The 552,500-nt window shown below is 42.9% G+C and overlaps 4 protein-coding genes across 25 annotated transcripts in view; 2 read left to right on the top strand and 2 right to left on the bottom strand.

Moving 5' to 3' along the window:
- LOC138755790 (protein APCDD1-like) overlaps positions 1-30,490 on the top strand; it is a 46,329-nt gene extending 15,839 nt beyond the window's left edge. The window contains exons 2-5 of the mRNA XM_069922418.1: positions 298-478; positions 8,220-8,751; positions 22,973-23,294; positions 29,317-30,490. Coding sequence (XP_069778519.1) covers positions 298-478; positions 8,220-8,751; positions 22,973-23,294; positions 29,317-29,759 — 1,478 coding nt within the window. The 3' untranslated portion in view covers positions 29,760-30,490. The remainder of the gene's footprint in view (positions 1-297; positions 479-8,219; positions 8,752-22,972; positions 23,295-29,316) is intronic.
- A 39,437-nt stretch (positions 30,491-69,927) lies between these two features.
- Positions 69,928-347,688, bottom strand: LOC138755789 (ras-related protein Rab-31-like). Of its 11 annotated transcripts, XM_069922406.1 has the most exons (12): positions 347,512-347,688; positions 308,409-308,488; positions 308,228-308,309; positions 260,971-261,042; positions 252,927-253,033; positions 250,233-250,342; positions 122,070-122,222; positions 89,322-89,425; positions 83,872-83,952; positions 76,448-76,711; positions 75,287-75,466; positions 69,928-70,688 (listed from the first exon to the last, which is right to left on the bottom strand). In XM_069922406.1, exons 1-12 carry the CDS (start codon positions 347,548-347,550, stop codon positions 70,527-70,529), a joined length of 1,434 nt encoding a protein of 477 aa, XP_069778507.1. In that variant the 5' UTR covers positions 347,551-347,688; the 3' UTR covers positions 69,928-70,526. The 11 variants fall into 11 exon arrangements, with proteins under 11 accessions (XP_069778507.1, XP_069778510.1, XP_069778509.1 ...); XM_069922409.1 differs by lacking the exon at positions 76,448-76,711; XM_069922408.1 differs by lacking the exons at positions 308,409-308,488; positions 347,512-347,688 and adding an exon at positions 263,747-263,844 and having other exon boundaries at positions 308,228-308,310.
- Positions 347,689-425,741: 78,053 nt separating this feature from the next.
- On the top strand, positions 425,742-507,952 carry LOC138755787 (serine/threonine-protein phosphatase 4 regulatory subunit 1-like). 12 transcript variants are annotated; one of them, XM_069922393.1, is made up of 23 exons: positions 425,742-425,755; positions 426,061-426,105; positions 434,667-434,802; positions 444,472-444,578; positions 449,180-449,322; positions 451,871-452,017; positions 457,750-457,857; positions 457,941-458,006; positions 463,390-463,548; positions 466,283-466,425; positions 469,914-470,467; positions 482,030-482,208; positions 483,211-483,312; positions 484,932-485,018; positions 489,137-489,322; positions 489,413-489,466; positions 491,826-491,987; positions 494,773-494,873; positions 498,215-498,335; positions 501,973-502,092; positions 502,206-502,340; positions 504,136-504,274; positions 505,072-507,952. In XM_069922393.1, exons 1-23 carry the CDS (start codon positions 425,749-425,751, stop codon positions 505,233-505,235), a joined length of 3,165 nt encoding a protein of 1,054 aa, XP_069778494.1. In that variant the 5' UTR covers positions 425,742-425,748; the 3' UTR covers positions 505,236-507,952. The 12 variants fall into 12 exon arrangements, with proteins under 12 accessions (XP_069778494.1, XP_069778496.1, XP_069778498.1 ...); XM_069922394.1 differs by having other exon boundaries at positions 425,744-425,755; positions 434,718-434,802; XM_069922395.1 differs by lacking the exon at positions 489,413-489,466.
- Positions 507,953-520,387: 12,435 nt separating this feature from the next.
- Positions 520,388-545,857, bottom strand: ralbp1 (ralA binding protein 1). The gene is made up of 9 exons (XM_069922392.1): positions 545,582-545,857; positions 540,937-541,398; positions 537,514-537,863; positions 535,572-535,733; positions 531,390-531,521; positions 527,888-527,998; positions 526,079-526,200; positions 522,781-522,907; positions 520,388-520,990 (listed from the first exon to the last, which is right to left on the bottom strand). The coding sequence occupies exons 1-9, from the start codon at positions 545,823-545,825 to the stop codon at positions 520,721-520,723; spliced, it is 1,980 nt and encodes a 659-aa protein (XP_069778493.1). The 5' UTR covers positions 545,826-545,857; the 3' UTR covers positions 520,388-520,720.
- Between the last annotated feature and the right edge of the window lie 6,643 nt (positions 545,858-552,500).

Raw genomic sequence — 552,500 nt, 5'->3', positions numbered from 1 at the left:
TTTGCTCTCACTTCTTATTTTCATCAGGACTAAATAAATGGTTTAAAAATTCAGTAGTCAGAGATTTTAAAAAATGCACAACTTGAAATTTTAGAGCTTGAAATCTAAAATTGATTCCAGGTAGGAGAAGTTTGCATTTTTCTTTAATTGATGTATAAATTTTAATTGATTCCCAGGACATCCTTCCATAAATTCCCATGGAGAATGGATTAAATAATTTAATCAAAGTGTCAGTATTTGCTGTGTGTAGCCTGGATTCGCACGCTGATCTACTCTATAATTGTGTTTTCATTCCAGGACTGGACGGTGCTTTACATCTGCATTACTCAGACGAAACATTCAACAGACCCATTGACAAGACCTCAGGGAAGTACAGCAAAGACTTACAGTGTCATCATATGTTAAAGCACTTGTACAATGGAGCTCGGATCACTGTGCAAATGCCTCCCCAAGTGGAGAGCCACTGGGTCTCCACAGGGTAAGAACACACCCATTAAAGCCCATGTTGATAATGTTTATATTGTAAATTCATAGGAAATATTTCTGTTAAGTGAATGCAAATTAAAAATTTAAACTCCTTTTCCTTGCACAATCTATTCTGCTTCCAGATAAACAAAAACAATTGTCGCCAAACAACCATTTATCAATAATACCCCCCTCGTTCCTGCATTTCTTGATTCATTGTCCCCTCAGAATAATGCTCTTTGTTCTGTTGTTTATGACCCCCCCCTAAGCCATTTGCCCTATCCAATCTAAAAACTCTTAAAATTTCTTGCTATTTCTTAAGTTTTCAGACTAACTATTTTAAAACTTATTTGCCTTTCATTTAATTAAGAATAGTTTTGACCCCAGTAAGCATCAAATGGAATCGCTCACTATTTATCATTGCAGATGATACAGAGATTCATGGAATTATGGACAGTGTAGAGGGATATCAATAATGAGGTGACCAGAACTGAACTGTGGTCTCACCAGAGATTATTATAAAGTTACAACATAATCTCTTGATTCTTGAACTCGATCCCCCAACTAATGAAGCCCAGCATCCCATAGGCATCCTTAACTATCCTATCAACCTACACGGCAACCTTAAGAGAAGTATGGATTTGGACCCCAAGGTCCCTCTGTTCCTCTGCACTCTTAAGTATCCGACCATTAACCCTGTACACTGTGAGGGGGAAGTATACAGTGAATGGCAGGGCTCTTAAAAACTGATGTGCAGTGGTATCTGGGGATCATAGGCATATCTAAGGTATGGCAGCCAGGGCACATGCTCTGGGTGCCACTTGAAGGGGGGGGTGGAGGCCACTGTTTTCATCTCGCCTGCCCAATATCGAACTCCTGAGCCCAACAAAGAATCGCCATCTGACAAAAGAACTTTGAGATATGGGAGACACTCTGAAGTTTGTTAATGACACGGTCACATTTTGCATTCTGATGGAAATCAAGCCAGTGTCTGTGTACACAGACAATTCAAAGAGACCCAGGAAGCTTACCCACTCGTTTCATTGTAAAGCTAATTTTACCCATGGATAGATCAACAAGCACTAGATAAAACAAAGAGCTGCGTGGCAGGGAACCTCTGTGATTTTGCAGCTCTTTGTGTGTTTTGTGAAGAACATCTATTTGTAAATATAATTGTCGTCAATTTCATCTATATTATGAAATAAAATGTTTCTTTGGTTTGGCAAGAGCACGGCTGAATATGTATTTAAAAAGGCTATTAGATTAATGGCTGACCACAGACTGTCTCCAAGAGGCAGTGCCCGGGTTTAAACTGCAAAGCAACTCCAACTGCCCCATTCCCATCATCTAACTCAGTGGTACTCAACCTTTTTCTTTCCACTCAGTAATCCCTATGCCACCAGTGGTCTGTGATTGGTAAGGGATTGCTTAAGGTGGGATGTGAGTGGGAAGGGAAGGTTGAGAATCACTGCTCGAGACCCAATTGTTACTGAAATAATTTGCTTGAGAAAAATTGTCATTGGCCTATTCCCTTTGGAGTTATGAAACTGTCCACATAATGAGTCAATTAGGTACGATTAAACCCACAGAATTTCCCACGGCTAATCTTCAAAACTAGCCCAAATGTGCTTGGAAATTGCTCAACTGGCAACTTTATCAGCAATTATTTTTAACGGGGTGTGCAATTTCAGGGCTTGCCATAGGTGCTATTTTACCTCGATATGCCACTGCTGGGGATTGAGGTCCATAGATCCTTGAAAGTGGGCACAAGGGGTGGTAATGAAAGCATCTAGCAGACCTGCCTTCAATTGGAAAGGCATTGAGCGCAAAAGTAAGGAGGTCGTTTTGCAGTTATATAAAACTTTGATTCGACTGCACTTCAAATATTGTATGAAATTCTAGTTGCCCCATTACAGGAAAAATGTGGAGGCTTTGGAAAGGGTACTGAAGAGATATTCCAGGACGTTGGCTGGTTTAGATGGTATGAGTTATGGAGAAACATTGGACAAACTTGGGTTGTTTACTCTAGAGCACAGGAGGCTGAGGGGTGAATGATAGAAGTTTATAAAATCATATGAGGCATTGATAGGGTGGTCAGTGAGAATCTTCTCCCCAGGGTGAAATGTAATATCTGAGAGGACGTGCTTTAAGGCGAGGGGGAGATGTTCAGGACAAATATATTACACATGGAGTGGCGGGTGCCTGGAACAGACTGCGTGGAGGAGTGAAAGAAGCAGATCCAATTGTAGTGTTCGGGTGATTCTGGATAGGAACATGAAGGGGATAGAAAGATATCTATCATGCAATCAACAGTTTTAGCTCGATTTGGAGATCATGTTCAGCACAGATACATGGGCAAAGGGTACTCAACTAAACCCTATGACATTTGTGTCACACACATATGGCTTTGGTGGTAGCCTTTTTGAATAAGAGAGTATTGGCTTCAAATCCCACTCCAGAGATGAGTCAAAGTCTAGACTGACAGTTTCTCAATTCAATTTATTGTCATGTAATAAAAACAATGTCATATTACACAAAATTGCTTTTTGACTACTGTAAGGCAGACAGATTCACCATCGGCAGAAATTGCCTGAAGCGCCTCACAGTCAGAGAAAGAGAAGCAAAAGAGAGTTCCCCGCTAGGGTCATTGAGTGACTATGGATTAACCTCCAGTAGACCAGCCAAACCACCGACAATCCGAACTCCAGATCTGAACTTCCAATATCATTAGGAACCTTTCAATGCCCTCAGCACTCTCTCGCGTCCCAGTTCCGATACCTGGTACCCCTTCAGCCAGTTTCCAGCCAGTCTCCAGCCTGGTGTGAGTTGATACACCATCAATGACTTCAAAAGACTAGATGTTATATAGAAACTGCTAGGCTTTTATTAACAACAGAATGGAGGCAGGTCCATGCCATAGGTGCTGCACTGTCCTGCACTGAGGAGGGAGCTGTTACACAGTCGCCTTTATTCAGGGGTTTGTGGGAGGAACCGCAGGTGCAGTCAGACGAACTGTAACAAGGACTAACACAGCCAAAACATATATACAGTTGTTTACCATGAGTCCCTTGACTTCAGTCTCCAGCAGGCCACAGCCTCCGTGGGTTCCTCGCCTCGAGTCACCAGCAGCCCATCGCCTGTATGGGTCCTTCAGCTGCACAATCCCTCACTGGCCCTCTCCATGGTCATCATCCCGTGGGTCATCTCCTCTGCTTCTCCTCCTCAGATGGAGGGTGGAGGTGGAGGTGTTCTCCCCATTTTTTTTGGAGCCCTGCACCAGTCCTCCACTTCCCTGGAGTCTGCAACCCCTCGTGGCTGCTGTTGATCAGAGGCGCCGCCATCTTTGGTCCAGACCCCACGGTTGAGGGATTTTAAATAAAACTACCGTCAGCTCCTTTAACAGGCCATTTAAAGCCTGTACACAGCTGACAGCAGTCGGACTGGGCGGTTTGACCCCAAGAAAGCACTGTGTCTCTGCTCCCCACTCTCCATGGGTCTGCACCAGCGGCATTACTGAGGTTATGGCAGCTCCGGGAGTGCCGCCATTTTGCAGCATTTGACCAACAGTTCCTTCTACCATTTGAATTGTTTACCTCTCTCAGGTAAACCTAAAATATCCAATGAGCCTTTTGAAGGAGATCTTACAGAAACATATAAAATTATGAAAGGATGGATAAGACAGAGGCAGGAATATTGTTTTCACTGGTAGGTGAGGCCAGAGTTCAGGGACACAGTCTCAAGATTCAGGGGAGTAGATTTAAGACGGAGATGAGGAAAAACTGATTTCCTCAGAGAGTCATGAATCTGTGGAATTCTCTGCCCGGGGAAGTGCTCTTCATTAAACATATTTAAGATTCAGTTAGATAGAATTTTACATAAAAAAGGAATTGAGGGATATGGGGAAAAGGCAGGTGGGTGGAGTTGAGTCAAAGATCAGATCAGCCATGATCATATTGAATGGTGGAGCGGGCTCGACGGGCCGGATGACCAACTCCTGCTCCTATTTCTTACGTTCTTAAGATGTTTAATGAGTTATACTGGTTGCAATTTATTTTTTAGCCAACGCCATTATTATCAGCTTGCTGTTTGTGAGAATTAGTGTGTGCAAACTAGCTGTTATATTTATTAAATACTAATCCTCACTACATTAAGTGTTCACTGGCTTTAAGATGCTTTGGGTTGGCCTGAACTCATGAAAAGTACCAGATAAATATTTTGTGCCATTTTTATACCAACTATAAGTCCAAAGAAGTCCAAGCCATCAATTATTCATTGCATGATTATTTTACTGTCTAACACCAAATTTATCTCTGAACAATTTCTCATGGAGTGAAAATGTTTGGAAAGGTCAAATAAAAAATATTCATACAATAGCATTGCAGTCAATTATTTCAATTTTGTTTTGTCTTCCATGGCATCAAAATGCAAAGAACTGCACCACAGACAAGGTTACTAAACAAATCAAAAAGAATTCCATGAGTAATCAAGTGCAGGACACAGTCCCTTTATTATATGACATCTAGAAACCGAAAAGATTGCTCAGGTTTATACAATTTATTCGGTGAAATATGGAAGCGGACAGCAAAATCAAAGATCATGTTTAATACAGACAAACATAAAGTATTGATGCTCATAAACATCATTTTGCCTCGGACATACTCAAGGATGAATGAGCACATGACACCATGGTGAACAGCTGGAGAGATATCACTGGTGTTCTGTCCAATCCTCAATCAGCCTTGTTGGAGATAAAGCAGATCATCTGGTGTTTGTGGGAACTCGGTGTCTGTCCAATATTACAACAATGATATAGGCCCACAATGTTGTGCCAAACTATATAATCATACTTCACCACACACCCATAGCCCTCTAGTTTTCTTGCATCATGAGCCTCTCAAAGAGCTTTTTGAATGTTCCTACTGCACCAGCGTCCACCACCAATCCCGGCAATGCATTCCAGGCACCCCACCACTCTCTGAGTAAAAAAAAGAAATCTTCTAATATCTCCCCTAAACTTTCTTCCTAAACTCTCATGTCCTCTGACTTTTGCCATCGGTGCCTTGGGGAAAAGGTGCAGGCTGTCCACCCTATCTAAGCCCCTCATGATCTTATTAAGTCACCTCTCATGCTTCGTCACTCCAAAGGGAAAAACCCCTAGCTTTGTCAACCATGAGATGTTTTCCAAGAGCTGACTGGCTGAAAAATGGCTTAGGTCTTCCTGAAAGAGTTATGAGATGCAGGATATAAATGCAATTCCTTCCTTCATGAACAATACTGAAAAAAATAAAGTGGTGTTGAAAGAGTACTTTGAGCCTTAATCAAATCTATCCAAGCAAAACCATTCAGAAAATGTGACAAGTAAACTTAGAATGTGATGTTGAAGGAAAATAAAGGAGCACGTGAATTGGTTCAAACTAGGGATCATCATTAGGGATTTTTAAGCAAGACTGAAACAGGCAATAGATTTTCAGATGAAGGAGAAAAATAATCTGTTGAAATAACAAATGACTTAAAAAAGGAGGTAAATGGAGGTTCCATTTCTCTAATTAAGCTTGATGAGAACCACTTGTCTATAACTGGTGCGACCTTGTGAACGTCATAGAGTAAACTGGCTCAACACATTTTCCTGATAAGTTCATAGGTATGCCTTCCTGTCTGGGTGGCACAGTTTGCATAATACAGCACCAGCGACTAGGGTCCAAACCCTCTGCTGTCCCCAGGTTTCCTCCGGGTGCTCCAGTTTCCTCCCACATTCCAATGACATCCAGGGTTAGTAGGTTCTTTGGTCACATGGGTGTATTTGGGGAGCACGGGCTCATAGGTCGGAAGGGCCTTTTTTGGTGCTGTAGCTCTAAAATTAAATAAAAATGTAAAAAGTGAATTATATTCTGTGGGATGCAAGGTTATCTTACATGTTATACAGTAAAAAAGAGTTGGTGCCGTTAGGTCAAATAGTTCCTAAAAACAAGACAGTTTATTGTTATTTTTTTCCACGATATTTTTGTTCTGTGTGATTCTCCCCAAGGATTGCGGTGTAAGACTGGGCTTTCAAAAGTCTCCTAATGATTTTATGATGGCTAGATAATGACAACCTGTCACAAGGACCACAAAAGCATAAATTTGTCTGAATAAAGCACCTATTAATAAAATAATCCAAAGCACTTCACAAAAGTAAAATCTGAGAGAAGCTGGTTTGAAACCCTGTAAACATATTAAATGCCTAAAAGCCTGGTCAAAAAAGACATTTTAACAAAGGAATTGAGAAGCAGAGAAGTGACCGCTGGGGCCAGGGCCTTGGAATAGATTACAAGAGTAGGGATGTGATGTTGAAGCTATATAAGGCACTGGTGAGTCCTCACTTGGAGTTCGGGGTACAGTTTTGGTCTCCCTATTTAAGAAAGGATGTGCTGGCATTGGAGAGGGTTCAGAGAAAATTCACAAGAATGAGTCCTGGAATGAAGAGATTAGCACATGAGGAGTGTTTGACAGCTCTTGGACTGTATTCCTTGGAGTTCAGTAGACGATTCAAGGACAAGAGGGCCCAACTTCAGGATTGAAAGGCACCCATTAAAACAGAGATGTAGAGGAATTACTTTAGCTAGAGAGTGGTGACCCTCTGGAATTTGCTTTCCCGAGCGGCTGTGGAGGCCATGTCACTGGGTGTATTTAAGGCAGAGACTGATAGATCTAGATAGTCAGAGTATTAAAGTGTAGAGCTCGTCGAAAGAACCAAAGACTTGTTGATCCAAACCAAGGCTTTTATTAGCAAAAGACCGGAGCTCTTCACAGGTGGCCGACCAGTCCGGAATGATCCGACCTGGCTAGGGACACAACCCTTTAAGGCCCAAACAATAGGTGTGGCTTAGCTCTCAGCCAATCGCTGTAAGCACAGTCTAGATACAGTAACTATATACACTATGTACATTGGTGATAGATCTGTACTATCACATAAAGGTTATGGGGAGAAGGCAGGGGAGAGGGGCTAAGTGGGAGAATGAATCAATTCATAGAGCAATGGCAAAGCGGACTCGACAGGTTGAATGGCCGACCTCTGCTCCTATACATTATAGTGAATGAAGGCCAGGTAGATAGATAGAATGCACGAGTCAACGTTGGAGAAATGCTGAGGACCACAGAAGACAAAAGGGTGGAGGTTTTTATATAACACTCTCAAAATCAGAGCATGATCAGTCACTGCAAGTATTTGGAATGGTAGGTTAAATGGGCTTTTTGCAAAGTAGCTGAGTTTTGGATGAGCTTAAGTTTACATACAAAATGAAAATGAGAAGGAACATCAAGTCAAGAGGAAATAAAGGTATGGATGAGTGATAGAGTCGTGGATTTCTATAGCACAGAGAGCTGAGAGAGGGATGAGTTATGCCATCGAAATGGAAACAGAAATGGAAACAGAATAGAACAATATCCTCAACTTCAGACACTATTCTTGCAATTTTATTTGTTATTAATTGAAAAGAGTTTATTGAATCATTAGCTCTGCAATGTAGTCCATTCTTCTTGATGAGCAGAGGTTTGGTTCACTGATTAAGGAAAGGCAAGACACACTTTGACCTTGAACACAGAGGAACTGAAGTGACTTTACAGAACAATTCTGCATGATGAATGGCATCTTAAATAATTTCTTTGACTTCTTACTAAATAGTCCCTTAATTTTTTAAAAACCCATGCTGAAAACCGGCTTGTAGTTTTATAAATCCAAGCATAATTGTGGCACTAATTGTTATCTCTCTCCGCAGCTGTGAGGTAAGACCAGGTCCTGAATTCATCACCAGATCCTACAGATTTTATTCCAATAATACGTTCAAAGCTTATCAGTTTAATTATGGAGACAATCACTGCACACAGCCGACCTACACGCTGGTGATCACTGGAAGACTCCGCCTACGCCAGGCTTCCTGGATAATTCGAGGAGCCACAGAAGCGGATTACCATCTGCACAGGGTTCAGATCGTCTGCCACACTCGACTGAAGGCTGAGGAAATGAGCCTGAGATTGAACAGGTCGTGCCCAGGATTCTTGCTAGGACACAAGACATGGGAGCCCAATGAGAGCCATGAGCTGTCGAGTGATGAGGCGGGCTGTGATTGTTTCCGGGCTCTGAATTTTGCTATGCATGAACTGCAGCTTCTTCGGGTGGAGAAACAGCATCTGCACCATAATCCCGAGCAAGTGGTGCAAGAACTCTTCCTGGGTGACATCCACACTAATTGGTCCCAGAGGATGTACAGTCGACCATCCAGCTATCAACCTCCACTGCAGGATGCTAAGGTAATGCTCACTCCTTATAACGTTCAATCCAGATGAAGCTGGAACTATTTGAATGTCAATAACTTGAAGAAGATCTATATCTAAGACATGTAGATCTTCCTTAAAACCATTGGCTTTCACGGGTTTTCAAGTAGGTTGTTAAAATTTTGTTTCCTTTACCATTTTTCTAAAGTGACTTTTAAATATTTATTGTTAGTCAAAGAGATGGGTTGGAGTCCAGTAACGTGATGCTAACCATTAAGTAGTGTGATTGATGCATCAAGGCAGGTGAGGAGGTGGTAGGAGAGAAGTTAGTCAGAGGTGGTGAGTCTGGGGGAGGACAGGAGATGATAAGGGTTGGAGAGGGTGGGTCACGGGTTGGAGAGAACAGGTCTGGGGTTGGAGAGCGTCAGACATGGATTGAAGAGGGCAGGAGGTCAGGGGTTGGAGAGGGTGACACAGAGGATGAAGAGGGCAGGGGGTCAGGGGTTGGAGAGGGTGACACAGAGGATGAAGAGGGCAGGGGTTCAGGGGTTGGAGAGGGCGGGACAGGGATTGGAGAGGGCAGGACTGGAGTTGGAGAGGGCAGAGGGACAGGGGTTGGAGAGGGTGGGGCAGGGGTTGGAGAGGGTGGGGCGAGGGTTGGAGAGGGCAGGGGACAGAGGATGGAGGGAAAGGAGTGGGAGAGGGAGGGACAGGGGTTGGAGAGAGCGGGACAAGAATTGAAGAGGGCGGGACAGGGGTTGGATAGGGCAGGGAGGACAGGGTTGGAGAGGGTGGGGCAGTTGGAGAGAGTGGGGCAAGGGTTGGAGAGGGCAGGGACACGGGATGGAGAAGGGGGGACAGGAGTGGGAGAAGATGGGGTGGGTTGGAGAGGGCAGGACAGGGGTTGGAGAGGGTGGGAAATGGGGTTGGGGATAGGGAGGGCAGGGGGAGGGGATTGAGAGGGCAAGGGATGGGGGTTGGGGAGGAAGGGGGGACCAGGGTAGGAAGGTCAGGGGTTGTGAGGGAAGTTGGAGAGGATGTGGAGTGGGGAGGTCTGTGGTTGAGAGGACAGGGAGACGGGGTGGATAACACCAGGAGCGAGAGAGAACGGGGGCGGCAGAGGTTGGATAGAGTGTTAACGATCTTATGTCTCTATTGATTCATTAAGAACTAGTTCCCTTATCAGACACAATATTTTACTTGCAATGTGAAGCAAATGAAAATAAATCTGGACATTATTCATCTCTCGAATTCCATGTTTGCCTGTGGCATCCCAGAGTGGAGCATTCAATGCAAAGGCATCCACCTCTTATTTTTCCCAAGTTACAACAGTTAGGCACCAATGTGTTACTTTTAACACATTGGAGTTTAAGGATGAGATCAGGTGAATATTACTCTTGCAAATCAAATTAGTCATTGGATTTCTGCGGTTGACCTGAATAACCATTTCGCAATGAGCCAATCACAGTCTCAAAGCCAAATGATCCTTCAAGATGAGAGGTGCTGAAGGACATTATCCAAACTGCAGCATAAAGTGTTCACATCCATCGGAAGCAATTTGGAGAGCACCTCTCCAACCCAAAACTTGCACCAGTTGTAACAAGGGTGATAGGAGCACAGGAAGAGCACCACCTCATAGTCACTCTGTCCTGCTTCAGGAACATATTGCCGATCCTTAATCATCCCTGGGCCAGATTCTGGAACTCCCTACTTGCTAATTTTCCAGGGCAGTTCTGCATGATTACTGACCTCTCTGGAGGTATCATAGATTTGGATCAGAATTGGATAAATCCATCACCTGAGTCAATAGGGAACAAGAAAGTTGGAGCAAAAAATCTGCAAATGTTGGAAATAACAAAAAGAACAGAAAGTACAAGAACACTCAAATGTATAAAATAATGAGAGGTATAGATAATGTTTTTTCCCCAGGATAAAAGTTTTAGGCATACAGCATGGTAGCAGGCCCTTCCGGCCCACAGACCCACGCCACCCAATTAATTTGCAACCCCATACATTTTGAAGGGCGGGAGGAGCACCCGGGGGAAACCCATGCAGACACGGAGAAAATGTACAAACTCCTTACAAGCAGTGCGGGATTCGAACCTGGGTTGCTGGCGCTGTGACAGCATTGCACTAACTGTTCTTGACGAAGGCCTCAGGCCTGCAACTTTGGTTACATATTGTTGCCTCCCATGGATGCTGCGGGGCCTGCTGTTTCTCCAGCACTTTTGTGTATTTACATCCTTGAGATTATGTTGGATATCACTGAACCAATCCAGAAGGCGAAACAGGGAGTTTCAGTGAAAATGTAAAGTGAAGCCCAGGACCAGTCCCCAGACTAAACAGTAGTTCCCCATAAAGTAACGATCCTATTCGCAGCCCTTCAATTCAAGGAGCCGACAGCAAGTGTACCGAGGGTGTCACAACTCACTGTTGGTTGGGTAAGTGCCATAAGATGGAAAGTTCTCGCTGTGCACTTTCAGTAAGTTCCGTTTTGTTTCAGAACAGGAAGATCCCAAATTCCTGCATGGCACATGGTGACTGCGCTCAACATGGGAATATGGGAAAAGCATTGCCTCCCAGATTCTGAAAAACAAAACTGGGATAAAAATACAGAATTCCTCATTAACATTTTTATTCTTTGAAAAATAAGATAATTAAATAAATTCAAACAACTTATAAGGAGAATTTCTGTGCAAACTATCTGTTCAGGTCAGTAACAGGGGCATCAAATGAGCAAGAGAAATCAGCCTTAAATCTCTACACAGGATGTTTGATTTGTTTTATGGACTTCCTACAACTCAGACATTACGTTCCTCCCAAACTTTTTCCCATGAGGTTATCTCAGTTCCCATCCATCCTACAATTGCAAACTGACACAAACCCCCTTATCTCAATATGAAATCCAGCATCTTCAGCAAATTATGCTGTTCATAGGGAAGGCCCTGAGAAATGTCTTGAGCAAACTTCAATGCCCCAAATGCAGTTTTCTATCCTGAAGAGTGTGGATCTCCCAGTGGCCACACATTTCAGTTCCCTGCCCCACTCCCTTACATGTCTGTCCATGGTCTCATGCACTGCCAGTCTGAGACCACTGGAAATTGGATTGGAGCAACAGCACCTCATCTTTTATATGGGCACCCTCCAACTGGATGACAGTCACATTGACTTCTCCAGTTTCCATTAAAGCCCTCTCCCCATCTTCCTTCCACCCCCCCCCCTCCCACCCCACCATCTCCTTTCCTCTAGCACTTTTTCTCTCTCTTCCCTTTTTCCTCTGTCTCCTTTCACGGAGCCAAAATCAATCCTCACTTTCCTTTTATCATATTCAATTAACACTTTTTGTTTGTTGGTCTGGACTCCTCCCCCTCCCATTCTGCCTGCTTTTTGCTCATATCTTATTGAAGGGCTCAGTCCTGAAACATCAGTAATATATCAGTTATAGATCTTTACCTCAGACCAGCTGATCTCCTCCAGCACCACAATCACAGCATTTGCAGACTTTCATGTTGCACTTTGTCCTGACTGAACTAAGTCCCTTCATTTTATTCATTTGTGGGAATGTGAACAGACTTTAATTGCCCAGTAGCTTACTGGGCCATTTCAGAGAGAGTACACGAGATCTTTTTTTTTCCTTTTTCAGTACTTTTATTGAGTTTTATAAGTAAATTGTACATAGGTAATAATAAGAAGAATAAGTATCCAACATATAGCTACAAGTAGTTAAACATGTATGTTCCACTACTGTAAAAGGGAAAACAACCAAACCACAAAATAGGATCCAAATAATCTTATAAATTATGAAAATAATTAAGAAAAGGACCTCATTAATTTTACAAAGTTAAAGTTAATTTCAATAGTAGAACATCTAATTTTTTTTCCAAAGTCAGGCACGCCATCACATCAGACTGTGAGTAAGAAGGACAGCATCTTTCCGTCTCACTAATGCAGCTCTTCTAGTGATAAGGAGAGGAAAGGCAACTACATGGGATTGGAGCCCAGACAAATTCAAGTCAGTTAGCTTCCTCATTCCAAACAGGGCAAGAAAAGGATTAGGAGTCAAATTAATATTAAGAGATAAAGACGAGGTGCAAAAAATACTTTCCCAATGCACAGGAAGAGGCGGACATAACCAAAACATGTACCTTCTTCAGTCTTACATCTGTCACATTTTGAAGAAATATTCGAATAGAATTTAGCCAATTGAACTTTGGAGAAGTAAGCTTGATGTACTACTTTAAATTGTATTAATGAGTGTCGGGCACATAGAGAAGATGAATTTACCAATTTCAAAATGGAATCCCATGTAGCATCAGAAAATAATTGATGAAAATATTGCTCCCATAATTTCTTAGTCTTGTCCATGATTTTACTACTACAATAATGAGTCATAAAGAAACGATATCAACTTTTTATGATTCGGTTTAAAATTATAAATCTTCTCTATCATATTTAATTCCAGATCTTGAGGGAGTCTCAATACCAAAGAATTCAAGAAGCTCCTAATTTGTGTATATCTAAAATAATATATATAGATAGTTTAAACTTAGAAGATAATTGTTCAAAAGGAGCCAAATTTTGGTCAATGAAAAGATCTTGAAAAGATTGGATGCCTAACTTTGACCATTCATGAAAACCAAAATCTTGTGCCGAAGGTTAAAAAAAAAGAAGTAGCTAAAAGGGGACTGACTATCAGAAATCTATGGGATCCAAAATGTTTTCTAAATTGAAACCAAAAGAGAGCACACATTGACACATTGACACATTAATCACATTGACGTGGGTCGGCCGTCATGTACGGGGAGCTGGATAAGTTCAGGGTTCACTTACAATCATGATACAATTAACTTCTTCAAGTTAGCTGCTGTATAGTTCACTGACAATCATCTTGACCACTAATAATACAGTAAAATATTCTGAAGATGAAACACCGAAAAATAATGAACAATCGTTCAATCTTCCAGAAGGACAGCATCATGAATAAGTTACTCATGTAAATTTAGAACTCTCCACTACAACTGGGAATTTAAATTTGCATAATTAGAGTTTTTAAATTAAATTTAAATTTAGACATATAGCACAGTAACAGGCCCTATCAGCCCACGCCGCCTAATTGAACCTACATTTTGATTTGTGGGACGAAACCAGAGCACCCGGAGGAAACCCACGCAGACACAGGGAGATCTTACAAATTCCTTAGTCAGCACGGGATTTGAACCCTGATCGCTGGTACAGTAACAGCATTGTGCTAACCGCTACACTAACAATGTCACCCCCAGTTCAAAATAGTATCAAAGTTGTTGTTTCCCAAACTGAGATAGATGCAAAGCCAACTTTCTTCAATAAAGCCCTTTATGGGGATCAGCTTTCCTTTTGAGGTCAATCATATATGTGACCTCAACACACAATACTGTGTTTTGCCTTTCAATTACAATTATAATAAGTAATGTTAATTATTATGTCCCACATTCTCAGAAAGAGTAACATCAAGTCCGGTTTTGATCAAGACAGTTTTGTGCCACCACTTTCACTACAGTCTTAGTTTTCCTGGATCAACCTCATGCACCTTTTTGATTGCATGACAATAAATAGTAGCTGAATCTGAATCTTTCCCCCCCCCCCCCCCCATCATCCGTGGCAGAGCTTTCAAACCTTGCCCTTCCTCCCTGGAACTCCCACTCAGAAATCCTGTGCTTAAACATTTCTCTGTGAAACACAAAAAGTCTGCAGACACAGAGATTATAATAAAAACACATTGAAATGCTGAAGGAACTCAGCCGATCCAGAAGTGTCCAGAGGAGGTAAAGATAGATTACCAATGTCTCGGCCCTGAGCCCTTCTTCAAGGTACAGTATAAGCAAAAATCTAGGAGGCTCTCTCTCTCTCTCTCTCTCTCTCTCTCTCTCTCTCTCTCTCTGCCTCTCTCGCTCTCTCTCTCTTCCCTTTTCCCTCTGTTTCCTTTCACGGAGTCAAAATCAATTCTCGCCTTTCCTCTTGTATCCAAATAACACCCTTTGGCTGTTAGGTCTGGTCTCCTCCCCCTCCCATTCTTCCCCTTAATCTCTAGTCTCTAATTAAGATCCCTGCCTGATTTGTGCTTATAGAAGGGCTCAAGCCCGAAACGTCGGGAATATAGCTTTACCTCCTATTCAGCTGCGAGACCGGCTGAGTTCCTCCAGCATTTCTCTGTGTGTTTTTCGGTCCTCAGAATCCAACTTCTCAGAGTTTATCTTTCATGTTGTTATTGGCTCTATGATGATAGATAGACACAATGCTCTGCATGGATATGATGGGCCGAAGGGCCTGTTTTCCTTGTATATTGCTCCATGACAATGATTCTGCAATACTAATAATTTTTAGAGACCCAAAAGAGTGGAGATTTGATCTGAAAATAACGCCAATGTGAATGGCACTAATTAGGTCATAGTTCCCTGAAGTTGTCCGGAAATTTGAAATGAAACATTGCGAGCACTCTGCAAGCAGGTGTAGTCATTCTGTATCAAATTCAAATAAAGACTATCCCCATAGCAACTAACATTTACAGATTCAGCAGAATAAGTACATGTGGCACAGCTCCGCGCACATTGGAAAATCCACGGCTTGATGCTTCTGCGTGCTTTCTGTGAGTCATACCCAGAAAAACACTGAATGAAAATCTTAGATCCTTTCAGAGACTATCACTTAGCTGGTTAATTCCTCTAACAATTGATAGCCAATGAATCTAGTTACTGCATGTATCATCTGTTTGGTAAGTCCTTGGCAGTGAAAAAAAATATACAGGCCATTTGATTTGCAATTTTCTTCTAAGTTTGGATGCATTTCAAAGATGTGGAACTTGTATTAGAAAACCACTGTGCAATGGCTTCATAGAAAATGTCAAGATGTAGACTTCAGGAGAGAATTAGACACGGATCCTTCCTCCACACCCAACCATCTCCCTCTACTGCAAAACAGAACGCTGAACTTCTGAAGTTTACATTTGGAGAAAGTTTATTAAGCAGAGGGTATTGCCTGTGGAATCCAGCCCAAAAGTGAATCACACTCCCCATTAACGTGTTTACTTTAGATTAACGCATTATATAGAACAGTCACTCTAAAAGCTACTGGCCAAAAACTTGGATCACTAAGCACTCATTTCTTTTCTTCAGAGTTTTGACTTCACCCAGAGTAGGTTCGTGGTCATTACCGCGTGAAATTGCAGCAATTACAAATTTGGATCAGGAACAATCCACTTTGGTGTGCTTGATTTTTCCCAAATTGGAACGAACAGCCACTGACATCTCAATTTGCACACTACTGATCATACGAATATAGATCCATAGAGCATTACAGGACAGAAACAGGTCCTTTGGCCCGTCTAGTCTGCACCCAGTCCATAGCCCTCACATCCCTGTACTTATCTGCATTCTTATTAAATGTTAAATGTTCACAACTTCAGCTGACAGCTCATTCTATACCCCACCACTCTCTGTGTGAAGTAGTTCCCCTTCAACTTTTCCCTTTTCACCCTTAACCTATGTATTTCACCTACCCTCAGTGGGAAAAAGCTTACCAATATTTACTCTGTCTATCCCCATAATTTTAAATACCTCTATCAAATCTTCCCTCATTCTTCTATGTTCCAGAGAATAAAGTCCTAACCTCTTTAACCTTTCCCTGTAACTCAGTTCCTGAAGTCCGGGCAAGATCCTAGTAAATTTTCTCTGTACTCTTTCAATCTTATTGATATCTTTTCTGTAGTTAGGTGGCCAAAACTGCACACAATACTCCAAATTTGGCCTCACCAATGTCTTATACAACTTTACCATACTTCGATTTATGAAGGCCAATATGCTAAAAGGTCTCTTTTAATTTTTTTAAAATTTAATTATACAGTATGGCAACAACCCATTTAGGCCCACGAGTCCATGCTGTCTAATTTACACCCCAACACCCCTGGTATGTTTTTCAACTGTGGGAGGAATCCGGAGCCCCCAGAGAAAACCCACGCAGACAGGATGTACGTACAAACTCCTTACAGACAGCACGGGATTTGAACCCTAGTCCAGTCCCTATCGCTGGCTCTGTAAAGGCGGTGTGCTAACCGTTATGCCAACCATGCCGCCCATAATAGTTCAAATCTGCACACAGTGCAACCATGGAAGAATCTCGGTAGCTTGTGGTTGCTTTTTCTACTATGTAAAGAGGTAAAATAGTATACAGCTAGGTTCAAGATCACAAGGAAAAGGAACAGAAGTAGGTCTTTCGGCCCATCAAATCTGCTCCACAAATCCACCCTGAGCTAAACTATTCTCACATCTAGTTCCAAGTTCCTGCCTTTTCCCCATATCCCTTGATACCTTGACTAATTAGATATCTATTAATCTCCTTAAACTCCCCCAACAATCCAGCCTCCACAGCTGTATGTGAACTCCACAAATCCACGACTCACTGGCTAAAGAAATTTCTCCTCATCTGTTTAAAATGGCTACCTTCTAATTCTTGTCCTGGATTCTTCCACCAAGGGAAACATCTTATTCACATCTACTCTGTTCAATCCTTTCAGCATTGGAAATGTTTCTATGAGATCCCTTTTCATGCTTCTATTCCAGTCGAAGAATACAGTCCAAGAGCTGCTGAACATTCCTCATCTGTTAGCCCTTGCATTCCACAAAGCATCCTGGTAAATCTTCTCTGTACTCTCTCCAATATTAATACATCCCTTCTAAGATAAGGGGCCTAAACTGCAGAGTACTCCAAATGAGGTCTCACCAGTGCCCCACAGAGTCTCATCAACACCTCTAGACAATCAGCCAGACATACAATGTAACCATAACCCCAACCATTTTTGCCCACAGAGTCAATGCCAGCTCACTGGTAAATCTATTCCCTGTAACCTTTCCGCCCCATACTTCCATCAATTCCCCAGATTCTACCATTCCCCCACAGTGGCCAATTAACCTACACATCTGCAGGAACATAGATGACTGAGAGGAGACTTGATAGAGGTATTTAAAATTATGAAAGGAATAGATAGACTAGACTTAAACAGACTTTTTCCCCTGAGGGCAGGAGAAGTTGGAACAAGAGGGCATGAGTTAAGGGTAAGGGGGAAAAACTTTAAGGAGAAATATTAGAGGATGCTTTTTCATTCAGCAAGTGGTGGCAGAATGGAATGATCTTCCAAAAGAGATAGTTGCGCAGGGTCCCTTCGGTCATTTAAAAGAAGGTTGGATATGTACATGGAGGTGAGGGGGTTGGAGGGTTATGGGCGGAGAGTGGGAGGATTGAGCTAGTGGAGTTGTTCTAGTGAACCGGTGCGGACTTGAAAGGCTGACATGGCCTGTTTCTGCGCCGTAAATGGATATATGGTTTTATGGTTATATGATGTAAGAGGAGGAACCCCACCTTCTCATTATCCTTCCAAGGATCAATTCCTCAACCTGCCCCCCACCCCCCACCTCTCCCATACTCTGTTCCACAGCTGGTGCCAAATTCACCCCTCTTACTGCCTGTGGTACCCCTCACTGTAATCTGCCCAGCCATTTAATAGGAAGTTGAGGGCCCAACCTCTGATTGTCAGTGGTGAGATAAGGATGGTGTGCTCCAGTTGTAATTGGTGTAATGCTTTATTTGATGCTGTGAGCAACTGGATGTAGTCTATTCAGTGGTGTGCATCTCACCACAACGTATTGGATAAGATCATGAAATTTCTTCATTGCTGCGTGGTGCAATGATTCACAATGCAGGAGAAAACAATCCAGGCATCTCCTGCCTGGCTCTTCTTACAGGGACCCTGGCAGGTAGGAAGACATCCAAGGTCAAATAGCTAAAGCCACATGCTGACCTTCTAAAGAGACAAACTACTGCATGGTTTTTAGACCGTTGCTACCCCTCCACCGTCAGACTCCTGAACAACAAACTCAATCAGAGATTCACTTAAGGACTCTTATTTTGCACATTATTTATAATTGAATACTTATTCTCTGTATTGCATGGTTTACTTACATTTATTTCTTTGCTTACATTTCCCTTTTAGTATCCATATCTTTACTTGAGTGCAGCTTTTTGCACTAATGAACGATAAGTAGAAATTCTTCTTGGCCCACAGGAAAATGAAACTCAATCTCGTGTATATACTTCGACAATAAATCTGAACTTTGAGGTTAGATGGGAAAGGTGGCGAGAATTTAGCACTATCCAGTAGGCAGGCAGTGTCCAAACAATTTGTCCAAATAAAACAAGGTATTTATGAAGAGTTAAGGGAGAGCATAGACATCAAAGAGCGAACACTGGCTTGGGAAGTAGATATGAAGCAATACCAAGATCCACATGAAGCCTCAGTAAATAAGACCAAGATATTGTGAAGTCTTCAAAGAAAGAATGGTTGTTAATTATGAGATATGAACAGGTGGTGCCTTCGAAATGATGTTGTGTGAAGTACTGGGAGACAAAAAGTAATCTCTTCATCTCGGATTCCTCTCTGTTATCTGAGTGGAGCTCCTTAACCACATATTTTCAACAGCTTAAGAACCATTGCTATCTAATGTAGTGCAAAAATTTCAGATGAGCCAAGGAAAGGAATTTTAAGAATAAAATAGCATGTTACCTGAATAGCAATAGGGTTCAGAGCACAACAGTGCATTGGGATCGGGCTGTTCCAGTCCAAGATACAGAAAGCAATCGGGAAGGATTACAGAATGTTGTTATTTATTATTGAAGGAAATTAATACAGAAGTAAGGACATTAAGCTTCAATTTTATTACATCATCTCTGGGACCAAGTCATTGGGTATTTAAGGCAGAGATTGATAGGTTTTAAATTTTAAATTTAGACATACAGTAATAGGCCCTTTCAGCTTATGAGCACATGCCGCCCAATTACACCCAATTGACCGATATGTTTTTGGATGGTACACCCGGAGGAAACCCACGCAGACGTGGGGAGAATGTACAAACTCCTTACAGACAGCGTGGAATTCGAACTCCGGCCCTGATCACTGGCGCTAGTAACAGCATTGCACCAACTGCTTCGCTAACCGTGCTGCCCCTCAGGATCTGGATTAGTTATGACATTAAAGGTTCTGGGGAGAGGGCAGGGGAGTGGGGCTGAGTGGGAGGAAGGATCAGCTCATGAATGAATGTTAGAGCAGGCTTCATGCACTAAAAAGCTCATTTCTGCTCCTATGTCTTAATGAGTTATGGTCTTATGAGTGCAGTGTTTCACACTGTTCCCCAGATTTAGAGAGGGATGTTCATACATTGGAAGCAGGTCAGAAGCGGTTTGGTGGACAAACACCTGGTGCAGGAGAGTTGCCTTGTCAGGAAAGATTGGATACACTCGGCTTGTCGATACCAGGATTTTGTGGTGGTACACCAAAGGCCTACTGCAGGGGGCAACCTCTGTACCTGAAGAAGAGCATGGGGACAAGACAACATCTGGCTGGCTGTCAATCAGCCTGAAGAGACCAAGCCTCACCCGGTCGGGTGTCAATCACCCTCCGGGATATAAGCCTGAGCTGGCCCTTTGAAGATATTCTCAGAGTTTACAGCAGTACACTCTCACAGCTGGCTCTGTGGAAGTTTTCGACGAATAAAGCCTGATATACAGTCTTTTGGCTTCTGACCGACAGCGCACCACAGAGTTAAAAGTGTGAGGAGAAGTTATTGACTGAAACGAGATCCCAAGAGATCTTGACAGAGTCAATGCAGAGAGGGCGTCTTCCTTTGTGGGAAAATCTGCAAAAAAGGAGTCACTGTTTAAAAATTAGATAGAGATCAGGTCAATTTTTTTTGTCTTTGAAAAGTTTTAAGGTGGAGGTAGATAAATTATTATGAAGGTAGGGCTGAAAGGTGTACTGGAATTTGGATTTGAGTTTGCAATCAGATGAATCGTAATTTCATGAAAGGGCAGAACAAGGTTGAGGATCCAAGGAGTCACCTCCTGCTCCTAATTCAGATACTCATGTGTTATCATTCATCACCATTGACCATTGAGTTAAGGATTTGTTAACATTCATATCTAGAGGAATCCGATGCAAGAGCAGGGACTAGAGAAGTTCACTTAAATCGGTGCGGACTAGAGGGTCGAGATGGCCTTTTACCGTACTGTAGTTGTTATATGGTTATACGGCCCTGAAGTTGAGGCTTTATACAGTACTGGTGAGTCCTTAATTAAGAAAGGATGTGCTGGCATTGGAGAGGGTCCAGAGAAAATTTCCAAGAATGATTCTTGGAATGAAGGGATTGGCATACGGGGAGTGTTTGGCAACTCTTGGACTGTACTCCTTGGAGTGCAGAAGAATGAGTGGGAATGTCATAGAAGCAATTCAAAGGCCTGGACATCATAGATGTGGCAAAGTTATTTCCCATAGTGGGGGAGGGGGGGTGTAGGTCAAGGACAAGAAAATTAAAGGGCACCCTTTTAAAACAGAGATGTGGAGTAATTTCTTTTGCCAGAGAGTGGTGAACCTCTGGAATTTGCTGCCACCGGCAGCTGTGGAGGCCAGATCGTTGGGTGTATTTAAGGCAGAGATTGGTATAGCTATCTGAATAGTCCAAGTATTAAAGATTATGGGGAGAAGGCAGAAGGGAGCTGGGTGGGAGACTGGATCAGCTCAGGTGGAGCGGACTCGATGGGATGAATGGTCTTACATTAATCCCATTTTATTTTCACCACATTATAGCTGTCTCCCTAGATTCTACCACTCACCCACACACTAGAAACAGTGATCAATTAGCCAACTCGCTCATCTTTAGGATGTGGAGCAAACCAGAGCACCTGGGGAAACGAAAACAAGCAAACTCCAACAAATGGTATCATTGCCAGGTCACTGGAACTTCGAGGTAGCACCCTCTACTGACTGTCCAGCCTTGCCTCCCCATTCATTCATTAACCTGGTCATTTTCACTCCCTCCGTCTCATTTGAAAGATATTTCAGCAGGTACAGGGATAGGAAATGTGCCGAGCACAGGCAAATAGGACCAGCTCCGATGGGAAACGGGTGGCATTCTGTGCCATAGGAGCTCTGTGATTAATAAGGGATTACTTAAGGTGGTATGTGAGGTGGGGGGGGGGGGGGAAGTTGAGAACCACTGATCTGGTGAAAGAAATCAAATTTAATGGTATTTTTCACTGCATTTTTTCTTGTTCTATTCATGGACAGTGGCAGCGAACTGTAAGAGGATTGGACATTGTGCAATATTTAAGAAGCCGATGAATGTTTTGGAAATAGGCTTGGGTTATGAACTCTGTTCACTGATAGAAAGAAAATGAGCAGGATTTTTAAAAAAAAGAGCAAATCCGTTGGGAAACCCTGAAGTAATCAAAGGATGAAGAGCGAGTACAGCTGATATCATAAATTCTCATGTGAATCTATTGACATTGTCTGGCACATATCTTTGAAGTTCCGCCATTAGCGAGTCTGGTCTTTAGCAGAGTGACTTATGTACATGGAATGCTAACTCATTCCAGGATCTAGCAGACATTGTGATAAACATAAATGCAAAAGAAAAAGGTTTTAATTCTGATAAGAAAAGGGAATCTTTAAAGCCAGTGATTCTCGCTGTTTCCCACAGTCCACTAACATTAAGAGATGTGGGTGGAGACGAAGGGGAAAGAGGTCGGGTTTTGTTAAACTTGCCTCAGAATTAACTCATCAAAAATTAACCCACTTAATACTCAGGCTATGATTCCCCACCCACCCCCCACCCCACCCCCCCCTCCCCACCCCACCCCCCCCCTCCCCCACCCCCAGAGTAGGTGAATCTAAAACTAGTCAACAGATTTAATATGAGAAATTAAAGATTTAAAAGGGACCTGAAGGGCTTTTTCGTCATACAGAGGGTATGGACCAGATGAAGTGGCAGAAGGTTCATGTCCAAAAGTCATTTTGACAGGTATATGGATAGTAGCTGTTTCGAGAGATATGGGCAAACAGATGAGTTTGGTCAACATACGTGAGATAGGATAAAGGACTGCTTCCATGCTGTAGAACTCTATTTTAATTCTAGAATGTCAGAGGAATGTGGTCAGAACCTGGTTTATGTAAATATACTGAGTTTGAAAGCATGGAAGTAAACTTTAATGAAATTAAATGATGTGCATTTGTTTAACAGTAAATTGGTAGATTGCTATTTTGCAGACATATTTCAAAATTACCCAACACATTTTGCTGTGTTGAATTTTGTTGGTTCATAAAACATTAACAGAGTATGCTCGGTTCAGTCACAAGCATAATTCAGTTCTGTAACATGCAGCTTGATATTTATAATTTCAGAATCATGACCGTGCCTGCGTATCCTGTCGGATAATTTACCGGTCAGATGAGTACCACCCTCCAACCTTACCCCACAAGCCAGACCTGACCGTGAGGCTGCACGGACACTGGGCAAGTCAACGGTGCGAGGTGCGGCCGGAAGTGCTTTTTCTCACCCGGCACTTCGTATTCCATGACTACGACAACTCCTGGGAAGGACAGTACTTTCATTTCTCTGACCCTGTGTGCAAGCATCCGACTTTCACCATCTATGCTAAGGGCCGGTACACCCATGGAATCCCCTCTACAAAAGTGATGGGAGGAACAGAATTTGTGTTCAAAGGTAATTTGAGGAAGTTAAGTATCTAGATCAACCATTCTCAACCGATGCCTTATGCAGATTTAAGTAAATGCCTTGTTTTCTTTTCTACTTCCCACAGGCAGTGAGACCTGCTGAACTGCTAAAATAATTCCCCATGACTGCTATTTATTAATAATATTTTTAATATTAATAAGACGTATTATAGGTTCTATGTATCTATATATATATGGTGTTACGTCACAGACCAGCAACAATAGAAATTCACCAAGAGACTGTTATTGTTTTTCTTTTAAAACAATATATTTATTAATAACTATTAATAATATTACAACTTAGCTTAACTTAACCCCACTATGTGCTAATATACTTGTGTGTGTGTGTGTGTGTGTGTGTGTGTGTGTGTGTGTGTGTGTGTGTGTGTGAGAGAGAGAGAGAGAGAGAGAGAGAGAGAGAGAGACGCACACCATTACAGCTTAGGCACAATTCAGGAATGTCATTCCAAATTTCAGTCTTATAAGTCTATAGTTGAAACTCAGACTTTTAAATTGATGCCAGAAGTAATCACAAAGGAGGTGAGAGACTGAGTGATCAGTCTGCCAAAAACTCACAAATTCTTGTTGAGTTGTTTCCAGAGGAATGACCTTTCATCTGAATGGTGGTCACAGCTCCCCTTTTCCTTGCATAGGGGAAAACAAAATGTGCGACTTCTGTGAGTCTTCCAAAACCCAAGCACGGGTCAGACAAAATGACCATCACAATGGTCACAATCCAATGAAGCCATTCTCCTGCTTCCTTTACCCAGATATGGATTAATCAAAACGACCATTACAATGGCCATTCTGGAGCAATAATTCCCCTGACAAGGAGAATCAGCAGAAGTGACCATTTCACAGAGTCGTTCCACCTCTGTGTTTATCAGATGGCTGGCTGATCAAACTGAATCCTGTTTCTTTAACTGCCCCAATGACATGACTCACAATCACATGACTCTCTCTCTCTCTCTCTCTCTCTCTCATCATCTATTTAGACTGAATGAACAACTATTTTATCTTTTTTCTATTCCAGAGTATCAACTTTTGTTTAATAGTCAATACTTGCCGGCACCACTCCGTCTCACCACAAGCTGTGAATGGTTGCAGCTTACACTATTCCAATTATAAAATTGTGGTAAAGAAGAAAATTTAGAGTTCGATCGAGCTAGCTGTCATTTATCTGAATATAGACCAAGAGTTTTCCCAGCATTGGGTGAGATCCTCAGTGTCTTGGCCAGTAGTTCTCAACCTTTTTCTTTCCACTCAATACCATCTTAAGCAATCCCTTACTAACCACAGAGTCACACTGAATGAAATGTGTGGTTGTTATAATAGTTTGACTGTATGTGTGTTTGCACGGTGGTGGACTAAAGAATGCTGCTCTGTCAAGTTGTACTATACAATTGGATGATAAACTTGAACTTTTAACCTCAAGTAATAAAAATATTTTTTATATAGTCAGTTGGAGAGGAGTGTGGGAAAAACCAAAACTTGCCGGCTTCACAAGGAAGCAGCCCATAAACTTTGAACAGAGGGGAGGGGGTGCATAGTCAAAAAAAAGATTGAGAATGGCAGATCTACACAAGCTCTTGATTTGTGAATGTCTTATATGTATACATATTAAAAATATTATTAATAAATAGTAGAGTCATGGGGAGTTATTTTAGCAGTTCGGCAGTCATTATAGAAGGCTGACCTAGACCTGTGGTCCGAAAGGTCTTTTCTGGCCTGTAAAACTAATTATTTGTTTTTGTGTCTGACCCTCACAGAGATTGATGCGCCCCATTATAAAAATCTGTTGTCTCCCTATCAGGAAACAACTGCCCCCACCCCACCCCACCCCAATATAGTATCTTATACAGCTATTATTTTCTCTCTTTATCTTTCTTTCTTTGGCTTGGCTTCGCGGATGAAGATTTATAGAGGGGGTAAATGACCACGTCAGCTGCAGGCTCGTTTGTGGCTGACAAGTCCGATGCAGGACAGGCAGACACGGTTGCAGCGGTTGCAGGGGAAAATTGGTGGGTTGGGGTTGGGTGTTGGGTTTTTCCGCCTTTGTCTATTGTCAGTGAGGTGGGCTCTGCGGTCTTCTTCAAAGGAGGTGGCTGCCCGCCAAACTGTGAGGTGCCAAGATGCACGGTTTGAGGCGAGATCAGCCCACTGGCGGTGGTCAATGGGGCAGGCACCAAGAGATTTCTTTAGGCAGTCCTTGTACCTCTTCTTTGGTGCACCTCTGTCTCGGTGGCCAGTGGAGAGCTCGCCATATAACACGATCTTGGGAAGGCAATGGTCCTCCATTCTGGATTTTCTCTACCTTTCATTAAAACAGTAATGATCTGGTTAAATTGATTCTGTTAGACAAAATTCAGAGCAGAATTGATTAACTGCCTACAAATTGCTTGGTTAAGGAAAGAAAACTACATCGAATAAATTAGATTGCATCAGAAATCCAAGGCTACGAAAGTCCTGAAAAGATTATACAGATCGGCAACGCCAGGGTTATCTAGTTCAGACTTGTTTTGGTCTGCTGCCTCTCTCTTTGGGTAATTGCAGAGAAAAAAACAAGCAAAATGGCAACCTTTTTGATGGAACTAAATCTCAGAGGGGACTATGTTTCTATTTTCATTATTTTACCCATAGATCATGAAATCAGTTGACTGGAAATTAGTTGGCTAGTACACAGTCTCGTAGTGGATACTAGACAATCTCCCCTTCTGGGCTGAGTGGTTTGGTTCTTATTGGTCTTGTGTCATGAATTCAAATCCCACCATTTCATCAAGCATGTTTTAGAATTCTAAGGGATTAAATAATGGTGATCGTGAAAATATTGGAGAGTTGTTAATGCCACCCCAGCTCTTAAAAAACTGTCAGGAAGAAATATCTGTTGTCCTTACCCAAATGGGCTACATGCAGAACAGATCCTCACAATGATGTATCTGACTTCTTCATGATTGTTTGAGATGGTGTGGTAGAAAAATCAAGGTCAATATAAAAAATTGTGGTAAAGAAGAAAATTTAGAGTTCGATCAAGCTAGCTGTCGTTTATCTGAATATAGACCAAGCATTGGGTGAGATCCTCAACCTTTTTCTTTCCACTCAATACCATCTTAAGCAATCCCTTACTAACCACAGAGCACCACTGGTCTAGGCCTAACCCAGAGGCTTGGTTGCAGCCAAGTTACAACAGTGAGAATAATATTTGGACTCTCCTGGAGAGGTTGCCAGGCTGATTCTTCCTTTTAAAGGAACCTTCAGTGTGAATCTCTGATCTGTGCTTTTGATGGGATTGCTGGCTTTGGATGCAATCTCAGACTCCTGCTTTCATGTGGCCAATCTCTGTACTCCCAGAGTTCACTACAGGATGTAGTTTTTTACTCATGCTCATTTGAAAATGAATCAGATCCTGTTTCTTTAAAACATTTTTTGAGCAATAAATAAGCTAAAGCATTTAAAACAAATACAGGGAAGAACCATTCTGTCGAACAGCTACAACATCTCCCCTGAACAGCTGTCAGGAGTGCCCTGGAGATTATTAATTTTCATTTTCTGGAAACTCCAGGTCAGTCTTGAAGGGTTTGCAATTCTAACTGCTGGCAAATGAGGCTCCCCAATGGGCAGGACAGACTCATAAATTACACTATGTGCGTTTTCCTGTCACCTCAGGCAAAGAACCGGCTGTTAAACCATTCCTTTCATGGAGAAAATGGTGCACCTGTCTGAATCATGCAGTGTGATGATCTAGCCAGTGTTCAAGTTCATATCAAAGCTGCCACATCAGTATCCAAGAGGGAAGGGATGACGATTACACGCTTCTACAATAATTGATTTATTTTTTTGTGATCAGCAGATACAGAACAACTGAAAGGGATTCAACTTGCTAGCTTTCAAACCAACTTTTAGCAAGGGAATTTCTGAACGTTACTTAAACATACTCAAACCTTGGGAAGCAAAACCATTGACATATTCATGTAATGTCAATTGGACACATTGCACTTTCCAAACTGACACCATAATGCCAAATTCAAATTATTTTATCTATCACAAAAGCAAATATTATTATTTCAGGTCAATGTCTATTCAGGAGAAATGTCCTGGTACTGATAAAACATTAACTGTGGTGTTTCCAGCATTGATTTCATTTCCAATTTCAAGTATTTACAGTTTTTAGACCCTTGACTACTCTCACCCATTTTTCTAACGTAAAATGAAAAATACATTTTTTTCCAAATAGATTTTATTTATAATAAATTATTTTTTCCTGTTCTCATCCCTGCTTTCACATCTGTACACTCCCATCACTGTACCTTGTTACATTTGATTACATTTTCCTCATTACCACCACTGTGAGATGTTGTCCCTCTTCCCCTCCTCCCCCCATTGTTTGAGGGACATCCCCTCGATCTCAGCCCCCTCAATGCCCAGTAATGCCCTCGTGCTGGCTGCACTGAGCCTCAGCGCGTCCCTTGGCACATACCCCTGCAGCCTGGAATGTGCCAGCTGGCAGCATTCCCTCACCAACATCTCGATATGCTGAAAGTCCAACAGGTTTTGGGCGGACCAAAGTGCGTCTTTCACCGAGCATGAACAACAAATAGTTTTGTATGGTATTATAAAATGTAACGTCCTTGGTGCTCACATGCTCCTTTTTGATATGTTCAATTATTTCCTCTCCCAACTTTTCAAAATTCTAGTCTTGTCTGATTTGGAGTTTATTGCTTATGGGAACTTGCATGCAGGAATACACAATTTAAAAAAAACAAATTTACTTGAGGTGCAATCTCTTTCTGCCAGCAAAACAGAAGAGAGCCATTCCTCCTGTTATTCATTATTCCTTATCCTCTTCTGTACATCATGTACTTAAAATCCCTCACCTCAATGAGTCCAAAACCACATCTAATAAATATTTATAAAACTACTTCTTAACTAAGAAGAGTTGGTGACTAATGCATTGTGTGCAGTACATAATGGAGAGGGATTATAATTAATTATTAAATTGTGACAGAGTATATAGAAATGTTTTGGGGAGATAAATTGGGAAAGGTTTATTAGAGTAGGTCATGTACAAACATTTTAAAACAGATCTTATTTGAAATACTGGAGCTCTGCTAATGCTAGACATATCGGCTCCACAGCTTTTGCAAGACCTTTGAAGAGTGCTCAAGAGACTTCACTATGGATTGTTGTTTATAAAAGGAATCAGATGAAAGATCTTATTGGAGTCGCAGATTGTCTGGAAGAGAACTTGTTGTTCTAAAAGAGTCAAGCAGAGAGAGTCAAACAGGCTTTCTCTCAGAGAGAGAAACAGAGATAGAGATCACTTTCATAGAGTTACAGCCAGCAGAAGTAGCTGGGACTGGAACAAGACAAACTGGCAAGCTCATGCAAAGCATTTTTGGAAGACGGCCTGGTCAAAGCCCTTGTGGTTCATGCAAGAGGAGAGGACTGGCTGTCTAATGTTTCACTTGGAATAAGTGAATCAGAAAGGAACTCTGTGGTGACCTGAAAGAAAGAGGTTATCATCTAGAGAACCCTGAAGGTGCAAGTTTCGTCCACAAAACACTGAAGTGACTGATGGAAGTACCTCAGTTGTGGATATCCTGGAACAGTACATCTCTCTCTGAAAAACAGCAAGAATCTTCCTGAGTGGTAACCATTTACCTTTCAAGCACCAAAGCCTGGTGAACTTTATAAATGTTTAATTCTATGCACAGTATAAGAATTTCCCGCAACCAGCAAACTTGGAGGAATGAGAAGTGAGATTGGACTGTGAACCAAAGAACTTTTTTGAACTTACACACACATTACATACACGTGCATTTAGAATTAGAAGGGGGTTGTTAGGTTAGTTAAGTTCAGTTAAAATGTGATTCTGTTTTCATGTTTTAAGATCATTAAAAGCAACTTTTGTTTAAGTAACCATTTGTCTTGGTGAATTTCTATTGCTGCTGGGTTTTGGGGTCCTCTGGGCTTGTAACAAAATGTTTATATAACCTTTTTAAATCTTGTTTCAGTGAACCACATGAAGCTGACACCGATGGATGCTGCAACTGTATCGCTCTTGAACGTTTTTAGTGGCAATGCTTGTGGAGCCGAGGGATCTTGGCACATGGGAGTGGAGCAGGATGTGACACACACCAACGGCTGTGTGGCTCTGGGGATAGGTCTTCCCCATACTGAGTATGAACTCTTTAAGATGGAGAGAGATGCAAAAGGCCGATATCTACTCTTCAATGGTCAGAGACCGAGTGATGGATCCAGTCCAGATAGACCAGAGAAGAGGGCAACATCTTATCAGGCTCCTCTTGTTCAGTGTGCTGCATCTGCAGCCAGATTAGATGAGTCAATGGAAGGTAGTAGAGAAAGCAAGATCAACAATGGGTCAGGGAGAATTCGCCGCTCTGCAGGTTGTGCTGTGTTACTGTTTATTTGCATTGTCAGGCACGCTTTCAGCTAAGCGCAACCTTGGCTTCAACGATGGAAAACTCATTAAATAGTTTCTTTCTTCATTCAGAGAGTTTATTTACATGACACATTTCACTGGTTAAATACCTCCCCCCACCCCCCCCCTCATTTGAAGGTGTCAGTATGAATCTTCCACTTTGAACTCCCTCCAGTAAACTTCAGGCATGGAACTAGTAGCATCGACTGCACACAGTATCAGCACTTTTTATTACGATGGAAGATTTTATCCAGCAAGCACTCTACGTGGTTGCCAAATAACATCATCTGTGGCATTCTCCTCCTGATGACTTTGTTTCGAGCAACTTGGAGAGCAATTTTTATTTGCAAATTGAAATAGTATTTGTATATTTAAAAATCAGAAGTTTCACCATGTAAAATCTGGATTGCAAAAGGAAACAACAGCTAATGATAAAGGAACTTCTGCCTTCTAGAGACGTTAGTTAAAAAGTACAGTATTTTTAAAAACATTTTATGTTTCCTTAAAAGGAGCCAAGTAAATAATTGTACAATTTCTATAAAAATTAGCAACATTTCTGTTGTGGATTTTGTGTGGCACTTGATATCAATTGCTGTATTAAAAATCCAGTTGTAGGTTTGACTTTATTTATAATCCAAGCAACCAGACATTTCTATTGGCTTGTTCTTAACTTTTTGCATAATTAATATTTGTACAAGCTTAATGCAATTTACAAAATCATATTTTTCAAAAGTGCATTAGGCCAATTAAATTACTAAATCATTGCAATGTTCAAATATATTTTCTGATTTACAGAAGTTTGTTTATTATTCCCTTCATTTCTATAAACAAAAACACAAAAATGCTTCAAATCAAGGATGTGATTTTTTTTTTGTTATAAATGCATTTACTCATGTGTTAATGACTGACACTATTCTAGCAAAGTATGACATAAATGTAATTGTCATATGGGCAACATGGTTGATGTAACGGTTAGCCCAATGCCCTTATAGCACCAACGTTCAGGTCTGGGGTTCAAATGCCACACTGTCAGGAAGGAATTTGTACGTTCTCCCCTTGTCTGCTCGGGCTCCGGTTTCTTCCCACTGTTCATAACATACCAGAGGTGTAGATTTATTGGACTCGTGGGCCGAAATGGCCTGTTTCCATGCTATATGTTTAATTTCTTAAAATTAATTACTGTATTTCAGTTTTTAGAAGCAGCTGGTGAGTTTGTTGTTGAAGTCCTTTTAATTTGCATTGTGAAAGGAGAGCTCACTTCAGATGGAGACAATAGTTGAGAGGTCCAGCATCCAAGAAAATCTAACTCAGGGAGTTGGAAATTAAAGAGCTTGCATTTTTGTAGCATCTTATGCAAACTAAAGCCATCACCTGCATTTGCTGGACAATGGTTGGAGGTTACTGTTGTATTAGAATCCATGCTGCTGAAGATCCAACTGCGCTGGGTAGGTCACGTCTCCAGAATGGAGGACCATCGCCTTCCCAAGATCGTGTTATATGGCGAGCTCTCCACTGGCCACCGTGACAGAGGTGCACCAAAGAAGAGGTACAAGGACTGCCTAAAGAAATCTCTTGGTGCCTGCCCCATTGACCACCGCTAGTGGACTGATCTCGCCTCAAACCGTGCATCTTGGCGCCTCACATTTCGGCGGGCAGCAACCTCCTTTGAAGAAGACCGCAGAGCCCACCTCACTGACAAAAGACAAAGGAGGAAGAACCCAACACCCAACCCCAACCATCCAATTTTCCCCTGCCTGTCCCGCATCAGACTTGTCAGCCACAAACGAGCCTGCACCTGACGTGGACATTACCCCTCCATAAATCTTCGTCCGCGAAGCCAAGCCAAAGAGAAGAGAAGAAGACCAAATCCTGAAAAGCAAGCTCAAACCAAAAGCAATGCATTAAATGACAATTTCGCTTGCAGTCACATTGGTCGAAGAATAAACATTGAAAAGGATAATGGTGAAAACATTTGCTACTTTGAAGTCGTGTCTTGGGATCTGCAGTTACTTGTCAACGGTCAGGGTTTTGAGTTAAAACCTCATCCAAAGGCAGTGTAGCACTCCCTCAATATCACATTTAAGACCTCAGATCCATTGGCAAGCTAGCCTAAGAAGTGAGAGTCAGAGCTATACAGCATGGAACAGTTCCTTCAGCCTAACAAGTCCATTCCATTCAAGTTAGAATCCTGGGCTAGACCCATTTGGCAGAATTCAGTCTATATTCTCCTAAACCATTGCTATTCATTTATCTGTCCAAATGTATTTTGAATGTTTCTATAACAGCTGTTTCTATAACATTCTCTGGCAGATTGTTCCATATGAGAACTATCCCCAGAGTGGAAAAAGTTGCCCATAAGATTCCTCTCATATCTCCCACCTTGAACCCATGTCTTTCAGCTATAAAATCACCTACAATGGGAATAAGACTGAGCATTCACTTTATCCAAACCCCTCATGAGTTTAAATACCTCTATTAGATCACCCCTCAGGTTCCAAGACTTCTGGGAATACTATTCACTCACTCCCTCAAGTCCCAGCAACATCTTGGTGAATCTCCCTCTTCTACATCCTTTCCAACAATGACATCCTTCTGATGACTGGGCAACCAGAACTTCGTACAGTATTCTAAGTGTGGTCATACGAATGCCTTGAGGAGTTGTAGGATGAGGACCCGACATTTGCACTTAAAACATGAGAACACAAGAAACAGGAGCAGAAGTCGGCCATCCAACCCGTCTATAGCCTGCTCTGCCATTCACTGTGATCATGGCTGATTTGATGAAAGGCTCATATCTACCTACCTGCCTGCTCTCCATATCCATTAATTCCCCTGCAATGTAAAATCTATCCAACCTTGCCGTAAATATATTTGCTGAAGTCACCTCCACTGCTTTCCTCTGGGAAAAGCAGTTCCTCCTCATCTCCATCCTAAATCTACTACCCTTAATCTTTTATTTTTGATTTTCAAAGACTCCTATAAATCCAATTAAACAACACCTTTTTCATACATGTCATACAGAGTCTATTTTATCCCCACCCTTCTCCCCTCCCTCCCGTACCCTAATATAATACAAAAAACAAAGAACAAAATATCATAAAAGCCAAAAATCTTTAAGGGAACTTAAGAAGAACCCAAAGAAACCTAAAATAAAAGGATAAGGAACAAAATACAAGAGCTCATTGCCTGCGCCACAACCCACTTCACTGATCTCTAGCATTCCACTACTGGTACGTTTGTAATATCCCTTTATCTAAAGGGGGTATAATTCCATCTGCACACCAATGTGCTACTGATAGGGTTGCCCCACCCTAACAAATGTGCCATATTTCTTTCTCAAATTGTACGTATTTTTCTCTAGGGGAATGTAACTCTGCTTTTCATATTCCATCGTGTAATATTTAGTTGGATGTTGAACTTCCGTGTGTCCACTCTAACTTTCCTGGTTACTGCAAAGGCAACCTTCACAATCTGAATTTGGAATCTGGACAGTTTAAAACACACGTCCATAATGTTTCCCAGAAGGTACAATTCCAGATCCTGTGGAAAATCTGCCTTTGTAATTTTATTCAGGTCCTCCCAGAAGGATCTCACCTTTGTGCACAGCCAAGTTGAATGAATAAAAGTTCCAATCTCCACACCACACCTAAATCACATTTCTGAAATTTCTGATTTAGATCTATGTAATTTTTGAGGTACAGTTGATGCAGGAAATTGTGTTATACCAACCTGGACCTGACATTAATAACTGCAGTCATGCTGTCCAGACACAAGCCTGACCAGCACTGCTCGTGAATGTAAGCTTGGTTTTGGGCCCTCACTTTGGAATAGGAGATACGTCAAGGAGATAAATGTAAGCATATTCCCCTTTCAAATTAGAACCTCCATGTTGTAATGAGAGTGATCATGTTTGCATGGCCACGAGCAAGGCCTTGATTATAATTCCTGCTTGATTAGACGGCTGCCAGCAGGGCAGTATGCAAGATCTGTAATGGAGGCTAGCAGCCTCATAACATGCCTCATGTGCTGTTTATATCAACTTTAAAGTAGAACCTTTTCCTTCATCCATGTGTTATCTAAGAACTCATACATACAAATACAAGATAAAACCTATGTCACTATACACAGACTGAGTCATAGATGGTCCCAATTTGTCCCTTAGAAATTATCTTAGTTGCAGATAGCAGGAGAATGTTCTATTAGACAAATCATATTTATTCCTTAGTTGCTCGAATGACATGACCTGCCCTCACTTGCAGCAAACCCTGATCCCTTTCTGACACCAGGTGTCCAGGATCTTATTATCCAGAGTCATGGGTATTAATTTGTTCTAGGTCAAGGGAATTTTAGGAGATATCCTCACCTTTAGTCCAATACATTAATTTCTTTTTTTGCCATGTCTGAATTACATGTTTTAATATGGGGTTGTCTGATTCCCTTGATATCAGTTTGGTGTCCCATATAGATATACATATATTTATATAAACTCTCTTGCTAACATTTTTTCCTAACTCTGTGTAGTCCAATTTGTGCCCAGGAGGGGGTACCACCTCCCTCAAAGAGGGGAGCGACAAACTTCAAATGGGCCACCCAATAGCATTTTTTTTAATCTGGTAATCTCAGACCTCCCAATTTATAATCCCTTTTCCATGGAGGTTCTAACCACGTTACAGGAACTTTCTGATACATCCACTAAGCACCTGGGGCAATGGGATTGGCAAGAACTGAAACAGCTATTGTAGTTTTAGCATCACTTTCATTTTAATACAATTAGCCCTGCCCACCAAAGTTATGGGCAGGGTCCTCTGTCTATCAAGGTCCTCCTCAATCTTCTGAAGCAAACGGAGATATTTAAGTTTGTATAAATTGCATCGACCCTGAACCACTTTTATCTCCAAATATTTAATGCCTCTTGCAGCCATTTAAATGGACTCCCTTGCTGGTACTGTCTGTAATTCCCCTTTGTCAAGGGCATAATTTCACTCTTGTCCGGATTTATCTTATACCCTCCATAATCCTCCAGAGTGATCCGCAGCTTGGCCAATGACCTCCCCCCCCCCCACCCCCCCCCCCATACCGTGTCAGTCAAATATACTAACATATCATCAGCGAATAAGTTGATTTGATGCTTCTCCTACCCCACTTTGAATCCCTTTATATCTGGATCCCATTGAATGGCTTCTGCCTGCAGTTCAATAGCTAGCATAAACAAAGCTGGAGACAGTCTTCAGCTCTGTCTACTGGACCTGGCCAGCAGGAACACTGGAGATGTTTGTCCACTCATAATAATTTTAGCCTGGGGTTTATGATAGAATGTTCTTACCCAATTGATAAATGGTTATCCAGTCCAAATCTCTCCAGTACTTTGAACAAAACTCCCATTCCAGTCTGTAAAAGACATTCTCTGTGTCCAGAGCTACGGCCACGCCTGGACCCACCCTTGACTGTGTGAGATGCACTGTATTGTGTAATCTACATATATTTTCTGCTGTTTGTCTCTTTTGTATAAAACCAACTTGATCTGGATTTGTTAACTGATAAATTTTGAGCCAACATATTAGCTAGTGCTTTTGTTATAATTTTATAACCTAATTCAATAATGAAATGGGCTTATAGGAGGAGGGTTTAAATGGGTCCTTGTCTTTTTAGGGTTTTCTGTTGAGAAAGACTCCAGGAGGGTATGTGTCTCCACTGCCTGGTCCATCACCCCCATATTATGGGGCATTAAAATATCTTTAACTCTTTATAAAATTCAGCAGGGAACCCATCCTCCCCTAGTGACTTGTTAGCCTGCAATGTCTTCAGGGCTTTCTCAGTCTCTTCTCTAGAGAAGGGAGCACTCAGACCTTCTCGTTCATCTTGATCCAAACTTGGTAGTTCCAATGTAGACAAGAAATCATCTATTTTTACTACCCTGAATCTTGAGGGTATGTCCCCTAGTTCTGGACTCCCCTACCAATGTAAATATTTTTCCTACCTCTATCTTATCTATGCCTTTCATAAGTTTCTATAAGATCCCCTCTGTCTTTTAAATTCCAGTGAGTACAGTCCCAGACAACTCAATCTCCCCTCATCGGCCAACCCCTTCATTGCTGGAATCAACCTGATGAACCTCCTCTGCACCACTTCCAAAGCATCCTTCTTTACGTAAGGAGAACGGAATTGTATGCAATACTTCAGATGTGGACTCATTAGTACCCTGAAGAGTTGTTGCATATTCTCCCTGCCCTTAAATTCAATCCATCAATACCTTCTCCCAATGAGAGCAAGTAGGCTTTCTTCACAAATCCAACCACTCAAGTTGCCACTTTTAAAGAACTATGCACCTCTACCTATCGGTCTCTCTGTTTTGCAAATTTTTTTCAGGGCTCCACCTTTTAATGTACAAGTCCTGCCATGGTTGGTCTTAAAGTGTAACACCTCACATGTATCAGAATTAAATTCCACATACCTCTCCTTGCCCCACATTCCCAGCTGCTCTGCATCCTGTGGAAAACCAAGGTGTCCTTCTTCACTGCCCATTTTGTTTTCATCAGACAGTACAATCAACTGAGCTGAGACACTCCAGACTGCAATCTGAAGAGATTCAGTTCAGCAGTTTCCACCGCAAGGGAGTGAAGAATATAACACAAAATGCAAATGGACATTTCATTGGTAATGTACTAACCAGAGTGCCTGCTGCAGGATAGTCTTGAAATCAATATCGACTGTCAACTTTGGAAGTGGATATTTGGACCAGCAATAATTGACTCCATTTTGAAATAATATATATTTTTATTTGCATTTATATTCCCTTGATGTGACATAAAAAATACCTCTGTAAACATCAATTTAGCATATAGAACCATAGAACATAACAGTGCAGAAAACAGGCCCTTTGGCCCTTCTAGTCTGTGCCAAACTTTTATTCTGCCAAGTCCCACTGATCTCCACCCATTCCATATCCTTCCCATCCATGCTTCTGTCAAATGTTTCTTAAATATTAAAAATGAGCACACATTCACTATTCGTACCATACTTTCAACACTCTGTGTGAAGAAATTCCCCTAATCTTCTCCCCTTTCACCCTTAATCCATGTTGTCTGGTTTATACCTCACCAAACTCAATGGAAAAAGCCAACTTGTATTGACTCTGTCTATACCCATCATCTGACCAGCCTGTCCCTCTGGGCACATTTCCCTGCTCTACATTTTGCTTATTCAATATCCTTTTGTCAATGTTGGTTCATCTCTGTTTTCGCTCTCTAACTGCTCCCATTCATTCATTAACCAGATATCCTTACTTACAGCTTATCCCCATGGTTTCCGCTATTTTATCCCATCAAGGACAGCCCTCCTCCCACAATGCCACAAGCTTCTTTTGTCATCTTCCCAGTCCTAACGTGTCTCCGACCTAAAACTTTAACTGTTTCTCTTCCGCAGATGCATGCTAATCTGCCACTCTTCTATCCACCATTTAGTTTTCATTTTTGATTTCCAGTTTGCATTTTCTCCCTCAACTTTCCTGTCTCTGAGAATAGCAACACTTCCACGCAAATTTAAGACAACTGCAACTTTTGTACAAATCTCCTCCTAACTATACATACATGCGGTTTAAATTCCTTAGCCCGTGCAGATAGGTTTTGCATCATATTTAAGTTTGGTTATAAAATTTACATCGTTAGAAATAGGGTGGCAACTTGCTCAGCATGTATCTACCACACACCAGGCAATGTGTAAGGACAGCCAACAGATTTCTCCTTAGTTACTACCTCTTGCTTTTTATTAGGAGATATCTATCATCAGGGAGGAAAGAAAGTCAAGGGCAAAAGGAGACAGAAGGCCCTCTACCAGGGATATTATGGACATTATCCACCAAATGAATAATACATTTTTAAAAATTGGTGGCAGGCTAGAATGCCATCAAGGAAAGGCTAGATAATTTAACCAAAAGGGTGGAAGTAGCAGACAAAATAGAGAGAGTGGAAGAAAGGCTGGGTCATGTAGGGGAAATAATATGGGAGAAAATGGATGTTTTTGAAAACTTCAGTAGAAGGAAATATATTAAGATTGCAAGGGTTAAGGAGGGTAGGAAGGGAAGAGGTTCTTTAAAAAGTGGAACCCTGATGTGTTGGGGATAGAAAAAAAACTTGGGGATGATTTGGAGATAGAACGGGCCTACCAGTCCATTACACTACCCCCCCCCCCTGCCCCCTAACCTGGGTTCAAATCAACGACCCCACTCAATCCTGGTTAGGTTCCTTCGCTACCAGAACAGAAAGAATTTTACAGGCAGTGGCAAAGGGAACAAGGGAGAGAGCATCCGGCAGAGTATAGAGGAGAGAGAGTCCATTTTCTTTTTCCCTGAAGGAAGAAACTCACGTGAATAGGGTGGTGAAGAAGGCTTTTAGTATGCTGGCCTTTATCAATCATTGCATGGAATATAGGAGTTGGGAGGTGATGTTGAGATTGTATAAGACGTTGGTGCGGCCTAATTTGGAGTTCTGTGTGCAGTTCTGGTTGCCTAATTATAGGAAGGATATAAACAGAGTGGAGAGAGTGCAGAGAAGGTTTACCAGAATGTTGCCTGGGTTTAAGCATCTGGAGTATGGGGAGAGATTGGACAGATTGGGTCTTTATTCTTTGGAGCGTAGAAGGTTGAGAGGGGATTTGATAGAAGTATTTAAGATTATGAAAGGGATAGACAGAATGGATGTGGATAGACTATTTCCGTTAAGAGGAGGAAAGATTAAAACAAGAGGACATGAGTTAAGAATTAAGGGGCAGAGGTTTAGAGGTAACATGAGGGGGAACTTCTTTACTCAGAGAGTGGTAGCTGTGTGGAATGATCTTCCGGGAGAAATAGTGGCGGCGGAGTCAATTGTATTATTTAAGAAAAGGTTGGACAGGTATATGGATGAGAAGAAGATGGAGGGTTATGGGCATTGTGCAGGGAGGTGGGACTAGAAAGGGGTGTTTGGTTCGGTGCGGGCTAGAAGGGCCTAATGGCCTGTTTCCGTGCTGTAATTGTTATGTTATATGTTATGTTATGTTATTAGTGCAGAGCTATTAAGGTGCAGGAGGGAATTCAACTAGGTGAAAAGAATTTTATGCAAAAAGGAATTGAATTTACCCTCCTTCATCTTGTAACACTGAAGATAATCAGAGATGGTGGGGAAAAAGATTTTTTTAACAGACCCTGGGGAGGCAATGGACAATGTGGAAACCATGCCACCCTCCCAAGTGTAAATACAAATAAAGATAAAAAGGGACTTGATGGAATTATCAATTGTATATACTGTAAATGTTATGATTATGATGGGAAAATTTTATTGTGCTTCATTGTGGTACTGTCTAAAGAAGATTGGTTAAGTTAAAAGAAGAATTAATATGGGAAGCTCAAAGAAAAGGCTGGAGGGGCTAGTGTAAGTGTTAGATGGGTGCCTTAGGTTCACCTCAAAATGGCGGGGGAGTTTGTGCCAATATTTTGGGTACTGGCGGTGGGAAGGTTAGAGGAAGATCAGGGAGAAGAAGAGAAGGACAAAGGATTAGTTGGGGGTATTTTTTGAATTTCTCTGAATTGTTGGTCCTAGTTTTCTTTACGTTGCTTAAGTTTTGTTTGGAGCATGGTTGTCTGATCCAGATGTCTATGGAAGACAAGCAGGATGGAAGATAAGTATCAGCGGAATTGAAGGAAGGGGAGAAGACAATGAAGGAGCTGTGGGGTAATGGATAATACAATCAAGTTTGTAAGTTTTAATGTGAATGGGATAAACTAAATGATAAAGAGAACAAAAGTATCAGCACACCTAAACAAAATGCAGACAGACATAGTGTTTTTGCAGGAGACCCACTTTACAAACCAAGAGCATACAAAGTTAAATATGTGGGGTGGGTGGGCCAGATGGTGATGTCCTCCTTCAATTCCAGAGCCAGAGGAGTGGCTATCCTGATAGGGAAGAATGTTCTGATGGTTTTCCAAGGTGTGACCGGCTGGCAGATTTGTGAAATTGTCAAATATACTCCAAACCATGGACACTTGTGAAAAAATACACCCTGAACTTTGATGATGAACAATTAAGACAAGATAAATTCTTGAAGGTAACTGGGGTGGGGGGGTGAGAATACCTTGATTGTAGGGGCTTCCATTTTTGTCTTGATTCAGTCATGGACAAGTCAGCAAAGAAAGTAATAAGAGCCAGTGTGACTAAGTCCATCCTGGCCTTTATGAAAGAGCTAAATTTAATAGATATCTGGAGAAGGATTAGAGAAAGGGATTATTCCTTTTACTCAAGACAACATGATTCCTACATCAGAATTTATCTTTTTTGGCCTCAGCTCAGTTAGAGAGTAGGATAGTGGAGACCAAGTACATGACATAATTGCTGTTGGGCCACTCACCCTTGGCTCTGTCCAACATAATGCCAGATAAGCAGGCCATGGCATATAGATGGCACCTGAACTCATTGTTGTTGGGAAAACCGGAATTTTGTAGCTTTGTTAGAGTGCAGATATAATTTTCTGTGAGATGAACTGCCCCTCTACTGATGATAATTTCCTATTATGGGATACTTTGAAGGCTTATTTAGGTGGCTAGATCATTGAATATACCAAAGGTATGAAAAAGGGGCACATGAAGGAGATCGATAATTTTGAACAGTAAATAACCCAACTGGAAAATGACTATCAAAGAGCAGGTTCAGAAGAAAATTATAGGAACTTAATTCATAAAAAGCTCAAATAATAATACGTTGCAAGTGTATAAGACTAAGAAATTGATATTAAGATCTAGACAGCAGTATTACGAGCTGGGGGAAAGGACCCATAAAGTCTGGTCCTGGCAAGTGAGGGCAGAAGAGGTCTCAAGAACAATCAATGCAATTCAAATGGGGAAAGGCATGATTTCACATAAAGCAAAGGAAATAAATGAAATATTTAGAAAGTTCTTTCAAGAGCTGTATAAATCAGACACTAAAATAGATGATTTCTTGCTTATATTGAAACTACTGAATTTGGATCAGGAAGATCAAGAAGGGCTGAATGCTCTCTTCTCTAGAGTGGAGATTGAAAAACCTTGGGCTCATTTCAGGCTAATAAATCACCAGAGGAGGATGGTTTCCCCGTGGAATTTTATAAAAGATTTCAAAGATCTCTTAATGCCCCTTCTTATGAAGGTGATGCATTATGCAGCAGAGATGCTTACCCTCCTGGAGACCTTCTCAACACCAATCATCACGGTGATCCTGAAAAAGGACAGTGACCCACTGAATCCCTCTGCTTATAGGCCCATCTTGTTATTGAATGCAGAATATAAAATCATAACAAAAGCATTGGCCAATAGGTTGGTGGTATATTTGCCAAAATGAACTAATCCAGATCAACCTGGATATGTAGAAAAGAGGCAATCAGAAAACAACATACCTCAATTGCTAATATAATGCATCTAGTTCAGTTAGGGGTGGATCCAGGAGTGGCCATAGTTCTGGATGTGGAGAAAGCCTTTGACAGATTGGAGTGGGACTTTTTGTTCAAGGTTCTGGAGAAATTTGGACTGGGACAAACATTTATTAATTGTATTAGGACATTGCTTTAAACCCAAAGCTAAAGTTATTACAAATAGGCAGATGTCTCCAGTATTTCCACTGAGTAGGTCCAGTAGGCAGAGCTGTCCATTGTCCCTAGCACTGTTCATACAGACCATTGAACTGCTGGCAGAAACCAATTTTCTGGGATCTAGGCATAAAGGGGTTCAGAGTGAGCCAGATGGAACACAAAATCAACTTTTTCACTCATGAAGTATTAGTACATCTGGTGGACTCGGGGGGGGGGGGGGGTGGGGAGCATTGGCCAGTCGTAGGACCACACTGGAGGATGTGGGAGGATCTCAAGGTATAAAGTAAATCTGGACAAGAGTGAGATCATGCCTTTGACAAAAGGGGAATTTATAGATAAAATTATCAGTGAAGTCCATTCAAATGCCTCAAGAAGACACTAAATATCTGGGGATGAAAGAAAATAAGGATTTATGCAACTTATATAAATACAGTTATCTCTCTTTCCTCCGGAAGATTGAGGAGGACCTCGGAAGATGGAGAACTCTGCCCATAACTTTGTTGCGCAGACTTAACTGTGTTAGAATGAAGGTGATGTATTTCATATAACTATTTTATTTGTTACCCATTCCATTGCCCCAGGCTTTCTTTAAGATGTTCAACAGATATGTCAGAAAGTTTCTATGACAATGGTAAAGTGGCTAAGATCTTTGTGGAAAAGTTGATTTGGGATTATAAACTGGGGGATTTAAATTTGCCAGATTTCAAAAAATATTACTGAGCAGCCCAGGCAATGTTTAATCACTTCGCTCTTTGAGGACCCCCCCCCCTTCTTTCCTGGGCACAAATTGGACTACAGGCAATAGGTGAAAAGGTAGCCAGAGAGTTTATATATAAATGGGACACTAAATTAATTCCAAAGAAAACTGATTACCCCACAGTAAAGCATATACTTCAAACATGGCAAAGAATAAACCAATGTATTGGATAGAAGGTGGGGGTATCTCCCAAAACACCCTTGACCCAGAACAACTTAATACCTATGACTTAGGACAATAAGATCTTGGACACCTGGTGCCAGAAGGGGATCAAGTGTATTGAGGATTGTTGCAAGCAAGGGCAGCTCATGTCATTCGAGCAGTTGAGGAACAAATATGATTTATCTAATAGAACATTATTCTGCTATCTGCATCTAAGATCTTTTTTGAGGGACAAATATGTGCAGTGACGTGGAGATTCTAATTTAAAGGGGGAATGTGCGTAGGTTTATTTCTATGATGTATTTCATATTACCACGTGAGGGCCTGAAACCAGGATTACACAGGTTGAGGGAAAGGTGGGAGTTGGACTTGGGCACAACAGCCCTGGTCAGATCTGTGTCGGGACAGCATGACAGCAGTTATTAATGCCAGGTACAGGTTGGTGCAATCCAACTTCCTGCATCAACTGTACCTGACCCCACAAAAATTACATAAATCCAAACCAGAAATCTCAGAAATGTGCTTTAGATGTGGTGTGGAGATTGGAACCTTTATCCATTCAACCTGGCTGTGTACAAATCCATCTGGGAGACATTCTGAAAAAAATTACAAAGGCGTATTTTTCACAGGATCTGGAATTGTATCTTCTGGGAAACATTATGGACGTAGGTTTTAAACTGTCCCAGTATCAAATTCAGTTTGTGAAGTTCAACTTGGTGGTAGCCAGGAAATGTATAGCAGTCACGTGGAAGCCCGACTACCAACTAAATATTACACAATTGAATATGGAAATGCAGAGTTGTATTGCCCTGGAGAAAATCACAAATGATTTATGGAGGAAATATGACACATTCGTTAGAGTGTGGCAATCTCATCCGACATATGCTGGCATGCGGATGCGACTATCCCCCTACGGAACAAGGGTAATGAAACAATCCGTCCCAACAGGGAAACGATTGGGATCAATGAAGTGGGATGTGGAAAAAAAAGTGTTTTTTTTCTTTTTATTCCTTACCTATGGTTACCCGGTCACCTTGGTTGGTTTTTTTTTCCTATGTTTCTGTAGGGGTCGTTGACCCCACCAGCATTTGGGTTTTTCTTATCTGTATAATTAATATGACTTTATTCTCAGTTGCATTGGGGCAAGGGGGAGGGGTGGGTGGGATAAAAACAGACTCTGTGTCATATTGGCGTTGAAAGAGATTGTATTGTTTGTTTGAATGTATACAAGTGTTTGAAAATCAAAAATAAAATATTCCAAAAAAACTATCATCGTCCATCAGATTGGCAAGGTTGCATGCCAGATATTATGATGTGATCTGCCCATACTTTACTTCTCAGTCTTCCAAAAGCAGAGATGGCATTTGCTTTCCTCAAGTTTCTTCACTGCTGTTCACATTAGTGAAATGATGCTGTCTTCAAACTGTTTTAATTAAACCTTTCTTTGTAACATCACAATCTATACTTTTGCTTTATTTTGCAATACTCAAGGATAGGTTAAATGAAGACATACAAATTTAGACATACAGCACGGTAACAGGCCATTTTGGCCCATGAGCCCTTGCCACTCAATTACACTGGGAGGAAATTGGAGCCCCCATGGAAAACCCATACAAATACAGGGAGAACATACAAACTCCTTACAGACAGCACAGGATTCAAACCCCGGTCCCAATACCTGACGCTGTAACCGTTACACCAACTGAGCTGCCCCAATTAACTTGCCTGGAGACCTCGCCAAATGAAGCTTTTCCACTATCTCTTGGTACTTGCGAGAACAAACAATTCATTGTTGATCAATCTTGAGAGTGCAGCCAAGGTATGTGAACTTATACACCACTGTAAGCCTTTGAATATTCACGAGGATGTTTGGTCTGTGCATGGACTGTTTGATGCAGGATGGTGAACTTGTGATTTCATTGCAACAATTGTGAGGCCAAAGTTGCCAGAGGCACTGGCAAATCTTTCCAAGCTTTCCCGCCCATTAGCTTCTGATCTTGAATGGAGTTCAAAGTCAGCAAAGAGGAAGTCCCTTAAGTTAGTTTCTGATACTTTGGTTTTAGTTAACACTCTTCTTAGTTTAAAAAGATCTCTGTCAGTCCTCCATCCAAGGTTGATTCCATTTTCTTTTTTAGGGAAGGCATAACCCAGTGTTGCATCGAACATACTAAACAGCAGGGGGGCAAGCACACAGCCTTGTTTCATACCACTGGTGGCCAGAAATGGGTCGGAAGTCTCCCTGTCATCCATTACTCTGGCCATTGTACTGTTGAGTTGTGATGAACTTTTCAGGGCGGCAACACTGTGTCACAATCTCCCATAGGCCTTCGTGACGACATCAAGAATTGCAGTGAGATTGTCAAAGGTGAACAGGCTGCAGTTTAGTTCTGGGCACAGCTCTTGGAATTGTCTTGCTGCAAAGATCACGTCTTTCACAGAAACCACACTTCCTGCGGGGAGCAGACACCCAACGCGAGTAATCAGTCAATTTAACAGGATTTCAACATGGGTTCTGTAATGCGCGTCGAAAGAACCAAAGACTTGTTGATCCAACCCAAGGCTTTTATTAACTAAAAGACTGGAGCATATCACAAGTAGGTCGACCAGTCCAGAATGACCTGGTCTGGCTAGGAGCAATCCTTTAAGACCTGCCAGTAGGTGGTGCTACACTCTCAGACAATCACAGTCATCCTACATGACCCTCTGTACATCTGTACATAGACACATTGGTGATAGAATCTGTCCTATCACAGGTTCTACCAGCAGCTGAGAGTAGAAAGATTCATGTGATCATTACAGGCTTTATGATTTCCCCTTTAACCAGCCTAAAGACCAAGCAGAAGGTGTATGGAGCTGCTGTTGTCCTAACCCTACGTTTACAAGACATGGGCAGTGTACACCAGACAACCACATGAACTGTCTGCACAAACTACTTCCAGATACAGCTATTTTGTCCAACACAAACTTCCCCAACATTTATACACAGGTGGCAGGGGTGTGGTGGGGGTTGGGGGAGAGGGATCACAGATGAGATGAGATGTGCAGGACATGTTAAAACAATGTCTGATTATAGAATACCAAAGCAGCTACTTTGTGGAGAATTCTCTAAAGGCAAACAGTCCTGTGGTGAAGAGAAAAAGGAGACCAGAAGATTCTTCAAACATCTCTGAAGATTTCCCACACCAATGGGAAGCCCAAACATTGGACTGTGCTGTTCGGTGTGCCCAAATAAAAATTGGTGTTCATTCATGACTAAGTTGGAGTGGAGGAAGCCAAAAGAAAGAGAGAATCTCAAAGATCAAAGATACAACTTCCCTACTCCTCGCTCAATGGCGTGAAAGGAATTTGAACCCAGATTAGTCTAACCAGCCCCATTTGAACACATCAAAATACTAAAATTTAGATATGGCCATATTTAAGAACATGTAGCCGACGAACACTTTGTGCTACTGAGTAAAAGATAACTTTTATCTTTGAACTCTTGTTTTAACAGCACCCAGTAGGTAGAGGAGGCCAAGCAGAATAAATAAAGCACTCAAAACGGTATGAAATCAGTCATCCTATTGGCAATGTGAGGCGACCAAGTGAGTTGTCGTACCATCTGTAAGGTAACATGATTTTCAATAATGTACATTCACTTGGGGTCACACAGGTCACTCAACTGTAGTTGATGAGGTCTGTGGTGGCAGATGAAGTGAATGCTTTGATGGTGGATATGATATTCGAACTGGCTACTTCTATCCTGGTGGTTCATTAAACTACAGGGTGACATCCATGAGTGGATGAAAGGGGTTGAAAATTACGCTGGGAGTTTGTAAGAGGTGGCAGTTTGAGAGTTCTAACCCGGCTAGGGCATGCACTACCAATAGCAAGGCCTTAGAGAGGACACAGGTAGTGTAGCAGTTAGCACAGCACTGTTACAGCACCAGTGGCCAGCGTTCAAATCCATGCTGTCTATAGGGAGTTTGTAGGTTCTCCCCGTGTCTGCATGGATTTTCTTTGGATGACATGATGGGTCAAAAGACCTTGTTCCATGCTGTATGACTACTTGAGCATAGTTGGAGGTGCAATCCTCCATGAAACTGCACTTCATCACATTCCTTACTTGTACCCATCCTCTCTATCTCCAATAATTAAACAAAGTCTCTATTACGCTTGAGATTCATCGCATTTTTGTCTCCTCAAAAGAAATACCATCTGAAATATCTGCTCTGCCTCAATTCCAGCCTCCAACTAACCCATATGCTTAACCACTCCACATTTGGTGGGCTTGATTTCATCTCCTAAACAACAAGCTCAATAAACTCCCACCCTAAACTATCAGCTTCTCTTTTTGCAGCCGAGATGCTCCCAGTTACAACTTTGTTGTCCTGCTTCAATAAGCCATTAGGTGGTTCAGTTTCAAATCTGTTTGAAAATGCACCTTGAAAAGATGTGACTATGTTAAAAGGGAATTTACAAACGCAAATTACAGTAAAAGTCCTAAATTCCTGACTGTTCAGGGATTGGGTCAGTCTGGACTTCTGGATTCTCGGGCAGTACTTTTAAAATTCAAATTTAAGTAGAACAAACAGGTAAAACTTGATAGCTTTTTAACGGAACATTTGTTCATACAAAATACAAACAAAAACCTAAATAAATGTATTTGCTTACATTTCCCCAACTTAAGCATGGTCGCTGGCACCACTGTGCTTCGATGGTGCTTACACATGTACACAAAAGCCGAGACTGTTCGAGACTTCTAGGTTCTCAGGTAGTGCAGATTTCTGGCAACTGGAATTTTGGACTTCCGTATTGTTCACGTCATACATATTAGCTAGCCCAGGTCCTACTGCATTCACTACAAGTCTCTCTAAGTCACAGAAATATATTATGCAATCAAGCCACCTAGTGTATCATTGCTTTCTAGCCTTTTACACAATTTCATATTTGTACCTGAGAACAACCTTAAATCCAGTCTTTAGCTTAATTGGAGGTTTTTTTTTCCCAGTTACAAAATATATCACATGAAAATTGAGGTTGAACAAATAAGTCCTTTAAATCAATGCTGAACACTGCTTGCCAATGTATTATTATAAAGATGTTCTCAAGACCTATATTTGGCTATTAAATATATTTTAAAATTAGGCATACATAATAACCAGCCCACGAGCCCATGCCGCCCATTTACACCCAATTGACCTACAACCCTTATATGTTTACAAAGGGTGGAGGAAGCCAGAGTTCCCAGAGGAAACCCACGCAGACACAGGGAGAACGTACAAACTCCTTACAGACAGCATTGGATTCGAATCTGGGTCGCTGGTACTGTAATAGCATTGCACTAACCAGGCTGCCCATACTTTCATTGAACAAAGAAGGTCAAATAGGCTGAATAATTGCAATCAACATTTTACCCTTTCAATATGTCAGTTTAATATCTAATATTTAACAACTTCCTTCCATGGAAATATACACAATCTCCTTAGGTTTTTAGAACTTCAATAGATTTGCACTCTATTCATTTTACCTGGGATAATTGTAATTTCCTTCATCACTGGTGGAACTATCTTCAACACAAGAACATCAGCAATTCAAGATACTGGTACATTGCTTCCTTTGAAGGGTCAGATTGGGGAGCATTTGCTGAAAAATGTGGAAAAATTAGTCAGAACATCTACTATTTTATGCAAGGCCAAAGCCAAGTCTAATTCCTACCTCCAAGTGCTTTACTTTTAAAAGTGCATTGGAAGATTCGACTACATCAAAACCCACTCAATACCCCTTATTTTTCTCAAACACATTTTTATGAATTTGATGTATGAAACCAAATTTTACCTTTTCCCCACAGGAGCTCTGGAAGTTATTTCCTCTCATTAGAAACAAGTGGGCCTTACTTTTCCAGCTTGTTTAACACCATGGACTTCAAGTTCATCTGCAGTTTTCTTTGGCTTGGCTTCGCGGACGAAGATTTACGGAGGGGGTAAAAAGTCCACGTCAGCTGCAGGCTCGTTTGTGGCTGACAAGTCCGATGCGGGTCAGGCAGACACGGTTGCAGCGGCTGCAGGGGAAAATTGGTTGGTTGGGGTTGGGTGTTGGGTTTTTCCTCCTTTGCCTTTTGTCAGTGAGGTGGGCTCTGCTGTCGTCTTCAAAGGAGGTTGCTGCCCGCCAAATTGTGAGGCGCCAAGATGCACGGTTTGAGGCGATATCAGCCCACTGGCGGTGGTCAATGTGGCAGGCACCAAGAGATTTCTTTAGGCAGTCCTTGTACCTTTTCTCTGGTGCACCTCTGTCACGGTGGCCAGTGGAGAGCTCGCCATATAACACGATCTTGGGAAGGCGATGGTCCTCCATTCTGAAGATGTGACCCACCCAGCGCAGCTGGATCTTCAGCAGCGTGGACTCGATGCTGTCGACCTCTGCCATCTCGAGTACTTCGACGTTAGGGATGAAAGCGCTCCAATGGATGTTGAGGATGGAGCGGAGACAACGCTGGTGGAAGCGTTCTAGGAGCCGTAGGTGATGCCGGTAGAGGACCCATGATTCGGAGCCGAACAGGAGTGTGGGTATGACAACGGCTCTGTATACGCTTATCTTTGTGAGGTTTTTCAGTTGGTTGTTTTTCCAGACTCTTTTGTGTAGTCTTCCAAAGGTGCTATTTGCCTTGGCGAGTCTGTTGTCTATCTCATTGTCGATCCTTGCATCTGATGAAATGGTGCAGCCGAGATAGGTAAACTGGTTGACCGTTTTGAGTTTTGTGTGCCTGATGGAGATGTGGGGGGGCTGGTAGTCAAGGTGGGGAGCTGGCTGATGGAGGACCTCCGTTTTCTTCAGGCTGACTTCCAGGCCAAACATTTTGGCAGTTTCCTCAAAACAGGATGTCAAGCGCTGAAGAGCTGGCTCTGAATGGGCAACTAAAGCGGCATCGTCTGCAAAGAGTAGTTCACGGACAAGTTTCTCTTGTGTCTTGGTGTGAGCTTGCAGGCGCCTCAGATTGAAGAGACTGCCATCCGTGCGGTACCGGATGTAAACAGTGTCTTCATTTTTGAGGTCTTTCATGGTTTGGTTCAGCATCATGCTGAAGAAGATTGAAAAGAGGGTTGGTGCGAGAACATAGCCTTGCTTCACGCCATTGTTAATGGAGAAGGGTTCAGAGAGCTCATTGCTGTATCTGACCCGACCATAAGCTAAATGGCCACATATGGTTGCAGTTGCACAGTGTAATGCACCCCTGAAAAATTGGCCTCATTCATTTTAATCAAACTGAACTGAGGAAATAAAATAAGAATTAAGGTAAAGACAAATGTCAAATTACTCAACCAGCAGCAAGAGTTCCGTTTCTCTGATCTAAGACATGTTCAAATCTCACTGCTTAAAATCACTGGAAAAATATTTTATTCCACAGTGCAACATCCATCCAAGGTAAATAAAATGTATTAATAGGTGTAGTATCTAACAGTCCACAAAATCTCCCAGTCCGGCATCAACGTCGCTTAAGACGAGTTCATTCAAAGTATCAGCTGAGTGGATCAAGATTTTATAGTCTAAAACATGTAAACCAGGGCCCTTGAAAGCTGCAGACATTGCTCATTTTAGTCTGAGCAGTTAAGAGGTTTTTTGAAGCAATGTTTGAATTCATGCACTCAAATGCGGTTTAAAAACTCACAGAAATGCTGGGGGCGGGGGGGGACTCAGCTGGTCTTGCAGGGTCCATAGGAACTAAAGATACATCACCGACGTTTCAGGCCTGAGCCTTCTTCAAGGAATAAGCAAAGAACAGGAAGGCATCAAAATAAAGTCTGTCGTCTGGCAGGAGGAGGAGTCCAGACCAACAAAAGGTGTTAATTGGATATGATGAGGAGAGAGGGAAGTATGAGTTTGTGAAAGGAGACCGAGGAAAGAGAAAAGGGGGAAAGGCAATGGGGTAGAAGAAAGTAGGGGGGTGGAGTGTTGTAGTTTAATAGAAACCAGAGAAGTCGATGTTAATGCCACCTGGTTTGAGGTTGCCCTGACAGAAGACGAGGTGTTGTTCCTCCAATTTGTGAGTAGCCTCTGGCAGTGCATTAGGACCATGGACGTATCAGCAAGGCAATGAGGTGGGTAATTAAAATGGGTGCCCACTGGGACAGAGCCGAGGTGCTCAACAGTGGGGTGCTCTCCGAAATAAAGGAGACTACAATAGGAGCACAGGATGCAGTTGATGACCCCTGCAGATTCACAAGTGAAATGCTGCTTCACTTGGAAGGACTGCTTGGAGCCCCGAATTGTGGTGAGGGAGGACGTGTGGGTGCAAGTGGAGCATCTCCTGGGATCACAGGGGTAGGTGCCAAGGGGACGATTGGTGGGGAGGGAGGATGCACAAGGGAGCCACGGAGGGAGCGGTCCCTGCAGGAGGTGGAGAGGGGAATATGGGTCTAGTGGTGGGATCACATAGTAGGTGGTGGAAATGGCAGAGGAGGGCATGTTGGACATGGAGGCTGGTGAGATTGTAGGTGAGGGCAAGAGGAATCCTGTCCTTGCTGCGTATGAGGGTGGAAGGGGCCAGGGCAGATATGCGGCTAATGTGGGGGAGGAGCGAGTTGCTCATCTTCAAACCGTGCAGAGAATTGTTCTTAAAGTTTCAAGCTAAAATTTGCAGCATGGACTGCACATTGAAGTCTTGCTTAAACAAATGTTTCAAATTACTTTGCAGCTTTTACTGATCTGAAAATAGATGACATCCACTCAAAGAGAGTGCCCTTGTAGTTAGCCTTGCTCTGAACTTGAGAATCATTAAATTTGAAGCTAAAAACCATATTACGGTCTGTTTGAAATTTAAACTCTAATATTTGATTGAGTTGTGTGCTCAATACAACTGAACAAAAGCTCATAATTTATCTACTGAAGGTTATGCAGCTGGTAATATTTTCCATCTGCTGCTATGCTAGTTCAGTTACAAGATGCCATTGATGTGACATTATAATGTAAAATGCTAGAATAGGAATTTAGCAGGCTCTCTGCAATCAGTTATACAGAAATATTAGAATTAGGTCATAGATATTAAACTTAAACCGCAAACCTTTTAAAATTAAAAAAGCACCTCAAGTATTAATAAAATAATGGATGTCCACTTGGTTGCCATTAGAAGTTATACTGAATTACATAACCACGGTTTTATTGTACGTACAATGCTAAAATTCAATAGAGATCATTTTCTATCCAAAGAGCATCATTTTACAAGTAAAGCAGGCTGATAATTTTCTAGTATACAAGTCAAGCACAAGAAAGAAAAATGCATCAATGAGGCAACAAGTTTCAAACGTCTTACAAATAGAGCGCAATTCCTCAGTTAATTGTTTAGAACATGATTTTAAAATGGGTGTTTACTCTCATGCCAAATATAGATTAACTATTCAAAATGTAAATTTAGAACTCAACAGCAAATTACAATATTCGAGATATCACCTCACTCATACAGCAGTGAAATAAAGTCACCCAGATTTCCCTTAGAATTGCTTTGCTATTCCACCACGTTAGTTTGTGTAATGTGCAAACAACTTAAGATCAAATTTTATTCCAGGAGGTCATTCACCCTAATCCTTTTGCTCAATGTCAGATTGATTGTGAGAATTTAGTTCAACAATTAGCTTGTAATGTCAGAACGTTAGCATGTGAAGAGGGTATGACTTGGGTGGTGGGAATCCTTGAGGATAGAGGATGTTTTCTTATGGATGTCTTCAATGGAGTGGAGACTGATGACTGTGATGGCACTGGCCGAGTTCATAATGCTCTGAAGCTTTCTTCTTGTCCTGTGCATTGGCACCTCCACACCAGGTACCGCCGATGATATGTGGGTTAACCGGGTAGTTTACCAGGTCCATATCCAGTAATTGAGCAGTATGAAACATCCTAACCAGGTAGGGTGAGTTAAATTCAACCACTGGATGGGAGCAAATGTCAGAGCCCAGCTGAGTTAACTCTGTGGCGATGTGAATGGTCTACATGAATTACCTGGTACCATTAGTAACGTTAGGGCATGCGTGCTTGCATAGGTTTGGTAGTATTATAGGCAACCTTGAGATGATTTCAAGCACGTTATCAGCTCCACCAGCCCTGCACTGAAACCCGACCAACTGCACAGTTTATTTCACAGCGCGGCCGGGAGGGGTGTCAGCATATACCTGTCCTTTAATCATCAAAAGATTACTTTTAATACCGAATACAATGTAATGCTCTTTCTCTCTCTCACTCTCTCTCTCTCTCTCTCTGGCTTGGCTTCGCGGACGAAGATTTATGGAGGGGTAATGTCCACGTCAGCTGCAGGCTCGTTTGTGGCTGACAAGTCCGATGCAGGACAGGCAGGCACAGTTGCAGCGGTTGCAGGGGAAAATTGGTTGGTTAGGGTTGGGTGTTGGGTTTTTCCTCCTTTGTCTTTTGTCAGTGAGGTGGGCTCTGCGGTCTTCTTCAAAGGAGGTTGCTGCCCGCCGAACTGTGAGGCGCCAAGATGCACGGTTTGAGGTGAGATCAGCCCACTGGCGGTGGTCAATGTGGCAGGCACCAAGAGATTTCTTTAGGCAGTCCTTGTACCTCTTTGGTGGACCTCTGTCTCGGTGGCCAGTGGAGAGCTCGCCATAGAACACGATCTTGGGAAGGCGATGGTCCTCCATTCTGGAGACGTGACCTACTGTAATACTCAATTGTTTAGGGAATAATGAGAAGCTAGTCTGAAGGTTTCTCCTAAGTTTGAACAGTCTGAAGCCCACTGCAGGAGATTTTCTCACGATCTTTTAATGATTGAGCTTGTGTGCGTTTTCCCCCCACAGTCTTTTAAATATGAGCCCATTCATGCTTTACTCCCGCTGCGAGTCCATAATACGTTACTTATGACATTATCACTGGAGGCAGGACCCCCACCCTTAAATTGCCGGATTGCCAATTTACCAGGTAAATCCTGGTGCAGTGGGAAAGGCTCACAAGGAGCAGAAGGCCCAGTAAGTTTACTAATTTCCTCGTAGGGTTGGTGGTGTGAAAAAGACCCATGATGCAACCAGTCAGAATGCTCTCCACAGTACACCTGTCATCAGTGACACACCAAATCCCCTCAAACTCCTTCACAAATTATAGCCACTGGCAAGCCTTCTTTGTGATTGCATCGACATGGAGGCCTGAGGACAGATCCTCGGAGATGTCGACACCCAGGAACTTGAAGCTTTGAACCCTTTCCACTGCTGAACCCTTGATGAGAGCCAGTTTGTGTTCTGAAATCCACAATCAACTCCTTGGTTTTGTTAACATTGAGTACAAGCTTGTACTACAGTAGTGTGATAAAATGCTTTGAATGGTTGGTCGTGGCCAGAATTAACTTGTACCTTAGTAAACATCTGGATTCACTGCAAATCGGCATCCCTCCATTAGATGATCTATCTCCCTCCTGTACTCTACCTCATTGCAGTCTGTGATTTTGCCGACGACTGTGGTGTCATCAGTAAATTTGTAGACAGGTAGTTGAATTGTGCCTGGCCACACAGTCATGGGCCCATAGTGAGTAGACCAGTAGGCTAAGCATACTTCCTTGGGGTGTACCTGTGTCGATCGTCAGTGCGGAGGATTCCTATTCATACTGACTGTGTTCTTCCTATGAGGAAGACAGCATCCAGTTGCAGAGGCCTAGGTTTTGGAGCTTGTTTACCAGCACTGAGGATATGAAGGTATTGAAAGCTGAGCTGCAGTCGTTGAAGAGGAGACTTGGTGATCCAGAGCTGAGTGGAGAGCAAGTGATATTGCATGTGCTGTGGAGTGACTGTGCCGATTTGCAGTGAATCCAGATGTTTACTAAGGTACAAGTTAATTCTGGCCACGACCAACCACTCAAAGCATTTTATCACACTACTGTAGACATGAGTGCCACTGGATGATCGTCATTGAGGCAGCCCACCCCGCTCTACTTGGGCACCAGGATGATTTTGAAACAGGTGTGAATCTCTGACTACAGGAATGAGAGGTTGACAATGTCCATAAACACCAAGCTCGCTGGTTGGCACAGATTTCCAGTACCCTGCCAGATACACCATCAGGGCCTGAGGCCTTGCCAGAGTTTACCCTCTTGAAAGAAGTTTGCCTCAGCAACTGATATCACAGGGTCGTCAGCTTTTGCAGGGATTCTCATAGGTATCGTTGAGCTCTCTTTCTCAAAGCGGGCATAAAAAGTGTTCAGCTCATCAGGTAGTGAAGCATCACAGTCATTTATGGTGTTTGGCCTTGCCTTGCAGGATGTCATGGTCCGCGATCCCTGTGACACTGCTGCGATAGTTTTCCGCAGGTCGTCCCTGGACTTCCTGTAGAGATCTGGATCACCAGCCTCATTAAGATTCCTTTCTTGTGATGTAATAAAGAATGCAATATCAGATGAATTCCTGAAATTTTAGGTCCTGAAAATTTTCCGAATGGACTGGAACTTGATAGAGCTCATAGAGCTATTAGAAATAAATTATTTCCGGGACAAACATTTATCAATTAAATGTCTGCAGTATCAAGATAAAGAAATTATATTAAGATTGGCAATCAAAAACGCTAGAAAACAATATAAGTATGTCTATTGTTAAAAGAAAAGAATTTAATCTGGCAAAATCTGTTTTATGGAAAGAGGGATTTAAATTTGCCTTCTGTGCTTGAATTATTTTTTGAGAAAATCGATAATAATTTTTTACTGATAAAGATTAATCTTCAGATTTTGCTAATTAATTGCCTGATAATAAATAAGATGCTACTCAAAATTATTCTCTTCAACAACCTAAATTGAGTCAAGATAAATTGAGAGATAGATCTCAGATGATGGAGTGCGGAGAATCGATTAAGATTGATGATGATTAAGTAAATGAGGATCTCGAAGATGCTTACCATACTTCTTTGGCTTGGCTTCGCGGACGAAGATTTATGGAGGGGGTAAAAGTCCACGTCAGCTGCAGGCTCGTTTGTGGCTGACAAGACCGATGCGGGACAGGCAGACACGGTTGCAGCGGTTGCAGGGGAAAATTGGTTGGTTGGGGTTGGGTGTTGGGTTTTTCCTCCTTTGCCTTTTGTCAGTGAGGTGGGCTCTGCGGTCTTCTTCAAAGGAGGTTGCTGCCCGCCAAACTGTGAGGCGCCAAGATGCACGGTTTGAGGCGATATCAGGCGATATCAGCAGTGGTCAATGTGGCAGGCACCAAGAGATTACTTTAGGCAGTCCTTGTACCTTTTCTTTGGTGCACCTCTGTCACGGTGGCCAGTGGAGAGCTCGCCATATAACACGATCTTGGGAAGGCGATGGTCCTCCATTCTGGAGATATGACCCACCCAGCGCAGCTGGATCTTCAGCAGCGTGGACTCGATGCTGTCGACCTCTGCCATCTCGAGTACTTTGACGTTAGGGATGAAAGCGCTCCAATGGATGTTGAGGATGGAGCGGAGACAACGCTGGTGGAAGCGTTCTAGGAGCCGTAGGTGATGCCGGTAGAGGACCCATGATTCGGAGCCGAACAGGAGTGTGGGTATGACAACGGCTCTGTATACGCTTATCTTTGTGAGGTTTTTCAGTTGGTTGTTTTTCCAGACTCTTTTGTGTAGTCTTCCAAAGGCGCTATTTGCCTTGGCGAGTCTGTTGTCTATCTCATTGTCGATCCTTGCATCTGATGAAATGGTGCAGCCGAGATAGGTAAACTGGTTGACCGTTTTGAGTTTTGTGTGCCTGATGGAGATGTGGGGGGGCTGGTAGTCATGGTGGGGAGCTGGCTGATGGAGGACCTCAGTTTTCTTCAGGCTGACTTCCAGTCCAAACATTTTGGCAGTTTCCGCAAAACAGGACGTCAAGCGCTGAAGAGCTGGCTCTGAATGGGCAACTAAAGCAGCATCGTCTGCAAAGAGTAGTTCACGGACAAGTTTCTCTTGTGTCTTGGTGTGAGCTTGCAGGCGCCTCAGATTGAAGAGACTGCCATCCGTGCGGTACCGGATGTAAACAGCGTCTTCATTGTTGGGGTCTTTCATGGCTTGGTTCAGCATCATGCTGAAGAAGATTGAAAAGAGGGTTGGTGCGAGAACACAGCCTTGCTTCACGCCATTGTTAATGGAGAAGGGTTCAGAGAGCTCATTGCTCTCATAATAAATAAGATAAATAAGATGTTACTCAAAATTATTCTTTTCAACAACCTAAATTGAGTCAAGATAAATTGAGAGATAGATCTCAGATGATGGAGTGCGGAGAATCGATTAAGATTGATGATGATTAAGTAAATGAGGATCTCGAAGAAGCTTACCATACTTCTTTGGCTTGGCTTCGCGGACGAAGATTTATGGAGGGGGTAAAAGTCCACGTCAGCTGCAGGCTCGTTTGTGGCTGACAAGACCGATGCGAGACAGGCAGACACGGTTGCAGCGGCTGCAGGGGAAATTTGGCTCCTGCCGCAGCCTCATGCCACTGAGTGGTGAAGGCCGCTTGCCATAGAGGGGAGTAATACTGGTTTATTTTATATCAGTACTTTTTTTTTGAGTGGGGAATTTGCTCTCTCATTTACGAGTTTCTTACTTTCTTTCATTAGGAGATATTATTTTTTGAAACTGCTCTGGAGCCGAGACGAGTGGTGAGAGTTATCCATCTTTAGATTTATAATTTGAATTTTGTAACTTATAATGCAAATGGGATAAATAATTCAATTAAGAGAAAAAAGATATTAAATTATATTAAAAATTTGAAAGTTGATATTGCTTTTTTACAACATAGGAACATAGGAAGTAGGAACAGGAGTAGGCCAAAAATGGCCCATCGAGCCTGCTCCGCCATTCAATACGATCATGGCTGATCTAATTTATGACCTAACTCCACCTACCTGCCTTCTCCCCATATCCCCTAATTCCTCTATCATGTAAAAATTTATCTAACCGAATTTTAAATATGTTTAATGAGGCAGCCTCAACCACTTCCCTGGTTAGAGAATTCCAAACATTCACTACTCTCTGGGAAAAACTATTTTTCCTCATCTCTGTCCTAAATCTACAAGACACTCATTTAACTGAAAGAGAACATCAAAAATTAAAAAGGGATTGGGCTGATCAAGTTATAGCTTCATCTATTAATTCTGAAGCAAAGGTGGTTGCTATTTTAATTAATAAGAAGTTGCCTTTTTAATTACAAGCCTCTTTCTGGGAGAATTCAGAGCCGGCTGCGGGTGTCTGCAAAGAGACGTTCAGGTGGCAGCGCTGAAGGTGGTATTCAGCCACCTGAAATGTCTGCAGCAGGGAGAGGTGCCGTGGAGCAAACGCCGGCTCCTGAATCGAGGCAGGGGCAGCTGCCTAACAGCCTCCCTTCCCACTACCAACAACCCCCCCTCCCATGCCGGCCTCCCCAGCCTCGTAGTCCCACACCGGCCACTCCAGCCCTGACATCCCGCAGTGGGGGGGCTGTCAGGCAGCAGGGAGGGGGCTGTCGGCAGCAGGGAGTTGGGTCACTGGCTGACTGTCATCAGCCCGCCCCCTGCTAGGCACCTGAAAGCTGCTAGCCACCTTGCTGCTTCCAGGTGCCAAGGGGGAGCGCTCAGAAGTGGAGAATATACCACCCTGAGATGGGTTAAGTGCTCCTCGGGGATGGGTTTTCTGCATTCAGGTGGCCTCCCAACTGCCACATTGGGGTATTTTAGGCGGCTTTCCATTTGGGTATTCTGGCCACCTGAAAACGGCTACTATCTACTGTTATTGATTCTGCAAGAAGGTTTGTTTTAGTAAATTTCCAAATTTATTCAGAATTTTGGACACAAATATTTATGCACCTAATGTAGATGATGAAAAATTTATTCAGGATTCATTTTTTCATCTTGCAGAAGCAAACGATAATGTGATAATTGGTGGTGACTTTAATTGCTGTTTAGATCCACTATTAGATAAAATGCAAAAATAATAAACTAGAACCAAAACTGCAAAAAAAATTTGAACTATGAAAGATTTGAACCTGGTTGATATTTGGAGGAAATTAAATCCAAAAGAAAAGGATTATTCTGTCACAAGCTACTAAATCAACACACATACAGAGAATTAGTCAACCAAAGACTGCTTATTTGAGTTTACCATGCTTCTTTTATACCCCTCTCATCTCGGGCTCCACGGGACAGGGGGGTGACATCACTATGTGTTTGCCACCAATCCATGGGGCTGGCAGGTTTAAAGTAAACATGGTGGGAGCCCTGCACCATCCAGAGAGGCATAGCAATCCAGCATGCCATTATTCAGCATGCAGCACCATGTGTACGCAGTCCATTGCCCAGGCGTTCGCTGGTGAGCCACATCAGCAACAGTTCACGATACCGTGCTATGTGTCCGCTCAGCCTGCTACACAACCGCTACACTACTCCCCACCACCCCAAATTGTTGCCCAAAACAAATGAACTGGCCATATGCACCTTTGGCAGATGCCCTTGTCACCTGGGCTGGGGACAAAGACTGAGTGAGATAGGATCCACATGTGCAGGCTTGAGTCTGTCAAGACTAAACAGTTGCGAATGCCCCCCCCATGCCCAAAGTATACACAGCTCCGTCCCACTTAACCACGCAAAAAGGGCCATCATACAGCTGTTGCAATGGTGCTTCTGGAGCCTGTCTGCGCACAAACACAAAGTGAGCGTCAAGGAAAGGTGGAGGCACATATTGTTTAGGGGTTCCATGACAGCTGTTTGGAATAGGTTTACTAACTGCGGCGCCACATTGAAGTTGCTGAAACACGTCCAGGTCAGAGTTGGACAAGAAGTGAACGTCACCTGGAACCGAGAGAACTGAACCATGAACCATCTCCGTGGATGATGCAGGCAAGTCTTCCTTGGGAGCAGTGCGCACTCCCAGTAGAACCCACGGTAACTCTTCAATCCAAATGGGCCCAGTGAGTTGGGCTTTGAGTACGGATTTGAGTTGTCGGTGGAAAAGTTCCACAAGACATTTGGACTGCAGGTAGTACGCTGTAGTGTGATGCAGTTGTGTGCCACAAAAATGTGTAAGGACAGTCCATAACACAGAGGTGAATTGTGCTCTGTGGTCTGAAGTTATGTGTGTCGAGACACCAAATCTAGCGATCCAATTGACAATGAATGCTCTGGCGCATGTTCCAATGTCACTAGATGGCAACGGGATGTCCTCTGGCCAGCGCGTGAATCAGTCTATGACCATCAGGATGTATCTCATGCTCTGAAATACTGGAAATGGTCCAACCAGGTCTATATACACATGTTCAAAATACCAGTGTACCACCCTAACTCTAACTCTAACCCTAAACCAGATACTAAATAAAATCACAAAAAGCAATATACCAAAAAACCCAGAGATCTTCCTCCTAAGTAATATAAAAAACAAAGAATTTGGACTTGATTTGGATGGACCACAAAAAATATTTGTTATGATAGCCCTAGCTGTAGCAAAAAAATGTATTATGTCAACCTGGAAATTAGAAGATAATTTGAGAATACAACAATGGTACATAGAAATGAATAAATGTATTCCATTAGAAAAAGTAACATACGATTGAATGCATTTTGATGCGCATGCTCTTCAGGTAATGCCATAATGAATATACTTAACAATAGTATATATTGTTTTCAAAAAGATTCAGTACCGCATGTTATACATGCAGAATGTAAAGCTCAAATTTTATCAGATCATTCACCTTTTTTGATTTCATGTTTAGGTTCTGAAACAATTTGTTCAATTTATAAATGGAGATTTCATTCTTCATTATTGAGAAATGTTGATTTTTATAATTACATAAGGAATCAAATTCAGATATTAATACTGATTCTGTTGATAATAAATTTGTTTCTGGGAAACTTTGAAAGCCTATTTAAGAGGTCAAATAATAAGTTACTCTACTAAAATTAAAAAAAAGATTATCGTATAGAAGTAGATAAATTGAGAAAGAAATAAAGACTTTAGAGAAAAAAATTGCAGAAAGATCCATCTGAAAGGAAAAAAACAGATTTAATAAATAAGAAAATATATTATAATTCAATACAAACTTATAAGAAAAGACAAATCAGTCAAAAGAACCAGGCAGAAGTATTATGAATTGGGGGTAAGGGCACATAAGGTCCTGGCTTGGCCAACAGACTTCAAGAACTATTAATGGCTCCATGTGGATCAATCTGGATTTGTTAAAAAACAACAATATTCCACAGATAATATTGCAAAATTAATTAGTTTAATTCATATATCTCAGAAGAAGTCAGATTTGGCAGAAGTTTTTTCATTAGATGCTGAAAAGGCTTTCAATAAATTAGAATGGAGTTATTTAATGTACTGGAAAAATTTGGATTTGGATCAGTATTTATTAGTTGGGTTAAAACTTTATAAAAATCTCTCTGCTAAAGAGATGGCTAATAAACAAATTTCTCCTGCTTTTTCATTAACTCGATCAACTAAACAAGGATAGCCTTTGTTCCCACCATTATTTGTTTTGGCAATTGAACCTTTAGCACAAGCAATAAGACAAGATATCAATATTAAAGGAATTAAAGTTAATAATGAGGAATTTAAAATTAATTTGTTTGGTGATGATGTTTTGATTTATATAACAGATCCTGAAAATTATTTGCGTCATTATATATGAGACTAAAAGAATGGTGAAAAATCAGGTTATAGGATTAACTGGGATTAAAGTAAAATTATGCCATTGATTAGGGGAGATTATAATCAGTGTAAACAGATTGCCCAGTTTAGATGGACAGATATTGCAATTAAATATTTAAGTATTAAAATAGATAAATATTTGGATAATTTATGTAAATTGAATTATTTACTATTACTTAATAAAATTAAAGATGATTTAAATGGATGGAATGATTTACCTATTACTTTAATAGGTAGAGTAAATTGTACTAAAATGAATATTTTTCTGAGGATTCAGTATTTTTTCAATCTCTTCCTTGTTGATTACCTCAAAAAAAAATTAAGAATTTAAATTACATTATTAGAATTTTTTTGTGGAAAGAGCAAATGGTTAGAGTATTTTTGGAAAAATTAACTTGGAAATTTGAATTAGGTGGTTTACAACTTCCACATTTCAAAATTATTATAAAGCTGCTCAGTTGACATTTATTAGTGGTATGTTTGATTGAGATGAACTTTCAGTGTGGGCTAAGACAGAATTAACTAAAATACTAAACTTTATACAGGAATTTATTTATATATGGAATTCAAAATTATTAATAGGTACCAAAGATCTACCTACATTGAAACATTTGATTGAATTATGGAATAAAATAGGTGGGAAAGGTTAAGATTTCCCATAAAACGCCTTTATATCAAAATAAGCTTTTTTTCCTTTTACTAAATAATCAGTTTTTGAAGATATGGAACCAAATGGGGACAAAAACAGTTGAGAATTGTTTTGAAGCTGGTAATTTTACTTCATTTCAACGAATAAAGGAAAATTATAATTTCCCAAATAATACTTTTTTGTTATTATCAAGTTGAAGCTTTTCTATTGGATAATTTAGGTCAACATTTAAGATTATCTAGAAAGTTTGAATTAGAAACATTAATTACTAAAGGAGATACAAATAAATTTATTTCAGAAATATATAAACTACTTCAAAGAAAAATGTCTAAACCAAATATTCATAAATCAAAATTGAGATGGGAAACTGATTTAAATGGAAAGATAGATAAAAATTATTGGAGAATGTTATGTAAAGATAATATGACTAAAATTATTAATGAGTTATAGATTAGTACAATATAATTTTTACATCAATTACATTTAACTCCTCAAAAATTAAAAATATATAATTTAATATTATCAGATTTATGTTTTAGATGTGGTGAAGGGATAGGTTCATTTTTCCATTCGACTTGACAACGCACTAAGGTTAAATTTTTTTGGATACAAGTTAAAATATTTTTGGAGAAAATATTAAGGGTTAAATTTCCATTCAATCCAATGTTGTTTTTAATGAGAGTTGTTAAAATGGTTAGTTTAAAATTAACTGTATCAATTTGAATTTTTACGATTAGCCGTAGCCATTTCTAGGAAATGTGAAACTATTATTTAGAAATTTGATATGGATTTAGGAATGCAAAACAGCATACTGAATTGAGATCTTGTATTCCTCTTGAAAAAAATAATTTCTAGTTTACGTGATAAAGATCGTTTTTTTCTGAAAATATGGAGCCCATATTTACAACATGCTGGTCTGAAGATTTAAACTCTCAATAGCCCATCCTGGTGGTGATTTTCAGTTTCACAGCAGTTGATTTGAATTTGTGTATGTATTTTTAGAGGGTAGATGGGATGGACTGGACTCTGAGTGGCTTCGGGGGCTGCAGCAGCACCGGATGCGAATCGACGGACAAGTGGGGACTCTTTTTTTGTTTCTCTTTCTCTGACTTGGAGGAGGTGGGTGATGGAGTAAGGTTTATATCTACCACATGTATTGTTTTTTTTATATATAATTCATTATTAATTGAAATGTAATTGTGTCTTAAAACTTTTAAAATATTTTTTAAAAGTGCAATATCATGTGGAATTCACCGTCAGCAGAAATTGCCTGAAGCACCTCTTACAGTCAGAGAAAGAGAAGCAAAAATAAGAGTCCCCACTTGTCCATCGATTCACCTCCGGTGCTGCTGCAGCCCCCGCAGCCACTCAAGAGTCCAGTCCAAACCATCAGCGGCCTGTGCTCAATCCCAACCTCTGACATGATCAGCCCTTCAGCACACCTCTCGCATCCCAGTTCCAATACCAGGTGCTCCTTCAGCCAGTCTCCAGCTGTCCACCACTTGGAGTGAATCCCTCACCTGCAGTTGCCATCAGCCCGCAGCCTGTGCAGGTTCTTTGCCTCGAGTCACCAGCAGCCCACCTGTGTGTTCTTCAGCCACAGAACCCTTCCCTGATCCGCCACTGTGGTCACAGTACCAGGAGGGTCATCTCCTCTGCTTCTCCTTCTCAAACAGTGGGGTGGGGTGGGGTGGGAAGGGGTTATCTCCCTGTTTTCTGTTGCCCTACACCAGTCCTCTGCTTCCCCACTCTGTAATCCTTCTTGGCTGCTGCCGACCAACTTGGGTGCAGACCCCGCAGTCGCAGAATTTTAAAATAAAACCACTGTCAGCTCCATGAACATACCCTTTAAAGCCTGCACGGAGTAGTCTTGATAAAGGGTTCACACCAGAAACAAGGATTGACCATTTCTACTCATGGATGCTCCCTGTTAGCTCCCTTAGCTTGCTTTGTGCACCACCTGGTGGTGCCGTTAACCACTTACAACTTCTCATGTTTCTTTCAGAGCTGAGTTGCAGTCACAGCAAAGCTCTGTAACTCATGGGAAAAAAAATCAAAATATTGGTCCCAGAAAAAGCAACTCAGGGTCTCCTCTCAAAGACCTGACCTAACCGACTGAATATTACCAGCACTTCATGTTCTTCTTTGTAAAAACACACTTTAAAAAAATTTAAACTTACAGCACGGTTACAGGCCATTTCGGCACAAGTTTGTGCTGCCCAATTTACACCCCATTAACTTATACTCCCAGTATATTTTGAAGGGTGGGAGGAAATTGGATCCCCTAGAGAAAAGCCACGCAGACACGGGGAGAACATACAAACTCCTTACAGACAGTGCCGGATTTGGTCCCAATCGCTGGCGCTGTAAAGGCGTTGCACTACTGTCTTGCCAACCGTGATACTGGAGGAACTCAATCGGTCTTGCAGTGTCCATAAGAGGTAAAGATATAATACCAATACTTCGGGCCTGAGCCCTTCTCTGTGAGACAGAAGGTAAAGGGAGAGGGAGGGAAGAGAGTGAGAGAGAGAGAGAGAGAGAGAGAGAGAGAGAGAGAGAGAGACATCTGTTTTTTCTTTGTGTTCAGGTACAAGGAAGGCAGCAGTCTGGAGTATTCTGCTCCCATTAAGTAGCCAGAGGTCTTTCCAGGAAAGTATTCATTGAACCTTCAGGAATACGACCACATTTAACTGTTTATTCACTTCACTTCACACGCTAATTCTTAACCAAGCTTGTAAAAAATTCAGTCACCAACCTCAATAAAGGCTTGCTGACAGCTTAACATAAATCAACTTCACAGAAGGAAAAAAAATCGATAGATGTTTTTTTTTTAAAAAGCATTTTAAAAAAGATTTGCATGCAAACTTACAATAGGTTCTGGGACCCGAAATAATAACTGTTACTCTTTCCACAAAATTTTCCATGGCTTGGTGTTTTCAGCATTCTTTTATTTTTTTTCCATTTATCTGGTGTCTCCAATCACAACCCCTATTCCTTAGTCAAACTTCATTAAAAACTTAAAGCTTTTCTGTAAATAATTGTCATGGAATGGCATGGCTAAATATTGCCCATGAACCATAAAAGGCCAGACCAAATATAGTGGGCAACAGCGCCAACAATCAGGGCCAGGGTTCAAATCCTGTCCTGCCTGTATGTTCTCCCCATGCCAGAGGCTGCGGTTTCCTCCCACCATTCAAAATGTACCAGAGCACAAGATAATTGGGTATAAATTGGGCAACACGGTCTCATGGGCGAAAAAGGCATGTTACCATGCTGTAAATCTAAATATAATTTGAAAATATTTTTAATTTATATTTAACTTTTAAAAAATCCTTTCCATGTAAACATCAGTGAATAAAATTAATTGTTTTCTGAGAATCTAATATTTCACCATTATCAAAAAGATAGCTTTTTAAATCGAAACAATTTCATTTTCAAATAAAGGGCAGAGCTGTAAGAGATGTACAAACAGAATGGTAGCTGGAATGTGTTGCTGGGAGATGGGGAAAGTACAAGATTTGAGAGAACCAGATGCAATAGCACTGGACAATGAAGATTTTGCTTCCTGAACACTTGGTGTATTTTTAAGGATTTTGGGCTGCTGATCGCAAAAATCACCTTAAAATGATCTTGTACCAATTTTTAGATCTGTCCTATTTTTGTTATTTCCTGTCATATCCTAAGTATTCTGTAAGCTGTTTTGGTCAGTCTTAGTGCGGGTGCTATGCAAATGTGGCCTTGGGCAACATGCTTAGATGCAGACAGGCTATAAAAGCAGCTCACATATACAGATGCTGTGCATTACATTAATTATAGATTGGATGCATGTTCTTCAGGTAATACCATAGTGAATATACTTAACAATAGCATATATTGTTTTCAGAAAGATTCAGTACAGCAGAAATGGTTTATCAATATTGCAACAGCTGTGATACATTCTGTTTCATTTGTGGTGAGTATACACTTGAGGTTCAAAGACGCAGCATGACTGCACTTATTAAGAAAGCCTCTGAGCTCAACTTCCATTTTAAAGTTGATGACCACGACAAACCCTGGGCTCCTCACATTTGTTGTGCAACATGTGCAAGTCAACCTGTGAGCTTGGCTCAGAGGTAAATCATACAGTGACACATGCTAAATTCAATAAAAGTTAATGTTTCTCCAATTTCACCAAATCTGAAATGATCTTTATGTTCATCTTGAAATTGTTTCACAGGAAGTAAATCATTTGAAAAAAAAATGTGGTCCAGGGTAGTGCATTTGGACAGGAACATGAGCACACAGGAAAATGGAGGGATATGGATCATGAAAAGTTATGTAAATTTGATCAATTAATCCAGCCCTCATAATCACAAATGCATTAATTCAACATCATGGATGGAAATTAGCAGGAACAGAGGGAAGCCCAAATTGTCCCTCAAAATGTCATGCTGCTCTTCAGTAAGATTATGTCTATTTTCCTGAAAGCAGGGTCCTTCAATCTGCTACATCTACTTTAGCCATCAAGTACAAGTAGTCCCCAACTTGCAACCAAGCTCCATTCTGACAGATCGGTCGTACCTCAAAATCGACACATGTCAGAAATTCATTATATTTGTTTGATCGTTCACCAAATACAATATGCAAGCCACCAAGGCCAGCTCTCGCAAGAGGTTGGCCATCCCTGCCATTGGCGCTATTCCCATTGATAGGCCTCTACTTTTACCCAAAAAGCGCAATTTTTACATTTTTTTTTAAATACAGTATTGTTTCCAGTCAGGTGGTCGTAAGTTGCATAAGACATAAATCAGCTCCTACTATATTAATCCCATTTCCAGCACTTGAACTGAAACTGTCAACACCATGACATTTCAACTGCTCAACAACATGTTAATAGTGATAATGTCCAGCTCCAAATCTCAACCAGCCTAGGGGTAAAAAAAATCCAAATCATTTACCATTTATACTAATGCCCCCTGTCCCACGATACATCCAAGTGAAAACACAATGCTGGAGCAACTCAGCAGGTCAAATAGTGTACTTTATACACTACTTACGACCTATGCGACCTACAACCATCTCTACGTATGACTGAAAAAGGTACTGTATAAATTTTTTTTATACATGTAAATACAATAATTATGCATTAGGTCCTGGGGATCCAGAGGGCTGTTTATTTTGAAGAACCAATGGGCCGGGAGGGCACCGAGATTCCATTGCTGCTGAGTTCAATTTTCGGGACACGAAGGGAGTAGTGGACTGGGTGTTCGAGCTCAGGGAGGTGAGCGCAGGCGAGGTGCTGGTAGGCAACGGGTCCTTCCAGAGCCAGGCGGGAGGGCTGGGCTGTGAGCGAAGTGCCATGGCTCCAGTTTAAGAACGCGTCGGCCCAGAGTAAAATACTTAGGGCTGACTTAGGTCCATTTCAAGATCCAACCGGTCAGTCTGAACAGAACTCAGACCATCTCAAGCTTCGGGCTTGAGCCTTTCATCAAGGTATGAACAAAATACAGGCAGGCGCCCAATCAAAATGATTGGGGGGAGGGGGAGAGGGAGGGGAACAGGGGCCAAAAAGCTGATTATGTCGCTTTATTTTTGCTATATAAAGTGCACTGTTTAACCTGCTAAGTTTCTTCAGCATTATGTCTTTACTTCAATCACAGTGTCTGCGGACTTTTGCGTTCTACTCCTGGATACATCTGCAATAGAGAAATATTCCCTTATATCTACCCTACATTACTTACCACATTGTATACATCAGGTACATTCTCGACTCCAAAGAAATAAAAATCTTTCTAGACTGTCCTCAGCCTAATCTCTTCATCCCAGTGAATCTCCTCTGCAATCTCCCAGTGCCACCTCATCCTTCCTTTAACACTATGATCTGAATTCTGCACTGTACACCAGTTGTGGCTCATTAGAAAAATCTGCAGAGTTGCCTGTGGTTTCTGATCACCGTGTGTGAATGTAGTTCAAAAATTAATTGAATTCAATCTTTAAAAAAATTAAACAGCCATGAGACTCAGTTATAGACCTCCAAAATATCCACAAATTATTAAAATAGTTTCTTTCTAACAGGATCATGACCAATCAGTCCACTACCCTCAGACAACTCCTCTGGTTTTGAAACCTCTTCTCAGGCATCAAATTAATTGCAGATGTTCTTTCTTTGGCTTGGCTTCGCGGACGAAGATTTATGGAGGGGTAAATGTCCACGTCAGCTGCAGGCTCGTTTGTGGCTGACAAGTCCGTTGCGGGACAGGCAGGCACGGTTGCAGCGGATGCAGGGGAAAATTAGTGGGTTGGGGTTGGGTGTTGGGTTCTTCCTCCTTTGTCTTTTGTCAGTGAGGTGGGCTCTGCGGTCTTCTTCAAAGGAGGTTACTGCCCGCCGAACTGTGAGGCGCCAAGATGCACGGTTTGAGGCGATATCAGCCCACTGGCAGTGGTCAATGTGGCAGGCACCAAGAGATTTCTTTAGGCAGTCCTTGTACCTTTTCTTTGGTGCACCTCTGTCACGGTGGCCAGTGGAGAGCTCGCCATATAACACGATCTTGGGAAGGCGATGGTCCTCCATTCCGGAGACGTGACCTACCCAGCGCAGTTGGATCTTCAGCAGCGTGGATTCGATGTGGTGATTAACTAAAACCCACTAATCTTACTCGAGAATGAGCAATCTATCTAGCACTCATCCCTGGGAGCTGGATAGAGTCAGAGTACGGTAGTAAAGCACAGAAACTGATGTTCAGCCCAACTCCTTCATGCCAAAGATGTCTGTCTGAGCTAAACTCATTTGCTTGTGTTTGCCCCACATCTCTTTAAAACTTTCAAATTTAAGCACCTGTCCCAATGTATTTAAACATCATTGTGATTGTATCTGCTTCTGTCACTTATTCTACCAATTTATATTCCATATAGAGGACACGTTCTGTGTGGAAAAAGTTGTCCCTCAGGTCTCTCAAACATTTCCTCTCTCACCTTAATCTATGCCCCCCCCCCAGCTTTAATTCCCCTACTTTGAGGAAAAGACCAATTTTTTAAACCCCATAACCTCTATAAGGTCACTCCTCCGCCTCCTTTACTCCATGGAAAACATTGGTACTCAAAATAATCCTCAAAGAGCAACAAATACTTTTTTTTAAAATCACACTTAAATAGGCTATCAATTACATAGAACTAACAGAACACATAGTCCTTTCTGTGGGTAAATAGAAAATCATAGTACATCATGCAACTTTGCTAAAGTATAGAACAAATATTGCCACCATCTGTTGCAACTAGGTTGTAAAGTCGGAATAATTACAACATCAGCTTTATCAATAGGCTAATTGGGAAGTAGAGGCTAAAGCAGAGGTCACCAGAAACTACTTTCAAGGATCATTTGATGCACATGGAAAACTTTTCACTTTAATAACACTAACAACTGTTCTGTAAAGATAGGAAGCAATGGCTGCCCAAGTGTGGTTGTAAGCACAAGTTCAGCACGAATGAGAGAGTGTCTTGGACATTGGTAGCCCTGTGGGGAGAATTAAACTGTCAGCAAGATTTAACTTGTGGGAGAGGCTGGATTGGGATATCAAATCCAAAGCAGATCCTTGACCTTCCAGCTTTAGGAAGGGATACTTGGGTTAAAGGAGGATTAGAATAAAAAAGGCCTTGTAGCAGTAAATTTTGCTGATTTGTGACATGTTGTAGAGTGTGGATGAGGGAAGATAATTACTGTATAGAGTCAGTCAGCATAAGGGAGGCGCCCTATTCTACTGAATACAGAGCAGTGAGATAGAGAGTCAAACAAAGAAAAAATCTCCCTCTGATTCCAGGGACAACCTGGCATTGTTACACTCTGGATCTCTACTTCTTGTGTTGTCACCAACAGTCAGTCCCAATACTCTTGTTCTTGCACCCCCCCCCCACCCACCCCCCCCCCCCCCCACTGGAACAGCAGGATCAGATATACAAATTACACACTCTGCTCTTTCTATGTGCCATGCTGAGGAACAGTCAAACCTCTAGAGATTACTCAAATATAACATAAGTTTAAAATGTAAAACATTTCAGTTTAGTAATTCCACTCAATTTATTAATTCCAGCACCGATAGAAATAAAAAAATAATCAAGACTCTTTCAACAAAGAGACCACCTTGCTCATGAAATCATTGCCGTATTTGAACATATGGTGATCAAATCAAACCGATTATAGCAAGTGATCGAACAAAGTATCTTCTCAGGTTACCCAAGATGGTGAGTCAGTCTGTCTGGGAAAGGTTAGGAAAACTAGAGAGTACGGTAAGTTAACTCCTCCTATATCATACCAGTTGATCACAAGGTGGCACAGTCACCTTGATCCAAGAGGGATATTTCAGAAATGCAGAGGTAATCAAGAAAAATAACACTAAAAATTAGGTTCATAAACTTCATCAACAAGTACAATTGTCAAAATGAGGCAAAAAATACACAAAAGCTTAACATGTTAAAGATTTTATTTTTGTTAAATACCATGGGACAGAATTGGTAAGAATGAAGAGCATTCAATCAACATTTGCCTCACAGGGGATGTTTCCGTGGTTGGGAGGGAAAAACTCTGCATTGATAAACTTGCCAGCTTTCAAACAGCAAGGAAATGGAGGATAATTTACAAGGAGGCACCATTTTCTTTCAGTACATTTCTCATTACTGGCAAACAAGTGGCATGAGCAACTTGACTATAAAATGAAAAATTTCAAGAGGTATCCAGCAACAGGTAACAAAATTTAAAAGGATTAAAATAACATTTACAAGACACTTAACATTTCATTCAACTCTTATTAAACCACAGAGAGAACAACTCATTATTTTCCAAGGATTTTTATGTGTAACCTTGAGACACCTGCTATTGATGTTTTGACAATATACAACTCCAATTATCCAAGAACTGAAAGTATTTTTGTGTTCTAACTGTGTGAGATCATTAAAGGGAAGGCCTGTAAGATGCTGTACACGAACATGGTCACTGTGAGCCATACTACCAACGATATGGCAGATCAACAGAACATTTCAGGCCCCAATAACTTGCATGCTTCCTCTACAAGATGAACTTCCCTAGAAAGAATCCAATGAAAATGGCTGCAATTACAACAAGGAGAGAGGGTAGAGCAGTTGAGCCGTTGTCCCTGACTGCAGCATTAGATGTGGATGACACTGGGTTGCCTGACTGAGCTGCCTTCCTCAGCCTCAGTCCATCATCCTAAAGGGATCAAAAGAATAGAGTTACAAAAGGAAAGACACTGTTTTACAAATTCTCAGTCAGTCCAAACGTGGAATTCAGTTTTCCACACTAACATTCAATTGACTTTCAATATCAAACAAGTAGCGCAGGCCACAAAAAGCACAGTCGAAACCTCACGATACCCTTCAACAATTTCATGTACAAAGCTCGTTGAAAACAGACCAGGTATAAGCATTTGGAAAAACAAAATCAATAGCTTGCTCTGTGAATCATCGAGTGGCCAGCTACAAAATATATTTGGTACTTTTAACAAGTTATCTGTACTTTCAGTGTGGAATGACAACTGGTTTTGAAAAACAATACAATATAGTTTAAATGAATAATATATACCAAAGACCACACCAATACATTAACTAACAGAGACATGTCAATTGATTTGAGGTTTAATGTATTTAAAGAGTGGGGAGATGAGGGGGGGGAAAGAGGAGACAAAAAAAAAATGTGGACTTCCTGAATTTAGAAATAAATACTTTAATTCTAGCTTTTGATTTAAGCCCAGGGACAGGTTTATGAAATTATGAGAGGAATATATAGGATAGATAGTCAGAATCATTCTTCTCAGGGGAAGAATATCAAGTACTAAAGGATATGCATTTAGGGCCAGGGTGGAGGGGGAAATGTGCTAAAAAGCAAATGTGCGTAGCCACCTTGAACGAGAGGCTACCAAAGGTAATGGTGGAATCAGATTAAGTGCATTTAAGATGTGCATCTAAATATGCAGGAAATGTGCAGGTAGAAAAGATTTAGTTTACTTAACCTTTGTATTCAGCACAGACTTTGCAGACCAAAAGGCATGTACCTGTGCTGTACTATTCAACGCTCTTTGATTCTTCCTGAGCTTTATACAGATAGAGTTTGTACATTTCTGTGTGATTTTGAAAAGTTACATATGCCTTGGTGGATGAGTTTAAGAGTCGTCTCTTGTACACTGAGATGTGGCTTCACAGTTGCAAATCTACTCGGCTTGAATGCAAGCAGCATTCAAGGTCAGGACCAAGTCCAGGTTACTGGAACTGCAAGGCATCAGCAGAAATAGGTGTGGGGTAGTAATGAGTAGCAGGAAGGGGGAAGTACGAAAACTCATCTTTGCCAAGATGTGTGCACATTTGTATGTTATAACCAAATTAAATAACTGGGTAGTGGAATGTGAAAGAGCATTGATGGGAATGTGGGGAGAAATTTTAAAAAGCGATCTTTGCAGGTTAATGGGCGTTGGATGATTAGCATGGTCTCAGTGTTGCATGACGACTACTGCTCTGGTTTCTATCAATATTTTCTATTCTTCAGTTTGTATTGAAACGCTTGTTTGAGTGACTGGGGGTGGAGAGGGCAGCAGTGGGGAAGAAATGAAGAAATACAAGGAAAACGCCCAGAAACCAGTCATGGTACTGGGTGAAATGCCTCAATTAAAAACTACTTCTACAGATGTTAAAAAAAAAACCACAATTCAATGTTTTTTGATAGAAATAATCCTGGAATTTAGTCTTCAGTTACGGCTATTCCACATGGCCTTTCATACAAAAATTCAAAGTACAGTGGGCAAATGGAAAAATAAATCCCAATTCAAACTTAAAATATTCACAAAAGCTTTTGTAAAATTTCAACAAAATCTAAATTTGAACCAAAAGCAACAACTATGTTTAAATGCACTCAGAGAACCTCCAACCAACATTGATATGATTTTTACCCAATTAAATCACCTGCATTTGAAAATCAATGAGGGAGTAGAACTCATTCTAACAATTGCCATCCAAATAAACTAGGATAGGAAATGTTAACCAAATGAGCAAAAGTACTTCAAAAAAATCTAATTGGGTACAATGACTGGCACAATTTTTCAGGATATCAAATGTATTCAAAGGATACAGATCACATGAATAATTATCAGAGAAGCAAAATAACTCCTTTAATTACTTCTTGGGAGGACAGAGTAATTATATTTAGCGTGTGTTGTTTTTAAATGCTCATGGAAATTAGCAATTCGAGATCATGGCTGATCTGGATTTCCACTTCCCTGTCTGTTCTCCATAACCCCTATTCAAAAATCTATCTAACTGCCTTAAATACACTCAATGAAGCAGCGTCCTGCTGCTTCCTTAAGCAGATAACCCACAGATTCACTACTATCTGGGAGAAGCAGCTCCTCATCTCTGAAATGCACACGTCTGCAGACATTGGGATTATCGTCAAAACAGAAATGCTGGAGGAATCAGATGGTCTCGCGGTGTCCATGTGGTCAAGAAATATTACCAACGTTTCCAGCTTGATCCCTTCCTCCTTATCTCTGCCTTAAATCCACTCCCCTGAATTTTGAGGCTCATCTGCTCTTGCCAGTGGGAAAAACCACCCTAATCCCCTTTTATCTATTCCTTTCATTAATTTACTTATCTAAAATGTTCCTCTCTCAAAATCTTCCAGTCTCCTATGTGTATAGTCTTAATCTACCCAATCTCTCCTCTTCATTTCCGGAATCAACTTTGTGCTGCATTGCCTCCAAAGCCAGTATCCTTCTCAAGTAAGGAAAGGAGAAATGTACACAGGTGCAGCTTCACCAGTACCCTGCAGAATAGCGGCAGAATCTCCCTGCTCTTCAATTCAATCCCCCTATTAATGAAGGCCAACATCCAATTTGCCTTCTTGATTACCTGCTGCACCTGAGAACTTTGCGATTCGTACACAGGGTCTCTCTGCACAATTACATGATGCAATCATGGGACCAGAAAGGTGATCAGAAATTGAAAAGTGCTTCTCCTTTCGAATAAACAAGAAATGAAAGTTAAGAGCTCAAGATTTATCCAGGTGACTATATCATGAATATTGATAATCCTAACATAGGCATTCAACATATTTTAATTATTTCCATTAGACAGAGTAATACAATAATTTAAGGTACTATGGCAAATGTACTCATATATGCAAATCCACTGCAGAAATCATGGCTGACTCATTCTTCCTGTAATGAAATCTGTGATTTAATTGATCACTCAACAACACAAAAATTTCACTGTGAATTGTCAGTGTCAAAATGATAAGATTCACATGCAAATAACTGAACAGCTAATTGAACACAAAATAAATCCAAGATGTTTTATTCTTTCCACATTTTAAAATTCAGTCAGTCAATCACAGCAAGAAAACCAAATATTCAAAAACATCTGGCTAATAATGCACCAGTTCTTAAATAGAATATAGAATAGTACAGTGGAGGAAAAGGCCTTTCAGCCCACATCAGCACAAAACATGATCCCCAATTTAATCTAAAACTCTGTTAACTGCACATGATATACATCCCACTATTTCCTGCGCATCCACACGTCTCCTCGAGGCCTCTTATGCACGCCTTTCATATCTGCTTCCAGACACAAAATAACATGCCCCAACATCATCTTTAAAAACTGCACCGCCGCCCCCCCCCCCCCCCCACACCTGAAAAGCAAATCCTCTCACATGTGCTATTTTTTACTCTGGGAAAAAGATTCTATCTCATAATTTTTTAATAAACTTCAATGAGGTCTCTCCTCAGCTTCTGATACTCCAGAGAAAACAACCCACATTTGTCCAATCTTTCCTGATAGCTCATACCCTCTAATCCAATCAACATCCTGGTTAATCTGTACTCTTTCATTCCTTCCTGTAAGCGGGGGAGGGGGGTACACAGAATTGCACACAATACTTCAAGTGCAGCTGTACTGTTTTACAGAGCTGCCACATTACTTCCTTACTCTTGGACTCAGTGCACTATGAAGGCAAGCATGCTGTATGACTTATTTACTACCCCACTTACTTGCATGGTCACCTTCTGGGAAGTATGGACTTGGAACCCCAGAACCCACACACTATGAAGGCAAGCATGCTGTATGACTTATTTACTACCCCACTTACTTGCATGGTCACCTTCTGGGAAGTATGGACTTGGAACCCCAGAACCCACACACTATGAAGGCAAGCATGCTGTATGACTTATTTACTACCCCACTTACTTGCATGGTCACCTTCTGGGAAGTATGGACTTGGAACCCCAGAACCCACTGCACTCAATCCTGCTGACGGCCCTGGCATTAACTGTATACCTTTTCTTTGCATTTGACCTCCCAAAGAGCCACACCTGATTGATATCCAAGTACATTTAAGCATATTTAATACTATAATATTATCTTTAAGTGCATATGATTCGAATTGTTCAGAAAGATGTCATGTAAATGTTAACATATTGGGAAAATAAAGCATTACAAAGGAAAATACTGAATTCTTAAAAGGAATATTATTCCACACTATGCTTGAACACACCAGTCCATTTTGTACACACCTTCAAATCTATTCGCTGGACAACTTAAAAAGGATTCCTTGCCCTTTTACTATTCATTCACACCTTATCTCAAAGTCTGTTGAAAATCAAAACTTCATACTTCTCACTGCTTGTATCTTTCAGCTATGCATGGCTCCAGAATCTGCCTCTAATTGCTTGGATTAAGAACAATCTCCCCAATTTATTACATTCAGTAATCAATGGTCTTATACCATCCAAAAGCTTTTTGCATAAATTGATAAAGGCTTACTTTCAACTGCCGATTCTCCTCTGTTATTTTGACCAGCTCAGCTTGAAGCCTCTTGCATTCATCCATTAGTTTTCTCACTTCAATGTCATCCATTGAAGTACTGGCTGACTTTGGTATTGCTGGACCTTCTGACTTGGGAGCATTCGTTACTGCAGCAGATTTACTCATTTCTAGATCATTCTGTGAACATTTTAAGAATCAAGTATGACTCATACACAATACTGTATATATACAGAAAGTCACTTAACATAGTTAGTGCTGCAAAATATACAAATAGATCACACCATTTTAAGTCAATTGTAAAGATATCGTCCAGATTAACTTAGAGGAAAATATTTCCTCTAAATTTTAGCCTATATTAACACTTTTGGGAAAAAAATCCCAGATAACCACCATAATTTTTCCTCTCAAATAATATTAAATTCATAATCTTTCAAAGTTATTTCTGTGTAACCATTCAAAGTGCATTATACAGACTGCTACCCCTTCCATACGAGTACATTTTCACATTTGTTTCAACAGTCATAACAATGTTTGAAAAACAGCAAAAAGCTGAAGTAGAAGAGTTTCCTTAATGCAATTTATAATTTTAGGTAACATTTGGCAAACATCACTGCCAATTAAACTTAGAGCCTGACAATCTCTGCCCAGTACTTCCATTACTAACTTGATGCAACTAGAAATGAACTAGTTCATAAGATTTATAACCACATTAAAAATCTATTCTATTACTTATGCTCGTACATGCCTGTGATTCAAAATCCCCAAACCCTATCCACCTTCTGCAAAAATGTCACATTTATATGTAAATAAAAGAACAGTGGACTCCTCTTATTGTCTTTGTCCGTTATTTCAGCAGGTATTTTCTCAATTTCATATGCAGAATTTTTTTTTTTGTCATACCAGCCAGATGAGTGCTCAAAGCTCTCTGCCAAAAAAGAGTTAAAAAAAAAAACCCATTTGCACTGGAACAGCAAACATCTGGGGAAACCATGATCACTGCCCTTTGATTCGGATGGAAAATAATCAGACATAAATACCTTGTAACGAGTGACCACATAATATAAAGTAAAATTATTTTCTTCCAAGAAATGACAATAGGAATCCACTGTCCAATTCTTGCTGCAATATTTGCAGTTATCGCTTCTCACTAGAACAGACCTGGCCCTTTTGCACTCTGACTTCACTGGCGGCAGTAGATACAAATCCCTGTAGGTCACTTCTATGGCTACCAGTGATTGGAGTCTGACGGACGCCACCTCGGACTGGAGCATGCAACCTGAGCCCACTTCCTGGTGTGGATACAGCACGTGGAGGTCGTCGAGCACCGTCACAATAGTGCACAAAGCTATGCAGATTCATCTTTGCTGTATCTAATGGGGTGTCTAAATCACTGCCTAACAGGTCGCACTCTACAATCTCCTTCTGCCACATAGAAAAACAAAACTTCAGGAAGACGCATGCAGTAATAACTAGCTTTTCTTGTGACACTATATAAGCAGAGCTTGCATTTCTTTGAGGCCTAAAAGGAAAGCAAATATAATTTGAAATCGATTTTTGTTTATATAAATGCCACACTCCTCTGCCGGCTTTGATTCAGATAGCAATAAATTGACAAAGTTTTATCCACTGTTACCAATGGCATATTTACAGAAGGGGACATATTTCAACACACGTACAGAAGCTTATTACAAAAAAAATGCATGCCCTTCTTATAAGCCAAGTTCTCTCTCACAACATTTCTTGCAATTAATCATAAATTACCACTTCAATAAGGTCATCGGGTTTTCAACACACCATGCAGGACATAAAGGATGTTTTGTACTGAGTACTGCACTGCATTTCCACAAATAAAAAAGGTACAATTGCCAGCCTGAAAGAAGCTTGCCAATTCCTGCCTCACCTTTCCCCTTTTTATATTGGCTTATGTCCCCCTTTACACTCGATCAGAAACATTAACTTTGCTTCAGCAAAAAACGCTGTCTGACCCACTAAGTTCCCCCAGGATTTTTCCTCCAGTTTCAGCATTAGAATCCTTTGTGTCTGCACTATAAATAAATTTCTATACTCATAAGCTCTTGAACCATTAAGAACACATCTACAAGAGCAATGAGGTGAATTAATCCTGATTAAGCACCTGAAATTTTATTATTGATGAACTATTAAAATCATAATCTAAACATCAGCGTTATTATATTCCCTTGAAATAAAACTATTAAAATATTTCAGAGCAGTCTCCGATCCAAGGAAAAAAATTAAAGCAAAAAAATCTACTCTATTTAAATATTTGATTTTTTTTTAAACAAAGTGTTTTGGCTTATTTAAGATAGTGAGAACTAAGGAAATAAGGCAACTAATACTGCTGACTAACCATCCCAGCAAGAGATTGACAAAGGTTGGGGCAAATCAGGGAGATGTATAAAATGGCTAAATGCTGACCATACAAGATTTCAAAGAAGCACCAGCTAACTAGAAGACGAGAGGGAGAAAAAAATTGAATCAAGTGTCTGAGGGTGACAAAAATTTTCTTTCTTATCAGCATAAACTTTTAGAGCATTAGAAAAATGATGAATAATTGTTAGGGTAAATGAAATGAGCAGCTGAGGAGGTGGTAGAGGCAAGAACTTTTAAAAGACATTTGGACAAGTGCGTGGATAGCATTTCCATTTAGATGGAAATGGGCCCAATGCAAGCAAATGGAATTAGTAAAAACACACAGAAAGGCTGGAGGAACTCCGCATTTCTGCAATAAACTCAGCAATGGGATTAGCGTTGATAGACAACATGGATGAGCTGAACAGTAGGATCCATTTCCTTGCTGTTTAACTATGATTACCTCATCATTTGTTAATCCTTCACCATCTCTGAAGAATGGATACACATTTATCTTAAACACGAATAGAGATTTGTGTGGTATTTCTATTTCTAATATTCAAGTCTTAAATTTTGAATTGTATCAAGAAAATAAAAACGGGGGCATGGACATGCAAAGGACTTGTTTTGATCGAGCTCTCCATGAAGAGTATCAAAAATATGGTTAAAATCTTAAAACAGAATTTTTTCAACAAAAAATTAGTTTGAAGAAACCAAGGCAGCCAAGAACAAAAATTGTGCAAGTTTCTATTCAACGAGGGAAACCCCGAATGGGAGCCGCACAAGAGTGGTCTCGGGACCAGCAGATCCCAGCAGAGCTGGGGAGTTGGGACAAGAACTAAATATTATCCTGGAGAAAATGGAAAACTTGAGCAATGGATTTTGCAGGTGTTGAAACAGTAATGAGAGACGTGACTGAAAGGATGACTGAAATTAAAGAAATTGTTGAAGACTTAATGGAAAGAATAGACAAGCAGAAGTGGACTTGGCAAAAACACAAGATAAGCTGAAAGTTTTGAAAAGAGTTGCAAAGAAATGGAAGTCGGACAGACAAGGCCTGCTCAACAAGATCGACCACATGGAGAATTTTAGCAGACAAAGCAATGTTCGAATTATCAGGCTGAAAAGAGAGCCGCGATCACCAACTACGACCGGCCCTGGTAGGACTTTTGAGTTATTGGGAACAGGTGGGAGCAGCATATGAATACGCTAAGCAAAATAATGGCTCACTTGAGATTGACCATGAAAAAGTGCTATTTTTTCATGATATTAGTCCTATTTTAATTAAGCAAAGGAAAGAGTTTGGCAATGTAAAAAGATAATTGCATTCCAAAAACTTGAAATTATTGATGATATAACCTCAGAATCTGACGGTTGAAGTAACAGAAGGTAATCAGCGATTTTTCAAGACTAAGAAGGCTTCCTGCATGGTTTATGAAAAGACTAAGGTTGCCAAAGAAGAAGACAGTGAAGAACGTTTAAAATGTTGTATTTTTTTTTAAAACCATCTTGTATTTATTGTTGAAAAATAAACTTTATTGAAATATCCATGGAGAACTCAGTAAAGAGTGAAAACTTGGAAAAAGTAGTAGTAGGGTGGAGACTCCGGTCTTGGGGGAAGAATGGCACCCAGAGAGAAGTATCAAAAAAAAGAAGGCATTAAAGGGAGAGGTTCTTCTTCCTTGAGATATTCCACAGTCTTTTTTCATTGCTTTCAGGGTTTCCTGATTACATTATCATCAGGGCAGGGACATTGCATATGTTTTCTCAAGGGGAAAGTGCACAGTATTATTTAAACAATCAAAAAGGCTTTATTATTTAACAATATTTGTTTAAAAATTGATATGAAAAGAACATTAACATTTATTAGTCTTAATATTAATGGGATAAATGGGACTGTGAAAAGGAAACAGTTTTGTCTCATCTACAAAAATTAAAGCAGATATAATCTTTCTACAAGAAGCACATCTTATCAAATCGGGACATGCTAAAATAAAAAAAGGATGAATGGGACAAGTAATATCATCTTCATTTGAATCAAAAGCAAGAGGAGAAGTGATTTTAATTAATAAAGATATAATAGAAGAGACATTGACTGACCAAGCCTGAAGATTTGTAATGGCACATTGTAAAATTTAAGCAGAATCATGGGCTTTTATGAATACCTTATGCACCTATGACAGTGAAGCCTTTTTGAAAGCTATCTTTTTAAAAACAGCAGGAGGAAGACAAAATACACTAGTCAGAGAAGATTTCCATTTCTGTCAAGATCCAAAACTGGATGAATCAGCCAGAACAGTGACAAGGGCAAAAGCTGCAAAAGCAACATTATAATTTATGAAGGATTTAAATTTGATTGATATATGGAGGCAGCTTAATCCCATGGAAAGACACTACTCGCTCTACTCAAGGGTACATGATTCACATACAAGGATTGATTTTTTTTTAATGTCTGCCCAGTTAAAAAGTAGTGTTAAAAATATATATTTGGCGAGACTTTTATCAGATCATTTGCCATTAACTTTAACTGGAAAAACAAGAAAGTGTGTATAGATGGCATCTCAATGCCACACTGTTGAAAAGAAAGGACTTTTGTGGATTTATTAAGAGACAGATAGAACTATTCTATGAAACTAATCTTTCTTCTACTGATAATAGTTTTTTTTTAAATATGGGATATGCTTAAAGCTTATCTAATTATTTCTTATCCAAAAAATCTTGAGAGAATGTGCTATAGAGTTGGATGGTTTAGAGAAAAACGTAACAAAATTGGCAAAAGAATATCAGGGTGCAGGGTTGCAATAAAAACAGAGTATTAGAGAAAATAACTGAAATATAGCAGATTACAAACATATAGAAGGGAAAAAAATTATAAAAAATAAATCAAAAATATTATTAATTAGGAGAGCGGGCGCATAAAAGTTTTATCTTGGCAGGTAAATACAGAGGTCGAATGATAAATGCAATAAAAGAAATAAAAGAAATAAATAATATTTTAGCCATTATTATAGGAAACTATATAAATCAGAATTATTAGGAGATGAAAATGAGATGGACAAATATTTAACAAATGTTGAACTTCCAAAATTAGAAGATATAGAACAAATTGATTTAGATGCCCCTTTCATAAGAGAAGAAATCAAGAAAGCTTTGGGTACTTTACAAGCTAACCAATCTCTGGAGGAGGATGGGTTTCCTCCCAAATTCTATAGACAATTTAAAGATTTATTGATGCCTCTTATGATGCATTGGACCAGGCGGTGGAGACCACGACCCTCCCAGAATCTTTCTCAACTGCTATAATTAGAGTGATACCAAAGTGATATAGGCCTGTTTCACATCTGAATGCTGACTATAAAATATTGCCAAAGGCATTAGCTAATAGACTGGGACAATATCTACCAAAATTAATACATACAGACCAGTTGGAACTTGTCAAAGGAAGATGTACTTCAAAGGTTCTAGGTAGACTATTTAATTTAATACATATGGGAAAATCAAAGTTGAATCCAAATATAATTATTTCCATAGATCCAGAAAAAGGATTTGATTGATTAGAATGGTCTTTTCTATTTAAAACATTGGAAAAACTTGGTATAGACAGAAAATTTACAAATTGGATTAAAACTCTATCATAAACAACAAGCCAAAATTATAACTAATAATCAGGTGTCAGTGTTTTTTCCCTTGAGTAGATCGAGTAGACAGGGGTGTCCTCTGTTCCCAGCACTTTTTATCCTAGCTACCGAGCCACTGGCGGAGATTATAATGAGAGATCCGGATATTAAAGGCTTCAAAGTTGGACGAAAAACATCAAATTAGTTTATTTGCCAATTTTGTGCTATTATATGAGTCTGATCCGGCTGAATTCTTGATAAAATTACAAATAATATTAGAAAAATATGGAAGAATATCAGGTTTTAAAATAAATATGGATAAGAGTGAGATAATGTCATTGAAAATTTTTGATTATGAAAGATATCAAAAAGATAGTAGAATTAAATGAAAGACATCAAAAATTTAGGAATAATGACAGATAATAAATTATAAAACTTATTTAAGTTTAATTACACTCCTCTTACAAAAAATAGAGAAAGATTTATAGAAATGGAAAGACTTGCCAATTACTTTAGTGGGAAGAGTAAATTATATTAAAATGACAGTGATGCCAAGATTACAGTATCTTTTTCAATCATTCCCTATTGCACTACCTAAAAAAAAATATTTAAATAATTACATAAGCCAATTCCGACACAATAACAAAATGCTGAGAATTTCATTAGAAAAACTAACATGGGATTATACACTGGGAGGATTTAGGTTTCTAGAATTTAAGAAATATTATTTATCAGTACAAGCAAGATTTTTATCATTCTTCTTTGAAGAAGACAGTCCCCCCTCTTGGATCCAAATGGAATCGAATTCAATAAAAGAGAAGACAGCGAAGGACTTTATTTACAAGTGGAATTTTAAGTTAATAACAAAAAAGACAGCTAACCCTATATTAATACAAATGATTAGAATATGGCAAGAAATAAATGAGTGTATTGGGAGGGGAAAAAAAAGTATATCACCAAGAACACCATTATGTAAAAAGGTGTTCCTGCCTATTAACAAAATATTGAATTCATGGTATGATAAAGGAATAAGATATATTGATGACTATGTGGAGGGATTTCTTATGTCTTTTGAACAATTAAGAAATAAATACAGAATAGCTATTGGGACTTTCTTTTGTTTTCTCTAGCTAAGATTATTCCTAAGAGAAAGATGGGGGCCAAATTTGTCCCCATTTGAAATTAGTGAAATGGAACAAGCAATTTGGCTGGGGAAATACACCTCTATTTATAACTAAGATGTACTATGCTCTCCAGAATGAGATTGCAAAACTAGGTTTACAGAGATTGATTGAGAGGGAGAGAGAGAGGTGGGAGTCGGATCTAGGTGTTGGTCTGATTGGTGTTTGGATAATGTGACATCAATTTTAAATGCCTGATATGGATTAGTGCAATATAATTTCCTACAATTACATCTCATACCACAAAAGTTGCATAAATCAAAATCTGAAATATCAGAAATGTGTTTTAGGTGTGGGACAGAAATTGGAACATTCTTGCATGCTATGTACTAATGTGTGAAAGTGACTTTTCTGGTAACCGGGTAACAGGGGTGGCCTTCACGGGTAATCCAGAGCTTTATCCTTTGGACAACTTTATTGAAATAAGGTATAAACTAACTAAATTCCAAATTTCATTTGTTAAAATAGCCTTGGCAGTGGTGAAGAATGTATTGCAATTAATTGGAAATCTAACTCCCCTCTACAAATAGCGCAATGGACTGCTGAGATGAATAGTTGCATACTATGGAAAAAATATTACATACAACTTAAAGAACAAACATGATGTATTTATCAAGATATGGAAGCTATATTTGGGTCATATAGGGTCCCAATTATATCTACAATAATAAAAAGAACAATAATAGATGCTGCTATGGTATAAATGCAAATTACTTCCCCATTGAGAATTTTTTTAATGATCGATATAAATGTGAGCCCTGACAGGGTGAGTGTGGATTTATATTATGAAAAGGGAGGGGGAAGGGGTTGTTTTGTTTTGTGTACACACATATTCATACATACTGGAGAGTCTACTGGAGAGTTTACACCTTTTTACATAATGGTGTTCTTGGTGATATACTTCTTTTTCCCCTCCCAATACACTCATTTATTTCTTGCCATATTCTAATCATTTGTATTAATATAGGGTTAGCTGTCTTTTTTGTTATTAACTTAACATTCCACTTGTAAATAAAGTCCTTCACTGTCTTCTCTTTTATTGAATTCGATTCCATTTGGATCCAAGGGGGGGGACTGTCTTCTTCAAAGAAGAATGATAAAAATCTTGCTTGTACTGATAAATAATATTTCTTAAATTCGAGAAACCTAAATCCTCCCAGTGTATAATCCCATGTTAGTTTTTCTAATATTCAGATTAAAAAAGGGGGGAAAAATTAACCAAATTTAAAATGCTCTGTCTTTGCAGTTAATGAATGATATTATTTCATGTTCATTGAGTATAAACAGTAACGATTATATCAGGCAAAATCAAATCCAATCGTACCAGCAGCAATGTCGCAGCTGCTCAATATAGAAAATCCTAACAACTTGTAGAATTCAGACACGTAATTTTTACTTTTCTTCAACTTCTTACCGATTTCTCATTTTCAAAAGGCAGTTCAAAGACACATCTGAGTTTGGAGTCCATTAGATCTTCAGCCTTTGCATCCTTCCACTTGAGAAATTTAAAAAAAAAAGAATAAATAACCCCTTCTAAAACATTGCATAAAATTTAAATTTGCCAACGGAAACTGAAGCACAAAATGGAGTTGCATCAGAAGCATTCCACATGCAGTTTCTATAATGCACAGTGCAGATCAAGTCTAAACTGGAAATTGAACAAGATTTGGGTAAATCTCACACCTCGGAATGCAGCAAACGAAGAATTCTATTAAACACATTATTCTTTGGCTTGGCTTCGCGGACAAAGATTTATGGAGGGGGTAAAAAGTAAACACATTATAACACCAAATTAACAGCATTTTTGAATCCAATCGAAGAAAATAATAGGCAGGGGAACAGTGTCTCTTCAAGAAGATTCAATCACAGAACAAACCTAATTTGTTTGGTTTCTTTGCAGTTTACAGTGAAATAGTTTTCAACACGTTTGTAAAATCTAGATATTAAGAACCTATGTATTCAAATTCATCAAGTGGAGGTTTTTAAATATTGCACAGAATTTCTACAGATCTGGAAAAAAAACTGAGCATTACTCCAGGCAAAGCAAGGCAATGGCTATCTTAATATTTGAATAAAGTAAATAAACTAAGAGATTATAACCTGAAATATTCTATCATCAAATTACTTTAAATTCAGATGGCACCATGCCAATTATGCTCTACTTCAAACCCCAAGTTGAGCTGTACATTTGTCCAGATATTACAAAGCGATTAAACCCTCCAAGATGCAGCACATACTGTGAATGCCACATTCAGTAGAAGTGCTAGTACAATGTCCAAAATAAGTTAACATTAACAGAATTGAATGCTCCCACCAAGCACTTGCATTCTAATGACAGAAAAGCATTATTACAGTTTGGAGTCCATTCATTGCACTTCATATAACTGATGGATAATCATTTATTCTTGACATCAGGACATGACAAACATTTTGATAGTCTGCAGTAAATTCAGGGATTAAAGAGTCCCTATATTTCAATTAAGGGTTACATCAATGATCCGAACATGATTGTTCAGTGCTTTGGCAAAGGTGAACTAAATCAAGTGAAAGCAATGAAGCTGAAAATTCAGAATGCAAATTTCAAATGTTATCAACAGCTCCAGGATAAAACTTGTTACACTCTGGACCAGGGTGCAGTGATTTACTAAAAGAAACGCAGCAGCAAAAAAACTAAATCTAATCACATCATCATTAGGGAAGATTCAATAAATTCCAGTTGATTCTATTACATCTGTCTCTGAGGCCAACATATGAACAGCTTTCCAGAGGCTGAACCCTTGCAAGACATCAGACCCTGACGGAGTACCTGGCGAGGTACTGAAATCTGTGCTCACCAACTAGCTGCAGTGTTCACAGTTATTTTCAGTCACTCATTCCTGCAGTCAGATTCCCACCTGCTTCAAAGGGTATCAATTATACCAGTGACTGATAAAAGCAGAGTGAGCTCAATCAATACCGCAAATATTTGAGTATAATGCAAAAAGAATTGTACCGAAATATGAGCCCAAAGTAAGGGGCGGGGTCGCATTATAGACGAGATTATAACTTAAAAAAAATTTCTGCCAGGTTTAACGTCTACATTGACAGCAGGCTGACTTGGGGGGGTGGGGGGGGGAGGGCAGGGGGAGAAATGGCAGCACGACTCAGGCGGGCGGACGGAGAGACGGCAGCGTGACTCGGGCGGGCAGGGGGGAGAGAGACACCAGCGCGACTCGGGCGAGTGAGGGGGGGAGACACCATTACGAATCGGGCAGACGAGGAGGGAGAGACTGCAGCGCAACTCAGGCGGGCGGGGAGACACCAGTGCAACTTGGGCGGGCAGAGGGAGAGAGAAGCCAGTGCTAATCGGGCGGGCGAAGGGAAGGGGGTCATATTATACACAGGAGTAAAATTTTTCCCCCTTTTTCCCCTCATTATACACGAAACGCATTATACACGAACGTTTGCGGTAATTCTCTAGTAGCACTCACATTCACTGTGAAGAAATGCTTTGAGGGGTTGGTCATGGCCAGAATCAACTTGTACCCAAGACCTGGACCCATTGCAATTCGCCTAACTACCACAATCACACAACAACAGATGCAATCTCATTGGCTCTCCACTAAGCCCTGGGTCACCTACACAACAGCAACAAATTCATACATCAGGTTGTTTTGCATCAATTGCATCTCGGCTTTCAAAACCACCATATTGCTTAGTACTGGTCAGAACTTGGGCCTCTGCACCTCCCACTGCAACTGGATGGTCAACTCCATTGGAAGACCACTTAATCTGTAACAACGTCTCCTCCTCACTGACAATCAACACAGGCAAACCTCAAGGATGCATGCTTAGCCCACTGCTCTACATTCTCTACACCCATGGCTGCATAGCTAAGCACAATTCAAATGCCATTAACAAATTTGCTGATGACATCGGCAGAATCAAAAGCGACATTGAGGAAGCAGAGAAGATTAAGGCAGATCTGCTAGTTGAGTGCTGTCACAACAACAACTTTGCACTCAATGTTAGCAAAACCAAGGAGCTGATTCTGGACTTCAGGAAGGGGAAAACAGGAGAACATGAGCGGTCAGCAGTGGAAAGGGTAAAAACTTCAAATTCCTCAGTGCCTCTACAGATTTATCCTGGAGCATTCATGTCGATGCAATCATGAAGGAGGCTCGCCAGCGGCTATAGAAATTTGGTATGTTAGCAAAGACGCGCAAATTCCTACAGGTGTACTGTAGAGAGCATTCTGATCGGTTGAATCGTACCATCTGGTGCGATGGTATCAAGGCACAGAACAGGAAAGGCTACCGAATGTGGCGAATTCAGCCAGCGCCATCATGGGCATTAGTCTTCATTCTATTAAGGGCATCTATAAGAGGTGGTATTTCAAGAAAACAGCCTCTATCATCAAGGACCCTCACCACCCAGGCCATGCCCTCTTCTCACTGCTACCATCAGGAAGGAGGTACAAAAACAGCTTCTTCCCCTCCGCCATCAAATTTATGAACAGACAATCAACCACAACACGACCTTACTTTTTCTCTTCCCTGGTGCTAATTTTATTTATTAACTTTATTTATAGACATTTTTACACAAGTAACACTGCTGCAAAGCAAATTTCATGGCATATGTTCATGACAATAAATTCTGATTCACAAGCTATAACATTCTGCAAAAGCTGACGACAATCCTATTCATTATGCTCAGCTGAATTAACCACAATTTAATTAATTGAAAAACTGCATTTGAACTTGGTCAATGAAATTTTGTTTTCAATTTTGTGTATTATTAGCAGAAATTAAAACACAGAATTTCCATACATTATGGTCTTCACAGGTTAGGAAAGATCAGACTTGGGGAAATCTAATTTGAAACAAGTTCTCCCATTAATTGTTAATTTTTTTCCAAGATAGGATATAGAGACATCTTCAGGGATTAAAGGAAGAGGAATAACAGCTAGTTAATTCAAAAGACAGACTCCAAAAACAAACTGTATATATGTAACCTTCCCACAGTAAAGAGACATCATAGTCTGTTCCGTTCACTGCAGGAGACTACTTAAAAGGATTTCTTTGGAAATTGCCACGTCATTTTTTTTCTATTGTTACTTGTAGAACATGTGGATGTGGAACATTCGGATTCTGTACCATTGTAATTATACAGGGAGAACAAATACACAATTATGTCAATTGACCTTCATTGAAATTGTTAGCTTCTGATTTTTAAGTGGGGGGGGGGAGAAATGGAAATTTCTCAGGAACGGAATTCTTATGTAATCCCAGGGACTGCCTGTACTTCCATTTGATTTAATAAATGATTTAATTCACTAGAATCAAATGTTTATAACCTTTCTTAGTTCTGGGAACTTCTGCACTATTTTTAATATTGGCAACAAAAGAAATTTTAAAACTGCCCCACTCCACTTTTAAAAATATAATGCAACTGAAGAATGAGAGGAGATCTTATAGAAACATAGGATTCTGAAGGGTATGGATAGGATAGATGTAGGAAGGTTTTTTGAACTGGCCGGGGAAACTAAAACGAGAGGACACAGTCTCAAGATTCAGGGGAGTAGATTTAGGACAGAGATGAGGAAAAATAGTTTTTTCCCAGAGAGTAGTGAATGCTTGGAATTCTCTAACCAGGGAAGAGGTTGAGGCTGCCTCATTAAACATATTTAAAATTCAGTTAGATAAATTTTTACGTGATAGAGGAATTAGGGGATATGGGGAGAAGGCAGGTAGGTGAAGTTAGGTCATAAATTAGATCAGCCATGATCATACTGAATGGCGGAGCAGGCTCGATGGGCCGTTTTTGGCCTACTCCTGTTCCTACTTCCTATGTTCCTATATGTTAACTCTATACAACACAGCATTGATCTGCAGGGTCCTACCATCCGGTCCTGATGCTAACAGATCTGTACAGGCTTTAAACAGCCTGTTAAAGGAGCCAGCATATTTTTTTAAAAATCCAGCAACCATGGGAGTCTGTGCCCAAGATGGTTGTGCCTGTGCTGGGCAATGTACCATGAGGGATTGCAGGCTCCAGAAGAGCAACGGACTGGCACAGGGCATCAGAAATGGGGAGAGCACTTGCCCCCACCCTCTCTTGAGGAGAAGCCTAGGAGATGACCCAATGGGGATAGTGACCACAACAGTGGACCAGTGAGGGGCTCAGAGGCTGAAGGACCCACATTGGCTACAGGTTGCTGGAGAAGTGTTCATGGGAACCAGGTATCAGAACCAAGAGGGTGCTGAGGGCAAGAAGGGCTCCCAAAGGGCCTCAGGCACTGAGAACTTCCTGATCATCTCATAGGTTTGGATCCAGAGCTCAGGCTGCTGATGGTTTGAGCTAGAGTCTGTGCAACTGCAAGCAAATCCATGGACACTCAGGGTCTGAAGGAATTCTCTTTTGCTTCTCTTTCTCCTATTGTTAGGGGTGCCAGGCAATGCTCACGGTAACTGCATTAAGGCAGACAAAAGTTGAAGTACATCATGGAAATTGCATCTCTAAAGCATCATTAAGTGACAATAAAAGGAACCTTTGAACCTTTATTGAACATTATTTGAATGCCTCCAAATATTATCAAAAACATACAGTAATCATTATATAATATATCCATGTTTTTCACTAATAGATTTAGGAAATAGAAGGTCAGCTTTTCTTTAAGATTCTCCCACCTGACAAACTGACATAGTGTTAGGAACAGGACGGGAAGAATTGATTTTAAAAGACACCAACTGTAATCAATAAAACTTTATGCAGTACACAAATACAAAACAAGTTTTTCTTTAAATTGTAGCCTAGCTGTAAATGATCACTTCCAGCTTTTGTAGGAAACACAGCAAATCTTTTCTGGTAAAATGTAATACTTACTACTGCATCCATATCTGCAGCACCCGCTGGAGCATAGACTGTTTGTACCATGAATTTGTGTTTGCTTTTCTCATTGGGATCATAGTCAAAAGGCTGTAACATTACTAGAGAGGGGAAAACAGAAAGATTAGTTTTGAAAACCCAGGATTTTTTAAAAATTTAATTTGAATATGCAATTTTTCCCCATTGCCCAGATCGTGTTGTGACCAAGTCCCAACCAGGGACTTTTTTTGGTGCTTTGTTTATCCATGGATGCAAAAATGCAATGACAGGTTGAACCTTCATTATCCAGTGCTCTCTGGTCCGACAACTCCCATGGTCCAGCATGTTTTGAATCTGCCACCATTAATACAAATCCTTACAGACAGTATGTGATTCAAGCCCTGGTCTTGATCACTAGTATTGTAAAGGCATTGCACTAACCAGGATTTTATCTGTGATATATTTGATCCTTTCAGCTTAGAAAATGGGTTTCATCAAGGCACCTACCACACCTTTGACAGCTATTTTCTGTGCATTTTCTATTTTATAGCATTTTCTGTGGTCCAGCAATAGCCAGGTCCAAAAGTCACTGGATTAAAGAGTTTCAACCTGTATATTATTGCCTCACTTTAATTCTAAGGATCGGAATAAATTTCTAATGAACATATTTCAGTTCTCAGTTTCTGAGAAATGTGGAAAACTTCAATGTTGCCTTGTGGAAAAAAAATTAATTTTAAAATCAATCAACAGATGAACAATTTCTTTTGCGAGTATAATGTAACTGCAGTGGAGCATAGCGTCTCAGAAAAGGTATAGAAGAGACTAATGGTAAAACACACACATCTTTGAACAATAATCAAGACAGAAGCAGCTGAGAAATTAATCAAATTAGCTGGAAATAAAATTAGCCTCAGTAACGGTGAACACAAACCATGAGCAGTTTAAAAAAACGTAGTTCACACATTCTTACAGGGAAGAAATTTGCCATTTTTACTTTGTGTACATACCCAGACCAATAGTCTCATCGTTAACTTTTAAGTGATATTTGAAGTAACCTACCTAACCACCGAATTCCATCAAAATAGATAAACTGGACATATAGCCCACTGTTACAGAGTTGTGTGTTGTGTATTGGCCTATGTGTTGTGTGGTTTTGTGTTGGAAAGTGACAGTTTGCCTTAGAGAGCCAAGGTGAAGGAAGACTGCTGAGAGAGTGGGAGATGGATTGGGCATGTGCAGAAGATGATCTAGAAATTTCTGGACTTGGAAGACAAACCACCACTGGGTGTGGCTGTGAAGTGGAAGGATGCCCAAGCAGAGTCATTGTCTAGGAGGCAGTTTAGAATATTAGACATTTTAAAGGGATGAACATTTAGAAGGCAGCCAGAAGGATCCAGACCAAGCCATTGTTCCTCTCTCTGCAAGCAACACAAGAAGACAACTTCGAATTTTGTGCTCTCTCTCTCTCAAAGATCTTTTGGCTTCAGTTCACCAAATAAACTGAATTTTATTTATGATCTTTGCTTCAGTTGAGATCGAAGTTTTGAAAGTCTTGTGTGTTTTGTGTTAGGTTTGTGTCTAAGTTTTTCTGTGGGCTGGTTGGAAATATAACAGACTTTAATTGCAAATGTTATATTTAGGCTGGGGAATTTATTAGTTTTACACTGTTATAGAAAGTTGCATATTAATTAACCAGTGGGCATTATTATAAAAGGGAGGATTTTAAATTAAAGTTTGAAGGTGAATTTTTGTTAATAAAGTAATTGTTCATCTTTACCCCTGTGTGATCTGCCTTCTTTATGGTTGCTGGTTTGATCTTGTAACATAATTTGGGGGAATTGTCCAGGATCAAACCAATATGGAAGCTTTAGGGACAATTAACTTGTGCTTAGTTATCAGTTGTCTGAGTTTGACTCAACCTCCAGCTTGAAATTAAAAATAAACGATGAGTGTATAAATCACCAGCAGGAAAACCAGCAACTATGAATATTGGCCAGTTCATAGCGAACCCTTCAGTGGTTAATTTAAAAATGGCTAAAACGTCAGAACTGATGGTTATAGTTGGCAAATTAAAACTTCTTACAGTAAGAACTGGGATGAAAAAAAGGAAATTGCCCAAAAGATTGTTAAGCACTATGTAGGAAAGGGGGTATTTGAAGAAGCTGCGTTAGAACAGTTTCCAAAGGAGAAAACTTCAGAGAAAGTTGGCTTTGAGAAAATTAGAGTTAGAAGAAAAAAGAGAGGCAGAAAGGAAAGCCGAACGGGAAGCAGTAAGGCAGGCAGAAATGGAGGAAAGGGCAGCCACAAGGGAGGAGAGAGAGAAAGAACAGAAGCATGAGCTAAAACTAGCTAAATTAAAGCTGACCCTAATGCAAGGAGAGGTAGAAGCCCAAAATCCACGTGCTGGTCAAGAGGTGAGGTTTCTAGTCAGTAGAGAAGTGAGGTTAGTTCTTCCATTTGAGGAAGCTGAAATAGACCAGTATTTTCAACATTTTGAGAAAGTAGCTGTAAATTTAAAATGGCCACCAGACCAGTGGTCACTCCTGCTACGTGTTCTTAAAGGGAAAGCCCAACAGGTGGATTCATGTCTCACGGTACAACAAGCAGCTGATTACGAATTTGTAAAGCAGGCTATACTCCGATCTTATGAACTAGTCCCAGAGGCTTATAGACAAAAGTTCAGGAGTTTTAAAAAAGCAGTAACCCAATCTTACCTGGATTTTGCTTATAGGAAGGTTGTGTTTTGATCGGTGATGTGCCACAATGAAAGTAGAAAATAACTTTGATTTATCGAGGGAAATCATTCTGATTGAGATTAAAAATTATGTTCCTGATGATATTCAAGTGTACTTGGCAGAGAAAAATATAAAAACTTGGCAAGAATTGGCTAAATTCGCAGAGGAATATGCTTTAACCCATGAGTCTAAGTGGACACCAGGGAAAACCTTTCAAAGGAATACTGCTGATAATCCAAGTAGAGTAGAAAGAAAATCTAGAAGTGAGGTTACAGGAAGAGATGAAGAGAAATGGGTGAAGGAAAAATTTTTGAGTGTTATTTGCCGCTATTATAAAAAGGCAGGGCACATTTTAGCAAATTGTCCTGTACTGAAAAGGAAGAAAGAGAAAGGGGTGGTACCAACTGTCTGTGTTCAGAGTGAAAAAGTTACGGATATTTTTAAACCATTCATAACTGAAGGTTTCATTTCAGTTAAAGAAGGATCCAATCAAGTGCCAGTTAAAATCTTGCGGGATACTGGAGCAGCCCAATCGCTTGTATTAAGCAACGTTTTGAATTTTGGTGAGGAGACAGATACTGGAGATGAGAATTTAATTAAAGGCATTGGTGGTGAAGCATATCCTTTGAGAGCTCAATTTTCAGGACCATAAAAGGTGAAATCAAAAATTAACCAGGTCACCTATGTCATTGATACACCCAATCGTCAAAGAGAGACACAGGTCTGTCACATAAACATGCTTAAACCTTACTTTGAGAAAATGACTGAGGAGGAGACTAGTATTTCAACCAAGGTGCTAGTTATAGAGGAAAGTAAGGAGGAGATAAGTTTCGTGGAAGGTCATGGAGCACAGAAAGTGATAAGCCCCAAGTTGGAAAATTCTATAGTTTTGTAAAACTTAGACACCAAGTTAATGCATTTGACTAAATCAGAAAGGGAAGAAATTACTTATGAAATTTAAGGATATATTCCCAGATGTTTCAAGAAGAACTACTGTGGCTTGTCATGATGTGGTCGGTGATGCTAAGCCTATTATGCAGGATCTTTACTGAGTTAATCAGGAAAGGAGCAGATTGTTGGATCAAGAGATGGATTATATGCTCAAAAATGACATCATCCAAAAATCAGTTCCAATTGGAGTTCACCCTGTGTTCTGGTGCCTAAGCCAGATGGCTCAATTAGGTTTTGTACATATTATCAAAAGGTAAACATGGTGACAAAGACTAATGCGTTCCCTATTCCTAGAATAGATGATTGTATAAATAAGGTGGGGAAGGCTGAGTTTCTTACAAAGATTGATCTCTTAAAAGGATATTGGTGTGTTCCTTTGACAGAGAAAGGTAGGGAGATTTCTGCATTTGTTACACCTTCAGGATTGTTTGAGTATAATGTTATGCCTTTCGGGATGAAAAATGCACCTGGCACATTTCAGAGAATGATTAATGCAGTGATTCAGGGTTTAGAGAACACAGGGGCCTATATCAATGATTTAGTAATTAGTATGGATACATGGGAAGAACACATGCTTGAATTAGAGCAGTTATATCAGAGACTGGTGGAAGCACACCTCACAGTGAATTTGCACAAGAGTAAGTTTGGACATGCCACAGTAATTTATCTGGGTTGTGTGGTAGGTCAGGGACAGGTGGCACCGGTTGGAGCGAAAGTATCGGCTATCACTGTGTTCCCTATCCCCGGAAATAAGAAAGCTCTTCAGAGATTTCTAGGTATGATTGGCTACTATCGTAGATTTTGTAAAAATTTTGCAGAAATTGCACTTCCATTAACATAACTACTTGGAAAGAAAGAAAGAAAAATTTATCTGATCAGATGCATGCCAGGAAGTGTTTCTGAAGTTAAATTTTATGCCATCAGCCTGTACTTATGTCCCCTAACTTTGAAAAGCCATTCTCTTTAGCCGTGGATGCCAGTGACAAAGCGGTTGGTGCAGTACTATTACAGAAGAAGGATGGTGATGGAGTAGAATATCCTATTTCATACTCCTCGAAAAAGTTTAATGACCATCAACAAAATTATTCAACCATTGAGGAGTTATTAGTGCCTGTTTTAGCGTTGCAACATTTTGATGTGTATATTTGTACTGCTCAAAATTTGGGCAGTGCAAAGAGCCTCCTCACAGTCACACACAGACTCAAAAGCATAGTACTGTTCCTTCATTGAAACTTGGTGGCCCCACTGCAGCTGCTATAATGGAAGTGCTTCCACTGGTGTAGTTGAAAGATTTTGAATGTCACTGATACATTTTGACAGTTGAAAGGCATGGACAAAGCAGATATTAAAAGTTGTTTCCCATGCTGGGAGAGTCTAGGAAAGAGAGCACAACTTCAAGATTGAAGGGGGTCCACTTAGAATAGAGGATGGGTTTCTTCAACCAGAGGGTGGTTGCAGAGGCCAAATCATTGGGTATATTAAGGAAGAGACTGATAGGTTCTTGATTAGCCAGGGCATCAAAGGATATAGGGAGAAGGCCGGGCAGTGGGAAAATGGATCAGCTCATGAATGAATGACAGGGCAGACTCGATGAGCTTGTGGACCCAGGAGAGTGGGGAGCAGAGACAGTGCTCCTCCACTAAGCCCAACTGCCTAGTCATTATGCCAACAGCCCCTACAGGTTTTAAAAAGGATGAAGAGGCCGGTACAACAAATGTGTGATTTGCACCCAAAACATCAAAAGGAATATCGACAAATGTCAGCAGCATTTTTTTTTAAAGGTTAGGCAACGAAGAATGGTTGATTGGTGACATGTGGTCAGTGAGGGTGATAGAGAAAGCAGAAAAATTATGGGAAAAGAATGTAGGGAAAAAGTGGAAAAAACAAATAAAAGAATGGAAAGAGGAAGGCGTAAAATAATGAGAGAGGACAAAGGCACATAGTTGGAGTGACAAAGCAAATAGAAGAGGGATAGCAGTATGTATAAAGGAGGGTGACCCGAAGGTAGAGAAATATATGGCAACGTTAGGAACAAGGTGACCCGTTGTTGGGCATGGCGACCCTATTCTTGCAGAATGAGGAGGAATTGGAAGATTCCTTGTTGGCAAGACCACCCCCATATGTACCCCAGCCATCACAACCCCCACTACAGCAACCAACCTCCCCCAGCCCCCCCACCAAGACCAGTCTCTCACTAGTTTCGATGAAGGAGGAGGAGAAGCTGAACGTGTAAAAACAAAGCCCAGATCTAACAGAAAGCTATAATGTGTCAGAAACAAAAATGAGATCTGCTTCACTAGAGCTTTGTAGAATTAAATTGGCAGATTAAGTAAGATCACAGGTCGACTATCAATTAAACATAAAAGCCAATTCATGCAGAGGCTTCACAGCTATTGGGCATTAAAGCGACAGTCAAGAAATGGTGTTCCACTTCCTCGGCGTTTACAGTCCCACTTGCAGTCTCCGTGAAATGCAGAGAAAGGAGAATCAGAGGAGAAAAATTGTGCACTAAAAGAGCAGTTGAATCTTGGCAGTGACTGCAGCATGACTTAGAAAGAGCATGGCTCCTCATCAAGTTAATCTGGAAAAGGGAAAAGCTAAAGAGTGAGGAGGTCAAGATATAGCAGTTTGCAATGGAGCTACAGTTGACCCCCTTCCTTATCCTCACGTTGGAACAGCTACAGAAGACAGACACAGGAAACATCTTTGGTGAACCTGCGCCATTAAAAGATTATTTGGATCACATCAAAATGCCAATGGACTACCAAACAATGAAGAAATAGCTTGAAGGCTATCGATATCGGACGTTTGACCAATTTGAAGAAGATTTTAATTTGATTGTGAACAATTGCTTTCAGTACAATGCCAAAGGCACAATATTTTATCACGCAGCAATTAGGCTAAAAGAACAAGGAGGTGTGGTATTGGTAGAGAAATTTAGTTTTGATTATGAAGCAGGGATGCATGTACCTGAACCACTGCCATCAGAAGATACAGGTCAGCTTTTCTAGGAATAAAAAGTGCCCAAAAATAATCACACTTGCCAGTCCCTAATGAGATACTGATACAGTGGTAGAGGCATTCCATCACCTCCACTCTGCACAACAAGCTGAACTCTTTCTACTAACACGCTCCTGCATTAAAGGATATACCCTTTAACGTTTACACAGACTTGCGATACATATTTGGAGTTGCCCATGATTTTGGAATTTTGTGGCAGTATCGTGGATTCTTGACCTCCTCGGGTGCCCTTCTTAAAACTGCAACGTTTGTGTCCAACCTGTTGGCTTCTCTGTCCTAACCTTCCCACCTGGCCATGATTAAGTGTGATGCCTAGGACCTCGTTTCCCTGGAGAATGCCCAAGCGGATGTAACCATAAAGGCTCCTGCTATCCATATTCAGATGACGACAAACAACTGTTGAATAGACAGACCCTGCCTGACATGGGGATGCCCCTGCAAATCAACTTGAACTTGCAACTTTGGAGGTGGTGGTGGACTTCAGCAGAGCCTGGGGTTGGAGTGGGGGGTGGGGGAGATCACTCTCCACTGACCATCAACGGCTCCACCATCGAGGTAGTCAAGAGCACCAAATTCCTTGGTGTGTGGAGAATTACTCCTGGTCCTCCAACACCAGATCCATTGCCAAGCCAGCCCAACAATGCCTTTACTTCTTGTGGAGGTTGAGGAAAGTTCAGCTTCCACCCTCACTATATTCTACAGGGCAGAATTGAGAGCATCCTATGTAACTGCATCACTGCCTGGTTCAGGAACTATACCATCTCAGAACACAAGTCCCTGCAGTGGATAGTAAGGACTGCTGAGGGGATCATTGGTGTCTCTCTCCCTGCCATGATGGGACATTTATAATGGCCATTGTTTGCAGAAAGCTATAAACATTGTGAAGGACTCCACACACCCCTCCCACAATCTTTTCTCCCTCCTGCCATCCGGGAAGAGGTACCGAAGCGTTGGGGCCCTCACGACCAGCTTTCTCCCCCAATCCGTGAGGCTTCTGAACTCCAGGCAAGCATTTGTAATGATATTTATGTGATACATTATTTATAAAAAAGTTTCTGATGTAATTCATCAATATAAATAACTAGCTCCACGGTCTGGAGAAAAGCTATCTCGTTTTTCACTGTACACTGCAATGTTAATGGTGTGAACAACAAATAAACACGACTTGACTTGACTTGGAAACAGCATGGGTGCACCAAAAATCCCGATGCTCAGTTATGGACCACCGCTGCTGGACAACTTTGTGTACCTGATGCATTTTCACCTATATCAATGAATTATATACATTAATTATTTGGGTCAGGAGGGAATAGTAGGAGGGACATTACAAATGTGGTGGCACCCTAATTTAAGAAAAGCGGTACAAAGAAAGAAAGGCATAGGAATGTATTATCTGTCAGAAAAATAATCCTGGCAAAGCAATTAAGTGCCCTCCGGGTAGGACACGAATGCCTACAGGACCTTTTGAGTGTGTACAGATTGATTTTATAGAATTGCCTAGCATACACAGCTATAAGTACTGTTTTGTTGTTATTGATTTTTTCAATAGATGGATAGAGGCATTACTAACAGTAAACATGACAGCAGAAGCAACGGTAGGAATTATATTACAGGAAATAATACCCCAATTTAGATCCCCGACTAGTATTAGCTCAGAAAATGGGCTGCATTTACTGCTGAAGTAAATGAAGAGCTATGCCACCATCTGAGAATAAAACAGCAATTTAACAGGCAGCTGGAATTATGGGAAGAACAAATGGAGCATTAAACAATAAGTTGGCCAAACTAACTGAAGAAACAGAACTAAACTGGTTAAAAGGACTCCCGCTGGCCATTTTTGAAAAGAGAATAACACCACACACTAGCACAGGACTAATCCTGGCAAAAATATTGTTTGGAAAACTGCTGCGTACACCCTGGACAGCAGATAAAAATGTAGAAGTGTGTCTTGATTTGCATGCCCTTAAGTGAAAGAACGAACTGAAATTGTTGAGACTTTGCATGCGCAGGTACGTAACGCTCACAGAAAAAAGGACAACATGGAAGGGCCCTTACCGAAAATCCAGCCCTGAGATTATGTTCTGATAAGGAATTGGGAAGGGCCCCTTGCAAGTATTACACACCAAACCCATTGCAGTAAAGGTTGAGGGGCAATCTTGGTGGATACATCACACCAACTGTAAAAAGATTGGCCCTGGAAAAAAGATAGCATGACATAACAGAAGACAATTATTATACTTATAGGTGCTTTGGGCATCCCAGTAGTGAGTGACTTGATAGAGACTCCAAACCAGACATGGCATATAACCATATACAACACAGAACAGGCCAGTTTGGCCCTACTAGTCCATGCCGGAACAAATCCCCACCCTCCTAGTCCCACTGACCAGCACGTGGTCCATACCCCTCCAATCCTCTCCCCTCCATGTAATTATCCAGTCTTTCTTAAATGTAAATAACGTCCTTGCTTCAACCACCTCTGCTGGAAGCTTATTCCACATCCCAACCATCCATTGTGTGAAGAAATTTCCCCTCATGTTCCCCTTATAATTTTCCCCCTGCAATCTAAAACCATGGCTTCTGGTTTGAATATCCCCCCACTCTTAATTGAAAAAGCCTATCCACGTTGACTCTCTCTGTCCCTTTTAAAATCTTGAACATCTCTATCAAATCCCCCCTCAATCTTCTACGCTCCAGAGAAAAAAGCCCCAGGCTGCTCAACCTTTCTCTGTAACTCAAACCTTGACATCCTGTCAACATTCTCGTGAACCTTCTCTGCACTCTCTCTATTTTGTTTGTATCCTTCCTATAATTCGGTGACAAAACTGCACACAGTATTCCAAACTTAGCCTCACCAATGCTTTGTACAATTTCATCATAACATCCCAACTCTTGAATTCAATACTCCAATTTATGAAGGCCAACATTCCAAATGCCTTCTTTACCCCTCTATCTACCTGAGTATCAACTTTGAGGGTACTATTTACCATCACTCCTAAATCCCTTTGTTGCTCTGCACTCCTCAATTGTCTACTATTCAATGTATATGACCTATTTAGATTTGCCTTTCCAAAATGCAACACTTCACACTTATCTGTATTAAATTCCATCAGCCATTTCTCAGCCCACTCCTCTAGCTTTCCTATATCTCTTTTTAAGCTACGGTAATCTTCCTCACTGTCCACAATACCACCAATCTTTGTATCATCTTACTTATCCAATTCACCACCCCTACTTCCAGATCGTTAATATATATAACAAACAATCGTGGACCCAGGACCGATCCCTGAGGAACTCCACTAGTCACCGGCCTCCAATTGGACAAACAACTTTCTACCAGTACTCTCTGACACCTCCCATCCATCCATTGCTGAATCCATTTCACTACCTCCTTATTTATACCTAATGCTTCCACCTTTTTTCCTAACCTCCTGTGGGGAACTTTTTACTAAAGTCTAAATAGACAACATCCACAGCCTTCCCTTCATCAATCTTTTTTGTAACCCCCTCAAAAAACTCTATAAGGTTTGTTAAGCATGATCTACCCCTGACAAAACCATGCTGACTACTACCTGTTCTTCCAAATATTTGTAAATGCCATCCCTCAGAACACTTTCCATCAACTTACCCACTACAGACGTCAGACTCACAGGTCTATAATTTCCTGGCTTACATTTGGACCCTTTTTTAAACAGCGGAACAACATGAGCCACCCTCCAATCCTCTGGCACTACCCCCGTGACCAGAGACATCCTAAATATCTCTGTTAATGGCCCTACTATCTGTACACTAGCCTCCCTGAGTGTCCTTGGGAATACATTGTCCGGACCCGGAGATTTGTCCACCTTTATCTTTTTTAACACTGCCATCACTACCTCCTCAGTTATCCTTATATGATTCACAACCTCCCCACTATTTTCCTCCACTTCAACTGGTACAATATTTTTTTTCCCTAGTGAATACCGAGGAAAAGAAATCATTTAAAATTTCCCCCTTTCCTCTGACTTCTCACTCAGCCTACCCTCACTATCTACAAGGGGTCCAATTCTACCCCTCACTAATCTTTTACTTTTAATGTACCTATAGAAACCCTTTGGATTTATTCTTACTCTGTCTGCCAAAGCCTCTTCGTGCCTCTTTTTGGCCTTTCTAATTTCTTTCTTAAGATTTTTTCTACACTCCTTGTAGTCCTCTTTTAATTTCTCAGCACCCTGCTGTTTATACCTCTTGTACACCTCCCTCTTTCTCCTAACCAAATTTCTAATATTCCTTGAAAACCAAGGCTCCCTATGACTTCCAGACTTTCCTTTGATCCTCACTGGGACATATCTACTCTGTTCTCTCAAAATTTCTTTTTTGAATATTCTCCATTTTTCATTTACATCCTTTCCTGAAAAAAATCATGTCCCACTCAATACTCCCCAAAGCCATTCTTATTCCTTCGAGATTTGCTTTTCTCCAATCCAGAACCTCAACTTTAGGCCCTTCTTTGCTCTTCCCTAAAACTACCCTTATATTGATAGAGTTGTGATCACTAGACCCAATTTGCTCTCCATCATTAACCTCAGATACCTGACCTATCACTTTCCCTAACAGGAGATCCAGTATTACACCGTCCCGAGTTGGTTCCTCTACATATTGATTAAGAAAACTATCTTGCACACATTTGACAAACTCTAGTCCATCCAGCCCTCTTACTGTATGACAATACTTATTTACTCATGTCCTTAATGTATGTTGAAACTCTAACTGTGTCCCACTGTTGGGCCTGTACCCATATGCCGAACTATAGTGATCAAGTGTTTCCTATGGTAGCAATACCCTTTAACGATACAGAACATCTAGCATGGAGATGTCACTCCAACTGGACTCTGCGTGTTATAACAGCTTGGATTGAGGAAAACAAACAGACCCAAATTCACAAACTCAACCCTGAAGTAGCGGCCATATGAACAGAGGCCTGACAAAACCGATTAGCTTTAGATTTACTTTTGGCAGAAAAAGAAGGAGTAGGACAGGAATGTTGTATTTGTATCCAACACTTCAGAAAATATTACCCATTTTGCAAACCACATCAAAAACAGATATATGAGGTGCAGAAAGTAGGAAAACAATTCCACAATTACAACCCCCCTGAGACCATCTTGGTGACCTTTTAAGGGATGGACAACAGCATTTACTCAGGAATTATGCATCCTAGCCATCACTCTATTGGTTGTGTTGTTTTGTTTTGCGATTCTTTTGTATGATCCATTCATGCCTTACAACTAACGTTATATTATCACGATATTATAGATTACAGATTAGATTTGCTTTATTTGCTTATATCCTTTCTATAAATTAGAGCAGTAAGAGAAGGTTTAAAAAAGAATATTTTTTCTGGGAAAATACTAGTATCGGTTAAAGAAACTGTTTTCTTTTGGTAGCACAGCTGCAAGAAGCAAGAACCGAGACCATCCTTTTCTCAAAACTCAAGCTATATATATTGCTGAAGCCTGCAGATTACAGGTCATGTGAATAGTCGCCAACAGGATGTAGAATAGGAAGGTAAACCAAATAAGTTATCATGGAATAATTATGGGAAGGGGGCTTCTGCTGTGGTAAGTTGGCCAACAAAGAGTTAATGCTTTAGTAGATTAAAGAGTCCACACTGCAGAGCATAGCATGACTGGGATGGGAGTATTAAGCGAGAGATATGGTTTATCAGAAAGTTGCTGGGTTCCAAGTTACAGAAACGGTGAAGGACAGAAGTAGCTGTGAAGAACAGAAGTTGCAAGAACATAAGATTGCCAATAGTAAAAAATATGTAGAACTGCATGTAGGCAACTGTCTAAGGGCCAACAGAAGTTCTGCAAGGATACTGTGTACTCTGAGTGGGGATCAGTGAAAAGCATGGGTTACATTGTTTACTCTTTCTTTGTACTCCTCACTCCCGCTAGCATAATGCAATAAAGACGTGTTTGTATGCTCTTTGGTTCTGCAGTTGTTTGTTTTATTACAACGCGGATCGACTTTAACAATACACCAAAAATCATTAAAATCCAAAATCCTGTAACTGCTTCATTATCATTTAGTCACATTGAAACAACAGATGCTGAGAGAACAAAATTCAGCAGTCTGAGAAGGGGGTAAAAGGAACAGTAATGATTTCAGGTTGAGACTTTCATCAGGAGAGATGGAAGATAGCTAGCGTAAATGAAGAGAAGGAAAGCCAGGACCCAGTACGTGACAGGTGGAGCAAGGAGGAGTAAAAATTGATGCATAGGTACAGCTCAGTGGAGAAATTCCCTCCTCTTTTCCCCTTGGCTCTACACCTGATCCATTCCTTTGGTCCTCCGAGGTTTGTTCCCTTTTCCATTCTGTCTCCACCTCTCTCTCCCTTCTGCTTTTTTTCCACCTATTATTCATATTTTACCCCCTTCCTTCCAACTGGGTTCCATCTATCCTTCACCTCTAACATAATGACTCCCATTCTCCACTTTATGACTTGGATTTCAGTATTGGTAGCTGTGGGATTTCTTAACTACTTCTTTCAAATACTCCATTCTATGAAAGCAGGACAGTTTCATTTTGCATTTGCAAAAGCTGAGTGGATAGTTACAAGACTGAAAAAGATATTATTCTACACTAGTTATCTTTTTGGAAATAGCACATGTAATACTTTGAGATTAAAGAGAAAAACAAAACACGACTTTTATGCAAACCTGTCAAGATAAAGGATTCAAAAGAGCATGCTTTTATCTTGTGGAATGGAGGCTTCCACCAGAACTGGAATATCTCAGATCGAGTTCATGGCATTCTCAGGAGGGAAGGCAGATATCCTAGTCCAATGGCATGGCTAGGAAGGGTGTTGAGGTCCTGCAAAGAGAGTTAAGGGGGTGAGGTGCCAACATTCTCAGGAACGTTCACCATGCAAATGAAGTTAGAAAAAGGAGGATAATGCATCTTATCAGGTGGCTAAAGAGATGGAGGCCTTCAGATTTCTGGATCATTGGGCACTCTTCCAGGCAAGGTGGGGCCTGTATTAGCAGAACAGTTTGCATCTGAACTGGAGGGGGGGGGGGGGGGGGGGGGGGTGGGAATCAATATCATTGTTGGAAGGCTTTCTAGTGCTGCTCTGGAGGTTAAAACAAGTTTGGCAGGGAGATGGGAACCAGTAAGAGAAGGCAGAGGAAAGAGCAGGGGCAGGGAGCATAATAATTGTATTCAGTTGGAGGATATGAAATGTCTTTATTTCAATACAAGTGATATTAGGAACAAGGGGAGACCAACATCAGTACACATTGTGGCCATTACATCTGTCGAAGTTTACATTACATCTGTCGAAGTTTGCATTACATCTGTCAAAGTTTGCATTACATCTGTCGAAGTTTGCATTACATCTGTTGAAGTTTGCATTACATCTGTCAAAGTTTGCTAGGGTTTTTTGCTGTTGTACCAAGCCTCCGCAAACTCTTGAGGAAGTACGAGTGCTGACATTTTTCTTCATTCACGATGACATTAGTGCATTGGATTCAGCAAGAGACTCTCAGGAATTTAAATTTACTCACCTTCTCCACCTCTGATCCTCCAATTACCACTGGAATGTACACTCCAAAGTCTACAATCAGCTTCTTAGTTTTGGTGACATTGAATGCGAGGTTGTTGTTGTTGTAGACCATTCAGCCAAGCTTTCAATCTCTCTCCTGTATGCTGATTTCTCCCCCTTTTTATACAATCTTGTAAAGTCTTCACAGGGATAGCAAGACTTTGTGGGGGGTAGATCATGCCTCACGAGCCTAATCAAGCTTTTTTGAGGAAGTAACAAAAGAATTGGATGAAGGGAGGGTGGTAGATGTGGTATATATAGATTTTAATAAGGCATTTGACTTATTCAGAAAGTCATGAGGCATGGGATCCATGGAATCTGAGCTGTGTGGATTCAAAATTGGCTTGCCTACAAAAGGCAGAGGGTAGTAGTAGATGTAACACATTCTGCCTGGAGGTCAGTGGCCTGTGGACTTCTGTAGAGATTTGTTCTGGCCCCCTGCTCTTTGTGGTTTTTATAAATGACCAGAAAAAAACAGAGGGATGGGTCAGTAAGTTTGCATATGACATGACGATTGGGAACATTGTGAACAGTGTGGAAGATGGTCGTAGATCACAACAGGATATAGAAAAGTGGCAGATGGAGTTTAATCTGGATAATTGTGAAGTGATGCATTTTGGAAGATCAAACCTGAAGCCAAAGTATATGTTTAATAGCAGGATTTATAAGAACATGGAACAGAGGGAACTTGGGGTCCAAATCCATAAATCTATCAAGGTTCTGTGCAGGTTTATAAGGTAGCTAACTAAGAAGGCTTATGGTATTGTCCTTCATGAGTCAAGGGATTGAGTTCAAGAGTCATGAGGAAATGTTGCAGACCTGCTGAATTTCTCCAACATTGTGTTTTTACTAAAACTCTGGTGAGACCACACTTGGAATATTGTGTTCAGTTCTAGGCATCTCAGTACAGGAAGGATGTGGAAGCTCTAGAAAGTGTGCACAGGAGATTTATGAGGATGATGCCTCGAGGAGAGAATGTGTCTTCTGAAGCAAGGTTAACAGAGGTTTTAAAAAAAACATGCTGGAAAAACTCAGCTAGTCAAACAGTGTCCTTTATGTTGCAAAAGTAAAAATACATAACTGACATTTCAGACTTGAGCTCTTTAAGGTATGAACAAATGTCAACAGGCATTTGAACAAAAGGATTGGCGGGGGGGGGGGGGAGGCAAAGACAAAAGATGATAGGTGGGGAGGGAGGGAGAGGATAGCAGCGATCAGGGGAAAGAGAGACGGGGAAAGAGAGACAGCTAGGTTGGTGGAGGGGGAAGGGAGGGGGAGAACTGGATAAACTGGAAAGGGGAGGGGAAAGCAGAGAAGTCGATGTTAATTCCATCTGGCAGGAGAGTGCCCAGACAGAAAATGCAGATGGTCAGGATGGGATAGAAACAGACCTAGGCCTTTTCTCTTTAGAGTGAAGGATGAGACGTGACAATGGAGGTATACAAGATTACGCAAAGCATAGTAGGGTGGACAGCAAGCAGCTTTTTCCTCGGGCGAGAGTATCAAATACTGGAAGACATTTGCAAAAGGTGAGGAGAGGAAAGTTCAGAGGAGATATCAGGGGCAAGTTTTTGTTTGCTTTTATTTCTTCACAGAGTAGGGGCCACTTGGAATAAGTGATGTGGAGGCTTGTACAATAGGCACATTTAAAATTCTTAGATGGGAACATGAATGCAATAAAAATAGAGGGTTATAGGTGTAAGTAAGGTAGGGAATGTTTTGTTTGTTGATTCATTTTCTATCGGTCAGCACAACATCGTGAGCCAAAGGGCTTGTGTTGTGCTGTGCTGTAAAGTTCTATGTTCTGTAAGAAAGAGCAGCTGGGGTAGGCCATCAGGTCCATCAAGCCTGCTCTATCATTCAATAAGGTCACAGCTGATCTGGGTGCAGACTCTGCTCTACTCACCCACCTGTTCCTATGACCTTTTAATTCCCCAATTATTCCCATTACTTTCAGTTGTGTGATTGGACGCACGTAGTTTATTCAAATGGTAAAAACAATCCAAATTCAAGCATCTATAAACTAGGAGCAAAGTCTATTATGTTGGTGATCAATAACTCAGTTGTTTTCCTAAGTGAAAAATATTTTTTTTTTAAAACCAAAAAGGACAGAAGATTGGGACAATGATCTATAAATACATTTATAGTCAGCAGAGATGTTTGCGCAGAACTATTAATTAATGTAACAAAGATGACAAGCTTGGGATCATGATGGATTGTGGTTAACCAAGAGGTAATGCTGCATCGGACTTGTCAGTCACCAATGAGCCTGCAGCAGACGTGGACGTACCCCTCCAAAAATCTTTGTCCGCGAAGTCAAGCCAGAGAAGAAAGAATGCAAAGCCACATTAGTTCAAGCGAAAAAGTAATTTGAAGGTGCAAATTGGGAAATACATTCAGCCACCAGGTTATGCAAGGGTTTCTATTCCTGATGTATCTGTATTTTAGGAATGACCTTTTTCTATAGTAACCTATGATCAACTCTCGACGTGCAATAGCTATATATCTTTCACATTTTATTTAATAATTTCCCTCACAGAATTAATTGTATTCTGAATCCAGTCATTAAAAGATACTATACAGTATTTTATAAAGTTTATTTTATTTTAGTTTATTTTAGTTTATTTTATTAAGTATAGGGTGCAGTAAGACCCTTGGTATCTGACACCTATGGGGATTGGTAGATGTAGGTAAATGAATTTTCCGGTTGTTTGAGATTGCTTGCTGTATAATGATGAGGCATGCCAATTTTAAACTTTGCATTTTTTCCCATTTATTTTCCACTTTTTTTCCAGTTGCTTGAACTCCAAATAACAGGGTTTTTTTTTTACTGTATTACTAACTTAAAAATTATTTTAAAAATGTATGGAGAATTTGTGCAGCCAGATTATTCACACTCAGAGGAACCCCTGTATTATACAAGGTAATAAATATAAGAGATAAGAGAGCTGCACCAAAGTATTAGAGAACACTTAAAAAACATACAAGATATTCAGGATTGCCATATGGTGCATCAAATTCAAGTTCAAGATTTACATATACAGCCAGGTGCAACTGTTTCTCCAGACCACAGTGCCAACTTATTGTACATAATATTATCATATACATAAAGATACAATAGAATTAGGTGGAGACTGAATGTGTGGCTAAAGGGGTGGAGTAGAAGTCAGGGATTCAAGTTCTTGGATAACTGGGACTTTTTTTGAGGGAGGTGGGACCTGTACTGTAAGGACAGGTTACATCTGAATCCCAGAGGGATTACTAGGGTTACTAGAGGGTGCTTTAAACTAGTATGGTTGGGGGAAGGGGTCCATGTCAGGAAGGACAGCAGAGAGAGGTATTGTTGGTGAAGGGAAAAGGCTTATTCACAAAATTTGGAGGTGGAACAGCAGTTGATTGAGGAGGAAAGAGATAGATACTATGATGGGGAAGGAAGGATGGTAACAAATGATTGTGTGGATGGCAGAGAGGGGCTTAGGCAGAAGGTAAGATGTGGGAAGTCTCTGCAATGCACTTACCTCAATGCAAAGAGTGTTGTAAGGAAGATGGATGAGCTAAAGATGTGGATGGACACTTGGCAGTAAAATGTGGTGGTGATTAGTGAGACATGTTTGAAGGAAGGTTGTGACTGGCAGTTTAATATTCTCGGATTTCGTTGCTTTAAGTATGATAGAATTGGAGGGGTAAGGGGAGGGGGTGTGGCATTACTTGTCAAGGAAGATATTACAGCAGTACTGAGATGTGACAGATTGGAGGGCTCATCAAAGGAGGCAGTGTGGGTAAAATTAAAAAATAAAAGAGGTGAGGTTACAATTATAGGGGTGTATTATAGACCACCAAATGGAGAGAGGGAACTAGAAGAGCAAATGTGGAGGGAAATAGCTGAGATGTGCAGTAAGCACAGGGTGGTGGGATTTTAATTTTCCTAACATAGATTGGGAGAGGCAGTCAGTGAGTGGGCTGGATGACTTAGAGCTTATACAGGATTGCTTTTGGCATCAATATATTGAGGCACCCACTAGAGAGGGAGCAGTATTAGACCTACTGTTGGGGAATGAAATAGGGCAGGTGACGGAAGTGTGCACTGGGGAGCACCGAATCCAGTGATCATAGCACCATTAGTTTCAGCTTAATTATGGAAAGGGATAGGTCTGGTCCGAAGATGAAGGTCTTTGAGTGGGGGAAAGCCAGATTTGAGGAGATGAGAAAGGATTTGCAGGGAGTAGTTTGGGATGATCTTTTTTTTTCTGAAAAGGAAGTTAAGAATTGGGGAGCATTTAAAGGTGAGATTTTGAGAGTGCAGAATCTTTATGTTCCTGTCAGGACAAAAGGCAAGACCAAATGTTCAAAGGATCCAAGGTTTTCTAAAGAGATTAGGAAGATGGTTTGGGATAAGAAGGAGGCCTACAATAAATACAAGAAGCAAAGGATTGATGAGATGTATGGACGATACATAGATTGTAGAAAGAACCTTAAGAGCGAAATTAGAAAGGCAAAAACATACGAGGGGGCTATAGCAAATAGAGTGAAGGCAAATCCGAAGGGTTTTTACAAATATAGGAATAATAAAAGGAAATTTAAGGATAGAATAGGTCCACTGGAAAATCAGAGAGGAGGTATGTGTGAGGAACCATATGAGATGGGGGAAATATTGAATACATTCTTCTCGTCGGTGCTCACGAAGGAAAGAGATACTGAATTTTGTAAAATAAGTGAGGCAAAAGGGTTAGTTATGGAAAAGATAGGCATTAGTAAAGAGGGGGTTTGAGAACTTCTAGGGTGTATAAAGGTAGATAAGTCTCCTAGTCCTGATGGGATTTTTCCAAGGACCTTAAGGGAGGTCAGGGAGGAAATAGCAGAGGCTCTGACAGTGATTTTTCAACGGTCACTGGAGGAGGGTGTGGTGCCGTGGCATTGGTGGGTTGCAAACATGGTTCTGCTGTTTAAAATGGGTGCAAGGTGTAGACCAAGCAACTATAGGCCAGTAATTTTGACATCGGTGGTGGGGAAACTAATGGAAGGAATTCTATGGATAATATGTATAAATATCTGGATAAGCAGGGATTGATCTTGGACACCCAACATGGGTTTGTGAGGGGAATGTCGTGCTTGACGAATCATGTTGAATTTTTTTGAAGAGGTGACCAGAAAGGTTGATGAAGGTAAAGCAGTTGATGTGGTCTATTTGGATTTTAGTAAGACTTTTGATAAGGTTCCACATGGAAGGTTAGTGAAGAAGATTCAATTTCTAGGGATTAATATGGAGATAGTCAGATGGGTTCAGAGGTTGCTGGAAGATGGGCACCAGAGAGTCAATGTAGTCAACTGTCTGTCAGGATGGAGGCCGGTGACGAGCAGTGTGCCTCAGGGATAGGTGTTGGGTCCTTTGTTGTTCGTCATCTGTATTAATGATTTGGATGATGGGGAGATAAATTGGGTGAGTAAATATGCGGACGACACAAAAATATGGGGAGTTGTGGATAGTGAAGAGGGTTTTCATGGACTACAGAAGGATTTGGACTGTTTGGAAAAGTGGGCTGAAAGGTGGCAGTTGGAGTTTAATGTAGATGTGTGAGGTGCTTTATATTGGGAGGAATAACCAAAATAGGATAAATGCAGTGAAGGGGAGGGCATTGAAGAATGATGAGGAACAGAAGGATCTTGGAATAAAGGTTCATCGTTCATTGAAAGTAGATTCCCATGTAGAAGAAGGCCTTTGGTATGCTGGCCTTTATAAATCATAGCATAGAATATAAGAGATGGGAGGTGATGTTGAGACTGTTTACAGCTTTGGTGAGGCTAAGTTTGGAGTATTGTGTGCAGTTCTGGTCTCCAAATTATAGGAAGGATAATAAATAAGGTAGACAGGATGCAAAGAAGGTTAACAAAAATGTTGCCTGGATTGCAGTATCTTGAATACAGAGAAAGATTGAACAGACTGGGACTTTATTCGTTGGAGAATAGAGAGTTGAGAGGTGATTTGATAGAGGTATTTAAAATTATGAAGCGAATAGATAGAGTAGATGTGAATAGGATCTTTCCCCTGAGGTTTGGGGAGATTGGTACAAGTGGCCATAAGTTAAGGGTTAGGGGGCAAAACTTTAGGAGTAATATAAGAGGAAGCTTCTTCACTCAGAGAGTGATGGCTGAGTGGAATGATCTACTGGAAGAAGTAGTTGCGGCAGGGTCAGTTAAGAGGCGCCTAGATGAGTACATGGATGATAGGGGGTTGGAGGGTTATAGGCATGGGAGTGGGTAGGTGTTTCACATAAATTAGTGTGGACTAGAAGGGCCAATATGGCCTGTTTCCATGCTGTAAATTGTTATATGGTTAAAATAAGTATACAAATATTTTGGGATGATTTACCCAGACACAGGATACCATTCATCAATTTCACAGCCTGCAGGAAGGAGCCATTTCCCCAGCCTGGTAGTCCCAATTTTGATGCTCCTGTACCACCTCCATGATGGCTGTGGGTCAAAGACACAGTGTGCTGGCTGGAAAGGGTCTTCTAGAATTCTTTGAGTCCAATTTAAGCAACACTTCCGGTAAATGTCATCAACAGAGGAAAGGGAGACCTCAGTAATCTTCTTAGCCATTTTGATGATCCTCTGCATGGACTTCCGGTCCAATGCTTTGCAGCTACCATACCATGCAATGATGCAGCCAGACAGTAGACTCTCAATTGTGCTCCTATAAAATCTTGTTAAGATAGCAGCCTTGCCATCCTCAACCTCCTTAAGAACTGCAGGTGAGGCTGAGCCTTCCTGACTAATGAGGTATTGTGGGTCCAGTATAGGTCGTCCTTTACACGTACACCAAGGAAATACGTCCTCTCTCTCTCTCTCTCTGCACAATGGAACCATTGGGTGTGTAACGGAGACGTTCAAAACATACCAGGGGTGTAGATTAATGGGGTGTAAGTTGGGCAGCACAAGCTCACGAGCCAAATAGCCTGTTACCGTGCTGTATGTCAAAACCTTTTTAAAATAAATAGACCTTCAACCTCCTGAAGTCCATAATCATGTCCTTTGTGTCCACATTGAGACTTTGTTGCTCTCACACTATTTGATGGGCCTTCCAAACTCCTCTCTGTAGTGCAACTCATAATTGTTGCCGATAATGTCAACTACTGTTCGATCATCCACAAACTTGATGTTTTTGTTTGAAATGAATTTGCCAATGCAGTCACAAATCAGCAATGTGAACAGTCGTGGGCTGAGCACACAGCCCTTAGGTGCACCAGTGCTCAGCGTGTTGGGACTGGATGTTTGGCCACCAACCTGGACAGTGGTCTCTCTCAGTCACTAAGTTAAAAATTCAATTGCAGAGATGGGGGTTGAGTCCCAGTGAGGACAGTTTATTCACCAGCCTCTGAGATATGACTGTGTTGGCTGCCGAGCTGAAATTAATGAACAGCCTGGCGCATGAGGCATTATTCTCTAGGTGGGTCAGGATGAAGTGGAGGCTCAAGACTATAGCATCATCTGTGAACCGGTGTGGATAGGAGGCACACTGGAGCATTTCCAATATTGCTGGAAGGTATGATTTGATGTATTCCAATACCAGTCGCTCAAAGCACTTCATGATCGTAGAAGAACTGCATAAAGAAACCAGAATCTTGAATGAACAAAGCTGGAGGGATGATGCAGATCAAGTAGCATCCCTGGAGAGAAATGATCAGTCAATGTCAGTCTCAATAAAAAGTCCAGACCCAAATCATTGACTGATTATTTTTTCCTTGAATTCTGCCTGGCCCCAGAAGTCCCTCCAGCTTCCTTGATAGCCGATTAAACTGGATATTCACTAACGGGTCATAATGGATTACAGAAATAGAAAATGCTGCTCAAGAGGTTCAGTAGGGACAAGGACAAGAGAACACAGGTTAAGGGTGAAAGGTGAGATGTTTAAAGGGTATATTAGGAGAAGCTTCTTCAGTTAGAGCAGTGGTTCTCAACCTTTCCATTCACATACCACTTTAAGTAATCCCTATGCCATCGGTGCTCTGTGATTAGTAAGGCGCTGTTTAAGGTGGGATGGGAATGGGAAGGGAAAGTTGAGAATCACTGCTCTAGACCCAATTGTTACTGAAATAGTTTCCTTGAGAAAAATGGTCATTGGCCCATTTACTTTGACGTTATGAAACCCTGCACATAAAGAGTCAATTAGGCACAATTAAAACAGTGGCTTTCAAACTTATGGCATAGAGAATACTTAAAAGTGGTATGTGAGTGGAAGGAAAATGATTGATAACCACTGAGTTAGAGAGTGGTGAGAGTGTGGAACAAATTGCCAGCTGAAGTGGTGAATGTGGGCTCAATCGTGACACTTTAATAAAAGTTTGGATAGATGCATGGATGGGAGGAGTAGGGAGAGCTTTGCTTCAAGTGCAGGTCAATGAGACTGGATCGAATAATAGTTCAGCACAGATTAGATGGTTCTAAGAACCTGCTTCAGTGCTGTAGTGTTCAACGGTTGAAAATAGCATCCATTAAGAGAAAAAGTCAACCTTCATCAAATCCAAATTTGTAACCAACTTTTCATCCAATAAAATCCACATGCTACTGGTGCAAAAAAAGTATCTGCTATAAATTTAATTTATACTTCTGTAGTTTGTGTATCTTACATAAAAGATGGATCACTACAGTACAGAAAAAGGCCTTTCAGCCCATGTTTCTGTGCTGAATACAATGCCCAAATCAAATTAAATCTCTGCTGCTTGTATTTGGTAGATATCCTCCATTCCCTTCATGTTAAAGTTAAAAATAACACCTTGCATATCTCCTGTAAATGTCTTTCCCCTTACCTTAAACACATCCTCTAGCGTCTAACATTTTTACCCTTGAGGAAAAGATTCTGACCATCTATCCTATCAATACCTTTCATCATCTTGCTGGCCCTCCACTCTGTGTTAGTTCACCTGGATCAGAGGAACACCCATGTCAGGCTGCTGTTCATTGACTACAGCTCGGCATTCAACACCACCACACCAGCAAAACTCTTGACCAAGCTAAAGAATCTGGGACTCTGTCCATTCGTCTACAATTGGATCCTTAACTTCATCGGCAGACCCCAATCAGTGCGGATCATCATTATCAACATGCACTCCAAGCCAGCATGCGTAGTCTCTATTCTTTGCACACTCACAACCATGTAGACAAGTTCAGCTCCAACTCAAATCTCCAAATTCACTAACTCCAGCATTGTAGGTCAAATGACTGAAAATGACGAGTCAGTGTACAGATGTCAACAAGACCTCTTCCAAAACCATTCACTCATCCACCACCATCAACTTAGCCCTTACCCTCATCTCCTTCAATTCCTGCTCATCTGCCCTTTACAACACCTTGTCCTCACCTCTCACTCTTTGCATCCAGCATGTTATCCACCCTCCATAGTTTCCATCACCTCCAACATGATCCCACCACCAGACACATCTTCCACTCTACTTCCCTCTCCACCTTCTGTCAGGACTGCTCCCTCGTCTCCTCATCCCTCCCCATTAATCACCCCTTGGCACCTTCCCCTGCGGCCATAGTAAGTGCCACACTTGGCCCACTCCACCTCCCTCGACTCCATTCTGGGATCAAACAGTCCTTTCAAGTGAAGGGCGGGTACTCTGGTTATGGCCTTCTCTACAAAGGAGAGACTTAATGCAGACTGAGCAAAGCATATTCACTCAGTACGCATCAGTGACAGGGATCTCCCAGTAGCTACCATTTAAATTCTGCACCCCATTCCCATGCTGACATGTCTGTTTATGGCCTTGTACAGGTACACGATCCTTTATCCAGAACCCTTGGGGGATAGTATGTTCCGAATTTTGGATTTTTCCAGATTTTGGAAAGCCCACCCGAATTGTGCTGCAGTATCCACCCCCACCCCCTTCCAGTCGCCCAGTCCACCTCCCCCAACCACGGTCCCTCGGCAGCCTTCCCCAAACGCTGGTCCCTCAGCCGCCCGGCAGTCTCCCCCAACCGCAGTCCCTCGGCCGCCCGGCAGTCTCCCCCAACCGCGGTCCCTCGGCCTCCCGGCAGTCTCCTCCTTCCCCCAACCGCTGGTCCCCATTTGCCAGATTTTGGAGCTTTCCGGATATTAAATGTCTGGATTGGATAAAGGATCGTGTACCTGTACTGCCAAACCAAGATCACCAATAAACTGGAGGAGCAACACTTAATTTTCTGTCTGGGCACTCTCCGATCAGATCACATTAACATTGACGTCTCTGGTTTCTATTAGCCTACTCCCAGTTCTCCCTCTTTTTAATTGTTAAATTTAAATTTAGACATACACCATAGTAACAGGCCATTTTGGCCCACAAGTCCGTGTCGTCCAATTTAAACCCAATTAACCTACCCACTTCGTACGTTTTGAACAGTGTGATGAAACCAGATCTCCCGGGGGGGAAACCCACGCAGACACGGGGAAATGTACAAGCTCCTCGTAGACAGTGCAGGATTCTAAGCCCAATTGCTGGCATTGTAAAGGTGTTTTTCTAACTGCTATGCCAACCATACCTCCCTTCCCATTCCCTCTGTCTTCATTCCTCCAACTCTCCACCCCTTTCCCTCTCCATTCATAGAGCAATCCCTCCCCTTCCCTTGTTTGCCCTCCCTCCCTTATCCACCTATTACCTCCTGCATGAGGGGCAATGCTCCTCCCCCTGCCCCTACATTTTGTCATACCTTGATGAAGGGCTCAAGCCCAAAATGTTGTTATGTATTTTTATCTTTGCTGTTTGACCTGCTAGGTTTTGATCAGGCATTGTGCTTATTTGCTCAATTAGGAAGGAGAGGCACAGAATCCTGGCAATGGTTGGCATTGATGAGATGGAAGTGGAGAGAGTCATATTTCAGAAGATCTTTCCTGGAGCCAGCACATGGAGTAAAAGGCACACCTCAACCTCTACCTTCTAAGAAGTCAAAGGAGAATTGGCATATCATCAGATATTCAATCAAATTTCTGCAGGTGTCCTGTGGAAATTTATCGACTGGTTGCATCACAGCCTGGTTTGGCAACTTAAATGCCCAGGAATGAAGAAGTAATAAACATCACAAGTTCTGATCTCCCATCCATTGAGACAACTTTGTGAGGCATTGCTTCAAGAAGGTTGCTAACATCAAAAAGCACCCCCACTACCCTGGTCACAACTCACTGCTATCTTCAAGAAGGTAGTACACAAGCCTGAAAATAAGCAGTTCTTGGATCAAGAGCATTTCTTTCCAACAGCTATCAAACTCTTGAGTCTCCCCTTGGTACACTAATTATGGTCTTCTCTGACAATACAAAAAGACCATTTTCACCTTTGCAGGTCAATCTTTACATGATAATTATGGTGACATTTATTGTGTATCTTGTGCATTTATTGTCTCTTTTAATTTAATTAGCTTACTATTTTAGCTTTTTGTGGCAGCTTGCCACCACGGTGATCGAGCCAGCGCTCTGGGAGGCAAGCACAACCAAAGACCAGAAGCCCGCGCAGCAGCACTGGCTCCCAAGCAAACCGGCGGGTAAACAGCAAGGGCAGCTTAAAGGCCAGTGACCCCAAAATGGCGTGCAGGGAAGTAAGGCATTGTTATGCAGGAAGGTACCCATGCATTGGAAACCCGCTTTTGTTATGCACGTTGTGACGTCAGCCAAGGCGGGAACAGTGCAAGTATAAAAGTCAGGCCCGAGCCCAAATAAAACTCAGAGCTTAATCTGTCTAAACTACACATTTCTTCTTTCAAGTAGCACACAGCTACAATTGGTGACCCCAGTGGTTGAGACAGTATCTAGACCCAGCAATGAGCGAACAGGCAGCAGTCACCACAGTCACTCTCAAGCTGCTGACCTCTGGACATATCAACCACACATGTGGTTTGACTGAGGCACAATTCCAAAGATCCAGCAGATCACAGCAGAATCCACCCAGTACTATCACGTGCTGAGCACCCTAAAACAGGACACAGCAGGCCGGGTGGCCAACTTCATCAAGGAGACCTTCGGGTTCTCAGTGTGAGAGAGGGGCACATCTGCTCCACTGGTCGGGCTAGGGGACAGGCGCCCCCCCCCCCATCAACGAGATGAACGAGATGCTGGCCCTCCTGGGCAAACACAAGCCCTGAATCATGTTTGAGCAGGCATTCCTGGAGCAACTGCCTGACGACATCCAACTGCTCCTGGCCGATGTGGATTTCAGCGACCCCAGAAAGTCGCAGCATGAGCGGATGTTCTGTAGAAACAGAAGAGAGAGAGAGAGCTTGGCATCCGTGGGGCTCATCACTCAACCCTTCAGTCAGACCCATGTAGAGCTGCTGAGAGAACAGCAGCGTCCCAGATGAGGTGATCCAGATGACCAGTGGTCTTTCTACCACCAGAGATGGGGGACCAGTGCAGGCCGCCATGCACATTTCAGGGCCAGGCATCACTAATGGCCATGACAACTGGCAACCAAGACAGCCTCCTGTACATTTGGGACCCCCAGTCTGGATGACACTTCCTCTTAAACACAGGAGCAGAGGTCAGCATCCTGCTCCCATTGGGACAGGACACCAGGAACAGGGCAGTTGAGCCCCACGCTGAGGGCTGCCAACCACAGCAAGATTTGGACCTACGGTACCCGCAAAGCCCAACTGCAGTTGGGAAGCAGCCTCTTCTCGTGGATGTTCAAGCTGGCCGCAGTGGAACAGCCGCTCCTCAGGGCAGACTTCCTGTGCAACCACATTCTGCTAGTGGATCTCAAGGGAGCCAAGACTTTTAAAACCTTCCCCCTCAAAGATGCCAGGCTTCCAGCACTCCACCTGGACTCTGTACAGAATGCCAGGGTCCTGGCTAAGATCCCCGCAGTGCTCACCCACCAATTCACCACAGTGATGCCCCGACATGAAGTACAGCACCACATCCTATCCCAGGACCCGCTGCTCCACACAAGGGCAAGACACTCCAGCTGGGGAAGGAGGAATTCAGGAAGCTGGAGGAGCTCGGCATCATATAGCAGTTGGACAGCCCATGGGCACATGGTACCCAAAGCAACTGAGGGCTAGAGACCATGCGGCGACTACCGCCAGCTCAACAAGGCCACAACATCGGATCGGTACCCCGTGACGCACATCCAGTTCACGGCTGATCTGCACGGGGCAAGGATCTTCTCCAAGGTGGACCTGTGCAGGGATATCATCAGATCCTGGTACACCCTGATGATATCCCCAAGACCGCCATCATCACCCTGTTCAGCCTTTTCAAATGCTGTTCAGGCTAAAGAACACCACACAAACCTTCCAGCGACTCATGGATGCAGTGGGCCGAGACCTGGACGGCATCTTTGTGTACCTGGATGACATCACGGTGATGAGCAGGAACCAACAGGAGTATACGGGAAACCTCCACAACCACTACACCCAACTTAACAAGTTCGGCCTGACCATCAACCCAGCCAAATGCCAGTTCGGATTGGAGGCCATTGACTTCCTGGGCCACAGGATAACCAGGGAAGGAGCCATACCACTACCCAGTAAAATGGAGGCCATCTGGAAGTTCCCCAGACCCACCACAACCAAGAGACAACAGGAGTTCATGGGGATGATCAATTTCTATCACAGGTTCATCCCCTCAGCTGCCCGGATGGCAGGCAAGGCGAAGGACATCACCTAGAAGGAGGAGTCAGAAGAAGCCATCGTGAAGGCCAAGGAAGCCCTGGCAGATGGTGCTCTCCTGGCACATCCCAGGACAGTCGCTCCAACAGCCCTGATAGTGGAAGCCTCGGGAACAGCGATCGCGGAGTTCTGTAGCAGCAGATCAAAGGAAATTGGCAGCCGTTGGCTTTCTTCACCAAACATTTGTTGCCTCCAGAACTGAAGTATAGCACTTTCAACAGAGCTCTTGCACCGCACTTAACTATCTGCCACTTCAGGTACTTCCTAGAGGGCAGGTCCTTCATGGCTTTCACAGATCAGAAGCCCGTGACTTACACCTTGGCTAAGATTTCAGACCCCGGTCGACCCACCAGTAACGACACCGGTCTTACATCTCAGAGTACACCACAGATGTAAGGCACATCTCCGGCAAGGACAATGTGGTGGCCAACACATAAACCAGATAAAGTATCCACGCGCTATCAAGGGGAGAAGACTCCATGGCCCTGGCGGAGATGCACCAGTACAGGACTGCCATATCAGGACTGCCATATCAGGACTGCAGCTCCAGGACATCCCAGTCGCCACAGGTAACACCACCCTCCTGTGCGACAAGGCCACCGGTCAAGTCAGACCCATCGTCCCAGCAGCTTGGAGACTACAAGTTTTCAACTCCATCCACGGACTAGCTCACCCATCCATCAGGACCACATTCCGGCTGGCAGCCAGCAAATATGTGTGACATGGATTGCGGAAACAGGTCAGCGGGTGGGCGATGGCATGCACACAGTGCCAAACAACTAAGGTACAGAAGCACACCTCAGCACTTGGGAGCCCATGGATATAGTAGGACCCTTGCTAGTATCCCAGGGTATCTACTATCTGCTCACGATGGTTGACTGCTTCACCAGGTGGGCAGAAGCAGTCCCGCTGACAGACATGTCCACAACCTCACACGCCAGGGCACAGTTCGGATTACCAACCCACATCACATGTAACAGAGGGCCCCAGTTCACCTCCAGTCTCTTGTTCAACCTCACCATCCTTTGGGGTGCCCAGCTGCATCACACAACAGCTTTACATCTACAGTCCAATGGGCTGGTGGAGTGCTTCCACAGGCACCTCAAAACTGCGCTCATGACCAGATTCAAAGGACCCAACTGGGTAGACGAGCTACCATGGGCACTGTTGGGCATCTGCGCGGCTCCCAAGGAGGACCTCAACACCTCTTCAGCCGAAGAGGTGGACCTGTGAGGATTTGTACCATCCCCAAGCGGACAGCAGGACAACTCTGCATTGTTCCTCTGCAGGCTAAGGGAAAGAGTCAGCAACTTGCCCCAGATTCCACCTTCCAGGCACAGACAACATACCCAAAGACCTGCAAGACTGTGAGTATGTTTTCATTTACAGGTGTCCAATACTTCAGAGGGTCTGTTCCAAATCAACCACAACAACGGGGCCACATTCAAGCTGGAGGTCCTCACCACCGACAGGCCGAAGCCAGCACACCTGGACCCAGCACGCCCGGATGAGACACCAGCACCACGCTGAAAAGGCAGGACACCAAAGGCTGCAGAGACTTTGCCTCTGGGCATCAAGGACAATACTGCCGGTTCTTTGGTGGGGGAGGTCATGTGGCAGCCCGCCGCCATAGTGATCGAGCTGGCGCTCCAGGCGTCATACGCAACCAAAGAACAGCAATCCACCCAGCCCCAACAATCAAACCGGTGGGTGAACGCCAAGGACAGCTTAAAGACCAGCGACCCCAAAATGGCGCTAGACTTGCTGCGCAGCCAACAGACAGGGACAGCACGCAGGGAAGAAGGAAAATGTTATGCAGTAAAGTCCCGCACGCAGGAAACACGCTTTTGTTATGCAAGTCGTGATGTCAGCCAAGGGAGGGGGGGGGTCACGGTGGGAACATTACAAGTATAAAAGTCGGGCCTGAGCCCTAATAAAACTCAGAGCTTAACTTAACTACACTGTGTGCCTTCTTTCAAGTAGCACGCGGCTACATTTTCTTTAAAAGTACCTATTCAGCTGCCACAAGTAAGGTATGTACATTGTACAATGTGTATGACAAACCTATTTCATGAACAGCATCTCCAAACCTCATATCCAGAACATTAATCAGTCTACTGTTCTCTGATATTTAACTGGCTACTGTTTACATTTCCTGCTCATTAACAGTTCCCTCAATATTTTAATCTTCTCCAAGACAATCAGTATATTCACAATTAGTGAGGAGAAGGAATTGCACCTAATTCCTGAAATGCCTCGAGTCAAAGCACCCGATTCCTGAATCAGTTTGAGTCACACATCCATCTCAAAACCATAGATAGTATTTTTTATTACTTTTTATATTATTTTTCCTTGCTTTATGACATCTTGTCTTTATAATGATTTGTTATTAGAGTGATTTATGTACCTATAAACTGCAGCAAGCAAAACATACATTGCATCTGTACATAAATTCATACACAATAAGCTCTTTATTCATTCAACGACATTACAACCAAGTTCACAAATTCTGCACTAAATTTTCTAATCTTTATTTATTTATGCCACCTCATCCTGTACCTATCAACCCTTGTGATTTAATCCAGTAACAATCTAAATTTAATATCATCCAAATTCTTTTAAACTTATTTTGAACTAGAAGGCATTTAAATCAGAAAATAGATCAAGGACCAAACCATGGTTCTCCTCTTAGCTCCTTTTCCCATTCTCCTCTTCAATGCACCAATTCTCTCACAAGCACTCACGATCATTTACTGCTCAGTCAGTATACGTTTTGTTATTAGAAGTTCATTTCAGCATCCCTGTATAGAACTTTGGAAGAAGCCACATCACTGTTAAAACTTGTGGGAGAGGTCACATTTTCTTAGTCATCAAAAAGATCTAATGAATTATTGTACATGTGGCTCATAATTAGTTAGTGCATACAATTACCGCAAATACAAATTTTTAAACATCTTCCACAGCACAAGGGAAAAATCTTCACTGCAGCTTTCAGAAAACACATTTTTCAAACTCTTCTAAAGCCTAAATCTAGATGATCTTGTGGAAAAATAATAAATTTAAAAGGAAGAGAAAAAATGGCTATGAATGGTGTTGAGATAGATGTGCGGCTCAAACTTATTCAGGAATTAGATGCTTTGACTCAAAGTCATTCAGGAATTAGGTGCAACCCTTTCTCCTCACTAATTGTGAATATACTAGTTGTCTTGGAAAAGATTAAAGTATTGCAGAGACTGTTAATATCCCCACCTACCATCACACCAACCTCAAGCACAGAGATAGGGCAGCAGCATATCAAGTGCTGCTCACCTAAACCTGCTGTTCCAGAACAGCAGGCCAATTGCCGACATGACAGCGTCCTTCCTTGTCAAGCCTCCCTCGATGGAATCTGCTGGAGAAGTTGGTGGGGAGAATAGCACAGGATGAAAGAGGCTGTGATGGGGAGCAGATAGAAAAATGAGAAAATTAGGGAGATAAACAAAAGCCCATTTCTCTGACACACATAAATTCAGATCAGCTAAATCCTTTGCTTAAAGCCAAACAAGATAGACAAGGAAGCCAGAACGATCCCTGCAGCATTTGATCTCATCTTCCCTTTCAATATTTCATCCCCCCAAAAAAATTTGTGCGAGTCTGACAATGAATGTAACCAACTTTATGGGCCATATGCCTGTAAAGAAATTTGCAATACAGAGAAGATTTGAACTAAGGCACACAGGGAATGGAGGACTGCGAAACTAAAACAAGTTAGAAAGACAAGGACAATGGCACAGAGGAATTTGAACTGAGAACTTTAAAGTATATTATTATCAAGAAACAATATTTTCATAACAGTGAAATTGAGATTGTGATCAAGTGATTAATTTTTCTGAAATCTGATGAAAGGTCACCAATATGTTAACACAATCTCTCCACAAATGCTTATTAGTTCCATCCCTCAATCTTATGAAATATCACAAAACATGGAGGATGAAACATTGGCTGTGGAATACAACTCAGCACATCTGAAAACTGAAAATGAAAAAACAAACTATTCTAGTCATATTTGGCAATGGTAAGTTTGACCCTTAAACTTTCAAAAATGATACCCGTAATAGTCTACATTTCACATCACCTACAAAGTATTTATTAAACCTGCATTGTTCCAGACATTCTGGACTTCAGCATACCAACTTGCAATGTTAGAAATTCAAAGTTGGAGAAGGGAGTAGGACTAGCAGTTCAATGTTCCAACAAATCTGTTAAAAGCAAAAGGATAGCAAGAGACAAAATTAGTCCTCTTGAAGATCAGAGTGGTCCTCTATGTATGGGTCCAAAAGAGATGGGGAAGGCCATTACCCTTTGAACGAACGACCAACAAGTGCATATACTCCACGTCCCAGTTTTCAGGGACTACCAACAAATGCATAAACTCCTGTGTCCCGGTTTTCCTGGACTGGTTTTATACCCAACCACCAGCTGGTTCATACTGGTGTTCACATACTGTAGTTTACCCAGGACAGGATATATATAATGAAAGGTTAAAAATAGCCAGAGTCCAAAGGGTTAATTTTTTGGGGGGCATCTGTATTTACTCAGGAAATGGGCATGGAGTCGAAAGAAGTGAGGCAAAACTATACATTTGTTATTTTAGCACAATGTAATTAAGCTTAACTGGAGTTACTGAATCATGATCTTATTAACAGTATGGAGTGACAATGGACATCACTGGATAGAAAAATTAAATTTCCAAGCTAACATATGGATGTATATGATAAATACAAACAATGTTATCTTGTATTCTGAAAAGATTAACAGAATTTCCAACTCATTTGCTATAAACACAGTCACTCTTACCAGAAACTGTCACCATTGTTCCTGGGTCAATAATCCCACTGTTAGGCCGTACGCAGTACCGGCGCGGTGCTGTAGTCTTCACTTTGAAGCAGACCCTCTTATCTGATGGGTTTTTCAATTTAAGGTTCGTCGTTACTACATCTGTAAATGGACCTATAGATGTAAATATAGACAGAAACGTTAATATAAAGGGATAAAGACCATTCATACTTTCACGGTTCGTTTCAGTAGAAGTCTGAAAATCCCAACTGTCCAGGGATTGATTGGGTCAGTCTGGATTTTCACATTTTATGGATTCTCGGCCAGTACTCGTAAAATTCACGTTCAAGGAGGAATAAAGAAAAGATGAATATGTAGATTTTGAAAGTTTATACTTAGCAAATGCAAATACAATTGCCTCATTCTGTAAAACGAGCAGTTTTAAAGAAAAATAAAGTCAACATGACAAATGTAAACAACGTTTTTTCACTTGTTGCCGCTGAGCATCTGAACACATGCACACACAAAAAAGCCAACTAATGTTTGAGTCCAGATACTCAGGTGGCCCGGATTTCTGGCATCCAGATTTTTGGATTTCTACTGTAATTTTGATTACAGAACAAGTGCTCCTGTGGTATCACATCTTTAATCTATGAATAAATACAAGTGAAAGGTTAAGAGACTCAAAACCAAAATGTTGTACTTCCAGAATACCTTTGCGTCACTTCGATAATTTGAAAGCACCATTTTAGTCAGATAGCTCAAAAAAATATGCAAAAGTCAAAGTGCGTTAGAAGTGGTTATTTTTAAATAAAGTAACTGAAAAGGAATGTCAAAAGTTAAATGGAAATTCAAGAATCTGACTGCCAACCTGATAGCTACTAATTAGGAGTTGTGAAGGAAAATTACACCAGAGTTTAGAGGACGATGATAATTCTGGAATAAAATATGGACAGAGCCTAGGGAATTAAAAACAATATGAATTGTAAAGGTGGAGTACAAAGTACATGATCAAGGACAAATAGTAGGCCACTTAAATTAAACAATGTGGAGTATCAGGATCTAGACCAGCCATTCTCATGGGGGGCCCTACAACCCCTGGGGTCACAGCACATTTAAGTTAAAGCCTCATTTTCTTTTCACTTCATGTAACCTAATAATTTTTCATGTTTTTTTTAAATGCTGTCAGTAAGAGAGAAACGTGGAAGAAACGAAAATTTTATTGCTTCACAGGGAAGGTGGCTCATAAACTTTGAGCAGAATCCTCGGGGGGTCTAGCTTAAAAAAAGGTTGCTAATGGCTGATCTAGACAGCTTTGGAACAATCAAAGATGGAAGTGCCAGATGTCATAAGGATTTAAGTGGTAGATGAGCCTTCATTCAGACAACATTTACCAGTAGGAATCTTTTATGATAGAAATTACTTAAATCAACAGCAGTTCAGAACTGGGTTGATCTGCAAAGTAACTGATCTAAAAAACCAGTGGAGTAGGTCAGCAAGTAGAAGGAAAGGTAGAGTTTAGACCAGGTACGTGTAAAAGGAAGGACTGGCAGGGCCAAGGTTAATGCATTACTACTGATCAGGGAGAATGTTACAGCACCAGACAGAGGAGACATCTTGTAGGGTCCATCCAGTGAGGCAAAGTTCAAAAACAGGAACGTTATATTATTAGCCCTCCCAATAGCGAGCAGGAGAGAGGAACAGACATGTAGATTACAGAAAGATGTGAAAGAGAGTAGCGGTGGTGAGCGTTTTTAACTTCCTCAATATTAACACACTTCCTCAATGGCAAAGGCTTAGATAGGGCAGAATTTGTAGACAGGGTGATTACAGCAGTGCGCAGCACGCTTGTCTTCATTAGTCAGGATGTTGAGTTCAAGCTGGGAAGTCATGCTGCAACTGTTTAAATCGGTGAGGCCACATTTGGAGAATTGTGCGCAGTTCTGGATTCTTCTGTTTTAAGTGGCAGTTTTGGAGAGGATGCACAAGAGGTTCGCCAGGATGTTGCCTGGATGAGAGAGTTATCACTAGAAGGAGAGATTGGATAAACTTTTTTCTTTGGGGCAGAGGATTTTTTTGTGGGGGAAGGGAAAGCATATAAAATTGTAGTAGATGCACAGATTGCAGATAGTTTTTTTCCACAGGATGAAAATGTCAAATAGCTTTAAGAGAGAGAAAATTTAAAAGGAGATTTACAAGACCATAAAATACAGGAGCAGAAAAAGGCCATTCATCCCATCAAGTCCACTCTGCCATTCCATCATGAACTGATCCATTCTTCCACTCAGTCCCATTTCATTGACTTCTTCCCGATACCTTTGATACACAAACTATTCAGATACCTTTCAATCTCTGCTTTAAATATACCCAACAATTTAGCCTCTACATGCAGCAATCCAGAGATTAACCAGCATTGAGGACCTGATTTTTTAAGCTTCCTTCCTAATTGCCTATATTCCCTCTTCAGAGCCTTACCCCTTTCCTATCCATGACATTGGTACCAACGTAGGCTACGAGATTTGTCTGCTCTCCCTCCCACTTGAGAAAGCTATGGACTCAAAATCTGAGATGTCACTGCCACTGGCACCTGGGAATCTCTATCTAGTTCACAAAACCTGTCTATTCCCCTAATTATCTGCATCTTTCCTCTTCTCTGCCCTTCCCTGACCGCTATGACTTGTCCCTGGTAGATCACTCCCCCTCCCCAACAGTATTCAAAACAGTTTACCAGGCATACCCTGTATAACACGATTTTGAACACCACGGGTTTTGAGAAAACAGTTGGTCCATGTGCTTTCATTTTATCTTTGATCAGATAAAAACATAATTTCTGCACTTCTTCACCAAGTTGAAAATACAATTAGTGAATAGCCTAAGTTTTATTTCTCTTTGCATCTTGTAAAATTGGTATGATTCGAGGCTGATTAGCCATTCTTTCAGCAAGTAATTTACAGTCAATGCAAAATGACAACGTTTTCAAGGCAATGATGTAAATCCCCATCCTGGGTGACCAGATAGGAACATAGGAACACAGGAAGTAGGAACAGGAGTAGGCCAAAAATGGCCCATCGAGCCTGCTCCACCATTCAATACGATCATGGCTGATCTAATTTATGAAAGCTGTGGATCTCGTCCCAGGTGAGCAGTCACCCTCTTGCATCAAAGGCAGGCATCCGATGATCACCTGGCTCTGTGTCTCCACAGCCCAAGACCACTCTTACCCAACCCCACCCCCCCACCTCATCTGACAGGCATTGCAGGCTGCGTTTGCCAGTGACCTGAAGGGGAAGTTGGAAGTAAAGTGCAAACTACTGTATATTAGGCAAATATTTTTTCAATAAACAATGTTCATTTATTTGATAATTTTCAGTTTATATATTCCTTTTAAATATTTTATCCATGGGGGTGTGGCAAGATGGCGTAGATCCTACCCTTCCTCAGCTAGCTTTTTAAGTACATATTTTTAAAATTTATAAAAATGATTATAAGTTGTATTTTTACTTTTTGGAACATTAGTGGGTTATAATGGCTACTAATGTAAAAAAAAAGCTAAACTGCAGAAGAAACTACCTTATAAAAGTGCAGAAGAATTGAGGCCTACCTGTCCAGTTGAAACCACGGAGTCGACATTAGGAATTCCCAAGGCACAGAGGATTTCTGCCTGGCTAAGTATGACGCTGGCGCCATCTCCGCAAGATGGCGCCGACTTGACGACGAGCTCAGCCGGTGCTGAAACGCGCGCCCTTGAAGCCAGGCGCACGGGTGATCCGGCCAAGAGAGCCGCCCCTGAGTCCGTGATGTCGTCGGGTGGGCCAGGGACGCGCAGAGTGGCATCGGAAGACGCACCCACGCAGTCCCTGGTCTTACCAAGCATGCGCGGTGCCTCAAGGGTTCGAGAGCTATTGGACCAAGTGGGGGGATCCTGAGCGGCGGCACCCCGACGTGGTCAAGGTGCCGTCGTCAGGTGTTCAAATCCGCAGCCACACGGGAACAGGACTGACGAGATTTGAAGAAGACTTAGCTCTACTAGGCAGTGTGCAGGAACAAATGGAGGTGGAGACCAGAGAAGGTAGGCCTCAAAAGGAGGTACTGGAGTCTATGTGTGCTGTTTTGGAAAGGATTGCTTATCAAATGGATAATACGTTTAAACAAATGACTCGAGGAGTTTTGGAAGTGACAACTAAAATGAATACTATGTCTGAAGATATGACAGTAGTCAAGAGTGGTGTCAATAAGTGTATAAAATCAGTGGATACAGTGCAAGATAATTTTAAGAAAATTGAAGCAGCTTTTCTTGAATGTAAAAATCAAGTTGAACGTAATAAGGAAAAAATGGAGAAAGTGGAAGATTCTTTTGTGGATTGGGGAATTCAGAAGAAAGAATTATTGAATAAAATTGATTCACTGGAAAACCAAAGTCGGAGGAATAATGTGAAAATAGTGGGTCTTCCAGAAGATATTGAAGGTTCCGATCCAATAAAAAATTTTAAGAAATGGATTCCCGAGATGTTGGGCAAGGAGTTTTTTTTCGGAGGGCCTAGAGTTGGAGCAGGCACATAGAGCGTTATGGAAGAAACCGCTTCCGGGACAACAGCCACGGGCGGTTTTAATTCGTTGTTTGAAATATCAGGACAGAGAGATGATACTACGACTGGCGGTGCAGAAGGCACGACAAAGTCAAACTCCAATAATGATTCAAAATAACAGCATTTTTCTATGCAGATTTGAGTCAGGAGATTATTAGGCGATTATTATCAGGAATTTTATTCGGCTAAAGAAGTATTGTGGCGGAAGGGTTACAAATTTGCTTTTCATTACCCTGCGGTGTTAAAAGTCTTTTATGGTAATTTTCAATCTCAATTTTTTGAAAATGACCATGATGCATTAATTTTTGCCAATTCATTACCAGATTTGCAAGGAAACGGTCGATTTTCACCACCGTCACCTAAAAGAAGGGCAAATGGGAAGAATGGGAAACATAGAAAGAAAGAAAGAAAAAAGTATTAACTCAAAGTCTTATTGATATTGAAGACCCGGAACAATCATCGGGATTGGAGCCAGTGGATTGAATATATTTACGTTATTTGATTGTGTTGAATTGAATAATGAATGTATTTCTGGCTGGGGGTGGGGGGGGGGGGGGAGGGGTGGTGGATGGGACTGAAATCTTTGATAGTCATCTGCCACTAGTGGGGTTTACCAAGCCCAGTTTTTTTAGGGTGTTACTACCTTTGGGTAGTTTTTTTGGGTAAATAATATTTTTTTTAAATTTTTTTTGATATTATGGGGAGGGATTGTGATTTTAAGACATTATAAGGGGAGCGATATTTTGTAGTGAGTGATTATATTGTTAATTTGTAGGGATGTCTAATTTGAAATTTGCAACTTTCAATAATCAGATAAAAATATAATTTCTGCACTTCTTCACCAAGTTGAAGATACAGTTAGTGAATAGCCTAAGTTTTATTTCTCTTTGCATCTTGTAAAATTAGTGACATAATTGATTGACCTTGTGCATATTTTGGTATGATTCGAGGCTGATTTTAGTTGTCACTTTCAGCTAGTAATTTACAGTCAATGCAAAATTACAACATTTTCAAGGCAATGATGTAAATCCCCATCCTGGGTGGCCAGAATTCGTCCCGGGTGGGCAGTTACCCTCTTGCGTCAAAGGCGGGCATCCGATGATCACTTGGCTCTGCGTCTCCACAGCCCAAGACCACCTTCACCCAACCCCCCCCACCTCACCTGACAGCCATTGCGGGCTGAGTTTGCCAGTGACCTGCAGGGGAAGTTGGAAGTAATAATCCGATTAAGCAAAAACGAGTTTTGGCTTATATTAAGAAAATGAAAATGTGTAGCTAGTACATGGAAAGATAATACAGTGATTAATATGACGTGATGGCAGAATGAATTGAAAGCTTGTATTGTTATGGAAAAAAATTATATACAACCTGCATGATAATTATTCTTTTTTCGTTAAAAAGTGGCTACTGTATTTGGAATGTATGCATTTAGATGTACTTTGATGTATTATTTTTTTTAAACTTTTTTAGCTCTCCTTAAAAGAGCTGGCTGATGTGGTGGGAGGGGTTTTTTTTGTGTGCTTATGTGTTTATTTTTCTTTTTTATATATAATTATATAAAATCACATACTAGATTATATTCTGTTTCTGTTAACGATCTTTAAATAAATAAGGTTTTCAAAAAATATTTATATATTTTATCCATGTTTGCTTAAGGGTTATAGGTAAAAAAAATAAAAAGGGCTGGAATGTATTACATTAAAGTACAATGTAACAATGGTTTGAACAGTGCAGTTTTCCGTCACATTGAACTTGCTTGGAACGTATTAACCATGTTTTACAGGGTATGCCTGTACTTATTGTTGAGGGGAATGGCTGAATGACTATTCCCCTTCCCTCTTCTACCAGTCACCTGCCACTTGGGTGTGACTGTCTCACTATAGTTTCTGTCTATCAAGCGCTCTGATCAGAGTTCATCCAGCTCCCCAACAATCTGGATACACTTCTTGTAGATGTAGTCATCAGGGGACACTTGTGTAGACCCCGATTTCCCAGATTTGACCTTATTTTTATGTAAGAGATAGAGATTGATAAATGGTCGGCGCCAAAGTGTGGGGGGTTGGGGGGGGGGGGAGGTGGAAGATCTGCGGGGATTGCCTCCCTCCCACCGTGAGGTGCCGTGCCCTCTTATAGTCACGGACATCCCTTGCCACGAGACTCACTCCCATCCCCTCCTCTCCTGTCTAGTGACACTTGACCCAATAAAAGCAGCATCCTACATCGGAGGGGTGGATGGGGCTAACGTAGGTCCCAGCATCGAACAGCACACCCCGCCCAATGTCCACCTCTAACATTTGTTCTGGCACCGACCCTGGATTGATAGGTGCCCAGAATGCATTTCCATGGGAACTGATGGACCAAGTTTAATAGACATTTAGACAGAGACTGGGAAGGTGGAATACAAACCACTTGCAGAGAGATCTGCAGTTTAAATTGGTGTTGAGGTTGGCATAGACATGGTGAGCCAAAGGGCCTATTCCAGCTCTGAACTACCTTATATTCAGGTAACATAGTGATCAGGGTAGGCAGCGCATATGGATGTGTTTTAAACTCCACAGTTCTTACATTCCCAATGTGTAGGTGAAGTTACAATATTTTACAGCACACAAAAAACCCACTCCCCCCCAAAAAAAAAAGATTGGCTCAAAATAACCCCCAGATCTTATAAGCGAAGTTGAAATTGAGCAGGTCACTGGCTACTTGCCCAGCTTCAAGAAGCCCACAGAAGTGCTGCAGCAGTCCAGGAAGCAGGCCCGCAGCTTCACGGCCCACCTGAGGGAAGGTGGCCCGTGCTTTCCGGAGCCACCACCACTCAATTCCCCCGATGAGACCAACCACGGCGGCCCCCGCACACATCATAAGACCACTCACTCCGGTGAGAAGGCTGACCACAGTGGCCCCCACCAATAGCACATGAACATCCTGAACCCCCAGTGAGAAGGGCAACCACAGCGGCCCCCTCCAGCATTGCAAGATTGTGCCTTACAGAGCCATTCACTTCCCCCGGTGAAAAGGCCGAACGCAGCTCCAAAAAGCTGCACAAGACTGTGTTTTCTGGAACCACCGCTCACTTTCCCCAGTGAGAAGGCCGACCACAGTTGCCCCCGCCAGCAGCGCACGACCATCCTGACCCGCCTCAGCTCACTTCCCCCGGAGAGAAGGCTACACAGGCGGCCCATGCCAGCAGCACAAGAAGTGCAGGAGAAACCCGTTCGCCAACTTACCCATAATATACTAAACAAAATGTTAATGTTACCTGCTGAAACGAGGGGTGGGGGGGGGGATGGTCTTATATGCCCATATGCCATCAAATGCAGTAACTGCAATTCATGCACCTTTAAGGCTGGGTCTAGTTCTGTTCAGCAACACTCCACTATCTCTTAGTCTATTTCTCATTAAACTGCAAGTTCCTTTTTTGTCCAGTGGGTTCAAACATTTATAAAATTTTTAGATATCTTCTGGATACTTATATTCACTTCATTCCTATGTTAAACGTTTAAAAACTCAACTACTAACTAACAACTTGCCTTTCTTTGCCCAAACAGGATCATTATTACTAAAAGCTTCCTACCACTGTTAAATTATCATCCCAAAATTGAAATTCCTTGTAAAAAGGATCTGATGAGGAAATGGAATTTTCTGTAATCAATTCAAACATAGATTAATGAAATGGGGAACAAGGTGAAAAGTGAGGGGAAGCCTTCCTGGAGGCTGCGAGATTGATGAATGGTATTGGCTATCTTACAAATGAGTAAATTATTCTAAAATATTTGTTTTAGCTTGGTTTTATGCAGATATGTAATTATTATGTGCGCACACTGTGGTCTATAGGAACACTGTTTCAAATGTACAGTCAGATGATAATAAACTTGATTTGTGCAAGCTGAAAACAATTACCATAACCATATAACCATATAACCACTTACAGCACAGAACAGGCCAGTTCGGCCCTACTAGTCCATGCCGTAGCAAATCCCCACCCTCCTAGTCCCACTGACCAGCACCCGGTCCATACCCCTCTAGTCCCCTCCTATCCATGTAACGATCCAGTCTTTCCTTAAATGTAACCAATGATCCCACGTCTGCCGGAAGCTCATTCCACATCCCCACCACCCTCTGCGTGAAGAAATTTCCCCTCATGTTCCCCTTATAATTTTCCCCCTTCAATCTTAAACCATGTCCTCTAGTTTGAATCTCCCCCTTTCTTAATTGAAAAAGCCTATCCACATTTACTCTGTCTGTCCCTTTTAAAATCTTAAACACCTCTATCAAGTCCCCTCTCAATCTTCTACGCTCCAGAGAAAAAAGCCCCAGTCTGCACAACCTTTCCCTGTAACTCAGACCCTGAAATCCTGTCAACATTCTCGTGAATGTCAACATACATTATTCTATGGATTCTGGTCTTCCCAGAGACAATACCAAAGTTACTTTAGTTGGCAGAAGTTAACACCTAGTATACCAAAATCTAGATAAAAATTTGCATTGCATTAGGCAAAATTCAGCAAGTTATCTCTGAATTAAAACTGGAGGTTCTGACATTTAAAAAAAAACAGAAGTACATGATAATGCGGACACCTCTTGAAAAATGCTGAAAAACATTTTTGTTTAAAAAAGTACCTTGATTACTTGGAGTTTCCCAAACCAGAACATACATCCTGTGCAATTTTTCCAAGATATCTAATAACCAACTTTTCCTGATTGTATTTTGAGGGGAAAAGAAGGCACTTAAAATCACTGACCCACTGGTGGATAAAGATGAGACAAGATTAGTACAGTATATTCAACGTAACTTAAGATTAAAAAGTGATCGATGCATGAACCTTGTATCCAACACGTGCATGCAAATCTTACAATATGTAATCAATAGACAATAGACAATAGGAGCTGGAGTAAAGACTCTCAAAAACCTCTGCAGATGTACCATGGAGAGCATGCTCAGGACGAGAAAAAAAACCAGAAGGTTGTTAACTCAGCCAGTGACAAGACAGGTGCCAGTCTTCACTTCATTGAGGATATCTACAAGAGATGGTGACTTAAGAAAGTAGCCTCTAACTTCAAAGACCACCACCAACCAGGCCATGCCCTCTTCACTCTGCTACCGTCAGGAAAAAATGTACAGGAGCCTGAAGTCTAGCACTCAGTGCACAAAGACAGCTTCTTTCCCTCTGCTATCCGAAATGAACAATGAACCACAGACATTGCCTCACTTTGACTTTTCCTTGCATTTTTAAAATTTATTTTTAAGGAGGTTTACATAAACATTTGCACCACTGCAAAACAACAAATTTTGTTTCATGTTCATGACAATAAATTCTGATTCTGATATCTCCCCATCTTTTACAATAAAGTAGGCCACTAGGTGGTATACTATATCTATAATAGCATCATCCAACTTTCAAGTGTAAACTGGCAAACTTATGGGTCACAATGCAAATTTAATGCAGAGGTCATTATTGCAGCACTCAATCATGGACTATATCTTGCTCTGCAATATCAGTGATTTCGGCATATATTATCAGATAGCACTATTACCTTAATTTGTGTGAATACAGATAGTTTCTAAGTATCAGTGGATTACTTATTTCAATGGGCCCTGGGAACAGCCTACACAGAAGATAACCATGATTTCTGCTAATCAGAACAAACTTTAACGAATACCCCTTCATATTTTAAACTACATCTTCCTGAAAAAGGTGCACCCTAGGAAATGGGCAACGTTTCATTTCCAGTGCATTATCTCGAGGGTAGCTTGGTCTGTGACCAATATTCCAAGCACACAAAAGATCTGATGGGTATGGTCTTTCTTGCCATAGTGTCTGGTGTTTGTCTAAAATCACTGACTCCAACCTCCTACCTATTGAATTCATCTATGTGAGGCACTGCCTCAGGAAGCCAGCCAACAGTGTGAGGTAGAGAAGGTTTAGTCTGTTGAGTAGGTTTATATAGGTTGGCCTAACGTAGGCTGTCATGTTCTATGTTAACATCATGAAGGAACCATATCACCCTGCTCACAACTTCCTCTCATTACCTTTGAACAGAAGGTATAGAAGCCTGAAGACCAGAATCAGAAGTTATTGCCATGAAAAAGGCACCAGCACCTCCAGGCTTCTTCCCATCAGCTTATCACAAGCCTCCCCTTGATATACTAATCATGGACTGTCTGTGCTATTGCTAAGCCAATTTTTTTTCACTAAGACAACTGAAAATTTATTCACTTTTTTGTATTTATTGCCTCTTTAATTCCAAGTATACCGTTGTAATTTTATTAGTTGTTTTTGTAGTTTTCTTTAAACAAAGTACAACTGCAGCACAAGAATTCTGGTGCACATGTACATTGTCAAATGTAGATAACAAACTCATTTTTTTCAAAGCTCTGGTGATGAGATAAGCCTGACAGTCTGCCTGAGGAACCAATCCACATGATCCATAGTCTACTTTTCCTGCAGAGCTCTGATGACATTGAATGTGAAAATGCCTACTCACCATCAACCTCTCACTGGTTTTTCAAGATTTTTCTGCTTTTGCACAGAAACCATTAATGTAAAGTTAGGTCTCTCAATTTCTTTCTTGAACAATGATATGTTTAATCCCCCTCCATCAACACTCTACTTAGTAGAACTCATTCTTTCCTACAACAATATATTTTTCAACCCCTGCCAGTTGTTCCAAATCTGGAGTGTAGCCATAGGCACACATACGGGTCTCAACTACACCTGCCTTTTCATTCGTTATGTGCAACAGTCCTGTTCCAATAATCCTATACTCCACAACTCTTTTCCTGCGACATACACAACCACAGAACTCATCCATTTTATCAACTTCACTGCCAACTTCCACTGTGTCCTCAGGTTTACTTGGACTGCTTCTGACACCTCCCTCCCATTTCTGAATCTCTTCAAATCCATGAAGTGTTCAAGGACATTTGTTACAAACCCCCTGACTCTCACAGCTACTTGGACCGTACACTTCCCACTACTTCTTGCAAGATCCTACTGATTTCTCCCAGTTCCTCTGCCTGCACCACATCCACTCCTGGAATGACACTCTCCACCTCAGGACAACCAAAATATCCTTCCTTCTCTAAACATGGCTTCCCCCTGTCTTCACTGATAAAGCTTGGATCTGCATTTCCTCCATTTCTCACCTGCTCACTTTCATCCCACCTCCCTATAGATAGAACAAGGATAGAGTCCCTTTCATCTTCACTTTCCAGCGAATCATTATCTGACACTTCTGCTAACTTCAATCTTCAATGTGATGCAACAATCTTCTCCTCTTCACCCCCCCCCCCCACCCCAGTCCTTTCTGATTTGAGCAGGGACTATTCCTTCTTGGACTCAATGCTCCGCTCTTCTTTTACTTACTTTTCTAATCTCTTTGGTACTTCCTGCTACTGTATAACCACATGGATGTAGAACATGTCCCTAAATCTCTGCCTTCAACTCTATCCAGGGACATAAACTGATCATCCAGGTGAGACAAAGCTTTACGTGCACCTTGTCTAACCTAATCTACTGCATCCGAAGACCTCGGTGAGACCAAATACACATTGGGCAACCACTTCATGAGCGGCTGCATTTTGTCTGTAGACTCAAGCTTGAACTTCCATTTGTCAGCCATGTTAATTTCCCTCATTATTCCCACACATGGATGTGTATCCTCTGCCTTATCCATTTTCAAGATGAGACTAAATGTCAAGTCAAGGAACAACACATCATATTCATCCTGGACAGCCTAAAACCCAACTGCATGAGCACTAAATCTTCCAAGTTTAGGTAACCCCAACCCTTCTTCAGCTCCAAGGGTTTCCATTTCTCCTTTACCTGCTCCCCATTCTCATGCATGTCAGAAATCCTTACCCAAACTACCCACCCACACTGCAGTCTCTTCTCCAGCTTCTGTCCAATGTCCCACCCCCAGTCCATCTTTCCTCATTTTCTTTTGCCTGTTATCTCCTATTATCTCTTTAGGCTCAATAAAGGGTCCGATGAACAGGGCATATCTGAGCAATTTTTATATTGTGCTGGATGAGCTTGGGTATGAGCATAGCTTGTTCTGGAGCACAGGTATTAAAACAGAGCATAATAACAGTACAGTACAGGCACTTCGACCCTTGATGATGTGCTGACCTATATATTCCTACCAAAAAATAGTACTAAACCCTCCTTTCCTCCATGTGCCTGTCGTAGAGTCTCTTAAATGGCCTAATGTTTCAGCCTCCACCACCACTCCTGGCAAGGTATTCCAGGCACCCACAACTCTGTAAAATAAAACTTTCCGCCCCTTCACTTTGAACGGATGTCCCCTTCGGTTTGCTATTCCTGCCCTGGAAAAAGATGCTATCTGTCCACTTTATTTATGCCTCTCAGAATTTTGTATACGTCTCTTATGTCACCTCTCATTCTTCTGTGTTCCAAAGAGAAAAGTCCCAGCTCTGCGAACCTTGCCTCATGACTCATTTTCTAAAAAGGGAACATCCTAGTAAATATCCTCTGCATCCTCTCCATAGCATCCACATCCTTGTGGCCAGTGACCAGAACTGAACACAACACTAAGTGTGGTCTCACCAGAGATTTCTTGCTGCAATGTGACCTCTTGACTCAGGAACTCAATCCCCCTATTAATGAAGCCCAACAACCCATTAACTATCCTATCAACCTGTGCGGCAACCTTGAGAGATACATGGATTTGGACCCCAAGGACCTTCTGTTCCTCCACGCCGTAATCAACCGTTAACCCTGTACCCAGTCTTCTGGTTTGACACAAAATGCATCACGTCATACTTAACTGGACTGAACACTATCTGCCACATTTCCACCCAACTCTATATCCTGTCTATATCGTTTTATAACCTATGACAACCTTCAGCCCTATCTACAACTCTTTCAATATAGTAGTATTCACACTATTGATTGTACATTATCTAGTCCAAAGACCTTTGTTAGATTGTGTGTTTTCACCCATATCTTTATATCAAATGCTGAAAGTAGCTACAGTGGGGAATCTCAGGATTTGAGTTAGAAGGATGACTGTGCACATAAATCTGCATAAATGACAAGATATTCTACCCAGCAAAAGATTTTTAGTTGTGGGTTTTAATGCGAGACATTTTTCCCCTTGAAAATACTACTTTGCAGATAGTTTATGTGAGAAATTAATATGCATTTCATTTAATAATATTTACAAGAAATTTCAAAGCATTCCCCAGAGCTATGATAAGCTTCAAGGCTGTGAAGCTTTTGCTATTTTGTTTTTCTCCACAAATCATGGTTTTTAAATGTTTAATACTATGGATAGCACATCTGTACCAGGAAAAGGTATTCCAAGAATGTTGATTATCCTTGCTTATTCCAAATGGATTTGTACTAGTTCATTGTTAGAAAAGAAAGGAAATAAACATTTTTTTCTGGCTACGTACCAGTACTAGCATGAGTGGATTAAAATTATTTGCAGTACCACATTTCAAAATTTAATTGATCTATTTGAGGGCACATTTGCTGTGTTGATTTTTGCTGATGGGCCCTTCTTGATTTAACTCCGTTACAATGGGAACCTTTATCAATTTGTTCAGTGGATGTGGAAGTTGCTGGCAAAGCTTGAATTCAGTATCCACCTCTAATTGCCAAGTGAAGAGTTGATCACATTTGGAGTCGTATATAGTCTAGACAGGTTAGAAGTGCCAGGTTTCCTCCTGTGAAGGAGAGGAGAGTCTGGTAATTTCATGGTTAATTGTTCTGAAAGGAATTTTTTATTTATAATACTGTTGCAGAATCAGAAACAGGCCCTTGGTCCAACATCCATGCTGACTAAGTAGATCATATGAGCTAGTCCCATTTGCCTGCAAAATCCTCTAAACCTTCCCTATCCATATATCTGTCCAAATGTCTTTTAATTCATGTAATTGTACCCACCTCAACAGCTTTCTTTGGCAACTTGTTTCAGACACACACACATCACACTCTGCCACAGAAAATATGGCCTTTGTTCTCTTTTTAAAATCTTTCCTTGCCTTAGACCTACTATTTTTTTCTTTGCCCCTCAGAATTTTGTGTATCTAAACAAAAAGGTCGTTCTTAGCCTCCTGCAGAGGGGGAAAAAAGTTTCTTCTTTTAACTGAAGTCCTCCAGTCCCAGTAACATCCTCAGGAATCTTTTTTTGCACCCTTTCTAGCTAATGACACAATACTTGAGTACCTAGATCTGCATAGTAGTTAGCATGACTCTATTACAGAGCAAATGAACCGCATTCAATTCGCCATGGGTTTCTCCTCAGTGCACCAATTTCTTCCCACGCTGCTACATTTCCAAATTAAAACTTCAAATACCGGTCCTTCTTAACTGGCATCTTGGATAGTTGTAACATGACAGCACTTCTCCTCTACCCAATGCCCTGACTGATAAAGACAAGCATATCAAACACTATCTTCTCCACTCTCAGAGGACGATGTACCTGTGGACCCCAAGTCTCTATTCTGCAGAACTCATTCAGAAAAATATAGATGCAGGAGTAGCCCACTCATCTCTTCGAGCCTGCACCACCATTCAATCACGTCACTTCAGTATTCTCTTTTGGCTTTCTCTCAATACCCCTTGATTTCTTTTGCCAAGAGGTACATCCCCAACTCCCTTTTGAATACATCTAATAAACTGCCCTCAGTTATATTGTAGCAGGAATTCCACAAGTTCACAACTCTGCGTGAAGTTTCTCCTCAATTCTACCCTGCCACCCTCCAAAACATACAGGTTGTAGGTTAATGGCTTACCCTTTATTCTTCAACTGTGACCTCTTGTTCACACAAACATCAGATATTGCCTGAATATCGACACACAAACATCAGATATTGCCTGAATATCGACACACAAACATCAGATATTGCCTGAATATCGAGCATAGACTGTGCCTAGTCCTGTCAGAATTTTACATGTCAATGAAACCTTCCTCATTATTCTAAATTCCAGAGAGTACAACCCTAGTCTATATATCAGACCTGCCAGCCCAGGGTGAACTTTTACTCAATAGCAAGAATATTCTTGCTTAAATTAGAAGACAAATACTGTACACAAAACTCAGCATGTGGCCTCACCAAGTCCCTATACAACTTCAGCAAAACCTCCCAGAATAAAGGACAACATACCATTTGCTTTCTTCACCATTTGCTATACCTAAATTCCAACCTTGAATGACTGATGCCCCATGACACCCAGGTCATATTGCATTATCCTTTTTCCTAGTTTGTCACCATTAAGGTAATAATCTGCTGTCCTGTTGTTGCCAAAATGGAAAACCTCACATTTGTTTACATTATACTCCATCTGCCATGAATTTGCCCACTCTTCTGATTGGTCCAAGTCACTAGAGCCTCTTGGAATCTGCACAAATAGTTCACAGTGCTACCCATCTTAGTGTCATTTGCAAAATTAGAGATATCACCTTCAATTCCTTTGTCCAAATCATTTATATAGAGACAGCTGGGGTCCCACCACTGAACCCCATTACTAACTGCCTGCCAATATGAAATGGACTTTGCTTCCTGCCTGCACATCAATACATTAACTCATGTATCACGTTGTCTCATTATGCCCACAATTTCTTGTGCATAACGTTATCTAAAGCCTTTAAAGTCTAAATATACCATGCTAGGTTCGAACTGGCACCGTCTTTAAGAAATTTGTACATCTCCCCATGACATACATGAATTTTCCCTGGGTGCTCCATTTTCCTTCCACCTTCCAAAGCGCACGGGATTGTAGGTTAATTGGATGTAACTGGGCGTCACGGGTTTCAATGACTTGAATCATCTTCCAGCAGGTTGTTATTTTTTAAATTTAAACATTAACTGGTTCACCATTGATATGACCAGTTGCATCTTCAAAATATTCTAGAATTGTCAAACATTATCTCCTTTTTGTAAATCCATGACAACTTGGACCGATCCAGTCTCTCCTCTCCAAATGTGCAACAATGGCATCAGTAATAATGGACTACTGTATTTTTCCTACTACTATAATTAGCTTAACGGGTCGAAAATTCAGATTTCTCTGTCACCCCCCCCTTTTTCTTTTCCTGGGAAAAAGACTGTGACAATCCTTTTCCCCTCATGATTGGATGAACCTCTGAAGGACTCCTTTAGTTTCCTGTGCTCCAGGGAAAAAAGTCGCAGCCTTATCCCAAAAATTCAAGTCAACCAGTTCTGCTCCCTTTCCAGCTTAACTTTCCTAAAGCTGGGTAACAAAAACAGTGCACAATGGTCTTGTTAGAATATTCACATGAAATCACATGAAACTGCTGCACTTTTCATTTAACCATATTTGCTTATGCATTTCCATACACTATATAGTAGTCTGCATAAGCAATAATAAAAGGTGATTACCTGTATTAATTAATGTACTGAAATTAATTTCAAACTTTTTCAGAGAACAAAAAGCACACTGCAGATGATCATTTTCGACTTCTGTTTGCAATCTTCTTTGACTGGTTGGTGACTGCTGCAATGCAGTGGTTAGAAAGAGACAAAAAAAATCATTACAGTCTCAAGTATCACTTTTATCTCTTGTCATTTCAATAGAAATGAAAGAATACATTGTTCTGCATATGTACAATATCTATATTATACCTATATTATATTTACTATCATTCAGAAAACATCTGAATTCGAGGGGGGGTGAGGGAGGAGATGAACTCGACTCCATGGTTAGGGGGACAGATTGTCATTTCATCAGACACAAGAGACACCAGGCTAGTGTGTTGCCTCCCTAGTCCCAGCATGTTTCTGATTGGGTATGGAATGTTCTGAGAGGTAAGAAGTGAGTTCATAATCCATATTGGTACCCATGACATCGGTAAGAATGAAATGTGGTCCTACAGAACAAGTTCCAGCAGCTGGATAGCAAGTTGAAAAGCAGAACTTCCAGTGCTGGAATCTCAGGATTACTACCCATGCCATGTGTGGGAGAAGCAATTAATAGGAAGACAGTGGAATTTAATGAGCGCCTAAGGAGATGGTGCAAGAGGGAGGAGCACAGATATTTGGATCAATGGACTCTCTTCCAGCATAGTGGAACCTACACAGAAGGGTCAGGATGTACCCAAGCTGAAGGGGATATTATCTTCACTGGGAGGTTCAGTATTGCTACTGGGAAAGTTTAAACTCAGATGGTAGGGTGTGGGAACACGAACAGCAGAGTAGTAGAGGAGTTGAGGAGATGGCAGATGCAAGAGCAAACAACCAAGCCAGAAAAGGAGGAAAGGGTGGGTGAGTGGTCACAGTGGGACTGAGGACCCGAAGTGTTTATTTTAATGAAAAAAAAACATTGCAGGCAAGGCAGATAAACTTACAGCTTCTTGGCATTATGATGCTGTGGCCATTAAGAGAAAATGGCTACAAGAGTCAGAACTGGCAACTCAATGTTCCTGGGGCTCGTTGTTTTAGATGGGATAGAGAAGGAGGAGAAAGGGTACCATTGCTAATTAAGGAGACTGTCACAGATGCGCTCAGAGGTAAAGGTTGTCACGTAATACATATTTAAAATGCAACATCTATGAAATTCTTTTCTGTAAGGCAGACAGAGAGTCGCCACTTTGTCCAGCGCCCCTCACTGAAACCTACAGCACCTGGTGTTCCTACATCCAAGTACTGACCAGCCCTGTGCCTGCTTAGCTTCTGAGATCAGAAAATCCCAGGCGTATTCAGGCTATTAGGTGCTATGACACAATAGTGGGCTCAACTACTAAGCCAGTGTGGGCAGAGATCAAAAATAAGAAAGGTGCAATCTTTCTGATAGGCTTATAGGGCTACCAAGAGGGAGAGGAACAAACATGAAGATGGGTTATGGCAAATTGCAAAAGCAACAGGGTTGCCATAATGGGAAACTTTAATTTTGTTGATATTGACTGGGATGAGAGGCTTAGATGGGGCAGAATGCATGCGACAAGGAGTTCTTTGAAGCAGCATGTAGATAGCCCAAACAGGAAGAGGGCCATACTAGACCACGCAGTGGCAAAGGAGAACAGAGGGGATCAGAGTTTCGGGGAAGGGGTGTGGAAATAGTGATCACTCTTCCTTAAATTTCAAGATCGTTATACATAAGGATATGCTTGGTTTTTGTAGTAAACTACCAAGTTGGGGGTGGGCAAATTATGGCATCATGAGACACCAGCTAGGAGGGAGTTAACTGGGAGCAGCTGCTATCAGGCAAACCCACAACTGGCATGAGGCAGTCATTTCAGGAGGCCAACTAGAATTGCATTCAGTTCTGTTCACCTTATTTCAGGAACGATGTAGAAGCTTTGGACGAAAGGAGATCAACCATGATGCATTAGAGAACATATTATGGGACTTTTCTCTTTTGAGCAAAAAAAAAGATTAAGAAGGGACATAAGAGGTATAGAATCAGAATTTATTGTCATGAATATGTCACAAAATTTGCTGTTTTTCGGCAGCATCACAGTGAAAATATTGCTATTAAATTGCATTCAAAAAATAAACAAATTAATCCAAAAATAAGAGAGTGTGAGGTTGTGTCTATGGTTCACTGTCCATTCAAAAATCTGATGGCTGATGAGAAGCTATCCTTGTGCCAATGGGTGTTCAACCTCAGGGTCCTGCACCTCCTTTTCAATGGTAGCAGTGTGAAGAGGGCATGGCCTGGGTAGTGAGGGTCCTTGAGATTAGAAGCTGCTTTCTTAAGACACCACACCTCTTATAGATGTCCTCAATAGTGGAAACCGCCACTGACCAAGTTCTCAACTTTTCTTTCTTGTCCTGTGCATTGCCACCTCCACTCCAGATGGTGATGCAACCAGTCAGAATGCTCACCACGGTACACCTGTATAGATTTGGTGTCATACCAAATCTTTTCATGAAAGTATAGCCACTGGCGAGCCTTCTTTGTGATTGCATCAACATGGAGGCCCCAGGGCAGATCTTCAGAGATGTTGACACACAGGAATTTGACATCTCAACCCTTTCCCTCGATGAGGACTAGTTCCTAGTCTCCTGATTCCCCTTCCTGATGTCCACAATCAGCTCCTTGGTTTTACCAACGTTGAGTGCAAGGTTGTTGTTGTGACATCATTCAACGAGCTGATCTATCTCCCTCCTGTACATTTCCGCATTGCCATTTGTGATTCTGTCGACAACTGTGGTGTCATCGGCAAATTTCCAGATGGCATCTGAATTGTGCCTAACCACACAGTCATGGGTGTACAGCGAATAGAGCAGAAGGCTAAGCATGCATCCTTAAGGTGCATCTGTATTGATCAGTAAGAAGACATCGCTTCCGATTCATATTCATTGTGGTTTGCTGAAGAGGAAGTCGAGGATCCAGTTGCAGAGAGGGGATGCAGAGGCCCAGATTTTGGAGCTCGTTTACCAGCACTGAGGATATGATGTTGAAAGCTGACCTGTAGTCAATAAAGAGTAGCTTGATGAATGTGTTGCTGTTGTCTAGGTAATCTAGAGCTGAGTGGAGAGCCAGTGATAATGCCTCTCCTGCAGAGTGATTGTGATGGTATGTGAATTTCAGTAGGTCCAGATCTTTAGTTAGGTACAAGTTAATTCTGGCCATGACCAACCTCTCAAATCATTTCATCTCAGTAGATGTGAGTACTCTTAGGTTAGTCATTGAAGCAGCTCACCCAGTTCTTCTTGGGCACTGGGATGATTGATGCTTTTTTGAAGCAGGTGAGAACCTCTTACTGCATCCATGAGAGATTTAAAAGGTCAGTAATATATACGATGGAGGACCTCAGTTTTCTTCAGGCTGACTTCCAGGCCAAACATTTTGGCAGTTTCCGCAAAACAGGACGTCAAGCGCTGAAGAGCTGGCTCTGAATGGGCAACTAAAGCGGCATCGTCTGCAAAGAGTAGTTCACGGACAAGTTTCTCTTGTGTCTTGGTGTGAGCTTGCAGGCGCCTCAGATTGAAGAGACTGCCATCCGTGCGGTACCGGATGTAAACAGCGTCTTCATTGTTGAGGTCTTTCATGGCTTGGTTCAGCATCATGCTGAAGATTGAAAAGAGGGTTGGTGCGAGAACACAGCCTTGCTTCACACCATTGTTAATGGAGAAGGGTTCAGAGAGCTCATTGCTGTATCTGACCCAACCTTGTTGGTTTTCGTGCAGTTGGATAATCATGTTGAGGAACTTTGGGGGGCATACGATGCGCTCTAGTATTTGCCAAAGCCCTTTCCTGCTCACGGTGTCGAAGGCTTTGGTGAGGTCAACAAAGGTGATGTAGAGTCCTTTGTTTTGTTCTCTGCACTTTTCTTGGAGCTGTCTGAGGGCAAAGACCATGTCAGTAGTTCCTCTGTTTGCGCGAAAGCCGCACTGTGATTCTGGGAGAATATTCTCGGCGACACTAGGTATTATTCTATTTAGGAGAATCCTAGCGAAGATTTTGCCTGCAATGGAGAGCAGCGTGATTCCCCTGTAGTTTGAGCAGTCTGATTTCTCGCCTTTGTTTTTGTACAGGGTGATGATGGTGGCATCACGAAGGTCCTCAGGCAGTTTTCCTTGGTCCCAACAAAGCTTGAAAAACTCATGCAGTTTGACATGCAGAGTTTTGCCGCCAGCCTTCCAGACCTCTGGGGGGATTCCATCCATACCTGCTGCTTTGCCACTTTTCAGTTGTTCGATTGCCTTATATGTCTCATCCTGGGTGAGCTCCCCACCATGACTACCAGCCCCCCCACATCTCCATCGGGCACACAAAACTCAAAACGGTCAACCAGTTTACCTATCTCGGCTGCACCATTTCATCAGATGCAAGGATCGACAACGAGATAGACAACAAACTCGCCAAGGCAAATAGCGCCTTTGGAAGACTACACAAAAGAGTCTGGAAAAACAACCAACTGAAAAACCTCACAAAGATATGCGTATACAGAGCCGTTGTCATACCCACACTCCTGTTCGGCTCCGAATCATGGGTCCCCTACCGGCATCACCTACGGCTCCTAGAACACTTCCACCAGCGTTCTCTCCGCTCCATCCTCAACATTCATTGGAGCGCTTTCATCCCTAACGTCGAAGTACTCGAGATGGCAGAGGTCGACAGCATCGAGTCCACGCTGCTGAAGATCCAGCTGCGCTGGGTGGGTCACGTCTCCAGAATGGAGGACCATCGCCTTCCCAAGATCGTGTTATATGGCGAGCTCTCCACTGGCCACCGTGACAGAGGTGCACCAAAGAAAAGGTAAAAGGACTGCCTAAAGAAATCTCTTGGTGCCTGCCACATTGACCACCGCCAGTGGGCTGATATCGCCTCAAACCGTGCATCTTGGCGCCTCACAATTCGGCGGGCAGCAACCTCCTTTGTAGAAGACCGCAGAGCCCACCTCACTGACAAAAGGCAAAGGAGGAAAAACCCAACACCCAACCCCAACCAACCAATTTTCCCCTGCAACCGCTGCAACCGTGTCTGCCTGTCCCGCGTCGGACTTGTCAGCCACAAACAAGCCTGCAGCTGACGTGGACATTTACCCCCTCCATAAATCTTCGTCCGCGAAGCCAAGCCAAAGAAAGAAGAATATATACGATGATAAGGGCCATAGGGTAGACAGCCAGCACCTTTTTCCTTGGGCAACAATAGCATATACCAGAGGACATCTACTTAAGATGAGTGGAGGAATGTCAGAGGCAAGATTTTTTTTTAAATAACAATGGTGGGTGCCTGGAATGCATTGCCGGGGGTGGTGGTGACAGAAGATGGTGTAATGGGGACATTCACAAGGCTCTTAGAATGGCACATGGATGTAAGAAAGAGAGTTATGGGTGTGAGATGGAGGATTAGATCATTGTGGAGGTTTATATAGGTCAGAACATCCTAAACCAAAGGCCACACTGTGCTGTAAAGTTCTATGTAACGAATTCAATTTCAGAACTGGCATTTTCCAGTGCGAAGGAAGGACAGCAAGACAAGAAAATGTTAGATGAACAGTCAAGAAAAAGGCAGCATATACAAGGTTCAAGAAGCTACAATCCTGGAGGAAAATAACACCTCCAAGAATTCAAGCAGGGCATTAGGAAGGCCAAAATAGGCCACAAGTTGTCCTTGGTTAACAGGATTGAAGAAAACACAAAGGTATTTAATATTTACATTAAAAACAAGAGGGTGACTTGGGAGATAATAGGATGGAAAGCTAAAAAATAATTTATTGGACCACCAAGTCTGATAGCACAAGTACGTGATGCCAAAGTTTTATTGGGATTCTCCTATAAAAATGTTGCATTTTTATGCATCTTCAGTCAAACTTCAAAAATTTCTTTAAAACTTTATTTCAGTTTTAGTAGAGTTTAAATGTATCAATTTTTTTATAAAATATAAAAATTATAACTTTTTACAGCAGGTAGAGTGCCACTCAGGAGGATTGGAGTGGGGGAGAGCCACTAAATTACCCAAATGTCTTGCAGATCATGAGTGCAGGAGCAAAGGGAAGTTGAAGTAGGTGGAAAAGATACTGTGCACTTATCCCTGCAATACCAACTGAGCTCAATGTCGAGTGTGACGACCTTGCTTCACCCGAAGTCTATTCCACTAGCTTCAATGACAATATTAGGAATGTAATTAAGAGTAAATACAAACATGTCGTATTAAATAGACGTCAACAAGTAGAACTTTCCTTCCATAAAAAAAGTAAATCACTTTCCAAATCAGAGCAACAGCTATTTATTGCCCATCCTTAACTACTCTCAAAAAGTTGCTCAAGTTCTCAGGAAAGTATCAAAGTGATAGTGGATAGGAAGTACTGGAATTTCACACTGCTAACCTTCAGAGCAAACAAGAAAACTTACTGGGAGTGCCTTTCACACTATGATTTATCTGGTTAATCGGCAACCCAGCATTTTAAGTGGGGGGGGGGGGGGGCGGCACCTCCAGCAGTGACAATGCGAGAGCAAGTTATGCTTTCACACCGCCAGAAGGCAAGTTAGTGAATTAACTTGACCGGGCTCTGACACTCGCCCTCCCATCAAGTGTCAGACTTTGGTTGAATTTAACGCCATGCCAGGTTGGGACGGTCACCAGGAGCAGACCCACTAAATTAGCCGTTTAACTCACAAGGAATCGGTGGAGTGAAAGGGGCTACTTACAAAGGATTGGCTGATATCCCCCTCTCTCTTCCCCCCACCCCCCCCCAACTCCTCCAACCACCCCAGATCAGGATGGTGTGCAACTTGGAAAATAAGGGATAACAGATGCTTGAATCTAAAAAGAAAGCAATATTCAAAGAATCCGTGGAAGCAAATAGCACAATGGCATTTTGGATTGAGACCCTGCATCGGGATAGTGCAACTTGGAAGGGAATCTGAAGATGATGGTGCTCATGTACTAATAAATGATCGTTTAGGGTAAAGGATGGGTACCAATCAAGCAGTCTGCTTCCTTCTGGATGGAATCAAGCATGATTCTTGGACTTTTTAAATCAAGCATCTGGTACAATTAATCGTAAAGATTTTCCATCTTTGGAAGTATTTTTTTTAAAAAGATCTGCAAAAGAAAAAAATAGGAATTGCCACTGTTGATATTACTATCATAAACTGGTAAATTTGAACATATATTACGGAAGTTAAAAGCTGAACTATGAAGGACTCCAAAATAAGTAATCAATGTTATTGAGGGTCCAAAAAATTTCTCTTCAGACATTTTTATTACAGGTAATTTGATTAGCCAATTACTCAACGTTTTTCTTTAAATTTGCAACGTTGACATTTTCCTTCCTCGAAAGAGATATTACAAGCTACTTTTTTTTTTAAAACTACTGTAATCCAAGTGAAGGTACACACGGATATAAAAAAAAGGATTAGGCCATGGTTGATCTGACAGGAAACAGATCCACATCTGCCTTTTCCCCATAACCCTTTTAACTCCCCAACAAGGCAACAATTTAATCAAACTCTGTCTTAATTAATTTCATGAGGCAGCCTCTACTACTTCTTAAGGCAGAGAATTCCAGTTTCACCACGCTCTAAGAAAAGCAGTTCCTCCTCATTTTGGTCTTAAATCTGCACTCCAAAATCTTAAGGATATGGCCCCTTGTTTTAGTCTTGCCCACCATTGGAAATAACCTTCCTACTTGTATCGTATCTAACCCTTTATCATTTTTACATATTTCTACAAGTTTCTGAATTCCAGAAAGTATAACACCAGGTGACTCACTCTCTCTTCACTGGCTAACCTCTCGTCCCTGGAATCAACCTGATGCACTTCCTCTGCACCACCTCCAAAGCCAATACATCCTCTCAAGTCAGGAGACCACAACTACACGCAGTACTCCAGATGTAGCCTCGCCATACTCTGCACAGCTGCAGCAGAACCTCCCCGATCTTAAATTTAATTCCTCTGGCAAAGAAGGCCAGCAACCTATTTGCCTTCTTGGGCACCTGTTGCACCACAAAGTCCTCTCCATTCACTTTTGTGGAGAATTTCAGGATTTTGACCCATGGGAATAAAGTAATGGCAATACACTATCATGACCGAATGATTCGAATGGTAAGGAGATGTGGATGACATATTAATATGTTAACTGCTTGTCTTTCAAGGTAGGAATGGTGGTTGTGGCTTTTAAAAAATGCTATTGAAGCCATTGCATCTTTGAGAAGGTGTACGTTGTATGATTCAATGCCCACCAAATTGGCTGCTCAGTCTGAATTGCATTCAAGTGGAAATGTTGCTGGAGGGGTTACAGATCCAAAACATTGACAATTTCTCTCCCCACAGATGGTGCTATCACATTGACCACGCCACCAATCCCCCACCCCAACCCACTCCATCTTTGGTTTTACATTTTCAACATCATCCTTACTTAAAATTATCCCACATTCTTTCAAAATCCTACCTAGGTTGTGCTTTGAGAGTGGAGACTATGTGGCATCAGGAGGCAAGTCACCTGACAAAAATCACAGGTTGTTTTTGTAAACAATATACGCTTCCCGTCCCAGTGGATTTTTCAGTGATGGATGACATCCCTACACTTCTTCAAGGATATCCGACTATGAAAATACTAATGAATGTCAAAGGGATGTCAAGAGATTTTCTCTTTCTGAACCTGACTTTCTAGCGATGCAAATAGAACGTTTCCTGAATTTTATTGTTCCATCACTGTTTTTTGTTAGCAACCATATACAGTGCCCTCCAAAATGTTTAGGACCAAGGTACTCAGCACCTGGCGATGTCTATGAATCACAGACTTCAAGCAGTCATTGCATGCAAGGGATATGCAACAAAGTACTGAACATCACTACTTTAACATTGCTATGTCCCACGTATTATGGAGCCTGAAATAAGGGGACTATGTATAAAAAGTGCTGTAATTTCTACATGATCAAACCTAAATGTACACAAATAATCTCGAATAAAATCTGGAATGTCCCTTTTAATCACATGTGAATTGTTTGATTTAAAAACTGTGGACCACAGGAGCAAATAAAGGAAAAAAAAACATCTTTCTCCCAAACATTATGGAGGGCCTGTATACATGGTGGTGTTGTCATAATGAGCCACACAGTCATAGATGTAGAATGAGTAGAGCAGGGAGCCAAGTATGCAACCCAGTGTTGCTCCAGGGCCTGCTGTCCCTGCTGAGGAGAGGCAGCAGCATCCAATAGGTAGCGCTGGCTGAGATCACCCGATCAGAATGATACTTTACCCAGCAGTGCCTGCCATAATGTAGCCCTGAGCAACAGCATTACTCAGCCCCAGACAGTCACTAGTACCCTGGCCTACCAGACCACATGAGCACTCTTTCCATGTCAAGCTATGCATCATTTAATACTGTGAAAGCATCAGATGACAGGGGTTAATTTGAGGTACGCTGAGCTGGCAGCTGATGTGCAGCAACGAGGCTGGAAGGCAAGGCTCCAACCGGTTGAAGTAGGCTGCAGAGAATTGTAGCCACATTGACATCAAGCCTACTCCAGGAGTGCAAGAAAAGATTCACTAACAAGCAGTCAAAGATCTCTCCAGAGTTGCTGAAAAGGTTAATCAGTGGCTCTGAATGAGGAGAAAGGATTCCATCTGGGGCCCCGAGTGAGTGACTGGCATCTCAGGGATGAGTCCAGAACACCAGGAGGTGTCATGGGTCTATCAGTGAAACACTGAGGAAGGAGGGTGTCCACTTGTTAACCCAGAAGATGCCACCACTTACTTGGTTACCTCACTGAGTCTAGGCAAGTCTCAGGAGAGCAATAAGGGATATTAACATCTAGTCCAGTGGTTCTCAACCTTTTTCTTTCCACTCACATACCACTTTAAGTAATCCTTATGTCATCAATGCTCTGTGATTAGTAAGGGATTGCTTAAGGTGATATGTGCGTGGGAAAGGAAGCTTGAGAATCACTGCTCTAGACCCAATTGTTACTGAAATATTTTGCTTGAGAAAAATTGTCAGTGGCTCACTTCCTTTGGAGTTATGAAACCGTATACTAACAAGTCAATTAGGTACAATTAAAACAGTGGTTTTCAAACTTTTTCTGTCCACCCACATACCACCTTAAGCAATTCCTTACTAATCACAGAGCACCTATGCATAGGGAATACTTAAAAGTGGTATGTGAGTGGAAAGAAAAAGGTTGAGAACTATTGATCTAGTCCTATATAACATACCTGAGGCTCCCAACACAGCAACCCTGTCACACGCTTACTCTGTATTTCAATGCTACAATAATCACTTTTTAGTAATTTTCCATAAGTCCCTGGAAACTTATCCCAAGCACGTTTTTTCAAATTTAGAGATACAGCATGGTAATGGGCCTTAAGGCCCACAATGTCCAAATGCAACAGTGTGACCAATTAACCTTCCAACCATGCAGGTCTTTGGAATGTAGGAGGAAACCAGAGCACCAGAAGGTCACAGGGAGAACACAAATTCCTTACAGATAGCAGCAGATTCGAACCCAGGCCGCCGGTGCTGTGATATCATTGCACTAACCGATTCATTGCATCATCCCTGCTTGAATAAAGATGTTGTATTTGATCCCACACACGTGCCAAGCAAAAACAACAAGCCCACAATTATTTAAATCTTATATCAGAAGAGTTAAACTGGAATGGACAAATTCTAATAGATTTAAAACAAGGTCGCAAATGGCTACTTGGTACATCCGACAGAGCTACCAAACAGCCATTATATATTTATAATACCATGAGAAGATTTTCCACCCATCCTCAAGAAGTTGGCAAGTCTGGCATTTACTATCCTTGCCTAAACTTGAGTGCATTGCTCATTAGGCCCGATCATTACCTTCAAATAGCATCATGGCCACTTTATCCTACTCTAGTGGGTTTTTTTTAAACTGTATTCGAATTTTTAAATCACAGTAGACTATGAAACCTTGAGAATTTTCTAGCTCGATCCACTTACAATTCAACCTCCAGGTAAAGAAAAATTGATATTGCAGACCAAGATGACCTCAAAGCCTAGCAATGACATCCTAAGCAGTGCCAGGGTTTCAGTAACATTCAGCTATGCTAGAACAAGTCCTACCCATGATACTTCTCTGAACAGCAAACACATTTCAGGCTTGTGTGGTTTCATGTTTAAATATTCATGTTCAGAGATATTTCATCAACTAAAAAGGAAACGGTTTAAAAACATTAAATGTAGCTTTCATCCTTGTACAGTTAGCATAGCAGTCAATACAACACTATTACAGAGCCAGTGACCCAGGTTTGAATCTGGCTCTGTAAGAATTTGTATGGTACATCGATTTATACGAGGCATGAGTGCATGGCGACATTTTGCCAGATGCTCCTAGCAGATCCTCAACTCTCATGCATTATACTGGTTCTCATTAATGGCTCTTCTGACTTGCTTGGATAGCATCCAAAGCAAAATGTTTCTTTTTATATTGTCTCATGCACTCAAAGACAATCGGTAACTTCCAGACTTGTACAAACTCAGCCCTGAAACCTGCATTTCTAGAATCAGCAATAACTAGTAAATAAAAAAGAATTTGATATGCTGGGGGAAAAGAACCAAAATGCTGGAAAACAAAGACAAACAGATGACAGTGCACTTCAGGAATCATTGGATGAGAAGACAGTGCAGAAAAAACAGCATTGAGACAAACAGATTCTCTATTAATCTTGGAGCAAAGGGCCAATTGGTCTACTCCATTGCTTATTCTTACAGATTCAATAATTAGAATGGCAAACAAAGGATGGATTTCTTTTAAATGCAAAAGGATCAAAAAGTCTTAATGAAAATATATTCATCCCTAGTAAAACTCTACCTAAATCTGATCCCTGATCGACAACACTAAATCCACAAGAAACCTGAATCGTATTTTTGGCTTCATAAACATTTCATCTTTAATTCTTACACTCAAGACATGGTTTCAAAACCACAAGTTCCTTTTCAATTCATTGGATTCCCTAAGTCTCAATTATGGAAAATAAATATCAAGAATGACACCAAGCACAAGTGTCATTACAGGAGAATATTATTATATTTTAAATTTAGTATAAATTTAGTAATTCGTCCAGCTTGAACTTTTGACGACGAATATTACATTTTCATGTAAATTGCTGCTGGTGCCTTTTCTAAAATGATCCAAAAGCCTGACTGTGTCACAGTTAAGACTGTTCTCTGCAGGTTTCTTAATTTATTGGTGAAAAAAAAAACTGTCCTGAACCATTATTCTCAGTAATTAACCAAAAGAAGACAAAGAATGAGTGAATCCTAACTAAACAAGTCTTCATATTGTTACAGAGTTCTGTGTGGTGTATTGGCCTATGTGTTGTGTGCTTTTGTGTTGGAAAGTGACAGTTTGCCTTAGAGAGCCAGGGTGGTGGACTGCTGAGAGAGTGGGAGACGGACCGAGGATGAGTCATGGTCTGGAGGACAGTTTAGAATGTTGGGGTTTCAAAAAGGATGAACATTCCGAAGGCAGCAGAAGGATCCGGGCCAAGCAACCCGAGACAACTTCGAATTTTGTGCGCTCTCTCTCTCTCTCAAAGATCTTTTGGCTTCAGTTTACCAAACAAACTGAATTTCATTTATGATCTTTGCTTCGGTTGAGATCGAAGTTTTGTAAGTCTTGTGTGTTTTGTGTTTGTTTTGTGTCTAAGTTTTTCTGTGGGCTGGTTGGAAATATGATTTAGACTTTAATTACATATGTTATATTTAGGCTGGGGAATTTATTAGTTTTACACTGTTATAGGAATTTGCATAGTAATCAGTGGGCATTGTTATAAAAGGGGGAATTTTTGAATTAAAGTTTGAAGGTGAATTTTTTGTTTAATAAAATAATTGTTCATCTTTTCCCCTGTGTGATATCCCATCTTTGTGGTTGCTGGTTTGATCTTGTAACAATATTTTCATTAGATTTACTGAGGCTTCACACTTAATGAAACATTAATCTTTTTTAGACTGCAATATCAGGAAAATCATTGAAAAAATTAACATAATTTCTGCCTGTTTGGTCATTCACACTGGGTGGCTTTTTCAACTGCAAGTACCTGAGTGCAACAGTCCCAGAGCTTGGACATGCAGTAAATGACCGACCTTGAATTTTTCTGATACAATTTACAATGTAGGCCTCCTTCAAAGAGTTGTAGGGGTCCTGCAGGATAAATCACGGTGCAGGAATTGACTCAAAATTCCTGCACATTCCTTTTTTAGACTGCCTGTGTAGTGGCAAAATTCCTTGACTGAGCTGTTACATGCCTGCAGTCTAAAAACCATAATAGGATATTTTTTACTATATGAAAACACATGATTCCAACGAGCAACATTGGTCCTTAGAAACCTAAAGCCTGGTTAGTAATGCTGCAGTATCTAAGATCTACAATCTTTTGCTTGCAATCATGAATTATGTAAAATTATGTAGGAGGCTGCCATTCACCATACCATACAAACCAAAAATGGAACTCTCCCACCACACAGCTTAGCCCAAAGTCTTACCTTTTGTGAAATACATCTTTAATGCTCATCATTTAAACATGGGAGGTTCTGTATCCATCAACTTAAAGCTTTAAATTCCCTCAAACCTTTCTCAAAATTAAAATATTCAAGTTCTATAGCTATTGACCCTTTGAGGGAAAATAGATCCTTGATGGTCAGCTTGACTAAAAAAAATTCTTACCTCAAACCTTCCAAATAGTCCCCAATCTATCAATTTCTCTTATTAAACTTTCCAGAACATTCTTTCAAATTTACTTTGCATTTTCTCTAGTTATTGCATCCTTCCTATAGCATGATAAGCACCTTTGCTCATGCTTTCACACCCTTCCTGCAGAGAACAGAACTGGATGCAGTATTCTAAAGACAACTTGGCACAGTCTACCATGATTTCAAAAGCTCCCATTTCCTATATTCAAGCCAAAAGGTAAATATCCTGAATTGCTTTATGATCTACCTTTCCTGTTGCCAGGATATATGCACCCAAAAATTTCTCTCGACTACTCAACAGCCAACTTGCCTTGTCTTGCTTGTTCACAAATGTATGAACTCACTCTGCTCCAGTACTTTATTTCCCCCACTTGCCCATCCAGACCAATGGTCAGCTCGTGCAGACAAGAACCTTCTTTACTTCAACCACACTGCCAAATTTGGTATTTTTCCTTCTTGAATACACTCAGCCACCAAGGCTGCATAGCCCTCCTTGGAAAAAATTTCCCTGCTCTATGGATGAAGAAAACTTATTCTCACCAAACCCTGAAAGCCAGAGCCCTTATTAGCCTATTTTGAGAATGGAATGGTGAGGGAAGAAAGAATTACAACCTCCATACCTCAAAGCCAGGGAAGACATCTCTGGATATTCCATACCAAACCTCAAATAATTTTCAATGAGATCATGTCAAACAGCAGTCAAGAACAAGATTGAGGCTTCCAGATGGTATGATGCCTCCCAGGTGCCAGGGTCAGGGATGTCTCTGATACAGTTCATGGTATTCTGGAGGGGAGGGTGAGCAACTAGATGTTGTGGTCCACGTGGGAACCAATGATATAGATAAGAGTAGGGATGAGGTCCTGAAGATGAAATATAGAGTTAGGCAAGATAAAAAGCAGGACCTCAATGGTAGTAATCTCAGGATTGCTGCCCGTTCCACATGCCAGAGAGGGTAGGAACAGGAAGTTGTAGCAGATGAAGCATGGCTGAAGAGATAGTGCAGGGGGCAGGGATTCAGATTTGAGGTTCATTGGGATCTCTTCTGGGAAGGTCTGACCTATACAAACAGGATGGACTGCACCTGAACTGGAGGGGGACCAATATCCTGGAGGACAGGTTTGCTAGAACTGTTGGGAAGGGGTTTAAACTAGTTTGGCAGGGGGGGGGGGGGGGTTGGGGAGCAGAATGTGAGTGCAGAGATTAGGGTAGAAGGACAAAAGCATGATGCCAAGTGCTCTGAGTTGGAGAGAAAGAACAGGCAGGGGACAAAACAGAAAGGTAGCCAGGTAGAGGGTGGATGCAGGTAAGATGTTTCCCTTGGTGGGTGAATCGAGGACAAGGGGTCATAGTCTGAAAATTAGAGGTTATCCATATAAAACAGAAATTAGGAAGAACTTCTTTAGCCAGAGGGTCGTGGATCTGTGGAACTCATTGTCGCATACAGCAGTGGAAGCCAGATCTCAGAGTATTTAAACAAGAAATAGACAAGCATCTCATTAGTGAGGGCATCAAGGGATATGGGGAAAAGCCCAGAAATTGGAACTAGTGTAGATTTACGGAACAGACTCGATGGGCCTAGTGGCCTGTTTCTTTGTTTTGTGATCTTGTGAAATGTGTCTACTTCAATGCTAGGAACATTAGGGATAAGGTAGATGACCTTAGAGCACAGATAAATATGTGGAAATACAATGTTGTGGCTGTTACTGAAACTTGGCTGGAGGAAGGGAAAGATTGGCTGATGCAAGTACGGGGGTTTAGAGGTTTTAAAAAGAATAACATTGAGGTAGAAAAGGAGGAGGAGGAGTAGCATTACTGGTCAGGGATAGTATCCTGGCTATAGAAAGGGAGGACACTGCAGCGGGAGTGTCCACTGAGTCAGTGTAGGTGGAAGTCGGAAACAAGAAGGGAGCCATCACTCTGCTGGATGTAGTCTAAAGGCCACCAAATAGCCTTTGGGACACTGATAAGCAAGCAGATTTTAGAATGGTGCAGGAAATACAGGGTTGTAGTTATGGGTGTTTTCAACTTCTCCAATATAGACTGGCACCTACTGACTGAAAGAGGGAGAGATAAGGCTGAATATGTCAGGTGCGTGCAAGAAAAATTCCTGACACAGTATGTGGAGAAGACACCATATGGATTCTGGGGAATGAACCTGGTCAGATGGCGGACCTCACAGTGGGAGAGTGACCACAACTCCCTTAGCTTCAACATAGCTATGGAAAAGGATAAAAAACATTCAAACTGGCAAAGTGCTTAACTGGGGAAGGGCTAATTATGAAGAGAAGAAGCAGGAACTAGCGATAATAAATTGGAAATAGATGTTTAAGGGTGTAAGCACAGAAATGATGTGGAAGAATGATGTGCAGGGTTCAAGATAGATTTGTCCCAATGGAACAAGGAAAAGATGGTAGGAAAAGGGAACTGTGGCTGAAGAGACAAGTCAGAGAAATAGTCAAAAGGAAGAAGGAAACATACATCAAATATAGGAAGGAGGAAACAGGAAGGGTTCATGAGAATATATGGTCGCCAGGAATGAACTTAAGAAAAGACTTAGGAGAGCTCAAAGAGGTCATGAGAAGGCTATGGCATGTAGAATCAAGGAGAACCCCAAGGAGTTCTATGTGTATGTGAAGAACAGAAGGATGATGCGAATGAAGGTGGGGCTGCTAAAGGATAAACAAGGCAACATGTGCCTTTAAATGAGATTGGGGAGGTCCTAAATGAATGAATACTTTGTGTCAGTATTCACCTTGATCACGGTGAGGTCGAAAGTGAACAGGCCTGTATGCTGGACAAAGTGGAGATTAAGGAAGTGCAAGTGTTGGATCTACTTAAAAAACATCAATATTGATAAGACCCCAGGACTGGACACGACATACCCCAGGCTGCTGTGGGAAGTGATAGATAGCTAAGGCAGTAGCTATAATCTTTGAATCCTCTTTGGATACAGGGGAGGTGCCAGAGGATGGAAGAATAGCGAATGTAGTTCCCTGGTTTAAAAAAAGGTAATAGGGAGAATTCTGGGAAATTATTATCCGGTGAGTCAATAGTGTGCAAACTTACGGAGAGGATCTTTAGGGATAGGGATTTATAAGTATTTGGAGAAGAAGTCTATTTATAGATTGTCAGTATGGCTTTGTGAAGGGAAGTCGTGTCTCACAAGTCTATTTGAGTTTTTTTGAGGAGATAACAAAAGAAATTGATGAGGGTAGGACAATAGATGTGGTCTACATGTATTTTAACAACCCATTTGACAAGGTCCCCCACATGAGATTCATCCAGAAAATCCTGAGGCTCAGGATCAGTGGAACATTAGCTGTGTGGGTAAAAAAAAAAATTGGCTTGGGGGGGAGAAAGTAGAGAGTAGTAGTGGAAGGAAAGTATTCTACCTGAGATTAATGACTAGTGGGGTGCCTCAAGAATCTATTCTGGGACCCTTGCTCTTTATGATTTTTATAAACTACCTGGATGAAGAGGCGGAAGGATGGGTCAGTAAGATTGCGGATGACATGAAGGTTGGAGGAGTTGTAGATGGAGCTGAAGGCTGTCAAAGGGTGCAGGAAGATATTGACAGGTTGCAGAGTTGGGCAGAAAAGTGGCAGATGGATTTCAATCCAGACAAGTATGAGGTGATGCATTTTGGAAGGACAAACCAGAAGGCTGACTACATGGTTGATGATCAGTTACTTAAGTGTGGATGAACAGAGGGACCTTAGGGTTCAAATCCATACATTCCTCAAGGCCGCCACACAGGCTGATAGGATAGTTAAGCCGGCCTAAGGGTGCAGGGATTCATTAATAGAGGGATTGAATACAAGAGCAGAGATGTCATATTGCAACTCTACAAATCTCCAGTGAGTACTGTATTCAGTTCTGGTCCCTTCATTATAGGAAGGATGTGGAAGCTATCGAGAGGGTGCAGAGGAGATTTACCAGGATGTTGCCTGGATTAGGAAACAAGTCTTATGAGGTAAGGTTAGCAGAGCTGTGACTTTTCTCTTTGAAGTATAGAAGGATGAGAGAAGACTTGATAGAGATCTATAACATTATGAGAGGCTTAGATATGGTAGACTGCCAGCACCTGTTTCCCCAGGGCAGGATCAGAAAACACCAGTGGACCAATGTTAAGGGGAGACATCAGGGGTGTTATGAGCCCAAAGGACCCCAAAACCCAGCAGCAACAGACATTCACCAAGACAAATAGTTACTTAAACAAAAGTGGGTTTTAATTAGCTTTAGACATGAAAACAGAATCAAACTTTAACTCTATTTACTAACTAACTCCTAACTAATTATAAGCGCACATGTATGTCTTTCTTTCTTTGGCTTGGCTTCGCGGACGAAGATTTATGGAGGGGGTAAGAAGTCCAAGGCTCGTTTGTGGCTGACAAGTCCGATGCGGGACAGGCAGACACGATTGCAGCGGTTGCAAGGGAAAATTGGTTGGTTGGGGTTGGGTGTTGGGTTTTTCCTCCTTTGCCTTTTGTCAGTGAGGTGGGCTCTGCGGTCTTCTTCAAAGGAGGTTGCTGCCCGCCAAACTGTGAGGCGCCAAGATGCACGGTTTGAGGCGTTATCAGCCCACTGGCGGTGGTCAATGTGGCAGGCACCAAGAGATTTCTTTAGGCAGTCCTTGTACCTTTTCTTTGGTGCACCTCTGTCACGGTGGCCAGTGGAGAGCTCGCCATATAACACGATCTTGGGAAGGCGATGGTCCTCCATTCTGGAGACGTGACCCATCCAGCGCAGCTGGATCTTCAGCAGCGTGGACTCGATGCTGTCGACCTCTGCCATCTCGAGTACTTCGACGTTAGGGGTGTAAGCGCTCCAATGGATTTTGAGGATGGAGCAGAGACAACGCTGGTGGAAGCGTTCTAGGAGCCGTAGGTGGTGCCGGTAGAGGACCCATGAGTCGGAGCCGAACAGGAGTGTGGGTATGACAACGGCTCTGTATACGCTTATCTTTGTGAGGTTTTTCAGTTGGTTGTTTTTCCAGACTCTTTTGTGTAGTCTTCCAAAGGCGCTATTTGCCTTGGCGAGTCTGTTGTCTATCTCATTGTCGATCCTTGCATCTGATGAAATGGTGCAGCCGAGATAGGTAAACTGGTTGACCGTTTTGCGTTTTGTGTGCCCGATGGAGATGTGGGGGGGCTGGTAGTCATGGTGGGGAGCTGGCTGATGGAGGACCTCAGTTTTCTTCAGGCTGACTTCCAGGCCAAACATTTTGGCAGTTTCCGCAAAGCAGGACGTCAAGCGCTGAAGAGCTGGATCTGAATGGGCAACTAAAGCGGCATCATCTGCAAAGAGTAGTTCACGGACAAGTTTCTCTTGTGTCTTGGTGTGAGCTTGCAGGCGCCTCAGATTGAAGAGACTGCCATCTTTGCGGTACCGGATGTAAACAGCATCTTCATTGTTGGGGTTACATTACATGTATGTAATGTGTGTGTAAATATAAGAAAAGTTCTTTGCTTCACAGTTCAATCTCACTTCTTATTCTTCCAAGTTCACTGGTTGCAGGCAATTCTTATACTGTGCACAGAATTTAACATATATAAAGTTCACCAGGCTTTGGTGCTCGAAAGGTAAATGTTTACCGCTCAGGAAGGTTCTTGTCGGTTTTCAGAGAGAGATTTGTTGTTCCAGGATTTCCACAACTGAGGTACCACCATTAGTCACCTCAATGACTTGCTGATTAAACTTACCCCATCAGGGTTCTCCAGATGATAACCTCTTTCTTTCAGGCTACCACAGAGTTCCTTTCGGTTCCTCTTATTCCAAGAGAAACATCAGACAGATAGCTCTTCCAGCCATCTGCAACTCTGAAGCTTCTATTTCAGTTCCAACAAGCTTCTCCTGCTTGTTTCAGCTGTGACTATCCAGTCTCTTTCTCTCTCTCTCTCTTTCTCACACTTGTCAAAAACGCCCCTCATTCTCCAGCAAACAATAGGAGTTAGTCTTCTGCTCCCATCTGTTGTTTTTAGGTAAACAAGAACCCAGGAGGGACCTTTCTGTGCACTCTGTCAAAACCCTTGCAAAGAGCTTTCAACAGCCAGAGTGACTCCAGTCCATTCATTTCATGACATCATATCAATTAGCACCTACTTGTGAGATGTGCATAGCCTTCTCCATAGTTTCTATAAAGTCACTGAATATGAATTCTTCAGTATTTCAAATAACATCTGTTTTAAAGTGTGTGCATGTAACCTACTTTAATTTTACCAATTTATCTCCCAAATACATCTACAAATATTCTATCATAGGAGTAAGTATTTTTTTAAATATAAAAGAGTTGTGGGTTTCTGGAATGCTTTGCCAGGGATGGTGGTGGAAGCTGAAGCATTGAGGGCATTTAAGAGGCTTTTAGACCAACACATGAATGAAAGAAAAATACAAGGTTATTGGGTAGTGAAGTTTTAGTACCTTTCTTTAAAAGAAGGAATATCTGGGTCAGCACAACAGAGGACAGAAGGGTCTGTACTGTGCTGATTTGTTCTATATTTCCTGTTCAATCTCAGGAATCAATCTGGTAAACATTTGCTGATCCTCTACAAGAGCAATCATATCAGAGCTCACCATTATTAACTCAATACAAGTATACACCACTTAACGTCCATGATAAGTCCTGTGATGCAATCCCTCAACAATTAGTTTATCTAAGGTTTCAACAAATTCTTCTGCTGCCTTCACATCAGCCCTCGCAGACTCACCACTCGCCTTCACATCATGCAGTGAAAAATGTTGTTTAAAGCTCCCGAACCACCCAGAGCTGGCACAAAACTCGATAGCGTAGTCTGGTCCCGCTTTTTCTTTAAAATCTGGAACAAGCTTCGTGCCTTAGCAGTGATCGTCAACGTGCTGAGAGGGACTCATCTTTGTGTTTGGTCCTCAATCCACGTCATTAGCAATGCTCCATATCTGATAGAGGTCCCTCTCACATTTTCTTTAGCCTTGTAGCTTTCAGAGGAGCTGATCCTTTAACAGCTTGGAGAATTTTTTCTTGGCTTTTGAGGATCGTCGTGATTGTTGAGAGCAATAGCATTCACTGTTTTTCCACCTTTGTGTTTAATAACCTCGTGTTTCACTTCCAAATCAATATTTCTCCTTTGCCTCTTTCTGCTGCTATCACTGGCACTGGTTCTGCTGCATTTGGGAGCCATAATAGATAGAAAGTCCAGTACAGTATTTACATACATAAGCCTATGTATACACAAGGCACGAGATACACGTTAAGTGCAGAAATGGTTACATCCCATTTTCAATCGGGAATTCTGAACTCTATTATAACCTTATGGGACCATGGACGATATGTGGTTGAACATGGCACGAACAGATGTTAAGCAGCACATACCTGTAAGAGTTTGAATCTTGCACTCAAATCATTTTGCAATTAAGACCAAAATGCCATTTCTCTTTCCAACTGCTTGTTGCATCTGCAAATTTCAGTATACATGAGCAGAGTCTCTGGGTCCTAAAGAACACCAACAGCTGGGAGAACCCTCTGCAAACTCCATACACACGTTACCAGATCTAAGGCAGAAGCTCTATTAGCTGCACCACCAAATCTCTCATCATTTAAAACAAAATATTTTGTCTTTATTTTTGACCACACTATATTCATCTCATTGCCTCCAGAAGCCCTTTGCCCTGTCCACATTACCAATGAGTTTTATATCATGAGGAAACTTGAATATACCACCCTCTGTCATCACATACTACAAGGAGAAACAAGGCAGTATCATTAACCGTGATAGATTTCATCCAGACATGCCCAATGCTTTCTATGTTTGAAAGGGAAAAACATTGAAAAGCCCCCACAGCCCCTGACGACCATGCTAAGGCCTTCAAGAGGGAGAAACCTCAAAAAGAATAGAGTCCACGTCCTTAACCCTTTGGATTCCAACTATTATTAGTCTCTCATAATATATACTCCGGACTGGGTCCATAGGCAAATGACAGTACAAACCAGCTGGTGGCTAGGTATATGCACTTGTTGGTCGTCCCTGAAAACAGAGACGTGGAGTCCAAAGAGCCTGTGTGAACCAAACGGCTGGAATTTTTGAAGACATTTTCAGCTTCTAACTACAATAGCCAGAGGTTGCCATCTGCTTCAAAAAGACATCCATTATTCCAGTTCCCAGGAGCAAGGTAACTGGTCTCAACAACCATCAGTTCCCCATCGTGCTGCAGTGCTTTGAGAAGCTGGTTATTGAGCAAATAAACTCCCATCTAAGGATCATGACCTACTTCAATTCATTTATTGACACAACAAATTAATGGCAGGCACCATCTTGTGGCCCTCCACTCTGCGTGAGATCTGCAAGACCACAAGAACACCCACATCAGGCTATTATTCACTGACTACAACTCAGCTCCTAACACCACCATACCAGCAAAACTTATGACCAAACTAAGATATCAGAATTTATTGTCATAAGACAGAAAATTCGGAGTTTTGCGGTACATCATAGTGCAAACATTCATATTATAAACAATATTACAGCAATAATAAAACAATAATAGTGGACAAAAAGTAAGGCAGTGTCTGATTATTCAGGAATCTGTTGGCAGCAGGGAAAAAGTGGTCCTTGTCTATTGCTTGTCTTCAGGCTACTTTCTTCCACTGAAGACATCCACATGTGAGTCACTGCCTCAAAATAAGGCAGCCAACATCAAATAGATCCTCCAAATCCTGGCCACAACCTCTTCTCATTGCACCCTTCGGGTAGAAGGTACAGTAGCTTGAAGACCAGGGCCTCCTGATTCATGAACAATTTTTATCCCAACTGGTATCAGGCTCTTGAACATCCCATTGTTACACTACTCATGGACTTCTCAGACACCAGAAGACTGACTGTGCTATTGTAACACCACAATTTTATTGCATCATGGTAATTGAATATTATCAATCTATGGATTTATCTTTTCAATTTCATGTAAAAGTACTTACTCGACTGCAGCAAGCAAGAATTTTGTTGCAAATATATATATATGGAAATGACAAACTCATGATCATCCATCATGCCAATTTCACTGAGCTCCTCAAATATTATTGAATGCTAGTTTTTATATTTTCTTCCATTGAGATTTCTCTGCCGTTTCCCAATTCCCAAATATAATCTCTCCACTGTATACCATCTGTATTACTTTTATTCCTCCACCCCAACCCTACCTATCCAAGGAACCTTTACAATTGTTTCTCAAAATCTACTCTCGTATTCCATTTCCTTGACAATTTCTTGAACTTCCTTTGGAAAATTCCTTACCTAAGGACCTTTTAGTAATCATGGTAGAATTCTTAACTACCAGATCAATATACAAAAGTGCTGGAGAAACTCAGCAGATCATGCAACATCCATGGAAAGCAAAAGGCAATTGACATTTTGGCCCCAAGCCCTTCTTCAAGTGTGCCAAACACCTGTCAAAGGGCTCAGGCCGGAAGTCAACAGTCTTTTGCTTTTCATGGATGCTGTGTGACCTGCTGAGTTTCTCTAACATTTGTCTAAGGCACTAGATCCCAGAATCTGCAGATTTCTTGTTTAACAATCAGGTCTTCAATTGAACCCCTTTTCATTGCAAAATACAAGATCGCAATAACCAGTTTTCTCGTTGATTCAACATTTTAATCAACTGTGCAATCTTCACATTATCACTCCTAATTTGCCTTGCCCCATCTACATTTGATCCCCACAAGTATGGTGTCATTCTTGCTGCATGCACGTTTTCTTGATTTATACTATGCCATACATTATCATTATATGGGGGACCCCGCATACAACTGCCCTGGCACAAAATTTAGAGTTCCTGTTTCCAGTCCACATCCCAGCATGTAAAAGCAATCTATTCCTATTTAATTTATACTCATTAGGTAAAATATATCTACACTTACAAATGATGCTACCAAATATGAGTGTTGCCACCAAAATAATGTTCATTCCAGTTATCAAACTTAATTTCTTAAAATTAATTACAATATCTCCTCTCATATTAGATTGGCAATATATCCTCAAAAATTCCAAGAGGTAGTTAGTATTTAAGGCTTGTTAGAACAATTAACATGCCTCCACAAAAACAAAAATGATCCAAGTTCCCAAGTATCATGGAAGCTTCTAATCCAGATAACTTTGGTACCAATAAAAAAGGAATTATCTAATTCACTCATTACCATTCCCGCATTTTATCATTTGACACTTGAAGACTTCTCCTACCTACATGATGTGGTTCTGAAGCCCTCAACACCACCTCACAATGGATATTTTTGACCAAGGAGAGATGCAAGTCAGTTACAACTCCCACCCCCCCCCCACCACACCCCCCACATTCTTCAACACCACGTGTCCAAAAGAAAACCAAATGGTTAAGCATCTGACTCATCAGATGATCGGTCAGTCAAATCTTTTTCCCCCCAAGGCAAAACATCACATACTTGAGGAAGTTTAAGGAAGATGAGTAGAGCAAATATTTTAGAATGATAAATGCCTAGAACAAGCCATCAGCAATACTGGTACAAACAAAAGTGTTTCAGAGGCTTCCAGACAGATATGATTCTGAAGGAGATGCTGGGATATCTGAGGTACAAGCAAATTTTTAGTTTTACTATATTTGGATATGTTCAGCAAAGATGCATGGCCAAAGGACCTCCTCATGAGAAGCTATGCTCCCCATCCAACATTCTCCTTGGTGCCTAGGCTCCTTGGTGCCTAGGCTCCTTGGTGCCTAGGCTCCTTGGTGCCTAGGCTCCTTGGTGCCTAGGCTCCTTGGTGCCTAGGCTCCTTGGTGCCTAGGCTCCTTGGTGCCTAGGCTCCTTGGTGCCTAGGCTCCTTGGTGCCCTAGTTCCTATGCTCAGTTCAAGCTTACCTGATTCTGTTGGCCACGTTCACTTCAACTTGCAAGCACCTGCTTCCCTACATTCCATATTCACTAGAAAATGTATTATTCTGCTTAATCTTCAAAAATCAAATTTAAAAATAATTTGACATATTGTCCAGAAAATCTGCTAGCCCATTATTACCAAAAGTTCCATTTCATTGTCTATGGTTTGTCCTATCAAATTCATTCTAAATTCAATCATAAAAAGTTAAAAATTGCTGAATTAGAAACTCCAATTGTTGGAAATCTTAAGTAAAAACAGAAAATGTTGCAAACACTCAGGTCAGGCCACATCTGCAGAAAGAGAAATAATTAAAGGTTCAGGTCAGAATATCAAAGACTAAACTATCTGAACTGTTTCTCTTTCCACAAAGACTTGGTCGCCTGCTGAATGCTCCAGCATTTTTTTGTTTTTACCTCCAAAGCCTGCCACTTACATACCAGGGCTCACAGGTAGTAAGGAAACAGGGATCAATGGAAATTATGGGGCACACAGAATGCACCAATAGCAGAAATCTATTGTATTCTAGGCTTTGCAGAAACCACATTGGAAGTGAATAAACATTGCAAGGTCTCATCCCAAAACATCAAACATCTTTCTGCCTTAACAAATACAACCTGACCTACCGAATTCTCCCACTGGAGCCTCTGCCATCTTGTGCGCCAAGAGTTCATAAAAAGCAATGTTTTTGGAGAAAAATGGTACATTTCTAGTCACTGTGACTCTAGAACTTGTTACTTTTCAAAACCTTATGCATTATATTTGTCAAAGCTTATACAGGTCATTGCCAGGTAACAAACAGGTTCAGTTTTCACATACTGTACATCACAAAATACACAAGAAACCATTTAATATGGTAATCAGATCTCCACAGTATTGTAATGAACAGCATGAAAAGCACACAAAACTGAAGAACAATTACTAGAAAGAGAGGAAACTAGTTCTGCCATTTGTTGGAATGGCCCCCCAAAAAGGCACACCTGTATCATGAATTTGATGAAGGGCTCAAGCCCAAAATGACAGTTAAGCATCTGTACTTTTGCTATATAAAGGACACTCTTTGACCTGCTTAGTGTTTCCAGCATTTTGTGTTTTTACTTCAACCGTGGTGTCTACAGATTTTCGTGTTTTACACCTGCATCATGAAACAGCCAGAGTATGTTTTTTTAAAAATCTAGATTCTCTTATATTAACTCTTAGTACTCTGGCCATTTTTAACCATTCATAATATAAACTCGGAACTGAGTCCATGGGTAAACTGGAGTTAATTGATCAGTTCAGACATTGATACCACATTATATCTGGCCAGTCACTGTCCTGTTCATTCCCTACAAAGTCCTAGATATTCAAACAACAATTTTGAATGTTCTTATCTTTACTTCCAGTACTTTTTCTTGTTATGAAATTTTTGCAAAGATACACTTTACAGGATGAACACCAGGTAGGAACAAAACCAGTCCCAGAAAACTAGGAAACAGAGTATATGCGCTTATTGGTAGTCCTGGAGAACCAGGACACAGAGTCCAAAGGGTAAGACAGCAAATTTCAAACAACAGGAATTAGTCCTATAAATACAGTACCCTGTACAGTATTTGAATTTTAAATAAGTAGTCAATTCAAATTTAACAAAACTGAGACACAAGATTTACACATTATAACACAACACCTTTTCAATTTAAATGGAAGTATCTTTTGCCCGTGTTTAAAAAATAAACCATTACAAACCTCAAAATCCAATTCAAATACAAATTGCAATGGTATGAATAAACTTCTCAATTCTATAATACCTTTTGCTCTTTTCATACATTAGCCAAGAAATCACAACCAATCTTTCAAGCCCTTTAAAGACCATTTGCCCGATATTTGTCAACATCTCTCCAAGGGAAAAAGATATGGCAAGAGAAATTCTCAGGCAAAGTACAACTTCTGTGGTTTAAACCAATTAATTTTTTTTAAACTGCTACAAATAAAAATTGCTTCAGAAACAGTAGATGGAATTGTCCATCTACACCTCCCTTCCCAATAAATTTGCAGTCATATTAACTACATTTCGTAGAGTACAAGATATAGAAGTAGGCCATCGAGTCCACTGTGCCATTTCATCATTAGCTAATCCATTCTCCACTCAGCCCCACTCCTTGCCTTCTCCCCATAATTTTTGATACCCCATACACCCCAACAACCTGGCATCCACAGCTACCTATGGCATCAAATTTCAGAGGTTCACCACTCTGGCTAAAGCATCTCATTGACTGTAAAATACTCCAAGATTTTTAAGCCAAAAGGCAAAGTAAATATGTATCTGTCTTTGATGGGGATAAGGGGAGGGGGATGTGAAAGAGGCCAGAAATATTTCACAGAAACCAAAAAGATATTTGCATAGTTTCTCAATCACTGATCTAGAGAAAATACCATTATATCTGAATTAAATTGGTGTGAGCGTGATATTGTACTGCATCCATGTGAAGGACATTTAAAAATCACCAGCAGATCTTTCATAGACAAAATGAAGAGGAAAGGAAGAACCCAGAAAAATTTGGGAGAGGGAGGATAGCTTTAATTTTCAAAAATTACCCATATTCAAAGACAAATAACAAAGACATCTCCTTTAAAGAGAAAAGCAAAAACAGGCCAATTCAACTCAAGATTTGTTCTGGAGAAAAGATTAGCAGCTATTAAAATCATGATACTGCGGCACGAAGGCAAGACTGTTACATTGAGCGCTGTTACATTGAGCGCTGTTACATTGAGCGCTGTTACATTGAGCGCTGTTACATTGAGCGCTGTTACATTGAGCGCTGTTACATTGAGCGCTGTTACATTGAGCGCTGTTACATTGAGCGCTGTTACATTGAGCGCTGTTACATTGAGCGCTGTTACATTGAGCGCTGTTACATTGAGCGCTGTTACATTGAGCGCTGTTACATTGAGCGCTGTTACATTGAGCGCTGTTACATTGAGCGCTGTTACATTGAGCGCTGTTACATTGAGCGCTGTTACATTGAGCGCTGTTACATTGAGCGCTGTTACATTGAGCGCTGTTACATTGAGCGCTGTTACATTGAGCGCTGTTACATTGAGCGCTGTTACATTGAGCGCTGTTACATTGAGCACTGTTACATTGAGCACCTCCACTCTTGTGCACAACAATGACAAGGATTTCCCAAAGGCCAACCATTTCAATTCTGCACCAACATGCCTGTGCGTGGCATCATACACTGCCAAACCAAGGCCAGCCACAAATTGGAGCAGTAGCACCTAATATTCTGCCTAGGCACTCTCCAACCAGATGGCATTAACATTTGCATCCAATTTCCATTAGGCCACTCTCCTGTCTCCTCTTCCCCATCCCTCTGTCTCCTTTCCTCCAGCTCTCTATCTCCTCCCTCTATTCTCACCTTTTTTCTCTTGTACCTTCCCACCCATATCCACCTCTATGCCTCTCACTTCTGGGCCTGTGCTCCTCCCCCTGCGCTTTCCCCAACCTTTTATTCGGGCTCCTGCCTTTTGCTCATACCTTGACAAAGGCCTCAGGCTCGAAACATTGGTTACGATTCTTTATCTTTGCTGCATAAAGAATGCTGCGTGACTTCCAGAGTTTCTCCAGAATTTTTGTGTAGCACAAGGATTTGGTTTTTATTTTTAAGATATTTTACAAATGTTACTCATTTGTAAAATTACCTAATTAAATTAATCACTTTGATTACTTAAATGAAGACTCTTAAAGGCATGGTTGCTAAATTTGCTGTTCACACAGAGGCAAGTAGAAAATTCACAAGAGAAATAGGGTAAACAGAAATGGATAGATGGCACCTTACAGCGGCGACTCTTTGCATGCAGCTCTGACGGGAATTATCAAATATTCCAGTTAAGAACTATTAAAATTCAACACCAAAAATCAGAATCATAAAATCAAACTTACCCGTAAATAAGGACATCCTAAAATCGGCAGTCTCCGCTGGTGTTCAGGCAAGTTCAACACCGTGGGAGTTTTAAGCAGTCATCAATTGGGCCATTTAAACTTTTCAGGAGTTGCAAACACCACTCAGTACATTTAAGCATCATGGGAGATTTAAAGAAACATGGCACGGACCATTTAATCACCTCAGAAATCACCAGCAGTAGACCCAGATGCCACATAAAGAAGACCTGATCATGTTGCCGCAGGGGTGGTGGGGGCGTGGGGGGGGGCTACAGGTTAAGCTGAGACACCAGACCCTGAGTCTTCCGCTCCCTACAATCCCCCTGGCCAATGTACAATCCTTGGAGAACAAACCTGATGAGCGCCAAGCCAGTCTTCAACATCAGAGATATCAGGGAGTTCTGTGCTTTACAGAAACATAGTTAAATGAAAACATTCTGGACATGGCGCTTCAGTCCATGGGCTGTACCCTCCACCGTGCTGACCAGACAGCAGTGTCAGGTAAAACCAGGAGAGGTGGATCAATCAATTCATCACAATACATAAACATGGCAATTATATGCCAGTCTGTTCCCCTGACCTGGAAATTCTGGCGATCAAGTGCCACCCATTTCACCTGCCAAGGGAGTTGGCCAACATCTCAGTGTACATTCTGCCTCAGGCTAATGTCAGGCTGGCACTGGAAGGACTGAGCACTGTGATTGCCAGCCACGAGACAGCACTTCCTGATGCCTTCCCGATCATGTAGGGGACTTCAACGAGGTCAACCTGAAGAAGTCTCTGACAAACGACTACCAACATGTCATACGCAAGACCAGGGGAGCCAACGCACTTGACCTATGCTACACCACGACGAGGAACATTTACCAAGCCATACCACGACTGCACTTTGGCAGTACTTCTGGTCCTAACATTCAACCAGAGACTGAGGACCACAGCACTAGCGAGGCCAGCGATGGTATAGTCGAGGGAGGTAGAGGAGCACCTGCAGGACTTTTGAATCGATAGACGGGAACATATTCAAGAACTCATCCATAAACTTAGATGAATGTGCAAAAGGTGTCACTGACTTCATCAAAACCTGCATGGATGAGTGTGTGCCCATGCACACATACCGGGTGTTTCCCAACCAGAAGTCTTGGATGAATCAGAGAATTCGCAACCTGCTGAGGGCAAGATCAAAAGCATTTAAGGTCAAGGATCCAGATCTCGACAAGATCAGGTTGGACCTGCAAGAAGGCCATCTCTGAAGCCAAGTGGCAATTCCGGAGGAAGCTAGAGATAGAGTCAGATACACGCCAGCTATGGCAGGTAGTGCAGGCCATTACAACCTACAAATCGAAGACAAAAACCAAAGATGGCTGTGATGCTTCATTACCCAAGGAGCTGAACATCTATACACAATTGAGGAGAACCAAACTGTGCCTACTAGAATTCCTGCAAAAGATGAGGACCCTGTGATAAGTGTCTGAGGTCAACGTCAGAAAATCATTCAAGAGAGTGAACTCTCACAAGGCATCAGGCCCTGACAGCATATCTGGCAGAGTACTGAAAACCTGCGCCAACCAACTAGCCGGAGTGTTCGTGAACATTTTCAACCTCTCATTGCTGCAGTCAGAGGTTCCCACCTGCTTCAAAAGGGCATCAATCATTCTGGTTGCCAAGAAGAGCAGGGTCAGCTTCCTCAACGACTAATACCTAGTAGCACTAACTTCTACTGTGATGAAATGCTTTGAGGGTAGTCCTGGCCAGAATTAACACACACCAAAGCAAAGATCTGGACTTGCTACAATTCGCCTATCATCACAATTGCTCCACGGCAGCTGGCTCTCCCCTCAGCTCTCATACATACAACTACTCTTCATCAACTACAGCGCAGCCTTCAACACTATTATTCCCTTAGTGCGGGTCAAGAAGCTATTAACTCTGGGCCTCTCCACTCCCCTCTGCAACTGGATCCTTCTTCTGATTCCTTATCGGAAGATCACAGTCAGTACAAATTGTAAACAACGTCTCCTCCTCACTGATTATCAACACAGGCGCACCCCAAGCCAACTGCTCAACTTGTTATGCACCCACGACTGTGTGGCCAGACACAATTCCAATGCTATCTATAAATTTGCCAATGACACCACAGTTGTTGGCAGAATTACAAATGTCAATGAGGGTGGGAGATAGATTAACTCGTTATGTCACCACTCCTTGCACCAACAACCTTGCACTTAACCTCAGCAAAACCAAGGAGATGATTGTGGACTTCAGGAGGAAGTCAGGAGAACACGATTCAGTCCTCATCGAGGGCTTAGTAGTGAAGAGGGGAAAGAAATTCAAATTCCTGGGTGTCAACATCTCTGAGAATCTGTCCTGGAGCCTTCACGTTGAAGAAATCACGAAGAAGGCTCACCAGCTTTATGAGGTGTTTGAGGAGATTCAGTATGTCACCAAAGACTTGCAAATTTCTACAAGGGTACTGTGGAGACCGAGGCCGGGGCCGCCGCCTCCCCCTTGCTCCTGCCCGTATCGGGGCCGCCGCCGTCTACCCTTCGCCCGGACCGGGGCCGGGGCCGCCGCTGCTCTCCCTGTGCCCGGACTGGGGCCGCCGCCTCCCCCTTGCTCCTGCCCGTATCGGGGCCGCCGCCGTCTACCCTTCGCCCGGACCGGGGCCGGGGCCGCCGCTGCTCTCCCTGTGCCCGGACTGGGGCCGCCGCCTCCCCCTTGCTCCTGCCCGTATCGGGGCCGCCGCCGTCTACCCTTCGCCCGGACCGGGGCCGGGGCCGGGGCCGCCGCTGCTCTCCCTGTGCCCGGACTGGGGCCGCCGCCTCCCCCTTGCTCCTGCCCGTATCGGAGGCCCCGGTCCGGGCAGTATGGACCGACCTAGGAGGGGAGGCAGGCCCCTCCAGCCCGGGTAAGAAACCTGCATAGGAGAAGGCCACTCCGATATAAAACCTACGACCCAAGGACCTCGCTGCCACGTCCCAGCTTGCTTGGCCACGGCACACGAACCATGGGTGTAAAGGGTGGGGCCAGTACTGCGCGCACTGCACTCCACCTAAAAGCTCCTTTGCGCAGGCCCGAGGACAGGTCCACGTCCTCCCCCTCCACGTCCTCCCCCTCCACGTCCTCCCCCTCAAAAGATGCTCACAAACTCAAGCTAGCATGCTGGAACATCAGAACCATGCTAGATAAGACTGACAGCCATCGACCTGAACGTCGGTCTGCCCTCATTGCACATGAACTCCTCAGACTTGACATCGACATAGCCGCTCTCAGTGAAGTCCGCCTGGCAGATGTAGGCAGCTTCCAAGAACGCGGCGCGGGCTACACACTCTACTGGTCTGGCAAGCCTTCGGATGAACGACGCCTATCTGGTGTAGGCTTCATGGTCAAGAGCTTCATTGCCTCCAAACTCGAAAACCTTCCGACAGGCCTCTCGGACCGAATCATGTCCATGCGACTCCCACTTCAAAACAAGCGTCACATCACCCTCATCAGTGTCTATGCTCCAACCCTCCAGGCGGAACCAGCAGAAAAGAACAAGTTCTACACCGACCTGCGCAACCTCATCCAACGTACCCCTACAGCCGACAAGGTTGTCATCCTGGGCGACTTCAACGCTCGTGTCGGCAAAGACTCAGAAACCTGGCCAGGAATCCTGGGCAAGCATGGCGTCGGCAAGTGCAACGACAATGGGCGCCTCCTGTTGGAGCTCTGCGCAGAACAGCGGCTTGTCATTACAAACACCCTTTTTCAGCAGAGGGACAGCCTTAAGACCACCTGGATGCATCCCCGATCCAAACACTGGCACCTCCTGGACTACATCCTGGTGCGAGAAAGTGACAAACAAGATGTGCTCCACACCAGGGTCATGCCTAGCGCGGAATGCCACACTGACCACCGGCTGGTTCGCTGCAAGCTCAACCTTCACTTCAAGCCAAAGCCCAGGAACAATAAAGCCCCCAGAAAGAGGTTCAATGTTGGAAAACTGCAGTCAGACGAAGCGAGAGGAAACTTCCAGGCAAACCTCAAAACAAAGCTCGACGTTGCAACCCGCCTCACGGACCCGTCCCCTGAAACCTTCTGGGATCAGTTGAAGACTACCATACTGCAATCCACTGAAGAGGTACTGGGCTTCTCCTCCAGGAAAAACAAGGACTGGTTTGACGAAAACAGCCAGGAAATCCAGGAGCTGCTGGCAAAGAAGCGAGCTGCCCACCAGGCTCACCTTACAAAGCCGTCCTGTCCAGAGAAGAAACAAGCCTTCCGTCGCGCATGCAGCCATCTTCAGCGCAAACTCCGGGAGATCCAAAATGAGTGGTGGACTAGCCTCGCCAAACGAACACAGCTCAGCGCGGACATTGGCGACTTCAGGGGTTTCTACGAGGCTCTAAAGGCTGTGTACGGCCCCTCACCCCAAGTCCAAAGCCCGCTGCGCAGCTCAGACGGCAAAGTCCTCCTCAGCGACAAGATCTCCATCCTCAACCGATGGTCAGAACACTTCCAATCTCTTTTCAGTACCAACCGCTCAGTCCAAGATTCCGCCCTGCTCCAGCTCCCTCAACAGCCCCTAAGGCTAGAGCTGGATGAGGTTCCCACCCTGGATGAGACATATAAGGCAATCGAACAACTGAAAAGTGGCAAAGCAGCAGGTATGGATGGAATCCCCCCAGAAGTCTGGAAGGCTGGCGGCAAAACTCTGCATGCCAAACTGCATGAGTTTTTCAAGCTTTGTTGGGACCAAGGTAAACTGCCTCAGGATCTTCGTGATGCCACCATCATCACCCTGTACAAAAACAAAGGCGAGAAATCAGACTGCTCAAGCTACAGGGGAATCACGTTGCTCTCCATTGCAGGCAAAATCTTCGCTAGGATTCTACTAAATAGAATAATACCTAGTGTCGCTGAGAATATTCTCCCAGAATCACAGTGCGGCTTTCGCGCTAACAGAGGAACCACTGACATGGTCTTTGCCCTCAGACAGCTCCAAGAAAAGTGTAGAGAACAAAACAAAGGACTCTACATCACCTTTGTTGACCTCACCAAAGCCTTCGACACCGTGAGCAGGAAAGGGCTTTGGCAAATACTAGAGCGCATCGGATGTCCCCCAAAGTTCCTCAACATGATTATCCAACTGCACGAAAACCAACAAGGTCGGGTCAGATACAGCAATGAGCTCTCTGAACCCTTCTCCATTAACAATGGCGTGAAGCAAGGCTGTGTTCTCGCACCAACCCTCTTTTCAATCTTCTTCAGCATGATGCTGAACCAAGCCATGAAAGACCCCAACAATGAAGACGCTGTTTACATCCGGTACCGCACGGATGGCAGTCTCTTCAATCTGAGGCGCCTGCAAGCTCACACCAAGACACAAGAGAAACTTGTCCGTGAACTACTCTTTGCAGATGATGCCGCTTTAGTTGCCCATTCAGAGCCAGCTCTTCAGCGCTTGACGTCCTGCTTTGCGGAAACTGCCAAAATGTTTGGCCTGGAAGTCAGCCTGAAGAAAACTGAGGTCCTCCATCAGCCAGCTCCCCACCATGACTACCAGCCCCCCCACATCTCCATCGGGCACACAAAACTCAAAACGGTCAACCAGTTTACCTATCTCGGCTGCACCATTTCATCAGATGCAAGGATCGACAATGAGATAGACAACAGACTCGCCAAGGCAAATAGCGCCTTTGGAAGACTACACAAAAGAGTCTGGAAAAACAACCAACTGAAAAACCTCACAAAGATAAGCGTATACAGAGCCGTTGTCATACCCACACTCCTGTTCGGCTCCGAATCATGGGTCCTCTACCGGCACCACCTACGGCTCCTAGAACGCTTCCACCAGCGTTGTCTCCGCTCCATCCTCAACATCCATTGGAGCGCTCACACCCCTAACGTCGAGGTACTCGAGATGGCAGAGGTCGACAGCATCGAGTCCACGATGCTGAAGATCCAGCTGCGCTGGATGGGTCACGTCTCCAGAATGGAGGACCATCGCCTTCCCAAGATCGTATTATATGGCGAGCTCTCCACTGGCCACCGTGACAGAGGTGCACCAAAGAAAAGGTACAAGGACTGCCTAAAGAAATCTCTTGGTGCCTGCCACATTGACCACCGCCAGTGGGCTGATAACGCCTCAAACCGTGCATCTTGGCGCCTCACAGTTTGGCGGGCAGCAGCCTCCTTTGAAGAAGACCGCAGAGCCCACCTCACTGACAAAAGGCAAAGGAGGAAAAACCCAACACCCAACCCCAACCAACCAATTTTCCCTTGCAACCGCTGCAATCGTGTCTGCCTGTCCCGCATCGGACTGGTCAGCCACAAACGAGCCTGCAGCTGACGTGGACTTTTTACCCCCTCCATAAATCTTCGTCCGCGAAGCCAAGCCAAAGACTGTGGAGAGCATTCTGGCTGGTTGCAATATCATCGGGCATGGAGGTGCTAACTCTCAGGACAAGAAAAAACTCCAGAGAGCTGTTAACTCAGCCTTCAACATCACAGCATTGAGGACATCTACAAGATGCAGTGTTTAAAAAAGCCGCCTCTATCCTCAAAGATCCCCACCCTCAGGCCATGCCCCCTTCACTCTACTACAATGGGGAAAAAGGTACAAGAGCCTAAAAGACAAGCACCGACCGGCACAAGGAGTTTCTTCCCCACTCCCATCAGATTCCTGAATAATCAATGAACCAAAGATACTGCCTTATTTTTCGTGCACTATTGTTTAATTTATTGTATTTCCACTGTGACGCTTCTGCAAAACACCAAATTTTGTGCCTTGTTCATGACAATAAATTCTGATTCTGAAGTGACTGAACAAAGAAAAAATCTGGCAAACGATACAAGAAATATGTGATTGCAATGTTGAGAGTCTGGAGAATTCAGTGACAGACTAGCATATCAGTACATGAATAATGGTAACTGAGAAAGCTCCTTTTGATTTAAATTGCATGGTATTTTGCATTTAAATCTATTTGTTTCTGCTGACAACAGTAATCAACAGATTTGGTAATACATCAAACTGTTAATCAAATGTCTCAACTTTTTGAAAAAATGCAGGAGAAAGATGCAACTCCATTCAGCTGGCATACAAATATTACTTTGTCCTTTTTTTAAAAAGATGCTACGATGTCCATTTGATCCATTTGAGGCACTATGGTCCTTCAAAAAGGCAAAGTAAGATTTACCATTTTTCTAAAAAAAGTTTAATAAATCACAATTTTTGCCATGGGAAAAGTGGCCACTGCTTCAAAAATTAATTTTAAGCAATTTGATTAATGCAGTACCTGGAAATAAGTTAATATCTACGCGACAATATTTAAAAAATTTACCAATTAGACTTCATGCAAAATGGTTCATCCATAAATATTGATCAAAAATTCAGTGGTTTGAATAGGGTAATGAAGTATCAAAAATAGGTTCAGATTATAATAACACATTTATGGTCAAGAAATGTGTTATTAATATGTATATAAGATTTCAAGAAACTGCAAGATGCAATGGGAGAAAGATATCATTTACAAATTCAAGACAAAATCTAGTCAAAACTATGTCAAGAAAGTATTACGAATACAATGAATGCCAAATAACAAATGGTTCCATTTAATTTTCTCCATCAATTTTATTATACTCCACAAAAATTAAATGGACTTAATTCTAATTATTCCGATAAGTGTTTTCGAAGTACAAAAGAAATAAGGTTTTTTTTTAACGTGTGGTATGGTCCTGTGAAAAAGTGGAAAGGGTTTGGAACGATTTGAGTGTTTTACTAGGACAAATTATGAAGGTAAAGATAGATATCAAAGAATCCAAGAATATATATGAAAAGGATGTTAAGTTGAAATTGGATAAATGTCAAGAGGAATTTTTAAGGTTAGCAATAGCAACTGAAAAGAAATGTATAGCAATAACATGGAAAACTGAAAATGTATTAAGTAGATGGCATAATGAAATGCAAAATTGTACACCTTTAGAAAAAATAACAGTTTAAGGAATTGAAATGAAAATGTTTATAATATTTGGAAACCATATATGGATTTTATGAATAAATTTCCATCCACCTTACCCACCCCAGAAATATAGAATTTGTTTTAAAATCATTGCAAAGGAAAATGGCTCCAGGAAGCAAGGCACAAGCCTGAGGCTCTTAAACCCTCAGACAAGAATCCATTCTCACCTCATCTGCCCAAATCCATTTCACAATAGAGCACTAACTGGCTTGTGCTAGAATCAAGAGCTGCCAAACGGGAGCCCATTCATAAATTGGTCTCTCACCCAAAACCAGCTGATAGCTTACGACTTGTCAGACGCAATGCAACAAAGGCTGCAGTAAGCAACCTGTAGCACCAACAGCGCCACTCAACCCCTGAATGCCATTATTCTGGGGCCAAAGTTTCTGTCACCATGGCTAACGTTAAGAGTCTATGATTACTGTGAAACATGTTAAATGGAAGCCAGAAACCAGACAGGCAGGTTCTGATATGAGAACTGCCTTTCCAGACCTCTGCTAATCTTCTGTGTACCTGCAGAATGTTCTTAATCATAACTGGTACTTGAGATTAAATGACCAACAACCAACCATTTCCCTGCTATTATGAAGGAGGACATGAAAGATGGAAAACTTAAACTGTGTCAATACCTTCAAAGAACTGTTAACCATTTTGTATGCAGAAAAATGTCTTAAATATTGTACCCTGTGAGTGTGTTCTTCATAGTGAGGAGACCACTGTCTACTAAACACTAGACTGCTCATTCCCGCTAGCGTTATTTTAATAAAGTCTGTTTGAATTGTACTGTGTACCTTGGTTGTGCTTTTAATACCTTGACAGAAGCGCAGCGATCACACCGTTGTGCTTTCCTAACAAGTGGAAATGTTGTGTGTCCAGTTCTTTACCCTCTCCACTGCTAAACCCCTTGATGAGCACTGGTTTGTGTTAGCCTGGTTGCCCCTTCCTGAAGTTTACAATCAATTCCTTAGTTGAGTGCAAGATTGTTGTGATACCAATCAACTAGCTGATCTATCACTCCTCTACGTTTCTTCATTGCTTATCTTTGATTTTGCTGACAAACATGGTATCATCAGAAAATGTGTGTATGGCATTTGAATTGTGCTTATTCACACAGCCATGGGGATAGACTCAGTACAGCAGTGGGCTCCCATCATGCATCTTTTTTTAAAATTTTTTTTATTTTTCACACTATAAACCATATTGACCAAGATACATACAGACATTTTTTCTCTTGAATATACACAGTGTCATTTTCTCCCCCTTTTTCCCCCTCCCTTCCCTCCCTCCCTCACCCCCTTTCCCATTTATTTGAAGTTCAATCTCTAAGATACATTAAAACTCATCATGCATCTTGAGCTGTTGTCAGTGAGATGATGTTTCCAATCCACACTTCTGACATGCTTTCAACAACTTTATCTCATCCAAGAGTTATCCCTTTTCCAGATTTAATGCAACTATTGACCTCCTTGTGTCCCTTTTCTTGATCATATACTAGCTGATAATATAAATGATTCCCTTCTTGAAGTATTCTATCCTTTTAAACCCCATCAAAATGTTTGACTTCCAAATTCCATCAATAAACATAAGAGAAAATCTTTGCCCACTACCCAACACTAACATTTTCAAGTTTCTCATCCAATCAGCACCAAAAAGGATCCCTGTCAAGTTGAAAACATTATTTTTAACAGTTCTTACTTACATCAATTCCCCACATTATTTGGCATGGCTAACCACACCAATCGCCAACTCAAGATAGGCCATTGAACCCTGCTCTACCATTATTCAATCATAGCTGATCATTTATCTCAATACCATAGCTCTGCTCTTACCCCATGCTTGATGCCTTTTGTATGAGGGATCTCCCTTAAATATTCAGCATCTGGACCTTCACATCTTCTTTGGTGGAAACTTTCACATAATCACACAGATAAAAATCTCAGCTCATATTTCTTGAGACTGTAATTCATTTCTAGATGCTTTCCTCCCTTCTCATTGCTCCCTTCTCCAGGCAGGGAAAACATCCTCCCTGCATCCAGTCTATCAAGAACTTACAAAAACATACAAATTTCATTGGAAATCCCTTTGCAATTTTCTATCAAGAACTTACAAAAACATACAAATTTCATTGGAAATCCCTTTGCAATTTTTCTCAAGCCATGTGATTATTTATTCAGTCCTCATACTGGAATGCACCACACCATGCAATTATATCCTTTCTTAGTTAAGTCTATACCTGTATGGATTACTCCAATTAGGATCTCAACAAGGTCCTGTATAATTGTCACAGGATGTCCTTGTTCATTCAAAAGTGAACGCCTTAGAATAGGGACACAACATTCCCAATATTTGGTTTTTTTTTCCCTTTTAAATATTTTTATTAATTTTCACAAATAAGCATGGTCCTACAAAACATTTATGGAATACATAATATTAATAACAAATGACAAATTAGACAACTCATCAAGCTATAAAGTATATATAACCAAAATTCAAAATTATATCAAGAAAAAAAATTTCACATACAGCAAGATTCTAAATCCTATCCCCTAACCCAAGGTGTATGACTGAAGAAAACATGTACTTTGTTCACAAAACCAACAAATACAACAATTTTAAAATATCATTTTGCCGAGAGGTTATGCTTTCTGATCAATTCAGTGGACAAAATTTTTTTCCAAAAGATTTGCTTCCTGAATGGTGAATATGATAGACAACTTCAAATTGAACAAAATGATAATTTCAGATTTGGTGCATCACATAGGAATATGGAGAAAATTTTATTAAATTTATCATGTTTAATCACATAACGCTGCGGACTCACTGGATTATTTCAAATGACAATTGTACTCAGCATCTGATGTCTCTGGTGTCAGTGTCCAACAATAATCGGCCAGCATTGATGGATTCCAGTTGCCCTGATACCGCTTTTCCATGGTCACAATATCTTGGTGAAACCTTTCACCATGTTTGTCACTGACAAGATCAGCATGGAAGAAGCCCATGCAAATGCAAAAAAGAATTTTCAATGACGTTTTGCATGTTTGAAATAGACTTATTTGTGAGAGGAAATCACAAAAATAGGTTAGATCTAAAAAATAAGGGTAAGTAAGAGGAAAGTTTTATGGTGATTTTTGGGACCAGCAGTCCAAAATCCATTCACCCGAAAGTATTCAGGAAGCAAAATCTTTGATGTCCAACACTTCTACCTCAGAGCCATCTATTTGGTCAGCCGACATGTGGACAATACACAAGATTTTGCAATCGAAATACTGAACTTAATCTCCCTCACGTAGTTTATGCATCCCAAGAGTAAATCCACAGGCTAAATCCAAATATAAAAGAGAGACCTCCACAATTACGAAAACCTCTCTCATGATGAATGCTGTGAAGCTGAAGTGTTTGCATTATAAGATGTACTGCAGAAAGTCTTTGCATTTCACCCAACAGCACTTATTGTAACATTATACTAATTGTCAAACAATCTGGAACAAAAAAAATTAACTATACAAAAATGGATTCTCATTCTTTCTGATATCAATTTGAAGAGTGAAAATTTGAAAACTATTATAACTCCATCACTCTCGATCCAACCATTCCATTCATGGTTTAACATTGAATCAGTCCAGCTACTATTTCCCATCTTTCAATTTATAAACATGAAAATAGCAAAATCATTCACCGGATTGCACAAAATCAATGCAACATTTTGGACTGAAAACAAAATGAGGTTCAGAAGCCAGTATGCAATTACATAGACAAATAATAAGCCTTTATCGCAAGCCTAACTCGGCTGCACCATTTCATCGGATGCAAGGATCGACAACGAGATAGACAACAGACTCGCCAAGGCAAATAGCGCCTTTGGAAGACTACACAAAAGAGTCTGGAAAAACAACCAACTGAAAAACCTCACAAAGATTAGCGTATACAGAGCCTTTGACATACCCACACTCCTGCTCGGCTCCGAATCATGGGTCCTCTACCGGCATCACCTACGGCTCCTAGAACGCTTCCACCAGCGTTGTCTCCGCTCCATCCTCAACATTCATTGGAGCGACTTCATCACCAACATCGAAGTACTCGAGATGGAAGAGGCCGACAGCATCGAATCCACGCTGCTGAAGATCCAACTGCGCTGGGTAGGTCACGTCTCCAGAATGGAGGACCATCGCCTTCCCAAGATCGTGTGATATGGCGAGCTCTCCACTGGCCACCGAGACAGAGGTGCACCAAAAAAGAGGTACAAGGACTGCCTAAAGAAATCTCTTGGTGCCTGCCACATTGACCACCGCCAATGGGCTGATATCACCTCAAACCGTGCATCTTGGCGTCTCACAGTTCGGCGGGCAGCAACCTCCTTTGAAGAAGACCGCAGAGCCCACCTCACTGTCAAAAGACAAAGGAGGAAAAACCCAACACCCAACCCCAACCAACCAATTTTCCCTTGCAACTGTGTCTGCCTGTCCCGCATCGGACTTGTCAGCCACAAACGAGCCTGCAGCTGACGTGGACATTTACCCCCTCCATAAATCTTAGTCTGCGAAGCCAAGCCAAAGAAGAAAGAAGATCACAAGAGGATTAGGATTAGGAGCTTCAAACTCTGGGCCTCTGTATGCCCCTCTACAACTGGATCCTTGACTTCCTCGTCAGAAGACCGCAGTCAGTACGAATTGGAAACGATAGCCATTTTCACACTGCAGGCAAGCAGCGACCCTACTTTGTCCCAGTGAAATTCCCAGGAATTTAGAATCTCCTAGACCATTCACACCACAGTCCAAATTCCAGGAATTGCCCTCCCTGGCAATTTTTTTTTTGGGGGGGGGGAGTGAGGGGTCATCCCAAACCAATGACGCATTACGCGCTCACAGCTGTAAGAGCAAGTTCACAACACCCCACCCATCTGTTGGTCTCTCGCCCGCCCCCTCCTCTACCCTGCCTCGGCACGTCACAACGGCAGCACAAGGGATGAATGGCCGTCTTCGTTTCCCAAAATCTCTCATGCAGCTGGAACTTCTCTGGGAAATACACCTGCGTTGGGGATTATGGTTATTGAGGACGGCCATTCATCCCACATTCTGCTGCCGTCTCAGTAGTCAGGAGACTCGCATCACCTATGTGACTCAGCACGCAAGTGCTGATGTCATGAAGCTTCCCCTGTTTGGCCATTTGCCTTTTCACATCTCAGCAAACCTTTTAAAATTCCTGGGCTAACCTTTTCACACTGCAGGTTCATGGGAGATTTCCAAGGAATCTTAATTTTATACTGCAGTGTGAAAAGGCCTACCGTCTCCTCCTCATTGATTACGTGTTTAGCCTACTGCTCTACTCATTATACACCCATGACTGTGTGGCCAGGCAGAATTCCAATGCTATCTACAAATTTGCCAATGACACCACAGTTGTCGGCAGAATCACAAACGGCAATGAGGAAGCGTACAGGAGGGAGTTAGATCAGCTCGTTGATTGTCAACAATCTTGCGCTTAAAGTTAGCAAAACCAAGGAAATTGTGGACTTCAGGAGGAAGTCAGGGGAACACAACCCAGTACTCATCAAGGGCTCAGTAGTAGAGAGGATCAAGAACTTCAAATTCCTGGCTATTAACATCTGATGAGCTGTCCTGGAGCCTCCATATTGATACAATCACAAAGAAGGCTCACCAGTGGCTACACTTTGTGAGGCGCTTGAGGAGATTCAGTACGTCACCAAAGACTCTCAAAAACTTCTACAGGTGTACCGTGCAGAGCATTCTGGCTGGTTACATCAGTCTGGCATGGAGGCACTAACTCTCAGGACAAGAATAAACTTCAGAGGGCTGTTAACTCGGTCTGCAACATCACAGGCACCTGCCTTCACTCCATTGAGGACATCTACATGAGGTGGTGTCTTAAAACAGCAGTTTCTATCCTCAAAGACCTCCCCCACCCAGGCCATGTCCTTTTCATTCTGCTACCATTGGGTAGAAGATACAGGAGCCTAAAGATGAGCACTGCAGCTATCAGATTCCTGAATAATCTATGAAAACAAGACACTGCCTTACTTTCTGTGCACTATTTGTGTTTTTTATATTTACTGTTGTAAAAGTCATTTATATGAATGTTTGCACTTCGATGATGCCACAAACATTGAATTTTGTGACTTGTTCGTGACAATAAATTACTGGACAGGTCCTACAGGTAGAAGGCTTAGAGATCAAGTAAACTAGACTTTATTCCCTATACTTTAAAAGAATGAAGAAGAAAAAATTCTTACAGGGTAAATGCAGGGAGAATGTTTCTCCTGCAAATGTTACAGTCTCAGACAATAGACCATTTAGAACTGTGGTGAAATTTCTTCACACAAAGGATGATGAATCTTAACTCCACACGAAAATGGAAAAGGCAAGCTCAAATCAAACTAAAATCTTCAAAAAAAGAGAAATTTCAAGAATCAGGAACATAAGAAATAAGAACAGAGAGATGCCCTCTAGACCATCCAACCTGCTACACCATTCAATGAGATCACGGCTGATATGACAAGCTCATCTCCATCAACCTGCCTTTTCCTCATATCCCTTAATTCCCCAACTATACAAAAATCTATCCAATCTCGTCTTAAATATAGTTACTGAGGTCACCACCACTGCTTCAATGGGCAGCAAATTCCAGATTCACCCCCCACCCCCCCCGGGAAAAGCAGTTCCTCATCTCCGTCGTAAATCTACACACTGTAACTTGAGGCTGTGTCCCCAAGTTCTCTTCTCCCACACTAATAGAAACAACTTACCTACCTCTATTTTATCTATGCCTTTCATAATTGTACATGTTTCTACAAAAACTCCTCTTTCTTCTAAATTGCAGCAAGTACAGTACCAAACAACTCATTCACTCTACTAGGCAAACCCTTCATCTCTGAAATCAACCTGATGACTCTCCTCTGCAATGACTCCTTCCTGGCTTCCACAACAAGAGGATAAAATATTTGCAAGCTGATATGGGCTTTAAATCACACAAGCATATTTTGGAGTGTTAATGATTTTTCTCATTTAAAATTTAAGAAAAAAAAAACACATAAGCCTTCCTTAACACATAATCGCACAAAAAGTGTGGATTGTTTTTGTTCTTTGGAATGAATCCAAGATACTCCAACCTGGTGTCAAAGGGCACTGACTGCAGCTCAGTCGCGTTACCAAACAGCCTCGTTGGCACTTTTAGGCGGAGCCAAGCACTTCCTATGACTTCTTAAGGCAGCCGAACAGAATGTGCAGCACTGAGATTCTCCTCATCAAATAGCCACGGCCCAATTTTAGCATCAAGTCCTGAAAATACATTTTTGACTGTCTATTTTTACCCTGACCCCGCGAAACGGCCATGAGCCTGTCACACAAACTGGGGTGGGAGAGCCTGACTCAAGCAGACTGAAGTCATCTCAAGCAATTACGCCCTTTGAACATGAACCGAGGACCTAACTTCTTTCCAGGTAGAAGGGGGAGTGCCCCAAAACTGCAGGGAAACAAAATGCACCAACTCTCCCATTGAATGCTACTTAATAAACCATTCCTGGCAAATTTCAAGCACGCAAGGCACGTTGTCATCTCAAGGAGGAAAGCTTTCTTTTATTTAATCGCACTACCGTGATAAATAGAGAGAGCCGTGGGGAAATTAAAGTGGACTTTGTGCCTGAAGGACGAGGCTTCTTTGGAGGGTAACACAATGTGCAGAATCTGGACACTGATAGTCCCCCTACCCCCCCCCCCCCCCAGCATCCTCCTCCCCCTCCCAGCATCCTCCTCCACCTCCCCTCATCCCCTCCTTCCTCCCTTCCCCCTCCCCTCCTTCCTTCTCCTCCCCCCCTTCCCCCTCCCCTCCTCCCTCTTCCTCGTTCCCTCCTCCTCCATTCCCTCCCTCTACTTCTCCTCCCCTCCTACTTCTCCTCCCCTCCCCCTCTACATCTCCTCCCCTCCCCCTCTACATCTCCTCCCTCCACTCTACATCTCCGCCCCTCCCCCTCTACATCTCCTCCCTCCCCCCTCTGCTCTCCTCCCTCCCCTCTTCCTCTCCCTCCCAACCCCGCCCCTTCCTCCCCTTCCCATTTACTCCCCACCCCCTCCTCCTCCTCTCCCCTTTCCTGCCCTCCCTTCACCCTCCTCCCCTTGCCTTTTCCCCCCTCCACCTCCCCCTCCCCCTCCTCTCCCCCCCTCTTCTCCCCCTCTTCCTCCCCCCCCCCACCAACGAAGCTCCTTAACCCAGGCCGTGAGCCGCCCCCGGCTTCCTCCCAGCCACCCGCGCCCCTTCCACCCGAGCGCTCGCGGCGCCGAGGCCCCATGAGCGGCCGAGGCCAACCCCCCCCCACCCCTTCACCTCTCCCCCCCCACCCCCTTCACCTCTCCCCCCCCTCACCCCCCCCTCATCCCCCCCACCCCCCCCACCCCCTTCACCTCTTCCCCCCACCCCCTTCACCTCTCCCACCCCTCACCCCCCCTCATCCCCCCCCACCCCCCCTCATCCCCCCCCCACCCCCCCCACCCCCTTCACCTCTCCCCCCCCACCCCCCCCACCCCCTTCACCTCTCCCCCCCCACCCCCTTCACCTCTCCCCCCCACCCCCTTCACCTCTCCCCCCCACCCCCTTCACCTCTCCCCCCCCACCCCCTTCACCTCTCCCCCCCCACCCCCTTCACCTCTCCCCCCCCTCATACCCCCCCACCCCCTTCACCTCTCCCCCCCCTCACCCCCCCCTCATCCCCCCCCCACCCCCCCCTCATCCCCCCCCCACCCCCCCACCCCCTTCACCTCTCCCCCCCTCATCCCCCCCCACCCCCTTCACCTCTCCCCCCCACCCCCTTCACCTCTCCCCCCCCACCCCCTTCACCTCTCCCCCCCACCCCCTTCACCTCTCCCCCCCCACCCCCTTCACCTCTCCCCCCCCACCCCCTTCACCTCTCCCCCCCCACCCCCTTCACCTCTCCTCCCCCACCCCCTTCACCTCTCCCCCCCACCCCCTTCACCTCTCCCCCCCCACCCCTTCACCTCTCCCCCCCCACCCCCTTCACCTCTCCCCCCCCACCCCCTTCACCTCCCCCCCCCCCACCCCTTCACCTCTCCCCCCCCACCCCCTTCACCTCTCCCCCCCCACCCCCTTCACCTCTCCCCCCCCTCACCCCCCCCTCATCCCCCCCCACCCCCTTCACCTCTCCCCCCCCCCTCACCCCCCCCTCATCCCCCCCACCCCCTTCACCTCTCCCCCCCACCCCTTCACCTCTCCCCCCCTCACCCCCCCCTCATCCCCCCCCACCCCCTTCACCTCTCCCCCCCCTCACCCCCCCCTCATCCCCCCCCAACCCCCCCACCCCCTTCACCTCTCCCCCCCACCCCCTTCACCTCTCCCCCCCTCACCCCCCCCTCATCCCCCCCCACCCCCTTCACCTCTCCCCCCCTCACCCCCCCTCATCCCCCCCACCCCCCCCAACCCCCTTCACCTCTCCCCCCCCTCACCCCCCCTCATCCCCCCCCACCCCCCCCACCCCCTTCACCTCTCCCCCCACCCCCTTCACCTCTCCCCCCCACCCCCTTCACCTCTCCCCCCCCTCACCCCCCCCTCATCCCCCCCACCCCCTTCACCTCTCCCCCCCTCACCCCCCCTCATCCCCCCCCACCCCCTTCACCTCTCCCCCCCCACCCCCTTCACCTCTCCCCCCCACCACCTCTCCCCCCCCTCACCCCCCCTCATCCCACCTCCACCCCCTTCACCTCTCCCCCCACCCCCTTCACCTCTCCCCCCCCACCCCCTTCACCTCTCCCCCCCTCACCCCCCCCTCATCACCCCCCCTCATCCCCCCCCACCCCCTTCACCTCTCCCACCCCTCACCCCCCCCTCATCACCCCCCCCCAACCCCCCCCCACCCCTTCACCTCTCCCCCCCCACCCCCTTCACCTCTCCCCCCCTCACCCCCCCCTCATCCCCCCCACCCCCTTCACCTCTCCCCCCCCTCACCCCCCCTCATCCCCCCCCCAACCCCCCCACCCCCTTCACCTCTCCCCCCCCACCCCCTTCACCTCTCCCCCCCCTCACCCCCCCCTCATCCCCCCACCCCCTTCACCTCTCCCCCCTCACCCCCCCTTCATCCACCCCACCCCCTTCACCTCTCCCCCCCCACCCCCTTCACCTCTCCCCCCCACCCCCTTCACCTCTCCCCCCCACCCCCTTCACCTCTCCCCCCCCACCCCCTTCACCTCTCCCCCCCCTCACCCCCCCCTCATCCCCCCCCACCCCCTTCACCTCTCCCCCCCCTCACCCCCCCCTCATCCCCCCCCACCCCCCCCACCCCCTTCACCTCTCCCCCCCACCCCCTTCACCTCTCCCCCCCCTCAACCCCCCCCTCATCCCCCCCCACCCCCTTCACCTATCCCCCCCCTCACCCCCCCCTCATCCCCCCCCAACCCCCCCACCCCCTTCACCTCTCCCCCCCACCCCCTTCACCTCTCCCCCCCCTCACCCCCCCCCTCATCCCCCCCCACCCCCTTCACCTCTCCCCCCCTCACCCCCCCTCATCCCCCCCACCCCCCCCACCCCCTTCACCTCTCCCCCCCCACCCCCTTCACCTCTCCCCCCCCACCCCCTTCACCTCTCCCCCCCACCCCCTTCACCTCTCCCCCCCCACCCCCTTCACCTCTCCTCCCCCACCCCCTTCACCTCTCCCCCCCCTCACCCCCCCCTCATCCCCCCCCACCCCCTTCACCTCTCCCCCCACCTCACCCCCCCCTCATCCCCCCCCCACCCCCTTCACCTCTCCCCCCCACCCCCTTCACCTCTCCCCCCCACCCCCCCTCATCCCCCCTCCACCCCCTTCACCTCTCCCCCCCCCACCCCCTTCACCTCTCCCCCCCACCCCCTTCACCTCTCCCCCCCCACCCCCTTCACCTCTCCCCCCCCTCACCCCCCCCTCATCCCCCCCCAACCCCCCACCCCCTTCACCTCTCCCCCCCCTCACCCCCCCCTCATCCCCCCCCAACCCCCCCACCCCCTTCACCTCTCCCCCCCCACCCCCTTCACCTCCCCCCCCTCACCCCCCCTCATCCCCCCCCACCCCCTTCACCTCTCCCCCCCCTCACCCCCCCCTCATCCCACCCCCAACCCCCCCACCCCCTTCACCTCTCCCCCCCCACCCCCTTCACCTCTCCCCCCCCTCACCCCCCCCCTCATCCCCCCCACCCCCTTCACCTCTCCCCCCCCACCCCCATCACCTCTCCCCCCCCTCACCCCCCCCCTCACCCCCCCCTCATCCCCCCCACCCCCTTCACCTCTCCCCCCCCTCATCCCCCCCCCACCCCCCCCACCCCCTTCACCTCTCCCCCCCACCCCCTTCACTTCTCCCCCCCACCCCCTTCACCTCTCCCCCCCACCCCCTTCACTTCTCCCCCCCCACCCCCTTCACCTCTCCCCCCCCTCACCCCTCCCTCATCGCGCCCCCCCCCCACGTCCTTCCCAGCTCCAAAATGGCGGCTCCCGGCGAGCCTGAGTCAGAGCGGGTGGGGGCCCGTCGGCCCGGCCGGGGCCTCGGCCTCGGTGGCGGAGAGCGGGGGCACCCGGGCGAGCGGAGAGCGGGACCCGGCCGGGGGGGGGGGGGGGAGGGGGGGGAAGTAGCACCGTCACCTTTGAATTTGAGCTCGATGGGCGGATCGAGCATCAGCACTTGCTCCAGTTTGGCCATGGTCGCTGCCGGGGACGCCCAGCTGCTGCCTGATGGCGCCCGACGCGGATTTCGTCCCCCTTCCCCGCGCCCCCTCCTCCTCCTCCTCGTACCCGCGCCGCTCCGTCTCCCGCTCCGGCTCTGCAGGACGTCAACGTGCGCGCCCCCGCCGCCCGCCCGGCCGGCCGGAGAGATGGCGCGCGCACCCGCCGTCCCAGGGAGGGTGGCGAGAGGCTGTGGCATTGCCCTCTCCTGCTGGCATTGCCCTCTCCTACTGGCATTGCCCTCTCCTAACTGGCATTGCCCTCTCCTACTGGCATTGCCCTCTCCTACTGGCATTGCCCTCTCCTACTGGCATTGCCCTCTCCTACTGGCATTGCCTCTCCTGCTGGCATTGCCCTCTCCTGCTGGCATTGCCCTCTCCTACTGGCATTGCCTCTCCTACTGACATTGCCTCTCCTGCTGGCATTGCCCTCTCCTGCTGGCATTGCCCTCTACTACTGGCATTGCCCTCTCCTACTGACATTGCCTCTCCTACTGACATTGCCTCTCCTACTGGCATTGCCCTCTCCTACTTGCATTGCCCTCTCCTGCTGGCATTGCCCTCTCCTACTGACATTGCCCTCTCCTACTGGCATTGCCTCTCCTACTGGCATTGCCCTCTCCTACTGGCATTGCCCTCTCCTACTGACATTGCCTCTCCTACTGGCATTGCCCTCTCCTACTGGCATTGCCCTCTCCTGCTGGCATTGCCCTCTCCTACTGACATTGCCCTCTCCTACTGGCATTGCCCTCTCCTACTGGCATTGCCCTCTCCTACTGACATTGCCTCTCCTACTGGCATTGCCCTCTCCTACTGGCATTGCCCTCTCCTGCTGGCATTGCCCTCTCCTACTGACATTGCCCTCTCCTACTGGCATTGCCCTCTCCTACTGACATTGCCTCTCCTACTGGCATTGCCCTCTCCTGCTGGCATTGCCCCCTCCTACTGACATTGCCTCTCCTACTGACATTGCCTCTCCTACTGGCATTGCCCTCTCCTACTGGCATTGCCCTCTCCTGCTGGCATTGCCCTCTCCTGCTTGCATTGCCCTCTCCTGCTGACATTGCCCTCTCCTGCTGACATTGCCCTCTCCAGCTGGCATTGCCCTCTCCTGCTGACATTGCCCTCTCCAGCTGGCATTGCCCTCACCTACTGGCATTGCCCTCTCCTGCTGGCATTGCCTTCTCCTACTGGCATTGCCCACACCTACTGGCATTGCCCACTCCTACTGGCATTGCCCTCTCCTACTGACATTGCCTCTCCTACTGGCATTGCCCTCTCCTACTGGCATTGCCCTCTCCTGCTGGCATTGCCCTCTCCTACTGACATTGCCCTCTCCTCCTGGCATTGCCCTCTCCTACTGACATTGCCCTCTCCTACTGGCATTGCACTCTCCTGCTGGCATTGCCCTCTCCTGCTGACATTGCGCTCTCCTGCTGGCATTGCCCTCACCTACTGGCATTGCCCTCTCCTACTGGCATTGCCCTCTCCTGCTGGCATTGCCCTCTCCTGCTGACATTGCGCTCTCCTACTGACATTGCCTCTCCTACTGGCATTGCCCTCTCCTACTGGCATTGCCCTCTCCTGCTGGCATTGCCCTCTCCTACTGACATTGCCCTCTCCTACTGGCATTGCCCTCACCTGCTGGCATTGCCCTCTCCTACTGGCATTGCCCACACCTACTGGCATTGCCCACTCCTGGCATTGCCCACACCTACTGGCATTGACCTCTCCTACTGACATTGCCCTCTCCTACTGGCATTGCCCTCACCTGCTGGCATTGCCCTCTCCTACTGGCATTGCCCACACCTACTGGCATTGCCCACTCCTGGCATTGCCCACACCAACTGGCATTGACCTCTCCTACTGACATTGCCCTCTCCTACTGGCATTGCCCTCACCTGCTGGCATTGCCCTCTCCTACTGGCATTGCCCACACCTACTGGCATTGCCCACTCCTGGCATTGCCCACACCTACTGGCATTGACCTCTCCTACTGACATTGCCCTCTCCTGCTGGCATTGCCCTCTCCTGCTGGCATTGCCCTCTCCTGCTGGCATTGCCCTCTCCTACTGGCATTTCCCTCTCCTGCTGACATTGCCCTCTGCTGCTGGCATTGCCCTCTGCTGCTGGCATTGCCCTCTCCTGCTGGCATTGCCCTCTCCTGCTGGCATTGCCCTCTCCTACTGACATTGCCCTTTCCTGCTGGCATTGCCCTCTCCTACTGGCATTGCCCACTCCTACTGGCATTGCCCTCTCCTACTGACATTGCCTCTCCTACTGGCATTGCCCACTCCTACTGGCATTGCCCTCTCCTGCTGGCATGGCCCTCTCCTACTGACATTGCCCTCTCCTACTGACATTGCCCTCTCCTACTGGCATTGCCCACTCCTACTGGCATTGCCCTCTCCTACTGACATTGCCTCTCCTACTGGCATTGCCCACTCCTACTGGCATTGCCCTCCTACTGACATTGCCTCTCCTGCTGACATTGCCCTCTGCTGCTGGCATTGCCCTCTCCTACTGGCATTGCCCTCTCCTGCTGACATTGCCCTCTGCTGCTGGCATTGCCCTCTCCTGCTGGCATTGCCCTCTCCTGCTGGCATTGCCCTCTCCTGCTGACATTGCCCTCTCCTGCTGGCATTGCCCTCTCCTACTGGCATTGCCCACTTCTACTGGCATTGCCCACTCCTACTGGCATTGCCCTCTCCTGTTGGCATTGCCCTCTCCTACTGGCATTGCCCTTTCCTACTGGCATTGCCCTTTCCTACTGGCAATGCCCTCTCCTACTGGCATTGCCCTCTCCTACTTGCATTGCCCTCTACTGCTGCCTTTGCCCTCTCCTGCTGGCATTGCCCTCTCCTGCTGGCATTACCCTCTCCTACTGGCATTGCCATCTCCGGCTGGCATAGCCCTCTCCGGCTGGCATTGCCGTCTCCAGCTGGCATTGCCCTCTCCTGCTGACATTGCCCTCTCCTGCTGGCATTGCCCTCTCCTGCTGGCATTTCCCTCTCCTGCTGACATTGCCCTCTCCTGCTGGCATTGCCCTCTCCTGCTGGCATGGCCCTCTCCTGCTGGCATGGCCCTCTCCTGCTGGCATGGCCCTCTCCTGCTGGCATGGCCCTCTCCTACTGGCATTGCCCACACCTACTGGCATTGCCCACTCCTGGCATTGCCCACACCTACTGGCATTGACCTCTCCTACTGACATTGCCCTCTCCTACTGGCATTGCCCTCACCTGCTGGCATTGCCCTCTCCTACTGGCATTGCCCACACCTACTGGCATTGCCCACTCCTGGCATTGCCCACACCAACTGGCATTGACCTCTCCTACTGACATTGCCCTCTCCTACTGGCATTGCCCTCACCTGCTGGCATTGCCCTCTCCTACTGGCATTGCCCAAACCTACTGGCATTGCCCACTCCTGGCATTGCCCACACCTACTGGCATTGACCTCTCCTACTGACATTGCCCTCTCCTGCTGGCATTGCCCTCTCCTGCTGGCATTGCCCTCTCCTGCTGGCATTGCCCTCTCCTACTGGCATTTCCCTCTCCTGCTGACATTGCCCTCTGCTGCTGGCATTGCCCTCTGCTGCTGGCATTGCCCTCTCCTGCTGGCATTGCCCTCTCCTGCTGGCATTGCCCTCTCCTACTGACATTGCCCTTTCCTGCTGGCATTGCCCTCTCCTACTGGCATTGCCCACTCCTACTGGCATTGCCCTCTCCTACTGACATTGCCTCTCCTACTGGCATTGCCCACTCCTACTGGCATTGCCCTCTCCTGCTGGCATGGCCCTCTCCTACTGACATTGCCCTCTCCTACTGACATTGCCCTCTCCTACTGGCATTGCCCACTCCTACTGGCATTGCCCTCTCCTACTGACATTGCCTCTCCTACTGGCATTGCCCACTCCTACTGGCATTGCCCTCCTACTGACATTGCCTCTCCTGCTGACATTGCCCTCTGCTGCTGGCATTGCCCTCTCCTACTGGCATTGCCCTCTCCTGCTGACATTGCCCTCTGCTGCTGGCATTGCCCTCTCCTGCTGGCATTGCCCTCTCCTGCTGGCATTGCCCTCTCCTGCTGACATTGCCCTCTCCTGCTGGCATTGCCCTCTCCTACTGGCATTGCCCACTCCTACTGGCATTGCCCACTCCTACTGGCATTGCCCTCTCCTGTTGGCATTGCCCTCTCCTACTGGCATTGCCCTTTCCTACTGGCATTGCCCTTTCCTACTGGCAATGCCCTCTCCTACTGGCATTGCCCTCTCCTACTTGCATTGCCCTCTACTGCTGCCTTTGCCCTCTCCTGCTGGCATTGCCCTCTCCTGCTGGCATTACCCTCTCCTACTGGCATTGCCATCTCCGGCTGGCATAGCCCTCTCCGGCTGGCATTGCCGTCTCCAGCTGGCATTGCCCTCTCCTGCTGACATTGCCCTCTCCTGCTGGCATTGCCCTCTCCTGCTGGCATTTCCCTCTCCTGCTGACATTGCCCTCTCCTGCTGGCATTGCCCTCTCCTGCTGGCATGGCCCTCTCCTGCTGGCATGGCCCTCTCCTGCTGGCATGGCCCTCTCCTGCTGGCATGGCCCTCTCCTGCTGGCATGGCCCTCTCCTGCTGGCATGGCCCTCTCCTGCTGGCATGGCCCTCTCCTGCTGGCATGTCCCTCTCCTGCTGGCATGGCCCTCTCCGGCTGGCATGGCCCTTCCTGCTGGCATTGCCCTCTCCACTGGCATTGCCTTCTCCTGCTGGCATGGACCTCTCCTGCTGGCATGGCCCTCCTGCTGGCATTGCCCTCTCCTGCTGGCATTGCCCTCTCCTACTGACATTGCCCTCTCCTACTGGCATTGCCCTCTCCTACTGGCATTGCCCACTCCTACTGGCATTGCCCTCTCCTACTGACATTGCCTCTCCTACTGGCATTGACCTCTCCTACTGGCATTGCCCTCTCCTGCTGGAATTGCCCTCTCCTACTGACATTGCCCTCTCCTACTGGCATTGCCCTCACCTGCTGGCATTGCCCTCTCCTACTGGCATTGCCCACACCTACTGGCATTGCCCACTCCTGCTGACATTGCCCTCTGCTGCTGACATTGCCCTCTGCTGCTGGCATTGCCCTCTCCTGCTGGCATTGCCCTCTCCTGCTGGCATTGCCCTCTCCTGCTGGCATTGCCCTCTCCTACTGGCATTTCCCTCTCCTGCTGACATTGCCCTCTGCTGCTGGCATTGCCCTCTGCTGCTGGCATTGCCCTCTCCTGCTGGCATTGCCCTCTCCTACTGACATTGCCCTTTCCTGCTGGCATTGCCCTCTCCTACTGGCATTGCCCACTCCTACTGGCATTGCCCTCTCCTACTGACATTGCCTCTCCTACTGGCATTGCCCACTCCTACTGGCATTGCCCTCTCCTGCTGGCATGGCCCTCTCCTACTGACATTGCCTTCTCCTACTGACATTGCCCTCTCCTACTGGCATTGCCCACTCCTACTGGCATTACCGTCTCCTGCTGGCATTGCCCTCTCCTGCTGGAATTGCCCTCTCCTGCTGGCATTGCCCTCTCCTGCTGACATTGCCCTCTCCTGCTGGCATGGCCCTCTCCTGCTGGCATGGCCCTCTCCTGCTGGCATGGCCCTCTCCTGCTGGCATGGCACTCTCCTGCTGGCATGGCCCTCTCCTACTGACATTGCCTCTCCTACTGGCATTGCCCACTCCTACTGGCATTGCCCTCCTACTGACATTGCCTCTCCTGCTGACATTGCCCTCTGCTGCTGGCATTGCCCTCTCCTACTGGCATTGCCCTCTCCTGCTGACATTGCCCTCTGCTGCTGGCATTGCCCTCTCCTGCTGGCATTGCCCTCTCCTGCTGGCATTGCCCTCTCCTGCTGACATTGCCCTCTCCTGCTGGCATTGCCCTCTCCTACTGGCATTGCCCACTCCTACTGGCATTGCCCACTCCTACTGGCATTGCCCTCTCCTGTTGGCATTGCCCTCTCCTACTGGCATTGCCCTTTCCTACTGGCAATGCCCTCTCCTACTGGCATTGCCCTCTCCCACTTGCATTGCCCTCTACTGCTGCCTTTGCCCTCTCCTGCTGGCATTGCCCTCTCCTGCTGGCATTACCCTCTCCTACTGGCATTGCCATCTCCGGCTGGCATAGCCCTCTCCGGCTGGCATTGCCATCTCCAGCTGGCATTGCCCTCTCCAGCTGACATTGCCCTCTCCTGCTGGCATTGCCCTCTCCTGCTGGCATTTCCCTCTCCTGCTGACATTGCCCTCTCCTGCTGGCATTGCCCTCTCCTGCTGGCATGGCCCTCTCCTGCTGGCATGGCCCTCTCCTGCTGGCATGGCCCTCTCCTGCTGGCATGGCCCTCTCCTGCTGGCATGGCCCTCTCCTGCTGGCATGGCCCTCTCCTGCTGGCATGGCCCTCTCCTGCTGGCATGTCCCTCTCCTGCTGGCATGGCCCTCTCCGGCTGGCATGGCCCTTCCTGCTGGCATTGCCCTCTCCACTGGCATTGCCCTCTCCTGCTGGCATGGACCTCTCCTGTTGGCATGGCCCTCTCCTGCTGGCATTGCCCTCTCAGCTGGCATTGCCCTCTCCTACTGGCATTGCCCTCTCCTGCTGGCACTGCCCTCTCCTGCTGGCATTGCCCTCTCCTGCTGGCATTGCCCTCTCCTGCTGGCATTGCCCTGTCCTGCTGGCATTACCGTCTCCTGCTGGCATTGCCCTCTCCTACTGGCATTGCCCTCTCCTACTGACATTGCCCTCTCCTACTGGCATTGCCCTCTCCTACTGGCATTGCCCTCTCCTGCTGGCATTGCCCCCCCTACTGACATTGCCTCTCCTACTGACATTGCCTCTCCTACTGGCATTGCCCTCTCCTGCTGCCATTGCCCTCTCCTACTGACATTGCCCTCTCCTACTGGCATTGCCCTCTCCTACTGGCATTGCCCTCTCCTACTGGCATTGCCCTCTCCTACTGACATTGCCTCTCCTACTGGCATTGCCCTCTCCTACTGGCATTGCCCTCTCCTGCTGGCATTGCCCTCTCCTACTGACATTGCCCTCTCCTACTGGCATTGCCCTCTCCTACTGGCATTGCCCTCTCCTACTGACATTGCCTCTCCTACTGGCCTGCCCTCTCCTACTGGCATTGCCCTCTCCTGCTGGCATTGCCCTCTCCTACTGACATTGCCCTCTCCTACTGGCATTGCCCTCTCCTACTGACATTGCCTCTCCTACTGGCATTGCCCTCTCCTGCTGGCATTGCCCCCTCCTACTGACATTGCCTCTCCTACTGACATTGCCTCTCCTACTGGCATTGCCCTCTCCTGCTGGCATTGCCCTCTCCTACTGGCATTGCCCTCTCCTGCTGGCACTGCCCTCTCCTGCTGGCATTGCCCTCTCCTGCTGGCATTGCCCTCTCCTGCTGGCATTGCCCTGTCCTGCTGGCATTACCGTCTCCTGCTGGCATTGCCCTCTCCTACTGGCATTGCCCTCTCCTACTGACATTGCCCTCTCCTACTGGCATTGCCCTCTCCTACTGGCATTGCCCTCTCCTGCTGGCATTGCCCCCCCTACTGACATTGCCTCTCCTACTGACATTGCCTCTCCTACTGGCATTGCCCTCTCCTGCTGGCATTGCCCTCTCCTACTGACATTGCCCTCTCCTACTGGCATTGCCCTCTCCTACTGGCATTGCCCTCTCCTACTGGCATTGCCCTCTCCTACTGACATTGCCTCTCCTACTGGCATTGCCCTCTCCTACTGGCATTGCCCTCTCCTGCTGGCATTGCCCTCTCCTACTGACATTGCCCTCTCCTACTGGCATTGCCCTCTCCTACTGGCATTGCCCTCTCCTACTGACATTGCCTCTCCTACTGGCATTGCCCTCTCCTACTGGCATTGCCCTCTCCTGCTGGCATTGCCCTCTCCTACTGACATTGCCCTCTCCTACTGGCATTGCCCTCTCCTACTGACATTGCCTCTCCTACTGGCATTGCCCTCTCCTGCTGGCATTGCCCCCTCCTACTGACATTGCCTCTCCTACTGACATTGCCTCTCCTACTGGCATTGCCCTCTCCTACTGGCATTGCCCTCTCCTACTGGCATTGCCCTCTCCTACTGACATTGCCCTCTCCTACTGGCATTGCACTCACCTGCTGGCATTGCCCTCTCCTGCTGGCATTGCCCTCTCCTACTGGCATTGCCCTCTCCTACTGGCATTGCCCTCTCCTACTGGCATTGCCTTCTCCTACTGGCATTGCCCTCTCCTACTGACATTGCCCTCTCCTACTGGCATTGCCTCTCCTGCTGGCATTGCCCTCTCCTGCTGGCATTGCCCTCTCCTACTGGCATTGCCTCTCCTACTGACATTGCCTCTCCTGCTGGCATTGCCCTCTCCTGCTGGCATTGCCCTCTACTACTGGCATTGCCCTCTCCTACTGACATTGCCTCTCCAATGACATTGCCTCTCCTACTGGCATTGCCCTCTCCTGCTGGCATTGCCCTCTCCTGCTGGCATTGCCCTCTCCTGCTGGCATTGCCCTCTCCTGCTGGCATTGCCCTCTCCTACTGACATTGCCCTCTCCTACTGGCATTGCCCTCTCCTACTGACATTGCCTCTCCTACTGGCATTGCCCTCTCCTGCTGGCATTGCCCCCTCCTACTGACATTGCCTCTCCTACTGACATTGCCTCTCCTACTGGCATTGCCCTCTCCTACTGGCATTGCCCTCTCCTACTGGCATTGCCCTCTCCTACTGACATTGCCCTCTCCTACTGGCATTGCACTCACCTGCTGGCATTGCCCTCTCCTGCTGGCATTGCCCTCTCCTACTGGCATTGCCCTCTCCTACTGGCATTGCCCTCTCCTACTGGCATTGCCCTCTCCTACTGGCATTGCCCTCTCCTACTGACATTGCCCTCTCCTACTGGCATTGCCTCTCCTGCTGGCATTGCCCTCTCCTGCTGGCATTGCCCTCTCCTACTGGCATTGCCTCTCCTACTGACATTGCCTCTCCTGCTGGCATTGCCCTCTCCTGCTGGCATTGCCCTCTACTACTGGCATTGCCCTCTCCTACTGACATTGCCTCTCCTACTGACATTGCCTCTCCTACTGGCATTGCCCTCTCCTACTTGCATTGCCCTCTCCTGCTGGCATTGCCCTCTCCTACTGACATTGCCCTCTCCTACTGGCATTGCCCTCTCCTACTGGCATTGCCCTCTCCTACTGGCATTGCCCTCTCCTACTGACATTGCCTCTCCTACTGGCATTGCCCTCTCCTACTGGCATTGCCCTCTCCTGCTGGCATTGCCCTCTCCTACTGACATTGCCCTCTCCTACTGGCATTGCCCTCTCCTCCTGGCATTGCCCTCTCCTACTGACATTGCCTCTCCTACTGGCATTGCCCTCTCCTACTGGCATTGCCCTCTCCTGCTGGCATTGCCCTCTCCTACTGACATTGCCCTCTCCTACTGGCATTGCCCTCTCCTACTGACATTGCCTCTCCTACTGGCATTGCCCTCTCCTGCTGGCATTGCCCCCTCCTACTGACATTGCCTCTCCTACTGACATTGCCTCTCCTACTGGCATTGCCCTCTCCTACTGGCATTGCCCTCTCCTGCTGGCATTGCCCTCTCCTGCTTGCATTGCCCTCTCCTGCTGACATTGCCCTCTCCTGCTGACATTGCCCTCTCCAGCTGGCATTGCCCTCTCCTGCTGACATTGCCCTCTCCAGCTGGCATTGCCCTCACCTACTGGCATTGCCCTCTCCTGCTGGCATTGCCTTCTCCTACTGGCATTGCCCACACCTACTGGCATTGCCCACTCCTACTGGCATTGCCCTCTCCTACTGACATTGCCTCTCCTACTGGCATTGCCCTCTCCTACTGGCATTGCCCTCTCCTGCTGGCATTGCCCTCTCCTACTGACATTGCCCTCTCCTCCTGGCATTGCCCTCTCCTACTGACATTGCCCTCTCCTACTGGCATTGCACTCTCCTGCTGGCATTGCCCTCTCCTGCTGACATTGCGCTCTCCTGCTGGCATTGCCCTCACCTACTGGCATTGCCCTCTCCTACTGGCATTGCCCTCTCCTGCTGGCATTGCCCTCTCCTGCTGACATTGCGCTCTCCTACTGACATTGCCTCTCCTACTGGCATTGCCCTCTCCTACTGGCATTGCCCTCTCCTGCTGGCATTGCCCTCTCCTACTGACATTGCCCTCTCCTACTGGCATTGCCCTCACCTGCTGGCATTGCCCTCTCCTACTGGCATTGCCCACACCTACTGGCATTGCCCACTCCTGGCATTGCCCACACCTACTGGCATTGACCTCTCCTACTGACATTGCCCTCTCCTACTGGCATTGCCCTCACCTGCTGGCATTGCCCTCTCCTACTGGCATTGCCCACACCTACTGGCATTGCCCACTCCTGGCATTGCCCACACCTACTGGCATTGACCTCTCCTACTGACATTGCCCTCTCCTACTGGCATTGCCCTCACCTGCTGGCATTGCCCTCTCCTACTGGCATTGCCCACACCTACTGGCATTGCCCACTCCTGGCATTGCCCACACCTACTGGCATTGACCTCTCCTACTGACATTGCCCTCTCCTGCTGGCATTGCCCTCTCCTGCTGGCATTGCCCTCTCCTGCTGGCATTGCCCTCTCCTACTGGCATTTCCCTCTCCTGCTGACATTGCCCTCTGCTGCTGGCATTGCCCTCTGCTGCTGGCATTGCCCTCTCCTGCTGGCATTGCCCTCTCCTGCTGGCATTGCCCTCTCCTACTGACATTGCCCTTTCCTGCTGGCATTGCCCTCTCCTACTGGCATTGCCCACTCCTACTGGCATTGCCCTCTCCTACTGACATTGCCTCTCCTACTGGCATTGCCCACTCCTACTGGCATTGCCCTCTCCTGCTGGCATGGCCCTCTCCTACTGACATTGCCCTCTCCTACTGACATTGCCCTCTCCTACTGGCATTGCCCACTCCTACTGGCATTGCCCTCTCCTACTGACATTGCCTCTCCTACTGGCATTGCCCACTCCTACTGGCATTGCCCTCCTACTGACATTGCCTCTCCTGCTGACATTGCCCTCTGCTGCTGGCATTGCCCTCTCCTACTGGCATTGCCCTCTCCTGCTGACATTGCCCTCTGCTGCTGGCATTGCCCTCTCCTGCTGGCATTGCCCTCTCCTGCTGGCATTGCCCTCTCCTGCTGACATTGCCCTCTCCTGCTGGCATTGCCCTCTCCTACTGGCATTGCCCACTCCTACTGGCATTGCCCACTCCTACTGGCATTGCCCTCTCCTGTTGGCATTGCCCTCTCCTGCTGGCATTGCCCTCTCCTGCTGGCATTGCCCTCTCCTACTGGCATTTCCCTCTCCTGCTGACATTGCCCTCTGCTGCTGGCATTGCCCTCTGCTGCTGGCATTGCCCTCTCCTGCTGGCATTGCCCTCTCCTGCTGGCATTGCCCTCTCCTACTGACATTGCCCTTTCCTGCTGGCATTGCCCTCTCCTACTGGCATTGCCCACTCCTACTGGCATTGCCCTCTCCTACTGACATTGCCTCTCCTACTGGCATTGCCCACTCCTACTGGCATTGCCCTCTCCTGCTGGCATGGCCCTCTCCTACTGACATTGCCCTCTCCTACTGACATTGCCCTCTCCTACTGGCATTGCCCACTCCTACTGGCATTGCCCTCTCCTACTGACATTGCCTCTCCTACTGGCATTGCCCACTCCTACTGGCATTGCCCTCCTACTGACATTGCCCTCTGCTGCTGGCATTGCCCTCTCCTACTGGCATTGCCCTCTCCTGCTGACATTGCCCTCTGCTGCTGGCATTGCCCTCTCCTGCTGGCATTGCCCTCTCCTGCTGGCATTGCCCTCTCCTGCTGACATTGCCCTCTCCTACTGACATTGCCTCTCCTACTGGCATTGCCCACTCCTACTGGCATTGCCCTCTCCTACTGACATTGCCCTCTGCTGCTGGCATTGCCCTCTCCTACTGGCATTGCCCTCTCCTGCTGACATTGCCCTCTGCTGCTGGCATTGCCCTCTCCTGCTGGCATTGCCCTCTCCTGCTGGCATTGCCCTCTCCTGCTGACATTGCCCTCTCCTGCTGGCATTGCCCTCTCCTACTGGCATTGCCCACTCCTACTGGCATTGCCCACTCCTACTGGCATTGCCCTCTCCTGTTGGCATTGCCCTCTCCTACTGGCATTGCCCTTTCCTACTGGCATTGCCCTTTCCTACTGGCAATGCCCTCTCCTACTGGCATTGCCCTCTCCTACTTGCATTGCCCTCTACTGCTGCCTTTGCCCTCTCCTGCTGGCATTGCCCTCTCCTGCTGGCATTACCCTCTCCTACTGGCATTGCCATCTCCGGCTGGCATAGCCCTCTCCGGCTGGCATTGCCGTCTCCAGCTGGCATTGCCCTCTCCTGCTGACATTGCCCTCTCCTGCTGGCATTGCCCTCTCCTGCTGGCATTTCCCTCTCCTGCTGACATTGCCCTCTCCTGCTGGCATTGCCCTCTCCTGCTGGCATGGCCCTCTCCTGCTGGCATGGCCCTCTCCTGCTGGCATGGCCCTCTCCTGCTGGCATGGCCCTCTCCTGCTGGCATGGCCCTCTCCTGCTGGCATGGCCCTCTCCTGCTGGCATGGCCCTCTCCTGCTGGCATGTCCCTCTCCTGCTGGCATGGCCCTCTCCGGCTGGCATGGCCCTTCCTGCTGGCATTGCCCTCTCCACTGGCATTGCCTTCTCCTGCTGGCATGGACCTCTCCTGCTGGCATGGCCCTCTCCTGCTGGCATTGCCCTCTCCTGCTGGCATTGCCCTCTCCTACTGACATTGCCCTCTCCTACTGACATTGCCCTCTCCTACTGGCATTGCCCTCTCCTACTGGCATTGCCCACTCCTACTGGCATTGCCCTCTCCTACTGACATTGCCTCTCCTACTGGCATTGACCTCTCCTACTGGCATTGCCCTCTCCTGCTGGCATTGCCCTCTCCTACTGACATTGCCCTCTCCTACTGGCATTGCCCTCACCTGCTGGCATTGCCCTCTCCTACTGGCATTGCCCACACCTACTGGCATTGCCCACTCCTGCTGACATTGCCCTCTGCTGCTGACATTGCCCTCTGCTGCTGGCATTGCCCTCTCCTGCTGGCATTGCCCTCTCCTGCTGGCATTGCCCTCTCCTGCTGGCATTGCCCTCTCCTACTGGCATTTCCCTCTCCTGCTGACATTGCCCTCTGCTGCTGGCATTGCCCTCTGCTGCTGGCATTGCCCTCTCCTGCTGGCATTGCCCTCTCCTACTGACATTGCCCTTTCCTGCTGGCATTGCCCTCTCCTACTGGCATTGCCCACTCCTACTGGCATTGCCCTCTCCTACTGACATTGCCTCTCCTACTGTCATTGCCCACTCCTACTGGCATTGCCCTCTCCTGCTGGCATGGCCCTCTCCTACTGACATTGCCTTCTCCTACTGACATTGCCCTCTCCTACTGGCATTGCCCACTCCTACTGGCATTACCGTCTCCTGCTGGCATTGCCCTCTCCTGCTGGAATTGCTGACATTGCCCTCTGCTGCTGGCATTGCCCTCTCCTACTGGCATTGCCCTCTCCTGCTGACATTGCCCTCTGCTGCTGGCATTGCCCTCTCCTGCTGGCATTGCCCTCTCCTGCTGGCATTGCCCTCTCCTGCTGACATTGCCCTCTCCTGCTGGCATTGCCCTCTCCTACTGGCATTGCCCACTCCTACTGGCATTGCCCACTCCTACTGGCATTGCCCTCTCCTGTTGGCATTGCCCTCTCCTACTGGCATTGCCCTTTCCTACTGGCAATGCCCTCTCCTACTGGCATTGCCCTCTCCCACTTGCATTGCCCTCTACTGCTGCCTTTGCCCTCTCCTGCTGGCATTGCCCTCTCCTGCTGGCATTACCCTCTCCTACTGGCATTGCCATCTCCGGCTGGCATAGCCCTCTCCGGCTGGCATTGCCATCTCCAGCTGGCATTGCCCTCTCCAGCTGACATTGCCCTCTCCTGCTGGCATTGCCCTCTCCTGCTGGCATTTCCCTCTCCTGCTGACATTGCCCTCTCCTGCTGGCATTGCCCTCTCCTGCTGGCATGGCCCTCTCCTGCTGGCATGGCCCTCTCCTGCTGGCATGGCCCTCTCCTGCTGGCATGGCCCTCTCCTGCTGGCATGGCCCTCTCCTGCTGGCATGGCCCTCTCCTGCTGGCATGGCCCTCTCCTGCTGGCATGTCCCTCTCCTGCTGGCATGGCCCTCTCCGGCTGGCATGGCCCTTCCTGCTGGCATTGCCCTCTCCACTGGCATTGCCCTCTCCTGCTGGCATGGACCTCTCCTGTTGGCATGGCCCTCTCCTGCTGGCATTGCCCTCTCCTGCTGGCATTGCCCTCTCCTACTGGCATTGCCCTCTCCTGCTGGCACTGCCCTCTCCTGCTGGCATTGCCCTCTCCTGCTGGCATTGCCCTCTCCTGCTGGCATTGCCCTGTCCTGCTGGCATTACCGTCTCCTGCTGGCATTGCCCTCTCCTACTGGCATTGCCCTCTCCTACTGACATTGCCCTCTCCTACTGGCATTGCCCTCTCCTACTGGCATTGCCCTCTCCTGCTGGCATTGCCCCCCCTACTGACATTGCCTCTCCTACTGACATTGCCTCTCCTACTGGCATTGCCCTCTCCTGCTGGCATTGCCCTCTCCTACTGACATTGCCCTCTCCTACTGGCATTGCCCTCTCCTACTGGCATTGCCCTCTCCTACTGGCATTGCCCTCTCCTACTGACATTGCCTCTCCTACTGGCATTGCCCTCTCCTACTGGCATTGCCCTCTCCTGCTGGCATTGCCCTCTCCTACTGACATTGCCCTCTCCTACTGGCATTGCCCTCTCCTACTGGCATTGCCCTCTCCTACTGACATTGCCTCTCCTACTGGCATTGCCCTCTCCTACTGGCATTGCCCTCTCCTGCTGGCATTGCCCTCTCCTACTGACATTGCCCTCTCCTACTGGCATTGCCCTCTCCTACTGACATTGCCTCTCCTACTGGCATTGCCCTCTCCTGCTGGCATTGCCCCCTCCTACTGACATTGCCTCTCCTACTGACATTGCCTCTCCTACTGGCATTGCCCTCTCCTGCTGGCATTGCCCTCTCCTACTGGCATTGCCCTCTCCTGCTGGCACTGCCCTCTCCTGCTGGCATTGCCCTCTCCTGCTGGCATTGCCCTCTCCTGCTGGCATTGCCCTGTCCTGCTGGCATTACCGTCTCCTGCTGGCATTGCCCTCTCCTACTGGCATTGCCCTCTCCTACTGACATTGCCCTCTCCTACTGGCATTGCCCCCTCCTACTGGCATTGCCCTCTCCTGCTGGCATTGCCCCCCCTACTGACATTGCCTCTCCTACTGACATTGCCTCTCCTACTGGCATTGCCCTCTCCTGCTGGCATTGCCCTCTCCTACTGACATTGCCCTCTCCTACTGGCATTGCCCTCTCCTACTGGCATTGCCCTCTCCTACTGGCATTGCCCTCTCCTACTGACATTGCCTCTCCTACTGGCATTGCCCTCTCCTACTGGCATTGCCCTCTCCTGCTGGCATTGCCCTCTCCTACTGACATTGCCCTCTCCTACTGGCATTGCCCTCTCCTACTGGCATTGCCCTCTCCTACTGACATTGCCTCTCCTACTGGCATTGCCCTCTCCTACTGGCATTGCCCTCTCCTGCTGGCATTGCCCTCTCCTACTGACATTGCCCTCTCCTACTGGCATTGCCCTCTCCTACTGACATTGCCTCTCCTACTGGCATTGCCCTCTCCTGCTGGCATTGCCCCCTCCTACTGACATTGCCTCTCCTACTGACATTGCCTCTCCTACTGGCATTGCCCTCTCCTACTGGCATTGCCCTCTCCTACTGGCATTGCCCTCTCCTACTGACATTGCCCTCTCCTACTGGCATTGCACTCACCTGCTGGCATTGCCCTCTCCTGCTGGCATTGCCCTCTCCTGCTGACATTGCCCTCTCCAGCTGGCATTGCCCTCACCTACTGGCATTGCCCTCTCCTGCTGGCATTGCCCTCTCCTACTGGCATTGCCCACACCTACTGGCATTGCCCACTCCTGGCATTGCCCACACCTACTGGCATTGCCCACTCTCTCTGTGGCATTGCCCTCTCCTGCTGTGACATTGCCCACTCTCACCAGCTGTGGGATTTTACGTTCTTGATGTCTGTTGCAGTGCCCATTCTCAATGACGGTCATATTACCTCCTCCCAATGGCTGTGGCATTACCCGTTCACAGTTAAAAGCACCTATTTCAAACTTCTTGTTGGTAAAGGTATTCATGGATTGAAAATAGTGCAGGTGGAAGGAGCTGGATGGGTATGTGTGGGAAAGCTGACAAAAATGAGGGAAGGGGAAGAAGAGAGAACGTTCATCAAATTTTCAGATATGTTTCTACCTCAGTATATAATCTTCCCTACAATTTAGAACATTACAGTGTGTACAGGCCTTTTGGCTCATGATGTGCCAACCTAGTCCAGAACAAGCTAATCCTTCCCCACCTCACAACCATAACCCACTATTTTTCTTACATTCATGTGCATATCTAAGAGTTTTTAACTCTTGCATTAAAAAAACAAAAAATGCTGGAAGAACTCAGCAAGTCACAAGAAGGTCTCAGGCCCGAAACGTTGGTTACATATCTTTACCTCCTATGGACGCTACACGACCTGAGTTCCTCCAGCATTTTTTGTGTTTTTACTGCAAACACAGAATCTACAGGCCTTTGAGTTTCATGCTGCTCTAAAGCCGCTTTCAGGTGGAATAACTGGGAGAATGCGGCTCCGGAGCCGGCTGCAGGTGTTTGCGAAGCAACATTCAGGTGTCAGCGCTGAAGGCACTGTTCTGGTACCTGAAAGGTCTTCAGCAGGGAGTGGCGTTGTAGAGCAAACGCTGGCTCCCATTGACTAGCCGTTGTCCCGCCCACTTTCAGGTGCCTAGGGGGAGCGCTCGGAGGCGGAGAATACACTTACCTCAAGGAGGGTTGGGTCAGTACTCCTCGGGTCAGGGTTCTCCGCTTTCAGGTGGCCTCCCAACAGCCGCATTCGGGTATTTTAGGCGGCTTTACGTTGGGGTGTTCTGGCCACCTGAAACCAGCTTAAGAGTCTTTTGAAATCCCCCTATTGTCCAAGCCTCTACCACCACCCCGAGCAATGCATTCCAGGTACCCATCACTCTTTAAGTAAAAAAAAACTTACTTCTGACTTCTCCTCTAAACTTTGCCTCCACTCACCTTAAACAGATGTCCTTTGGTATTTTCTATTGTCACCCTGACAAAAACCTGCTGGCTAAGCTCTGTCATTACCAAATGGAAAGGGTCCGAAGAATCACCATGTAGAGATCACCAGACAAGAACGATGGCATACCCAACGTTGCCCTTATCCTGATGACCACCTTCATGTGTGGCTGCATCAGGCTGTGTGTGGTTCCAAAGTATGAGAGTACTAAGTGCCATTATGCACTGTCCAGGTGTTGCAAAGGATGGAGTGAAACACGAAAGTCTGCAGATGCTGTGATTGTAGGCCGGTACAGTTAGCCATTAGTACAACGCTGTTACAGCGCCAGCAACCAGAATTCAAATCCAGCACTGTCTGTGAGCGGTTTGTACGTTCTCCCTGTGTCTGCATGGATTTACTCCAGGTGCTCTGGTTTCCACCCACCTTTCAAAAACATACCAGGGTTGTAGGTCAATTGGGTGTAGTTGGACAGCACGGGCTAATGGGCCGAAAGGGCCTGTTACCGTGCTGTATTTCTAAATATTAGAAATTAATTTAAATTTAAATTGTAGTAAAAAACGCAGGAATGCTGGAGAAACATTGGTTATATATCTTTACCTCCTTTGGATGCTGCAAACCCTGTTGAGTTCCTCCAGCATCTTTGTGTTTTTACCAGTCGTGAAGGATGGGCCTGGGCCCCATTGCTGTCCCATGTCCCAGTCAGCTGGACATTGCCACACAACCTATCCTTTGTATAATTCCATACAAACCCCTTGGACCACATCCATCAGGCAGTGGTCAGCACAGAACACCCTGAAGACACTGAGGGACAAGATCTCCATAAATACTGTGGGGTAGTTCCCTGAGCAGACCATCCAGGTCATCTGGCAGAATCATCACCACTGCTCACTAATAATCACCAGAATTTGGCCTGACTGGCAATGAGAGAAGCCCTTAACAGGAATATCACCCACAACGCATGTTGTCCCCAAGATGACCGCAGTGGAAACCTTAATGGGAACTAAGTGGAACAGTTTAAGAAGGTGAGTATTGTGCTGGTTAGTTTTTTTTCCCCAGTGAATGGGAGTTTAAATGTCAATTTTTAATTTTATTAAATTTTAATTTAGACGCACAGCATGGTAATAGGCCACTTTGGTCTATGAGCCCATGCCACCCAATTTACACCCAATTAAGCTACAATCCTCGGTATGTTTAGAATGGTGTGGGGGGGGGGGGGGGGAACCAGAGCACCAGGGAAAACCCACACAGTCACGGGGAGAAAATACAAACTCCTTACAGACAGGATTCAAACCCTGGTCCCGATTGCTGGCGCTGTAAGGGCGTTGCGCTAATGCCACCCAAACGAGAGGGCGATCGATGAATTAAACAGGATATTGCTCCATTAGTCGGGGGATTGAGTTCAAGGTAGTGTTCCAGCTCTATAAAACTCTGGATAGACCACACTTGTTTGGTTCTGGTCACCTCATTACAGGAAGGATGTGGAAGTTTTGGAGAGTGTGCAGAAGAGATTTACATAGGATGTTGTGTGGATTGTTGAACATGAGTTATGAGGCAAGGTTAGCAGAGCTAGGAATTTTCTCTTTGGAGTGAAGGTAATTTAATAGAGGACTATATTTTTCCAGGGCAACAGCAGCAAATACTTGTTTATGGTGAGGGAAGGCAGTGGTGATGGTGGAAGCTAGTACAATAGTGACATTTAAAAGACAAACATATGGATGCCAAAAAAAAATTGAGGGTATTGGTTGTGAGGCATGGAAGGTTAAATAGGTTTATACAGGTTGGCACAACATCGTGAGCCGAAAAGCCTGTACTGAGCTGTACTATTTTATGTTCTATGTACTCCAGCTTGAAGTTCTTCTGTTATATTTAGAAATATAGCAAGCTAACAGACCCTTCAGGCCCACGAGCACATGCCGCTCATACACCCCGACTGATCTACAACCCCCATACATACATTTTGGAGGGTGTGAGGAAACCTGAGCAAATGGAGGAAACACACATAGACACGGGGAGAACGTACAAACTCCTTACAGACAGCCCCGGATTCAAACCTGGGTCGCTGGCGCTGTAATAGCCTGTTAGTGGCCCACGTCTGAATCGTCAGTGGAAATTACTGGAAATCCTCACACAACATCAACTGCTTGACCAGTTAAATTTCTGTTTGTACCTGGTATTGCAAAACCATGAGAGTTTAAATGACATAAAAATAATTAGCATTTATAAAGTAATTTTAATTCATTAAAATACCACAAGGCATATTACAGGAATGTAATCAAACAAAAGGTGATGTGAAAAATGACCAAAAGCTTATTTTAATTTATTTAATTTTAATTTAGACATACAGCACTGTAACAACAGGCCATTTTGGCCCTTGAGTCCATGCGTCCAACTTCCACCCAATTAACCTACACCCCCAGTACGTTTCAAATGGTGGGAGGAAACCAGAGCCCCTCGGGAAAACCCACACAGACACGGGGAGAAAATACAAAATCCTTACAGACAGCACGGGATTTGAACCCTGATCCAAAGGCATAGCGTTCCGCTACGCTAACCGTGCCTTGTTCAGATATTGGTTTTAAGATTTAAGATGAAGAGAGGAGGAGCTGCTTCTCCCAGAGAGAAGTGCATCTGTAGCACTCTGTTCAATGAAGTGGTCGAGTCTGCCTCATTAAATGCATTTAAACCACATAAAGATAGATTTTTGAATAATAGGGGAATTAAGGGTAATGGTAAACAGGAAGGTAAGTGGAAGTGAGTCCATGACCAGATCATTCAGGATCTTACTGAATGGTGGATGGCCAACTCCTGCCCCTATTTCATATGTTTCATATGTTTTGCATATTAAGAAGATGTAGTAGTTAACTCAAAGCTTTAGTCCAGAAAGAGCAAATAGCAAAGGAGGCAGAAGGATGTGGCCTGGATTGGGAAACAAGTCTTATGAGGCAAGGTTAGCAGAGCTGGGACTTTTCACTTTGGAAGGGATGAGAGGACACTTGATAGAACTACAGGATTAAGAGAGGCATAGAAAGGGTGGACAGCCAGCACCCATTTCCTAGGGCAGGATCAGCAAACACCAGAGGTGTAAACACATGTACAAAGTTAGGAGAGAGAAGTTTAGGGGAGACATCAGGGGTGTTTTTTTACACAGAGAGTTGTGGGTGCCTGGAATGCCTTGCTAGGGATGGTGGTGGAAGCTGATACATTAGGGGCATTTAAGAGACTCTTAGACAGACACAGGAATGAAAGAAAACTAGAGGGTTACGGGGTGGGGAGGGGTTTAGTACATTTTTTAAGGAAAGAATATATGGCCCGACACAACATCAAGGGCCAAAGGGCCTGTTTTGTGCTGTCTATGTTCTATAAAGAACATTCTTTTTTTCCTTGAGATTGACTATGATGTGTCCATTTTGTTAATCTAGGTTTTGAGATGACAATGTGAAAACTGTAGAAACACAATAGCAAATGCTGGAATCTTGAGTGAATAAAAATAATCCGGAGGGATTCAGTAGTTCACGCAGCATCCATGGAGAGAAATGGTTAGTCCACATTTCGGATCAGGATCCTTTATTGAGACAGAAAACTGCAAACTCTTCCATAAGTGGACCAGGTGGAAGTTAACAAGTCCGGTGCACTCCTTCCTCAAGACAGCTGCGTGTTCACGATATGTGGCCTTGAGATTCATGATAACTTTCTGAATATTCATTCTCTATTCTAAGTGGCCATGGTACAGAGATTCTCAGTGACCAGTGGGGATGTTGCATTCAAGAAAGTTTTGGGCACATCCTGGAAATCTTTCTTCTGCCTGCCTTGTAATCCCATCCCATGATAGAGCTCAGAACAAAGATTCTGTTTCAGGAGTCCAATGTCAGGCATGTGAATGCATATCATGTCAAACAAAGCTAAGTAAAATTCAACTATGTCCTTAATTCTAGGGATTTTGGCTTATGAGATTACTGTTGTGACAGAGTATATAGATATGTTTTTGTGAGATAAATTGGAAAAGGTTTGTTAGAGTAGGTCACATACAAACATTTTAAAATAGATCCTGCTTGAAATACTAGAGCTCTGCCCCATGCTAGACATAATGGCTACACAGCTTTTGCAAGAGCTTTGAAAAGTGCTCAAGTACCTTCACTAATGGATTGTTGTTTACAAAAGGCAATAGATGAAAGAGCATGTCGGAGCCGATGCTGCCTCTGTTGTAAGAGGATCATGTGGTTTTGCAAGCAGAGAGAGTACAACAGGCTTTCTCTCTGAGAGAGAGTCAGAGAGAGAGAGACACACACACAGATCACTTGTACAGTGTAACAGCCAGCAGAAGTAGCTGGGACTGGAACAGGACAAGCTGGCAAGTTCATTTGGAAGATGGCCTGGTCAAAGCCCTTCTGGGTCATGCAAGAGGAGAGGACTGGCTGTCTAATATTTCACTTGGAATAAGGGAAACAAAAAGGAACTCTGTGGTGACCTGAAAGAAAGAGGTCATCATTTGGAGAACTCTGATGGGGCAAGGTTCATCAGCAAGACACTGGAGTAGCTGATGGAAGTACATCAGGTGTGGATGTCCTGGAACAACAAATATCTGAAAACTGTCAAGAACCTTCCTGAGCAGTAACTATTTACCTTTCAAGCACCAAAGCCTGGTGAACTTTATAAATGTTAAATTCTGTGCACAGTATAAGAATTGCCTTCAACCAGTGAACATGGAGGGTTGAGAAGTGAGATTGGACTGTGAACCAAAAAACCTTTCTGAACTTACATACACGTGCGCTTCGAATTAGAAGGGGGTTAAGTTAGGTTAGTTAAGGCAATAGTGATGTTAAAATATGATTCTGTTTTCATGTTTAAAGATAATTAAAAGCAGCTTTTGCTTAAGTAACCATTTGTCCTGGTGAATATCTATTGCTGATGGGTTAATGGGTCCTCTGGGCTCGTAAGACCGTCTTTAGTTTGCTTAACCTTCCAGTGAATTTTAATGACTTTGCTGCCAAGAGTTGTTTCGTCAGTTCCGCTCCAGGTCGTACCAGGTCTCAGAAACGCATTGGGGGAAACAGGCAGGCAGGCAGGCCTGCTAGATGATATTTTGTGCCAGATGTGAAGTTTTAACCTTTAAGTACCCAAAGCCATGCTGATTAATTTTATCATCAATGTGAGCCTTTGCCAAAAAGGACACTCTTGAGACATGACAAGGTCCATATTTTCAAGGAGTCACTATTGTTGGGAAAAAATGTGCTGCAGCAGGACCAGCTTGAGAGAAAAACCTTTCGTTTGCCAAATAGAGTAATAAGATTTTGAGACTAAGGCTCAACCTCGTGTATGCTTCAGTGAAAGCCTCAACATCTCACCTCCAGCAAATTTCCTCCAGGAGAGAAACAAATGTTCAGAACTAAAAGGATGCTGTTCAACTATGATAACTAACTCGAAAGACAAAGTTTCCAGTATCTAAAAATGGGATTGACACTAACTGTTGAATTTGCCATCCTGAAAGTTTCAAAAGTACATTAATTCACTGAATGTCCTGTTACAACAGTCTAGCAGTTTCTAAGCCATCATTCCCAATACCAGCATTTCTAAAACAAAAATATAGATAATTGAAATAGCAGAATTTCAATCTCCCCATTTAGCTTACTGGCTAGCACAACGCTATTACAGCGCCAGTGACCCAGGTTTGAAACTGCCACTGTCTGTAAGGATTTTGTACGTTTTCCCCATGTCTGCATGGATTTCCTCCCACCCTTCAAAACTTATTGGGGTTGTAGGTTTTCTTGGAACAGTAAAACCCCTGGTATCCAACACCCATGGGGACTAGTCCATCCGTCCATCCATGGCCCATCCCTTCGCAAGCGAGGATGAACATGGTGACTTGTAGCTTTTCAGTTTTAGGCACTGTGTGCCGGGGCAAGAATTGAGAGGTGAGTGCTTGCCTAGGGCAAACGCCTCCCTCTGGGTCCCATGCCACTGAGCCTGGTGGAGTGCAAGGCATGGCAGCCAGAGTGATGGGGAATTGCTCCACAGTGATCTGTTTCAAGACCATGCTCACTGGGTGTTGTCCTTACGGATCCTTCGCCCACTGAGTTTGCTGCTGCAGACCGCTAGGGAAACTGTTTCTTGCGCTCTGTCACAGCTAACCCCCCCCCCCTCCCACCCACTGCTGTCAGACTGACATGTGCTATTTGCCCAGAGCTGGGGCCATTTCCAGGTACTGATGGCTGGGTGAGCCGAGCCCAGGGATTTGACAGTTATTGTCAGAGTTGCCTTCTTCTAGTCTTCGCCAAGGCAGCAGGTGGTTTGAATTCAGAGTTTGCCGTCTCTTAGCCTTTGCCAAAAGAGGCTTTGCCCACAAGTGGGATCCAAGACAGGTCTTCCAGAATACCCCAGTACAGCTACAGGATGCTGCCGACTCCCCAGTGTTGAACCAGTCCAGGTTGGCGATGGTGAAGATGTCACTGGGCTGGCGGGGCCGGGCAGGGGCAATTTACGGGCAGCCAGTGGTGGTCTGGGCCTTCTGGCCAGCTGGCTGATGCACAGCTTGGGGAGGATGGGGTCTTGACGGGCCTCCAGGCCTCGCCATTGCCCAGCTGCTTGCCATTCCTCTGAGGCAGGTCCCAGAGGAAGCTGGGGTAGGTCTCGCCCTCAGCCAGGTCGGACATGGGCCTCCTCTTTGCGAGTTGGTGACCCGAGAGCCATATGCTGGGCGCGGTCAGATCAGAGTATTTACTGGTTGCTTGGGACTTACTCTTGCAATGCCCAATTTAAACAGCTGCATCAATAATAAAGTTTAAAAGACAAAAATACTAGACTGTACATACACTGATCAAACTTCACTTGCATGAATATATAAACCTTAAATAATTTCACTTTATTTTACAAAGGAGGAAAAACCCAACACCCAACCCCAACCAACCAATTTTCCCTTGCAACCGCTGCAACCGTGCCTGCCCGTCCCGCATCGGACTTGTCAGTCACCAACGAGCCTGCAGCAGACGTGAACATTACCCCTCCATAAATCTTCGTCCGCGAAGCCAAGCCAAAGAAAGAATTTTCAGTCACATTCTTTGAAAACATTTAACTGTTGCTGCATCTGCAGGTTCCTCCCCCTCCACGGAGCCACCCAAAATATAAACATTTAGATTATAGATAATTAACCCCCCCCCCCCCCAAAATAGTTTACAGATAAAGCCTCTGACTCTTACTAAGCAGGTGTAAGGAGATAATTTAAGAGAGTCACCCTAAGTCTCCAAAGAAATTAGTTACTGATATCCAACCAGACTTGCATCCATTTACTATTAAACTGCTTCAGTAAAAACATTGTAAATGAAATTTATCATTTAATACATTGATTTCCTTAAAATATCTCATCTGGTTATTGAAAAACAATGATTACTTTCTTTCTTCAGGGATTCCAGTGGATTTGAGAAGCCAGTGCTTTTCAAGCGGTTATTGCTTTTGAATTAAAGTCCAAGTCCAAAAGTCTGAATGCCAGAAATCTGGACCACCTGAGCAACCAGACTTTTCGAAAACTCTCAAACTTTTTAAACTTAGCGGGCTTTAATTTGCTTGTGTAAGCACCACAGATGCACAGTGGCAACAAGCGACCACTTTCATTCTCTCTAAACCTGCTCGTTCTGATCAATGAAACCTGCATGTATTTGCTAACGAATAAATGATCAAAATTGACCTGTTCATCCTCTTATTTATTCCTCCATAAATTTGAATTTCAGAAGTACTGCCTGAGAATCCAGAAAATCTGGACCGACCCAATCCCTGAGCAGTCCAGATTTTCGGTCTTCTACTGTAATGTGTATGTAATAAGATTGATTTCCATGACTTTATCTGCTGAGTACTAATTGACCAGCCCCAGGTTCTATTGAATCTCTGCTAAATGTAATGTCACAAGGACATTCAAATGGTCCTCTCACTCTGTAAGTCATTCATGTATGCAGTTTTTGGTGATTTTCAATGTGGACAAAAGTGAGTTGAAATTGGCTTGCTCCTATTTTTGATGTACTCCATTTTGCATTTCATGCCGAAGCCTTTAAAAGAATTGCAAAATTTACCAATATCTTAGGTGAAGCCCCTTAAGGTTTCACAAGTGATTCTGAGAATCTGGAGTAAGAAAGATTTGCTGGAGGGAAAAAAAAGGGAATCACTGTATGAGAAGAACGCAACATGTCATTCATGGGTGGAAATGGTCAGTGATGTCTTGAGTCTGGGTCCCTCCCCCAACTTTCCCCCTTCATATACAAAATATGCCTGCTTTTCACTTTAGTCTTGTTAAAAGGACTGGAACCAAAACATTGACGAACGATTTCTCTCCAAGCATGCTCTCTGACCTGTTGAGTTCCTCTGGTGTGGTGGTCCACCACCAGCCTACTGCAGGGGGCAACCTCTGTACCTGCAGGAGTGTAAGGGGACAGGACAACACCTGGCCGGCTGCCAATCAGTCGGCCTGAAGAGATCAAGCCCCACCCGGTCGGGTGCCAATCACAGCCAGCCTGACTCTGTGGAGGTTTTTGTGGATTAAAGCCTGTTGTTCAGTCTTTACCTCGTGTGTGTCTGATTCTGTCCAACAGCACCCCACACCCGGCAATTCTGGTCAAGATCTGCAGCGTTTGTGTTAGTCTGCGTCACTGGGGGAATTCAGCAGGTCAGACAAAGTTGAAAAATCACTGTAAAATAAATCAAATCTTAATGTTTGGAGCATTTGCAGCAAGATCACGGAGTCGAAAGCACCGATAGGAAAATCTGAGTATTATGTAACAACAATAGCATAATTGTTTGCAGAGTGACCAGTATGAGGTACTCAGTATTCCAGGATATACATTGCTCCAATGGAACCTGTTAAAGAGGTGGGTGATGTTGTACCAGAGCAGTGCTGGATCATAATAATGACACGGAGTTGTGGAAGTCAGCCCGCGCCTCGGAAATGAAATCAGACAGCAGAATAGAACACACAGCATCATATCTCTTTAAAGCATACAGATCTTTATTTATTATAAATGATCAATTTGTATACAGGAAGTGAGTAAGACTAATCAGGAGACACCTGTCTAAAGCTTTTACCTCTCACTCCAAAGATACAGAGATTTCATTCTATATTTATACAATTTCAAATGGGTAAGGGGTCAAAGTGACCCCCCCCCACACCTTTGTATTACATCATTAAAAAAAAACATGGTCCCAGCTCTGTTTTCTGGTGTTGATCTTATACAAAAGAATGGTGTGTATTTTTGTCTAGTGAATAATCAACATTACCTTGAAGGATACAATTTTAAATGATGTTCATGGCAGCTTTATTTCGATTTCAATTATGTTTATGCAAGTCATTTCTTATCTCTGTCTTAGCAAGATCTACAACCTGTTTTCTGAAGAGTTTGCAAAATGACTTCAGCCATTTTATAATTTATAAGCTGCCTTCTAATTCTAACAGTAAAAGCTTTAAACATTGAGATATCAACTGTACTTCCGAAGAGTTAAACAGGAAAGTCTGCAGATGCTGCGCAATACACAAACCTGATGGAGACACCCGGTAGATCACGCAGCATCCACAGGAAGTAAAGTGCAACCACATTTTGGGCCTGGGCCCTTTGTCAAGTGTGACCCAAAACAGATAGGCTCCTGAATAAAATCATGGGAGCCTGGTCAGAAGTCACCTCACCTATCAATCAAGGCTTAGCCCATACCCAAGTGAGTACACACCTTGGGATTGGCTCTCTTCATCACCTTACCTCATGAGCATACCTGAGCTGGCTCTTTCAACTGGCTGCCGCATAAAGACCGTCCCATGGAGTAGCTCTCTCTCTTTTCCCTGAGGAACGAACCTTAGCTGCACTCCAGGTGACAAGTCGTGGGTGACACTGGAGGGACCATTGTAAGGCGTGTGCCGGTAAAGTGTGGGAAGCTATAGTGGTGCAGACTTAAAAAGGACTGATGTGACTTGTACATTATGGTAATACATCCGTAACTAATCTGGGCACCGGTTAGTGAGGGGTGGTCAGTATGATTTATACCGTCTTTTCGTATTATCTGTGGGAATTGTGGGTTGTAGCGAATATTAATTGTTTCGCTGTGTCCAATGTGTATGAACTGCATGTGTGAATGCTATCCCTGTGGCAACTTTCCCCCCCCCCCCCCACCACATGCATAAATATCCTTGTTTGTGGTTAAACTGTGTTCTGACGTCACTTCTTGAATCCTCCGAACTTGTTCTCCACATCACCTTGTGACCATAGGTAAAGCTCCACCTCTTCACCACTCACTATTTGAGGCTCCAAACTAACCTTCCAAGTGAGCAACACAGGGGGAATTTACTGTATCCAGTCCATGCCCCTTCATTTTAGACTCCCCTGTCATGGGGTAAAGACAGTGACTATTCACCTTATCTATGCACATTATGATTTATGTACCTCTTTCAGGGTGTTGTCTGAAACTAATGACTGTCCATGCCATACTAGATTGGGGTAGGTGGTTTAGACTTGAGATGAAGATGACAAATTTCTTATAGAAATGGGCTTTCTATTTGTCCGTCCAGTCTTCTGGCTGTCCACATCATGCTGTAGACTGGTACGTATCCTTCATTAAGGGACCCAAATGGACTCGAACACAAGAATTTTAATTTATCAACTCAACGGCTAATTCAACAGAAATAAGTCATTACAAATTCTATCTGAATTATTCCATGTGCCGCCATGAAATACCACGCTGCAACACGTCTTAAAGAAGCTTTTTGACTGTTAGAAAAAAATTATAAATTTGGCCAAATCTTCTGAATGTCGCGTTAATTCAATGTTGAGTGTTTGCCTGCTTTCTCCAAAAGCACAATAACAGCAGATAATATAGATAACATTAGAAGATAGAACATTACAGCATAGTACAGGCCTTCAGTCCATGATGTGGTGCTGACCTATATGAACCTACTCCACAACTAAACCTTCCCTACCTCACACCCATAACCCTCTATTTTTCTTACATCCATGTGCCCGTCTAAGAGACTTTTAAATGTCCCTATTGTACCAGCATCCACCACCACCCCCAGCAATGCATTCCAGGCACCCATTGTGTGAAAAACCTAGCTCTGATGTCTCTCTCCCCTCCACTTGTACAGATGTCCTCTGCTGTTTGCTCGTTTCGCTCCGGGAAAAAGGCATTACTCTCATAATCTTGTAGACCTCCATGAAGTCACCTTTCATCCTTTTTTGCTGCAAAGAGAAAATTTCCAGCTCTGTTAACCTTGTTGACACATTCTCCAATCCAGGCACCATCCTTGTAAATTACCTCTGCACCCTCTCCATAAGCTTCCAGTAATAAGGCTACCAAAACTGAACACAACATTCCAAGTGTGAAGTCTAGCACAATAGCATTACCTTATGGCTCTTGAACTCAATCCCATGACTAATGAAGGCCAGCACACCATAAACCTTTTTAACTAGCCTATCAGTCTATGTGGCAACATTGAGAAATCTATGGATTTGGACCTCAAGGTCCCTCTGTTCTTCTACACTGTTATTTCCTACCATTAACTATGTACTCTGCCTTCAGGTTTGACCCTCCAAAATGCATCAATTCACACTTATCCAGATTGAACTTCACCTGCCATTTTTCCACCCAAGTTTGTATCCTGTCTATATCCTGTTGTGGCCAATCTACATCATCTCTCTGAAATGCCAGTAAAGATGTTACACAAGGTTCAAAAATGGGCATAACATGATGGTACTGAGCTTGTGAAAGTTCCCTTAAACACGCTTATCTCATGGCCTGCCAAAAGTGAGGATATGTATGTATAGAAATTGGACCTATCTGTGGGTAATTTTAATGGACAAACTGCACCTTAGATTCAATTTGTGCACATTAGATCATCCAAGCATTTATTGAAAAATTGATCCAGGCACATCCATTGTATCCCATCTGACATAACTACATTTAATTCACAGTTCGATAGATCTTTGCATGGTTGAGGTATCAAGGATCCTGGGGAATAGGCAGGTCGATGGAGCTGAGTCCACGGACAGAGCAGGCTCAACAGGCCAGATAGCCGACTGGTGCTCCCATTTCTTATTTTCCCAGCATCATGTGCTCACCCAATGATATGATTACGTGCAGCAATCGGACTTAAAAGCTGGAAACTGGAACTTGCATTTATTACTCACACCTTGGCAAAGATGCAAACGCACTGCTCCCTCTATCTGACTCGGCTTTTGTTGCTCAAAATTGCTAAGATACAGCCCCACTATTGCACAGAAGTGAAGACTCTGTGTCCTACAACGTTTGGGGCCATGGGTATCAGATTCAGAAATGCTGGAGGAACTCAACCGGTCTTGCGACATCCATAGGGGGTAAAGATACATTCCCTACATTTCGGGACTGAGCCCTTCTTCAAAGTATAAGCCTCTCATCTTCTGTCGCCCCAAAGACAAAAGCTCTGGCTCACTCAGCCTATGTTCATAGGCATGTGTTCAAATCCCACTATCATCTGGTTAACGTCTCCACCCTCTCTACATCTTCCATCTTCTTCCTATAACCAGAACTGAACACAATAATCTAGGTGTGGTCTAACCAGAGCTTTATAGAACTGCAACAGTATCTCACAGCTCCTAAACTCAATCCTCTGACTAATGAAAGCCAGTGTAAGTGACTTCTTCATCATCCTATCAACTCACTTGGCAACCTTGAAGTTCTCTGGACCCCAAGATCTCTCTGTTCCTCCATGTTACTATGAATCCAGAATTAACCACATACTCCACCTTCAAGTTCTACTTTCCAAATACACATTTATCTAGATTGAATTCCATTTGCCCAACTCTGCGTCCTGGCTAAATCCCACTGTAAATGATGACAACCTTCTGTGTGCACTACCCCAAACACCTCCAAGCTTTGTGTCCCTACAGAACAGATCTCTGGGGAGTACAAGTACAACTATCCTCTTCCTTCTATGGGCCAGCCAATTCTGAATCCTCCCAGCCAGGTTTCCATGGATTTCATGCCTCATGACTTTCTGGATGAGCCTGCCATGAGGAACCTAGTCAAATGCCTTATTAAAATCTATATCCACTGCATCCACCAACCTGTCTACATCAATTTGTTTTGTCACCTTCGCAAAAAAACTCAATGAAGCTATGATAAGATTATGCTTCTCCAAATGCTCATAAATCCAATCTCTAAGAATCCTCTCCAATAGTTTGGCCACTACAGATGTAAGACTCACTGGTCTATGATTCGCATGGATTATCCCTCTTTCTTGAAGAACAGGGTGGGCACGGTGAGCGTAGTAGTTACCACATGTATTGAAATAAACACAATTTAAACCAGTGGTTCTTAACCTTTTTCTTTCCACTCACATACCACTTTAAGTATTCCCTATGCCATAGGTGCTCTGTGATTAGTAAGGGATTGCTGAAGGTGGTATGTGGGTGGAAAGAAAAAGTTTGAAAACCACTGTTTTAATCGTACCTCATTGACTCGTCATGTGCACAGTTCCATAACTCCAAAGGAAATGGGCCAATGACAATTTTTCTCAAGCAAAATATTTCAGTAACAATTGGGTCTACCGGAGTGGCTCTCAACCTTCCCTTCCCTCTCACATACCACCTAAAGCAATCCCTTACCAATCACAGCACTGATGGCATAGGGATTACTTAAAGTGGTATGTGAGTGGAAAGAAAAAAGTTGAGAACCATTGATTTAAACCATTGGTCTTTTCTCTTTCTTTGCATGTTCCTGCCAGTCCTATCTACAAAACTGGCCTCTTTGACTACAAAATTTTCCCCCACCTGCTCCAATTTCAAGTTTTCTTCCAGTCTTCTTCTTCCAGGACAGCAAAGTCCAAGTGTAATTCATCAGTTCTGTTTTTTCTTTGAATAACAAACAGTTTTTGTAATTGGGACGTCAAAAGAGCTGAAATCCATCTGCAGCCCTGTGATAGTACAGGATACTATCACCAATGTACATATTTGTATATATTTACATATAGTAGTAGTGATTGGCTGAGAGCTGTAGCCACACCCACCGGCAGGTCATAAAAGGGTGCTCCTAACCAGACCCAGGTCAGTCTGGACTGGTCGACCACGATGTAGTACGCTCCAGTCTTTTGTTAATAAAAGCCTTGGTTTGAGTCAACAAATCTTTGAGTCATTCGAGGTGCTACAATTTTAAATATATATAAATATACACATTGGTAATAGTATCCTGTACTTTCACAAGCCCAAGTTTATAATGACTGTAAAACCCTTGGTATGCACACCTATAGAAATAGGTAGATGCCAGATAAGTAAATTTGTGTGATTGGTCAACTAAACGCTTCGGGCTACCAATTTTAAACTCTCCTATTTTTGACCTATTTATTTTCTGCAATTTCTTTTGCCAGTTGCTTGAATCCCAGATAATGGGGATTTTCCTCTATCATGAAATTTCATTTAAGTGTAGCGATTCATAACTTTCTTCCCATGCTGTAATAAACCCATCTGTTATATGTGGGTGAAAAAATGGTGGCGCTGCCTGTGGTGCAACCACTATATGTATGTACATATTGTATGAGCTGGCCCACCCCCTGAACCTGTGACTCCTCCCTCCCAGGAATCCCTATGAAGGCTGATACACTCAAACTCCTCCCTCAGTACCTGCCTTGGAACCGGGCTTGCAACATGCGAGATGTGTTGATGTCTTAAGGTGATTAAAGCCTATTAATCACAACTCTCCATCTAATGTAGTTTATCAAAAGCTGCTGTAACACCACTGATGGTGCAGACCCATGGAGAGCGGGGAGCAGAGTCACAGGGATCCCATGGGATCCAACCACCCAGACTGACCGCCGTCAGCTCTGTACAAGCTTTAAACAGCCTGTATATGGAGTCGACAGCGGTTTTATTTAAAAATACTGCAATCAAGCCTGCACCCAAGATGGCAGGGCCTATGATCGGCAGCAGCCACGGACGGTTACTGGGGAACCGGAGGACTGGTGCAGGGCATCAGAAAATGAGACCACCCACTCGTTTGAGGAGAAGCAGAGGAGATGACGGACCAGCGAAGGGCTCTGAGGCTGAAGTACACACAAGGGGCATGCGGGTGGCAACTCGAAGAGAGGAACTCATGCAGGCTGTGGGCTGCAAACTACGGTCGAGGAATTCACACTGGGCTGCGCACTGTGAGAGCCTGGCTGAAGAGTTACCAGGTCTCAGAACTGGGATGCGAGAAGGTACCGAGGACGCTGATCGTGTTGGAGGTTCAAATTTGGAGCTCGGGCTGCAGGAGCACTGGAGGCGAATTCGCGGACACACAGTGGCTCTGAGGGGGGACTTTCCGTGGTTTCTTTTTCTCTGACCGCAAGAGGCACTTCAGGCATTTTCTGCCAATGGCGAATCTGTCAACTTCACGGTAGACGAAAACAAATTTCATTAAATATTGTACTGCCTTTATTACAAAACAATAAATTGAATTTGAATGATAATGAAACAAAATTTACACTTTAACTTGTTATGAAATTATGTTTATTAAAGGTACATTAAAACTGTTTACCTTCGGATAAAGGCAGTGTTTCTAAAGCCACATCACCATGTCAATACTCATTCCATACGGCATTCATGGAGAGTAACACCGACATTGTACTCATCATTCGTTTTGCAAGTTCTACATGGGGCCAGCCCAGTCTAAAACAACATTCAAATATACTTGGCACAAAAAGGAGATACACTTGATTGACCAAATGCCAAACAGTTGCCACTGTGTCTAGTCATCAAAACTACTGCTCCTATTAATGTAGATTTGTGTGAAAATAAATCCATGACTCACAACTTAACGATTCGGAGCAGAGACTTTTGTTTACAATGGTAAGCACATTTTCCAATATTACAGGAACATCTCAATTTATTTGCAGTATCTACACCATTACGATTACATTAAAACTAAAATTCAGCTGAGATGTTTAACACAGCAAGTTACACTAGTCAATAACCATTCAGTAACCATTCTCAAAAGTCCATATGATCAACGACGATGTGGTTATTAAACCAAGACAATTAAAGAATTCATTGGTGCAGAAGGTCAATAATTATACAACAAGACTCTCAGAAAAATCACAAAGCACTTTACTGCCATTAAAGTACCTTTGGAATCAATGTTGAAACTTAGGAAATGAGGCAGCCAATTTACATTGAACAAGCTCCGTCAAACATGCAGTTGATAAAAAACGGAATGATTTGTTTTTTGTTATAGTTGAATGAGTCACATCAAGATGCTTGAACAATTATAAAAGTCATTGTTTCATTTCAGCAATTCTCCCACCACTACTGGCACAGGCACGGTCTGGGTCTGCTCTTTGCTTCTGCAATTGCTGACTGGTTGCGTTAATTAATCTCTTCAAAGAAAGGGGTAGAGATATAGCTGGGGAAGTGCCGAAGATTGTGGACATTTCAAAACTACTTGGCCAGAATTAACTGAAAAAACAACTTTGATGTTAACAGTGCTTTCAGTTATTTATGCACAAATTGAACCACAACTTTACAGATGCGTCAAAACCCAAAATTGTTGCCTGAGGGACACTCTATCTTAATAAATTGCACAAAAAAATGTAATCGCCATTGGATATCTAAACTCAAAAGTGAATAGTATGGAAGTCTGATGGTTGCATTACAGACACATTAAATTGATTGTAGAAAATTAAGATCCAAATATCATACCTAAATGTCAATTGTTACTGTAAATTTATTTTGCATTGAAAATTTTTTTACAAGTGGAGTGCTATTCATTGAATTTGTAGTTGTTGTTAAAGATCAAAATTTATTGATGGTTTCAATTTTTATCATTTTATTCTTTCCCTTTTATTTTAATATTAAAACTCGGGGAATAGGTGCATAGTTCAATTAAAGTTTCAACATTGATTCCAAAGACACTTTAATGGCAGACAGCATGACGAAGAAGGCATTGGGCACACTTGCCCTTGTCCATCAGTAAGGGCACTGAGATCAGGTGCAGGGATGTCTTAGAACCACAGAACATTACAGCACAGAAGCAGGCCCCTTTGGCCATACCATTTTTGTCTAGTCCCACTGACCAGCACCCAGTCCGTAGCCCTCCATGTACCTGTCCAAATTCTTCTTAAATGTTAAAATTGAGCCCACATTCACCACTTCAGCTGGCAGCTCACTCCACATTCCCGCCATTCTCTTGTTACAACTGTAACTGCACCTGGAGTACTGTGTGATCACACAGCTATCAGAAAGATAGCATTAATCTGGAAAGAATTCATGAGACAGGGAGGCTTGAATTATAAGGAGAGGCTGGGACTTCTCTCTCTGGCTCACAGGAGGCTAAAGGCAGATCTAATAGAGATTTATAAAATCATGATTGGCGTTGAAAATATAAATTATCGCAATCTTTTTCTAAGAATAGGAGAAGCTAAAACTAGGAGGCACAGATTTAAGGTGAGAAGGGAAAGATTTAAAAGACCTGAGAAACACCTGGTTCACACAGAGGCTGGTGGGTTATATGGTCCAAGTTGCCAGAGGAACTTGACAGGTATATGGAAAGAAAAGGGCTGGAGGGATGAAGGCCAAATGAGCTCAGCCAGCATGGACATGTTGGACCAAAGAGCCTCTTTCCATGCCACCGAGCTTTGTGACTCTACCAACGGATCCTCCTTTGCACTTTCTGGTTCTCACACACTGTGCAGGTTCCTTAACAAACCTCCAATTTAATCCATGAGGAAAATTCCCAATTGCTCCAAAGGACCAGATAACCCTGCGGAAAACATTGGAGTGTTGCAATCCCTAATTCACACATGCCAGCTGAGCAAAGGCTAACAGAAATTAAACAGTAAAGGGAGGAGAGTTGCTTGGAGTTTATAGAAAAAAAATGCTGGTCATGTCTTGTGCACAAATTGGTAGGATCATGAATCTGTGCTCATAAAAGTAATGATTCAAGTTAGAATAAGGTACAAACCAAACTTGCATAGCTGCTCCAAATTTTCACCCAATCACCTTTGAGGACAAGCTGCTCACAGTCCATGGAAGGAACTTAATGGTTCTTTCATGTTTTGGCAACTTAAAGGCCAAAAATACAATGAATATGGCGTGGTTTCAATCCAGTTCCAAACACATAATTCATCACAAATTGGAATAAAATCAGCAATCATACCCCATTGGTCTACAAGAATGGCCAGTAATGGAAATACAAGTATAAAGGCTGCTTGGATTTGAGGCACAAATTGGATATGTACAGGTACTAAACTCGAAAGTCTGCAGATTTTGGAGTCACAGGCAATACACAAACGTGCTGGAGAAACTCACCAGATCCCGCAGCATCTATAAGAAGCAAAGGGTAACCGATGTTTCAGGCCTGGGTCCTTCATCAAATATGTACAAAGGGCCCAGACCAAAAACGTTGGTTACCCTTTACTAACCATGGATGATGCGTGACCTGCTGAGGTTCCCTGGCAGGTATTGCTTTAACCAGGTTATGAAAGTTGTTAGGGATGGAAGCAAATTTTTAAATCAGAAGTGCCTTTGGAAATAGGAAGATGGAATGCTTGCAGATCCGAACAAGCATATTTACATAAAGCATGATTTATTTCATCTTTTGAACCTAAACCACTCTTATTCTTTAAATTGTATTGTTAATTGTTTTAGTCATGTAGCACAGTAATAGGTCTTTCCGGCCCATGAGCCAGGGCTATCCAATTACACCCAATTAATCTACAACCCCCATACGTTCTGAACGGTGGGAGGAAACTGGAGCATCCAGAGGATACCCATGCAGACACGAGGAGAACATACAAACTCCTTACAGACAGCGCGAGATTCAAACCCCGATCCAAATCACTGGCATCGTGCTAACGACTAAAGCTAACCATGCCACCACTATTCTATCTTCTCACCAACCTTATGGGCTTAAGTGTAATGCCAATAAATTATGAAAGGGCTATGGGCCTTTCTGCTCATGGTAGGGAAGAGTTCAATAGCAAGCCTTCCAATGACAAGGCTATTGTCCTCCTTCACTGCATTCTGTTGGACAGTAGTCACTGAACAGTGAGAACAAAAGTCCTAATAGATTTGTCAAGTTGGTTACAAAATTGATGCTGCCCTCTCACACCCCAGTTGGCATTGGGTGGCAATGGTAAATCCCACTGCTCTGGCTTCTGATCTTTCTGGAGTTCATAGTCCATGCTCATTAATCTCCCAGGATTATTATAGGATAAATCTTAACTTTCATATGACCTTTTGGATACGGACACAAAGGAACGCCGAACACTTTGCATCTTTTTTGTTTTGCCTTTTACAGTATTCCACAGCTATTATTAATCTTTTTCTTTCCAATCAGTGAGAAATTAATGCATTGTAATAGGTACTAACATGACGGAAAAAAGATCCCTCAGAAACCGGCGCCTTTGGGGATTGGTGGATGCTGGATAAGTGAATTTTCCGGTTGCTTGAGATTGCGTGTTGCACAATAGGTGAACTGACCGCTACGGGGGCACCAATTTTAAACTTTCGTATTTTTTACCTATTCCTTTTCCGCTATTTTTTTTCCCCTTGGTTGCTTGAGGCTGCCAGTTGCTTGAATTCCAGGTAATGGAGATTTTTTTTAACTATATTTATAAAGTAGATTTATAAAATACTTCAATCACTGTGGCAATCAAGAAAGCAAGAATAAAATACCGAGAAAATCTAAGGATATAAAGTGAACAAAAAGAATACCTGGTATTTCAATGTTTGCCTTCAGCTACCCTCTGAAACTCCTGATAGTAATTTAATGAAAGCAGGACAAGAGCCTGCAGTCCAACATTCGAGAAATAACCTTGTGGATTGCTAAGTTATTCAAACAATAACACAATAAAAAAATAAAAAGCATTATGCAGGAGCAACTCAGCAGATCAAACAGTGTATTTGAAATAGCAAAGGAAAATATACATTAACTAACGTTTGGGGCTTGAGCCCTTCAAGGTATGAACATCGACGCCTGGCTACATTTGCTCATACCTTGATGAAAGGTTCAAGCCTGAAACGTCGGTTATGTATCTTTATCTTCACTGTCTGATCTGCTGAGTTTCTCCTGCATTATTGTTTTTACTTCAACCACGGTGTCTGTAGACTTTTGTGATTTACTGCATAATTTAAGAAGTTCAGTTTTCCTTTTTCTTCCCCTGCATGGCATGAGGATGACGTTTCAAAGCTGCCTGGCCTTGATTGCCAGCAAAGCTCAGCAGCAGCGTTTACTCGATTGCACCGTGTGCCTTCCAACTTTGAAAACTCCGTTGCTGCTGACCTGAGATGGATCCAGAGGTGGAATTTGTTTACCTAAAAAAAAACCCCAGTGAGATTATTAGTAAGCATTCATGTTAAACACGATACAAACAACATCTCCCCAATTCTGGGTTCAGTGGAACGGCACAGCAATGATTCTTGAACTCCGATAGACAGCATGCGTGCAAAATGTCTTCTTGCTTTTCAGAAAGAAAGTGAAGTGCAAGTTGTAGGCTCTTTTGTGTTGTTAATCCAACAGTAAATATCAACAGTACATCCTTTACTGATGGCTATGAACTCGCAACTGATAACAACTGTTCGTTGGAACCTTGTATCTTAAATTTAAATTGAGACATACAGCAAGGCAACAGGCCCTTTTGGCCCACAAGCCCATGCTATCCAATTACACCCCAGTGACCTACAGCCCCGGTATGTTTTGAATGGTGGGAGGAAACTGGAGCACCTGGAGGAAATCCAGGCAGACAAGGAGAGAACATACAAACTCCTTACAGACAGCGTGGGATTTGAACCCCAGTCCAGGTCGCAGGCACTGCAACAGTGATGCACCAACCGCAAAGCTAACCAGAAGGCCATCAATGTGGTACATAAAATCTTAAAGGTACATTTGCATATAGTACATTAAACCGTGTATGCAAGCTTAAATTTTTGACACAAATGCTGGAGGAACCCATCCAGTCTCTCGACATCCACCAAAAAGAAATCCAGACATTCCGACATTGAGTATAAAAGTGGTGAAGTCTTACCGCAGGCTCGTGAAACTTTGGTTAGGCCACATTTGAAATGTGTGCCATTTTGTCACCACACAAAGATATGGAGGCTTTGGAGAGGGCACAGAAGAGACTTACCAGGATGTTGTCTAATTCATACTGTTTTTGGGTACAAGAAGACAAAGGACAAACTTGGATTGTTTTCTCCCATTGGAAGCTGAGGGGCAGTCTGATTGCCTAAACTGTATTCATTTTAACCCTTTGAACTCTGTATCCCTGTTTTCAGGAACTACCAACAAGAGCAAATACTCCATGTCCTCATTTTCCAGGACCGGTTTTATACCCAACCACCAGCTGGCTTGTACTGTAGTTTACCCATGGACCCAGTCTGGAGTAATATACAGGTATTTCCCCAACTTAAGACCAAATATTTAAAAAAAATTAAAAATATAAAAATTACACGTTTACGGGTGAAAGTCAGGCTTATCCGTGCAAAATAACACCTCTCGCTAGAGTTTGGCAGCGTTGGCCGCCATGTTGTATTTGATGAACAATGACACAGATAGAGTGCAATTCCAACGTGTGTCCATTTCGAGATACGACTGGTTGGTCAGAACAGATCATGGACGCAAGTTAAGGACTACCTGTATTATGAAAGGTTAAAAAGGGTAATGTTGGATAGCTGAAGGGTAAGGTGAGCGAACTTTGGGCACGGATTAGCCATAAAAGAAGCGTGGCCCACACTGAGAAGGGCAGGACTGGCAGCTCAACGCTCCACAGTTCAGGAACCATAGGTATAATTTGGTTGCAGGTAAGAGAGGAGGGGGGAAAAAATTCAGTTTTGATTAGGGAAGACAGAAACAACAATGATTAGAATATTCATGAGGGATCATCCAGTGAGGATATATGGGTGGAAGTGAGAAATTAAGAATGGAATAATCATTTTGATGGGATAGTACAATTGCATAGGAATTGGAGTAAATGTGTAGGGAGATTGCAGATAATTGCAAGATTGAAAGGATTGTCAGAAGCTTCCTTTGAAGTTTGTAATAAATTTAAGACACCACGAGAGCGGGGACTCTCCAAGTGGTGGGAAATTTCTGTAGGTTGATCCAGCAGCCATATAAAGGGGTTCTAGTAGGGCAGCCATGGTGAAGCGCCCATTGTGAGACTGGCCCAGTGCAAGAGTCATATTCAGAGGCTTCGGCGAGCAGAGGGTGAGGAAGTGGTACCGGTGAAGGCAGTGGCAACAGCCCTTTAGGGAAAAAAAAGAGACTTCAGTAAGTCTTCTGTAAGGAGTTTGTACGTTCTCCCAGTGTCTGCGTGGGTTTCCTCCAGGAACTCTGGTTTCCTCCCACCATTCAAACGAAAATGTACCAGGATTGTAGGTCAACTGAATGTAAGTGGGCAGGACGGGCTCATGGGCCTGTTACCATGCCATATGTCAAATTTAAATTTTAAGGAAGGCTTAGGTAAGAGGACATGTGGTCAGGTAAGGTCTTTTCCTTATTGTACAGTCTGAGGTACATTGGCTGCACCATTTCATCAGATGCAAGGATCGACAATGAGATAGACAACAGACTCGCCAAGGCAAATAGCGCCTTTGGAAGACTACACAAAAGAGTCTGGAAAAACAACCAACTGAAAAACCTCACAAAGATAAGCGTATACAGAGCCGTTGTCATACCCACACTCCTGTTCGGCTCCGAATCATGGGTCCTCTACCGGCATCACCTACGGCTCCTAGAACGCTTCCATCAGCGTTGTCACCGCTCCATCCTCAACATCCATTGGAGCGCTTTCATCCCTAACGTCGAAGTACTCGAGATGGCAGAGGTCGACAGCATCGAGTCCACGCTGCTGAAGATCCAGCTGCGCTGGATGGGTCACGTCTCCAGAATGGAGGACCATCGCCTTCCCAAGATCGTGTGATATGGCGAGCTCTCCACTGGCCACCGTGACCGAGGTGCACCAAAGAAAAGATACAAGGACTGCCTAAAGAAATCTCTTGGTGCCTGCCACATTGACCACCGCCAGTGGGCTGATAACGCCTCAAACCGTGCATCTTGGCGCCTCACAGTTTGGCAGGCAGCAACCTCCTTTGAAGAAGACCGCAGAGCCCACCTCAGTGACAAAAGGCAAAGGAGGAAAAACCCAACACCCAACCCCAACCAACCAATTTTCCCCTGCAGCCGCTGCAACCGTGTCTGCCTGTCCCGCATCGGACTTGTCAGCCACAAACGAGCCTGCAGCTGATGTGGACTTTTACCCCCCTCCATAAATCTTCGTCCGCGAAGCCAAGCCAAAGAGAGAGTCTGAGGAATGGGAATGGCAGGCAAGGCAGTGGTACGCTCTTCTTGGAGGCTGCGGAAAATCATGGACACAAGTGGGCGTCCTGATGCCTTCTCCTGTGAGAAGTGCATCCACTTGCAGCTCCTTACAGACCTCACTCGAGAACTTGAGTTGGACAAAGTTCGGATCATTCGAGAGGCAGAGGGGCTGATGGACTGATGTTACAGGGAGGCAGTCACGCCTAGGAGGCAGGTGGCTGGGTGACCATCAGGAGAGGGAACGTGAACAGGAAGTCAGTGCTGGATAACCCTGCAGCCATTCCCCTTAATAACACATACACTCTTTCGGATAATGTTGGGAAGGACAATCTACCAGGGACAATTCACAGCAGTCAGGACTCTGGGACAGAGTCCAGCACTTTACAATCACTCCTCTATCTACTCCGGCTCTCTGGTTCCCATCCCCCTACAAATCTAGTTTAAATCCCACCCCCGCCCCAGAGCAGCACTAGCAAATCTTCCCACAAGGAGATTGGTCCCCCTCCAGTTCACAAGCAAACCATCCCAACTTCCCTGGAAGAGAGCCAGAATCTGAAGCCCCCCCCCCCTCCCCTTCCAGCAGCATCTCTTTATCTACGCATTAGGCTGCATTATCCTCCTATTTCTAACCTCACTAGTACCTGGCACAAGTAGCAATCCTAAGATCACGATCTTGGACATCCCTCCCCTTCAACTTCACACCCAACTCCCTGAACTCACTTTGCAGGACCTCGTCACCCTTCCTACCATCGTCATTAGTCTCTACATGGGCCACAACATCTGGGTGCTCACCCTTCCTCTTGAGAAAGCCGTGGATTCGGTGTTGGGCATATACATTTAATGACATATCCATAAGCGTTACCGAGGGACTCAATGAACTTCATTCAGGCTTCTGATGAAGTAGAGACATTTCTTGGCCATTGTATCGATGGACAGGTAGTTGGAGATAACTATACCCAAGAACTAAAAGCTGTCTACTATCTCCACTTCAGCACCATTGTTGAATTGATTGAGATGAAACCATCACAAAGCAAAGAGACCAGAGACTACTTTTGGCTTCTCTTCAGGAATGGGATGATCAGTTCCCACCATTGACCATTGGAGACCCTAGAGAGAAACTTTGCACATGGACAACCAATGAGAACAATGTTGAGTTCCCTCTATGGACTAAAGGATGGGAATCCAGACCAAATCACGTTCCTGCTAAATTAATATCCAAACAAAGGATCATCTTTAAACAAGACAAAAAAAAATTAGAACTATGCTGGAGTGGTGAGGGGGAACGACAATGGTTACAAATAACTTCATAATCATGAGTCAATTTAGAAACTCCCAGATGAAAATTCTCGTCTTCCTGACCATTGATTTGCGCATTCAAATGGTTTCCAGCTTATTTACAAAAATATCTAACTGCCAGTCTGGCAATGGATGAAGATTCGCATTTACAAGTGGCAGATGGCCGTGAGTCTGAGCAGAGTTTGTCATTCACTACTGATTTGGCCACATCTCGCTTGTGGAAATAAAAACAAAGAGGGACGGGAAGTCTCAGAGCACTCTTGATTCTGATTCCAGACAGATCTCCGGAGTGTCTGCCAGCTTGGCTGGCTGCCCAGCCCTGCACGCAGCTGTAACAGGGCAGAACACTGCTCCATTTCTCAGCTCCATCTTCACTCCTTTGTCTGCCAACTAGCCCGGCTCCCTTGTAAATCATCTACTCTGTTTCAACTCGGAAACTGCTCGCCTTTTCCTCTTTGAACTGTACTTCCAGCTACACCTGTTCTGGTCACAAGAAATAGATGTTTGGTCAAAGTTTTGAATGGAAACCCAGTCTAATCACCTCACATCCCCAAACCATAGAGCATTACGGCAAAGTACAGACCATTTAGCCCACGATGTTGTGCTGACCTATGGAAACGTACTCCCCAACATTCTAATTAATTCTTCCCTCCCTCACAGCCCAAAACCCTCTATTTTTCTTCCATCCATGTGCCTATCTAACAGTCTTTTGTATGTCCCTATTGTACCAGCCTCCACCACCACCACCACCCCCGGCAATGCGTTCCAGGCACCCACCACTCTCTATGGAAAAATATTTACCTCTGACATCTCCCCTAAATTTTCCTCCACTCCCCTTTGATAGATGTCCTCAGGTATAAGCAATAAAACTCTCACATAATACATCCACATCAATGTCTATGTGAAATTTACTTCATGATGGGGACTGACCCGGACTGAACCAGATTGTTTGGAATTTTGATGAAGGAGAGCAAGTTTTGACACCTCCCTTATGTAGTTTGACCATCCAGGTACTGCAGGGATCAGCGTTTGAATGAAAATCTCTCTGCTGCCTTACTGACACAAAGGATCCCACAGTACATTTAGAAGACAAAGAGAGTCATCTGTACTGTCACAGCCCAAAATTTATCCCTTGCTTAATATCACTAAAAATAGATTTCCTGATCCTGAGCATGTTTCACTCTGTGGAAGTCGATGACAGTAAATGAGCTCCATTATAGTGATTACAATTCAAAGGTACTTCTTCAGCGGAAATGCACTTTGGAATATCCTGAAAAGGACATTGAGGGTCAAATGCCTTTCTTTCACAACTTATTTTCCTACCCATTTTGGGGTTATTGGTAAATTAAGAGACGATTTTTTTTGTGCTGTCACCCGAATCATTCAAAACACAGCTTTATCTATTGTCCAGTAAGGTACGACTGGATCTCTTCTGCTAAATGCAAGAGAACGGGATGGGCCCTCTCAGCAACGTGCTGGAGTATCAAACAAGAGAAGGGAGTGGTCAAACACTGCTCGCTTTCCTCAAGGTTCCAAATAGTTTAGTTCACTTCCAGGCAGCCCAGTGAGTCCCATATTAAGCCAGTCTCACATATGCACCAAGTCTTGCAATGAGTTGGCAGAAGCCTCTTACTCACTCCATAGCTGATTTCTCCAATCTTTGGTCAAGTTTGTCATGAGACAAACTCATTCGTGACATGAATCTGCATTTGAAGCCTATTTAACTGAGGGTCAGTGTTTCCAGTGTTTGGGACTGGCAGGCATTGGTGCCACGACCACTGTACAATTTGCCCATCTCAATCTGATGAGCAGGAAACCTAGGCCGACAAATTAGTTTCTGAAAATGTCCATATTTGAGGATGACGTGCGTGCTGCCTTCAGGAGAGTGAATCCAAGGAAAGCATCTGGCCTGGACGGAGGACTTGGCCGAGTATTAAAAATCTGCGCTGACCAACTTCCCAATGTATTCATGAATATCTCACTCTGGCAGGGTGAGGTACCCACCTGTTTCAATCATGCCGGTGTCCAAGAAGAGTGAAGGAACCTGTCTTAATGACTATCGACCACTTGCCCTTACATCAACAATGATGAAATGTTTTGAAAGGCTCTACACAAAGCCCTGGAACACCTGGACCATAAACATGCATTCATTAGGATGCTCTTTATTGACTACAGTTTGGCATTTAACATTTAAAACTGATTGGCAAATTCCAAGACCTGGAACTCACCATTCCACTGTGTCACTGGATCCTGGATTTCCTCACCTCCAGACCACAATCAGTGAGGATTGGTAAGAACATCTCCTCCACAATCTCCATCAGTACTGGAGCATCACAGGGGTGTGTACTTAGCCCCCGACTCTAGCTCCCTTTACACCTACGATTATATGGTTTGGTATGACAATAACACCATTTACAAATTTGCTGACGATTCCACGGTAGTGGGTTGTATAAAGAAAGGTGATGAGTCCGCATACAGGATGGAGATTACACCAACAACAACCTTGTACTCAATGTCACCAAAACTAAGGAGCTACCTGATTGTTGACTTCAGGAAGGGAAAACCAAATGTATGCCATCCAATGATCACTGAGGGATCAGAAGTGGAGAGGGTGAGCAAATTTACATTCTTGAGAGTCTTTCCTCGACACAGCACACTAATGGCATCATGAAGAAAGCACATCAGCACCTCGACTTTCTCAGATATTTGCGGAGGTTTGTTATGACATTGGAAACAATGGCAAATTTCTAGGGAGAATGTGTGATGATCAGCTGTATCATGGTCTGGTATGCGGACACCAATGAGTGTAAAGGCCACCAAAAGGAAGCGGAGATGGCACAGGCAAAACCCTCCTCACCATCGAGAACATCTACAGGGAACGCTACCATCAGAGAACACCAGCAATCATCAAGGATCCACACCACTCAGCACCCACTCTGTTCTCGCTGCTGCCATCAGGAAAGAGGTGTCGGTATCACAAGACTCTCCCCCACCAGGTTCAGGAACAGCTGCTACCCTTCCACCACCAGACTCCTCAACGACAAACTCAATTCATTTAAGGGCTCTTATTTATGCACTTTATTGAATTTTTAAAATTCTCTCTGTATTGCACGATTTGTTTACATTCGTTATCTGTTTACAGTTCTTTATTTATTTATATGTATACGCTGTGTACAGCTTATTTTTGCACAACCAATAAGTGGTTGTATGTGATGTGTATATACTCCGACAATAAATCTGAATCATTGGATTCTAATTCCAAAGCCACACAGGCAGACTGACCTGATGTCTTTATCTGGCACCAATTGACACATAATTGGGGAAGCATATCACAAAGGGAAGTAAAATGAAGTCAATTTTTTAAAAGTTGAGTTAAAAATGAATTTGTGTTCATTTTTGCATTCATTCAAATTGTGGAAAATAATGTTTGAAAAAGGAGTTTGAATTAGTTCTAAGCATAAATAATTGTGCATTTTCTATAGTTTTCAAAACAAATACAACTTAAGTTTCATATGATTTGGCTAAGAATGTTTACAGTGAGTTTTGCTGATGGCCCCTTCAAAATTCTGAACATTTCACTTCAGGCCACAAAGACCTCATGCCAACAGTAGATGGCAGTGCAGCACTACCTTGACCCAGACAAGTCAATAGACCACAAGACCATAAAGTGGAGCAGCAGAATTAGGCCATTCAGCCCATCAAGTCTGCCTTCGAAGCATGGCTAATGTATTTTCTCTCTCAACCCCATTCTCCTGCCTTCTCCCCAAAACCTTTGACACTCTTACTCGTCAAGAGCCAATCAACCTACAATTTAAATATATCCAATAACTTGGCCTACACAGTCGTCCGTGGCAACGAAATTCACAGGTTCACCACCCTCAGGCTGAAGAATTTTCTCCTCATCACCTTTCTAAAGTGACGTCCTTTTATACTGAGGCTGTGTCCTCTGGTCCAAAACTCTCCCATGAACGGAAACATCTCTTCCATGTTCATTCTATCCAGCCCTTTCAATATTCGGAATGTTTTGATGACTTCTCCCCTTCTAAACTCCAGGGAATACAGTTCCACAGCCATCAAACACCCCTCATACATTAACCCTCTCATTCCTGGGATGATTCTTATAAACATCCTTTAGAGGCGCACCAATGTCAACAGATCCTTCCTGAGACATGGGGCTCAAAAGTGCCCACAATATTCCAAATGTGGTCTGACCAGCGCCTTATCAAGCCTCAGCATTACACCCCTGCTCCATTACCATTAGTTAAAAATAAAATAGGTGAACTTCAAATAAAAATCTACTTCTAAAATCCTCTTTATCATTTAATGAACCTCAACCCAATGCTTCTTCATCCTTGAATGCTGGTACCACTGCAATCACATTCACCCAATCACTGAGTACAGGTCCAATAGATCCATCGACAACTAATGGGGATTCCCAGCAACCCATTTACCACCCGCCACCATGTCTCACATATTAAAGAGACAGTTGATCCCATGAGATTTTAGATAGCTGAGTACAGGTCCAATAGATCCATCGACAACTAATGGGGATTCCCAGCAACCCATTTACCACCCGCCACCATGTCTCACATATTAAAGAGACAGTTGATCCCATGAGATTTTAGATAGCTGAGTACAGGTCCAATAGATCCATCGACAACTAATGGGGATTCCCAGCAACCCATTTACCACCCGCCACCATGTCTCACATATTAAAGAGACAGTTGATCCCATGAGATTTGAGATAGCTGAGTACAGGTCCAATAGATCCATCGACAACTAATGGGGATTCCCAGCAACCCATTTACCACCCGCCACCATGTCTCACATATTAAAGAGACAGTTGATCCCATGAGATTTGAGATAGCTGAGTACAGGTCCAATAGATCCATCGACAACTAATGGGGATTCCCAGCAACCCATTTACCACCCGCCACCATGTCTCACATATTAAAGAGACAGTTGATCCCATGAGATTTGAGATAGCTGAGTACAGGTCCAATAGATCCATCGACAACTAATGGGGATTCCCAGCAACCCATTTACCACCCGCCACCATGTCTCACATATTAAAGAGACAGTTGATCCCATGAGATTTGAGATAGGATGAGCAGATTAAAGCCACCCTTCAATAGCATGGTATCTAAGATCGAAGATAAATTTGAAAGAGTGCAAGTTCTGCTGTAACTCTTGCTGAGCCAGACTTAACTAAAAGAGCAAAAGGTGGGATCAGGGAAGGAGGCAGGGACTGATCCCCCACTATTTGCCTCTGAAGGCACTTCCTTTTCTATGAACTACAATTGCAGATGCTGCAATTGCAGTAAATACACAAAAGTGCTGGAGAAACTCAGAAGACCTTGCAGCATCCAAAGGAGGCAAATGTAACCCCTGCTATCTGGAATTCAAGCAACCAGCAAAAAAAAATCAAGGAAAATAAACTTTGAAAAATAACTAAGATTTTAAAAATGGGTTAAAAAAATTTGCAAGTTTAAAATTGTAAAAGTAGATGTTCTCTGAAGTAACGCATAAGCCTTTGGTGAAGATGAGGGCAAATATTCCGCCGGGGAGTGCTTTGCCCATACCAGATTACAGGTACACAGTCCTTTATCCGGAACCCTTGGGGGACAGTGTGTTTCCAATTTTAGATTTTTCCAGATTTCAAAACAAAATCCAGCTGCCTCAGATTTAAGCTCACCCGAGCTTAATTGTGCTGCCATATCCACCCCCTTCCAGTCGCACTGGCGTCTCTCTCCCCCTCGTTCACTCAAGTCGCACAGCAGTCTCTCTTTCCCCTGCCCGCGTCGCGCTCCAGTCTCTCCTCCCCCCGCCCGAATCACGCTGACATCTTTCTCCTCCCCTGCCCGAGTCGCGCTGCCGTCTCTCCCCCCGCCCCCACCCCGATCAACCTAGTCGCACTGCTGTCTTTCTCTCCACTGTACCAGCACCAGGAAAAAAAGTGACGGTTTTGGAGCTTTCCAGGTTTTAGATATCCGGATAAAGGATTGTGTACCTGTATTTGAATATTGTGTGAAACAGCAAAGGCGTCGCCCAGGATGAAAAGCTGGTTGATGCCTCTCGACGTTGAGGTGACTCTCTTAAAGTGTCTCCTTATCCCTGCTTAGTAAGAGTCACCCTGGTCAGAAGCTGTAAACTTGGTGGGGGGGAAGGGGGGGGGGTTAATTAGCTATAATGTTATTGCTCATCTTTTGGGCGGCTCCATGATGGGGAAGAAACCTTCAGATGCAGCAATGGTTAAAGGCTCTAAAAGAATGTGACTGAAAATAAAGTAAAATGCTTTAAGGTTTATATATTCATGCAAGTTAAGTTTGTTCAGTGTCGGTACAGAATAGTATTTTTGTCTTTTAAACTGCTTATTCTTAATGCAGGTGTATTAGTTAGGCATTGTAATAGCAAGTCTCAAGCAACCGGAAAATACACTTATCAGGCATCTACCAATCCCTCTAGGTGCCGGAATCCATAGGTCTTACTGTATAAGCAAAGTATCGGCCTGAGCCCTTTGTCAAGGTTTAACAGCTGAGTTTCTCCAGCACTTTTGTGTATTTACTTTATTTTCTCTCCTCTTTTCTGTTTTTCCCCCCAAATGGAGCTGTAGCCATGGAGACTCTTCACTAGCTTTTCAAAGACACACACAGTAATTTTTCCCCCACTGTATCATGAAACATGTTACAACAATAAAAAAAATCTAAATAATAAATAAATCGAAATAGCTAATCACATGCACACTTTCTTGGTGAAATATTAAAATAAAGCAGGTCCAAATTATCCTTGCAAATTTTCCTGACAATTAAAATGCCATTACATCTCATCCTCACTAACCCTCAGAAAAAAATCCATTCTCTACTTATTTTAACGGTAACCTATTTAACTCACATTCCCATTAAGGGATCCCCACCACCCTGGTCGCTACTTCTTCTCACTGCTACATTCAGGCAGAAGGTACAGAAGCCAGAAGAGCAGCACCTCCAGGTTTAGCTTCTAGAACAGTTTCTTTCCAATAGCCAGAAGGTCCTTGCCATACTATTCAGAGTGTACTCAGACACCATAAAAGGATTGTCTGCACTATTGCAAAATCACTTTATTGCACTCGGGTAACTGAACATCTACAAAGCACATCTACAAAGTGCTGGAGGAGCCCAGGTGTAGGTCATGCAGTGTCCATGGAAAACAATAGATGGTCAAGGTTAGACCCTCAACTCTTGCACCATCTCTTCATTTCCTCACCTGAAACTATTATCAATCTTTTGGATTTATTGTCTCTTTTTAATTCAATTTAATATACTACAGGTGCTCCCCTACTTACAAAAGGTCGACTTACGATTTTTCAAAGTTACAATGGTTCTAACCTGCACTTTCAAGTTTGAATTTCTATCTGTTCCCACCCTTGTGACACATGGGAGCCCTCTTGTGACGCTGGGCGATGGGAGCATCGCGCAAGACTATCGTACAGCACACTCTCCCTCACAATGCTGACTCAACTATGCCCAGTGTGCTTTCATCTGTGTACGTTAATGTTTTTTTTTGCAGTGTGGAATAAAGGTATTCACAATTTAATTTTTTTTAAATGGTCGGCACGGTATTCTTTTATGACATGATTTTTTTTCGACATACGATAGGTTTGCCGGAATGACGCAAAGGCTCTACAAAAATACACCCTCCGTTGTAATGCCTTGGAAGTTTATGGACAATATTCGTGATCTTGAAGTGCCTGGTAATATGCAAATTATATTAGATAAATTACCCTACCGGATATGGGATAGACTGAGAAGAATGGCTTGTGATTTCCAGGAAAATGACGATCAAAGAGCGACCTGGTGGATTTGGTGGATTTCCTAGGAGGTCTGGTATACCTTGAAACAGATCCAATATATGGAAGTACTAGAGGCACTTCTCTGGGGAACAAAGATGTAAGGAGGCCTGCGTACAGTTTTGGTCACCAAATTATAGGAAATATATAAACAAAATAGAGGGAGTACAGAGAAGGTTCACGAGAATGTTGACAGGATTTCAAGGTTTGAGTTACAGGGAAAGGTTGTGCAGACTAGAGCTTTTTTCTCTGGAGTGTAGAAGATTGAGGGGGGACTTGATAGAGGTGTTTAAGATTTTAAAAGGCTTTTTCAATTAAGAGTGGGGGAGATTCAAACTAGAGGGCATGGTTTAAGATTGAAGGGGGAAAATTATAAGGGAACATGAGGGGAAATTTCTTTACGCAAAGGGTGGTGGGGATGTGGAATGAGCTTCCGGCAGACGTGGTTGAGGCGGGATCATTGGTTACATTTAAGGAAAGACTGGATAGTTACATGGAGAGGAGAGGACTGGAGGGGTATGGACCGGGTGCTGGTCAGTGGGACTAGGAGGGTGGGGATTTGCTACGGCATGGACTAGTAGGGCCGAACTGGCCTGTTCTGTGCTGTAAGTGGTTATACGGTTATATTCTTTGGCTTGGCTTCGCGGACGAAGAATTATGGAGGGGTAATGTCCACGTCAACTGCAGGCTCGTAGTGAAAAATTGGAAAGGAGTCCTTTTGCTACTACTGCGTCAGTTAAAAATAAAGAAAAAGATAAAGTAACTAAGGAAAAGGAGAGTTTACCTACTGAGAAGGGTTGTTTGTTCTGTAAAGGTGGACATGCTTTGGAAATGTTTTGAAGATTTTAAGAAAAGAAGGAACGCAAAGGGAAAAAAAAAATCACTTTTTTAAAAAAAAAGAGAATGGAATATGTTTTGGCTACCTGTGTAAGGAGCACATCAGTGAAAACTGCAAGAAGTGACTTAGTTGTATCATATGCAAATTTTAAGCATCCTAAAATACTGCATATCTAATCAAAGGAACAAAGAATTGGAAAAAGTGCAAGCAGAAACAAAGGAAAGGTCAGAAAACAGTGTTATAGCCTCGGTTCAGACAAGTGGTCTTGCTGGGGCCAGTGTGTATAACCGTAAACTCTCAATAGTGCTTGTACAAGTCGAGAGCAAGAGCGGGAACACAACCATACGTACTTATGCATTTCTCGGCCCAGACATCTTTTTTGCATGGTAGGACTGATGAACAAATTTAATCTTCAAGGAAGAGAGTCGATGATTATGTTGAAAACCATAGGACAAGAAAAAGGTCGTTGAAACCAGCATTGTTTCAGGCTTAGAGGTTGCTGGGTTACATGACAGAAAATTTTGTAATCTTCCAAATTTATACACTCAGAAGACTATGCTTGTGCATAAGGGAAATATTTCACATCAAAATTATATCTATCAGTTGTCATATCTGTGGAAGGTTTATCTACCTGAAGTTAATTCTGAGGTAGAAATGCAGATGGGTTCAGATGCACCAAAGACTTTGGAACCATTAGATGTAGTACAAAGTAGGGGAGATGGACCTTATGCTGTTAAAATGAGGCTTGGATGGACAGTTAATGGACCTTTAGAAGGAAATAATTATATTGCTCAGTAACAGTAAGAGACAAGTGTCAACAGGATTTCAGTTGTGAAATTGTTGAGTTGTGTGAACACCAAAAGTCTGCAAATTCTGAAAAGAGATCAATGTGAAAATAAATTAAAGGCATCTGATAGAGATGAAAATGAGGTATTAGAAGATGTTGCTATTCCTGGGTAAATGAATCAGAGGCAAGACTAAAACAGAAAGCTGAGAACAAATTTGAACTAAGTTTTTGTTGCTCGGAGGTTATAGCAGACAAGGTTAATGAAGAAATAACACAACAATGGTGCAAAATTGGTGAACGCAGAAAGTTGCACTGATGGACTGACAATTTGGTACAATTGCATTCAAAGAACAAAATGTTGGAAAAGGGCTTAGAAATACTGGATAATCATGAAAACAGTGTAAGGAAAGATTTTAACTTTGATTGAAAACAAAACTGGATTTCAAAATATGCAAATGAATCCATTGATTCTTTGGTTTGGAAGTGACTAAGAGAGAAATGAAGGAAAGAGATTCAGCCTCTCATCAAAATGTAAAAGGTTGGAGGAAGAAATTCATCTTCTGAAAGAGAACAGGTCATTGGTTAAATAACACAAAACAGTTGACTACAAAAACAAGAATGTCACTTGAAGGCTCAATTACTAACAATGCAGAAAGAAAGAGAAATTTGAGTTCAGCAATATAACAAAGATGAAGGAATAATGTCATTTGAAACTCATCATTTATGACCAACTGTGGAAAAGAAAAAGATGAGCAAATCTGTTGAAGGGAAGCTCATTGAAATCAAGAGAAGCAAGTAAATTTTCAGAATTTAGTGTGAAGAATTCAAATTGCGAAGAGACCCAAAGGACATGCTGGAAAAGTGCCTCATGTTAAACTGTGTCTATTTTGTCAGAGGAAGATTTGAGGTTTATCGATTGACGTTTTAACTCAAAAGGTTCTGGAGACAAAGGAAATTTTATAAGTACCAACTGACTTTATTTTATTGTTTGCATACTACACAGGTTACAGACTTTAATGATCCAGAGTGATGGTAAAGATCATTCTTTATCAAGGCTATGTGCTGGTAACCTCTGGTCTTATGAAGAAAGAAGATCTATATATTGTTTGAATGTATATGTTTGATTTTTTTTAATGTTGTTTGTGCAATTATTATTTAAGATATTAGGTCTAATTATAATGATTAGGGGCCTGTATTGTAGTGGCCAAAGTGTGTAATTCTTTTACTTACATTGTTAAGTCGACATCCCGCTTGCTTCCAGAGAGCATCAATGGAGTTCCCGCTTGGTTGTCGTGAGCATGCGCAGTTCCAGGAGCATGTGCAGAGCATTTGGGTGTTGTAGTGCCGGAACGAGCGTGCGCGGTGGGGCAGACCGTGAACCAGTTTAGTTAGAATATTAAAAGCATGGCAGCAAATAAGGGTGGGTGAAACGCTCATAACTTTAGTTGACCGTTAGCACTAATGTTACTCAGTATTAATGTCAACATGTCATGTCAACGTTAAAGAAGATAATTTCAAGTTTACATGTTAAATAAAAGATTAAAATGTATCTGGGCTTGTATTGAAACTAATTGAAAACACGTCTCAATTAGTCTTCAAGAAACTATTTTATTGGATCAAAGTTGCTCGAATGATCAAGAACTTTTGGTAGCTTCTGTGCAATTTATGTTGTTTGCTGTAATACCAGATTTTTCCTGTTCATAAAATGGTTGCACCAGCCTACAGTAGCCTCAAAATATTTACGGAGGTCTATGTGTGACTTTGCCCACTGCAGTGCAAAGGTTTTGTTTTATTTCGGGTGACTATTGTGACAGAGTATATAGATATGTTTTGGGAGATAAATTCGGAAAGGTTTGTTTGAGTAAGTCACATACAAACACTTTAAAACAGATCTTATTTAAAATACTGTAGCTCTGCTAATGCTAGACATATCAGCTCCACAGCCTTTGCAAGAGCTTTGGAGAGTGCCCAAGAGACTTCACTAATGGATTGTTGTTTACAAAAAGGCAACAGATGAAAGAGCTTGTCAGAGCCGCCTTCTGACTGGAGCTGTTCTAGCAGGGTCATGTGGTTTTTTTAAGCAGAGAGAGTCAAACAGACTTTCAGAGAGAGAGAGAGAGAGAGAGAGAGAGAGAGAGAGAGAGAGAGAGAGAAATCAGTTCTACAGTGTTACAGCAGCTGGGACTGGAACAGGACAAGCTGGTAACTTCTGGAAAACCCCATTTGGGAGACGGGTTGTGAGTTCTTAATTCAGCCTGGTCAAAGCCCTTATGGTTCATGCAATAGGAGAGGACTGGCTGTCTAATGTTTCACTTAGATAAAGGGAAACAAAAAGGCACTCTGTGGTGACCTGAAAGAAAGAGGTTATCATCTGGAGAACCCTGAAGGGGGAAAGTTTCATCAGCAGGACACTGAAGTGGCTGATGGAAGTACATCAGCTGTGGATGTCCTGGAACAACAAATCTCTCTCTGAAAACTGACAAGAACCTTGCTGAGCGGTAACCATTTACCTTTCAAGCACCTAAGCCTGGTGAACTTTATAAATATTAAATTCGGTGCACAGTCTAAGAATTGCCTGCAAACAGTAAATTTGGAGGAATGAGAAGTGAGAACTTTTCTGAACTGACACCCACATTACATACACGTGCGCTTAGAATTAGAAGGGGGTTAGGTTAGGATAGTTAAGTCAATAGTGATAAGTTAAAGTGTGATTCTGTTTCCATGTTTAAAGATAATTAAAAGCAACTTTTGTTTAAGTAGCTATTTGTCTTGGTGACTGTCCGTTGCTGCTGGGTTTTGGGGTCCTCTGGGCTCGAAACACTATGTAGCAATCTTGCTTCTGTTCACATACCCATTCTGCAACGTGATTTTCCAACTCTGGCCAATGAATTATTCCTTTTCTCATCGAACATTGCCTTTTTGGCATCTTTCTTAAAGTCTCTTCTTTCTTCCTCCAATCTCTTAACAACTTCTCATATACATAGAATACTCTTTTCTTCTTCTTTGGCTTGGCTTCGCGGACGAAGATTTATGGAGGGGGTAAAAGTCCACGTCAGCTGCAAGCTCGTTTGTGGCTGACAAGTCCGATGCGGGACAGGCAGACACGGTTGCAGCGGCTGCAGGGGAAAAATGGTTGGTTGGGGTTGGGTGTTGGGTTTTTCCTCCTTTGCCTTTTGTCAGTGAGGTGGGCTCTGCGGTCTTCTTCAAAGGAGGTTGCTGCCCGCCAAACTGTGAGGCGCCAAGATGCACGGTTTGAGGCGATATCAGCCCACTGGCAGTGGTCAATGTGGCAGGCACCAAGAGATTTCTTTAGGCAGTCCTTGTACCTTTTCTTTGGATGTCCCCCAAAGTTCCTCAACATGATTATCCAACTGCACGAAAACCAACAAGGTCGGGTCAGATACAGTAATGAGCTCTCTGAACCCTTCTCCATTAACAATGGCGTGAAGCAAGGCTGTGTTCTCGCACCAACCCTCTTTTCAATCTTCTTCAGCATGATGCTGAACCAAGCCATGAAAGACCCCAACAATGAAGACGCTGTTTACATCCGGTACCACACGGATGGCAGTCTCTTCAATCTGAGGCGCCTGCAAGCTCACACCAAGACACAAGAGAAACTTGTCCGTGAACTACTCTTTGCAGATGATGCCGCTTTAGTTGCCCATTCAGAGCCAGCTCTTCAGCGCTTGACGTCCTGCTTTGCGGAAACTGCCAAAGTGTTTGGCCTGGAAGTCAGCCTGAAGAAAACTGAGGTCCTCCATCAGCCAGCTCCCCACCATGACTACCAGCACCCCCACATCTCCATCGGGCACACAAAACTCAAAACGGTCAACCAGTTTACCTATCTCGGCTGCACCATATCATCAGATGCAAGGATCGACAATGAGATAGACAACAGACTCGCCAAGGCAAATAGCGCCTTTGGAAGACTACACAAAAGAGTCTGGAAAAACAACCAACTGAAAAACCTCACAAAGATAAGCGTATACAGAGCCGTTGTCATACCCACACTCCTGTTCGGCTCCGAATCATGGGTCCTCTACCGGCATCACACATAGAATACTACAGCACAGAAAACAGGCCATTCAGCCCTTCTAGTCCGTGCCAACCATTGTTCAGCTAATCCCAATAATCTGCTCCCATTCCATAACCCTCCAGATCTCTTCCATCCATGTATCTCTCCAATTTATTCTTAAAACTCAAGACCGAGTCCACACCCACATCAAATGGCATATCATTTCATACTCCCACCATTCTCTGAATGAAGAAGTTCCCCATAAACCTTTCCCCTTTCTCCCTAAAGCCACGTCCTCTCGTACTTATTATTTCTCCTAATCTCAGTGGAAAGAGCCTACTCACATTTACTCTGTCTATTCCCCTCATAATTTTGTAAACCTCTATTAAATCTCCCCTTATTCTTCTTCATTCCAAGGCATAAAGTCCTAATCTTTCCATCTAACTCAACATCAAATTTTCTTGCAACAGCACAGTTGTTGGCTTTCTTGGCCATTTCTATCACTTACAATTTAAAACTCGCTTCATACTTTCGACGCAAATTGCATTGTGTGAATGAACCCTCCATGATAGCAATCACCTCAAGCCAACGCCTGGCAGATCAATCAATGCAATCTTTGGGGGGGGGGTCGACTTAAATGCTGGTCAACGGGACAACTTAGGCATCCAGAAAATTGGGGTCCACTTATATGTTGCATATACCATAAAAACCATTAAAATGAGGCTGAAAAATGGTGGGGGGGGGGTCGACTTATATGCCAGTTGACTTGTATGCTGAAATATATGGTATATCTTTAATGCACTGTTCGTTTTATTCACTTCATGAAATGAATGAGGTATTCATTGATTAATTTTCCCAATTTAACAAATTAATGAAACATTCATGCATGACCCCTCTTCTGCCAAATTTCTCCTCTGTTCTTAATAAAACTTGGTCACATATGGGCTATTATTTAACTGGTATCAATGGTATTACCAGACAGAGAAGGCTACACACTATGTTCTGGAAAACAGAATCAATATAAGTATATGCTTGTTGGTTGGCATGGAGATGGTGGGCCAACTAAAGTTTCTATGCCATATGATCCCCTGTAAGAGCGCGGAGGTTACTTAGTGCGCTTGCCCCCAAGCCAGCTGAGAACAGTTAATTCAGCACAAGAATTTTTAAAAGGAAGATGATTGAAACAAGGCATCTCCTTTGAAGCAAACGTCAAGAATGTAAAATAGATTTTTTTTCTCTTGAAAGAAATAGGCCCCCAAGGGTATCTACTACATGATGCGGATAGTATGCATGGTTTTTTTTTAAAGCTTGCTTTTCAATACGCTCAGAAGGATGAGGAATTTCACAGTTAAGGGATAAACCATTTCTTGCCGCCTTCGCTAGGTCATTTGGGTACAGCCATCTGCCTAAAATCCAGCCTCCACGCTCCCTCTCCTGCACACGCTGCAACTTTTCCATTTCCTGCACCATCTGCTTTATTGAGCAGAGCGAAGGTTAATCATTCTCAGACCCACTGGGGTCCTGCTGTGAAAAGGTATTGAATTCTGAGCTGAACTCTACCAAATATTACAGCAAGCTACAGTTGCAATTTCAATTGAAAATATAATGAAAGCAACAATTCATTGAACAATTTGCAAGTGTGAAACAAATTCTCTTATTTCTGTACTGCCTGCTTCATCAAATTTCCACTCCAAGCAACTGCTCACCTGAACGTGGCACATCGCTGACCGAGAAAAGTGCCCCCTCTCTTTCAGACGGGCAACTCACAACACTTTGTTGAAGGGCTCAGGCCCAAAACATTGATACTATATCTTAATCTTTGCCGCATAAATTACACTGATCGACCTGGTGAGATTCTCCAGCATTGTGTCTTTACTCACAGCACATGGCAGGGAACAGGCCCTGCCACCCACCAAATCCACACTGTCAGCCACCCAATTTCACTGATCCTACACGAATCCCTCCTCCCACTTTCTTTCAACTTTCTCCAGATTCCATCGCGCACCTACAGTGCACAAAAGTGCTGGAGAAACTCGGCAGGTCACACAGCATCCACAGGAAATTAAAGGCAGTCAATGTTTGAGGCCCAGGGCCTTCAGAAATGTTGAAAATCAGGCAGACGCCTTAATAAAAAGGTAAGGAGGGGGAAAAGAGGGAAATGGAGGCGGGGGGACAACAGGCAAGAAGTAATATGTGGATACAGGCAGGAGGATGGAACAGAAAGAAACTCAGGTGACAGGGTGTGAGGGCTGAGAATGGCTCTGTGATAAGAGAAGGAAGGGAAGGGTGTGGGGAGGTGGAGGAAGGGAGAGAGGGATAATGGAAAGAGTGAGACCAGAGGGTAGAGGAGAGTTAAAAGAAATTTGAGGTCGATATTGATGCCGTCTGGTTAGAGACTGCCAAGGTGAAGAGCCATCCTTTTATTCAGGTCTATGCCTGATTTTGGACATTCCTGAGAAAGGGCCCGGGCCAGAAACATCGAATGCTTTTTACTTCCTACGTACACCGCGCAGCCTGCTGAGATTCTCTGCCACTTTTGTACATTGCACCGGACCCCAGCATCTGCAGATTTTGAACCATTCATCTGTACATGAGGGATAATTAACCTACTGATGTTCAGTAGGTGGCTACAGCGGAGGAAACTGGAGCACATGAAGGAAACAAGGTGAGCGTGCAACAACACAGAGGCAGCACCCAAGATCAGGATTGAACCCAGGTGTCGGGTGCCTTGTGACAGTGGCCCTTCTAGTTACACCACTGTGCCACCTGTAAGGTAAAACATCATGAGATGGGAATGTGTAGGGAGTTACCCTGTACAGGGCTGTAACAACAAGGGGAGGTGTCCTTGTACTCCTGTTAGGTAAAACATCATGAGATGGGAATGTACAGGGCTGTAACAAGATGTGAATGCATCCTTGTACTTACAAGATAAGAGAGACATTGATGGATTGAGAGGCAGGAAGCTTGCAGGGAAAGGATAGCAACAGTTTTAGTCATTGGACAAGTAATGATATGATGATGTTCTAAGCACATATCCAAGGGTATAAAAAATCACCATTTTGCTGATAACGGCAGAATGCATTCTCCGACTAACATGGTTAGTCGCAAGTGTTACAATCCGGTAATAAAGAACAAAGAACCCTGATTTCGACTCAGCCTGGTGTTTGTCTCACTCATTCATGAACAAAGCAGACCTAACACACCCTATAATCACATTCACAGGTCTCTGATACCACGAGTTCTCCCTGAATGAAAATTTCTGGAAATGAAATGAAGGAACTGCTAATATTGCATCCAGAAATAAAAGGAGTAAATGCTGGAAATATTCGGCAAGTCAACCAGCATCAGAACGTTCAGATTCAAGGTCAGTAACTTGAAATTATTTGGGCCTCAAGCAACTGGCAAAAAAAATGAAGAAACTAATTTTTTTTAATTAAAATAAATAAGAGTAAAATAATGGGTAAAAAATGCGCAAGTTTAAAATTGTTCTTTTAAGTAGCGCATAAATCTTTGGTGAATATGGTAGCGAATATTCAGACAGCGGAGTGCCTTGGTCGTGCTTTGCTTGTAGCAGCTGTTTGAATAAAGTTGTGTGAAACAGCATGGTATCACCCAGGGTGAAGAGCTGGTTGATGCCGCTCGCCATTGGGGTGACTCTCTTAAAGTGTCTCCTTATCCCTGCTTAGTAAGCATCACCTTGGTCAGAGACTTTATCTGTAAACTTGGGGAGGGCGGGGGCATTAATTATCTATAAGGTTATTGTTCATCCTTCGAGCAGCTCCGTGGAGGGGGAGGAACCTGCAGATGCAGCGAAAGGTGAATGTTTTCAAAAAAATGAGACTGAAAATAAAGTAAAATCCTTTAAGGTTTATATATTCATGCAAGTGAAGTTTGCTCAGTGTAAGTTCACTATAGTATTTTTGTCTTTTAAACTATTTATTCTTAATGCAGGTGTATTAATTAGGTGTTGTAAGAGTGAAGCCATTTTTACACAAAGATCCCACAATATTGCCATAAAGAAGACCCGCCATTAAGTCACTTTGCTTTTTTTTTGAAACACTGAACCAAACAACGCCAGCCTAAAGCGATGCAGCGCTGTGACTACCTCTGCTGCCGGTTTAAAGGTGGGGCTACAATGAACCCCCCCCCACCTATTCTGTGTTCGTACCTTTTACACAGAATGGTGTGGTGCAATAAAGGTGAAATATTCCTGTCTCGAAGAGGCCGTGTAAAAGGGGCTTAAGCAACCAGAAATTACACCAGCATCTATCAATCACCAGAAGTGATACCAGGGGTTTTACTATATCTCTTTTGCCAAGCAGTTTCATCATTTTGTCTTTTCATTTCACTTTCCCATTCTCGGTGGGGATCATGGACCCATGCTGAGACCAACACCTTCCCTGACCTTTTCTACTCTGAGGTCCAATAAATCCGGAACCAAGTGCTTCCAATCTGGCTTTCAGTCAGAGAAAATGTCCAAGGGGCCCCTCCCAGAGCACCATTCTCATTGCTTGCATCAACCACTGCCAAGGTTTTCCAGGACGCAATAGCCAATGGAAAAGCAATTTATGCTCTGGGCAGCTAATTTGTTGCAAGAGCTCTCACTGGTATTCAGTTATTTTTTTCCATTATCTCGCTCTTCTGGCATTCTTCCATTTCTTGCTCCCAGTGATGCAGTCAGCCAAATGTTGCTTTCCGACACCAGTGGTTTGAACTCAAACACGTCATGCTCTTGTTTTACTAACACACAACAGAAACTCCAAGGAATAATGCAATCGTATCATCAACCTGAAAACTGACACCCCTTTTCAACACATGTTGTAGTTAAGGACTTGGATTCTCAAAATCACCAGGGCTCGCAACAAATTTAGCAAATTTCAAAGCTACTCCCTTGGCCAGGTTAGTATCTCTGTACCTCAGCTGCTAAAGCCATCATTTAAGGTTCAATTCTAGCCAGAGTGGTCATTTCCAACTATTTTCAACATGTTAAACCACATCATTTGATTATTTTGAAAATTTATGAACAGGATGTGGCTGTCACTAATATCAGCATTTACATTGCCACTGAACTGAGAGGGCAGTCAAGGGCAAATCACATTGGTGGGTCTGAATTTACACTTTAGGCCTTGGTGCTTCCCTAAAGGATCTTTGTGAACTGGTAGATTTAAGTTAAACAAGAAAGCCTGCAGATGCTGGGGTCTAGTGCCGTACACAAAAGCGCTGGAGAAACTCAGCGGGTCATCCGTATGAAGCAAAAGGCAATCAACATTTCGGGCCTGGACCTTTCGCCAGGAATCTTGATTCTGTTACTAACATTAGCTATTTTTCCTAATTCCAGTTTTGATTTTGTGAATTGAATTCAAATTTCCCATTCCCAAGGAGGATTTTGAACTCCTGCCTCTGGTCCATTAGTTGGCTGCTGGGTCAATAACATTACCAAATGTCCAACTCCAAGATGTAACGTTGAACAATGCCTTATAGTCGCTGCGCTGATGGTATGGTGTCGTCACTAATCTTCAGTTACACAGCATTAATTGAAGGGGTTAAATATTCAGTGGCATTCAATATCCTCCCATTGTTAAAAATTCTACTCCATTACATGTTCCTAACCCATGAACCTTAGTCCATTTGTGGCTGGAGCTTTTTGGTTACTTTTAGACTTGTTTAAAGCTCTATACCTAATTCCAGACTGCCCACACGTTGATGGGTCTGAATTAATGTACATGCCAGACCATTCGTTAATCTCCCCTTTGTGACCTGCATTCTGCCCAGCACTCCCAAGCCTTATCCTCCAAATTTTAGAATGCAAAACATTACAGTTACAGTACATTCCTTCTTATACTTGCTCCTTCATTCCTCTGTACCACGAGAACTACATCTACAGATCTCTGTCTCTCTCCAGCTCTCCATTTCTCTCTCCCCATCAGTATGTATTTATCCACCACACCACAATTCTCAATCTCTTCAGCCCCAATTCTCCTTGAAGACACTCGCCATGAAACAGAGAGGGAGGGAGGAATTTTTTTCTCAGAGAATTGTCAGTCTTTGAATTTATATGGCTGACTCATCACCCCTTCTTATACAGCCTGGTGCATAACTTCATCCAGGTGACAATGTATCTGAAACGTTATGCCTCCAACAATACTACACCAAGCGTTGGCCAGGATCAGGTGCTTCTTTCACTGGATCGGGCTTGAAATAAACACTCTTCAACTCAAGTTTCATTAAAAACCAGAGAACCAAAAAACTGCAGAACCTTGAGTGAACAAAGAGAAGCTGAAGGGTTTCAGCGAGTCAGGCAGCGTCCATGGAGAGAAATAGTCAATGTTTTGGGTTGGAACCCTTCAACAAGACTGATCAGACCCTTCATCAGTCTTGATGAAGTCTTGACTGATCATTTCTCTCCATGGATGGTGCCAGACCCAATGAGTCCCTCAACTTCACCATGTAAAAGTAATCGTAGGTGGTAATAAAAACCTCCCCTGTTGCCATGTTGTCAGAGGACAGTCTTGTGAAGAGAAGATATTTGGACAATTCACTATATTAGTAGAAACAAAGCCTGTATCATGGTCAGACCAAAGGAACCTGCCCAGAAAGGTGGCTGGATATAGTGTGAAGGACCGCAGGTTGTAGAGTTGTACATTGATTGCACTATACGCTGGCAATGAAAATTTGCAGCATTTGCACTGGGCTAATGCCTCACTGCAAGAATGTGCTAGAAAAACTCTGTATGCCATGCAGCATCCATAGGAGACTTCAAGAGATGCCTACCCTGAAGAAAGAAGCTTTAGTTTCCCGTCTCGAACTGATTTGGGAGGTGCCATACCATTAGATCAAAGACCTGCTATGACCCGGCTCTGTTGCTGCGATTCCCTCATCGGCGCGTGGTTTTGGATTTCTAAATTGCTGTCCCACATAGCTCGACAATAGGATCACAGGCTATTTGTATAATGTCAGAGGTCCTCAATGAACAGAGGACCTTGAAGCTTTTAAAAATGCAATCATGACTATTTTCTCTTTAATGAATGATCTGAAAAGATGTGATGGCGGAGTATTTCATTATTGGACTAGTGTCCACAGCTTGTATTATTAATTTGGGAATGTGATAGTACAGATCTATCACCAATGTATATAGTGTATATAGTTACAGTATCTAGACAGTGCTTACAGCGATTGGCTGAGAGCTTAGCCACGCCTACTGTCTGGGCCTTAAAGGGTTGTGTCCCTAGCCAGGTCGGATCATTCCGGACTGGTCGGCCACCTGTGAAGAGCTCCTGTCTTTTGCTAATAAAAGCCTTGGTTTGGATCAACAAGTCTTTGGTTCTTTCGACGAGCTCTACAGGGAAGAAATGTTCAAACTCTATAATGAGGGAATTAAATGAAATTAAACAAACAAATAACAATCTTTAACCTGCTATTCCTACTCTGTCACACTCAGGCCCATTGTAGAGTGAATGATTCTCGTCGGAAAATGGCCAATATGGCAGTCAGTAATAAATACTGGCATAATACCCACGATTGGTAGAAACCATATACTTGTCAGTTGCACACTTTCTTCACTCAAGGCTGAGTGACACGATAATGCTGTTAATCAATGATACAATTTCAAATGAAGAAATGTAACTTACTGATTTGTTCAAACAGCTCAGCGACATTAATGGCATTCTTTGCACTTGTTTCAACAAAAATCGCGTTGATAAATTTTACATATTCCAGGGCATCCTTTACTGTGACCTCTCTGGAACAGTGAAGGAAGAAACAACATTGGTAAGCACATTGATCAGTGATGGAGAGATTCTAACTAAACAAACCTTCACCTCTGAGCTTGAAGAATATGTGGTTTACCCAATTAGCAACTGAAAACTGAAACAAGAATTCTCTGCTATTATTCATTCACACATACATGGACACTCAGTGACTCTGAAGGGACTCTGTTTCTTTTTCCATCTTTGTCATTGAAAGTCTTTTCAAGGAAATTGTTTGAAATACAGTAAAACCGCTGGTATCCAGCATGTGCAGTGATTGGTAGATGCCAGATAAATGTATTTTCTGGTTGCTTGAGACTTACTCTCACAATGCCTAACTAATGCCCCTGCAGAATGAGCAGATTAAAAGACAAAAATACTAGACTGACATTGAACAAACTTCACATCCATTAATATATAAACCATTTTATTTTCCCTCTCATTCTTGGAAAACATTTAACTGTCGCTGCAGTTGCAGATTCCTACCCCTTCCACAGAACTGCCCGAAAGACGAACACTAACATTATAGATAATTAAATCCCCTCCCCTAAGTTTACAGATAAAGCCCTTGCCCAGGTCAACTCTTACTAAGCAGGGGTAAGGAGACACTTTAGGGGGGGGGGGGGGGGGTCACCCCAATGTTGAGTGGCATCAACCAGCTGTTCACCCTGGGTGATGCCATTTTATTCAAACGCAACTTTATTCAAACTTCTACAAGCAGGCACAAGCACTGGCTGAATATTTGCTCCCGTCTTTACAATTTTACACTTGCGTGTTTTTACCTATTGTTTTATTCTTATTTATTTCATTGATTTATTTATTTATTTTCTTCTTTTTTTTTTTGCCGGTTGCTCAAGGCTGCCAGTTGCTTGAATCCCAGCTACAATGAGTCTTACTTGTTCTGTACTATTACATGATAATAAAGGAATCCTGAATATAGAGTGATTTTTCTTTTAAATTGTGACCACATGATGATGCATCCATCTTACATTGAATGGTTTCTTATTCTTTCTTTGGCTTGGCTTCGTGGACGAAGATTTATGGAGGGGGTAAAAAGTCCACGTCAGCTGCAGGCTCGTTTGTGGCTGACAAGTCCGATGCGGGACAGGCAGACACGGTTGCAGCGGTTGCAGGGGAAAATTGGTTGGTTGGGGTTGGGTGTTGGGTTTTTCCTCCTTTGCCTTTTGTCAGTGAGGTGGGCTCTGCGGTCTTCTTCAAAGGAGGTTGCTGCCCGCCAAACTGTGAGGCGCCAAGATGCACGGTTTGAGGCGTTATCAGCCCACTGGCGGTGGTCAATGTGGCAGGCACCAAGAGATTTCTTTAGGCAGTCCTTGTACCTTTTCTTTGGTGCACCTCTGTCACGGTGGCCAGTGGAGAGCTCGCCATATAACACGATCTTGGGAAGGCGATGGTCCTCCATTCTGGAGACGTGACCCATCCAGCGCAGCTGGATCTTCAGCAGCGTGGACTCGATGCTGTCGACCTCTGCCATCTCGAGTACTTCGACATTAGGGATGAAAGCGCTCCAATGGATGTTGAGGATGGAGCGGAGACAACGCTGGTGGAAGCGTTCTAGGAGCCGTAGGTGATGCCGGTAGAGGACCCATGATTCGGAGCCGAACAGGAGTGTGGGTATGACAACGGCTCTGTATACGCTTATCTTTGTGAGGTTTTTCAGTTGGTTGTTTTTCCAGACTCTTTTGTGTAGTCTTCCAAAGGCGCTATTTGCCTTGGCGAGTCTGTTGTCTATCTCATTGTCGATCCTTGCATCTGATGAAATGGTGCAGCCGAGATAGGTAAACTGGTTGACCGTTTTGAGTTTTGTGTGCCCGATGGAGATGTGGGGGGGCTGGTAGTCATGGTGGGGAGCTGGCTGATGGAGGACCTCAGTTTTCTTCAGGCTGACTTCCAGGCCAAACATTTTGGCAGTTTCCGCAAAGCAGGACGTCAAGCGCTGAAGAGCTGGCTCTGAATGGGCAACTAAAGCGGCATCGTCTGCAAGGAGTAGTTCACGGACAAGTTTCTCTTGTGTCTTGGTGTGAGCGTGCAGGCGCCTCAGATTGAAGAGACTGCCATCCGTGCGGTACCGGATGTAAACAGCGTCTTCATTGTTGGGGTCTTTCATGGCTTGGTTCAGCATCATGCTGAAGAAGATTGAAAAGAGGGTTGGTGCGAGAACACAGCCTTGCTTCACGCCATTGTTAATGGAGAAGGGTTCAGAGAGCTCATTGCTGTATCTGACCCGACCTTGTTGGTTTTCGTGCAGTTGGATAATCATGTTGAGGAACTTTGGGGGACATCCGATGCGCTCTAGTATTTGCCACAGCCCTTTCCTGCTCACGGTGTCGAAGGCTTTGGTGAGGTCAACAAAGGACTCTACATCACCTTTGGTTTCTTATTACACAGTGGGTATAATGCCAACATTATGATAATTTGTGAAATGAAGAACACGTTGGCATTGCCACAAAGACCAGACAAAGTGACAGCAGTAGCTTCTACAAGCTGCCAAAGGACAGAAAGGGTCCATACTGTGGCTCCTGTTCAAACTGACCTTGATGCTGCAGTGCGCATACCAACCTCATGTCAGCGAGATCACATTTGTTTCCAGCAATCGCCACCACAATGTTCTCAGGTCCGTGTTCTTTCAGTTCCTTTACCCATTTCTTCAACGTGTAGAACGATTCCTGAGAGAAAATAAGCATTTTAATGGAGCTCCAAATAAACGCACCGTGCTCTCACCGTGCTTTAGAAATTTTGACGTTCGGGACAAAATTTATCCTCTGAGGCAGAGATTAAATGTGCAAGACAGTGAGGAGTGTGCAAGGAACTCCTGAAATGTATTTACATACAAGTCAATTTAATTTCCTCTCAAGTTTGGGAAATTTAACCTGTAGTCAGACAGCCCAGAACAGGCCCGTTGGCCCAATTCATCCATGCTGACCAAAAGGGCATTCTGGGTCAATTCCATTTGTCTTTATTTGGTTCTTATCTTTCTGAACCTTTTCTGCCCATAACTCTTGCTAAATGTCTTTTGGAGTTTGTAATCGTACCCATTTCCTCTGGCAACACGTTTCAGAAATTCACCATCTTCGAGTGAAAAGCTTGCCCCTCAGGTCCCTCTTAACTCTATCCCGTCTCACTTATGTCCTCTAGTTCGAGAAGTGTCTACCCTGGTAAGTGCACTGTGAGCATGCATTTTACCATGCCAGTCTCCTCTTCTATTTGGGTATTTATTTCCTTTTTTTATACCAATTGCCATGTTGTGTCATCCATCTGCATCATCCATTTTCTCCCTCCACCTCAATGGTCACTGGTTGCCTTTGTCACGTAATTGTGTTTTACGGCAATCATTGCACACCACCACTCAAAACACTCTATGACCCACCATTAATTCAGGCCTCTGATTGTGACCTTTCCCCCCCCAGAAACAGAGGAGGCTGTCTGATGATTTTATGGAGGTCCACAAAATTGTAGACTCCACTCTTTAGCAGCATGGAATCAAACTCTTCAGCCTATCTTGCCTGTGACAAACAAGGTAGTCCCGTTTGCCTGTATTTGACCCATATATCTCTGAACTTTTATTATCCGTGTACATGTCTAAATGTCCATTAAACACTGTAATCTATCCACCTCCACCACTTCCTCTGGTAGCCCACTCCACACACACACCATCCTCTGTGTGGGAAAGGTTGCACATCAGATCCCTTTTACATTTCTCCCCTCTCACTGTGAATCCACATCTAGCATAAACTGAAGCAACAATACTTCATCTTCTGATGGGTATGTTGTAGTCAATGGAATTTAACAACCCCCCCCCCATTTCTTTTACACCACCCCCCCAACCCTTTCCACATCTGTGATGGTACCTTTCTCCTTCAATTTGTTTCTTTTTGTCCTGTCCAATCTCTTCACTTGACAACTTGGATATGCAGTCTAGATATTCCTGTTAACTCCCTGATTCTTCCTCAGTTTTCCTCGACATTTGAAACACACCATTCTTCCTTAATTTTCTAATTCTACTGAAGGGTCCAACACCTTCATATTTAACTCATTCACTCTCCCCATTGACGCTGCTTGACGTGTTCGTGCTTCCACCATTTCCTGATTTGGATTTGGATTTCCAGCACCTGAAGACTTTTTTTTTGATCCAAACATTATAGTGATAGCCAAAACAGAAACTAAACACACTAGATGATTTCAATGCTGGGGACACAACAGCGCTTCAATGATATTTGTCAGGTTAAAACGCCAAGCTGGAGAAAGTCAGCATGTCAAGAAGTGTCCTTTATTTCTTTGGCTTGGCTTCGCGGACGAAGATTTATGGAGGGGGAATGTCCACGTCAGCTGCAGGCTCGTTTGTGGCTGACAAGTCCGATGCGGGACAGGCAGACACAGTTGCAGGGATGACCTTAATATTGACTTCTCTGCTTTCTCCTAACTTGCTCACCTTTCCTTTCCCTCCCTCCCTCTTTCCAGTTTTACGTTCTCCTCCCTCCCTTCCCCCTCCACTCACCCAGCCATCCCTCCTCTCCCTGATTGCTACTGTCCCCTCCCTTCCTTCTCCACCTATCATCTCCTTGCCTTTTCCACGCCCCCCCCCATCCTTTTCTTCGGATGCCTGCCAACATTCCTTCATACCTTGATGAAGGGCTCAAGTCCAAAACGTCAGTTATATATTTTTATCTTTGCCACATAAAGGACACTGACCTGCTGAGTTTCTCCAGCATTTTGTGTTTTTATTTCAACTACAGTGTCCTCAGATTTTCATGATTACTTTTGTCAACACTATGTGGTGTAAATGTGTCCAGTCAAACCCAACCACAGTTCACCTTTTTCCTGTCCGACCTTACAGAGTTTAGGCTGCAGCTGGAGTCACCATCTTGAAGACCCTCGATTTACTGCATAGTTTTCATCAACATTCCGACTCTAAAATTGCACTCAATTTCACCCTCATATATGCAAAACAAACATTTTCCCCCTCAGACAGATCAGATAGTCCTGATCATATTTTCAAATCCTGTAAATCACGATCTTTTCCCATTCATTCTGAAAGATAGAATGTTTCCTGCAGCTGTGGAAACATTTTTTTGTTCATTACTTTCTTGAATTAATCCTCCCAGTTTGACCCTTCATGGTTAATTTTTTTTTAGACATATATGGTAACTGGCCCTTCCAGTCCATGAGCCTGTGCCGCCCAATTACACCTAATTGACCTACAACCCCAGGTACACTTTAAATGGTGGGAGGAAACCCACACAGTACAAACTCCATACAATCAGTGATGGATATGAATTCTAGTTGCTGCCGCTGTAACAGCACTGTGCTAACTGCTACCTTTGCTGACCATGCCAGTCTTTATTTAAGCTCTCCTATTTAACTTTTATTCTTGGCATTCTTCTGAACCATTTCCAATTTGAGGTTAAAGTGTTTTCCTTTATATAAATACTCTTACAACACAAAGGAGGTCTGCTCAGAATTTCTCTCTTTTAAGCTTTGCAATCAATTCCGGACTCTCACCTCTTTCATACCAATTTCTAATGCTACATCAACAAAGAGGTCTCAATCTATCTGTTCTTCAACCAGTGTGGGGAGGAAAGTCTCATTTTCACAAACATTCTACAAGGTTTATTTCAAAGGGTAATTCCATCACTAGGATCTTTTGATCTCGTGTTAATCTGTTCCTGGATATTTTAACAAATAATTTTATTCACAATGTATCTCGAGGTGGTTCTCAACCAGAGGGCCACAGTGTGTTTCCATGTTTATTCTTTTAAAATGTTAAATAAAATACTTTAAATAAGATAAAAACCTGTTTCTTAAAGAGCTGGGTCTTGAAAATAGTGCTCAGTCATTGCCATGGCATGTTCGGCCAGGAAGCCTAGACCAAAAGTTTGAGAACCACTGCAAAAGATTGGTGGGGGGATATGTTGCTCAATAGAACGCCTGCTAACAGTGGCGCCCTGCATGGGGTTTACATATGTGGGTCTCCTGCAGATATTCCAGCTGCCTCCCATGCACCAGATAAGAGGTCCCTGGAGTACTTGAGCAGCAGGAAAATAAAGTGTCTATGGTGGAAACTGGCCAGGGTTTCGAGAGTGCAAGGAATCAAATGAAGTGCAAGAGAAGCAAAATAGGATCAATGTAAAACAAGCATTTTACAATTGGTGCAGATACAATGTTCTGCTGTCTGATGAAGATTAGGATTAATCATTTATTTCCTTCTCAAGGAGCTGCGCTGTTCCCTTTCCCATCTACCTCACAAAGTGAATGGTTCTGCAACCTCTTGCAGTAGTGAAGGCCAGTTTAACTATGAATCATCTGCTCGCAAACATATTAATTTTTTAATTTAGGCACACAGCGCAGTAACAGGTCCACAAGTCCATGCCACCCAAATGACCTACAGCCCTGGTACATTTTTAAAAGGTGGGAGGAAGCCAGAGCCCTCGGGGAAAACCCACGCAGATACGGGGAGAACATACAAACTCCTTACAGATGGCACAGGATTAGAACCCCAGTCTCGGTCCCTGGGCCCAAAACAGCACTGTGCTTACCGTGCCGTTAACCATGCCACCCCCCAGTAAGCAACAGTAAATAACCTGTGACTGGAAAGAAATGCAATTAGCCAGAAGAAATTCTGCAATTTTAATCATGGAGGGGGAGAATTTCACAAGCAAAGGGAAGTCTGGCTACATTCCATGGCATGCAGCAGGACACCATCCATTGCATCGTCAATAAGGTCCCGCGATAAATAAACAATCCCGCGAACAAGCATTTTTCTTAATTTTCATCTATTTTTCCTTTCTCCTTCAGCCTCCTGCTCCTTTGCAGTGAACTTGGATTTGTCCGAGATGAACTCCGATTAAACAGTACATGGAGTAGTAGGTGGCATCGTTAATGTAGCTTTGTTACAGCGCCAGCAAACATCACTGCCTGTAAGGAGCTTGCACATTCTCCCCTTGTCTGGGTTGATTTCCTCCGGGTGCTCGGGTTTCCTCCCACCGATCAAAACATACTGGGGTGGCAGGTCAATTGGGTGTCATTGGGCAGCACCAGGTCACGGGCCGTGCTGTACGTCTAAATTTAAAATACACACAGGATCATGGAGGTATACAACGTGGACAACAAGCCCTTTGACCCAACCTGTCTCAACATCTCCCCCCTCCATCCACGGCCACAAACAGACCTTCCGGGTGAGGCAGAGCTGCACATGCGCATCGTCCAACCTCATCAACTGCATTCGGTCGGCCCAGTGTGGCCTCCTCTCAGGGGGCATCCATTGCGTGGTATGGGAATTGTTTTGCCCAAGACTGCAAGAATCGACTTAGAACTGGGATCGAGGATCAGGCTATCATTCACAATCCCCTCCCTCCATTGAATCCACCTCTAACCCATGCTTACGTTGGAAAAGCAGCCCAAGTATTAAAAGGCTCCCCCTACCCTGACCACTCTTTTTCTCTCTCTCTCTTCACCCTGCTCACAATTAGGAAGAAGATTCAAGGGTTTGAGATCACACACCACCAGATTCAGGGGCAGTGTCTTTCCTCCCATCATCAGGCCCTTAAATGAACCTCAAGACATTAATTATGTTGCCTTTGCTCCAATTAAACTATAATTGTAACTCAGCAGTTCTATGTCTGAGAGGTCGACTGGACTTCTCACAAAAACCATCCCCATCACTCACTTTTGATACACATGATAACAGATTTGAATTTGACTGACTGCGGATGTGATCTTGACAAATGTGGAAAGAGTGTATTCAAGCTGCTAAGAAAAAAGGAGAACTTTCAAGCAGGCCACTTCTTTCAATTTCCTAACCACAACACAACCATAACATCATGGACACAGCTGTGATGTAAATGGGATGGCATCAGCATCAACTTCTCCTGTTTCCGTTATACCACACACCCCTCCCCCATCACCTTTCTCCATCTCCCTCTGAGCCAAAATCAATTCTCACCTCTCCTCTAACCATATCCAATTAACATCTTTCGTTGGTCTTGACTCCTCCCCACGGCCAGTCTTAGGTCCTTATTCTGACGCCTTCCTGCTCTTTGCTTATCCCTTGAAGAAGGGCTCGGGCCCAAAAGGTCGGGGTAATATGGATGCTGCGAGACTGCAGAGTTCGTCCAGCAGTTCCCTGCGTTTTTATGCAAACAGTGGTTTATGTTTCGGAATTCCTTTTTTCTGCTGTTGCTCAAGAATCAATGGCTGACCTAATAATGAAATTACATCTCGAGACCAAACCTTTTTCAATATCATTCACAAGTCTGGACGATGCTTCTTTCAAGATTCACCACAAATTCCTCCAAAATGAACTGACCATTTTGCTGACCGTCATCTTCACCCTTCAGGTTTCATATAAATCCAAATGAACACAATGTTGCAAGATCACAGGAATAGGTCACCAGGTGCCGCAAGTCTGCCCTTCCACTTGATGGCCAATAGAGTCATACAGCCCTTCAGCTCAACTTGCCCATGCCATCCAAAATGTCCCACCTACTCTTATCCCACCTGCCTGCATTTGGCCCATATCCCTCTAAACTCATCTTATTCATGTATCCATCTACTATTCTTTCCTTAAACAATGGAATAGCACCTGTGTCATACACCTCCTCCAGCAGCCCACTCCATACACTCATAACCCTCGGTATAAACCCTCAGGCTCCTGTTCAATCTCCCTCACCTTAAACACATGTCCTTTGGTTACCGATTATCCTACACTGGACAAAAGACTCTCTGCATTCGCCCAGTCCATTCCTCTTGTGATTTTGCACACCTTTATGCGATCACTCCTAATCTTCCTACGCTCCAAGAAATTATTTCCCTTTTCCTTTAGTTCAGGTCCCCCTAAGTCCTGGCATCATCCTCATAAATCTTCCCTGTACCATCTCCAGCTTGACTACATCAGTCCTACATGCTGGCCGCATCTCCTCTTCTGTGCTGTTTCCCATCAAATACTTATCTCTCTCCACCACCCCCAGGAGCAGAGAATTACAGATATTCACCATCCTCCAAGAGAAGAAATGTTTGCACTCCTCAGTTTCTAATGACTAGGTCCCTTGCTTGCACCATCCCACTGGTGAAAATATCTCTACCCTGTCAACCCCCTTTAAGAGGTGATGGGCTCCAGAGGATCCCCAAAACCCAGCAGCAATAGATATTCACCAAGACAAATGGTTACTTAAACAAAAGTTGCTTTTAATTTCCTTTAAACATAAAAACACAATCAAACTTTAACTTATTACTATGAATTAAACCCCCTTCTAATTCTAAGCGCACGTGTACGTAATGTGTGTGTAAGTTCAGAAAAAATATTTGATTCACAGTCCAATCTCACTTCTCATTCCTCCAATTTCACTGGCTGCAGGCAATTCTTATACTGTGCACAGAATTTAACATTTATGACGTTCAGCAGGCTTTGGTGCTTGAAAATTAAATGGTTACCACTCAGGGAGGTTCTTGTCGATTTTCAGAGAGAGATTTATTGCTCGTTGGATACCCACAAATGATTCCTTCTGAACAGCCACTTCAGTGTCTTGCTGAAGAAACTTGCCCCATCAGGGTTTTCCAGATGAAAACCTCTTTCTTTCAGGTCACCACAGAGTTCCTTTTCTGTTTCCCTTAATTCAAGTGAAATATTATGCAGCCAGTCCTCTCCTCTTGCATGGATCACAAGGCCTTTGACCAGGCCGAACTAAGAACTCACAACCTGTCTTCAAAATGGGGTTTTCCACAAGTTTGCCAGCTTGTCCTGTTCCAGTCCCATCTGCTGCTGCTGAACTGTAGAACTGAATTCTCTCTCACACAGAGAAAACCACATGACCTCTTAGAACAGCAAACTGCACTCAGACTGTGGCACTGGACCCAATCTTCCAAGTCTATTCATCTGTTGCTTTCCAAAACAATAATCCATTACTCCACAGCATGTCCAATTAACACCGATTATAGACATTCTTCCAAGTTTTTGCAGAGGCACTCGGAGCCTGGAATGTCTGGCTTGAGCAGAGCTCGGGCATTTTAAATAAGATGTTTGTTGTGAAGTGTTTGTTCGTGATCTACACTAAAAAAAAACCTGCCATAATTTATCTCCTTTAAAACTTATCTATATACAATAGAAAATATAACATAATCCATCACATGCACTAGACAACATCAGGGGGTCTAATTCCGATTGCTATCTCCACACACAAGCCAGGACTCTGAGCATCAACATCCATTCACCACCAATTTCACATCCCTCATTACTGTGCTGGGTAAAGTGATCAACCCTACCAGTGTATCTCTGAAGCATATGGCAACCAGATTTTGCTGATTTTAGTTCAAGGCTCCGTGGCAAGCCACAGGTATCTTACAATCTGTTATTCAATTGAGCATCAGTTAAATGCATCTCATCCTGGAGAAAACATTCAGCAAAAATGTGTTATAAAACTGCAGAAAATTGAAAACTTAATTGAAGATGCTCTTTAACAGCAGCACGAACGAGTAACATTTCTTTCTTATCAAGACTCAGTTAGAAGCAATCTGTTACTACAAAAAAAATGTCTCCCTGCCACTGATGAAGCACAGAGATCCGCATAAAGCGCTTTCCCTGAACCCGAGCTGGACCTTACTGTGCACTTACCTCATTGGTGATGTCGTAAACTATGACGGCTGCCGCTGACCCACGGTAATACATAGGAGCTAACGAATGGAACTGAAGGGGAAAAGAAAGGACAAAAATTAAACAGGCATTTTCAAAATAACATCGATATTTTAATCAGTAAATTCCTCAGGCTAGCCAATTTGTAACCCAGCTGGAAGCTCATTTTGAGCCTCACTGATTAATTTGTGGGAATAAAGTTATGCTTCACCTTTTCTATGTCAGTTATCTTATAGCATATACTTTATGTTGGGTTGTGGGCAGTGCATGAAAGGCACAAACTTCTTTAAGAAAGAGTGGTGAGCACCTTTGATGGATTAGAGTGGCAGGGTTAGTGTGGCAGTTAGTGTCACACTATTACGGTGGCAACATTCCGGGATCGAATCCGGCGCTGTCTGTAAGGAGTTTGCACGTTCTCTGTGTGGGTTTCCTCTCACCCTCCAAAACATGCAGAAGCTGAAGGTAAACTGGAGTATTTGCGCAGCACGGGCTCCTGGGCCGGAAGCTGTTACCATGTTGTAGGTCTAAATTTAAAACCATCCCCTGAACAGCCATCGAGCTCTTGGCCCTAACCATAACACTAAATGAAAAATTAAATTGCTGGAGGTGGTGGTGGGGACTGGTACAATAGAAACATTTAAGAGACCCTTAGATAGACACATGAATCTAAGAAAATTTGAGGGTCATTGCTGCGAGGTTGAGAAGGGTTAGATTGATGGTGGAGTAAGTTTATGTTGGCAGAACATCGTGGGCCAAAGGGCCTGTAATGTACTGCCGCTGACCCACGGTAATACATAGGAGCTAGCGAATGGAACTGAAGGGGAAAAGAAAGGACAGCTTGTTTTGCAATCTCAAATTTTGCCATGGAAAGAGTCAATTGACAGAAGCCTGTTAAAGTCAGTTAAAATATTTCCTGGGTGTGCCCAATCTACAGAAATCAAGACAAATCCCACTGCATGTTCTGCTCAATCACACTATTCAGAGCTGCCATATTACTGTCAAAATGCAATTAGCACTGATAATCTTCTCTCTTTTCAGCCCTGTACCTCAAAACATGGCCTCGGTTCAAAACATGACAGCTCAGATCCGATGAGTTATTGCCATTACATAAATACAATGTACACTTGCACCAAAATTCTAACACTGCAGTTAAATGGGTATGCATGCCATACCAACTGCAATAGTACATTTTATATTGCTACCACACAAGGCAGAAAAGAGATAATAAATATACAAGGAGAGATAAATAAATTCACAGTTGCAGTCGTTGAAAGAAAACAGTTTCAGTTGTGCTCTTTTGGTGCTCCTGGAGCAGATTATGTTCACAGTTAAGGTAGTATGGTGAGGTTCAACAACCTTATAGCTGTTGGAGAAGTCAAGTTTATTGTCCTCTGATTGCATAAGAACAACCTGACGAAACTGCGTTCTCCAGTCCTCGGTGAAAGACACACAGACACAACACACATACAGACAAACAATACATATATAGAATAAGTATTCATCTATACTAATAAATATTATTCCGTAAATGTGAGAGTCTCGGAGGGGGAGGGTGAGCAGTTCATTTGGTTGTTCAGCATTCTCACTGCTCATGGGAAGAAGCTGTTCCTCAGGCCTGGAGGTGCTGGTGTTCTGATACTCCTGGATCTCTTTTCAGGACCAGCTGTGTGCGGGGCAGAAGGGATCCTCAATGATTTTGCGTGCTCTATTTAGACAATGGTCATGGTAGATCATATTGATGGTGGGGGGGGTAGGGGGAGGGTGGGTGGTGTCGTGGGAGGGAATTTCCACTGATCCTCTCTGTTGCTCTTCTGGTCCTTGGATTGACCTCACATCCATTTCCAGTCAGAAACTGTACCACACTTTGATGCAGCCGGCCAGGACACCCTCGGGCTTCCATCGAAGAGTTTTTTTTATATTTTATTTTTGATTTTCCAAGACTCATACAAATCCAGAACAACAAAACAATCTTTCTCAACAATGATATATTATATTCAGAGTCCATTTTCCCCCCTGCCCAACCCTCTCCTTTTCCTCCCGTGCCCTAATATTACAAAGAAAAGATTATGTAAATTAAACAAACATAAATCCAAAGATCTATAGTCACAGATCCTTAAAGGAACCAAATATAAACCCAAAGTAACAAAGTAAAATGAAAAAGACATGAAAAAACAAGAGCACGACATCTGTGCCACGACCCACTTCATTTATCTCAGTCATTCCACTATTAGTACGGAGTTTTACCTTTCTTCTATTTAGAAGGAGTGTAATTATATCTGCATACATATATGTTGCAGATAAGGCTGCCATACCCCAACGAATGTGTCATATTTTCTCCTTAAATTGTATGCGGTTTTTGTATGTTGGCAATACAACTCTGTATCTCCATATTCCATTGTGTAATGTTTAGTTGGGAGTAGGGCTTCCACATGACCGATATACATTTCCTGGCTACCAACAAGGCGACCTTCACAAACTGAACTTGGTACTTAGACTGTTTAAAACTTATATCCATAATGTTTCCCAGAAGGTACAATTCCAGATCCTGAGAAAAATCCACCTTTGCATTTTTTTTTCCCCCAGAATGTCCCCCAGATCCTCCCAGAAGGATCTTACCTTTGCACACAGCCAGGTTGAATGGATAAAGGTTCCAATCTCCACATCACACCTAAAGCACATTTCCAAGATTTCTGGTTTGGATTTATGTAATTTTTGTGGTGTGAGGTACTGTTAATGCAAGAAATTATACTGCACCAACCTGCACCTGGCATTAATGACTGCTGTCCAGACACAGGTCTGACCGGCACCGCTCGTGGATTGTTGTGGCCAAGTCCAACTCCCTTTCCTTATGTAAGCCTGGCTTTGGAATAGGAGAAATCACAGAAATAAACTTGCTTGTTTTCCCCTTTCAAATTGGAATCTCCATGTCACTGCACATGGGCAAGGCCAAAGACGGTCCCAAATTATCCCTTAAGATCTTAACTGAAGATAGCAGAAGGTTTTATTTGACATATCATACTTATTCCTCAGCTGTTTAAATGACGGGAGATGCCCACATTCATAACAATCCTTGATACACCTGATCCTCTTCCGGTATCAGGTGTCCAGGATCTTATTATCCAGAGCCATAGGGTATTAATTTGTTCTGCGACAAGGACATTTTAGGAGATAACCATCTTTAGCCCGATACATTGATTTATTTTTGCCACGTCTGAATTGCCATACCTGTTTTAATATGGGATTATTTGTTTCCCTTGGTATCAATTTAGTGTCCCACTTATATATTAACTCTCCTGCTATTTTTCTCTTATCACGTGCAGTCCAATTTGTTCCCAGGAGGGGGTACCACCACCTTCATAGAGAAAAGCGATAAACCTCAACTGGGCCACCCAATAGTATATATTTTTTTAAGTCTGGTAATTTCATACCTCCCAGTTTGTAACCCCAAGTCACCTTATCACTCCACAAAAACTTCTTTACATATCTGTTGAGCATCTTAAAGAAGCTCTGGGGTAAAGGGATGGGCAAGGACTGAAAAAGACATTGCAGTCTTGACATCACTTTCATTTTAACACAATTGAAAGTTATGGGCTGGGTTTTCCATCTATCCAAATCCTCCTCAATCTTCTGGAGCAAAGGGAGATCATTGAATTCATATAAATTGCTCAAGTCCTTGTGGCCATTTAAACTGGCTCCCTTATTGGTACTGTCTGTGATTCCACCTTTGTCAAGGGCATGATTTCACTTTTATCCACATTTATCTTGTACCCAGAGGACTTGCCATAATCTTCTAATGTGGCCTTCAGCCTGGCCAACAATCCCCCTACCCTCCGGTCTCTCCCTTAGAAGGTTGATGTAATGGTAGCCGTTAACCTTGCCCACTTCACCCTTTTTAGGAAGTGGAGTTGCTGTTGCGCCTTCCAAGTGAGAAAATGTCTGTCTACAATAAGTCACTAATTAAGTGAACTTCAAGGAACTTGGTGCTCTCCACTCTCTCCACTACAGAGTTATTGATTTGTAGTGGAGGGCCGTTGTTCCTGGATCTCCTGAAGCCCACAATCATCTCCTTTGTCTTGCCCACATTGAGAGTCAGGTTGTTACTCTTGCACCACATCATGAGATTTTCCACCTCTTCTCTGTAGTGCGACTCATCACTTTTCTTGAACCTGGAGATGTTGGACTTTAGGCTTCTGTATCTTCAGCCTGAAAGTAGCAGCGAGAAGAGATCAGGATCAGGATGATAATGGAGGTCATTATGATAATGACTAATGATCTCTCTGGAAGATGGATTGAAGGATATAGTTCTAATGAAAGAAAATAGGATTGATAGAGATGGGCAAAAAGGTCAGCATGGAGATGATGGTCCAAAAGATCCATTTCTGTGCTGTACCACTCCATGGTCCCATGCACACAGAGCAAAATTTCAAGGCTGAGGCAAAATTGAATGCTCTTCATCAAGCAGAATGTGGTATCAAGTAATTAGGAAAAGTGTACATTGATGCTGCTTTGGTGCCTGTGAGCTCCAAAATTGAAGCTTGGCCTTTAACAGACGACACTCACTGCTCTTTTGTAAACCACAAGTAGGTTACCAACTTCTCCCCTCAAACTCTGGTGTAGAATTCCAAGGAAAACAAAATTAGTCAATTATATCTTTGATTTCTGCTAACCAAGTAAATATTCTACTCTGTTGATCATTATTTCTTCCAGGAGTAGATCAGAGGGTCTTGAGTCTATTGTGACAGAATATAGATATGTTTTTGGGAGATAAATTGGGACAGGTTTTTAGTTAGGTCACATAAAAACACTTTAAAACAGATCTTATTGAAAATACTGGAGTTCTGCCCCATGCTAGACATGTCAGGGCCAACAGCCTTTGCAAAAGCTTTGGAGAGTGCCCAAGAGACTCTACTAATGGATTGTTCTTTTCAAAAATGCAACAGATGAAAGAACTTGTCAGAGCCGCAGACTGTCTGGAGGGGAACCTGCTGTTCTAAGAGGGTCATGTTATTTTGCAAGCAGAAAGAGTGAAACAGACTTTCTCTCTGAGAGAGAGACATAGCGAGAGAGAGATCAGTTCTACAGTGTTACGGTCAGCAGAAGCTGGGAAAGTTTCTTCTGCAAGACACTGAAGTGGCTGATTAAAAAAAGGAATTGGTTGTGGGTGTCCGGTGAATAATGAATCTCTCTCTGAAAACTGACAAGAACCTTCCTGAGTGGTAACCATTTACCTTTCAAGCACCAAAGCCTGGTGAACTTTATAGATGTTAAAGTCTGTGCACAGTATAAGAATTGCCTGATAACAGTGAACTTGGAGGAGTGAGGTGAGATTGGAGTGTGAATCAAAGAACTTCTCTGAATTTACACACACATTCCATAAACATGCACTTAGAATTAGAAGGGGGTCAAGTTAGGTTAGTTAAGTTAAAGCGGGATTCTGTTTTCATGTTTAAAGATAATTAAAAGCAACTTTTGTTCAAGTAACCATTTGTCTTGGTGAATATCTATTGCTGCTGGGTCTTGGGGTCCTTTGGGCTTGTAACAATTCATCAAGCAGAATGTAGTATCAAGTAACTAGGAAAAGTGTACATTGATGCTGCTTTGGTGCCTGTGAGCTCCAAAATTGAAGCTTGGCCTTTAACAGACGACACTCACTGCTCTTTTGTAAACCACAAGTAGGTTACCAACTTCTCCCCTCAAACTCTGGTGTAGAATTCCAAGGAAAACAAAATTAGTCAATTTTATCTTTGATTTCTGCTAACCAAGTAAATGATCATCATTTCTTCCAGGAGTAGATCAGAGGGTCTTGAGTCTATGGAACTTGTTGCCACAGGAAGCTGTGGGAGCGAGTTTGTTGGGCAGAGACTGACTGGTACTTGATTAGTCAGGGCATCAAGGGTTACGAGGAGAAAGCCGGGGAGTGGGGCTGAGTGGGAGGATGGATCAGCTCATGATTAGAATGGCAGAGCAGACTCGATGGGACGATGGGCCAACATCCTATATCTAGAGATCTTGTCAGTGGAAGCTGTATTTATTGAACAAACAAACATCGTGAACTAACTGAGGCAGACAGTGATTTGCATTCCAAATTCTAGTCTGAAAATAACACATCATGGAGGAGGCAACCCACCTCATTGGTTGTCAAATTTTAACATCCAACTTTAATCAGCACTGCTTCTGGGAACCAAGCACACCGTCTTGACACATCTCACTCAAAGGGAGTTGGTAATGGTTGTTGTAGGGCTCACCCTGGCCATGTTGTCTTCTTGCTACAATCTCAGGTAAAAGATACAAAAGCCTGAAGTTTGGCACTGCTTAAGTTCATAAGGTGGCATGGTTAGCACAGCAGTTAGCGCAATGCTATTCCAACACCAGTGACCAGGGTTCAAATCCAGCACTGGCTGTAAGCAGTTTGCACATTCTCCCCACATCAGTGTGGGTTTCCTCCCGTTTCCTCCCACTCTTCAATACGTATGGGGTTGTAGTTTAATTGGGTGAATTTGAACTGCAAGGGCTCATGGGCCAGAAAGGCCTGTTTCTATGCTCCACGTCCAGATTTAAAATGTAAAACCAGTTCCCCCCCCCCCCCACCCTCCCCCTCCCCCTACCAAACAGCTATCAAGCTTTTGGCCCTAACCAAAACCAAGACCTCCAACAATGTCTTCAGCATTCAGCATATTTCTTGCATTACCAGCCAACTGTGATTACTGATCTATCACTTCATTTATTTTATTTACAACATGGTAAAAGCTGATTCTGGTCATTTAAACACATGCGGCCCAATTGCACCCAAATTAACCTACAATTCCATACGTTTTGGAGGGTGGGAGGAAACCAGAGCCCCCGGAAGGGAATTCACGCAAACACAGGGAGAACATACAAACTCCTTACAGGACCAGTCAGTTTCGGTGTGTTTTATGCACCTGGGAAAATACACGAATTAAGCCTTTCATTACATTGCACTTATGACTATAGACAAAAATACACTTCATTCATTCATTCGTCATTAATTCATCTAAGCCCTGAACATCAATCACCGCAGGGAGCTTCTCAGGGCAATGCCAAGGATTCACTACATTCAGCTGCTTAATTATCTCCCCTTAAGTTATAGTTAAGACGTTCACAGGAGAATTCACAGTACTCGTTGCTCTTTCATATTCTGAGGAAATGAAAACAATCAATGTCTGAATGCAAGTCAGATCTTGATACCACAGGCAGTGAGAAAGCTGAAGGACCAAAGGAACTGCTCACACTGACCATCCAAAACTATGTCCATGAAACAATGTTTATTTATTTAATTGTATAGATAAAATATTTGTCCTGCATATGTATTGTCTGTCTATATGCGAGTTATATCTGGTTGTGTGTCTGCATGTTTTACACAGAGGACTGGAGAGCATGGTCTCATCGGGTTGTACTTGTACAATCAGATAACAATAAACTTGACTTGATAATATCTAAACACGGGCTAATAAAAGGCAACAAGAGTGCCATGCGGGAAAAGGATAATCGTTTCCATCTGATGTTCAATGAAACATCATTTGCTGAATCTTCCATCACAAACAGATAAACATCACTGAGCGGAAAGTTAGCTGGAACAGTTATATGTGTATGTACAAATCGCTGACAATACCATGGGAGTGAGCTGCACGAAAAGGAGCAATAAGCCATACAGGATTGAAAACCTGGCTGAATGGTGCACCAACAACAACCTTGCACTCAATGGGACCAAAACCAAGGAGGTGATTATTGACTTCAGGAAGGGAACACCAGAGGTGGACTGCCCAGTGATCAGTGGTGGAATCAGAGGTGGAGAGGGTGAGCAAAGTTAAGTTGTTGGCCGTCACTATCTCGGAAGATTTTTCCTGGACACAACAAACCAATGGCATCATGAAGAAAGCATGTCAGCACCACTACTTCCTCAAGTGTTTGCAGAGGTTTGGTCTGACATCAGAAACGCTGGGAAATTTCTTCAGATTTGTGGTGGAAATACACTGACCGACTGCATCATGGTCTGGTACAGGGACAACAATAAACCTGAGCATAAATCCCTGCAAAAGGTAGGAGATACAGCCCAGGAACATCACAAGCAAAACCCTCCCCACCATCGAAAACATCTACAGGGTACACTGCCATCGGAGAGCAGCAGCAATCATCAAGGAGGCGAGGCAGTATCATCCATGGATAGGAATGGTCAGTCAACATTTCGGATCTGAGCCCTTCATCAAGACTAAGATAAATAAGAAAAATTATATATGCAAAAGAGGAAAGAGGCTGTGGGAGGGCCCCAGAAGTGATCCTCTATAGAGCAGAAGGTGCGGCAGTGCAGAGATAGGTCAAGAGAGAAATCATAAGGAGGGGGAAGGAGAAAGAAAAGTGAGTGAGAGTGATGGTGACGGGAAGCAACGTAATGCAAATTGCCTGGAGTTATTTGAAGTGAGGAGAGTAAGAGAGGTATGCGCAGGAGTAGGTAGAGATTTTAAAAATCAGTGGAATTAGGTGGGGGGGTTATAACGAGAAACATTAATGCTCATACCATTGGGGTTGAGTTTTAATTTTCAAATTAGAATCTACCCCTTTAATTGCTCCTTTTGGAACATTCTGAGAAGATGATGCATTTTATTTTTTTAAATCATTGGTTTTGACGTGCAATTTTGATTAAATGGAAAGATGGTACCCCACCTACACATGCACAATGGATAAGGGATATTATATCCTGTTTAAACCTAAAAAATTAGATATGTGGTTAATAACTCAAATATTAAATTCCAAATGATCTTGGACTACTATCATAATCTTAAGATTTAGTGTTAATCTGGAATCTTGGCACAGTCTCTCTAAGATTGCACCCCCTGGATTTATTAAGATTAATCGTCAACCTTGTTTAGGGGATTTTTTAACGTACTATTTCAGTGTCTTGGGTGTGCTTTGAAACTTGTACTTTTTAATCACTATTGTAACTTTTTCTAATCTTGTAGCACACTTCATAATTGTGTGGTTCAATTTTTTTAAATTGTAAAATATCAATACAAATATTTTAAAAAGGAGAAAAGGGTTAAAGCTGTCCAGGAAGAATGCGATGTGTTGTTCTTCAAGTTTACACTTGGCCTCACCCTGACAAAGCCAAGGATTGACATTTCTCTATTGGAAGAGTGGGGGGGGTTATAAAATGGTAGCTACAAGAAAGCTTAAGTTTAGATCCAAAGCTTTTTTTCTTCTTTACCCTGTACAAGTCCAGAGTATGGTCTTCTTACCTGGAACTCTTGGGCTCCAACAACAGTCAAGAAGCTTGACTCAAGCAGTTCTTTTGATGGAACTCTCTCACTATTCAGCTTTAACAGCAGTAACAATATTAGCCACCTCTGCTGTCCACAAGATGGTTTGCAATATTTCCAAAGGCTACTTCAGACACAACTTCCAAGTCAGGAAACCACATCAGCCACAGGGCACGCAAGAGGACTTCCACGTTTAGGCTGCTCTGCAAGTTACATTAATATCCTGACAAAAATAATGTTCCTCTTCGTTTTAAATCATTGCTGGGTCCAAACCAACGAACTTGTGGGTATAACTTCATCAGACAAACTAGAGCAATTTATAGCAATCACACAACTACCTTTCCAAGAGCATTAATGGCTTTCCTTGCCTTTGTCCACAGCCATGTGAAACTGGCCACCTTCCCTTTCCCCCACCCCCACCCCACTCTTATATCATAGGACAGTGAATTTGAGATGTTGCCGAATGATGTGGTGGTGAGAGAAGTGACTCAACTGACACTTCTGGGCCAACTTGCCCACTTGACTGCATGTCTGGAAGGGAAAAGGGAAGTGAGTGAGGGTGCAGTAGATCTGGAAGGTTGACCCTGGCAGCAGGTGGTGTTTGTGTTGAAGGTGACACCAGCTGCCTGTTACATTTATGGTATTGTGGTTAAGATGTATGGCTACTTGTAGATATGAAATCAAAGCGAAGAGGTAGAAGCAGTTACCTTTCCAACACACACCCTGTTGAGAGCAGGCAACGTAATGCAAATCGCCTGGAGCTGCTTGAGACTAAAACGGAGAAAATTGACCAATCAGCATCAGTCAAGATTGGCCAGGCAATGATCTCAGTTATAGCTCTTCATGTGGTGGTCAGTACAATACCCACATTGGATCTAGTTCACCTCACTCTTCTTCGCCCTGTGAGAACAATTGTCTTCAAGTTGTCCGAGTTGGAAAGGGTGAGCATTTGATAAATTCTGCAGCTGTTCCCCTTTCAATGATCGCTCTCTTCCACTGAGATCACAACAAATGGAATCTCAAACCCCGTCTCCAGCACTCTTGTCTCCTCTTTCCTGGAGAAATGCAAGGTTGAAGACTGGCTGGAGCAGTACCAGGGATCAGAACCAAGATGCAAGAAGGTGCCGAAGGCTTCCTGATCACTTTGGAGGGTTGAATCTGGAGCTCAAGTTGCCGATGGTTTGGACTGAAGTCTGTATAGCCGCAAAGGCTATGGAGGCTCAGTGACAACTCTCTTTCGTAGCACAGTTTTGCGCCAGCGATCGGGACTGGGGCTCGAACTCCATACTGTCTGTAAGGAGTTTGTACGTTCTCCCCATGTCTGCATGGGTTTTTCCAGTCCTCCCACCATTTGAAACGTACCGGGAGTTATACGTTAATTGGGTGTAATTTTGGTGGCATGGACTCATAGGCTGAAATGGCCTGTTACTGTGTTGTATGTCGAAATTTAAATTCTCTGATCTTCAGGGCCATCTGGCCAACTGAGTATCTTCAGCATTTCCCATTTTTATTTCAGTGATCCTGACATTCCGATTGATTCTGCCAAAATTTGCGCCTCGTCCACTAAGGTTCTAACTTAGCTACTGGTGCGAAGCACTTGATGCTTATAGGGTTTGGCACATTGGCGGAAACCGCCCGTAGAATTCACCATGCCTTTGTAGACCGATCCAAAATGTGGTCATGAAAAGCTGGGAGCATTGCTTTTTATCTCAGCAACGAAAATATTATGGAACCAAAGTACTGCTCTACTTAGAAACATAAACTAAAAAAAAATGAGTGTTAAACTCAACTGTGAACCACTCACAGCCTCTCAAATCCTGTGAAATGCCAATAATATTGCAACTTGTCCTAACCCTCAGCAGACAATTTAATATTGAACCCTTCAAAGAGTCTAAAAGCAGTATCTGTCTGAATGCGAAGTCTCAGACAGTGAGAACATAAACTAGACCAACATATAACTGAGGCAGATCTCCACAGTTCACCCATGAATACGGAAGTCCACTTTTTAGATCCATAACCCTGAAGTTCACCAATGGAAAAATTTAGTAATTTATGGCTTTTCGTTGGCAGTAAGTCAAATAACATCGAATCTCTGAAAACCAAACAGTTTTTCAAGATTTATCTGATTATTACAGAAGTCATGACCTCCCTTGGATTATGACAGAGAAAGAAAATTTGCAGTGAGACAGAATTCAAGGCTTTACTGTTCCTTCTAGTGTCAGTAAAGATTAGGGCAAATTCATTCAGAGTTAATATTAGTTGATTTAAAGCATTCACAAATTCATTGCTCAGGCTTTGAAAACCTGAATTGCACGTTACAGACTGAAGCATCATAACAGCATTTACATGTTAAATTGTTGACATGGATCGGATAGTCATTTTGCTTTTTAAGCATTGCTCTGACGGCCATCATTTTGGCTTATTTTACAACATAAATGAGGATCAGATGTTGGAATTCTGAAATACAAACATGAAATGCTGGGAATACTCAGCAGGTCATGCAGCATCTGCAGAAAGAGAAACGGTTAATGTTTCAGATCTGGGTCCCGAAACCAGGGCCGGATTAAGGCCAACTGATGCTCGAAGTGGAGCCCAACAATGGTTCTCCCTTAACCCTTCCATTGTCAAGTTTGCTGACAAGACACTCAGTAAGTGCTGAAATAGATTAAAAATTCAGTTTTCTTCCTGGCTGGACCCCACAACTATATTAAATAGAACCTGTAAGTATAAGAATATATTTGTTTTTATTGTGGGGCCCCGGTTGAGCTGCACCCTGGTAAATCTGGCACTGGGAAAAAAAAACTCTATGGTGCCTTCTTCCCTTGCTGCCCTAAGCGTAGACTTATTTTGCTTAATGGTTAATCCAGGCCTGCCAGAAACAATCCCTGTTTCTCTCTCCACATGGTTAGTATTTCAGATCCAGGACCCAAAATGATGCCTGATGTGGTCTGATCTGGTGAGTATTCCCAGCCTTTCCTATTTTGGTGTTTTAAGATAACCCCAAAGTAAATTCAACCAAGATATTTCAGCTTCTGAACTTCTGGTTTGTTTTCTCATTGTCCAGCTGTTCAAAAAATTTATTTTCATCACCCAGTTAGAAATATTGCCAGAATAGGTCAGGATTGTACCTCAAATGTGTGTGCGCTGATAATTAAAACCGGGATGCACAAGTACTGATCCACTACAGACAAGCTGATGGAAGCCACCGTGTACGCTGAGCAGTGAAGATATATTAGTAAAGGATGTACCTCGACATACCTTTCTTCCAGTCCAGTTAGCTTTCTTACTTTGCACCTCCACCCCTCTCCTGTCCACAGAGCCACAGAACACGACAGCACAGAAAAAGGCTATTAGGCCCAGCTAGTCGTCAAACAATTATTCTGTCTCATCGTGTTCAAGTTTATTGTCATCCGGTTGCATTAGTACCATCCGACGAAACAGCGTTCTCCGGTCCTCGGTGTAAAACTTGTAAGCACACATCCTGATATAGCACGCATACAAGCAATATCTCTTCTTCTTCTCTTTGGCTTGGCTTCGCAGACAAAGATTTATGGAGGGGTAAATATATATGATAGACAAATATACTGCATGAATTGCTCAATAAAAAAGAATCAGCAAAGTTGATAAACCTCCGGAGATCTCTTTCTCCTCCAATTCCGGCCACGTCTAATTCCATTTTCTACTGCTCCCCCCACAAGTCAAATCTTCACCTCTTCAGATCCTGGTTCTGCTGTCTATTGACAATCATTTCTCTTCCCCCCCCCCCCCCCTTCAGTCGTGGCATAGCGTCTAAACATCGATTGACAACTTTTCGCCTCCACAGACACTGATCGACCTGCCCATTTCCTTCAGCATTCTGTTCTTTGTTCCAGGTTCTAGATAATTCGCAGCCTCCGAGGTTTTCAAGTCTTGTCTCTCAACCGTAAAGCTCTGGAATTCCAATCCTTTGACCCCTCCCCCCCTCCACATTGCTCACCTGCAGGGCAATCCTTCAATTCTATCTATTGTAAGCATTTGGCTATCTGACTTGCTAACTCCCTTTGTAGCCAATTATCACTTTTCGATGGCATGACTTTTTTTTCATGGAGATAAATTTTACTTGAAGATATTTTGTGAATGCAAGCTGCTGGTCAATTGACAACAGAGCCATGCAGATTTAAAGGACAAAAACAAGGATCAAAAATGTCTGTTCAAGCAATTCTTTCTCCCCTGAAAAACCACAAGCTCCATGACCTCATGAGCTACAAGAGCAGATGTGAACAGCTTAGGCAACTAGATTCACGTTGTTATGTCAGGGATGTGTTTCTTAATTACACTGAGGACAAAGTGTGCAGCCTGTTCTTGGTTTAATCCCAGATGGTAGAAGTGCCTGAATGTTTTTCATTAAATATTTTCATTTCTTTCATTCCAAATCCAGGATCTGTAAATCTGCCCACTCTCACAGGCAGGGAAAGATCAAGATGCCTGTCGGATCACAAGAAAGGATGTTGACTAATTTTGCATTCATTTACCCTTTAGTTTCCATTGCGTGGGTCCCATTTCCCATTCCTTGTGCTCAGGATACAAATATTGTTGTTGGAAATCAAAGTTTTTTTTAAATGGAAAGGGGGAACACATTCCCAACTGCTTGTGGTTCCTAGGGCAGCAGCACTGAGCAGTGACTCAATTTCCTGTTGAGAAATCGACATTTTTTTGTGACTGGTTTATCATTGTGACCAGTGCATTTTATTGAGGCTGACAGCAGGGAAAAAAAGATTGTCCTGCTTTTTCAGATATAATCGCCAAATTTGCAGTATTTCCTGCCTGCTCCAGATTTCTGTTCCCCTTGATCAAGCAGTGTTTGGCGTCTAAATCCTTATGCCTGACACACCTCTTTGTCAGTAGCCTACCCCCTGCTACGTGGTGATGGAGCCCCACGGTGTGGAAACAGGCCCTCAGGCCCAGCTCGTCCCCACAGAATAAGGGATAGGAGTCCAATCAGACACTAGATGTTGCTTTTATACTTTTAGACCAATTTGCTCAGATTTAATCCATACCCCTCCAATCCATATAGCTATCCAAGTGTCTAGTTTAAATTAAATTAACAAAGCTACCTCTACCACTTTGTTTGGCAGCTCATTCCATGTGCCCACCACCCTGAGTGTAAAAACTGTCCCCCTCACATCTCTTTGAAATCCTACCTCCTTATCTCCTCATCTTAGATTCTAGGAAGCAGATTGTCACTATTCACCCTATCAAAGGCCTCGATTTTATGGACATCAATAAGATCCCTTCTCAATGTCCGAGGCGCAGCTTTTCCATTCTCTTAGAAGAGCTCAACTTCCCTAAATTTGTCAACAACCTCAAGTCACTCTGTACCCTTTCCAACTCTATAATATCCGTGCGCTCAGCCTGCTTCTGTTCATGCTACTGACCCAGGACTGCATCGCTTGATCCAGCTCCAACAGTGTCATCAAGTTTGCAGACAACACAACAGTGGTTGGTCTCATCAGCAACAATAATGAGTCGCACTACAAAGAGGTAGAAAATCTCATGACATGGTGCGATAGTAACAACCTGAATCTCAACGTGGACAGGACGAAGGAATTGATCGTGGACTTCAGGAGGATCAGGAATGACCACCCTCCGCTACACAAAGTGTGAAGTGGAGAGACTGGATAACACCAAGTTCCTTGGGGTTCACATAACTAGTGACCTCTCTTATACGCACATCTCCTCACTTGTCAGGAAGGTGCAATAGTGACTGCATTTCCTGAGAAGACTGAAGTGAGCAAGGCTATTAGCCACCATTAGGTCAACCTTCTAAAAGAGCTCCATTGAGAGCGTCCTGGCCAGCTGCATCACAGTGTTGTACAGTTGCTGCAGAGAAATAGATCGGAGGTCAATCTGCAGGACCATAAGTGTAGCAGGGAGGATCACTGGAGTCTCCCTCTCGCCCATTGACATGAACTATTGTCTGACGAGGGCATGCAAAACCCTTCCACCCTGCCCACAGCATATTTCAGCTGCTCCCATTGGGAAAGAAATGGAGGAGTGAGTATCACAGCCAGTAACACCAGGCTGAGGAACAGCTTCTTCCCATGGGCAGTGGGAATTCTGATCGACCAAAGGAACTGCTAACCATCCAAGACTCTCATATTTATGAAACAATATTTATTTATTTATTTGGAGGGAGAGAGAGAGAGAGAGAGAGAGAGAGAGAGAGAGAGATACTTTTCTTGCATAAGTATTGTTTGTCTGGTCATGTGTTATGTCTGGTTGTGTGTCTGGGTGCTTAGCACCGAGGACCAGAGAACACTTTTTCATCAGATTGTACTTATGCAAATAGATCACAATAAACCTGACTTCCTTTAGCAAGGCAACAAAAACAAAGGTGGCCGTGTCAATGTCTTTTATAATTTCAGCATGATGTCCCAACACTTGCCTTTAATGTCCCAGACAATCTCTTCACCACCATTTAGATGTCCGACACTTCATGTAGCTTAAGATCCAAGATCCTCTGCACCACAATGCTCTTTAGAATCCTGCCATGAGCAGGGCTCAGTTTCTCCAGTTGAACTGCATCTGCCATTCCTTAAGCCTAATTCCCCATCTGGTTGAGATCTTGTTACAAACCTTGATAATCTTCTTCACTGTCCATTGCAGCATATATTTTCATGTCATCAGTAATCTTACACACTCTGCCACAAAAATCCTTTTCCAAATATACACACACAGAGTTTTAAAAAAACCTGTTATTTAAGCAACTGGCAGCTTCAAGCAACCAGTAAAAAGGACATGGAAAATATATTTTTAAAATGAAAATAAATAAGAATGAATTAATAGGTAAGAGTTTGCATGTTCTCTGAAGTAACATGATGGAAGCAAATGAAGGGGCGTGGCCATGCCAAGGAGTTAGATAGACATATTTTGATCAATCTCTCCATGAAGAGTATCAAAAAGACAGTCAAAATCTTAAAATTAAGAGTTTTTCGCTAAAAACATGGACAAAACCAATACTAAGAAACCAAGGCAGCAGAGGACAAAAATTGAGGAAGTTTCTACTCAGCCAGGAACATTGAGCAAAAGCCCAAAAGAGTGGCCTCGGGACCGGGGAGTTGGGACAAGAACTAAATGTTATCCTGAAGAAAATGGAAAACTTGAGCAATGAATTTACAGGCGTTGAAACTGTAATGAGAGACATGACTGAAAGGATAAGGGAAATTAAAGAAATTGTTGAAGACTTAATGGAAAGAATGAACCAAGCAGAAGAGGACTTGGTAAATACACAAGAAAAGCTTTGGAAAAAGATGTGAAGAAATGGGAGTCGGAAACACAAGGTCTGCTGGACAAGATCGACCACATGGAGAATTTTAGCAGATGAAATTATGTCCAAGTTATTGGACTGAAAGGAATCACGGGAAGAGATCCAGCGAACTTTTTTGAAACATGGATCCCACGAGTGCTGGGAGAAGACAAATTCAGAGAAAGACTATATAGGTACACGATTCTTTATCTGGAACCCTTGGGGGACAGTGTGTTCCAAATTTCAGATTTTTCTGGATTTCGGAAAGCCCAACCGAATTGTGCTGCCGTATCCACCCCCACCCCCTTCCAGTCTTCCCCCAACCACCAGTCCCTTGGCCACATCCCCCAACCGCCGGTCCCTTGGCCACTTCCCCCAACCGCCGGTCCCTTGGCCACTTCCCCCAACCGCCGGTCCCTCGGCCATCTCCCCCAACCCGTCGGTCCCTCGGCCATCGCCCCCAACCGCAGTCCCTCGGCTGCCTGGCCGCCTCCTCCAACCACCAGTCCCTTGCACAGTTCCCCCAACCGCAGTCCCTCGGCTGCCTGGCCACATCCTCCAACCACCAGTCCCTCGCCCAACTCCCCCAACCACAGTCCCTCAGCCATCTCCCCCAATCACCGGTCCCTCGGCCGCCCGGCTGTCTCCCCAACCGCCGGTCCCTCGGCCGCCTCCCCCAACCGCCGGTCCCTCGGCCGCCTCCCCCAACCGCCGGTCCCTCGGCCGCCACCCCCAACCGCCGGTCCCTCGGCCGCCACCCCCAACCGCCGGTCCCTCGGCCGCCTCCCCCAACCGCCGGTCCCTCGGCCGCCACCCCCAAACTGCCAGTCTCTCGGCCGTCTCCCCCAACTGCCGGTCTCCACTTGCCGGATTTTGGAGCTTTCCAGATTTTAGATGTCTGGATAAAGGATTGTGTACCTATATATTGAAAGGGCTCACTGGACCCTCGGACCCAAGAGAGCCGGCAATCAGCGACCTCGTCTGGTCTTGGTAAGACTTTTGAGTTACCGGGAACAGGAGCCAATTCTGTGAGCATGGTCTGCCCAAGATTGACCACGAAAAAGGGCTATTTTTCCAAGATTTTAATCTTGCTTCAATTAAGCAAAGGAAGGAATTTGATGATGTAAAAAGACTATTGCGTCCCAAAAAATTGAAATATTCGATGTGTGACAGAGTGTATAGATATGTTCTTGGGAGATAAATTGGGAAAGGTTTATTAGTGTAGGTCACATACAAACACTAAAACAAATCTTATTTGAAATACTGGAGCTCTGCTAATGCTACACATATCGGCCCCACAGCCTTTGCAAGAGCTTTGGAGAGTGCCAAAGACTTCACTAATGGATTGTTGTTGACAAAAAGGCAGCAGATGAAAGAGCTTGTTGGAGCTGCAGATTGTCTGCAGCTGTCCTAAGGTCATGTGGTTTTGCAAGCAGAGAGAGTCAAACAGGCTTTCTCTGAGAGAGAGGTTGTGAGTTCTTGGTTCGGCTGGTCAAAACACTTATGGTTCATTCAGCCTTCTCTCAGCCTGGTGGTGCTAGCTCTGATATTCCTGTCTCACTTTCCCGACAGGAGCAGCTGAAAGATGCTGTGTGCAGAGTGGATGAGGTCCTCAATGATTTTGTGTGCCCTCTTCAGACAATGATCCTGGTAGATCACGTCAATACCATCATCTCCTGCTATCTTTCTAAATGCAGCCAGATCAGCTACCAGTACATATTTGGATGCAGAAGGATACAAGAATCTGGGGCATGTCTCAGCTATTATGGGGCGAAAACAGACACTCTATACAGACAGCAGTCAGGAATGAGCCTGGGTCGACAGAGTAACAAGGCAAACAGTTCTGTTTGCCCATTGCTGGTGAAGCCATGATGGGTACTTGCCCACGCCTTCAGGAATATCTCTCTCCCAGTTCATTCTCATTGCACTCTCTCAAACGAACTGTAAACAGGTAACAAATGTATACAAACCGACTGTGCAATACAGAGAGAGCAAATAAACAAATGAATAAAATGCAAAGTCTTTTAATGAGTTTCTGATTGGATGGTGATGGTGGTGGGGTAGCAGCTGTTCCTGAACCTGGCAGTATGAGTCTTGTGGCACCAATACCTCTTTCCTGATGGCAACAGCAGGAAAAAGGCAAAAATGGGTGCCGATTATATTTAATTTCATAAATATGAAGCACTATGGAATGGTAGGAAGAATTAGAGGCGATAAAAATTAGAGGGCACAATTCTTAAAAGGGCACTGGTCTGGAGGTTAAATGCATGAAGTGACAGGTCTGTTTGAGAAAGTGGATAAAGGATTCTTCACAGAGGCATCAAGTACTTTCCAAACCTTTACAAAACACCAGCTCCTCTACAATGGGAGTACTGGGTCCACTTCTGAATACCAATGATTGGCTTTGGAAGAGTTACAAGACAAAAAGTTGCAGATTATTCCAGGGATTGGGGACTTGATTTTTTATATACATATATATAAACTGGCAAAGATGGGATTCTTAACAGAAAGTGATTTGATTTTTTTAAATTGTGTTTTATATGTATACACACAGAACATATCTGAAACAGAGCCCCTCAATGGAAAAGACAGACAGCATGAAAGTATTTGGCAAAAAAAGTGTCCTGAGAAGTTATTGAAGCAGGACACTGCCAGGTGTTTTAATGAAGGCAGATTCATTTGAGCTTTCAAAGGATCTGGATGAGTATCTGAAAGCCAAAAGTGCCGAAAACAAGGGAATACATTCAGTTGGGTTGCTCTGACATGGAGCCCATATGGATTTTATGGGCCAAATGGTCCCCCCACCCATCCTTTAATGAGGAATGGACAACTGGACCAGCACAAAAGGTTTACTCCATTGGGTTGTGAATATCTGCCTGATGAGACACCCAGTTGTTCTTGTCAGACAGGCCAAGGAAGCTCATCCTCCACAAAAGCAATTTTCTTCTTTAGAGAAAGTCAAACATTGGCAATGCCCATAAAGTTACAAGCAACATTGAAAAAAACTTTTCAATAAACTATACCCATGCCTTGGGTAAACCTAAATAAATACAATACTGCCACAGCTTTAAAGTCTTGTTCAAACTGCATCAACGTGGGTCTCTCCTCCAGTCCAACTGCAAGTCTTTAAAGAACAGTGGCCCAACCGTTCATCTGGTCCCAAAACATGTTAGTATCAACTGCAACGGTGTTCACTTGACTACAAAATCCAAAAAACGCATCCTTCAAAGTCTGGCAAGTTCTCTACTAAATTTACCACTAATGCATTGAAACTTATCCCCAATTTTTTTCCAAATAATTCTTTGCACAACTTCTGACATTTTTTTTTTAAAGAGTTACTCAAAGTCTCGGTTGCGAGGCTGCAGTTATGTTGACAAGTGTTTCAACCAGTTCTGTGACTCGCTAATTCTGGTGAGACACAAGAAAGCACAGCAGCATTTATACTTCTGAGGGAGGTTGAAGAGAGCAAAGCTACCTGGCCCCATCCTGACATTTCACAGGAGCACATTTGAGAGTGTCCGGTCTGGCTGCATCATTATGTGGGACAGTAGCTGCAAAGCATTGGACCAGAAGTCAATACAGAGGATTATCAAAACAGCCGAGAAGATCACTGCGGTCTCCCTTTCCTCTATTGATAACATACACCAGGAGCTTTGTTTAAATGGGGCTTGAAGAATTATTGTGGATCCTTTCAATCCAACATATAATATCATCGGGAAAGCTGCAAAATCAGAACTGCCAGGCTTGGAAATAGCTTCTTCTTGCAGGCTGTGAGATTGAATGACAACATCCTGTAACCGTGGGGTTCTTTTAAATAAATGAAACAAGTAGATTATTTGGAATATTTAAATATATTTATTTATTATATTTTTTGTATATATGTGGTTATTGTATGCTGGGCGAGAAATGTATTACGTGTGTATACCGTGGTCCAGAGAAATGCTGTTTAGTCTGGTTGTACATGTACAGTCGGATGATAACAAACGTGAACTTGAAACTCAAAATCTATGAGCATTCAGTTGTCATTTCACACTCATGTCTATGTCACTATAACGGAGAGGTTACCACTCTGAAATTGCCAACCCAACTCTAAGGTGGGGAAGGGGTTGTGTTTCCCGGGTGAAGTGCATGTGTAGGGGTCAGCATGTCGCCATCGAGCATCCATGGCCCACTTAGAACTTCCTACCCAACTTGCTCCCAAACCCATCCCCCTCACAGGAGTTAAAACTTCCTGAGGTTAAATTGTATTTAATCTCTTCTTTGGCTTGGCTTCGCGGACGAAGATTTATGGAGGGGGTAAATGTCCACGTCAGCTGCAGGCTCGTTTGTGGCTGACAAGTCCGATGCGGGACAGGCAGACACGGTTGCAGCGGTTGCAGGGGAAAATTGGTTGGTTGGGGTTGGGTGTTGGGTTTTTCCTCCTTTGCCTTTTGTCAGTGAGGTGGGCTCTGCGGTCTTCTTCAAAGGAGGTTGCTGCCCGCCAAACTGTGAGGCGCCAAGATGCACGGTTTGAGGTGATATCAGCCCACTGGCAGTGGTCAATGTGGCAGGCACCAAGAGATTACTTTAGGCAGTCCTTGTACCTTTTCTTTGGTGCACCTCTGTCACGGTGGCCAGTGGAGAGCTCGCCATATAACACGATCTTGGGAAGGCGATGGTCCTCCATTCTGGAGACGTGACCCACCCACCGCAGCTGGATCTTCAGCAGCGTGGACTCGATGCTGTCGACCTCTGCCATCTCGAGTACTTCGACGTTAGGGATGAAAGCGCTCCAATGAATGTTGAGGATGGAGCGGAGACAACACTGGTGGAAGCGTTCTAGGAGCCGTAGGTGGTGCCGGTAGAGGACCCATGATTCGGAGCCGAACAGGAGTGTGGGTATGACAACGGCTCTGTATACGCTTATCTTTGTGAGGTTTTTCAGTTGGTTGTTTTTCCAGACTCTTTTGTGTAGTCTTCCAAAGGCGCTATTTGCCTTGGCGAGTCTGTTGTCTATCTCATTGTCGATCCTTGCATCTGATGAAATGGTGCAGCCGAGATAGGTAAACTGGTTGACCGTTTTGAGTTTTGTGTGCCCGATGGAGATGTGGGGGGGCTGGTAATCATGGTGGGGAGCTGGCTGATGGAGGACCTCAGTTTTCTTCAGGCTGACTTCCAGGCCAAACATTGTATTTAATAATGCAACTGTAAACGGGAAATTCACAGTTATTTCATTAACTCAAGTTGACAAATACATTTTTCCATTTATAGTCGGGTTCCATGGCTATTTATTGTTTTTGTAGTTCTCTGAAATATATAAATAAATATTTTGAATTAAATATTTTGGTACAGATTGTATTGGACAGTTTCCAATCTGTACCAAATTCCTGCACATCAAGGTGGAGCAATGGCTTGGAGCAGATTTGTTGCTTTTTTGGGTATCCAGAGAATACTGTTGAACCAAATTCTAAAATTCCAAACAATGGGGCACAACATGCATCTGAATGAGCAAATGTGATGTTTCTTCTATTACAATAAAGAAATTTGGATTCTTTTTAAAACAACTAGATTTATTAACTGAGCAAATAGCCTGAAGGGCAGAACATACACATGCCAGACCGCATATGGAGGCATCCATCTTGAATCTACCCAAGATGCAACAGCATTCCCAAGATGGCACACACTCTGTCTCCAATTCCTCCTGGAGGTAGCATTCTATCTCCTTCTTTCTCCTGCAGTTAGCAAGGACGGATGTTTACTGTTGTCCAAATTAATCATCGAGCAGTGCACAACAGTGCTTTTTTTAAAAAATACATATACACACTGACACTGGGCATTGCAATCCCAGACTGAAGCAAGCCAAAATAAACAAGCAGCAGCCTAGTGCCTTTCCCTCAATGTCTCCCCCAGCCCTTCCAGCCTCCACGTCCCACCTTGGTGCAACATCAATAAAGTTGCACATTCTGAGAAATGCCTGTGCAGGAGAAAAGATCGAAAAGAGCGTCACACCCTGCCTAACTTTCTGATTAAAAGGGAAGTTGAGAAATACGTTAAAGCAAATCTCATTTCAAAATTTTCCACACCAAGAAATGCATGAATCTGTTTTGAAATCCCGGCCACATAATAAGATGCACTGAACATTTTTTAAAAAAAACCATAACTGCAAATGCTTTTTCAGATTGTACTGATCGTTGAAAGCAATGATGGGCACTAGGGTGCGACAAGAGACATCACAAGCAACTTCCCCTGAGAATAATTAAGTACATTGAGGACACATGTTTACAAGTCAATTTATAATTTCACTGCCCCACCCACTAAAGTGGCTAAATATAATTGCTTGAACTGCCCCTCCACTTGCAGGTCAAGAAACAGAGAACATTTTCCAAAAACAAAAACTTTTAAATGACTTTGTCTAAAGACGAATGATTTGCATTGCGTGCCCTTCGAAATGATATTCATTTACATCCTATTTGACATCTCTTATGCTTTACCTAATTTTTGCTGATTTGATTTGCTGAGTTTTGTTAGCCTGGAGGTTTTGGAAAGATCACTCACACTGATGCACATTCAAACATCATAATTCAAAACAGTTTGTGATTGTTTTTTGTAAATCCTAAGCTTGCTTTGCTGGGATTCAATTGAAATTGGTAAAACCTATTCAGAATTTTAAGTATGTATAGCATAGGGTTCTTGCAATGTTTTTCTTTCACTGTTTCAAAGCAGGGCTCGCCCCAAAAATAAAACTGGTCACATCTCCAAAATGAATTATTCATCATCTGGATATCAAAACCAAGAGAAATTGAAACACAGAATCAAAACAGAAAATATAGCAAGCACTCAGCAGGCCAGGAGGCATTGATGGAAAGGGAGACAGAGTAAATGATCGAGGCTGAAACCCTTTTTTTTAAAAAAGATGGTAGGACCTGCATCTCACTTTCAACAGTGCAGCACTCCCTCTGTACTGCAGCGAGATGCCCGGAGAGACGACTCAATGTTACCACGCATTCAAATGGGAACGAGAGCCAGCATCTTTCATAAATCTCCATACACAAACAAACTACCAAGCTAGAAGTTTGAACACTCGAATGGATTCATAGTTGAGCCATTTTAGTTGCATAAAATATTTAAATAGGCCAGATTTTACAAAACATGTTCTGCAACTGTTCCCTTACCAAGATCAAAATTAAAGAAGCTTCTTTTTGGTTTTAGGTGCATGAGTAACCTGTGGTGGAACACTGTATTACAGTATTATAGGTATGATACTGATTGGCCCCACCCCTGATACTGTAACTCCTCCCCCTCCAGGATCCCTAACAAAGGTGGTATTACCCAATCCCTTCCTTCAGTACTGCCTTGGTGGTATTGCCCAATCCCTTCCCTCAGTACTGCCTTGGCGGTATTGCCCAATCCCTTCCTTCAGTACTGCCTTGGAATCGGGCCAACAGCACGTAAGATATGCCTGTAAGTTTATAGCGATTAAAGCCTATTAATCTTGACTTCTGCCCTGTCGGGTCTAATTGATAGTGCTACAATTTAATCGCTATACCTATGTGCCATGGACAAGGCTATTCAAGTGGAGAAGCTGGACACTGATCCCAAGGATCCAGAGGTTTCCTTGAAATTTGACCAGTGGCTACACTGCCTGAACACTTTAATGAGATGACACGACATTCGGGAAGAGGTTAATAAGAGACCTGCTGTTTGCACAGGTTGGTCAGATAATTAGAGACTGTGAGACTTACGCAGCCACTATGGAGCTCCTGCAAAAGCAGTACCTGGCCCTGAAGAACATAATCTATGCCAGATACCTCCTGGGCAGCCGTTGACAAGCACATGGCGAGTCCATTGACAAATACATTTGAGCATTGTGGGAGCCGAGATGAGCTTGTGGCTGCACTGATGTTACTGCAGCTGTCGAGGAGGAGGAGCTGATCAGGGACGCCTGTGGGGCCGGTCTCAGGTCTGACCATATCAGACAAATGCTCTTGGAGAAGGGCGATTGGACCCTGCAGGATGTGGATGATCTCGCCAAGGCACGAGAGATGGCCCAACAGAACATGGAGGCTTACTCTACCATCAGCATGGCTGCCATGTGGGGAGTTTGGGAGCCGCCATCTTGGGACCCAGGGTCCAAAACAGCAGCTATCATCGCTGAGCACCAACAGTGCTCTTACTGTGGCCAGACAAAGTCCTCGTGGAAAAACTGCCCTGCCAGAAGTGTGACCTGTTCCAGCTGCGGAAGAAAAGGACTCTATACAAGGGTATGAAAGTCCAGGCCTTCCCCTTTCAGCGCTGTGTGAACAATGACCGTCACCATCTTGGACCGTGTAACTTCCGGCCCCATTTCTAGTTGCGGAAAACAGCATGGCGGGGGCCCGAGCACGACAGCCAGGGTCGACATCACTTCCGGTGATGGCTGCGTGTGAACCATGGGGGCAGCCATCTTCAGGACGGAGAACTTGGAGGCTACTGAAGCACAGATGCAGTAACAGTGAGTCAGACAACAAACTGACACTGGCATCATTGTTCTGGAACAGAGCAGCCCACATCAATTAGCAAGGTCCACAATGGACATTAAGGAAAATGGATGCATTACAAGCTGCTTGCACAACATGGGAAGCACCAAAAGCTTCATACATCCAGGCACTGTACAGCACTGCTCCCTCACAGTGATCCCAGTCCAGTGTAAAATCTCATTGGCCAAATCCCAGTCGACCGAAATCCAAGGTAGCCGCACAGTGGCGCTAACCATGGGTGACAACAAATACAAGAATTTTAAAATGCTTGTGATGCCGCAACTCTGTGCGCTGGTTATACTGAGGGTCGACTTCCAGTTCCAAATTAAAAGTGTTCTGATAGAATGTGATGGCCCCACCCCACCCTCACTGTCCATAATAACCAACTGCTGAAACACCCGCTTGTCTCCCCGAACACTGCCCACTCTGCTTGCGACCTGCCATCTTTCCACCCCCAAGGTCCCACCACCCTCCTTTCCCCCCTCTCCAGGTCCCATCACCCTCCTTTCAACACCCCCAGGTCCCACCACCCTCCTTTCACCCCCACCCAGGTCCCATCGCTCTCCTTTCCCCCTCCCCCAGGTCCCACTGCCCTCCTTTCCCCCACCCCCAGGTCCCATTGCTCTCCTTTCCCCCTACCCCAGGTCCCACTGCCCTCCTTTCCCCCACCCCCAGGTCCCACCACCCTCCTTCCCTTACCCCCCCCCCAGTTTAACAAGTTTACTCCCAACTGTAAGCCTGTCGCGATAGAGTCCCGGGGACAGAGCCTTTATCAAGGCTGAGGTTAAGCAACTCCTGACCAAGGGCATTACAGAGCCCAGCACCAGCCCTTGGAGAGCGCTGAGAGTGGTGGTAAAGAGTGGAGAGAAGCACAGGATGGACGTAGATTCCAGCCAGACCATCAACTGGTTCACCCTCTTAGACGCCTACCCCCTCCCCCGCATAGCCAACATGGCAAATGAGATGGCACAATACCGGATCTTCTCCACCATTGACATCAAGTCAGTCTATCACCAGCTCCCAATCCACCTGGAGGCTATCCCATACACTGTATTCGAGGCAGACAGCCATCTTTACCATTTCCTCAGGGTGCTCTTTGGAGCCACGAGTGGAGTTTTGGTCTTCCAGATGGAGATGGGCCCATGTTCCCTACCTGGACAACGTGACCATCTGTGGCCATGTCCTGCAGGACCACAACGCTAACCTGCAAAAATTCCTCCAGGCAGTTAAAGCCCTAAATTTCACGTTTAACCAAAAGAAATGCCTGTTCTGCACTTTACATATTGCTATACTAGGGTGTGTGGCAGAGAATGGAGTCATTGGACCGGACCCTGAGTGTATGTGGCCCCTTCTGGAGCTCCCACTCCCCCATAACCTCAAGGACCTAATAGATTGTTGACTAATACTCATGATTCCTTTTCACCATCCCCTGCCCACATATGACTATGGCAACTCTCATTAAATCCCTGAGTAACATCTTCATGATCTTCAGATACTCAAGTTACATCCACAGTGAGTGAGGTTCTTCATTTATGTGCAAGGAGTTGCGACAATACCTGCTGGCCAAAGGCATAGCCATGGGCAGCACTACCAGCTATAAGCCCCGAGGGAATGGCCAAGTGGAAAGAGAGAATGGCACCATTTGAAGGCCAGTCCTTCTGGTCCTCAAGTCAAAAGAGCTGCCCGTATCCCAGTGGAAAGAGGTCCTACCAGAGGTGCTCCACGCCACCTCTGTACAATGACAAATGCAACCCCGCATGAAAAATTATTCTCCTTCTCCAGGAGGTCGATGTCGGGAACCATGCTACTGGTCTGGCTGACAACCCCAGGGTGTGCGCTATTCCATAAACACACCGGATCCCATAAAGCAGACTCCCTGGTCGAGAAGGTCCACCTTCTCCATGCAAACCCCCAGTATGCCTACATGCAGTACCAGGATGGACAGAGATATTATCTCTGACCGGGACCTGGCAAATGCAGGAGCCCCCGCAACTGAGGCACTTGCTGGACCAACCGCGGTCAATCAACCAGCATCCACCCCCCCATGACTACCAGAGACATGGTCAAGGATCCAACCCCACCATTGGCAGCAGCTGCACCGCCCCAACCCACCCCCCCCCCCCCAACCAGCAGCAACTGATTCTCATCAGCCATTCAAACCACAGCCCACACACACAGCACCGCCCAGGAGCCTACAGCAACACCACAGCCAGCACCGTGATGGTCAGTTCGACGGACGAAACCACTGGATAGGCTGAACCTGTAAATAGACTCTGACACTTCACCCCACCCGACTTTGTTTCAAAAGAAGGGGGTGAATATGGTGGAACACTGCATTGCAGTCATTGTACTGGTTGGCCCGTCCCCAATACTGTAACTCCTCCCCCTCCAAGATTCCTAATAAAGGCAATATCACCCAATCCCCTCCTTGGAATTGGGCCAACATCATGTAAGAGATGACTGCAAGTTTATAGCGATTAAAGGCTATTAATCTTGACTTCTGGTCTGTCGGATATAATTGATAGTGCGACAGAACCTTTGCAAAAACCTATGGGTTTAAGTTCCTCTGCAGAGATGAGAGAATAGAGCCCATTATCCCATGGATGTAAAATGAGCTAACCTCCTTATTCCAGCCAGTATTTATTCCTCAATCTTCATCCGTAAAACAAGTTTGACCGATTATGATGTGAATGTTTCTGGGATCTTGTTGTAGTCTGCATTACACTTCACTTCATTGGTTGCAGAGTGCCATGGAATGTCCCAAAGGTCATGAAAGTCACTATGTAAATCAACGTGTTTCAATTCATATCATTAAGAGATGGTTAGTTTTTTTTTTACAATTGGTGAAAAATGTTAAGTTTTGTCAAAGATTACTCAGTAATCTTACTGCATTAAGAATTTCACATTCATGACAATTGTTACGAGCCCAGAGGACCCCAAAACCCAGCAGCAATAGATATTCACCAAGACAAATGGTTAATTAAACAAAAGTTGCTTTTAATTATCTTTAAACATGAAAACAGAATCACACTTTAACTTATCACTATCGACTTAACTAACCTAACTTAACCCCCTTCTAATTCTAAGCGCACATATATGTAATGTGTGTATAAGTTCAGAAACATTCTTTGATTCACAGTCCAATCTCACTTCTCATTCCTCCAAGTTCACTGGTTGCAGGCAATTCTTATACTGTGCACAGAATTTAACATTTATAACATTCACCAGGCTTTGGTGCTTGAAAGGTAAATGGTTACCACTCAGGAAGGTTCTTGTCAGTTTTGAGAGAGATTTGTTGTTCCAGGACATCCACAACTGATTCCTTTTTAATCAGCCACTCTAGTGTCTTGCTGACAAAACTTGCCCCCTTCAGGGTTCTCCAGATGATAACATCTTCCTTTCAGGTCACCACAGAGTTGCTTTTTGTTTCTCTTATTCCAAGTGAAACATTAGACATCCAGTCCCCTCCTTTTATATGAACCGCAAGGGCTTTGACCAGGCCGTCTTCCAAATGGAGCTTTCCACAAGCTTGCCAGCTTTTCCTGTTCCAGACCCAACTGTTTCTGCTGGCTGTAACACTGTAGAAGTGATCACTCTGTGTGTGTGTGTGTGTGTGTGTGTGTGTGTGTGTGTGTGTGTGTGTGTGTGTGTGTGTGTGTGTGTGTGTGTGTGTGTGTGTGTGTGTGTGTGTGTCTCGCTCTCTCTCTCAGAGAAAACCTGTTTGACTCTCTCTGTTTGCAAAACCACACGACCCTCTTGGAACAGCAAGAAGGCAGCTCCGACAAGATCTTTCATCTGTTGCCTTTTGTAAACAACAATCCATTAGTGAAGTCACTTGGGCATTCTCCAAAGCTCTTCCAAAAGCTCTGGAGCCGAGGTGTCTTGCATTAGCAGAGCTCCAGTATTTCAAATAAGATCTGTTTTAAAGTGTTTGTATGTGACCTAACAAACCTTTCCCAATTTATCTCCCAAAAACTTATTTACATACTCTGTCACACAATAAACTCGTTACTCATCAATTTTAATTACCCATATGAAAAATTCTTGAGATATTTTTCAGATCTAATTCTGAGGTATTTTGCTGAGTTTTTCCTTTAGTTCTTAAATAGGGCTTATTTGTCTCTGGACAAAATTATATCCATCTTTGCCTTACTGACTCAGATTGCGATATTAACATAACATAACATATAACATAACAATTACAGCACGGAAACAGGCCATTAGGCCCTTCCAGTTCGCACCAAACCAAACACCCCTTTCTAGTCCCACCTCCCTGCACAATGCCCATAACCCTCCATCTTCTTCTCATCCATATACCTGTCCAACCTTTTCTTAAATAATACAATTGACTCCGCCGCCACTATTTCTCCCGGAAGATCATTCCACACGGCTACCACTCTCTGAGTAAAGAAGTTCCCCCTCATGTTACCTCTAAACCTCTGCCCCTTAATTCTTAACTCATGTCCTCTTGTTTTAAACTTTCCTCCTCTTAACGGAAATAGTCTATCCACATCCATTCTGTCTATCCCTTTCATAATCTTAAATACTTCTATCAAATCCCCTCTCAACCTTCTACGCTCCAAAGAATAAAGACCCAATCTGTCCAATCTCTCCCCATACTCCAGATGCTTAAACCCAGGCAACATTCTGGTCAACCTTCTCTGCACTCTCTCCACTCTGTTTCAAAACACAGTTCTGATAACAGACATGGAAAGGGTAAAAGAAAACCAAAATGTTGCAAAACCAACCCAAGAGAAACAGTAATATACTGTCAGCAATTAAGTTTCAATGTTTTGTTTAAGAGCTATCCACAAAGACAACCCGGACAGGAGATGGAGGAGGTCACAAAGCCACAATAAACCAGGCAGTTGTGACTCAGACAACCATAATCTCATAATATATAATAAAATAGAATGTCCGTGCATCCCATGCACAGCTCAGCAATGAAACAATTTAGAAATTTGAAATTTCACATGCAATTTAGGTTTGGTACAGGAATGTGGTCTGTATTCTCAGATTTCCTAAAAACCCAGTAGGAGGTCCACTGCAGCCCAGAAGGGACATATTGTGGCAATTAAATCTATAATATTGTAGTTGACGTGGCTTACGTACCTATTTGGCTGCATTCAGTAAGAATTTCCGTGTGTCTTCATGAATTATGACAACAAACTCATTACTCGTTATTTTTTATTATCCTTATTGAAAACTGATAGTTTTCAGATCCAATTCTGAGGTACAGTGTTGAGTTTTTCTTTTGAATTGCTCATTTATGAAATACATTTTGTTTGTCTCCATACAAAATTAAACCAAATTACATTGCAAAATTACATCTTTGCCTTACCCAAAAACAATGGGATATTGGAGAGTGCACGTGACCTTGTTAACCTGATAACGCTGGGTGTAGTTTATGGATTTTGGGCTGATCTCAAAAAATGCCTTAAAATGTTCCAATCACATCAGCTTTTAGACATAACCTATTTTTATGATTTCCTGTCCTATTTTTAAACATGTTTCAAGTGCACAAAACCATGAAGAGCATCAATGCTGGCTGACTATTGTTGGGCACTGACATGAGAGGCATCAAATACAGAGTACAAACGAAATTCAGCAGAAAGACATTTTTAGGTGAGCATCATTATGTGATTATCAATTAAGATCTTTTGTAAAACAGTTATGTGGTCGACATATGATTTTATTACCTGAATCTAGTTTTGAAGAATATGTACTTTCAATACCAAAAAAGGGATATATATCTGATTTGTATTGTATTTTACAAGAAATTGATAGTAAAAAAGACTGGGATAAATATAAGTTGAAATGGGAAAAAGATTTAGGACATAAAATAGCTGAAGAAGCTTGGATGGAAATTTGTCAGAATAGTATTCGGAAATTAATTAACGCTAGACTAGCGATGATTAATTATAATTTTATTCATCAGCTATATTTAACGCCGGAGAAATTAAAAAAATTTGGTCTTAGTCAGTTGGATTCTTGTTTTCGTTGTGACCAGACGGCCAATACTTTTTTGCATACTGTTTGGCTTTGTGATCGATTGCAACAGTTTTGGAAAGGTATTCAATCTATTTTTGACAGTTTATATAATATCCATCTTGTATTAGATTCCGATATATTTTTATTAGGGAACATGCAATCATTAATTGATTTAGGTTTAGAGGATTATCCGATTTCCTTTATCTATTTAGCTTTAGTCGTGGCTAAGAAATGTATAGCACTTACTTGGAAAGATAAAAATATATTAACTTTAGATAAGTGGTATTTGGAGATGAAATTTTGTTTGACTATGGAAAGGATATCTTTTTTTTTTTTTTTTTTTTTTTTTTTTTTTTTAAATTTTTTTTATTTTTCACACCATAAATCACATTAGCCATGATATACACTATTTCTTTTCACACATATACAGTGACTTTTTCTCCCCCCCCCCCCCTTTCCTCCCAAACCACCCCCCCACCCCCCCCTCTCATCCATTTTAGGTATACAATCTAGGTTGCATTAAGCCAGTCAGACAATGTTGTCATTCAACCAAATTACACCAGAAATTCTACTGAGTCCATTCTTTTCTTTCCTTCTCCTTCCATCAACTTAGGTAATGTTTGTCCCCGGTAGGTTTTCGCTATTGTATTTAATGTAAGGCTCCTATACTTGTTCGAATATTTCAATGTTATTTCTTAACCAATATGTTATTTTTTCTAATGGAATACATTTATTCATTTAAATTTGGTAGTTTCTTCCTTTTAATTTGGTTATGTATTCCATTAATATTTAAAGACATATAGTTCAGCGTAGCCCTTTTATATTTTGTTTATCTTCTCTTTCCGTTTTTCCATCCTTACCTTTCCTCCTTTTCCATTTCTGTTTTCTTATTTTCAACTCTTTATAAGACAACATTCCTACAACATCTAACATTTTCCTTATTCTCCTATTTCTATCTTATTTATCCCCAATCTCCCCTTCACCTCCTGAGTTGTCCTTTATCCCTTGTCGGACAACCACATCTCCCCTCTCCATTTGGATTTGCGAATCCACTCGCAAGCGTCAACTGATTTTGCAGTGACCGCTATTTCCCCCCACCCCGCCTCCCCCAGAAAAGATTTCACTTTTCATATGTCACAAAGGTCCCTCTTTTAATTCCCTCCTTATTCTCTCTATTCCATTACCTTCCCTTATTAATTCTTGTCTATACTATCCATATTTTCCTCTAAGTACAGATACATTCATGTATGCTCATTGTCTCTATTCACTCTTATACCTCTTTACCTGCATACATATCAATCGTGATCATTTTTACTCTCATTACCCGTCTTCATCCCTCAGTCTATTTTTGTCTTTACCCACATACATATCAGTCGTGATCATTTTAACTCTCATTACCCGTCTTCCTCCCTCAGTCTATTTTTGTAATTGTTCTGCAAATTTTCGTGCTTCTTCTGGATCCGCGAATAGTCTGTTTTGTTGTCCTGGAATAAATATTTTCAATACCGCTGGATGCTTTAGTATAAATTTATACCCTTTCTTCCATAAAATCGCCTTTGCTGTATTGAACTCTTTTCTCTTCTTTAGGAGTTCAAAACTTATATCTGGATAAATGAAGATTTTTTGTCCTTTATACTCCAGTGGTTTGTTGCCCTCTCTTACTTTTTCCATTGTCTTCTCCAGTACCTTTTCTCTTGTAGTATATCTTAGGAATTTTACTACAATAGATCTTGGTTTTTGTTGTGGTTGTGGTTTAGAGGCCAATACTCTATGTGCCCTTTCTATTTCCATTTCATGCTGTAGTTCTGGACATCCTAGGGTCTTAGGGATCCACTCTTTTATAAACTCCCTCATATTCTTGCCTTCTTCATCTTCCTTAAGGCCCACTATCTTTATGTTATTTCTTCTGTTATGGTTTTCCATTGTATCTATTTTTTGAGCTAGTAGTTCTTGTGTCTCTTTAGTTTTTTTATTAGATTCCTCCAATTTCTTTTTTAAGTCTTCTACCTCCATTTCTGCTGCTACTGCCCGCTCTTCCATCTTGTCCATTTTCTTTCCCATTTCTGTTAAGGTCATCTCCATTTTATTTATTTTCTCTTCTGTGTTGTTTATTCTTTTTCTTAAATCCTTAAATTCCTGTGTTTGCCATTCTCTAAATGATTCCATGTATCCTCTAATAAGAGCAAGTATATCCTTTACCTTGCCTCTCTTTTCTTCTTCTATTTCACCATACTCTTCCTCTTCTTCTTCCTCTGGGTTGGCCATCTGTTGTTTCTTTGCTGCCCTTTCCTCCTCTTCTATCTTGTTTCTATTGTCTTCTGTGGTCTCTTCTTGCTGCAGGTGTTCTGCAGCTGTCGTTGCCGGCTGTGGAGATCGACTCCCCAGCTGGTCCCCCCTCCCGTCGGTGTGTTTTTTTTCATTCGCATCGCGCATGCGCGAAACTTCGCGCATGCGCGGTTGCGCACTTTTGTTCGGCTCTGCGAGCCATTTTTGTAGTCCATTATTTACCGACCTGAGGGAGCGGGTTTCTCTCTCCGCAGCGGGCCTCTTCGGACAGGTAAGGCCTTCACCTTTTTCCTCCTTTGTCTTCTCTTCCTCTCTTCTTACCGTTGCTTTCGACTTTTCTTTTTTTGTCGCCATCTTCTTTCCACCTTTATACTCACTTTTCTGTAACTTTTATTTCTGTGCCTTTGTGTTTTCTCTTGTTTTTCCCGACTTTTCTGGAGAGGGCTGGAGTTCACCGTCCGGCCACTACTCCATCACGTGACTCCTCGAAAGGATATCTTTTTCAATTCAGGATAGGATGTCTTTTTATAAGTTAAAGTGGACTCCGTTTGCTAATTATATGCATTTGTTTGATTTAAATATATGTTTAAGCGTGATATTTTAGTATTGATAAAATTTTCTTTTTTTTTTTGTTGTTAGAATTTTTTTTCTTTTTTAGGTTAAGTTTTATCTCTTTTTTTGTAAGTGGGTATTTTTTTTTTTTTTTTTTTTCCATATATAATATTGTTAATTTTATTAACTCTTCACTCTTTATTTTGGGGGGGGAGGGCTGGACTAATTTTAAGATAGATTACTAATATTGTGTTACAATAAACGGGGGGGGGGGGGTTTCTTAGTGTAGTTTTCTGATGTAATATTGTAATCATGGACGTCCTGCTTTGCGGAAACTGCCAAAATGTTTGGCCTGGAAGTCAGCCTGAAGAAAACTGAGGTCCTCCATCAGCCAGCTCCCCACCATGACTACCAGCCCCCCCACATCTCCATCGGGCACACAAAACTCAAAACGGTCAACCAGTTTACCTATCTCGGCTGCACCATTTCATCAGATGCAAGGATCGACAATGAGATAGACAACAGACTCGCCAAGGCAAATAGCGCCTTTGGAAGACTGCACAAAAGAGTCTGGAAAAACAACCAACTGAAAAACCTCACAAAGATAAGCGTATACAGAGCCGTTGTCATACCCACACACCTGTTCGGCTCCGAATCATGGGTCCTCTACCGGCACCACCTACGGCTCCTAGAACGCTTCCACCAGCGTTGTCTCCGCTCCATCCTCAACATCCATTGGAGCGCTTTCATCCCTAACGTCGAAGTACTCGAGATGGCAGAGGTCGACAGCATCGAGTCCATGCTGCTGAAGATCCAGCTGCGCTGGATGGGTCACGTCTCCAGAATGGAGGACCATCGCCTTCCCAAGATCGTGTTATATGGCGAGCTCTCCACTGGCCACCGTGACAGAGGTGCACCAAAGAAAAGTTACAAGAACTGCCAAAGAAATCTCTTGGTGCCTGCCACATTGACCACCGCCAGTGGGCTGATAACGCCTCAAACCGTGCATCTTGGCGCCTCACAGTTTGGCGGGCGGCAACCTCCTTTGAAGAAGACCGCAGAGCCCACCTCACTGACAAAAGGCAAAGGAGGAAAAACCCAACACCCAACCCCAACCAACCAATTTTCCCCTGCAACCGTGTCTGCCTGTCCCGCATCGGACTTGTCAGCCACAAACGAGCCTGCAGCTGACATGGACTTTTTACCCCCTCCATAAATCTTCGTCCGCGAAGCCAAGCCAAAGAAGATTGTAATCATACCATTTTAATTTTTTTTAAATTTTTCTTTAAATGTAATTCTCTATTGTATTCATGTTATAAAATTTTAAATAAAGTCTTCAAAAAAACATGCCAAATTTAATAAAAGTTCATTTCAAGTTTCTCCAACTTCCTACAAGATACAGCAAAACTGAAATTATCTTTGTGTTCAGTTTGAAGTTGTCTATAATAATCCCGAATTTTTATTTCGGGAAGCCAACCTTGTGAAAAGTGTGTTTTCCAGTGTAATCTAGAAGTTTGCATGCAAGTTAGGTTTAGCACAAGGATGTGCCTGATGTTCTTGGATTCTCCAAAACAGCTCCATAGGAAGTCTAAAGCAGACCCAGTTTTTAATGTTTCCCATTGAGAACTGAATGAGTATTTTCTCAGATTATTTTTGAGCTACTAAATATTTGGGTGGACCTCTACTTTTAAGTGACCAACTACTTTGGTCTTTATGAACCACAAAAAGAAAGTGATTATTTGGGTCCCAGGTTTCTGTGGGGGATCAGCTATGGTTTAAACCAGAGACTTTCAAACTTTCTTTCCACTCACATTCCACTTTAAGTAATCCCAATCCCAATAGGTGCTCTGCAATTGGTAAGGGATTTTTTAAGGTGGTATGTGAGTGGGATAAAAAGGTTGAAAACCACTGCTCTAGACCCAATTGTTACTGAAATATTTTGCTTGAGAAAAATTGTCCCATTTCCTTGGGAGTTATGAAACCATGCACATAACAAGTCAATTAGGTATGATTAAAACGGTGGTTTTCAAACTTTTTCTTTCTGCCCACATACAACCTTAAGCAATCCTGTAGCAGCTGCTAACGGCAACGCTAATGAAATGAAGTACGTCACACAACACGAGGGTGAACCAGTAACTGACTCTATTTGAATCTCTCGCGCTGCTTTTAGGGGACGATTCACTTCCTGTCTGGGGCGCGCTGGTCTAATGGAGTGACATGTGCACATTGCAGTCACTGCCTGCCCAGCGACGTGCAATCAGGAAGTGGTGACATCTCCCAGGCAACACGTGTGGCCAAGCGCGGGCTTCTCCTGAGAAGGGAACCAGGGCCAACACCATTTTGTACCAACCGAATGGGGCGGTGATTTGGCCCATCTAACGGCACGGTCACTTGGCCTGCTACAATCCCTTATTAATCACAGAGGACCTCTGGCATAAAGATTACTTAAGGTGGTACGGGAGTGGAAAGAAAAAGTTTGAAAACCATCGAGTTAGATGAATGTATCTGGGTGAGAGAATTTGGTTTGGTGAGATAACAAAGAAATGTCTCAGATATTATTATGGAGACAGTTTACAATGAGCAAGGAATTATTTTTTTAATTATTATATTTCTGGTAGATTGTGGGGCTGGAAGGTTTTCTTCTTGATCTAATTTTGGCTAAAGTTCAAACAGAAAATATGATTGGCTTGCCTGTGGCATCACCAGGCATTTCTCTCCATGGATACCACCTGACCTGCTGTTACCTTCCAACATCTCGCCCCATCTGCCAACGAGTTTGCTTTGAATTCAGCAAACTAGGAAATGGGGAAATTAAACAGGAACGATTTTGATGGAAAAAATGGACCAAATTGATATATTGCTTCATGACCTGTTTTCCTAAATGTCATTGAACAATTTTTGACTTTACAATTGTTGCATGAAAGAGCAATTTTAGCACCAAAATGATAATTCAGTGTAAGCTGCAAACAAAGAAGCTTACTGAACAACTTATACAATACAAACCTAATGAGGCTGTGACAGACATTTCCCTGATGTATTTTCAAACTGTCACCACTTCGTGGGCCATCATACAAGGCCTGCGTTCTTAGCCGCCTGCTCTACTCTCTAAACACCTATGACTGTATGGCTCAGTATGACAACACCACTATCTACAATTAGCTGATGATGCCAAGGTAGTGGGTTGTAGAAAAAGGGGCAATGAGTCAGCATACAGGAGGGAGATTGAAAATTTAGCTGAATGGTGCAGCAACAACAACTTGGCACACAATGTCACAAGAAGCTGATTGTTATCTTCAGGAAGGGAAAACCAGATATCTATGATCCAGTGATCACTGAGAGAAATCAGAGGTGGAGAGGGTGAGCAAATTTAAGTTCCTGGGAGTCACTATCTTGTAAGACCTTTCATGGACCCAACATACTAATGGCATCGTGAAGAAAGCACATCCTCAGGAGTTTGCAGAGGTTTGATATGACATCAGAAACCCTGGCAAATTTCTACAGATGGATAGTGGAAAGTGTGCTGACCAGCTGCATCACAGTCTGGTATGGGGACACCAATATTCCTGAGGGTAAAGTCCTACAAAAGATAGTGGCCGCAGCCCTGGACATCACAGGCAAAACCCTTCTCACCATCAAAAGCACCTACAGGGAACGCTGCCGTCAGAGAGCAGAAGCAACCATCCAGCACATGATCTGTTCTCAATGCTGCCATCAGGAAAGAGGTACAGGTGCCACAAGATGCACACCACCAGGAACAGCTGCCACCCCTCCATCACCAGACTCCTCAATAATAAACTCAATCGGGGACTTTTGCACCTTAATGATTTTTTTCTCTCTCTCTCTCTCTCTTTATTTCACAGCTTGCTTATATTCCTTTGTTTACATGTGTACATTTTTGCACTGCCAATAAGTGGTCATTCTGCCTCACCCACAGGAAAAGAATCTCAGGGTTTTATGCGATGCCATCCATGTATTCCAGCCATAAATCTGAAACCTAATCTTGAACTACAGGAGGAAGTACCAGTCATGCTATTCAGAAATTTGTAACCACCAATCCCATGCAACAACACAAGGTGATCTGTGCTAAACTTAGTACCCATGCAACTGAAGCTAATAATAATGTCTGGTAATGCTGTTGGGACAAACATCTTCAAACTCAGATGCCAATTGCCTGTCTGATCTACTGTTTTGATTCAAGCAACTTTAGTTCCCTGCTCAGCGTAGTTTTGCTATCTGCATTAACAAAACAAGAACAACCACACAAGGATGTTGGCTTTAACCTGGACTGCCAATGCTTTCCCCCATGGTCAGATACATGCTGGTTGGTCCAGAGTTGGAGACAAAAATAATCTATGCATTTTTACCACGGTTCAAAACAAAGAACTATAGTTTATTTTGAACCCTTTCAATTATTGAAATTAACTGTCTACATATCTACTTATAGAATTAAAATAAATGTTTATTTTCAGTGTGTTTTTTTTTTAAATGGGATCTTTAGTTAAACTACACAATGTTAATCTTTTCATATTATTCACTGAAAAATTACGTTTAAATTACATTTTACTTCAATTACAGGGAGCGTTATAAAACCAATGGCATGGAAATTAATGTAAACATCACATTTACCAAACCAAAGACTTGTTGAGCAACTCATATTTAAATAAATTGCAAGTGAACTAATTTATGCCTGAACAAGACCATTTCCAGTCAGGGAATATGGTGCATGTGAAAACTGATGAAAAATCAGAAGAAAACAAAGAAATGGAAGCAAGAATAGAATTTACCTTGCCACTCGACATTGTCATAGCTGATCCTGGCTGTCCTCCATCCCCTCTGTCCCAGTTCCCCACATCCTTCAATCTTTCAAATATACCTTGTATCCAACTCCACACACTCTGCTTCTCTTTCTCTCATATTGTAAAGGGCGCCGGGCAATATTATGGCAGGCAACAGTTAAAGTACATCATGGATGTTAAATTTTTAATATATTATTACGAGAATATAAAAGGAGCCTTGAACTACTACAATTCAGCCTCCAGAAATGTCAGGTATGAAAATATTTCCATACATGTTATTTTAAATAAATGCCCCTTGCCTTTTCACATTGATCTCTTATTCAACAACTCTCACTGGTGAACACTTCTCAACCTTTGCTCACTCAGGATCAGTGATATCACCCCCTCCTACTTCTATCCCCTGAAGAATATAGACCCAAAGTGCTTTGCCTCTCCGGATGGGTTCATTCGTGATAGGAATTAGCCCAGTGAATCTCACTGGGGTTGCCCATGTTCTTTTTGAGGTTACAAGACCAAAACTGAGGGCAATCTTGAACAAAACTATTAACCGTGTACCTGAACTCTGGCAGGAGTGCCAAAATGACAATCTATTTAATGCACTCCACCCTGATTGGATATTTTGTCTTGATAAAGGGTTCTAATCTGAAAGTTTGACTGACCATATATTTCCGTGGATGCTGCCCGAACTGCTGTGTCTCTCCTGCTTCCCATTGTTCATGCAGAATCAAGCATCTTGTATTTCTCTAGAGATTTTATCCTTGTAATCTTGATAAGTTCATTATCATCTCTATCCCAAATATATTTTGTATCACTTTTATTCATTTCTTCTGTTCTTCCAATTTAATTAACCTCTCTGATCAAAGTACAAATTCAATGTAGAACCATAGAAACGGACACCTTCTGCCCTTCTAGTCTGTGCCAAACCTTTTTTATGTTGCTTAGTCCCACTGACCTGCACCCAGTCCATAGTCCTCCATACCTCTCCCATCCATGTACCTGTCCAAATTCTTCTTAAATGTTAAAACTGAGCCTGCTTTCACCACTTCTCATGCTCTGTCATTCTGATTTCCACCCCCCAAAAATCTAGTTTAAACCCCACCGGAGCAGCACTAGCAAACCTTCCCGAAAGGATATTAGTCCCCTTCCAGTTCAGCTGCAAACCATTCCCTCAGAACAGCTCCCACCTTCCCTGGAAGAGAGACAATGATCCAGAAACCTGAAGCTTTCCCTCCTACGCCATACCTTTAGCCATGTGTTAAGCTGCATTAACCTCCCATTTCTAACCTCACTAGCACGTGGCACGGGTAGGAATCCTGAGATCGCAACTCTGGAGGTCCTGTTCTTCAACCTAGCACCTAACTCCCTGAACTCTCCTTGCAGGGCCTCCTCACCCTTCCTACCCACATCACTGGTCCTTTTATGAACAACAGCATCTCACTGCTCGCCCTCCCTCCTGAGAATGCCATGAACTTGATTTGCGATATCTTGGACCCTAGCACCAAGGAAGCAACATAGCTTCCGAGATATTCGATCGCTTCAATTTTTAAGGAGTGAATCAATTGTTTCATGTCTGCATTCACATCCCTCTTTGATTCAATACAGAACCGCTGAAAACAGACAGGATAACAGGCGGCACAGAATAACTGGGATGAGGGGTGTGGTGGTGGTGGTGGAAATAGAGAACCCACATTTCTGGTCAAGAAGTCTTCACCAGAACTATAATAATGAAAAGGCATATATGTTTCAGGTTACAGGGAGGAGAACAGGTGGGAGAACAGAAGGAGCATCTGTGATAGATGCAGACTAACATGGTCAAGGAGAAATAAAATTTCTTCAAATATTTGCCAATGGAACAAAATAACAGAAATTTATGATGATTTGCAACCAAAGTACAGCCAAATCTGTGAGAAAAGAAGGGCAAGTTGAAATGATTAAGTCCCAAGGGTTTAAGTAGAATAAAGTCATGGAGAAGTCAACATGAAAACAAGGCATTCAGCCCAACAAGTGTCCACCCAAGCTCGTTCCATTTACACATTTGGCCCATCTCCCTCCCTCCTTCCCAACTTTATCCTACGCCCTGTAGTTTTGGTCTCTCCTACCCCCAAGTACAACTGCGACTGTTTACCTCACCTCCGCCTCTGACATTCCCAGTCTAAAAACTAAGTTCTATTTCGTGAACTTGCACCAGGTGTCATTGGAGGTCAAACACAGAAAGATCGGAGAGGGAGTGGCGGGACAGAAAATTAAAGTGACAAGGAGCAGCAAGCTCAGCAAAAAAAAAACAAGCTGCTGGAGGAATTCAGCAGGTCAGGGGGTCACTTGCATGGGCAGTCAACACCCTGCATTGCAACTGGAAGCTCAGGGTCACCCTTGAAAACTCATGGCGGTCACCACTCTGCATTTGGTTCATCTGATGGAGCAGCTGAATTTGGAACGATTGGGACCATGAATGGTGAGAATGAAAAAGGTCAAAGAGAAGGTGCTGCATTTCCAATGTTGCATGGAAAAGTGCTGTAAGGGAGCGATTGGTGAAGATGGAAGAGCAGACAGGAAGGAAAAGTGCCTTTGGAATGCTGGAAGGGGAGGGGAAGTTATCAAATTATTTTAATTGGTGGATATTGTGGGGATGATTCATTGAATGTGAAAGCTGTGGGAGTGGAAGGACCAGGGGAACCCTGTCACGGAGGAGAAGGGGTCAGTGGAAAAATACCCAGCAGGGGAAGAAAATAGTGGAGAGGCGTTGGGGTAATGGATAAGACATTTAAATGTGTAAGTTTCAACATAAATGGAACAATAAACAGTCTTGGCACACCTAAAATAAAATGCAGGTGAATATAGCATTTCTACAGGAGGCCCACCTCACAATCAAGAACACAAAAAGTTTTTTTTTTTAAAAAGAGGGTGGGTGGGTGAGTGATATCCTCTCAATTCCAGAGCAAGGGGAATGGCTATCCTCATAGGAAAAAATGTTCCGGTGGTGGTCCGGAGTGTGGTCACTGACCCGGCTGGGAGATTTGTGATGATCCATTGTTAAATATACTCCAAATCTTGGACACTTAGGGTAGGGTAGGAGGGGAGAGGTGTGAGCAATGCTCCAAATGCAATATATCATTGTTGAGAAAGATTGTAGCATTGTTTTGGATTTGTGAGAGTCTTGGAAAATCAAAAATATTCAAAAAAAAACAAAAGGGTTGAAAAAGGAGAGACTCAGCAATGCAGTTGATCGGTCAATAGAGTTCAACTATTGAAGGGCAATCAAGTTAGGGTGACCCAAACATCCCAATAGAAGTGAAGGACTGTGCAGCGGAGCAGTCATTCTTCGAAGGAGTGGTGGAGTGGTCATCAGAGTAGGCTGAGTGAGAGTGGAAAGGCTTCGGTGAATAGGGGCTGAGGTGGTAGTGCAGGAGTTGAAGTGAGAAAGAGCCATCCTATTCAAGGAACTAAAAGGATTCAGCAGGAGGCACAGGTAAGGGCAGGTTTTAGATATCATATTTTTTCCTCTAGTCGTAGTGGGAATGGCAGCCAAGACAGGGGAATGGTCCTTACAGAATGTAGGCCATCAGGGAAGTCAGCAGGATCTCTGACAACTTCCTCTGCGAGAAGTGCCTCCAGCTGCAGCTCCTGACAAGGTAAGTTAAGGAATTGGTGCTGGAGATGTATGAACTCCGGATCATTCAGGAGACAGAGGGGGTGATAGACAGGAGTTACAGGGACACCTAGGAGGCAGGAGGAGGGTAGCTGGGTGACAGTCAGGAGAGGGAATGGGAACAGGCAGGCAGTACAGGAGAGGTCTGGGCCTCGGGTTGAGATTCCAAATTGGAAAAATTCTATTTGAGGTAATGAGAAGGAATCTAGACTGTGTGGACTGGGATAAATGGTTTTTGGACAAGGATGTGAAGGAGCTTCAAATATTAAATTTTGAAAGTCCATAGTTTGGATATTCCTGTCAGGATTAAAGGCAAAGTTAGCAGGCATAGGGAACCTTGGTTTTCAAGGGATATTGTGGATCTGGTTTGGAAGGGGTACAGCAGGTATCAGCAACATGAAGCAAATGAGCTACTTGAGTATAAAAATGCAAGAAAAATCTCAAGAAAAAAAATCAGTAAGGCTAAAATCAAATACACAAGATTGCTTTAGCAGACAATGTGAAGGAAACTCCTAAGGGGTTTCTACAGGCATATTAAGAGCAAAAGGATAGTAAGGGACAAAATAGGTTCCCTTGAAGATCAAGGTGGTCAGCTTTGTATGAAGCCAAAAGAGATGGGAGAGGTCTTACATGTCCCCACCTCCCCCAATCAGTATTCACTCAGGAAAAGTTGTGGGAAGTAAGGAAAACAAGCCACGAGGTAATGGAACCTATAAAGATTACAGAGGAGGAAGTGTTTGTTGTCTTAAATCAAAATAAGGGTGGATAAATCCCCAGGGCTTGTCAAGATATTCCCTCAGACCTTGAGGGAGGATAGTGTAGAAATTTCAGAGGCTCTGACAGAAATGTACAAAATGTCCTTAGCCACAGGTGTGGTTCCAGAGGATTGGAGGGGAGCTCACATTTGGAGCCTTTTTGTTTTAAAAAAAAGGTCCCAAAAGTAACCCTGGAAATTGTAGGCCTGTGAGCTTGACATTAATAGCAGGTAAATTATTGGAAGGTGTACTAAGTGATTGGATATATTTGTATAGTCAGAAACTGATTAGAGATAGTCACCTACCCTAGGTGGTAGGTCATGTTTAACCAACTTTGTAGAGTTTTTTTTTCAAGGAAGTTACCAGGAAAGTTGATGAAAGAAAGGCCGTGGATGTTGCATACACAGACATTAGTAAGGCCTTTGACAAGTTCCCGCTTGGGAGGTTAGTCAGGAAGGTTCAGATGCTAGATATTCACGGCAAGGCAGAGAAGTGGATGGAAGAAACCAGAGAATAGTGGTGGATGATGGCTGGAGGTCTGTAACTAGTGGTGTGCCTCAGGGATCAGTGCTGGGACCATTGTTGTTTGTCATCTGTATCTGGATGATAAAGTGGTAAATTGGATCAGTAAGTTTGCACATGACACTAAGACTGGAGGTGTCGTGGACAGCGAAGAAGGTTTTCAAAGTTTGCAGAGGGATCTAGACCAGTTGGAAAAATGGGCTGGAAAAATGGCAGATGGAATTTAATGCAGACAAGTGTGAGGTGTTGCATTTTGGAAGGACAAACCAAGAAAAGACATACACTGTGAATGGTTGGACACTGAGGAGTGCAGTAGAACAGAGGGATCTGGAATACAAATACATAATTCCCTGAAATTGGCATCACAGGTGGATAAGGTTGTAAAGAGAGCTTTTGACCTTCATAAATCAAAATATTGAGAATATGAGCTGGAATGTTATGGTAAATTGTGCAAGACATTAGCCAGGCCAATTTAGAGTAATGTGTGCAGTTTTGGTCACCTAACTGCAGGAAAGATATCAATAAGGTGGAAAGAGTACAGAAAAGATTTATTAGGATGTTGCCCAAACTTCAGGAACTGAGTTAATGGAAAAAGTTGAACAGGTTAGGACTTTGTTCCCTGAAGCATAGAAGAATGAAGGGAAATTTGTTAGAGGTATTTAAAATTATGAAGGGGATAGACAGAGAAAATGTAGATAGGCTTTTTCCCACTGAGGGTAGGTGAGATACCAACCAGAGGACATGGGTTAAGAGTGAAAGGGGAAAAGTTTAGGGGGAACATGAGGGGGAACTTCTTCTCACTGAGAGTGGTGGAAATGTGGAACAAGCTGTCAACTTAGGTGCTGAATGCAGACTCAATTTTAACATTTAGAAGAATTTGGACAGGTACATGAATGGAAGAGTTATGGAGGGCTATGGGTTGGGCCCAGATCAGTGGGACTAGGCAAAAAAATATGGTTCACCACAGACTAGAAGGACCAAAGTGGCCTGTTTCTGTGCAGTAATGTTCTATGGTTCGAAGTAATGTTGGCACTAGATGTGCAAAAACAGGGCGTTCTGTCTTTAGATCTTACAAGTTATCATTGGGAATGACCATTGATGAAGTATGAAACTTAAACGTGACTAAACTGTCCCAGATTCCAAATATCAGTTCCTTATTTTAAAGTAGAAAGAAAAACCAAGGAGCTAATAAATGACTTCAGGAAGGGAAAACCAGAGTTGTATGATCCAGGGATCACAGGTGGAGAAGGTGAGCAAATTTAAGTTCTTGGGAGTCACCATCTCAGCAGATCATTTCTGGACTCAACACACAAAAATAAAAGGTATAGATTCCCATAAGGCTCACACCATCAGGTTCAGGAACAGCTACTGCCCCTCCACCATCAGACTCCTCAACAACAAATTCAATCAGGGAGTCATTTAAGGACTCTTGCACTTTATTAATATTTTTCTCTCGCCCTTTATTGCACGATTTGTTTACATTTCTTTATTTGTTGTACATGTGTACGTTGAATCAGATTTTTTTTGCCATTAAGTGGTAATTCTGCCTCGCTCAGGAAAAAATCTCAGGGATGTATGTGATGTCATGTATGTACTCTGACAAGAAAACTGAAAAAAAAGTTTTCACAGCAACAGGGACTGCAATATTTCTTAGGTGCCACGAGAAGAGTGCTAAATGCTTGATCGAAGAAAATGGTTACAGAATGCTGGTGCCAGAGTGAGAGAAAAAAGGAGATGGACCACTGACTGTGATCAAGGGCAGAGAACTGGATACAAGCAGAAAACTGACCAGTTACCAGGCTCACTTACTGCAGGGCCAGCTGCAAGATGACAGCGCACCATATTAACCAAGTTCTCAAGTGTTGGAATCAAATAAAGTGTTACTGAAATTTGTGGCACTGAAATTTGTTCTAAGGTTTGAAAGGTGCAGAAAGTTTAACACTGAACCTAACAGCGACCTACCAAAAAAAACACTTCAAAATCTCTAGACTTCAGACTTCTCTGCAAATGTGTTCATGAAACCCAACTTCTCTGAGCAACAGGTGTCTATATCCCAAGGTAAACAGGTTTTTAATTGATCCATTATGTGCATACATCAACCTTTAGGCTCTATTCAAAATATAAACAAAACAATGTAACATCCAGGAAGCCTAACTGACAATTACATTTTGAATGCCTGCGTTATCTGGAAAATTTAGCTGTTTAACAGGAGTAACCAACACAGGAAGTTTTCTCCCAGATGGTGAGACCAATTAAAACAAGGCACCATGCCCAGAAAAATGTCAACCTTTTGGCTGTGAAATTTGCTCTAGCATACATCAGTGAACACTGAGCTTGACAATTAAGCTGTATATTCTTACAGAGACTCCAGGCAGAATTCCTGCTTATCATACACAATTAAGACCTTTAGCTTCTTTACCATCAATGTTGTCTGTTGAACAGTAAAACCCCTGCTATCTGGCACCTATGGGGATTGGCACATGCCTGATAAATGAATTATCCGGTTGACTGAGATTCCTTTTGCATGGATTGGCGAACTAACAGCAAAGTACGCTTATGTTAAACTTATGTATTTTTTTTACCTTCTGTATATAGTAGTGTATTGTCGAATTTTGTAGCCCAAACTTTAGGGTAAAATTTCAGAGGTCAACTAATACCTTTAACCACAGCAAGTACCTACGTCGTTCAAGGTGTCAGAAGTTTGGATAGCCAGGTGGCAAGTCCGTGTTCGGGGCGTCAGGAGCTCAGATGGGAGGGCAGCTGGGGTCTAGCTGAGAGTCCATGATCAGGGCATCAGCAGCTTGGATGGGCAGGTGGCCAGGGTGCCAGGAGCTCGGATGAGCGGGTGGCCGGGGTCTAGGCGAGAGTCTGCGAAGGGTTGTTGGGAGCTCCAGTGGAAAGATGGGACATCGGGAGTTCTGGTGGGCAGAAGGCCTATGCGAAGGTCCTCTGTCAGGTGGTCGGGAGCTCGGATGGGTGGGCAGCTGGACCCTGGGCAAGAGTTCGCCATTGGGGTGACAGGACCTCTGGTGCGGGGCATAGGTCCAAACATAGGGAGGTAGAATTTTATGCACGATACATGAATAATAACAGATTTTTGGGCCAAAAATAGGTGGTAGAGTTTTGCATAGTATCAACTTTTACAGGGGTATATACAGTATTTATTTTTTGTGACTTTTTGCCGGTTGAGGCTGCTGGTTACTTGAATTCCAGATAACTGGAGTTTTACTGAGGTTTTTTTTTTGTGAAGAAACCTGTTCAGCTGCAGCAAGAATTTTGGTGGATATGTACATTATACAATGTATAGGACAATAAACTCATCATCAACCCACTCACCCAGAGCAAAGCCCCACAGTATTGACCTTCACTGCTGAAGGAAAAGGTCACAGCGGTTCATAAATAACATCTGCCAGGGAAGGAGACCAAACCCAAAAAAAAATCACCTTGTAGTGAAGTTAAAGCTCAACGCGAATATAACATTTAAGCCTTCATCTATAGTGCACGTAGAGGTTATGCATCAACTTTTAAAAAAAACACATAATCCCAACTTAATCTTCATATATCCTTTGGCCATCGGCGAAATAACGCATTTGGTGTTGTTTTTCAAACCACAAGATGAAAACATCTAGAATTACCTACCCGCTCTTGCCCAGCTGTGTCCCAAATCAGAAATTTATGGAGCTCGTTTCCACAACTCACAGTCTTAGTCATGAAGGATGCACTGGAAAAGAGTCCAGATCAGACAGAAGGTCAGTTCAACTAACACGTAGGATCACAAGCCCAGGAATGTGATAAACTCCAGAAATCTCTCCATACTCACCCAATTGTGGGCAGAGTATTCACATCGAAGGTGTCTTGAACAAATCGGCACACTATACTTGACTTCCCAACCCCAGTATCCTAAAATCAGTTAAACAGACAGGTTGAGAATTTCAAAGTTACAAGAATTTTTTTAATACATTGGTTCATGATCCACATGTGCAACTGATCAGGCCAGACGCCAAAGAGTTAGTCACCACCAGACAATAGTAGCTGAGTGACATCAGACCATGGAAGGTTTTTTTTTTGTTACTTCTAATTCATTCTCTTTTCTGCTCTCCTCCCATCCCACTGAACCCAATTTTGATACATCATCTGAAAGAAATTGTTTCCGCATGAACAAAATTGAAAATCTACATTTCAACATGGTTTTGTCTTGCATTGGTCACATCTATGGGCCATTGGAGGCACTGCAGGGTCATGATCCGTCAGAGGTAATAACTGCCACTAGAATACCCAAAGTCGATGACGAACCACTTTTCCTAGACTTACATGAAACCGTCATCCCCTTTGTCACCTTATTCCCACCAGTCACTGAGAGATCAATGCCTCAAAGGAGCAGGTCCTTGGTGTAATGGAGAGGCAGCGTCCACCACCTGGAGGACACACTGCCTGCCAATCAGGGTCAAAGAGTCACCCCAAGCCATTAGGGTGACCCTTGCAATTGGCCCACCTAAATCACCAGGTGCTGCAGTCCAGGCAGCCTGCCCAGCCCTTCACCTAATTGGCCCAGGTGATTCACCTCAGCTGACCTCTGCTGAGCCCCTGCACTTGGCTTCGGGTGATTGGCTCCCCAGTACTGCCAGCAGAACTATAAAGAACCATGTGCCTCTTTGGACTCCTTGTGGCACGCAAGTAGCACCTTTCACACTGGGTTGAGGTGAGTCTCAAGGCCAGGGAGCAAGAGCAGAGTCCATACTGGTCAAGGAGTGGGGGCACGTAGTATCACCTTGATCCTAACTATTGAATGTGTATGTTCATGTAATTTCCACCAGCCTCTGTCAGTTCCTTCCCCGTTATCCAAATGTATATTTACCCGTTGCCCACCTCACTGACAAAAGGCAAAGGAGGAAAAACCCAACACCCAACCCCAACCAACCAATTTTCCCCTGCAACCGCTGCAACCGTGTCTGCCTGTCCCGCATCGGACTTGTCAGCCACAAACGAGCCTGCAGCTGACGTGGACTTTTTACCCCCTCCATAAATCTTCGTCCGCGAAGCCAAGCCAAAGATTGTGTGTCGAGGTTTGCCCCGCATATTGAGCCTGTTTCCCCATTTGCATTCCCCGAAATAAACGTGTGCTTTGTACCTCAACTTTGATCTGGTTCTTAACCTGTGGGACCCACATGAACCCAAACAACACTTTGGCCCCCCAACGTCTGGACCAAACACGACGACCACTCTGCTGCTTTCACATGATTATATTCCCTGCATATTCATCATATCTGCTTCTGCCATTACCACAACAGCCCATTCCAAGTACTTCCACTCTTCATAAAAACTTACCGCGCACAGCACTCACTTTCAGTATGTGATATTTTTACCCTGGGAATCTTCCCTTATTTCTCCTAACCTCTTACCAGTTCAGATAAGACATTAAATGCGCTTCTTGCTCTCTCTGCAGATGCTGCCTGATATATCAAATTCCTCCAAAAATTTAGAACATAGCACAGAATAGGCCCTTCAGCCCTCAATGTTGTGCCGACCCATATATTCCTTTAAAAAAAGTACTAAAATCTCCCTACCCTGCAACCCTCTATTTATCTTCCATCCATGTGTCTAAGAATCTCTTAAATGCCCCAAATGTTTCAGTCTCCACAACTATCCCTGGAAAGGCATTCCAGTCACCCACAAATCTTACCCTTGATATCTCCCCTAATCTTCCCTCTCTTCACTTTCACACATGTCCTCTGGTTTTTATTATTCCTGCCCTGGGACACGCTGTCCACCCTATCTATACCTCTCATAATCTTTATGACCTCTATTAAGTCTCCCCTCATCCTTCTCCACTCCAAAGAGCAGTCCTAGCTTAGCTAACCTTGCCTCAGGAGAGTTATTTTCCAAACCAGGCAAGTTTCTGTATCTCAAATTTCCAAAACCTGCAATCTTTTACTTTTGTAAACCAACAAGACCTTACTGCACCCATCATAAATAATAGTAATTTGCTTGCTGAAAATAGACAGAATTTTACATCATCCTCTGTGACTCAGTGTAAATGCATGGTTGATGTTCTGCACAGACTTAATGGGCCGAAGGGCCCGTCTCCGTACTGAATCTCTGAAGTTCTAATCCCTCATTGGTCTCCTTCTTTTGAACAGACTTCCTCCAGCAACACTTCATCTCCTGACATATTCCTCACTTCCTTTTCCCCTCGTGTGCATATTCATCTTCCTATTAAAAATGTCAGAGGTAAAAATCTCAACCACATTCTAACAACTAAGAAGCTTCTCCTAAATTCCTTATTCGACTATGATCTTCCATTTTAATGACCTGCTGCTTCTGTGACAGGTATGCTTTTGGGAGATATATTGGGGCTGGGGTTTTTTTTTAAGTGTAGGTCACATGCAGTTTAAAACAGGTTTTATTTAAAATATGGGAGCTCTGCTCATGCTAGAGCCTTTCAAAAGCTTTGGAGAGTGCCCAAGAGACTTCACTAATGGATTGTTGTTTACAAAAAGGCAACAGATGAAAGACCTTGTTGAAGCCACATTCTGTCTGGAGTGGAACTTGCTGCTCTAAGAAGGATATGTTGTTTTGCAAGCAGAGAGAGTAAAACAGGCTTTTTCTCTAAGAGGGAGAGAGATAGAGAATTCAGCAACTGGGACTGGAACAGTACAAGCTGGAAAGCTTGTGGAAAACCCCATTTGGAAGACGGGTTGTGACTGCTTAGTTCAGTCTAGTCAAAGCCCTTGTGGTTCATGCAAGAGGAGAGGACTGGCTGTCCAATGTTTCACTTGAAATGAGAGAAACAAAAAGGAACTCTGTGGTGACCTGAAAGTAAGAGGTTATCATCTGGAGAACCCTGAGGGGGCAAGTTTCTTTGGTAAGACACTGACGTGGCTGATTAAAATGGATCAGTTTGTGTCCTGGAACAACAAATCCCTCTCTGAAAACCAAAAAGAATTGTCCTGAGCAGTAACCATTTACCTTTCAAGCATCAAAATTTTGTGCACAGTATAGGAATTGCCTACAACCAGTGAACATGAAGGAATGAGAAGTGAGATTGGACTGTGAATCAAAGAACTTTTCTAAACTTACACACACATTGCATACATGTGCGCTTAGAATTAGAAGTGGGTAAAGTTAGGTTAATTAAGCTAATAGTGATAAGATAAAGTTTGATCTTGTTTTTCATGTTTTAAGATAATTAAAAGCAACTTTTGTTTAAGTAACTATTGTCTTGTGAATATCTATTGCTGCTGGGTTTTGGGGTCCTCTGGGCTCATAACAAATGTAAGAGAAATGAGCGTGCATATACGCGACTCATTCGCTGATAACCAAAAGTCAAGGGTGAACCAAGGATCATTGCCCCAAATCAAAAAAACTCTTCTGGTGCAACACAGGCACTTCATAAAATACCTGCATAGAATTTACAATTGTCTAGGCTACCGTCCATTATAATTTTTATGGGGCGCTCATATATAAAACTGGTTATAACTTGAAACAAAGCATATCCGCTAAAAATGCCATAGAAGAAGTGCCTTAGAATTGTCTAAACTATCAGAAAAACATATTTTGGGAAATTTGTTGCATAAAACTGCAAATTTACCTCTGTCAGTGCCGATACTCCATCATGGGCCAGCTACACCTTTGTAAAGATATAATATAGCCTAACATTCTAAGGGTTTGGAGAAATGTTGAGCATGGTTGGGAGGAACAGCTCAGAATTTCAAAATTATAATCTCTTCTCTTTGGCTTGGCTTCGCAGACGAAGATTTATGGAGGGGGTAAAAAGTCCACGTCAGCTGCAGGCTCGTTTGTGGCTGACAAGTCCGATGCGGGACAGGCAGACACGATTGCAGCGGTTGCAAGGGAAAATTTGTTGGTTGGGGTTGGGTGTTGGGTTTTTCCTCCTTTGCCTTTTGTCAGTGAGGTGGGCTCTGCGGTCTTCTTCAAAGGAGGTTGCTGCCCGCCAAACTGTGAGGCGCCAAGATGCACGGTTTGAGGCGTTATCAGCCCACTGGCGGTGGTCAATGTGGCAGGCACCAAGAGATTTCTTTAGGCAGTCCTTGTACCTTTTCTTTGGTGCACCTCTGTCACGGTGGCCAGTGGAGAGCTCGCCATATAACACGATCTTGGGAAGGCGATGGTCCTCCATTCTGGAGACGTGACCCATCCAGCGCAGCTGGATATTCAGCAGCGTGGACTCGATGCTGTCGACCTCTGCCATCTCGAGTACTTCGACGTTAGGGGTGTAAGCGCTCCAATGGATGTTGAGGATGGAGCGGAGACAACGCTGGTGGAAGCGTTCTAGGAGCCGTAGGTGGTGCCGGTAGAGGACCCATGATTCGGAGCCGAACAGGAGTGTGGGTATGACAACGGCTCTGTATGCGCTTATCTTTGTGAGGTTTTTCAGTTGGTTGTTTTTCCAGACTCTTTTGTGTAGTCTTCCAAAGGCGCTATTTGCCTTGGCGAGTCTGTTGTCTATCTCATTGTCGATCCTTGCATCTGATGAAATGGTGCAGCCGAGATAGGTAAACTGGTTGACCGTTTTGAGTTTTGTGTGCCCGATGGAGATGTGGGGGTCTGGTAGTCATGGTGGGGAGCTGGCTGATGGAGGACCTCAGTTTTCTTCAGGCTGACTTCCAGGCCAAACATTTTGGCAGTTTCCGCAAAGCAGGACGTCAAGCGCTGAAGAGCTGGCTCTGAATGGGCAACTAAAGCGGCATCATCTGCAAAGAGTAGTTCACGGACAAGTTTCTCTTGTGTCTTGGTGTGAGCAAATTAGCAATAAAAGGTCTAAATGCAATAAAAGTAATATAATGTTGGAAGAGTGGACAGGACATCAAATTCTAATTAGGCTACCCATGATTTTTGTGTTGTTTACCAGCCAAAACACTTCTGCACCAGTAGCAATGCATTTTCCTTGCTCTCCTACCATGGGTGTAATTATGCAATTATCATTCTCCCAACATTTGGTACTGTAGTCACAGCTAAACCAACAGTCTGGGTAATTTATTTTTCTGTACATAAAAAAAGCTATAAATTTGAAGACAGCAAGGTTATAGTTTCCATCTAGTTGCACGGAATATATTGCATTTGAGTATTGTAGATTTGCTATTAACAGTTTGTACTGTGATGGAATATTTGGTGATGTTTTTGGGAGATAAATTGGTAAAATTAGAGTAGGTTACATACACACACTTGAAAACAGATCTCATTTGAAATACTGAAGAATTCATATTCAGTGACTTTACAAAAACTGTGGAGAAATGCAATGCACATTTCACAAGTAGGTGCTCATTGTAATGATGTCATGAAATGAATAGGCTATTGTCTTGGAAGAGTCAGGTTGTCTGTGTTGGAACTTTTTGCAAGGCTTTTGACCTCTCTGCAAAGTGCTCACTCAGAGGCTATTGAGAGGTTTGTTTACCTAAAACAACAGATGGACTAGAAGACTGACTCCTGTTGTTTGCTGGAGAAGGAAGGGGTTTTGCAAGTGAGAGAGAGAACAACATGTGGCTGGCAGTTGGAATCTCAGAAAGAGGGAGAGACTGAACAATGTCGGCCAGAGTGGCGGATGGCTGGAAGTGCTATCTGTCTGATGTTTCTCTTGGAATAAAAGGAACAGAAAGGAACTCTGTAATAGCCTGAAAAGAAAGAGGTTATCATCTGGAGAACCCTGATGGGGTAAGTTTCATCAGCGAGACATTGAGGTGACTAATTGTGGTACCTCAGTTGGGGGTGTCCTGGAACAACACATCTCTCTCTGAAAACCGACAAGAACCTTCCTGAGCAGTAACCATTTACCTTTAGAGTACTAAAGCCTAGTGAACTTTATACATGTTAAATTTTGTGCACAGTATAATAAGAATTGCCTGCAACCAGTGAACTTGGAAGAATGAGAAGTGAGATTGAACTGTGAACCAAAGAACTTTTTTAAAAATTTACACACACACATTAAATACACGTGCGCTTAAAATTAGAAAGGGGTTAAGTTAATAGTGATAAGTTAAAGGTAATTAAAAACAACTTTTGTTTAAGTAACTACTTGTCATGGTGAATATCTATTGCTGCTGGGTTTTGGGGTCCTTTGGGATCGTAACAATACTTCCTTTGAAACTGTATCTTCCTTGTGTTTTGATGTTAAACAAAATAAAAATGTATAATGAATTCTAAATTATTTGGTATGCATCAAGGCACCTCTTTTATGTGCTTGCTCCCCTAACTTTAGAACCTGTCTACGCCCCTGCTTGTGACCCCACTTTCAGAGTATTATGTACCTGTGCCCCCAATTCTGCCAGGCTCTCTGGGGTCTCATCATTCACTGTGCAAGACCTTCCCTGGTTTAACATAATCGAGGTGCAATACCTTGCACTCTCCAGGTTAAGCTCCTGGATGACACGGCTAACATAACACTCAGCATTACAACACTACCAACCCAGGTTTTATTCCGGCACTTCGTACATTTTCCCAGTGTCTGTGTGGGTTTCCTCCGGGTGCTCCAGTTTCTTCCCACCCTCCAAACCATATGGGAGTTGTAGGTTAATTGATGTATTTGGGCAGTACGGGCTCGTGGGCCAGAAAGGCCTGTTACTGTGCTGTATTCCCTTTATTTTTTGTTTTAAATGTAAAATTTAAATTTAATTTATTTCTCTTTGGCTTGGCTTCGCGGACGAAGATTTATGGAGGGGGTAAAAAGTCCACGTCAGCTGCAGGCTCGTTTGTGGCTAACAAGTCCGATGCGGGACAGGCAGACACGATTGCAGCGGTTGCAGGGGAAAATTGGTTGGTTGGGGTTGGGTGTTGGGTTTTTCCTCCTTTGCCTTTTGTCAGTGAGGTGGGCTCTGCGGTCTTCCTCAAAGGAGGTTGCTGCCCGCCAAACTGTGAGGCGCCAAGATGCACGGTTTGAGGCGTTATCAGCCCACTGGCGGTGGTCAATGTGGCAGGCACCAAGAGATTTCTTTAGGCAGTCCTTGTACCTTTTCTTTGGTGCACCTCTGTCACGGTGGCCAGTGGAGAGCTCGCCATATAACACGATCTTGGGAAGGCGATGGTCCTCCATTCTGGAGACGTGACCCATCCAGCGCAGCTGGATATTCAGCAGCGTGGACTCGATGCTGTCGACCTCTGCCATCTCGAGTACTTCGACGTTAGGGGTGTAAGCGCTCCAATGGATGTTGAGGATGGAGCGGAGACAACGCTGGTGGAAGCGTTCTAGGAGCCGTAGGTGGTGCCGGTAGAGGACCCATGATTCGGAGCCGAACAGGAGTGTGGGTATGACAACGGCTCTGTATGCGCTTATCTTTGTGAGGTTTTTCAGTTGGTTGTTTTTCCAGACTCTTTTGTGTAGTCTTCCAAAGGCGCTATTTGCCTTGGCGAGTCTGTTGTCTATCTCATTGTCGATCCTTGCATCTGATGAAATGGTGCAGCCGAGATAGGTAAACTGGTTGACCGTTTTGAGTTTTGTGTGCCCGATGGAGATGTGGGGGGGCTGGTAGTCATGGTGGGGAGCTGGCTGATGGAGGACCTCAGTTTTCTTCAGGCTGACTTCCAGGCCAAACATTTTGGCAGTTTCCGCAAAGCAGGACGTCAAGCGCTGAAGAGCTGGCTCTGAATGGGCAACTAAAGCGGCATCATCTGCAAAGAGTAGTTCACGGACAAGTTTCTCTTGTGTCTTGGTGTGAGCAAATTAGCAATAAAAGGTCTAAATGCAATAAAAGTAATATAATGTTGGAAGAGTGGACAGGACATCAAATTCTAATTAGGCTACCCATGATTTTTGTGTTGTTTACCAGCCAAAACACTTCTGCACCAGTAGCAATGCATTTTCCTTGCTCTCCTACCATGGGTGTAATTATGCAATTATCATTCTCCCAACATTTGGTACTGTAGTCACAGCTAAACCAACAGTCTGGGTAATTTATTTTTCTGTACATAAAAAAAGCTATAAATTTGAAGACAGCAAGGTTATAGTTTCCATCTAGTTGCACGGAATATATTGCATTTGAGTATTGTAGATTTGCTATTAACAGTTTGTACTGTGATGGAATATTTGGTGATGTTTTTGGGAGATAAATTGGTAAAATTAGAGTAGGTTACATACACACACTTGAAAACAGATCTCATTTGAAATACTGAAGAATTCATATTCAGTGACTTTACAAAAACTGTGGAGAAATGCAATGCACATTTCACAAGTAGGTGCTCATTGTAATGATGTCATGAAATGAATAGGCTATTGTCTTGGAAGAGTCAGGTTGTCTGTGTTGGAACTTTTTGCAAGGCTTTTGACCTCTCTGCAAAGTGCTCACTCAGAGGCTATTGAGAGGTTTGTTTACCTAAAACAACAGATGGACTAGAAGACTGACTCCTGTTGTTTGCTGGAGAAGGAAGGGGTTTTGCAAGTGAGAGAGAGAACAACATGTGGCTGGCAGTTGGAATCTCAGAAAGAGGGAGAGACTGAACAATGTCGGCCAGAGTGGCGGATGGCTGGAAGTGCTATCTGTCTGATGTTTCTCTTGGAATAAAAGGAACAGAAAGGAACTCTGTAATAGCCTGAAAAGAAAGAGGTTATCATCTGGAGAACCCTGATGGGGTAAGTTTCATCAGCGAGACATTGAGGTGACTAATTGTGGTACCTCAGTTGGGGGTGTCCTGGAACAACACATCTCTCTCTGAAAACCGACAAGAACCTTCCTGAGCAGTAACCATTTACCTTTAGAGTACTAAAGCCTAGTGAACTTTATACATGTTAAATTTTGTGCACAGTATAATAAGAATTGCCTGCAACCAGTGAACTTGGAAGAATGAGAAGTGAGATTGAACTGTGAACCAAAGAACTTTTTTAAAAATTTACACACACACATTAAATACACGTGCGCTTAAAATTAGAAAGGGGTTAAGTTAATAGTGATAAGTTAAAGGTAATTAAAAACAACTTTTGTTTAAGTAACTACTTGTCATGGTGAATATCTATTGCTGCTGGGTTTTGGGGTCCTTTGGGATCGTAACAATACTTCCTTTGAAACTGTATCTTCCTTGTGTTTTGATGTTAAACAAAATAAAAATGTATAATGAATTCTAAATTATTTGGTATGCATCAAGGCACCTCTTTTATGTGCTTGCTCCCCTAACTTTAGAACCTGTCTACGCCCCTGCTTGTGACCCCACTTTCAGAGTATTATGTACCTGTGCCCCCAATTCTGCCAGGCTCTCTGGGGTCTCATCATTCACTGTGCAAGACCTTCCCTGGTTTAACATAATCGAGGTGCAATACCTTGCACTCTCCAGGTTAAGCTCCTGGATGACACGGCTAACATAACACTCAGCATTACAACACTACCAACCCAGGTTTTATTCCGGCACTTCGTACATTTTCCCAGTGTCTGTGTGGGTTTCCTCCGGGTGCTCCAGTTTCTTCCCACCCTCCAAACCATATGGGAGTTGTAGGTTAATTGATGTATTTGGGCAGTACGGGCTCGTGGGCCAGAAAGGCCTGTTACTGTGCTGTATTCCCTTTATTTTTTGTTTTAAATGTAAAATTTAAATTTAATTTATTTCTCTTTGGCTTGGCTTCGCGGACGAAGATTTATGGAGGGGGTAAAAAGTCCACGTCAGCTGCAGGCTCGTTTGTGGCTAACAAGTCCGATGCGGGACAGGCAGACACGATTGCAGCGGTTGCAGGGGAAAATTGGTTGGTTGGGGTTGGGTGTTGGGTTTTTCCTCCTTTGCCTTTTGTCAGTGAGGTGGGCTCTGCGGTCTTCTTCAAAGGAGGTTGCTGCCCGCCAAACTGTGAGGCGCCAAGATGCACGGTTTGAGACGTTATCAGCCCACTGGCGGTGGTCAATGTGGCAGGCACCAAGAAATTTCTTTAGGCAATCCTTGTACCTTTTCTTTGGTGCACCTCTGTCACGGTGGCCAGTGGAGAGCTCGCCATATAACACGATCTTGGGAAGGCGATGGTCCTCCATTCTGGAGATGTGACCCATCCAGCGCAGCTGGATCTTCAGCAGCGTGGACTCGATGCTGTCGACCTCTGCCATCTCGAGTACTTAGACGTTAGGGATGTAAGCGCTCCAATGGATGTTGAGGATGGAGCGGAGACAACGCTGGTGGAAGCGTTCTAGGAGCCGTAGGTGGTGCCGGTAGAGGACCCATGATTCGGAGCCGAACAGGAGTGTGGGTATGACAACGGCTCTGTATACGCTTATCGTTGTGAGGTTTTTCAGTTGGTTGTTTTTCCAGACTCTTTTGTGTAGTCTTCCAAAGGCGCTATTTGCCTTGGCGAGTCTGTTGTCTATCTCATTGTCGATCCTTGCATCTGATGAAATGGTGCAGCCGAGATAGGTAAACTGGTTGACCGTTTTGAGTTTTGTGTGCCAGATGGAGATGTGGGGGGGCTGGTAGTCATGGTGGGGAGCTGGCTGATGGAGGACCTCAGGTTTCTTCAGGCTGACTTCCAGGCCAAACATTTTGGCAGTTTCCGCAAAGCAGGACGTCAAGCGCTGAAGAGCTGGCTCTGAATGGGCAACTAAAGCGGCATCGTCTGCAAAGAGTAGTTCACGGACAAGTTTCTCTTGTGTCTTGGTGTGAGCTTGCAGGCGCCTCAGATTGAAGAGACTGCCATCCGTGCGGTACCGGATGTAAACAGCGTCTTCATTGTTGGGGTCTTTCATGGCTTGGTTCAGCATCATGCTGAAGAAGATTGAAAAGAGGGTTGGTGCGAGAACACAGCCTTGCTTCACGCCATTGTTAATGGAGAAGGGTTCAGAGAGCTCATTGCTGTATCTGACCCGACCTTGTTGGTTTTCGTGCCGTTGGATAATCATGTTGAGGAACTTTGGGGGACATCCGATGCGCTCTAGTATTTGCCAAATCCCTTTCCTGCTCACGGTGTCGAAGGCTTTGGTGAGGTCAACAAAGGTGATGTAGCGTCCTTTGTTTTGTTCTCTGCACTTTTCTTGGAGCTGTCTGAGGGCAAAGACCATGTCAGTAGTTCCTCTGTTTGCGCGAAAGCCGCACTGTGATTCTGGGAGAATATTCTCAGCGACACTAGGTATTATTCTATTTAGTAGAATCCTATCGAAGATTTTGCCTGCAATGGAGCACTTACCTAACCCTCCTCCTGTAGGTATATTCTTCAGCTGGAGAATACCCCGTTGCACCTCAAAGCAGCACCAGGCAAAAGGCTAGCAGCTTTCAGGTGCCTAGCAGTCCCCTAGCAGGACGTCAGGGCCGGGGGGACTGTCAGATGGCTGTCCCTTCCCGACTTATTACATTGCAGATATTTACATAGCAACAGGGAAACTAAAACTTAGGCAGTACTCATAGTCACAGTTCTTGTTCACCATGTGCTGACATTTGGTAAAATGCATTGATTATGGCTGCATAGACAGGAAACGTCATTTGCAGTTCATAATATTAGTGGTCAGGACTGAGCCCTGCCCCCTAGTTTTTAACTGACTCACTCAAATCCAGTTTACGTCAAATCAATGTCCTCCAAGTGTCCGTCGAAACAAAAGGCAAGGATGAAAACAAAATTTAGCGGAGATTTTACAATTTTACTTCACATTCTCTTCCAACTCAGCATGTAAATAACATGGATGACCTTCAATGGGTTTAGAATGGTCATTGGCAATGATCAGAGTATTCCCCAACTCATTTATTTATCCTAGCTAAGAGAGACAGCAAGATACCAATTCAGTGAAAATGTTTTCCCTCAGCAAAAGCCAGCCATCCAGGGTAAATGGTCCAACTTAAACAATTAAACCATGAGTAAATAAATAATTGATTCAACCGAGCATTAACAAAATGAAAAATAGTTTGGAATATCCTAAAGTCGTGGGCAGGATGATGCAAAAACCGCTTTCAGGTGGAATCGGGGGTCTGCGAAGGGGAGTTCAAGGTGGCAGCGCTGAAGGCGGTGTTCTGCCATCTGAAAGATCCGAAGCAGGGAGCGGTGCTCAGAGCAAACGTCAGCTCCCGAGTCTGGGAAGGGACAGCCATCTGACAGTCCCCCCGGCCCTGACGTCCTGCTAGGGGACTGCTAGGCACCTGAAAGCTGCTAGCCTTTTGCCTGGTGCTGCTTTCAGGTGCAACGGGGTATTCTCCAGCTGAAGAATATACCTACAGGAGGAGGGTTAGGTAAGTGCTCCTCCTGGCCAGGTTCTCCACTTCCAGGTGGCCACCTGACAGCCACATTGGGGTAGAATAGGCTGCTTTACAGTCAGGTATTCTGGCCACCTGAAAGCGGCTAAAGTTTTTCTCTGCTTCATTAGTATTCTTTAATTTGGGGTGACACAGTAAGCATTGCAGTTAGCGCAACGCTTTCAGATTCAAATCCGACACTGTCTGTAAGGTTTTCGTACTTTCTCCCCACACCTGCGTGGGTTTCCTCCCACCCTTCAAAATGTACGGAGCTGTAGGAGCCATGGGCTCATGGGCCAGAAGGGCTTGTTACTGTGCTGTATATTTAAATTTAAAACATTTAAAATTTAAATTTATATTTGATACTTAAGGAATATCAGTGTTCAACTTAGTAAATATTACAATTTAAGAAGCAACATGGAGAAATGTTTATGCATGAATCTGAATTTCTTAATTACTCAAAAAAAATTGAAATTTTAATGGCTAAAAGACATGGCACAAATTTTGTGAATGTAGTGTGAACCCACTGGTCAGGATGGCATTATCACAGCACTGTTTTACAAAGGCTCCATAATGAGCACTTGGTGAATAATATTTGTTACTTCAAAATCCGTCACCCTATTAAAGATGAAGTCACTGAATTGTCAATGTGTTTTTTTTTCCTGGAAGGTTCAGGAATGGTCTACAAGAACCCCTCAATAAACCACAATTTATTTAAACTCATCACATCTCATGTGCACACATTCTACATTGGGCTTTACTTTTCATTTACAAACTACATTGAGGGGCATAACTTAAATCAGATCTCACTGTGAACTAACACACACAAGTTTCTTCAACATGGCTCTCATTTATTTTATACCCTTGTACTGTATTTATAAGAGTTATTTTATGGTTAATATGTAAAGAAGCAAACAAAAATGGGAAGTGGCAGCTTTGTTAAAATTAATTTGCTACTTCAGCAAGCTGTTGCGATTACTGAATATACATACAATCACAGGGTCACTGTCAAAGGAGCTGCTTGCACTCCGTAGGAAGGGAAAACCAGAAGTGTGCAATCCAGTGAACATTGGCAGAGCAGAGGTGGAGAGAGTGAGCAAATTTAACTTCCTGGGAGTCACAATCGCGGAGGTCCAGTGAACATTGGCAGAGCAGAGGTGGAGAGAGTGAGCAAATTTAACTTCCTGGGAGTCACAATCGCGGAGGTCCAGTGAACATTGGCAGAGCAGAGGTGGAGAGAGTGAGCAAATTTAACTTCCTGGGAGTCACAATCGCGGAGGTCCAGTGAACATTGGCAGAGCAGAGGTGGAGAGAGTGAGCAAATTTAACTTCCTGGGAGTCACAATCGCGGAGGTCCAGTGAACATTGGCAGAGCAGAGGTGGAGAGAGTGAGCAAATTTAAATTCCTGGGAGTCACAATCGCGGAGGTCCAGTGAACATTGGCAGAGCAGAGGTGGAGAGAGTGAGCAAATTTAAATTCCTGGGAGTCACAATCGCGGAGGTCCAGTGAACATTGGCAGAGCAGAGGTGGAGAGAGTGAGCAAATTTAACTTCCTGGGAGTCACAATCGCGGAGGTCCAGTGAACATTGGCAGAGCAGAGGTGGAGAGAGTGAGCAAATTTAACTTCCTGGGAGTCACAATCGCAGAGGTCCAGTGAACATTGGCAGAGCAGAGGTGGAGAGAGTGAGCAAATTTAACTTCCTGGGAGTCACAATCGCGGAGGTCCAGTGAACATTGGCAGAGCAGAGGTGGAGAGAGTGAGCAAATTTAACTTCCTGGGAGTCACAATCGTGGAGGTCCAGTGAACATTGGCAGAGCAGAGGTGGAGAGAGTGAGCAAATTTAACTTCCTGGGAGTCACAATCGCGGAGGTCCAGTGAACATTGGCAGAGCAGAGGTGGAGAGAGTGAGCAAATTTAAATTCCTGGGAGTCACAATCGCGGAGGTCCAGTGAACATTGGCAGAGCAGAGGTGGAGAGAGTGAGCAAATTTAACTTCCTGGGAGTCACAATCGCGGAGGTCCTTTCCTGGACCCAACACACTATTGGCATCGTGAAGGAAGTACGTCAGTGCCTCTACTTCCTCAGGAGTTTGTGGAAGTTTGGTTTGACATCAGAACACCAAGTAAACTTCCACACAATTTGGGCATGTACAAAAGTGAATACTTTCTGGGAAGAATTAAGTCAGATATTAAGCAAAATTACAAAGAATAACATACCACAAAAAAAACCCAGAATTTTTTCTTTTAAATAAGAAACGAGGCAAAGAACTAGGTCTCTGTAATGCGCGTTGAAAGAACCAAAGACTTGTTGATCCAAACCAAGGCTTTTATTAACTAAAAGACTGGAGCATATCACAAGTACGTCAACCAGTCCAGAATGACCTGGTCTGGCTAGGAGAAATCTTTTAAGACCTGCCAGTAGGTGGGGCTACGCTCTCAGCCAATCACAGTCATCCTACACGACCATCTATCACATTGGTGATAGAATCTGTACTTTCTCAGTCTCAAATTAGACAGAGCCCAAAAAAGATTTATTATGTCAGCTCGAGCAGTAGCAAAAAAAATGCAAAATGACAATCTGGAAGATGAAAGAAAACCTAAAAATACAACAATGATATATAGAAATGAATAAGTGTATTCCAATGGAAAAAATTATGTATAATTTAAAAGACATATATATTGTTCAAACAAATTTGGGAACCATTTATGAAATATGACAGAAAATGCCGACTTCAGGTCCTCCATCTCCTAAAGTCATAAGAAGGTAAACATGATTAGATTTAAATATGTAAAAGTAGACGACACGACTTTTTGTTTTTTTTCTGTGTGGATGTTGTTTTCTTGTATTTTGTATGTTTAATTTTTATTGGTTTTGGAGGGGGTGGGAAGGGAGGGGGAGGGGGCAGGGGAGAAAAAAATAAAAAAATGTCACTGTGTATATTTAATGAAGAACAATTGTACATATTGTTGTTGATATGGTTCGTAGCGCAATAAATAAAAAGTTACCAAAAAAAACCTAGCAAACTTCCACAGACAAGTAGTGAAAAGTGTGCTGACCAGCAGAATCACAGTCTGGTATGGGGACACCAATACCCTGGAGAAGAAAGCCCAGCAAGAGGTAGTGGAGATAGCCCAGTGTACAGGTAAAACTCTCTCCACCATCGAGAACATCTACAGGGAAAGCTGGCGTCAGGGAGCAGCAGCAATCATAAAGGACCCACATCACCCAGCACATGCTCTGTTCTCACTGCTACCATCAGGAAAGAGGTACAGGTGCCACAAGACTCACACCACCAGGTTCAGGAATAGCTGCTACCCCTCCACCATCAGACTCCTCAATGACAAACTCAGAGACTTATTTAAAGACTCTTACTTGACACATTATTTATTTTTTTCTGTATTGCAATCTGTTTATAGTTACCAATAAATCCAAATTCTGCCTAGCCCGCAGGAAAAAGAATCTCAGGGTTGCACATGATGTCATGTATGTATTCTGGCAATAAATCTGAACTTTGAAAGGCGGAAAGTCCAGGTGTGAGAAACTGGTGTTAATAATTAGCATGTAATTTTACATGAAACATCATGAATTTGTCCTGTGATTGTCATGGGATCTCAATCTCAGGCTGATATTTGCACAACTTTTCCAAGTCTGATTTAAGACAAGATTATAGGAGCAGAATTAGGCCATTCACTCCATCGAGTTTGATCCACCATTCCGACATGAGCCGATCCATTCTCCCACTCAGACCCACTCCCCTGCCTTCTTCCCATAACCTTTGATACCCTAACTATTCAGATGCCCTACCAACCTCCGTCTTAAGTTCACCCAATGATTTGGCACCCACAGCCACCCATGGTAGCAAATTACAGAGGTTTACCACTCTCTGGCTGAAGAAATTCTGTTTTAAAAGGACGCCCTTCAATCCTGAAGTTGTGCCCTCTTGTCCCAGACTCCCCTACCATAGGAAGCAACGTTGTCACAATTACTTTGCCAAGCTTTTCAACATTCAAAGTGCTTCATTGAGGTCCGCCACCCCCTCCCCCCTCTCCTTCTGAACACCAAGGAGCAGAGTCCAAAAGCCTCCCTGTTTTCCTGCATTTTTCCATTGTGTAACTCAGTCATGGCATCACATCCAATTGCCAACAGTTTTCCTTTACTTCTCTTTCCACTTTGTAAGCCTTCAGAATGATTTAGATACAGTAAATATGTATTCAACATGTTGGGATTCTAAAGTACTTCATCCAAATACAAATGTCCATGAAATAGTTTGTTTACATAGAAACATAGAAGATAGGAGAAGATAGAAGATGCTCCGCCATTCAATGAGATCATGGCTGATCTTAAAGTTCAGTACCCCGTCCCCGCCTTCTCTCCGTGACCTTTAATACAATTATACTGAAGAAATATATCTAATTCCCTCTTAAATATATTTAATGAACCTGCCTCTACTGCCCTCTGTGGCAATGAATTCCACAGATTCACCACCCTCTGGTATAGAAATTCCTCCTCATTTCGGTCCTAAATGGTTTGCCTATTATCCTCAAATCATGGCCCCGGGTTCTGGATTTTCCCACCATTGGAAACATCCCATCTGCATCCATTCTGTCCAGTCCTGCCAGAATTTTATATGTCTCTATGAGATCCCCTCTCAATCTTCTAAACTCCAGCGAGTACAATCCCAATTTGCGCAATCTTTCCTCATAAGTCATTCCTGCCATTCCAGGTATCAGCCTGGTGAATCGCCTCTGCACTCCCTCCAACGCAAGAACATCCTTTCTTAGATAAGGTGACCAAAACTGCACACCAAGGCCCTGTACAGCTGTAGTAAGGTATCCTTGTTCCTAGACTCAAACCCTCTTGATATGAAGGCCAACATACCATTTGCCTTTTTAACCGCCTGCTGTACCTGCATGCTCGCCTTCAGAGACTGGTGTACAAGTACCCCTAGGTCTCTCTGCACTTCCCCATCTCCCAATCTATTGCCATTCAAATAGTAATCTGCCCTCCAGTTTGTATTACCAAAGTGGATAACCTCACATTTATCCACATTGTAGTGCATTTGCCATGTATCTGCCGAGTCCCTCAATTTATCCAAATCACACTGGAGCTTCCTGACCCCCTCTTCTGTGCACACAACCCCTCCTAGCTTAATGTCATCTGCAAATTTGGAGATATTACATCCAATCCCCTCATCCAGATCATTAATGTAAATTGTGAACAGCTGGGGTCCCAGTACAGATCCCTGTGGCACCCCACTGGTCACCGCCTGCCACCATGAAAACGAGCCATTTATCCCAACTCTCTGTCTTCTACCTGCCAGCCAGTTCTCAATCCACATCAATACTTTGCCCCCAATCCCATGAGCCTTGATTTTGGAAGCCAGTCGTTTATGCGGGACCTTATCGAAGGCCTTTTGGAAGTCCAGGTACACCACATCCACTGGCTCTCCCCCATCTATTTTACCTGTCACTATCTCAAAGAATTCCAATAGATTTGTCAAACACGATTTGTAAATCTTTTGTAAATCTATGTTGGCTCCGTCCGATCCCTTCTCTGCTAGTCATATGCTCCGCTATTACATCCTTAATAATGGATTCCATTTTGCCCACTACTGATGTAAGGCTCACCGGCCGATAATTCCCCGCTTTTTCTCTACCCCCCCTTTTTAAATAGTGGGGTAACATTAGCTACCCTCCAATCAATGGGTACTGATCCTGAGTCTATCGAGTTCTGGAAAATAATTCTCAAAGCATCTGCTATCTGAATGGCCACTTCCTTAAGTACCCTAAGATGTAGATTATCAGGCCCCTGGGATTTATCTGCCTTCAATCCCATCAATTTCCCCAAATCCATGTCCTTAGAGATACTGATTTCTTTCAGTTCCTCCCTTGCATTAGTCTCTATGTGTCCCAACATCCTTGGGAGGTTATTTGTGTCCTCTCTTGTAAAAACAGAACTAAAGTAAGAATTTAATTGGTCTGCCATTTCCTTATTCCCCATTATATATTCCCCTGATTCCGACTGCAAAGGACCTACTCTGGATTTCACCAATCTTTTCCTCTTGACATATTTATAAAAGCTTTTGCAGTCAGTTTTTATATTTGCCGCAAGCTTACTTTCGTAATTTATTTTTGCTCTCTTGATTAATCCCTTTGTCCTCCTTTGGTGCATCTTGAATTGCCCCCAGTCTTTGGTTGTGGTACTTTTTTTGGCCAATTGATATGCTCTCTCTTTGGACCTAATGCTGTCTCTAATTTCCCTTCATATCCACGGTTGAGTCACCTTTTTTAGTTTATTTTTATGCCAAACCGGTATAAACTATTTTTGCAATTTCTCCATTAGATCTGTGAATGCTTTCCATTGTCTATCCACAGTCAATTCCCCCATAAACACCACCCAATTAATCTTACTCAACTCCCGTCTCATACCATCATAATTCCCTTTATTTAAATTCAGGACCTTAGTCTCGGTTTTAATTTCATCACTCTCCATGTCGAGTGAGAATTCGATCATATTGTGATCGCTCCTACCCAAAGGGCCTCGTACAACAAGATTGTTGATTAGCCCCTTATCATTGCATAATACCCAATCTAAAATGGCCTGCTCCCGAGTTGGTTCCTCGACATATTGGTCTAGATAACCGTCCCGTAAACATTCAAGGAATTCCTCCTCCTCAGTATTTTTACTAATTTGGCTAGTCCAATCTATATGCAAATTAAAGTCTCCCATGATGACAGCTGTTCCCTTATTGCACGCTTTTCTAATTTCTCTTTTAATGCCTTCCCTCACCTCTACACTACTATTTGGAGGCCTATATACCACCTCCACTAACGTTTTCCGCCCCTTGCTATTCCTCAGTTCTACCCATATAGATTCCGCATCTTCCGAGTTGATATCCTTTCTGTCAATCGTGTCGGTCCCTTCTCTCACCATCAATACTACCCCACCCCCTTTTCTTTCTTGCCGATCCCTCCTAAATATCGTATACCCTGGGATGTTAAGTTCCCAGGCTTGCCCACCCTGCAGCCATGTTTCTGTAATCCCAATCTAATCATATTTGTTTATCTCAATTTCCACAGCCAATTCATCTTCCTTGTTCAGAATGCTTCTTGCATTAAGATATAAAGCCTTCAGATTTGCTTTTTTCACCCTCCTTGCTCTTTCTGACATTTTACTTTCGCTGCCTAACCTAACTTTTCCTGTTTTATCTTTTCTGTCCTTTGCCCTATCATACAGGTTCCCACCCCCCTGCCAAATTAGTTTAAACCGCACCCGACGGCTGTACCAAACCTAGCTGCCAATATATTGACCCTTTTTGGGTTTAGGTGTAACCCATCCTTCTTGTAGAGGTCATGCCTTCCCCAAAAGAGATCCCAATGATCCAAGAAGCCAAAACCCTGTCCTTTGGAAAGCTAACACACATGACTTAAAATATAGGGTCTCGTGGAGCTAAAGCAAAACAAATCTGAAATGCTAACTTTGTTTTCCTCTCCACAGATGTTGCCCGACCTGTTGACTACTTGTAATACATTTTCTTTTTACAGTAGAATCCCCGTTATCCAGAATTCAAGCAGCTGGCAGAAAACAAATAGGTAAAAAAAAAGAACATTCAGAATTGGGGCCCCCTATCAGTCAATTCACCAATTCTTGCAAACTGGAATCTCAAGCAACTGGAAAATTCATTTATCCGGCATCTACCAATCCCCATAGTTGCTGGATGCCGGGGGTTTTATTGTATTTCACTTTGGTTTATTCCGTCTCTCCATAATATTTGAAACACAATTAGTAGTTCTCGTGTTGAGAAAGTTAAAGTCCCAACCCAAAGATCCAAAAAAAAGCAGTGTTTTCTTTATTTTTGAGAAAATAAATCAACCATAATCCAAACCTACCCCCCAACTCTGTGATCAAATTTAGGAAATAGCCAGTAATAACCCTTCCCACTTTAAACAGATCATTTCTATATCACAGAATCTTCCAAGGAATTTTACGGTTCAGCAAAGAACATCCTTAATCATGTTCACCTCAACAGTTTTCAGCTCTTGGATGTGGAGAAGGGGGCCACTCATGTTTGATCAAGAATACTCTGTTAGCCGAGCCTGAAGGCCACACCAATGATGTAGAATTATTTCTGTGGCCTAATTTGTTCATGGTCAGGTCCTTAAAGTGGCCTCAACGTTACACATTGTCTGCAATTTGCTTCCTTACCCAAGGACCCCTTGCGTCAGGTGACAGAAACTCATCCTTCGAGAATTCACAAACTGCAACCCAAATTTTTGAGCTACAGGGTGGAAAATGTGTTATGGGATTTTTTTATTTTTTTAAGGATGACAGCAATCTGTCGGTCCTGCACTGGAGCGTCTGTGCAGAGTTTCGTCCTCCTCCCTTTGAAGGGAGACTTGAACTTGCAACCTTCTGACTAGAGCATGGCCACCATCGACAGGCAGTTGACGCAAATCGTGGCATGGCAAATTTTTCTTAAGGCCATTAAATCCGCTCTTGTCTGGGAAGATCTCTTTGCTGAAGAAACCGTATTTATTAATACTGCTGCTTTCTGAGAAAGGGAATTACAGCACAAAAAAATACAAAAAAAACTGATTGCTTTATTTTTTTTCCTTTCACATGAATTGCACAGAAAAAAAAGCTTTTTTAAAAAAGAAAAATAGTGCTCTCAATATATAAATAATTGTCGCAGCATCACTTATTTAAAATTACAATTCAGACCATCTTCTGGAAATAGCACAAAAGTCACCTCTATTTCCTTTGCTAAATATTGTGGCCAGTGTGGATGGCAGGCAGCCTTACGTTCTGAGGGAAGATTACGGACAGAGACAGGTATGGAGATTTTGCTTATTTTTTGTGTTGTAATTCCCTTTCTCAGAAAGGAACAGTATTAATAAATATGGTTTCTGCAGAAAAGAGATCTTCCTCCCAGACAAGAGGGGATTTAATGGACTTAGGAAAATTTGCCATGCCATAATTTGTGTCAACTACCAGTCGATGGTGGCCTCGCTCGAGTCAGATTGCTGTCATCTTTCAAACAGCTCTCTCAGCCTTAAAAAGAAAATCCCATGACACATTTTCCACGAAAATCTATATCTTACTCCAACTCAGTTGCACATGGCATACCATAATATTTACTACTTCCTCACCAAGTTTCACAGTTCTACTGTATTCAGATATAACAGTTTAGTTGCAAGAGCACTTAATAGACCCTGGGAGTATTGATCAAGAGCCATGACTTCAAACAGTCACACGAGCAGCTTTGAGTTTCAATTCAATCAATTCAGTGGTTTTCAAACTTTTACTTTCCACGCACGTACCACTTTAAGTAATCCCTACGCCATAGGTACTCTGTGATTAGTAAGGGATTGCTTAAGGTGGTACGTGCGTGGAAAGTAAAAGTTTAAAAACCACTGTTTTTAAAATCGGACCTAATTGACTCGTTATGTGCATCGTTTCAGAACTCCAAAGGAAATGGGCCAATGACAATTTTTCTCAAGCAAAATATTTCTGTAACAATTGGGTCTAGAGCAGTGATTCTCAACCTTCCCCCCCCCCCCCCACTCACGTACCACCTTAAGTAATCCCTGACTAATCACAGAGCACCGATGGCATAGGGATTATTTAAGGAAAAACAAGGACTGGTTCGACGAAAACAGCCAGGAAATCCAGGAGCTGCTGGCAAAGAAGCGAGCTGCCCACCAGGCTCACCTTACAAAGCCGTCCTGTCCAGAGAAGAAACAAGCCTTCCGTCGTGCATGCAGCCATCTTCAGCGCAAACTCCGGGAGATCCAAAATGAGTGGTGGACTAGCCTCGCCAAGCAAACCCAGCTCAGCGCGGACATTGGCGACTTCAGGGGTTTCTACGAGGCTCTAAAGGCTGTGTATGGCCCCTCACCCCAAGTCCAAAGCCCGCTGCGCAGCTCAGACGGCAAAGTCCTCCTCAGCGACAAGATCTCCATCCTCAACCGATGGTCAGAACACTTCCAATCTCTTTTCAGTGCCAACCACTCAGTCCAAGATTCCGCCCTGCTCCAGCTCCCTCAACAGCCACTAAGGCTAGAGCTGGATGAGGTCCACACCCAGGATGAGACATATAAGACAATCGAACAACTGAAAAGTGGCAAAGCAGCAGGTATGGATGGAATCCCCCCAGAGGTCTGGAAGGCTGGCGGCAAAACTCTGCATGTCAAACTGCATGAGTTTTTCAAGCTTTGTTGGGACCAAGGAAAACTGCCTCAGGACCTTCGTGATGCCACCATCATCACCCTGTACAAAAACAAAGGCAAGAAATCAGACTGCTCAAACTACAGGGGAATCACGCTGCTCTCCAATGCAGGCAAAATCTTCGCTAGGATTCTCCTAAATAGAATAATACCTAATGTCGCCGAGAATATTCTCCCAGAATCACAGTGCGGCTTTCGCGCAAACAGAGGAACTACTGACATGGTCTTTGTCCTCAGACAGCTCCAAGAAAAGTGCAGAGAACAAAACAAAGGACTCTACATCACCTTTGTTGACCTCACCAAAGCCTTCGACACCGTGAGCAGGAAAGGGCTTTGGCAAATACACATGATTATCCAACTGCACGAAAACCAACAAGGTCGGGTCAGATACAGCAATGAGCTCTCTGAACCCTTCTCCATTAACAATGGCGTGAAGCAAGGCTGTGTTCTCGCACCAACCCTCTTTTCAATCTTCCTCAGCATGATGCTGAACCAAGCCATGAAAGACCTCAACAATGAAGACGCTGTTTACATCCGGTACCGCACGGATGGCAGTCTCTTCAATCTGAGGCGCCTGCAAGCTCACACCAAGACACAAGAGAAACTTGTCCGTGAACTACTCTTTGCAGACGATGCTGCTTTAGTTGCCCATTCAGAGCCAGCTCTTCAGTGCTTGATGTCCTGTTTTGCGGAAACTGCCAAAATGTTTGGCCTGGAAGTCAGCCTGAAGAAAACTGAGGTCCTCCATCAGCCAGCTCCCCACCATGACTACCAGCCCCCCCACATCTCCATCTGGCACACAAAACTCAAAACGGTCAACCAGTTTACCTATCTCGGCTGCACCATTTCATCAGATGCAAGGATCGACAACGAGATAGACAACAGACTCGCTAAGGCAAATAGCGCCTTTGGAAGACTACACAAAAGAGTCTGGAAAAACAACCAACTGAAAAACCTCACAAAGATAAGCGTATACAGAGCCGTTGTCATACCCACACTCCTGTTCGGCTCCGAATCATGGGTCCTCTACCGGCATCACCTACGGCTCCTAGAACGCTTCCACCAGCGTTGTCTCCGCTCCATCCTCAACATTCATTGGAGCGCCTTCATCCCTAACGTCGAAGTACTCGAGATGCCAGAGGTCGACAGCATTGAGTCCACGCTGCTGAAGATCCATCGCTTCCCAAGATCGTGTTATATGGCGAGCTCTCCACTGGCCACCGTGACAGAGGTGCACCAAAGAAAAGGTACAAGGACTGCCTAAAGAAAGCTCTTGGTGCCTGCCACATTGACCACCGCCAGTGGGCTGATATTGCCTCAAACTGTGCATCTTGGCGCCTCACAGTTTGGCAGGCAGCAACCTCCTTTGAAGAAGACCGCAGAGCCCACCTCACTGACAAAAGGCAAAGGAGGAAAAACCCAACACCAAACCCCAACCAACCAATTTTCCCCTGCAACCGTGTCTGCCTGTCCCGCATCGGACTTGTCAGCCACAAACGAGTCTGCAGCTGACGTGGACATTTACCCCCTCCATAAATCTTTGTCCGCGAAGCCAAGCCAAAGAAGAAGAAAGACATGAGTAGAAAGAAAAAGTTTGAAAATCACTGAATTAATTAAATCAAATAGTTTTTGTTTCAGTAACATTGATCACAAACGCGTCGTCGTGACTATCTCTCGAGTTCGAGGATGATGGACTTCGTTCCGTTAATCCATTTATGGGCTCTCAAGTGGCTTACCAGTCCGATCTTGGCTTTGAAAGATCTTCCGCATTCAGGTCAGGTCGTTCCAGATGGCAGAGCAGCCTTTGGTTGTTGCTGCCCCTCTTTCCATTTACTTCTCTTTTCTTGGCTTCAAGAGTTGCTCTTTCTTCTCAGATGATGGTTTGCCAGAATTTCCTGTCCTTGTCATTGGTTTCCCAATTATTGACGCCAAAATGTTACATTTCTTCAAGTTGTATTTTAAGACGTCTTTGAATCTCTTCTGTTGTCCACCTCCTTTATGTTTGCCTTCTTTAAAGTGGGAGTAGAAGATTTATTTCGGCAGACGTTCGTCAACATGACTGCTCCATCTTAGTTGGTTCTTAATGATGGAGGCTTCATTGCTTGTTCTTTTTGCTTCATTTAGCACGCTGATGTTAGTTCTTCTATCTTCCCAGCTGATAGTTAAAAAGTTTCGAAGATAGCGTTGATGGAAAGTTTCAAGTGCCTTCAGATGTTGTCCAAGTTTCCGAAGCATACAATTGTCATAAAAACTTAACTGCTTCAATAATGTTTCAGGTATGGAAATTTTCCCTCTTCTCCTAATCTTAGACATATATGACTCCAGATTGCTCCAACACAATCAACTCTTAACTGCCCTCTCACGATAAGTGAGCAATCTCCCCATTTCTCAGTGAATTAGGGCATGGGCAAGACATAATGGTCTCACTGCTAACTTCTGTATTTTGTTGAGTGAAGAAATTATGATTTCTTTTCTGTGCTCCTTTGTATAACTCTGCTTTCATCTTCCACAATACATTGATCAAAGTTGGAACCATGACCTCTCCTCTGCTGCCCTGGCCTCTCACTGTGCATTAGGGCATTTGTGCTCTGCGCACCACTGTGGCCAACTGCAGAGCGATCGCAAGCCTCATAAGATGCCCACCTCTCAATCCCATGACATTAAGCAATAGCTGAGAGGCGAGATGAACAAACCATCTTGTGCTAGAACAGTGGTTTCCAAACATTTTCTTTCCACTCACATCCCACCTTAAGTAATCCCCATGTGATTCCCTCTGTGATTAGTAAGGGATTGATTAAGGTGGGATGTGAGTGGGAAGGGAAGGTTGAGAATCACAGTTGTTACTGAAATATTTTGCTTGAGAAAAATTGCCATCAGCCCCTTTCCTTTTGTGAGAAACACAGCTCACTGACTAAATAATTTCACAGAATCAGTCGGTGAAGTGATACAACCTTTTACTCAACGATCTTGCAAGAGCGGGTGTCCTTCAGAGACGGCACACTCACTGATATTCAACAGCCTTTTTTATACATTTCTTTGTGTTAATAACCACTCCTTTGTTAATTTAATTAGTAAGTTAACTGAGTAATTGATATCTTAGTTTAACCTATCAAAAGCTGTTCCGCTCCTCCTCTTAAAACCCGCCCTTGTTTACTTCTCCCATTCCCATGATTTTGCGACCCCAACTCTTATTTGTTCTTATCATTATTTGGTAAGATGCTTCGTCACATGTTCCTGTTCTTTTGCAGTTTTTTTTAACTATCAAGTTGGCCTTGCCTGCAATCTCTTGCGGGAACTGTCCTTCCTTTGTATTCTAGCAGACACCCCACCCTTTTCTTCTCTCACGTCTCATCTCTGTACAGCCATTGTTAACACTGATTATTACCTTTTTCTGAAACAAAATTTTGGATAATTCTCCCTTTTGAATATATCCAATTCACCGGCCTCATCAACTCTGAGTGAAAACCATTCTCCACATCTCAGTCCTAAATGACTCAACCTTTATCGTACGATGAGAGCCGGTGCGGTTCTGAAACTGTGCACATAACCAGTCAATGAGGTACGATTAAAACAGTGGTTTTCAAACTGTTTTCTTTCCACTCACGTACTGCCTTACTAATTAAAGAGCAGATTATTTAAGGTGGTAAGTGAGTGGAAAGAAAAAGTTTGGAAACCACTGTGCAAGAGGGCAGATGTACCTGGAAAACCTTCATCAGGCACGGTTGGTGTAGCGGTTAGCGCGACACCTTCATTACAGCATCAGTGAGCAGGACTGGGGATTGAATCCCACACTGTAAGGAGTTTGTACATTCTCCCTGTAATTGGGTGGATTTTACCGGGGGGATAGGGGGGGTCTGGTTTCCTCCCACCAGTTGAAACATACCTGGGGTGTAGATTAATTGGATGTAAATTGGGTGGCACGGATTCATGGGCTGAAATATAACCATATACAGCACAGAACAGGCCAGTTTGAGCCTACTAGTCCATGCCGGAACAAATCCCCACCCTCCTAGTCCCACTGACCAGCACCTGGTCCATACCCCTCCAATCTTCTCCCCTCCATGTAATTATCCAGTCTTTCCTTAAATGTAAATAACGTCCTTGCTTCAACCACCTCTGCCGGAAGCTTATTCCACATCCCAAACACCCATTGCATGAAGAAATTTCCCCTCATGTTCCCCTTATAATTTTCTCCCTGCAATCTCAAACCATGGCCTCTGGTTTGAATATCCCCCACTCTTAATTGAAAAAGCCTATCTACATTGACTCTCTGTTCCTTTTAAAATCTTGAACACCTCCATCAAATCCCCCCTCAATCCTCTACGCTCCAGAAAAAAAAAGCCCCAGGCTCATCAACCTTTCTCTGTTACTCAAACCCTGACATCCTGTCAACATTCTTGTGAACCTTCTCTGCACTCTCTATTTTGTTCATATCCTTCCTATAATTCGGTGACCAAAACTGCACACAGTACTCCAAATTTGGCCTCACCAATGCTTTATACAATTTCATTATAACATCCCAACTCTTGAATTCAATACTCCGATTTATGAAGGCCAACATTCCAAATGCCTTCTTCACCACACCATCTACCTGAGTATCAGCCTTGAGGGTACTATTTACCATAACTCCTAAATCCCTTTGTTGCTCTGCACTCCTCAATTGTCTACCATTCAATGTATATGACCTATTTAGATTTGCCTTTCCAAAATGCAACACTTCACACTTATCCGTATTAAATTCCATCAGCCATTTCTCAGCCCACTCCTCTAGCTTTCCTATATCTCTTTTTAAGCTACGGTAATCTTCCTCACTGTCCACAATACCACCAATCTTTGTATCATCTTACTTATCCAATTCACCACCCCTACTTCCAGATCGTTAATATATATAACAAACAATAGTGGACCCAGGACCGATCCCTGAGGAACTCCACTAGTCACCGGCCTCCAATTTGACAAACAACTTTCTACCAGTACTCTCTGACACCTCCCATCCAACCATTGCTGAATCCATTTCACTACCTCCTTATTTATACCTAATGCTTCCACCTTTTTTCCTAACCTCCTGTGGGGAACTTTTTACTAAAGTCTAAATAGACAACATCCACAGCCTTCCCTTCATCAATCTTTTTTGTAACCCCCTCGAAAAACTCTATAAGGTTTGTTAAGCATGATCTACCCCTGACAAAACCATGCTGACTACTACCTGTTCTTCCAAATATTTGTAAATGCCATCCCTCAGAACACTTTCCATCAACTTACCCACTACAGAGGAGTCACGTGATGGAGTAGTGGCCGGACGGTGAACTCCAGCCCTCTCCAGAAAAGTCAGGAAAAACAAAGGAAAACACAAAGGCACAGAAATAAAAGTTACAGAAAAGCGAGTATAAAGGTGGAAAGAAGATGGCGACAAAAAAAGAAAAATCGAAAGCAACGGTAAGAAGAGAGGAAGAGAAGACAAAGGAGGAAAAAGGTGAAGGCCTTACCTGTCCGAAGAGACCCGCTGCGGAGAGAGAAACCCGCTCCCTCAGGTCGGTAAATAATGGACTACAAAAATGGCTCGCTGAGCCGAGTAAAAGTGCGCAACCGCGCATGAAACACACCGACGGGAGGGGGGACCAGCTGGGGAGTCATCTCCACAGCCGGCAACGACAGCTGCAGAACACCTGCAGCAAGAAGAGACCACAAAAGACAATAGAAACAAGAAAGAAGAGAAGGAAAGGGCAACAAAGAAACAACAGATGGCCAACCCAGAGGAAGAAGAAGAGGAAGAGGAAGAGTACAGTGAAATAGAAGAAGAAAAGAAAGGCAAGATAAAGAAGGTACTTTCTCTTATTAAAGGATACATGGAGTCATTTAAAGAATGGCAAACACAGGAATTTAATGATTTAAGAAAAAGAATAAACAACACAGAAGAGAAAATGAATAAAATAGAGATGACCTTAACAGAAATGGGAAAGAAAATGGACAAGATGGAAGAGCGGGCAGTAGCAGCAGAAATGGAGGTAGAAGACTTAAAAAAGAAATTGGAGGAATCTAATAAAAAAACTAAAGAGACACAAGAACTACTAGCTCAAAAAATAGATACAATGGAAAATTATAACAGAAGAAATAACATAAAGATAGTGGGCCTTAAGGAAGATGAAGAAGGCAAGAATATGAGGGAGTTTATAAAAGATTGGATCCCTAAGACCCTAGGATGTCCAGAACTACAGCAAGAAATGGAAATAGAAAGGGCACATAGAGTATTGGCCTCTAAACCACAACCACAACAAAAACCAAGATCTATTGTAGTAAAATTCCTAAGATATACTACAAGAGAAAAGGTACTGGAGAAGACAATGGAAAAAGTAAGAGAGGGCAACAAACCACTGGAGTATAAAGGGCAAAAAATCTTCATTTATCCAGATATAAGTTTTGAACTCCTAAAGAAGAGAAAAGAGTTCAATACAGCAAAGGCGATTTTATGGAAGAAAGGGTATAAATTTATACTAAAGCATCCAGCGGTATTGAAAATATTTATTCCAGGACAACAAAACAGACTATTCTCGGATCCAGAAGAAGCACGAAAATTTGAAGAACAATTACAAAAATAGACTGAGGGAGGAAGACGGGTAATGAGAGTTAAAATGATCACGATTGATATGTATGCGGGTAAAGAGGTATAAGAGTGAATAGAGACAATGTGCATACGTGAATGTATCTGTACTTAGAGGAAAATATAGATAGTATAGACAAGAATTAATAAGGGAAGGTAATGGAATAGAGAGAATAAGGAGGGAATTAAAAGAGTGACCTTCGTGACATATGAAAAGTGAAATCTTTTCTGGGGGGGGCGGGGTGGGGGGAAATAGCGGTCACTGCAAAATCAGTTGACGCTTGCGAGTGGATTCGCAAATCCAAATGGAGAGGGGAGATGTGGTTGTCCGACAAGGGATAAAGGACAACTCAGGAGGGGAAGGGGAGATTGGGGATAAATAAGATAGAAATAGGAGAATAAGGAAAATGTTGGATGTTGTAGGAATGTTGTCTTATAAAGAGTTGAAAATAAGAAAACAGAAATGGAAAAGGAGGAAAGGTAATGATGGAAAAACGGAAAGAGAAGATAAACAAAATATAAAAGGGCTACGTTGAACTATATGACTTTAAATATTAATGGAATGCATAACCAAATTAAAAGGAAGAAACTACTAAATTTAAATGAATAAATGTATTCCATTAGAAAAAATAACATATAGGTTAAGAAATAATATTGAAATATTCGAACAAGTATGGGAGCCTTACATTAAATACAATAGCGAAAACCTACCGGGGACAAACATTACCTAAGTTGATGGAAGGAGAAGGAAAGAAAAGAATGGACTCAGTAGAATTTCTGGTGTATTTTTGTTGAATGACAACATTGTCTGACTGGCTTAATGCAACCTAGATTGTATACCTAAAATGGATGAGAGGAGGGAGGGGGGGAGAAAAAGTCACTGTATATGTGTGAAAAAGAAATAGTGTATATCATGGCTAATGTGATTTATGGTGTGAAAAATAAAAAATTTAAAAAAAAACTTAAAAAAAACTTATCCACTACAGACGTCAGACTCACAGGTCTATAATTTCCTGGCTTACATTTGGACCCTTTTTTAAACAGCGGAACAACATGAGCCACCCTCCAATCCTCTGGCACTACCCCCGTGACCAGAGACATCCTAAATATCTCTGTTAATGTCCCCACTATCTGTACACTAGCCTCCCTGAGTGTCCTTGGGAATACATTGTCCGGACCCGGAGATTTGTCCACCTTTATCTTTTTTAACACTGCCATCACTACCTCCTCAGTTATCCTTATATGATTCACAACCTCCCCACTATTTTCCTCCACTTCAACTGGTACAATATTTTTTTCCCTAGTGAATACCAAGGAAAATAAATCATTTAAAATTTCCCCCATTTCCTCTGACTTCTCACTCAGCCTACCCTCACTATCTACAAGGGGTCCAATTCTATCCCTCACTAATCTTTTACTTTTAATGTACCTATAGAAACCCTTTGGATTTATTCTTACTCTGCCTGCCAAAGCCTCTTCGTGCCTCTTTTTGGCCTTTCTAATTTCTTTCTTAAGATTTTTTCTACACTCCTTGTAGTCCTCTTTTAATTTCTCAGCACCCTGTTGTTTATACCTCTTGTACACCTCCCTCTTTCTCCTAACCAAATTTCTAATATTCCTCGAAAACCAAGGCTCCCTATGACTTCCAGCCTTTCCTTTGATCCTCACTGGGACATATCTACTCTGTTCTCTCAAAATTTCTTCTTTGAATATTCTCCATTTCTCATTTACATCCTTTCCTGAAAAAAATCATGTCCCACTCAATACTCCCCAAAGCCATTCTTATTCCTTCGAGATTTGCTTTTCTCCAATCCAGAACCTCAACTTTAGGCCCTTCTTTGCTCTTCAGTAAAACTACCCTAAAACTAATAGAGTTGTGATCACTAGACCCAATTGGTTCTCCAACATTAACCTCAGACACCTGACCTAACTCGTTCCCTAACAGGAGATCCAGTATTACACCATCCCGAATCGGTTCCTCTACGAATTGATTCAAAAAATTATCTTGCACACACTCGACAAACTCTAGCCCATCCAGCCCTCTTAATGTATGGGTATCCCAATCAATGTGAGGGAAGTTAAAATCTCCCATCATCACTACCTTATGTTCATTACACACATATGCTATCTCCTTACAAATTTGTTCTTCCAATTTTCTTGGCCCATTTGGTGGTCTATAATACACTCCTATTAGTGCCCTCATGCCTCCTCCACCCCTCACTTCCACCCAAACAGCCTCACTAGACGATCCCTCCAAACCATCCTGCCACCTCACGGCAGTAATGTCCTCCTTAACAAGCAGAGCAACTCCTCCCCCTTTTTTTAACCCCCTGTTCTATCACAGTAAATGGCCAGTTACAGTGCCGTAGGTCTAAATTTATTTTATTTTATTTTTTTTAATCAGCACACTCAAACCAATTCTTCCACCACAAATAATTTGTTCTTCATTCTGGTTTCTGCAACAGGAACTTAACTGCCACCAACTAAATCAAGTTCCCTGCAAATTTACTAAAACGATAATTCCTTTGTTTCTTTTAGACTGCTGTTCCCAGGTTCAAAAACCCAATCACTACAAATCGCCCAGACTCATTGATCAGTCATTACTTATCAATATTACAACATTTTCCAATGTAAAGGATGCATTTTGATTTGGCCCAGGATAAATCTGGCCTCTAGAATTCAATAACCATGATCCAAAACAATGAAATGCAATGCACTACCATTAAATATTTGAACTTTATCACCTAATCAACAACATGTATTAGCCTTACAAAAAGCAGTGAAACGTGCAAATTCCCCAAAAAATTGCAGGAGAACATGGGGAAAAAAAAATCACTGCACTGGCTCTCATCGTATGATAAAGGTTGAGTTATTTAGGACTGTGGAGAATGGTTTTCACTCAGAGTTGTTGAGGCCGGTGAATTGGATATATTCAAAAGGGAGTTTGTTGTGTCCTATCAGGCCAGAAGGATCAAGGGGTCTAGAGAAAAAGCAGGATAAGCTAATGAAGTTGTATGATCAGCCATGATCACAGTAAATGGTGAAACAGACTCAAAGGCCTGAATGGCTTTCTCTTGTGTTTCACCACAATGGCAAGAGGGTACCAAAAAAAGTTCTTGAGGAACTCAAGGTGGGTATGCGAGAAACAAGTGACACAATGAAGGAATGGTTGGGCGGCACGGTTGGGGTAGCGGTTAGCGCAGCACCTTTACAGCGCCAGTGTTTTGGACTGGGGTTCGAATCCCACACTGTCTGTAACGAGCTTGTTCTCCCCATGTCTGCATTAGTTTTCCCTGGGGACTCCAGTTTCCTCCCACCATACGAATCATCGAAAGCCAGCTTTTTCGATGAACTCTGGTAAAGCACTGGGTCCAAATGGGTATTTGCTGATATAGCCACTACACTGGCCGCACTCCTATCGGCAATCACTGTACCTGCAGGTAGGCAACCTGGGAGGCTGGCCCCACCAGCTCACTGTCAATCACCGGCCCATATAAAAACTTGTGCCAGCCCCTTTGGTAGTCAGTCGACCACATGGAGCCACAAAGGTACAGAGACCTTGTGTGTACGAGTTTAAATTTATTAAAGCCTGTTTGAACAGTCTACGGACTTGGTGTCTGAATGCTTTGCACAGCAGCGTTCACAGGATATACAGTAGAGTTTTTCCAAATTTTTTTTCAATTAAAAAAAATCTACTTTCTTCTTCATTATGTAAAACCTTTAAGGATGCCCTGTTTGTAGTCAAATTACCACAATTATTTTACGAGGCTACTATCTCTTTAACCCCTAAAAAAAAAAGACCCCACTGAATGTGCTGCATCTGGACCCATTTCTTTTTAGAATGTGGACTAAAATTTTTTCTAAAATATTGGCTACTAGATTGGAAAATGTCCTTCCACAAATCATTTCTAAAGATCAGATAGGATTTATCGAGAATTGTTATTTGCATTTCAATATTAGGAGGTTAATGAATATTGTATATTCTCCAAAATGTGTTATCTCACTTGATGCACAGAAAGCATTCAACAGAGTAGAATGGGAATATTCATTTAATTTTTGTCCAAAATTCATCTCTTGCATAAAACTGAAACTCCCCTTTGGTTTCTGTGTTTAGCAATAATCAGAAATCCCCTTTTTTTAAGGCTCTTTCGAGGAAGAGGTTGTCCTTGGAGCGCTTTATGACTTACCAAATATATTTGGCATTATTTGTGGGGATGGGAAACATAAGGTATCACTATCTGCAGATGACGTTACTATATACTTCTAACCCTGAGAAATCTAGCCCTGCAATATTGCTCAATTTAGTCATTTTTCTGGTTACAAATTGAACCTCAATAAAAGCAAAGGTTTTCCATTAAATATGCATGTCCCAATCTCTGAATAATCACCATTTTGATTGGTTACTAATCATTTTACTTATTTTAGTGTCAAAAATCATCAAGAAGCACAAGGATTTATTTAATGTTAACTTTTTACCCTTATTTGACAATGTTAAACAATCATTTACTAAATGGTCTCCTTTGTCCTCATCATTGATTGGTTGAATTAACACAGTTTTCCTAAATTCTTGTACCTATTTCAGGCATTTACAACCTTCATCACTCGGTCTTTTTTTTTAAATATATTATTGATTCAAGAATTTCTTCACATATATATGGCAGAATAAGAACCCTAGGTTGAGTAAGAAATATCTACAGAAATTAATAAATGATGGTGGTATGACATTGCCTAATTTTAGATTCTACTATTGGGCAATTAATATTTGGTATATAATTTTCTGGACACAAGATTTGGATGAAAATTCAATGTCCATGATGGGCAAGTCTTGAGTGTGGGTTTGTGCAGGGGTTCTCATTGGCTTCTATTTTAGGGGCCTCATTCCCCTTTCCACTCACTAAAATGAATAAATAATTCAACATTCAATATGAATGTGGTTTCAATTTCGTTAATTTTTAGGATGGAACAAATTTTTCTTGTCAAGTCCTATTCTGTCTATTTTTTTTTCTTCCAACCATCTAGAATTGATCAAGCTTTTCTTTTATGGAACACGAAGGGAATAGTATGTTTTTGCGATTAATTTATGGAGAACTGCTTCATGTTTTTTGAGCAGTTGTCTAATTTTCCGAGATCACATTTTTTCAGATATCTACAGATTCGAAACTTTTTAAATGTTACTTTATCTACTTTTCCGATACCACATCAGACTGAAGTTACTGATAAAATTTTATGTTTAAACCCTTTTCAGAAGAGTTTAACAGCAACAATTTATGATCAGAAAATACGTCCAGTGATTTCTGACAAAATTAAGAATGGTTGGGAAAGAGAACTTCAGATACCTTTATCTATAGAGACATGGGAGAAAATTCTTCAATTAGTTAACACTTCTTCAATATGTGCACAACACTCTTTGATCCAGTTTAAGGTGGTTCATAGGGACAACAGGTCTAAGGATAAGCTAGCTCATTTTTACTCCCATATAAACCCTACCTGAGACAGATGTACTTCTGATGTGGTTTCCCTGACACATACCTTTTGGTCCTGCCCTTTACTGATAAAACAAAGGAAAGATATTTTGGATATTATTTCAGCAGTTTTGCTCATTAACCTACAACCTCATCCTTTGACTGCACTGTTTGGATGACCACTTTTGGACTCTGTTTCAGTTTGTCGTGTGTTTGCATTTGTTACTTTAATAGCCAGGAGATCCGTTCTACTCAAATGGAAAGTCCCCAAACCACCAACTATGTTTCAATGGTTTTCTCAAATGATAGCATGTTTAAATTGAGATAAAATTAGAAGTGGCACTGTTGACCCTTTAGTTAAATTTGAAGAAACATGGAGGTCATTTATTCAATATTTTCATATGATGTAAGTTGATCCTTTCTGAATCCTTTTCAACATTTTATTTTTGTGCAAGTGTAGAGGAGTGGAATTAACCACAAAATAATTGTTTAACCACTGAAACATGGTAGCCCAGCTTTTGTTTTCTTTTTTGTTTTGTTTCTTAGTTTGGGGAAATACTTTTGTAATTAAATTTGATTCCTTTTCATGTTTGGCCTTTAAGAGAAGGGGAGGCTCAGTTTACATGTGTTGAACAATGTCGGTGTTTGTAGATGTTGTGACAGATTTGGTTGTGTTTGTTTTGTATATAGAGATTTTGGGGAGATATATTGGGGAAGGTTTTTTTAGTGTAGGTCACATACAAACATTTCAAAACAGATCTTATTTAAAAACTGGAGCTCTGCTCATGCTAGATAGGCTGCCTCCAAGAGCCTTTGCAAAGGCTTTGGAGAGTGCCCAAGAGACATCACTAATGGATTGTTGTTTACAAAAGGCCACAGATGAAAGATCTTGTTGGAGCTGTAGATTGTCTGGAAGAGAACTTGCTGGGTCATGTGGTTTTGCAAGCAGAGCACACACACACAGATCAGTTTTACAGACAGCAGCAGCAGCTGGAACTGGAACTGGAACAGGACAAACTGGCAAGCTTGTGGAATACCCCATTTGGAAGACAGATTGTGACTGCTTAGTTCGGCCTGGTCAAAGCCCTTGTGGTTCATGCAAGAGGAGAGGAAATTAGTTAATGTTTCACTTGAAATAAGAGAAACAAAAAGGAACTGAAAGAAAGAGGTTACCATCTGGAGAACCCTGAGGGGAAAAGTTTCTTTGGCAAGACACTGAAGTGGCTGATTAAAAAGAAATCAGTTGTGGATGTCCTGGAACAACAAATCTCTCTCTGAAAACTGACAAGAACCTTCCTGAGCGGTAACCATTTACCTTTCAAGCATCAAAGTACTGTGATCTTTATAAATGTTAAATTCTGTGCCCATTATAAGAATTGCCTGCAACCAGTGAAATTGGAGGAATGAGAAGTGAGGTTGGACTGTGAATCAAAGAACTTTTCTGAACTTGCACACACATTACGTACACGTGCACTTAGAAATTAGAAGGGGGTTAAGTGAGGTTAATTAAAGGGTGATTCTGTTTTCATGTTTAAAGATAATTAAAAGCAACTTTTGTTTAAATGACCATTTGTCTTGGTGAATATCTATTGCTGCTGGGTTTTGGGGTCCTCTGGGCTCGTAACAATGTTAACCGTTGTTAACACAATCCCCATCTCTTTGTATCATTCTTATGTTTATTTATTTGATAAAAAGATAGAAAAAGAAAGAAACATAACAGGGGTGTAGGTTAATTGGGTATAAATTGGGTGGTATGTACTTGTAGACCTAAATGGCCTGTTACCATGCTGTATGTCTAAATGTTTTTAAAAAAAAAGGAAAGGTGGTGGGGGTGTTGGTGGTGTGAGGGAGGTGAGAAAAAGCATTTATGCAACTGATTTTCCTGCAATATAAAATGCTTGATTTCAACACCATATTGCAGCTGTCTTTGAACAACCAGAGAATCAGGAACATGCCATTCAGTCTCAAATAAACAGAATAAGGAAATGCCTATAAGAAGTAAAAAAGGATGGAAATACAAAAACATTAGTTGACATTTTCTCTCTGTGACCATATGGGTTTCCCCAGGGTTGCTTTGATTTCCACCCATATTTCAAGATGTGCGAGCAAGTTAATTTTTTAATTAATTTCACCCCAGAAATGGCAACAGTATAAACAAGCTGATGGGAGAGAACAAGTTGAAGGATTACTGGGAAATCACAAGGAGTGGGGGACAAATGAACTTGCTCTGCTTGGAACCAGCACAGTCCTAATGGGCTGAATGGCCTCCTTTCGTATTGCAATAAAAAATGCATTCAGGGTTAGAGACAAATCCATTTCATTTTTGTGCATAGAATTAATGAGATGGCAGAGAATTCTTTCCATTTAACTAAATGTCCATGGTCTGAAAACAATGGGCAAAAAGAATGAGTACAAAGTCAGTTTTCCCCACATGAAATTCGTTGACCTTGTGGCTTCATGAAATCCAAGCAAAGTTGAACACAGACGTGCACAAGCAGCACTGCAAAAACACGGCATGGAATTGTCTGGGTAATTAAGAATGAAAATCAATTTCAACAGCAAATTACAAGCTTTTTTTTAAAAAAAACTGTTACAAAACATAAATTTGATAAGAGAATTCAAGATGCAATTAAATTGACCCAGCAGTTTTTTTCTGTTCAACATCACTCCCCACTGCTCCCCAGAATATGAAGACTATTGTTAATGCTGGTGTTTATGGATCATCCCCAATTGCCCCTGAGTTGAAGAGAACATTAGGGTCAACCACATGGGTAGATCCAAAAGGTCACAGGGTGTTGGGTCTGCAGATTTCCTCCCCCTGAAGAAAGCATGTGAAGCTGGTAGGAGATTAAACAATCAAAGTCTACTGTCACTGAGACCTAGCTTTTTGTTTTAAATTACAGATGAATTTCATTACATGAATTTAACCTTCTTCAGCTCCTATGCTGAGGCCAGACCCCTTTTAACACAGCGATCCCGCAACACTGCCGTCAAGAAGACCCGTCATTAAGCAGGCTTTGCTTGTTTACACTGAACCAAACAACACCGGCATAATGCTGGGCCAGCGTGTCATTTTACACAGCAAGCCGGCGTTCCAGAGGCGGAACCTGCGGCATCAGGTGTGCACGTCCTTTCCCATCCTGGTCCCAGATTGTCGTCTCACCCTTTTTACACAGGGCTTGACTACCCCCCACTGCCAGCTTAAAGGCAGGTCTGCAATGACCCCCACACCCCCAGCTTAAAGGCAGGTCTGCAATGACCCCCCACCCCCAGCCCATTCCGTGCTCCTACCTTCTGCAGTAAAGGCGCAATATTCCTGCATCGGAGTGGCTGTGTAAAAGGGGGCTCGGGGTCATCCAAAGCCTAACCAAATCGAACCCTAAATCACTTAGTTCTTCTACACACTGAGGTGCTCAGGTAAACTGTGTTGCCCCCAAGCATTTTGTTCTGACCTTGACGAAGGGCTCAAGCTTTGCTACATCAAGTTTGACCCACTGAGTTTCTCCAGCGTCGTGTTATTAACTTAAATAACCTGGGTGACAGAGTGACAGGGGGCCAGCAGTCTTCTTTGTGTGTATGTGTGGCAGAAGAGGAAGTGTTCTTTTTGTTGGGGCTTTTTAAAAAAAAACAAAAAAAAGTCTTCATGAAGTTGAAGGAAACTTATTTTCGGGAAACTGGGCTGTTTTCAGAGCTGATGCTGCAGAAACTGACTCTGTGGAATGTCTCCTTGGAGACTGAACATTCCTGCAAGCCTGAGCTGGAGCAGACTCTCCTCCTGCAGCCAACGGGACCCGCACAGCCCAGCGCAAACTTCGCCGGCAGGGAAGGGACGGGGCTGGGAGCCGGCAGGGAAGGGACGGGGCTGGGAGCCGGCAGGGAAGGGACGGGGCTGGGAGCCGGCAGGGAAGGGACGGGGCTGGGAGCCGGCAGGGAAGGGACGGGGCTGGGAGCCGGCAGGGAAGGGACGGGGCTGGGAGCCGGCAGGGAAGGGACGGGGCTGGGAGCCGGCAGGGAAGGGACGGGGCTGGGAGCCGGCAGGGAAGGGACGGGGCTGGGAGCCGGCAGGGAAGGGACGGGGCTGGGAGCCGGCAGGGAAGGGACGGGGCTGGGAGCCGGCAGGGAAGGGACGGGGCTGGGAGCCGGCAGGGAAGGGACGGGGCTGGGAGCCGGCAGGGAAGGGACGGGGCTGGGAGCCGGCAGGGAAGGGACGGGGCTGGGAGCCGGCAGGGAAGGGACGGGGCTGGGAACCGGCAGGGAAGGGACGGGGCTGGGAGCCGGCAGGGAAGGGACGGGGCTGGGAGCCGGCAGGGAAGGGACGGGGCTGGGAGCCGGCAGGGAAGGGACGGGGCTGGGAGCCGGCAGGGAAGGGACGGGGCTGGGAGCCGGCAGGGAAGGGACGGGGCTGGGAACCCGGGGGCAGCGCCGCGCCTCCACTCAGCCTCCGCGGGCAAGGCGGCGAAGTCAACGAAACATCTGCGAAGGAATGAGGTCCCTGCATCTTACTCACCCCAAGCAGGCAGATTTTTAATTCTCTCATCGCCATCATTGGATCTACAGGGCTTGTGTCATGCTCCCCGAAGCCCGCTCTGCGCCGTTCATGAAGCGGACCCGCTGTCTGTCTCCAGCAACCAGCGGCTTTCCGAAGGGAACGGAAACTGCTCGGCAAGGACTCGCAGCAGCCCGCGGTCACGTGGTCGCCCTCCCCTCCCTCCCTCCCTGTACCAGCAGTCGCTGCCTCACTCCAGCTCACCTTAGGGCAAAAAGTTTGCAAACTTTTTCTTTCCACTCACCTGAGGGCAAGTCGTTTGCAAACTTTTTCTTTTCACTCACCTGAGGGCAAGTCGTTTGCAAACTTTTTTCTTTTCACTCACCTGAGGGCAAGTCGTTTGCAAACTTTTTCTTTTCACTCACCTGAGGGCAAGTCGTTTGCAAACTTTTTCTTTTCACTCACCTGAGGGCAAGTCGTTTGCAAACTTTTTTCTTTTCACTCACCTGAGGGCAAGTCGTTTGCAAACTTTTTCTTTTCACTCACCTGAGGGCAAGTCGTTTGCAAACTTTTTCTTTCCACTCACCTTAGGGCAAGTCGTTTGCAAACTTTTTCTTTTCACACACCTGAGGGCAAGTCGTTTGCAAACTTTTTTCTTTCCACTCACCTGAGGGCAATTAGTTTGCAAACTTTTTCTTTCCACTCACCTGAGGGCAAGTAGTTTGCAAACTTTTTTCTTTCCACTCACCTTAGGGCAAGTAGTTTGCAAACTTTTTTTCTTTCCACTCACCTGAGGGCAAGTAGTTTGCAAACTTTTTTCTTTTCACTCACCTAATGCCATGGGGACTCTTAAGGGGTTGTTTAAGGTGGTAGGTGTGAGTGAGGGGGGTTAATAAAAAAGGGGTAAGAAGCACTGCCCTGAAGTTAGCTGTGAAAATTTGACATTGGCCCCTTTCCTTTGGAGTTGTGAAACCGAGCACATAACGAGTCAATTAGGTACGAAGTTTTTCAAACTTTTTCTTTCCACTCACCTACCACTTTACTCATCACAGAGCACCGACAGCATAGGGATTACTTAAGGTGGTAAGCGAGTGGAAAGGAAAAGTTTGAAAACCACTGTGTGGTATGCTACCACTGACCACAAAGACTAGGCAGAGGGAGCGATAGGCTTCAATGTACAGAAGAACTTTGCTGGCCTGGATCTGGGTATAGGAATGGCGGGAAGGGAGAGGTGGCTCGACCTTTATGGCCCAGATCCACCAGGGGAGCAGTCATAGGGTATGAGTCATTAGTGGGTGGGCCAGCTCCATATATACAGTAATCAATCATAACTATATACAATGGAGGAAACTTATCACCCCACACTGCTTTAAGAGATCCCAAATTTCCTGTGTTTAGTAAGAGACCTAAAGTGCAGCGAAACTTGTTTGCGAGCAGCGAAACTTGTTTGCGAGCAGCGAAACTTGTTTGCGAGCAGCGAAACTTGTTTGCGTGCAGCGAAACTTGTTTGCGTGCAGCAATATAAATAGGAGTTCTCTGCATCCGCAGTTTGCCTGAGGTATAAACACTGGGAGGATGGTTGGTATCAAAGGAGGAGAAATTAAACTGTAATTTAACCCACGGTGGACAGTAGTAAAACACAGAAGTCGCAGACACTGTGGTTGAAGTAAAAACACAATGCTGGAGAAACCCAGCTGGCCAAACAGTGTGGTTTATATTGCAAAGATAAAGATATGTAAACAACGTTTCAAGCTTGAGCCCTTCATCAAGGTGTGAACAAAATGCAAGCAGGAGCCAAGCAAAATGGTGGGAGAAGCAATGGGGCAAGGGAGGAGCATGGCCCTAAAGGCAGGAGGTAATAGGTGGATAAGGTTCTGTGTCCCACTCCCATGCTCACACGTCTGTCCATGGCCTCGTGTACTATCTCACCAAGACCACCCGTAAATTGGAGAAGCACCACTTGATTTTCTGTCTGGGCACTCTCCCACCTGATGGTATTAACATCGACTTTTCTGGTTTCTGCTAGCCTACTCTCCATTCTCCCTCCCTCCCCTTTCCCTCCATCTCCTTTCCTCCAGCTCTTCACCCCCTTCCCCTTCCATTCACAGAGCCATCTCTCCTCCCCAGGGGCGCAGCCAGATTCTAAAGTTAGGGGGAGTGAGCACATTAAAAAAGGGCCATGACGCATACCAAATAATTTCAAATTCATTCTACATAGATACAGTTTTAAAGGAAGTACATAATTGTTATTTTGTATTTAAAATAAAAACACAAGGAAGATACTATTTTAATGGAAGTACATTAACAATAGAGATATAACACCCTCATAATAAAATTAAAAACCACTTAATTTAAAGCAACTTTGTTTACACGCAGGTGTGTTTAACCTAACTAGTGGTGGGGTGGGAGAGATGAACTGGAAATACAAGGATGGAGTTAAAGGGAAAGAGAGAATGAGTAAAGTTAAGAAAGACTACAGAATTAATGGGGCAAAAGTATCAGGAAGGGATCGGAGAGTATGGGCAAGTGCAGTAGGAATCAATGGATTAAAAGTATATATGTATAGATGAAGCATAAGAAATAAAGTGGATGAACGAGCCTCCGTTGGAAATTGGCAAGTATGATGTTGTAGGAATAACAGAGACATTGCTGCAAGAGGACAAGGCTGCAAAATGAATAGTCAAGGATAGACGTCCTATCAAAAGGAGAGACAGGAGGTGGGGTGGCTCTGTTGGTGAGGAATAAAATTCAGTCCCTTTCAAGGGATGATATAGAAGATGAAAAGTCAATATGGATAGAACTGAGAAATTGTAAGGGCAAAAAGACCCTAATGGGAGTTATCTATAAGAGGAGCTGGGATATAGGGTCCAAGTTGAATCAAGAGGTAAAAATTAGCATGTCACAAAGGTAATGCTACTGTTGATACGAGGGATTTCAACATGCAGGTCGACTGGGAAAATCAAGTTGGGAGCGCCTCCGAGATGGATTCTTAGAGCAACCTATAGTAGAGCCTACCAGGGAGAAGGCAATTCTGGATGAGGTGTGTAATGAACCAGATTTGATAAGGGAACTCGAGGTGAAGGAGGTAGTGACCATAATATGATAAATTTTAATCCACAATTTGAGAGTGAGAATGGAAAATTGGAAGTGTCAGTATTACAGTTGAACAAAGGGGACTATGAAGCCATGAGGGAGGACCTGGCCAAAGTTGATTGAAAAGATACCCTAGCTGGGATGACAGTGGAACAACAATGGCAGGTATTTCTGGGGATCATACAAAAGATGCAGTTCATTCCAAAGAGGAAGAAAGATTCTAAGAGGAGTAAAGGGCAACCATGGCTGACAAGGGAGGTCAAGGACAGTATAAAAATAAAAGAGAAGAAATCTAACATAACAAGGATGAGCAGGAACCCAGGGGACTGGGAAACGTTTAAAGAGCTACAGAAGATAACTAAAAAGGCAACATGGGGAGAAAAGATGAGGTCAAAGTAAGCAAGCCAGGAACATAAAGGAGGAGAGTAAAAGCTTCTTTAGGTATGTGAAGAGGAAAAAAATAGTTAAGATCAAAGTTGGCCCCTTGAAGACAAAAAAGGGTGAAATAATTATGGGGAACAAGGAAATGGCAGACGAGTTGAACAGGTACTTTGGATCTGTCTTCACTAGGAAAGACATAACGAATCTCCCAGAAGTAATAGAATACAGAAGACCTAGAGTAATGAGGAATTAAAGGAAATTCACATTAGGTGTTGGGTAGACTGATGGGACTGAAGGCTGATAGATCCCTCGGCCCTGATGGACTGCATCCCAGGATACTTAAGGAGGTGGCTCTAGAAATTGTGGGTGCATTGGTAATCATTTTCCAATGTTCTATAGATTCAGGATCAGATCCTGTGGATTGAAGGATAGCTAATGTTATCCCACTTTTTAAGAAAGAAGGGAGAGAGAAAACAGGGAATTATAGACCAGTTAGCCTGACATCAGTGGTGGGGAAAATGCTGAAGTCAATTATAAAAGATGAAATAGCAAGATTTTTGGATAGCAGTAACAGGATCGGTTCGAGTCACCATGGATTTACAAAGGGGAAATCATGCTTGACTAACCTTCTGGAATTTTTTTGAGGATGTAACTATGAAAATGGACAATGGAGTGCACCTGGACTTTCAGAAAACCTTTGATAAGGTCCCACATAGGAAATTAGTGGGCAAAATTAGAGAACATGGTATTGGGGGTAGGGTTTTGACATGGATAGAAAATTGGTTAGAAGACAGGAAACAAAATGTAGAGATTAACAGGTCCCTTTCAGAACAGCAGACAGTGTCTAAAAGGGCACCACAAGGCTCGGTGCAGGAACCGCAGCTATTTACAATGTACATTAATGATTTAGATGAAGGGATTAAAAGTAACATTAGCAAATTTGCAGATGACACAAAGCTGGGTGGCAGCGAGAAAGGTGAGGAGGACATTATGAGAATGCAGGATGATGGACAGGATGGGTGAGTGGGCAAGTTGCATGGCATATGCAGTTTAATGTGGATAAATGTAAGGTTATTCACTTTGGTGGCAAGAACAGGAAGCCAGATTACTATCTGAATGGTGTCAAATTAGGAAAAGGGGAAGTACAATGAGATCTAGGTGTCCTTGAAGGAGTCCCTTCAATCCAGCACCGCCATTCACTGTGATCATGAATGATCATCCACAATCAGTACCCTGTTCCTGCCTTCTCCCCATATCCCTCAACTCCACTATCTTTAAGAGGTCTATCTAACTCTTTCTTGAAAGCATCCCGAGAATTGGTCTCACCAGGGCCCTGTACAACTGCAGAAAGACATCTTTTCCCCTATACTCAACTCCCTTTGTTATCTGGGGTCGTGACTTGTGACATGAAAAAGTTCCATGGGATAATCCAGCTTCAGAGAGGAGATGATGGCGTCACGGTTTGTTGTGGCTCCCCAGATGCCAGCGGCCACGAGCGCAGAAGACGGAGCACAGAGTTCAAAACATTGGGAGGTTGGTCGAATAAAGTAATGAATCCAGAAAGTTCTTTCCAAGATCATGTGATAAAGTTAAAAAAAATTTAAATGAGCCATGACTTTTATCGCACAAATGAACAAAAGGGTTAAAAATTGTTGAAAATGCGCCACTTTTCAAGAATGCGTTCAGGAGTACCGATGCTTCCCCCTACTGCCCCGTTCAGGAGGACCGGTGCTTCCCCCTACTGCCCCGCTCAGGAGGACCGGTGTTTCGCCCTACTGCCCCGGTAGCTACACAAGAGTTCTTCCCCCTGCTTACTGCTGTGCCCTCCCTCCCTTATCCACTTATTACCTCCTGCCTGTGCTCCACTCTTTGCCTCTCCACCCCTCCCCCACCATCTTGTTCAGGTGTTTGCCTACATTTTTTTGAACATTGGTGAAGGGCTCAAGCCCGAAACGTCAGTTATGTACCTTTATCTGTGCTATATAAGGTACAAGGACTGCCTAAAGAAATCTCCTGGTGCCTGCCACATTGACCACCGCCAGTGGGGTGATATCGCCTCAAACCGTGCATCTTGGCGCCTCACAGTTCGGCGGGCAGCAACCTCCTTTGAAGAAGACCGCAGAGCCCACCTCACTGACAAAAGACAAAGGAGGAAAAACCCAACACCCAACCCCAACCCACCAATTTTCCCTTGCAACCGTGTCTGCCTGTCCCGCATCGGACTTGTCAGCCACAAACAAGCCTGCAGCTGACGTGGACATTTACCCTTCCATAAATCTTGGTCCGCGAAGCCAAGTCAAAGAAGATAAAGTACACTAAAGTACACTGAGTTTCTCCAGCATTGTGTTTCTACTTCAAACCACAGCTGAAGGTGTGAGGTGGACATACAGTAGATCCAGAGAAATCTTACACTTGTTTCCTTTAAATCAAAGACATAGAAATGAAAATCAAAAGCTCTGCCGTTGCTGGAAATATAAAATCAAAGAAAGAAATGCTGGAAATAGTCAGCAGGTTTGGATCAGTGGGAAGAGATACAGAGTGCACGTTTCAGGTTGAATGCTCATCATCAGAACTTGGCCGCAGACGCTACAAGCTCATGGGATGCAGGGAGGGTGGGGAAAGGAAATGTCTCTGATTGGGTAAAATAGTGGCGAACCTGGGAATAAGGTAATGTGGTCCAAAAAAGAAGCCCAAAATGCTGGAGGATCTCAATAGGTTAGGGAAAGAGGAGACGTTTCGGGTCAAGACCTTACTGTGGTCAATGGGCCAGTTTCAGAGTGAGTTCCAAAAATGTGCAGGGTCAGTAGGTTGATTGTTCACATGGGTGTATTTAGGTGGCGCGGGCTCATGGGGCAGAAGGGCTTGTTACCGAGCTTTATCTCTAATTTTTTTTTAAAGTAAACATAAACAAAAGAATGGAGGAATAGGAAGACATGCTCAGCAGGTCAGGTTGGACCTGTTTCTGTGCTGTGTGCCTCTTAACCTCCACAGTTGTATCACCAATGATGCTAATGCAATCAATTTATACTTGTACCATACGTTCTTAATTTGAAAATACATCACTGATGGTGAATTGCAATAAGTAGACTGCTTTCTTGTACTCCATACATATAGTTCCTTGAATATCTTCTCCTGATCTGCCATCAATGCTACCATTTCCTTGTCTTTTATTTTTATTCCTTTTATATTATTATCTGTTCTTATCAATTCTGCTAGTGGTTCTATAGCTAACGCAAACAATAAAGGTGATAGTGGGCATCCCTGTCGTGTTGACCTGCTTAAGTTAAATTGTTTTGATACATGTCCATTTACTGTCACTTTCGCTAATGGTCCCTTATATAATGCTTTAATCCAATTAATATACTTCTCCGGTAAACTGAATTTTTGCAATACTTTGAACAAATAATTCCATTCTACTCTGTCAAAGGCCTTCTCTGCATCTAAAGCAACTGCTACTGTTGGTGCTTTATTCCCTTCTACTGCATGAATTAAGTTAATAAATTTACAAATATTGTCTGTTGTGCGTCTTTTTTTGATAAATCCAGTTTGGTCTAGATTTACCATTTTCGGTACATACTCTGCTAATCTGTTTGCCAATAATTTAGCTATTATCTTATAATCTGTGTTAAGTAAAGATATTGGTCTATATGACACTGGTGTGAGTGGATCTTTCCCTTGCTTTAGTATTACTGTAATTATTGCTGTTTTACATGAATCTGGTAAGCTTTGTGTTTTATCAATCTGGTTGATTACTTCCAGGAGGGGCAGAATTAATAAGTCTTTAAATGTTTTATAGAATTCTATTGGGAATCCATCCTCTCCTGGTGTCTTATTATTTGGTAATTTTTTTATTATCTCTTGTATTTCTACTATTCCAAATGGCTCTGTTAATTTATTTTGTTCCTCTATTTGTAGTTTTGGTAGTTCAATTTTAGTTAGAAATTCATCTATTTTCCCTTCTTTCCCTTCGTTTTCAGTTCGGTATAATTGTTCATAGAATTCTCTAAAGTTTTCCTTAATTTCTTTTGGATTATATGTAATTTGTTTGTCTTTTTTCCTTGATGCCAATACCATTTTCTTAGCTTGTTCTGTCTTAAGCTGCCATGCTAGGATTTTGTGCGTTTTTTCACCTAGTTCATAATATTTCTGTTTTGTCTTCATTATATTTTTCTTCACCTTATATGTTTGTAGTGTTTTATATTTTATTTTTTTTATCCGCCAATTCTCTTCTTTTAGTAATATCTTCCTTCATTACTAATTCTTTTTCTATATTTACTATTTCCCTTTCCAACTGCTCTGTTTCCTGATTATAGTCCTTCTTCATCTTGGTTACATAACTTATTATTTGCCCTCTAATGAATGCTTTCATTGCATCCCATAGTATAAACTTATCTTCCACTGATTCCGTATTTATTTCAAAATACATTTTAATTTGTTTTTCAATAAATTCTCTAAAATCCTGCCTTTTAAGTAACATGGGGTTTAATCTCCATCTACACATTCTTGGAGGGATGTCCTCTAACTTTACTGTCAATATTAAGGGTGAATGGTCTGATAGTATTCTAGCTTTATATTCTGTTTTTTTTACTCTATCTTGCATACGAGCTGATAACAAAAATAGGTCTATTCTTGAGTATGTTTTATGTCTAGCCGAGTAATATGAATATTCCTTTTCCTTTGGGTGTTGTTTCCTCCATATATCCAAAAGTTGCATTTCTTCCATCGATTTAACTATAAATTTGGTTACTTTGTTCTTTCTGTTAATTTTTTTCCCAGTTTTGTCCATATTTGAATCCAAATTCAGGTTGAAATCCCCTCCTATTAATATGTTCCCTTGCGTATCTGCTATCTTCAAAAAGATATCTTGCATAAACTTTTGATCTTCTTCGTTAGGTGAATATACATTGAGTAGATTCCAAAACTCCGAATATATCTGACATTTTATCATTACATATCTCCCTGCTGGATCTATTATTTCCTCTTCTATTTTAAATGGCACATTTTTACTAATTAATATAGCTACTCCTCTTGCTTTTGAATTATACGATGCTGCTGTTACGTGTCCTACCCAATCTCTCTTTAATTTCTTATGCTCCAATTCAGTTAAATGTGTTTCTTGCACAAATGCTATATCAATTTTTTCTTTTTTCAGTAAATTTAGCAGTTTCTTCCTTTTAATTTGGTTATGTATTCCATTAATATTTAAAGTCATATAGTTCAACGTAGCCATTTTATACTTTGTTTATCTTCCCTTTCCGTTTCTCCATCATTACCTTTCCTTCTTATCCATTTCTGTTTTCTTGTTTTGAATCCTTTATAAGACAACATTCCTAAAACATCAAACATTTTCCTTATTCTCCTATTTAAAACTTCTTTAGCCCCAATCCCCCCTTCCCCTCCTGAGTTGTCCTTTATCCCTTGTCGGACAACCACATCTCCCCTCTCCATTTGGATTTGCGAATTCACTCGCAAGCGTCAGCTGATTTTGAAGTGACCGTAACACCCCCCCACCCAGCCCCCCCAAGAAAAGATTTCACTTTTCATATGTGACAAAGGTCACTCTTTTAATTCCCTCCTTATTCCCTCTATTCCTTTTCCTTCCCTTATTAATTCTTGTCTATACTATCTATATTTTCCTCTAAATACGGATACATTCATGTATGCACATTATACATATACACACATATACCTCTTTACCCACATACATATAAATCGTGGTCATTTTTACTCTTATTACATGTCTTCATCTCTCTGGTTGTTTTGTAGCTGTTCTGCAAATTTCCTTGCTTCCTCTGGATCCGAGAATAGTTTTTTTTTCCATAAGATCGTTTTCGATGTTTTGAACTCCTTCCTCCTCTTCAGGAGTTCAAAACTTATGTCTTTTTAGTTTGCAGTCTTTTGTACTCTCGTTACACGTCTTCATCTCTCAGTCTATTTTGTAATTGTTCTGCAAATTTTCGTGCTTCCTCTGGATCCGAGAATAGTCTGTTTTGTTGTCCTGGAATAAATATTTTCAATACCGCTGGATGCTTTAGTATAAATTTATACCCTTTCTTCCATAAAATCGCCTTTGCTGTATTGAACTCCTTTCTCTTCTTCAGGAGTTCAAAACTTATATCTGGATAAATGAAGATTTTTTGCCCTTTATACTCCAGTGGCTTATTGTCCTCTCTTACTTTTTCCATTGTTTTCTCCAGTACCTTTTCTCTTGTAGTATATCTTAGGAATTTTACTAAAACAGATCTTGGTTTTTGTTGTGATTGTGGTTTAAAGGCCAATGCTCTATGTGCCCTTTCTATTTCCATTTCTTGCTGTAGTTCTGGACATCCTAGGATCCTAGGGATCCAATCTTTTATAAACTCTCTCATATTCTTGCCTTCTTCATCTTCCTTCAGGCCCACTATCTTTATGTTATTTCTTCTGTTATAATTTTCCATTATATCTATTTTCTGAGCTAACAGATCTTGTGTCTCTTTAACTTTTTTATTAGATTCCTCTAATTTCTTTTTTAAGTCCTCTACCTCCATTTCTACTGCTGCTTCTCGTTCTTGCACCTTGTCCATTCTTTTTCCCATTTCTGATAAGGTCATATCTATTTTATTCATTTTCTCTTCTGTATTGTTTATTCTTCTTAAATCATTAAATTCTTGCGCTTGCCATTCTTTAAATGACTCCATGTATCCTTTAATAAGAGAAAGTACCTCCTTTATCTTGCCTTTCTTTTCTTCTTCTATTTCACTGTACTCTTCCTCTTCCTCTTCTTCTTCCTCTGGGTTGGCCATCTGTTGTTTCTTTGTTGCCCTTTTCTTCTCTTCTTTCTTGTTTTCGTTGTCTTCTATGTTCTCCTCTTGCTGCAGGTGTTCTGCAGCTGTCGTTGCCGGCTGTGGAGATCGACTCCCCAGCTGGTCCCCCCTCCCGTCGGTGTGTTTTTTTTCATGCGCGGTTGCGCACTTTTACTCGGCTCAGCGAGCCATGTTTGTAGTCCATATTCTACCGACCTGAGGGAGCGGGTTTCTCTCTCCACCGTGGGCCTCTTCGAACAGGTAAGGCCTTTTCCTTCATCTTCCGTTGTCTTTTCTTCCTCTCTTCTTAACGTTGGTTTCGACTTTTCTTTTCTCGTCGCCATCTTCTTTCCACCTTTATATTCACTTTACTTTGATTTTTATTTCTGTGCCTTTGTGTTTTGCTTTGTTTTTTCTGACTTTTCTGGAGAGGGCTGGAGTTCACCGTCCGGCCACTACTCCATCACGTGACTCCCCCAATGCTACCATTTCCAAGGGCAACTACTCTGCCCCCTACCAGGTGAAGGAGAATGTGATTTTTTTTTAAAAAACCGCTTGTCAAAAGATGAACAAACAAAGAATTGCTGGAGGAACTCAACAGATCAGACAGCATCCATGGGTAGAAGTGGTCAGACAATGTCTTGGGTCTGTTACCTTTTTCAAGACTGATACTAAAACCATCTGCCCATAAATTCAAGCACATTTTTCATCATTTATTATTCTCTAGAATGAAGTTATGAGAACAACCTTTTTATTCTGTGCCACCTGGGAGATTTAGATCTATTCTCTGCTTTCCCAGAGCTGTTTATCAACGTCAATAGTCTATAACAGGGTAAATACCATCTTGCTCTCTGCCAAGCTCTCTAAAATCATTAAAAACTCACAATTTAACTATCCTTGGCATCAATCATAAACTAACTAGAGTACCACAATTTAAATGAGTATGCAACTAAACAGTAATTAGAGTAATTTACTACGAAAGCATTCAGAGCTGCAGGTGAATTGGGTGACACTAGGCAACATCGGTTTCAATAGCCAGAATCAGCTTCTCCCGTGTCCTAAATAAATTAAATAAGTTTAAAGTTCAAAGATTCAGGATTATTGTCAGAGTACATACATGACATCACATGCAACCCTGAGATTCTTTTTCCTGCAGGCCAGGCAGAATCACCACTTATTGGTAGTGCAAAAAAAACTAATTAAGAAAAGGTACCTTGTCAAAGGAGAGAAATGTAAACAAAAAGGAAGTGCAAACTGTGCAATTCAGAAAATAAATATTCAATAATATATAATGTGCAAAGCAAGAGTTCATAAATGAGTCTCTGATCAAGTCTGTTGTTGAGGAGTCTGATGGTGGAGGGGTAGCTGCAGCTCCTGAACCTGGTGGTATGAGTATTGTGGAACCTAAATCTCTTTCCTGATGGCAGCAGCGAGAGCAGAGCATGTCCTGGCTGGGGTGGATCCTTGATGATTGCTGCTGTTCTCCGATGGCAACGTTCCATGCAAATTTTCTCCATGGTGGACAGAGTTTGGTGTGATGTTAGTTTGGTTTAACTTTGAACCATAAGTATTCTATCAAGTACAGATGGGTTCCTTTGACTATTTTAATCTCTCACATTTTTATCTGCTCATAATGAGAAAGAAAGCACAACAACTACCTGAATAATAATTTAGATTTAAAATAATCCCAAGCTTTTTCACAGATGTAGTCAAAAGACACCAACCCAAAGATGAAGAAGAAGAGGTATGGAGCGCTATGGGGTGGGTGCAGGTCAGTGGGACTAGGCAACAAAAAATGGTTTGGCACAGACTAGAAGGGTCCCCTTTCTTTGCCGTAGTGTTCTATGATTCTACAAAGGGATTAAGATCAAAGCATCGTTCAAGTGTTAAAAGAAGGAATAGAGGATGGGAAAGTTACGTCCCTCAGTCTTTTAAAATAAGATACACCTTCACCTTCTAAGGTCTAAATTGGACGTCTTTACACAGACATGAAACTTCATCCAATGGGTTTTACCCTCACACTTAAGCGAGGTTAAAAACAGAAAATGTTGGAAATTCTCAGCAGCCCAGGCCACATTGATCCATCCACTGAAAATATTGCTCAATATTTCAACTTACACTAGCAACTGAATACGTCCTAGAATTAGGAAAGCATTGCAGTTTCAACTCTGCTTCTTTTCCCATAGATGTGACCTATTGAGTATTTCCTTTTTTTTCTGGTTTTATTTTAATTTCCAGCAATTGTTTTTCTTTTGATTTTCACTTAAAGGTATTTTGCCACTTTCGGCTCCTCTCCATGCAGTTCTAATCTACCGTCACTTTAGCAATCGTCAGGTGGAACTGACAATGGCTCCAGATCTTATGAGAACAAAAAATAAAAAATGAATCTGGGTTCTTACTCCATAAGAAAATATAAATTATAATTGATCAAAGGGGAAAGTACAGAAAATAATAAGGAGTAAGGCAACAGAAAAAAATCAGGCACATTAAGATGGAGAAATTGATCATGGACCGATTTATTCCAACAATCTTTTAACTAAGAGTAGATAACTTCAGGATTTTGAAAAGAAACTTCATGACCTGACCAGGACTGAGCATATTCACACAACCATCAAGAAAGTGCACCCATGCCTCTACTTTCTTGGAAGACTGAAGAAATTCAGCATATTCCCCTTGTCCTGTGACAACTTTTGCAGGTGCACCATTGAAAGCATATATAATGTGCAAAGCAAGAGTTCATAAATGAGTATCTGATTAAGACTATTGCTTAGGAGTCTGATGGTGGAGGGGTAGCAATGGTTCCTGAACCTGAGTATTGTTACTCAGGTATGTTCTTTCCTGTTAGCAGCAGCAAGAACAGAGCATGTCCTGGGTGGTGTGGATCACAGCATGGTATGGGAGCTGCTCTTCTCGAGATTGCAGATGTAGCAAATGCAGGTAGAACATGATGCAAACTTCCATCCGCTCCATGGACGTCCATCTACATCTCCATGAACATTTCTCAGCACACACTCCTTCTCCCTCTTCTCAAGGCTCAAGAGTGTGAAATCACACAACAATTCCTTTCCAACAGCCATCAGGCTCCTGAATGAACCCCACAACAGTGCTATTATGCTGGCTTTGCTTGGTGCTAATTAATACTTTTTTCATTACAGTTCTTGTAATTGTGCTTTGGTTCTTTTACTTTACATGACTGCTGGAGTTAACCTGTAAGACAGCTCACAGAGAGGTCTTCTCATTATACCATGACAAATAAACTGACATATTATTGACAAATAACTAAATTTAATATAGAGATGTGGCACAGTTATAGACCCTTCCGGCCCACCAGCCGGCGCCACCCAAATACATCAGGCAACCAATTAACCTACGTGGGAGGAAACCAGAGAATCCAAAGGAAACCCACACAGACAAGGGGATAACATACAGATACCTTACAGACGTCGGTGAATTGAACCTGGATTACTGGCGCTCTCATAGGAGCACTAACCGTACTGTCCCTTCATGACTTTCCTTACAACTTGGATAACAGATCCATTCCCACATTTCGTGGAGTAATATTTTTAAGGTGTTATATCACACAATATTAGCATAATTTGCAATACACCAACATGCTGTCACATGAATAGTTGTCACCTCAGTCCTGACTAACACTGCATCAGATCGGAAGGCAAGTAATGTCTACCCACGCTGTTGTTGAATCCATCATAATAACAAGTTTAATGTAATGTACTATGCTTCCCCAATTTGAATGATCCTAATTAAATATGTATAAAGTAAATATGTATAAACACACTGCAATTATTGCTCAATATTTCAACATACTCCAGCAACTCCACGTTATAGAATTAGGAAGGATTGCAGATTTTAATTGTGAAACATATGAACTGAGGCAGTCAGGCTGTTGAACATAATAAAGATCAACAGCCAAAGAAAAGGTGAAGGTGAATTAAAACCATTATTTTCTCCCACTATCAAAAGGCTTCACTGCAGTTAGAATCTGTGGCAGATCTTCAATGGAATGAGCATCAGTCCAATGGCAGGCTGCTTTTGTTTTATTTAATCATTCATTGGATGAGGATTTTTCTTGTAAACCCAACATTTATAAGACTATAAGACAAAGGAGAAATAGGCTAATCAGCCTATTGAGTCATGAGCTGTTTTTTTTTCCACTCAGCCCCACTGCCTGACTTTCTCCCCATAACCTTTGATGCCCTGGCTAACCAAGAACCTCTGCTTTAAATACACCCAATGACCTGGCCTCCACAACTACCTATGGCAACAAATTCCACAGATTTACCACCCTCTGGCTGGAGAAATTCCTACACATTTCTGAAATAAGCAGATGCCCTTCAATCCTGAAGTTGTGCCTTCTTGTCCTAGACTCTCCCATCATGGGAAACAACTTTTCTACATCTACCTCATTCCTTATTCCCTCTGAACTGAACTGAGGAGGCATTTAGGAACCATCCAACTCTGCAGAGGTGGCTGCAGAGGAAGGTACAATTGTGACTTTAAATGGCATTCAAGCAGGTACTTGGATAGGAAAGGTTTGGAGAGATACAGGTTAATCGTAGGCAAATGGGAGTGGCTCAGATGGACAACCTGGTCAGAATGAATGAGTCGGGCCAAGAGGCCTGTTCGGCTTTATGATTCCATAACTCTTCACATGAGACTGGGGCCACATACATGCCAGACTCTAAAGGGCAATAGATTTCCTTTCCTGAGGGCATTCATGAACAAGATGGGGTGTTACAACAACATTTTCTGAGAATAGATTGCTTTATTTTAATTACTTAATCTTAATTTGCTCAGCTGTTGCCTGTGCATTCTGTAATAATTAACTCAAAGAAAAAGTGTGAGAGTACAGATCTATCACCAATGTACATAGTGTATATAGTTACAGTATCTAGACTGTGCTTACAGCGATTGGCTGAGAGCTAAGCCACGCCTATTGTCTGGGCCTTAAAGGGTTGTGTCCCTAGCCAGGTCAGATCATTCCGGACTGGTCGGCCACCTGTGAAGAGCTCCTGTCTTTTGCTAATAAAAGCCTTGGTTTGGATCAACAAGTCTTTGGTTCTTTCAACGAGCTCTGCAATTTTATTAGCAAAAAGAATTTTTTTTTAAAGGGATGGAGCGTTTAACTCACCCAGAAAAACTACAGATGGTGGTCGACTATAGCCAGACCATTAACCGCTTCACGCTCCTGGATGCGTACCCCCTGCCACGCATCACGGATGTGGTGAACCAGATTGCCCAATACCGCATATTCTCCACCATTGACCTATGTTCGGCCTACCACCAGCTCCCGATCCACTGCGAGGACCGACCATTCACGGCCTTTGAAGCGAATGGGCGGCTATATCAATTTCTTAGGGTACCTTTCGGGGTCACGAATGGTGTCGCAGTCTTCCAGCGGGAAATGGACCGGATGGTGGACCAGAACGGGCTAACCGCTACCTTCCTGTATCTGGACAATATCATCATCTGCGGCCACGACACGCAGGACCACGACGCCAACCTAGACAAATTTCTTCAAACTGCCCGTCGGCTGAACCTGACTTACAATTTGGACAAGTGTGTCTTCCGGACCACACAACTCGCTATTCTAGGTTGCGTGGTGGAGAACGGGATAGTCATGCCAGATCCTGACCGCATGCGTCCCCTAATGGACTTCCCCCCCCCCCCCCCCCCCATACCCAGAAAGCGCTCAAACGCTGCCTGGGCCTTTTCTCGTATTACGCCTAATGGGTTCCACACTACGCCGACAAGGCGCGTCCTCTTATCAAGACCACCTCCTTTCCCCTCTCGACCGAAGCCAGAGTGGCTTTCAATCGAATCAAATCCAACATCGCCGCTGCGACGCTGCACGTGATCGATGAGTCTGTCCCGTTTCAAGTCGAGAGCGATGCATCCGAATTCGCCCTGGCAGCCACCTTGAACCAGGCCGGTCGGCCTGTAGCCTTCTTCTCCAGAACCCTCCAGGGTCCAGAGAGTAGACACTCCTCGATCGAGAAGGAGGCCCAGGCCATAGTTGAAGCGGTGCGTCGTTAGAGACATTACCTCGCTGGGAGGCGCTTTACACTGTTGACTGATCAACGCGCGGACTCCTTCATGTTCAGCAACACCCAGCGTGGTAAGATAAAAAATGACAAAATCGCCAGATGGAGAATTGAACTCTCCACCTTTAACTATGACATCCTGTACCGGCCTGGTAAGCTCAACGACCCGCCTGACGCGTTCTCCAGGGGGACGTGCGCCAGCATACAGATGGACAGACCACAGAAACTCCATGAGGCGCTCTGTCATCCAGGGATCACTAGGTTTGCCCACTTTGTGAAGGCGCGCAACCTACCCTATACAGTCGAGGAGATCCGCTCCATGACCCGAGCCTGTTCGGTGTGCGCTGAATGCAAGCCCCACTTCTTCCGTCCGGATAACTCCCACGTTAGCAAGGCCACCCACCCCTTCGAGCGTCTTAGCGTAGACTTTAAGGGGCCCCTACCGTCGACCAACCGTAATACCTACATCCTTACGGCCATCGACGAGTACTCCCGCTTCCCGTTCGCTGTGCCCTGCTCAGACACCACTGCCACCTCAGTGATACAGGCCCTTCACAGTATTTTCCCCATCTTCGGGTACCCCAATTCCATCCACAGTGATAGGGGGTCCTCATTCATGAGCGCAGAGATGCAACAGTACCTTCTGGAGTGTGGTATCATTTCAAGCAGGACCACGAGCTATAACCCATGCAGTAACGGCCAGGTCGAGAGGGAGAATGCCACCATATGGAGAGCGGTTACACTGGCTCTCCGGTCTAAAGGTCTCCCCACCTCTCACTGGCAGGAGGTTCTCACTAGTGCCTTACACTCCATCTGCTCCTTCCTATGTACTGCAACAAATGCCACCCCCCACGAAAGGATGTTCCTTTTCCCGAGGAAATCCGAATCAGGAACAACTGTACCGGCATGGCTCACCGTCCCTGGCCCCGTCCTTTTGTGACGCCACGTCCGGCACTCAAAGAATGACCCCTTGGTCGACCGAGTGTCTCTACTCCACACGAACCCACATTACGCCTACGTTGAGTTCCCAGACGGGCGGGAGGACACTGTTTCGGTGCGGGACCTAGCTCAGGATGCAGTAGACCCAGAAAATCCCCCAACCCAACCTTCCCCAACTCTTTATTCCCCAGGCCCCGTGCCGCAACAGAAGGACCAACAGCACCCCAACGACCCGGGCCACCCTGCCGACAACACGACTGGGGAATTGAGTGACGGAGCAGTCGCACCCGACGAGCCCGCTGGTGACACCACTCCAGCAACCCCAATCCTGGCACCATGGCAGTCATGCCGGATGGTCAGACCCCCTGACTGCTACACTCCTTGACCTACCCCTTCCTTTCATTCTCTCCCTCGTTTTTGTTTTTTTTCCAGGGTCAGTTCTCCAAGAAGGGGTGAATGTGATAGTACAGATCTATCACCAATGTACATAGTGTATATAGTTACTGTATCTAGACTGTGCTTATAGCGATTGGCTGAGAGCTAAGCCACACCTATTGTCTGGGCCTTAAAGGGTTGTGTCCCTAGCAAGGTCAGATCATTCCAGACTGGTCGGCCACCTGTGAAGAGCTCCTGTCTTTTGCTAATAAAAGCCTTGGTTTGGATCAACAAGTCTTTGGTTCTTTCGACGAGCTCTACAAAAAGTGAGGGCAATTCAACTTCCTTTTGGTTATGCCCTTCTTGTCTTGCTTTGGTCAGGCTGCAGCGGTGAGAAGGTCTGTTTAATTCCTTCAAACCTTCAAATATGTCTCTCTCAGAAACAAATAGATTTACGTTTAAGAGAGACATTTGAATCAAATTAACGGAAGTAAAACTCAAGGAATGTATTTGAATTGAAATGATTTTCAACTTTAATGTCTTTAAATTCATTTAAAAAGTGTTTCTGAAGGCCTTCTCGATGTCATAATTTTCATACAATTTTATTGACCAACAATTCATGTTAATGAGGTTACTGTCATACACGAGTATAAGGTACATATGAAATTCTTACTTGCTGCAATCAAACATGAACTTCTGCAAAGCACTAACAACTACAATAATGTACATTAAATTACCTCAGTACAGAAGAGGTAATAAATATAAAAAATATAAAAATATAATTATTCACAGTTACAGTTAGTCCAAGAAAAAAAAGACCAGTTCCTGAACTAATGTGTAAGGGATACTGGAATGTGAGGAGTCAAGCAAGTGCTCATTAGAAATGAAGTATTATGGGTTAAATCAGGGTGAAGGGATGCTGGAATGGGAGGAAGGGTTAGGAAGGGTTATAAAAGTATAATAAAATAAGGATCTTCAAAACATGATAGCAAGTAAATAGCTTTAGCAAGTCTTGGGGATTGATTAATGAGTAAAGAACAAAGACATGATATTTCCTGGCTAACAAGTTTGCAGGAAGGCACATAAACTGATAAGAAGTTAGAATCCATGTGGGCGGAATTACCTAATGCTAAACCAATCCAGGAGGCAGAAGAATGTTAGGGGGAAGGTATCTCTGTACTGAAATGAAATGTATAAAAGTTGGGTCAGCCTCAGTATCTGTGTGTACTCCCAGGGTAAGGGGAAGCCCCCAACTTTGCATTGTTGTAATAGTAGAATAAAAGTTCTTTGTTCTCAATTTTTGTCTCGAGCAAATTCTGTGAAGGTGCTTCTGTTTCTCACAAATGCAATGGTGTAGACCGGTCATTTGATGGTCCTGGAGGTGAGTGAGGGTTAGGGTAGTAAGTGAATGTTCAAGAGAGATATCATCTTGAATCTGGAGGTGCTGGACTTCAGGCTTCTGAACCTTTTGCTCCAAGAAGAAAATGTTACCAGGATGATAGGGGTCAATTTGATGTTGACTGCCTTCTTGAGGCAGCGTTTCACATCAATATAATCTAGGGATGGGACTTTGGAGCCTGTGATGGGCTTTGCTACATTTGCTACTTTTTGCAGCCATCTGCATTCCTGGGCACCAGACATGATGCAATCAGTCAGTATTCTTCCCACAGGGCGCCAGTGGAAGTTTGACAGCGTATTTAATGACATGCCAAATCTCTTCAGGCTTATTAGAAAGTAGAGGTGGGCATTCTGCATGGTTGCCTCAATGTGCTGGCTCCAGGAAAGGTCCTCCAATATGTCGACTCCCAGGAACTTGAATGTACTGATCCTGTCCACCTGTGGACAGGTGCATGATTCATCCTTCACTAAAGTCTATAGTAACATCATTGGTCTTCCCAGTCATGATCTCTTACTTCACATTGTGCTGATGTGGGAGGAAATTAAGAGAGTTTTATGATTTTTTTGGTCTTTCACTGGGATCAAACTTTGAAACAGTGTGTAAAAAAAAGAAGCTTGTTTAATATCTTCCACAAGTAAAATTTGATTCAGTGGAGTCTAGACATAGTGAAAACACATAAAATTCTGGAGGAATTTGACAGGATTCGCAGCATCCATAGGAGGTAAAGTTATATAACCAACATTTGGGGCAAGGAACAAGTTCAATGGGTCTAAGAAGCAAAGAGTCTGGACAGAGATCAGTTGTAACAAAAGTCTTCATTTGCTCGTGAGGGAAATTCGCCACAGGGAATCACACTCACTCACACACACATGGTATATACAATAGTTGCATCAGACACAACTGTAATGATAGAGTGCTAGTGATAATCCTGACCACTAGAGGGAGTCAGAGATGAGTTGCAGCTTGGGGTAGATTCAAAATGGATGCCCTCCACGAGGTCATAAGTGGTTTAGCTAATAATGTATAGTTGTTATAAAAGAACCCAAGTTTCTTTATTACCATAAAAGAAACATCATATGGAACCAGGTATGGGGTAAACACCAAGAGTTCAGAACAGAGGATGGTCAGTTACTGAGGAGGAATTGAAAGAGCCTGCTGAAAATGCAAGAGATGCTGCAGGAACAGACAAATGCAGAATATCCAGCCTGCACAGCAACAGAGGAAACACCACCAGTGGTAGACATTAGTGGACCAGCAGAGTCGACACAAGCACCTGTGTTAAGAAGATCCACACATGTTATCAAAGCCCCTGACAGACTGAATCTTTAAAAGAAAAGGAACTGCACACTTAAAAAGTTTGTGATGTTTGTGTTTACATTTGTGTTGAACTTTAAATTGAAATGAATACCGTATTATTGTGTCTTGTTGTTAGATTAAATATCTCAAGGAAAGGGGAAGTAATGATAGAGCGCAAGTCATCCTCCTGACAACCAAAGGGAGTTGGAGATGAGTTGTTGCAGCTCAGGGTGGATTCAAAATGGATGTCTCCATGAAGTTGTGAGTGCTTTAGCTAATAAAGTATAGTTGTTATAAAAGAACCCAAGTTTCTTTATGACAATAAAAGAAACATCATAGCAACTAAACAAGCAGTATCTATAAACAGTGCTCACTATAGATATAATGTAGAGAAAGATGCAATACCCTTTGGCCATTGCAGGTACAGCACTAAGATTAGTTAAGAAGAAGAAGCATGGTACAACAATGGTTCATTAGTGTACACCACAAAAGCCTCACACCCATTCCTGGGACACACCTTGATATCAATTGTCCAGTGCCAGCTCTGGCTTCTGACCTGGGGTGGAGCTCAGGCTAATTCCTCAGGGAAAAGACCCAACTGCTCCACATGTTGGGTTTCAGACCCCCCTACTGGTCAGTGGGGCTGGCCCAGGTATGCCCAAAATAGGGCGGGTGATTAACGGTGCCAAAGGCACCATGTGTGGTGCTTTTGAAAAGGCCAATTACAAGGCAAATTCTCAGCATGGGTGATCTTGCCCTTGACTGACAGCTGTGGTGGCTTCAAATCAGGTTCCTGTGGGAGAGGTCTCATGACCCTGCACACTATGTCTAGGCTTGAGTCCTTTGTCTCAGATCTAGACATAGGTCTTGATCTAACACGAAAGTAATAAGATATTGAAAAGCAACTTCTTTACAAAAGAAGTGATACTACCTGGATGCACTTTTTCAAGTGCGGTAATGGTCTTCAGAGCTTCACTCTGCATCACCATCAATAGCCAACATGGCAAGAGTCACAAAATCAGAACCTGCTAATATTAGGTCAAAGACAGTCTCTCCCAGGATTTTTTTTAAAATCCATTCAGGGATATGGGCTTCACAAGCTGATCCAGCCCAGGCACATCATCCCTCATTGCCCTCGAGCAGGCAGTGGTGAGGTGCCTTTTTGACCTGTTGCAGTAACTTGGTGTGGGCGCACAGGTATTTCATCTGGGGCAGCCGTACATTACTCAGCACCTGGAACCTTCTGGAGTAACATATGTATTATTAATATGCATTCTGTGTCCTGATTATCAGAAAGGAAGGAGAAACAAGAAATCCAATTCGAAGTGGAAAAGTATGAGATCATGTTATTTCTGAATGAAATTAAATAAATTGTAACTCTTGAAAATAAACAACGTGGAGTTGCATAGAAATATCACAACCTCAAAACATTCCAATGTGCTCAACAGTAAATTATTTCTGAAGTTTTGTAACGTAGGAAACCTGGCCCTCAACTGGACACACTGTACTCCTCTCAAACAGCAGTAACAGAGTCATTCAGGGTGTAAACAGGCCCTCCAACCCAACTCGCCCAAGGCAATCAAAATGTCCCACCCACACAAGTCCCAAGGAGTGACACAGTTGGTGTAGCGGTTAGCGCAAGGCCTTTATAGCGCCAATGATCGAGACTGGACTGGGGTCCGAATCCCGCGCTGCCTGTAAGGAGTTTGTATGTTCTCCCCGTGTCTGCATGGGTTTTCTCAGGGGGCTCTTGTTTCCACCCGTTGTTCAAAAATGTGCCAGGGGTGTAGGTTAATAGGGTGTAACTTGGGCGGCACGGACTCGTGGGCTGAAATTGCCTGTTACTGTGCTGTATGTCTACGATCCTTCCTAAATCTTAATTCACGAAGCCAAGCCATGATGAAAGCCAATGTGCTGAAAGACATTTTGACCACCCTGTCTCCCTGTGACACCACTTTCAAGGTACTATGTATCTGTACCCCTGGATCCTTCTGGTCTACAACTCTCCCCAGATCCCTGTGTAGGCTCTACCCATGTTAGACCTGCCAAAATGCAACACTTCACATTTCTCTGTATTAAGTTCTATCAACTGTTCCTCTGGTCACCTGCCCAACTGATCAAGATCCTGCTGCAATCTTTGGCAACTGCCTGCGCTCTCGATAATTCCAGACATTTTAGTGTCATCCGCAAACTTGCTATTCACGCCATGTACGATTTGATCTAAGTCATTGATATAGAAGACAAACGACAATGGACCATTCATCAAACCCTGCGGCAAACCACCAGTCAGATAATCTGTTTACGCATCATTACTCATGGAATAAGTGTGGCCCAGATATTTCATATCTTCTTCAATATCCTGCCATTGAATTTTTGGTTTAACAGTACAGCACTCCCTAGTACTCCATTGGACTGCCAGTGTGGATTTTTTGTGCTCTTGCCTTTGAGATTGAACCTGAACCCCTTGGTGCCATGTCAACGTATCAGCAGGTTCATGCAGGGCGGAGAGAGGAAATAAACAAAAGTAAAGAAATGGAACGTGTGATTACGCTACGTCAGGCAACCTCCCTGGAGAGAACGACCGTTAACTTTTCAGCTTGATGCTCTCCAAGAAAGTTATTTAATCAGCTAATCTCTCCACGTTGAAAAAGAATTTGTGACAATGTTTATTTTGCCAATAGTCTAAAATGTTTCATTTTGTATTTTTTTCTGGGCAACAAACCTTTTCTTGAATATATGTCACTTATCTACATTATATTTACAGAACTTTAGTTATTTGCCTCGTATCGATGTGCATCAATTTACTTTTATTGTTACAATGAACATTGTGCACTTTAAATCTATCCATAGGGTTGCACGGTTGGCGTAGCAGTTAGTGCAACACCTTTACAGCGCCAGTGATCAGGATTGGACAGGGGTTCAAATCCTGTGCTGTCTGTAAGGAGTTTGTATGTTTTCCCCGTGTCTGTGCGGGTTTCCCCGGGGGTTCTGATACCGGGGGTGTAGGTTAATGCAGTGTAAAATGGGCACCACGGACTCCTGAGCCGAAATGGCCTGTTACCATGCTGTATGTCTAAATTTAAATTAATGTGGCTTTAAGAATATTTGTATAATTGTTCTTTGCCAATTGCGTTCAACTTGATAAATACCGTTAAGTTTTCCCAATTTTTTTAACTAAACAATTTCATAAACCTAAAAATTGCAGTTAAATGGAGAGTATTTGACCTTCAATGCAACTAAAATTATAGCAGCTGTTCAACACATTACAATTACTGACAGCTATAAATTAAGTAGTCACTCCTGTCATGGTACTCCTGTCTAAACTAAACATGGGGATTTCTTTTAAAAAGATTAAGCCTCAAGATACAATGCAGAAAAAGGAACTATTTAAGTAAAAAAAAGATGGGTAAAAGATTTAAATATACAAATTCATGATGAGGCCTGGTCAAGATTGTGCCAGGAGAGTGTAACTAATACAATTAATGTTAGATATCAAATGGTACAATATAATTTTTTACACCAGTAATACTGCTCTCTGTATAAATTACATGGACTTAATTCAAATTGTTCTGACAAATGTTTCAGATGTAACAAAGAAACAGGAACCTTATTACATGCAGTTTGGTCTTGTGAAAAAGTGGGAACATTTTGGGAAGATTTGAATATATTATTGGGACAAATTATGAAGATACAGATACCAAAAGATCCCAGAATATTTTTGCTTGGTGATTTATACGACATTGATACTAAACTGAAGTTAGACAAATATCAACGAAAATTTTTGAGTGTAGCAATAGCGGTAACACAGAAATGTCGGGCAGTAACAGAGAAGTGAGGTAATTCTGTAAGGTTGGATAGATGGCACACGGAAAATTCAAACTTGTAGACCATTGGAAACAGATTATTTATAATTTAAGGAATCAACCTGAGAATTTTTATATGATTTGGAAACCATAAATGGATTTCAGTAAGGGTCCATCCACATCATCCATAACACTCACTCCTCCCAAATAATAGATACAAGATAGAATAATATGTTAGGAAGATATGATAAATAAATTAATGTGTTTCCTCTTTTTTCTCTCTTTTCATTTTCTTTTTTTTTGGGGGGGAGAGGAGGTAGGGGATAAAAAGAAAAAAATTATATATCATTTTGCATCATTTTTATTATATTGTATTGTTATATGATGAAGAATTTATTTGTACATATTGATACAAATGAAAAATAAAATTTTCAAAAAGCCTTGGTTAACAGTGAACTAGATCCTCATGAAAGACTTTGCATAATAGTTATGTTCTGTGAAGAGAATCAGGATCAGTGACAGGGACCTCCCAGTGGCCAACCACTTCATTTCTGGGTCCCACTCCCATACTCGAGTGTCTGTCCATGGTCTCATGAGCTATCCCACCAAGACTGGGCACTCTCCAACTGGATAGCATTAACATCGACTTCTCCGGTTTCTGCCAACCTACTCTCCATTCTACTTCCCTTTCCCCTTGTCTTCTTTCCTTTAGCTCTCCACCCCCTTTCTCTCTATTCATAGAGCCATCCCACTGCCCCTTGCTTGCTACTGTGTCCTCCCCTCCCTTATCCACATTACCTCCAGCCTCTGGATCTATGACCCTCCCCGACCCCTCCCCACCCTGCCTTTTATTCAGATGCCTGGCAACATTTTTCCATACCTTGATGAAGGGCTCAAGCCCGAAATGTTGGTTATGTGACTTTGCTCTAAAACGTACACTGAGCAGCTGCCAGCATTGTGTTTTTACTTCAACCACAGTGTCTGCAGACTGTCGTGGTTTACTATCTTCTGTACAAAGACAGAACAAGATATACATCATACACCTATCAAACCAAATCATTGGTATGTTTTGATTGCTGCTCAAATGGGGTTCTGAAATATTATTTAAATATATGCATTTTTCAATAAATATACACTAGATTCTTATTTGATTTGGATCCTTCCCTAAATACAGGTGCTCACCTGGACCAAATTATGGTTTTGTGAAGTAATGATGGTTCGAATCTGTACTTTTAATTTAGAATTCCTGCGCTTGCGATACCTGGTACACTACCCTCTCGCGATGCTGGGCGATGGCAGCGTCATGCGGGAGTATCATAGAGCATACTCTCTCGCGATTCTGACTCAACCCCGCTCGCAGTCTCGGCAATGATCATGTGAACGAGTGCACTGCAAACAACCCACCATGTCTATTAAACACCCACGTGTGTCTCCTGCTTCTGGTGAGAATAAAAAGAGGAAATCAATTACCTTGGAGATTAAACTCAACATACTTGGTCTGCATGACGGCAGCTTCAATGCTTCAATTATTCTTCATGCCCAGTGTGCTTTCAATTGTGTACATTAATGGTTTTTCAGTGTGGAATAAAGGTATTCAAAATTTAATTATAAAAAATGCTACATGCAGTTTTCTTTTTTAACTTACAATTTTTTCGACTTACGATGGGTTTGCCAGAACGTGACCCTATCATAAGTTGAGGGGCACCTGTACTTTTGTGCTTTCTTCTCCATCCTACTCGACTTGGGAATCACCTCGTAATGTGGATATTTTGCTCTTTGTTTTTTCATGATTAAAAAAAACTGAAAATTCTGGAAACCTCAGCAGGTCAGGGCACGACCATGGAAATCGAAAGAGTTTCAGTTTGCAGAATTTTTGACAACCTTATTCATTGACAGGCAGTCCTGAAACATAAAGTTTAGATCACTGGACCAGCAGTGAGGAATTGAAACCATTGATTCAGAGACATGAAGTCTAAATCCTGCCAAGTCAGATGAGTAGTTTACTAAATTTGGAGTTTTTGTTTTTGTTACAATAACCAGAAATTGCAGTGTGTAATTTCAAAATAATGTTATGGTAAAGTTGTATAAGACATTGGTGAGGCCAAATTTGGAGTACTGTGTGCAGTTTTGGTCACCTAACCACAGGAAAGATATTAATAAGATTGAAAGAGTACAGAGAAAATTTACTGGGACTTTGCCCGGACTTCAGAAACTGAGTTACAGAGAAAGGTTAAACAGGTTAGGACTTTATTCCCTGGAGCGCAGAAAACTGAGACAAGATTTGTTCGAGGTATTTTAAATTATGAGGAGTATAAACAGAACAAATGTTGGTAGACTTTTTCCACTGAGGGTAGGTGAGATACCAATCAGAGGACATGGGTTAAGAGTGAAAGGGGAAACATTCCCCTAATCACATCTACAAATGTGTAGTGGCAAGGGTGCTGACCAGCTACATCACAATCTGGTATGGGGACACCATAAAGCCCTCCAAAAAGTAGTGGACACAGCCCAGGACATCATAGGCAAAACCCATCCCACTTTCAAGAACATCTACAGGGAACTCTGCCGTCAGAGAGCAGTAGCAATCATCAAGGATCCACATCATCCAACACATGCTCTGTTCTCACTGCTGCCATCAGGAAGGAGGTCTAGGTGCCACAAGACTCGCACCACCAGGTTCAGGAACACCTGCTACCCCTCCACCATCAGACTGCTCAACAACAAACTTAATCAGGGACTCATTTAAGGACTCTTACTTATGCACTTTATTGATTTTTTTAATTCTCTCTGCATTGCACAGTTTGTTTATATCTGTTATCTGTTTAGAGTTCTTTATTTGTTTACATGTATACTCTGTGTACAGATTTTTGTACTACCAGTAAGAGGTAATTCTGCCCCACCCATAGAAAAAATAATCTGAAGGTGGTATGTGATGTCATGTCTGTATACTGACAATAAATTTGAAACCTGAACATTAGCGGAAACTTCTTCACACAGAGTGGTGGGAGTGTGGAATTACCTGGCAGCTGAAGTGATGAATGCATTCTCAATTTTAACATTTAAAAAGAATTTGGACAGGTACATAAATGGGAGAGGTATGGAGGGCTATGGACTGGGTGCAGGTCAGTGGGACTAGGCAGATTAATAGTGCCAAATGGCCTTTCCTGAACTATAATGTTCTATAATTCTATCCTTCAGAGAAGGTTATCAGTCTTCCTTATTCAGTCTGACCTACAGATGACTCCAGACTCACTGTTGTTAGTGGGTTCAGTTCTACATAGGTAGATAGGGTTGGCAACCATGGCTAGTTAAGGAGGTATGTGGCTGGCTTGCTTCTATTGTCCAAGACACTATGAGTTGGGAAGTCATGTTGAAACTGTGCAAAATATTTGGCAGGCTGAATTTGGAGTATTCCTTGAAGAAGGCCCGAAATGTCGGTAATATATGGGTATGTCGGTAATATATCTTTAACTCCTATGGATGCTGCGAGACCGGCTGAGTTCCTCCAGCGTTTCTGTGTGTTTTACCACAATCGCAGCATCTGCAGATTTCTGTGTTTCACTTTGGAAATATCGTGTACAGTTCTGGTAGCCGTACCACAGAGAGGATTATCAAGCATTACAAAGAATGTGGAAGAGATTCACAAGGACTTGTCTCGACTCGATAGCTTTACTTATAAAGAGAGATTGGATAAACTGAGTTATTCTCACTGAAATGTGGGAGGCGAAGTTGTTTATAAAATTATGAAGGACACAGGTAGAATACATGATCAGATTATTTTTTAAGGTAGACGAGGTTAAATCTAGATTCTAGAGGGCATAATTTAAAATGAGAAGGAACAAATTTAAATAAGATCAAGGTGCAAGTTTGTCGCACAACATTTGGCACCAGAGGAAGTGATACCAGACGAAGTGGTACAAGTGCAATGTTTAAAAGAACATGTTCTTGGCCAGGAAGGGAGCAGAGGGATACAAGCCTAATGCAGGCAACTGAGATTAGCAGGGATTGGCAATGTGGTTGGCATTGATGTATCTACATCCTGAACTCCTGGCCACATGACCAGGAGAGTGCCTGATAGTTCATGACGGCATGTGAATTAAGTTTTCAGCTCTTCTGATATGACCTCAGATTCTGGCCATCCATCAAGGGTGAAGTACGAGACTTTGCTTAATGTTGCCTCCTTTCAGGTTTCTTTGCCGACCATCTGGGCTGTAATGGGCAGTTGTTGCAGTTGTTCTTGGTTGATAGCTGCTGCTCTGCTGTCCATTTAATAATTTCTTCTCGTTCAGTTTTGGTTAGTGGTAAGTGTGATAAGGCATCCGCATGGCTGTTGAGTGTTCCCAGTTTATGTTTTATCTCTTAGTTGTATGCGGCTAGTAGCAAGGCCCATCTTTGAATTCTGGCTGCAGCTAACGTCGGTATCCCTTTGTGGGGGCCCAGGATCAAACTTAGAGGCTTGTTATCAGGGATTAGGGTGAAAGTTCTTCCATAGAGATCTTGGTAGAATCTTTTTACACCAAAAATGATTCTTTTTCCAGTTATACATAATTGTGTGGGCTTGCAGTTAATGTCAGCGAACTATATGCCACTGGTTGTTCACTGTGATTTGGGATAATTCTGCTCCCAGTCCTACTGGTGAAGCATCAACGGCTAGAGTCATCTCTTTGTTTGGGTTGTAGTGGTTCAGAACCTCATTTGTTGACGTTAATATTTCTTTTAGTCGATCAACTGTGTTTTTAGTCTACGTATTCCAGTACCATTTTTGATCTTTCTTGAGTAAGCGATTTAGGGGGCTGAGTAGTGTTGACATGTTAGGGATATGTTTTATAAGTCCTAGAAAAGACTATAATTCTGACTTGATGGTTGGATATGGGGTTTTGTGAATGTCACTGAGGGCAGAATGAAGACAGACTTATCCTGTTGTAATTGTATGTTGGCCTTATGTAGTCCGTTTAGGACCCTTTCAAGGTTTTGTAAGTGTTCCATGTCGTTTCGTCCTGTAATGATGATGTCATCAAGGTAACATCCGACTGGTATTCCATGTAGTGATTTGTCCATTGTAGCTTGAAAAATCACAGGTGCTGCCGAGATTCCTTATGGCATGCATTTTTAGGTGAACAGTCCCAGGTGGGTATTGATTGTCACATATTTTCTTTGTCCAACTCTATTTGTTGGTATGTCTGTGACAAATCTAGTTTTGTGAACATTTGCCTTACATTTAGTGCTTGGAATAGTTCTTCTGCTTTGGGCATGGAGTGTTCTGGTATCTTTAGTGGCTGGTTGATGGTGATTTTGTAATCATTGCAAATGCGAACCTCACTGTTTGCTTTCCATACAGGTATGATGGGCGTTGCTTAATCGCTGTATTCTATTGGTTCTAATATGCCTTCATCTTTTAATTTATTTAACTCAGCTTCAATTTTTCCATTCATTGCAAATGGGACTGTTCTACCTTTGGTGAAATTTGGTTCCACATTCTCTTTTAAATGCAGTTTGGCTTGAACCCCTTTGATCTTTCCTGACCCTTGTTGGAAGACCACGGCGTGGTCATTGAGGATCTGTTTGAGTTCTGGCTGGGTGTTGCCTTTGTGGTTTACATTCAGTATTGAAATGATTTCCAGCCAGTCTAGGGGAATGTGTTGTAGCCAGTTTCTTCCGAAAAGTGCTGGTCCCTGGGTATCTACGATGTGGAGAGATAGTATTTTTGGTTGTTGCTTGTATTGTACCTTGACCGTACATTTCCCAAACACTTTGATTTTGTCTCCTGCAACAAATATCAGTGTTGCTTCGGTTGTTTTCACCAGAAGGTGGGGTAGCAAGTGTTGCTTTAAATGTAATGGCATTAGAGATTCTGCAGCTCCTGTGTAGAGCTCCATTTTCAGAGGTTGGTTGTTTATTTTTAGTTGAATATAAATCACAGTGGTTTTTTTCTTTATCTTTCAGATATGTAAGACTGCAGCTGTGGTTTCATCATCTTCAGAGCTTTGGTCATTGTCAGGGCTTATCTCTCTGTCTGCTAGCACTTTGACCTTGGTTGGGTGGTTAATCACAATTTGATCCAGCTGAGTTTTACTGTTTCTTTAATTAGACATTTCGCTTTGATGTGTCCTTTTCTCTTGCAGCGGTGGCATTTGGAAGTTTTGAAGAAACAGTTTTCTGGGTGATGGTTGTATTTCTCAAAACTGAAGCACTGTTGGTGGGAAGACCTCCTGACCAGAAGGTCTTGTTGGCCCACATCCAAATTTTTTCTGCCATTTCAAGCTGCAGGCAGTTCTATGAGCGATCTCAAGAGTTACTTTGTCATCCATTGCCAGTAATTTCTGTTTTGCCTGGCGATCTTCCAACCCCATCACCAATCTGTCTCAAAGTGCTTGGGTTAGAAACTGCTCGAAGTGACATTGCTTGGACAGTTTACGCAACACTGCCAGGTATTCACTTACTGCCTCCCCTGGCATTTGTTTCCTTTCATAGAATTGTTGCTTTTCTATAACCGGTAGTCTGGCGCTTAAGTGGTTCCCTCCCCAGTGCTGTACATAACTCAGTGTATGTCTTTGTCCCTCAGTCCTCCAGGGACAGCAAAGTTTTAAGGAGATCGAATGTTTTGCTGCCCATTACACTGAGGGATAGGGCACGTTTTCGATTTACTGGGGCTTCAATAATATTATGGGCTATGCAGTAGTAGTTAAACCATTCTTCGTAATTAGCCCAACTTTCATCTGCTTCATTGAATTCTCCAAACTTTCCCTCCACCATCTTGGTGCACTTTCACTTTGATCTTTTGGCGGGAACTCATGGAGCTCGTTACCTTTTACCTTTCTCCTTGTGCTTCCTTCTCCTGGCTGGTGCATGGAGCACGCGTAGGTTTTGTTTCATTCCTCGTTCCCACTGTTGTGTAGGCACTTACACAATTAGGACTCAGAGATGAGGTGGTGCTTTTCTCATTCTTCAGTACCATCAGACTAACATAGCTACTGACATACAGAGATATATATGGAGTGGAGACATCATGATGGACAGCAGGGTGGGCTTATATACAACATTAAGCAACGCCCTACTAAACACAGAGCCCTATGGCATAGGGATTACTTAAAGTGGAATGTGAGGTTTTTTTTTAAAAAGGTTTCCCACCCCTGTTTATCATTTGCAAAGATTACTTAACTTATGTCAAGGTTTTTAGTTAACTGACTCACTTCAAATCACCAAATCCAGTGCAAACTATGCATTAATTGACTCCAGAAAATATATTTTATATCCTTTTCCCAAACATATTCTAAGCTCTTCACTACCGAGTTATTCCTCTCTGTATTGAATTGAATTGAATTGTTTATTGGCACATGTTCCGAGACACATGGGAAAAAATTGCTTTTCCTGCTATCCAGACAAGGCAATCTCTTCTTGAGTACAATAATTAGTTCAAAATGAAACAGTGAAAAACTTCAGTTCAAAGAGCCCAAGGGCTAAATTTAACAAATGAGAGATCCATTCAATTGTCTGATAACCACGGGACCTCCATTATAACCTCACTCTTCTTACAACGGATAAGTTTGCAGGGAACACCTGCTGGGGTCAAGTCAAGATTATTGTCATTTGATTTCACAAGTACATCCCGACAAAACAGCGTTCTCCAGTCCTCGGTGCAAAAATATAGACACAACCAGATACAGAACACGTGTAGACATACAATATATATGCAGGACAAGTATTTCATCTGTACAAATAAAGAAATAAATATTGTTTCCTGAATATGAGAGTCTTACATTGTTAGTGTGAGCAGCTCCTTTAGTTGTTCAGCTTTCTCACTGCCGTGAGAAGAAGCTGTTCCTCAGCCTAGTGGTGCTGGCACTGATCCTTCTGTACCTCTTCCCCAACGTGAGCAGCTGAAAAATGCTGTGTGGTGGGCGGAAAGGATTCTCAATGATTTTGACTCTGATCTGGTAGATCACATCGACCTCCAATCCATTTCTCTGCAGCAACCATACCACGCTGTGATGCAGCAAGCCAAAACACTCTTGATAGAACTCCAGTAGAAGGTAGGCATAATGGTAGCCGGTAGCCTTGCCTACTTCAGTCTTCTCAGGAAGTGCAGTCACTGTTCTGCCTTCTTGGCAAGTGAGGAGATGTGTGTTCACGATAGGTCACTATTTTAATTTTTTTTTAATTTAGACATACAGCACGGTAACAGGCCCTTTCAACCCAAGAGCCAATTCCACCTAATTACACCCAATTGACCAACAACCTTTTGAGAGTTGGGAGGAAACCCACACAGACACGAGGAGAACATACCAACTCCTTACAGACAGCATCAGATTCAAACCCCAGTTGCTGGCATTGTAACCACTAAGTAAACCATGAACTCCAAGGAACCTGGTGCTCTCCACTCTCTGCACGACAGAGTTGTTGATATGTAGTGGAGGGTGGTCGTTCCTGTTCCTCCCAAAGTCCACGATCATCTTGAGACTGAGATTGATACTCTTCCACCATATCACAGGATTTTCTACCTCTTCTCTGTTGTACGACTCAGCAAACTTGTATCCTTTTCCCTTGGTATATGCTTGCCAGATTATGTTCACTGAAATCCCTTTGATCCAGGTAAACCATGGCTTTATGTTCTTTTGTCAATCCTGACACTACCCTTCACCTTCTTTTTCCCGGTTTCTTTGGTATTTTGAAAGATCTATATCCTGGGACAGTTACAGGTCAATTCCACCCAATCAGGCCGTAGTGTCTCTGTGATGGCCCTCACATTCCAAGTTTGATGTTTACATTGGTATGTTGGGAATATCACACAAGAGAGCTAGAACACATTCGGAAGCTTCCATCATGACTGGTTTCCTCCTCATGTTCATCTTGACGTCACAGCTCAAGCCTTTGACAGCATTGGGGGATCAGTGATCATTGGGAGATCAGAGGTGGAGAGGGTGAGCAAATTTAAGTTCTTGGGAGTCACTATCTCAGAGGATCTTTCCAAACACATTAATGGCATCGTGAAGAAAGCACGTCAGCACCTCCACTTCCTCAGGAGTTTGCAGAGGTTTGGTATGACATTGGAAACCCTGGAAAATTTTCTGGAGATGTGTGGTCAAAAATGTGCTGACCGGCTGCATCAGAGTCTGGTATGGGGACGCCAATACCCCCAAGTATAAAGCCCTGAAAAAGGTAGTGGGCACAGCCCAGGACATCATAGGCAAAACCCTCCCCACCATTGAGAACATCTCCAGGGAATACTGCCTTCAGAGAGCAGCAGCGATCATCAAGAATCCACACCGCCCAGCACTCACTCTGTTCTCTCTGCTACCATCAGGAAAGAGGTAGAGATGCCACAAGACTCATATCACCAGGTTCAGGAACAGCTGCTACCCCTCCACCATCAGACACCTCAACGAAAAACTCATTTAAGGACTCTTACTTGTGCACTTTATTTTTTTCTGTATTGCACAGTCAGTTTGTTTACATTTATTTATCTGTTTACATGAGTACGTCGTGTATAGTTTTTTTTTTGCACTACCAATAAGTGGTAATTTGCCTCGCCCCCCCCCCCCCCAGGAAAAAGAATCTTCGGGTTGCACATTACATCATGTATGTACTCTGACAATAAATCTGAAATCTGAAAAAAAAAACTACTTCTTCATGCCCGAAATAATTGTATTCATTCTTACCTTGAACCATTGATTCTCTGGTGATCAATTTCCTGAAGGGCACACAACAAATTTATGCTGTAATGTTCCGTGATTCTATCGTTCCGCTCCGCGAATATCTTGCTGATTTATTGGTATCTGTCCATCGACTTGAAGTTATATAGCAATCCGCATTCATCAAGGAATGTAAAAAGATTGGTTTTAGATAAACTACTGTTGGTGGAAGAAACAGAAAAGGTATTTAATTCATAAATATTTTGCTCAGGTTCCCACACTATTCTCCCCCGCCAAGCCACACCAAGGAGCATGGTGTCGTTCAACCAACTGGTCATTTCCATCATCACATAATGTACAAGAAATGGTAATATACAGGAAGCTATAATATACAGGAAACAGTCATTAACAGCAAATTATAATGTATCGGAAACGTTAGAAGGCATGGTTTGGATTTTTTTTTAAAATCTGTTCCTACTGAGCATTACACGCTTCACTATGAATTAACAAACAGATCATGAACTCGACTTACGTTCACACATGGACATTTTTTTAAGATTAAAAATAGAAAATGTTGGAAATAATCAGCTGGTCCCACTGCAACCTGACTTCTTTGACCCTTTTAAATCAAGGAAGAGATCTGACATAAGACATTTACTCTGGTTTCCTTCCCTCAGACGCAACTCGAGTTGTTGTGTATTTCCAGTATTTTTTTTTATTTAGACTTTATTTTTCAATATTTTTTATTAACATGTTAAAATTCAAAAGATACAGTACACTTAAATCATGTCACTTCATCCAAGGTACCCCACATTTAATCAAACAGATTACATTGTATTGATATAATATATTAATTTAGATTTTTATCATCTGCAGAGTATTTTATTGAATTTATTTTTTTTAATTTAAAGATACAGCAAGGTAACAGGGCCTTCTTGCCCATCCATGAGACCATGCCATCTAAATACACCCATGTGATCTATCAACCCATCAATACCTGTCCTTCTTTTGAACAAGGGAGGAAACTAGAGTTCCTGAAGGAAGTCCACATGGTCACGGGAAGAATGTACGAACTTCTTAAAGACAGCGCCAGATTTGAAGCCTGGGCCATTGGTCCTGTAATAGACTTCTATGCTAAACATGCTGCCCTTGGTATTCCCTTAGGAGATTGATAGAGAATGTTTCTCCTTCCTAACCCATGGCATTGATAATACACCCAACTAACTCCTGACATTCCTGCTCAAGTGAGCTCCTTCAGCTCTGAGTAGCAGTGGAACAGAGGAGCACCAGATGCTGGTGATGCCTTTCAACAGTAATCCAGGTTCAATGCCAGTATCGTCTTTGTGGAGTTTACACATTTCCCTGTGACCATGTGGACTTTCCCTGGCTCTTCCAATTTCTTCTCACATCCAAAATAATGAGTCATTGGTTGGAATCAGGCATCGTAAATGACAGTGTTTGATGTGCAACCTAGTATCACTATTTATGTGCATTTACTACTTGAAAAGTTCTACATAATAGAAATATTGTTATTGTCCCATCATCAATCAGTTCCCCTCCACTAGGTCACCCTTTGTGCATTATTCAATCCCCCCCATGAAACCTATAACCCCAATTATGAGAATTCAAGAAGGTTTTAGTGCAGAGAGGAGCTGTAAATGGAGTGTTGAGTTAATCCCACATGGTGTTAGTCTGAAATCCATTATTGATTAGATTGTATATCTTTTCAACCAACCAATTCTTATTTTACAATTTATCATTTTATAAAGTCAGAAGTAATTACATTTTGAAACACTTAAAAGTATTCAAATTATAATTGTGTGTGTGTGTGTGTGTGTGTGTGTGTGTGTGTGTGTGTGTGTGTGTGTGTGTGTGTGTGCACGCGCGCGTGTGTGTGTGTGCGCGCACGCGTGTGTGTGTGCATGTGTGTCTGCGCGTGTGTGTGTGCGCGCACGCATGTGTGTGTGCATGTGTGTGTGTGTGTGTGTGTGTGTATACACAGTAAGATGCCAGATAAGTGAATTTGCCGGTTGCTTGAGATTGCATGTTGCGTGATTGGTGAACTAACCGCTAGGGGGCACCAATGTCAAACTTTTGTATTTTTTACCCATTTATCTTCAACGACTATTTTGCCAGTTGCTTGACGCTGCCGCTTGCCTGAATTCCAGATAATGGGGGATTTTACTGTATATATTTGCCGATGTCACCAAGTTGTCGGCAGAATCACAAACGGCAATGAGGAAGTGTACAGGAGGGAGAGAGATCAGCTCGTTGAATGTTGTAATGGCAACAACCTTGCACTCAACATTAACAAAAGCAAGGAGATGATTGTGAACTTCAAGAGGATGTCAGGGAACATGACCCTCATCAAGGGCTCAGGAGTGGAGAGGGTCAAGAACCTCAAATTCCTGGGTGTCAACATCTCTGAGGATCTGTCCTGGAGCCTCTATGTTGATGCAATCACAAAGAAGGCTCGCCAGTGGCTATATTTTGTGAAGTGTCTGAGGAGATTCAGTATGTCACCGAAAACTTTCGTAAACTTCTGCAGGTATACGGTGGAAAGCATTCCTGCTGTTTAGTAAGGAGGCGCCAACTCTCAGGACAAGAATAAACTCCAGAGGGTTGCCAACTTGACCTGCAACATCACAGGCACTAGACTTCACTCCATCAAGGACATCTACATGAGGCAGTGTCTTAAAAAAGCAGCCTCTATCCCCAAAGACCCCCACCACCCAGGCCAAGCCCTCTTCACTCTGCTACCATCAGGAAAAGGTACAGGAGCCTAAAGGCGAGCATTCAGCGGCACAAGGACAGCTTCTTCCCCGCTGCCATCGGATTCCTGAATAATCAATGAACCAAAGACACGGCCTTACTTTTCATGCACAATTATTTTTTTTATAGTAATGTTGTAAGGTGGATATAATATGGATGTTTGCTCACTTTTGTTGCTGCAAAACCCCAAATTTCTTGACTTGTTTGTGACACAAGGATTCTGATCCTGATTCTGATATGCCTTCATATATAAAAGCCAAAAGTTGATCTCTATGTTGGCAAGCAAACATATACTTCCCCACCTAGAGCCATTCAAAAATGACTGCTAGATCATTTTTCAAATGTGGGCCACAGTAGATGGGATGAGGAAAACCAGTCATTGAAATGAAAAGCAGAAATTATCACCATCTGAGAAAAGGGAAACTGAGTTCGCATGCAAGGATAAAGACTCGACAGATGCTGTTTATCTTTTGCCATCCAGGTGCAGGAATCTCCTTTGAAGTTTGAAATAACATCTATTTTGAGAGTCTTTAGGTCGAAACTTGTAAAGGATTTCATTTCAGATCTCAGATGTGAGGTCAAAACGGATGGGGTGGGAGAGGTGAAGATAAAAAGAATCTTGCTCTATTATCTTGCATGTGTTCCCTGTTTCTATCCAGATTTTCCTGAAGGAAATGAAATATGGTTAATTTAAAAATTCACAGACTATCCCCAGGATTCCCAGTGCTTCTTCGTGTATGAACCTGCGTCACAAAAGTCGGTGGACTGTCTGGCTGTGGGAAGGGGAACCACCAGGTATGGTCATTGGTCCATCCCAGAATGTATTGGAAGGAAGAGTTAGCAGAATGGCCTCAAGCCTGCTCCACAAGTCAGTGAGATCCCAGCTGATCCTGAACCGCATCCTCTCCATATCTCTTATTTATTTCTATTGTATTTATTTTAATCTATTTCTAGATTTTTAAACACAGAGGTTTTCAGGATTATTAAGGATATTGTCCAGTGGAAAAGGGTACAGATGCTACTGGGTGTGGAGGGATCGATTGACAAGGAGAATCTGGGTGAGCAAGGGCTATTTTCTCTGGAGCACTGAGGCTGAGGGGCGACCACAGAGTAGAATATAAAATCATGAAGGTCATTAGATAAGATTAACCGCCAGTTGTTTTTCCAGAGTCCCAAACTAGAGGTGGCACGAGTACAGAAAGAGAAAGGAAAGAATTAAAAGGGACCCCCAGAGAGGAAACCTTATTGGACGGAGGGATGGTGGGTAGATGGAATGAGCTGCCAGAGGAAGCTGTAGAGGTGGGTAGAATGATGATGATTGAAATATATTTAAGCAGAGACTTGGATATGAAAAGGTTGAAGAAATATGGGCCAAACACAAATGGCACTAGCTTGCATTGATAAGCTGGCCAACATGGAGAAGTTGGGCAAAAGAGCTTATTTTGTATTAATGTCTCTGTTCAGAACAAATGAGTATGCAAAACATTGTGAGGGAGACAGCACGGTATTACTATTGGTTACTGTTATGTCTCTATGTGTATGTCTGGCCTGCTTCCGTGCTGACTGTACCAGTGACTTCTCCCCTTGGAATCCCCTAATAAAGGCTGTTACACCCTGACCCCTCCCCCAGTATGAGCTCCGAATTCAACCCAAGCAACATGAGAGTACATACATTTTAAGTAATTAATTATCGTTCTGGCAACTTCTAATCTTCGAAGTTATTGATCGGGCATCGATTTTAATTACTTAATTTTTTTTCTCACTATGGATAAGTTGCCAAGGCCGGACAAATTTGAAATCGATCCGAGAACACCCGAAGCTTCGGCCAAGTTTTTGCTCTATCTACACTGCTTCAAGGACTTCCTACTGGCATCTACCGAGGTCACTCAAGGGGGCTGCACAACATTCACAGCATCCCTGTCTGGGATGAACGAGGTCTATGTGAGGCACCTCCTGGCCATGAGGAAGCAGCAAAACCGGAGAGTCGATCGACGAGTATATTCAGGCACCTGCATGAGCTCGGGCGAGGCTGCGTCTGCAGTGACGTCACGACGGAGACTTATACTATCAAACTCATCCAGGATGCCTGTGTAGCAGGTATCTGATTGGATTATATTCACCAGTGACCACTGGAGGAACAGAGCGATGTCTCTGAATTTGCCAAGGCTGCCATTCTTAACCAAGCGGGTACACTTGTACACTTTTTCTCTCACACCTTCCAGGCCCCGAACTCCGACACTCCTCCGTTGAGAAAGAGGCCCAGGACATTGTTAAGGCTGTGCGACATTGGTGGCACTACCCGGTCAGGAAATGATTTACCCTACTGATTGACCAACATGCAGTCACTTTTATATTTAATATTAAGTAAAATCAAGATTCTGAGGTGGAGAATCGAACTCTCCACCTACAACTATGACATCTCGTACCGGCCTAGAAAGCTCAACGAGTCTTTAGATGCCCTGTCCCAGGGGACTTGCACCAGCGCGCATCCTGACCAACTATAAGCCCTCCATAACAACCTCTGCCACCCTGAGGTCATCAGGCTTTTCCACTTTGTTAAAGCCCAAAACCTCCCCTACTCTATTGAAGATATTAGGGTATGGACCAGAAACTGCCAGGTCCGTGTGGAATGCAAACCACACTTCTCCCAGCCGGTCAAGGCACACCTGATAAAGGCCACCCAACCCTTTGAATGCCTCAGCTTGGATTTCAAGGGACCCCTGCCCTCCACTAACTGCAATGTGTATTTCCTCAACATTGTTGACGAATACTCCCGCTTCCCCCTTGCCATCCCCTACCCAGACATGACCACAACCGCCGTCGTGAAGGCACTGCGCAACATCTTTGCCCTATTCGGGTACCTGAGCTACATTCACAGCGACTGGGGGGGGGGGGGGGGTCCTCCTTCATGAGAGTCGAGTTTCTCCTGGGGAAGGAAAACATGCATTCATATTTGTAGCAGTACATAGGAGAGATCAGATGGTGTGGAGTGCCTCTGGCAGGACTTCCTGCCAGTGAGACAACTCTAGGCCTTTTGACTTAAGGGCCAGGAGGATCCCTTCCAAATGGTGGCATTTTCTCACTCCACCAGGCCATTTCCCCTGGGGTTGCAGCTCATAGTCCTACTAGTTGCTATGCCTCTATCCAACAGGTACTGCCGTAGCTCGTCGTTCATGAAGGAGGACCCCCGATCATTATGGATATAGTCCAGGTACCAAAACAGGGTGAACGCCGCAGAGTGCCCTGATACGCCTGGCAGAGGTCATGTCTGGACAAGGGATGGCAAACGGGAATCTGGACAACTTGTCTATGACGTTGAGGAAATAGATGTTCCTATTGGACAAGGGCAGGAGTCCCTTGAAATCAACACTCAGTCATTTGAAGGGGCACGTGGCCTTGATGAGGTGTGCCTTGTTGGGGTTGAAGAACTGCAATTTAGTTTACATTCCATGCAGACCTGGCAGTGACTGGTTAGGGAGTTAACGTCCTTGATGGAATACGGGAGGTTCCAGCCTTTTATGAAGTGGAACAACCTCGTGACCCCGGGGTGGCAGAGTTTATCGTGGAGGGACTGGAGGCAGTTGAGATGTGCGCTGGCGCACGTCCCGCAGGATAGGGCATCTGGGAGGGTCATTTAGTTTGCCCAGCTGGTACAGGATGTGGTAGTTATAGGTGGAGAGCTCGATTCTCCACCTCAGGATTTTATTGTTCTTGATTTTACCCCGCAGTTTTGTGTTAAACATGAAAGCAACGGCTCTTTGGTCCGTCAGCAGGGTAAATCTTTTCCCGGGCACACAGCCTCACGATCACCTGTGCCTCCTTCTCAACTGAGGAATGCCATGTCTCAAGGCCATGGAGAGTGCGGGAGAAAAATGCCACTGGCCTGCTCACGTGGTTGAGAGCGGCGGCCAGTGCAAAGGCGGAGGCATCACTCTCCACCTGGAATGGGATGGATTTGTCCTTGGCATGCATTGTGGCTTTAGCAATGTCTCCTTTGATTAGGTCGAATGTCCCCCGGGCTTCTGCCGATAAGGGGAAGCTTGTGGACCTTAATAAGGGGTAGGCTTTATTGGCATAATTGGGCACCCACAGGGCATAGTAAGAAAAGAACCCCAGGCACCGTTTCAGTGCCTTGAGGTTGTGTGGTATTGGGAGCTCCATAAGGTGATGCATGCAGTCGGGGTCGGGGGCAATGACACCATGTGCCACGATGCATCCAAGGACGGCGAGGCGAGTGGTACTAAACACACACTTAGATTCAGGGACTTGGCTGTGTGGAGAAATTTCACCAGGTTTGCGTCGTGGTCCTGCTGGTCATGGCCGCAGATGGTGACATTGTCAAGGTAGGGGAATGTCACTGTCAGTTTATGCTTGTCTACCATCCGATCCATCTCCCTTTGGAACACTGAGACCCTGCTGATGACTCCAAAGAGGACCCTGAGGAAGTGATAAAGTTTGCCATCTGCTTCGAAGGTGGTGTATTTACAGTCCCCCGGGCGAAGGGAGAGTTCGTGGTACGCTGACTTCAGGTCATTCGTGGAGTACACTTTATACTGGGCTATTTTATTGACCATATCAGCTATCCGGGGGAGGGGGTAAGCATCTAGCTGTGTGAAGCTGTTGACCGTCTGGATATAATCAATCGCCATATGGGGTTTGCTTCCACCCTGACCACCATGACTTGGGCCCACCATGGGTGTGAAATAGGAGCTATGATCCCCTCCACCTGGAGTCACTGCACCTCAGACTTTATAAATGCCCTGTCCTCGGCGCTATAGCGCCTGCTTTTCGTCACGATGGGCTTGCAGTCAGGGGTCAGTTTCTCAAAAAATGACAGAGGGGATATACGGAGGGTAGAGAGGCTGCAGGCAGGGGCTGGCTGCCCGAGGGAGGGGGTTGTGAGTTGGGGGATGTGTACCATTATGGGTGTTTGTGGTCTTCCGAACGCCATCGTCATGCACCTAAACTGGCTCTGGAAGTCAAGACCCAGGAGTATCAGTGCACAGAGCTGTGGCATTACAAGCAAATGAAAGTTATCATAACATTCACCCCCCCCCCCCCCACTGTTAACAACGCTACACAGTACCCTCGGATCTCCGTGGATTGGTCCTTTGCAGCCATAGAGATGGGGCAGCTCATGAGTCTAACAGAGAGAGCGAGTTTCTGAGCAGTGTCCGGATGGATGAAGCTCTCTGTGTTCCCAGTGTGAAGCAGGCAGTTTGTTCTTTTCCCATTTACCTCGATCTCCATCACTGAGTGGGCAGTCGGATGAGGGCTGCCCTGGCTCAGAGTCAAGAAGGCCAGGATCTGGTCGTCATCGTCATCGCTGTCAGAGTAAGATGACAACCTCCGTGTTGACCATGCTGTTACATTGGTGGAGGAACGAGGACATGACATCATCAAGGCGGCGGAAGCAGAGGGCGAAGGAGACGCTAGTTAAGATGGCAACTCCCAAGTCGTGCATATGGTCAAGCTGCTCTGGGCTGGATGTGACGTCAGCACCACACTGCTCGGGAGGGAGGGTTTTTGCTTAGAGACACGCTGGTAATATCCCTTCTTCCCGTATCCCGAACAGATCACCTCCTTAGCCGGGCAGAGTTGTTGGGGGTCCTTCTGCTGGCCACAGAAGTGGTACTTCAGGTGTCCAATCATGGCAGCGGCAGTGGTGGGGTCGTGGCTCACTATCATGGAGACAGTTTGTGATGCTGGATCCCAACATGGTGGTGCCTGCAGTCCGCATGTGGAGGCGCCGTTCTTACTGGTGATCTCGTTGGCATTGCTTTGGGCCGAGTTGAGGGTCCTGGCAAGCTGAAGGCTCTCTTCAGGGGCAGCTTGTCCTCCTCGAGCAGTCATTGACGAATGTAGTCAGACCTAACTCCAGCCACGCAGGCATCTCGGACCCGCTCCCCCACACACTGGGCTATGGGCATGGGGGCTGTAGCAGTGCTCCAGCAGTCTCTCCCCAGGATGTACAGTGCTCGGAGGAACTCATCCATTGATTCACCGGGTTGCTGTCCTCGAGGCCAGTCGATACTGTGAGCACACTTCGTTCACCTGGGGTCGGTAGATGTTGTAACCTCCAGGGAGGTCGTGTAGTTCTGAATCACCAGGTACACTCGGTGGCCCACTCTAGCTTGAGGGACCTTGAATTTCTTCTCATCAGAGTCTACCAGGGCCCCTGCAATTTCGAGGAAGTTTGTGAAGCAGGAGATCCACTGTTCGTACCGTTTGGCAGCTCCAGGCGTCTGTGGATCGATTTCGAGTCTGTTGGGTCTCAGCAGCTTGTCCATCCCATGTGGAAAATTAATGTGTATTAAATTGATCCGCACGATCAATGACTCCAAAGACTGAGTGAGGAACTACGCTATCAACCTGCAATAGCAACCGTGAGACATTTATGGATTTGGACCCCAAGGTCCCGCTGTTCTTCCACACTGTTAGGAATCCTGCCATTAACCGTGTCTCTGCCTTCAAATTTGACCTTCCAAAATGCATCACTTCATGCTCATGCGGATTGAACTCCATCTGCCACTTTTAGACTACTCCCAATAGAATGATCGCTCCCTTCCTGTTTCTGACTTCCACCCCCATTGACTTAGTCAACAATCTGCATGGGTTTTACCCGGGCACTCCATTTTCCTCCCACCCTTCAAAATGTATGGGGGTTGTAGGTTGATTGGTGTATTTGGACGACATGGACTTGTGGGCTGAAAGGGCCTGTTACCATGCTCTACATCGAAGATTTTATTTTAAATCCGTCCACAATGTCCTCCCTTTCTCCATCTGTGATACTATCCCTGATTAGTAATGCTACTCCCCCCTCCTTTTACCTCCCATCCTATCCATTTAAGAACATCTAAACCCCACAACCTACATCAGCCAAATCTCTGCAGCAGCCACAACATGGTCATTCGATGAATAAAGATGAACTCTGGTAGTGTTGATGTTGGAGCTGCCTTTTGTGGTATTGTAGTCATACAATATCAGCCAGTGGGCTGATCTCGCCTCCAACCGTGCATCTTGGCGCCTCACAGTTTGGCGGGCAGCAACCTCCTTTGAAGAAGACCGCAGAGCCCACCTCACTGACAAAAGACAAAGGAGGAAAAACCCAACACCCAACCCCAACCCACCAATTTTCCCTTGCAACCGCTGCAACCGTGTCTGCCTGTCCCGCATCGGACTTGTCAGTCACCAATGAGCCTGCAACAGACGTGGACATGCCCCTCCATAAATCTTCGTCCGCGAAGCCAAGCCAAAGAAAGTCATACAACATAGATTTATGTGAGGCTGCCACCTAGAAACAGGCCATTCAGTTAGCACTTAAGATCTAATCAAGTTTCCTCCTACTGCTGTCAATCCAGCCTTGCAGAAAGGGGGTTAAAGCGTATCTGTTGGTAAATAGCCAACCTAATGCTTAACATGAAAAGAGGAAATGCTCAAAATTCTCAGCAGGTCAAGTACAAATAGCTCCGAAATGGAAAGGACAAGTTCAGAGCTGGCAAAATGCCCAGGTAATTCAAAGCCATCTGAAATCTCATGTATAACTAATTATATCAGATGCATTATGCACGTTTAACACTTCAATTCTCCAGCCAAAGGGGTTACTTGGCTGTTTGAGAGATTAGAATTCTGAAATATTACATTTAAATGAGTTGAGCACCAGATTTATAACCAGTGAAGTGTTGGAGGGCCATTATGCTAAGTGCTGAATAGAATGTTTACATTTCGTTGCATTCCATGATATGTCAAGGACTACAAGAATGATGCAACAACCATTATAAGGCCAAAAGTGGAAATATACACTTGTAATTGGATGGCATTCAGTCCATTTGTAAACACTAATGAAAACAGTCCATGGGGTTGTTTGGAAGAAGCTGTCTGCGTGTAAAAAGATGTCTGACTAGTGAGAAAGGAAGAGTTCAGGCCCACATGTTCCTGTTAGAGTGAAGACCAAGTCTGGCCAAACGAGGGAACCTTTGGCTGAAGGTGAATATTAAAAGTCTGGTCGGGAAAGAAGGAGACATGCAGGCAGCTGTGATCCCTTGAGGAGTATGAGGGGTGTAAGAGTACACTTAAGAAGGAAATTTGGAGGCAAAAGGGTACCATGAAATAATTCTGGCAGGCAAAATAAAAGAAAATCCTGAAAGATTCCTTAACTCTGTGAAGAGCAAAAGGGGAGTTAGGGAGATAGCAAGTCCCCTTAAGAATCAATGTGCTAATGTGCAAAAGTAGATGACACGACTTTCTTTTTTGCTTTTCCTTTGTGTGAAGGTGTTGTTTTCTTGTATTTTATATGTTTAATATTTATTGGTTTTAGAGGGGTGGTGGGAAGGGGGAGGGAGGGTGGGGGGGGGAGAAAAGAGGGAAAATGTCACTGTGAATATTTAATTTTTAAAAAAATATTTGTACATATCGTTGTTGATATGGTTCATAGTTACAAAAAAGTTACAAAAAAAAGGATCAGTGGGGATAGTCCACATGTGGAGCCACAGGAGATGGGTGAGGTCTTAAATTAAAAGATTGGATGATAGCGAATTACTGTCTCTATTTAAGAAGGGAAGCAGGAATAAACAAGGAAACTACAGGACAGTGAGCCTTACCTTACTGGTGGGAAAGTTATTGAGAGGCTGTAGCCACGGGCTGTTGGCACAAACTCGCCTGGAACCATCAATGGGGCGCTTTATACCAACTCTACCAAAGACGTGGCTAAGTCTTCTTTAGGAACCGTGTGGATGTCAAGAAGCACTCATGGAAGCTCATCCACCCAATCCGGGCCTTGAAGATGTGCCATCAGGGCTGACTTCAGGAGCCGGTGGAAGCCCTCTACCAGGCCGTTGGACCGCGGATGATAGGCTGTGGTGTGTTGCAGCTGGGTCCCATGTAGCTGTGCCAGCGCTAACCATAGGCTGGATGTGAACTGAGACCCCAGTCTGAGATGATGTTGGCAGGCAGGTCGAAACATGCAACCCAGCTTGTAATGAGGACTCTGGCCCAGGACTCCATGGACATGTCGGTGAACGGTACAGCTTCTGGCTGCCTGGTGACCCTGTGAACAGGTACCTTCCCCTCCCTGGAGACAGACAGCTGACTGACGATGTCCATATGGACATGCTCAAGCCCCCTGTCCGTCGACTGGAAGGGTTGAAAAGGGGGCTACCGCATGCCTTTGGGCTTTGGAGATCTGGGAGTGTATGTGTGTCATGACCCAGTGCCTGACCTGCTTGCATAGGCCATGCCAAGAAAATCTATACGCCACCAGTCAGGTGGTTTTCTGAATGGATGGGTGGGCCAAACCATGTAGTGCGTCGAAAATGCAACTCCTCCAAGTTGCAGCAACAATGGGCTGGGGTTGGCTGGTGGACACATCACAGAGGAGCTTGCTGCCTGTTGGGCTGATAGGGATGTCCTTAAGTTACAGGACCAAGACTGTAGTGCAGTAGTGTAGAGCGCGTCGAAAGAATCAAAGGCTTGTTGATCCAAACCAAGGCTTTTATTAACTAGAAGTCTGGAGCGTATCACATGTCGGTCGACCAGTTCAGAATGACCTGGTCTGGCTAGGAGAAATCCTTTAAGTCCTGCCAGTAGGTGGTGCTACACTCTCAGCCAATCACAGTCATCCTACACGACCATCTATACATTGGTGATAGAATCTGTTCTATCACAGGTCAGGCCAACATTTCTTCATCTAAATGCTGTGTCTTCCAAATTTTGGGGCACGAAATGCACCGAGTGGATGGAGGTACGATACAGTGTGTCAGCCACAATATTGTTTTTCCTGGAGATGTGTTTAATTGTGGTGGTATACTCCAAGATGTATGATAGGCGGTGTTGCCACCATGCCGACCATGGATCCGACTCTTTGGACAATGCAAAGGTGAAGGGTTTGTGGGCGGTGAAGACTGTGAACTCCCGCCCCTCCAAGAAATATCGATAGTGTCAGATGGCGAGGTGGAGGGCTAACAGCTCCCTATCGAAGTTCCAGGAGTTGCAGGTGCCAGCTGAAGAATGCAAACAGTTTCCACTGACCCTCAGTTAGTTGTTCCAGCACCCCACCGACTGCTGAGATGGAAGTGTCAATCATGAGGGCTGTGGGCGCATCCACCCATGGGTGTACCAGGAGGGTGGTATCCTTGTCTTGCTTGAAAGCTGCTGGCTGACTTTGTGTCCCAGGTGATTTGCTTGGCCTTTGCAGTGAGCTGGAATTCACTGTTTATGTGTATTGTTCAGATGGCTTGTTCCTCACCTGGCTCCACCGTCACCTGGTTTTCCTGCCTTACCTCAGATTCACCTGAGGACTATTGTGTCTACCGGCCATTGATTATAAACTATTAAAAGCACGTTTGTACTCCTCACTTGTTTCTGAGGGCATTCAGTCATGCTGCAATTTTAATATCTCAATTTTGAAATGGGATGGAAGCCCTGTTGAAGCCAGGCTTGCTCCAGATCAATCCTCTGTCCCCTGAGGCCCCGGAGGAATTTGCCGACTGGCTGGAACGCTTTCAGTCCTACCTGACGGCCACACAAGACATCTTCAACTCGGATGGTCTCCAGAGATCAGCACATCTCTCTCAAGTTGACCCCAAAGGGTACACTGTCATCAGAGACTGTGTTACCTACGAGTCGACCATAGAAGGCTTGAAGGCCTGCTTCATGAGGCCCCAGAATGACGTACTGGTGAGACACCGACTCTCTCAACGTCGGCAGCATCCGGGTGAGTCCACTGGATGACTATGTTCTTTTATTTTGTAAATTTTATTTTTTGTTTGCATCAATACAAGTACAGTATTCATCCATATCATACAGAATAATAAAAAGATGCAAAAAGAATACATATTTTCATATTTTTTTCTCCCCCTCCCTCCCCAAAACGTAGGAAAGATAGAAGAAAAGGAAAGAAAGCCTGCCTGATAATCATAGATCCATCATTAATTCATTAAATTTCAAATGTACATAATAATCTTGAACTTTGAATTAACTAAAATGTGTTGGAGCGGGAGAGGAGGATGCTGTAGATGAAGTCATTGCAATAAAATCCATGCAAAGTTTCCAAATCTTATCAAATTTTACTGGTTGATTCTGTAAATTATACATTATTTTCTCTAATGGTATACAATTTAATAATTCCATTTGTAATTTATTCAACCCCACATTATTTTCTAATTTCCACATTACAGCTATACATTTCTTTGCTATTGATAAGCTTAAAAACTTCTGATAAATATCTAACCAAATCAAAAATATCTCTTAATAAAAATATTTTGGGATCTTTCAAAATTTGCATCTTCATAAGTCGTCCCAATAAAATACTTATATTTTCCCAAAATGTTCCTACTGTTTCACATTGCCAAACTGCATGTAAGAAAGTTCCTACTTCTTTATTACATCTGAAACATTGATCAGAGCAATTAGAATTAATTCCATGTAATTTGTATGGCGTCTAATATAATTGATGTAAAAAATTGAATTGTACCATTTGGTATCTAACATTAATTGCATTAGTCATAAAATAGTTTTGACCATACTTCTTGAATTTGTATATTTAAATCTTTCCCACCTCATTTTAGATTTAAATAAATCATTTTTCTGCATAGTTTCTTGCAAATTTAGTAATAAATCTTTTGATAAATGTATCAGTTATTAAATATTCAAATTGACTTTGATCCAGTCATCTTAAATTCATCCCTAACTTACTTTGTAAATATGATTTAAGCTGATAATAAGAAAAAAAATAGTATTACTTGGTATATTATACTTATCTTTCAATTGGTCAGAAGTAAAAAAAAACAGAACTCATAAAACAATCCTTTATCCTTTCTGTTTAACAATTGTACCTAATGTCAAAATAAATATTATTAAGCATAAAAGGAATCTTGCTTTAATAACATTCTAGCCAACTGATAATTCTTCATTCCTCTTTCTACATGGATTCCATTCCATACTTAAAGTATACATTTCAAAATTTGGTGTGTCTATTTGCCCTCTCAACAATCCTTCATGCCATTTATACAAAATATGCTCAGAATTATTTTCCCCTACTTTACTCATTTCAATTTGTACCCATGCTGTCTTTTCATCAGTCTAATAACAAGAGGATGAAAATCTAGCTTGAGCTGCTTTATGGTAATTTTTTTAATTAGGCATTTGTAGTTCCCCCCCCCTCCCCAGTCATATTTCCATGTTAATTTTTCCAATGCATTTTCTCTCACCAAATAAATCTTGAAAGAAATTGTTGGTAGAACAATTGGTAATGATTGAAATAAGTATTGTATTCTAGGAAAAATATTCATTTCACACTATTTATCCTTCTTATGAAAGAAATTGGCAAATCCTTCCATCTTATTAAATCTTCTTTAACTCTCTTCAATAAAGGTATCTAATTTAATTTAAATTCTTATCAATATTAATTCCTAGATATTTAACAGCTTCCTTCTGCCATTTAAATTTTGTCATTTTCTTAACTTGAGTGTAATCTGTCTCAGTTATTGGCATCACTTCACTTTTATCAGTATTTCTTTTATAACCTGATATTGACATATTTGTGGGATTCCAAAAAAACCACACTATACCAATCGAACGTTTACTTTTTTTTGATGAACTTTCAGGATTTGTAAGAAGACAAAGATGAAGAAACCCCCAGAGGTGCATGATGTTAAAAGGTCTCTACTCCCTTGACCTCCCGGGATGCAAATGAAATCATATTACTGCCCATGACTCCGCAGTGGTCAGCATCCATATTCCCTACTAACACACCATACCATCCCCTACTATAATCTTTCCAATAGATCTAATAATCCATCAATATGATCAAATATAATAGATCACGCACTCTATAGGTTAAACCTTCCTCCCCTTTAATCTGTCTCGAAACACAATATACTTTCAGTTACATCAAATTCTATTCAGTTGTGTAATTAATTCAGGTATCAACAGCCACCTGTTGGTTTTTAGCAGGCAATGAATTGGCAGATACCTTTGCTTCATTAGGCTCAGTAAAAAATCTATTCCTCCCTCCTGGAACGAATACTTTCAATTCAGCTGGATATCGCAAATCAAAGGCATAGCCTTTTTTCCGTAACCCTTTAGCAATTCAAAACTTATGTCTGAATAAAAGAAAATCTTATTTCCATTATAAATCAACGGTGATGGTCTTTCTTTCACGTGCTTTGCTTCCAGCTCCAATATCTTCTCTCTTACTTCATAGTGAAGGAATCTGACAAGTATTGGACAAGACCTTTGGCCAGGCTGAGGTTTAGGTCTCAGTGCCCCTACGGGCTCGTTCTATCTCCAAATCACCTTGGAATGCAGCCTGACCCAAAGATTCCAGTTGTAAAAATTTTTTCATATCTTGATCTTCATCCCCTTCTTTAATTCCAACAATCTTGATATTATTCCATCTGCTAAAATTTTCCAAAATGTCTATTTTTTGCATTAACTGATTGTTCTTCGGAGGAGCCTCTGTGCTTTCTTCATTTGGTCTTTGATATTTTGAATCTCAAATTAATTTCCTTTAATTTTTCCATCCACCATTTCAAATCTAGTGTCCACTTGTTGTAATAATCTTTCCCTCTTATCACCATTCTTCTGACTTCGTCAGTTAACACTTCCATAGATTGTCGAAAAAATCTAACATTTGCTTTAATTCACCAGAAGATTAAGAAGCTTCTGCACCTTTTTCTGCTTTTTTCTTGTTCTTTGTTTTTCCAGGTCTTCTTCTTGATCACTGGAGCTGTGGGTGTCTGGAACATTTTTTAAATTTCCTCAATTTTTTTGTGCTCCGTGCATGCGTGACTCTTCGTGTACACGCAGAGTCATTTCTTCAGTTGATGTCAACGGCCATTGTCGGAGGAGACCTTGTGCAGCTGTGTCCAAGGACTCCCGGCTTCTGGCCTCTCTCCTTTGGATGTAACCCTGCAGACAGCTCCAGAATCTTTTCTCAAGGTAGGCCTCTCTTCCTTTACTTGTTCCTTTTCTTGTTTGGTTTCTTTATCCTTCTTTGGTGGCATTGTTAATGTCTTTTGTATGTCTTCAGACAGTTCTTCCTTATACTTTCTGTAACTTCTGTCATCTTTTTTATCACTTTTTCAAGGAGAGCAGGAATTATCAGTGGCACCCCGCCCCCCACCGCTGGATGACTATATTTTTGAACTGTGGGCCCTGACCAGAAAGGCCACTACAAAACGGCCATGGCCTGGGCGAGAGAGGAGGAACAAATCCGGGATACCCTCGTGGCAGGAGTTGGGGAAAAAAGAATTGGCCAACTCCCTGGAACTGGCAAAGGCACTCGATCAGACCGAACTGGGAGCTGACGACCTCACGGGAAAAAGCGGCATCCTTTCAGAGACCACACATAACCTGGGATGCTACTTCTGTGGACATGCACAGCACCACCACGCCCGATGCCCCACGAAGGACTCCATTTGTGCTGGATGCAGTAAGTGAGAGCACTAAGTGAAGGTCTGCTGGGCTAAAGGGAACCCAAAGAGGGCGACCACGTGTGCAACTCTCGAATCATCACTCGGCCTGTGCCCGAGTCCCAAATGACCGGCCCCTGCCTCTCTGTGCTGTTCGTCACCAGTGTCTTCTTGCTGTGGTTTGTGGAGGGACCTGCCATCTGTCTGCCTTGTGATCAACGCCATCTTGACTGCCCATGGGCCAAGAGGAGGAAGTCGACATCAGCATGGGGAGCGACAGGATTTCCAGAACACTGGCATCAGTCATCCTGGATCAGGCAATTCCTCACCAATTGTCTAATTCGATGATGGAGGCGAGAGTTAACGGTTATTTGTCTGATTGCTTAGTGGACACTGGTTCCACAGAAGCTTTATAACTCTGTGACGGCTCTGCAGTATAATTTAAGTGTGTACCCAATGAACTATCATATTTTCCTAGCTATGCACTCACATTCCGTGACGATCCAGGGGAACGGACAAGTTGAAAAATAGAACACCACTATATGGAAGACGTGAAATTGGCTCTCCAGTCCAAAGGCCTTCCAGACTCATGCTGGCAAGAAGTCCTACCCACGGTGCTCCACTCCATAAGGTCGCTCCTCTGCATGGCAACCAATGCAACTCCTCACAGGGTTATGTTTATGCTCCAGAGGAAATCCACATCTGGGACTACCCTCCTGGCTTGGCTGATGGGTCCAGGGCCAGTCCTGCTGAGAAAGCATGTGAGGAGGAACAAGACAGACTCCCTGATCGAGAGGGTGCACCTGCTGCACACCAACCCAACATATACCTACGTGGCCTACCCTGATGGCAGAAAGGACACCGTCTTGATCAGAGATCTGGCACCTGCTGGAACTGAGAGTCCGGTGCCTCAAGTGTGCCAGGAACTACCAAGTACCCCACTCAGGGTCCCGAAGGACACTCCTCGGGAAGTGGACCAATTCACCCACAACCTGAGCCAGAGCCCTTGAGACCCACTGACCCTGTACCAGGGGGTTTGGGAAGCCCAAATTCCTCCAGTACTGTAGCGCTCGACCAGAGTTACCAAACCCCATGACAGACTTAACGTAAATATTTGTAAATATTCATTTTTTTGAATGAATGGCCTCTGTTTTTCACCCACAGGCTCAATTCTGAAGGAAGGGGTGAATGAAGTGAACTGGAATTCACTGTTTGTGTATTGTTCAAATGGCTGGCTCCTCCCCTAGCACCAGCCTCACCTACCCCAATATCAACCCTGATTTTCCTGCCTTACCTCAGATTCACCTGAGGACTTTTGTGTCTACTGGCCATTGATTGTAAGCTATCAAAAGCGTGTTTGTATTCCTCACTTGTCTCTGAGTGCCTTCAGTCGCGCTACAGCCTTGCCAGATATCAGTTGCATGAATCGGGCCGTTGACAGTAGGAAACAGTGGTAAATGTTGAATATGCCCATGAACTCCTGTAGGCCCTTGATGGCAAACTGGCATATGGCCTCATCTTTCACCAGCAAGGGAACTGCACCATGCCAGTCAATGCAGTGCCCAAGGAAACCAATGGGTGTCAGCCCGAACTGGCACTTCATGTGGTTGATGGCTAGGCTGTATTCACTCAGGTGGCGACAGAGTTGGCACAGGTGCATCAAATGATTTTGGTGCGAGTGGCTGGTGATCAGGATATCATCGAAGTAGATGAAGATGAAATCCAAGCTGCACCCCATGGTCCATGAGCCAAAGGAATGTTTGTGCCATGTTCTTGAGTCCAAAAGGCGTCCGCAGGAACTCGAATAGGCTGAATGGGGTGATGAGGGCTGACTTGGGGACATCACTCTGGTGGATGGAAGTCCGGTGATACCCGTGGACCAGGTCGACGTTGGTGAAGATGCATGCAAATTGGCCGTGTAGTCCTGAATCTGGGGCACTGGGTAGCAATTGGCTGTGGTGGCATCGTTGAGCCTTCCATAGTTGCTGCATGAAACTGCATTCTGCGTGCTTGGCTTGGTCATCGTTGAGTCCATATGGCATTTGGACCATCGGGGTCACCAATGTAGCCATGCTAGCCGCGCAGCAAGCGAAAAAACCAGGGTTAAAAGTGAGTTGAACCAACTGCTTTATTGATTCAAGAATAGCCCCACGCTTAAGAACCCTTTCTCTGCAGCCGCATGACCTGGAGCAGAATGTACTCGACCTGCAAGGGGTGGTTGAATTAATAGAGATGCTGGAGGTGGCCCTCCAAAGCACAGACAACCACTCGGCCGCCTCTTGGCCACCATGGGCACCGCTGTCTTGGGGACCATCTTGCACCGTGAGCAAATGGTCACAGCCATCATCACATTCCTTTAGCGATCTGACCTCAGCCACCATGACGGGTAATTGCACCAAATGCTACTTCTGCAGGCAAGGCGAGCATCCAAGGAAGCGTTGCCAAGCTAAGGATCTGATATGCATGAAATGCAGATAAAGAGGACATTACATGAAAGTCTGCCAGTCTAACCCACCCGCAAAACCTAGCAGCACTGCGTGCAAACAGCCACCACCCAGGGCAGCACAATCAGCGGCATGTCCTCTGTGGACCAGCAACACCACATGCAAGTCATGGGGGCCGCCATTTTGGATCGCGCAGCCAGTACCATCTTCTTAGGTCTGCAGCACTGTAGAGGAAAAGCAAAGGCATCCATCTTGGGAACTCAGGCCTTCACTGGACTCGGAAAATGAGTCCATATTGGCCTCTGACGCCCTGAACCAAGAGGGACCACATGAACTTGCCAGGTCCTTGATGAATGTTCAGGTAAACAGGCATGTAATGAGCTGCTTATTTGATAGCAAGAGTATGGCAAACTTTATTCACCCTGATACCACTAAATGGCTATCCCTCGAAGTGCGGCCAGTCAGTGATACGATACTACTCATGTCCAAATCCAATACAGCAGATGTCCATGGGTCCTGCATGGTGACTTTGACCAGTGGAGGCACAGTTTACAGACACCAGGCTCCTCGTCATGCCGCATCTCTGTGCCCCCTTGCTGCTGGGACCAACTTAAGAGTGTTACATTGGAGATCGATGGGCACCAACCCCCTCACCATTTGCAACAAACAGTTCCTAGACAGCCTTAAGTGCATGACCTTTGGACTCTCGACCCTCAAGGTCACCCCAACACCGCTGTTTGCGAACCTCACCCTAAACCGTATGCCGGTGGCCACCAGGAGTAGGCGATCAGTGCACCACAGACAGAGCATTCATCAAGTCAAAGGTTCACCATTTGTTGAGTGAGAGCCTAATTGAGGCCAGCAATAGCCCCTGGAGGATCCGGGCGGTCGTAGTAAAGAAGAAGGTGAAGAACAGGATAGTCATAGACTGTAGCCAGACCATTAATCGGTACATGCAGCTCGATACATAACCCCTCCCCCGCATATCCGATTATGGTTAACCAGATTGCTCAATATCAGGCATTCTCCACAATCAACCTTAGGTTGGGCTATCACCAGCTCCCGATCTGCTGAGAGAATCGCCAGTATACTGCATTTGAGGCAGATGGCCAACTTCCTCTGGGTCCCCTTCAGCGTTACCAATGGGGTCTCCTTTTTCTAGCAGGAGTGGACCACTATAATCTGCAGGCCATTTTTCCATATCTTGACAATGTGACCATCTGCAGTAATGACCTGCTGGATCATGATGCCAACCTTTAAAAATTCCTCCAGGCCACGAAGCTCCTGAACCTTACTTATAATGGGAAAATGTGTGTTCCTGTGGCAGACTGCACCAAAGGAAAACACAGGCACAATACTGTTTGGGGTAACACAGCTTTATTCCACTCACTTAAAAATCTAGTTGGCTGCTAGCTTTGCTTGCAGCAGTGATCCCGGGGAGAGAGGGAGCACATGGTCGGGACCTGGTGGTCGGATGTCATTAGTCCGGGTGCCGTGTCTCTAGGCCACCTGTTGGCCGAGTGATGTACCGCAGCGTAACATCACATTCCAGACAACCCGACTAGTCATTCTTGGCTGCGCAGTCAAAAATGACGTCAGTGGCCCTGACCACAACCATTTGCACCCCTAATGGAGCTGTCCCTCCCCCACACCCTCAGAGCCCTGAAGGGATGCTTGGGTTTCTTCTCGTATTACGCTCAGTGGGTCCCTAACTTTGCGGACAAGGCTCGCCTATTAGTAAAGGCCACCTCTTTTCCCTTGTCGTCAGAGGCCTGTTGCAGCCTTTGGCTGTATCAAGGATGACATCGCCAAGGTGACGATAAATGTGTCTAGGCCTTTCCAGAAGAAGAACGATGCGTCTGACTTCACCCTGGCTGCTACACTCAACCAAGCGGGCAGTCCCATTGCATTCTTCTCATGCACCCTCCTGTTAGGTCTGCTTTGTTCATGAATGAGTGAGACAAACACCAGGCTGAGTCGAAATCAGGGTTCTTTGTTCTTTATTACCGGATTGTAACACTTGCGACCAACCAGGTTAGTCGGAGAATGCATTCTGCCGTTATCAGCAAAATGGTGATTTTTTATACCCTTGGATATGTGCTTAGAACATCATCATATCATTACTTGTCCAATGACTAAAACTGTTGCTATCCTTTCCCTGCTAGCTTCCTGCCTCTCAATCCATCAATGTCTCTCTTATCTTGTAAGTACAAGGATGCATTCACATCTTGTTACTGCCCCGTACATTCCCATCTCATGATGTTTTACCTAACAGGAGTACAAGGACACCTCCCCTTCTTGTTACAGCCTTGTACAGGGTAACTCCCTACACATTCCCATCTCATGATGTTTTACCTTACACTCCTCAGTCGCAAAAAGAGGCCTGGACCATTGTGGAGGTGGTACCTCGCTAGCAAATGCTTCACCCTCCTCATGGACCAGCTGGCAGTCACCTTCATGTTCAATAATAAACAGAGGGGCAAAATCAAAAATGACAAAATATTCAGGGGGAGAATTGAACTGTCCACCTATAATTACAATATCCTTTACCACCCTGGCAAACTTAACGAGCCCTCAGATGTCTTATCCCGCGGGATGTGTATCAGTATCCAAATGGACAGATTACAGACCCTCCACAACAACCTCTCCCCCCCCCCCTCTCCCCCCCCCCCCCCCCCCAGAGTGACTAGGTTCTTCCATTTCATTAAAGCTTGGAACCTACCATACTACATTGAGGAAGTCAGAACAATGACCAAAAACTACCAGATCTGCACTGAGTGCAAACCGCACTTCTACCACCCTGACAAGGCACACCTGATTAAAGCTACCTGCCCCTTCAAGTGCCTGAGCATCATTACGGAGAAAGATTAAGGAGACTGGGACTTCAGTCGGCTGAGGGGATTTGATAGAGGTATTTAAAATTATGAAGGGAATAGATAGACTAGACATAAATAGACTCTTTCCCCTGAGGACAGGGGAGGTTGGAACAAGAGGAAATGTTAGAGGATGCTTTTTCACTCAAAGTGGTGGCAGAACGGAATGATCTCCCAAAAAAGATAGTTGCAGCAGGGTTCCTTCTGTCATTTAAGAGAAGGTTGGGTGTGAGGGGGTTGAAGGATTTTGGGTGGAGAGTGGGAGAGGGAAGCTAGTGAGGTTGTTCAAGTGAACTGGCACGGACTCGAAGGGCCGACATGGCCTGTTTCCGTGCTGTAAACAGTTATATGGTTATATAAGAGGCCTCTCCCTTCTTCGAATCAGAACATCTACTTTCTCACCATCATCAATGAGTATTCTCACTTCCCTTTCGCCATCCCTTGCCTGGTCATTAAGGCCATCCACAATGTCTTCAAGCTCTTTGGTTACCCCTGCTTCATCCACAGCAACTGGGGGACCTCATTCATGAGTGATGAGCTGCGGCACTATCTGCTGGCCAGGGACATCGCCATGAGCAGGACCACTAGCCACAATCCCAGAGGGAATTGGAAAGGGAGAATTCCATGGTCTGGAAAACCATCCTTCTGGCACTGGAGGTCATGGGGCCTCCCTGTCTCCCACTGGCAAGAGGTCCTCCCAAACGCACTCCACTCCGCTCTTATGTATGGCCACTAACTATACGCCTCACGAATGTACGTTTGCCTTCCCTAGGAAGTCTATGTCAGAGACTACGCTGCCTGTCTGGCTGACCTCCCTGGGACCAGTTCTGCTTCAGAAGCACGCCGGCCAATTTAAGACTGGACCACTGGTTGAGACGGTCCGCCTCCTCCAGACAAATCCACAATAGCCTTCCCCAATGGACATGAGGACATGGTCTCCATCTTCTGACCGTGATCACCCAACAACAGACGCTTCGCCCCCCCCCCCCACCACTGCCATCTTGGGGTCCCTGAATCTGCTGCTGACCACACTCCACTCCCAGCAACTGCTATCACCTATCAGCACCACCCTCCCACCTATCCCTTGCCCCCACCGAATTGTAATTGGTGACAACAGACCAATCCCACAGGCTGCCCAGGGCTCCACAGCAGCTCCCCAACCGTTACCACGTCGTTTGCTGCGGCAGAGGAGACCCCCTGACAGACTTGACCTGTAAAATATGTATATGTGTATATATTTGCTTTGTTTTTTCTCTCAACCTGCAAGATGCTTCTTAAAAGGGAGGGGTGAATGTGGTAAACCACCGTTATACTGTGATTGGCTACTGCTGGATGGACTTGCCTCCTGAGACCGATCCCACCCATGGCCCCTTTGCCTGCTCCCCATTCTTCCTGCCATGATCAGTCGATGAGGTTGGTCACTGCTCCAGTCTATAGTCAATAAAAGCCCATCAGTTTCACAACCTCAGTCTTTTGTGGCAATTAATGGTGCATCAACACCCAAGGTCCCCCAGTTCATCCACATTCTTAAGTAAGTGACCATAAACCTTGTACTCAACCTTCTGATTTGACTTTCCAAATTGCATCACCTCACACTTATCCAAATTGAACTCCAGGGATTAGGGAGAAAAGGTTTTTGGATAGGAAATCGTTTTGCATCAATTTGATTGTGTTTTTTTTAAAAAGAGGAATGATGAAGTCAGAGTGGTGCATGTTGTCCACATAAACCTTAGCAAGGTTTTAGACCAGGTGTATTGACCATGTGTATTTTAGACTAATTGTGGTTGTAGGAATCCAAGGTGAGTCAGCGAATTGGTTGTCAAATTGGTTTGGTGGTAGGTAAAGGATGATAGTGGAGTGTTTTACAGATTGGAAGCTTGTGACCACTGTTGTGCCTCATGGATCAATGTTGGGTCAATTGTTTTCACTCACACATATAAACAATTTAGATGAGAATGGAGGTGGCAAGATGATACAAATATTGGTGCTACAGATGATACAGAAAGATGTTTGTCTCAGGTTATTACAGGATATAGATCAACCGGGAAAATGAGCAAGGGAATGGTAGATGGAATTCAACTTGGACAAGAGCTAAGTGAGGCACTTTAGAAAGTTAAAACAGAGCAGGACGTACATAAAGAGTGGTGGGGCCCTGGGGAATATTGTTGAACAGAGAGACTCTGAGGTATAGGTGCATCGTTTCATGTAAATGGGAACACAGGAAGCCAAGGTGGTACAGAAGGTACACATGTTTGTTTTCAATGGCCAATTCATTGAGTAAAAGAATTGAGACATCAGGTGTGGGTCAGGTTCACTTGAGATGTCTTCTAGACAGAGTAACCCATGAATAATCTGATCAAGTGCATGAAAGATACCAGGGTCTTGACACTGGGGCATGAATCAAACTCTTAACACAATAAGAGTTTGTTTGTTTTGATTTATTTGACTTGGCCTTCTTAAATCAAAGTATTGAATACAGGAGTTGAGAGGCTATGGTGAGGTTGCATAAGACATTGATGAGGCCAAATTTGGAATCTATGTTCAGTTCTGGTCACCAAACTACAGGAAGGATATCAGTAAGATTGAAAGAGTGCAGAGAAGATTTACTAGCATGTTGTCAGGTCTTCAAGAGTTGAGTTATAGGGAAAGATTAAGCAAGTTAGGACTTTATTCCTTGGAGTGTAGAAGAATGAGGGGAGATTTGATGGAGGTTTACAAAATTATGAAGGGATTAGACAAAGTAAGTGCAAGTAAGGATTTTCCATTTAGATTAGGAGAGATAAATACAAGAGGACATGGGTTTAGGGTGAAAGGGAAAAGATCTAGGGGGAACATTTTCACTCAGAGAGTGGTGGGAGTGTGGAACAAGTGGTCATCTGATGTGGTAAATGCGGACTCGATAGATACATGAGAGAGGTCATGTATGGTTATGGAATAGGTGCAGGTTAGTGGGACTAGCAGTATGATGTTTTCGGTATGGACTAGAAGGGCCGAACAGCCTGTTTCTGTGCTTTAGTGTTCTATGGTTCTAATGAGGGAGAAAACATACATTCAAGATTTTCCTTACTTATTAAAACACAAAAGTAGACCATTTAGCCTATTGAGTCTATGCTGGCATATCAATCCTACCATGCCATTTTTCCTCTCCTTGTTTCCATGTAGTTAGTCTCTTATCTGTTTTCTCTCTTGCCACACAGACTGACACCTAAACACACCCCTTTTGATTGCTTTGCCACTCGCCCACAGAAAGTGGTAACTTACAGTAGTCAATTAACCTATTTGCGCATTTTTGGGGTGTGTTCAGAAAAAGGAGCTCCCAGCAAATGACCGTGTAGTCACAGGTAGAATACACAAGCTCCACACAAGATTAGGATCAAACCTGGATCGTCGGAGCTGCAAGACTGCCGCTGTGCCACCATGTGGTGGAAACATGGGGGGATGGTTGCTAACATAAACCGGAGAAGTCAATACCATCCAGTTGGAGGGTGCCCAGACGAAAGAGGTGCAGTTCCTCCAATTTACAGGTGGGCACACATGTCTGCAAGGGAATGGGGTGGGGAATTGAAATGGGTGGCCACTGGGAGATCCCCGCTATTGCAGTGGACAGAGCCGAGGTGCTCAAAAATGTGATCTCCCAGTCTGCGTCCAGTCTCTCCGATGTAGAGGAACCACAGTGGGAGCACTGGATGCAGTAGGTGACCCCTGCAATTCACAGATGAAGTGTTCCTTCCATCTGTTAAGCCTTGAATGCAGCACTCCCTGGGCAAGTATATTATTCTTGAAACAAGGGGACAAAAACAATTTACAATTACAGGTGTGCTCTCACCAATGCCATGCACAGTTGTACCAAGACTTCTTCACTTTCTGTGTGTACTGACAATAACCACACCAGCAGTGCAAGTATAAGACAGTTTTAATAAACTAATATGTACACTAAGAGGTCTAGTCTCTCTGCAAGACGAACCTGGAAGGCTAGACTGTAGCTCTGGACCACTTTATAGACAAGGTCACCGGGGTGACCCCTGGTGACTTAGTGGTGCAATTACATATCACCACATTCACCCCCCCTTAAAAAAATTGTTATTTCCACCCCACCCCCCACCCCCCCGCCCTCCTTCCCTTGTTTGTAAGTTCATAAGTCCAAAATTTTTCGTGGCTTCCATTGCCTTCTTGACCTCCTCGGTAGTGGTATAGGGGTGGGGAGTGCGCTTTCTTGGTGGAGGTGTGGGAGTGCCATGTGGCCGTGTAGGCTTGGGATCCTCTTGTATGGGATTAGGGCCTGCCATCAAGTCTAGGGTGGTGATATTTTGTGGGGCGGGCGTACCCAGGGTCCTGATTTCCAGGGTGGGTGGTATAGTTCTCTGGGGTGACTCGATGGACGACTGTTCTAGTGACTGCTGCTGCGCTCCTTGTTGATCCGTAGACATCTGTGTTTCCTCCGCATTGTTCACACGTCCGGCCGGCGCGAGATCCCTGGTGGCCACCGAGTCTTCTCTTCCATCTGGGAATGTGACAAGGTGTACTGAGGGTTCGCGTGCCTCAACTCCACTTGATCCACTAGCGGGTCCACTTTGTGGGGTCTGCAGTGCTTCCAGAGGAGAACAGGTCCCGGTGTCATCATCCATTTAGGCAGCACTGAGCCCGTCGTGGCTTTCCTTGTGAAAGAAAAGATACGGTCATGTAGGGCTTCTGGCAACACTTCTTGCCATCTAGTAACAGGCAGGTCTTTTGTTTTTAAGTTCAAGAGGAACGTTTTCCAGAGAGTGGCATTTTCCCTTTCGACTTGTCCATTTCCCTTGGGATTGTAACTTGTAGTGCGGCTGGTAGCAATCCCTCTCTCATGCAGGTACTGCTGTACTTCTGCGCTCATGAACGCAGCTCCCCTATCTGTGTGTATGTAGTTCGGGTACCCAAATATGCTGAAGATGGGTTGGATGCATTTTATCATAATGGCTGCTAATACATCAGATCACGGGATTACGAAGGGAAAACGGGAATATTCATCTATTACGTTTAGGAAATAGACATTTCTATTATTGGACAGGAGTGGGCCTTTAAAATCGAGGCTGAGGCACTCATAATGTTTAGTTGCTTTTATCAGGGTGGCTTTGTCTGGCCAGTAAAATTGCAGTTTGCATTCTGCACTGGTGGGGCAGCTCTTGTTCACTGACCTCACTTCCTCTACCGAAAATGGGAGGTTTTGGGTTTTAATGAAGTGAAACAGTTTAGCGACCCCCCCCCCCCAGGTGGCCCAGTTCATTGTGCAAGCTCTGCAACTGGGACGTGCGGTTAAGGATGGCGCAAGTGCCTCTGGACAACGTGTCTGGGGCTCGTTGAGTCTCCCGGGGCGGTATAGAATGTTGTAGTTAAATGTAGACAATTCTATCCTCCAGCGCAGGATTTTGTCATTCTTAATTCTCCCCCTGTTCTGGTTATCGAACATAAAAGCCACAGACCGTTGGTCCGTGAAATGCTTGCACGCCAGATAATATCGCCAGTGCCTTACTGCTTCCACAATGGCTAGGGCCTCCTTCTCGACTGCTGAGTGTCTTACCTCTGACCCCTGTAGAGTTCGCGAGAAAAAGGCCACCGGTCATCCGTCTTGGTTTAGAGTGGCTGCCAGAGCCACATCAGATGCATCCGTTTCTACTTGAAACGGGATGGACTCATCTATGGACCGCATGGTAGCTTTAGCGATATGGTCCCTAATGTCCTTGAATGCTCTGGTGGCTCCTGGGCACAGTGGGAAAACTGAGGCTTTTATAAGTGGATGGGCCCTCTTGGCATAGTTGGGGACCCATTGGGCGTAGCAAGCGAACAGTCCCAAACACCTTTTTAGTGCTTTCAGTGTGTGTGGTACTGGGAGGTCTAGGAGAGGGTGCATATGGGCAGGGTCTGGGATGATTTCCCTGTTCTGCACTATGTAGCCCAGGATTGGCAACTTCCTGGCACTAAAGATGCATTTGTCCCTGTTGTATGTTAGGTTCCTTTCCTCGGCTGCCTGGAAGAAGCGTTTTAAATTCGTGTCATGATCCTCCTGAGTGTGGCCACAGATTGTCATGTTGTCTAAGTAGGGGAACACCACTTTCAGTTGGAACTCATCTACTATTTTTCTCTCTGAAACAGGGACACTCCATTGGTGACACCGAAGGGGAGTCGTCTACCTCAAATGCCGCGTAAAGGCTATCGCTATTTCTAATGGGCAGTTGGTAGTATGCTGCCTTCAGGTCTATGGTGGAGAACACCTTATACTGCGCGATGTTGTTGACCTTGTCTGCTATGCGTGGCAGGGGGTAGGCATCTAGTTGTGTAAATTTGTTGATTGTCTGGCTGTAATCCACTACCATGGGCAGTTTTTCTCCTGACTTTACTACAATCACCTGGGCTCTCCAGGGGCTGGTGCTCTACTCTATGATGCCCTCCTGTAGTAGCCTGTAGACCTCTGTCCTAATTCTGGAGTCAGGTGTGTGAACAGCAGAGGGGGTTCTATGTTCAGGACAGACAGGCTGCAGTGTTGTTTCTTCGTAAGGCGTAGTGGGGAATGGAGGAGTCACGTGATGGAGTAGTGGCCGGACGGTGAACTCCAGCCCTCTCCAGAAAAGTCGGGAAAAACTAAGGAAAACACAAAGGCACAGAAATAAAAGTTACAGAAAAGTGAGTATAAAGGTGGAAAGAAGATGGCGACAAAAAAAGAAAAATCGAAAGCAACGGTAAGAAGAGAGGAAGAGAAGACAAAGGAGGAAAAAGGTGAAGGCCTTACCTGTCCGAAGAGGCCCGCTGCGGAGAGAGAAACCCGCTCCCTCAGGTCGGTAAATAATGGACTACAAAAATGGCTCGCAGAGCCGAGTAAAAGTGCGCAACCGCGCATGCGCGATGCGAATGAAAAAAAACACACCGACGGGAGGGGGGACCAGCTGGGGAGTCGATCTCCACAGCCGGCAACGACAGCTGCAGAACACCTGCAGCAAGAAGAGACCACAGAAGACAATGGAAACAAGAAAGAAGAGAAGGAAAGGGCAACAAAGAAACAACAGATGGCCAACCCAGAGGAAGAAGAAGAGGAAGAGGAAGAGTACGGTGAAATAGAAGAAGAAAAGAAAGGCAAGATAAAGGATATACTTTCTCTTATTAAAGGATACATGGAGTCATTTAAAGAATGGCAAACACAGGAATTTAATGATTTAAGAAAAATAATAAACAACACAGAAGAGAAAATGAATAAAATAGAGATGACCTTAACAGAAATGGGAAAGAAAATGGACAAGATGGAAGAGCGGGCAGTAGCAGCAGAAATGGAGGTAGAAGACTTAAAAAAGAAATTGGAGGAATCTAATAAAAAAACTAAAGAGACACAAGAACTACTAGCTCAAAAAATAGATACAATGGAAAACCATAACAGAAGAAATAACATAAAGATAGTGGGCCTTAAGGAAGATGAAGAAGGCAAGAATATGAGGGAGTTTATAAAAGAGTGGATCCCTAAGACCCTAGGATGTCCAGAACTACAGCAAGAAATGGAAATAGAAAGGGCACATAGAGTATTGGCCTCTAAACCACAACCACAACAAAAACCAAGATCTATTGTAGTAAAATTCCTAAGATATACTACAAGAGAAAAGGTACTGGAGAAGACAATGGAAAAAGTAAGAGAGGGCAACAAACCACTGGAGTATAAAGGGCAAAAAATCTTCATTTATCCAGATATGTTTTGAACTCCTAAAGAAGAGAAAAGAGTTCAATACAGCAAAGGCGATTTTATGGAAGAAAGGGTATAAATTTATACTAAAGCATCCAGCGGTATTGAAAATATTTATTCCAGGACAACAAAACAGACTATTCTCGGATCCAGAAGAAGCACGAAAATTTGCAGAACAATTACAAAAATAGACTGAGGGAGGAAGACGGGTAATGAGAGTTAAAATGATCACGATTGATATGTATGTGGGTAAAGACAAAAATAGACTGAGGGATGAAGACGGGTAATGAGAGTAAAAATGATCACGATTGATATGTATGCGGGTAAAGAGGTATAAGAGTGAATAGAGACAATGTGCATACGTGAATGTATCTGTACTTAGAGGAAAATATAGATAGTATAGACAAGAATTAATAAGGGAAGGTAATGGAATAGAGAGAATAAGGAGGGAATTAAAAGAGTGACCTTTGTGACATATGAAAAGTGAAATCTTTTCTGGGGGGGGCTGGGTGGGGGAAAAGAGCGGTCACTGCAAAATCAGTTGACGCTTGCGAGTGGATTCGCAAATCCAAATGGAGAGGGGAGATGTGGTTGTCCGACAAGGGATAAAGGACAACTCAGGAGGGGAAGGGGAGATTGGGGATAAATAAGATAGAAATAGGAGAATAAGGAAAATGTTGGATGTTGTAGGAATGTTGTCTTATAAAGAGTTGAAAATAAGAAAACAGAAATGGAAAAGGAGGAAAGGTAATGATGGAAAAACGGAAAGAGAAGATAAACAAAATATAAAAGGGCTACGCTGAACTATATGACTTTAAATATTAATGGAATACATAACCAAATTAAAAGGAAGAAACTACTAAATTTAAATGAATAAATGTATTCCATTAGAAAAAATAACATATAGGTTAAGAAATAATATTGAAATATTCGAACAAGTATAGGAGCCTTACATTAAATACAATAGCGAAAACCTACCGGGGACAAACATTACCTAAGTTGATGGAAGGAGAAGGAAAGAAAAGAATGGACTCAGTAGAATTTTTGGTGTATTTTTGTTGAATGACAACATTGTCTGACTGGCTTAATGCAACCTAGATTGTATACCTAAAATGGATGAGAGGGGGGGGTGGGGGGGTGGCTTGGGAGGAGGGAGGGGGGGGAGAAAAAGTCACTGTATATGTGTGAAAAAGAAATAGTGTATATCATGGCTAATGTGATTCATGGTGTGAAAAAAAAAATTAAAAAAAAAAGTAGTGGGGAATGAGGCCTGTTGTGCACTATTATAATGCTTTCTAACTGGCACTGAAAATCTAACCCCAATAGTGGGGGACAGAGGTGAGGGAGTACTAGTAATTTGAACCCTTCGTATTTTGTTCCCTGGATTTCTAGAGTAACCCTGCAAAACTGTTTTACCTCAGCCACAAGGCTGCTGGCTGCTAACAGGATCTGGTGCTCACTCGGGTGTGTGGGGAGGCCAAGGCGGTTGAATAACCCCTGGTCAATAAAACTTTCAGTGCTTCCACTACCTATTAAGCAATTTACCCTCACATCATTAATTTTGATGCACACAGTGGCATCAGATAAATTGTGTGGACACGCCTGATTCTTCTTTCTTTGGCTTGGCTTCGCGGATGAAGATTTATGGAGGGGTAATGTCCACGTCAGCTGCAGGCTTGTTTTTGGCTGACAAGTCCGATGCAGGACAGGCAGACACGGTTGCAAGGGAAAATTGGTTGGTTGGGGTTGGGTGTTGGGTTTTTCCTCCTTTGTCTTTTGACAGTGAGGTGGGCTCTGCAGTCTTCTTCAAAGGAGGTTGCTGCCCGCCGAACTGTGAGGCGCCAAGATGCACGGTTTGAAGCGATATCAGCCCACCGGCGGTGGTCAATGTGGCAGGCACCAAGAGCTTTCTTTAGGCAGTCCTTGTACCTCTTCTTTGGTGCACCTCTGTCACGGTGGCCAGTGGAGAGCTCGCCATATCACACAATCTTGGGAAGGTGATGGTCCTCCATTCTGGAGACGTGACCTACCCAGCGCAGTTGGATCTTCAGCAGCGTGGATTCGATGCTGTCGGCCTCTGCCATCTCGAGTACTTCGATGTTGGAGATGAAGTCGCTCCAATGAATATTGAGGATGGAGCGGAGACAACACTGGTGGAAGCGTTCTAGGAGCCATAGGTGATGCCGGTAAAGGACCCATGATTCGGAGCCGAACAGGAGTGTGGGTATGACATGGCTCTGTATACTAATCTTTGTGAGGTTTTTCAGTTGGTTGTTTTTCCAGACTCTTTTGTGTAGTCTTCCAAAGGCGCTATTTGCCTTGGCGAGTCTGTTGTCTATCTCGTTGTCGATCCTTGCATCCGATGAAATGGTGCAGCCGAGATAGGTAAACTGGTTGACCGTTTTGAGTTTTGTGTGCCCGATGGAGATGTGGGGGGGGCTGGTAGTCATGGTGGGGAGCTGGCTGATGGAGGACCTCAGTTTTCTTCAGGCTGACTTCCAGGCCAAACATTTTGGCAGTTTCCGCAAAACAGGACGTCAAGCGCTGAAGAGCTGGCTCTGAATGGGCAACTAAAGTGGCGTCGTCTGCAAAGACAATCCACGCTGCTGAAGATCCAACTGCGCTGGGTAGGTCACATCTCCAGAATGGAGGACCATCGCCTTCCCAAGATTGTGTTATATGGCGAGCTCTCCACTGCCATCGAGACAGAGATGCACCAAAGAAGAGGTACAAGGACTGCCTAAAGAAAGCTCTTGGTGCCTGCCACATTGACCATCGTCAGTGGGCTGATATCGCCTCAAACCGTGCATCTTGGCACCTCACAGTTCGGCGGGCAGCAACCTCCTTTGAAGAAGACTGCAGAGCCCACCTCACTGTCAAAAGACAAAGGAGGAAAACCCCAACCCCAACCCCAACCAACCAATTTTCCCTTGCAACCGCTGCAACCATGTCTGCCTGTCCCGCATCGGACTTGGAAACAAGTCTGGCATGTCCTTCATGTCCTTCCATCCAATAGTACTCGGCGTCATATTCATCTCCTGAAGACTGTGTCCTCTGCTTTGTAGTATTTGTCCAAGGTGGCCGGCTGAACATGGCATTCTTCTTCTTCTTCTGTTTGTCTGTGGAGAAAGAAGAGCTTTCCCGCCTCTCATTAGCATGAGAATGGGCCTTGGCTGTGGCTTTGGGGCTTCTGCAGACTTTTGCATAATGCCCACGTTTTCCACAGTTCAAAGAGATATTTTCTCTGGCAGGGCAGAGGGCTCTGGGGTCCGCAGAAAAAGCACTTGGGACCCTCATGTGGGGCTGCTGCTACTGTGAATTCCTGTGAGACAACATACTTTTCTTTTCGTGGGGCTAGAGAGTCCAGCAGTGTGACTTTGTCCCAGCCCCAGGGTCCTGTGAGTGCTCCTCCAATTCTTTCCTAGTGTTTTCTAAAGCTTCTGTAATAGTCTCTGCCTCATCTAGCCCCACCATTCCTTTCTCCAGCAATTGATATCTCGTCTCAGTGGACCGTATGCCCGCAACAATTCTGTCCCTAATAAAGTCCTCCGCATACTCCTGAGCTGATACTGCTTTAAAGTTGCAGCCTCTCGCCCAATCTTTCAGAGAGAGTATAAAGTCTCTGACAGACTCCCCTACTTGTTGTGACCTGGTCATGAGTCTGTACCGGGAGTGGAGTTCACTTGCCCCTCACTGTAATGCTTCTGTAAAATGATCATTGCCGCTTGGTAGGACCTGGCATCCTGTATAAGGGAGTAAGGGTGGTCTCCCAGCTGCGCTAACAGCAGCATTAATAGATCTTTATCCGATGCCTCAGCACCCTCCACGTAATTCAGAAAGCATCTCTGCCAGCAGCCGAAGTGCGTGCCAGCTCCGGGATTTCTGGGGTCGAGCTCCAGCCTGTCCGGTCGCAGCACATGGCTAAGCTGCAGTCTTTGGTCCCTTAGGTGCAGCAAGGGTGGACCCTGGGGTACTGTGACCTGCTAGTAGAGCCTCTGTGGGGCTTGATTCTGCTGGAGGAGTAACCTGGGTGCTTGGGGCTGTTGGCTGAGTCTCTGGCTTTGGGACATTTGCAGCGGGCGATCCCAGCGGTAGCGTCAGGTCTCCGTGGTACTTGGGAAACTGCTGCTGGGGGTGTGACAGTAGCGGTGTTTGCTTTCCCTGGCTCTGGAGTGGTCGGGAATTCTGCACATACGTGGCGATCGGGAGCTCGAATTGTGGAGATCCTTCCACTTGTGCTTGTGTCCCTTTTCTGATCGGACCAAGGTTTAGGGTCGGCGGCGCCTATACCGGCGAACCCACGGGCAGGCAGGGCTCTTGGCCATTTCTTACTTGCCCTATCGTACTTCAGTGGACTTTCCCACATTCCACCATGATTCCAGTACAGCAGTCCCTCACCGTCTCTGTCCTCGGATGCACATGCATACTAGTCGTCCCTGTATTCCATTTCTCAGGAAGAATCTCCAGGTGGTCGGGAATGCGCATTGGAGCAAAAGCAGCTTCCATCCCTAGTAGCTATCATATTAGCTTATTAAATTGTACTGACAATAACCGTGTACTAACAATGCGAGTATAAGACAGCTTTAATAAACTAATATGTACACTAAGAGGTCTTGTCTCTCTGCAAGATGAGCCTGGAAGGCTAGTCTGTAGTTCTGGACTGCTTTGTATACAAGGTCACTGGGATGACCCCTGGTGACCTAGTGGTGTAATTACATATCACCACACCATGTTCCTTATGCAAAGACTCCCAGATCTCTCTGAACACTGGCTAAAATTAATTTCATACTAAATGGCGGCAACCAGGAATTTAAAATAATCATGTTAAGATAAAAAGTGTCAAACTATCACTGATAACCATATTGTTAGGAGTATTCTTGAGGAAAGGGAAAATTGTAAAAGAAAGACCAAGAACCTGCTCATTAATGCCATTCTATCCCACCACATTACCTGCTTCCTGTATTTTGGGGCAGCATGGTTGGCATAGCAGTTAGTGCAACACCTTTACAGCCCCAGCAATTGGGACCGGGGTCCAAACCCTGCGCTGTCTGTGAGGATTTTATACGTTCTGCCCATGTCTATGTGGGTTTTCCCTGGGGGCTCTGGTTTCCTCCAACTGTTCAAAACATACCAGGAGTGTAGGTTAATTGGTGTACATTGAGCGGCACGGACTCATAGGCCGAAATGGACTGCTGCTGCGCGGTATGTCTAAATTTAAATTTAAAATTGAAAGTTATGACAAGATCAAGCCATATATAATGTCATAGAATGATACGGAGCAGAATCAGTGCCTTTTTTCCGACCAGCTATGATTATATTGAACATTAAGGCAGATTCAATGAGCAAAATACCTCCTTCTGCACTAATCTTAGCTTCAATAGTTTCAAAATCTTACAAATGAATATGAGGATCAACATATCATATTCGTCCTGGACAGCCCTTCGCCTAAACATTGATTTCTCCAGTTTTAAGTAACCCCCTTTTCCCATTCGACTGGACTCTTCCCATCTCTACCTGCTCCTGTAGATATTTTCTTTCCCCACCTGTTCCTCATGGTTTCTCCTTCTATCTGTCACCCCACCTCTCACGCCTTCTGTCCTATTCCCTCTGGGCCCTTCCCTCAGTTTCTTTCCCCCTTTATATAAGTAATTTAATGTATTCTATTAACATCTGCAGCCTGGAAAATGCATGAAGCTATCAGTAAAGAAGAAATAGAAAGACATCTGGATAGAAATTATTCCATCAGGCGAATGTATCATGGATTCAGGAAGGGAAGGTCGCGTTTGACAGATTTACTGGAATAATTTGAAGACATAATGAACACAATGGATGGTGAGGAACAAGTTCACATTCAAGTTTATTATCTTCTGCCTGTAAATAAGCAAACAGAAGAAACCGTATTTCTCTGGACCACAGAGCACACACATTGCCAGAACAAAATAATCACATATATGCCAAAGATATAATTTAAAATAAATATACATAAATATTTTGGGTTAATTTATTCACTTACATGATACTGTTTATTAATCTCATAGCCTGTGGGAATAAGCTATTCCCCAGCCTGGCAGTCCTGATTTTGATGGTCCAGTACCTCCTTTTTGATGGTAGTGGGTCAGTGTGCTGGATTGAAAGGGTTTTCTATAATTCTTTGAGCCCTATTTTAAGCAAAGGTTCCTGGTGAATGTCATCAATAAAGGAAAGAAAGACCCCAGTGATCTTCTTGGCTGTCTTGATGATCTTTGTGTTCAGTGGTGTCTCTAGGGTTGGTGTCACCCGGTGCAGTTACTCATGGAGTCACCCCTTTCCCCCTGCCCCCACGTGTATAAGTATACCAAGCGAAGAAAAAGCAGGCAGGTGTTCCTTGCATGACCGGGGTGGTGGCAGTGGTGACCGGGGAGTGGGGGGAAGGGGTTGGCAGCGGTGGCGGTGTTGAGCAGGCAGGGCCTCTGACCAGAGCGCATTAGAAGGTTCAAAGAGTAGATTAGCATAGAGTTTTAGCCTTGTTGGTTTATTGATGCATGTAAGCAGGGCTTACGAAAAAATGTTTTTTTTTGTTGTTATAACTAACTACAGGGATATTTTTATTAAAAATAATAAATTTCTGCTGAAACACTCTGATGGTGTCACCTGGTGCAGTCCGCATTGCACCCCCCCCCCCCCCCGAGTGACGCCAGTGTCTGTATTGACTTCCAGCGCAATGCTTTTCAGCTAACATATCACACAATGATGCAGTCAGACAGGCCACTCTCAAATGTACTCCTTGGCCTCCTCAACCAGATGGTGGTTGTGTGCTTGAATTCCCATTGGATGTGGTGCCACATAAATGAAATCTCTAAAGATGCATGGAATTTGGGGTAAAGTATTAGCATTGATAGGTGATTCATTAACCAATAGAAGGCAGAAAGTTTGGATAAATGGGTGTTTCCCTGCTTCGCCATCAGTGGTGAGATGAGTGCCGCAGGGGTTGATGCTGGGGCCCACAAATGTTTACAATATACATTAACGATTTGGAAGAGGGGACCAATTGTAGTGTAACCAAGTTTACTAATGACTCTAAACTGAGTGGAAAAACAAATTGTGGAGAGGAGGAAAATCCGTAGAGATATAGATCGTTAAAGTGAGTGCGCAAGGATTTGGCACATGATGTATAATGTTGGTAAATGTGAGGACATTCACTTTGGAAGGAAAAATTGATGAGATTATTATTTAAATGGTGAAAGTTTGCAACATGCTGTTGTGCAGAGGGACTTGAGAGTACGTGCATGAATCACAAAAGATTAGCTGAAGGTGCATAAGGTAATCAAGGCAAATGGAATCTTAGGCTCCATTTCCAAAGGGATTGAATTTAAGAGCAGGAAAGTTCTGCTGCAACTGACCAGGGTAATGATGAAGCAACACCTGGACTATTGCGTGCAGTTCTGTTCTCCTTACCTGAGAAAGGATATACTGACTTTGGAGGCAGTGCAGAGAATTTCAGAGATGAAAGAGTCAGCTCATGAGGACAGGTTGAATCACCTGGGTCTCTACCACTGGCGTATCTAAGGTATGGCAGGTATGGCATGTGCCCTGGGCATCATGTGAAGGGGGCACCATGGAGCAGTTTCTATTAAACTTAGACAAGCCATCGTCAGATAATGAAAAAAAAATTTCTTCAGCCAGGCTCCTGGTTGTCTCCTTCGCTGCTCCATGCCCACGGTGCTCCCCTTCACCGCTACCACCGGGAAACCATGACCGGAGAACAACCCATCTGGATGCAGGAGGCTGCAAACAGTGGTGAGAACCTGAAACAGCACAGAAACCTCCAGCTCGGCCCAGTTTCTCCTTGCTGACCTTTGCTGTTGGTCTCATTTGCCAGTACTCGGCTCATATCCCCATTACAGCAGACTCTGTGATCTTGCTCTGCTGAGTATGAAAAAGAGAAGAAACTAACTTCGATCACATCGTAGACCAATTTGCATCAGTGAAAGCAAGGAAGGTGCCATTAAGATTTTCATGTAGTGCCATAATTTGTTAATTAAAAGATTAATAGAGCATGACTTGTATTTTTGAGCTGATATTATGGTAAAGTTATTTAAAAGCTGTTTGGACAGGGGTGGAATTACAGTGCTTGCCATAGGCGCTATTTTCCCTCAATACGTCCCTGGACTCGGCTCGCAGGAATTCAGAAGAATGAGAGTTAATCTTATTGAAACATAAATTTATAACTTTATTAAAGGCATAGATCAGATTGAGGCAAGAGAATTGTTTCCACTGGTAGTTGAGACTAGAACAAGGAAACATTAGCCTCAAGCCCAAAACATTGGTTATATATCTCTATCATTGCTGTATAAAGTATACTGTATGATCTGCTGAGTTGCTCCAGCATTGTGTTTTCACTTGAATCACGGTGTCTGCAGCTTTTTCGTGTTTTTCTCAACATAGCCTCAAGCTTCAGGCAAATAGATTTTGGTCAGAGATGAGAAGGGATTGTTTTTCCCAGAGAATCATGAATATGTACAATTCTCTGCCCAAGAAAGCAGTCTTCTTCTTCTGGCTCTCCATCCCATTGGAAGGTAATGGTTCCTTGTAGTCAGTTTGTGGGGTTTGGTATGAGTATACCTGTGGTGAAAGGCATTTGCATAGATATATGGACTTGCCAGTCCAAACCTCCTAGGCCTTCCCTAACCTTCCCTAACCCCTCCCTTGGCTCCTCTCTGGATTTACTAATAAAAGATGGTGCTCCTAGACTTGCTCCTGTACCTGAAACCTGGCTGAGTAGTGTATCAGTAATGCTCAGATTTGTGGTAATTAAAGCTGTTCAATCACCCAAACATGTCAATGTGATTATTGTGTGTTCCACAATACCCCACTCCTCAGAAAGGAACAGTGAGTGCATGAATGGATTTAGGTGAGGTCCAAGACAGCTGAGGGAAGTTCTGTTGTGGTGAATTGCCAGATCAAGCTTTGATGCAAGAAATGCCCTTTCTGCACTTCACAGCACGTGTTTGCGAGATGGCCATTGACCCTACGAGAAGGTTCATCCGCCCTTTAACAGGCCTTGTCTTTCCTCCTGCAGTGTCTCACCACACTCCACACCAGACAAACCTGGTAGGGGAGCCAGTTTAGTCACCAACCACCCGAATATGTGACAGGTAATACGGGGTTACATGATACCAGAGGCTCTCAGACGAGTGATCCACAAAGCAAAGATAGTTGGAATTTAGCAGATGGGGAGGGGGGGGAAGGGTCTCAATTAAACATTTTGAATGTTGAAAGGTATGGACAGTGTAGATGTAGAAAGGTTGTTTCCAACAGTGGGAGAGTCTATGATAAGAGGGCACAACTTCAGAACTAAAGGGTATTTGCTTAGAACAGAAATGCAGTGGAATTTCTTCAGCCAGAGGGTGGTAAATCTGTGGAATTTGTTGCCAAAGGTGGTAGTGGAGGCCAAGTCATTGGGTCTCTTAAGACAGAGATTGATGGGTTCTTGATTAGCCAGGGAATCAAAGGAGAAGGCAGGGCAGTGGGAAAAACGGATCAGCTCATGATTAAATGGTAGGATAGACTCGATGAGCTGAATAGCCTATTTCTGCTCCAATCTTATGGAGCTCCTATCATACAAGAACCAAAAATGGAACTTGAATAGTGTTGACAGTCATTTCAGTGGTGTCGGAGCCATCCATAATTAGTGTAACAAGGGAAGGTTCAAGAGCCTGGAACAAAACTGTTCTTAAACGTAAAGATGCTGGTCTTCAGGCTTCTGTACCTTCTACCTGAAGGTAGCGATGAGAAGAGGTTGTGACCAGGGCAATGTTGGCTGCCTTCTTGAGGCAGCATCTCACATAGACATCTTCAATAGATGGGAGGTCAGAGGCTGTGATGGGCCTTGGTATGTTTGTTTCTGGAGCCTTCTGCATTCCTGGGCACTCGAATTACCAACCCAGGCTGCGATACAGCCAGTCAGCATACTTTCCACAGTGCATCTATAGAAGCTTAATAGCTTATTGCCAAATCACGCCAAATCCCCTCATGCAAGCGCACACACACAAAAGCCGAGAGTTAGCGAAAAGTCGGGATTCTCTAGTGGTCTGGATTTCTGGCATCCGGATTCTTGGACTTCTTTCTCTGGATCTCAATCTTGCACAACAATATCATCATCAGGTGGAAAACAGTGGTTAGACATCATCTTCTCAAGGGCAGCCAATAAAATGTATATTAAAATTAAAAGGAAAATTATTTATATTTATCATATCATTCTCTAACTTCACAATGAATTGCCACATATGCAAATGACTTTGGTTGCTGGAAATTTGGATCCTACTCAGTATCTCCTGTTTATTTTGTTTTTATTCCGTGTAATATTTCTTACATTTATTTTGTTCAGGCACCTGCCTACATTTTGCTCACACCTTGAAGCCTGAAACATACATGGACAAGATTTACATGTTTTTGCTGTATAAAGTACACAGTTTGACCTGCTAAGTTTCTCCAGCATTAGAATTGTTTTTAATTTTAAATGAGCTATTCTGATTGGACTATAAACGCGCCAGAGATGGGCAATACTCTCAAAAACAAATACAACTTTTCATTTCAATCATATCATTCTCTTTTTTTCACGGTTTAACTCCCATTTTTAGACATTGCTATAAATCTGAATACTCTTCAACCATCCTGCCTTCATTTCTTTAAATCCGATCCTCTTGCAGCACAATTAAGATACCTATCAGATTTTTATCAAACAAGGGAAAAACCAGATTAGAGCTAGATAAAATAGGGGAGAAGGTACCTGAACATATACTATATAAATGGGATGAAAAGCTGGTGCAACATGGGAATTCACCAGTACTGCACGATCTGCTCAACATTTGGAAGAAGATTCACGTAGAAAAGAAAAAACAAATTATCAACTACCAAAATTAGTATTGACACAAAATCAATTAATCCACTTCACAATAGATAACCTTTCCTTTAGAGAATGGGAGAGAAAAGGGATCAAAAGAATAGAAAATTGTTTTTTGGGAAATAAATTATTATCTTTTGAACAAATGAAATGCAAATATGGTATAACTCACGGTACAATGTTTGCATACCACCAACTGAAAACCTACTTGAAGGACAAATTGGGAAGCAGGCAGAGGTTACCAGAAGCAAGCAATTTTGAATATGTGATTACAGACACAATGATAATTAAAAGATTTACAACAAACATGTACATCAAACTGCAAGAGAAAGAGAACGAGGAAACAAGCTGTAAACCCAAACAAAAATGGGAACAAGATCTAAACATAAAGATAAAGAATGAAACATGGGAAAAGCTATGCTCCGGAACTATGAGAAATACAATAAACACGAGGTTACGCATGATACAATATAATTGGTTACACAGGCTATACACCACGCCCCAAAAGTTAAATAAATGAGACCCAACAGTATCAGACAGATGTTTTTGCTGTAAGAAGGAAACAGGGACAACAGTACATGCAATTTGGGGATGTGAGAAAGTGGAAAAGTTTTGGGAAGATCTAAACCAGATATTAAATAAAATCACAAAAAGCAACATACCAAAAAATCCAGAGATCTTTCTTCTGTAATATAAGAAGTAAAGAACTTGGACTCTATTTGGATGGAGCACAAAAAAGATTTATTATGATAGCCTTAGCTGTAGCAAAAAAATGTATTATGTCAACCTGGAAATTAGAAGATAACCTGAGAATACAGCAATGGTACATAGAAATGAATAAATGTATTCCTTTGGAAAAAATAACATATAATTTAAGAAATAACATCACAGTATTTGAACAAATTTGAGAACTGTACATGGAACACAACAGAGAAGTCCTACCGCAGACCTCCACCCCCTAAAATGACAGAAGGAGAAGAAGACGAAATGAACTGACCCAGTGTGTAAAAGTAGAAGACACAAATTTCTTGTTTATTTTCATTGTGTGATGACATTGTTTAATGGGTTTAATGTATCATATAGGTTGAATGTTGAGTGGGTGGGGAGAGGGGGTGAAGAAGGGAGGGAAGGGAGGGAAGGGAGGGGAGAAAAGGGGAGAAAAGGACACTGTGTATATTCAAGAGGGAAGTGTTTGTGTGTATTTTGGTCAGTATGGTTCATAGTGTGAAAAAATTTTTAAAAATTTTTTAAAAATTCCGATCCTCTCCAACTGCCCTGCCTTCAATTCTATAAATCCGAATCGTATTCAATTCTTTAAATCCAAATCCTCTCCAACTGCCCTGTCTTCAATTCTATAAATCCGAATCCTCTTCAACTGTCCTGCCTTCAATTCTTTCAATCCGAATCATCTTCAATTGCCCTGCCTTCAATTCTTTCAATCCGAATCCTCTCCAATTACCCTGTCTTCAATTCTTTAAATCCGAATCCTCTCCAATTACCCTGTCTTCAATTCTATAAATCCGAATCCTCTTCAATTGCCCTGTCTTCAATTCTATAAATCTGAATCCTCTCCAACTGTCCTATCTTCAATTCTATAAATCCGAATCCTCTTCAATAGTCCTGTCATTTTATCATTGCTGTTTTTATTTCCATGCAACTATAAAACACGACACAAAGTTGCCCTCAGGAGGTGTTCGTTAGACTGCTCCTTTCAAAAGGGCACGCATGATTACCAGCCATTAAGACAAAGGAAATAGCAAAAGGAGGAAACCCCTCCCCCCTCCCATCGGCTCCCTCTCCCTCTCCCTCTCCCTCTCTCCCCCCTCTCTCCCCCCTCCTCCCTCTCTCCCCCCTCTCTAACCCCCTCCCATCGGCTCCCTCTCCCTCCCTCTCTACCCCCTCCTCCCTCTCTACCCCCTCCTCCCTCGCTCCCCCCCTCCTCCCTCGCTCCCCCCCTCCTCCCTCGCTCCCCCCCTCCTCCCTCGCTCCCCCCCTCCTCCCTCGCTCCCCCCCTCCTCCCTCGCTCCCCCCCTCCTCCCTCGCTCCCCCTCCTCCCTCGCTCCCCCCTCCTCCCTCGCTCCCCCTCCTCCCTCGCTCCCCCTCCTCCCTCGCTCCCCCTCCTCCCTCGCTCCCCCTCCTCCCACTCTCCCCCCTCCTCCCACTCTCCCCCCTCCTCCCACTCTCCCCCCTCCTCCCACTCTCACCCCTCCTCCCACTCTCCCCCCTCCTCCCACTCTCCCCCCTCCTCCCTCGCTCCCCCCTCCTCCCTCGCTCCCCCCTCCTCCCTCGCTCCCCCCTCCTCCCTCGCTCCCCCCTCCTCCCTCGCTCCCCCCTCCTCCCTCGCTCCCCCCTCCTCCCTCGCTCCCCCCTCCTCCCACTCTCCCCCTCCTCCCACTCTCCCCCCTCCTCCCTCGCTCCCCCCTCCTCCCTCGCTCCCCCCTCCTCCCTCGCTCCCCCCTCCTCCCTCGCTCCCCCCTCCTCCCTCGCTCCCCCCTCCTCCCACGCTCCCCCCTCCTCCCACTCTCCCCCCTCCTCCCACTCTCCCCCCTCCTCCCACTCTCCCCCCTCCTCCCACTCTCCCCCCTCCACCCACTCTCCCCCCTCCCTCCCCCCTCCCTCTCTCCCCCCTCCCTCGCTCCCCCCTCCCTCGCTCCCCCCTCCCTCGCTCCCCCCTCCCTCGCTCCCCCCTCCCTCGCTCCCCCCTCCCTCGCTCCCCCCTCCCTCGCTCCCCCCTCCCTCGCTCCCCCCCTCCCTCGATCCCCCCTCCCTCGATCCCCCCTCCCTCGATCCCCCCTCCTCCCACTCTCCCCCCTCCTCCCTCTCTCCCCCCCTCTCTCTCTCCCCCCCCTCTCTCTCTCCCCCCCTCCTCCCTCTCTCCCCCCCTCCTCCCTCTCTCCCCCCCTCTCTAACCCCCTCCTCCCTCTCTCCCCCCTCCCATTGGCTCCCTCTCCCTCCCTCTCTACCCCCTCCTCCCTCGCTCCCCCCTCCTCCCACTCTCCCCCCCTCCCTCCTTCCCCCCTCCCTCTCTCCCCCTCCCTCTCTCCCCCCTCCCTCTCTCCCCCTCCCTCTCTCCCCCCCCTCCCCCTCGCTCCCCCCTCCCCCCCTCCCTCCTCCCCTCCCCCCTCCTCCCCTCCTCCCCCCCCCTCCCTCCCCCCCCCTCCTCCCCCCCCCCTCCTCCCCCCCTCCTCCCTCCTCCCCCCCTCCTCCCTCCTCCCCCCCTCCTCCCTCCTCCCCCTCCTCCTCTCCCCCCCCGTCCTCTCCCTCCTCCCTCTCTCCCCCCCCCCCCGGAAGTCCCCGGAAAGGTGGGAACCTTTGCGGAGGCCCCCGTGCGCTGCCCGGTCAGTCCCCGCGGAGACACGCACGTTCGGCTCGATTGAACCGGGGCAGCGGGGAGCGTTTTAAATGTAGGACCGGGCGCAAGATGGCGGGTAGGGGCAGAGCTGGCTCCCGGTTATTTATTTATTTATGCGGCCCCCCCCCCCCCCCCCCCCCCACCCGCACGATCTCCAGTTTGCATGCAATTACTTCCCTTATCTTGATTCCGGCAACTCTCTGTTTGTAGCCCCCCCCCCCCTCGAAAGTTCAGACTCTTTTGCAGGGAGGGAGAAAACAACTTGGCCGTGGAATTTCCAGGGAGTTTTCTCTCTCTCTCCCGATTTTCGGTCCGGTTTTTTGAAATGTGTCTCTCTTTCCTCCCCCCCCCCCCCCCCTCTCTCCACCCGCTTGGTTGCAGATTTGTCGCTGGTGCAGGAGGAGGTGCAGGAGGATCTGGACGGATGTGAGTGGGGCTCGGGGCTGGGGGATGGAGGGAGGCGAGCTGGAGTCCCCCACCCCGGCCCCGAAGACCCTGCTATCCGAAGCCCCTGAAATCCGGAAGCCCCTGAAATCCGAAGCCCGTTGTGGGGGTGTGGGTGAGCGTCCAAGCCCGCCCCCGGGCTGAGTAAGGGCCGATTCCCCCCCCCCCGGGGCTGAAACCCCCCCCCCCCTCTCCATTGTCCCGGCGACGTTCGCCTCTAGGAGTTGGCAGGCGAACCGGGGGCGGAAAATAAACCCGAAAAACCCACCCGAGCTGCGTTGGATTCAGGTCCCCGGGCACGGATATCGGCGCCTCTTCAAACATCCCCATCGTTTGGTTTTATTGTCTTCGAGGGAATGTAGTTGGCAGAAGAAGGGGGAGTCAGGGCTGCCAAGGCATTAGGAAATAAAACCCGCTTAATACATTTTAAAGCGAAGGTTGGTGCCTATTAATGTAAATCAGTGGAATATTTTAAATACGAATTGCCTTTTGTTCCGTTCTAAGACCATGCGGTCTCTCTAGTCCGAAATGCCTTCGATGAAATTGTCTGCTGTCACTTTGTCTCTCTCTCTCTGTTGAAAATGTTTGGTGGAGTAGAATTGCTTGGCAGTGTTTGCCCGCATTCAGTCTGCGTTGAAATGCACGTTGAAAGTATCGAGGGATAGTTGATATTTTTTTTTCTCCTCCCTTCGCTTATTTTAAGGTGCTGTCTGACTCCATGCTGGGTTTGCCGTTTTGTCCCCTCCAATATTTAGTCCAAGTGCCCATTTTTCATATGTGACTTGGATGGTGAGTGGCAGCACCACAGCCGAGGCTTGATCCTACCCTCATCTGCCGTTGCCAGTTTCCAGTAGGTAACCAGTTGGAATTAATTTTCCTTCTTTTAGCCCAAAAAGAGACCGGTTGCAGCAGTTTTCTCTTGCTGGCCTGAATCTGTTGTGGTCAATGTGATTGAGGTTCCAACGAGTTTTGTGGAAACTAAGAGTACTTTGTAGAAATGAAGAGTACTTTTTTATTGTTTTTAAGTTACTTCTCATAGTCTGTCAAAATGGAATTGGGGAATTATAGCCCTTAAGTAGAAGAAAACTATTTGAGGATATTATTAAATTCATATTGAATATTTTAATGTTTTTAATTGAATTTTAAAAAGTGTAGTTGGCCATGAAATATGAAATCTATGCATTAACCATTTGTGTTCCTTCTTATCGTACATTTTTCGCACCCCCCCCATTTTTTTGTTTGTCCTTCATATTTCATCAGACAGATTGTTTATACAATAAGTCCTTGTTATTTGCAAGGGATTGAACAGAATTCCCATGGTTAACAAAAAATGTGGCTTCACTGAGGCCAAAGTTGCATTGTTTACAACAGCCAACATCTCCACTAAAATAATTTCATAATATTTCAAATTGTAAATTTCAGCTTTGCAGTCCAGCCTCCAACCAACCCAAAACCAAGCTCTAGTTCTGACTGTGCGTTCAGTACATCTTACTGAGTCCAGCCCCAGGTGTAAATCTACCCATGTATCTGACCCCTGGTGTTCCTGAACTAGACCTCGACTCCAGCCACACATTTAGGTTCCGATCACCAGCCAACTCTCATTTTTGACCTTTGTTGTTCCCAATGCGAAAAGGATTCACTCTACAGGATGGGAGAGGATTGTAACATATGGTCAGTCTTGAGACTACAATAATCTGCAGATAAAGAGGACTTAGTGTATAGTTGTCGATCTCGTGTTTCATGTGCATTTATCTTTTTAGAATAGTATTTCTTTGCCTAGAATATTTTGTTGTGAATTGCATTTAGTCTCGTGATCTCAGCATCTGCAGTAGTCAGTTTAACGTGTCCACAAGTTTTGCTTGCAAGTATGTTGAATGTCCAGAGTTGTTGATTGTTAAAAGTCTATGTGAACATGGGATTTGTTGAATCGGAGGAAGGTCAACGTCTGTCTTTTTCTAATAAACTGGTTGTCATGTGAAGGATGATATGAATGTTTTTTATGTGTAATCCACATTGACATTGTTGATGTGATACAAATCCAGACGTCACTTGCATTGTGGTCATATTTTAAGCATCTTTTAAATATTAGAACCTGTAGAGATGCTACATAATGAATTGCCATTGTGAGAATGCGAATCAGTGAACTTCAGATTGCATCTCATTTTTCTTTACTGGGTGTTTTTTGTTATATTTGGGGGAGGTACTGGGTAAAATGAAGTGCTCTTGCAAGAGGGTGGATATTGATGAAGCTAATTTGATCTTGTTTTGCGTGACACACTTTCGAGTAGCATTGGCAGAATCCTAAAGTAGTTCACCTGTCGGCACTTTTCTGAAGAACTACAAGTAAAGATTGATAAAATTTCTTAAGTTGGGTTTTTGATTCTATCTGAAATGGATGGAGGGAAAATATGCGTGAAGTAATTTGGCTATAAATTGGAATTCAGTGGTGTACAGTAATTATTAGCAGTGTCTTACCATTTTAGATAGAGAAGCAGAAGAAGGATGACTCGTGTATGTTCTTTGTAGAATCACTTCAATACACGGTTAGCGCAATGCTATTACAGCACTGGTGACCCGGGCTTGAAGCCAGGACTGAATGTATGTCGTCGCCATGTTCATTTGGGATTCCTTTGGGTGCTCCAGTTTCTTTCCACGTTAAAAAGATGCATAGGGTTAAAGTTTAATAGGTCATGTGGGTGTATTTGGACAGCATGGGCCAGAAGGGCCTGTTGCTGTGCTGTACCTCCAAATTACAAATTGTATTCTGTCAACTAAATTGGCTCTTGGGATTTGAAGTCCTGCAACATCTGTCTCTCCAGATCTACGTGGGAGCAAGCTTTTGGCTTGAAAGTTGTAGCTTTTGACTTGGAAGAGGTGGGGATGAGATAATGTATGGATCAGCACAAGCTAAATTGCTGTGCTGCTTTGATCAATTTCTCTGGCAGTAAATATCTTGTCTTTGAAGATGTACAACTGAGAGAAGGCACAGTGTGCACATTTCCTTCATCGTTTAGTTCAGTGGTTCTCAACCTTTTTCCATTTAAGGCCAACCTGACTTCTGGCCTAACATGCCGTGGCCCACTTGTAATATTTTTGAGTCAAAGGAAGCTCTTGTAAGAAACACATCTTTATCTAATTTAAAGTATTTTATTTAACATTTTTAAAGAACAAAAACTGCAAGCATACAATGAATATAAAAACTCCTGATCAAAACTTAGGCCACTTTCATGACTCCCCTGTTCCTGAAGTTTCTTCACCAGTTACCACATCCTTGATTCTGTCAGACCCACTCTGACCTCAGTGGGTTGCGATGTCTTCGTGGCCCACATGGAAATGTGCTGTGGCTCACCTCTAGTTGGGAATCACTGATTAGCTCCTGTTTATTGCTAACTGCAAAGATACTTTTAAGTCATTTTAAGAATGAGATTGACAATCTGGATTTTAATCTATTGAAGTCTTTCATGATAATTGCTAATTTGAACATTTTATATTGGAAATTAGCTTTCCAAGCCACCCGTGGCCCTAGTTATTTGAAATATCCTGGTTTATATAGCTGCCATAATGCTTAGTATTATAATTTATTTTTTTAAAAATTTAATTTTACGAGAAATTTGAGAGAATCCATTGGTATTAATGCTTTTGATGACATAAACTCCCATTATTCATTTTTAGCTATTTTTTTAATTTGCATAAGAATTTTACAGATGGACGGTGATGTGCAGATTTTGGTCAGGTAAACATGAAAGAAAATTCCCACGTTAAATGTTTTATTAATATCACCTTTGCTCACTGTAGATTTGATTTGCCTTTGTTAATGTTCGAGAGAATTTGTCAAAAAGTTGAGTTTGGAGAGTCTTGCAAATGTAAAGAAGCTGTCTCTGGAATTAAATTTCCCATATAGCTAAGGCTTCAAGGAAGATAATTTGTTGTAAAGTGAAGGTTAATTTGTTTTAAATGTGAAAATCAAGAAAAATGGAGGCATCTGATAAATTACAACTTGGCGCATAGTTTTATAGAGGGCAGTGGGAATTGTACACAAGAAGAGAAACATATGGTGTATATGAAAAGATTGATGATGGCATCGAGGAGATGTGAGTATCTTGTAAGCTTTGAGTAACAGCCTGGTCATTGGATTAGTGGAGCAGATAGGTCCAAAAGTGGTAACCTTCCGAACAATCCTTTTGAAATAGTGTCGCAAAAAGGGAGAAGGGGTATAGAAATTGATGGGGGAAATATTCAAGACAACATTTTTTTTGTTATTGGCAGCATCCAGAAGTGGAAAAATCTTAACCATTTTGATTAGAAAGCTTTAGATTTGTTGGAAATGTTTTTTGATCATGTTTTAAAATTCTAGTGTTTACCCTTTTTATCCTTCCTGAAGGCTCCACACATGCCTTGATGGAGGTCCAATAGGAGATGATGGGAAGTTCACTCACTGCTATTTTGGCTCTGATCAGGGCTACATGTCTGAAATAATAAAGAGCACCAGTTGCTCTATTTGTGTATCCAGATGGTACTGATTATATTCCCTCCAGATCAATATTGAATCTGGTCCTAAGAGATCATTGTTGTTCAGGATTAATCATGGGAGCCTAATGTAAACCATCTCAACTAGGATGTATGATTGTTGAGGAATAATTAGAATTGTACATCCTATAGAATTTTCATTCCGTCAGATTCATGGGGCATTTGTCTTTTCATTGCTTAACTATATCTAAAAATTGAGCTTTGCTGCTGGTAAGATTTTTGGACTGCATTGTAAAAGTTGGTGATGTGGGGTATGCTTAGAAATTTGTAAGGTTTATTATTTGCTTAGTATGTTTTTGATAGAATATCTGTAAGTTTTGTCATTGTAGAAGCCCAGGCAAAATCTTGGTATGTTTCTGATAGATTATCAGGGTTTCATCATCTTGGGTCCCTGGTGTAACGGGTACAATTCCTGCTTTAGTCATTCAGCATCAAACAAGCCTTTTACCTCAACTTGTCCATGCCAGCCAAATTGGTATTCAGGGCTAGTCCCATTTGCCTGCATTTGGTCTAAATCCTCTAACCATTATTAAACCAGGAGCTTCTGAATATCGGAATTGTGCCCACTTCTTCAGTTTTATTTCTGGCAGCTTGTTCCAGAAACTGGCCATCCTCTGAGTGAAACAATTGGCCTTTGGGTCCCTTGTAAAGCTTTCACATTAAACCTGTGCCTTCTACTTCCAGAATCGTCCATTGATCTAGTTGATTCAACCTCTGCCTATAACCTAGTCCCTGTAGTTCCAGCCGCATCCTGATGAATCTTCTCTGCACCCCTTCCAACTTATTGATGTCCTTCCAAAAACTAGCCAACCAAAACAGGGCAGCATGGTTAGCGTAGCGTTCAGCACAGTGCTATCACAGCACCAGCAATCAGGGCTGGAGTTCGAATCCTGTGCCGTCTGTAAGGAATTTGTACATTCTCCCTGTGGATGGGTTTTCTCAGGGGGGCTCCAGTTTCCTTCCACCTTTCAAAACTTATTGGGGACTGTAGGTCAATTGAGTGTAAATTAGGTGGCACGGGCTTGTGGGCCAAAATAACCTATACTTGTACTGTGCTGTAGGTCTAAAAACTTTTTACATGTAAAATAAACTGTATAGGTGGTCTCACCATTGCTTTGTACAGCTGAATAATGAGGTCCCAACTTTTGTATTCAAATGTCCTTCCCTATGAGGGCAAGCATGCCAAATGCCTTCTTCACCACCTTATCCACCTGAATTACCACTTTCAAGATACTTTGCACCTACACTGCTAGGTCTCAGCTCCTCAACACCTTGCTCTGAGTCCTATCTTGGTTTGACTTGGCAATGTGCAACTTCCCACACTTGAAAGTTGAATGCTATTTGCCATTCCTTGGTTCACTTTCCCATCTGATTTAGATCCTGTTGTAAACTTGGATAGGTAGTATAACATCAAGATTCAGGGTAGTAGATTTAGGTTGGAGACAAGGAGGAACTGCTTATCCCATAGGGTGGTGAATCTATGGAACTTGCTGTCCATTGAAGCAGTGGAGGCTAACTCAGTAAATATATTTAAGACAAAGCCGGATAGATTTTTACATCATAGGGAAATTAACGGATATGGGGGAAAAGGTAGTTGGAGATAAGCCTATCATCAGATCAGCCATGATCTCACTGAATGATGGAGCAGGCTCAATAGGCCCGATGGCCTACTATTTCTTATGTTCATATGATACCCTTGCTCACTGTTCTTGATATGCCCAATATTGATGTCATCTGCAATTTGACCAATTATGTCAAATGTATTACTATCCAAATCATTAATATGGGTAAACACGGACTCTGTACCAACCCCTGAGGCACACATCTTGTCACAGGCCTCCAATCAGGAAAAATACCCCTTCTCCACAGACCTCACTAAGCCAGTTTTGAATCCAATGGTCCAGTCTCCCTTGGATCCCCAATGATCTAACCTGGTACATGGGACCTTGTTAAAAATCTTGCTAAAGTCTAGTGAGCAATGACCTCAGTTCTCTATCATCCTCTTGGATTTTTTTTAAAAGAAGCATCCGATTCATGAGACACAATCTACCATGAACAAAACCAGGTTGATTACCTCCAATCAGTGAGACCTAACCTTCAGAATCCCCACCCACAATTTTCTGACGACTGACATCAAGCTGTACCTTGTTGTCCAACCTGCCTCTTAATTTTGATGGTTAGGTTGGAAGGTTTTTGGCAATCCAACTGAAATTTCACATAAGGATTTAAATGAGGCAAAAGTTGGGTCTAAGGATCCATTGCCCGTTTTTCTAAACTCCACCTTCACTTGTTTTGTACTGATGCTTGAATCGGAATTTTGCCCCTTCCTCCCCCCCCCCCCCCCCCCCCCAGAACTAGGTCAATGTTTCGCAACCTTTTTCTTTCCACTTGCATACCATTTTAAGTATTCCCTATGCCATAGGTGCTCTGTGATTAGTATATAGGTGGAAAGATAAAGTTTGAAAACCACTGTTTTAATCATACTTAATTGACTCCTTACGGTTTCATAACTCCAAAGACAATTTTTCTCAGGCAAAATATTTCAGTAACAATTGGGTCTAGAGCAGTGATTCTCAACTTCCATTCCCGCTCACGGACCATTTTAAGAAATCCCTATGACAATAAGTGCTCTGTGATTAGTAAAGGATTGAGAACCACCGCACTAAGTGTTTGCTAGAACTCTTCATGGTCATGTATGATGAATGAACACTGTTTAACCGGAGGAAATTGTGTCTCATCCCAATCTGGCAACCGTCCAATTACTGCTAATATTATTAACTTGTAATAATAGTAATTGAGTAGGAATTTAAAATATTTTTACTTCGATCATTCCAAGTCAGTGCAACATTTCTATAGAAATGTCACCTGAGTGCTTGCTTTTCTAAGCTGACAATTATGTGGAGTATTTTAAAATGTAGCAGATCTCGGAATATTTGGGAGAGCCTGTAATTTTCTCTCCAACCAAGCAGATGTGGAGGAAGAGCACTCCTTTCTAAATCAGCTGTCTGATTCTAATGCTGTTAAAAACTACAATAGAACTATTGTTTGTCAGGAAATCTTGACAAAATTCATGATCTCGGAAAAAGACCTTTTGTTCCCTTCCTCGTTGTTTTGAGACCAGTAACTCCATTTCACACTGGCTTCACTTAATCATACAAGCTGTGTTTCTTGCAGAGGAACGGCCGGAAGAAAGAAGCTGCTTTCGGAACTTGGACAGTTGAGCAGCAACTTTGGGGAGGAAAGGAATTTCGTCGCATGAAATTGATAGCCTGCATCAGGACTGCAAATGGAATGGGAAGATAGCTGGCATAAAGAGGGGTGGAAGGATGAGATGGATGGACTGATAAGGGTTGAGAGATAATCGGCAGAAGGAGGCAGGTGGGGAGGGGTGGAGAAACAGAGGGAGGTGGATAATAAATGGAAGCAGACAAGAAAGAGTGCAAAGGCAATCGAGGAGAAGGTGATGAATGGGGAAACAAAGGCTCCAAGTGGTGAAATCTGTAAAGAAAGGTGGTTATGGGAGCCATTAAAAGTTTCTGGTTTCTTCATCACCCTTGTCTGTTTCCACCTATCAACCTCTGCCTCCCAGTTTTACCCCTCCTACCAGGCCCCTGCCATAATGCTTTTTCACCTTGATGCATCTATCATCTAGCTGCTGTCTCACCCCTCCCCATCTCCTTGTTACCTGCTATCTTCCCTCTATGCTCTCAGTCCTGGTGCAGGCCCTAGACACAAAAAAGCAATAACCCCACCCTCAGATGCTGCTCGACCCATTGAGTTCCGCCAACAGTGTTTTTGCTCCAGATTCCAGCATCTGAATTTCTTGTCTCAATGGAAACAAACACTGCTTTACAGCCAATAACCCCTTGAGCTTGAGTAGGTAGCTCTTGTGGAGGCAGGTCACTAATGACTTTGTGTAGAAGTTCCTGTTTATCAGCACTGTTTGTAAGGAATCATTCAGATTTATAGATTAAACAGGTTACAATTGCAAATAACATTTCTGATGTCTCTGCCAGTTGGTGTGGATGACTACAGCTCAGAGTCTGATGTCCTTATTATACCTTCAGCCTTGGATTTTGTCTCTCAAGACGAGATGCTAACACCGTTGGGTCGACTGGATAAGTACATTGCTAGTGAGAACACATTTAACAGGTATGATGTGGAGAAGTACATTTATACAGAAAATCTGAAATATTCTCTATTTTAGCTTTCTGTAAATTAATATTTGTTTCAGTCATCAAATTTTATTCCCTCAAATTATGGCATATTAGATGGCTGTGCAAATCAATTTAAAAACTCTTTTGAGCTATAAAATTAAGCCTTTTTAGTGGTGGATGGATGGGGCTGGTGTTGGGGGGGGGGGTGTGGGGGGAAGGGAGGAAACATGAACAAGGTGCTCAATGTTATTTAGGCATTGAATGGTTAAGATGTAATCTAATTATAAAGTACTTGTTTGTATTTAAAACTTTCAAATATATTCACAAATAATCCCCAATAATGGACAATATAATATATAGTTTGAAGTACTCTTGTCATCCCACAAACACAAAGCCATGTTTTACATGTGGGCAACTGTATAGGGTGATATCTGAGTTAAAAGTAGACAGGGTTAAGGACAGTTTGTGTTTTGCTCCAGATTCCAGTAGTTGCAGTCCTGTGTTTCCAAGTTTAAGTTTTGATCTACTTTGTTGCTTGATCTGGACTTATTGTGGAGCTGTTTGATTAGGTTTGACGTTAGGGAAGAACAGTAGTCAACTTGGATCTGCAGATCTCTGCCGAGAGGTGTGTTTGATTGAATATTGAGTAATGACAGGAAAGATGCTTGCTTTAATCAAGTAAGTGAAGCTCAAAGGTAACTATTGTTCCCAAAGGAGTCTGCATGAGTTGATTGCTTTTGGGATAGAAGACTGTTAACTGTGACTCACTTCTTTGATTGGCAAAAATGTCTCAGTACCTTGTAACAACAATTATAAATTGAATTGTCATAATCTTTTATGGAAATTGTGTTAAAGACAATTAACAGTTGATAGTTTCTTGACAACTCTAGGAAGTCTGTGGATGCAGATGGAATGTCTTCCAGTTAATTGTATTTTTTTTAAAAAAGCATGTAATGTTGAATTGATATTGCTGAATCTGTCATCGAAGCTGTATTCTTTTCATTAGAACATTGAGAATTAAGCGGCCCCCAATGCTTTTTAAAGAGGAAGGAAGTCAAAGGATGGGTAAAAATTGATGAAAACTGTATTGTTAGTAAACATTTGAGACAGCTAAACAATACCTAAAAGTGCAGAAAGTTATCTGAGAGTCCAGAAGAAGAGTTGATAGAAAGTAAATATACAAAATGCTGGAGAAACTCCGCATAGGAGGCAAAAATATATACTGTATATTTTGGTGTATAAGTCGACCCCCATGTTTCGTCCTCATTTTAAGGATTTTATGGTATATCCAGCAGACAAGTCAACCCCAATTTTTGGGATGCCAATGTCACAATGCCTGAGGTGGGCTGCTGACTGGTGTATATGTTGACTCCCAAAGATTGCATGGATTGATTTGCTGGGCATTGGTTGGAGGTGATTGCTATCGTGGAGGGTCCATCGACACAACACAACTTGCGATGAAAGTATGAAGCATGTTTTAAATTGAAAGCAATAGAAGTGCTGCTGCTCCAAGAAAATTTGATGAGAAGTTGGCAAGAGATTGGAGGAAGAAAGAAGAGACTTGAAGAAAAATTCCAAAAAGGCAATGTTCATTGAGAAAAGGAATCACTCATTGGCCAGAGTTGGAAAATCATGTTGCATGAACAGAGGCAAAATTACTACGTTGTCACCGAAAATAAAATAACACTTGCACTGCAGTGGCCAAAGTCGCCTCCAAACCTCCGTAAAGATTTTGAGGCTACAGTACGCTGATGCCACAGTTTCATGAAAAGGAAAAATCTGGTATTACGACAAAAAATAAAAATTGCACAGAAACTACCAAAAGAAAAGGAAAGATGTTAAAACTGTGCAAACTGTACAGGCCGTAAAAGGGCCAGGCTTACTGTGGTGTTATTGTGCATGCTCCACAGGATGACGTTAAGACCCATGGTAATTTTCAAACTCACAATTATACCTAAAATAAAATTTCCTGTTGGCATATTTTTGTAAATTTTCATGAAAAAGGGTGGATGGATGAAAATAGTGTAAAGCTATGGATAAATAATGTTGAGAGCAGGCGACCAGGCAGTTTGTGCAAAGAACTGAGAAAGGTCTGGGATATATTTTGTACCCACTTAACTAAGAAGACTAAAAATAGATTAGCACTGCATAATACTTGCATGCCAGTTATCCCGGGTGATTTGACAACCTTTCGATGTCTGCTTGAACAAACCATTCAAAGACCATGTGCGCGAGGAATGGAATACTTGGATGTCAAGAGCAGAAATGTCATTTACAAAAGGCGGGGCAATGGGTGCAACATCATTTGATGTGCTGTTTAACTTTGTGCTCAAGGCATGGGACAAAGTTAAAGTAGAGACTGATAACATTGTTCAAAAAGTGCAGTATCTCTTGTGCAATTGATGGCACAGAAGATGATTTTTTTGTGGGACATTGAAAACAAAGCTGAAACCGCCTCATCAGATACAGACTGGGACCCATATGATGACTGCTTAAGCAGTGAAGATATGGATGTGCTTGCCACCATCTTTGCCTCAGGTGATGATAGGGAGAGGAGTGATTTTTGAAGGGTTGTCAATTTTTAATTGTTTCAATAAAAATCTTAATGAAAATCTGTTATAGTTAGTTTTTTTGGTTAATCATGTGTCAACTTGTATGCCGAATCGGTTTTTTATGGGTTGACTTGTAAACCGGATCGGCATGGATTGGATTTTGAGCTGAATTTATGGTCTCAAAAGTATATCCATGTACAAGTTGACCCCTGTTGTTTGAGAGATTTTTTTTTGGGGGGGGGGGGTGGTTTCATGACTTGATTTATAAGCCAAAATATATGGTAATCATCATTTTGGACTTCCAACAAGGTAGTTGAAAGAAAGTGTTTGTTCTTGACAGACTTTATCTGACTTTTGTCTTTGTGTTTGCGTTATCTGTCTTTGGAAAGTATGCATATTCGCTTAACCAGGAAAATAGAAATTCATATGATTTTCATGTCAGAATAGTTTGTAACTGCTTAAATGTTATAATGGGTGTCTTCCTAAAGAAAGCATCCAGCAAAAATGCCATGAATCAAGAGTACCAAGCCTTGTTCTTTGTGGTGCAAAATGTTGGTGATGTTACTGCTCGAATGCATCCTTAATGAAAATAAAACAACATTCTTGAAGCTTTCCTGTTTCAGACATTCAAATCATCTTTGTCATTTGACAGTTTGTCTTGGTTGCAGTGGTAAAACAAAGCAAATATACGCGGAAGGCTGTTGCAACAGCAGTCTTTAGTTGCTGCCCTGACATGGAGTTTAATGTACTGGCAAGGTGTGTCAGTTCCTGCTGTTTTAGACTGCAGCAATTGCAATAAGAAGCAAATTTCTGAGCCAAAACCACATGCTCATAAATTTGATTGTATGCTGGAACTTTAATGTTCCTGCCATGATCTTTTGAAGTGTAGAGTTTCAGTGGGGTGACCAGAGTGGCAAGGTATCCAACACTGCAAGGTTGTGGGTGGATCTACGGAGATCTTTTTAAATGTAACACAACATTTAGTAAAAGTAGCAATATGAATATTATATATATATTAGATATATTTTAATATGAATTATGGTGCCGGTAGAGGACCCATGATTCGGAGCCGAACAAGAGTGTGGGTATGACAACGGCTCTGTATACGCTTATCTTTGTGAGGTTTTTCAGTTGGTTGTTTTTCCAGACTCTTTTGTGTAGTCTTCCAAAGGCGCTATTTGCCTTGGCGAGTCTGTTATCTATCTCATTGTCGATCCTTGCATCTGATGAAATGGTGCAGCCGAGATAGGTAAACTGGTTGAGCGTTTTGAGTTTAGTGTGCCCGATGGAGATGTGGGGGGGCTGGTAGTCATGGTGGGGAGCTGGCTGATGGAGGACCTCAGTTTTCTTCAGGCTGACTTCCAGGCCAAACATTTTGGCAGTTTCCGCAAAGCAGGACGTCAAGCATTGAAGAGCTGGCTCTGAATGGGCAACTAAAGCGGCATCGTCTGCAAAGAGTAGTTCACGGACAAGTTTCTCTTGTGTCTTGGTGTGAGCTGCGCTGGATGGGTCACGTCTCCAGAATGGAGGACCATCGCCTTCCCAAGATCGTGTTATATGGCGAGCTCTCCACTGGCCACCGTGACAGAGGTGCACCAAAGAAAAGGTACAAGGACTGCCTAAAGAAATCTCTTGGTGCCTGCCACATTGACCACCACCAGTGGGCTGATAACGCCTCAAACCGTGCATCTTGGCGCCTCACAGTTTGGCGGGCAGCAACCTCCTTTGAAGAAGACCGCAGAGCCCACCTCACTGACAAAAGGCAAAGGAGGAAAAACCCAACACCCAACCCCAACCAACCAATTTTCCCCTGCAACCGCTGCAATCGTGTCTGCCTGTCCCGCATCGGACTTGTCAGCCACAAACGAGCCTGCAGCTGACGTGGACTTTTTACCCCCTCCATAAATCTTCGTCCGCGAAGCCAAGCCAAAGAAAAAGAATATGAATTATATATATATATATATAAAACAAGAATATTATTTTTATATATATATATATATATAAAACAAGAATATTATTTTTATATATATAATATGAATATTATTTATTTTTATATATATATAATATGAATATTGTCAGAAGTATGATGCAGATTGCATAATTTTCCTCATGAAGCTTTGTAATTTTATTACAAAATTGTGATTTTTTTTGGTGGGGGAGGAAATGACAATATTTTCATGATTGAGTCAGGTCTTGACCAATATGAAGACCTAGTTTTGAAGTGATAGAACTGAGGGAAGGATTTAATGACAGGTATGTTTTAATATAAGAGTGGTGGGAATGAGAGATTGTTTTGTGTGAATAAAAATGAATTTGGCTCTATCAGGAAAAGCAATAAATTATTATTAGGCTCCATTTACAGAAGGGAAACAGGAACTTTTCAATTGATTTTAACAGTAGAAAATTGGAACAATTTGATGAGGTTTGGGTTCTGCAAAAGATTAATGGAAATAATAGTTCTCAGCCACATGAACACTTGAATGAGTTTAGAACTGCAGATTGTGGTAAAATAGATTTTTTTTTGTGTTCCTTCAGAAAATTTACATTTTTGCCACTTCGTATTTGAAAATTACTAATGCTTTCATTGAGAGCTAGCTTTTCATACTCCTGGGCGGCGCACATTCACGATGCAGGCAAACCGACTCGGTGTTTTTTATGGCTACAGCCGCGTCAAGATGGCGCTGCCCGGTTGGGGCTCCCTCGTGGGCCGAGGGAGCGCGCATGTGCGCTCGGTTGCATCGTCCTGTCATGGCCGCCATATAAGGCGCAGCGCGGGTTTTTGAAATAAAACAGTCGGAAATGAAACTGACTCCAGCGTGTAGTCTCTGTTCTCGTTTCCTCTTCATAGCTACCACTACGCTCCTGGATTTCTGTTGTGTTGAATGTGTACTGAGGATCCCAATCAACCCCTTTGTTCTGAACATTGTCATGAAGAGAACAAGGCTGGTGCTCAGAAAATGACTTGAAGACCTTAAATCCTTCCTAGAAAAAAAATTTTCATCCCATTGCTTCTTGGTTATCTTTTGCCCATGACCATTGAAATTGGTGAAAGATCATTAGGAGTAGTAATTAGAATTTAGATGTTATGCATCCAGTGGGGAGGGGGGTGCGGGGGGGGAGGAAGGAAGGACCTGTATAAGCAAGCAAAGCTGTTCATCATCAATCAACCTGTTGTCTCTGTTAGGAAACTCTGGCTCACCATAACCTCTTTGGTTACTTCAGAACTTTAAAAAAAAATGGGATGGATGCCAAGTGTTCTTAATCTAGAGATATTTCCTTTTTTTTAAAAAAAATGAATGTTGCATACAAGGGTAAATTAAACAAATGTAACCTTAAATTGACCACCTATGGACCAGCTCAAAAAATGGGCTGAAAAATGACAGATGGAATTTAATGTGGATAAGTGTGAGGTGTTGTATTTCGGAAGGACAAATCAAGAAAGGACATACACGGTAAAAAGTAGGGCATTGAGGTGTGTGGTAGAATATGGGGATTTGGGAATGCAGATATTGAATTCCCTGAAACTGGTGTCACAGTAGACAAGGTTGTAGAGAGATCTTTTGGAATATTGGCCTTCATAAATCAAAGTATTGAGTATAGGAGTGGGGATGTTATGCTAAGTTGTATAATGGTGAGGCCAAATTCGAGTGCAGTTTTGGTCACTTAACTATAGGAAAGATATCCACAAGATTGGAAAAAGTGCAGTGAAGATTTCTGTTGCCTCGACTTCAGGAACTGAGTTACAGCGGACGGTTAAACAGGTTATGGCTTTATTTCCTGGACTGTAGAAGAATAAGAGAAGATTTGATAGGATATTTAAAATTGAGGTGCCTAGACAGATTAAATGTAGGTCAGCTTTTTCCACTGAAGGTAGGTGAGATATAAACCAGAGGAGATGGGCTAAGGGTGAAAGGGAAAAATTTAGGGGGAACTTCTTCATACAGAGATGGTGGGAGTGTGGAACGACCTCCCAACTGAAGTGGTAAATGCAGGCTCAGTTTTAACATTTCAAAGCATTTGGACCGGTACATGGATAAGAGGGCTATGGACTGGGTGCAGGTCAGTGGGACTAGGCAGAATGATAGTTTGGCACAGACTAGAAGGGACTGTAATATTCTATGGATCCATGACCAAACAGGCAGTACGAAATGAGGTAAACCATGTGTATAGACTTCCATAAGTTATAAGTTACAAGAAGCATGGATTTGAGAACTGCTCCCTGAGGAGCTCTACTGGTGACAATAAAATAGTCACAAAGTATCGCCCTTTGTTTCCTGCCATGAACCAAATTCGGATCCCGAGGTTTTTCATGACCTCATGGCATTCATGGTATTGGCTATCGATGAAGCATTCTTTCAAAATTGTAAATATTATATAAGGAACATTGCAACCAGGTTTTATATCGCAAGATTTCATTTCAACTGCAATCTGACACTGACTAAATAATCTGTACTATTCTTGACAATGCAAATTATGCTAAAATATTAGCTAGGTCATTGGAGAGAGCTTTTCGTAGAAATGATTTCACAAGATGTTTGCATCCATTTGAAATGGCAGAAAAGCCAATGAATTCAACCAGAAAACAACAACATTCCAATGCTCTTGTTAAATTGGAGTTTAAGCAAAGATTTTGCGCTTCGTCTTCCATAATGTGATTCAAGCCCATAGCCCCCCCCATGAATCAATTGCTGTCACAGAGTCAAAACTGATGTAGCTCAATTAAATTTTTTTAAGCACGTTGTTTTGCAGCCCCGACTCCCGTATTTTTGTTTGAAACATCAAGTTGCCTGTGTCATGACTTGGGTATTGTAATTGGTTGTGGTGCCTCCGCACTAAAAGATTCTTCAGATCTGTGGTATTTGCCTTCGGAATTTGCAGTAAGATGCTGCCGGTTCCCGCTATATCTGCCAGCAAAGTCAGGATATGTGTGTGAAGACAGAGATTCTGAACTTCCTGACAACAAGTCATTGCTGAGATTCTGATTCAGTAGATTGGAGTCCAGTGAAATAGGAGGAATTTCCAGCATTTAATGCTGTCCTGTTGAACATGGTTTATCCATTTCAATAGAGAGGAACAGTTGCAAGGGACTAAAATAAGTTAGTTACATTTCTCTAATTGTTCATTAGTGCTTTTTTTTTTGTTAACAAAATCATAATTTGAAATTTTGATTTGTTTTTGAGTGTTTCGAATGTTGGAAACATTCAAAAGGATTAAGTTTTGACATCTGGTGATCACAGTGAAAGCATTTGCTTGTGGGTGAGCCTGCTCTGATTGCTCGACTTGTTGGTCATATACTACAGATGTTCCCAGATTTTTAATGCAGGAAAGGTCCCGTTTATTCAGGAAGTTTATCCTATGAAAAGTGCAGTATTTAAGTGGAAACGTGCTAGTTAGTCATGGATCATAAAATATAACCGATGGCTTGTGTAATGAGGAGAGGATTCCTTTGTTTTGTCATTGTATACAATTTCAACCGTTTGGAGGTAATCCTCTAATTGTAGAGTCTGACAATCAAAGAGCATGGAAACAGGCCATTTGGCCCACCTTGTCCATGCTGACCAGTGGGCATCATCTATCCTATTTTCTATGACATGGCCCATAGCTTTCTATGCCTTGGTGATTCTAATGCTTGTCTAGACAGTACTAAATGCTGCCAGTGACCCCTGTTTCCACTGCATTTTCGACAGTTTATTACAGATATTCGCCACTCTCTGGGTAAAAAGGGGATTTCTTTGGATCATGGGTATGCTTCTAAACCAAAATATAATAGCAGCAAAATAAAATAGCATCTGAATATTGTTCAAAATTTCCCTGCCCTTCAAGGTACCTAATTGCGATAGGAGTATGTGGCTAGCCGACTGAGTTGCATAGCAGTTGTCACACAGAGTTGTAACCTATTCAGAAATAAATTACATGTGTAAATTACATGTGTAATTCAGTGTTACAAGAATTCTGTTAAATTGATTTGCAATGAAATTTGCCATTTGTGCTGAGGTTTTAAAAAAATTGTTTCAAAATAACCCCATTTGATGCCCTGCAACTAAGTCAGTATGTGCTTATTTAGGTGCAGTACAGAGTGGAATTGGGTAAAAAGTGTTAGTACAATTAATTTTCTGAGTACTCATTTACTTCAAATGACACTTCCTATCTGAAAGTTTCCCAGTTTGCACAATGCTGTTCCCATGTTTTTGCAAATTTCTCCCAATTTTATGACCTAATCAGCTACACTGTTTAATTCTAAATGTTAACAATATTGTTAGAAGGTTCCAAATCCAACTGCTTGTTGCTGCAACAATGGGAAGCGTTTGCCTTGAAGTGATGAAGTTGTCTGGTTACCCTCCTCTCCTTCATAAAGAAATTTGTACTGGATGCTGATCTTGTCCCCCTAATCTATTCCCCACCCAAATGCTGACGGTCCCCCATCAAACCCGATTCCTATCCTTTCTGTTGTGCCACTCTCATGGATAAAATCCAGCAATTAGAAATTAATTTTGGCCCTTTCTGGATTAATGTCATATTGAATGCTGAGAGTTTGGCCTTTTGAAGATACAGTATTTCAAAGGCCAACTACTGTAAAGCAGCTGAAGATGTGCTGTAGTTTTTTACAAGTTCTTGACCTGCTTAAAGCAGTATCTACTAGTGCTTCTGCAAGACAATACTACTGGGAGGGATAGCATTTTGCTCTAGTTATCTAAGAATGTATGGATCTGAAAATTGATTTTAAACTTTATTTCAACTTGAATGCTTTGCCTATTGTTTCAGTGCAATGTAAAAGGGTTTTCCATAATATAAAGAATCCTTTAATGTAGCTGAGGAGAATAATATCTATACCTAGGCTTCTGCCAATGCTACTGTCTAATTTTTCATCAGAAAATTTGAAGTTATGACTTGGGTGAACTTCAATGAACTTGATTATTTTCGCTTAAAAGAATAACACCAGAAATCAGAATTTTATGCAGTTTTGTACAGTACCATGTGTATGTCTTTCTGTGTCTATTTTTTCTTATCAGAATTGTGTTCAGGAGTGGGAAAGAGAAAACGTAACATGTCTGTACAGCAGTATGGGGAAATGTAGAAGTATTTTGAACTTTAATTTTTTTTTTCTTCAATAGACAAATGGTAGCAAGAGGCTTGCTGGATACGCTGCGGGCAGTCAGCGATGATGAAAAAGACTGCCTTGCAGTGCTCGAGAGAATAAGTAAACTAGCAGAAGATCCAGGTAATCGGTGTACACAAGTTATCTATAATGTGGTGTGGAGTGTTTGGTAAGGAATAGACAGTTGACCTTAATTGATGTGTTTGTATCTTTTGATGTACCCTGATTGGTTCCCAGGCACATTTTCTTTCCCTTCTGTCCAATCAGGAATACTTGTGGCTGCAGTGTGAAAATGTTCTGTTTTCAGAATGTAAATAGAACCCAATTTCTGAAGTTGAATACAGTATGCTGCTGTACCATACATCATGTTTAATGTTAGACGCAGCAGGTGAATATAAATCTCTTCAATCTGGCACACTTGGGGTTTTGTTACCAGATGGCAGATTTTACAGAATATTGGACGTTATTTCAATTAATACTCAACTTCAATTCCCTTTTTTAGATGTTACCTGGTATGCAATAATAAATTTTCGAATGATGTTTGTTTCAAGGGAGAGGAGGGAACAACTAGAATAGTTTCAAGGGATCATGGAAACAGGGCTGCAGTGTGCTGGAGGGTGTATTGGAGTGGAGGACTTTAAATGAATGACGCATTTTTAAGTGTATATTTCCTTTGCAATTCCTGGAGCTTGAAGTGAAAAGGCCTTTCCATTTATTTGAATTTTTCTGGGGGGGAGGCGAACCTGGGGTAAGAGAAATGGTTGTGACATATTGACTGTAAAATTATGAAAGATTGGAATTTTTCTGTTTTCAAAATGTTTTTTTAATGGACAAAATGCTGCATGTGGCCTTGGAACTTTTTTGAGATTCCCCTTTGTAGAAATTTGGGCGGAATTTTTTAGATTCCGCAGTATAGTCTGCTTGAGTAAAACACAATAGTCCGCAGATACTGTGATTGAAGTAAAAACATAATGCTGGAGAAATTAGTGTGGGTCAATCAGTGTACTTTGTTTCGCAAAGATATATAATCAACATTTTCGTCTTGAGCCCTTCATTAAGTTGTGAGCAAAATGTATGTACATGCCTGAATAAAATGGTGGGGGGGGCTATTTTAAAAAATATACTGTGCTTATTCATTTCAAACTATGATTGCAATGCCATTAAAGTAATTCCCAGCAACCATTCACAACATGTTCTTATTAACCAGGATTTCCTTTGAGAGTATGTAATAAGTGCTTAGCACTGGGAACTTGCTTTTACTGCATATTGTGTAACTGCCCATAATTCTGGCTGATGCAATCCATTGTCAGGACTAGATTCTCTTCCGGTTACTGTAACTAGCATAGAGAATTTTCCACAAATTCCGTTTATAATTTAATTTTGCAAACTGGAGTAGATTTGAATAGGAAAAAGACAGATGGAATTTGTCTGTGATTGTTACTAGGTGTGCACACTTGTTTTGCCCAAAGGGCTGGAGCTTGGATTTTATCCTTGGCTCATAAAGGAAATGTATGTAATTAATATTCTAAATATTTCCACAAGAGTGTAATCAGCAGAAATAACATAAAACTTGGGAAACCAAATTGAGACATTCAGCTCGAATGGTCTTTACCTTTCAAATCATGGCTGATTTTTTTTTAAAGTTCCTTTCAACCCCATCCTCCTACATTCTCACCACAAACTTTGAGCCCCTGACTCTTCAAAAACCTATCAATCACTGCTTTAAATACAGTATACTCAGTGACTTATCTTCATTAGCTTCAGGCCAACTGACCTGACGGAAGAAATTTCTCCTCATCTAAAGGATCATCGTTTATTAAAAGGATGTGCACTCTAATCCAAACTCTCCCACTACAGGAAATATCTCCATGTCCACTCTATTTAGCCCATTCAATATTTAGAATGTTTCAATGAGATTCCCCCCGCCCCCACTCTCTTCCCTGGAATCATTCTTGTAATCCTCTTGATCCTCTCCAATACTTCTTCAGATTTGGGGCCCAAAACTACTAGCAGGACTTGAGATGTGCTCTGTAAAACTTCTTTGCCTTTGTATTCTAGACCTCTCAAAATGCATGCTAACATTGAATGTGCCTTCCTTATCAGAGTCAACTTGCAAGTTAATGATTAGGGAATCCTGCACTAGGACTCCCAAGTCCCTTTGGACCTCTGCTTTTTGAATTTTCTTCCCATTTGGAAAATAATCTACTACTTTTATCCTTCTACCACGGGGTGTGACTGCAAGTCTTCCCACGCTATATTTCATCTCCCACTTTGCTTTTACTTCCAACCCACCCAAGTCCCTCTGCAGACTCCCGACTTCCTCAATGCTCCCTGCCCCTCTACCTATCTTAGTATCATTCACAAACTTGGCCACAAAGCCATCAATTCCATCCTCTGAATCATTAACAGACAGCATAAAAAGCAGCAGACCCAACACTGGCCTCTGCGGAGCACGAATATCATGGGCAATCAGTTAGATAAGGCTCCCTTTATTACCATTCTGCCAGTTAGGCAATCTTCTATCCATGCTGGTACCTTTCCTGTAATATTAGTTTGTTTAGCTGCCTCACGAGTGGCACCTTGTCAAAGGCTCTATGAAAATCCAAGTAATCAACTACTGACTCTCCTTTATCTGTCTTCCTCGTTACTTCCTCAAAGAACGGCAACAGCTTTGTCCGCTGAGATCTCCCCGAAGGAAAATATTGCTGACTTGGGCCTATTTTGTGCTTTCAATTACCACTGAAATTTTATCCTAAATATGGGCTCTAGAATCTTGACAACTACTGAGGTTAGGCCAACTGACCTATAATTTCAAAGCTTTTGCCTCTTCATTATAGGTTGGAGTGACATAATAAAGAATCATTTCCACTTTATAAAATAATTTGAACTATTTAGTCTCATTGAGAAGAAACATTAGAAGACAACGTACATTCTTAATAAATGACTAAAATGTTTGTTTTTGCCCTACCCATTAAGTAAATAATTTGAGAGGAGCTTGTACTTTGCCACGTAACATGGAAAATGATATGAAAGGAAGTATATTGTGAATGCATATTCAAATTATTATTTTAGTTTTGTTTATTTTGATTAAATCCTTAATTTCAAAATGCACTAGAATGAAATTTGTGTGGCTTTGGCATTCGTTGAACTCCCAGTGGCCAACGTTTTCATTTCACACACCACGTCTGTCCACTGCCCTCATGCATTGTCAAACCAGGGCTATCAGCAAATTGGAAGAACAACGCCCAATATTCCATCCGGCATCAACTTCACCCGCTTCCATTAAACCCCACAGGGTCTATCTCTGTCTCCTTTCCTTCAGCTCCCCCCCCCCTTTCCTTTCCTCTCCATTCAGAGCTGTTTCCCCTCCCCATCACTTCTCAGCTTTTTTTCACTCTGCTGTCCTTCCTATATCGACCTCTTGCCTGTCAGCCTGTGCTCCTCTCCAGCCCCTTCCTCCATTCTCTCCTCTCCCCACGATCTTGTTCAGACACTGATCTGCATTTTGCTCACACCTTGACGAAGGGCTCAAGCTCAACATTGGTTACCCTTTACCTCCTGTGTGACCTGTTGCATTTCTCCAACACTTGGGTTTATTGCACATTTGCTGATTACTCTTTTCAGTGGGGATAGTCTTGAGATAGTGGATGAAACTGGCCCTTTGGCCCAATTTGCCCCCACTGACCAATGCCCACTTGTCCCAACTGCCTCTTTTTGGCCCATATCCCACTAAGCCTATATCCTACTGATGTGTCTGTCCATATGTTTAACATCGCAATAGACCTGCCTCGGCCACTTCCTCTGGCAGCCTGTTCCATGCACTCAACACACCTGTGTATGTACGTGTGTGATCCAAGGAATAAAGCCCTCGCCTGCTCAACTTCTCCCGATAGCTCAGGCCCCAAACTCTTGGCAATATTCTCTAATCTTCTCTGCATCCTCTCCATCTTGACAACACCTTTCCTTTAGCATGGTGACCAAAACTGAACACAGTGCTCCAAATGTGTCCTCTCTAATGATGGGTACAACTACAGCATGACATACCAACTACAATCCTCAGTACTCTGAAGGCCAAAATCTGTTTTGACCACTCTGTCTACTTGTGATGCCACTTTCAAGTTATTATATAAACTGTACTCCTGGATGCATCTGCTTTCCCCAGATCCCTACCACTCACTGTGCAGGTACTACCCATGTTAGAATTCCCAGAATGCAACACCTCACATACTCTGTATTAACTTCCATCAACCATCCCTCTTCCTACCTGCCCAACTGATCAAGATCCTGCTGCAATCTGAGTGACCATTTTGACTATCTACAATACCATAAACGTTGGAGGCATTTACAAACTTGCTAATCATGCGACGAATGTTTTCAACTAAATCTTTGTTATAGATGACCGATAGCAACACAAACAAATGTGTAACAAAAGAAAAGAGAAAATCCAGTGAAAATTTGAATGTCAAACGCCACAAAAACAGGGCAGTTGAAGAAAAGAATTTCTGCTGTTGCTTATCAACTTTATAAAATTCTTGACATTTCTAATGCAGGTCATTTAAGTATTAAGTACGACTGCTGTAAGCTATTTTTGCACGTCTATAATAATAAAAAAACTTCCCTTCAGAATGCAATCTAAACTAATAAATCATTGCCTGATAAGTTATCAGAAGCACAAGTTATCTTATTTGCTTCTGGTTGTGTAATGCGCGCAATTCTCTTTACAGAACCAACTGTTCGTGCAGAGTTGATGGAACAGGTGCCTCACATTGCCATATTCTGCCAAGAGAACAGGCCTTCAATTTCTTATGCTTTCTCCAAATACTTGTTGCCCTTCATGGTTCGATGCCTTGCGGACCCCAACAACCAGGTAGAGCCAAAGAACACTTTTAGTCAAAGATTTTCTATCAATTGATTGCAAATCTGTGAAAACTCCTGGTGTGTCCAAAACGTAGACCTGTTCAAGTCGTGCCCTGTTTCTGATTTATCTATTGTAATATTGCTCCAGAACAGAAAGGCAAGCTGGTTAACTGCTTGGGTTTTTTTTGTTGTTGCTTTTATTAACTACCTCCATCTTTCCTCTGAAGCTTTGACATAGGGAGTAGTTGTTTGATAACTGTGGGAGTTATCTAATATCTTGTTTGCAACCAATTAGTTCTACTTGGTGTTTTGTTCTGGCTGGGACATTTGGATTAGATCCAAGACGGGATCCTTGCAAACAGGGGTCCCAGAGGAACTGCATATACCTCTTGGTTAGGAATTTGGGGATTTTTCACCATTCCTTTACCTCCACTGCAATGGTAACCCATCCCTCTCAAGTTTAGCTGACCCTGTTTTGAGCCATTTGGGCTGTAATTACCGAATCTTAATTTAATGGACACCTGACTCCCAGAAACACAGTCCTGGGTAGAGATGACCATTTTGTCAAAAGGAAAGATAACTCACTGATTCTTGGGAATCTCTGACCCATTAAAGTGGAGACGGAGCATTATTAAGAATCTCAAGGTCAAGCAGCAGGGTGACTCAGAAACCTTGTGTAAACAGGTGCAAACATCTTCAAACTGCCCACCGCCTTCCCAACTGTGGAGTGGGCAGTTTCCATATCAGCCTTTTTAGTTACTTTGGATCACAAGATGAGAATAAAAGTAAATCATTCTCTGTCTTGAGGGACAAAGAGAGGTCTCCCATGCTGATAGTCCAGAATCTGACCAATACATTCCAAATGCACAGAAATCCTACACCCCGAGTATCCTTTTCAGTAGTTCCCAAACCTCAGATGTCAGGCTTACTGACCTATAATTTCCTGCTCTGTCTCTTTTTTTCTTTGAACAAAGGTACAAAATTAGCTACTCTCCAGTCATCTGGGACATGTCACAAGTGAGCACGCAATGATCTTTGTCGAGGCACTAGCGATCTCTTCACTTGCTTCTTTCAATAACCTTGCCCAGGGTACTTACCCACTTTAATGCTCCTCAAAAGACCCAACGCCACCTCTTTCTTGATCTCAAAATACCCAACTACATGAACATTCTCCACGTTATGCTCCCAATCACTAGCCATGTCTTGATAAATACTGATACAAAGTATTAATTTAATACCTTGCCCGCTTCCTCTGGCTCCAAGCATAAATTCCCTCCTTTGTCTTTGAGTGGGGCTATCCACTCCCTCTTCATCCTCTTATTTTTAACATTGGGATTCTCTTTAGGCCTACTCACCAATGATATTTCATGGCACCTTTTGCCTTGGTAATGCACTGCTTATCTTTCGTTCAATATTTATTCTTTCAGGGCCCAGTCTGATTGTAGCTTCCTGAAACTTGGCTTTCCCTGACTATGTTCGCAACCTCTTTGTCTCTTACCTTGCCATCCCTACATGCAGGTCCTGGACTAATTAGTTGGTTCTTAAACCACTCCAACATTTCGGCCAAGGAAATGCCCGAAAATGGCAGCAGCCAGTCTACTCCCCATAGCTCCTGGCTAATCGTGTCTTGGTTCACCCTTCCCAAATGTAGTAGTTTTCTACAAGCTCAAAGTTTGTCCTTCTCCATCACTGACTTGAAAGTTAGAGAGTGATCACTGTTCCCAAAACGTTCCCCCAATGGATCTCTGATCACCTAGACTGACTCATTTGCCAGTATGTCAAGAATGGCCTCTTCCTGCTTGGATTATCTTCATGCAGCTTCAAGAAACTCTCCTGGATGCACTGAACAAATTCTGCCCCATCTGAGCTTCTAGCACCAAGGACATTCCAGTCAATATTGGGGAAATTAAAATCTCCCACTGTGACAACACTGCAGATTTTGCAACCTTCCATTATCTGTCTGCACGTCGGTTCTTCCACCTCCTGGTGTCTATTTATAAAAGTAAAACTCTGAGTGATTGCACCCTTGTTAGTCTGATCTCTGCCCACCTTGCCTCAATAGTTGAACCCACTTTTTGTCTGAGTGTAGCTGTGACACTCTGCCTGATTAGCAATTCCACGTCTCTCCCTTTTTATTCCCCTCCTTCTCTATCCCGTCCAAAAGAACAAAACTGAGGACCATTGAGCAACCTGTCCTGTCCCTCATGCAACCTTGTCTGTCTCATTCCAAGTACTGATCCAGGTTGCTAGTTCACGTGCAATTATTTGTTCATTGCATTAGTTTAATACAAGGAATATTTCAATACTCCTTGCATTAAATAAACACACTTTAGCCCTGAGTCCTACTGGAATACTTCATTTATTCTTCCTTTCTGGCTTGCTTGTTGTTGCATCTATCATTCCCAAAATTCCATCATTTGCTGCCCTCTGCTCCGGTTCCAACCCCACTACCTTTCGAGTTCAAGCCAGTTGATTTTTTTTTTAAAAAAAACAATTCTAGTGCACATTTTTTAAACTTGTGATCTGATGACAATCTCATGACATTTGTTTATTTGTAGGTGAGAAAGACCAGTCAGGCAGCCTTGCTAGTGGTATTAGAACAAGAAATAATAGAAAGATACGATGTGGAGACCAAAGTATGCCCAGTTCTACTCGAACTGACTGCTCCAGAAAGCAGTGATGATCTGAAAACAGAAGCTGTAGCAGTAAGTAAAGTTCCTGTTGTTTTAAATGAATATAAATTGTATGACTAAATTTAATGAAATTGTTCATTCAGAGCTGGACATAAAGACTAGATAAAAGAAAATGTTTGTGTATTAAATAATGTGGAATGCTTAAAAGGGAGTTGTAATAGTAGTTTGATCCATGTGGGAGATACGATGGTTTGATCGATGTAGGAGGTGAAAAATAAAGTACAATGCAACCGATTATCTGAAATCCGATTCTCTGAAATACTAAATTATCTGAAAAAATTTTGGAGCTAAACTGACCAGGGTCGATGGGCGGCATTGGTGGGGAGGTGATTGGCGGCAGCCAGCCTTTTTTTTTGGTGAGCATTAAACATTATTTTGATGCTTAAAAAGCCTTCCCTTGTTGTTTGTTGTTGTTTAAACATTGATACAGTGATTTTTTTTGGAGAACTGGCCATTTTAAAAAAAAAGCAAAAGGTTTATCTGATTTCGGCCCAGCCCGATCATTTTGGATAATTGGAATATACTGCAGTTAAAATGGTGATGGGGATAAATAATGTCAGATAAAATAGATCAATTAATTCACTGATGTGATGTCACAGATTAAGCATAAAGCGAACAAAATCAGAATTTATTGTCATGAACAAGTCATGAAATTTGGTGTTTGCGGCAGCGTCAAAGTGCAAACATTTATATTATGACCATCTTACAACATTACTATTTTTAAAATAAATTAATTAATAAATGGTAGTAGACAAAAAGTGAGGTAGTTATCTTTGATTATTCAGGAATCATGGCATTGGAGAAGAAGCTGTCCCTGTGCTGTTGTGATCGTCTTTGGGCTCCTGTCCCTTTTCCCTGATGGTAGCAGAGTGAAGAGGGTGTGGCCTGGTGCTGGGTGTCTTTGAGGATAGAGGTTGCTTTTTTTAAGACTCTACCTCATGTAGATATTCTTGATGGAGTGAAGTAGGGCAGCTGTGATGTTGCAGACCAAGTTAACAGCCCTTGAGTTTTTTCTTGTCCTGAGAGTTGGCAGCTGAATACCAGGCAGTGATGCAACCAGTCAGAATGCGCTCCACCTGTAGAAATTTGGGAGTCTTTAGTGACAAAGTATAGCTGCTGGCGAGCCTTCTCTGTGATTGCATTAACATGGAGGGTCCAGGACAGATCTTCAGTGATGTTGACACCTAAGAATTTGAAGTTCTTGACCCTCTCCTCTACTGAGCCCTCGATGAGGACTGGGTTGTGTTCCTCTGACTTCCTCCTGAAGTGTACAATCATCTTGGTTTTGCTGGTGTTGAGCACAAGATAATTGTCATTACAGCATTCAACGAGCTGATCTATCTCCCTCCTGTACACTTCCTCATTGCCATTTGTAATTCTGCCAACAACTGTGGTGTCATCGGCAAACTTACATGGAATTGTGCCTGGCCACGCAGTCATGGGTTTATAATGAGTAGAGCAGTGGGCTAAGCACTCATCCTTGGTGTGCGCCTGTGTTGATGATCAGTGAGGAAGAGGCATTGTTTCCAATTCGTATGGACTGTGGTTTTCTGATGAGAAAGTCAAGGATCCAGTTACAAAAGTGGGTATAGAGGCCTGGAGTTTGTAGCTGAGGTAGCCCATGCTACTCTTCTTGGGTTCCGGGATGATTGAAGCAGGTGGGAATCTCTGACTGGTTGAAAATGTCTGTGAAAACTCCAGCTATTTGGTTGGTGCAGGTTTTCTAAACACTGCCAGGTATGCCATCAGGGCCTGACACCTTGAGGATTCACCCTCTTGCATGATGTTCTGACATTGGCCTCAGAGACAGATATCACAGGGTCGTCAGCCTTTTCAAGGATTCTAGTAGGCACTATTTAGTTCCTCTTCTCAAAGCAGGCATAGAAGGTGTTCTGCTCATCGGATAATGAAACATCACAGCCATCTATAGTGTTTGCCCTCGCTTTGTAGGTTGTAATGGCCTGCACTTCCTGCCATAACTGACATGTATCTGTCTGTGTCTCTAGCTTCTTCCGGAACTGCCATTTTGCTTCATAGATGGCCTTCCGCAGGTCATAACTGGACTTGTAAAGATCACGATCCCTGGCCTTAAATGCCCTTGTTCTTGTCCTCAGCGGGTTGCGAATTCGCTGATTCATCCAGGGCCTCTGGTTGGGGAGGCAATCATCCACACAGTTCTTAAAAGTCGGTGACGCCTGCTACATGTTCATACAAGTCTATGGATGAGTTCTTGAATTTATTCCAGTCCACTGATTCAAAACTGTCCTGCAAACGCTCCTCTGCCTCCCTCAACTATACTATCACTGTCTTCAACACTGATGCTCTGGTCTTCAGTCTTTGTACGCCAGGAGTAGTACAGCCAGGTGATCAGACTTGCTGAAGTACAGTCGTGGTATGACTCAGTAGGCATTCTTCATGGTGATGTAACAGTGGTTGAATATGTTGATTTCCCTGGTCTCGCATGTGACCAAACTACCACCAACACGTCACATCATGTTGGCTTGATTGAAGTCCCCTACATTGATTGCTAAGGCATCAGGATGTACTGTCTCATGGCTGTTAATCAGTGTTCAATCCCTTTAGTGCCAGCCTGTTGTAAGCCTGGGTTGGAATATACACTGTGACTAGGATGATGGTGGTGAACTCCTTGGCAGGTAGAACGGGCGACACTTGATCGCTGGATGTTCCAGGTCGGGGGAGCAGGACTGGGACATGACTGTCACATCTGTGCACCACAGATGATGACACGAACGCTGCCTCGCCTGGTTTTTCCAGGCACCAGTGTTCAGTCCGAGCGATGGAGGGTTGCAGCCCTTGGGCTACACTGCTGTGTTTGGAATGTCCATATTTAGCCATATTTCTGTAAACGACATCACTTAGCACTCACTGATGTTTAAGTCTGACTTGGAGTTCATCAAGATTGTTCTCCAAGGATTGTATGTTGGTCAGGAAGATGGTAGAGAATGGATGCCTCAGATCTTGTCGTCTCAGCTTGACCTGTAGCCCCCCCCCCCTCCCCCAACCACTCTGTGCCCACATGGTCGGGTCTTCTTTGGTCGGGTCAAACATCACATGAGAAACCCTTACAGTGGAAATTGTAATGTGACTGATGTATCACCCAATATGGTTGTTCACAGTGTATTGGCAACTATTTCTCGTGAGGTCCACTGTTGCAAGCGAAGGCCTTGGGTGGACCCAAATGTGCTGTCATGGACCAAGAGTGGCAAAGGGGATGGTTTGGTTCCTGGGTGACAATGTGAGATGGGTGGGAACGTGTAGTTGATCATCGAGGCTCCTAGTGGAATTTGGAAATTGCTGTTCTACCCTGTACTCTAGAAAGTTTCTTGGAAATTTCCAGTAATGAAACCTTGTAAGGGAAATGATGTGATTTAATGTTTGTAAATGCTGAATTTGCATCTGTTAACAGGAATGGCTGTTGAATTTACAGTCTGATGGAAATTAACCCATACTGGTCGTTACTTTATTTCTCTCGATTCAGAATTTACATTTTTAACCCTGGCACTCAAGTTTTATCAGTGCTAAACAATCTCAAAATTGGGACTCTGTTTTAGCCAGAGAACTAATAATTCCTAGCTCTGGTATTTGATCAGCTAGGTTTTTTCCCCCCATTTCCTTAAAAAAAATTTCTACTTTTTTCCCCCATTGCCAGCTCTCAGCAGTTGCATTCTGCACTAATATTTCCTGTGATCCATCCTCCCTAAACCGTGATTAACCTTCCCCTTCAGTTTCTCTCTCCTTCACCCAATGGCTACTTAATTGTGATCTAAACCTACTTGGTCACAGTAAGAATGTGGTGGCTCCATGTAGTCAGTATCCGAGGCTAGGATTGAACCCACATCACTGGAGCAGTGAGGCAGAAGCTCTACAAGCATGTACCAACTAAAGTATATGTTTCAGTGTCCCTGAATATCTTTCCTTCCTTCTATCAACACTGCTTTGTGTTTGAAGCCTGCAACAGATGTGTAACTTTCTTTACTTGATTGCTTAAAAGTAAGAAAGTTGGGGTATAGCAATGGTTCAATATCAACCAGTTTCAAGTTTTCCAATTTTTAAAAATAGCAGTTTTTTTTCTACAGTGAGTACAGAAGAATGAGGGGAGATTTGATAGAGGTATTTAAAATTGAGGGGTTATAGACATAGTAAATGTTTTTTCCACTGAGGGTAGGTGAGATGCAAACCAGAGGACATGGGTGAAAGGTGAAATATTTAGGGGGGGGGGGGGGGAATCAGGAGAAACTTCTTCACCCAGAGAGTGGTGGGGATGTGGGATGAGTTGCCAGCTGAAGTGGTGAATGCTAGCTCAATTTTAACATTTAAGAAGAATTTGGACAGGTACCTGGATGGGAGGGGTATAGAGGGCTATGGTCTGGGTGCAAGTCAGTGGAGCTAGGCAGAAAAATAGTGTGGGACAGACTTGAAGGTTCAAAGGGCCTGTTTTCTGTGCTGTAATGTTCTTTTGATCTCTGGTTTGTTCTTGGACCTTGCCTATTTCACATAGCAAGTGAGAATGAAGGATGTGAAGGTTTTCAAATACAATATTTTAGAGTGGTTGCATAGTTGAGGGATTTCAGATGCAAATTGAAATTAAGAAGCTCTGGCTCTCTTTGGAGCAAAGATCTGAGGGGAGATTTGACTGAGGTGAACAAGAATGTGACTGATTTGGTAAAACTAGTTTTTTTAAAGTTTTCATTCGTGTACAGGTAAAGTTTGGGGGTGAAACTTTTACTTCTGACAGAAGTTAGCATTTCCAATTCACTACCCTAACGGGGGAGGGGGAGGGGAACCGAACTAGTGACAGCAAAAAGTTTAGATCACCAAAGGATGGGAAATAACAACAAGCAGTATTGGACGAGAGATGAAAATGGAACTGACAGCTCTGCTTTACGTAGAATCAGCATAATGTTGATGGGCCTTAATGTCCTTGCTGGCCGATTGATTTTGCATTTGTGAATAGAACAGAAATGTACAGCACAGTATGGCATGGTTAGCAAAATGCTGTTACAGTGCCAGTAACCCAGGTTCAAATCCAGCACTGTCTATCAGGAGTTTGTATTCTCCATATGTCTGCATGGGTTTCCCCTAGGTGTTCAGTTGTTTTAGGTTAAATGGGGTATTTGGGTGGCACAGGCTCATAGGGCCACAAGGGTCTGTTACCATACTGCATGTCTAAAGTACAGGCCCTTTATCCTTAAAGTGTTGTGCCAACCTAAAGACAGAATCTAGCAATTGCCTAGAATTTACTGACTCTTTTTTCTCATTTCCATGTACATTTAAAATTCTCTTTAAAGATCCAGCATGGCTGGCAGCCCATTCCATGCACCCACCACTCTTGGTGTGGAAATGCATCCCCCCTGTCGTTACTCCAAAGGTCCTTAAATATATGACCCCTTGTGTTTGCCAGTTCAGCCCTGGCTGTCCACACAATCAATACCTCTCATCATCTTGTACACTTTTTCATCCTCTGTCACTCCCAGGAAAAAAGTCCAAGTTCACTCAACCTATCTTCATAAGGCATGTTCTGCAATCCAGGCAGCATCCTTGTAAATGTCCTCTGCATCTTCTCTATAGCAATTCTCTAGCCAAAATGGTTTGGTTCATCACAATAGTCTGTCTTGCCAAACAAAACTTTGATGTTAGAAGAAAAGTATTCCATTGGTGTATTTTGGTTTAAGTTTCGGTTGTCTTTTCATTTCTACCCTTGTTGACTTTTGCTTGAATTGTAGATAATGTGCAAAATGGCTCCCATGGTAGGGAAAGCAATTACCGAAAGATATATACTGCACCGATTCTGTGAAATGTGCTGTGATTGCCGGATGTTCCACGTTCGGAAGGTTGGTAGATGTAATCATGTGTATTGTTTTCTCTGCTTAACACTTTGGGTTTAATTTGATGAGAGTTTGACTTTGCTTTTCAGGTCTGTGCTGCCAATATTGGAGATATATCAGGTGTTGTTGGTCGGGAAGCTACTGAAGAACTGTTGGTGAGTATGCATAATTTGGTGATCAGCACAGGGTAGCAACACCAAAAAGGAATTTAAAATGTGCCTTTGCAAAAGTGCCGTCAGATCTCCAATGTTGCCAAGTGATTTGTTGAGTCTGTAACAAGGTTGATGGTTGTGCTGTACTTGTCAATCACTATGCAGTCGTTGATCCAATCAATAAGGAAAAATGAGAGGGATCTGTCTGCTGTTCACTTTCAGGAGGTACGACTTTGTGTACTTGAACTGCAAATGGTAATGCTAAAGTGGATATTAACCTAAAGTGTTAAGCTTAGAAAGAAAGCATTTCAAAATTTAATACTGCACTGTTTTACTTCTGAAGAGTGTGTGATAATTAATTGTGGTTCCTTTTGCAGCTCAAGAACATGTTTATTTTAATTGGAAATAATTGTAGATTTTAATGATATCTTTATTCCATTTATTTGTTTCCTATTCGCTCCATTTCCCAAGAAGGCTTATCTTTGGTGTAAGGTTGAACAGATGTGCCAGCCTTCTGGTAATTAACTAAGAACCATTACCTTATCAGTGAATGTCAGTAGGATATTTGAGCAAGGCAAGAGTGAGGCTATTAAGGCTGAATTTGATCCCAGCCTAATCTACTCTTTTGGTAGGGATGGGAGAAAGTGATGACCATTGAAAGTTCTTGGTGCTGAAAGGTTTGGGGACTGTGAGCAATTATAGTACTACAACTCCTATATTCGCCAAGCAAGAAAAACTAAGCAGAGACCACAGTTTAATTCCTGTGTAATTTAAATGTATTGTTCTCTTTGAAGCATCTCACTTAAAAGTCAAACCATAGAACATTACAGCACAGAAATAGGCCTCTTCAGCCCTTCTAGTTTGTGCCGAACCATTTTTTCCCTCCTCCCACTGACCTGCACCCAGTCTATAGTCCTCCATTCAATCCTCGTGTTAATATTGAGCCCACATTCACCACTTTAGCTGGAAGCTCATTCCATGCCCCCTCCACTCTCTGTGTGAAGAGGTTTCCCCCTAAACCTTTCCCCTTTCACTCTTAACCTCTCTCTGGTTTGTATCTCACCCTCCGTGGAAAAAGCCTATCTACATTTAATCTGTCTATCCCTCACAATTTTAAGTACCTTTATCAAATCTTCCCTCATTCTTTTATGGTCCAGGGAATAAGTCCTAACCTGTTCAATATTTCTCTGTAACTCAGTTCCTGAAGTCTGGGCAATATCCTAGTAAATCTTCTCTGCCCTCTCTATCTTACTGATATCTTTTCTGTAGATAAGTGGCCAAAACTGCACACAAGACTCCAAATTTGGCCTCACCAATGTCTTTTACAACTTCAAATTAACATACCAACTCTGGTACTCAATACTTTGATTTGTGAAGGCCAATATGCCAAAGCTCTCTTTACACCCTATCCACCTATGGCACTACTTACAGGGAGTTATGTATCTGTATTCCCAGATCCCTCTGTTCTACCACACTCCTCAGTGTCCTACCATCTACCATGTATGTTCTTTCTTGGTTTGTCCTTCCAAAATGCAACACCTCAAACGTGTCTGCATTAAATTCCATTTGCCACTTTTCAGCCCACTTTTTCAGCTGGTCCAGATCCCTCTGCAAACTTCGAAAACCTTCTTCACTGTCCACAATGCCTCCAATCTTTGTGTCATCTGCAAACTTACTGATCCAATTTACCACATTATCATTATCATCCAAATCAGATGAAAAACTTCAATGGTCCCACCACTGATCCCTGAGGCACTTCACCAGTCACAGGCCTCCACTCCAAGAAGCAATCCAGCCATTGTCCAATCCAGTTCACCAATTCACCACAGATATCTCGTGTCTCAACCTTCCTAACTAGCCTCCCATGTGGGACCTTAAAGGCCTCACTAAAGTCCATGTAGGCAACATCAACAGTCTTTCCTTCATCAACTTTTCTGGTAACCTCCTTGAAAAACTGATTGGTTAAATGCAACCTACCAATGGACAAAGCCATGTTGACTATCCCTAATCAGTCCATGGCTATCTGATCTCCTAGAACACCTTCCAATAAATGACCTAATACTTAGGCCATACTCACTGGCCTATCATTACCAGGGTTACTTTTGGAGCTCTTTTAAAACAATAGAACAGCATGAGCTACCATCCAATCCTCTGGCACCACACCCATGGCTAAGGACATTTTAAATATTTCAGACAGTGCCCCTGCAATTTCTATACTAGCCTCCCTCAAGGTTCGAGCGAATATCTTGTCAAACGCTGGGGATTTAAGACAGCAAACCCTTCCTCCTCTTTAATCTGTTTGTTCCATGACCTCACTGCTTGTTTTCCTTGCTTCCCATGACTCTGTGCCCTTTTCCTGAGTGAATACTGATGGGGAAAGAAAACATTTAAGACCTCTTCCATCTCCTTTGGCTCCATATAAAGCTGACACCCTGATCTTCAAGGGGACCAATTTTGTCCCTTAGTATCCTTTTGCTTTTTAAGATGCCTGTAGAACCACTTAGGATTTTCCTTCGCATTGTCTGCCCAAGCAATCTCATGTCTTTTAACCTCCCTGATTTATTTCTTAAGGTACTCTTCAAGGACCTCATTTGCTCCAAATTGCCCATACCTAGATCCTTTCTCTTCTTCTGAACCAGATCCCAAATATCCCTCAAAAACCAAGGTTCCCTGTTCCTTCTAATCTTGCCTTTGATCCCAACAGGAACATACAAACTCTGTACTCTCAACATTTTGCCTTTGAAGGTCCTCCACTTTCCTTGCATATCCTTGCCCAAAAACAATTGATCCCAAATCACGCATTCTAGATCCTTTCTCATTTCCTCTAAATTGGCCTTTTTCCAATGTAGAATCTCAACCTAAGACCCAGACCTATCTTCTCCCATAATTAATTTGAAACTAATGGAATTATGATCACTGGACCCAAAATGTTCCCCTGCACATACTTTTGTCATCTGTCCTCACTTATCTCCTAATAGGAGATCCAGTATTGCACTCTCTCTAATTGGTACCTCTATATATTGATTTAGAAAACTTTCCTAAACACATTTGATAACTCCAAGCCTTACAGTATGGGATCCCCAGTCAATAAGTGAAAAGTTAAAAATTTTCTATTGTGGCGACCAACACGTTTGGTGTTCATGAACCAGCTTCAATTGTAGCGCACAGTCGGAGCAGCCTACAGCAAGATGACACTGGGCATCTTCCCCTTCCCCGCAAGGAAAGGACCCACTTGCGTCACTTACTGGCAGCTATTCATACTTCACACAACTTCTGGTTCCCAGCAGCGGGAACAGGGAGCGCCTTTAAAATGCTCAGGGAGCAAACAATAAAGCAATGAGTTTTGGAATGAACCTGCCGACTGCCAATCTTTTTATTTGCTGAAAAGTGCAAACACTGCACTACTATCACAACCTTATGTCACCTGCAGCCGTCTATTCTCTCTACAGATTTGTACCTCCAAATCTCGCTGACTATTGGACAGTCTATAATACAGCCCCATGAATGTGGTCATATCTTCCTGTTCCTCAGCTCCACCCATATAGCCTCAGTAGACAACCCCTCTTCTCTGTCCTACCTGAGCACAGCTGTGATATTTTCCCTGATGAGCAATGCCACTACTCCTCCTTTCATTCTCCCCCATTCTATCGCATCTAAAGCATCAGAAGCCTGGAACATTGAGCTACCAGACCTACCCCTCCTGCAACCAAGTTTCACTAATAGTTACAATGTCATAATTGCATGAGCCAATCCATGCTCTAATCTCGTCTGCCTTTCCAACAATACTCTTTGCATTGAAATAGATTCACCTGAGAACATTTCCACCACGTTCAATCCATTGACTTCTAACAGTGCATGCAATTTTAACATCATCTTTTCCCTCCACCACTCCTATATCTGCTCTGGCATACTGGTTCCCCATCCCTGCAAATCTAGTTTAAACCCACCAGAGCACTAGCAAACCTTCCTGCAAGGATATTAGTCCCCCTCCAGTTCAAATGCAATCCATCCTGTTGGGATAGGTCCAACCTTCCCTGGAAGATCCAGAAACCTGAAGTCATCCCTCCTGCACCATGTCTTTATCCACATGTTAAACTGCATTATCCTCCTATTTCTAACCTCACTAGTACCCTGAGATCACTTCCCTGGAAGTCCTGTCCTTTAACCTAGCACTTAACTCCTGAAATCCTTGCAGGACCTCCTCAAACTTCCTACCCGCGTCATTGGTCCCTACATGGAGCAAGACATCTGGCTTGAGAATGCCTTGAACTCGATTGGAGACATCTCGGACCCTGGCACCAGGGAAGCAACACCATCCGGGATATTCTATCTCTTCCACAGTACCTCTTATCTGTCACCCTAACTATGGAATCCTCTATCACTACAGCTCACCTCCTCTCCTCCCTTTCCTTCTTAGCCACAGGACCAGATATCGTGCCAGAGACCTGATCTCTGTGGCTTGTGCCTGGTAGGTCATTTCCCCTCTTCACCTGCCCCCATCCCCGACAGTATCCAAAATGGTATATGTTATTGGGGGGATCCCCTGCAGTGCCTGTCTGTTTCCTTTCCCTCTCCTGACTGTCACCCATCTACCCTTCTCCAGTCTCCAAGGTATGATAGTGTCCCTTCAACTCTTGTCTTTCACCCCCTCTGTCTCCCGAATGATCAGGAGCTGCAGCTGGATGCACGTCTCACAGATGAAGTTGTCAGGGATACTGCTGGTTTCCCTGACCCACATTTTGCAAGAGGAGCATTCCCTTGCCTTGGCTGCCATTCCCACTGTCTATGACTAGATAAACCCGTACCACTCTGACTCAGCCCACTCCAACAATGACTGCTCCCCGTTTGTCTTCAACAGTTGAAGTCAATTGCTCAATCAACTATTATCTGCTGAGTCTCTCCTTTTTCAACCCCCTTTGTCTTCAGCTGCTGTCCTCGATTGCCCCATTTTTTATTTATTCCTTGCAGCCATTATAAGATTTAAGATGATGTGCTGTAGATTTTGAAGTAGGAACTGCTTGAAAGTGATGACTGTGGATTTATTTTCTTTCAAAAGGTCCCATAATTCAAAAAAATGAATATTGCACATGACGAGGGAGCTAATTTTCCTGTGATTATTTTGAACGTTCCCGGTTCCTGACATTTGACATTTTGTTCCTGAAAACAGGAATTCCCACAAATTTACTCCCAAAAAAATTACAATGTTTTAAAATTTAATTTGAATTGTGCCTGGATCTGTTTTTCAGAAATGGACAAAATTTGACTTTGAAATGAATACTTTTATGCAACAGTAATGCAATTTCCGTGAATGGTGTTCTTTGAACTCTTACATTCTAAAATGAAGTGGCAACAATAAGTGAGAAGACTCTTGGGTTTTTCTTTCCAGTTACCCAGGTTCTTCCAGTTGTGCTCTGATAATGTATGGGGAGTGCGGAAAGCTTGTGCCGAATGTTTTATGGGAGTTTCTTGTGCAACCTCTCAGGAAGTTCGTAGAACAAAATTGTCTTCGGTCTTCATTAATCTGATCAGTGACCCTTCACGTTGGGTAAGTGTAAAAATTATATATATATTTTCTGTGTGTATATCTTTAATCTTCAATAGATAAGAATGAAGATCCCAAGTTCTGAGTGTCCACTTGTTACACGACACCCACTTTCTTCAATGAAGTCCAGTGGGGATCATAATTGAAATGTTTTTAAAATCTGTAGTGCAAGGTTTTCAATTGATATGAAATGAACTTTTATATTTTTTTCTTTCCATGTTCCTGATGATTTTAATGGTTTTTTTTAAAATAAATAAATCTAACCTCTTTATGGCTAACACAGTTCATTCTGCTCTCTTGACCTCCATCTCAATTTTATCATTGTCAAAGCAGATCCTGCTAAATAGCCTTCTGATTTCCTGGAGTTTAGTCAGGCTACTTTATCTTTCTACAGCTGCTTCCTTTCAGAATTTGGTGTTAATTCAGAATCCAGGTGTCTGAGTGCATTTTCCTTGTAAGTCCAGCATTCTGTGGAAGCAGAATCTGGAAGAATTGCTGCATTCCATCCTTCCTATGTGTAGCAACATTGCAGATGTCCTGAAATAAAGTTCTTTCCATTTCCTGAAGTAGCTGACAGCCTGTAGGACTGGAACTGTGAGAAATGACGTCAGTAGTCAGACGCAATTGTGCATATTTGACAAAGCAGCCATCTCAAGGACAACAAAAATGAAGCAAGCCCTGAACATTTTTCCTTAAGCTAACCAGCTGTGAAGACGCCAAGTTCCAAGAGCATGCTCCATTGTAAATGACCATAGAAGCAGATAGGTAGACAATGAGGACCTTGGGACAAATTAAGTTTTTAAAACAAACTTATTTGTCGACAGTTTGGTTTAGCCAGCACAAGTAAAACCTAGTTGCATTCAATTTGAGCAAGAAAGTCAATTTTAAAACAACTAGTTGTGCATTGTTAATATTTCTTTCTTTGGCTTGGCTTCGCGGACGAAGATTTATGGAGGGGTAAAGTCCATGTCAGCTGCAGGCTCGTTTGTAGCTGACAAGTCTGATGCGGGACAGGCAGACACGGTTGCAGCGGTTGCAATAGAAAATTGGTGGTTGGGGTTGGGTGTTGGGTTTTTCCTCCTTTGTCTTTTGACAGTGAGGTGGGCTCTGCGGTCTTCTTCAAAGGAGGTTACTGCCCGCTGAAATGTGAGGCGCCAAGATGCACGGTTTGAGGTGGTGGTCAATGTGGCAGGCGCAAAGAGCTTTCTTTAGGCAGTCCTTGTACCTCTTTGGTGCACCTCTGTCTCGGTGGCCAGTGGAGAGCTCGCCATATAACACGATCTTGGGAAGGCGATGGTCCTCCATTCTGGAGACGTGACCTACCCAGCGCAGTTTGATCTTCAGCAGCATGGATTCGATACTGTCGGCCTCTGCCATCTCGAGTACTTCGATGTTGGAGATGAAGTCGCTCCAATGAATGTTGAGGATGGAGTGGAGACAACGCTGGTGGAAGCATTCTAGGAGCCGTAGGTGATGCCGGTAAAGGACCCATGATTCGGAGCCGAACAGGAGTGAGGGTATGACAGCGGCTCTGTATACGCTAATCTTTGTGAGGTTTTTCAGTTGGTTGTTTTTCCAGACTCTCTTGTGTAGTCTTCCAAAGGCGTTATTTTCCTTGGCGAGTCTGTTGTCTATCTCGTTGTCGATCCTTGCATCCGATGAAATGGTGCAGCCGAGATAGGTAAACTGGTTGACCGTTTGGAGTTTTGTGTGCCCGATGGAGATGTGGGGGGGCTGGTAGTCATGGTGGGGAGCTGGCTGATGTTAATATATAGTATTAATTAATACATGCTGACAATTCCAGTATTTATTGCTGGTCTCCAGTTGTCCTGACAATTGTGGCAAGTCACCAAGTGATACTCATGAAGTGTCCAGTTTCCATTAAGCATAATTAACTCTAATTGTTAATGCATTTTACCCTTACTTATCAATTTCTGATATCCACCCATTTTTATTGATCTGGGGCTCTTTGTTGAAATTGTCTGAAAATGTTCCTAATCCCCTGTTATCATCCACTTCCCAAGGCGGTTGGACTAGTGACAGAAGTCAGATTTGTCTGATCCATTTCCCTCTTCTCCATTTTTGAATTGATCTCCGAGCTCGACTGAAGGTTTTGAACAGCAATCTGATGAAAATAGATGCTTTCTGGGAGTTCGAGAGACTTGCAAGAATATTCATGTAACCAAAGTATAATCCAACAAAATGCCATTTTCTAAAACTGCCGCATATTACGCCTGGTTTTAAGGATCAGGTCCTTGATGTTCCGTTCCTGCACCCCTTCTTGATGCATCCAAAATATGGGTCATGGGTAAATTTATAATTTTTCAAATAAGTATTGAACATAAATGATTTGGTCATGTGCTATTCAACTCTGACTCTCACCATTACTGTGTAAAAGTACAAAATGTGCACACTATGATGTTGGTCATTTCAAGTACAGTAAAACCCGTTATCAAGCAACCAGCAGCCTCAAGTAACCTGCAAAAAAATGAGGAAAATTAATAGGTAAAAAATACGGGTTTAAAATTGACGAGCTTTGCCATTAGTTCACCAAGATACAATCTCAAGCAACTCGCAAATTCACTTATTAGGCATCTACCAATCCCCATAGGTGCCAGATACCAGGGGGTTTACTGTAGTTTCTGGGATTAGGTTTTGTTCCTTCAGCAACGCGGTATATTGTGGTGGGAAATGTATTGAGAGGATCGTGTTTTGTCTTGTGCTCTGACACATACAGGTTCGTCAAGCTGCCTTCCAGTCATTAGGCCCTTTTATCTCAACCTTTGCAAATTCTTCTGCTGTCGGCCATTACTTCAAAGAGGAAGATATGCTTTCTTCCAAGAATGTATTGAAAAGTGAAAGGACAGAAAATAATAGCAGGTATGCTGTGTGATAAGTAGCTAAATGTACCTATTCTATTATTTTGTGATGCCCTTTATATTTTTCTTGAAAAGAGGTCAAGGTATTTCTTATGTTTTGGATACTGGAAGACCGGCTGAGTAGCTCCAGCATTTCTGTTTCGACTACAAATCTGATGTCTGCACATCTTCGTGTTTCATTTACTTACTACACTTCTGGATGGAATTATGTGTTTCTCCGTGATAGTGATACCAGGCAACAATCAGTTTATCTTGACCATAATGCAGGGAAAAAGGTGTGAAGGCCGACATGGTTATCATAGCATTTAGCACACTGACCTGTGTTTGAACCCACCACTGTCTGCAAGGAGTTTGTATGTCTTACCGTGTCTGTGTGGGTTTTTTCTGGGTGCTCCCGGGAGGCAGGGGCTCGTGGGCCAGAAGGACATGTTACTGTGCTGTAATTTTTTTTTAAAAAAATGTAATTAACACTCTGAATTTAATCTTTGCTATTAAGAACAAAGCATTCCATAATTTTAATGGCATCTATATGACTAACACCATCTTGCTGAGCATGGTCAACCTCCAGTTCCAAAAGGGAAGTGAAATGGTGAATGTAACAGAAACTGGCAGAGTTTTAGGCAAGTCGCTAAAGAGGGTGAAAGATGGAACAGGGATTGCATTGAGTAAACCTAGCTCAGGTTTGTGTTGTTTATTAAACTGAAACCTCAACCCAACCCACAAGTGCATGATGAGAAAATGTACCCTTAATGATTACCACAAATACTTGCCACAGCTTTCATCTTAACAAAAGCCAGTTCAAGAGAACTGCCTTGGTCATTAGATCATAAGACTTGGGAGCAGATTTTGGCCCATTGAGTCTGATGTATTTTTCCTGTCAGCTCCATTCTCCTGTCTTCTCCCCATAACCTTTGATAATCAAGAACCTGTCAACCTTTGGTTTAAATATACCCAATAACTTGGTGTCCATTGCATTCTGTAGCCACAAACTCCACAGATTCACCACCTTCTGGTTGAAGAAACTTCTGTTCTAAAGGGATGTCCTTTTCTGCTGAGTTGTGCCTTGTCTCCCACTACTGGAAACATCTTCTCCACGTCCACTCTATCTAGCTTATTTCAATATTTGATAGATTTCAATGAGACTTCCCCCCCCCCCCCCCCCTTTTCCCCTTCTTGAATGCAGTGAGTACAGGCCCACAGTCATCCTATGTTCCTCAGAGGTTCACCCTTTCGGCATGGGAATCATTCTTGTGAACCTCTTGATCCTCTCCAAAACCAGCACATCCAAAACTGCTCGCAATACTTCAGATGTGGTCTGACCATTGCCTTTAGCATTGCATCTTTGCCTTTATATTCTAGTCCTTTCGAAAGAAATGCAAACAATACATTTGCCTTCCTTACTAATGACTTAACCTGCAATTTAACCCTCTCAGGGATCATGCACGTCCCCTTGTACTTGGTTTTTTTGAATTCTCTCACCATATAGAAAATGGTCTCTGTCAATTAATCACAACCCTTTGTTTGTCCAACAGGAAATTGTGTAGTGTTAGCTGAGCATGTGGCTCGATTTACCCACCCATTTCAAACAAAAACTACTGCTTTCAAACCATTGAACAGTTAAAGGATATCTCTTTTATGCAAGTTATAGAGTATCCGAATGCTGTAAATACACCTGGTTCCCTGTTCAGTTTATTGTCAAAGCAGAGTAAACGTAGCAGTAGGAAACAAAGCTCATTTGCAAAATGTGTCATTGATTTTGTAAATTGGACCTCGTGAATAAGTGATGATGATGTTCCATGGTTTAAGAAAGGCTTGAAGAATAATCCAGGAAATAATAGGCCAGGGAGCCTGACATTAGTAGTGGGTATGGAATGTATTCTAAGAGACTGAATATATAAGTACTAGTATAGATAGGGACTAATTGGAAATAGTCAACATGGCTTTGCATAGTAGATCACGATTGTGTCGATTTTCGAGGAGGTGACCATGAAGCTTGACGAAGGAAACATGGTGGATGTTGTCTATGTGGACTTAAGTAAGACTTTTGACGAGATCCCGTGTGGGAGGTTGGTCAAGAAACTTCAGACATTTGGTGTCCAAGATGAGTTGATGAGTTCACAGAAGCTAAAGAGTGATCGTAGATAGTTGCCTCTCAGATTGGAGCCCTGTGATTAGTGGTGTTCCTCAGATCGGTGCTGAGACCATTGTTGTTTGTCTATATCAATAATCTGTGTGATGTGGAAAATTGGATCAGCAAATTTGTAGATGGCACTAAGATTGTGAGTGTAGTACACGGTGAGGAAGGCTTTCAAAGCTTGCAGTGGAATCTGGACCATTTGGAGAAATGGGCTATAAAATGGCAGATGGAATTTAATGTACACAAATGAGGGGAGGATTTGTACAGTATAGGGAGCAGGGATATGGGAAAACAGATACACAATTCTTTGAAATGGTGTCGGTGATACATGAGGTCATAAAGAAGGAATTTGGCACATTGGCCTCCATAAATCAAAGTATTGAGAGTAAGGATATTACGGTAAATTTGTGTAAGACATTGAGGCCAAATTTGGAGTATTGTGTGACGTTTTGGTCACCTACTTACAGGAAGAATATCAATAAGATTGAAAGTGTGTAGAGAAAATGTACAAGGATGTTGCCAGAGCTTGAAGAGCTAAGTTGTAGGGAAAGATTGAATAGGTTAGGACTTTATTCTCTGGAGCATCAGAGAATATGGGGAGACTTCATAGAGGTATCAAAAATTATGAAGGACATCGATAGAGTAACAAACAGGCTTTTTTCCACTAAGGTTGTGTGATTCAAGAACTAGAGGATATGGATTAAGGGATAATATAAGGTGCCACTTCACTTGGAGGGTGTTTAAAGTGTGCTACAAGCACCCAGCAGAGCTGGTGGATGCAGGCTCAATTTCAACATTTAAGAGAAAATTGAATAGGTTCTGTACATCTATGGAAGGAGAATTGAGGGCTATGGTCCAGGTGCAGGTTAATGGGTCTTGGTGGAATAATAGTTTGGCACAGACTGGAAGAGCGGAATGGCCTGTTTCTGTGCTGTTTTGTTCTTTGGTTGTAATGGGAGGTTACTTGAAATTCTGAAGTCTGAGAAAGGTAAACGATTTAAAAATGATCATCAGTCACAGATGTATCAGATCTACATGTTTTACACAAAACTTAATTGGTTAGCACTTCTTTAATGATCAATTCAATTTCCAAAACAAAGTACTTTTGCATCATATTTGATATCATGTTACGTGTCAGCATTTAAATGATTTGGAAATCACAAAGCCTTTTGTTCTTTATCTGGAAAATGATATTTAATGTTTCCCAATTAGTATAACCTGAAAAGATGAGATTTTGGAGGTGTGCTACATTGCTTTATCAAGAAGAGTTTAAGCACCGAAATGTCTGTTTTTGCAGAGTTGACTTGGTAATTAGCTATTACTTGTAAAATGTGTTTGTTTGTTCATCCTAGTTTCCAGTGTGCTGCAGAACCAGAAAAAGTTGCAGATGAAGTCATGGAACTTGTTGAAAAGTCACAACAAACTGCAGGCTGTGGGACTGTGGAGTCAGTAAATGGAGCTGCTGAACTATCTCTGAAGGGTGAACTAAACAGTGACAATGAATGTAGTAGTGATCTCAGTCAACCTCAAACAGCATCATTGCAATCAAACTCCGATTCCTACATATGCACTAAATCGCAATCAAGTGAAGCAAACACCGCTTTTGGTGAAAGTTGTTTGCCAGATTCCCACTGTACAAATTCAGCAGAATCCTGGTCCAGTTCAGAAGACATCAACATTCTAGAGGACATGTACAACTCATTCCATTTCTGGAGGACTCCTATCCCTACAATAGATCTCGATTTGGAACTGGAGCCTCTGCAAAATCGAGATAAGCAAGAAAGCAGTGGCCCAAAACAGGCAGAAACACCATTGAGATGTCCCAGCTTTAGCACAGCTACCAGAAAAGAACTGGAAGAAATGTTGGAAAACCTGGAACCACACATAGATGACCCAGATGTAAAAGGTACAGATTTATTTACTAGTCATTGTTGAGGAGGTTACATCTAAGAAGGTGGGCAGAACCCAGGGGAATCAAATCAGCAAACAAAATTACCTTTTGGCCCAATTGTGCCAGTGTTTTTATTCTGGGTCTCCTTAGATTTTGTAAAATGCAATGGATGATTTGATCCATACTAGAAATTAAACTGGGAATCAATTCAACAACTTGCCCTACAAGCAAACCTTCACAGTTCCTCTGCTATATTTATTTACTTCTGGTAAGAACAGAGACTTCTAAAAGCAGATGAAAAAAATATGTACTGAATGACTCCTATTTAGTGAAACAACATGTATGACCGCACACCTAGAATGGTTTAACTAGAAATGCCTGTGCAGACAACTTGATTACATTTGCAAACCAATGTCTTGAAAATCAAAAATGGTGCAGAGTGGATAAAGGACCAATAGGATTTTGCTGTTTTATATCTGAGAATTTATAATCAGGAAGGAATATTGCATTATGCCAAGTGCAAGCAAGGTAGCATTTAGTATGTTCACTTTTGGGCTAATACTTTGAATGGATGGGTTTGTGTTGAACCTGACAAATTGGTATTCTTTCCAAGTTGAAAATGTTATGCGAGCTGAATGTTCAAATGAAAGGATTTTCTAGGGTAAGTTAGGAATAGCATTCCTTCTTTATGGGGGAATCCAGAAAAGGAGTCATAAATCCAGAACTTCAAACTAAATGACACATTCACGTATTTTTTTTTAAAGCAGTTGTATGGAAAACACAATTTAAAAGTGCACATTGAATCACATGCAGGAAAACTGAGTGCACAAGGATTTGTAAATTGGTTTTCAGTGTTCTGTCAATGCATGCCCTTAGCAAAAGTGTTCTTGTATCACTAGTACCTACCTGAATTGTGAAAAGTATTTTAAATTTAAGTTTAGATTTAGACATACAGCATGGAAACAGGCCCTTCTGGGTCACGAGACCGTGCCACCTATTAAACCCAATTGACCTACAACCCTTGGTAGATTTTGAACAGTGGGAGGAAACCAGAACCCCTGGAGGAAACCCACGCAGAGACAGGGAGAGCACATCAACTCCTTACATAGTGCAGGATTGCATCTATATAAAGTCTGACCAATGCAATTCAGAATCAGGATTTATTGTCATGTACAAGTCACGAAGCTGTCTTGCAACAGCTTCATAGTGTAAACATTCCTATTATAACCATCTTACAACAAAACTATAAAAATAAAATATTAACGATAATAGTTCATGAAAAGTGAGGCCGTGTCTTTGGTTCATTGATTATTCAGGAATCTGATGGCAGTGGGGAAGAAGCTGTCCTTGTGTCAATGAGTCTTTGGGCACCTGTAGCTTTTACCCAATGGTAGCAGATTGAAGAGGGCATGGCCTGGGTAGTGGGGATCTTCGAGGATCGAAGCTGCTTTCTTAAGACACTGCCTCATGTAGATGTCCTTGGAGTGAAATCTGGTGCCTGTGATGTCGAAGGCCAAGTTAACAACCCTCTGGAGTTTATTCTTGTCCTGAGAGTTGGCACCTTCATTCCAGCGATTGATTCAACTTGCCAGAATGCTTTCCACGGTACCCCTGTAGAAGTTTGAGAGTCTTCGGTGACCTACCAAATAGCCTCAGACATCTCACAAAGTATAGCTGCTGGTGAGCCTTCTTTGTGATTGCATCAACATGGAGGCCCCAGGACAGATCCTTGGAGATGTTGACACCCAGGAATTTGAAGTTCTTGATCCTCTCCTCTACTGAGCTCTCAATGAGGATTGGGTCATATTCCCTGACTTACTCCTGAAGTCCACAATCATCTCCCTCCTGAACACTTCCTCATTTTCATTTGTGATTCTGCCTATGACCGTGGTGTCCTCTGCAAAATTGTAGATGGCCACACAGTCATGGGTGTATACGAGTAGAGCAGTGGGCTAAGCATGCATCCTAGGGGTGCGCCTATGTTGATGATCAGTGAGGAGGAGACATTGTTAACAATTTGTACTGAATGTGGTCTTCCGATGGAAAAAGTCAAGGATCCAGTTGCAGAGGGGGGTAAAGAGGCCTAGAGTTTGTAGCTTCTTGACCACCATTGAGGGAATAATGATACTGAAGGCCGAGTTGTAGTCAACGAAGAGCAGCCAAATGTATGAATTGCTCTTTCGAGGTGATCCAGAGTTGAGTGGTGAGCCAGCAATATTGCATCTGCTGTGGAACGATTGTGACAATAAGCGAATTGCAGTTGGTCCAGATCTTTACTGAAGTACGTGTTAATTCTGGCCATGACCAGCCTTTCAAAGCATTTCTCCACAGTAGAAGTTAGTGCTACTGGGCAGTAGTTGCTGAGGCAGCTCACGCTTCTGTTCTTGGGTTCCGGGATGATTGATGCCCTTTTGAAGCTTGAGGGAACCTCTGACTGCCACAACGAGAGGATGAAAATGTCTGTGAACACTCTGGCTAGTAGGTTGGTGCAGAATTTCAGTACCCTACCGGGTACGCCGTCAGGGCCTGACACCTTGCGAGGGTTCACCCTCTTGAATGATGTTCTAAAGTTGCCCTCAGAGACAAATATCTCGGGGTCCTCAGCCTTTTCAGGAATTCTAGTCGGCACTGTTTGATAACCATCTACTCTCAATTATCAGTGTTAAAAAGATCATAGTTAATACCATTTACAGGACACGAGTATGCAGTTGAATTTTTGTTGATTGCTTGGTTGGAGCTTTGACACAATTGGACAGCACTTGAGGTTTAGCAGTCTTTCATTGACTAATCTAAATAGACGCCATCATTTTGTGATGGCTGTAGCATTAACTGTTTACAGAATGTACTGCAGCAACTCACCAAGTTACCTTTCCCATATCCCTAACTTTTGTCTTCAACCAGCGTGAACTCCAGCAGCTGCTGGGATTGTCACTGCATCCACTTTGACCGTCAATTCGATCTGGGTTTGTATCACCGTTCTTTCACTTTTGCAGCATAAAAATCCTGGAATTGACTGCAAACTTCCAAAACTCCCTTTCTGTACTATACAGGCTTTGAACAATGAGCCACTGCCCATTCAGATTGTTCAATAACAGATACCATTATCAACAGATGCACCAATATTTTGGCATAGTTTGAACAATGACAGTCCAAGAATGATTTTTTTTAAAAGGGGTGTCACGTTGAACAGTTGGCATCAGGGTTTATTGGGGGGGAGTGGGTGAGGGGGGAGGCCAAGCCAACAAAAAGACAACCCTACCTGGAAATCACGCGAATGCCCATGCCATTACCTCTGTTTTGATGGAAACGAGGGGCTTACTTCCTTCAAATCAAATGACAGAAGTTTTTCAGGATGAAAAACAAGTTCTACCAGTTAGATAAGTATGTTGGTGGAGGGAAACTGGTCAGAATGTTCTTCCAGGAAGAAGCAGAGAGCCTTGAGACCTTCCTGATGGCAAATGGTGGTGTACAGAGACTTGACATCTATGGTAAGAATGAGATGATGGGGACTGGGGTATAGGAAGTTGTCAAAGTGGTGAAGGGCATGGGAGGTATACTGGATATAAGTGGGAAAAGAATGGGCAAGGGGAGAGAATTGTTGAGGTTTGAGGAGATCATTTGTGTGATGAGCAGGCAGAAACAATGGACTTCTTCCCAGATGAGTACTGTTTGTGGATCTTGGCTAAGAGATAGATGTGCAAAGTGTGGGGTTGGGGCACTGTCAAGATGGAGGCTGTGGAGGTGAGATCTCCTGATGCAATGATGTGTGGGAGACGGTGCCCAGTGTTCATTGATGCATTCATGGTTCACAACATCTCCAACCTTCTATGTCATCTGCAAACTTAAGTTTCCACTTCCAGTGTAAGTCTCTTATAAAAGTCACAGAGCAGAGCTCCCAGAATTTATCCCTGCAGAACTCATCACTGACCTCCAGTCAAAATATGGTCCGAATATTATTGCATTCTGCCTTCTGTGGGCAAGACAATTCCAAATCCATGTAGACAAGTTGTCAAATGCTTTTAAGAAAATTCATATTCACCGCTTTACTTTCACCACTTTCTTTTGCTCCCTCCTCTCAAACTCAAATAGGCACAACCTTCCGTTCATAAAGCCATGCTAACTCACCCTAACTCTGCATCTCCAAATATTCGCAAATCATATCCCTAAGAATCCTCTCCAATTTTTTCCTACCACTGATGTAAGACTTGCATCTCCCCGTTACCATTCTTGAGCAACAAAACATTGCCATCCTCCAAAGCTCTGGTACCAGTCTTGCCAAGGAAGAAGCAATCTTTTCCCTCACTTCCCATAGTAACCTGGGGTATATCCCATGCAGCCTCAGATTTGTCTGTCTGAATGGTTTTTTTAGAAGCACCAACACTTCCTCTTTCTCAACCTCGACATGCTCTAGCTCATTAGCCTGTTCTATAATTACCTTGCATTTGTCAAGGTGCCTTACCCTGGTGAACACTGAATCAAAGTATTCATTAAGGACTTCCTCTACCTCATCCAATACAAGTTTCCCTCTTTATCCATGAGTTGTCTTATCCTCCCTCTGATCATCTTCCTGTTTGTCATGTAAATGTAGAACTCTTTGGAGTTCATCCTACTACTTACCATGCATGGCCCCTTCTAGCTTTAACTCCCTTCTTTCCTGACTGCCTTATAATTATCCTTTTATTTTCCCCCTAGCCTTAAGTATGCTTCTTTCTTCCTCTTAACTAAGTGTTCCACCTCTCTTGTCATCCATGGTTTGTTTATTCTGCTATACTTTCCCTGTCTCAATAGAATAAACCTAATCAGAATTTCATGCAAGTACTTTCTAAATGACCTCTACATTTCTTCTGCATTTTTCCTTGAAAATATCCAATTAACACTCCAATGTTCCTGCCTAAAATAATAATTCACTCTCACCCTATTAACTACTTTCCCAAATTGTCTGGTCCCATCCATGGCTATTCTAAAAATTGGGGAGATGAGGTCACTATCTCTTAAATGCACGCCCACTGAGGACCGTCACCTGACCAAATTCATTGCTGAGAACTAGATCCAGTATAACCTCTCCTTCAGTTAATCTATCCACAAACTAAGTCAGGAATCTTTCTAGATCACACCTGACAAATTCTGCCCCATCTAATCATTTTGCATCAAAGAGGTGCCAATCCATATTAGTAAAGTTGAAATCACCCAGGATAATAACCCTGCTATTTTTCAGCCTTTCTAGCCTCCTGTTGGAGATAGAGGCTTATAGAATACTCCCAATAAAGTGATCACTCTCTTCCTGTTTCTGACTTCCACCCACACTGACTCTGGACCACACCTCCACAGTATCCTCCCTTTTTCTTGCTGATATACTATCTCTGATTAGCAATGGCTTTTGAAATATCAGAACTTGCATGAGCAATACTGTCCTGGTGTGACAGATTTTTATGTTGTATATAGATATGTTTTAAAGGAGATAAATTGTGGAAGGTTTTTTTTTTAAAGTTAGGTCATACATAGATGCAAACACTTCAAAACAGATCTCATTTAAAATGCAAGAGCTTGGCTCAAGCCAGACAGTCCAGGCTCTGAGTGCCTTGCAATAACTTTGAAGAGTGGCTATAAGGACTTCATTAGTAGGTGTTAATTGGACATGTTGTGAAATAATGGATTATTGTTTTGGAAAGCAATAGATGAATGATCTTTGAAGGTTAGGTCCGGTGCCGCAGTCTGTCTGAGTGCAGGGTCCTGTGGTTTTCTTTGAGAGAGAGAGAATTTGGTTCGACATTTCTACAGTTGAGCAATAGCAGCTGGGACTGGAAGAGGACAAGACTCTGCACTCAGACAGACTGCGGCACTGGACCTAACCTTCAAAGATCATTGTTTTGTGTTTCACCTGAGATAAAGAAAACAGAAAAGGAACTCTGTGGTGATCTGAAAGAAAGAGGTTATCATCTGGAAAACCCTGATGGGACAAGTTTCTTCGGCAAGACACGGAGTGGCTGATGGGAAGGTATCAGTTCGTTTTCAATGAGCAACAAATCTCTCTCTGAAAACCGACCATTACCTTCCTGAGCGGTAACCATTTACCTTTCAGCACCAAAGCCTAGTGAAATTCATAGATGTTAAATTCTGTGCACAGTATCAGAATTGCCTGCAACCATTGAACTTGGAGGAGTGAGAAGTGAGATTGGACTGTGTATCAAATAATTTTTCTGAACTTACATACACATTACATAAACGTGCGCTGAGAATTAGAAAGGGGTTAAGTTAAATAGTAAAAGGTTAAAGTTTGATCCTGTTTTCATGTTTAAAGATAATTAAAAGCAACTTTTGTTTAAGTGACCATTTATTTTGGTTAATTTCTATTGCTGCTGGGTTTGGGGATCCTCTGGATCCATAACATTTGCTTTATCCGAGTCTCTGTAATGGGTTCAACTGAAAGAGAGGAGGGATAAGGAGGGAAGAACAGTGCTGGAGCTAGGTGTGGGATCCAAGGTCCGAGAAGGTTGGGGGGCAGAGCGGAAGAGAACTTTCAAAGTGCTCAACAAAATTGTATTCCAGTTGAAATGCAGGGCAGTGGAATAGGGACAGCCAACCTTGGATAATTAAGCAAAGCAAGTTGAAAGCTCATGCATAAAGTTGCTAAGAGTTGTGGTAAATTGGAAGATTACAGAAACTTTAAATAGCCACAAGGGACCACTAAGCAAGCCATAGAGATGTGTGTGCTCATCTACTTTGATAATCTATGAAAACAGGTGGTAAATGGTCTTGTATAAATCAGAAAACTTGGATGAACAAAGAGGAATTAATATTGGACATTATGGAAATGGCTGAGGCCTTGAATAACATATGTATGTTTTCACATTGGAAATCATGTTTAAAAAAGAGTGATGTTAAGGATGTGATGGGAGTTGAGGGCTTCCGTACAATCGCTAACACGAAAGGTTTAGTGTTGAGCAAACTTGTGGGTCAACTAGTATGGTGGCACAGTTAGCGCAACATTATTACAGCACCAGTGATCTGGGTTTGATCTGATGCTGTCTGTAAGGAGTTTATGTTTTGCCCATGTCTGCATGGGTTTTCCCTGAGGGCTTCAGATTCCTCCTACTCTTCAAAAATGTACACCATTTGTGGGGCAATGGCTTATGGGCCAGATGGGCCTGTCACTGTATGTGTGTCTAAAGTTTTTTAAAAATGTAAAAAGTTAGCTTAGTCCCTTGTCCCGATGGAAAGCATCTTTAGGTACTGAAATAATTTTTTTTTAAATTTAGACATACAGCACGGTAACAGGCCATTTCAGCCCAGAAGTCCATTGCTGCAAATTAATCTACCTACACCCTCAGTACGTTTCGAACAGTGGGAGAAAACTAGAGCCCATGGGGAGAATATTCAAATTCCTGACAAACAACGCAGGATTCAAACCCAAGTCCCAATTGCTGGCGCTGTAAAGGTGTTGTGCTTACCACTGTGCCAACTGTGCCACCCTGACAGAAGTTAAGATGGCATTATGATAATTTACCAAAATTCTCTGGGCGTGTCCTGGCAGATTGTAAAACGCTGAATGCCACACGATTGTTTAAAAAGAGATGTAGACAAAAGGCAGGTGACTTTAGCCAGTTACCATCATGGCTATCCCTCAAGGTCGAGGATAATGGTCTTCATTCCTATGGGCTTTCAAGTGACTTATGAGTCCAATCTTGGAAAGTGGCCCACCAAGCGAAGACACCTGTGTGTGTATTTGTTTAACTTGTACTTGATGTTGCACTCCAAGAAACACATGACGCTTTACAAATCAACCAACTAGTTCCGACGGCATGAAAATCATGACGATTGGAGCTGATAAGTTTGTTACAGCCTTCATCCGCCTTCACAGCCGTTGAGTTCGAAGTAACTTTGTCTGCCTGTTCCGCCGTTGAGGACCTCGCCCTTGTCCTTACTGCACGTACGCCGCATGGATGGCCCTACCAGGAGCATAGCTCCAGACAGCAGCACTCTCAGGGCCACACAAGCTTCTCCGCTGTGACAAGGTGACAATCCACGGAGAAGACTTAGCCAGTTAGCTCAACGACTGTAGTCAGGAAAATGTTTGAAGTTATCGTTGGAGAATAAATGGTGAGACATTAGGGGCAAATGCAGTGTGGATTCATGTAGGGCAGGTCATGTTTGACAAATTTACTTGAGTTCTTTGAAGATATAACTGGCACAGTTGGATAAAGGAGAAGCAGTGGAATTTACGGTAAGTGTTCAATAAGGTGCCACATAAAAGACATTAATTCGATGAGGGATGCATGGAGTTGGGGAGAAGATTGGCTAACCAGTGCAAGGCAGAGAGTTGGGATAAATTGTTTTTTCTCTGATTGGTTAGTAGTGCTGCAAAGGTCAGTGCAGTGAGTGACCCAGTGAGTGTCTGGTCTACATTAAATATGTGGAAGATGGCACCGAGTGTATGCGAATTACACCAGATTGATTGGGAAAGTAGATTGTTGAAAGTTTGCAGAGAGACGTTAATAAATGAGTGAGGAAGGGTCTGGGAGATGGAATATAATGTTTGTAAATGGGAGGCCCTTCCCTTTGGAAGGGTAAACAGTAGAACAGATCATCTGGTGAGAGATTGCTGCATGTATTGTGCAGAGGGAGTGCTTGTGCTTGAAATACAAAAGGTTTGTTTACAGTGCAACAGGTAATCTAAAAGGCAAATGAAACGTCCTTCATTGCGAGAAGGAGGTTCTGTTGCAACTATACAGGTTATACTGATGAGTAAAAACACACTGCTGAAGAAACTCAGCAGGTCAAAACATGTAGTTTATTTTCCAAAGATGAGCATACATCACCAATGCTCAGGCTCGAGCCCTTTTTCAAGGTATGAGCAGGCGCTCAAACAAAATTGTGGAAGGGGAGGGGCAGGGTGAGAGTTTCTCCAGCCTTGTGTTTTTACTTCAATCACAGTGTCGACGGGCTTTCGAGTTTTGCTTAGGGTTATGGTGAAACCACACAAGGAGTACTCTGTTCAATTCTGGTCTACTTAACGAGAAAGGACATACTGACTTTGGAGGTGGTGCAGAGGAGGTTCACCAAGTTGATTCCAGAGATGAGGTGGTTAGCCACTGAAGAGATGTTAAGTCACTTGGGACTACTCTCTGGAATTCAGAAGAATAAGAGGGGTTCTTGTTTAATTTTTTTTAATTATAAAAGGGGTAGATAATATAGAGACAGGAATGTCGTCTCCACTGGTAATTGAGACTGCAACCAGGGGACATAGCCTCAAGATTCAAGGGAGTAGATTTAGGATGGAGAGAAGGACGAACCTCATTATCGTCCTAAATCAGAACTGAGTCTGTGGAATTCTCTGGCCAATGAAGCAGTTGAGGCTGCCTCATTGAATATACGTTAAGAAACCTTTTTCCATAATCATAGATTTAAGGCAAAGAAAAGGAGGAGCTGAGTCCATGGTCAGATCAACCATAATTTTATTAAATATCAGAACTGTCCTGAAAGGCCAAGTCGCCTACTTCTGCTCCTTATTGCATTCTTGTGTCCCTTTGAGTTTTAGGGCACTGAAATATGGAAGGTTTTTATTTGAGGAGGGACAAACTAAATTGCTCTTTGGAGACGGGACAAACAAATACTCTTGTTTTTTTTAAAAATGGGTGTGAGATTTCTGAGGTCCATTCTAAAGTGAAGGATTGAGTGTCCAGTTGTGGTGTTGTGATGAAAAGAAAGGTTAGATTCTGAGATGGAGAAAGATGGTTAAGACGAGATCAAAGATCACTAAAAGTCTTTACAATGTGGGGGTACAATGTGGGGGAAACTAATATTGGATAGTCAGGACAAGGAGAATTAAACTGTTCTGAAAAGAGTGGATACTCCCATTTGATCAGATTTCACCTGGGAAGGTAAGAGAATGTACACTGCTTTTAGCTGAGTGTTGGAGTTGTTACGAGCCCAAAGGACCCCAAAACCCAGCAGCAATAGACATTAACCGAGACACGTAGTTACTTAAACAAAAGTTGTTTTTAATTATCTTTAAACATGAAAACAGAATCAAACTTTGAATTATCTCTATTAACTTAACTAACCCAAATTAACCCCCTTCTAATTCTAAGTACACGTGTATGATGTGTGTGTGTAAATTTAAGAAGAAAAGTTCTTTAGTTCACAGTTCAATCTCACTTCTCATTCTTCCAAGTTCACTGGTTGCAGGCAATTCTTGTACTGTGCACAGAATTTAACATGCATAAAGTTCACCAGGCTTTGGTGCTTGAAAGGTAAATGTTTACTGCTCAGGAAGGTTCTCGTAGGATTTGCAGAGAGAGATTTGTTGTTCCAGGATTTCCACAACTGAGGTACCACCATTAGTCACCTCAATGTCTCGCTGATAAATCTTGCCCCATCAGGGTTCTCCAGATGATAACCTCTTTCTTTCAGGCTACTACAGAGTTCCTTTCTGTTCCCCTTATTCCAAGAGAAACATCAGACAGATAGCACTTCCAGTCATCCACCACTCTGGAACTTCTGTTTCCAACAAGCTTCTCCTGGCTTGCACTGTTCAGCTGCTTTCAATGTCTCACACACACTAGCAGAGAGAGTTTGTTTCACCTCTCTCTCTCTCTGCAACTGAGACTGCTGCAAAGCCCATGTGACACTCTCACTTGCCACAAAACCCCCACCTTCTTCAGCAAACAACAGGAGTTCTCCTTCTTGGTCAAGCTGTTGTCTTTAGGTAAACAAAACCCAGAAGTGACCTTTCTGTGAGCACTAAAGATACTTGGAAACAAGCCAGAGTGTCTCCACTCCAAATCAATGGTCTATTCATTTCATGCCGTCATTTCAATTAGCACCTACTTGTGAAATGTCCATAGCATTCTCAATAGTTTCTGTAAAGTTCACTGAATATGAATTCTTCAGTATTTCAAAGAAGATCTGTTTTAAAATTTGTGTATGTATGTTACCTATTCTAATTTTACCAATTATTTCTCCCAAATATTCCATTACATATTCTATCACAGAGTAATCAATTCAAGAGGTGAATAAAGGCATGTCTAAATGTTTGTTTCATAATTGAAGATTAATTGTACCCAAGTAATGTATATGGTAACCAACAAAGTTTAGGTAACTATGGGTTGTCGAGGTTCTAGTTCCAACTCCAGTTAAGCTAAGTGAATTACTGAGATGCAAGATTTGAGAATGGATGGGTGGTGGTCTGGGTGGTAGTAGTGTGTTGTGAATCCATGCTTGGTTCAGGCAGAGTTTTTGTATGAGTTTTGAGAGGGGTCACATAAATTAATCTCGAGGATTCACTCACCATTGGAGAACTTTCAAATCCACTACTTTGTCTCTCTCGGGCAGACCATTCTGCCCTTGTATATTCTATCATTCAATTCAATAATATCTGATCTGTCTCTGAATTTGATTTCCTAAATAGTCAATACACTTGCTCAATTACAGTAAAATGTTTGAAATTGTTAACTGGCAATTTTTAACCAACCTTGTTTGCAAAATTGGTAGAATTAATCTTGAAAGACAAACCCTTACTTTTCTATAGGTTGTTCACATGATCACAAAATTAAATGGGAATTTTACTTTGTCTGACAGCACAAGTGGATGTTCTAACTGCTGCACTGCAAGCTTCAAATCTGGACTTTGAGGAAGAAAAATCTGAAAGGCCTCTACTTAATCAAACACCATTGCAAACAGAATCTGCTGCAGTTGATCCCACAAATGTTGACCAAGACAATGTGCCTTTAACTCCTGAAATCTCAGCTATTGTTGAGGTAGGACTTTGGAATTCTTTTTAAATGAATATCAGACTGAATTGGTGAAATCTAATTGTCTACCAAAGGTTACTTGCCATTATTATCTGGCTATTTGTTGATTTGATTTTAATAAGTAATTTGTTCTTGCAAGTTGGCATTAAATTAACTTAATTTGAAAATGTGAAGTAACTGAGGATCTGCTAGGTGGATATACATGAGGCTGCGATTCTTTGATTGCCCATCCAGAAGCCACCACCATTTTTATCCAGAAATTTATTTTATCCATTGATATGGTCTTCCGAGTAGCTCTGAAAATAGCAATAATGTAGAAAATAGAGAACTGCTATCCCAGCATCAAGAGTTTTTTAATGTTCATTTTCTCTATCCAACATTTCTATGTAAATTCTGAAATAGTACGTGTTTATATTTTTTAAAATCACAAGCTAATCTTTTGATGTCTAATGTATGCTCTCTTTGTGTTATGATGCTCTTTTTTTATTTCATTTTGCAGAATTTGTATTTACAAATGTTCCCTTTGAATCATGTTTAAGGTTTTTATCACAGAATACCTAGCATAAGGAGAAGGGTTCTTCTGCGAACTAATTTAATAGGTTATCTCTAACGATCATACAGACACGTAAAGAACGTAATATAGACTATAGCATTTCAGTGAATGAGAAAATTAATTTGCACTGAGCAAGAGCAGAATGATAGCATTTATGTGGTTCATTTGCCAGGTCAAATAATACCAATTTTGTTTTTGTGTTCCTACTTGAGAGTGTCTGCACAGGGTAAATATCATCTATTTTCATTAATTTGGCTTTGCACATGATTTTTTGGTGTGCAGAACTTCAGGTACTAAAGAGTCTGGTTGAGAATTTTGTCTTTGATCAGTTGAAATGCTGCATTGTATTTCCTTGCACTTATGAATAAAGCTTTTTTATTGAAAGTTAAATATAATTTGCTCTTGTCACTAAGACTGTTTTATCACTATTGTCAGTTATTTCCCTGTTTTTACAGGAAGATTGTGTCAGTGATACAGCACATACCAACCAAGCACACAATGCATCATCCTTTTTGACACTGGCACCAGATGACCGGGTGTTCACCTATTTTGAGACGGTGAGGTTATGAAAGAGGTTTGACTGGAAAAAGTTTATGAAAATCTTAGTGTGCTTAATTAAATTGAGCTCTAAATTGCCCTTTGACACCCATAGATTTACAACACAGGCAAATCATTTGCCTTTCTTATAATTAAAGCTACAGGTGCAGAAATGTATTCTGATGTATTAAACACTGTTTATATAATTTATATTTTTTTGGACTTGTTGCTTGTTACATTTATTTTGCTTTTGGAATCTGACTTTTTGTAAAATGGAATGGCTCCTTAATTTCATTTGAGGCTGATTCGGATCGAGAGATGCAGGATCTCTGTGATTTGAATGATAAAAAAAACACATTTAAAACTCAGATGTGTGATTAAGTATTTGAAGTCTAAAGCAATCCTAAAATCAGTGGTAGGAAAGATGCTGGATAAAAATTGAGAAATTTTGAAGGATTGGGACTAATCCAGGACAGTCAGATCCTGTCTGACCAATCTGATGGAATTCTGATGAGATGGGTATCATTAATGAGGACAGGATGACTAGATGGATTTTCATGGACTTTGAAGAGGTTCAAAATCTTAGGGCCCATGGGATCCCAGGCAAGTTGACAAACTGGATCCAAAATTGCCTTGGAAATAGAAGATGGGGATTGATGCAAGAAGTTTGTTTTTGTGATTGGCTACCTCCAACTCGTGGTGTCCCACCATAGTCCATGCTGGGACCCTTGCTGTTTATAGTTGGGACACATGATCAATAACTTTGCAGGTGACGTAAAGCTTGCTGGAGTTGATAATGAAGAATAAAGTTTTAGGCTGTTGATGGTCATGGATGTGTTGGTGAAATGGAGTGAAAAAATGGGGCTACGTCATCATGAATGGCAGGGTCTTGGGCAGTATTGAGCGGAGAATACTGGCCTTGAATACCGAGGATCAGGAGGTTTTGCTCCAACTTCATAAAACCATGGTCAGATCTCAGCTGGAATAGAATCTCAGCTGGCCATCAAAGTACAGAAAGGATTTGATGATGGTGGCAAGGGTGCAGAGGATATTCACCAAGATGTTGCCTTGGATAGAGCAGCTTGGTGTCAGGAAAAGGTGAAAAGGAGGAGGTATAGACCAAGTCGACTGGAGGAAACTTTTTTCCCTTAGCTAGAGGTAGATAAAACAGGAGGACAGAACCATAGAACACAACACGGAAACGGCCCCTTCTAGTCTGTGCTGAACTATTATTCTGCCGAGTCCCGCTGACCTGCACCCAGTCCTTCCATTCACGTATCTATCCAGATTTTTCTTAAATGTCAAAATTAAGCCAGAATTCACCAATATAGTAAGTTTTGGGTAAGGGCAAAAGGGATTCTGAGGAGATGTGAAGGGGACTGTCACTCAGATAGCCAAGTAACTGGAACACTCTGGCTAAGAGAGTGGTTGAAGCTGGGTTACTGACAGCATTTAAGGGTGTGGTTGAGCATTGAACAGTACAGACCAAATGTTGAGCAATGGGATGAATATGGAAGAGTTAGTGTGGGTGAGTTGGGCTGTATGGCCTATTTCCATGCCTTGAGATTTAGTGTTCATTTGTTAGGCATTTTGTATTTGGTCTAGATTTTGGTTGTCTGACTCTTGCTTCCCTCAACAGAATCTGGAAGGCAGACTTCAGTTCATCCAAGATCGATCATGTAGAAGGCAAAGCAGCTTTGATGACGATAAGAAATCTAAAATTCAGGTAATTGCTAGTAGGTAAACATTTCTAACGGTGGTGCTGAAGGAGATTCTAAATTATTATTTTCCATTCACCTGGGATATTAGGTACATACTTTACAGTGCCCAGTTCAACAAGTTTTGACTTGTTACTTCTTATAAATGTAAACAATCTGTGTAATTGTGTCCTATGGCATTGGTTACCAGGCAGGATGTGGAAGGATGTGGAAAAGGAACCATCACTAAAGCCATGAGAGAGGGTAACCTGGGAAGGCTTTTCAAATGAGATCATATGGATGGAGACTGAAAACAAAGTTAGGAACCAGCTTTCATTAGGGGTATTTCAGACCCCCCCCTACAGCCAGTGGGAAATGGAGGACCAAGTATGCCAGCATTTCAGAGTTGTAAAACTGACTGGATTTTAGCAGTAAGATATTTCAAAATGAACTGCAATTGCCTTAGTGTGAAAGACAGACTGTGGTGGAATTTTTCAAGTTTTTGAACCAGTTCGTAGTCTTGCTGGAGAAGGGGGAGTACTAGATTTGGTCTTGGGAAAGATTAGTTGTTCAAGTGGTTTAATGTGAAGCACAAGTTTTTTGAAGGGACGAGAAAATAATTTTTCCCCAAGATGCTGGTTGGAATCTAGAACACTGCATAAGTCGCTGATGGGGGCAGAGTCTCATAACATTTAATAAGTGTCTAGACAATAATTTAATAACCAATGCTGTGAACTAATTACTTATACATGATGGATTGAAGACCCTATTTTTCTGCATGTCTCTTAAAACATGGAAGTGGGTCCATTATGGCCAATTTGTCACATTAATATACAGTACAACTCCAATTATCCGAAATCATAATTGTCCGAAAAAATGTTTAAATTTTAAATAAATGAGGATATCAGAAACAAATGAAAAATCCTCATTTATCTGAAAGTTTTGAGCCGAACTGACCTCACAGATTGCGGGGGGGAAATTCACTCGACATGAAATGAGAACAGACGATAGTCCTCGTTTCCGGGAACTCCCTCCCCTCATTTCTTCTTTACCTTCCCCTAATGATTTTTCTTTCCCTCTCAAACTGCATCCCACTGGCTCCCAGCTGCAAGCAGTCGGAAGAATCCCTCGTCCCGGCAGGGGCGGGACATAGGCCTCCCAGCAGTGGCAGGAACCTGGTGGAGAAGTGTTTGCATTTTTTTTGTGTGAATTAAACATTATTTTAATGCTTAAAAAGCCTTTCCTGGTTTGTTTCAATAGTGTTACAAGGCTTATCCGATATAGGCCCCGTCCTACCATTTTGGATTATCGGAGATGTACTGTAACTTAGCATGTATAACTTGTCTATTTGCAATAAAGTTAAGAATTCTAGGGAGGATGATATTACAGCAGATCATTGAAAACCACATCAAATGCAAGAAATTCGTCCATACCAATGTTTAAAAAAAAATTAAAAGCTCTCATTTTAACGATTTATTAAAAGCCACTTCTGATGCTTTGCTTTTTATTAATTCAAAGAATTATTGTGTTCCATTTGTATATTTATATCTTACTGTTCCAATTGATGACCGTATTGGATCATGTATATGCTTTTATGGTCAAAATACCACCATGATTCATCAGTTGAAGATTGGTCAGACTTCTACAGTAAATATGCTGCTTTCAGAAAATTAGCAATCATCTCCAAACTATACCACAGTTACCCACAATATCCCTAATGCCTGGCTATTATTAACCATCTCGCAAACTATTTCCATGTCGATGAATAATTTCAATTGCACTGCCTTTAGTGTTGAATCTGTTAAACCCTTTTTCCATCAACTAATCTATTTTAATCATGAATAGTTTGTTGTCAGCTGTTGACATTGGGTGTGAACTTGACAGGCTCACAGACCTTTATATTTAAAGATTTTCTGTTTGAAATCTATGATCTGCACATTTTAACCATTAGAGGTAATCCTTATCTCTGCATATCCTTTCATAATTCAAGATGCATCTTACATTGCATTAATATATTCCAAAAGATTTTTTTTTCCCCCCAAGAGTTCTTTGATACCATGAACCATCTTCATATATCTGGATTAAAACTTGAAAACCTCTGTCTGCCCTAAAAATGATTAGTCACTCTGCTTGCAATGCCATTAATAAATCTGCTATAAATACTCACAGCCTAGTCTTAAATTGGAAACTAATTCTTTTAAGAGGAAGCCTCCACATTCACTCTGTCAAGACCCCTCAGGAGTTTATATATTTCAGTTATCTTCCAATATCCAGCATGTACAAACCTGACTTGTCTAAACTTGGAGGGTGATCTACTCATTCCGTGTATTCATCTTGTAAACCTGGGGTGTCAAACTCAAATTCACGGAGGGCCAAAATTTAAAACTTGGACTAAGTCGAGGGCCGAACTAAATATTTATTGAAAATTTTCAACAACATCTGCATGTTTTCTCTTCTTTCAACATATGTAATGTTAAACTTTTTCTTATTAAAATAAATGTTTAATAATAGTTTTGGATAAACTCTTTCATTGTCATTGTCATTGGCCCATTTCCTTTGGAGATCTGAAACCGTGCACATGACGAGTCAATGAGGGACAATTAAAGCAGTGGTCTTCAAACTTTTTTTCCCACCCACAGACCACCTTAAGCAATCCCTTACTAATCACAGAGCACCAATGGCACAGGGACGCGAGTGGAAAGAAAAAGGTTGAGAACTGTTGCATTGTGGTAACTCCACATCTGATTAGGTTAATTGTTAGGCAAGTGGTCAGAGAAGGACCCCACCCCAAGAAAGGCTTAAATCACAGGAACAAAATAAGCTTCCATCTCACTGCTCCCAATCTTACACACAGTCCTGATGTGGAATGTGGGGTCACAGCTCCACGTTCACCCGAGTTCAGGTGCTGTCTGTGTGGAGTTTGTACGCTCTCCCCTTGTCTTGGACCAACAGGTCGGTCGCCTGACGAAGGCACCCGAACCCCCCGTTGAAACGCCGGCGTCCGGGGCGGTGGAGGAATTGGCTGAGAAGAACGCGTTGCTCCCACACCCCCTCCCATGGTAGGAGAGGGAATAAACTGCGATCTCACGGCGCTGGGCTCGTCTCCAACAAAAGGAGCGGGAGGCAGGGTCCGGCGTCGCCGCTGAAGCGCAGACCCAGCAAGGATGGTCCCCAACTCCAGCCGCATCTGTGTGTCCGGGAGCCGGGCGGGCTGAGTGTGGCGCTCCGATCCCCGGGATTCGGGACTCTGAGATCCCTCCACACCTCCGGCGTCTTCATTTTCACCTTCAGTGTGCATGCGCTATACTGGCGTGGCGGCCAGCGGGCCAACTCTAATATATATTTAATATGATCTTGCGGGCCAAATATAATTATATCGTGGGCCAGCGTTTGACATGTGTGTTGTAAACCTTCTCTGAAGTGATTCCAATATTTTAGCATCTCTTTGCTTAATTAAGAAAACCAAAACCAGTACTGTATGCGATATTCCAAATATAGTCTCACTAAAGTCCTGTATTACTGAAGCTTCACCTTGGAATTCAGTTCCCGTAACAATAAGCTCTAACAATTTTGTTAGCTTTCTTAGTATTTACAATCTCTCACCATTTAAATAGCACTTTTTATTTGTCTTGTCAAAATAAACAATTTCACCATTTTATTCACTTAACCTGTTTATACCTGTATTACTTTGTCACTTTCAGAATAGTCTTTTTAACTTTGTCTTTAACAATTTTAGTATCAACTTTTGGTGCTATCAGCCAAGTCATTCTACATTTTTTTTAAAAAGTTGAGGTTCCAGCATTGATCCCTGCACCACATGACTCATTACATCTTAACAAGCCTTTTCTAAGTCCTCGTGTGGAACTCTTTGCAGGAACATGCAGCAAAATGACACTTTATAGATGATCCTTGCCAATGGAGTAGTGATACGATGCTGAGATCAGAATTGTGCAGTTCATGTGTGAGGCTAACTTTTTAATTTCCTGCCTGGTCTTCAGAGTGGACCATGACTTTTGTGTGTGTGTAAGACAATTTGAAACATAAACAGGGTAATTCCAAAACTCGTCCAAGCTTTAAATATCATTTGTTAACTTCCTTATATTGCAAGATCTCTGTTTAAAATATTTTCTTTTATTATTGTGTCCAGGATGTTGTCCCGCAAGCCTTACTAGATCAATACCTTTCAATGACTGATCCTTCACGTGCCCAGACTGTTGATACAGAGATTGCCAAGCATTGCGCTTACAGTCTCCCCGGTGTGGCATTCACTTTAGGCAGGCAGAACTGGCATTGCCTGAAAAACACATACGAGACATTGGCCTCAGATATGCAGGTACTTGGTGTGACAACGCATTCTTGAAAATGAATTGTTCTGTATATATATTCAATTTAAATTTGTTTTAATATAAATAATCTTCTACAGCTGTTTCTTTTCAACTGCCCTAGTGACCTCACCTGTGGCAGAACAGTCATGAAGGTCTGTGATTTCATATTTACATTTACAAACATTGAGCTTGCAATGTCCTTGGTTCAGGGTATGGGAAGTGTCAATTTGTGTTTGAGTGGATTGGGTTTGGCATTGCACATCTTCAAATATGGAACCCAGCTAACGATTACTGAACATAGGCATGGAGCTTTCTGATTGCTAGATGGAGACAATACAGAAACCGGGCCTTTGACTCACCAGATCTGTGCTGTCAATCAACCATTAAAGATTTCTTTATTGTCATGTACATAATACTTAAAATTTAACTAATTTATCTTTGATTAATCCTATCTATAATTAGAACAGAGAACAGCACTGCACAGGAATAGGGCGTTCAACTCATGATGCCAGCACCAAATATGATTCCTAAATCTTGCTGCTTACACATGATAAATATCCCTCTATTCCTTGTGTGTCTATCTAGAAGCCTCAAATGCTACCATTGTATCTATTTCCATCACTAACCCCTGCTTTAGGCATCTACAGTTTTTTTTAAAATCTTACATCACACATCTCTGACATTTTCTGACTGGGAGGCATAGATAGGGTAGGCAGATTCTAACTGTGTACCTTATCTGTGCCTCCCATTATTTTATAAGTTTCCATCAGGCCTCTCCCCAGCCACCGTCATCTCAGTCTCTTCTAGATTCTTATCAACTTGCCAAAAATTTGAACCTCTTAACACACTGTGTGGAGGGGTTGGAGTGCAGATACAGTGGTCGATTAATCTACTAACCTACCATTGGAAGATGGGAGAAAATCCGAGCACCCGGAAGAAACCCATGTGATTGGAGAGCATGCAAACTCCACACAGGCAGCACCCGAGGTCGGGATTGCACCTGGATTGTTACTGTTGTGAGGCAGTGGCTCGCTCTTTTGCAAACCATATTCACATTATTACAAAACAATGCCTTCCATTCACTCGGATCACTCTATTAAAGAAAATTGGAAATTAAAACAAATATTTTAAATTTCTTAGTCTTCAAATTCAATCTATAACTTTTTTCATTAAAAATATGAATTATATTTAGAATTATTGTGATATCAAGGAAAATGTGATACTGTGGAAGGTAATTTGATATTTGTAACCCCCTGCCCCCGAAATCTTTTCAACTTTTTGCAATGTAAAGGAATAAAAAGTATGGGGGGAAAAATTGTGGTTTTTCAGTATTTAAAATGTTGGAGTAGATTAAAAATGAATTTTTAAATATATGATGGTGATATTAGGTTAGAAATTTGCACTTTGTGAAAAACATAAGTGCTGAAGACTGAAACGATATTATTTTTTCCTGCAGGCCAGGCAAAATTTCTACATATCAGTAACTGTAAACTGTACTCAACTAAAAGATGCACGTGCAAAAGAAAAATGTAAACGATCAATTTTTAAAAAATCAATATTCAGTAATAAATGTGCTAAGTCAATAACAACAAAATTTAACTGTTTGAGGTGTTGAAAGATTTTCTTACAACGATGACTATACATGTCGTCTTATGCCAAATTATAAAATCCGAACCTTAATATTCTGTTGCTCGTCTCCTTTTGTTGGAGACGAGCCCGGCGCCGTGAGATCGCAGTTTATTCCCTCTCCTACCATGGCAATAGACGCTTGCGTAACTCCTTCAGTCTTACTAGTAAATATTTTTTTCTGAAACTTGCATTTGGGAAGCTAGATTTATAGTAATGTTATATTAAAACATTGTATTATAAATCTGCCTAACGTACCTTAAAATAAGAGAACAACAAACAGCATAGACCAGTCACAATTTGCGACAAGTGGTGAACAGTAAACAAGCAGCCAGGGTCCCGGGGTGTCTTCCGCTTACACTGCCCTTGTCAGACCAATTACAATGAATCTCGCAGTGACCCGTTACCCGTACTTTTAAAGACAGGTTTTTCGGAAAGTCTGGTGAAGGACTATTGGGTCAGTAAACTCTCAGCAGATTTGGGATAGTCTTGTATAGCGAGTATAACTCAAAACCTGCATTTTAAGTGGAAATTCTGGGGTCGTCCTTTCCACCATTTGTCTTGTACACCAATGTACATGGTAATTTTGTGCAATCATGGACACACTTGACCATCTTTAAGAAAGAAAAATGTCTGGCTCCAGAAGTCCCATTTCAAGCTTGTTTCCATATTCCCTTTCTCCTTCATCTCCCCCACTGCCTTTTCATTCCCTCTGGTTTTGGATGGAAAAATGGTAAATGCAATCTGTGAAATGGGATCGGAAAAAGGATGCAAGACTATTTAGCGTTAGATACAGTGGCTGTGTTAAATGTAGAAATGTTAAGGTTTAGCCCTCGTACAGTATCTGCTTGCTTTGTTTCAAGTACTTCTCCTTTACATTTTCAGTGGAAGGTTCGAAGGACTCTTGCATTCTCCATTCATGAGTTGGCAGTCATTCTCGGAGACCAATTAACTGCAGCAGATTTAGTTCCCATTTTTAATGGCTTTTTAAAAGATCTTGATGAAGTACGAATAGGAGTCTTAAAACATTTGTATGACTTCCTCAAGGTAATTTCTGATTTGTGGCAATTTTCACTTTGTAAGCTAGTGATTGGGTGATACAGGATTTTAAAACTGGTTTGTAAAAAGAGGCTAATTCTGAAGGGGATATTGTTATTTTGAATAGCTCGTTGAATTTGTACATAGGGTACCTCGTGAACTATTGCACAGGTGGTTTCTCCGGCATCTTGATCACCAGTGGAATCCATTCTGGAATTAATTCATCCTTTGGCACAAGACCATAATACAAAAGTGTCCAATTTTTGATGTTAAATTGAAAATCTCAGTTGGAGAGAAGAACAACGCAGTGAGTTTAATAGAAAAGTATTTGAATGATGAGGATTGAATATAGTGATTTTTGACCCTGTATATTGGGCCTTAATAATCTGTGTTGTACACAGCAGTTAAAGGATTTCTTTTTATCAAGAACTTATGCACACTATTCCCACTTTCGAGCTCTTGGCCTGTTGTCTCTAATGCCTTGACATTAGTTGCTTTTTATAAATACCTTAAATGTATCCCTGTTTCAAGGTTCCTTTATTGTCATGTCTTTGGCTTGGCTTCGCGGACGAAGATTTATGGAGGGGGTAAAAAGTCCACGTCAGCTGCAGGCTCGTTTGTGGCTGACAAGTCCGATGCGGGACAGGCAGACACGATTGCAGCGGTTGCAGGGGAAAATTGGTGGGTTGGGGTTGGGTGTTGGGTTTTTCCTCCTTTGCCTTTTGTCAGTGAGGTAGGCTCTGCGGTCTTCTTCAAAGGAGGTTGCTGCCCGCCAAACTGTGAGGCGCCAAGATGCACGGTTTGAGGCGATATCAGCCCACTGGCGGTGGTCAATGTGGCAGGCACCAAGAAATTTCTTTAGGCAGTCCTTGTACCTTTTCTTTGGTGCACCTCTGTCACGGTGGCCAGTGGAGAGCTCGCCATATAACACGATCTTGGGAAGGCGATGGTCCTCCATTCTGGAGACGTGACCCATCCAGCGCAGCTGGATCTTCAGCAGCGTGGACTCGATGCTGTCGACCTCTGCCATCTCGAGTACTTCGACGTTAGGGATGTAAGCGCTCCAATGGATGTTGAGGATGGAGCGGAGACAACGCTGGTGGAAGCGTTCTAGGAGCCGTAGGTGGTGCCGGTAGAGGACCCATGATTCGGAGCCGAACAGGAGTGTGGGTATGACAACGGCTCTGTATACGCTTATCTTTGTGAGGTTTTTCAGTTGGTTGTTTTTCCAGACTCTTTTGTGTAGTCTTCCAAAGGCGCTATTTGCCTTGGCGAGTCTGTTGTCTATCTCATTGTCGATCCTTGCATCTGATGAAATGGTGCAGCCGAGATAGGTAAACTGGTTGACCGTTTTGAGTTTTGTGTGCCCGATGGAGATGTGGGGGGGCTGGTAATCATGGTGGGGAGCTGGCTGATGGAGGACCTCAGTTTTCTTCAGGCTGACTTCCAGGCCAAACATTTTGGCAGTTTCCGCAAAGCAGGACGTCAAGCGCTGAAGAGCTGGCTCTGAATGGGCAACTAAAGCGGCATCGTCTGCAAAGAGTAGTTCACGCACAAGTTTCTCTTGTGTCTTGGTGTGAGCTTGCAGGCGCCTCAGATTGAAGAGACTGCCATCCGTGCGGTACCGGATGTAAACAGTGTCTTCATTGTTGGGGTCTTTCATGGCTTGGTTCAGCATCATGCTGAAGAAGATTGAAAAGAGGGTTGGTGCCAGAACACAGCCTTGCTTCACGCCATTGTTAATGGAGAAGGGTTCAGAGAGCTCATTGCTGTATCTGACCCGACCTTGTTGGTTTTCGTGCAGTTGGATAACCATGTTGAGGAACTTTGGGGGACATCCGATGCGCTCTAGTATTTGCCAAAGCCCTTTCCTGCTCACGGTGTCGAAGTCTATTACTGTCATGTAATAGTACAGAAATGTAATATTACATGCAATTGCCTTCTGCCTGCCGTAATGATGAATTTAAATCCACGTGGTGCCCCTTACAGTACGAGAGAAAGAAGCAAAAGAGACTCCCTTCAATGCCTGTGGATTCTCCTCCTGTGTTCAGCCGCAAAGATGCCTGTTCTATCCATCAGCAACCCAAGCTCCAGATCAAAATCTCCTGACTCCTTGGATGGGAGGGCACATGACTCCAACATCAGGAAATTCGGTTTAGAGAAAGAAAAATCAAGTATGGTACTGACTCCTAATCCATCCTGGAACTCCTGTTAATGTTGGACATAGGAAGTGATAATATTTCTAGTGTGCCAAACAGCCTCATCTGAGAAGCTTTACACGCTTGCTGGCCAGTTACAGGATGGTCCCTAATGTTATGAAAATTGAACCCATTCCCTCAAAAAATGGAAAAACTTGTAGAGCAAAAGAAATTGGAAAAATTCAGAATGCTGCAATTTCCACCCCTTCCCCCACCTGAATCATGGATGAAAGCCAGACTGGCTTATTGTCCACTTTAAGGCTTGAGCTGTTCTGGACTTGTAAATACTTGCCATGAGCACTGAGACACCAAAGAAGCATTCCACTGTCCAATATATTTTTAAAAAATCACTGAATATTTAAGTATTGTTAGAGGACTACATTTAATAAGTGTTTATAACTACATTGAAATACCAAATAGATGAGTTTGTAAATATTACCATCTTTTGTTCTCTGAGCATTGTTTGAAAATTTGAATATTCCATTTCAAAATATCTGTCCTCATGAAATTTGCCTTTTTTTTTTTCCAATGTTCTGATAGACTGAGAGTGTTTTGAAAAATGTTTGTCTTTAAATCATTTTTGCTTTGTTCCACAGTTGCTTCAAACAGAAAAGAGAAGGGAGTATCTTTCTCAGCTGCAGGAATTTATGGTAACCGATAACAGCAGGAATTGGCGCTTCAGAGCTGAACTTTCAGAGTATGTGCCCCAACTAGCAAGTCTTTGAACATTCAATAACTTTACCCTAAAACCGTTTTTTTTTTTACTTCCGATTAAGTGCACTAGTCCATAGATTTATTTTTCCTGTAACTACTGACATTTATCTCTAAATGTCTTGAAGCTTTTCTCATTCTGTTCAGTAAAAATTGTTTGATTAAAGAAGAGTTGCATTTATTTGAAGATGTCATTGAGTCATAAAGCACAGAAACACCCTTATGTCAACATAGAATAATACTGCGCAGTTCAGGCCCTTCAACCCTTGATGTTGTGCTATATATTCCTTAAATAAAAAGTGCCAAACCCTCCCTACCCCATAACTCTCTATTTTTCTTTCATCCATGTGTCTAAGAGTCTCTTAAATACCCCCAATGTTTCGGCCTCCACCACCATCCCTGGCAAAGCATTCCAGGCACCCACAACTCTGTAATAAAATCTCCCTCCCCCTCCCCCCTTAACTTTGCTGATACTCCCCCAAGAAACGGGTGTTGGTTGTCCACCCCATCTATGCCTCTCATAATCTTGTAGACCTCTATCAAGCTTCCTCTCATCCTTCTATGCTCCAAAGAGAAAAGTCCCTGCTCTGCTAACCTTGCCTCATAAGACTTGTTTCCTAATTCAGGCATCATCCTGGTAAATCTCCTGTGCACCCTCTCCGTAGCTTCTACATCCTTTCTGTAATGAAGTGAGCAGAACCGAACACAATATTTAAGTCCAATCTTTGTAGAGTTGCAACATGACCTTTCTACTCATGTATTCAATCCCTCTATTAATGAATCCCAGCATCCCATAGGCCACCTTAACCATTCTGTCAACCTGTATGGCGATCTTGAGTGATTTATGCATTTGAACCCCAAGGTTCCTCTGTTCATAGAAGGTCTTCAAAGGCAAAATTTTGAGATTGTAGAGTTCCTGTCAGGATTAAAGGCAAAATTAACAGGCAAAGGGAACCTTGATTTTCAAGGGATATTAACGATCTGGTAAAGAGAAAGAGAGAGAGCTGTAGAGCAGGTATAGGCAACAAGGAGCAAATAAGGTATGAGAAGAGTATAGAAAATGTAAGAAAATACTTAAAATGGAAATCAGGAAGCCAAAAAGAAGACATGAGGATGTTTTGGTAGACCCGAAAAGTTTCTCCAAGTATGTTAAGAATAAAAGGATAGTAAAGGACAAAACTGGTCCCCTAGAAGATCAGAGTGGTTGTCTATGTGTGGAGCCTCATGACATGGGATAGTTTTTTTGCACTCTGGAAACTGGCATCATGTACAAGGAAGGAAGAGAAACCCAGTAGTGGCATGGAACACGTAGAGATTAAAAAGGAGGAGGTGCTTGGTTCCTTACAGCAAATAAAGATAGATAAATCTCCAGGCCTGATGTGTTATTTCCCTCAGACATTGAAGGAGACTAGTGTAGAAATTGCGGGGGCGCTGGTTGAAATACTTAAAATTTCCTTAGCCATGGGTGAGGTGCCATAGGATTAGAGGGTAATTCATGTTCTTCTGTTGTTTAAAAAAGACTCTAAAATTAAACCAGGAAATTACAGGCCAGTGAGCCTGACTTCAGTAGTCGGCAAATTATTGGAGGGTGTCTGAGAGATAGGATGTACAAGTATTTGGATAGCCAAGGGCTGATTAAGGACAGTCAGCAGGACTTTGTGCGTGGTAGGTCATGTTTAATGAATCTTATAGAAGTTTTTGATGAGGTTATTAAGAAAGTAGATGAAGGGAAGGCTGTGGATGTTGTCTACGTGGACTTTAGTAAGGCCTTTAACAAGATCCCACACGGGAGGTTAGTTCAGAAGGTTTAGAAGCTAGGTATCCATGGAGAGGTTGAAATTGACAATAAAGAAGACAGAGAGTGGTAGTGGATGATTGCTTCTCAGACTGGAGGCCTTTGATTAGTGGTGTGTACCTCAGGGATCGGTGCTGGGACCATTGTTTTTTGTTGTCTATATCAGTGATCTGGATGATAATGTGGGAAATTGGATCAGCAAATTTGCTGATGACACTAAGATTGGGGGCGTTGTGGACAGCGAGAAAGGCTTTCAAAGCTTGCAGAGGGAACTGGACCAACTGAAAAAATGGGCAAGAAAATGGCAGATGCAATTTAATGCAGACAAGTGTGAGGTTTTGCAATTTGAAGGACAAACCAAGGTAGGATATGCACAGTAGGGAATTGAGGAGTTTGGAGGAACAAAGTGATCTGGGAATACAGATACATAATTCCCTGAAAGTGGTGTTAAAGTACACAGGGTTGTGAAGAAAGCTTTTGGCATCTTGGCCTTCATAAATCAAATTATTGAGTACAGGAGTTGGGATGTTTACGGTGAGGTTGTATAAGACATTGGTGAGGCTAAATTTGGAGTATTGTGTGCATTTCTGGTCACCAAACTACAGGAAAGATATCAGTAAGATTGAAAGAGTGCAGAGAATATTTTCTAGTATCTTGCCTGGTCTTCAGGTAAGTTACAGGGAAAGATTAAACAGGTTGGGACTTTATTCCTTAGAGCGTAGAAGAAATTGAGGGAAGATTTGATAGAGGTTTACAAAATTATGATGGGAACAGACAGATTAAATATGAGCAGGCTCTTTCCACTTAGAGTGGAAGAAATAAATACGAGAGGACTTTGCTTTAGGGTCAAAGGTTCAGAGGGATCTTCTTCATTCAAAGAATGAACTGCCATCTGACGAGGTAAATGCAGACTCACTCTTAAGTTTTAATAATAAATTGGATAGATAGATGGATGGGAGAAGTTTAGAGGGTTATGGAATGGGTACAGATCATTGAGACTAGCAGAATGATGTTTCAGTAAAGTCAAGAAGGGCTGAATGGCCCTTTTTCTGTGCTGCAGTTTTCTGTGGTTCTAAATGATGTAATTGTTCACACTGCTACCACTTTGGTAACATTCCACATTCCCAACATCCTCTGTGGGGAGGGGGGGGAGTTGCCCTTTGAGTCCCTCTCCCCTTGAATCTCTTGTTTTACACTTCCCTACCCTGGGAAAAGTACGGTGACCATTCACCAATTCTCTGCTCCTTTTATTTTTGTATACCTCTGGAAGGTCACCCCTCTGCTTCCTATGCTCGAGAGGAACAGAACACCTGGTCCATTCTCCATATAACTCGAGCCCTCCAGGTCCAGTAAAACCCTTGTAAATCTTTGCAGCCTTGTGACTTCACACCATTTCTACTTAATGCTAATGTTCTTGATCCTCTCCCTTGCTCTCCCCTCTTGATTTTCATGTGATCTCATGTTTATACTTAGAAAATGTTTTTTTTTCATAATAGGGGTGGGTTTTGACCATTTCTCATCTTTTATTTTAGGCAACTTATTTTGCTGCTAGAACTTTACAACGCCAAAGATGTATATGACTATCTGCGTCCTTTAGCTCTAAGCCTCTGTATGGATAAGGTATCTTCAGTTCGGTGGATTGCTTACCGACTGGTACGTTTAATACAGCTGATTAAAAATGATTTTGTATCTCCTTGGCAATGCAGAGCTAAAGTGAGACCTTACTTGAAGTCAGATTGTTATGGTAAACGGTGTCTTAACATAACAATTACAGCACGGAAACAGGCCATTAGGCCCTTCTAGTCCGCACTGAACCAAACACCCCTTTCTAGTCCCACCTCCCTGCACAATGCCCATAACCCTCCATCATCTTCTCATCCATATACCTGTCCAACCTTTTCTTAAATAATACAATTGACTCCGCCGCCACTATTTCTCCCGGAAGATCATTCCACACAGCTACCACTCTCTGAGTAAAGAAGTTCCCCCTCATGTTACCTCTAAACCTCTGCCCCTTAATTCTTAACTCATGTCCTCTTGTTTTAAACTTTCCTCCTCTTAACGGAAATAGTCTATCCACATCCGTTTTGTCTATCCCTTTCATAATCTTAAATACTTCTATCAAATCCCCTCTCAACCTTCTACGCTCCAAAGAATAAAGACCCAATCTGTCCAATCTCTCCCCATACTCCAGATGCTTAAACCCAGGCAACATTCTGGTAAACCTTCTCTGCACTCTCTCCACTCTGTTTATATCCTTCCTCTAATTAGGCGACCAGAACTGCACACAGAACTCCAAATTAGGCCGCACCAACGTCTTATACAATCTCAACATCACCTCCCAACTCCTATATTCCATGCAATGATTGATAAAGGCCAGCATACTAAAAGCCTTCTTCACCACCCTATTCACATGAGTTTCTACCTTCAGGGAACGATGTACCGTCACTCCTAAATCTTTCTGCTCTTCTGTATTCCTCAATGCTCTCCCATTTACCACATATGTCCTATTCTGATTCTTCTTACCAAAATGAAGCACCTCACACTTATCAGCATTAAATTCCATCTGTCATTTTTCAGCCCACTTTTCTAAGCAGCCCAAATCCCTCTGCAATCCTTGAAAACCTTCTTCATTATCCACTATTCCACCTATCTTAGTATCTTGAGAGCAGTTTTGGGCTCCTCATTTAAGATGTCCTGAAGTTGCAGAGATTTCAAAGGAGCTTCACTCGGATAATTCCGGGAATGAAAGGGTTGTCATATCAGAAGCATTTGACTGCTCTTGACCTGTATTCTTTGGAATTTAGGAGAATCAGTATTGGAAATGTTTCAGAGTGGATGTAGAAAGGCTTTTTCCCATGGTGGGAGAGGGCACAACTTCAGCGTCCACTTAGAACCAAGATGTGAAGAAATTTCTTTTGCCAGAGTGGTGAATCTATGGAATTTTCTGCCACAGATGGTTGTAGAGGCCAGGTCATTGGGTGTATTTAAGTCTGAGGTTGATAGGTTCTTGATCAGCCAGGGCATCAAAGATTATGGGGAGAGGGCTAGGTGGGGGCAGAGTGGTTAAATCCATCAGCTTGTGATTGAATAGCAGGGCAGACTCGATGGGCTGAATCGCCTATTTCTGCTCCTATATCTTAATCATCTTTTCAACTTCTAGGATGCCAGTTTGACTTCTACTGTGTGCAAAGAATTTTGCATGGAGCAAGGTTTATGTTCAAGAATTTGACCCAACCATTCAAGTTCCTCCTCTTGGAGCTCCTGTTATTCAGTCTCTGACAAGATTTTGTGGATGCTGGGAACCTAAAATATAAAACCTAATGCTGGAAATAACTTGTGCAGCATCTACAGAGAGGAAGAGTTGAGACTTCAGGTCAAAAAGACAATACTGCAGAGATAGAAAACAGAAACTGCTGGAAATCCTCAGTAGGTCAGGCAGCAAGTGTGGGGAGAGAAATGTTTTGGTTTGTGATATTTCATCAAAACTGATTTTTTTAAAAGCAGGTGAAAAATTATTGACCTGAAAGGTGTGCATCCTGCAAATTTACAGTAGTTTTCTTTATTTTGATTATGGTCATCTTGAGTGACCCAGCACCCATGGAATGATACCGTATATGCTGTTGTATTGGATGATCCCAAGGTAATCCCTGATTTTCACCTTAAAATTAGGGTTGTCCAATTCAAAGAGTACAAAATTCTTACCTTGACAAGAGTCTCCACACCGCCAGCATCTTCCTGCCGTCTCTGATGCAATTGTGCGCATGCTCCGTTATCTATTTCGTGTATGTTACATTCTTTTTTAAAAATAGTATTATTACATGACAATGGAACCTTTATTTGCAAAGTCTCAGGGCTCTCTTCAGGGTCCTTCCGCACTGTTTAGCTGCTGTTGGCGCTAAACAGGCTTTAAATGGCCTGTTACAGGAATCGACAGTGGTTTCTTTTAAAATAGCCAAATAAAATTTAAACTTTTAAATAATCATTTGTTATTTAAAATATAGTGAGTTGCTTTTAACAGCATCCACTGATCAGCGGTAAGTGCCAGATTTGGGGGTAGTCTTCAAAGGGTATCGCTCAAAGCCAATATTTCAGGTGAAAATTCCAGGTCCTATACAACGGCACATACAAGGGAGGAGGCTTGTAATTACACTTTTATCTTTTCACGATGTTGCAGAATCCTTACAGTTGACTGCTTTCGAGGTTTGTCACTTTTGTGAGGAAAGGCAGACATTTGTATGCAACGAGCCCAGGGTATTGTAGTTCAACTGAGTTTTTTTTTAAAAACCAGGCTACCAACTGCTCCTTTTTGAAAGATGTTCAAGGCATCTTGATGTCTAAACTAACTTGTACAGTCAATCCAGTAATGCTGTCATCCCTTGGTATAAAATAAATTCTAAATTGTGCCAGCTTCTTTAACCAATTATTTAACCCAAGCTAGCCTTCCACAAGCAAAAAAAAAGCCAAGGGTGGGAGATAAGTAGTAATAACTTAATTTACCAACTGTGATAGATTCTAACGCAAAAACTTGAAAACATTAACTCCCTCCTTCGCTTTATGTTGCCTCACTTGAGTATTTCCAGCACTAACTGCTTTTAATGTTTCTTGCACCATGGTAACTGTGAATATTTATTTTTGTTAATTTAATGTACATTATTTGTTGCAAGCAACAACTTTAATGCATACATTGTGTACATATAACAATAAATCTACTATCATTTATTTCTTATTCTTTGCTTTCATACATCTGCAAATTTCCGCATCATGACCGCTTGTATTTTGAAAGTGTGATCCTTTGAACTCTGTATCCTGGTTTTCTGGGACTGGTTTTTATACCCAACCACCAACTGATTCATTCTGTATTGTAAAGGTTTACCCATGGACACGAGTATATATTATAAAAGGTTAAAAATAGCTGGAGTCCAAAGGGTTAATGCTCATTTAAGAGACCCTGGGGTGGGGAAAGTGGGGTAGAAAATATCATTTATTTACATAAAGAATGCAAAAAAAAATGTTTTCCTTTGAACTATCAAGGCACATGAGGCGCTACTAATCTAGTACCCTTTGATGCCACTGCCTCCTCCAGTGCTGCAGCCCTGTACGTCTCCATTGCCGCACAGCCTCCTATCTAGTCCAGCTTTGAACCAGAGAAGGCATCCAAGTCACCTCACCTCAATCCTTGTTCTGTCCCTCATCCCTCACTCCCCAAGTATTCGGACCAGAGGTGCAATGGGAGCCCTGCTCTCTGTATACACCCTCACTTATACTTGAACCAATTCCTACTTCTCAGAAGCTGATCACCAGCAAACCTATAACCTGGTATGAGATTGATGCTGTGCAGGATCCTCTTCAAAGCTTCACGGCAAGGAGGGTGGTTCTCCTCCTCTGGTACCCAACGCTAATCCATGCAGTAAGCATCAACAGTTGTAGCTTATCGGGATTTCTTGAGAATTGGGATCAAGAAATAATGCATGTTTCTTGCAAGAAAACCAATTTGTTATTGATTAAATCTCTTCTTTTCAGGTGAGTGCGATGATTAAAAAATTTTATGCCACTTCAGCCCCTGCATTAGCAGTTGACTTGATCGATGAGCTTGTTGATAAGTTTTGCCACAATGTGAAGTGGTCGGGACGTCAAGCTTTTGTGTTTGTCTGCCGGGTAAGGAACGCCGTCCTCTCACCCTCAGTTTGTTTTATTGAGTTTGTTTATTTTGTGCTCCGTAAACTGAACCCCATAACGCCTGTGTGCCATGGTTAGGGTTTGAGGGTTAGGGTTTGAGGGTTAGGGTTTGAGGGTTAGGGTTTGAGGGTTGGGGTTTGAGGGTTGGGGTTTGAGGGTTGGGGTTTGAGGGTTGAGGGTTGGGGGTTTGAGGGTTGGGGGTTTGAGGGTTGGGGGTTTGAGGGTTGGCGGTTTGAGGGTTGGGGGGTTGAGGGTTGGCGGTTTGAGGGTTGGGGGGTTGAGGGTTGGGGGTTTGAGGGGTTGGGGGTTTGAGGGGTTGGGGGTTTGAGGGGTTGGGGGTTTGAGGGGTTGGGGGTTTGAGGGGTTGGGGGTTTGAGGGGTTGGGGGTTTGAGGGGTTGGGGGTTTGAGGGGTTGGGGGTTTGAGGGGTTGGGGGTTGGAGCTTTGGGGGTTGGAGGGTTGGGGTTGGAGGGTTGGGGTTGGAGGGTTGGGGCTTTGAGGGTTGGGGGTTTGAGGGTTGGGGCTTTGAGGGTTGGGGCTTTGAGGGTTGGGGCTTTGAGGGTTGGGGCTTTGAGGGTTGGGGCGTGGGGGGTTGGAGGGTGGGGGGTTGGGGGGTTGGGGGTTTGGGGGTTGGGGGTTTGGGGGTTGGGGGTTTGAGGGTTGGGGGTTTGAGGGTTGGCGGTTTGAGGGTTGGGGGGTTGAGGGTTGGCGGTTTGAGGGTTGGGGGGTTGAGGGTTGGGGGTTTGAGGGGTTGGGGGTTTGAGGGGTTGGGGGTTTGAGGGGTTGGGGGTTTGAGGGGTTGGGGGTTTGAGGGGTTGGGGGTTTGAGGGGTTGGGGGTTTGAGGGGTTGGGGGTTTGAGGGGTTGGGGGTTTGAGGGGTTGGGGGTTTGAGGGGTTGGGGGTTTGAGGGGTTGGGGGTTTGAGGGGTTGGGGGTTTGAGGGGTTGGGGGTTTGAGGGGTTGGGGGTTTGAGGGGTTGGGGGTTTGAGGGGTTGGGGGTTTGAGGGGTTGGGGGTTTGAGGGGTTGGGGGTTTGAGGGGTTGGGGGTTGGGGGTTGGGGGTTGGAGGGTTGGGGTTGGAGGGTTGGGGTTGGAGGGTTGGGGCTTTGAGGGTTGGGGCTTTGAGGGTTGGGGCTTTGAGGGTTGGGGCTTTGAGGGTTGGGGCTTTGAGGGTTGGGGCTTTGAGGGTTGGGGCGTGGGGGGTTGGAGGGTGGGGGGTTGGGGGTTGGGGGGTTGGGGGTTGGGGGGTTGGGGGGTTGGGGGTTGGGGGTTGGGGGGTTGGGGGTTGGGGGGTTGGGGGTTGGGGGTTGGGGGTTTGGGGGTTGGGGTTCGGGTTAGGGGTTAAGATTCTTTCGAGCAGTTTTAATGTATGATTAAGGTTTGCTGCTGGTGCATTCAGACCAGCGTTGAATTTCAACAAGTTGCTCTCCAATTAATGTGTAACTTAATGCTTGCTGAATCTTATAGTTTCTCTCAGGATACATCAATCTAGTTAATGAAAGAAGTTGGTCATGTTGATTGTGTGGTGGACATGTGGCTCCAGAGTAATATGGCTGAGTCTTATCATCCCTGAATTTGTGAGGCAGGTTGGGGATCGTCATAAATGGCATCATTGTCGATGCTCACAAAATCCCATGAACAAACAAATGGCAAGTTTCTGCAACTTGAGGATCCAGTGGGGGGGGTAGTAACTCTAATTGATGAATTGTTGATGTCTAGTGCACACTCATTAGATGTCAGGATTGATTTCCCGGTGTGATTATGTTTTTAATTGCAGGCTGTGATTGAAGATGACCATATCCCTGTCGCAATTGCTGAGCACTTGATGCCACATTTACTCCATCTGGCATCAGATCCTGTGCCAAATGTCAGAGTGTTACTCGCAAAAACTTTGAGACAAACCTTGATGCAAAGAGGTACAGTTCTTTTTTATTTTGTTGGCACAAAATAAAATACTAAATGTATTTATTTCCCATTGCTCTTGTAAAATATTGGAGGCATTTTGCCATAATTATTCCTGATTAATGGCAAATGGCTTGAAATTTGTAGAAAATAGAAATTTTGAAGGCTGTTCATATTCGGTGTATATTTTGGGTGTTGGGGGTGGGTACGGCCTTCGGTCGGGGGGTGCTGGGGGCAGGACGTGTGGGGGGGGGGGGTGGGGGACTTCCCGCCTTTTTCAAATCCACCTCCGGGTGGACCCTTGAGTTTTGATCGAATCACAGTGTTAACTTGGAGAATAGGAGTAAGATTTTGTATTGATGCCCACTTGAATGAGGGAAAAGTAGTACTGAAGAGGTGTCCATTTTAAGCATTTGATTTTCTCAAATTTTAGTCGCGAAAACTCTTTAAAAACCACTTTTTCTAAAACGTCATACATTTATGTAGTTCATTGGTTCTCAACCTTTTCCTTCCCACTCACATACCACCTTAAGTCATCCCTTACTAACTGCAGAGCATCTATGGCATCCTATGCTGTATGTACTCAGTGGTTAGTAAGGGATTAATTAAGGTGGGATGTGAATGGGGAGGGGGGAGTGCGGGGGGAAAAAGAGGTTGAGACCACTGGTGTAGCTTGTTGGGGTTAGTGATTTTTTTTGTTGATCACGATTCCTCTGAAGTGCAATGATGGGGAAATAGTTTGAGGCTGAGGTAGAAACCAACTCTGGTGCATCAAACCACCAGTTTTATCTGTTAATCTTTTATTTTACAGAGTACTTTCTGAATTGTGGAAACCCTGAACAGGAAGCCATAGAGCAAATGGCAGTGGCGTTGCGGGCAGATCAAGACCGGGATGTCCGATACTTTGCGAGCGTACACCCCAATAGCACAAAGTTTGCTGACGATTCCATGAGCACCACTTCTTCCACTTACTAAAACCAGCTGATGTTCTTTACGCGTTGGACTGTGCAGACTGCCAGTCATTGAATGGTTCAAATGTGTCAGCTGAAAATGTGCTGATTTGAGTGCTCCAGAATACAGTGATATCTGTTCCATAGACTGAACAATGGGGTTTCACAAACTTGGTGACCTATCATGTCCCTTGATTACACTGAGATTCAGTTAGACCTTTACTAGTCCTGAGTGCGTGACTTTTATGCATTTTGACCACTGCTAAGTTCTCAGAGGATCATACCAACAAAGCCTTAAACTCCTGTATTAAACTAGAAAAACTGGAACACCTGGAGCCTTCTTAATGGAGGAGGGATTATCCATGTTGAATCTTGTCATTCCTAACAAAAAATGTTGCAGACAATTCTTCTCTGTAAGCATCAATTAACTTCATTTGCAAAGAATATGAACCAGTAAAGTTAATGCGATGCTTTTTATCTTAATGCTGTACTGATTCGGTAAATTTCTTTTCAACTGTGCTGGTTAGGTAAAGAGGTTTTTTTCTTAATGATGAATTACACATCATTTAGTTTGAACCTGGATAGTTGGAGTTATTTTGGGTCCTTGAAAATGTTCTTCATATTACTGCATATTTCTGTCTTGTGCAGTGGTTCTCCACCTTTTTCTCTCCACTCACATAGGTGCTCTGTGGTTAGTAAGGGATTACTTCAGGTGGTATGTGAGTGGAAAGAAAAAGGTGGAGAATACTGGTGTAGCGGGTATGAAGATACAGCTGTCACTGTTCTACTTTGGCTCTCTTTTAACTAACTTGTTTATCATTTCTTGCGAGTTGTTTTCTATATTCTTCGAATGACTTTACTGAAGAAATTTGGAAAGAAATAAGACAAAATGTATGCATACCTGCAAAGTGCTTTTTTTTTAAACAAACTCATTGTACCAGCTCAGAGGTAACATGTTGCCACATAAGCTGTGGTGGTAATTGTTTTGATTAAGTGTGCACCCTGCCAAATTGACCTCAATCAATTTCATACCTCTGGCTGAGATTAACTACAGGTTGTGAAGAATTCCTTTGGTTTGTTGTGAACATCAGGAATCAGATTTTTTTTTTAATTTGCATACAAATTTGACTTCCTGCAAATCAAACGTGGCAGTTATTTTATTTCTCTTCATTTAACATACAAACGGGATTATTCACCAGCTTGGTGGCAGGAGGGAAAAGGAACAAGACTGAGTAACCTGCCATTAGATGACTTTCGTACATGTGTGGCAATTTTGATCTAACTTTCTACTATTTTTAAGATCCTGTTGTTTTTAAATTCACTCCACCATCTTGTTTCAAGCTGATGGTCTTTGTGCCTTAGTGGCAGCCTATGCTGAGGTCTGTCTCAATTGACTTTGTTCTTTAGCCTCTGGTCAAGGTCAGCTGTTTTTTAAAACCTGTGACAAGTATCCTGGATGGCTTCCAGTAACGAGCATACATTGAAACTGTCTTCCATCCTTGCACATTTTTCTAAACTTTCAGACCTGTTCTAACTTGAACCTCAATTGAAAGGTTATATTGGCTGCAAACTAGCTGGAATAATAGATTCCCATCAAACTAGGAAGTCAGAGCATTTGTTAAACAAGTTTCTGAAGAGAGAGGCTAATTATGAAGTGGATTTTGTCATCTTGAATAGCTCATTGAATATGTACATTGGTCATCTCATGAACTATTGTGTGGTGGGTTCTCTGCTATCTACCTGAAGAGTTGGGGTTTTTTTTCCCTTTTTAAAAAAAATATATTTATTTTCTCCTCCAAGCATTGCTGTTGTGGTCTGAAGTGTAAAGTGGTAAGTAATTTGGTATTGCTGTGCTCTTGGATCAACCCACGGTTGTAAGTCTTCAGTGTTTCCCTGCCCCAACCCCGCCCCCCCCCCCCCCCCCCCCTTTTCCAATTCTGGCAATTGTGCTGTATTTCTGTTAGTGGAAGGTTAAATACCTAAAGACAAAATAGTGGATTATCATTGGGTTTCCCTTACCCTTTGAAAGAAGCTCAACCTCCACGTACAAATTGCCCAATATATTTGTCAGCCTGCTAATCTCGCATTGATGCAGCAATTAGTGGATTTAATGGGTCTTGCCTCGTGTCAATTTGAAACCTCTTCTAGCTGAATAAAGATCTCATTCCAGGCAAAATAGGCTTGTATGTACTGCAGGGTAGCGAATATTCTGCACCATTAACAATGTTATTTAGGCCAATTGACCTCTTGCACCCACCCCTCTTTTTTGACCACCACGACTTGTGTCAGCGAGGAATATTAAGATTTGAGCAGTTCCATGTGTAGATCTTGAACCTTTTGCAGAAAATGAGATGCTGCCTATGGCAAGCAATGTAATACGTGCTGTGAAGTGGTCAGATTTCCATACGAGTTTGAATGTGTGCAGTTGGAACTCCCAAGGGCTCTGGCTCAGTGCTAACACTACAAAGTAGTTAAATGGTTTTAAAGTGCACTGCATTTCTGTGTGTTATGCAGAGTTGTCTTTTTCATGCTGGTCATGTCCAACGGAGGTTGTTTGAATTGGATGAGCACACAAGCTTTAAATCTGAAGATTCAGGTATTTTAACTTTTATCATGGTTGGATGAATGTTGCACCTTTTGATATGTACATATCTTGTGAACACTCTGAGTGCCTGTTGTTGATACAAATTGTTCTGTACTTGTCCAAATAAAAATATGCAAACTTATTTCTTCATGTTCAAAGGTTACTGCTATTGTTTTCTTTCTGATTTCCCCAAAGCGACTGGATAGGTTCCTTAACTAGTAATTTGCTGATAAAACAAAATGCTCATTCATCGGTTCAGACACCTGAATGAGTGAAATTAAAGCTTGGCTGAAGTCAGGTTTTGGTCAATCCAGTTTCTGTGGAGTTGTTATCTATTTACATATTCCGTTATCAACTTAAATTTGTATGTGCCCCTAAAGTAGTATGCTCGCCCAAGATGTGGAATGAATAAAAATAAATAATTCCATGCCAAGTGGTACGGAAAAGTAAATGAAATTCGGTCGTACACTACCCGTCCAAGAAAGTCCGAGGACTGGTTAGTAAGGTTATCGAAAGCGATTATAGGATGAGTTCCTTTATTGACAGAGTAATTGGATTTAAGAGCAAGCTTCAAGTAATAATACATTACACTGTAAAATGTAACATGTACGATATACTTTTTTTAGACTACCCACAGTTGCCATGAGCATTGACCAGTGCTCGTAACAATGAGAGAAAAGCAAAAGAGAGTCCATTCAGACATGATCAAGTAGTCTTCAGCGCCTGAGGCCCTTAGGGAGCCTTTGCCCTGAGCACCCTCTCAAATCCCAGCTCCAATACCTGGTTCCATGGTCTCCAGCAGTCTTGTGTGGGTCTCTCGGCCCCTCACTGCTCAGCAATCATGGTCACTGTCCTGTAGGGTTTTCTCTGCCTCCTTCTGAAGGAGCACCAGCCCATTGCTCCCCGGAGTCTGCAACCCCTTGGGGCTGCTGCAATTTACTTTAACAGGCCGTTTAAAACCTGTATGGCCACCAGGAGGTGAGGTTGAAACCTTTGGAGAAGCCCAAATCTCTGCTCTCCTGGATCTACAGCAGTGCTGCCATTATGGCAGCTGCACCGTGCTAGAACTGTATAGTGCCACGTAGACTATCATTTGGATAATGATGAATAATTATTGGAACGATGTGATTGTACTTTGAGTTTGTAGAGAAGTTCATTGCAAAGGTGTACGAGTTTGTCCTGTGCACAATTATAAAGTACAAATGCAGTGAAGTTCTTTACTGCAGCTTCACAGTAAAATGACAGCAATAGTATAAATAGCCACAATATGCCAACGCAGAAAAATATAAAGAGGTAGGTCTATTCAGTTGCAGCTGGTGCAGTAAAAAGATTTCTGTAATGCAGACATCTTTTGGTGTTCCCACAGTAGGGTCATAATGGGGAAGTTCAAGAGTCTGGAGCAAAACTTTTTTTTCTTGAATCTAAATGCACTGGACATCAGGATACTATACCTTCTGCCTGATGGAAGCAAGAAGATTGTGACCAGGGTAATGGGGGTCCTTTATGATATTTGGCTGCTTACGGGAGGGGATGTCTCCATTGGACAGTTCGGTGACCATGATGGACCTGAGAAAGTTTGCCACTTTCTGCACCCTTCTGCGATCCTGGACACTCGAAGGTTGCTTTGGCAGATAATGTGAAGGAAAATCCTAAGGGTTTCTACAGATATAAAGAGCAGAAGGATATAAAGGGACAAAAAATTTCCCTTTGAAGATCAGAGTGGTTGGCTTTGTATGGAGCCAAAAGAGATTGAAGAGGTCTTGATTTTTTTTTTCACCACTATTTACTCAGGAAAAACAGCCATGGGATGAGCTCAGGTAGACAACTTGTTCAGAGTTGGGTTGCAGGGCCTGTTTCTGTGCTGTGCACCTATAACTCATTGAGTCTGTGTGTTTTAACACCTTCAAGTGCAGACTGAAAAAGTGCTGTTGTTTGAGATGTGAAACCAATGCTGGGATTTTTTTTTTGTCCTTAACAGAATTTATTCCCAGACTGAAATGTATCCCATGGCACATGAATGACATTAAGAGAGTCTCATTGATGTAGTGCTTTAGGCTGACCGGAAATTAATGTGAAAGGTGGTTACTGCACAAGGTGGCAGTATTTCATAAGTTGGCTTGCTCCAGCAGGAGGCTAGACCATCTGAGACTGTGCTTTATAAATTTTTAATCGTCAGCTTTTACTATACTGTAATATAGCCTGAGTCCCTTCCTATGGCTCCACTGTGTCTGGACTGAAACATTGTCAGCTTGCATTCTCTCCAGTGGTACCTCTGTGTGTAATATGCCAGTCAGCCACTTTGATCTCACACTACCAGTCAATATGGTCAGTACTCCTGCTTTTTCTTCATCCCTCCAACACGATTTTAAACATAATAAATGAATTGGCTTCAACAACTTTCTGTGACAAGTTCACAAATCTGAATGAAGAGGTTTCTCCTCTCTGCCCTAAATGGCTTACTTCATAGACTGTGTCCCTTTGTTAGGACTTGCCCAACATCAGGAAAATTCTTCCTGCATCTAACTTGTCCAGCGAGTACAACCTGAGTTTATCTAAGCTTTCTTTGTACATCAGGTCAGCCTTTGCTGCACCGATACAATTGTAATAGTAAGCTATTGCACACAACACTTGAGGCATAGCACAGCCTCACCAAAACCACTGCAGTAAGACCTTCTTACTTCCATACCTTTGCAGAGCAAATTTACTTTCTAACCGTGAGTGATCTTTTTTTAAAATCCAGTATTTACATTATCAAATCTTGTTCAAGGTATCGAGTGGTAAGTCCATGGTCTGGGCCAAAAATAAGTGGTCAACATTTACATGATTTTGCTCAGAGAGACATAGAAACATAGAAGATAGGAGCAGGAGTAGGTCATTCGACCCTTCGAGCCTGCTCCACCATTCAGCGAGATCATGGCTGATCTTAAAGTTCAGTACCCCGTCCCCGCCTTCTCTCCGTAACCTTTAATACCCTTATACTGAAGAAATAGATCTAATTCCCTCTTAAATATATTTAATGAACCTGCCTCTACTGCCCTCTGTGGCAATGAATTCCAGATTCACCACCCTCTGGGTAAAGAAATTCCTCCTCATCTCGGTCCTAAATGGTTTGCCTATTATCCTCAAACCATGGCCCCGGGTTCTGGACTCCCCCACCATTGGAAACATCCCATCTGCATCCATTCTGTCCAGTCCTGCCAGAATTTTATAGGTCTCTATGAGATCCCCTCTCCATCTTCTCAACTCCAGCGAGTACAATCCCAATTTGCGCAATCTTTCCTCATAAGTCATTCCTGCCATTCCAGGTATCAGCCTGGTGAATCGCCTCTGCACTCCCTCCATTGCAAGAACATCCTTAGATAAGGTGACCAAAACTGCACACAATACTCCAGGTGGGGTCTCACCAAGGCCCTGTACAGCTGCAGTAAGGTATCCTTGTTCCTAGACTCAAACCCTCTTGATATGAAGGCCAACATACCATTTGCCTTTTTAACCGCCTGCTGTACCTGCATGCTCGCCTTCAGAGACTGATGTACAAGTACCCCTGCACTTCCCCATCTCTTAATCTGCCCTCCAGTTTGTATTACCAAAGTGGATAACCTCACATTTATCCACATTGTAGTGCATTTGCCATGTATCGGCCCAGTTCCCCAATTTATCCAAATCACACTGGAGCTTCCTGACCCCCTCTTCCGTGCACACAACCCCTCCTAGCTTAGTGTCATCTGCAAATTTGGAGATATTACATCCAATCCCCTCATCCAGATCATTAATGTAAATTGTGAACAGCATTTGCTCAGAGAGATGACCACACCCCTAATGAATAGAAAATTCCAGAAGATTCTGAGCCTTCGATGCAGAATTCCCCCACACCTGAGACCGACTCCTGGTTATTGGCAGCTTGTCCAGGCAATCATCTATAACATCATGTCCCATATGAATTCTTTAATTTTTCTAAATGATTTCAATGCTTTTAGCTCCTGGATATTGGACTTTTTCAAAAAGGTGAGGGGGGGGGTTCAAATTTGTTGATTTTATTGGGATCTCTTTAAGGGAAGGTATGACCTTTGCAAGTTTGCTCAAGCTGTTAGGAAGGGTTTAAACTAGTTTGCAGGTGGCTAGGAGGTAGTGTTGGGTCAGATGATGGAGTAGTTGGTGGAAAGGTAGATGCAATGTGCAGTGAGATCTCAAGGAAGGACAGGCAATGGCTAGGTTGAAATATGTTTAATGTGAGAAGTATTAAGAATTGGGATGATCAGCTTAATCGATGCACATGGAGATGTGACCATTTCAGAGACTTGGCTGGAGCAAGGTCAGAAACGGCTGATCCATGTTCTGGATGAAAGGTTGAGCAAGCTAGGGCTTTTCTTTTTGGAGTGATGGAGAATGATATGCAATCAACATTTTGTTTCCAAGGCAGAAACAGCCGATATTAGAGATCATCTTTTAAGACGAGTGGAGAAGTGGCAATGTCTGAGGTAATTTTTTTTTTAAAAACACACTGATGGGTGTCTGGAATGGATTGTTTGGATGATGGTGGAAGCACATTCAACATGTACATTTAAGATGTATATGGGCACATAGCCCATAACCTTCCATTTTTATTTCATCTATGAGGGAGGGAAGGTTTACATGGATGAAACAAATGTTTGAAGAGCATCTATTAATAATCATTTGCCATGTTTTAAATCTGAGAAGTGATGACATCATAAACCTGGGCTCTGCTCCTGCTCTGGCACCCGTGTGATGAAACAAGCGTCTTGCTGATGGGGGTTTTCGCCCAGTTTTATCACCTTGACCTTGCTGAGTTTGACATAATCCAATTATGTACCTAAACTGTGCCCATCAGCTGTCTGATGCCTTTCCTCTGCACTAATCACCCAATTGACCCAATTGTGCCAGGAAAACCATCAAGTGGAGGTTTCCTGCTCACAAATCAAATCCAGCTCCTGTATTTTCCCCCAATGTCACCATTTTTAAAAATCAGTCAGTTTATACATGTGTACCCAGACACATTTAGAATGATTTTGGGCCCCATAAGTATGCAGGAATCATCTGCTTCATCATTCCAAAGTCTGCCTGATTATTTTAGGGGGCATTTATGCATCAACTTGTCCCAAACTACTGCCCTTTCCCCTAACAAATTCTCCCTATATTGTCAATTCTGCTGTTCAATACCATCTGCTGGGGGATCTTTAACAGTTCACGCAGCATCAGCTGGAGCAAAGCGTTTCAATTATTCTTTTGGTCTTCAGGAGTTTCAGCTCAAAATGTCAACTATTTTTCTCCCAATGCTCAACCTACTGATTTTGTTTAGCTTCAGTCTCTGAGGTGTCGTCAATCCTATTCTCAGTGACTGCACCAGATAACTGTATTTGGGTCTCAAACTTGACAAGGTGAAGGTAATAAAATTTTACACAAACCCACGTCATTAAGGTGCTTGATTAGTCACATGATGTGGCATCAGGAGCCGAGCCCAGGAGTGCTCCAACTGAAAAATAGACATCGCTGTGTTTAAATGTCTCCCCTGCTTTTACCAAACCACTCTTTCAACACTTTCCATTCCAGCAGATGAAGGATTAAACACAGCAACCCAGGTTAAAACCAGTTTTGTCCCCCAGTGCGAACCAGTGTGAAGCCAGAGGATTCCAGTTGAATCTGTTAATTTTGCTGTTCTGATGTTGAGTTAGCCTCAATTTGTGTCAATATTTTGGATTAAAAGAGGGAATAGTCTTCAAGAGTTTCCAATCACATGTTGCTATTGGGCAAGAATAAAAGGTAATCTGTGGCCATTGGAGCACCGTCACTTCCCAAATCCCCACCTTCTGCCCTCAGAAAGCTAGTAATCACAAATGTTGGAGAACAGTGAGTGAGGCTGTGCTGAGCTGAGCAGGTGTTTTGAAAGCACTCCACAAAAAAATCTTCAAAAATCAGAATTTTATCGTCAAAAATAGATAAAGCAAGTACTAAACGACCGAGGCAACAAAAACTGAAGTGACAGCTCAGCCAGGAACATCGAGTAATTCATAAGGGGCCTTGGCACTGGCTGAAGCCAGCAGAGCTGGGGAATTGACCCAAGACACAGCCTCCATCCTGAACATGATGGAAACAGCAATGAGATATCAGAGAAGGTAACAGAAATTAAAGAGGCTGTGGAAGGCTTGTGAACAAATGATTCAGAGGCGAAGCTGGACAAAAGACACACTGAAGGCACTGGAAGAAAAAGCAAAAATATGGGACACAGAAAAGGACTTATGGACAAGATCGATCATATGGAAAATTTTAGCAAATATAAGAATCATTGGACAGAGAAGGAACAGCAGGAAGAGATGCAGTGAGTTTCTTTGAAACATGGATCCCACAGATGATGGGACAAAATAAGTTAAATGCAAAGCTGCAAATTGAAAGGGTTCACCTGGACCCTCAGACCAAGAAGAACTGGCGAACAGCAACCACGACCAGGCCTTTTAAGTTACCTGGAAAGAGATGCGATCTTGGGAGCAGCATATGAATATTCAAAAAAGAATAATGGTCCATTAGTGGTGGACAATGCAAAAGTAACATTTTTCCAGGACTTCAGCCCTGCCTTGGCCAAACAAAGAAAGGAATTTGACGAGGTAAAGATACAACTGCAATGTAAAAACTTTTATCCAGCAACGCAGAGGGTGGATGTCTCAGAAAGTAATTGACAAATTTCCAAGAAAGTTATGAAAGGGCTGAAAAGACAGTTTCAAAACTGGTCTAATGTTTTCACTGTTAAAAGAAAAAAAAATTGGTTTATATGGAGAGTTCTGAAAGACAAAGGTGGTAAGGAAAGCACAAAGAACCCGCAAGCTTTTTTCACGGTATTCTTGGTTCTATTGTCAATGTCGCCATCAGAGCTAGGGATGTGCGTGTTTCTTCAAGAGGAAATGTTATGACAGTATTTAGAAAATTGGGAAGATATCGTTGTACAATATTTGTGTGAAAAATGGTATGGATAAAACACTAACATTTTGTTAGTTTTAATATTAATGGGATCAGCGGGCTGGTGAAGAGACATTCTTAAAGAAATTAAGTGGATATAACTTTTTGCAGGAAACACATCTTACCAAATTGGAATATGATAAATTAAAGAGGATGGGTGGGATGGAATATGATAAATTAAAGAGGATAGGTGGGATAAAGAATATTTTCCTTGAGTTCAAAGGCAAGAGGGATGGCTATTCTAATTAATAAAAATACACCAGTGTTAATAGAAGATGCTTTCTGGTTTGATCAATCAAGGTATGTAATGGCACACTGTAAAATTTATGGAGAAGCATATGACTATTTATGCCCTATCTTAAAAACAGCAAAGGGAAAACAAAATATATTAGTTGGAGGAGACTTTAATTTCTGCTTGGACCCAATACTAGATAAACAGGCAAGAACAATAATGAGGGCGAAAGCAGCAAAAACCACAATTTCATACATAAAAGATCTAAATCTTATGGAGACAATTAAATCCCAGAGAGAGAGACTACTCTTTACTCGAGGGTGCACGACTCACATACAAGGATAGACTTGTTTTTAATGTCTGCCCAGTTAAAAAGTAGTGATAAAAACAGAATCTCTAGCAAGGCTTCTATCAGACCATTCTCCATTAATATTAACTCTAGCAACAATGGAAAAGCAAGAAAATGTATACAGATGGCATCTCAATAATATATTACTTAAAAGAAGACTTCTGTGAATTTATTTTAAAAATTTAAACATTACAGCACTGTACAGGCCCTTCGACCCTCCATTTTGTGTCGAACCATATAAAAGTGCTAAACCCTCCCTACCTTATAACCCTCTCCTTTCATCTATGTGCCTATCTAATAGTATTTTAAAGGCCTCTAATGTTTCAGCCTCTACCACCACTTCTGGCAAAACCTCAATAACTGTGTATTTATAAAAAGCACTTACCCCTGATGTCTGTCCAAAACTTCCCTCCCTTAATCTTATACATACATCCTCTAGTGGCTGCTATTCTCACCTTAAGAAATGGGTATTGGCTGTCCAACGTATCTATGCATCTCAATTTTGTAGACCTCAATCAAGTCCCCTCTCATCCTTCTATGCTCCAGAGAAAGGTCCCAGCTTTGACTACCTTGCCTCATAAGACATGCCCTCCAATCCAGGCAACATCCTGGTAAATCTCCTCTGCACTCTTTCCATAGTTTCCACATCCTTCCTCTAATGAGGTGACCAGAAATGGATACAATATTCCAAATATGATCTCACCAGAGACTTCTAAAGCTGCAACATGACTTCTCCACTCTTCTGCACAATTCCTCTATTAATGAAGCCCAGACTCCCATAGGCTTTTTTAATTATCCTATCAACCTGAGCAACTACCAAGATTCCTCCGCTCATCCACTCTTAATTAACCAACTGTTAACCCTGTACTCAGCTTTTCGATTTGTCTACTTCCTCTTGCAACTTCAGACAACCTTCAGCTCCATCTCCAACTCTTCTGAAAACTTACTCACCCAACCTTCTGTATCATCCAATATTTCTATCTGAAAGAAATATTTTCTGAAACAAATCTGCCATCTACTAACAATAGTTTTCTGATATGCTTAAAGCAAAGAATCTTAAGAGGGAACATATAGCAGAAGTAAACAGTTTGGAGAAAGATAATAAAGAATTTGAAAAAAATCAAAGAATATTAACTCTAGCAGATTACTGGAGAATAAAAAGCTAAGATATAATACAATACAAACATAAGGCCAAAAAAGCTATATTAAAAACTAAATTACAATACTATGAGTTGGGTGAACGGGTGCAGAAATTTTTAGCTTAGCAGATTAAAACAGAGGAGTCATCAAGAATGACAGATGCTATAAAAACAGAAACTCTAGTATATAAGCAAAAAAATTAACAACACTTTTAGACAAAATTACAGAAAACTATACAAATCAGAATTACTAAGAGGTGAGATCAAACTGGAAGAATTTTTGCTGAATGTCGAACTTCCAAGGCTGGAAGAGAGAGAAAGGATAGCATTAGATACTTCCTTCACAAGGGGGAAGAAATCAAAGAGGCCCTGGGCACTCTACATGCTAATAAAATCACTGGGAGAGGATGTCCTTGACCAAACTGTAGAAACACAGACCCTCCCAGAGTCATTCTCAGCCACAATTATCAGTGTTACCAAAAAAGAATAGGGACCCACAAAAACTTCAACATGCAGACCAATATCCCTGTTAAATGCTGATTATAAGATACTAGCAAAAGCATTGTCTAATCAATACTTTAGGACAATACTTGCCAAAACTGATACATACGGACCAAGCAGGATTTGTTAAAGGAAGGCATTCCTCAAATAGTCCAAGTCGATTATTTAATATAATACACATAGCTAAATCTGAATAAAATCTAAGTATTCCTAGACACAGAAAAAGCATTTGACAGTTTGGGATGGCCCCTTTTATTTAAAAAATTGGAAAAATTTGGTATAGGCAGAGCATTTATAAATTGGATGAAAACTTTATACTATAAACCTCAAGCTAAAATAATAACTAATGATCAGATATCAGAGGTATTCCCCTTAAGTAGATCAAGTAGACAGGGAAGCCCCTGGGCCCTAGCACTTTTTATTTTAGCGATTGAACCCCTGGCATAGATAATAAGAAGGGATCCAAAGTCAGGCAAGAACACAAAATCAGTCTATTCGCCAATGATGTGCTATTGTACCTATGAGAACCAGCTAAATCTTTGGAAAAATTACAAACAACACTAGAAAAATATGGACGAATATCAGGCTACAAAATAAATATGGGTAAAAGTGAGATCATGCTATTAACAAATTTTGAATGTGAAAGAAACCAAAAAGGAAGTAAATTTAAATGGAAGATGGATGGAATAAAATATCTTGGAATAGCCATCGACAACGATTTGCAAAATCTGTACAAACTAATGTTCCTCTTTTTGGGAAGATAGAAAGAGACCTACAGAAATGGAGAATTTCCAAATACTTTGGTGGGAAGGGTTAACTGCGTCAAAACGAAAGAGATGCCAAGACTACAATACCTTTTTCCAATCGCTGCCTATTCAGTTACCTAAAAACTTTAAGCTACTAAACAACCATATTAGACAGTTCTTATGGAATAAGATACCAAGAATTGCATTCAAAAAAACTGACATGGGACTATGGGCTGGGAGGACTTAAGACTTTAGATTTCAAAAATTACCAAGCTGCACAGGCTAAATTTCTCACAGCCTTCTTCACTGAAGACATCCCCCTGTCTTGGGTTCAAATGGGAATGTACTCAATGGAGGAGGGGGAGGAAGAGGAAACAAAGGACTTTCAAATCACTAAAGACTGATAACTCCATTCTAATACATATGATTAGAATGTGGCAAGAAATTAATGAATGTATAGGAAAAAAAAGTAGGGATATCAATAAAAGCACCATTGTGTAAAAATGTGTTATTGCCTATGAACATAAGCAATAGAATATTAAATTTGTGGTATGACAAAGGTATTAGAAATATGAAGGACTATTACACGGAAGGAACTCCTGTCCTTTGAACAATTAAAACAGAAATACGGAGTGGCCAAAGGGACCTATTTCTGTTTTCCTCTAGCTGAGATGATTAGTGCAACTGAACAAATGGTTTGGATGGGGAAATTCATCCAAATTTATAACACAGATGTACTCTGCTCTCCAGAGTGAAAGTGCAAAACTAGGATTGCAGAGGTCAAGGGAAAGATGGGAGTCAGACTTGGGTGTGGTGATTTCAGAAAGAAGCTGGTCATATTGGTGTAAGGATATCACGACGTCAATTATAAATGCAAGATATGGTCTGGTTCAGTATAATTGTTTTTAAACACCAATTATTATCCTACCCCACAAAAATTACACAGATCAAAAGCTGAAATTTCAGAGATGTGTTTCAGATGTGGGACTGAGACAATAACTTTTTTTAACGTGCCGCGTGATCTTGTGTGAAAATGAGGCCATTTTGGCAAGAAATCGCAGAAAAGTTAACAGGTGTGGCCTTCACAGGTGACCCGGAGCTTTATCTATTAAGTAATGCCATGGAAATAAGGGACAAATTGACCAAACATCAAATCTCATTAATAAAAATAGCATTGGCGGTAGCAAGAAAAAATGTATCGCGATCACTTGGAAGTCCAACTCCCCTCTACTCATAGCACGATGGACTGCAGAAATGAACAGCTGTGTACCACAGGGAAAAATAAAATAATATTTTTTAAATAATAAAATTGCATACAACTCAAAGAATATATATATATATATATATATATATCTATCTATCAAGGTCTGACAGCAACACCTGGACCACATAGGGGCTCAGATACAGTAATAAAAAGGAACAATAAAGGGTATAAAGGTAAATATATATATATAAAAATATAGTTTCCCCAACTGTACTCTATATACTTAAAATATATGTAAGCTCTGACGGTGAACGGATCTATATGTATGGAAGGGGAGGAGGGAGGGACTGTTTTGTTTCTGTTTGTTGTGCTTGTAAGAAAAAAGTTTAATATATTCGATATTTAAAATGTCACTATGTATTAGTTTTTGAAAAAATATTCAAAAAAAGTCAGAACAGCAAATGCATTGGAATACGGTAAATCCACTGGTTTCCGGCACCAATAGGGATTGTTAGATGCCGGATAAGTGAATTTTCCAGTTGCTTGAGATTGCGTGATTGGCAAACTGACCATTAGGGTGCTAATTTTAAACTTTAAAAACAATTTTCCCAGTTAACTGAATTCCAGACAACAGGGTTGTTACTGTACCAAGTTTCATCTCCACTCTCCCCATTCTGATCACCCAACTTTGGCTTTTACATATTGAAATCTCTATCCACACAATCCTTAGATCTACTTTGCAGCAATAAAACGAGCACAGAGTGGGTGAAAGTGCTCGATTACCACTTTCATGGACAGCTGTAGCATTACTAATAAATAGCAGCAACATTTACAGATTATAATATTGAAAATTCATCATCCTTTTGCAGGATTCTGGTTGAGATCCATAGGGAGAAATTCTGCTAAAAATGGAAACAAGTCTTGCACTGTGTGGCAAACAATTGAGGATCAACGGTTTTGTGACAAAAGAAAATTGAACGTCGATGCCTAATATTCTCAGAGCAGAGAGGTTGAAGAAAATTTAAATGACATTTGCACTGTCATTTAGTGGCAATAATTTACTGTGCAATATAATAGCACTTGAACAATTGAGCTACGACTGTGCTCATAATATTCTGTGCCATCTGAAGCTGAACTGCCTCTGATGGCTTTAGAATGTTCAACACATGCATCACTGCACAAATATTTTATTCTTTTTATTTTAAATTATGGATCAGTGCAAACAACTGTACAAAAGGATGAGTTATCAGGGCACAATCTAATTTCAGTATTACGGTCACCTCTGCAAATAGCCCACCAAGTTAATGACAAATACTGAGTTTATAAAATCAAAGTTAAGGCAACTAAAGAGTTACTGACAACCACAACATTTATCAACGGTGCTCAGAGCAATCATTCATCCACTTTTATTGTTTTAAAGGCCTCTACTCTGAACATTCCTGACACTGACCAATCCTCAGATAGAAATATAGATTTTTATTTAATAGGGAAAATTCAGTTTAAAATAAAGTACTTTCCACATGCATAATTACAAAACAAAAATGGCCCAGAGACTTTTCACAGTCCCTTCCTTAACAAACAAAACCCCATATTTCCATTTCAAAAACATTTGTCTTGTGTGCTTACCAACTCTATTTTAGCTCATGGCTTTTGACTTTTTACTTGGGATGTTGTTCACCAAAACTGAACTGTAGAAAAAGATAACAATTGTTGCAAGTCATTGCTTGTACAGCTTTCTGGTCAATGTTGGTTAAGCGCAGATGCAATGCAACTAATTGTCTGGAGCTCTTCAGATTGAAGTCTCCTTACGATCTTTGCTCGGAGAGGGTTTCAGTGTTTCCTTCACAGACTTGGGCTGCTCATGTGCAATTTTCGCATCGCTCACAGCGTCCCGGTGCTGCAGAGCACTGGTGGCATTATCTCCACGCTCTTCCCCATCCTCCTGGGTCTGTTGCTCTTGTTTCATTCTCTGCACCTGTAGCAGGCGAAGCTGCACTCGCAGCTCAATGATGGCCTCTCGTTCATCATGGATCGCTTGGTTCAAATGGTTGTTCTTCACCTTACAGAAGAATGAACAGTGAACTTCAAAAACTCAGCAGGTCAAACTGTGTACTTTATACAGCAAAGATAAAAATAATTAACCAACGTTTTGGGCTTGAGCCCTTCAGCATGTTATGAGCAAAAGATAGGGGACACAGCCTAGGGCATCAGAGACAAAACCCTCCCCACCATCAAGAGCATCTACAGGGAATGCTGCTGTTGGAGAGCCACGTCATTCAGCACACGCTCAGTTCTCACCATTACCATTAGGAGAGAGGTACAAGTGCCATAAGACTTGCACCACCAGTTTCAGGAACAGCTGCTACTCCTCAACAACAAACTCAATTAGGGGTATATTTAAGGACTATTTGGCATTTTTTCTCTCTGTATTGCAGTCAGTTTGCTTACATCTCTTTACATGTGTACATTGAGCAGTTTTTTTTTGCACTACCAATATGTGGTGATTCTGCCTGGCCTGCAGGTAAAAGAATCTCAGGGTTGTATGTGATGTCATGTATGTACTCTGACAATAAACCTGAACTTTGAACCTTGAAGGGTTCAAACCAGACACATTGTATTTTACATAGCAATGATAACCAGTTTGACCTGCTGAGTTTCTCCAGCATTGTTTTTACTTCAATCACAGTGTCTGCAGACTTTCAGGTTTTATTACAGTGAACTTTAAACTGCTTTGACCACCAGTGGTGGCACTAGTACTGAGTTCAAAAATGCATTCCTTCGATCTTCAGTCTTTTTAAGAAAACTCTATGACATTAACAAAGCTAATGAATAAATAGGACTGTATTTTGTTATGCATGTGCATGGAGAGAAAAAGGGCTCTGTCAACATTTCAGGCCAAGACCCTGCACCAGGACTGACAGTGGAGAGAGGCGGGGGGGGGGGGAGGGTGAGATAGGACAGAGGTCATCAGTGGAACTGAGGAGCGATGGATGTCAGGCAGATGGAGACAAATTGGGAAGGGGAAGGTTAGAGTTGGGAAACAGAGGCAGGTGAAACCAGAGGAAAGGAGAAAAAGTCAAATGGAGTCAGGTGGGGAACATGAAGGTGGAGACAACTGAGGGATGGTGATAAGTCAAATGGAGTCAGGTGGGGAACATGAAGGTGGAGACAACTGAGGGATGGTGATAAGTCAAATGGAGCCAGGTGGGGAACATGAAGGTGGAGACAACTGAGGGATGGTGATAAGTCAAATGGAGTCAGGTGGGGAACATGAAGGTGGAGACAACTGAGGGATGGTGATAAGTCAAATGGAGCCAGGTGGGGAACATGAAGGTGGAGACAACTGAGGGATGGTGATAAGTCAAATGGAGTCAGGTGGGGAACATGAAGGTGGAGACAACTGAGGGATGGTGATAAGTCAAATGGAGTTAGGTGGGGAACATGAAGGTGGAGACAACTGAGGGATGGTGATAAGCAGAGTGCACATTTTTCCTCAGACGGAAAGGTACTTCATGGTCCATTGTGCATTATTCTACTTCTACCGTGTTCATCGATTATATGAAGAATGCAGTGTTGGCGATGACAAAATTATAGAGTACAGAATTAGTCTGAACATAGAAATATTGGAAACCCTAACACTTCGGAAAATTCCCACTAAACTCAATGCAATTCCTTCGCTGGCCACTCAAATGGAAAACTCGCTAGTGCTTCAAGTGTGTGGAGCAGCAATAATCTTAGCCACAAGAAAGGTAAATGAAAGTGAATGAACACTGAAGAATTTACCAAACTTCATTACCCATGAATTGGATAGTTTTGTGGTTCTTGTTGAAGCGTTTGTTAACAGATTACCTCTAATTCTTCGTTTCGCCGCTGAAGGTCTTCCAGTATGAGCTGGAGTTCTTCCTCATCTTCACTTTCGCTCTCACTTTCTGAAGAGTATTCCTCGGTTTCACTCCGACCCTGCTGCTGTTGCCGACTAGGAAACAAACAGCCCCAACACATGACAGAGCCTCTGCTCCCTTGGAGGTGAGCTGTATTTTAAACATTGCTTATATATTTTTTCTGATATCCGAACCAAGTTTATCACATTCTCTCAAAACCATGTCATGTTCAACAGGCCCTACTTAACTCCGTTGTAAGCATGAGAGATAAATCTCCTGCATATTTATCCTACCAACCCTAATGTCACAAAGTCAATCCCAGCCACTTTAAACAAACCTCCCTTCATGAAGCAACGCGGCAGAGTGCAGCAAATAACGAACCAGAGGAGATGGTGACCACAGCAGCGGACAGCAAGGGGCTCAGCTGCCTAGGGGCCCACACAGGGTGACTTGCAGTCAGGAGACTGGCTCCTGGGAACCAGTATCGGAGCCTCAGGCTCTTAAGGGTTCCTGATCCTGTCGGAAGATTGGATCTGGAACTCCAGCTGCCGATGAATCGAACAGGGGTCTGTGCAGCTGTAGAGGCTGCAAGGAAGCGCTGAAGGTGAATCCACGGACACTCAGTGACTCTGAAGGGTCTCCCTTCCTATCCTACTGTATTGGGCACTGGGCGACACTAATGTCAACTCTTTGCCTTATGGCTGCCAGAAGGCAATTTCATGTAATATTACATGTTCTGCATAATTAGAGGACAAAGGAATTGAATCATCTCAAAGGTTTTAAATTTAGACATACAGTACAGTAACAGGCTATTTTGGCCCACGAGCCTGTGCCGCCCAATTAATCTAAATCCCTGGTACGTTTTTGAACGGTGGGAGGAAAGCAGAGCCCTTGGCGAAAACCCACGCAGACACGGGAAGAACATACAAACTCCTTACAGGCAGCACGGGAATTAAAGCCCAGTCACAAACGCTGGTGCTGTAACAGCGTTACACTAATTGTGCCGCCCTGCTACACTAATCATGAATTAGATTGATTTTCTTAGAAGAGATGTGGCTTGCTGTAAGAAAAGATGCCCACTCCAAGAACTACAGAATTCTAATACAATGCTTCTATATTTTTAAGAATCTCAATTACTTAATACAACCTTGGTTGAAGTAAATAAATAATTATTTTTTTCCCTAATAACACTGGATTTCCATTGAGGTGCCTTTCAGCTTTTGTTCAGCATACATGCAACGTTTATAGTTTAACCTCTTCTCTGTTTGATTTCAGTCTAATTTTCTTTGCTTTGTTCCCTTTAGTTACTTTGGTTAATAAATCCAGCTCCTACCTTTATGCAAACTCAAGAAAAACAAAAAAAATGCAGATGATGGAATCTTAGGCAAATAAGAAGCTGTCGGAACTCAACTAGTAAAGGCACAGACTCAAAGCATCGGTTACCCTTTACTTCCTGTGGATGCTGCGGGATTTGCTGAGTTTCTCCAACACATCGATGTAGTGGACTCAACCCCAGCATCTGCAGACAATGTGCCAAATGGAGTGTAATGTGACTTGTGAAATTGCTCATTTTGGTAGAAAATTTTTTAAAAGCATTTACCTAAATGGTGATATAATGTAATGCTTCAAGAAATAGAGGGGCCTAGTAATCACAGTGCAAGCAATTATGAAAACTAACAGTGATACTGTTTATCGCTTGGGAAATTGCTTAAGTTTTCATATCATTTATGTAAGGTATTGGTGACAATTCCTCTACAGTACTGTGTAAGGCACAAGTCCGAGCATGTAAATGAGTTAGCAGTTCAGTAGATGTTAATTACCGCTATTTTCACACATATAACACGCACTTGCATGTAACGCGCAGAAAATCATAAAGTGTGTAAAAATATCTTCATATAACACACGGGTATATTCCAACTAGCAAAATCAATTTGCATTTAAATGGGGCTTGAGACAAAGGACATACAAGTATCTGCCACAGTTAATCTCCCACAATTTAGAGCCAATCAACTTCCCCCAGAGGTGTCTATCGCCCATTATATAGATGATATCCTGTTGCAACACATTTGATAACAAGTTTTGGAGAGGAATCAATTAAACAGTTTCAAGACAAGCTTCAGAGTTAAACAGGATTTTAATTGTAATGTTGCTTAAATTAGAGGCACTTGATATGTTTATCTACTCTCTCAAGGACTGGTCTTGGCAGTTACCATTTCTCTCTCTCTCTCTCTCTTTCTTCTCTCTCTCTCTCTCTATATATATATAAAAAAACATATAACCAGATAACAATTACAGTACGGAAACAGGCCTCTTGGCTCCTCTAGACCTCACTGATTTAAGTGAACTCCACTAGTCCCACCTACCTGCTCCCTCTCCATAACCCTCCAATCCCCACATCCATGTACTCATCCAACCACTCAGCCACCACTCTCTAAGTGAGCAAGCTTCCTCTCATGTTGCCTCTAAAGTTTTGCCCCCTAACCCTTAACTTATGACCCCTCGTTCCAATCTCACCTACCCTCAAGGGAAAGAGCCTCTTCACATCTACTCTATCCCCCTCATAATTCTATACATCTCTATCAAATCCCCCCTCAATCTTCTACACTCCAATATAGGAATAACATGGCATTCAGTACAGAGATATTCCCAAAATCAAAATTTCCTACGCCCCCTATAAATTGTGCCCATTCTTTCATTGCCGCTATTACATTCCCATGCTCGCTATAAATTTCCGGTTCAACTTCCCATGCCCACTACTAATTGTGCATGCTATATGCGTAAAAATATGGTATACTTCTATCTGCAATAGACATGTTACCTTGTGAAGAAAGGTGACATGAACTAGGCTTCTATCCTATGAGTTCAGAGAAATGAGAGAGGTCTTGACTGAGACAAGATCCTGGATTTGATAGGGTGAATGTGATCAGGATGCTCTTCCCACTGGAAAATCTAGAACCAGGATTACGGTTTAAAAATAATGAAGGAAAATCCTTTTCTCTAAGGATGATGGCAGTTTGGAACTTTCCTTCTTCTAGGGCAGTGGATGTATCGTCTTTAAACATTTTTTAAGGCAAAGAGAGAGAGAGATTCGAGCATTGATGAAAGGTAACCATGGGTTGATTAAGCTGTGGAGCTGCAGTTAAAAAGTCGGATTTACCTTGATCCTATTAAATAGTGGAGCAGGGTTGAGACTGTAGCTATTCCCGCTCCAATTTATATAATGTTCAGATATACAAAAGTTTAAGCAATGTCCTGTGCATACTTACCTCTGAATTTCAGCAATCTCTGCTCTGAGCCGTTCAATTTCCTCTTTCTCAGATGCAATCTGTCTTCGTAAAAACTGCTCCATGGCCAACAGCTCTTCCTGTTCAGTCAGGATTTCGTTCTCCTTTAAAACAATCCTTCAATGTGAGAACAAAAGCAACTCGAAAATGACAAGAAGTGATAAAGCAGAGACGACAAAACTACATAAACATCATGCATCCCAAGGAAAATTGAATATTTTAATGATTTTAGCAAATATCGAGCCCAATAATCTGAAATTATAGTATCTGCCATTATTATTATTGAAGACAATGAATTGTGCAGTACAATTCTACAAGTACTGGAGCTCTCCAGTTCCTGCTACAAATGGTGGTTCTCAAATAAATAAGCAGAGATACATGGCAGGAAATTCATTCATGTCAATTGTTGCGGTTGATTCCATCCTATCCTTCCCATCTACTGTCAATCGAGACTCACAAGGATCACAGCAAGGTCTGATTTTAACCATGCTTTGCCACCAGATGTTGCACTTGGTGTTCACAATATGGCTTTCTTGACACAGGAGAAACTATACACTGATTGTAAAACAGTGAACTCGTTGAGGACAGATAGAGTTATATAATTAGCTAACAAAGCAATCAATTCAACATACCTCAGAGTCCATAATTATGGGTAGCCAAACCAGATTTTACTTAACTTTAGCCCTAGATTTATTGTTTGTTTTTCCCCCTCTCTGATTTGCTGTTGTTTGCATTTGTTTATAACCGTGTACAGTTTTTATTTCTTTGTACTATCTGTAATTCTGCCACGCCCACAGAAGAAAGAATCTCAGGTTGTATATATTCTGATAATAAGTCTGAATCATATCTTTCCTATTTTCAATTGTTCAATTTTAGTTATCCATAAAACTTAATTAGCTGAAGTGCAAACTTTTCTTCTTGATACATTTAATATTCTAGCCATCATCTTCCAAGTTTATCCACTGCTAATCAGTTAACTGTTTTCTAAGCACTACCAAGAAATTTGGACTAGATTTTTCTCTCACAGTATTCAGACTGAGTCCAACATCCTTGCCTTCATTACTCTTTCTACTTTGACATGTTGTATTCATTATTATTCGATAGTTTGCTTCACTTCCTAAGATTAAATAATGATTTTTTTTAAAAATCAGACTAAAAGCATTTTGATCTCAAAACGGTTCAAGATGACTTTCCCAACTCTGTCCATGCGTCATTGTTCCAGTTTAACTTAGAACAGATTAAAACATTTTTTTCTGCCTTGTTTCTGTATCTCTGAACTGGCTGAAATCTCTCTATTTTGAATAAAATACTGAAGTCCCTCATCCCTGATACAATTCCAGTAAATCTCTGCATCTTCCCCAAGACCTTTGCATTCTTCCTGAAAATAAACGTCCAAAATTGCACATAAAGACCAATAAAACATACTATTTCAGATCAGAAATGATCTTACTGAATGGTAGATTTGACCCAGGGAGCCAAATTTCCAAAGAACTGTGTGAAAATTCTTCCAAAGACACTTGTCTGAAACTTTCTTTTGTTGCATCTGCCTAATTTTGCAGCAATCAAGCTTTTGACCTGCTGTGATTTTCCTTATTTACATTTCCTTGTGTCATTTACACACTTCCAATGCATATTCCCCAGGGCTCATCCTAATCATCGTGTTATTTTTTCATTTTTAATGAGTTAAAATCATTGTGAAAACAAATTGTGGATCAGATTTGTACAATATCACAAAAAAGATAAATGGACATTTTAAGCATTGAGGTTACACTGTTCTGCAGCTGAGCATACCTGAGCTAGTAGAATATTAATAACCTCCTCTTCATTCTCATTCATTTCTTCTTTAGAAACATCTTCCTTTGAAAGGCTAGCAATTTCTTGGGCAATCTTTGTTTCACATTCCTGTAATTGCACAAAAGCAAACCCATAAAATCAATGACATGTCCTTGGTATGCTAATAGAACAAGGTTCTCTCCTGCCAATTTACTGCTCCAAATAGATACTCTCCAACTCTCCAAATTCATCTTCTCAGGCAAATGAGATATATGTGCACCTCCAGGGAAAATAAAATGCTTTCAAAGAGGCCTTGAGAAAAAGTTAAAAATTTAAAAATCATTAGTCATCCAATAGTTTTTGTGATTTTACTGCAGCTATGTACCTTGTACACAGTAGAAGAATGTATTATTGTACACCATATTTGTGGAACAAACTAATTTATTCTCAAGCAAGAGGTCACACTGCAACTCTACAAATCTCTTGTGAGACCACGCTTAGAGTAGTGTGTTCAGTCTGGTCTCCTCATTATAGGAAGGATGTGGAAGCTATGGAGAGGGTGCAGAGAAGATTTACCAGGATGTTGCCTGGATTGGGAAACAAGTCTTATGAGGCAAGGTCAACAGGGTGGATCTTTCCTCTTTGTAGTGAAGTATGAGACTTAATAGAGGTCATCAAGATTCTGAGAGACATAGATAAGGTGGACAGCCACCACCTTTTTCCCAGAGCAGGAATAGCAAAACACTAAGGGACACCTCTCCAAGAGAGTTGTGAGTGCCTGGATTGCCTTGCCAGGAGTGGTGGTAGAGGCTGAAACATTAGGGGCATTTAAGAGACTCTTACAGGCACATGGATGAAAGAAAAATAGAGGGTTACACGGTAGGGAGGGTTTACTTTTTAGTAGTTACGAGGGAGGTAGGAATATATACGTCGGCACAACATCGAGGGCTGAAGGGCCTCAAATGTGCAGTAATGTTCTATATTCAGGCTGTAATCATCCTTCAGCTAAAAGAAACACCCAACAGAAGTGGCAGCCAATTCTACTTAAACCCATCTTCTTTTGAGGCAGTCCTTCAGATTAGAAGATTCTACAAGGAGGAAGGTGGCAGAGTGTGGACTGTTTTAATGCAAGGATGCCAAACATGGGAAAAACATGCTTGATAACATCTCCCAGGCTGCTGTGTATTGTCATTTTTCTCATCCACCTTTAATCAAGATCCCACCTGTCCGTACCTCCTGTTATACCTAGCTGCACTTATCCAATTTACCACAAGGCAGCCTACAGATGCACATACCTATTTATAACCATATAACAATTTATAGTACAGAAAACAGGCCATATTTTCAATGCTGTGAGAGTATCTGTATATGAAATAATCCCCTAAAACCCCCCCAGAATACTTACTTCTCACCGTAAACCTGTGTCTTTTATTCTTAGATGGCCCACCATGGGAATTGTAATTTTACAGTAAAACCTGTTATCCAGAATTCAAGCCACCAGAAAAAAAATTGCGGAAAATAAATAGATGAAAAATACAGAAGTTTAAAATTGTTGTTCTTTGCCGTTAGTTCGCTAAATCTCGTCACGCAATCTCAACCAACCAGAAAATTCCCTTATCTGGCATTACCGATCCCCATGGATGCCAGATACCAGGGGTTTTTACTGTATTACTAACAACCTTATCTATCCCCATTCTAGTATAATCTACCTCCATCAGGTCACCTCTCAGCAATGTTCGCTCCAGGAATGTGAGTCGTAAACATCAGAATATGGAAAATACGGGTCAATATCACGATATATAACAATGAGGGCAATAAATAATTATTGATGTCAGGTAGAGAGTGAAAAGGAAATAGAAAAAAGATGCAAAGTAAAGGCAACAAAGTGCTGATTTAACAGAACACAACCAAATCGAGTCGACAGACCCTTTGAAAAAAAATGGGCCATCAAGAAAAGTCTTCATCTCAGACACAAACTAAATATTTGAGCTGAATGGTGTTTAAAAAAACACACACACAACATACATTTGAATCCTTAACAAATTATGATTAAGGTACCAAGGTGCTATGCATGTCCAAAATCAAAACTGTTCTGAAACAACATCAGCAATGGAAGATATGGTGAATTTAATTTTGGCACGAGATAATAAATACAGAATTGTTGACAATTATGCTTACAATTATCAAAGTCAAAGCTCAGCCCCATCTGTTGATTTTTAAAGAGGAATGGATGGGGCTGGAGGGCAGTGAAACACCTCCACAATCAAAGAGCAGTTGGATGGCACACAGACATGAGCGGAAGTGTACAGCTATTCTGTGCTAGCTGGATACTCTGTGCTGGTAACAGGACAAGTATGGTAATATCATACAAAGAGAACAAGGAATAAAGAAAGGAGAGAATAATGTCAAAAGATAGCAATGGGCTTTGGATGGGCTAACCCAAATGGTATTACACTACTTTAAAGCACCATTTTCTTTTTAAACTTCTGGTAGGATATTAATTGTATTTCCTTGGCTTTGTATTTTACTTGCCAAAAATGACAATAAAGTTGAATCTAATGCATTTAAGACCAAATTGTTTCAATTATTACAACTTTCTTCAAATAGGATTATGATTTTTTAAATTTAAGTGTAGACACAGAGCACTAACGAGTCCTTCCAGCCCACAAGTCCGTGCTGCCCAATTATACCCAATTGACCTACAATCCCGATACGTTTTGAAGGGTGGGAGGAAACCATGTAGACACAGAGAGAATGTACAAAGTCCTTACAGACAGTACCGGGTCGCTGGAGCTGTAATAGCATTGCTCTAACCATGCTACTGTTCAGATTTACTGGGGACATAGAGACAATTGGGGACATTGGCATCGCTAATGGATCACTGAGTAGCACAACAGAAATCTCCACTAATACCTGTTGCACGTCAGATAGGAAATTTCCAATCATTTGTTCATTTATTATTCTAAAATCCCATCATTCAGAAATTTCTTTATGGAAGTAAAATCTACCATTTTATTCCGTGTGTCTTTTATGCAACTCCAGTCAGAGAAAAATCTGTTTGATTCTTAACTGTGAAGAGTATAGCAAGCCACTTGTGCGTTAAGTAGTCTGGTTTTGAATTATGATTTCACCTTGCCAACAGTGTCCATATCCACAATTTAACATCATGTTTGTTTGCTTTTTTTTTTTAATCACTTTTTTTTTTAAAGTTTTGCTTTAATGTCTTAATAAATACATAGCCCTGGAGGTTTGTAGCAGGCAAGCTATTTTTGTGTTGCTCATTTCTCATTAGTCAATAAATTCTAAATTAGATTGTTCAAGGACTATTAATTGCAATAACTAATGTATATAACAATGGACAGAATCACTAACTAGAGCAATTTGTGGCTCAAGGTCAGAAATCTAACTCCATGCTTTAATATAATAGTAACCACAGTTGAGGAAAATGTCCTTCAGCTTCAATACATGAAGACTCCTCTAGGACCATTTCTCCACAGAGAAAAGGTCCATCAAAACTCACCTGCCTTTTAGCTTCTCGTAGTTTCCGTTTCAGTGCTGTTAAAATTCGTTGAACTTCCCACAACCTCTCTTCTTTGGATAAGTCTTTTACACCAGCTTGCAGATCTCTGTGCAAGCAGTTCAGCATAAATTCCTAGAGGGACAGAGTGAAAACCCAAAGCAATAAGATACCCAAAAGACAGTTACACAAGAAGCAAATGCCAATTACCCTTTAAAATTTAATTTGCCTTTAAATGCTTCACTGCCAGCTTAAACATCCCTAAAAAAAAACAAGCTCACGTATCTTTATCAATCAGAATCCGCCTCAGGAAGATGTTAATCATAAAAAGGAAACATTCATGTTTTCCTCTAAGTGCAAGAAGTCAAAATCTTATATACAAAATAAATTGGCACTCCAAAAGAATCTGTTAACTCAGAAATAATTTCTGAGAGCCCCATATTTAATACGTTGGTGATCATTTGCATTGCACATACACATTATATTGGCCGGAAGGATCTGGTCAAGGTTTTGATCAACTTCTGGGGGGGGGGGGGAGGGGGAAAAAATTATATTCACTGTCTTTTTCAAAAGTTCACATTTCTTTCCCACAATTTACTGGTTCCCAGGACTCTGACCCCAACTTCCTCTTAAATTAAACACTGGAGAATTGAGCAGTGGCGGAGTTCTTGAGGAAACGTGCACTTCAGCAATGATGTTATAATCCTAACTGAGGAGTAATTTGAGTATGGTCTGCCTCCATTAACTCAGAATCTGAAAGCAAGCATGAAAAATAATGGGGATAAACATAAAAGGAAAACAAGAAGGTCACCAAACCCAGTTGGTGACGTCCACCGACATTTTGCTGAAATTGAATACTTCGCACATTTACAGTATAGAGAATATTGACGGTCAGAAAAATCACAAAGAATCCTGCCTGATATTCAATTTATCAATCAGTATTCAGGATGATTATTGCAATCTGACAGTGACCTGACCAAACCTCACACAAATATACTATTTACACTGTCCTCAAATATTACCGAAAACTAATTACATTGGGTGAAGTGTTCCCCATTTTCCATTACTATCGAGTTAATTACAAAACCAGATTATTAAGTACACTATTTGAGCAGCGTAATGTGCCTCAATGTAAATTATCACTGTTGCAAAGATCATTTAGATTTGGTACCCCTTGAGTCATCTGGTTTCTCTTGAATGCCCTTGAACCCTTCTTGGCAGCTAATGTCTGTCATTTAGTTGCATCATTGAACATTAGATACTTTGATTTCATGAACTTCCTTTGGTAGGTGAATTATTTACATAATCATGCATCTGGATTAATTTGTGGAAAGTGTAAATAGTATGTTCCAATTGCAATCACAGAATACTGATGGGAAACATCTCCAAAATGTTCATCCTTTATCCAGAAAGCATTGGTTTGATTCAGTAATTTTCACTGTACTAGTGCAGAAAAACATCAAAAATGGAAGTGAAACATGGAGGTCTGCAGGCACTGTGATTGTAGTAAAAAGACTGTAAATTCTGGAGGAACTCAGCGTCCATAAGTAAAGATATATTACCCATGTTTTGGGCCTGAGCCCTTCTTCAAGGTACAAGGGGAAAAAAAACAGGTGTCTCAATAAAGACTGTGAAAGTTGGAAGAATGGGAAGGGAAGGAGTCCAAGCCAACAAATAAAAGGTGTTAATTGGATACAAGAGGAAAGGTGAGATTTAATTTTGACTCTGTAAAAGGAGACTGAGGGAAAAGGGGAGAGAGAATCAAATATCTTTTTCACTTCAATTTCTGGTGCAAAAACATGCTAAGGATTGTGGGCATTTCCAAATGCATTACATAACAATGTAACATCCGCACGGATGGCAGTCTCTTCAATCTGAGGCGCCTGCAAGCTCACACCAAGACACAAGAGAAACTTGTCCGTGAACTACTCTTTGCAGATGATGCCGCTTTAGTTGCCCATTCAGAGCCAGCTCTTCAGCGCTTGACGTCCTGCTTTGCGGAAACTGCCAAAATGTTTGGCCTGGAAGTCAGCCTGAAGAAAACTGAGGTCCTCCATCAGCCAGCTCCCCACCATGACTACCAGCCCCCCCACATCTCCATTGGGCACACAAAACTCAAAACGGTCAACCAGTTTACCTATCTCGGCTGCACCATTTCATCAGATGCAAGGATCGACAATGAGATAGACAACAGACTCGCCAAGGCAAATAGCGCCTTTGGAAGACTACACAAAAGAGTCTGGAAAAACAACCAACTGAAAAACCTCACAAAGATAAGCTTATACAGAGCCGTTGTCATACCCACACTCCTGTTCGGCTCCGAATCATGGGTCCTCTACCGGCACCACCTATGGCTCCTAGAACGCTTCCACCAGCGTTGTCTCCGCTCCATCCTCAACATCCATTGGAGCGCTTACACCCCTAACGTCGAAGTACTCGAGTTGGCAGAGGTCGACAGCATAGAGTCCACGCTGCTGAAGATCCAGCTGCGCTGGATGGGTCACGTCTCCAGAATGGAGGACCATCGCCTTCCCAAGATCGTGTTATATGGCGAGCTCTCCACTGGCCACCGTGACAGAGGTGCACCAAAGAAAAGGTACAAGGACTGCCTAAAGAAATCTCTTGGTGCCTGCCACATTGACCACCGCCAGTGGGCTGATAACGCCTCAAACCGTGCATCTTGGCGCCTCACAGTTTGGCGGGCAGCAACCTCCTTTGAAGAAGACCGCAGAGCCCACCTCACTGACAAAAGGCAAAGGAGGAAAAACCCAACACCCAACCCCAACCAACCAATTTTCCCTTGCAACCGCTGCAATCGTGTCTGCCTGTCCCGCATCGGACTTGTCAGCCACAAACGGGCCTGCAGCTGACGTGGACCTTTTACCCCCTCCATAAATCTTCGTCCGCGAAGCCAAGCCAAAGAAAAAAACATAACAATGAAGACGCTGTTTACATCCGGTACCGCATGGATGGCAGTCTCTTCAATCTGAGGCGCCTGCAAGCTCACACCAAGACACAAGAGCAACTTGTCCGTGAACTACTCTTTGCAGACGATGCCGCTTTAGTTGCCCATTCAGAGCCAGCTCTTCAGCGCTTGACGTCCTGCTTTGCGGAAACTGCCAAAATGTTTGGCCTGGAAGTCAGCCTGAAGAAAACTGAGGTCCTCCATCAGCCAGCTCCCCACTATGACTACCAGCCCCCCCACATCTCCATCGGGCACTCAAAACGGTCAACCAGTTTACCTATCTCGGCTGCACCATTTCATCAGATGCAAGGATCGACAACGAGATAGACAACAGACTCGCCAAGGCAAATAGCGCCTTTGGAAGACTACACAAAAGAGTCTGGAAAAACAACCAACTGAAAAACCTCACAAAGATAAGCTTATACAGAGCCGTCATCATACCCACACTCCTGTTCAGCTCCGAATCATGGGTCCTCTACCGGCATCACCTACGGCTCCTAGAACGCTTCCACCAGCGTTGTCTCCGCTCCATCCTCAACATTCATTGGAGCGCCTTCATCCCTAACGTCGAAGTACTCGAGATGGCAGAGGCCGACAGCATCGAGTCCACGCTGCTGAAGATCCAGCTGCATTGGGTGGGTCACATCTCCAGAATGGAGGACCATCGCCTTCCCAAGATCGTGTTATATGGCGAGCTCTCCACTGGCCACCGTGACAGAGGTGCACCAAAGAAGAGGTACAAAGACTGCCTAAAGAAATCTCTTGGTGCCTGCCACATTGACCACCGCCAGTGGGCTGATATCGCCTCAAACCGTGCATCTTGGCGCCTCACAGTTCGGCGGGCAGCAACCTCCTTTGAAGAAGACCGCAGAGCCCACCTCACTGACAAAAGACAAAGGAGGAAAAACCCAACACCCAACCCCAACCAAGCAATGCAATTTTCCCCTGCAACCGTGTCTGCCTGTCCCGCATCGGATTTGTCAGCCACAAACGAGCCTGCAGCTGACGTGGACATTTACCCCCTCCATAAATCTTCGTCCGCGAAGCCAAGCCAAAGAAGAAAGACATAACAAATGAAATGAAATTTAAAAATACTAAGCAGTGAGCTTTAGTCCATAGAAAAGCACAACTTATTGGGGGAGGGGGGGTGGGAAACCTTTTGTGTAACTTTCATACATTTTTTGTTTCCTTTATTCAGCTCAAAATACGGTTAAACGTACCTGCCGCCGAATCTCTTCCTTAATTCTCTCTTGTGTTTCAGGTAAGATTGGCATTGTTGCAACATTAGACCATCGAAGTGGTTTCACGACTGGCTTCAGCTCTATTTCCCCAAACAGCTCTTTGACATGAGTGAAAAACAGGTACAGTACACGGTTGCTGATCTAAAGAAGGATGGACAGGAATTAGTACATGTTCCCATGTGCTTTTAGCATTGATGGATTCCCAACTTTCCATTTGTTTGATAAGGCTTCCTGCTTAAACATAACTACACAAGCACATTATTCTCTGGCTCCTTGTCAATTGGATATTCCTACAACTTTATCTAAAGGAAAAATTACAAAATTCCCATCTATATACAAAAAAAGCACCATTCAAAACATGTTGCTACCAATTATGATCAATAGAACACCTTATTAGTAATGGAGTTACAAACAGCTGACACTGAACTACAGTCTCAAATTGAAAACAATAAGCAAAGCAAACAGGGAAATCAGATTTTTTTTTTTAAATTGTGACCAGAAAAGATCGATGGCCTAAATGGCCTTCTCCCATCTGGTACGATGCTATAGTCCAGGTGGTGATTCACACAAAGCTTCCACACATGACTATAATTGGATATCACTATGACCCCCCCCCCCCAACCAACACCCTCTCTCTACCTCAGCAGAACCAGGTTATTATTCTGCTTTGGCAAGTATACAATTTGCAAATTTCAAAAGAAAAATGCTGAGTATTAGCACTTTCTCCTCCAGCCAATCCAATAAAGTCCTCATCATGAATTCAAAGTCACCTTCCTTCCATTCAACACAGTAACACAAGAGTAGGTCCTTCAAATGCACCCCACCATTTATCGTGGTCGTGGCTGATTTAGGCTGACCTCAACTCCTCTGTACCGTTTCTCCACAACCTTCTATTTCTTGATCTATCAAAAACGTATCTATCCCCACTTTTAATACTTCTAATGAACTATCTATCATGGTGGAAGCTAATTCCAGAGATTCACCATCCTCGCAGAACTAATTTCTATGTTCTGCCCCTTATCTTGTTGTTACAACCCCTAGCTTGAGATTCCCATAATAAAGCCGCTTTAGGATCTTATTTTGGAATAAAATCACTCTTCATCCTTCTAAACTGTACCCTCTCTGTTTGCCTGCAGAACATGGGCTTTGATAGATCAAAGTAGGGAGATATTTAATAAAAAATACAATGTTGGAGGAAAAATGCTAACTGAATAAGTGGAACTACTAATTTCTTACTTTCCAGCATATTCTGTAATATTCAACTCCAATTATCTGAAATCGGATTCTCCAAAATCTTTATTTAACTGAAAAAAAATTTTTTTTTTTTTTTTTTAAAAACTTTGGATAAACAAGGATATCCAAACCAAATCAGAAATCCTCATTTATCTGAAACTTTTTTCGGAGCCGAATTAACCTCAAGGTTGAAAAAAAATTAACTCGACATTAAATTAGAACGATTGTCCCCATTTCAGGTAACTCCCTCCCCTCTCTCTTTCCATTTCTTCTTTAGCTTCCCCATTGACGTTTCTGCCCAACTCTCTCTCTCAAACTGCACGCCGCTGTCTCCCAGCCCCCAGAGAGGTCAGAAGAACCCCTCGTCCCAGCATGATCAAGGAGAACAGCCTCCCGGCAGCAGCAGGGGCCACAGGGAGGAGGTGGCGGTGATCAGTGGTGGCCAGCGTTTTTTTGGTGAAGATCAAATATTATTTTAAAGGTTTAAAAGTCTTCCCTTGTTGTTTGTTGTTGTTTAAACGCTATTGAAAGTGATTTGCTGTTGTTACTGTTTTTTGTTTTTTAAAAATGACCCATTCTCTGGGGGGAAAAAAACATTTATCCGACACAGGCCAGGTCCCAACTATTTCGGATAATCAGGGTTGTACTGTAGTTATACTAACAAATAAACTTGGTCTCCACGCAGTACCTGCATAGTAGGGCTGAGAACAATAGAAATATTCTGGATGTTCATTTTTGTTTCACTTTCTTTTTCAATGACATGGTTCATATGGATAATAAGCCAAGAGAAGAGGAGGTAATTCGACGCAGGAAGTTCCTTTAACAGACGCTGACACTCCTGGACTTTTTCACTCTCCACGCCTTTTCCACACGCATCTTCAAACTTCATCAGAAGTTCCTTGGTAAGAATATTTTCTGGCAGCTCACGAAGGTATTGTTTTAAGAGGCTGGCCACGGTATTTGCATCGTAATCCTCCAGATTTGGAGACTCTTCGCGATCGTACACAACTTTCAGTTCATCAATTTTTGACTTGGTTCCTAAGTCAGAGGAGATAAATATGAAAAGCAGAATATTCACTCAATTGTCTCAATTTTAAAACTTCACTGTTTGTCAAATGGTCCTGATAGAATGCCTTTTTGAGGTGTATCGAAAGCAATATTGATATAATTTCTGAAAGCTATGCAGCTGATGCATATTCACAGACTTCAGAGTAGCATGTCTATTCATTTAAATATGTAGCTCAGAGCCTGGCAGCATCACCCCATTCTTTAACAGCACAAGACAGGGTAAATCACCTTATGATCCTGGCGGATATCTTCAACTGTGGCTGGTCCCCACTCTCACTTTATCAGCCAGGATGCAGCTCCTGGTTCCACTTCTCCATGACGAGTGTCACACCATTTACTCGAGTCCATATCGCAGCAGCCCTCACACACAGCCACTGCACAGTGATTCATTACATACCGAATCATGCAACAATATGATGACTTCAACTGGTTCATAGCACAAGAGACCAGAATCCTTTTCTGGAAATGCATCCAAAATTCTAAGGGAGCTGTTGGCTCCAAATGGGCTGTTTTTCTAATGCTAATCTCCTGGGCCTGATCAGATATACCCAAGGACACTGTGGAAGCTACAGAGGAAATTGCAGGTGCCCTGGCTGAGATTTATAAATTGTCATTAAGTACAGGTGCCAGAATACTGGAGTTTGGCAAATGTGCCTCCATTCAAGAAAAGCTGCAGGGAAAAGCCAGGGAACTTCAGGTCAGTAAGCCTAACATTGGTGGTTGGTAGGTTACTAGAGAGTATTCTGAGGGAGAAAATATACATGCACTTTGATGGACAAGAGTTGATTAGCAATAGTCAGCATGTTTTTGTAATTGTCTCACAAATCTGATTGTGTTTTTTTTTAAAAGATGTAACGTAAAGGATTGACAGAGGAAGAACCCAACACCCAACCCCAACCAACCAATTTTCCCTTGCAACCGCTGCAATCGTGTCTGCCTGTCCCGCATCGGACTGGTCAGCCACAAACGAGCCTGCAGCTGACGTGGACTTTTTACCCCCTCCATAAATCTTCGTCCGCGAAGCCAAGCCAAAGATATAGGGATTTCAGCAAGATTTTCAATATTCAAGGTTCTGTATGGTAGGCTGCCCTGGAAGATTAGAGGACATGGAATCCAAGGTGAGGCAGCAGAATGGAAAAAGATTGTTTTCAGACTGGAGGCCTGTGATTCATGGTGACAGAGTTCTGTACTGGGCACTTTGCTGCTTATCGTCCATAGCAACGCTTTGGATGAAAATGTACATCTGGTATATGTAGTTGGTGAAGACGGTGCCCAATAATTGCAACAGAATTTTGATCAGTTGGACAGAGGAATGGTTGATGGAATTTAATAGAGAAATATAAGGTGCTGCATTTGAGAATCTTAGGTAGGACCTAAATAGTGAATGGTAGGGATATATGATTGCTGTAGAGAAGAGGAATCTCGGAGTACATTTACATTATAGCTTGTAAGTGGTCAAGTCTTTCGATACATTAGCATTCATGAGCATATTGAGTAAAGAAGTTAGGATGTTAGTGAGGCTCAATTTGCAGTATCCGTTCAGTTTTGGTCACCATGATACAAGAAAGATGTGGTCCAGCTGGAGTGAGCACAGAAAAGATTTATGAGGGTGATGCCTGAGCCATAGGGAGAGATGGAGCAGGCTTGTGCTTCATTCCTTGGAGTCTAGGAGGCAAGAACTGTTATCATAAAGGGATACAAAATCATGTGGAGAATAGATTGGGTATATCCCCAAAGCTGGAAATCATTAACTAAAGGACATAGATTTAAGGTGATGGAGAGTGTTAATAGGAAACCGTGTAATTGTTTTCTATCTACGCACAGAGGGTGGTGAAGAAATGGAATGGGCTGCTGAAGGTGGTGGTTGAGGCAGGTTCTATTGCAACATTGAAGAAAGATTGAGACAGATACATGGATAGGATAGATTTGGAAAGACATGGGCCAATCGGAGGCAGATAGGACATTTTGGTTAGCGTGGGCAAGTCTGGCCAAAGGGCCCATTTCCATCCATTATGACTCTAAATATTCAAAACCTGGACTGAGGTTTTAATATCGAATTAGCACCTTTAGCACATATTTTAGATAGTCAAAGCCAAAATTTAGACCACATTACATCAGTTGGCATTAGCCATTTGTTTCACTTTATAATTCTATTTTCCAATATCCGTTAATTTTTCCTTCCCACATTGCAGGATAGCCAAGATGCTAACCTGGTGACATGACTAAAAGGCTAAATGCTCAACTCACATACACTTTATGTATACAATCTAGTAAAAGGATACAGTTGGAAAATCAGATGCTGGTCAAGTTCAGTGCAGTAGCTTGAACCAAAATATATTTTTTTTTAAATCTCGGGTGAATATAGAACGATTGCTGTTGTACCATGGCCGATGCAGAACAAATGATTACAACTGTGCCGTACATCTCTTTTGCTTTTCTTTCTTTGACTGTAAGAGGTGCTTCAGGCAATTTCTGCTGATGGCGAATGTCTGTCTGTCTTACAGCAAGCAAAAGGCAATTTCATGCAATTTTTTAAAAATTTTATATTTAGACATAGTAATAGGCCATTTTGGACCACGAGTCCGTGGCATTCAATTAATCTACACTCCCACATGCAGACACGGAGAAGGTACAAACCCCTTACAGGCAGCGCGGGATTTGAACCCTTGTCCCGATCGCTGGTGCTGTAAAGGCATTGCGCTAACCACTACACCAACTGTGCCACCCTGTTTTGATGACAATAAAGTGAATCTTGAATCATCAACCCACAGCAGGTAGAGTGGATCTAACAGACCGGGACTCAAATGCGGTGCTGTTGTAAGGAGTTTGTAGGTTCTCCCTGTGTCTGTGTAGGTTTCCTCTGGTTTACTCCTACAGTTCAAAAATGTACCAGGGGCTGTAGGTCAATTAGGCGGCACGGGCTTGTTGGCTGAAAATGTCTCAAAACATTTCTTAATTTACAATTTAAAATTAATTCATTTTTTTGCAAAATTGTACCCTCCAACTGAAGTACTGAACAGTCCAAAACAAACAGAAACTGTACCTGAGACCCTATAAATGCCTTCACTTTTCATGCCATAATTTTCAATATAGTCAATGCATTCTCGAAAAACAGCCGGCAGCTGGATCCCGTCGTACAGCATAGTCCTTTCAGCAGCCTCTACCAATGGAACGCCAAAAATGGGCCTGAAGGAAGGAGGAGCGTCAACCAGAACTGCTTCCTGTTCTGGAGCAGGCTTTTTCTTTTTCTTTTTCTCTTTCCACTGTTTAACAACATCTGCTGCTGTTATATCTTTGGACTTTTTCTCCTTGTGTTTTTCCTCTTTATGTTTTTCCTCCTTGTGCTTTTCCTCTTTCGGCTTTTCTTTGACTTTAAAATCTTTTTCTTTCTTCTTGGAGAAACTAGGCTTTTTGAAGACATGGATACCCTTTGGTCTTTTCATTTTTGATGGGCTTTCTGCTTCATCACCAGAGCTGTCTTCTTGGAAGGCTGCATACCCTTCCGCTACAGAAAGAAAAAAGAAAATAAGCTCCACACTGTTTTTCTGCCACCTTCTCAACCCTTTTCAGAAGATACTTGCATGTATTTTCTGAGCTATTTCATGTTTGTTCACCTGCTGGAGTCTTTAATCCTTCATGATTCAACGAGATTATGGTGATTACCTTAAATCTACTGTCCAAACTCATCACATTTTCTGTGTGCCAAAAATTCTATTGAATTCAAGTCTTGAATATACTCAATGACTGAACATCCATAGTTTTCCAGACTGTATAATGCCAGAGATTTAAAGCTAAAGAAATTCTATACAACTCAGATCTAAATGGACAATAAGAGTATTGTGAAACTACACCCCATAATTATATTTTTCAGCCTCACAATTCTTCTCAAAAATGTACACATTTCAATGAGATCACCATTGCACTGAACTCCAGGGTGAACCTGTTCAATCCCTCAGGACAAAAATTACATCCCATGTCTCAATGTGCCAAATCAGCATGAAACTAGCTCGCTCTGAGACAACTATATTCTTAAGAGACCAAAAATGCACACAATACTTCAAGTGCTACCTCAAAGTCATGTACACAGGGGGAGTAGATTTAGGACAGAGATGAGGAAAAATAGTTTTTCCCAGAGAGTAGTGAATATTTTGAATTCTCTAACCAGGGAAGTGCCTCATTAAACATATTTAAAATTTGGTTAGATAAATTTTTACATGATAGAGGAATTAGGGGATATGGGGAGAAGGCAGGTAGGTGGAGTTAGGTCATAAATTAGATCAGCCATGATCGTATTGAATGGCGGAGCAGGCTCGATGGGCCATTTTTGGCCTACTCCTGTTCCTACTTCCTATGTTCGTACACTCGCAGGAAGGCTTCCTTGCTTTTCCAACTGTCTTGCAATTTGCTTCCTAATCATTTACGATATCCGCACCTTAACTTCCTACACATCAATATTTATCAGGTTCTCATCACTCAAATATATTTTACAATTCTTCCTACCAAAAATACAGAAAAACTCCAATAATCCATTGTCTATTTGGAAATTCAAATGGCTCAGCATCTGGCTCACGAGGACCTTATTTTCTGTGCTCCCTTGAAATTTACTAACACATGGATTCTCAAGTTTTATTTTCCACGGTCACTATTAAATCAAAATAATTAAATCATTTTGGAGTTAACATCTGACGGTCTGGAAAATTTGCCACTGTGTCCTAAACATTCTGAGCTCATGGTCTCTTTCTGTGACAACACTTTCCCCGATATATTGCAATTACCACTTTGATATTTACCCATTTGAAACATAAAGCAGTAAAGAACAGCTCACGATGTCTGTGATGACTGTGATACTAATTTAAACTCTCCCTGTGTCCCTTTGCAGTGCTTTCTCCTCCTCACAGTTCAGAACAAATATTTTTTGTGCTCTTTTTGTTTCTGCTTATCAAGATCACCTACATTACTGTTTTTTTTTATTTTTATTTTTCACACTATGAACCATACTGACCAAAATACACACATTTTTGGTACACAGTCGGCCAATCTGTTTGCTAATAGTTTAGCTATTATCTTATAATCTGTGTTAAGTAGAGATATTGGTCTATATGATGCTGGTGTTAGTGGATCTTTCCCCATCTTTGGTATTACTGTAATTATTGATGTTTTGCATGAATCTGGCATGTTTTGTGTTTCTTCAATCTGGTTCATTACTTCCAGGAGAGGAGGAATTAATAAGTCTTTAAATGTTTTATAGAATTCTATTGGGAGTCCAGCATCTCCCAGCATTTTATTGTTCGGTAGTTTTTTTAATATATCCTGTATTTCCTCTATTTCAAATGGTTTTATTAATTTATTTTGCTCCTCTGCTTGCAATTTCGGTAGTTCAATTTTAGCTAGAAATTCATCTATTTTGTCTTCTTTCCCTTCGTTCTCAGTTCGATATAGTTGCTCGTAGAATTCCCTGAAGCTTTCGTTGATCTCCGTTGGGTTATATGTAATTTGTTTGTCCTTTTTCCTTGATGCCAATATCGTTCTTTTAGTTTGTTCTGTCTTAAGCTGCCAAGCTAGTATTTTGTGCATTTTTTCTCCTAGCTCATCATACTTCTGTTTTGTCTTCATTATGTTCTTCTCCACCTTATATGTTTGTAGTGTTTCATATTTTATTTTGTCTGCCAATTCTCTTCTTTTAGTTGTATCTTCCTTTATTGCTAATTCTTTTTCTGTACTTGCTATTTCCCTTTCCAACTGTTCTATTTCCCGATTGTAGTCCTTCTTTATCTTAGTTACATAACTTATTATCTGCCCTCTGATGAACGCTTTCATTGCATCCCATAGTATAAATTTATCTTTCGCTGATTCCATATTTATTTCAAAGTACATTTTAATTTGTCGCTCAATTAATTCTCTAAAATCCTGTCTTTTAAGTAGCATGGAGTTTAATCCCCATCTATACGTTCTCGGTGGGATGTCCTCCAGCTCTATTACAGGCCATGTTGGCCTTTCGAGTCCGCACCGGTCACTGATTTTGTGCGCCCTAGTCAGGCCTTCTGATCTTTTTATTTTCTTATTCAATTTATTCTGCCATGGTTGTTATGACTATAGACTGAAATCTACATTTCCCTCTGTACGCAATAACCCTTAATGATCATGAATCTATCCACCTCTGCTTTAAACATATTCAGAGGGTCTACTTCTACTGACCTTTGAGGAAAAGAATCACAAAAACTCAGGGAAAAGAAGTTCACTTCATATCTGTATTAAATAGATTAACCTCTTTTTTTTTTAAATAGTGGCCTCTTGTTTTAGATTCCCACAAAAGAGAAAACACCCTCTCCACAATCAACCTTTCAAAACCCCTAAGAATCTTATTATTTTCAATCAAGACACCTCTTACACTTGTATTTTGCAGTCACAAAATTAGCTTTCCAACCTTCTTTGTGAAATAACTTGCCCATTCCAAGTATTAGTGTAACATATGTTTACTCAACTGTTTCCTTTCAATTAACAGATCATAAAAGTGTAGGGGGGGAATGTGGCCATGCAAAGGACTTAGACAGATGTGTTTTGATCAAGATCTCCGTGAAGAGTATCAAAAAGATGGTTACAATATGAAAATTAAAACATTTTTTACTAAAAAAATAGATAAGTATTAAGAAACCAAGACAGCCAAGAACAAAATCCATTTCTGTTTTTTTTTTTAAAACACTTCTAAAACACAAAATATTTCCACTATTCCCACATCTAAAATTCCCTTAACCCCAAAAGTCCCACCCCCCCCATCTCTGAGTTGCCCTTTGTACCTACATTAGTGTTGAGGAATTGAATGCTTTCCACCTCAGGCCAGATACCACAGAACAAGTTGCAGAGTCAAGTGATGGATACGATAGAAATAACTTGGCATTTCCCATTTCAACACAAAGTTCAAGCCCTTTAGAAGCTAGACTGAAATTAAATTCAACCTTCACAATCTTTTGAGTGGAATAATAATTCCCAAAAAGTTAAAAGATCCCGGTGGCATCTACAACTTATTAACTATTATTGAAATCACAGGAATAAATGATCACAGCAGCAATCAAGAGGGATCCACTCTGACTCAGTAGAATTTCTGGTGTATTTTTGTTGAATGACAACATTGTCTAACTGAATTAATGCAACCTAGATTGTATACCTAAAATGGATGAGAGGGGGGGGGGTGGGGGGGTGGCTTGGGAGGAGGGAGGGGGGAGGGAGAAAAAGTCACTGTAAATGTGTGGAAAAGAAAAAGTGTATATCATGGCTATTGTGATTTATGGTGTGAAAAATAAAAAATTTAAAAAAAAAAAAAAAAAAAGAGGGATCCACTCTATCCAGCACACGCTCGGTTCTTGCTACCATCAGGAAGGAGGTATCAGTGCCACAAGACTCACACCACCAGGTTCAGGAACAGCCGTTTCCCCGCCACCATAAGGGCTCCTCAACCACAAACTCAATCAGGGACTCATTTAAGGACTCTTATTTTTGCACTTCATTGATTTTTTTTTTCTATTTCTGTATTGCAGTTTGTTTATATTTCTTTATTTGTTTACACGAGTACATGGAGTCATTTTTTTTAAACTGCCAATAAATGGGAATTCTCCCTCGCCCGCAGGAAAAAGAAACTCAGTTGTATGCGATGTCACGACAATAAATCCGAAATCCTGATAAACGTGACTTACTTCTTTTTTCTTTCTTCTTAAATTTGCCTTTTTTCTTCGTGTGCTCCTTTTCATCATCAGACACGACATCAACAGGCTCATGAAGGCCTTCATGAGGAGGTGAAGTCTCACCAGTTCGGTATAGTCCTGGAAACTTTGTAGGACTAATCTCCTCAGAGCTTGGTGTTCGAGCCAGGCCACTGCCATGCTCAGCCCTCCGGTGTTCACTGGGACTGCTCGTTGGTGGCAAGAAGCATTCAGTCATGGTTGCGCCGAGGAATTTGTCTCTTTCATTACCTGTCCATAATGAATCAAAATAAGTTTACAATTTGAGAGTCTGGAAAAAAACTATTTCCTCCGGTACAGCTTTGTTGTGTGGGAAGGAAAAATTCGGTGGTTCAAAGGGCATAAGTCTGTACACAGGAAGGATCTTTATTAAAACACTCAAGTGAATTGCAACAGGGATAACACAAACTAGTATTCTCAATCACAGAACACAGTATAATCAGTCACATCGGACTTAACACTACAGATACTAGCAACTGTGTACAGACTCTGTACAAACCAGTCATATCGAATTTAACTCTACTGATACTAGCTACAGTGTTCAGACATAACAACCAAGGATTACAATACACTACCCACCATTCCTTGTCTAACGTGGACAGGACAGCCCTTATCCCTGTGTAGTACAATCCTTTCTAATAACTCCTCCAGTGTTGTCCTCAGTTCACAACCTGGACTGGAGCGAGGTTCATCTCAGGACCGAAGAGCAAAGAGAAAGAGCTACTACATGTGATGGACTTCCTAGTACAGTAAGCTGGAGGGACCTATCCATGTAATCTCTAGGTGATAAAAGGGACTAATGGTCAGATGTGCACTAATGGTTGGCAGAGTCCCACCTTGATTGGCAGGTGATGAGACTTCCAACTTGATTCCAGAGATCACGTGATCCTTAACAATCTCACCAGGTTCCAGGTGGAGAGGTTACATGACCTGCAGAAATTACCAATATGCTGCAAGTCTTTTAGCAACAAGAAATGAGGAGAAAGAGGTGGTCAATGAAGTGGACAAAGAGAAAAAGGAAGAAACAGACAAAATGAGTGACAAGAGAACTAGAAGTAAAACGTGGAAAAGCTTTACTGCAATGCAAACTGTTATCATTTAGAATTCACCTCTTGAAAGAAAGCAGCCAAAATCATAATTTTCAAAATTAGTTAAACCACTGGATAGAAATGCAGAGTTGAAGGGAATGAGCTGGACAATGGGACGAACAAGAATATTCTTGCAGAAAGATAGCAGGGGCTTAAGGAGCTGAACCTATACCAAAATTCCTTCATTTTTCAATGTTCCGTATCCTGAATAAATTTATACCACTGCTCATCCTTTACAAGAACAACTTGATAACAGGCATGACGCTGAAGTAATGATCGTGCTCTTAGAAATTCACTTCCAACAAATACCTCTAACTGGTGGCAGAGAGTTTAACAGATTAAAATGATATCTAATCAGGAAGCATCCACTTTTCTCAAATACAGATGGAAATATTTAATCTCCTGTTCAATAAGGAAAGCTATTTGAGACCATTTAGCATGTAAATGCACTACTTAGACCATAGAGTTAATGGCAGCAGTAGAAAACCAGGTCACCCAAAGTCATGGGTTAATTATTGATTCAATGAATCATACAAAGTTCAAATCTTGGAAAATACTAACACCAAGAAATGGATTTGCTTAACCTCCAAATTTCAAAAGTATTTCTTATTAAAAGCACATTACTTTGATCCATTGGCCATTAACAGTCTGCAAAATGGTTCTACAGTAAAATCCGTTATCCAGAATTCAAGCAACTGGCAGCCTCAAGTGGAAAATAAATAGATAAAAAATACAGAAGTTTAAAACTGGCACACCTCGCCATTAGTTTGCAAATCACACTACACATAATCCCAAGCAACCGGTAAATTCACTTATCTGGCATCTACCAATCCCCATAGGTGCTGGATACCAGGGGTTTTAACGTATTAAGAAAAATGTGGATAGGAACATGGATGGGAGGGGAATGGAGGAATATGGAATGGGTGCAGTTCAGCGGGACCATGATTCGGCACAGACTACAAGGACCTTTTTTCTGTGCCAGAATCCAAAGCTCAGAAATAGCAGAGAAAATGCCTTGTTCAGATTTAACAGGATGTTTGTCTTTATCTGAAGTCAGCTACATGGCGAATTATGCAAGTTGTAGTAAAAATACACCAAGCTGGAGAAAAGCAGCAGGTCAAACTTTATATAGCAACAGTAAAAATACAGAACTGACATTTCAGGCTTGAGCTCTTCATCAAGTTATGGAAAACTGTCGCAGGCGACTGAGCAAAAGAGTACAGGAGGAGCTAGACTTCTCTAAAACCTCTGAGATAAAGGACAGATCGCCAGTGATATTGTGCAGTCTCTGAACTTTAAATCATTTAGCCTGCCAAAGTCCCATTTATAAATCCTTGATCTTTGAGGCCAGTAGGGTGCTTTTCCACATCACCCTTTTGGAAAGGTAAAAAAAATAAGCACATTTCATTGTGCTCCAAGGAGCGGACCCTGGATCAGATCGTGAACTTGGTAAAAAACCACGGCTTGCCCACACATTATTTCTTGGAGATCCTCCACAAATCCCAACATTTGCAGGAGCAAATTCTGAACATTATTCTGAGCCAGCTTGTATCCTTTTCACTCTTGTCTGAAGAGCTATGAGGAAGAACCTTGATGTTCACCTTCATTGCCTCCATGCTGGCTTGATATATAATCTTCCATTGTGCCTAATCCATTTCAACTTCAATATTTTCTCAAGTCATCATATTCAACAACCATAATTAGGTGTTCAGAAGGACAAAACCAATGACACCAACAGATTTTATTTCCCCCCCATACCTTGAAGTACTCAGGCTCAAAATGTCAGTAATATATTTTTACTTCCCATGGACGCTGTGAGATTTGCTGCGTTTTTACACCAACAGATCTAACCATTAGAATGTGGGACCTAAAGAGGAAGTTTAACTTAACCGGATTGTCTTATTTGGTTTTGGCCAAGTGTATCACTCCATCTATAAGGCTGCTCAAGATAATGTACAACTTGGCATCTTTCCTTAATCAGAAATCTGGACAGGGTGTTCAGTTTCCTGTCGGTTACAGCAGATATTTAAACAAATTGGCAATGTACTAAAAGTTACCACTCAGAACATCATAGAAGTTGGAATTGCTGGAAGATGGCCAACTATTCAGAGTTGAAGCAGACACATTGAATTGGTAGAATCAGCTACTGAGCATCCAACTTCACATTAATAAAGTTGCCCTCTGAAGCCAAGGCCACAGGGATCACAGTAGTTACCCCTGGACCAAATTGAATGCCTATGGGTTTACTGCCAATGGTTGTTAAGGTGTAGTAAGCTGCTTCTCTGATAATACAACTCAGCTTTGACCTTAGCAGGCTGTCCTAAATTCATAATACACTGTACATCATGCAGAGCTTTAAGTACCATTGCATAGAATATAGAACATAGAAATCTACAGCATGGTACAGGCAGGCCCTTTAGCCCAGTGTTGAGCTGACAATAATAACCTATTCTGCCAACTGCCTAGAAATTCCCCACTGCATGAGCCTCCACTTTTCTCTATTCCACGTACAGGTATACCCTGCTGTACACAAATTCACTTTTACAAAAGGATTTTTGTTTTTATAAAAGAGAGGCTGGTGGAACGGTCACAGGCAGCCACTGGGCAGTCACAGGCGGCCAAAACACATCGTCTTCCCAATTCTGGTAAAGTGAAATTACATTGTACATATATTATTTCTACTTTATAGACTGTGTATTTATATCATTCCTGCTTCATAAAGCAGGGTTTTCCTGTACCTATCTAAATCTCTTAAAAGATTCTATGGTAATTGCCTCTTCTACCATTACTGGCAGAGTATTCCATAAACTCACCACTCTGTGTGCAAAGAACCTGACTCTTGCACTCCTCCTGTTCTTACCCCCTAAGCATCTTAACACAATGCCCTCTGATGATGGTTATTTGAGACCAGGGAAAAAGCCTGTGGCCATCCACGCCTCTCATCATCTTGTACACCACTATCAGGTCACCCCTCATCCTCTGTGGCTCCAAGGAGAATCTTCACAAGGCATACTCTCCAATTCAGACAACAATTTTATAAATCTCCTCTGCACCCAGATCTTTCCTGTAATGAGGTGACCAGTACTGAACACAATATTCCAACTGGGATCTAAGCAACATCTTGTATCACATTACTCACAGTTCTTGAACTCAATCCCCAGTTAATGAAGACCAAAATAAAATGCAGGCCTTCAATATCAACCTTGTACAGCTCCTCTGAATGTCCTATGGACACAGAACTAAAGATATATTGGTTCCTCCACAATGCTCAGAGTCCTCCCATTAATGTTAAAGTCTCTCTTCAAATTTGACCTACCGAAATAAACTACCTCGCATTTCTCTGGGTTAAACTCATCTGCCACTTCACTGCCAAGCTCTGCATCTTAGCAATTTCCCTTTGTAATCTCTGACAACCCTCCAGACTGTCCGCAACTTCAACTTTTGTATCACCCACAAACTAACCCTCCCACTCTTCACCCAGGTAATTATAAAAATTAAAAGAGGAGGGTTCTCAGAACAGATTCCTGCAGAATACCACTGGTCACTTATCTCCGTGCAGAATACAAACCACCCTCTGCCTTCTCTGGGTAAGCCAATTCTGTATCCACAAAGCAAGGATATTAAAGGATACAAGTTTTAAGCCCATTGTATCAGAAATACAAGGTCTAAACTTGCACCACAACTTTGCCTCGGGTGTTCATGAAGAACATAAACTGTTGAACTTGTCCCAGCTGAGGTATGGGTCCTGATTTCCTTGCCAATGAAGCTGACAGCACTGATCTGGAAGCTGAGAGGCACTGAATACTGTACTGTTTCTAGGATATGAGCTGTATCAAAATCAGAATTTATTGTCAAGAACAAGTCATGAAATTCAATGTTGTTTTTCCTACACTTGAATTTCTACATTGGTTTTCTGTCAGATGCACTCTGCAGTCACTTTTTCCTCCATGCTGACTTCCTCAATGCTCAGGGGGATCAATGGAGATTTCAGGCATCTTTTACTGGCCATGAATCAAACACTGGCATCTCTGGATAGGCAACATTTACATTTTCTCTGAGTCATCCAGCAGTCCCCTCTGGAAATTAAGATGACTTTGCCTGAGTATAGCAACACCAGTACATGGGCTGGGTGGCAATTAACATGCCACTAAAATGCCAGACACTGACCATTTCACAAGGAGGGAGCCCACAAACCCATACTTGGCATTCAAGAGTACAACCAATTCCAAGTCCCATTCTATTACTATCCTAGCAGTCACCACTAACCCAGAAACACGTGAATCAGGCACTTTTATATTGTGCAACAGATCAGAGGCCATTCTACAAAAAGTGACTCACCTCCTGACAATCCAGTGTAAAACAATTGGTCAATCCATTAACAAATGCACTGCAGTAACTCATCATTGATAAACCTGTGACGTCTACCAGAGAAAGTAGATGAACAGACCAAAAGCATGGGAGAGCAAGCACATAGCTCTGCAAGTTCCCTTTCATGTATCACATTATTCTTACTTGGAAATATATCTTTACCTCCCTTGAATGCTGCAAGAGTGGCTGAGTTCCTCCAGCATTTCAGTGTTTTTACTAAATCCTGGAACTCCCTAAACAAGTGCACTGTGGGAGGGCCTTTACCAGAAGGACTATTGCAGTTCAAGGCAGCAGTTCTCCACAACCTATCAACAATAATTAGAATAGAGATAGATACACGGGGAAATGAGACTTATCGGTATGCCTTGACTATGGGCACAGATTCAATGGGCCAAATAACCCCCTCCAGTGGCATAGAGAAAGTACTAAAATGAGCCATTCATCTTGCTTGCCCTTTATGCTCAGTTCCTGAAAAACAAACAGACTGCTTTGTAAGATTACTTCCTTGGTGAATGATGCTGTCTGATCGGCTGAAAATGTTGTCTACCAAGGAGCTTCAATCGTTTTAGATAAGCATCTTCCAAAGTCCAGGATATCCTGAACCTTTCTGCAGCCACAAAAATTGAGGAAATATATACCAGTGAACTGGGACACATAAATACCCCTCAGACTAGTTGCTTCAAGTAACCATGTAAAGAAAAATTGATGTGATTCTTAAACTAGAACAATGGTGCAGCTTGCATTGTAAATAATGATGGACTAGTGTATTATATTATACTTCCATAAAATTTGAACATGTATATTTTCTGGGGAGTAAAACTGCTTTGTACAACTTACATTCCCACCAACTTTACGTCTAGATTTAAAATCTAGACATTACTATAAGTAAAAACACAATGCTGGAGAAACTCAGCAGGTCTTTTAAAGCAGATAAAGATACATAACCAACATTTCAGCCGTGAGTCCCTCATCAAGGTATGAACAAAATGTAGACAGGCACCTGAATAAAATGGTGAAGGTGGGTTGGAGGAGGAGCACAGGCCCACAGGTAAGAGGATACAGGTGGTTAATGGAGGGCACACCAGCAAATAGTGGAAGGAGAGATGGCTCTGTAAATGGAGAGGCAAAGGGGTGGAGAGCTGGAGTAAAGGAGACAGAGGGATGGGGAAGAGAGAGAGATTGGAGAGCGGCCTAGCAGAAATACTCCAGACATTGCTAACCTCTGCATTTCCACAGACAAATCTTGAGGGATCAGATTTTGCCTCCACTGATGGTTGACAATTCATCCGTAATCTATTCTGCCAGAAAGCAGGAACAAATCTATCTATATCTTGGTCAGCAATTCAACAAGACAAATTAATCTTAGTTTCTTTTCTGAGAAAAAGGAGTGACCTTTTCAAAAATGGAGGGTGCAAAGA

Source organism: Narcine bancroftii, chromosome 2 (genome assembly GCF_036971445.1).
Source record: "Narcine bancroftii isolate sNarBan1 chromosome 2, sNarBan1.hap1, whole genome shotgun sequence".
Lineage (NCBI taxonomy): Eukaryota > Metazoa > Chordata > Chondrichthyes > Torpediniformes > Narcinidae > Narcine > Narcine bancroftii.
This window is presented reverse-complemented; position numbering and strand designations above follow the sequence as displayed.

What these genes read in the sequence shown, in the direction of transcription:
- LOC138755789 (XM_069922406.1), bottom strand. Translation starts at nt 347,550, where the DNA reads ATGATGGCGATGAGAGAATTAAAAATCTGCCTGCTTGGG. An exon ending in TGAGCTGTTTGAACAAATCA is followed by an intron (nt 122,223 to 250,232) that starts GTAAGTTACATT and finishes TTACATCTATAG; the next exon opens with GTCCATTTACAGATGTAGTA. An exon ending in AACAATGGTGACAGTTTCTG is followed by an intron (nt 89,426 to 122,069) that starts GTAAGAGTGACT and finishes TCCCCTCTCTAG; the next exon opens with TAATGTTACAGCCTTTTGAC.
- LOC138755787 (XM_069922393.1), top strand. An exon ending in TGTTCACCTATTTTGAGACG is followed by an intron (nt 483,313 to 484,931) that starts GTGAGGTTATGA and finishes TTCCCTCAACAG; the next exon opens with AATCTGGAAGGCAGACTTCA. An exon ending in GGTGGATTGCTTACCGACTG is followed by an intron (nt 498,336 to 501,972) that starts GTACGTTTAATA and finishes CCTACTTCTCAG; the next exon opens with AAGCTGATCACCAGCAAACC.
- ralbp1 (XM_069922392.1), bottom strand. Translation starts at nt 545,825, where the DNA reads ATGACTGAATGCTTCTTGCCACCAACGAGCAGTCCCAGTGAACACCGG. An exon ending in AGGCATTTATAGGGTCTCAG is followed by an intron (nt 537,864 to 540,936) that starts GTACAGTTTCTG and finishes CCTCTGACTTAG; the next exon opens with GAACCAAGTCAAAAATTGAT. An exon ending in GGCGAAACGAAGAATTAGAG is followed by an intron (nt 520,991 to 522,780) that starts GTAATCTGTTAA and finishes TTCTTCTGTAAG; the next exon opens with GTGAAGAACAACCATTTGAA.